The sequence below is a fragment of the Phyllobates terribilis genome, unplaced genomic scaffold (genome assembly GCF_046119375.1).
Source record: "Phyllobates terribilis strain yellow unplaced genomic scaffold, ASM4611937v1 Scaffold_2__4_contigs__length_985480577, whole genome shotgun sequence".
In the NCBI taxonomy this organism is placed as follows: domain Eukaryota; kingdom Metazoa; phylum Chordata; class Amphibia; order Anura; family Dendrobatidae; genus Phyllobates; species Phyllobates terribilis.
In genome coordinates this window covers 169,629,606-170,206,321 of record NW_027362762.1, presented here as the reverse complement: position 1 = coordinate 170,206,321, position 576,716 = coordinate 169,629,606, and the positions used below count along the sequence as shown (strand labels likewise).

The 576,716-nt window shown below is 46.2% G+C and overlaps 3 protein-coding genes across 4 annotated transcripts; 1 reads left to right on the top strand and 2 right to left on the bottom strand.

Annotated features, from left to right (window-relative positions):
- Positions 1 to 59,478: 59,478 nt before the first annotated feature.
- On the bottom strand, positions 59,479 to 90,645 carry LOC141250827 (uridylate-specific endoribonuclease D-like). The gene is made up of 7 exons (XM_073670110.1): positions 90,542 to 90,645; positions 88,578 to 88,740; positions 81,130 to 81,332; positions 79,873 to 79,986; positions 62,278 to 62,384; positions 60,076 to 60,218; positions 59,479 to 59,617 (listed from the first exon to the last, which is right to left on the bottom strand). Exons 1-7 carry the CDS (start codon positions 90,609 to 90,611, stop codon positions 59,506 to 59,508), a joined length of 912 nt encoding a protein of 303 aa, XP_073526211.1. The 5' UTR covers positions 90,612 to 90,645; the 3' UTR covers positions 59,479 to 59,505.
- An 85,027-nt stretch (positions 90,646 to 175,672) lies between these two features.
- Positions 175,673 to 217,775, top strand: TSPAN31 (tetraspanin 31). Its single transcript, XM_073663266.1, has 6 exons — positions 175,673 to 175,882; positions 195,427 to 195,594; positions 197,326 to 197,406; positions 200,901 to 201,041; positions 210,741 to 210,851; positions 216,540 to 217,775. The coding sequence occupies exons 1-6, from the start codon at positions 175,820 to 175,822 to the stop codon at positions 216,612 to 216,614; spliced, it is 639 nt and encodes a 212-aa protein (XP_073519367.1). The 5' UTR covers positions 175,673 to 175,819; the 3' UTR covers positions 216,615 to 217,775.
- A 17,518-nt stretch (positions 217,776 to 235,293) lies between these two features.
- CDK4 (cyclin dependent kinase 4) lies at positions 235,294 to 518,401 on the bottom strand. 2 transcript variants are annotated; one of them, XM_073663264.1, is made up of 8 exons: positions 517,901 to 518,401; positions 277,154 to 277,407; positions 268,806 to 268,941; positions 262,089 to 262,256; positions 247,689 to 247,798; positions 244,409 to 244,459; positions 242,636 to 242,771; positions 235,294 to 236,435 (listed from the first exon to the last, which is right to left on the bottom strand). In XM_073663264.1, the coding sequence occupies exons 1-8, from the start codon at positions 517,979 to 517,981 to the stop codon at positions 236,295 to 236,297; spliced, it is 1,077 nt and encodes a 358-aa protein (XP_073519365.1). In that variant the 5' UTR covers positions 517,982 to 518,401; the 3' UTR covers positions 235,294 to 236,294. The 2 variants fall into 2 exon arrangements, with proteins under 2 accessions (XP_073519365.1, XP_073519366.1); XM_073663265.1 differs by lacking the exon at positions 517,901 to 518,401 and adding an exon at positions 282,955 to 283,106.
- Between the last annotated feature and the right edge of the window lie 58,315 nt (positions 518,402 to 576,716).

The following is a 576,716-nucleotide window of genomic DNA, read 5'->3' as shown; positions in this document are numbered from 1 at the left end:
GGGACATCCCTACCACTCTCGATGACCTAATAACTCTTGCCACCTGGATTGATCTACGGTTCCAGGAGCGTGCCAAAGAGGTCACCCGTGAAAAGAAGTTACCACGTCTAGCTCCTACTTTTCAGAAACCCGTCACTCCCTCCGTCTCTACCCAGGTACACTCTCCTGAGCCTATGCAGGTCGACCAGACCAAGATGCTCAAAACCCGTCAGGACTTACGCCGTGCCGAGGGGAGCTGCTTCTACTGTGGCAGTAAGGAGCACCCGATCCGTGCCTGCCCGGAGAGGTCGGGAAACGCCTGTGTCTAGGTTCGCTCAGAGAGGTCGACCTAGACAAGAATAAATCCTCTCCATCTCTGCTGTTGTCAGTCTCAATCGTCTGCGGGAAAAAACGTTATTTCGAATTAGCCCAACTTGACTCTGGAGCAGCCGGGAATCTTATTTCACAGTCCCTGGTAGAGAAATACCGCATCCCCACCAAACCTCTGTCAGTACCCTTGTCTGTTGCTGCCGTGGATGGGGGCCTCTTACCTCGCCCCATCCAACTCATCACCGAATCCATTACCCTGCAGGTGGGAATGCTGCACTCTGAGAGTATCTCCTTTCATGTTCTGCCTGGACTCTCTCACGCCCTCTTGCTAGGCCTACCTTGGCTCCAGAGACATGCACCCGTGCTTGACTGGCAGACCGGAGAAGTCCTTCGCTGGGGTCAGGACTGCCATAAGACCTGTCTGGTTCCCGTCCATCCCGTCCGTTCTTCTCCTACCCCAGCTAATCTACCTGGACTTCCGATTCCTTATTGGTCTTATGCTGATGTCTTTAATAAAAAGGAAGCAGAGACACTACCCCCTCATAGACCATACGACTGCCCTATCGACCTGTTACCTGGTACTACTCCTCCCCGTGGGCGTATTTATCCATTATCCGCTGCTGAGACCCGGTCGATGTCCGAATATATTGAGGAGAATCTGGCCAGGGGATTCATCCGGAAATCTACCTCCCCGGCGGGAGCAGGCTTCTTTTTCGTCAAAAAGAAGGACGGCTCTCTCCGTCCCTGTATAGACTATAGAGGCCTTAACCAGATCACAGTGAAGAATAAGTACCCCCTTCCGCTCATTCCGGAGTTATTTTATCGTCTGAGGGGGGCTAGAATCTTCACCAAACTGGACCTCCGTGGGGCGTACAACCTGGTTCGTATCCGTCAGGGGGATGAATGGAAGACGGCATTCAACACCCGGGACGGCCACTATGAATATCTGGTAATGCCCTTTGGCCTCTGTAACGCTCCTGCCGTCTTTCAAGAGTTGGTCAATGACATCTTCCGGGATCTTCTCTACTCCTGCGTAGTGGTGTACCTGGACGACATCTTGGTCTTCTCTCCGGATCTCCAGACTCACCGGAGGGACGTTTGTCAGGTCCTGCTCAGGCTCAGGCAGAATCACGTCTTCGCTAAATACGAGAAGTGCCTCTTTGAGCAGACCTCGCTTCCGTTTTTGGGCTACATTATTTCTCAGACCGGCCTACGAATGGATCCAGAGAAACTGTCTGCCATCGAGAAATGGCCTCGACCAGAGGGGTTGAAGGCCATTCAGCGATCCCTGGGCTTCGCCAACTACTACCGCCTCTTCATACCACACTTCTCTTCCCGGACTGCCCCAATTTCCGCGCTCACCCGTAAAGGTACTAATCCCAAAGAGTGGCCGCCCGAAGCAGAGGAGGCTTTTCTTTCCCTAAAACAGGCCTTCTCTTCCGCCCCGGTGCTGCATCGCCCAGATGGCAACAAGCAGTTCTTCCTGGAAGTTGACGCCTCCTCCTCTGGAGCCGGAGCGGTACTTACTCAAAAATCATCTTCCGGGAGAATGGTAACTTGTGGCTTCTTCTCTAAACTCTTCTCCTCCTCAGAGCGCAATTATTCCATAGGAGACCGAGAGTTATTAGCCATCAAACTGGCATTGGAGGAGTGGCGTTACCTGCTCGAGGGGGCTCTTCACCTGGTAATAATTTACACTGACCACAAGAACTTGGCTTACCTCCAGCATGCCCAGAGACTTAACCCGCGCCAAGCCCGGTGGTCCTTGTTTTTTGCTCGCTTTGATTTTGTTCTTCATTTTCGCCCGGCTGACAAAAACGTCAAAGCAGACGCCTTATCCCGATCCTTTCTGGTGTCCGATCTCGAGGAAGAACCTAAACATATCATTGATCCCGCCAGAGTAATGCAGGTGGCTCCCGTGAGTCTAAATCGTCTCCCTCCCGGTAAGACGTTTGTTTCAGTACCTGATCGGGAGAAGATCCTACACTGGGGCCATTCGTCTAAACTAGCTGGCCACGCCGGTCAGAAAAAGACCCTCCAGCTTATTGCCCGGCACTACTGGTGGCCTACCCTGCACAAGGACGTAATAGACTTTGTTTCTGCCTGTGTGTCCTGCGCCCGCAACAAAGTCCCGAGACACCTGCCAGCCGGTCGCCTTCTTCCGCTTCCTGTGCCTGCTGCCCCCTGGCAGCATATTGCTATGGACTTCATAACTGATCTCCCAGTCTCTGCCGGTTGTACGGTCATTTGGGTGGTCGCTGACCGCTTTTCCAAGATGGCTCACTTTATTCCTCTGCCAGGCCTCCCGTCTGCACCCGAGCTGGCTAAAGACTTTATCCGCCACATCTTCCGTCTTCATGGCCTGCCCCTCCACATCGTGTCGGATCGTGGGGTACAGTTCACCTCACGTTTCTGGAGAGCCACTTGTAAACTGCTAGACGTCACCCTGGACTTCTCTTCCGCTTACCACCCACAGTCCAATGGTCAAGTGGAGCAGATCAATCAGAACCTGACCAGTTACCTCCGGCACTTCGTTAATGCCCATCATTCAGACTGGGTGGATCTCCTACCATGGGCTGAGTTCTCTTATAATAATCACCAGAGCGAATCCTCCTCCAAATCCCCGTTTTTTGTAGTCTTCGGTCAGCATCCTCGGATTCCTTTTCCTGTCTCCACCTCTGTGGACAACCCGGCTGCGGAATCTCTCGTTAGCAAATTTTCCTCCATTTGGGAGAGTACCCGATCCGCACTCCTTCAGTCGTCCGAACGGATGAAAAGACACGCTGACAAAAAACGCCTGGATCCTCCACAATTTCGTCCTGGAGATAAAGTCTGGCTCTCATCTAAATATGTCCGACTCAAGATACCTTCTTACAAGTTAGGGCCTCGGTTCATCGGTCCTCTGGAGGTCATCAGTCAGATCAACCCGGTGGCCTATAAATTGAAACTCCCGGCCAACTTACGGATCCCTAACTCCTTCCATGTATCTCTCCTCAAACCTGTGGTTCTTAACTCTTTTTCCAAGTCTACAGGTACGCCTCCTGCTCCGGTTTCTGCTGAGGACGAGTTTGAGGTAGAGAACATTCTTGCCACCAAAAGGGTAAGAGGAAAGACCTTTTTTCTAGTAGATTGGAAGGGGTTTGGTCCTGAGGAGAGAACGTGGGAGCCCCGGGAGAACATCCATGCCCCTCTCATCCTAGCTAAATTTTTGTCTGGCCTAAAAAAGGGGGGGCCTAAAGGGGGGGGTACTGTAGCGCCGGCGTCCCTGCCCTCTGCTAGGCAGGGACGCTGTTCCCCTCACCTCTCTGCTCCGTGCTCGGCGTCCTCCTCCCGCTCTGCTGGCAGCGCGCGCTCCTTCCCGGCCACTGTGCTTAGGGCGCGCGCGCGCGCTCTCCCTCCCTCTTAAAGGGGCCGCGCTCGCCGTCCTAAGGAGTCCCCGGCCAATGGCCGGAGGACTTCACCATATATAAGACACCTCCTCCAAAATGGAGGTGCCCGAGCAAAGTTGTTTGCACCTGTGTCTCACCTGTGCTTCAGCCCTCAGGTCCCGTTGCCAGTTACCTGCCAGTTACCTGCCAGATTCCTGCCTGATTACTTGCTACCTGCCTGCTAGTCTGAGGTCCGACGGTCTGCCTTACTAATCCTGTCAGTCTGTCTAAGGACCAGCCTGCCCGCTCACCTGGGAGCGCACATCAGCTACCTGCCTGCTTGCCTGAGGTCCGACGGTCTGCCTTCCAACTCCTGTCAGTCTGTCTATGGACCAGCTTGCCCGCTCACCTGGGAGCGCACATCTGCTACCTGCCTGCTAGCCTACCTGGGGGCTCCGCCGTCACGTGCTGTGACCACCTGCCTGTCCAGTGACTCCTGCCCGCTCACCTGGGAGCGCTCATCTGCTACCTGTCTGCTTGCCTACCCGGAGGCTCTGCCGTCACGTGCTGTGACCACCCGCCTGTCCAGAGTCTTCTGCCCGCTCACCTGGGAGCGCTCATCTGTCGCCTGTCCGCTGGTCTTCCTGGAGGCTCCGCCGTCACATGCTGTGACCACCCGTTCATCCAGAGACTCTCGCCTGCTCACCTGGGAGCTCACGTCTATCTTCAGCCGCCACAGGTCGTACCAACCCTATACCTAGAGACTGCCCCGGTCACTTGCCGTGACCTCCAGCCCGTTCACTCAGAGACTGTCCCGTTCTCTCAGAGACAGTCCCGTTCACCAGCTGAGACTTCCAGCCCGTCTTCCCTGGTCGCCACCCGCTCCCTTACAAGGACCGCCCCCTTGTATAGTAGCTCAGAGGTTCCGCCTCCCAGACCCGTTACAGGACAGAGGTAGTTCCAGTCCCTCTAGAGAGAGTTCAGACTCAAAAAGCTCAGTCAGTGAGCTTAAGGCGTGCCGACGCCATAAGAGCGGTGAAGAGTAGCGAGGCCTGCTGCCAGTGTGAAGCCTAGTGAGGGCCCCGAGCGCGGCCAAAGGCAAGTGGAGTAAGCGAGTTACATAGGGGGCAGAGGAGCTTAACCAGCTCACCCCAAAAGCATTTACCGGACACCGGGTCCGTGTCTGCAAGGATCTCTAGGACCAGCAGAAACAACTGGAATCCCTGGCGAACTACATGTGCCAGGAACACCAAAAGCTGCCTGATCACCGGCCTCAGAGGACTGTAGCAGCGCTGGTGATCCTCACCAGACACCACGGGTGGCGTCACAAACTCTTTCCTATCCCATACACCTTTTCCCCACCATTCCTTCTTTCTTTTAAAGAGTGACCCCAGGATACGGGCCCGGGAGCCGGCCACCGCGGCGTCCCCCAAAACCAAACAGCAAGGCCCGGGCGCCGAGTCCCCATCCCTTGGGTGCATCACTTGCATTAAAAGAAAACAAAGCAGATGCTAACTTCTATCATCATCATCATGCTCCTCACCTTGGCACTCTCAACTCCCCTGATGGAGAAGCCAGGGCCCACCGGAGGAGTCTGGTTCTCTGGTGGGCTCGTCCAATGCTGCCCTAAAGCAGGCCAGGCTAAGAAAAGTGTGTGGGAAGGTGACAGGAGAAATAGGGGCGGCTGGGGACCGTTTATGGACACCCAGCCGCCCCCAGGCGGCTGGGGACCGTGTGTGGACACCCGGCCGCGGGGCGGCTGGGGACCGAGTATGGACACCCAGCCGCCCCCTGGTGGCTGGGGACCGAGCGTGGACACCCGGCCGCCGGGCGGCTGGGGACTGAGTATGGATACCTCGCTGCTGAAGCAGACATGGGGTAGTGGTCATCTTCGGCCTCCTCCAAACTAAAAGGCCCCATTTCAAGTGAAAGCTAGCAGTATGGTATTGCAGCCTGCGGGTGGGTGGGTGGTTGGCTGCATATTTGCGCTTGCATTGCAAGGAATGGGGGAGGTACAATTGAGCACTGCCCTGGGACAAGGACCTGCACGGGGATAGTTGCAAGTCTGCATCTTCTGATGCGGCAAGGATCACTTCTGATGGGCACACTTTTAGGCAGTGATCTGGTAGTCAGAGATGCTTCAAGGGGTCTTACCCATGCTGTACCCATGTCTTTTCAGCACTGTATGCATGTGTCACACAGCACATGGCCAGATAAGGTTGTAAAATGTTAAAATGACATTTCCCGGTGAATGCATTTGTCACGGTTGAAAGCAATACAAAAGTGCAAAAACGCATGAAAATTCCTACTTGTGAACATAGCCGAAGGTGTGGAGGAGTATTTTTGTTTTTGGTTATTTATTTTACCTTATACACAAGTCTTTACCCTGGAAAGGAAATTCCTTAACATATTTCACAGGAAAGCACTTTCAGTTTCGTTTTTGAACGTTTTATTGTGAGCTCGTAAAAGTGGCTTAATACCTCTGACCACGTTGTTGACAACAGTGGCCTGGGGGTCAGAAATGCTTCCAGGGGCGATCCCCATGCTGCCCCCATGTCTTTTGAGCACTGTCACTATCGTTTTGGGCACTTTTTAGGCTTTCTACAGACTGCCGGGGGTGCCGCCGCAAAAATGCTCGGGTCTCCCATAGACTAACATTGGGCTCGTTGCTCGGGACGAGCACCCGAGTATCACGGTGAGCTCGGCCCGAGCTTCGAGCGCCCGAGCATTTTAGTGCTCGCTCAACACTAATAATGAGATAGCACAGATGAGACTAAAGATGGTTACGCCTGTAAAAAGAGTGTGAATATCCTACACAAATTATAATAGTATGATATACTAAATCCTGCAGATTAATGATAGATATGGTAATCCATACGATTATCTATATTATACATTATTAAATCTCAGAAAATGACATGGTATAATGCATAATACATAATATTCAGATAAATACAGTAAGACAATGAGAAGTATGGCAAAGAACAAGATACAACGTCAAACGTGTCACTCATAACTCACTTAAATGTATACACAGGCATATGTAAGTACAAAGCATCCAGCATTGTAAGCTATTATAACTAGTGGCTCCCTCTGTCACCCTACCAAGATGCACTGCTAGTAGACAGCTAGCCATAGCGACCTCATCAGACCCTTTAGAAGTCAGAAACTAAAAGGTTGACTGTCAGTTTTACACCGACAGGGAAGAATACCTGTAATAGAGAAGTGTAATATTGATTACGTATTGGAAGTCCTGGTCAACCATTTAACATAACAGAAACAGCAGGTCAGTGTTATATTCACAATGTACACTACAATTTAGTACAGATATACTGGGTAACATACTATTCAACAGTTAACCCTCCAAAGTTCCTAGGTGGATGGACTAATGCACTTGATTTTACCCTCAAAGTCCATTATGCTAAAGATTAAACTATTCTGGCCATGTTACGAGTCACAGGACAGCCAATCTTCCGCTCTATGCTGGTCACTTGTTTGTGCCAAAGCTCAAACTAATCTCTTCTCTTCCTTGATCAATCAACAGATGGTAGATTCTCCCACAACCCAGTCTTACTTGGCTCCCTTCTGAGTTGACAATTCTCACAGCCCCTGCAGACTTCACGGGGCTGACTCCTTCCTGGACTGGAAATATCTCAACTCAAACTGCCCTTCTGTCAGCCTCCACAGAGTTCCACAGGATGTCATCTTCTACAAATGAAGGTTCTCTCAGCGTTTAGTACTGGGCAGCAAAGGGTCCTTTCGTCAGCTCACTCTCTTCAGTGAAGTTTCCTAGACTTTGTTAGGATGCACTAAGGCATTTTTTTCCTAAGGGCGGCTAACAGTACTCTGGTTGACACATTGTTTTTGCACACTCCTCCTTTCCCTTTTCCAAACCATCGACAATCATAACATACAAGCTCACTAGAATCTTCATAATGGACACGATGAGGCCTAAAAGTTACATAGGTTCCCTACAAGGAACAACGGTATGCAGAACCCTAAAATCACTGATATCTCAGCTTTCTTTCCCCAACTTCCAACAGAATTGTGGTACAGTGCTTCAGCACTACAAAGCTCACACCCAGTGGCATAACTATAGTCTGATGGGTTCTGGTGCAAAATTTGGAAATGGCCCCCCATGTATGGGCCCTTATAGCATTCTAGATCTTATAACGACATACATGTTTGCCTGCCCATGTAATGATATCCCCCATCCTGTCTCCTGGTAATAATCTCCCCCATCCTAGGCCTCTTCCAGTAATAATGACCTCCATCCTGCGCTCCATGCTATAGCATTTCCCCCCCATCCTGGACCCCTTCCTGGTAGATTGTCGCCCATCCTTGCACAATGTCCTCATTCTGTTATGATGTCCCCCATCCTGGTATAATTTCCCCATCCTGGTATATTGTCCCCATTCTGGAATAATGTCCCCCATCCTGGTCCCCTTCCACTCTTCTCCAGCACATTGTAAAAAGCAACCAACGATTCTTCTTACCTGCCTCCGCTCCCATGATGTCCTCTTCTGTAACCTTGCAGCTGATTTCAGTGTGTTGGTACAGGTAGCGCATGATGTCATCACCACGCGCCGAGCGTCACTGGCAAGCCAATATAAGCTGCCGGCCTCTGATTGGAAGGTGGCTTGTATTGCAGCGCAGGGATCCTGCAGGTCTCTGTGCCACAATATATATCACCTGAATGTGCGCCCGAGGACGCACATCCAGGTGAAATTAGAGTCAGCGGGCCCCTCTTTCGCATAAGCCCGGTTGCGGTCGCACCCACTGATTATTACGCCCATGCTCACACCTTCACCAGCCCTCCCACAGCCCTCTGTGTATCATGGCCCACCACCCAGATATGACTCAGTTCACATGGTGCTAAGACAGTGTAGGAGCAAAACACAGCAAACCCATGGTAGCACAAGACCCATTTTTAAACCATAAATAAACTAAATAATACAGACACGATACACTTTAAAATTGTGGCAAAGATAGGCCGTGATGTTTTTATTAAGAGTTACTTAAAATGTAATAATAAATATTATAATAAATAATTGTAATAATTATAATAAATAAATTTAAATACCATAAAATTCTCATAAAAACCATGAAACAATAGTAAACCATGACCAACTCCACCCAGACAAAGCTGGGCGATTATCCCTCTAATTAAAACATCATGACATTCCAAGATAAAAATGGATGGGGGAGGGTGTCTTCTATCTTGATCTGACAGCGAATTCCAGCAGCTGACTAGCTCTGATATCAAATAGTTCAACAGATTCCCGCACTTTTCGCTTCAACCAATCAAATTCCTTTAACAGACTGCTCAGGATAACTGCTAAAAAACAGTTCAAACCTGCTCGTGCCTCAGCACAACTGACTCAAAATCCTTTTTACCTGAGTAAATGACTAGAAAACATGTGTTAATATATAGAACAGCAAAACGTAATAAAAATGAACATTCAATCTATTACTGGGGTCTGTGCTACCATGTATCCCCCATTTTAATAGGGTGGGCCCCTCATTATACATACAACATTAGAGAAGAGCGAATCTTTGGAAAAATTCCAATGTGCCCACTTTGCTGAATCTTAGCAGAAAATGTAATTTGCAAAGAAATGATTCAATTGAAACAAAGTCTCCAGTTGTATTGAAAAGACATGTATTACACTCTAAGGACTCCTATGACTGTATCCAATCCCTTTTTAAATCCTTAAAAGCCTAAGGCGTACTAATAAGTATAGTACAGACCAAACGATTGGACACACCTTCTCATTTAAAGATTTTTCTGTATCTTCATGACTATGAAAATTGTACATTCACACTGGAGGCATCAAAACTATGAATTAACACATGTGGAATTATATACTTAACAAAAAAGTGTGAAACAACTGAAAATATGTCTTATATTCTAGGTTCTTCAAAGTAGCCACCTTTTGCTTTGATGACTGCTTTGCACACTCTTGGTATTCTCTTGATGAGCTTCAAGAGGTAGTCACCGGAAATGGTTTTCACTTCACAGGTGTGCCCTGTCAGGTTTAATAAGTGGGATTTCTTGCCTTATAAGTGGGGTTGGGACCATCAGTTGTGTTGTGCAGAAGTCAGGTGGACACTGTTAGAACCCTCCTGATTGTTTTTTCTATCTTGTGGTTTGCGGTCATGTGACCATCTGCCTTTATATTCCAGCTCCGCCCTTCTGGCTGTGCTGGACTTCAGTGTTCTACTGTCTCTCTAGCCTGGTGCTTCTGTGCCTTTCTCTGTCAAGTTCACTTGGTCCTCTGGGACCTCTAGTACTTTTTGTCAGTTTGTCTTTTTGTGTTCTGCAACAACTTCTGTTTAGGAGGTGTCCCTTTTTGTCCCAGTCCTTAGTTCTTTTAGGGACCCCTCCCCTTAATTCTATAGGTCTTCGTTCAGACTAGCCGAGGACTAAGGCGGGTCTGTTCACTAGGAACAGGCAGCCCGCTACATCGTAGGGATTCAGCTTAATCTTACTGTAGGGACAGCTTTCCCCTATCTTTCCTTAGTACTTGTTGCAGATCATAACAGATGCACAGCTGATAGTCCTACTGAATAGACTGCTTGAATTTGTATTATGGCAAGAAAAAAGCAGCTAAGTAAAGAAAAACGAGTGGCCATCATTACTTTAAGAAATGAAGGTCAGTCAGTCCGAAAAATTGGGAAAACTTTGAAAGTGTCCCCAAGTGCAGTTGCAAAAACCATCAAGCGCTACAAAGAAACTGGCTCACATGAGGACCGCCCCAGGAAAGGAAGACCAAGAGTCACCTCTGCTTCTGAGGATATGTTTATCCGAGTCACCAGCCTCAGAAATCGCAGGTTAACAGCAGCTCAGATTAGAGACCAGGTCAATGTCACACAGAGTTCTAGCAGCAGACACATCTCTTCAACAACTGTTAAGAAGAGACTTTGTGCAGCAGGCCTTCATGGTAAAATAGCTGCTAGGAAACCACTGCTAAGGACAGGCAACAAGCAGAAGAGACTTGTTTGGGCTAAAGAACACAAGGAATGGACATTAGACCAGTGGAAATCTGTGCTTTGGTCTGATGAGTCCAAATTTGAGATCTTTGGTTCCAACCACCGTGTCTTTGTGCGACGCAGAAAAGGTGAACGGATGGACTCTACATGCCTGGTTCCCACTGTGAAGCATAGAGGAGGAGGTATAATGGTGTGGGGGTGCTTTGCTGGTGACACTTTTAGGAATTTATTCAAAATTGAAGGCATACTGAACCAGCATGGCTACCACAGCATCTTGCTGCGGCATGCTATTCCATCCGGTTTGCGTTTAGTTGGACTATCATTTATTTTTCAACAAGACAATGACCCCAAACACACCTCCAGGCTGTGTAAGGGCTATTTGACCAAGAAGGAGAGTGATGGGGTGCTACGCCAGATGACCTGGCCTCCACAGTCACCAGACCTGAACCCAATTGAGATGGTTTGGGGTGAGCTGGACCGCAGTGTGAAGGCAAAAGGGCCAACAAGTGCTAAGCATCTCTGGGAACTCCTTCAAGATTGTTGGAAGACCATTTCCAGTGACTACCTCTTGAAGCTCATCAAGAGAATGCCAAGAGTGTGCAAAGCAGTCATCAAAGCAAAAGGTGGCTACTTTGAAGAACCTAGAATATAAGACATATTTTCAGTTGTTTCACACTTTTTTGTTCAGTATGTAATTCCACATCTGTTAATTCATAATTTTAAGGTCTTCAGTGTGAATGTACAATCAGGGCCGGCTCCAGGTTTTTCTGGGCCCTGGGCGAAAGAGTCTCAGTGGGCCCCTTTAATACATACCACGATTCATGATGCACAGATACCGCAGAGAAATATATATATAGCACAAGGCCAAAGATTTCACTTCTTACATTACATGAGCGATATCTATTGTAAATTCCACAATAGCTCAGAAACCAGCGAATCGCTCCACACAGAATACTGGCCCCCATATAATGCCCCATACGGAATACTGGCCCCCATATAAGGCCCCATAGGGAATACTGGCCCCCATATAAGGCCCCATACAGAATACTGGCCCCCATATAAGGCCCCATACGGAATACTGGCCCCCATATAAGGCCCCATACGGAATACTGGCCCCCATATAAGGCCCCATACGGAATACTGGTCCCCATATAAGGCCCCATATGGAATACTGGCCCCCATATAAGGCCCCATACGGAATACTGGCCCCCATATAAGGCCCCATATGGAATACTGGCCCCCATATAAGGCTCCATACGGAATACTTGGCCCCCATATAAGGCTCCATACAGAATAATGGTCTCCATATAAGGCTCCATACGGAATACTGGCCCCCATATAAGGCTCCATACAGAATACTGGCCTCCATATAACGCTCCATACAGGATACTGGTCCCCTTATAAAGCTCCATACAGGATACTGGCCCCCATATAACGCTCCATACAGGATACTGGTCTCCTTATAAAGCTCCATACAGGATACTGGCCCCCATATAATGCTGCATGCAGGCTGTTACCCCCCACATAATGACCCATACAGGCTGTCCCCCCCCTTATAATGCTCCATGCAGGCTGTTACCCCCCCACATAATGCCCCATACAGGCTGCCCCCCCTTATAATGCTCCATGCAGGCTGTTACCCCCCACATAATGCTCCATACAGGCTGTCCCCCCCTTATAATGCTCCATGCAGGCTGTTCCCCCCACATAATGCACTATGCAGGCTGTCCCCCCCCCCCTTATAATGCCCCATGCAGGCTGTTCCCCACCTTATAATGCCCCATGCAGGCTGTCACCCCTTTTCTTTATAATGCCCCTTGCAGGATGTACCCCCCTCTTTATAAGGCCCCATGCAGGATGTCACCCCCCCTCTTTATAATGCCCCATGCAGGATGTCACCCCCTCTCTTTATAATGCCCCATGCAGGATGTCACCCCCCTCTCTTTATAATGCCTCATGCAGGATGTCACCCCCCCTCTCTTTATAATGCCCCATGCAGGATGTCACCCCCCCTCTCCTTATAATGCCCCATGCAGGATGTCACACACCCTCCTCCCTTATAATGCCCCATGCAGGATGTCACCCCCCCTCTCTTTATAATGCCCCATGCAGGATGTAACCCCCCCTCTCTTTATAATGCCCCATGCAGGATGTCACCCCCCCTCTCTTTATAATGCTTCATGCAGGATGTCACCCCCCCTCTCTTTATAATGCCCCATGCAAGATGTCACCCCCCATATTATGCCCCATGCAGGATGCCCCCCCCCATATTATGCCCCATGCCTCCATACATTAAAAAAAAAAAAAAAATCAAATACTCACCTCCCTCCTCCTCACCTGCTGCCCACTGTTCGGGTCCAGACTCCAGCGTTGCCGGCGTCGTCCCGCTCTGCGCTGCCTGTGACATCTCAGGGGAGCGCGCGGTGGAAAGACGTCACCGCGCCCTCTGACCTGAGACGTCACAGGGAGCGCAGAGCAGGAAGACAGCGGATCTGCGGAGGCACAGGGAGAGGTAAGTATCCGGCTGCCGGGGCCCTGAGCAAGCAGCGGAGAAGGGCGGGCGCTGACACCGCTCTCCTCCACCCATAGCCCAGCGGGGTGCGCGACCGCCAGTGGGCCCCCCTGCCTGCTCAGGGCCCCGGCACTTGCCCGGGAGCGCCGGGTGCTGACGCCGGCCCTGTGTACAATTTTCATAGTCATGAAAATACAGAAAAATCTTTAAATGAGTAGGTGTGTCCAAAATTTTGGTCTGAACTGTACCTGCGCCCTGGGCTTTAAGAGCCAAGTATGTATAAGTATGCCCTGTTGATTTCACCCGCACACAGGCTGTGTCACAGCTGACACCCAGTGCTATGTGCTGGCAGCGGTCCCGCACCGCTCCGGGCACATTAACCCCCGCAATGCTGCGATCAAAGGTGCTCCATCCCTATGCTATACAGGGAATACTGGCCCCCATATAAGGCCCCATACAGAATACTGGTCCCCATATAAGGCCCCATACGGAATACTGGCCCCCATATAAGGCCCCATACGGAATACTGGCCCCCATATAAGGCCCCATACGGAATACTGGTCCCCATATAAGGCCCCATACGGAATACTGGCCCCCATATAAGGCCCCATACGGAATACTGGCCCCCATATAAGGCCCCATACGGAATACTGGCCCCCATATAAGGCTCCATACGGAATACTTGGCCCCCATATAAGGCTCCATACAGGATACTGGTCTCCTTATAAAGCTCCATACAGGATACTGGCCCCCATATAACGCTCCATACAGGATACTGGTCCCCTTATAACGCTCCATACAGGATACTGGCCCCCATATAATGCTGCATGCAAACTGTTACCCCCCACATAATGCCCCATACAGGCTGTCCCCCCTTATAATGCTCCATGCAGGCTGTTACCCCCCCACATAATGCCCCATACAGGCTGCCCCCCCCCCCTTATAATGCTCCATGCAGGCTGTTACCCCCCACATAATGCTCCATACAGGCTGTCCCCCCCCCTTATAATGCTCCATGCAGGCTGTTCCCCCCACATAATGCACTATGCAGGCTGTCCCCCCCCTTATAATGCCCCATGCAGGCTGTTCCCCACCTTATAATGCCCCATGCAGGCTGTCACCCCTCCTCTTTATAATGCCCCTTGCAGGATGTACCCCCCCCTCTTTATAAGGCCCCATGCAGGATGTCACCCCCCCACTTTATAATGCCCCATGCAGGATGTCACCCCCCTCTCTTTATAATGCCCCATGCAGGATGTCACCCCCCCTCTCTTTATAATGCCCCATGCAGGATGTCACCCCCCCCTCTCCTTATAATGCCCCATGCAGGATGTCACACACCCTCCTCCCTTATAATGCCCCATGCAGGATGTCACCCCCCCTCTCTTTATAATGCCCCATGCAGGATGTAACCCCCCCTCTCTTTATAATGCTCCATGCAGGATGTCACCCCCCCTCTCTTTATAATGCTCCATGCAGGATGTCACCCCCCCCTCTCTTTATAATGCCCCATGCAGGATGTCACCCCCCCTCTCTTTATAATGCCCCATGCAAGATGTCACCCCCCATATTATGCACCATGCAGGATGCCCCCCCCCATATTATGCCCCATGCCTCCATACATTAAAAAAAAAAAAAAAAACCTCACCTCCCTCCTCCTCACCTGCTGCCCACTGTTCGGTTCCAGACTCCAGCGTTGCCGGCGTCGTCCCGCTCTGCGCTGCCTGTGACGGCTCAGGGGAGCGCGCGGTGGAAAAACGTCACCGCGCCCTCTGACCTGAGACGTCACAGGGAGCGCAGAGCAGGAAGACAGCGGATCTGCAGAGGCACAGGGAGAGGTAAGTATCCGGCTGCCGGGGCCCTGAGCAAGCGGCGGAGAAGGGCGGGCGCTGACACCGCTCTCCTCCACCCATAGCCCAGCGGGGTGCGTGACCGCCAGTGGGCCCCCCTGCCTGCTCAGGGCCCCGGCACTTGCCCGGGTGCGCCGGGTGCTGACGCCGGCCCTGTGTACAATTTTCATAGTCATGAAAATACAGAAAAATCTTTAAATGAGTAGGTGTGTCCAAAATTTTGGTCTGAACTGTACCTGCGCCCTGGGCTTTAAGAGCCAGGTACGCATTAGTATGCCCTGTTGATTTCGCCCGCACACAGGCTGTGTCACAGCTGACACCCAGTGCTATGTGCTGGCAGCGGTCCCGCACCGCTCCAGGCATATTAACCCCCGCAATTCTGCGATCAAAGGTGCTCCATCCCTATGCTATACAGGCCATCAGAGTAAAAAAAGTGAAAGTCCCATAGTGGGACAAAGTATAAAAGTAAAAAAAAGTGTTAAAAAATGAAGAAAATTTTTTTTTGTAAAAATATAAAAAAAATTTAAAAAATAATCCACCAAAAATAAAAATATAATGTGCCCATCAATAAATATTATTATGAAAAAAAAATAAAATAAAAGTACACATATTTGGTATTGCCGCGTCTGGAACGACCTGACCTATAAAACCTATAAAACTGTCCCACTAGTTAACTCCTTTAGTGAACACAGTAAAAAATAAAAGTAAAAAACGAAGCAAAAAACAATGCTTTATCATCATACCGCCAAACAAAAAATGGAATAACACGCGATCAAAAAGACAAATATAAATAAAAATGGTACCACTGAAAACGTCATTTGTCCCGCAAAAAACAAGCTGCCATATAGAAAAGTTATAGCTCTCAGAATAAAGCGATGAAAAAAATATATTTTTCTATAAAATAGCTTTTATTGTCTTAGGCTATGTGCCCACAATGCAGAAATGCTCCGGATTTTTTCCTGAGCATCTCCCTGGCATCCCTGCATCTCCCTGGAAGAAAAAACACATGCGGATTGTACATGCGTTTTCCTGCCAGGGACATGCGGATGTGAAGCGTTCTTCACTTGCATTTCCGCATGCGGGTTGACAAGTGCTTTCCAAGCGATTTTAGCATCAGTTGGAAAGTGCTTGTCAACTTGGTCTCACTATATAAATCCAAGCAAACTGCATGGATTTATATAGTGTGACCCCAAAGAATGGTTAAAAAAATAAATCTATACTTACCTTCTGATGGCCCCCGGAGTCTTGCTTCGCTCCGTCCTGGCTGCCGGCAGATCGCGGTGCACTACACTGAAGGACCTGCCGTCACATGACTATGACATCAGCGCAGGTCCTTCAGTCCATCGCGAGCTGCATGCATGGGAGGATGAGTGCAGCGGGGGCCATCAGAAGATAAATATAACATTTATTTTTTATTTTATTCTTTTTTTTCACAGGTTCTATGGTACCCGGGTCCGGAGGAGAGTCTCCTGTCCTCCACACCCGGGTACCATCCGCACATTGGAACGCATGGATTCCGCATCTACAGATGCAGTGATGTGGAATCCATGCGTTCCAATGCAAGTCAATGGTGGCGAAAACGCAGCACTTCCGCAAAATAATTGGTAGTGCTGCGTTTTTTTCCACAATGATAATCCGCAGCGGAAATTTCCGCAGCATGTGCACAGCACATGCGGATTATCATTGGGGAACATGGCAGGCCGTCTACCATGCGTTTTTTAAGCGTTTCTGCAGCATTTTTGCCGCTGCAGAAACGCTTAAAAAACGCATCGTGGGCACACAGCCTTAGGGTTGGGCTAGGGTTAGGGTTGCATTAGGGTTGGGGTTAGGGTTGGGATTTTTTTCAAAAGTAAAAAAAAAAAGATGACGATATGGCGACTAGTATTGAGTGCAAGTGCTCGCTACTTGAGTTTGCATCGGGTGCTCGGGTATGCACTGAGTATCGTGGGTGCTCGAGTGAAATGCTCAAGTCTCCGCCCCATATGCTTCGCAGCCAAAAAAAACTTGGGGGGATTGCCAGCCATGCAAGCGCAATCCCCGCATGGTTTTTCTTGGGTGTCTAATAACCGTGAAACATGCAGGTGGGGACTCGAGCATGTCACTCGAGCACGCGCGATACAGGGTGCATACCTGAGTACCCGATGCAAACTCAAGTAGCGAGCACTTGCACTCAAGACTAATGACAACTTATTCAATATGATGACCTAATGTTATCAAATTCTGTGTCGTACCTCTGGGTTCAAAATGTTCACTATACCCCTTGAAGGGGTGTAGTTTCCAAAATGGCATCACTTGTGGGGGGTTTCCACTATTTAGGCACATCAGGGGCTCTCCAAACGCGACATGGCGTCCGCTCTCAATTCCAGCCAATTTTGCGTTCAAAAGTCACACAGTGCTCGTTCCCTTCTGAACTCTGCCGTGCGCCCAAACACTGTATTTTCCCCACATATGGGGTATTGGCGTACTCAGGAGAAATTGCACAAAAGTTTTTGGGGTCCATTTTCTCCTCTTACCCTTGTGAAAATAAAAGAATTGGGGCTAAAACATCTTTTTTGTGGAAAAAGTTAGATTTTTTTATTTTCACGGCTCCATGTTATAAACTTCTGTAAAGCACTTGGGGGTTCAGGGTGCTCATCACACATCTAGATAAGTTCCCTGAGGGGTCTAGTTTCCAAAATGGTTTGACTTGTGGGGTTTTTGCACTGTTTAGGCACATCAGGGGTAGATCCGCTAATTATTCAAGCAAATTTTACATTCAAAAAGTCAAATGGCACTCCTTCCCTTCCGAACCCTACCATATGCCCAAGCAGCGTTTTTCCCCCACATATGGGGTATCGGCTTACTCAGGAGAGATTGCACAACAAGATGCATGGTGCAATTTATCCTGTTACCCTTATGAAAATGCAAAACTTGGGGCTGAAAAACATTTTTGTGGGAAAAATGTGAAAATTGTATTTTTACGCTCAATGTTATAAACTTCTGTGAAGCACCTGGGGGTTCAAGGTGCTCACCACACATCTAGATAAGTTCCCTTAGGGGTCTAGTTTCCAAAATGGTGTCACTTGTGAGGGGTTTCCACTGTTTAGGCACATCAGGGGCTCCCCAAACACAACATGGCGTCCGCTAATTATTCAAGCAAATTTTACATTCAAAAAGTCAAATGGCGTGCCTTCCCTTCCAAACCCTGCTGTGCGCCCAAACAGTGGATTTTCTCCACATATGAGGTATCTGCGTGCTCAGGGGAAATTGCACAACAAATTTTCCTGTTACCCCTGTGAAAATAAAAAAAAATGGGTCTAAAGTAACATTTTTGTGAAAAAAGTTAAATGTTAATTTTTTTCTTCCACATTCCAAAAATTCCTGTGAAGCACCTGAAGGGTTAATAAAGTTCTTGAATGTGGTTTTGAGCACCTTGAGGGGTGCAGTTTTTAGAATGGTGTCACTTTTGGGTATTTTCTGTCATAAAGACCCCTCAAAGTGACTTCAAATGGGATGTGGTCCCTAAAAAAAATGGTTTTGTAAATTTTGTTGGAAAAATGAGAAATCGCTGCTCAACCCTTATAGCTCCCTACTAAAAAAAAAATTGATTCAAAAATTGTGCTGATGTAAAGTAGACGTGGGAAATGTTATTTATTAACTCTTTTGTGTGACATATCTCTCTGATTTAAGGGCATAAAAATTCAAATTTTGAAAATTGCAAAATTGACAAAATTTTCGCCAAATTTCCATTTTATTCACAAATAAACGCAAGTGATATCGAAGAAATTTTACCACAATCATGAAGTACAATATGTCACGAAAAAACAATCTCAGAATCAGGGGGATCCGTTGAAGCGTTCCAGAGTAATTACCTCATAAAGTGACAGTGGTCAGAATTGTAAAAATTGGCCTGGTTATTAACGTGCAAACCACCCTCGGGGGTTAAAGGGATTTTCCCACGAACAAAAGTTAATTTTAATCAAAGGCTGTGTCTGACCGTGTACAGAACATGGTCTAATCATACCACATTTCCTGGGCAGGGGAGGAAGTAAAAAAGTCTAAAGATTCATTTTGTGAGGTAGAACATTTCACTGCCTGTTTTTAAACAGTATTTTACCTCACAAAATGAATCCTCTACGATCCCCTGCTGTAATGTCTGTATACTCTTTAGCTTCATCCCCTGCCCAGGAGCTGTGGTATGATCAGACCATGTTCTGTACACGGTCAGACACAGTCATTGATTAAAATGAACTTTTGTTCATAGGAAAACCCCCTTAAGTTCTATAATGCAAACACAGTCTTAGTAAGGCTGTGTTCACACGATGCGTATTTCATGCGTTTCCGCGGCATTTTTGCAGTTGCGTAAACGCCGCGGAAACGCATGAAAAACGCATGGTAGAAGGGAAGCAATGTTCCCCAATGGAAATCCGCATGTGCTGTGCCCATGATGCGGATTTTTCCTCAGCGTTAACGCTGCGGTCAAAAATCCGCAGCATGTCAATTAATTTTGCGGAAACGCGGCGATTTCGCCGCCATTGACTTGCATTAGAACGCGACAATTCCGCAAGACTGCATCTGTACTTGCGCTATTGGCGCGTTCTAATATGCGGATGGTACCCGGGTGTGGAGGAGAGGAGAGTCTCATCCACACCCAGGTACCATTAAAAAAGCTGTAATAACAAGAATAAAATAAAAAATAAATGTATTCTTACCTTCTGTCGGCCCGCGCAGCGCTCCCGCTTGGTTCCCGGCACTTGCAGTGAGTTGTAGGACCTGCGGTGACGTCAGAGTCATGTGACGGGTCACGTGACGCTGACGTCGGCAGGTCTTTCAATTCAAAGTTGCCGGCGAGGGAGAACAGATTGAGCAGGACAGCGCAGGCCATCGGAGGTAAGTATATACACTCTCTCGGTTCACACTGTATAAATCCATGCTGTTTGCATGGATTTATATAGTGTGACCTAGTTATCAAGCACTTTCCAGGTGATGCTAACATCGCCTGGAAAGCGCTTGTCAATCTGCATGCGGAAACGCATGTGAATCTGCATGTGGATCCGCATGTATTCTGCAGGAAAAACGCATGCACAATCTGCATGCGTTTTTTCTGCCAGGGAGATGCAGAAATGATGCAGAAATTTTCTGCTTCATTTCTGCATCGTGTGCACATACCCTAATATAGTAATGTTAAAATTACCTCAACGTATATGGCTATGGATACATTTATGGTAACCAATAGTAACCTTCAGCCCGATAATTAACACACTGCACTGTCAGACTTATTATGCTTTTTAACATTAAATGTTTCAAAAATTATTCCTTTTAGGAGGCAGATGGCAGCATTTATACAGATAGATTGCATACCTCCCAACTTTTGAAGAACAGAAAGAGGGACACTTTTGGCCACACCCCAATCCATGCCCATTTACCATTTCTTTCTCCTCTTGCAGGAGGAGATGTCAGAGGGGCGCTGGTAATGAGGGGCATTCAGCAGACGCTCGAGACTGAAGGACGCAGACCCAAATCTAGGACTGTCCGCTGTACCCGGGACAGTTGGGACTAGAGATGAGCGGATGGATTCCCGGGTCTCTGGTCCAGCGTCCGGATCAGTGGAACCTGGCGGCTGGACAGGAGGTCGTGAATCTCAAACCATCCAGCGTCCCCGGCGGCTTTTGATCACCCTGAGCAGAGCAACGTCATCTGTGCTTCCTGCTCATCTCTAGTTGGGAACTGTGGATTATTTTTTGTTCCTTCATTCACAGTCGGAGCCGCCAGAACTTTCTCATCTTTATGTAGCTTCACAATACGACATCTTGCTTTTTTGTGTTTGTAAGGCCGTCTTCACATGTTGCAGAAATACTGTGTTTTTTGTTTTCTGCAGGATCCGCACTAAATAATAATAATAATCTTTATTTTTATATAGCACTAACATATTCCACAGCGCTTTACATACATTATCGTCACTGTCTCCATCAGGGCTCACAATCTAGATTCCCTATCAGTATGTCTTTGGAGTGTGGGAGGAAACTGGAGAACCCGGAGGAAACCCACACAAACACAGGGAGAACATACAAACTCCTTGCAGATGTTGTCCTTGGTGGGATTTGAACCCAGGACCCCAGTGCTGCAAGGCTGCAGTGCTAACCACTGAGCCACCGTGCCTCAACAATAAGAATCAAAGCTTTTCTGTACTGTTAAAAGGCGTTAATATTGATCCTTAGGATTGCTACTTGAAATAAGTGGCACTAGAATTAAAGTCCTCTTCCTCTCTGAAGAGGCAATTTGCATATTTAATTTCCCAGAGGAGCATGCATGGCGTATAAGTCTTCTCACTCTGACATGCCAGGCCTGGCTCTCCACAAGGAATAATCTTACCCCTTACATCCCAGTCGTAAGCCTTTCACCCAGCCAAATCAGATCTCATCTCATACTTTGCACTGACAAGGGGCAACACCCTGAAACATCATGTCTGTAAATTGAGATTCTGGTTTGGCTTTTGTCCTAAGTCATATGGCAAGGCTTATTAAAGGGTTGATATTGACTTTAAGGATTTCTATTTCCAATAGGTGGCACGAGAGTTCAAGTTCTCTTTCTCTCTGAAGAGATAATTTGCATATTTAATTTCCCAGAGGAGCATGCATGGCGTATAAGTCTTTTCACTCTGAAATGCCAGGCTTGTCACTTTCCACAAGGAGAAACCTTACCCCTTAGATCCCAAACAGAAGAAATGTCTTAGCTGTTTGAGGTGTCAAAAAATTATTAACCCCTTCATGTCATTTGACGTAAGTTTACGTCATGGTTGGGAAGGGGTTCCCTTAGAATTACGTATGGCGATCATACAGACACAGGAGCAGTGCCCGCACAATTGCCGCTGGGAGCTCGGCTTAAATGAAAGCCGAGCCTCGGATGTCACTGCCAGGAGAGGTGCCTGCACACCTCGAGCCATTTAACCCCCAAAATGAGATAGCGATTGCAGCATTTACAAGGCAGGGAGAGGAAGGGAACCCCGTGACTTCATTGCGAGGGCCGGATTGTTGCCATAGCAACCCGAGGTCTTCAAGACGACTTCTGAGTCAGCCAGCTACAGCAAGCCTGTTAGACCATGCCAGGGACACGGTCTAAGATAGGGATGGGCAACCGTTTTCTGCCAAGGGATATTTGGATATTTATATCATCCTTTGAGGGCCGTACAAAATTATCAACCTGAAAACTATCCTGCTATATTTGGTCATACATTTAATTAACTCGTCCCTAATGTGAAGGCTGGAGCTTCTCTTTGGTTCAGCTGTGATGTTATTTGGTATGGATGATGTTGCTACTCGTAACTGCTTGTCCAGGTTTGTGCCGGTCTGAAGCACAGGTGACTCTTTGTGATGATAAGTTTTGTAAAGAACTCGCAGCAGTAAGTCATATCAAACATAGTTACATAGTTACATAGTTACATAGTTTATAAGGCCGAAAAAAGACAAGCGTCCATCCAGTTCAGCCTATTTCTTGTGCACTGCAGCTATTCCGCAGCGTTGATCCAGGGGAAGGCAACAAAAAACCATGAGGTATAGGCCAATTTACATCATTGAGGAAAAATTCACTTCCCGACACCAATCTGGCAGTCAGATTAAATCCCTGGATTAATTAACTAAGCATAAGATGTAATTTTATTGTTCTCAAGAAAGGCGTCCAGGCCTCTCTTGAACTCATTAAGTGAGTTGGACATCACCACTTCCTCTCCCAGAGAGTTCCAGAGTCTCACGGCTCTGACCGTAAAGAATCCCCTTCTATGCTGGTGCAGGAACCTCCTTTCCTCCAGACGCATAGTGTGCCCCCTCGTCTTTGTCACCATCCTTGGTATAAACAGGTCATGGGAGAGATCTCTGTACTGCCCCCTGATGTATTTATACATGTTTATGAGGTCTCCCCTAAGCCTTCTCTTTTCCAATGTAAATAGGCCTAATTTTGACAACCTCTCTGGGTATTCTAGTCCCTCCATTCCCTTTATTACCTTAGTCGCCCTCCTTTGTACCCTCTCTAGCTCCAATATGTCTTTCCTGAGCACCGGAGCCCAGAACTGTGCACAATATTCTAAGTGCGGCCTTACCAGCACTTTATACAGAGGAAGAACAATCTTCTCATCATATGCCCCTATTCCTCTTCTGATGCATGCCATGACTCTATTTGCCTTCGCAGCTGCTGCCTGACACTGGGCACTCCAATTTAATTTGCTATTAACCAAGACGCCCAGGTCCTTCTCCATGTCAGATTTCCCCAAACACAAATGTATATTACACTACAGGTCTCCTCTCAGTTGGAACTTCATTACTGCACATGTAATATTTATATAACTCAAACAGTGGGAGATCTGCAGTTTACATCACATAGTGGACACCAAGACTGCACTATATACATCACATTGGAGACACTGAGAGTACTGTATACACATCACATAGGAGATACAGAGAAAGCTGTACATATTACATAGGAGATACCAAGACTGCTGTGTATACATCACATAGTAGACACCGAGACTGCCGTATACAGCACATGAGACACCGAGACTGCTGTATATACATCACATAGGAAACACTGAGACTGTTGAACACATCACATAGGAGACACTGAGACTGTTGTTTGTATATCACATAGGAGACACTGGGGCTGAAGTATATACTTCACAATGGACATGAGGGATGCAGTATATACATCCAGGGCCGGCGTCAGCACCCGGCGCACCCGGGCAATTGCCGGGGCCCTTAGCCTGCGGGGGGGCCCACTCGCGGTCAGGCACCCTGCCGGGCTATGGTCGGAGTAGAGCGGTGCCAGCGTCCGCCCTTCCCCCCTGCTTGCTCAGGGCCCCGGCAGCCAGATACTTACCTCTCCAAATGCCTCCACAGATCCGCTGTCTTCCTGCTGTGCGCTCCCTGTGAAGTCTCAGGTCAGAGGGTGCGGTGACGTCTTTCCACTGCGCCCTTTCCTGAGCCGTCACAGGTAGCGCAGAGTGGGAAGACGCCGGCGACGCTGGAGTCTGGACCTCAGCAGTGGCAGCAGGTGAGTGTTATGAACTGCTACAAACACTAAGGAAAGATAGGAAAACTGTCCCTACAATAGGACTAAGCTGATTCCCTACGATGCAGCGGGGGACCTGTTCCTTGTGAACAGACCCGCCTAAGTCCTCGGCTAGTCTGAACGCAGACCTATAGATATAAGGGAGGGGTCCCTACAAGAACTAAGGACTGGGATATAGTTGGACACCTCCTAGCAGAAATTGTAGCAGAGCAAAGACAAACAGACAAACAGAAGTACTAGTGGTCAAAAGACCAAGCAAACTACAGAGTAAGGCACCTGGCTAGCTTAAGAGTAAATGTAACACTGAAGTCCAGCAAGGCCAGGAGGGCGGAGCTGGATTAAATAGGCAAAAAGTCATGTGACCAGCAAAATAGAAAAAACTAACAGGAGGGTTCTAACAGTACCCCCTCTTCTATGAGGATCCTCCGGATCCTCCAGGCCCAGGTCTATCAGGAAACCTCCTGTGAAACGCTCCGACAAGTCTAGGAGCAGAGACATCATCCGCCCTTACCCAGGAGTTATCCTCGGGACCGAAACCTTTCCAAGCGACGAGATACTGCAATCTCCCTCTATGCCATCTAGAATTAAGAATGCGAGAAATTTCATATTCACCGTCTTCCTCCACCGGAGGAACAGAGACAGTGGCGTCCCTATCAGAAACATCAGTTTTTTTCAATAAGGAAACATGAAACACCGGATTAATCTTCCAGGAGGTAGGAACCTCCAACCTAACAGCAGATTGGTTAACTACCTGAAGCACCTTAAACGGACCCACAAACTTCGGGTCCAATTTCTTAGAAGGAATCCTCAACCGCAGATTCCTAGAGGACAACCAAACCATGTCACCAACAGTTAACCAAACCTCTTGACGTTTCCTGTCAAAGTACCTCTTGGATTTTTTGTTAGCCTCTTGAAGGTTACGACGTACATCAGTCCAAACTCTCTCCAAATCACCGGAAAAATTCTCCTCCTCCGGCACAGCCGATACCAATTTGGAGAATGACCCAAACGACGGATGTCTCCCAGTACAACAAAAAAAAGGAGAACACCCAGCAGAAGAGGATGTATGGTTGTTAAGAGCAAATTCAGCCAGTGGCAGAAACTCAGACCACCCCTCTTGATTGTCAGCCACAAAACAACGCAAAAACTGTTCAACATCCTGGTTCTTTCTTTCTGTCTGTCCATTAGACTCAGGATGATAACCAGATGAAAATGACAAATGGACTCGCAACCTGTCACAAAAGGCACGCCAAAAACGAGCCACGAACTGAGGTCCCCTATCGGAAACAATGTCGGTAGGAACGCCATGGAGCCTGACAATTTCCTTAACAAAAGCCTTAGCGAGTGTCTTGGCGCAGGGCAGTTTGATGAAGGGAACCAAGTGACACATCTTGCTAAAACGGTCCACGACCACCCAGATAACAGTGAAACCCTCAGAGGCAGGAAGGTCAGTAATAAAATCCATAGCAAGATGCGTCCAAGGAGCACTAGGAACCTCCAGAGGGCAAAGCAACCCCGCAGCAGGAGCATGTGAAGACTTAGATCGAGCACACACAGTACATTGACGCACCCACTTAATGACTTCCTTCTGCCACCCAGGCCACCAAAAACTGCGACCTACAAGTCTCTTAGTCTCCGAAATTCCTGGATGACCTGCCAACCGAGACTCATGACACTTCACAAACAAATCTCTCCTAAAGTTCCTAGGCACAAACAACGTCCCATGGGGAGTGTTAGATGGGGCATCCTCCTGGGCTTTCAGAATCCCATCTTCCAAAACGGAGTCCAATGCTGCTATCACAACACCTTCCTGTAAAATGCTCTCCTCCTCCTCGGTACCAACCATGGGAGAAAAAGTGCGAGATAAAGCATCAGCTTTTACATTCTTGGTACCCGGAATTTAAGTAACAGAAAAATTAAACCGCGAAAAAAAAAGTGCCCACCTAGCTTGACGGGCATTCAAGCGCTTGGCAGCATCAAGATAGATCAGATTCTTATGATCAGTAAAAACCTGAATGGGAAATTTAGCACATTCCAAGAGATGACGCCAATGTTCAAATGCGAGTTTAATCGCCAGCAATTCCCGATTACCGACATCGTAATTAAGTTCGGTCTCAGAAAATTTTTTTGAAAAAAAAGCACAGGGATGTACTCCATCCTTGTTTTCCTGAGACAAAACAGCACCGACCCCCACCGAAGAAGCATCAACCTCGACCAAAAAAGGCTTGATCTCATCAGGCTGCATAAGGATGGGGGCAGAACTGAACCTCTCCTTGAGATACACAAAAGCTTCAATGGCCTCAGTAGTCCACTGGACCGTATTCGCACCTTTCCTGGTGAGATCGGTCAGCGGCTTAACAATTATAGAAAAATTCTTAATGAATTTTCTGTAATAATTGGCGAAACCCAAAAACCTCTGTATTGGTTTCAAACCAATAGGCCTAGGCCATTCCTGAACCGCCTGAACCTTCACCGGGTCCATCTCAAAGCCCTCGCTGGAGATAATGTAGCCCAAAAAACTAATTCTCTGCACAGCGAACTCACATTTCTCCAGCTTAGCAAAAAGTGAATTGTCGCTTAACAACTGCAATACCTCACGTACGCTCTGCCAATGAGACTCCAGATCCGGCGCAAAAATCAAAATGTCATCCAAATACACCACCACATTCTTACCGATCAACGGTCTTAGGATGTCATTAATAAGGTTCTGAAAAACCGCTGGTGCGTTGGTAAGACCAAAGGGCATAACCAGATTCTCAAAATGACCCACTGGAGTGTTAAAAGCAGCTTTCCACTCATCACTTTCCTTCATACGTAACAAATTGTATGCCCCCCGGAGATCAATCTTAGAGAACCACTTGGCCCCCACTAACTGGTTGAACAAGTCAGGAATTAATGGCAGTGGGTAGGAATTGCGTATTGTAATTGTATTAATTTTGCGAAAGTCCAGACATGGACATAAACCGCCGTCCTTTTTTTTTACACAAAAGAATCCAACAGTCACAGGTGACTTAGAAGGTCTAATGTGACCGGCGGCCAAGCTTGTCTGTATGTATTCCTCCAAGGCCTTTCTCTCAGGAATAGTAAGATTAAATAAGTGACTCTTGGGAAGAGTTGCTCCAGGGACAAACTCAATAGTACAATCATAGTCCCTATGAGGAGGCAAGACTTGCGACTCCTCCTCAGAAAAAACCTTCCAAAAATCCTGAATAGGTACAGGTAATTCCCCTCTTTCCACAGCAGCAATGCGACCGTTGCAACATCTATCATAACACTTAGGACTCCAAGACTTAATTTCATTGGTAGACCAGTCCAGTACAGGATTGTGCAATTTTAACCAAGGTAACCCCAAAACCACTGGAGCAGGCAAATTATTTAATACCGCCAAATCCAAATTCTCTTGGTGGATACCATTAATGGTGAGGGGAAATTCAAAAACCTTGTGAGTAATACCTTTCAAGGGAGAGCCATCAACAGCAACCACAGAAATAGGAGATGACAAAAGTTTGGATTCTAATTTAAATTTTTCCAAAAAACCCTCATCAATAACATTGAGTGTAGAACCACAATCCACAATTCCGAAATTCAATTAACTCCTCCTGGAATGAGGTGCTTCCAGAAAGAAATACTCTTTTTGAGTTTAAACAAGCTACGAGGGCGTAACTGACCTCTTTTTTTTTTCTTTGTTCAAACGAAGCACACAGTTCTTAATAAAGTGGTCAGATTTACCGCAACAAAAACACAATCCTTTAGCAAACCTGCGGTCTTTTTCCTGAGAGTGGGGTGACATTGCCCCAATCTCCATCGGTTCTGCACCCTCCGAACAGACCCTCTGAAAACTAGGAGCTGCCATAGCAGTAGATTTCTCTTCATTACTCCTAGCACGCAGTCTCCTGTCCACACGTATGGCTAATTGCATTGCCTCCTGCAAGGTTCCAGGTTTTGGGAAGGCAATCAGCAGATCCTTAACCCTTTCACCTAGACTATCAAGAAACAAACATTTTAATGCTGAGTCATTCCATTCCACTTCAGCTGACCATCTTCTGAAGTATGTACAATAATTTTCCACATCACCTGATCCCTGCTTCAAACATCTTAATTCAGTTTCAGCAGATGAGACTCGATCAGGATCATCATACAACAACCCCATAGCAGAAAAAAAATCTTCCACAGATCTTAAACACGGATCATTAGGTTGTAGAGAAAAGGCGTATCCCTGTGGTTCTTTGCGCAAAAGTGACATTATAAACCCAATGCGCTGTGATTCATTCCCCGAGGATCTGGGTCTTAAACGAAAATATAATAAACAAGCTTTTTAAAGGAAAAAAAATCTTGCCGTTTACCATAAAAAAAATCTGGCAGTCCTACCTTCGGTTCGACAAAATGCGCTCCAGGACAGCTACTCAAGTGTTGCTGGAGCTCGGCCACCTCCAAAGACAGTCCCTGCAGGCGTTGAGCCAACTCCTGAACCGACACCATGCTGAAATCAGGATTTCTTTCCTTAGAGTGTTTTATTTTTTGGCTGGACTTACTGTTATGAACTGCTACAAACACTAAGGAAAGATAGGAAAACTGTCCCTACAATAGGACTAAGCTGATTCCCTACGATGCAGCGGGGGACCTGTTCCTTGTGAGCAGACCCGCCTAAGTCCTCGGCTAGTCTGAACGCAGACCTATAGATAAAAGGGAGGGGTCCCTACAAGAACTAAGGACTGGGATACAGTTGGACACCTCCTAGCAGAAATTGTAGCAGAGCAAAGACAAACAGACAAACAGAAGTACTAGTGGTCAAAAGACCAAGCAAACTACAGAGTAAGGTACAAGGCACCTGGCTAGCTTAAGAGTAAATGTAACACTGAAGTCCAGCAAGGCCAGGAGGGCGGAGCTGGATTAAATAGGCAAAAAGTCATGTGACCTGCAAAATAGAAAAAACTAACAGGAGGGTTCTAACAGTGAGGAGGAGTGAGGTGAGTATTTGATTTTTTTTTTAAAATGTATGGAGGCATGGGGCATTATATGGGGGGTGACATCCTGCATGGGGCATTATATGGGGGAAGGTGACATCCTGCATGGGGCATTATATAGGGGGGGTGATATCCTGCATGGGGCATTATATGGGGAGTGAGGTGACATCCTGCATGGGACATTGTATGGGGGGGGAGAGGTGACATCCTGCATGGGGCATTATATGGGGGGGAAGGGACATCATGCATAGGGCATTATATGGGGGGTGACATCCTGCATGGGGCATTATATGGGGGGTGACATCCTGCATGGGGCATTATATGGGGGGGGTGATATCCTGCATGGGGCATTATATGGGAGGAGAGGTGACATCCTGCATAGGGCATTATGTGGTTGGAGAGGTGACATCCTACATGGGGCATTATATGGGGGGGAGCGGTGACATCCTGCATGGGACATTATATGGGGGGGAGAGGTAACATCCTGCATGGGGCATTATATGGGGGGGAAGGGACATCATGCATAGGGCATTATATGGGGGGTGACATCCTGCATGGGGCATTATATGGGGGGGTGATATCCTGCATGGGGTATTATATGGGGTAAGAGGTGACATCCTGCATGGGGCATTATATGGGGGGGAGAGGTGACATCCTGCATGGTGCATTATATGGGGGAGGGGTGACATCCTGCATGGAGCATTATATGGGGGGGAGAGGTGACATCCTGCATGGTGCATTATATGGGAGAGGGGTGACATCCTGCATGTGGCATTATAAAGAGGGGGGGTGACATCCTGCATGGGGCATTATAAAGAGGGGGGGTGACATCCTGCATGGGGCATTTTAGAGAGAGGGGGGTGATACACTGCATGGGGCATTATAAACAGGGGGGGTGACATCCTGCATGGGGCATTATATGGTGGGGAAAAGGGGCATCCTGCATGGGGCATTATATGGGGGGGAAGGGACATCCTGCATGGGGCATTATATGGGGGGGACATCCTGCATGGGGCATTATATGGGGGGGAAAGGGACATCCTGCATGTGGCATTATATTTGGGGGAACAAGTGACATCTTGCATGCGTCATTATATGGGGGGTAACATCCTGCATGGGGCATTATATGGGGGGGAAAGGGACATCCTGCATGTGGCATTATATTTGGGGGAACAAGTGACATCTTGCATGCGTCATTATATGGGGGGTAACATCCCGCATGGGGCATTATATGGGGGGTGACATCCTGCATGGGGCATTATATGGGGGGTGACATCCTGCATGGGGCATTATAAGGGGGGGGAAAGCCTGCATGGGGCATTATAAGGGGGGAACAGCCTGCATAGGGCATTATGTGGGGGGAACAGCCTGCATGGAGCATTATATGGGGGCCAGTACCCTGTATGGAGCGTTATAGGGGACCAGCATCCTATATGGAGCATTATATATGGGGACCAGTATCCTGTACGGAGTGTTTTATGGGGGCCAGTATTCTGTATGGAGCATTATATGGGGCCAGTATTCTGTATGGAGCATTATATGGGGGCTAGTATTCCATATGGAGCGTTATATGGGGACCAGTATTCCGTATGGAGCATTTTATGGGGGCCAGTATTCTGTATGGAGTGATTCGCCGGTTTCTGAGCTATTGTGGAATTTACAATAGATATCACTCATGTAATGTAAGAAGTGAAATCTTCGGCATTGTACTATATATATATATATATATATATATATATATATTTCTTTGCAGTATCTGTGCATCATGGTATGTGTTAAAGGGGCCCACTGAGACTCTTTCACCTGGGGCCCAGAAAAACCTGGAGCCGGCCCTGTATACATCACAGGAAACATGGAGCTGCGGTATATACATCACAAGAGACATTGGGCTGGGGCATATACATCACAGGAGGATACATGTAGCTGCAGAATATACTGTATATCACAGGAGGAGACATGGGGCTGCAGATTACACATCACAGGAGGCGGCACAGAGGCTGCGGTCTTCTGTGGTATGGGAGCACATTGTGCTAACTCTGCCCATGAAGTATGTCCTGATGCTGGCACTGGCCAGGACGTAGTCTTTTATTGTACGTGCTGTAGCATTCAGTAGTGTGCTCGCACTCGCAGAGCAATAAAAAATTAAAGGGCCGGCTACTGTCAAAATGTAGCTGCTGACCTGAGCACTGCGGTCCCTGGAATCTTCCCGGGGGCTGGTGAAAAGATCATCGAGGCCTCGAGCTTGAGGTTCCCAACCACTGGTCTAAGAGGTTTCTGTCAGTGCAGCACTGACAGGTATAATGCATTGCAATGTTGGTGCATTGCAATGAATTATACCAGTGATCGGACTAATAAAAGTTCCAGTCACTACTGCCACATAGAGGGACTAAGTAAAATAAATAATAATAATTTGTAAAAATATAAAAAAACATAAAATATTGTCACTAAATCAGTAGATAAATTCCTAGAGGGGAGTAATCCCCAAAATGGTGTCACTAGATTCTGCTCTTCTGGCACTTAAAGCGTACCTGTCAGCAGGATTGTGCTCAGTAAACCACATACACTGTCAGGTGGGAGACATTACACTCATTAACATGATACCTTGGTTGAAAAAATCCATCCCGTGGTTCTTGTGTAATCTTTACTTTCAATGTGGAGATAATGATATGCTCGTGCTCCGTGGGCTTCCTGTGGGGAACGCTCAATCTGGTGCTCTGTTTACATATTCATCTGTATGCTCTTATGACACCTCACTGTGCCTTCACTGACCTGCCTCCTATTTTACATAATGTATCTAGTAGTGCGGGGCTAGGTAAAATAGGAGGCCGGTCAGTGAAGGCACAGTAAGCTGTCATAAGAGCATACAGATGAATATGTAAGCAGAGCACCAGATAGAGCCCACCCCACAATCCCACCCCGAAGCACGAGCATATCATTATCTCCAAACTGAAAGTAAAGATTACACAAGAACCACAGAATGGATTTCATCAACCAAGGTATCATTTTAATCAGTGTAATGTCGCCCACCTGACAGTGAATGTAGTTTATAGAGCACAATCCTGCTGACAGGTGCGTTTTAACCCCTTTCTTACATTTGTGGTAATAGTACATCATGGTACCCTGGGCCTATTGGGCCAATGCCGTACTATTACTGCAAATGATGATCGCCGGGTGCTATGCTATGTGCAGGGAGCGGTCCCACACTGCTCCCTGCACATTAACCCCCGAAATGCTGTGATCAAAGTCGATCGCAGTATTGCAGAGGCAAGGGGAGGTAAGCGCCCATACTTACCTCCTCCCGGCGTCCAGCGATGTCTGCAGCGGGTCCCGAATGTTGTCATGGTGACCCGATGTCGCCATGACAACATCCGGGTCTCCAGACAGCAGGAAGTTACTTTGGTCATGCGCAGTGCATGACCAAAGTAACTTCTCCCTCGGCAGTTGTGACAGCCTCGATAGCACAGGGATGGTGCTGCATTCGTGTGCTATATGTAACATACCTGGCGGCGTCCTTGCATAGTGGTCCATTTCCCACTGTGCAGGAGCGCGCACTTGATCTCCTGTCCGGAATGTCTCTCTGGCTTCCCTCCATGCTGTCTGTTTGTGTCTGTCTCTGCTGCTTAAGGGCGGCGCCCGATCACTTCCTGCTTTTTGTACCTGCTGTGGGTCACACCCCTTGTGCGTCCTCAGCCTATTGCTGTCTGACACTTGGTATATAGCTCAGCAGCTCCCTTCTATCCCGGCCTGTGCATAGTGTTTTCCTTCAGTGTGTGCTTGCACTCTGAAGGTGCCAGGTCCCGTCTCTTGTCTCCTGCTTTTTGTATCAGTTCCCGTGTCTGAACTGAGTCCTGTATGTCTCCTGCTTTGCGGTATCAGCTCCCGTGTCTGAACTGAGTCCTTTCTGTGTTCTCTTGTCTGTCCTGTCTGAACACGCTCCTAGCCTGTTCCTCCTGCCTTCTAGGGGCCGATTACCTAGACCCGTTCCTGTATCTTGTCTGACCTGTCTGTACTCGCTCCTAGCCTGTTCCTCTCGCCTTCTAGTGGCCGATTTCCTAGACCCGCTCCTGTGTCTGGTCTGTCCTGTCTGTACACGCTCCTTGCCTGTTCGTTCCGCCTTCTAGTGGCCGATTTCCTAGACCCGTTCCTGTGTCTGGTCTGTCCTGTCTGAACACGCTCCTTGCCTGTTCGTCCCGCCTCTCTGGGGGCCGTATTCCCAGACCCGCTCCTGTATCCCTCTGCAGTGTCGGTCTCCTCCGTACACTCAGTTCCAGTCTGAACTCTCTCCTGTCCTTTACCTGTTTTGCCTCTATGTCCGTTCCCTTCCTTTTTCTGCAGAGTCTGAACTCGTACCTAACTCCTGCTTGTTGTCTCTGCAAGTACTGTGTGAGTATCTGGCTCTGTCTTTCCCTTCCTGTCTGTTCCGTGTGAACAGAGCCCTGTCCTCCCTGCTCAGCCTTGTCTGCACTCTAGCTGTGCTTGCCTGTAACCCTCTGCCTGTATTGTTCCTGAGTCCCGGTGTGTACTGGGTCCTATCCCGCCTGTGTTCCTACCTGCTAGTGCCTCCCTGTCTGCACTCTAGCTGTGCTTGTCTTTACCCCCCTGCCTGCATACCCGCCTGCCTGCATACCAGTCGTGCCTGCCTATACCCACCAGTCTGTGTGCCAGCCTACCAGCCTGTTCCTGTATTCCCCTGTGTGGGTCAACAGCCGTGTCCGGGGTCTGTCCTGGAGTAGCACCTGGTCCCTCTGCTCGGTTCCTCCTTGGTGCACTGGCGTCGTATGCCGTCGTGCGACCCTGGTCGGATCGGGTGAATACTTAGTCACGCCCCTCCAGGCATTCACTCTCCGGCACGGTCCAGTGGAATCACTACCAATCACACGCACACGCCGCTTAGCCCGGGCGTGTGCATAACAGCATGCTCAGGCCATGGTTCCCGTTGAGCCCCACGGCCTTCGCCCTCTGAGAAGTTTTCCAGCGAATATATGCATTAAAATAAATAAATAAATTTTTTTTCTCTTAGCTGAGTTCCAGGCGAAATTACGCACCGTCCAGATGGATCTATCAGCTCTCGTTCCTGCGGATCCGCCACGTTACTATGGGGATCCAAGACAGTGTCGTGCATTTGTGGAGCAATGCATGCTACACTTTAAGGCCTACCCTCTCTACTTTCCTTCCGATTGGGCTAAAGTGGCCTTTATGATGTCTTACCTGGCGGGTGATGCCTTGGAATGGATCAACCCCCTATATGAAACACAGGATCCGATCCTCCGGGACCTAATGGCCTTCCTGGTGGCCTTTCTAATGGTCTTCGATGATCCTAACCCGGAGGCTCCTGCTGAAGCTTCACCTCCCAATATCCCGGAGCAGCCCCGATGGGTAATGTGTGTGGGTAGCGCAATAGTCCTCCAGCCCAATGAGACTACTGCCCACCCAGAATTCTCACAGGGTGACTACGCTTTCCGGAATACTTCTCTCAACCTCAAGAGGCAGTCCAGACGTGCTAGACGTAGAGGCAAGCCGTCACGCCAGGGTCTGTCCTCCCTGAGACCTCCTGACCCCAACCTTGAAGTCCCTACTGAAGCTTCATCTCCCTGTATCCCGGAGAAACCCCAATGGGTAATGTGCGTGGGTAGTGCACCAGTTCTCCTGCCCAAAGAGACTTCTGCCCATCCAGACTCCACACAGGAGAACTTCCTGCACCCGGCATCAGATGCTTCTCTCTCTTTAACCGGTGTGCATGTCCAAGGATGCTCCAAAGCTGTGGTTACCTCTGAGTCTGTGCACCTCTACTACCTGGCGGAGGATCCCCTGTTGCCTCCTGAATCCTCCGGGATACCACTCGATGACAAATGGAGAGAGACTTCTCTACACCCGGTACTCAATACTTTGTCCGCTTCGTCCTGTGAGCCTGACAATGGGTACCCCAAAGTGGTAGTTACCTCCGAGTCTCTACACCCCTCCGACCAGGCGGAGGATCTCCAGTTGTCTCCTGAACCCTTCGGGGTGCTACCTGGTAACGAAAGGACAGAGACTCTCCTATACTCTGTACCTGATACCTCGCTCGCTTCGTCCAGTGAGTCCAACCTAGTGTACTCCGAAGCAGAAGTTACTCCCGAGTCTCTACACCCCTCCGACCAGGCGGAGGACCTCCAGTTGTGTTCAGAACCCTTCGGGGTGCCACCTGGTGGTGAATGGACAGAGACTTTCCTATACTCGGTACCCGATACCTCGCCTGCTTCCTCCAGTGAGTCCAACCTAGTGTACTCCGAAGCAGAGGTTACTCCCGAGTCTCTACACCCCTCCGACCAGGCGGAGGACCTCCAGTTGTGTTCAGAACCCTTCAGGGTGCCACCTGGTGGTGAATGGACAGAGACTTTCCTATACTCGGTACCCGATACCTCGCCTGCTTCCTCCAGTGAGTCCGACCTAGTGTACTCTGAAGCAGTTGTTTTCTCTGAGCCTCTGCACTCTTCTGACCCGGCGGAGGACCTCCAGTTGTTTCCTGAATCCTCCGGGGTACCACCAGATAACAAAGAGACAGTGACTTTTCCTCATTATGTACCTGATAACCCGTCTATTTTTTCCTGTGAGCTTGACAAGATGTACCTCGAAGCAGAGATTACCCTCAAGTCTCTGTCCCCCTCCAACCCAGTGAACGACTGGTCCTCGAATTCCCTGCGGAAGATTCTGGCAGGTCTGAAGAAGAGGGGGCGTAAGGGGGGAGGTACTGTAACATACCTGGCGGCGTCCTTGCATAGTGGTCCATTTCCCACTGTGCAGGAGCGCGCACTTGATCTCCTGTCCGGAATGTCTCTCTGGCTTCCCTCCATGCTGTCTGTTTGTGTCTGTCTCTGCTGCTTAAGGGCGGCGCCCGATCACTTCCTGCTTTTTGTACCTGCTGTGGGTCACACCCCTTGTGCGTCCTCAGCCTATTGCTGTCTGACACTTGGTATATAGCTCAGCAGCTCCCTTCTATCCCGGCCTGTGCATAGTGTTTTCCTTCAGTGTGTGCTTGCACTCTGAAGGTGCCAGGTCCCGTCTCTTGTCTCCTGCTTTTTGTATCAGTTCCCGTGTCTGAACTGAGTCCTGTATGTCTCCTGCTTTGCGGTATCAGCTCCCTTGTCTGAACTGAGTCCTTTCTGTGTTCTCTTGTCTGTCCTGTCTGAACACGCTCCTAGCCTGTTCCTCCTGCCTTCTAGGGGCCGATTACCTAGACCCGTTCCTGTATCTTGTCTGACCTGTCTGTACTCGCTCCTAGCCTGTTCCTCTCGCCTTCTAGTGGCCGATTTCCTAGACCCGCTCCTGTGTCTGGTCTGTCCTGTCTGTACACGCTCCTTGCCTGTTCGTTCCGCCTTCTAGTGGCCGATTTCCTAGACCCGCTCCTGTGTCTGGTCTGTCCTGTCTGAACACGCTCCTTGCCTGTTCGTCCCGCCTCTCTGGGGGCCGTATTCCCAGACCCGCTCCTGTATCCCTCTGCAGTGTCGGTCTCCTCCGTACACTCAGTTCCAGTCTGAACTCTCTCCTGTCCTTTACCTGTTTTGCCTCTATGTCCGTTCCCTTCCTTTTTCTGCAGAGTCTGAACTCGTACCTAACTCCTGCTTGTTGTCTCTGCAAGTACTGTGTGAGTATCTGGCTCTGTCTTTCCCTTCCTGTCTGTTCCGTGTGAACAGAGCCCTGTCCTCCCTGCTCAGCCTTGTCTGCACTCTAGCTGTGCTTGCCTGTAACCCTCTGCCTGTATTGTTCCTGAGTCCCGGTGTGTACTGGGTCCTATCCCGCCTGTGTTCCTACCTGCTAGTGCCTCCCTGTCTGCACTCTAGCTGTGCTTGTCTTTACCCCCCTGCCTGCATACCCGCCTGCCTGCATACCAGTCGTGCCTGCCTATACCCACCAGTCTGTGTGCCAGCCTACCAGCCTGTTCCTGTATTCCCCTGTGTGGGTCAACAGCCGTGTCCGGGGTCTGTCCTGGAGTAGCACCTGGTCCCTCTGCTCGGTTCCTCCTTGGTGCACTGGCGTCGTATGCCGTCGTGCGACCCTGGTCGGATCGGGTGAATACTTAGTCACGCCCCTCCAGGCATTCACTCTCCGGCACGGTCCAGTGGAATCACTACCAATCACACGCACACGCCGCTTAGCCCGGGCGTGTGCATAACACTATACAGGCGATCTGAATGTAAAAAGTGAAAGACCCATAGTGGGACAATGTGTAAAAGTACCAAAAGTGTCAGAAAGCGGAAAAAAAAATTGTAAAAATATTTTTTTTTAAAAAATAATCCAAAAAAATAAAAATATACTGTACTCATAAATAAATATTATTGTGAAAAAAAACAAAAAAACAATAAAAATACACATATGTGGTATCGCCGCTTCCGGAACGACCTGACCTATAAAACTGTCCCACTAGTTAACCCCTTTAGTGAACACGGTAAAACAAATTAAAAAATAAACAAGCAAAAAAACTATGCTTTATCATCATACCGCCAAACAAAAAATGCAGTAAAACGCGATCAAAAAGACGAATGCAAATAAAAATGGTACCGCCGAAAACGTCTTGTCCCACAAAAAACAAATGTCAAGTGCCCGAAAATGGTACCAATAAAAACGTCAACTTGTCCTGCAAAAAACAAGCATGACTCTGTCGTCGGCCGAAATATGGAAAAATTATAGCTCTCAAAATATGGCGATGCAAAAACTAGTCTTTGCAAAAAAAGCGTCTTTTAGTGTGTGACAGCTGTCAATCATAAAACCTCGACATGAATCTGGTATCGCTGTAATCGTACCGACCAGAAGAATAAAGTCGTCTAATCAATTATATCGCACGAGGAACGGCGTAAAAAATAAACTCTAGGGTTGTGCTAGGGTTAGGGTTGGGCTAGGGTTAGGGTTGGGTTAAGGTTGGGCTAGGGTTAGGGTTGTGCTAGGGTTAGGGTTGGGCTGGGGTTAGGGTTGGGCTAGGGTTAGGGTTGGGTTAGGGTTAGGCTAGGGTTATGGTTGGGCTAGGGATGGGGTTGGGGTTGGGCTAGGGTTATGGTTGGGTTAGGGTGGGGTTGGAATTGTATTAGGGTTGGGGTTGTATTAGGGTTGGGGTTTTTTCAAAAGTAAATAAAAAAAATGACGCCGATATGGCGACTAGTGTTGATCACAAGTGCTCGCTACTTGAGTTTGTATCGGGAGCTCGAGTATGCACAGAGTATCATGGGTGCTCGAGTGACATGCTCGAGTCTCCGCCCCCATATGTTTTACAGCTGTTATACGGCCAAAAAAAAAACCTTGCGCGGATTACCTGCCATGCACGAGTGATCCCCGCATGTTTTATTTTGGGTGTCTAATAACCATGAAACATGCGGGCGGGGACTCGAGCATGTCACTTGAGCACCCGTGATACATGGTGCATACCCGAGTACCAGATGCAAACTCAAGTAGCAAGCACTTGTGCTCAAGACTAATGACAACTTATTCAATATGATGACCTAATGTTATCAAATTCTGTGTCGTACCTCTGGGTTCAAAATGTTCACTAAACCCCTTAATAAACTCCTTGAGGGGTCTAGTTTCCAAAATGGGGTCAATTCTGGGGGGTTTCCACTGTTTAGGCACATCAGGGGCTCCCCAAACGCAACATGGCGTCCGCTAATTGTTCAAGCAAATTTTACATTCAAAAAGTCAAATGGCACTCCTTCCTTTCCGAACCCTGTCGTGCGCCCAAACAGTGGTTTTTCCCCACATATGGGGTATCGGCGTGCTCAGGAGGAATTGCACAACAAATTTTGTGGTCCATTTTTTCCTGATACCCTTGCGAAAATAAAAAAAATTGGGGTCTAAAGTAACAATTTTGTGAAAAAAGTTAAATGTTCATTTTTTCTGCCACATTCCAAAATTCCTGTGAAGCACCTGATGGGTTAATAAACTTCTTGAATGTGGTTTGAGCACCTTGAGGGGTGCAGTTTTTAGAATGGTATCACTGCTGGGTATTTTCTGTCATAAAGGCCCCTCAAAGTCACTTGAAATGTTATGTGGTCCCTAAAAAAATGGTTTTGTAAATTATGTTGGAAAAATTAGAAATTGCTGATTAAATTTTAACCCTTATAAGTTCCTAACTAAAAAAAATTTTGGTTCCAAAATTGGGCTGATGTAAAGTAGACATGTGGGAAATGTTATTTATTAACTATTTTGTGGGATATATCTCTCTGATTTAAGGGCATAAAATCACAAATTTTGAAAATTGCTAAATTTTCACCAAATTTCTGTTTTTTTTACAAATAAACGCAAGTGATATCAAAGCAATTTTACCACTATCATGAAGTACAATACATCACGAAAAAACAATCTCAGAATCAGTAGGATCAGTTGAAGCGTTCCAGAGTTCTTACATCATAAAGTGACAGTGGTCAGAATTGTAAAAATTGGCCTGGTCGTTAACGTGCAAACCACCCTCGGAGGTAAAGGGGTTAAAGACTCTGTATATGAAGTCCGCGAACTATTCTACAATTTTTTTGTCCGGGAGTCAAATAGTGCTCTGTCCCTCCCAAGTCTCGCCGTGTGGCTAAGCAGTACTGTACAGACACAAATGGGGAGTTTCTATGTTCAGCAGAAATTATGTGACACATTTTGATGCCATTTTTACCCATTTCCTCATGTGAAAATGTAATATTTGGGGCTAAAACTATTTTTTTGTGGTAAAAATGTAATATTTTTTTCTTCAATGCCCAATGGTATAAAATTCTCTAACACATTTGTAGTGTCAACATGATCACTGCACCCATAAATGAATTCACTGAGAGGAGTAGTTTGTAAAATGGGGTCACTTATGGGGGATTCTGCTGTTCTTGCACCTCAGGGGCTCTTCGAGTGGGTCATGGCACCTGCAAACTATAACAAAATCTGCACTATAATGTGGCGCTCCTTCCCTTATGAGCTTTCCACTGTGCCTCAAAAGTATTTCCCGATTACATATAGGGTATTGGTGCAATCAGAAGAAGTTGCACAAAAACTGTGAGGTCCATTTTTTCCTATTAGTCCTTATAAAAATTAAAAACTTGGGGCTAAAACAACATTTTATTGGTAAAAATGTAATTATTCTTTCTTCAGTGCGCAATGATATAAAATTAGGCACATGTGGTGTCAACATGCTCAGTGAAGCACTAGATGATTTCATTGGGGGTGTAGTTTGGAAAATGAGGTCACTTATGGAGGAGTTCTGCTATTCTGGCACCTCAGGGGTTCTGCCAATCTTAATTCCAATATGACGCTTCTTCAATTCTCAGCTTTTCATTCTGCCTCCAACGTAGTTTTTGACCACATATGGGGTATCAGCATACTCAGGAGAAATTGGTAACAAATTGTACCATTCATGTTCTCCTGATATCCCATTTGAAAATTAAAAACTAGAGGCCAAAGCAACATTTTAGTGGAAAAGATAGTAATTTTCTGTTTTCTCAGCAAAATGTTATACAATTCCGTGAATCGCTTGAAGGTTAAAAATGCTTACTACACGCCTAGATGAATTCCTCAAGAGGTGTAATTTCCAAAATGGGGTCACTTCTGGGGATTTCTGCTGTTTTGACTTTCCAGGGGCTCTTCAAATGTGACATGGCATCTGCAATTTATTCTAACCAAAATTGAGCTCCAGAATTCAGTTGGCGCTCCTTCTCTTCCGAGCCCTGCCGTGTGCCCAAACAATAGTTTTCCATCATATATAGGGTAACGGCGTACTCAGGAGAAATTGTACAACAAATTTTATGGTCCATTTCCTCCTGCTACCCTTGTGAAAATGAAAAATTTGGGGCAAAAGCAACATTTTTGTGGGTAAAATTTGTCTTTAATTTTCACGGCTCAACATTGTAAAATTCTGTGAAGCACCTGATAGTTCAAGGTTCTCATCACACCTCCAGATAAGTTCCTTGAGGGGTGTAGTTTTCAAAATTGGGTCACCTGTGGGGGTTCTCCACTGTTTAGGCACATCAGGGTCTTTGCAAACATGACATGAAGTCCGCTATTGATTCCATCCAATTTTGTGTTCCAAAATTCAAATGGTGCTTCTTCCCTTTTGAGCCCTGCTGTGCCCCCAAACAGTAGCTTTCCACCACATATGGGGTATTAGCGTAGAAATTGCACAACAAATTATATGGTCCATTTTTGCCTGTTACCCTTGTGTAAATGCAAAATTTGGGGCTAAATCAACATTTTTGTGGGAAAAAGTACAATTTTAATTTTTTCCTTCCACATTGCTTTAATTCCTTCAAAGTATCTAGAGAGCTAATAAACTTCTTGAATGTGATTTTGAGCACTTTGAGTGGTGCAGTTTTTAGAATGGTGTCACTTTTGAGTATTTTCTATCATATAGGCCCCTCAAAGTCACTTCAAATGTGATGTGGTCCCTACAAAACCTGGTTTTGTAAATTTTGTTGGAAAATTGAGAAATTTCTGATTAACTTTTAATCCTTCTAACTTCCTAACAAAAAAAATATGTTTCAAAAATTATGCTTATGTAAAGGAAACCCGTGGTAAATGTTATTGCAAAATTTTCAAAATTTAGCCAAAATGCTGATATTTTCACAAATAAATGCAAAAAATATTGGCCTACATTTACCACTAATATGAATTACAATGTTTCCCAAAAACAATCTCAGAATCACTGAGATACGTTGAAGCATTCCAGAGTTATTACCACATAAAGTGACATTGGTCAGAATTGTAAAATTTGGCCTGGTCAGGAAGGTAAAAACAGGTTTGAGGGTGAAGGGGTTAATTATCCCTTATTATGGAATATAAACACTTTGATTATTTACTTTATAAAAAAAACACCAATGGGGAAGCACTAAGGCTCTGACAGTAAGGCCACAGATCCCCATAGCAGTGCCTCATCCACAGATCCCCATAACAGTGTGTCATCCACAGATCCCAGATAACATAACATTTTATTACATGTTTTAGCACACTATTTGGCTCAAAAAATTTTTTTTCTTATTTTCCTCCTCTAAAACCTATGTGCATCTTATAATCAGGTGCGTCTTATAAAGCAAAAAATACGGTAATTTTCTTTTGTTATCCCTTTTATTACATGTAATTGTATATACCGTATTGTTTTGTTCCCATTTTGTATCATCATTTTGACACTCGGCTCAAACTCTGCTGTGAGCGTGAGCCGAGTGTCAGTGCTCTCTGCTCCGATCCTATTGGAGGCGAGAATCGGATCACAGCTGAGGAGAAGAAGGAGAGATTAATCTCTCCATCTTCTCCATTGCCTGTCTTGCCGTATTTTGGACTGCACTCTGATGACATCCGAGTGCAGTCCAATGTTTTGCACGCACCCATTAACTTGAATGGATGCGTTCCATGTGAGATATGCTGCCGAATCGGCATGAGAAAAAAAATTGCATATCTGCTCTGCCTCATTGAATAACACTGGTCAGAGGACAATGGGAGATTTTTTCGCATACCAGTCCTCTGTAATATATACCAGTGTGAGCAAGCCCTAAAACTGTTGTTACATTGAGAGCTGGTATTAGCTAGCTCTTTGGGGAAGCTAGCAGAATACATGATTTACCTCCTTTGTTCTTAAAAGTTACATATCCTTTTTAGTACCTATAGTTTCGATAACTAGAAATTATAGTCCCTGATGACGCCGCATCTGCGGTGAAACATGTTAAAAGGGGGGACATGTGCCCCAGTAAAAATTGTCCTATCTGCCTTATAGTGTTGACAGCCCGAGATGTCACCATGAATAAACAAGACCACACAATATATAACTTTAAAACAACTCCTTTTAATGGATGGAGGTCGGTCACAGCAAAAATGGATGTAAACGGTTAATAAACATCTCAGTTCCGGTAGCACTATAAGTGCAATATTGTGCAAAACAGCTGGACTCCCGGCGAGAATAACCATTAAAAAGTAAAATACCATAACTGACCGCTGCTGTGACTTAACATCAAGGTATAGACTCGTAATATAAGAAATAACAGGGCGGGAGGGTGGAACAACCAGTCTCTGGGTCCCACTCTGTGGGGAGAGACCGGAAGATGACACACATGGACATTTATATGAAAGGGAATGAGAGGAGGACAGGAAACAGGGAACCATTGGGCAGGCCAAAACCGGAGGAGGGGAAATGGGAATACAGGGGATTTTAACTCTTTATAGCAGGGCACCTCAGTCAGAGGCATCTGACTAAGGGTCAGACTGCCCTTTAGACTGATGAGACAAAGGCACACAACAATATTCCCATGAATAATAGTCCTGTTTATTCGGGATTACACATGTGGAGGGGTGGTGCAGGTTCTGGGGTGCGGGGGGTAAGAGGAGAGTCCTCTTCCCCCCCGCATCCCAGAACCTGCACCACCCCTCCGCATGTGTAATCCCGAATAAACAGGACTATTATCAAGCAACACTGTTGGTGAGTGCATTATCTGTTCCATTTCTATAGCTTTTATGGCTCAAGTTTCTCTATATATGGAATTTGCACCACCTGGCTCGCATGCACACGGCTAGTGCCCTGTCTACGTGGTTTCCAGGCTAACACTCTTTCATATGCAGAGTGCAGTGATTAGTGCTCGACAATTGAAAGCTGCATAGTGTGACTGGTGCCTCACTATTTCTTTTCATATGCTGGACATTCCCATGAATAAACAAGAGGGGCGCAGGGCTAAACTGCGCTCCGACCCCCACCCATTTGCATCAATGCCTGCTCAATACCATCCTGGATGCCGGACAGGAAAATATCCAGGCCGATGTGGGTGAGATGGACACCATCATTAAGCATGAGCCTAGAATTGTCCCCTTCAAGCTGGCAGTGTCGTATAACAACACCCCCTTTGAAACGCACAAAGCGGGACATGCGAGCATTGAGGGCTCTATGAGAGCGTTCAACAGCCGCCGACTCCCTAGCACACTGCCACACAACACGAGGAATGACCTCAGACCAAACCAAAACCTGCTCTGAGAAGAAGCAGTGAAACTTGTCCACATCAGACCGCATCATCGTTAGTAGCTCGGCAAGGCGGAAGGAGCAGAGGTCATTCCCGCCAGCATGAAGAACAAGAATGACGGGGGGAGGAGGCAGGCTGGGAAATCCTCATAATCTCCGGTAGAACTTGAGACCAGGTTAGGCCACGAATGCCTTTCCAAAACACCTCCAAACCCCGGAAACCGAGGCCTCTTCCTCCTGGACGACTGTCTGCTCTTTGGGCGGTCCATAAAATGTAGGAGTGACCTAGGATCCACACAGTAGGTCTGGTAGCACCTAAGGGAAAAAAATTATGTTATTAAATTAGCAAATCTGGTCTGATATACTTCGCAAAGCAAGCAGAACGCCAGCTGCCAATCCGTTGAATCTCGACATTGGATAAACCTGCTTGAGCAGCTTCAGTAGCCGCCCCAATTCTAAATGAGTGGGTGCCAAAATCTTTCGGGGGAAGACCTAGTAAACCCAAGCCTTTGTGAAAAAGGGAATGAAATTGAAACTTTGTCAGAGGGGAACCGTCTTCATGGGACAAAAATGAATGACCGAAGCGTCTGTGTTGAAGGAAATTCGTTACTAAAGTTAGTGGGCATATCAGGCCCGGAATGGAAAACAAAGGGACCCATGTCCCTGCGCCTGAAGGGTCTGTTTTAGATTTACATATACAAATACGTAAGCCACCCTGACAGAAAGATACATCATCGTGGCGAAGGCCTCCTGGGCTGCGCTTAGAAGCTGATACCAACTCCGTTGCGAAATGCACCAAAGAATGCAAGACCAAAAGCGGCTGAAAATAAAGACACCTCGTAAGGAGAGGAGCAGAGGGCGGGGGTGCCCTCAATGAGGCACTTAAGGAGGTTAAAGGAAATGGGCCGTCTGCTCTCCTCCCGGGGGTGACTCCTGCTCCAGCCCCTTACAGCCCGCCGTATAATAAAAAATTTTGTCACATAGACCCACGAAGCTGAAAGTGAAAAGACAAACCTGACAAACGGCTTCGGGCAACCGCGCCTGAGGCACCAGTACTATGAGGATCAAGAAGATACTGTATAGTAACTTCTAAACAGGCAGAGTTGGAAGAGTAAACCGGTTTGTTACCTACGAATACAAGCCACTCATTCCATGCCTTACCGTAGGCCCGCCAAGTCGCTGGGGCAACAGAAGATCTGACCAGCGGCATTAGCTGTTCTCCACAACTTCCCATACACTGGATGGGCATGGGAGACCCTCCGACTGGGCACTGGGACACAGGTGTCGAAATCTCTGAAAATCAAAACGCAAAAGTGAGTCAGCGACAGCATTCATAGAACCCGGAATATGGCGTGCCCGAAACCAAATGTTGAAAGATAGACATTGTAAAACTAAAAACCTAATTAGCTTTATCATCGGAATGGACGAAGATGCAAAATGATTTATCACATGGACTACACTCATGTTATCAGACCAAAAGCAGATGCGCTTATTGCTCAAATGGGGGCCCCAGATGCAAATTGCAACTGCAATGGGGAAAAGTTCAAGCAATGTAAGATTTTTAACCCAGTCCCTGGAGTGCCAGGACTCGGGCCACTTTTCAGCAAACCACTGGTCTACAAAAATCACACCGAAATCTAAAGATCCTGAGGCATCAGAAAAAAGAGACAGATCCTCGTTAGAAGACTCTGCTGACTGGAAACAAGTACGACCATTGTAAGAGGAAAGGAACTGTCTCCAAACCACCAGGTCAGCCCGCAAAGGGGGGGTTATACGGATCCGGTGATGGGGAAGCTTTATGCCTTTACTAGAAAGGGACAGATGTCGAGAAAAAATTCTTCCCATGGGCATTACCCGACATGCAAAAACAAGGAGGCCCAACAGGGACTGCATTTGATGCAGAGTGACGCTTTTGACAGCGAAAAAACCTTTCATGATGGATAATAATTTTGAAATCTTGTCCTCGGGCAGACGAAAAACCATTTGTACTGAGTCAATTTCAATACCCAGGAAACATAGAGAAGACGTTGGTCTGACAGTTTTTTCAATGGAAAGGGGAACTCTAAAACGAGACATAAAAGAACAAAAAGTGTTCAGAAAATACTGACAAGAACTAGAATCCCGAGGGCCAAAGAACAAAAAATCATCAAGGTAATGAATGACTGAAAAGGAATTTGTTTCATACTTAATGACTAGTGTTGAGCGAGCACTAAAATACTCGGGTGCTCGAAGCTCGGGCCGAGCTCGCCGTGATACTCGGGTGCTCGACCAACGAGCAACGAGCCCAATGTTAGTCTATAGGAGACTCGAGCATTTTTGCGGTGGCACCCCCGGCAGTCTTTTAAAAGCCTAACAAGTGCCCAAAACGATAGTGACAGTGCTCAAATGACATGGGGACAGCATGGGGATCGCCCCAGGAAGCATTTCTGACCCCCAGGTCACTGCTGTCAACAACGTGGTCAGAGGTATTAAGCCACTTTTACAGGCTCACAATAAAACGAAAGTGAAACTTTTTTCCTGTGAAATATGTTAAGAAACATCCTTTCCAGGGAAAAGACTTGTGTATAAGTTAAAATAAATGACCAAAAACAAAAATACTCCTCCACACCTTCGGCTATGTTCACAAGTAGCATTTTTTATGCGTTTTTGCACTTTTGTATTGCTTTCAACTATGACAAATGCATTCACCGGGAAATGTCATTTTAACATTTTACAACCTTATCTGGCCATGTGCTGTGTGACACATGCATAAAGTGCTGAAAAGACATGGGAACAGCATGGGGAAGACCCCTGGAAGCATCTCTGACTCCCAGGTCACTGTCTAAAAGTGTGCCCATCATAAGTGATCCTTGCCGCATCAGAAGATGCAGACTTGCAACTATCCCCATGCAAGTTCTAGTCCCAGGGCAGTGTTCAATTGTACCTCCCCCATTCCTTGCAATACAAGCGCAAGTATGCAGCCTGCCACCCACCCACCCCCAGGCTGCAATACCATACTGCTTGCTTGCTTGAACTTGAAATTGGGCCTTTTAGGCATGTGGAGGCGGAATCTGGCCACCACGTCATGGCTGTGTTGGCGGCCTGGAATCCATACTCAGACCCCAGCCGCCCGGCGGCCGGGTGCCATACTCAGTCCCCAGCCGCCCCGCGGCCGAGTGTCCACACGGTCCCCAGCCGCCTGGGGGCAGTCGGGTGTCCATAAACGGTCCCCAGCCGCCCCCATTTCTCCTTGGAACATCCCCCCACACACTTTTCTTAGCCCGGCCTGCTTTAGGCAGCATTGGACGAGCCCACCAGAGAACCAGACTCCTCCAGTGGGCCCTGACTTCTCCATCGGTGGAGTTGAGAGTGCCAAGGTGAGGAGCATGATGATGATGACAGAAGTTAGCATCTGCTATGTTTTCTTTTAATGCAAGTGTAAGTGTGCAGCCTGCCACCCACCCACCCCCAGACTGCAATTCCATACTGCTAGCTTGCACTTGAAATGGGGCCTTTTAGTTTAGAGGAGGCCGAAGCTGGCCACTACCTCATTCCTGCTTCGGCAGCGAGGTATCCATACTCAGTCCCCAGCCGCCCCTATTTGTCCTGGTGTGCCTTATCCATAAGATTAAGCGCGTATACCAAAACATTACCTGTGCCCTCCCCAGTGCATTTAGTGGGAAGGAGAGCCTATTCCGCTGTAGTGTGTGCATGCCAAACCCCTGTTCATGGTACATGCGAAGATGCCTCCCACCTTGCACCTGTCATTGCAGACTTGCAACTATCCCCATTCAAGTCCTTGTCCCAGGGCAGTGTTCAATTGTACCTCTCCCATTCCTTGCAATGCAAGTGCAAGTATGCAGCCTGCCACCCACCCACCCCCAGGCTGCAATACCATACTGCTTGCTTGCTTGCACTTTAAATTGGGCCTTTTAGGCATGTGGAGGCGGAATCTGGCCACCACGCCATGGCTGTGTCGGCGGCCTGGTATCCATACTCAGTCCCCAGCCGCCTGGTGGCCGGGTGTCCCCGCTTGCTCCCCAGCCTCCAGGGGGTGGTCGGGTGTCCATACTCGGTCCCCAGCCACCCCTATTTGTACCGGTAACCTTTCCCACACTTTTCTTAGCCTGGCCTGCTTTAGGGCAGCATTGGCCGAGCCCACCGGACTATCAGACTCCTCCGGTGGGCCCTGGCTTCTCCATCAGGGGAGTTGAGAGTGCCAAGGTGAGGAGCATGATGAGGATGATAGAAGTTAGCATCTGCTTTGTTTTGTTGTAATGCAAGCGCATGTATGTAGTAGCGGCTAGGCCTGAGGAGGTCAGCGTTTTGGCGCATATCCTACCTCCTCCGAGGATTGCTGGATGTTTTCCTGCTACTATCCAAGTTCTATGACTCCCGTTAAAACAAAGCTTCAGGTGATAAATGATGGATGAGGTAGTGGCAAAGGAGAAAGAGAAGGAGGAACAGGGACCATTCACATCAATATCAGGCCAGTCAACCAGATATGTCTTGTAGGATATGTTTCTGTAACAAAAGGAGCGGTTCGGCTACACAGTTATAGGGCATACAGTGAGTGCAATGCCTACCGAAAATTTTGAGGCACTCCAATGCCCCTTGGAAATGACATGGAGGTCAGAGGGCATTAACTAAACCTTTTTTTCCATTTATAGCAACTGGGTCTCCTGTGCACTGTTGGCCTAAGCAGTGAATGGAAGGCTTTCCAAAAATTATGAGGTACTGCAATGCCCCTTACAAGAGCCATGTGTGGCACCCCAGGGGTCTGGTCACCACAGTAATAGAGATTACGTCGGAGAGCAAGTGGGAGGTTTCCTGGTCAGGATCCCTTAAACATGCAACATCCTCCTGCCCCAATACTGGGAGGGGAGAATTCTCCCCTTATAAACTGGATCTGGGGTGGGGTTGAGTGAGTCAGAGAACAGAGAACAGTCAGAGTCAGAGTGAGAGCAAGGGAAAGTAACAGCAAGGAGCTCTGTAGGAGCTAGGAGCTAAAGACGAGGGGCTGGAAGCTGAGCAGAGCTCACGCTGGCAGAAGACAATAGGAACCGGACACAGGAGTCCGAAGCTGTGAGGACTTATATATCCAGCAGCAGAAACCAGCCGGCAGGGGATTTCAGGTCCTCTGGCCATAGAAGCCCGGAGGCTAAGTCACAAGCAAGGGACCAGCACCGCCGTCGTGGAGCGGAGGCTAACAGAAGGCCCCAAGTCACCAGCCATACGGGTGAGCACTACACGGTACACTCAGGGACATGGGCTACTTCTACCCGCTTACAGCAAGGTAGCCAGGAAGAGTGCAGACAGACGGGGAGGCCTACAACTCCACCTGGCCAGGGGAACTCCTGCTTGCTCACAGACTGACCAGGCCTCTTATGCTAGCCAGTACTCCCGGGAGGGTCTACCTTATAATCATCAGTAAAGACCCTGAACTGCACTGCAAAGACTCTGAGTCATTCCTGCTGCGCTCGTGCACCATCACCCCCATCATCCACACTCACTGCCCTGAGGCTATACTCCTCCCGAGGGGAGTTATCCCATTTTATGCTGCGCACACAACACAAGCCTCAGCGGTCTGCCTCGCAGCGGTGGTACTCCCTGACCGCAATCCACGGGTGGCGCAGTCGGACAATTAACCTCAAAACCTAAGAAAGATTGCCACTGGTTTGACCAGCCTGAGCCACGGGACCGGGTCACCGCCACGGAGACTACAGACCCCAGAGACCCGGCACCGGGTATCCCACACACGTGTACACACGGCCCAGGGGGCGCGTCACATGCAGTACAGCATATTACAAACATAAGTCCCATTATTGGGGAGTGGGTGTCCCATAGTATTTGCTTATGCCTTGCAAGCAAAAGCTGCCAAAAATTAGGACGGAGCAACTTCCAATGCCCCTTACAAGAGCCATGCAGTACAGCATATTACAAACATAAGTCCCATTATTGGGGAGTGGGTCTCCCATAGTATTTGCTTATGCTTTCCCAGCAAAAGCTGCCAAAAATTAGGACGGAGCAACTTGCAATGCCCCTTACAAGAGCCATGCAGTACAGCATATTACAAACATAAGTCCCATTATTGGGGAGTGGGTCTCCCATAGTATTTGCTTATGCTTTCCCAGCAAAAGCTGCCAAAAATTAGGACGGAGCAACTTGCAATGCCCCTTACAAGAGCCATGCAGTACAGCATATTACAAACATAAGTCCCATTATTGGGGAGTGGGTCTCCCATAGTATTTGCTTATGCTTTCCCAGCAAAAGCTGCCAAAAATTAGGACGGAGCAACTTGCAATGCCCCTTACAAGAGCCATGCAGTACAGCATATTACAAACATAAGTCCCATTATTGGGGAGTGGGTCTCCCATGGTATTTGCTTATGCTTTCCCAGCAAAAGCTGCCAAAAATTAGGACGGAGCAACTTGCAATGCCCCTTACAAGAGCCATGCTGTACAGCATATTACAAACATAAGTCCCGTTATTGGGGAGTGGGTGTCCCATGGTATTTGCTTATGCTTTCCCAGCAAAAGCTGCCAAAAATTAGGACGGAGGAACTTGCAATGCTGGCACCCTGGTGGTATAGTGGTGGTGGAGGCGGAGGATAAGGAGAAGAAGATTAAACATCCGAAACGAGGAAGCGTATACCCATGTGTGGGTGTGAAGCGGTGCATGTGAATACACCTCCCGAAATAACACAGTGGATTTGACTTTATGTTACCCTGCTGTCATTTGGTGGTGATGAGAAGTCTGGCCCAATCCAGCCCTTGTTCATTTTGATAAGGGTCAGCTTGTCAGCATTGTCAGTTGACAGGCGAGTGCGCTTATCAGTTATAATTCCCCCAGCGGCACTAAAAACACGCTCCAATAACACGCTAGCGGCAGGGCAGGCCAGGACCTCCAAGGCGTACAGAGCGAGTTCATTCCAAGTGTCCAGCTTGGATACCCAATAATTAAAAGGCACAGAGGAATCACGGAGGACGCTGGTACGATCGGCAAGGTACTCCCTCACCATCTTTTGAAACTTTCCACTCCTTGTGAGAGTACCCCGTGCCTCAGGGCCTGTAAGCTGGGCGGGTGTCAGAAAACTGTCCCAGAACGTTGACAGTGTTCCCCTGCCTCTGCTGGATTGGAGTTGCATCTCTCTCGCCTGTACGCCTTGGTTGGGCAACGAACTGTGACCTCTGCCGCTAGCGTGTTCAGATGGGAATTTTTTTAAGAGTTCTGCAGCAAGGGCCTTCTGGTATTGCCCCATTTTTGTAGACCTCTCCACCTAAGGAATAAGAGAGTGAAAGTTCTCCTTGTAGCGGGGGTCTACAAGTGTCACCAACCAGTAATGACTGTCACCCAACATTTTGACAACGCGAGGGTCACGGTTAAGGCAGCGTAACATAAAGTCAGCCATGCGTGCCAGACTGGTAACGGGCAAGATTTCCGTGTCCTCACCAAGATGACGACTGACCATGCTCTCCTCCTCCTCCTCCTCCTCCTCTTCCTCCTCCCCCCTGTCCTCAGGCCACCCACGCTGAACCGATGGTATGACACTTGTACAGGTACTACCGTCTACAACGCATGATAGCAGCTCCTGTTCTTCCTCCTCCTCCTCCTCCTCTCCCTCATTGTCCCCCAATGCACGACGTTGGGATGAGATGAGGCTGGGCTGTGTGTAATCGCCCGCTACGGCTTCTTGATCCATCTCATCATACTCTGGCTGCAATGCCTCCTCTTTAATTCTCTGCAGAGAGCGTTGCAAAAGACAGACAAGTGGGATGCTGACACTAATGATGGCGTCATCGCCACTCACCATCTTGGTGGCCTCCTCAAAGTTTGTCAGGATGGTACATATGTCAGACATCCAGGTCCACTCCTGAGGTCTTATGTGTGGAGTCTGACCTGAATATCGACGGCCTTGTTGCAGCTGGTACTCCACAACTGCTCTCTTCTGCTCACAAATCCTTTGCAACATGTGGAGGGTAGAGTTCCAACGTGTGGGGACATCACACACCAGTCGGTGTGCTGGAAGCTGCAAACGCTGCTGCAACACAGCAAGGGCGGCGGAAGCTGTAGCCGACTTGTGAAAATGAGCTGACAGGCGGCATACTTTCACGAGCAGATCTGGCAACTCGGGGTACGATTTAAGAATCCACTGAACCACGAGGTTAAGCACATGAGCCAGGCATGGTACGTGTGTGATCTCACCTCGCCTCAGAGCCGCCACCAGGTTACGGCCATTGTCACACACGACCATGCCGGGATGTAGGTTCAGCGGTCTCAGCCACAGATCTGCCTGCTCTTTCACAGCTGTCCACAACTCACAAGCAGTGTGAGGTTTATCACCTAAGCTTATGAGTTTCAGCACAGCCTGTTGCCGTTTGGCGGAGGCAGTACTGCAATGCTTCCAGCTTGTAACTGATGTGGTGATATCTGAGATGGAGGCTGAACATGAGGAGGAGAAGGAGGAGGAGGAGGAGGATGCGCAGGAGCTGTACACTGTGGGGGCAACTCTGACTGACATAGGGCCCTCAATCCTCGGTGTGGGGAGGATGTGTTCCGTCCCAAGGTCCGACTGGGTCCCGGCTTCCACTATGTTTACCCAGTGTGCCGTCAGAGAGATGTACCGTCCCTGGCCACAAGCACTTGTCCACGTGTCCGTTGTCAGGTGGACTCTCCCAGTAACTGCGTTGTTGAGAGCACGGCAGATGCTTTGGGACACGTGCTTGTGTAGTGCGGGGATGGCACACCGGGCAAAATAGTGTCGGCTGGGGACCCAGTACCGAGGGACGGCCACCGCCATAAGATTGCGGAAGGATTCCGTCTCCACCAGCCTAAAAGGCAGCATTTCCAATGCAAGCAGTCGTGAAATGTGCGAATTTAGGACTGTGGCCTGTGGGGCGTTAGCTGCGAATTTCCGCTTTCGTTCAAAGGTCTGGGATATGGACAATTGAACGCTGCGGTGGGACGTGGACGTGGACGTTGATGCTGTTTCTTGAGAAACTGCCATAACAAGTGAAGACTGAGAGGAGGGGGCATATTTACATGCAGTATGGACAGGGGATTGCCTTGCACACACAACAGGGGGTTCTATTGCACGCACAACAGTGGAGGAAGCAGTGGTGACACCCGCTGACACTGGTCGTGGACCCTGGGTTTCGCCCCACAAAATCGGGTGCTTTGCTGCCATGTGCCTGATCCTGCTGGTGGTGGTCAGGCTGATAGTTTTGTCACCCCTGCTGATGCTGGCATGGCAGGTGGAACATATGGCCTTTTTGGGGTTATCAGCAGAGTCTTTAAAAAAATTCCAGACTCTGGAAGACCTACCGCTTGTACTGGCAACGTCCCTCGTGTTGGTGTTACGGGGAACGGTTGCCTGCCTTCTGTCTGCGGCCACCACACTGCTTCTTCCTGCCTGTTGGGGTACTCTGCCTCCCTCCCCCTGTGTGCTGCTGGCCTCACTCTGCATGTCCTCCTTCCACGTTGGGTCAGTTACTAGATCATCCACCACCTCCTCCTCTTCCACTTGCACACCACGATCCTCCTCCTCACTTCCTGGCAATTGCGTCTCGTCATCGTCCACCTCTTGTGACAGATTGCCAACGTCGACTTCTTGTGGCCGTGGCTGTTCAAATATTTGGGCATCGCAACATGGGATCTCCTCTTCCACCACCTCAAGCGTATCAGGCGAGGGGCCCAAATATGGAAATGGACCAGTGAACAGCTCTTCAGAGTGTCCAAGTGTGGGATCACTTGCTGTCTGAGAACACTCGGCATGGTGGGAGGAAGGAGCATCAGGGTGAGGAGGAGTATGCGGTCGAGACTCACGGCTACCAAGAGTTGACCGTGTGGAAGACAGACCGGAGGTGGTGGTGCCCAGGTAACTGGAAGTATTGTCTGCTATCCAATTAATAACCTGTTCACACTGATCAGTTCTCAATACTGGTGTTGTTCTGTGCTTCCCTAGTAATTCGGTCAAGAAGTGGGAGCGAGAAGATGTGGCTGTTGGTTGTGGCACATTTTCACCTTGGCCACGGCCCCGTCCTCTGCACGAACCATCACCAGAACGTCCACTTCCACGTCCCTTGCCACGCGCCTTGCCCATTGTAAATGAAGTAAAATAGCTTACACTTGCACTATCAATGGAAAAAGGGTAATAAAGAGTAGATTAGAACCGTGGAAGAGGAAAACCACAGTTATTGTTTACTGGGGTATACCACACTTTTTTAAATAGAGATATTTGCAGCTGAACAGTGAGCAACACACTCAAACTGCTTTTTTTTTAGATACCAAAGGCCCAAAACTGGATAGTACAGCGATTTGACCCGTGGAACTGCGAAACCACACTGGGATGTCGGGCCTACACAAGACTATTTTCAACAGATATATTTTTGTGTCACAACAGTCAGGAGACACTACTGTTTTTCTTTACGGAAAAAACTACCAAAACCTGAATAATAGAGATTTTTTACCGTGGAACATCAAAACCACAGTAATAATTTACTGGTGTATACCAGGCTTTTTAAAATATATATATATTTGCGGCTGAACAGTGAGCGACACACTCAAACTGTTTTTTTTAGATACAAATGGCCCAAAAGTGGATAATACAGAGGTTTGTACCGTGGAACTGCAAAACCACACTTGTATTTCTCGGGCCTACACCAGACTATTTTCAACAGATATATTTGTGTCTGAAAAATCAGGGAGACACTATTTTTTTTTTTTTTACAGCAAAAAATGCAAAAAGCAGGATAATAGAGATTTTTTACCGTGGAACAGCAAAAGCACACTTCTGTCTCTCTGGCCTACACCCAGACTATTTTCAACAGATATATTTGTGTCTGAAAAATCAGGGAGACACTATTATTATTTTTATACAGCAAAAAATGCCAAAAACAGGATAATAGAGATGTTTTACCGTGGAACATCAAAACCACAGTAATAATTTACTGGTGTATACCAGGCTTTTTAAAATATATATATATTTGCGGCTGAACAGTGAGCGACACACTCAAACTGTTTTTTTTAGATACAAATCGCCCAAAAGTGGATAATACAGAGGTTTGTACCGTGGAACTGCAAAACCACACTTGTATTTCTCGGGCCTACACCAGACTATTTTGAACAGATATATTTGTGTCTGAAAAATCAGGGAGACACTATTTTTTTTTTTTTACAGCAAAAAATGCAAAAAGCAGGATAATAGAGATTTTTTACCGTGGAACAGCAAAAGCACACTTCTGTCTCTCTGGCCTACACCAGACTATTTTCAACAGATATATTTGTGTCTGAAAAATCAGAGGCACACTTTTTTTTTTGGGGGGGGGACACCAAAAGGTTAATAAGATGGGTATTTGTACATTGTGAAGGAGGAAAAAAAAAAGAGGATTTAGATTAAAAAAGGATTTTTCCTGGCCCCCGGGACCTGGAGCTAAGTCCAGCAATTTCAGCAACAGGAGCAGCACACAGGACTGTAATGCAGCGTTTGCTGGTATAACCACTGCGTCTCCTATACAGCCTGCCTGCCTGCCTGCCTGCCTGATATACCTGGGATGGATATTAGTCCTGAGAAGGACTGTTTGTTTGATCTGGCAGCCTTTACAGACCCTACACTAACTATTTTGCAGGATATATCTCTCCCTAAATCAGCAGCGCTGTCCCTACACTGTCTGATCTGGAGCGACTGTGTCCAAGATGGCGGCGCCCGGTTTTAAATACTCGAGGTGACGCTGTGCGGCCAGCCAATCACTGTAATGCCCACAAACAACATGGCTGCGGCATTACAGTGACTGGCTGGCAATCCCTGCATGTTCATTGGCTCTGTAAAGAGCGCCAAACATGCAGGGCGGAGACCCGAGCTCCCGCCCGAGTAACCCGAAATGCTCGGTGCTCGCCGAACATCCCAAGTAGCGTGATGATCGGGCGAGTACCGAGCAGTGTCGAGCATGTTCGCTCAACACTATTAATGACCCATTCAAGAAAGGAGCTAAACAGTTGGAAATAATGGCAAGTAATGGCGCAACCCATTGGAAGGCAGGTGTCGTAGTAGTATTGCCAGTCCACGAAGCAACCTAAGAGGTGATGACAGTCAGGATGAACCGGCAAGAGGCAAAAAGCCAGTCAGATTTTGCCATTAAAGCTCCTTGACCGGCATCCCTGACCAGGGCGACTGCTCTATCAAAGGAAACATATATGACAGATGCGTCATTGTCAGAAATGCCATCATTAACAGAGGAACCCTTAGAATGTGAAAGTTGGTGAATCAAACAAAACTTTCCGCTCTCCTTCTTCGGTACAATACCTAGCAGAGATACCCGTAGATTGTAAAAAGGAGGGGTTGAAAAAGGACCCTTAATTCTTCCCAAAGATATGTCTTTTTGAAGCTTCTCAAACAGTATCTGAGGAAAATCTCTGGCAGATTTTAGATTTGAAGAAAGACAGGGAAACCTGCTGAAAGTGAAAGGGAGAAAGAAACCAAATGTGAAACCAAATCGGAGTTGGGCCCCTGCCTCTTTATTGGGGTACAGGTCGAGCCACGGCCCCATCTCAGACACGCTCACTGGAGTCCTTTTTTCAGATTGACCAGAGGGCATGGTTGGAAACTCATGCTTATATTTAAAGAGTCCGTAAAAACGGTAGTGCCCCTCATTGAAAAGCCAGCATGTACCCGGTCTGCGAACGGCCGCTGACCCGGGACCAGCGAGGGGGGCCAGGGGCCGTTGACTGAAAGGAAGATGATGCCTTTTGGGCCATCATTAGTCTGAGCCATGTATCCGTGGCTTTTACCTCCCATCCCAGATGAGGCTGAAGGGACAAACGCCTTATAAAATCCTCATCATAACGCCACCAGGCACTGCCTCCGTGGGACTTGTAAGAATTATATATAGAGTCTATATAAACAAACATCTCCGAGCATCGCTCAGGGTGCCTCTGACCCATGATACATCCCATAACAAAGAAGGCCTGAAGCCAATTATTCATAGTCCTCGCGATCTTCGGTTTGCGGTCATAAGGTCTATCGGCAACAAGGCGTTCCTTGTCAATGGTGTCCTGGTCAATAGAAACGAGTGACCAAATATCAATGTATTCATTTGACAAAATTTTATTTTGAGTTTCCTCATCTAAGTGAGATCCTAACGGGGAAATACTGCAGAAGAAAACGTCTTTTTGTATGCTAGCCTGGACCGGGGTGAGATCCGGCTGAACTGGGGGCTTCTGCATTAACATAAGTGGGTTGACTAAAATTTTTCTACCTGAGGTGGAAGCTACTACCGGTGATGAACCATCCCACCAAGCCCCAGAATATTGGTACTCATCGCAGCCTTGCTGAATCGTCGGGACGGGAACCGAAGTGGGAGCGATCGTACCCTCCTGACGTTTAGGAAGTTCGGGTGACCTGTTACGGCGCCATGAACGATGATGTGAACCCCTCTGTGAATCAGCTGAAGAGTTAGACGACTCGTCCATAGATGACGGTGAACGCCAGCGCGAGGACCTAGAGCGGTAGCTCCTTCTAGCTGATCTTGAGCTATGTGAAGAATGCCTGGTACGCCGTTTATGCAATTTTTTAGAATGTCTGCGTGGAACTGGGCTGCATGAAGTTGAAGGGGATGAGGAGTCCGCAGTGCGGGTACCGCACCAGCGATGGCAGCGATGACGAGCCGGAGATCCTGCACCCACGGATGGACCAGCAATGGGAATAGATGCCATATCGGAGTGAGAGGGCATCAAAGGTGCTGTGGAAGAGATGATTAGGTCAGGGAGGTTAGGAATGGAGTTTAGCACCTGCGGGATGGGTGGGGGCTGTGAGGAGGGCGTAGGTGGCTAAAATCACAGCCTGTGATGGATAGCTGATTTGTAGTGGTGGAGGCGGGGGAGAATTAATGCACCTGAGGGTGCCGGTGGTTGTGGATTACTGGCAGCCTCCTCAACAGAGGAAGAGCTGCAACTAGCATGGCCATTCATGGCTACAAAAGCAGGCTGCCGGTGTAAAGTGGGGCAAACAGAGGAGTAAAGAGGGGGCTCTGCAATGCTCTGCAGCATGCAGCGACTATTGGCTCCTTGAAAAAACCTATGTGAGGGGGGTACACTTTTACTTGGCTGTGAGGTGGGGGTTGGAACCGCCGGCTCTGCGATACCTGAAATACAGCGTGCAGCAGCCGTGGGTACTGTGTTAGGGACGGTGAGCGGCGCTTTATTTAAAATTGGCGCCGAGAATGAGGAGTGACAGGCCTGTCCTGAGCTGCTGCACACGCTGCATGCAGCAGCCGAGGATAAATCAAGATGGCAGGTGGGCGGGACTACAAACAGACCCGGCGCAGGAAGCGCCGCGCCTGACAGTGGCGGTGGAGGCGCTGTGTTGCCTTCTAAGTGTGTAAGGCTTACAGCCGCCGTTACGCCCCGCTGTGAGGATGATCTCACCGCCGGTGCGCGCACAGCGTTCTTGCGCACGCGCCGGGATGAGTCACCACTGGGACTGAGTCTGACTGGCGGACGGATTCGCCGAGCGGGCCGCCGGCCGCCAAAGGGGTCTTGATTCTGCTGGGGAGGAGGAGCGCCCGTCTCACCAAGTATGCAGGTAAGCCAGGCGTTCCCCTCCTTCCTGATCTTCTCCCTTATAGCCTGGGCAAGACTGTCACTGTCTGCCATCTTACCGGTCTCTCACCAGCAGACAACCAGTCTCCGGGTCCCACGCTGTGGGGAGAGACCGGAAGATGACACACAGGGACATTTATATGAAAGGGAATGGGAGGAGGACAGGAAACAGGGAACCATTGGGCAGGCCAAAACCGGAGGAGGGGACATGGGAATAAAGGGGATTTTAACCCCGTATAGCAGGGCACCTCAGTCAGAGGCATCTGACTAAGGGTTAGACTGACCTGCATTTTGGCAATCGCCTCTACACTATATTAGAATCCTAGAATGTTTCATGTTTAGTATTACCCCACTATTTTAATTCAAAATAAAAGTTACGTTTTAGGACTTGTTAGTGAGGGTTCATGTTCAGTTATTCCAAATTGAAAATAATATGCTTTTTAGGTAATATACTAAGACATGGAAAGATGGAAAGAGATTTCTAGGACAGACGATACTGGAACTGTGAGAAGTCAAATGTGTCTTTGTTGTAAACTGTGCTGACAACTCGTGGCTGGTAGAAGTTGTCATGTTGATCTGGGTCAGATAGAAAAGACGGGAAAAGAGAAAGACTACATCAGGAAAGACGTCACCTGTAAGTCACCTGAAATAACTGTACTGCAATTTCTTAATATGTTCTGCAGGACTTGTCTCTACCACTTTATGGCCACTGTATGGCAGTAATATCGGTCTTGGTCTTTGTATAGTGAATTTCATTCAGTAACACTTGCTGAGGTGCCTACAATACCAACTGTAATTAGGGAGTGCTCTGCAGTTGTAAACAGGGTTACCTGGTTAGGAGCCCACCCAGATGAGTTTCACCAGAAGTCCTTAGCAACATCTGAAATTATTCTAACAGCAACATTGAGAACAGACAGCTAACAGAATATTTGCAAAGGAAATATTTTATTTGCACATCAGGGTAAAACTTTTCTTTCTAAACGACTGGATAAGAAGATGCCACATATCTCTTGCCATTTCCATATGTTGAATTGGCCCACGTGTACGTCTGTATCACTAAAGTCTGTCCACCCATCCTGATGGAGCACCTAAAAATAAAATGAGAATATTCAGTAACTACAGCAGTCAGTGCAAGAGCGTTCTATAGTAGTCAGATAAATGGACATGAATAGCCTGATTCACCAAGACTGGCAATTTTCTTGCTGCTCTTGATGAGGGTCGTGCTGAAGTCAGATGCTCTTGATTCATGAAGTGCAGCCTGTCTCTTTATCAGCCTAGACTGTCTGACGAGTGGTGTGAGCCACCATGTGCTACACCAAAAAACTTACTGTAGTAAGATACTGTCATATGGCATGCAACAGCTCGTCATGAAATAGACGACTTGTGGTGTCCCGCCCGTTATGCCCCCTCCTACCCAAGATCAGACCATTTTAATGTAGCTGAGAGGAACTGGCGTGAAAACACTAAAGGTCACAAAATTTAGGCACAACTCGGAGTTGCGCCTAAATTTTCCGACTTTTCAGAGCTTTTGTGCCAACATACTTACTGACTATCTGGTTTTGTAACATAACACAGAGTAAATATCGCAAAGTCAAACTCTGGGCTCGTTCCTACAAACAGTGACCCCAAGGTTTTCAGGTATGTAGACCACTTGAACTGCAATCCAAAGACATCAGGATAACCAGACCACTGAAAATGTAAAAAAAAAATAAAAAAAAAACATTAAAATATACTAGTGGTATTTAGGGTCTTGATGATCAGGTACTTTTATTGACTTTACACAATACTGCTATATTGGCTAGAACTTTTTTATTTTTGTATTGACAAATAGAACTTTAACCCTTTGGAGATACGACCATTTTTTGCTTTTTTCTCCTCGTGTTCTAAGACTCATAACTTTCTTTTATGAAGGCTAATTTCTATAGGATAAGTTGTAGTTTTAAATGCTGTCACTCATTTTACCATATAACATACTGAATAACAAGAGAAAAACCCAAGTGGAGTGAAATTGAGTACAAGAATAAACAAACACTAATTCCACCATAGTTTTTTGGATTTTATTTTTACACCATTCACTTTAAAGCAAAAATTACCTGGTAACTTTGTTCAATGGGTCAGTACAATTATCGTGGTACCAAATTTATATAGATATATTTTTTTTATTGAGTGGCCATATTTTGAGGGCCATAACTTTCTTGTTTTTCTGTAAACATAGCTGTACTAGGGCTTCTTTTTTGAGGGGTGAATTGTAGTTTTTATTAGAATAATTTGGAGGACCATAAGACTTTCTGATCTTTATAACCATTTTTGTTTGTTTTGATGTTCACCGTATGGAATTTCAAGACTCCGAGGCACTAGAGTTTTTTTCTGGAAAATCGTAGCTTTTATTTCATCCTTAAAAATATATTGCTATATGGCAATACTTGCATGGCAACGTTTCAGCCGTATCAGGCCTTTGTCAAGCCAAAAAAAGAGATAAAATACAGGCTATGGAGCCGATTCATAAAGAATAGCGTAGCGTACAATTTCAGTCTTGCTGAAATAGAAAGCAACAAATTCATTAAGTCACGCACGCTACTTAATGAATTAATGTCGCTACTAAGTGGCGTGTGCCTCTTTGCGCTGCGCCAGCAATGCTACTCCAGTAGAGGACTGGCATTTCTGGCATACAAAGCTCCGGGCATTTTTGATGAACTTGACAGGTGAGTGTGGTCATGCCCCATACTGCCACAGCTCCGCCCATTTGTTGCAAATTTTCAAACCTTTTATGCCAGTTTTCTGGCACAAAAACAATGATAAATCGGCCCCTAAGTTTTTCCTGAAAATAACTCTGGTGCCTCTGATACTTAGAATACAATTAGCCTGGTGGGAAACTGAAATGAAGAGGCACAGTAGTGCTAGATTGAAATTCACTGTATGGGATAAATATTTTGATATCTTATTAGTTCAGGCAAATATACATTCAATGATACTAAATATATATATTTTTTTTTTACATTTTGCTATTTACATTTGGGAAAAAAATGGGGTTGATTTAAATATTTATATATAATATTTTTAATGTGTGTTACATTTTTAATTAGTTCCCTTAGGCGATTTGAACCTGTGATCTACTGAAGTGTACTGTGAAATTGACAATCTCCTTTCTTTGGAGTTTTAACATGGCAGACACAGTGCCGGGGCAATCCATCAGTATCCCATGTTTGTGTTGGAAGCCTATTAAATGCCACAAGCTTGATGGAATTTTAGAGGTTAAACTGCTCCTATCAGAGCTTAGCTCAGATATTCTCCTTTACTGGTTGTATAACACAGTCTGCACTAGTGCTGTATGGCTCTTTAGCCTGATTTATACAAGGAGTGCGCAGAGTTCAGTGATTGGCTGCAGCAGCGATGTGAGTTTGTGTACGTGACATCAAAACTTAATTTGTCTACATTAGAGGAAACAACTGGGGTCCACTTTTCTAAAAATGGAAACCCCCTTTAAGTTCCCTTGTTAAAGAGACATACCATGTGGTACACATTTCTTTGTTTGATGTCTCTGTATTGAAAAGTGTAGTCAACTAAACTTTCCAATACAGTTGAAAAGAAGTTACGCTGGCACATGTTACGCAAAAGGACACCTCTCATTAATGGGTGTAATAAAAGCATTTCTAGTGTATACACCAAGTGGAAGCACGGCGTGAACAGCGCCAAAGAGTTACTGAAGAAATATATATTATATATATATACAACTGTTACAGAAACTTACTGGACCATCTGCACTGTAACTCAGATAGTTTAGGTCTCCAGACTTTTCTTGCAGGTAGAACTGGATCCAGCTGTGGAATCCAGAAACCTTCCCGCCGTGGATCTCACCTGTGTACAGAGAGCACCAATCACTAACATGTCTCTTTGATCAGCTTCATACATCCTTTTTTCCCGCTTTGAGTACTGACCGCAAAGGAAGGGCTGATCTCAGCTCTAATGACCCGAACTCAACAGCCTCATATACATACATGAGTTTGTTGAATTCAAGTCAGGAGATACACGACCTGTCCATACATTACAGGCCAGTGAAAGGTGAATATGTGAATCTGGCCTTATAAATTGATGGACCAGTAATATTGAAAAGAATCACATTTTACCTGTTAACTACTCACTTACCATCCTATAATTCTGTAGCAGGTCTCAGTAGATGAAATATCACTAATAATGTGTTTCACTGATCCTAAAAGTCATGGCTCTAAGTAAATGGCGCAAAAAATATATATATATTTTTTTTTTAAAGTAGTAAAGCAGAAAAGAGTATATATATTTGTGCGATAACCTCATGTGGTGTACGGCAGAGAGGTGTACTCCTGGCAGTGTATAATGTGCCTCGCGGTGGCCGAGCTTTCTGTCACAATGAGCCTCTTTCCCTCACAGATTAGACACACACAAAGTTCCACAATATAATGCTTATACAGTAGCCGCCTCTATAAGTAGAGGATGATGGTGGTAGTTTATGCAACTAAGCGCCAATCATGAAGAAGTCGTATGAACTTAAACAGAACAGTCTCCTTTCTAATGATAAAGGGGCAAATAATTATTTACAAAGTAGGGAATTCAACTCACAATTGAAGATTGCTTTGTACATGCAGACAGGCAGATCTATGAGGGACACTTGTTTCATCAAATCGGAATATTTCTTCCTTAGAGATGAGCTTTGCTTGGGAACAGGATCTGAATAGATCCTTCACCCCTTCTGAAATTAAAAGAATACTACTAGCACCTAAAGCCTCCTCTAGATGTGTTAGAATACAAGAGAATGGCTATAAGGTCCTCTCCAGGTGGTATATGACCCCATCAAAACTTCAGAAATTTTACAAAGGACTTGATCCTAATTGCTGGAGATGCTCTTCTGAAGTGGGCACTATGCTCCACATGTGGTGGAACTGTCCATTGATCAAGCCCTTCTGGACAAAAATAATTCAAGCTATAAATAAAATTTTAAACTTACAACTCTCGACCTCACCGGAAATCTGCCTTCTGTTTCTGTTTCCAGATAACATCCCTAAATTAAAACTAACTCTTCTTAGACAGCTCCTTGCCTCGGCTAAGATTCTAGTGACATCTTTATGGAAATCTGTGAAGACTCCAAATATCTCACTCTGGGAAATTAAGGTAGAACAAATATATAGGTTAGAATAACTAGCTAGATGGGATGAAAAAAGGCATAAACAATTCTCGGTGATATGGCGTCCTTGGCTCAGATATACTACAGATCGTACAATATTAACCTAGAATACTTAGATCGTTAGCCCATCCCAACTCAGCTACCCTCCCATCCCCCCCTCCATCTTTATCTTTGTAATCTCCCCCCTCTCTTTTCCCCGCTTCTTTCACCTCCCTCTCTATCTTCCCCCTTCTTCATGTTTTTCTCTCCTAAAGTTTATTCCTAGGTAATCACATTAAACTTTCTTGAAAATGTAAACATATTATGCGACCACAGTTTTGGACTCTGGCATGTTCAAAAGAACCTAATCTTTTTTTTCTTTTATATATTTTTCTTTCCTGAAACTTGTCACTGACTGGCTGAAACTTGTGAAGTCCGTTTAATTATTTCTTATAATCTATGCGATAACCTTTTATTGAATTGTTTCGCAAACAATGTGATTTTTCTATATTCAATTGTAAACCTTCTTTATAAAATCCTACTAAAAAGATGTTTAAAAGAAAAGAGATGAGCTTTGCTTCTGCCCTGAGGTAGTTTTTTTTTTCCTCCTAGAGGTGCAATAGGAATCTTCCTAAATATGAAGGCTGTCAGCTCCCCTTATTTTATTAGTCCCTTCTAGACGCAGGGGGAGGAAACTCCTTTTCCTACAAAATGGCTTCCTTTTCTCATTCCTCTCACAACATGTCTGACCTCCAACTGCCGCCTCAATTCTTGGATTTAGCTCCTCCCACTCTCATGTGACTCTTACAGCTTCAGCCATTGCCTGACTACCCTGGGGAATTTGTTCCAGAAACTTCTGCATATTATGCAGAGATGGGTCACATGATCAAGGGAAGATTAACCCTTTTTGTGCTGCCAGTCAGGAGGTCTCACAATGTGCTTACAATGTACAGTTCACACAAAAATCACAGCATTTATAATGAACACACTATACAATCAGTATCCCATGGAAATGGCCACTTTGTGGGATACCGCATTTGGAATCACTGTAGTTGCACTGACATGAATAATACAGTTGATATGCCATTTTTCACGCACAGTAAAAGCCATAAAAATGAAACTCGATGAGTGACAGGATTGCGTTTTTATTTCCACTCCATTTCACAACATTTTTTTCTCCCATGTGCAGTATATTACATGGTAAATACAATGGTTGGACAGAAACTACCAATCATTCTGCAAAGAGAAGGCCCTCATACAGCTACAGTATGTCAGGAGAAGAATAAGGGACTTATTGCTCTTGGATGGTGATGAAAAATATGGTGGCAGAAAGGGATGAACTGGTTATAATATAACAACTGTGGCGTCGGCGTCTCTGCCTGGCACGTCGGCGTCTCTGCCCCCTGCCAGGCAGAGACTCCGTCCCGCTCACCTCCTCGCTCCCCGCGCTCCCTGCTCTGCGTTCTCTAGCACTCTTCTTCCTGCTGCCAGCGCGCGCAGCTCCCCGGGCACTGTGCTTAGGGCGCGCGCGTGCTCCCTCCCTCTTAAAGGGGCCGCGCGTGCAGTCCTAAGGAGTCCCCGGCCAATAGCCGAGGGTCCTCCCATATATAAGGCACCTCCTCCAAAATGGAGGTGCCCGAGCTAAAGTTGTTGCACAGTGTTTCTGACCTCTGCTTCAGCCCTCAGGTCCCGCTGCTAGCCTGACTACCAGTCTTGCCCGCCAGCCTGTTACCTGCCTGTTACCTGCCGTGCTTGCCAACCTGCTCACCTGGGAGCACTTGCCTGTTGCCTGCCTGTTACCTGCCGTGCCTGCCAGCCCGCTCACCTGGAAGCACTTGCCTGTTGCCTGCCTGTTACCTGCCGTGCCTGCCAGCCCGCTCACCTGGAAGCACTTGCCTGTTGCCTGCCTGTTACCTGCCGTGCCTGCCAGCCCGCTCACCTGGAAGCACTTGCCTGTTGCCTGCCTGTTGCCTGCCTGTTACCTGCCGTGCCTGCCAGCCCGCTCACCTGGAAGCACTTGCCTGTTGCCTGCCTGTTACCTGCCGTGCCTGCCAGCCCGCTCACCTGGAAGCACTTGCCTGTTGCCTGCCTGTTACCTGCCGTGCCTGCCAGTCCGCTCGCCTGGGAGCACTTGCCTGTTGCCTGCCTGTTACCTGCCGTGCCTGCCAGCCCGCTCACCTGGGAACACTTGCCTGTGACCTGCCTGTTACCTGCTTGTTACCTGCCGTGACCACCCGGAGGCTCCTGCCGTCACTTGCCGTGACCACCTGCCAGCCCACCTAGAGACTCCTGCCGTCACTTGCCGTGTCTACCTGATAGCCTACCTGGAGGCTTCTGCTCGCCAGCCTGCCTGCTATGCCTACCTGCTATTCCGGTCAGTCCCTGCCATCTGTACCGTGGGAGTTACCTGCTCACTTACAAGGTCGTCCCCAGAGTAGCACCTGGTCCCTCGGCTCGGTCCCTCCCTGGTCACAGAGTCGTTAGCCGCCGTACGACCAGGGTCGGTCTGGGTTGATACTTAGTTACGCCCCTCTGGGTCCCTCCTTGCACCGTAGCATAGAGGTTCCACCTCCCGGATCCGTAACAACAACAAGGATAGTTATAAGTTATTTCACCTCCATCACTAATAAATATATCCATGACCCCTGTTCTTTTTCCACTCAAGTAATGCCAAACGACCAAACATATTTCCAAGGTTGCTACTATCACCTTTTCCAAACATGATAGCATAATGTGCCCTTGATAGCCTGCCACATGTGAAAGTTGTTTTACACAGCAGCGGTGTCCCGTGCGGGATCAGTACTCTTTAAAGCCATAACATGAAGGAACATTCATGTCCTATAGCTCACAGGGACATTCTACGCTACCTGCAGAGAGTTTCTTTAATGCTCTATATGATAGAAAGGGGCATAACTACAGAGGGTGGAGACTACCAGTAACAATAGGCCCGCATCTCTTAAAGGGAATCAGTCAGCAGGTTTTCATACCTCATCTGAGAACAGCATGATGTAGGCAAAGAGTCCCTGAATCCAACAATATATCACTTTGATTACTGGGTGCAGCAATTCTGACATCAGAGTTTTTAGATTTAACAATGCAGCAGAGCTGAGAATGCTAACCCCGCCCACACCAGGCTATCTATGTACAAAGTCAGTTGACAGTGAGTTGCTTATCACAGGAGGGGTCGGAGTTGGACTAGCATGCACGCGCTGTTGTAGCAGCTGTAGTCCACCAATCACCAGGTGATAAAACCTTCACAATAACTGAACAACAGCACAAAGCCGGACATGTGGCACATTCTTGAAAACTGTGTTTTAACCCCTACCTCATGCTGTTCTCAGATTACACAGCAAAAACCTGCTGAAAGATTCCATTTAAGGGCCCAAAAGCCTCTTTGCTGCATAGAAAGACCCTAGTGTTATAAGTTACAAGTGACAAATGGTGCTAGGGACCCAATCCATGTTTATACACTGCTCAACATTGAAATTGCAACCCCAAGATAGAAAATTGTGAAATTATGAAAATCACAAGATTTATAGACATGTTAATGATGCGCAAATGATAAAAAAGTGAAACAAAATCTTTAAGTTCCTTGATCCATTCAATATGAGCATCACATATAGAAATACTCGCACTTACACACCTTGGCTGCTATCAATGAGGTTATTAATGGTTGTCTGAGGAATGTTCTGGTGCACTGAATTAACTTGAGCATGCAAATTATCAAGATCCACTGTTGGCAGCTCCTTTTGCAATTATTGACCAATGACATTCCAGATATGCTCTATGGGAGGCAAGTCTAGAGACGCTGCAGGCTATGGTAGCACATATAGGCCAAGCAGGCTGCACATAGTAACACAAACAACATCCAGCCTGGCATTTTCATGTTAAAAACTGCTCCTGGGACACTTTCACATTCCTTCATTAAGGCCTCTTCATGGCATTGCCCACAGGGTCTCCAGACCAATGTTTGCCTATTATTACATCCAATACAAGAGCAGGACTCATTGCTAAAGAAGATAGACCTCAAATCCAGCATCCATTGCTGTTTAGCTCTGCACCATTATAGCCTTTAGTGATGTGAGGTCAAAGTCAACATCTGAAGGTGGACGTCTGGCTCATAGCCCAATGTTGTGCAAACACCTTCTATTGGTTTGTGTATACATTGTGTGATGCCTTAGGCTTGGTATGTGATGAATAAATTCACTTGCAGTAAAGAATCGATCACTAATAGTGATGAGCGAATGTGCTCGCCACTGTTTGGTACTCGCCCGAGCATCACTGTGCTTGACAAGCTCTGCGAGTATTTCCGGGTTGCTCGCGCGGGAACTCGGGTCCCCTCCCTGCATGTTTGGCACTCTTTAGAGAGATTGGCTGGCCGCACAGCATCATCAGGTCTGCTGCTGCGTCAGGGAGAGATTTGCTTGTTTATAGATAGTATAGGTATTCCACAAAATATATATATGTCCAACTGAACTAACAGTCCTTCTGAGGACTAATCCAGCTGCATATATTCAGTGGTGATAGCAGGAGTTAGGCAGGGAGGCATGGTATGTGGCAGACTGCAGTGCATGATACAGCACAAGAGGGTCCATTGAACCTCCTGTTAGTATAGGTATTCCACAACATTATATATATATATATATATATATATATATATACGTATATGTATATCCATATGAACTAACAGTCCTTTTGAGGACTAATCCAGCTGCATATAATCAGTGCTAGGTAGTTAGGCAGGCAGGCAGTGTATGTGGCAGACTGCAGTGTATGATACAGCACAAGAGGGTCCATTGAACATCCTATTTGCTGCTGCTGTAATAATTACAGATATTTGTAGACATAGCCCCAGATATCAGGGGCCAGGGCACTTTTTTTATCTTAATCCTGGTTATTTGCTTAAAAAGCAATCCAGAGTACACCATTTTTCTGCTCCATTTGCTTGTTAGCACTGCAGAATAAAGCCAGATCTGTTCCATATTTCAGCGATAAAAATCCAGAAATTTTAACTGAACGTGGAAAATGTTGGCCTCCTTTTCCATTTTGTTGCAGTGTGGCGGTCAAGCTATTTACACTAGGTGTCTGTGAAGAATAGTATTAGTAAATTACAGGCCTGCTAATTAAAACCGTGGTTCTCTGTCAGACATATCACCTAGAAGACTGTTCCAAAATCAGCCATTTCTTCCATTTCCATTCTGTTGCATTGTGTCGGTCAAGCTATTCACACTGGGTGTCTGTGATGAATAGTATTAGTAAATTACAGGCCTGCTATTTAAAACTGTGGTTCTCTGTCAGACATATCACCTATGGAAAATGCAAAAGGTAAAAGTTGGTGATAAGAAGCGCTAAGGCATATAAAATTCAGCAATTACTACCTTTAATAAAGTCCTTGTAAAAACACAATGCGTTTCGACGGCATGCAAGCCGTCTTAATCAGGTGATCACCTGATGAAAAAGGCTTGCATGCCGTCGAAACACGTTGTGTTTTTACAAGGACTTTATTAAAGGTAGTAATTGCTGAATTTTATATGCCTTACCTTTTTACCTTTTGCATTTTCCACATTTCACCCCTTTGGGGTTACTGGTGAGCTGCTTTGGCTTACTTTTTAATTTTAGTTCATGGACTGTTTGCCCCTCATTTTGACATCCTAGCGCTGCTTACTACCAGCTTCAACATCTTTTTTCTTTAGACATATCACCTATAACAGTGTTCCAAAATCAGCCATTTCTTCCATTTTCATTTTGTTGCAGTGTGTCAGTCAAGCTATTCACACTAGGTGTCTGTGAAGAATAGTATTAGTAAATTACAGGCCTGCTATTTAAAACTGTGGTTCTCTTCAGACATATCACCTATACGAGTGTTCCAAAATCAGACATTTGTTCCATTTCCATTCTGTTGCAGTGTGTCGGTCAAGCTATTCACACTAGGTCTCTGTGTAGAATAGTATTAGTAAATTACAGGCCTGCTATTTAAAATCGTGGTTCTCTGTCAGACGTATCTGTAACGCCAGCTGAGAGTGCAACACAGAGAGTAACGCCAGATGTGAGTACAACACAGAGGGGAAAGGGGAAGGGAGCCCAGACACTAGGGAAAGGGGGAGTGGTGACCTCCTAATTTGGGATAGCGTCACCCTGTCTCCCCTAAAAGTCCCTATAGAGCCTCTGCAGCTGTTGCCTATCACGTGCCTCACCCTGCTATCCCTGGCGTAAGGCTACAATTAGGGGTGGAAGGAGATGAGCACTAGTCAATCTCCGCTAGCAACTAAAGACAATAGGTAAAGACAAAACAAGGGAATAACTGCTTAGCTTTAGATGAACTCCAACAGTGCCCACAGCCTCAAGACTCCAGAGAGGACGTGGTGCTGCTACAGCCAAGATCCAGGAAAGAATGAATATAACCGGTGACGCCCACCTGGAGAGACCAGATATATATTCACCCAGGCCAAAGGGAGGTAGTTTCTGGGTCCAAAAGACAGCCTCCTATCTAGGCAGCTGTCCGCATTGCCAAATGTGGAGATCTCCTGCAAACCACTGCAGGACGACTGTCTGTCACCTCTGACACACCCGTGACAGTATCACATATAATTGCGTTCCAAAATCAGCCATTTCTCGTGAACTTGGAAAATATTGTTATTTCCCTGTGGCAAGGGACGGGGAAGTGGACGTGATGGTGATGGTGCATGCAGAGGCCGAGGACGTGGCTGTGGGCAAGCTGAAATTGTGCCACAACAAACACCCACATCTTGTCGCTCGACCTTCCTGTCCCAATTACTAGGGGATCACAGTACACCACTATTGAATCCAGAGCAGTGTCAAAAGGTTGTTGATTGGATAGTAGATAATGCTTCCAGTCACTTTGCCACTACCACCACCCTGTCTTCCACACGGTCAAGTCTCAGTAGCCATGAGTCTGGACCGCAAATTCCTCACCCTGATCCTCCTTCCTCCCACCATGCCGAGTGCCCGGAGACAACTTATCCCACACTTGGACACTCAGAAGAGCTGTTCACTTTTCCATTTGTAGATTTGGGCCTCTCGTGTAGCAATGCCCAAATATTGGAGCAGCCACGGTCACACGAATGCGATGGTGGGAAAGTGCAATTACTGTCGCAAGAGGTGGATGATGATGATGAGACACAATTGGCAGAAAGTCAGGAGGAGGACCAGGGTGTGGAAGTGGAAGACGAGGTGGTGGATGATATAGTAACTGACCCAACCTGGCAGGGTGACATACAAAGCGAGGACAGCAGCACACAGGGGGAGGAAAGCGTAGCAACATAACAGGCAAGAAGAAGCAGTGTGATGGCCACAGACAAGAGGCGAGAAAGCGTTCCTCGTAATACCAACACGATGGAAGTTGCCAGTACAACTGTAGGTCTTCCCAAGTCTGGCTAATTTTTAAAGACTCTGCAGATAACCCCAAAAAGGCTATTTGCACCACCTGCCAGGCCAGCATCAGCAGGGGTAGCAAAACTAGCAGCCTGACCACCACCAGCATGATCAGGCACATGGCAGCAAAGCACCCGACTAAGTGGGTCGAACCCCAGGGTCCAGCAACAGTGCCTGCGGGTGACACCCCTGCTTCTTCCGCTGTTGTGCGTGCATGACAATCCCCTGTCCATGGCGCATGACAAGATGCTTCCCGCCCTGCACCTGTTGTTGCACACTCTCAAGTAGCTTGTCCCGGCGCAGCGTTCAATTGTCCCTACCCCAGTTCTTGGAGCGAAAACACAAATATGCAGCCAATGCCCCACAGGCCACACTACTGAATTCACACATTTCGCAAATGCTTGCGCTCGAAATGTTGCCTTTTAGGCTCATGGAGACAGAAGCTTTCCGCAACCTGATGGCGGTGGCCATCCCTCGGTACTCGGAACCTGGTGGCGGCTCTGAGGCAAGCTCACACACATACCATGCCTGGCCCATGTGCTTAACCTCATGGTTCAGCTGTTTCTCAAAACCTACCCGGATCTGCCAGATCTGCTTGTCAAAGTACGCCGCCTGTGTACCCATTTTAGAAAGTCAGCTACAGCTTCCGCCAACCTTGCCGTGCTTCAGCAGCGTTTGCAGCTTCCAGCTAACTGACAGAGCTGTGATGTCCCCATGTATTGGAACTCTACAATGCAGATGTTGGGAAGGATTTGTGAGCGGAAGAGGGCAGTTGTTGACTACCAGCATCAACAAGGCAATCGGTATTCAGTTCAGACTCCACACATAAGACCTCAGGAGTGGACATGGATGTCAGACATATGTACCACCCTCCAAAACTTTGAGGACTTCATCAAGATGGTAAGCTGCGATGACGCCATAATTAGCGTCACCATCCCGCTTCTCTGTCTTCTGAAACGCTCTCTTCTCACAATTAAAGAGGATGCATTGCAGGCGGAGCACGATAAGATGGAGCAAAGAACCATACGGGGTGATTCCACACAGCCCAGCCACATCTCATCCCAACGTGGATTGGGCGACAATGAGGAAGAGGAAAAACAGGAGCTAGTTTCCTGCGCTATAGACGGTACTACCTAGACAAATGTCATACCGTCTGTTCAGCGTGGATGGCCTGAGGACAGGGAGGAAGAAGAAGAGGAGGAGGAGAAGAGCATGGTCAGTCGTCCTCTTGGTGAGGGCACGGAAGTTTTGCCTCTTTACAGTCTGGCACACATGGCTGAGTTTATGTTACGCTGTCTTTCCCGTGACCCTCGCGTTGTCCAAATTTTGGGTGACAGTCATTACTGGTTGGTGACACTTCTAGACCCAAGCTACAAGAGAACTTTCTGTCTCTTATTACTGCGCAGGACAAGCCTAATAAAATGGTGCAGTACGAGAAGGCCCTTGTTGCGTAATTATTTAAAAAATTTCCATCTGAAAACACTGGCTGCAGAAGTCACAGTTCACTGGACAACCAAGGAGTACAGGCAAGAGAGACACAAATGCAATCCAGCAGAGGCAGGGGAACACTGTCAAAGTTCCAGGACCGTTTTCCCATATTTCAAAGACATACTGATAGGTAATTTCGATTGTGAGCCCCTAATGGGGACAGTGCCCATAATCCATGTAAAGAGCTGTGAAATTAATAGCATGAGTAAAATAAATAAATAGGTTAGAATCAGTGAATAAAACCAGAGGCAATTTCACAGCAAAAACTAGATGTATCGCATATGAACACACAAAGGTTCCAGGATGGCAAAACCGCATATAGATTCCAGTATGAATCAGCTGAATTTTGACTTTCATTTTGGCTGACACTGCGTAAAATAACTAAAAGATAAAGAAAAGTTTTTAAGTAATTACTCCACTTTTTGTATAAATTTCACCTATATTATCATCCAAAAGTAGAGGTTTCCCTTCAACTAAGTCATGCTGTGCACCCGCTATCAGAAATCACCAAAGGGGTTGTTTAGGCATCTGATATTGATAACTTAGCTATTCAGCTCCAATAAATCTCTACATCTGGCTGCCACCAGAGCTAATATTAGTAGGATCAGTGGGAGTGCTGGGTGTCAGAACCCCCCAATCTAATATTGATTATCTATCCTGATGATAGGTCATCAATTTTAGATGCTTGGACAGCCCTGTTAAAGGAAATGTTAAACAGCAGAATATAACTCCAAGTAAATCAAACTTCTGTGAAATCAAACTGTCCACTTAGGAAGCAACACTGATTGACAATCAATTTCACATGCTGTTGTGCAAATGGAATAGACAATAGATGGAAATTATTGGCAATTATCAAGACACTCTCAATAAAGGAGTGGTTCTGCAGGTGGGAACCACAGACCACATCTCAGTACCAATGCTTTCTGGCTGATGTTTTGGTCACTTTTGAATGTTGGTTGTGCTTTCACACTCGTGGTAGCATGAGATGGACTCTACAACCCACACAAGTTGCTCAGGTAGTGCAGCTCATCCAGAATGGCACATCAATGCAACCTGTGGCAAGAAGGTTTGCTGTGTCTGTCAGCGTAGTGTCCAGAGGCTGGAGGAGCTACTGTACCAGGAGACAGGCCAGTACACCAGGAGACGTGGAGGGGGCCGTAAGAGTGCAACAACCCAGCAGCAGGACCGCTAGATTCGCCTTTGTGCAAGGAGGAACAGGAGGAGCACTGCCAGAGCCCTGCAAAATGACCTCCAGCAGGCCACAAATGTGCATGTGTCTGCACAAGCGGTTAGAAACCGACTCAATGAGGGTGGTATGAGGGCCCGACGTCCACAGATGGGGGTTGTGCTCACAGCCCAACACCGTGCAGGACGCTTGGCATTTGCCACAGAACACCAGGATTGGCAAAGTCGCCACTGGCGCCCTGTGCTCTTCATAGATGAAAGCAGGTTCACACTGAGCACATGTGACAGATGTGACAGAGTCTGGAGACGCCGTGGAGAGCGATCTGCAGCCTGCAACATCCTTTAGCATGACCGGTTTGGCAGTGGGTTAGTAAATGTATGGGTGGCATTTCTTTGGAGGGCCGCACAGCCCTCCATGTGCTCACCAGAGGTAGCCTGACTGCCATTAGGTACCGAGATGAGATCCTCAGACTCCTTGTGAGAGCATATGCTGGTGCGGTTGGCCCTGGGTTCCTCCTAATGCAGGACAATGGCAGACCTCATGTGGCTGGAGTGTGTCAGCAGTTCCTGCAAGATGAAGGCATTGAAGCTATGGACTGGCCCGCCCGTTCCCCAGACCTGAATCCGATTGAGCACATCTGGGACATCATGTCTCGCTCCATCTACCAACATCATGTTGCACCACAGACTGTCCAGGAGTTGGCGGATGCTTTAGTCCAGGTCTGGGAGGAGATCCCACAGGAGACTATCCGCAACCTCATCAGGAGCATGCCCAGGTGTTGTAGGGAGGTCATACAGGCACGTGGAGGCCACACACAATACTGAGCCTCATTTTGACTTATTTTAAGGACATTACATCAAAGTTGGATCAGCCTGTAGTGTGTTTTTCCAATTTAATTTTGGGGGTGACTCCAAATCCAGGCCTCCATTGGTTAATAAATTTGCTTTCCATTGATGATTTTTGTGTGATTTTGTTGTCAGCACATTCAACTTTGTACAGAACAAAGTATTCAATGAGAATATTTCATTCATGCAGATCTAGGATGTGTTATTTGAGTGTTCCCTTTATTTTTTTGAGCAGTGTATATAAATTTATTGATCAAAAAAATATTTTCCATGCATTATTTATTTTAGAAAATCATCCAAAAATCTTACAAATTTTCACTCTGACCATTAAATTAATTCTAGATTGATATTTTCTATTCAATAGAGATTACTGTTCATCTGTTATGTCATTCTAACATGCAGAATTACAATAAGAGGTAAACCCTATAGAAAAAAAATATGCAGGTTATACATTCCCTTTAAACAGTCACTATTTCTAGGACAAGGCATGTCTATGACAAGTGTACCATGCCATTTTGTATGGCGTTTAAAATACAAATTACAGTCCCAACACCAAGCAGCAAGGTCATGTAGCCAAATGTCTTCAGCTGGGCAATCCACGGTACACGTCTGGCCCTTTTGCTTTTGCTGTCCCTGTCCAGCCCACAGTCACAGACAGTTAAAGGGATGACAATTAAATCCTGTCGTGGTTTTAGGATACAGCATAGATACATATACAGTACAGACCAAAAGTTTGGATACACCTTCTCATTTAAAGATTTTTCTGTATTTTCATGACTTTAAAAATGGTACATTCACACTGAAGGCATCAAAACTATGAATTAACACATGTGGAATTATATAGTTAACAAAAAAGTGTGAAACAACTGAAAATATGTCTTATATTCTACGTTCTTCAAAGTAGCCACCTTTTGCTTTGATGACTGCTTTGCACACTCTTGGCATTCTCTTGATGAGCTTCAACAGGTAGTCACCGGAAATGGTTTTCCAACAATCTTGAAGGAGTTCCCAGAGATGCTTAGCACTTGTTGGCCCTTTTGCCTTCACTCTGCGGTCCAGCTCACCTCAAACCATCTTGATTGGGTTCTGGTCTGGTGACTGTGGAGGCCAGATAATCTGGCATAGCACCCCATCATTCTCCTTCTTGGTCAAACAGCCCTTACACAGCCTGGAGGTGTGTTTGGGGTCATTGTCCTGTTGAAAAATAAATGATGGTCCAACTAAACGCAAACCGGATGGAATAGCATGCCGCTGCAAGATGCTGTGGTAACCATGCTGGTTCAGTATGCCTTCAATTTTAAATAAATCCCCAACAGTGTCACCAGCAAAGCACCCCCACACCATCACACCTCCTCCTCCATGCTTCACGGTAGGAACCAGGCATGTAAAGTCCATCCGTTCACCTTTTCCTCATCACACAAAGACATGGTGGTTGGAACCAAAGATCTCAAATTTGGACTCATCATCATCAGACCAAAGCACAGATTTCCACTGGTCTAATGTTCTTTCCTTTGGTTCTTTAGCCCAAACAAGTCTCTTCTGCTTGTAACCTGTGCTTAGCAGTTGTTTCCTAGCAGCTATTTTACCATGAAGGCCTGCTGCACAAAGTCTCCTCTTAACAGTTGTTGTAGAGATGTGTCTGTTGCTAGAACTCTGTGTGGCATTGACCTGGTCTCTAATCTGAGCTGCTGTTAACCTGCGATTTCTGAGGCTGGTGACTCGGATAAACATATCCTCAGAAGGAGAGGTGACTCTCGGTCTTCCTTTCCTGGGGCGGTCCTCATGTGAGCCAGTTTCTTTGTAGCGCTTGATGGTTTTTGCAACTGTACTTGAGGACACTTTCAAAGTTTTCCCAATTTTTCAGACTGACTGACCTTCATTTCTTAAGGTAATGATGGCCACTTGTTTTTCTTTACTTAGCCGCTTTTTTCTTGCCATAATACAAATTCTAACAGTCTATTCAGTAGGACTATCAGCTGTGTATCCACCAGACTTCTGCACAACACAACTGATGGTCCCAACCCCATTTATAAGGCAAGAAATCCCACTTATTAAACCTGACAGGGCACACCTGTGAAGTGAAAACCATTTCCGGTGACTACCTCTTGAAGCTCATCAAGAGAATGCCAAGAGGGTGCAAAGCAGTCATCAAAGCAAAAGGTGGCTACTTTGAAGAACCTAGAATATAAGACATATTTTCAGTTGTTTCACACTTTTTTGTTAAGTATATAATTCCACGTGTGTTAATTCATAGTTTTGATGCCTTCAGTGTAAATGTACAATTTTCAAAGTCATGAAAATACAGAAAAATCTTTAAATGAGAAGGTGTGTCCAAACTTTTGGTCTGTACTGTAGATGCAGGTGAAATGCGCACACTACATTTCACGTTACGTACGCCAACTGCATGCGCTGCTCACTGTGTGCACACCTGTCTGCTTGCGCTTGTTCTGGGGTGATGGCTGCTAAAAGTTTAATGAGCAGCACAATTAAAGAATTCATGGCCGCCCTGCCTGAACAGCATACTATGCTAAACAACCATTTTAAACATGTTGAGTGGCCCAGATATCGTTTCACCTCGGCCCAAAGTGTAAATCTAGAACACAATGAGGCTCATTCTATTCCATAATTACTTTAGAACTGGTGAAAAGCTATCTTTGCTTCATGTGACATGTGGATTCATGCATGTGGAATGAAAATAAAACTTTTGTCACATGTGCATGAGGCCCAGGTATCTTTTATTAGAAGGTGAAAAATGCACTTCAATTACAGTACATAATCAAAACATGTAAATTCACCCTTACAGGGGTTGTGCAATATTGAAGAAGCCCTTTAAACTGTCCACAGACTGCTGCAGTAAAGGGATTGTCCAGGCTTTTGACAAAAGTGTGCAGTCACTCTATGTGACTGTAGACTGGCAGACTTCTGAATTGTGACAGATTGCAGTACACACACTGTCATGACTCCCCGGTACAGTATTGCTGGTGCGAGCACGCAGTCATGTGACTACGTGTGTTTGTGATTTGCATACTTGCGGTCATGTGATGATTAGCCTCATTCGGCTTCTCTCAATTCTCAACTATTAAGAGAAGTTCAAGAACCTTTTTAAAAAAGTATACTTATGCACCGGCACTCTTCTGTCGCTCTGAGCCCTGTGCCCCCCGCCGTTTCTGTTAGATAAACAATGTCATGTGATAGCTTCAGCCAATCAGCAGGCCGCTGAGCTCAGTGACTGACACTATTATGTACATGCCTTGGTAGGTTATATTTTCTTGTGCACCATGTCGGGCTTTGCAAGTAGGCCACCGTGCTCCCATGTGTTGTATTTCCTAGGCATATATAAGGCCTCCCAAGACACACACCTGAATCTTGGCATCGCTAATAACTCTTTTAGTTGTCTGTGCCCAGTTCCAGTCCACAGCCATCAGGAAATCTCCTCTCTGTGTTTTCTTGCCCAAGAGTTACTTGTCTGTGGTTTCTAGTAACCTTGCTACCTACTAGTGGAGGACTTCACCTACTTGTCTGTGGTTTCCAGCAAACACGGGGAGAACACATAAACTTCTTGCAGATGTTGTCCTTGGCAGGATTTGAACCCAGGACTCCAGCGCTACAAAGCAACAGTGCTAACTACTGAGCCACCATGCTGCCCTGAAGTCTTCTAGGACCTCTTGTACGTGATCGCCAGCAGTTTTCAGGACGTCTTCCTGGCTGTGTGTGGCTTCCATGATATTAGATTTTCTTGTTGCTCCGGAGTGTTGTCTGCTACCTGTCTTTGGTCTCCTGGACTTGTCCTGCCTGTCAGCGGTTTCCAGCATCCCATCTACTTGCCTGGGCTCTCCTGGATGTCTCCCGCCTGCCAGCAGTTTCCAGCATCCCGCTTACTTGCTTGTGGTCTCCTGGATGTTTCCAACCTGCCAACAGTTTCCAGCATACTACCTGCTTGCCTGCGGTCTCCTGGACGTTTCCTGCATGCCTGCGGATTCCAACATTCCCCTCCTTGTCTGTGGTCTGCTGGATGTTTCTTGATTGCCTGCAGCTTCCAGCATCCCGCCTGCTTGTCTGTGGCTACCAGGACTTTATTAAAACTTTTAGTTTGCCTCTACATGTTCGCATGTGACTCTACTGACTCTGCTTTCTGTTTTCCACGTGCTGCACCCGCCTGCTGCACTGACGTGTGTGGCCCATGTGCCCATCTGGGCCTTGAGCTTAGACGATCCACCTCAACATGTGAGCCCGCTTTATGTAACAGATTGTAGCGATGAAATTCATACTGAGAAGAATTCGGGCTTGTTAAGATGAGCATATGATTGTTCCTTGTGTTGTCCAAGCCTTGCACAGACCTCAAATAGGCTCAGTATAATGTCACGGGTGTGTCAGAAGTGACAGACAGTCGCCCTCCAGTGGGTTGCAGGAGATCTCTATGTTTGGCATTGCAGACGCCTTCTTAGAGGATGTCTTTAGGACCCTGCAGCTACCTTCCTCTGGCTAATTAACACCGTGGTCTGGGTGTATAAATACCTGCTGTGTTCCACAGGGAGGTGCAGGCGATATTTATTACTCCTTGTGAAGGCTTTAGCAAGAGCAGTGCTGCTTTCTCTCTGGTGCTTGAGGACGTGTGCCCATTTGTCTGGAGTCGTCTAAAGCTAAGCAATTTCCCCCTGTTTGTCCTCCCTTATTGTCTTTAGTGTTCAGTGGGGATCGACTAGTGCTCATCTCCTCCCTTCCCTAGCCTTAGCCAAACTCCATGGAAAGACAGGGCGAGGAACGCGTGTGGCGATTGGTAAAGAGCCAATATAGGGACATTAGGGGAGACAGGGTAATATTCTATCATCCAGGAGGTCTCCACTTTTCCCTTTCCCTAGAGTCTGGGCTTCCTTTCCCTCTTCCCTTTATGTTGCACTAAGTCTTGCCTACACCTTGCGTGACATATAGCCCCTGTGCCAGTGCATATGACCGATTTTCCCCACTGACTGGTCTGCATGGAACAAAATCACAATATACAATATTCTAGTCTCCTTTATGCAATATAAAGGCAGTTCCGACACTTGGTCACAATGGGGACAAGCACATGAACTGGCACGTGAAGCCAGACACATCCGCCATTCTTAGATGCAATTTTTCAATACGGCCATCTGAAACCGACCTTACGTTCATCCTATTGATTCAGCCCTCCGTGTCCCCTTGAGAGAATTAATTGCCCACCCATGACCTACGGTGTCCCACCATAGCTCCCAATATGCAGGATTTTCATGAGGGAATTCTTACCTGTTTATTATTACCATATCATATGTCTCTTCTTACCATGAAAAATGTGTTCAAATCCAGATGAGTCCAGTGGTCCTTTGGTGCGAGTGTATAATCCAAACCACATCTCCTTGAAGTCAGCCTTAAAGCTTTCAGTAGACGTGTAATAACCTGTATTTGAGGACAGATGTCAGACACGCAATAGACAATGCTCTCTAGACTATTCTAGCTGCAATGACAGGGATACGGCTTGTGATGTAATTTTGGTTACTTGACACTAGTGGGCGCTTACTGTATATTTACACAGGTTACAATGAGTTCTATATCACCTGTATACAGTGAGCTCCTCCTAGTGGTGGCTCCAGGTAACTAGAATTTTATCAACTACTGCTCTAAAAGTCTTTTTGGAACTCTGTATCAAAGCAACAGAGCTTTGTTTCTTATACTGTAAATGTATATTATGAAATAAATAAGCACAGAAATTTGGAGCAAAAAAATGAAATGGCGCTCATAGCAGTACTAATTTGTTAACCACTTCCTGATGTGTGACCAACATGTACATCAAACATCAGGTGTGGGTGTATAGAGTGGACTCTCGAGCTTTGCCGGCTCCATACAGGGCAGGTGCCAGCTGCGATAAGAGCTAGCTCTGATCCCTACTGCTTATCCATTTAAATGCCATTGTCAATCACAGTAAGTGGCACTATCACATGACAAGACCATCCCAGTGTCCATCACTCCACCCCCAAGGTCCAAGAGTGTTGATGGGTTACCATGCCCTTCTGAAGGCCCCCATTATACACATCCTTGTACTCTCATGAAGCCTAGCCATGGGCTGAGCTTCATAGGAAGCTCTCATTTCTACATTATAGTAAAATAGTGTAGTATTGAAGAATCAAAGTGATCAAATGATTGCAGATTCAAGTCCCCTAAGCAAACTAAAAACAATAAAGTAAAAATTAATAGAAAAATATTTGTAAAAATATTAAACAATACAAAAAAATATAAAAAATTTAATCATTCAAAAATAAAAATCAACATATTTTATTATTGCTGAGTCAGTAAAAGTCCAACCTATGAAAATCTAAGATTAGTTAACTCATAAAGAAAATGCCGTAAAGAGAAAAAAAACATCAGGTCATGCAGTTTTGTGCATCCATGAAGAGTAAAAGTGCCAGATTATAGGTTTATAGCTTTTATATCAGGCTCAATAATTTATTATAACCACTGATTCACTTACGACTTTTTGTTATAATAAGATGTGTGTCTTTATTCTTTTACATGTATTATGGGTGCATGATTTTATATATTTACCTTGGGAAATGAAGAAGCTGGACAGTCTGCTGAACACCGTGGTCTTGAAGATCTCATCTACAAAAGCATTTTGCTCTGTGCTCTTAGCACTGTTCACTATCTCTGCCGTCCCTGTGGTCCTTATATAATTGTCAAGCAGAGCGATGAAGCGAGAAAAGGTTGGACGGGCAAACAATGAGCCTTCATTCACGTAGCTGAAAAGCCTGCAAAAATAATGAGTGAATAAGGAGGCAAATTGAGTTTCTGGTCTTGCCTTTTATCCTAAGTCATGTGACAAGGCTCGTTAAAGGGTCAATATTGACTTTTAGGATTGCCACTTCCAATAGGTGGCACTAGAGTTCTAGTTCTCTTCCTCTCTGAAGAGACAATTTGCATATTTCCCAGAGGAGCATGGCTGCTCGAAAAGTCTCCTCACCTTGACGTGATAAGCATGTTGCTCTCCGCAAGGAGAAACGTTACTTCTTAGATACCAGTCTGACTCCTCTCACCCAGCCAAACCAGAATCACACTTTGCACTGATGAGGGGCAGTACCCTGAAACACAGTGTCTGCAAATTGAGTTTCTGGTCTTGCCTTTTATCCTAAGTCATGTGACAAGGCTCGTTAAAGGGTCAATATTGACTTTTAGGATTGCCACTTCCAATAGGTGGCACTAGAGTTCTAGTTCTCTTCCTCTCTGAAGAGACAATTTGCATATTTCCCAGAGGAGCATGGCTGCTCGAAAAGTCTCCTCACCTTGACGTGATAAGCATGTTGCTCTCCGCAAGGAGAAACGTTACTTCTTAGATACCAGTCTGACTCCTCTCACCCAGCCAAACCAGAATCACACTTTGCACTGATGAGGGGCAGTACCCCGAAACACAGTGTCTGCAAATTGAGTTTCTGGTCTTGGCTTTTATCTTAAGTCATGTGACAGGGCTCGTTAAAGGGTCAATAATGAGTTTTAGGATTGCTACTTCCAATATGTGGCACTAGAATTCTAGTCCTCTTCCTCTCTGAAGAGACAATTTGAATTAGGAGGCAATAATGTCCATACTAGCAGTGTTTTTTAAAGTGATTTTTTGGTGGAACTTAGATTAGCATATTATAAGAATATATAACTTTTACGGAGATTGGAACAGAATATATTAAAATCTAAAAGAAAAAAATATTTTAAAAAATACACATTGGAGCTGACTGCGTTAAAGGTGTTGTCCAGGGGATACAGTTATTATAAAAGGGGCTCAGACTAATTAAAAAAAAATAATAAAAAACCCTACTCACTCTGAAGCTCACCAGGGCCCCATTGGTCTCTACCTTCTGATCCCTTCTTGACACACTGGAAAAGCCAGCGGATACCCAGCCTGAGCCTCTTTAAACTCCTTATAACCATAAAAGGCTACATTGTGAAGTATCTACACATAGTTCATGAGGTGTGTGGCTGCTAAATTGTATTATTAAAATAGGTTTAAAAAAATTTAAATGTGGCCTTTCTTTAAAAGATTTAAAAATAAATAAGTAACACCCTCGGGCCCTTATGAAAAGCAAGGACCTGGAATAGGCCGCTGTATTCTAAAAAACTAAATTCAGGACACGTACTCTGTGAGGTAGGCTGTTGTGTTTACATTTGTGGATTTATATACAGTTTGCCTGTCTCACAAGCTAGAAAGCACACTTTCTCTGACACACAAGCCTTGGTTTCAAGATTTTTCTTTAGTGGAAACATTAGAACAAAGGGGTATTAAACTTCCCTCCTTGTTTGCATCATTTGAAGAATAAAAATAATGCACTTATTAAGGTGCTGTTACTGCAGTATATCACAGATCAATCAATTCACAGTATAAGGCTATGTGCCCACGATGCAGAAATGAAGCAGAAAATTTCTGCAGCATTTCTGCATCTCCCTGGCAGAAAAAACGCATGCAGATTGTGCATGCGTTTTTCCTGCAGAATACATGCGGATTCACATGCGTTTCCGCACGGAGATTGACAAGCGCTTTCCAGGCGATAGCATCACTTGGAAAGTGCTTGACAACTAGGTCACACTGTATAAATCCATGAAAACAGTGTGAACCGTAAAAATAAAAAAATAAAGCTATACTCACCCCCGAGGCCCCGGCGTGTGCTGCAGCGCTCCTTCCTGTCTGGTTCCCGGCTGCCGGCATATCGCGAGACAGAGCGGTGAAGGGCCTGCGGTCACATGACTGTGACGTCACTGAAGGTCCTTCAGCGATGCCGGCATGCAGAGAGAAGCCTTCGGAAAGGTGAGTATAAACTTTATTTATTCTTTTATTCTTTTTTTTACAGGTACAATGGTACCCAGGTCTGGATGAGAGTCTCCTCTCCTCCAGAACTGGGTACCATCCGCACATAGAGACGCATAGAATTCGCTTGTAGAAATGTACAGATGCGGATTCTATGCGTCTCAATGCAAGTCAATGGCGGCCATTCCGCTGCGCTTCCGCAAAATTAAATGACATGCTGCGGATTTTTGTACGCAGCATAAACGCTGCGGAAAAATCCGCAGCATGTGCATAGAACATGCGGAATCCCCTTGGGGACCATGGGGTGCGGATTACCTAGCGTTTCACAAGCGTTTACGCTGCGGAAATTCCGCAGCATAAACGCTTGAAAAACGCTACGTGGGCACACAGCCTATGAGTGACTATGCAGGTGCAGAAACTCCCTATCACTTGAATCTTTGGATTATTATTCACAGACTAAGACTACCACTCCCATTATGAATGTGATTCAGCACTGCAGTAGTACACCATAAACAGATTAGGCTGTTTTCTATCTCTATGTGGAATAAGCTGTGCGCTCTGAACTCCTATCACTGTGAAATCCTAAAATTACACTGCTTGGCTGGCCACCATCTTTTATAGCCATCTGATGGTATCCCCTGACTGGCTGTGCTAGACCACATGATGTAATATCTGCAAGGCATTATGGGGAAGTGTGTGCGGCTGAGCCTTACATTATTAGCCATCTCTTTGAGTCTTCAGCATTGTGTGTGTTATGGCACCGGGCATTTTTTTCTGTGAGTTTTGTGAATCGAATCACAAGGTGAATCCACAGTGGATCGATCCACTCATCTCTACTGATTACCATACAAAGACGTCAACTTGACACAGGAACATGTGATTGCTGCCACCAACATTTACTGTTGTGAGTTGTGACCAATGACATTTCTATCAGATCTACAAGAAATGTCATAAACATATGGTAGATGCCAGTATCACTAATGAGACTAGGATCTATCTTGCGAAAAAGGTCCAATCACATAGTGGAGAGGTGATCGGAATTCCCATACCTCTGGTATATGGTGGTCCCACTAATCTCGAGAAGGTTACCTACCACACATTCTATGGAAGTTCCAAAAATGTATGCGATGGAAATAAAGTATCAGTAGAGATTGATGGGGATTGAGCAGTTGGGGATTACATTAGTATTTTCTAAGAAGGATGAATATTGTGTATGTGCCTTTAATGTTATGTTCTATGTCACTATGACTCAGCACTCATCACACCAGTTAAGCTAATGAATAGTTAATTCTTCACACCAGATCAAGTTGCTAGGGAATACTTTGGTGGGTGGAGCTAGTTACACCAAAAAGTTACACTAAGTACAGTTTCAGACAGATCAGATCCAGATAGAGATGAAGTAACATCACAAAGAGAAGTACCACAGCAACCAGCCATCATGTGAGGGAATCCATTCCCCTGTTCCTTCCAGGTTGTATTGGGAATGGCTAACTTGAGAACCAACCATGAGGGAGCAAGACGTCTGCCAATCGGGGTGATTGATTGCCTAGTCCTCAAGAGTACACATTAGTCTACGGCTAACTGCAGGTATGCCCATGATGCAGGAGCTACATTTGGCCATTGGTGATTACTCAGGGAAGACCGTGGGGATAATGTCATTCTGCATTTGCGCTTCATGAAATATGATGGTTAGTGAGGATGGGACAGTGAGGCCTAACATGGATAGAGGCTCTGCAAGGAACCTCGATAACGGCAGTACTGGACACCAGACATTGGACATCTGGGGGGACTTGCTTGTAAGCTACTCATTGGTTTTCCCATTGCTCTGCCTCAGTTTACCAAATGCTGCCTGTGATAATAGAACTGTTTCCCATCTGCACATGGTGTCCTACTGTACCATCTATGGCTGTTACCATCAAGGCTGTGTAAAGTAAAAGTTTTCCTGTTCATCATTAACAAGCCTCTGTGACTCTCTCTCATCTCATCTCCTATTCCTTCTCCCTACTAACATCACTTCCCACATCTCACAGCCCAGAGGGAACAGTACAGCTGCGTTTAACCCCCACACACCCACAGCCGTGTGTCATTTAAATGTGACCTCCGCAGCCCCAGGTGTCGGGCACGGCCTCCACTGACATTGCGACCAGGGGACCGCAGAGAGGATCCGACCCATGCCTGACGTACTGGGGGGTTTAGGCCCTGCACTCCGATGCCTGTTACAGCAGGCAATCAGTAAGAAGAATGATGATTTATTTATTTTTTAGAAGCTATTCTGAGCCATTTTAAAAATTATTTTTCTTCGCTAGATAATAACTTGACAGTCATCAGGAGAAGATCTGTATGGAGGAGTGGGCCAAAATCCCTGCTGCAGTGTGTGCAAACTTGGTCAAGAACTACTGGAAACGTCTGACCTCTTTTATTGCAAACAAAGGTTTCTGCACCAAATATTAAGTTTAGGTTTTTCTATTGTATTAAATACTTATTTCATGTAATAAAATACAAATTAATTATGTATAAATCATACAATGTGATTTTCTGGTTTTTCTTTAAGATTCTGTCTGTGACAGGTGAAGTGTACCTACGATAAAAATTACAGACCTCTCCATTCTTTGTAGGTGGGAAAACTTGTAATATCGGCAGTGTATCAAATACTTTTTCCCCCCATTGTATCATTGATGCAACCTGTGCAGATACACAGGGGCCCAAGAGGTAAGCGGGCCCATTTCCAATTCCAAATCAAGTGGAATTTTGCATTTTGGTGAATAATTGGACTGCAAAAGGCAGTTCTGCACAAGTAATGAGTTGTTGTCCAGTAGTGGACAACCCAATAAAGCAGTATTGTATCAGAAAGAGATAACAATGCACACAACTGACCACTAGATGGCTACAGAACAGCAAAGTAAAAAACACTGAGTCTGAAATCTGCAGACGTACAGGAGTTCATGTGTACTCATTTATTTTACATTCCTAAGGGTATGTGTCCACGATGCGTACCAGCCTGCGGTCCCGACGCTCTGGATTAGCCGCCGGTGGCTTACACTCTTTATGCAAACGAGCGGTGCCATTTTTTCGTTTTCACCTACGGACTTTCCTCATAGAGGTAAGGTCTATGGGGGAAGTCCGCATGCGCACCCGCAAGAGAAATTGACATGCTGCGGTCTGGAAAGACACGCCGCATGTCAGTTTTCGCAGGTGATCCGCAGGTGCCCAGATACGCATAGTGGACATGGAATTTCTACAAATCTCATCCACTATGCTGTAACATCTGGCCACAGCGGGTTTGACGCTGCATAATACACAGCATCAAACCCGCCGCGGCTTCGGATTGTGTGCACATACCCTTAGAGTGCAGTGTAACTTTGTGATGTACTGTATAACCCATTGTGAAGGACATATATCATCAATAAGGAAACGTATAATAGCAGCAGAGTTACATTTAGCTGACAAAAGGGTGAAACGGGATATACAAGTATTGTAAGCACAAAGGGGAGATGTATAGAGAGACGTGGGGGGAGACAGGGATTTGAAACTCTAACTTAACGTCCACTCAAAGACAAGAACCTTTATATGAGCCAATCTGGATCATCCTGAATATATGAGCCTACGGTCAGGCCTATAAAAAGCTGGGTGAAACAAAAGAAGACGCTCACATGTGGGGGCTGCAGATGCTGCTTGTGATCCATAATTCATCTTCTCCTGTAACCCCGGGAAACAGAAGGACAATAAATATTTCTGTCATTTATCCCTTTTTTATTTTATAACTGCTTTGCATCTTTGTGTGTCATTTTATTTTTATCTTTTTAGATCTTTTGTTGTGTATTTTTATATTAAAGCTTAATATGCAAATTGACTCTTCAGAGAAAAAGAGGACTTGTACTCTATAGCGCCACCTATTGGAAGTAGCAATCCTACAAGTCACAATCAACCCTTTAACGAGGCATGCAATATGGCTTAGGATAAAAGCCAAATCAGAATCTCAATTTGCAGACACAGTGTTTTGGGCTGTTAGCCCTCACCAGTGCAAAGTATGAGATCTGATTTGGCTAGATGAGAGGCTCTGGACTGAGGTCTAAGGGGTAGCGTTTCTCCTTATGGAGATTGACACACCAACTCTGGCACATCAAGGTAAGGAGGCTTATTCGCCATGCAATGCTCCTCTGGGAAATGTAATATGCAAATTGCCTCTTCATAGAAAAAGAGGACTTTTACTCTATAGCGCCACCTATCTTTAATAAGTTTGACTCCTGTATGCTCTAAAGCAGGGTTCCCCAACTCCAGTCCTCAAGGCCCACCAACAGGTCATGTTTTCAGGATTTCCTTAGTATTGCACAGGTGATGTAATTATTGCCTGTGCTGATGATGGAATTATCACCTGTGCAATACTAAGGAAAACCTGAAAACATGACCTGTTGGTGGGCCTTGAGGACTGGAGTTGGGGAACCCTGCTCTAAAGAACCTATAGCCTTTAAGAGAGTGTGTGTCCTTTTGATTGACAGTAACATAGATTTCGGGGTCTCTTCACCCCGTGTGTTTGATAAGTGGTGGCAGCATGTGATGAATGTGTCGGGGTGTGATTTATGCTCACTTTATAGTCTAAAACAGAGATTGAGAGCTGGATTGAGTGAGAGGAGATAAATTAACCCTTGCAGGCACACCTCACGTGGCATGCTGAGAAGTGTATTTGCGACACACATGTAATATCATTTCTATCTGTTTTTATTCCTTTCTATATTTCTGCTTAATAAAGATGCTAAAAACCAGTGCTGATTGTGTCCAACTTAGGCTACATACACACGTTCAGTATTTGGTCAGTATTTTACATCAGTATTTGTAAGCCAAAACCAGGAGTGGGTGAGAAATACAGAAGTAGTGACGTGTTTCTATGATACTTTTCCTCTGATTGTTCCACTCCTGATTTTGGATTACAAATACTGATGTAAAAACCTCACCAAATACTGAATATGTGCATGTGGCCTTATAAAGGACAAAGCTCTTTACAAAACCCAGCTCTGCTCTAGTTTTCTCACAATGACTGGAATTGGCTATTACTGATTTTTGGGGGCTCGACCACTGCGACCTCCCACAATCCCACCTGACATAATTTACTCATGAATTGGACAATTCTTTGATGTTTTGAAATGTGAATATTTTACTTATTTTAGATATGTAAACTAACTCCAAAACAATGACAGCACCATCAGCTTACTTTTGGCTGGCAAAGTCTATTCCAGAGCTGGTCTGGGAGCTGGATGCCTTATACTGGAGGTTAAGGGTTACATCACCGCTGGCAGCCTTGTTGACATCTGCGGCATACAACTGTTCAGCCAGACTGGCAATTTGCTCATTGGTGGCAGCAAATACCTCTTGTCCTGGTTTTTAGAAAGAAAAAAAAAGCCATGGTTATGTCATGTTTCATATATGGCGGTGTTTTTCTACATGAGGCTTTATAAAGCGGTGTTATTTGTCCATATTGCTCCTCCCGTAAATTAATCTCATCTGCAACAATTTTAGCTGATCCTAACTAAAGTTAAATGGGCTACACAAGACTTTGTTACTTTCTTCCAGAAACAGTGCCACACCTGTCCACAGGCTGTAAATGGTATTGTCTTATCCTGAACAATCTTTTTTACCCTAATTCTAAATTTATCCTACATTTAAATAAATCTAAAAGTAAAAATAAGGTTTTACTAAAGGATTTCTTACACTGAGAACTGCTTTAGCATCAGTAAAATACTGATGTAAAATACTGACCAAATACTGAATGTGTGAACATGGCCTTAGGGCTTATTCTGACGTCAGTGATTTTTCTTATATGTAAAAAAGGTCCGAGTATTATCAGGATTTTTGATCAGAGTGTCATCAGTCTTTGGTCTGTTTGTCAGATTTTACCATCACAGTTTGGTTAAGTTTCTCAATTTCTGTCTGTGAAAAATACACCGTACAGTCTGCAAAAATACATGGACATGTGAACAGCTCCATAGAGTTCTATCTGTAAAAACCTCTGATAGAACTTGTACATGATTGCGCCCGTAGGCCAGTTCAGACAAGTGTATGCAGTTATTCATTTTTTATCCAGAAAAAATGGACAATTTTTCTTCTGTATTGTCATTTATATGTCTATATTTAACATCTGTATGACACTCAAATGGCATTCGTTTTATACTTCAACAATTTAAAATATAATAATCGCCCAAAAGGAGCTTTCTATCTTAATAATTAGAATGGATCAGGGTGGTTTCATTATTGCGCCCACTGAGTTTAATGGGAAAGTCGGATCTAAAAAAGTATCAAGAGTAGCATATTCTGCAATGCTTTGCAAATGGACCATTGATCTATCTGTAAAAACGTTCATGTGAACTACGACATTGGCTTTCGCTGGTCAATGTGCTGTTCGTATGCTAGCCATTTTGAGCACAGACATTACAAGTATGTAAAATACATACTGTAAGTATGAACAAGTCCTAAATCCCAGTTAGTTTAGCCCCCAGATGATTGCATACACAATTCTATCCAACTCTGATATGTGAGGAAGTAAACAAGATTATATCAATTCACTTACAGCAAAGAGAGGCTTTGAAAACAATAAGGATTTGAAAATCAGAGTAAGGGCTTGTTCACACGCTGAGTTTTTGCCTTATTTTTCAAGGCTAAAATTGCTATACTTTACAGTATCTGCAAAGTGAGTGAGGTTTCTCAAATCTCATGCATATGCTGCTTATTTTTTCCTTGCGGATTTTTACCATCAAAGCGTTTTTTCCCATCTATAGCATGGCAATTCTTTCAGCGTTTTACCCATGCAAATGAATGAGAAAAAAACACAAGTAAAAATGAATCAAAAACACGCTGCATTTTTCCTGCCAATACTATGGTTTTTGGTGCATAAAAATCTGTTACAAATACTCAGTGTGCAGATACCCTAGGTTATAAATTTGCATAAAATATATAATTAAACTTTGCTTACAAAATAAAAATAATGAAAAAAGTTATATAATATAAAATAAGTGATTAAAAAGAAGGTAAAGTTTAGTATAATATAGCATACAAATGCAGATTATATAGCTATTATATAGTATTAACGTTTAAGATTCTAATTTTCTTTTACTTCATTTTGGAAGAAATTAATGATAATGATTTATCCTACTGGATTAAGAATAAATAAAATCTTTTTACTTGGTTCTGGCAGGCTAGCTCCATAGATCACACATGGTAGAAGAAACAGGAGAATCAATGTGTCCCGCATGGTGAAGTACGGTATATCCAACCTAGATTCTGCAAACCTCACGGTAGCTACAATCGTTTATATAGAAGTGTGTTATCAGTAACTCCTCAGGGTCAGCACATACACAGGGCAACCTTGTATGTCTCATGGCCATATCTACAAACTTGGTGAACTTTACATTTCTCATCACAATGATTGTATTACTTGTATAATATTTAGTAGTTATGAGTTATAATACTATTTTATATATATATATATATATATATATATATATACAGTGGTGGCCAAAAGTATTGGCACCCCTGCAATTCTGTCAGATAATACTCTGTTTCTTCCTGAAAATGATTGCAATCACAAATTCTTTGGTATAATTATCTTCATTTAATTTGCTTGCAAGGAAAAAACACAAAAGAGAATGAAGCAAAAATCAAATCATTGATCATTTCACACAAAACTCCAAAAATGAGCCAGACAAAAGTATTGGCACCCTCAGCCTAATACTTGGTTGCACAACCTTTAGCCAAAATAACTGCGAACAACCGCTTCCGGTAACCATCAATGAGTTTCTTACAATGCTCTGCTGGAATTGTAGACCATTCTTCTTTGGCAAACTGCTCCAGGTCCCTGATATTTGAAGGGTGTCTTCTCCAAACTGCCATTTTGAGATCTCTCCACAGGTGTTCTATGGGATTCAGGTCTGGACTCATTGCTGGCCACCTTTGAAGTCTCCAGTGCTTTCTCTCAAACCATTTTATAGTGCTTTTGGAAGTGTGTTTTGGGTCATTGTCCTGCTGGAAGACCCATGACCTCTGAGGGAGACCCAGCTTTCTCACACTGGGCCCTACATTATGCTGCAAAATTTGTTGGTAGTCTTCAGACTTCATAATGCCATGCACATGGTCAAGCAGTCCAGTGCCAGAGGCAGCAAAGCAACCCCAAAACATCAGGGAACCTCCGCCATGTTTGACTGTAGGGACCGTGTTCTTTTCTTTGAATGCCTCTTTTTTTTTCCTGTACACTCTATGTTGATGCTTTTTCCCAAAAAGCTCTACTTTTGTCTCATCTGACCTTAGAACATTCTTCCAAAACGTTTTAGGTTTTCTCAGGTAAGTTTTGGCAAACTCCAGCCTGGCTTTTTTATGTCTCGGGGTAAGAAGTGGGGTCTTCCTGGGTATCCTACCATACAGTCCCTTTTCATTCAGACGCCGACGGATAGTACGGGTTGACACTGTTGTACCCTCGGACTGCAGGGCAGCTTGAACTTGTTTGGATGTTAGTCGAGGTTCTTTATCCACCATCTGCACAATCTTGCGTTGAAATCTCTCGTCAATTTTTCTTTTCCGTCCACATCTAGGGAGGTTAGCCACAGTGCCATGGGCTTTAAACTTCTTGATGACTCTGCGCACGGAAGACACAGGAACATTCAGGTCTTTGGAGATGGACTTGTAGCCTTGAGATTGCTCATGCTTCCTCACAATTTGGTTTCTCAAGTCCTCAGACAGTTCTTTGGTCTTCTTTCTTTTTTCCATGCTCAATGTGGTACACACAAGGACACAGGACAGAGGTTGAGTCAACTTTAATCCATGTTAACTGGCTGCAAGTGTGATTTAGTTATTGCCAACACCTGTTAGGTGCCACAGGTAAGTTACAGGTGCTGTTAATTACACGAATTAGAGAAGAATCACATGATTTTTAAAACAGTGCCAATACTTTTGTCCACCCCCTTTTTTAGGTTTGGTGTGGAATTGTATCCAATTTGGCTTTAGGACAATTCTTTTTGTGTTTTTTCATTTAAGACAAATTAAATGAAGATAATAATACCAAAGAATTTGTGATTGCAATCATTTTCAGGAAGAAACTGAGTATTATCTGACAGAATTGCAGAGGTGCCAATACTTTTGGCCACCACTGTATATATATATATATATATATATATATATATATATATATATATATATCGCACCCCCTGGGCCGTGGGGTACTCGGCAGCCGGGCCTCTGGTTGCTGGGGGATATCACGGTAGCTGGCCCGGTCCATGACCCAGGGCGGTCAGTTAAAAGGGGGGTATTTATAAGGGATTTAAGTGTTCGTGACGCCACCTGTGGAATGCGGCTAAGGGGTGCCGCCGCTGCGGAGCAGTCTTCTGGAGCTGGTGTTACGGCAGCAGGGATGGTGTGGCTCTCCACAGGTAGAGCTAGCTCCAGGGCAGCGTGGGGTGTAATGGATGGTGGTGCAGGGGAGAGACGGCAGGACGGTCCCGGAGGAAAGACGGACACTCACACGGGGATAAGCTTCAGTACCTTTACTGGTGATGTTGCAGACATGGTCCAGGGTACTCCACGCGAAGGGCGCACTTTTGGACTCTCCCCAGTGAGCGGGTATAGGGCCTCCTGATCCGTTGCTTTATTCTCTAAGCTTCTGACCTGCCTGGAGCTAGGCCTAGCTTGGTTACTGTTTCTCTTTGCACCTGCTGACCTGGTGGTAGGGCCTTCTCTTTGGAGATCACTCTCCCTGGACGCTGGGACCTCCGTGACTCCTAGCCCTGGTACTGTAGTCAGCGTTTTGTAAACCTGGGACATGTAGTCCTCCAGGTGTGTCGGTGGTTCCTACTGGGTGTAAAGGATCCTTGTAGGCGCGGACCCAGTGTCCGGTATATATATATCTCGGGGTGATCCTGGTATGCTCCTCTTCCCCCTCGCTACTTCTTCCTTCTCCTCTTGCCTTCGGCCCACTCAAGGCCCTCACTAGGCCTTCACACGTGCTGTAGGCCTTGGCTCGCCTAAGCACTGCAGCCAGCTTGCTGCCTCTTCACTGCTCTCTGAACGTCAGCACGCTCTCAGCTCAACTCTGAGCTCTGTCCCTCTCTGTCTCTAAGCAGGAACTAATCTGAGCTGCCTGGCTCCACCCTCCCTATATATATCCCTAACGGGTTCCTCTGGTGGTCTGAGGTGGTAGGGTGGAGGTGTGTTAATGTGTAAGGGCCTCCTGTGGAGAAGTCTATCCATGCACCCTTCTGGGTTCTGTGGCACCAATGCGCAGCAGGGCGCCACATATATATATATATATATAGGACCGGCTCCAGGTTTTTGTGGGCCCTGGGCGAAAGAGACTCAGTGGGCCCTGTAACACATACCACAATTCATGATGCACAGATATGGCAGAGAAATATCTATATAGTACAATGCCAAGGATTTCACTTACTTACATTACATGAATGATACGTATTGTAAATTCTACAATAGCTCAGAAACCAGCAAATCCACACAGCGAACAGGGCAGAGCGGACAGTATAGTAACATAGTTTTTAAGGTTGAAGGAAGAATAAGTCCATCTAGTTCAACCCATAGCCTAACATGTTGATCCAGAGGAAGGCAAAAAAAACCTATGTGGCAAACACCAAGCTCCACATTGGGGAAAAAAATCCTTCCTGACTCCATACGACAATCAGACTAGTTCCCTGGATCAATGCCCTATCAAGGAATCTAGTATATATAACCTGTAATATTATACTTTTCAAGAAAGGCATCCATGCCCTTCTTAAATTTTAGTAGTGAATCGCTCATTACAACATCATGCAGCAGAGAGTTCCATAGTCTCACTGCTCTTACAGTAAAGAATCCCCGTCTGTGATTATGCTTAAATCTTCTTTCCTCCAGACGTAGAAGATGCCCCCTTGTCCCCATCTCTGGCCTCAGAGTAAAAAGATCAGTAGAAAGGTCATTGTACTGTCCCCTCATATACTTGTACATATTAATAAGATCACCCCTAAGCCTTCATTTTTCCAAAGTAAATAACCCCAAGTGTAATAACCTGTCTTGGTATTGCAGACCCCCCAGTCCTCTAATAACCTTGGTCGCTCTTCTCTGCACCCTCTCTAGTTCAGCTATGTCTTTCTTATACACCGGAGACGAGAACTGTACACAGTATTCTAAGTGTGGTCGCACTAGTGACTTGTATAGAGGTAAAATTATGTTCTCCTCATGAGCATCTATGCCTCTTTTAATGCATCCCATTATTTTATTTGCCTTTGCAGCAGCTGCCTGACACTGGCCACCAAACGTGAACTTGTCGCCCACCAATACACCCAGGTCTTTTTCAGTGACAGTTTTGCCCAGTGTTTTACAATTAAGCATATAATTATACATTTTATTTCCTCTACCCAAGTGCATTACCTTACATTTATCCACATTAAAGCTCATTTGCCATTTATTAGCCCAAGCTTCTAGTTTACATAGATCATCCTATAATATAAAATTGTCCTCCTCTGTATTGATTACCCTGCAGAGTTTAGTGTCATCTGCAAATATTGAAATCCTACTCTGTATGCCCCCTACAAGGTCATTAATAAATATGTTAAAAAGAAGCGGGCCCAACACTGTCCCATGTGATACCCCACTGTTAACTGAGACTCAGTCTGAGTCTGTTCCATTAATAACCACCTTTTGTTTCCTATCACTGAGCCAGTTCTTAACCCACATACATATGTAGCGCCCCGAGGGCTCGGTCGCTACAGAGGTATTGCACCTCACCCAGAGGTGTGATATCCCACTCCCGGGTAAGGATGGTGTGTGGACCAGGACTCAGTTAGCTGCATGCATCACACACACCCCATTTCCGGGGGACAGCTCAACGGTGCTCCCATTAGTACAGTAATGCAGGCACGACAGAACATGTCCCTGGCTGGAGTGGGGAGGGGGGAGGAAAACACAGTGATGTAGGAGCAGGAGGGGACGGTTTCTCGGCATAGGTAGGAGCCCATTGGTTGCAAGTCACCTGGGCTAATACACAGAGAGGGAGGTATAAGAGGTGGGCACCATCTTAGGAAGAGAGAGAGTTCAGTCGTGGAGAGAAGAAGTGCAGTCTGTGAGGAGAGGCTCTGCAGGAGCTCTGCTCCAGGGCCAGGCCTAGAGTAGAGGCCGGGGCCCGAGAGAAGAGAGGAGAACAGAAAGGAAAGTAAGAAGGAACAGAACACCAAGAGAGGCCCAGAGACACGAAAGCAGAAGGAACCCTAAGGACCCAGGAGATTACAGGTGACGGGTTGGCAGAACAGGGTCCCAGATCCCAAGTTGGTGGAGGTGACTAATCCTTAACCAAGAACCGTTGGTCGTGATCATTTACTGGTGCGACCACTCACTACACCTACTAGGAAGGCACACCACATAAGGTCAGGGAATTGGGCACCCAGCCCTCCCAGGAGAAGACCCGAGGCAGCTGGACAGAAGTAGTGTCACTGGTGGGGCACGGCTGACGAAAGGATAGAAGGGAGTCCTGTGCCACACTCCGGAATTACCTGGGGGTTGATCGAGCCCCCTGCCTGGTGGACGCAGCACGGCTCAGGCGGTCCTACCTGTGCACAAGTGACCTGGATGAGAACTGTGAGTAAAGAACCTGAACTACAACACCTTGTCTCTGTGCTTTCTCACCGCGTCAGCACTACCAGTACTGGGATGCCCCGCACCATCACCCCCTCCATCTACTACACTGCCCTGAGGCTACACTCCCCCCGTGGGGAGTTGTACTACACTCTGCTGCACCCACAACACCAGCCTCAGTGGTCTGCCCTGCAGCGGCGGTTCATCCTGACCGCAATCCTCAGGTGGTGTAGTCGGACAATTTATAAATAATAGCAAACACCATAAATAGACTGCCATTTGGTTTGACCACCCTGAGCCATGGGACCGGGTCACCACCACGCGGAGACTACAACCCCCAGCGTCCCACAAAAGGCCCGGTTCCGGGTTCCCCACACGGCCGAGGGGGCGCGTCAACTTTGGCGTAGTCGGCAGGATTCTGACCAACCCGCCACAAACGGGTATTGCGCGCCTGAAGAGAAAGAGACTGTTTTATTGAAAGTTGACTGTGTTGAAGGTGGCGCCCGCCCCAGCAGAATGGACGCCATTATGTGCACGCCAAAAGACAACAGGAAGCCACCTCCCATCGTGGGCCAGGTCCCAGAATGGCACCAAAGAAGGAGCCCGCCCCCAACAGCTATGAGTGCGGCTGTAGAGATGTCCATCAACGTGGCGGGGCTGCCCCTGAAAGTGATTGTCAGCAGATGGCCCCAAGACCACCCCCAATGGGGGCGGACAGGAAAGAAAACTGCGGGGCAGGGTGCGGTCTGGATCAGTCTGGACAGACCGCACCCGGGAATGGAAGGAGCACCGAACACTACCAGCACCTTGGCCCGTAGCCTGTTGCAGGCTGAACCGCCATGCAGCTTGACAGAATTGCTGGCACAGCTCCCCAGGGACCCGGAGTGTGCGCGAGCTGCGCTGGAGGATTTGGACCGGAGGATGTTCCTGGCGCAGCGGGATGTGTTTGCCGGGTGGAAGGAGGAGTTGGCCCGGCAGCCTGTAACCTACCAGCAGGTGGTGTCACCAAGGCCGAGCAGCACGCCTGCCTCCGAGGGTGGTGAAGGTGGACCGGTGACCGAGGACGACGCCGCGGAGGAGGCCATAAAGACCGAGGCAGGTAACGAGGACATCATCACCCCAAGCCCTGAGGCCGCAAGCCTGCCCCCGCCTCCCGTAGCGGGACCCGAAGCCCCGGGAATCGTACCTGCCTCCGCTACTCCCGGCTAGGCCTCAGACTGCAAGAGCCGCGGCTACGCCCCGGTCCGCGCCGTGCCCTTTAACCTCAGGCGCGGTCGAAAGACAGACGTCACAGGCCTGGTCGCAAGGCCTAGTGCACCCGGGCGTCACTGCCTCACCAGCGCCCCCTTCCTTGACTGCGCCACTCCCGGGCACGACCGGAAGACCACCGGCCTGGTCGCGAGGCCGAGTGCCCCCGGGCGCTGCTCCCCAACCGGGGCCCCCTGCCATACTACCCCTGGGCGCGGATCTGTTCGCCCAGCACACCGGCCCAGATGGACTGCCCCTGGAATGGCCGGCCGACCTGATCAGCAGCCGCCCATGGAGAGACCAGCCCCCGCGTGAACCCCTGATACCGGCTCCGGAGCCCAGAAAAATAAACCATCCCCCGCTGGAGGACGCCCAGTTTGAGTGGGACCCCACTGGAGAAAACCTGATGGGGTTCACCCAGGAAACCCGGGCGGATGCAGCCCTTCGACTGGAGTCCTGCCGCCAGCAGTTGGCGACATTTGAGAGGGAACGGCGGGAGTGGCGTATCAGGGAGGAGCGGCTCCAAGCACGGAGTGCGGAACAAAAGAGGAGAGCCCGACAGGATCCCCAAGCCACCCGCGGTCCCCGAGCCACCGGGACCGTGGTGAAATTTCAGATGGAGCACGGCTGGGGCTTCATCAAAGATCCTGAAACCACAGACGACGTCTTTGTGACCCAAATGGACGTCGAGAGCCACCTGCCAGAGGGACATCGCGGACAAGATCTATACCCTGGCGACGTGGTCACCTACACCCGGCACAAGGGCGCAAAGGAATTGTACGCCCTCCGCGTCCACCGGCTCACGGAGGAGGAGCTGCAATACCACTACGGAGAGAGTCAAGAGGATCCGGACGGGCCTGAAGATTACCCGGAGGAACAAGGCGCATACGGAGGATACCGTCAGTAGTAAGGAGGAGAAAATGTGCCTATGTAAATAGTTACCCGTCTGGGTATCAGAATTGTTTAAGGGACTCTTCCCGCATAGAGTGTGGTCCCCGTTGGGACTGATATAGAACTAATATTGACTGTTTGAAAGTTGCCCCCTATATCCCTTATCTGGCTGGGGACTGAGAACAGCCATCCCCCTCCCCAACTGGCCGAGGACTGAGAGCGGCCGTACCTGTTTATAGTTGCGCTTTTTAAGGCGCCCCCTACTGGTTTTATAAAAGAACTGCAACGTCTACCTCAAAAGAAGTTGTTGCACCCTTCAGTAGAAAAAAAATACCTGGTCGCAAGTTGCACAGCGGCCAGTACACAAGAATATGTTTTACTTGAAAATGTTTGAAAATTTTATATGCTGATAGATAATAATGCAAAAGTTTCGTATAGTGTTTTATAAAAGAGTTCCGGTAGTATTGACAATACCTAGTGAAAGAAAAATGTTGAAAAAGAGAAAAGTGTTTCCCATAAAGGGGATTGAACAATGTCGTCCGTTTCCTACTGTGGAAAGTTTTGAAAAAGTTTTGAATGTCTTGTAAATTAATTGTCTTTACTCTTTTCCAGCCCGAGGACGTGCTGTGGTTTACCGGGGGGGAATGTAGCGCCCCGAGGGCTCGGTCGCTACAGAGGTACTGCACCTCACCCAGAGGTGTGATATCTCACTCCCGGGTAAGGATGGTGTGTGGACCGGGACTCAGTTAGCTGCATGCATCACACACACCCCATTTCCGGGGGACAGCTCAACGGTGCTCCCATTAGTACAGTAATGCAGGCACGACAGAACATGTCCCTGGCTGGAGTGGGGAGGGGGGAGGAAAACACAGTGATGTAGGAGCAGAAGGGGACGGTTTCTGGGCATAGGTAGGAGCCCATTGGTTGCAAGTCACCTGGGCTAATACACAGAGAGGGAGGTATAAGAGGTGGGCACCATCTTAGGAAGAGAGAGAGTTCAGTCGTGGAGAGAAGAAGTGCAGTCTGTGAGGAGAGGCTCTGCAGGAGCTCTGCTCCAGGGCCAGGCCTAGAGTAGAGGCCGGGGCCCGAGAGAAGAGAGGAGAACAGAAAGGAAAGTAAGAAGGAACAGAACACCAAGAAAGGCCCAGAGACACGAAGGCAGAAGGAACCCTAAGGACCCAGGAGATTACGGGTGACGGGTTGGCAGAACAGGGTACCGGATCCCAAGTTGGTGGAGGTGACTAATCCTTAACCAAGAACCGGTGGTCATGATCATTTACTGGTGCGACCACTCACTACACCTACTAGGAAGGCACACCACATAGGGTCAGGGAATTGGGCACCCAGCCCTCCCAGGAGAAGACCCGAGGCAACTGGACAGAAGTAGCGTCACTGGTGGGGCACGGCTGACGAAAGGATAGAAGGGAGTCCTGTGCCACACTCCGGAATTACCTGGGGGTTGATCGAGCCCCCTGCCTGGTGGACGCAGCACGGCTCAGGCGGTCCTACCTGTGCACAAGTGATCTGGATGAGAACTGTGAGTAAAGAACCTGAACTGCAACACCTTGTCTCTGTGCTTTCTCACCGCGTCAGCACTACCAGTACTGGGATGCCCCGCACCATCACCCCCTCCATCTACTACACTGCCCTGAGGCTACACTTCCCCCCGTGGGGAGTTGTACTACACTCTGCTGCACCCACAACACCAGCCTCAGTGGTCTGCCCTGCAGCGGCGGTTCATTCATCCTGACCGCAATCCATGGGTGGCGTAGTCGGACAATTTATAAATAATAACAAACACCATAAATAGACTGCCATTTGGTTTGACCACCCTGAGCCACGGGACCGGGTCAGGTCAGGACTACAACCCCCAGCGTCCCACAAAAGGCCCGGTTCCGGGTTCCCCACATGGCCCAGGAGGCGCGTCACATATATTTTCCCCTATCCCCATTGTTCTCATTGTATTTATCAACCTTTTGTGTGGAACCGTATCAAAAGTTTTTGAAAAATCCATATACACAACATCCACTGCATTTCCTTGGTTCAGTCCGGAACTTGCCTCCTCATAAAAGCTAATCAGATTAGTTTGACATGAACGGTCCCTCGTAAACCCATGTTGATATTGGGTCATGAGGTTATTCTTCTTCAGATTCTCTAGTATAGCATCTCTTAGGAAACCCTCCAGGATTTTACCCACAGTAGAGGTTAAGCTTACTGGCCTATAATTTCCAAATTCGGTTTTTGTCCCCTTTTTGAATATTGGCACCACATTTGCTATACGCCAGTCCTGTGGTACAGATCCTGTTATTATGGAATCTTTAAATATTAAAAATAATGGTCTATCTATGACGTTACTTAATTCCTGCAGTACTCACGGGTGTATCCCATCCGGGCCTGGGGATTTGTCAACTTTAGTGATTTTTAGACGCCGCCGTACTTCCTGCTGGGTTAAGCAAGTGACATTTAATGGAGAATTTTTGTCATCATTAATCATGTCATGCGATTTTCTTGTGTAAATACTGTTGAAATAAAATAATTTAGCATATTGGCTTTTTCCTCATCCACCATTTCACTCAGACTATTTTTAAGGGGGCCAACACTATCAGTTTTTAGTTTTTTACTATTTATGTAGTTAAAGAATATTTTGGGATTATTTTTACTTTCTCTGGCAATGAGGCTCTCTGTCTCAATCTTTGCTGCCTTGATTTGGTTTTTCCAGAATTTATTTAATTTTCTGTATTTATTTAATGCCTCATCACTATCTACTTGCTTTAGTTCTCTAAATGCTTTTTTTTTGTCACTTATTGCGCCCCTTACAGCTCTATTTAGCCATAGTGGTTTCCTCCTATTTCTAGCATGTTTATTCCCATAGGGTATATATTGTGTACAGGTCCTATTCAGGATGCTAATAAATGTCTCCCATTTGCTTTGTGTAGTTTTAGGTCTCAGGATATCGTCCCAGTTTATTGCACTAAGATCATCTCTTAACAAGTGGAAATTTGCCTTCCTGAAGTTTAGTGTCCTTGTAACCCCTCTACTACACATCTTATTAAAGGATAAATGAAAACTTATTATTTTGTGATCACTATTACCCAAGTGACCCCCAACTCATATATTTGATATGCGGTCTGGCCTGTTGGTTAATATTAGGTCTAGCAGTGCCCCCCTTATTGTTGGGCCCTGAAGCAGTTGTGAAAGGTAATTGTCTCTCATAGTTGTCAAAAACCTATTACCTTTGCTTGAACTACAGGTTTCTGTTCCCCAATGTATTTCAGGGTAGTTAAAGTCCTCCATAATAATGACTTCTCCTTGAGTCGCTGTTTCATCTATTTGCTTTATGAGGATATTCTCCACTGCTTCCATTATTTTTGGAGACTTATAACAAACCCCTATCAGTAATTTATTATTTTTTCCCCCAACCCTTATCTCCACCCACAGGGACTCTACATTTTCATTAGATTCACATATAATCTCACTAGTGTTGAGCGAGCACTAAAATGCTCGGGTGCTCGAAGCTCGGGCCGAGCTCGCCGTGATACTCGGGTGCTCAACCCGAGCAACGAGCCCAATGTTAGTCTATGGGAGACCCGAGCATTCTTGCAGCGGCACCCCCGGCAGTCTTTTAAAAGCCTAACAAGTGCCCAAAACGATAGTGACAGTGGTCAAATGACATGGGGACAGCATGGGGATCGCCCCAGGAAGCATTTCTGACCACCAGGTCACTGCTGTCAACAACGTGGTCAGAGGTATTAAGCCACTGTTAAGGGCTCACAATAAAATGTTCAAAAACGAAATTGAAAGTGCTTTCCTGTGAAATATGTTAAGGAAGTTCCTTTCCAGGGTAAAGACTTGTGTATAAGGTAAAATAAATAACCCCCAAAAAAAAATACTCCTCCACACCTTGGGCTGTGTTCACAAGTAGCATTTTTTATGCATTTTTGCACTTTTGTATTGCTTTCAACCGTGACAAATGCATTCACCGGGAAATGTCATTTTAACATTTTACAACCTTATCTGGCCATGTGCTGTGTGACACATGCATACAGAGCTGAAAAGACATGGGAACAGCATGGTGAAGACCCCTTGAAGCATCTCTGACACCCAGGTCACTGTCTAAAAGTGTGCCCATCAGAAGTCATCCTTGCCGCATCAGAAGATGCAGACTTGCAACTATCCCCATGCAAGTTCTTTTCCCAGGGCAGTGTTCAATTGTACCTCCCCCATTCCTTGCAATGCAAGCGCAAATATGCAGCCAACCACCCACCCACCCCCAGGCTGCAATACCATACTGCTTGCTTGCACTTGAAATTGGGCCTTTTAGGCATGTGGAGGCAGAATCTGGCCATCACGTCATGGGTGCGTTGGCGGCCTGGTATCCATACTCAGTCCCCAGCCGCCCGGCGGCCCGGGTGTCCACACTCGGTCCCCAGCCGCCAGGGGGCGGCCGAGTGTCCATACTCGGTCCCCAGCCGCCCCGCGGCCTGGTGTCCACACACGGTCCCCAGCCGCCTGGGGGCAGCCGGGTGTCCATAAAAGGTGCCCAGCCACCCCTATTTCTCCTTGGAACATCCCCCCCACACACTTTTCTTAGCCCGGCCTCCTTTAGGGCAGCATTGGACGAGCCCACCAGAGAAGCAGACTCCTCCGGTGGGCCCTGGCTTCTCCATCAGGGGAGTTGAGAGTGCCAAGGTGAGGAGCATGATGATGATGATAGAAGTTAGCATCTGCTTTGTTTTCTTGGAATGCAAATGACGCGCCCCCTGGGCCTGTGCTGTGCAGGGGATTACCCGGAGCCGGATCGCTGGGGGTTGTAGTCCTCCGTGGCGGTGACCCGAACCGTGCCCAGGGCGGTCAAACCAGTGGCAGTCTGAGTGTGAGGACAAATGTCCGACTACGCCACCCGTGGATTGCGGTCAGTGGGGACCGCCGCTGTGCTGCAGACCGCTGAGGCTGATGTTGTTTGCGCAGCCGAGTATGGGATAACTCCCCAAGGGAGAAGTATTGCCTCAGGGCAGCTTGTGTGGATGATGGGAGTGATGGTGTGAGCGTCCCAGGACTGATGGTGCTGGTGCGGCGATGAAACACAGAGACGTGTCGTGCAGTTCAGGGTCTTTACTGATGGTATAAAGCAGACCCTCCCGGGAGTACTGGTTAGCAGTAGGGGCCTGGTCAGTCTGTGAGCAAGCAGGATCTCCCCTGGCCAGGTGGAGTTGTAGGCCTCCCCGACTATCTGCACTCTTTCCTGGCTACCTTGCTCTATGCGGGTAGAAGTAGCCCACGTCCCTGAGTATACCGTGTGGTGCTCACCCGTATGGCCGGTGACTTGGGGCCTTCCGTTAGCCTCCGCTTCACGATGGCGGTGCTGGTCCCTTGCTTGTGACCGTGCCTCCGGGCTTCTAAGGCCAGAGGACATGGAATCCCCTGCCGGTTGGATTCTGCTGCTGGACCTGGATGTCCCCACAGCCTCGGACTCCGTGTCCGGGTTTAGTCTCTTCAGCCAAGGCGAGCTATCTAGCTTCCAGCCTCTGGCACTCGCTCCTGCTCCTACAGAGCTCCTGTTGTAACTCTCCCTGTGTCTGGAACTTCACTCCAGGCTCTGACTAACCTAATCCCGCCCCAGACCCAGTTTATAAGGGCAGATTCCTCCCCTCCCAGGTCTGGGTGGGCCGTGTTGCATGCTTAGGGCTCCTGACCAGAGAAACCTCCCACTTGCTCTCAGACATAATATTTCTATTACTGTGGTAACCAGACCCCTGGGGTGCCACACAAACGTAAGTGAGCAGCCTGCCACCCTCCCACCCCCAGGCTGCAATACCATACTGCTTGCTTGCTTGCACTTGAAATTGGGCCTTTTAGGCATGTGGAGGTGGAATCTGGCCACCACGTCATGGCTGTGTTGGCGGCCTGGTATCCATACTCAGTCCCCGGCGGCCGGGTGTCCACACTCGGTCCCCAGCCGCCAATGGCCTGGTGTCCATACTCGGCCCCTAGCCGCCCCGCGGCCGGGTGTCCATAAACGGTCCCCAGTCGCCTGGGGGCAGCCGGGTGTCCATAAACGGTCCCCAGCCGCCTGGGGGCAGCCGGGTGTCCATAAACGGGCCCCAGCCGCCCCTATTTTTCCTGTCAACTTCCCCCCACACACTTTTCTTAGCCCGGCCTGCTTTAGGGCAGCATTGGACGAGCCCACCAGAGAACCAGACTCCTCCGGAGGGCCCTGGCTTCTCCATCAGGGGAGTTGAGAGTGCCAAGGTGAGGACCATGATGATGATGATAGAAGTTAGCATCTGCTTTGTTTTCTTGGAATGCAAGCGCATGTATGTAGTAGCGGCTAGGCCTGAGGTGGTCAGCGTTTTGGCGCATATCCTACCTCCTCCGAGGATTGCTGGATGTTTTCCTGCTACTATCCCAGTTCTATGACTCCCGATAAAACAAAGCTTCAGGTGATAAATGATGGATGAGGTAGTGGCAAAGGAGAAAGAGCAGGAGGAAGAGGGACCATTCACATCAATATCAGGCCAGTCAACCAGATATGTTTCTGTAACAAAAGGAGCGGTTCGGCTACACAGTTATAGGGCATACAGTGAGTGCAATGCCTACCAAAAATTTTGAGGCACTCCAATGCCCCTTGGAAATGACATGAAGGTCAGAGGGCCTTAACTAAACCGTTTTTTCCATTTATAGCAACTGGGTCTCCTGTACACTGTTGGCCTAAGCAGTGAATGGAAGGCTTTCCAAAAATTATGAGGAACTGCAATGCCCCTTGAAACAGACGTGGATTACAGCGTACTAAAAACCTTCTACCCATTATTGGGGAGTGGGTCTCCCTTAGTTTTCGCCTTTGCATTGAAAAGCAAAAGCTGACTAAAATTAGGAGGAAATGCAATGCCCGTTAGAAGAGTCGTGGAGGTTAGAGGTAATTAAAAACAACATTTCAATGCCCCTTGGAAGAGCTGTGGAGTTCAGAGTGGCTTAAGAAGACACTTTTAATGCCCCTTTGAAGAGACGTGGAGGTCACAGTAGCTTAACAAGACGGTTTTAATGCCCCTCGAAAAAGACGTGGAGGTCCCAGTAGCTTAACAAGACAGTTTGAATGCCCCTTGGAAGAGACATGGAGGTCACGGTAGCTTAACAAGACGGTTTTAATGCCCCTCGGAAAAGTGGTGGAGTTCGCAGTAGCTTAACAAGACGGTTTTAATGCCCCTTACAAGAGCCATACAGTACAGCATCTTAAAAACATTATTCCCATTATTGGGGAGTGTGTCTCCCATAGCATTTTCTTATGCCATCAAAGCAAAAGCTGCCAAAAATTAGGACGGAGGAACTTGCAATGCCCCTTACAAGAGCCATGCAGTACAGCATATTACAAACATTATTCCCATTATTGGGGAGTGGGTCTCCCATAGTCTTTGCTTATGCCTTCCAAGCAAAAGCTGCCAAAAATTAGGAGGAAATGCAATGCCCGTTCCAACAGTGGTGGAGGTTAGAGTTAATTAAAAACAACATTTCAATGCCCCTTGGAAGAGCTGTGGAGTTCAGAGTGGTTTAACAAGACGCTTTTAATGCCCCTCAGAAGAGACGTGGAGGTCGCAGTAGCTTAACAAGATGCTTTTAATGCCCCTCAGAAGAGACGTGGAGGTCGCAGTAGCTTAACGAGACGGTTTTAATGCCCCTCAGAAGAGACGTGGAGGTCGCAGTAGCTTTACAAGATGCTTTTAATGCCCCTCAGAAGAGACGTGGAGGTCCCAGTAGCTTAACAAGACGCTTTTAATGCCCCTCGGAAAAGTGGTGGAGGTCGCAGTAGCTTAACAAGACGCTTTTAATGCCCCTCAGAAGAGACGTGGAGGTCCCAGTAGCCTAACAAGACGCTTTTAATGCCCCTCAGAAGAGACGTGGAGGTCCCAGTAGCTTAACAAGACGCTTTTAATGCCCCTCAGAAAAGTGGTGGAGTTCGCAGTAGCTTAACAAGATGCTTTTAATGCCCCTCGGAAAAGTGGTGGAGGTCGCAGTAGCTTAACAAGACGCTTTTAATGCCCCTTACAAGAGCCATACAGTACAGCATCTTTAAAATATTATTCCCATTATTGGGGAGTGGGTCTCCCACAGTCTTTGCTTATGCCTTCCAAGCAAAAGCTGACAAAAATAAGGACGGAGGAACTTTCAATAATGGCAACACGGACCACGGTCACCCTGGTGGTATAGTGGTGGTGGAGGCTGAGGATAAGGAGAAGAACATAAAACAGCCGAAATGAGGAAGCGTATACCCATGTGTGGGTGTGAAGTGGTGCATGTGAATACACCTCCCGAAAAAACACAGTGGATTTGACTTTATGTTACACTGCGGTCATTTGGTGGTGATGAGAAGTCTGGCCCAATCCAGCCCTTGTTCATTTTGATAAGGGTCAGCTTGTCAGCATTGTCAGTTGACAGGTGAGTGCGCTTATCAGTTATAATTCCCCCAGCGGCACTAAAAACACGCTCCGATAACACGCTAGCGGCAGGGCAGGCCAGGACCTCCAAGGCGTACAGAGCGAGTTCATTCCAAGTGTCCAGCTTGGATACCCAATAATTAAAAGGCACAGAGGACGCTGGTACGGTCGGCAAGGTACTCCCTCACCATCTTTTGAAACTTTCCACTCCTTGTGAGAGTACCCCACGCCTCAGGGCCTGTAAGCTGGGCGGGTCTCAGAAAACTGTCCCAGAACGTTGACAGTGTTCCCCTGCCTCTGCTGGATTGGAGTTGCTTCTCTCTCGCTTGTACGCCTTGGTTGGTCAGCAAACTGTGACCTCTGCCGCTAGCGTGTTCAGATGAGAACTTTTTTAAGAGTTCTGCAGCAAGGGCCTTCTGGTACTGCCCCATGTTTGTAGACCTCTCCACCTCAGGAATAAGAGAGTGAAAGTTCTCCTTGTAGCGGGGGGTCTAAAAGTGTCACCAACCAGTAATGACTGTCACCCAACATTCTGACAACGCGAGGGTCACGGTTAAGGCAGCATAACATAAAGTCAGCCATGCGTGCCAGACTGGTAACGGGCAAGACTTCCGTGTCCTCACCAAGATGACGACTGACCATGCTCTCCTCCTCCTCCTCCCTGTCCTCAGGCCACCCACGCTGAACCGACGGTATGACAGTTGTACAGGTACTACCGTCTACAGCGCATGATACAAGCTCCTGTTCTTCCTCCTCCTCCTCCTCCTCTCCCTCATTGTCCCCCAATGCACGTTGGGATGAGATGAGGCTGGGCTGTGTGTAATCGACCGCTACGGCTTCTTGATCCATCTCATCATACTCTGGCTGCAATGCCTCCTCTTTAATTCTCTGCAGAGAGCGTTGCAAAGACAGACAAGTGGAATGCTGACGCTAATGATGGCGTCATCGCCACTCACCATCTGGGTGGACTCCTCAAAGTTTGTCAAGATGGTACAGATGTCAGACATCCAGATCCACTCCCGGGGTCTTATGTGTGGAGTCTGACCTGAATATCGACGGCCTTGTTGCAGCTGGTATTCCACAACTGCTCTCTTCTGCTCACAAATCCTTTGCAACATGTGGAGGGTAGAGTTGCAACGTGTGGGGACATCACACACCAGTCGGTGTGACGGAAGCTGCAAATGCTGCTGCAACACAGCAAGGGCCTGTGGGGCGTTAGCTGCGTATTTCCGCTTTCGTTCAAAGGTCTGGGATATGGACAATTGAACGCTGCGGTGGGACGTGGACGTGGACGTTGATGCTGTTTCTTGAGAAACTGCCATAACAAATGAAGACTGAGAGGAGGGGGCATCTTTGCATGCAGTATGGACAGGGGATTGCCTTGCACACACAACAGGGGGTTCTATTGCATGCACAACAGCAGAAGAAGCAGTGGTGCCACCCGCTGACACTGGTCGTGGACCCTGGGGTTCGCCCCACAAAGTCAGGTGCTTTGCTGCCATGTGCCTGATCATGCTGGTGGTGGTCAGGCTGGTAGTTTTGTCACCCCTGCTGATGCTGGCATGGCAGGTGGTACAAATGGCCTTTTTGGGGTTATCAGCTGAGTCTTTAAAAAAATTCCAGACTCTGGAAGACCTACCGCTTGTACTGGCAACGTCCCTCGTGTTGGTGTTACGGGGATCGGTCGCCCGCCTTCTGTCTGCGGCCACCACACTGCTTCTTCCTGGCTGTTGGGGTACTCTGCCTCCCTCCCCCTGTGTGCTGCTGGCCTCACTCTGCATGTCCTCCTGCAACGTTGGGTCAGTTACTAGTTCATCCACCACCTCCTCCTCTTCCACTTACGCACCACGATCCTCCTCCTCACTTCCTGGCAATTGTGTCTCGTCATCGTTCACGTCTTGTGACAAATTGCCAGCGTTGACTTCCTGTGGCCGTGGCTGTTCAAATATTTGGGCATCGCTACATGGGAACTCCTCTTCCACCACTTCAAGGGGAGCAGGCGAGGGGCACAAATCTGGAAATGGACCAGTGAACAGCTCTTCAGGGTGTCCAAGTGTGGGATCAGTTGCTGTCTGACGACACTCGGCATGATGGGAGGAAGGAGCATCAGGTTAAGGAGGAGTATGCGGTCGAGACTCACGGCTACTAAGAGTCGACCGTGTGGTGGTGCCCAGGTAACTGGAAGTATTATCTGCTATCCAATTAATAACCTGTTCACACTGATCAGTTCGCAATACTGGTGTTGTTCTGTGCTTCCCTAGTAATTAGGTCAAGAAGTGGGAGTGAGAAGATGTGGCTGTTGGTTGTGGCACATTTTCACCTTGGCCACGGCCCCGTCCTCTGCACGCATTATCACCAGAACGTCCGGTTCAACTTCCCTTGCCAAGCGCCTTGCCCATTGTAAAGGAAGTAAAATAGCTTACACTCGCACTATCAATGGAAAAAGGGTAATAAAAAGTATATTAGAACCGTGGAAGAGGAAAACCACAGTTCTATTTCTCTGGCCTACACCCGACTCTTTTAAACAATCTGAACAATCAGGGAGAAACTATTACTGTTTTTCTTTACGGAAAAAATACCAAAAGCTGAATAATAGAGATTTCTTACCGTGGAACAACAAAACCACAGTTATAATTTACTAGTGTATACCAGACTTTTTTAAATATATATATTTGCGGCTGAACAGTGAGCGACACACTCAAACTGTTTTTTTTAGATACAAATGGCCCAAAAGTGGATAATACAGAGGTTTGAACCGTGGAACTGCAAAACCACACTTGTATTTCTCGGGCCTACACCAGACTATTTTCAACAGATATATTTGTGTCTGAACAATCAGGAGACACTATTATTTATTTTTTACGTCAAAAATTGCGAAAATCAGGATAATACAGAGATTTGACCCGTGGAACTGCAAAACCACACTTGTATTTCTCGGGCCTACAACAGACTATTTTCAACAGATATATTTGTGTCTGAACAATCAGGAGACACTATTATTTATTTTTTACGGCCAAAAATGCGAAAAGCAGGATAATAGAGATTTCTTACTGTGGAACAGCAAAACCACAGTTATAATTTACTGGTGTATACCAGACTTTTTTAAATATATATATTTGCGGCTGAACAGTGAGCGACACACTCAAACAGTTTTTTTTTAGATACAAATGGCCCAAAAGTGGATAATACAGAGGTTTGAACCGTGGAACTGCAAAACCACACTTCTGTCTCTCTGGCCTACACCAGACTATTTTCAACAGATATATTTGTGTCTGAAAAATCAGGGAGACACTATTATTTTTTTTACGGCAAAAAATGCCAAAAGCAGGATAATAGAGATTTTTTACCGTGGAACAGCAAAACCACTGTTATAATTTACTGGTGTATACCAGACTTTTTTAAATATATATATATTTGTGGCTGAACAGTGAGCGACACACTCAAACTGTTTTTTTTAGATACAAATGGCCCATGGAACTGCAAAACCACACTTCTATTTCTCTGACCTACACCAGACTATTCTCAACAGATATATTTGTGTCTGAAAAATCAGAGACACACTTTTTTTTTGGGGGGGGGGGGGAGCACCCAAAGGTTAATAAGACGGGTATTTGTACAGTGTGAAGGAGGAAAAAAAAAGAGGATTTAGATGAAAAAAAAAAAAGATTTTTCCGGGCCCCCGAGACCTGGAGCTAAGTCCAGCAATTTCAGCAACAGGAGCACACAGGACTGTAATGCAGCGTTTGCTGGTATAACCACTGCGTCTCCTATACAGCCTGCCTGCCTGCCTGTCTGATATCAGGGATGGATATTAGTCCTGAGAAGGACTGTTTGTTTGATCTGGCAGCCTTTACAGACCCTACACTAACTATTTCGCAGCATATATTTCTCCCTAAATCAGCAGCGCTGTCCCTACACTGTCTGATCCGGAGCGACTGTGTCCAAGATGGCGGCGCCCGGTTTTAAATACTCGAGGTGACGCTGTGCGGCCAGCCAATCACTGTAATGCCCACAAACAACATGGCTGCGGCATTACAGTGACTGGATGGCAATCCCTGCATGTTCATTGGCTCTGTAAAGAGCGCCAAACATGCAGGGTGGAGACCCGAGCCCCTGCCCGAGTAACCAGGAAATGCTCGGTGCTCGCCGAACATGCTCGCTCAATACTAATTCTCACGCAAGATGGATTTTACATATAAACACCCCCCCCTTCGCTTGTTTGTACGGTCATTTCTGAACAGACTATAGTCCTGTAAATTAACTGCCCAGTCATGGCTCTCATCCAGCCATGTCTCAGGTATCCCCACCATGTCATAATTATTTTTTATTTTATTTTTTTAATTCTAATTCCTCTATTTTGTTGGTGAGGCTTCTGGCATTAGTGTACATGCATTTTATGTATCTCTCTGTACCTCTATTCCTTCTTACTATATTGACTGTTCTAACCCCACCCCCAATTTCTTTATTTGTGCCCAGGTCACTATCTGCACTATCTTCCCCACCTATAAAATGAATACCCTCCCCCCCAATCCCTAGTTTAAACACTCCTCCAATCTTCTAGCCATTTTCTCCCCTGTATAGTCCTCCATACAGTATTATGAGCACCATAAAGTCCTCCATACAGTTTTATTGGCCCCATATAATGTTCCATACAGAATAATGGACCCCATATAATACTCCATACAGAATAATGGACCCCATATAATGCTTCATACAGAATAATGAACCCCATCTAATGCTCCATACAGAATAATGGGTCCCATATAATTCTCCATTCAGAATAATGGATCCCATATAATGCTCCATACAGAATAATGGACCCCATATATTGCGCCATACAGAATAATGGACCCCATATATTGCTCCATACAGAATAATGGACCCCATATAATGCTCCATACAGAATAATGGGCTCCATATATTGCTCCATACAGAATAATGGGCCCCATATATTGCTCCATACAGAATACTGGCCCCCATATAATGTCCCATGCAGTATACTGGCCCCCATATAATGCCCCATGCTGTATGGGCCCCATATAAATGTTTCATGCAGGATGGGCCCCATATAAATGTTCCATACAGGATGGGGACCATATAGATCTTCCATGCAGGATGGGCCCCATATAGATGTTCCATGCAGGATGGGCCCCATATAGATGTTCCATGAAGGATGGGCCCCATATAGATGTTCCATGAAGGATGGGCCCCATATAGATGTTTCATGAAGGATGGGCCCCATATAAATGCTCCCTACATAATGGGCATATATAATGCCCCATGCCTCCATACATAAAAAATAAAAAATTCAAATACTCACCTCTCCTCTCCTGGCTGCTGCCGCTGCTCTGCTCCACTCCACACTCCTCAGCGTCGCAGTCTTCCCGCTCTCTACTGCACTGTGACTGCTCAGCAGAGGGCGCGGTGGAAAGATGCCATGACCTGAGACGTCAGTCAGGAGACGTGGAAGACAACGAAGCTGTGGAGGAACGGGAGAGGTAAGTATTGTGACGGGGCCCTGAGCAAGCGGGGGTTGGGAGTGGGCAGTCGCGGGCACTGGCACCGGACGTCTCCGCTCACAGGCCACATAGCGCGTCGGGTGGTCGACGGAGAGTGGGCCCCCCCGCCTACTCAGGGCCCCAGCACATGCCCAGGTACTCCTGTATATACAGTATATATATGTTAGTGATGAGCGAGCACTAAAATGTTTGGCTGCTTGTTACTCGAATCGAGCACTTTGGACTGCTTGACTCGAGTAGTATAATGTAAGTCAATGGGAAACTCGAGCATTTTTCCAGCAGACCGTCCCAGGAGGTCTGAGGGGCATTAAAATCACTGAAATGGATGAAAAAAGTGTTCAAACAAAAGGGGAACAGGATGGGGAAGATGCCTGGACACATCTCTGACTCCCAGGTCCAGAGGTGTATCTAGGCTTTGTGGCACCAAGGGCAAGAGTTCAGTTTGGCGTCCCCCCCACCAGCACACATGCGATTTGCACACTTAGTCATGTGCCGACGAGCTGCTCTGTCTATTTCTCTCAATGTTCAGTGAAAAACTAAGAGAAGCAGGAAGAGAAGCTCGTAGTCAGGTAACTGTAAGTATGAAAATCACATATGAGTGAGGTATCCATGAGATGACTGCTGGAACCTGCAAGCAGAGCTGAATCCTGACAGTGAGGATATTACACACTATTAGGATTGGCTACAGGGCTTCATTTTATAATTACAGGGCTCGTCTAGGTTTGAGATTAAAGTCTGCAGTCACTCTAGGTGACTGCAGGCTTCTGAATTCTCCCAGTGCAATCACTGCGCACTTTTAGGATTTTGCCTTGCACAAGTATGCGATTTGTATACTTCTGGCCACATTCCGACTAGACATGTCCAGCCTCGCTCAATTCATTGTCATTGAGTGAGGCCACGCATGTCTAGTCAACATGTGACCGCAAGTATACAAATCTCCGGCACCAGAGAATCCTGAGAGCGTGCAGTGCGCACTGTGAGAATTCAGAAGCCTGCAGTCACATAGAATGACTGCAGGCTCATCACAAACGTGGACAACCCCTTTAATGCTCCCAAGATAAATAAAAATATGAGCATTAGTCAGTATCACAAATAACATTTACATCCAGGTACCTGATAGATGACGTTGTCTCTGGAGTCATTCTCATTATTTTCTTCCTCTTGTCCAGACACATGATGCCTTTTGTCATCCACAGCTCGTCTCTGCAGACTTCCATCTTCTCCGGTCTTCTGCAGCACATCCCCACACGATGCCCTTAAAGATAGCAGTGTCATTATAATGCTCCTGAATAAAAAATATCTGCCCGACGCTGAGCCCCTGAATAAATAATTGCCCCTCACTATATTCCCTGCACACAATATGACCCCCACACTGTTCCTCTTATGGTACATGCTCTCCACACTGCCCTTTCCTTTCCATACTGGACCCCCTTTTCACACTGTGCCCTCACACTGTGTCCCCCCTATAGGGCCCAGTCTCTATACTGTGCCCACTTATTAAACTCCCCCCTCCTTGGCATACTGTTCCCTCCTGGCTGTGCCCTTACATTGTCCCCCCCACCCACTACTCAGTCTCTATTCTGTGTCCACTCACACTTTTCTCCCACATTATTTCCTGCTCCCTTCATACTGTCTTCTCTCACACCCCCCCCTGCTAACCATACTGTCTCCTCATATATTTAACTCCTCACACATCCCCCCAATTCCCTATACTGGGTCTGCACACATCACATCACCCTCGCTCCCCATACTGTGTCCGTATATATTCCCCTTCTTCGCTCCCCATATTGCGTACGCACCCATTTTCCCCATTTTGTGTCCGCACCAATCACCAACACACAAAATATCCCCCACCCCTCACCACACACTAAATGTCCCCCCCAGCCATACAATAAATCTCTCCCCCCAGGCATACCATAAATCTCCCCCCATAGTAAATCTCCCCCCAGCCATACCATAAATCTCCCCCCATAGTAAATCTTCCCCCAGCCATTCCATAAATCTCCCCAGAGTATATCACCCCCAATCATACCACAAATCACTCTCCAGCCATAACATAAATCACCCCCAGCCATACGATAAATTAACCCCCAGCCATACCATAAATCACCCCCATAGTAAATCTCCCCCAGCCATACAATAAATCACCCCCCACAGTAAATCTCCCTCAGCCATAGCATAAATCATCCCCCAGCCATAGCATAAATTCCCCCGACAGCCATAGCATAAATCACCGCCCAGCCATAGCATAAATCACCGCCCAGCCATAGCATAAGTCACCCCCCCAGCCATATCATAAATCACCCCCCAAACCATAGCATAAATCACCCCCCCAACCATAGCATAAATCACCCCCCAGCCATAGCATAAATCACCCCCTCCCCCCAGCCATAGCATAAATCACCTCCCCCCCAACCACAGCATAAATCACCCCCCAGTCATAGCATGAATCACCCCCCGGCCATATCATAAATCACCCCCCAGCCATAGCATAAATCACCCCCCCCAGCCATAGCATAAATCACCCCCCCAGCTGTAGCATAAATCACCCCCCACAATTAATCTTCACCTCCATTCCATCTTCAGTGTCTTCAGCTCCAGTGTGGAGCACTTTCCACCAATGGTCTGCCTGAGCTGCAATGCCGGTGAGTGACGTCAGCAGCGTGATCACATGACCGGATCACGCTGCTGGTGTCGCTCTGGCCCTGTGGTCAGAGCTTCAATGCTGGGAGCCGGCAGCTGCAGTTTCTCTGAGCTGGATGCCAGCTTGACACCCTGCTCAGGGAACTGCCGACTCTCAGACCGTGGGGCGGCAGAACGCAGCTGCCGGGGGAGACAAATCGGACCGCAGCATTATGCGGCCCGACTGCGCCCCCCCTGCCGGCTGCGCTCGGGGCACATGCCCCAGCTGCCCCTCCCTAGATATGCCCCTGCCCAGGTCGCTGCTGGGAACAATGTTGTAAGAGTGTTACACCACTTTTACGGACTGACAATAAAACATACGAAAAAGAACATAAAATGAATTTTACAGGAAAAAATGTTAGGAAACATTCTTTCCTGTACAATGACTTGTATATAGTGCAAAATTAAAAAGAGAGAACTTTTTTTACCATTTGGAAGGCGTGGGACATGCACTATGTGAAAGGGCTGCCAAAAATTAGAAGGAGGCACTGTGACACACCCTGGAAAAGACATAGTGCCCCAGAAAACTTTATTTTTCCATTTGGAATGAGTGGTATTGGTAAAGCCAATGCACTATGCGCAAGGGCTAAAAAACATTTACCCCGGGGGGTGTACATATATTTATGTAAGAGGATTTTAGAGGAAGGCCTCTAAATACACTGCTCAAAAAAATAAAGGGAACACTTAAACAACAGAATATAACTCCAAGTAAATCAAACTTCTGTGAAATCAAACTGTCCACTTAGGAAGCAACACTGATTGACAATGAATTTCACATGCTGTTGTGCAAATGGAATAGACAATAGATGGAAATTATTGGCAATTATCAAGACACTCAATTAAGGAGTGGTTCTGCAGGTGGGCACCACAGACCACATCTCAGTACCAATGTACATCTGACTGATGTTTTGGTCACTTTTGAATGTTGGTTGTGCTTTCACACTCGTGGTAGCATGAGACGGACTCTACAACCCACAGAAGTTGCTCAGGTAATGCAGCTCATCCAGGATGGCACATCAATGCGAGCTGTGGCAAGAAGGTTTGCTGTGTCTGTCAGCGTAGTGTCCAGAGGCTGGAGGCGCTACCAGGAGACAAGCCAGTACACCAGGAGACGTGGAGGGGGCCATAAAAGGGCAACAACCCAGCAGCAGGCCCGCTACCTCCGCCTTTGTGCAAGGAGGAACAGGAGGAGCACTGCCAGAGCCCTGCAAAATGACCTCCAGCAGGCCACAAATGTGCATGTGTCTGCACAAACGGTTAGAAACCGAATCCATGAGGGTGGTATGAGGGCCCGACGTCCACAGATGGGGGTTGTGCTTACAGCCCAACACCGTGCAGGACGCTTGGCATTTGCCACAGAACACCAGGATTGGCAAAGTCGCCACTGGCACCCTGTGCTCTTCACAGATGAAAGCAGGTTCACACTGAGCACATGTAACAGATGTGACAGTGTCTGGAGACGCCGTGGAGAGCGATCTGCTGCCTGCAACATCCTTCAGCATGACTGGTTTGGCAGTGGGTCAGTAATGGTGTGGGTGGCATTTCTTTGGAGGGCTGGGAGGAGATCCCACAGGAGACCATCCGCAACCTCATCAGGAGCTTGCCCAGGCGTTGTAGGGAGGTCATACAGGCACATGGAGGCCACACACAATACTGAGCCTCATTTTGACTTGTTTTAAGGACATTACATTAAAGATGTATCAGCCTTTAGTGTGTTTTTCCACTTTAATTTTGGGGGTGACTGCAAATCCAGGCCTCCATTGGTTAATAAATTTGATTTCCACTGATGATTTTTGTGTGATTTTGTTGTCAGCACATTCAACTTTGTACAGAACAAAGTATTCAATGAGAATATTTCATTCATTCAGATCTAGGATGTGTTATTTGAGTGTTCCCTTTATTTGTTTGAGTAATATATTATATAGTAGGGCATCATACACACCCTTGAAAATTAGGAGTGAGGATCGGATCATGAACCTGTAGATATGGTGGAGAACACTAAAAATTACAAAAAAAGAACTTATACCCTTGTTTGCGTGGGAAGGGGTGCATGTGAATACGGCAGAAAAAAACGAACACTTTATTTGACTTTATGTTCCGCTGCTATCAACCAGTGGGGTTGAGACATCTGGGCCAATCCAGGCCTTGTTCATTTTGATAAGAGACAGCCTGTTAGCATTTTCAGTTGATAGGTGCATCCACCTATCAGTTATTATGCCCCCGGTGGCACTAAAAACCCGTTCTGACAAAACAATAGGGGCAGGGCAGGCCAGCTGTCACAGGTGTGTCAGAGGTGACAGACAGTCGCCCTGCAGTGGGTTGCAGGGGATCCCTACGTTTGGCATTGCAGACAGCTCTTTAGATAAGAGGCTGTCTTTAGGCCCGAGCGGCTACCTCTCTCTTGCTAATTAGCTCTCTGGCCTGGGTGTATATATACCTGGTGTGTCTGAGAGGGAGTTGCCGGTTATACTCGTTTCTACTTATGAAGCTTAGCAGGAGCAGTACTTCGTCCTCTCTGGAGCTTGAGGCCGTGTGCTTATTTGGAGTTCATCTAAAGCTAAGCCGTTTTCCCCCTGTTTTGTCTACCCTTGTTGTCTATAGAGTTTGGTGGAGGTTGACTAGTGCTTATCTTCTCCCATGCCTAGCCAAAGCCTTACGCTAGGGAGAGTAGGGCGAGGCACGCGTGCGGCGATTCCTGAAGAGGCAATATAGGGACCCTAGTTGAGACAGGGTGACGCCAGATCAGACTAGGAGGTCTCCACTTGCCCCTTTCCCTAGTGTCGGGGCTCCCTTTCCCTTTTCCCTCTGTGTTGCACTAAGTCTTTCCCACACCTGGCGTGACATTATAACCGGCCAAGCACGGTTTAAAAAGGAAAAAAAAAAAAAGGAACTGACATTTTGTTTTTTGTTTTTTCTTTGTGTGTTTTTGCTTTTGGGCGTGCACCTTTTATTTTTTTTCCTTTCTCCCTTGGGTATGGGTTCAGTTGCAGAGCTTGCAGAGCGGCTGCACAGGCTGTCTCTGGAGGTGAATGACCTCCGTGGTGAGGTACAGCAGCAGCATCAGCGGTTACAGGTCGCCAATATGGGGGTCTCTGCAGGTAGGCCTGTCCAGCTTGAAACCAAGGTTGCCCTTCTGGACAGGTTTTCAGGAGGTAGGGACAAGTTTTTTGTATTTAAGGAGGCATGCTAATTGTATTTTAAACTTCGTCCCTACTCCTCCGGTAATGAGGAGCAACGGGTTGGCATTGTCATCTCTCTATTGCAGGGCGATCCTCAGTCATGGACGTTTTCGTTACCGCAGGACTCGGTTTTCTCCAATCTGTGGACGGGTTTTTCGGAGCTCTGGCCCTCATCTGTGATGACCCTGACCGAGTTGCCTTGGCTGAGTCTAGGCTACGTCGCCTTCAGCAGGGGATTCGATCAGTGGAAACATACAGTTCGGAATTCCATAGATGGGCAACGGATTCCAAATGGAATAACTCAGCCCTTAGAAGTCAATTTTGTGAGGGGCTTACTGAAAGATTGAAAGATGCCTTGGCTGTATATGAAACTCCTCAGTCCTTGTAGGCTGCCATGTCTTTGGCCAAACCTCTTGATAGACGCCTTTGGGATAGACGGGTGCGACCACCTTTTCCGGGGCCTTCTTGCTGGGGTTGTGTGCCTCTGCCGGGGGAGCGGTCTGGGGGTGAACCAGTACTGGGGGAGGAACCCATGCAATTAGGGGGTATCTCTACATCATACATCTCCCCGGAGATTCGCAAGAAAAAAGGTGTATGTTTTTTTTGTGGGAAAAAGGGACACTTTATTGGGACCTGTCCTTCAATTCCTAAACAAAAGGAGACTCGATTAACTCTCAGTAGTCTGGAGTTGGATAAACAATGGGTGCATTTGTGGCCAAACTGCAATTCCCGCTTTGTCCTGACAGCAGAGGTGGTGCTAGAAAGCAAAACCAAAAACATTTATGTGTTTGTTGACAGTGGAGCCGGAGTCAGTATGGTTGATGCTGAGTTTGTGAAAACTCATGGTCCTGCTTGCTGGCCATCCAGGTGGTAAGGCAACCGCCGACCTCTTTTCTCGTCGTTTTTGGTGGCCGGGGTTGCATCGAGATGTAATTGAACATGTAGCTGCTTGTAGTAGACCTACCGGTTTCTGCAGGCAAAACAGTGGTTTTGGTCTTAGTAGATAGGTTCAGTAAAATGGTTCACTTCGTCGTATTACCTGCACTTCGCAATGCCAAGACCCTTGCTCAGGTGTTCATAAATGAGATTGCGCAGCTTCACGGGGATCCTTCCGATGTGGTGTCTGATCGGAGGACCCAGTTTGTTTCCAAGTTCTGGAAGGCATTCTGTTCACGACTGGGGGTGCATCTGCCCTTTTCTTCTGCCTTCCACTCTCAGTCGAATGGTCAGACTTAGCGTGTCAATCAGAACTTGGAGACATACCTCAGGTGTTTCGTCTCCAAAAATCTGGAGGATTGGGCATCCTACTTTCCGCTGGCAGAATTTGCCATCAATAATCATCGTCAAGAATCCACTGGCAGGTCATCATTCTTCGGTGCATACGGTTATCATCCACAGTTTCGTACCTACAGTGGGGGGAGGAGCTTCAGATGTTCCTAAGGAGGAACGATTTGTTTCGTTACTCTCCTTGGTATGGCAGGGTGTTCTGTGTAATTTAAAGACCATGGGAGACAGGTATAAACATATGGCAGACAGAAAATGCTTGCCAGGTCCGGACCTGAATGTAAATGACTTTGTGTGGTTGTCTACCAGGAATATAAGATTGAAAGTTCCTTCTTGGAAACTGGGACCTAGGTTTAGTGGTCTCTATAAAATAACCGCCGTCATTAACCCAGCTGCGTTTCGTCTTGAACTTCCTCCGACCATAAGGTCCACAATGTGTTCTACAGGTCCTTAATCAAAAGGTATGTGGAACCTTTTGAGCCCTCATTTCTACCGCCGCCCCCAGTAATGGTTGATGATAATCTGGAGTTCCAGATTTTGAGGATTGTAGATTCTCGTCTCCAACGTCGTTCTCTACAATACTTGGTGAACTGGAAAGGCTATGGTCCAGAGGAGAGGAGAGGATGTGGGTTTCAGCATCAGAGGTTAACGTTCCTAGATTTATCTCCTGTGGTCGCTGGAGACAACTCTTCTTGCATAATGCTCCCAAATTGGTTCGCTCATTCCACACCTCTTTTCCTGAGAAACCTGGTCCTGATTGTCCGGAGGCCACTCGTAGAGGGGGGTTACTGTCACGGGTGTGTCAGAGGTGACAAACAGTCACCCTGCAGTGGGTTGCAGGAGATCTCTACATTTGGCATTGCAAACAGCCCTTTAGATAAGAGGCTGTCTTTAGGACCAAGCGGCTACCTCTCTCTTGCTAATTAGCTCTCTGGCCTGTATATATACCTGGTGTGTCTGAGAGGGAGTCGCCGGTTATACTCATTTCTACTTGTGAAGCTTAGCAGGAGCAGTACTTAGTCCTCTCTGGAGCTTGAGGTCGTGTGCTTATTTGGAGTCCATCTAAAGGAGTTCAACTAAAGCTAAGCTGGTTTTCCCCCTGTTTTGTCTACCCTTGTTGTCTATAGAGGTTGACTAGTGCTCATCTCCTCCCATCCCTAGCCGTAACGATACGCCAGGGAGAATAGGGCGAGGCACACGTGCGGCGATTGCTGAAGAGGCAATATAGGGACTCTAGTTGAGACAGGGTGATGCCAGATCAGACTAGGAGGTCTCCACTTTCCCCTTTCCCTAGTGTCGGGGCTCCCTTTCCCTTTGTGTTGCATTAAGTCTTTCCCACACCTGGCGTGACACCAGCACCTCCAAGGCGTAGAGGGACAGTTCATGCCACATGTCCAGCTTGGACACCGAATAGTTGTACGGCACAGAGGAATCACAGAGGCAGCTGGTTCGGTCAGCTAGGTACTCTTCACCATTTTCATAAACTTTTCCCTTCTTGTCAGAGTAACCTTCAAATCAGTACCTGGGAGCTGGGACGGTCTAATGAAACTATCCCAGACCTTTAATAGTGTTCCCCTGCTTCTGTTGGACCTGTTGTGTTTCTCCCTCCTCTCTACTCCTTGGTTGTCCAAAACCCTCTCCGCCGCAGGAAGGAGAGATGGAAAATTCTCCTTGCAGCGTGGGTCAAGAAGGGTGAACAACCAGTAATCGGTGGTGGCCAAAAGGCGTATAATGCGAGGGTCACATGAAATGCAGCGGGACATAAAGTCAGCCATGTGTGCCAGACTCCCAACAGGCAAGATTTCCCTGTCCCCACCAGGAGGACGTCTTTCCATCTCCCTCTTCTCCTTCCTCTCCTCGGGCTATCCACGCTGAACAGACAAGAAGCTGGTGTTAGTAGTACCCTCTGTAGCACAAGTAACAATCTCCTGTCCCTCCTCCTAAGCCTCCTACTCATTATCACTCAATAATGATAATAATACTTGCACTGAGAAGATGAGATGAGGCAGGGCTGGGTAGTATCACGTAGTCTACTTTCTTCCTTCATTGCCACCTGGTCCGCATGCAAAGCTTCCTCTTAAGCAGCGAGCTGATTATGTCGTCATAGCCACTCACTATCTTGGTTGATTCCTAGAAATTTTGGAGAACTGCACAGATGTCAAACATCCATGGCCACTCAGTTATTATGTGAGGAGACTGAGAGGCATAACGACAGGCATGTTGGAGCAGGTATTCAAATACTGCCCCATGCCAACATGGCAATGCTCACAAATCCTTGCGAATGTTTAATTACAGCTCATTGGCAGGTCGTAAGCCAATCGGTGAGGTGGCAATTTCAAACGCTGCTGAAGCACTACCAGACCGGCAGCAGCTGTAGGTGACTTGAGAAATGGGCACACAAGCAGCGTATCTTCACAAGTAGCTCAGGCAAATCGAGGTAGGTTTTCAGAAAGCGCTGAAGCACTAAGTTGAGCACATGGGCCAGGCATGGTACGTGTGCAAGTTTGCCAAGCTTCAGACCCTCCTCTAGGTTACAGCCATTATCATACATGACCATGCCTGGTTGTAGGCTCAGAGGTGAGAGCCACAGATCTGTCTTGTCTGTTAGACCTTTCAACAACTCTGTGACGGTGTGCTGTTTGTCATCTAAAGATATGAGCTTAAGCCTGTTGCCACTTCACTGAGGCAGTGATGCAGTGCTTCCAGCTTGCAACTGATATGGACGATTGTAACATCCCTGGCGGCGTGCTTGCATGGTGCACCACCTCCCACCATGCAAGACCGCAATCTTACCTGTCAGTCCATGCTGCACTCTTTGCTCCACTATCTGCTGTGTCCATGTCTCTTGTCTGATTGCTTAGGGCGTCGGCGCGGCTTTCTGCTTGTTTCTTATAGCTAATGTGTGCACAGTCCTAATGCGTCTCCAGCCTATTGCTGTGAGTCACTGGAAACTTAAACCCCCTCCACCCAGTAGGTGTTAGAACTCTCCTGTTAGGTTTTTTCTATCTTGCTGGTCACATGACCTTGTTTTCCTATTTAATCCTGCTCCGCCCTCCTGGCCTTGCTGGACTTCATTGTAATTTCTACTCTTAAGTTAGCCTGGTGCTTAGTTACCTTTCTCAGTCTGTTTAGCTTGGTCTTCAGACCTTTATGTTCTATGTTGTGTGTTTGTCTTTTACTGCTACAATTTCTGCTAGGAGGTTCCCAACTTTATCCCAGTCCCTAGTTCTTGTAGGGATCCCTCCCTTGCATCTATAGGTCTTCGTACAGACTAGCCGAGGACTTTAGCGGGTCTGATCGCAGGATCAGGTTCCCCGTTACATCGTAGGGATCTAGCTTAGTTCTATTGTAGGGACAGATCTCCTTTCTTTCCTTAGTGCTTGTAGCAGATCATAACAGTAAGTCCAGCCCAAAATTATCTCTAAGGAAAGACTTCCAGTTTCCATCATGGTGTCGGTTCAGGATTTGGCTCAACGCCTGCAGGGACTCTCTCTGGAGGTGGCCGAGCTCCAACAACACGTGAGTAGCTGATCTGGAGCACATTTTGTGGAGCCAAAGGTACGTTTGCCTGATTTATTCTTTGGTGATCAACAGGAATTTTTTTCCTTTAAAATTGCTTGTTTATTGTATTTTCGTTTGAGACCCAGATCCTCTGGTGATGAATCACAGCGCATAGGGTTCATAATGTCACTTTTGCGCAAAGAACCTCAGGGATGGGCCTTTTCTCTCCAACCCAGTGATCCATGCTTTAGATCAGTGGATAATTTTTTTTCTGCTTTGGGTTTGTTGTATGATGATCCTGATCGTGTCTCATCAGCTGAGACTGAATTAAGACATTTGAGGCAGGGATCAGGTAATGTGGAAAAATATTGTTCTCACTTCCGTCGGTGGTCTGCCCAGGTGAGGTGGAACGATTCAGCTTTGAAAAGTTTGTTTCTTGCGGGGCTACGTGAAAGGGTTAAGGATTTGCTGATTGCTTATCCCACACCTGGAAACTTGCAGGAGGCTATGCAATTAGCTATACGGGTGGACAGGAGACTGCGTGCAAGGGTTAATGAAAGTAAATCCTCTGCTATGTCAGCTCCGAGTCTTGAGAGGGTCTGTACTGACATTGGAGAGCCGATGGAGATTGGGGCGATGGCACCCCGCTCTCAGGAAAAAGACCGCAGATCTTCTGAAGGTTTGTGCTTTTATTGCGGGAAATCTGACCATTTTATTAAGAACTGTGTGCTTTGTATGAACAAAGAAAAAAAAAAGGTCAGTTACGCCCGTATTGCCTGTTTAAATTCTAAGGGGGTATTTCTTTCTGCTACTACTGCTGCTCAGGAAGAATTAATTGAATTTCGGATATTTGTGGATTGTGGTTCTACTCTGAATGTGATTGATGGGGGATTCTTGGAAAAACTTAAATTAAAACCCAAACCTTTGTCATCCCCTATTGCTGTGGTTTCTGTCGATGGCTCCCCCTTGAAGAGTGTTACTCACAAGGTCTGTGAATTTCCCCTCACTATTAATGGTATTCACCAAGAAAATTTGGATTTGGTGGTATTAAATAATTTGCCTTCTCCAGTAATTTTGGGGTTACCCTGCTTAAAATTGCACAATCCTGTACTGGATTGGTCTACCAATGAAATTAAGTCCTGGAGTCCTAAGTGTTATGACAAGTGTTGTAACGGACGTATTGCTGCGGTGGAAAAAGGGGAATTACCTGTACCTATTCAGGATTTTTGGAGAGTTTTTTCTGAGGAGGAGTCACAAATATTGCCTCCCCATAGAGACTATGATTGTACCATTGAATTTGTCCCTGGAGCGACTCTTCCTAAAAGTCGTTTATTTAATCTTACTATGCCTGAGAGAAAGGCTTTGGAGGAATACATACATACAAGCTTGGCCGCCGGTCACATTAGGCCTTCCAAGTCTCCTGTGGCTGTTGGATTTTTTTTTGTTAAAGAAAAGGACGGCGGTTTACGTCCTTGTCTGGATTTTCGTGAGATTAATAAAATTACTGTATGCAATCCTTACCCACTGCCATTGATTCATGATTTGTTTAACCAGTTAGTCGGGGCCAAGTGGTTCTCTAAAATTGATCTCCGGGGGGCATACAATTTGTTGCGCATGAAGGAGGGTGATGAATGGAAGACTGCTTTTAACACTCCTGTGGGTCATTTTGAGAACCTGGTTATGCCTTTTGGTCTTACCAATGCTCCAGCATTTTTTCAGAATCTTATTAATGACATCCTTAGACCTTTGATCGGCAAAAATGTGGTTGTGTATTTGGATGACATTTTGATTTATTCGCCTGATCTGGAGTCTCATTGGCGGAGCGTACGTGAGGTATTAGTTATTAATTGACAATTCGCTTTTTGGTAAGCTGGAGAAATGTGAGTTTGCTGTACAGAGAATTAGTTTTTTGGGCTACATTATCTCCAGCGAAGGCTTTGAGATGGACCCTGTGAAGGTTCAGGCGGTTCAGGAATGGCCTAGGCCTATTGGTTTGAAATCGATACAGAGGTTTTTGGGTTTCGCCAATTATTACAGAAAATTCATTAAAAATGTTTCTATTATTGTCAAACCACTGACCGATCTCACCAGGAAAGGTGCTAATGTGGTTCAGTGGACTACTGAGGCCATTGAAGCTTTTGTGTTTCTAAAGGAGAGATTCAGCTCTGCTCCCATCCTTATGCAGCCTGATGTGACTAAGCCGTTTTTGGTTGAGGTTGATGCTTCTTCGGTGGGGGTCGGTGCGGTGTTGTCTCAGAAAAACAAGGATGGAGTACATCCCTGTGCTTTTTTTTCAAAAAAATTTTCTGAGACTGAACTTAATTACGATATTGGTAATCGGGAATTGCTGGCTATTAAACTCGAATTTGAACATTGGCGTCATTTCTTGGAAGGTGCTGAATTTCCCATTCAGGTTTTCACTGATCATAAAAATCTGATCTATCTTGATGCTGCCAAGCACTTGAATGCCCGTCAAGCTAGGTGGGCACTTTTTTTCTCGCGGTTTAATTTTTCCGTTACTTACATCCCGGGTACCAAGAATGTTAAAGCTGATGCTTTGTCTCGCAGCTTTTCTCCCATGGTCGGTGCTGAGGAGGAGGGGAGCATTTTAAAAGAAGGTGTTGTGATTGCTGCATTGGACTCCGTTTTGGAAGATGAGATTCTTAAAGCACAGGAGAATGCCCCATCTAACACTCCCCATGGGAGGTTGTTTGTGCCTAGGACCTTTAGGAGAGATTTGTTTGTTGAGTGTCATGAGTCTCGGTTGGCAGGTCATCCAGGAATTTCTGAGACCAAGAGACTTGTGGGTCACAGTTTTTGGTGGCCTGGATGGCAGAAGGAAGTCATTAAGTGGGTGCGTCAATGTACGGTGTGTGCTAGATCTAAGTCTTCACATACTCCTGCAGCGGGGTTGCTTTGCCCTCTGGAGGTTCCTAGTGCACCTTGGACACATCTGGCTATGGACTTTATTACTGACCTTCCCCCCTCTGAGGGTTTCACAGTCATCTGGGTGGTCGTGGACTGTTTTAGCAAGATGTGTCACTTGGTTCCTTTCATCAAACTGCCCTGCGCTAAGACACTCACTAAGGCCTTTGTCAAGGAAATTGTCAGACTACATGGTGTTCCTACTGACATTGTTTCGGATAGGGGACCTCAGTTCGTGGCTCGTTTTTGGCGTGCTTTTTGTGACAGGTTGGGAGTTCATTTGTCGTTTTCATCCGGATATTATCCTGAGTCTAATGGCCAGACAGAAAGGAAGAATCAGGATGTTGAGCAGTTCTTGCGTTGTTTTGTGGCAGACAATCAGGAGGGGTGGTCTGAGTTTCTGCCACTTGCTGAGTTTGCTCTTAACAACCATACATCCTCTTCTGCTGGTTGTTCGCCTTTTTTTTGTTGTTCTGGGAGACATCCGTCTTTTGGGTCATTCTCCAAATTGGTATCGGCTGTGCCTGAGGAGGAGAGTTTTTCCGGTTACTTGGAGACAGTTTGGACGGATGTGCGTGGTAATCTTCAGGAGGCTAACAAAAAATCTAAGAGGTTCTTTGATAGGAAACGGCAAGAGGTTTTGTTTGCTATTGGTGACATGGTTTGGTTGTCCTCTAAGAATCTGCGGTTGAGGATTCCTTCTAAAAAATTGGGTCCCAAGTTTGTAGGGCCCTTTAAGGTGCTTCAGGTAGTTAACCAATCTGCTGTTAGGTTGGAGGTTCCTACCTCCTGGAAGATTAATCCGGTGTTTCATGTTTCTCTGTTGAAAAGAGCTTGTGTGTCGGATGGAGACGTCTCTGCCACTGTTCCTCCGGTGGTAGAGGATGGGGAATACGAAATTTACCGCATCCTAAATTCTAGACGCTATAGAGGGAGTTTGCAGTATCTTGTCGCTTGGAAAGGTTTCGGACCCGAGGATAACTCATGGGTGAGGGCGGATGATGTTTCTGCTTCCAGACTTGTCAGAGCGTTTCACAAGAGGTTTCCTGATAAGCCTGGGCCTAGGGGATCCGGAGGGGGTACTGTTAGAACTCTCCTGTTAGGTTTTTTCTATCTTGCTGGTCACATTACCTTGTTTGCCTATTTAATCCTGCTCCGCCCTCCTGGCCTTGCTGGACTTCATTGTAATTTCTACTCTTAAGTTAGCCTGGTGCTTAGTTACCTTTCTCAGTCTGTTTAGCTTGGTCTTCAGACCTTTATGTTCTATGTTGTGTGTTTGTCTTTTACTGCTACAATTTCTGCTAGGAGGTGCCCAACTTTATCCCAGTCCCTAGTTCTTGTAGGGATCCCGCCCTTGCATCTATAGGTCTTCGTACAGACTAGCCGAGGACTTTAGCGGGTCTGATCGCAGGATCAGGTTCCCCGTTACATCGTAGGGATCTAGCTTAGTTCTATTGTAGGGACAGATCTCCTTTCTTTCCTTAGTGCTTGTAGCAGATCATAACAGTAGGAGGTGCCTGAGCAACACTTTCACTCAGTTTGTCTTTTGCAACAGAGGTGCCAGGTCCTGTCCTGACTCTAGTCTGTCCGCCACCCTGGGGTCTGAGTACCCAGGGCCTTTTCCTGTACCTGTGTCTTCTAGTCTGTTTCCGCCACCCTGGGGGCCGAGTACCCAGGGCCGCTACCTGTATCTCTGACTTCTAGTCTGTTTCCGCCACCCTGGGGGCTGAGTTCCCAGGCTCGTTCCTGTATCTTGTTCCCGGTTCAGTTCCTGTCTGAACAGTGTCCTAGCCCGTTACTTGTTTCTCTCAATGTCCGTACCTTCCCTTTGCCTGCAGTGTCTGAACCTGCACCTAACTCCAACTCGTTGTCTCTGTACTTCTGTTTGTGAGTTTTGTGTCCACTCGCTACTTCATTGTAAGTACCTTGTGTGTATCTGGTTCTGCTTGTCCCCTTTCCCTGCCTCCGTGTCTGCCTCCTGTGTTCTAACCATCTTCCTGTATTTTACAGTCTGTTCCATATGAACGGAGCCCTGTCCTGTCTGCCTTCACCTTCTGCTCTTTTCTGCTCTGCTTGTTCACCGCTCCGGCGGTTCCGCTCTGCTCCGCTTGTTTACCGCACCTGCGGATCTGCTCCACTCTGCTTGTTCACCGCACCTGCGGATCTGCTCCGCTCTGCTTGTTCACCGCACCTGCGGTTTTGCTCCGCTCTGCTTGTTCACCGCTCATGCGGTTTTGCTCTGCTAGTCCACTGCACCTGCGGCTCTGTTCTGCTCTGCTTGTTCGCCGCACCTGCGGTTTTGCTCCGCTCTGCTTGTTTGCCGCCCCTGCGGTTTTGCTCCGCTCTGCTTGTTCACCGCACCTGCGGTTTTGCTCCGCTCTGCTTGTTCACCGTACCTGCGGTTTTGCTCCACTCTGCTTGTTCTCCGCACCTGCGGTTTTGCTCCGCTCTGCTTGTTTTCCGCACGTGCGGTTTTGCTCCGCTCTGCTTGTTCACTGCACCTGCGGTTTTGCTCCACTCTGCTTGCTCACCGCACCTGCGGTTTTGCTCCGCTCTGCTTGTTCACCGCACCTGCGGTTTTGCTCCGCTCTGCTTGTTCACCGCTCCTGCGGATTTTGCTCTGCTAGTCCACCGCATCTGCGGCTCTGTTCCTGTATCCCAGTCTGTACTGGTCCCTATCCAGCCTGCTTTCATACCTGCCAGTATCTGCCTGTCTGCATTCCAGTCGTGCCTGTCAGCATCCGCCTGTCTGCATACCAGCCGCGCCTGCCAGTACCCACCTGCCTTCATACCAGCCGTGCCTGCTAAGTTCCCACCTGCTGTCATACCAGCCGTGCCTGCCAGTACCCACCTGTCTGCATACCAACTAACCTGCCTGTTCCTAAATTCCCCGGTGTGGGTCAACAGCTGTGACCGGGGTCTGACCTGGAGTAGCACCTGGTCCCTCTGCTCGGTTCCTCCCTGGTTCACGGAGTCGACTGAGCCGCCGTGCGACCTTGGTCGGATTGGGTTGATACTTAGTTACGCCCCTCCCAGGCACTCCTCGGTTCATGGTACAGTGGGATCACTAATCACGCTCACGCCAGTCAGTCCGGGCGCGAGTGTAACAACGATAATTCTGAGATGGAGGAGGGGGTACAGGAACTGGCATAGGAGGAGGTGAAAACCCTGATGGAACTTGGGCCCATAATTCTAGGCATCGGTAGCACGTGTGCCATCCCAGGGTCCGACTCGGTCTCGGCCTCCAGCAGGTTCACCTAGTGTGCCATCAGGGAGATGTAGTGTCCCTGGCCAAAAGCACTTGCCCACATGTCGGTGGTTAAGTGGACCTTCCCAGTAACTGCATTGGTCAGGTCATGGGTTATGTTATGGGACACTTGCTGGTGTAAGGTGGGGAAAGTTCTCCGGGAAAAATAGTGGCGGCTGGGGAAGAAGTACCGAGGGATGACTGCCACCATGAGCTTGTGGAAAGTCTGAGTCTCCACAAGCCTAAACGGCAACATTTTGAGAGCATGCAGTCTAGCAATGTGGCCGTTTAGTGTTTGTGCCTCTGGGAGGGTGCATATTTCCGCTTGCATTCCAAGGTCTATGGTAGGTACAGCTGAACACAGCGCTCAAACAAGGAAGAGGACATGGTTGCTGAAGGTGGTTGCATATGTACAAGGACAGGTGCAGAGTGGGAGGTATTGGCGTCTGCGTCCTGGACAGGGGATTGGCAAGCATGTAGTATAGGGGAAGAGGCAATGGTGTCACCCACAGACACGGGTTGTGGACCCAGGCCCATCTAGTCCGGTGCTTGGATGACATGTGCCTGAGCCCCTGCTGAGCTTGGTACGGCACAGGTTGGAAATTACAATTTTCTTGTCTTCTGCACTTTCTGTAAAAAAAAGCCCCAGATTGGGGAACACCTAACCGATGGCCTGGGATCTGGTTGTGTTTTGTGCTGCTGCAGATCCCTCCCCCTCTACGCTGCTGTGCTCGCTCTGCATGCCACCTTGCCAGATTTGGTCAGTGACTTCATCATCCACCACCTCCTCTTCCACTTTTTCACTCTGGTCCTCCTCCTGACTTTTTGCCTTAACGTGACTTGTTGGCAACTGTGTCACATGATCATCCACCTCTTGAGACAGTAATTGCCGTTCACCACCGTCGGCTTCTCCTGACCGTAGCTGCTCAAATATTTGGGCATCACCACACACAATCTCCTCATGTGCCTCTTGAAACATTCACAGTTATAGGTCAGAAGAAGCCATAAATTTAAAGGTAAAGAGCTCCTCGGAGTATCGAAGCATGGGGTTAATTGTCTCCTGAGACTCTCCATGGTGGGAGGAAGGAGGATCAGGGTAAGGATTATGTGGTCCAGATTTTTGGTTAGTGAGGCTGGACCATGTGGAAGAGAGGGTGGTGCTGGGAAACAGACTGGAAGCATTATCTGCCATCCAACCCACAACCTGCTCGCACTGTTCTGGCTTCAACAGTGGTGTTGCGTGCCCCCCCGAAAAGTGGGACAGGAATCTAGGTCTTGTGGATGAGAATGTTTATTGTGCTCCTGCAGCAGGCACAGTTTCACCTGGCCCACGGCCTCTGCATGCACTATCAGCAGCACGTCCACTTCCCCATCATTTACCACATTTTAAATTATCTACACAGCTAAGAGCGGTATTATTAGAGAATGGAATCTATTTAAATTGTACCTGAATGGACTTGAATGGAACTCCTTCAAGATTGTTGGAAGACCATTTCATTCTCTTGAAGCTCATCAAGAGAATGCCAAGAGTGTGCAAAGCAGTCATCAAAGCTAAAGGTGGCTACTTTGAAGAACCTAGAATATAAGACATATTTTCAGTTGTTTCACACTTTTTTGTTAAGTATATAATTCCACATGTGTTAATTCATAGTTTTGATACCTTCAGTGTGAATGTACAATTTTCATAGTCATGAAAATACAGAAAAATCTTTAAATGAGAAGGTGTGTCCAAACTTTTGGTCTGTACTGTATGTTCATCTTACCATATAATCAGCAGTAGCCATGTACCTGAGGAAGTGGACGGGACGTCCACGAAACGCGTAGTAATTATAGCTTTTATTAGCCTCAATAAAACATTGTGAATATTAAACATCTCTGGCAACACTGTCTTCACAGAGGAGCGCGGTTTTCATCGGCACCATCTTCATCCAAACACTGATAATTACTAGTGTTGAGCGAACATGCTCGACACTGCTCGGTACTCACCTGAGCATCTCACTACTCGGGATGTTCGGCGAGCACTGAGCATTTTCGGGTTACTCGGGCGGGAGCTCGGCTCTCCGCCCTGCATGTTTGGCGCTCTTTACAGAGCCAATGAACATGCAGGGATTGCCAGCCAGTCACTGTAATGCCGCAGCCATGTTGGTTGTGGGCATTACAGTGATTGGCTGGCCGCACAGCGTCACTTCGAGTATTTAAAACCGGGCGCCGCCATCTTGGACACAGTCGCTCCGGATCAGACAGTGTAGGGAGAGTGCTGCTGAGCTAGGGAGAGATTTATACTGCGAAATAGGTAGTGTAGGGTCTCTAAAGCCTGCAAAATCAAACAAACAGTCCTTCTGAGGACTAATATCCATCCCAGATAGACAAGGACTTGCACGGGGATAGTTGCAAGTCTGCATCTTCTGATGCGGCAAGGATCACTTCTGATGGGCACACTTTTAGGCAGTGACCTGGGTGTCAGAGATGCTTCCAGGGCTCTTCCCCATGATGTTCCCATGTCTTTTCAGCACTGTATGCATGTGTCATACAGCACATGGCCAGATAAGGTTGTAAAATGTTAAAATGACATTTCCCGGTGAATGCATTTGTCATGGTTGAAAGCAATACAAAAGTGCAAAAACGCATAAAAAATGCTGCTTGTGAACATAGTCCAAGGTGTGGAGGAGTATTTTTGCTTTTGGTTATTTATTTTACCTTATACACAAGTCTTTACCCTGGAAAGGAAGTTCCTTAACATATTTCACAGGAAAACAGTTTCATTTTCGTTTTTGAACGTTTTATGAGCCCGTAAAAGTGGCTTATTACCTCTGACCACGTTGTTGACAGCAGTGACCTGGGGGTCAGAAATGCTTCCTGGGGCGATCCCCATGTCATTTGAGCACTGTCACTATAGTTTTGGGCACTTTTTAGGCTTTCTACAGACTGCCGGGGGTGTCGCTGCAAAAATGCTCGGGTCTTCCATAAACTAACATTGGGCTCGTTGCTCGGGTCGAGCACCTGAGTATCACGGTGAGCTTGGCCCGAGCTTCGAGCACCCGAGCATTTTAGTGCTCGCTCAACACTAATAATTACTTAAGATCCCAAGGGGATTTGTGCCTGCTGCAGCCCTTCGTCACATTTTTTCCATGAGTTGTGCATTACGCAACTCATAAAAGGTGAGCACATTTTCTTTTTACCTTCATGGCTGTTATTGGATAACAGCGCTATTTGCGCCCCTTTGTTCACTTTTTTCAACATTTTTTCTAAAAATGAGGACACCCCAACAAATTTGTAAAAAAAACTTACAGGGGTGGTATGAAGGCAAAGCATTTTTCCCTATGTATTTAATCCCATAATCTAAAATATTTTGTAATATCTTTGCTTTAAAAATTCCCTACTATTCCCTACCTACACTATCTAACTACTTTTGTATTTTTTTCTCTACTTTCTGACTGACAAGGATTCGAATGAGTATCCTCAGTGCATGCTGGGATTCTCAAACAAAGCATCATCTAACTACTGGGATACCAGAGTTTGTGGTCACTGCAACAACCCCTACCCCTCCTCAAAACGAAGCGTCATCAGTGATGCTCGTTTCAGGGGCTGGTCCCTGCTCTGTCCCTGAGTGTCTCCCTTGTGCAGTGTCTCCCTCAGAGCCCTGTGCGATGAGCATGGCGTCCATTCTGCTATCTGCTTAGATGAATAGTAATAAGCCGGCAGCAGAGTGGCTGCAGAGACCAGTGATGTCACCTGCGGGGGCTTCACTAGTCTCTTGCACAAGTATAGTGACTGGGAATACTCAAACGAATCGTCATTAGAGTATAGAAAATATGCAAAAGTAGTTAGCTAGTGTAGTTAGGGAACGGTAGGGAATTTTTAAAGCAAGTATCTTAGAAAATAGCTTAGATTATGCCACTAATTAGGGAAAAATGTTTTGCCTTCGGACCTCCCCTTTAAGTTTTCTTTGAGAATCAACATTTTCTATGGGATACCATACCACAAAATATTCCTAGAAATGTGGGCCATTGATTGCAAACAAGATTCGTTATTTTGTACAAGCAAAATAGTAATTTTCCTAACAAATAAGTTTAAGACCATGTTGCAAAAATGAGTACACCCCAATGAAAATCTTACACTACAAAATTCAAATTTACAAGAATTCAACCACAGGTAAGTCTAAGTATTCATTAACCCCTTAACAACATTAGACGTACTAATACGCGTCTGTGCCCTGGGACTTAAGAGCCAGACCCGTATTAGTACGTCATGGCGATCGCGTGCGCACACAGGCTGTGCGGGCGCGATCGCCGCCGGGTGTCAGCTGATTGTCACAGCTGACACCCGGTACTATGTGCAGGGAGCGGTCACGCACCGCTCCCAGCACATTAACCCCCGCGATGCTGCGATCGAAGTCGATCGCAGCATTGCTGTGGCAAGGGGAGGTGATTGCAGATACTCACCTCCTCTTCCGGCTTCCAGCGCTGTCTGCCGTGGCTTCCAGGATGTTGCCATGACGACCCGATGTCGTCATGACAACATCCGAGTCACCAGACAGCAGGAAGATTTTTTGGACATGCGCAGTGCATCTCCAAACAATCTTCTCCCTGTCCAGCGCTGACAGCCAGCATGGCACAGGGATGGTGCTGCATTCCTGTGCCATGCAGGCGATCAGAGAAAAAAAAGTGAAAGTCCCATAGTGGGACAAAGTAATAAAGTGTAAAAACTATCAGAAAGTGAAAAAAAAATAAATAAAAATTGTAAAAATATTTAAAGAAAAATAAAAAAATAATCCACCAAAAATAAAAATATAATGTACCCATCAATAAATATTATTATTATTATAAAAAATAAAAAAAAACACAATAAAAGTACACATATTTGGTATCGCCGCGTCCGGAACAACCTGACCTATAAAACTGTCCCACTAGTTAACCCCTTCAGTGAACACTGTAAAAAATAAAAATAAAAAACGAAGCAAAAAACAATGCTTTATCACCATACCACCAAACAAAAAATGGAATAACACGCGATCAAAAAGACAAATATAAATAAAAATGGTACCGCTGAAAACGTCATCTCGTCCTGCAAAAAACAAGCCACCATACAGCTCCATCAGCCGAAAAATAAAAAAGTTATAGCTCTCAGAATAAAGCTATGCTAAAAAATATTTTTTTCTATAAAATTGCTTTTATTATGTAAAAGTGCAAAACATAGAAATACGATATAAATGTGGTACCGCTGTAAACGTACTGACCCGAAGAATAAAGCTGCCTTATCAATTTTACCACACGCGGAACAGAATAAAAAAAAACAAAAAAAATAATTCCTGAATTGTTGTTTTTTGTTTATTCTGCCTCCCAAAAATAGGAGTAGAAAGCGATCAAAAAATGTCACGTGCCTGAAAATGGCACCAATAACAACGTCAACTCATCCCGCAAAAAACAAGCCGTCAAATGACTGTCTGCCAAAATCTGGAAAAATTATAGTTTTCAAAATATGGCAAAAACTAGATTTTACAAAAAATGCGTCTTTTAGTGTGTGACAGCTGTCAGTCATAAAAACCCCATATGATTCTGGTATCGCTGTAGTCTCACCAACCCGAAGAATAGGGTCGTCTAATCACTTATACCGCATGAGGAACGGCATAAAAAATAAACTCTCAGGTTAGGGTTGTGCTAGGGTTAGGGTTGTGCTAGGGTTAGGGTTGTGCTAGGGTTAGGGTTGTGCTACGTTTAGGGTTGTGCTACGGTTAGGGCTGGGGTTGGGGTTAGGGTTGGGGTTAGGGTTGTGATGGGGTTGGGTGTTGTGCGCAAGTGCTCGCTACTTGAGTTTGCATCGGATGTTCTGGTATGCATTGAGTATCGTGGGTATTTGAGTGACATGCTTGAGTCTCCGCCCCATATGCTTCACGGCCCAAAAAACTTTGCGGGGATTGCCTGCCATGCACGAGCGATCCTCGCATGTTTCTTTTTGGGTGTCTAATAACCGTGAAACATCCGGGTGGGGACTCGAGCATGTCACTCGAGCACACGCAGTACATGGTGCATACCTGAGTACCCGATGCAAACTCAAGTAGCGAGCACTTGCGCTCAAGACTAATGACAACTTATTCAATATGATGACCTAATGTTATCAAATTCTGTGTCGTACCTCTGGGTTCAAAATGTTCACTATACACCTTAATAAAATCCTTGAGGGGTATAGTTTCCAAAATGGGGTCACTTGTGGGGGAGCTCCACTGTTTAGGCACATCAGGGGCTCTCCAAACACGACATGGTGTCCGCTAACAAATTGAATGGAAAATCGGCTCAAATTGTTAGCGGACGCCATGTTGCGTTTGGAGAGCCCCTGCGTGCCTAAACTTTGGAGCTCCCCCACAAGTGACCCCATTTTGGAAACTAGACCACCCAAGGCACCTATCTAGATGCATAATGAGCAATTGGAACCCCCAGGTGCTTCACAAATTGATTCGTAAAAATGAAAAAGTGGAAAAAAAAACACTTTTTCATTTTTACGAATCAATTTGTGAAGCACCTGGGGGTTTCAAGTGCTCACTATGCATCTAGATAGGTGCCTTGGGGGGTCTAGTTTCCAAAATGGGGTCACTTGTGGGGGAGCTCCAATGTTTAGGCACACAGGAGCTCTCCAAACGCAACATGGCGTCCGCTAATTATTCAAGCAAATTTTACAATCAAAAAGTCAAATGGCGCTCCTTCCCTTCCGAGCCCTGCCGTGCACCCAAACAGTGTTTTTTCCCCACATATGGGGTATCTGCGTGCCCAGGGGAAATTGCACAACAAATTTTGGGGTCCATTTTTTCTTGTTACCCCTGTGAAAATAAAAAAAAATTGGGTCTAAAGTAACATTTTTGTGAAAAAAGTTAAATGTTCATTTTTTTCTTCCACATTCCAAAAATTCCTGTGAAGCACCTGAAGGGTTAATAAAGCTCTTGAATGTGCTTTTGAGCTCCTTGAGGGGTGCAGTTTTTAGAATGGTGTCACTTTTGGGTATTTTCTGTCATAAAGACCTCTCAAAGTGACTTCAAATGTGATGTGGTCCCTAAAAAAATGGTTTTGTAAATTTTGTTGGAAAAATGAGAAATCGCTGGTCAACTTTTAACCCTTATAGCTCCATAACAAAAAAAAAATTTGGTTCCAAAATTGTGCTGATGTAAAGTAGACATGTGGGAAATGTTATTTATTAAGTATTTTGTGTGACATATCTCTCTGATTTAAGGGCATAAAATTTCAAATTTTCAAAATTTTCGCCAAATTTCCGTTTTTTTTTCACAAATAAACGCAAGTGATATCGAAGAAATTTTTCCACAATCATGAAGTACAATATGTCACGAAAAAACAATCTCAGAATCAGGGGGATCCGTTGAAGCGTTCCAGAGTAATTACCTCATAAAGTGACAGTGGTCAGAATTGTAAAAATTGGCCTGGTCATTAACGTGCAAACCACCCTCGGGGGTTTAGGGGTTAAACAGGTGTGTCCAGCAGACAGTTAAAAATAAAAGAGCTTTACTTAACCCCTTAATAGCCTATGACGTATTAGTACGAGCTGACATGTGCCCGCACTGAACCGGGCACATGTCAGCTGATTCTTACAGCTGACATGTGACCGCAACAGCCGCCGGTGGAATCGCGATCCACCCGCGGCTGTTAACCAGTTAAACGCCGCTGTCAATCTCTGACAGAGGCATTTAACAGCGCCGTGCCGTCACGTGATCGCGGGTCACTGATGGGTGGGCATGGCAACCCGGGGTCTTCAGCAGACCCGGTGGTTGTCATGTCTCGCTAACTATGAGCGCCACCTAGTGGTCGGCGCTCATAGCACAGGAGCATTTCTCCTGCATATAGGCGATCGGCTCGTCGCCTGTATGCAGTAGAAACGATCAGGAAACTGCAGCTTCTAGTCTCCTATGGAGACTATTGAAGCATGCAGAAAGTGTAAAAAAAATGTTTTCAAAAATATAAAAAAATATAAAAGTTTAAATCGCCCCCCTTTCGCCCCATTCAAAATAAAATAATAAAAAAAAATTCCCACATACACATATTTGGTATCGCCGCATTCAGAATTGCCCGATCTATCAATATAAAAAAAATAATAATCCGATCAGTAAACGGCGTAATGAAAAAAAAATTCTAAACGCCAGAATTAAGTTTTTTTGGTCGTTGCGGAATTGCAATAAAATGCAATAACGGGCGATCAAAACATCGGAGTTATCCCAAAATGGTATCAATAAAAACGTCAGCTCGGCATGCAAAAAATAAGCCCTCACCCGGTCCCAGATCACGGGTCTCGGAAAATGCCGCCATTTTTTTTTTTTTTAGCAAACTTTGGATTTTTTTTTCACCACTTTAATAAAAAATAATCTATACATGTTTGGTGTCTACAAACTCATAATGACCTGGAGAATCATAATGGCAGGTCAGTTGTATCATTCAGTAAACGTAGTAAAAAAAAAAAAAAAAAAAACTGTGGAATTGCATTTTTCTTGCAATTTCACCGCACTTGGAATTTTTTTCTCATTTTCCAGTACACGATATGGTAAAATCAGTGATGGCGTTTAAAACTACAACTTGTCCCACAAAAAATAAGCCCTCACATGGCCATATTGACCGAAAAATAAAAAGGCTATAGCTCTGGGAAGAAGGGGAGCAAAAAACAAAAATGCAAAAACAGAAAAACCTAAGGTCCTTAAGGGGTTAACATAAAAACCCCTTCCCATTTCATGTTGAAAACAATGGCACCACATGGAAAAGAAATGTCACAAGACCTGAGAAAAAAAAAATTCTTCACACAAGAAAGGTGAAGGCTAGAAGAAGATCAGCAAAACTTTACTTATCAGTCAGAATACTGTAGAAAAAGTAATACAAAAATTTAACAAAGATGGAACTGCAATCATCTCACAGAGATGTCAGGACCAACCAGCGCGGGAAACAGTGGCTCTGATCGGCGGAAACATAGTTACCGCAGGTCAGGGTGCTGTGGGATCACGCTGTCAGATGTCAGTATGCAGCTGTCACTTTGACCCGCAGTAAAAAGCTTACCACAGGTCACAGGCGTCGGCTTATGAGTCTTCTACTCCCATCAGCCGACGCTTGGTGTCACAGTGAGCGTAGGTGCCGCTGGATGGGATGGGAGAAGTAGTCTCTCATCAGCCGGCGCCTGTGCTCAAAGTTAAAAAAAAGTTCAAATAAATAAATATTTAAATAAAAATAAAAAAACACATTATACTCACACCTAATCCCTGATGCCCTTGTCCCCTGTAAAAAAAATAAAAAAACACCATATACTCACCTTAACACTTAATCCCTCATGCCTATGTCACTTGTAAAAAAGTCCAAAATAATAAACCACCATATCCCTCACCTGTCCACCGTAATCCCGGCAATCCAGATTGTCCCACGGTGATCGGATCATTTATAGAACAGTCACATAGGGAGAGTTGACTGCTCTATCCGGCAGCTGGCGATACACTGACAGGAACGTAATTGCTCCCACAGTGTATAGCACTGAGCTGCTGTGAGAGAGGTCACACAAATTCATTAGCTGATGAACTCCTGTGACCTCACTTACTGCACCACTGCTGGGTGAGAAAATTCTCACACACCAGTGGTGCAGTAAGTGTGATCACCAGAGCTCAGGAGCTGATGAACTCATGAGACCTCTCTCACTGCAGCTCAGTGCTATACTGTTATGATCTGCAACATGTACTAAGGAAAGATAGGGGAAAGCTGTCCCTACAGTAAGACTAAGCTGAATCCCTACGATGTAGCAGGCTGCCTGTTCCTAGTGAACAGACCCGCCTTAGTCCTTGGCTAGTCTGAACGAAGACCTATAGAATCAAGGGAGGGGTCCCCAAAAGAACCAAGGACTGGAACAAAAATGGGACACCTCCTAAACAGAAGTTGTTGCAGAACACAAAAGACAAACTGACAAAAATGTACTAGAGGTCCCAGAGGACCAAGAGAACTGACAGAGATAGGCACCGAAGCACCAGGCTAGCAAAACAGTCAAACAACACTGAAGTCCAGCAAAGCCAGAAGGGTGGAGCTGGAATATAAAGGCAGATGGTCACGTGACCGCAAAACACAAGATAGAAAAAACTAACAGGAGGGTTCTAACAGTACCCCCTCTTTTATGAGGATCCTCCAGATCCTCCAGGCCCAGGCCTATCCGGAAACCTCCTGTGGAAAGCTTTAACAAGCCTAGGAGCAGAGACATCATCCGTCCTTACCCAGGAGTTGTCTTCGGGACTGAAACCCTTCCAGGAGACAAGATACTGTAATCTCCCTCTATGCCATCTAGAATTCAAGATACGCGAAATTTCAAATTCGCCGTCTTCCACCACAGGAGGAACTGTGACAGTGGCGTCCCTATCAGATACGTCAGCCTTTTTCAACAAGGAAACATGAAACACAGGATTAATCTTCCAGGAAGTAGGAACATCCAACCTAACAGCAGACGGGTTAACAACCTGAAGCACTTTAAATGAACCCACAAACTTAGGACCCAGTTTTTTAGAGGGAATCCTTAACCGCAGGTTCTTCGAGGACAACCAAACCATGTCACCCACAGTAAACAAAACCTCTTTACGTTTCCTGTCAAAATAATTCTTGGACTTCTTGTTAGCCTCTTGAAGGTTGCAACGTACATTAGTCCAAACTCTCTCCAAATCACCGGAAAAATTCTCCTCCTCCGGCACCGCCGATCCTAATTTGGAGAACGAACCAAAAGACGGATGTCTCCCAGTACAACGAAAATAAGGAGAACACCCAGCAGAGGAGGATGTATGATTGTTAAGAGCAAATTCTGCGAGAGGCAGAAACTCAGACCACACCTCAACATCCTGGTTCTTTCTTTCAGTCTGTCCATTAGACTCAGGATGATAACCAGACGAAAATGACAAATGGACTCCCAACCTGTCACAAAAAGCACGCCAAAAGCGAGCCATAAACTGAGGTCCTCTATCAGAAACAATATCTGTGGGAACGCCATGGAGTTTGACAATCTCCTTAACAAACGCCTTAGCGAGTGTCTTGGCTCAGGGCAACTTAATGAATGGAACCAAGTGATACATCTTACTAAAATGGTCCACGACCACCCAGATGACAGTAAAACCCTCGGACACAGGAAGATCAGTAATAAAATCCATTATGAGATGCGTCCAAGGCGCACTAGGAACTTCCAGAGGGCAAAGCAACCCAGCAGCAGGAGTATGTGAAGCCTTTGACCTAGCACACACAGTACACTGACGCACCCACTTGATGACTTCCTTCTGCAATCCAGGCCACCAAAAACTGCGACTGATAAGTCTCTTAGTTTCCGAAATTCCTGGATGACCTGCCAACCGAGACTCATGACAGTCCACAAACAAATCTCTCCTAAAGGCTCTAGGCACAAACAACCTCCCATGGGGAGTGTTAGATGGAGCATCATCTTGAGCTTTCAGAATCCCATTCTCCAAAACGGAGTCCAAAGCCGCCACCACAACTCCTTTCTGTAAAATGCTCTCCTCCTCCTCGGCACCGAACGTAGGAGAGAAGCTGCAAGATAAAGCATCGGCTTTAACATTCTTAGTACCAGGGATATAGGTAACAGAAAAATGAAACCGAGAAAAAAAAAGTGCCCACCTAGCTTGACGGGCATTCAAGCGCTTGGCAGCATCCTGATAGATCAAATTCTTATGATCTGTGAAAACCTGAATAGGAAATCTAGCGCCTTCCAAAAAATGACGCCAATGTTCAAACGCAAGTTTAATAGCCAGCAACTCCCGATTTCCAACATCATAATTCAGTTCGGTTTCTGAAAATTTCCTCGAAAAGAAGGCACAAGGATGTACTCCACTCTTGTTCTCCTGAGACAAAACTGCTCTGATCCCCACCGATGAAGCATCGACCTCGACCAAAAAAAGGCTTGGTCTCATCAGGCTGCATAAGGATAGGGGCAGAACTGAACCTCTCTTTGAGATACTCAAACGCTTCAATGGCCTCAGTAGTCCACTGGGCCGTATTCGCACCTTTCCTGGTGAGATCGGTTAGAGGTTTAACAATTACAGAAAAATTCTTAATGAATTTCCTGTAATAATTGGCAAAACCCAAAAATCTCTGTATAGATTTCAAGCCAATAGGCCTAGGCCATTACTGCACAGCCTGAACCTTCACAGGGTCCATCTCAAAGCCCTCGCTGGAGACAATGTAGCCCAAAAAACTAATTTTCTGCACAGCGAACTCACATTTCTCCAGCTTAGCAAAGAGTGAATTATCACTCAATAACTGCAAAACTTCACGTACTCTCTGCCAATGGGACTCCAGATCTGGCGAATAAATCAAAATGTCATCCAAATACACAACCACATTCTTACCAATCAAAGGTCTCAGGATGTCATTAATAAGGTTCTGAAAAAATGCAGGTGCATTGGTAAAACCAAAAGGCATCACCAGATTCTCAAAATGACCTACCGGAGTGTTAAAAGCAGTTTTCCATTCATCACCCTCCTTCACTCGTAAGAAATTGTATGCCCCCTGGAGATCAATTTTGGAGAACCACTTGGCTCCCACTAACTGGTTAAACAAGTCAGGAATTAAAGGCAATGGGTAGGAATTGCGTACGGTAATCTTATTAATTTCACGAAAATCCAGACATGGACGTAAACCGTCGTCCTTTTTTTTAACAAAGAAGAATCCAACTGCCACAGGCGACTTAGAATGTCTAATGTGACCAGCAGCCAGGCTAGTCTGTATGTACTCCTCCAAAGCCTTTCTTTCAGGGATAGTCAGATTAAACAAGCGACTTTTGGGAAGAGTAGCAACCGGAACAAACTCAATGGCGCAATCATAATCCCTATGAGGAGGTAAAACTTGCGACTTCTCCTCCGAAAAAAACCTCCAAAAATCTTGAATAGGTACAGGTAATTCCCCTTTTGCCACAGCCGCAATGCGACCATTACAACATTTATCATAGCACTGGACTCCAAGACTTAATCACATCAGTAGACCAGTCCAATAAAGGATTGTGCAGTTTTAACCAAGGCAATCCTAGAACAACTGGAGAGGGCAAATTATCCAAAACAACCAAAATTTCTTGATGAACTCCATTGATAGTGAGGGAAAATGCAGCAGTCTTGTGAGTAATACATTTCAAAGGAGTGTTATCAATTGCAACCACAGAAATAGGTGATGACAAAGGTTTGGATTTCAATTTAAGGTTTTCCAAAAACCCTTTATCAATCACATTAAGTGTTGAACCACAATCCACAAATACCTGAAATTCAATCAAATCTCCCTGCAGAGTAGTACTCCCAGAAAGAAATACTCCTGCAGAGTGTAAACAAGCTATACGGGCGTAATTGACCTTTTTTTTTTCTTTACTTAAACGACGCTCACAATACTTCATCAAATGGTCAGCGAATCTCCGGTCTCTTTCTTGAGAGCGGAGTGACATAGCCCCAACCTCCATTGGTTCTCCGCTGTCAGAGCAGATTTTCTGGGAACTAGGACCTGACGTTATAGGAGTTTTTACATCATTCACCCTGGACCTCAGTCTCCTGTCCACACGAACAGCTAACTGCATAGCTTCCTGCAGAGTCTCAGGTGCAGGGAATACAATTAGCAAATCCTTAACCTTTTCACTCAGACCAGTGTTACGCTGGCGCCTGGACTGACTGGCGCGAGCGTGATTAGTGATCCCACTGTACCATGAACCGAGGAGTGCCTGGAGGGGCGTAACTAATCATCAACCCGATCCGACCAAGGTCGCACGGCGGCTTAGTCTACTCCGTGAACCAAGGAGGAACCAAGCAGAGGGACCAGGTGCTACTCCAGGTCAGACCCCGGTCACAGCTGTTGACCCACACCGAGAAATGCAGGAAAAGGCAGGTTAGGCTGGCATACAGACTGGTGGGTACTGGCAAGCACGGCTGGCATGCAGACAGGTGGGTACTGGCAAGCACTGCTGGTATGCAGACAGGTGGGTACTGGCAAGCACGGCTGGAGTGCAGACAGGGAGATACTGGCAAGCACGGCGGGAGTGCAGACAGGGACGTACTAGCAGGTTGGAGCGCAGACTGGATAAGGTCCAGTACAGACTGGGAGACAGGAACAGAGTCACAGATGCGGTAGACAAGCAGAGTAAAGCGAAAGAGCCAGAGAGGAGGACAAGGCAGAGCAGAGAGGAACCGCCGGAGGGGTGGGCAAGGCAGAGCAAAGCAAAACCGTCGATGCGGTGAGTAAGCAGAGCAGGACAAAACCGCAGGTGCGGTGGACAAGGCAGAGCAGAGCAACACCGCCGGAGTGGTGGACAAGGCAGAGCGGAGAGGAACCGCCGGAGCGGTGAACAAGGCAAGGCAGAGCTGAACAGGGCTGCAGGTGCAGGCAGAGAGGAAGATGGCTAGAACACAGGAGGTAGTTATGGAGGAAGGGAAAAGGGACAAGCAGAACCAGATACACACAAGGTACTTACAATGAAGTAGCGAGTGGACACAAAACTCACAAACAGAAGTACAGAGACAACGAGTTGGAGTTAGGTGCAGGTTCAGACACAGCAGGAAAAGGGAATGTACGGACTTAGAGACAAACAGGAAACAGGCTAGGAGACAGTTCAAACAGGAACTGACATTGCAATGAGATACAGGAACGAGCCTGGGTATACAGCCCCCAGAGGCAGAAACAGACTAGAAGTCACAGGTAACAGGCCTGGGTATACAGCCCCCAGGGTGGCAGAAACAGAATAGAAGTCAGAGATAAGAGGCCTGGGTATGTAGCCCCCAGGGTGGCAGAAACAGACAAGATGCAGGACAAGACCTGGCAACTCAGAGGCAAGGAGCACACTGATAGATAGTGTTGGTCAGGCACCTCCTTCTGGGTGGAGGGCGTTTAAATATCCAGTGACTCACAGCAATAGGCTGGAGACGCATTAGGAGTGCGCCCACAGCAGCTATAAGAATCAGGAAGTAACCGGGCCGCCGCCCTAAGCAGTCAGACAAGAGACATGCACACAGCATGAACTGGAGCAAGGTTTGCAGGCTGGACTGATGGGTAAGATTGCAGTCTTGCATAGTGGGAGGTGGTGCACTATGCAAGCACGCCGCCAGGGATGTTACAACCAGCAAGAAATAAACATCTCAGCACAGAATCATTCTATTTAACTTCTGAGGCCCATCTCCTGAAGTGTGTGCAATAATTTTCAACATCATCTGACCCCTGATTCAAACGTCTAAGTTCTGATTCAGCAGATGAGATTCGATCAGGATCGTCATATAATAGCCCCACAGCAGAAAAAAATTCTTCAACAGACCTAAAACACGGATCATTAGGTTGGAGAGAAAAGGCCCACCCCTGTGGTTCTTTGCGCAAAAGTGACATAATAAAACCAATGCGCTGTGATTCATTCCCAGAGGATCTTGGTCTCAAACGAAAATATAACAAACAAGCATTTTTAAAGGAAAAAAAATCTTGCTGTTTACCATAAAAATCATCAGGCAGTCCTACCTTGGGTTTGACAAAATGCGCTCCAGAACAGCTACTCACGTGTTGCTGGAGCTCGGCCACCTCCAGCAACAATCCCTGCAAGCGTTGAGCCAAATCCTGGACGGAAACCATACTAATCCCCGAATTTCTTTCCTTTAGTTTTTTGGGCTGGACTTAATGTAATGATCTGCAACATGTACTAAGGAAAGATAGGGGAAAGCTGTCCCTACAGTAAGACTAAGCTGAATCCCTATGATGTAGCGGGCTGCCTGTTCCTAGTGAACAGACCCGCCTTAGTCCTCGACTAGTCTGAACGAAGACCTATAGAATCAAGGGAGGGGTCCCCAAAAGAACCAAGGACTGGAACAAAAATGGGACACCTCCTAAACAGAAGTTGTTGCAGAACACAAAAGACAAACTGACAAAAATGTACTAGAGGTCCCAGAGGACCAGGCTAGCAAAACAGTCAAACAACACTGAAGTCCAGCAAAGCCAGAAGGGTGGAGCTGGAATATAAAGGCAGATGGTCACGTGACCGCAAAACACAAGATAGAAAAAACTAACAGGAGGGTTCTAACATATACACTGACTCCTGTGTCAGTGTCAGTCTGATGTCATGTACAGCAGTTTAGTGAGTGCTGATGTGACTGCTCTACAAATGATCCAATCACTGTGGGACACTCTGGATTATTTCATCACATTGGACAGGTGAGAGATTTGGTTGTTTTTTATTTTTGTTTTTTTACAGGGGACAATGACTTCAAATGGATTAGCCGTTAGGTGAGTATAAGGTTGCTTTTTTATTTTATGATTTTTTTACAGGGGACAATGGCTAAGGGCGTTAGGTGAGTATACCGTGTTTTTTATTTTTAAATAAATGATTAAAACCGATTGGAATTGATGGCTTCAGAACTGTATTGTGTTGCAAATATGAGGAGTACAAAGAAAAAATACATGGTGCTACAGTGAAACATGGTGGGGGCAGTGTCCTTATGTGGTGCTGCAAGAGTAGTGCTGGTGTCGGGAGCAACATTTCATTTCATTGATGATGTCATGAATTCACAGATGTACTGCTCTATATTGAAGGAAAAAAAGCTACGTGCCCTTGGTAGACGTGCACTTTTTCAACATGACAATGATCTAAAACACACATCTTTGGCCACTGTTATATATCTGAAGAAGAACAGGGTGAAAGTGATTCAGTGGCCAAGTATGTCTCCTGATCTGAACCCAAACAAACACCAATGGGGAGTTCTGAAGAGACAAGTTGAGCATCACTCTCCACCCAGCATCCAGGCTCCAAAAGAGGTCATTCTTGAAGAATAGAAAAATATAGATGTTGCAATATGTCGCCAACTTGTTCATTCCATGCCTAGAAGAATTAATCCTGTCATTATAAATCATGGCGGTCATACAAAATACTACATGTAGTGGTTTTTGATGTGGGGTGTATTCATTTTTGCATCAAAGGGGGTGTGCTCATTTATGCTGTATATGTACAGTATGTGCGTCATTACTCTTCATTAGATGGTTCAGTCACATTACAACTATAAATCAAGAGTGCACCGTTCTTTTATTGGACCACATTTTGACACTGTGACATGATGACAAGACTGTTTTGGATTCCCCATATTCTACTAATTCTGGAGCATCTTTTCTTATACTTTCTTCATAATTCTGTGTTGAGCTATTTTTCTATGATTCTTATGAAAAATTTATGAATAAATTCACAACTGGTTAATTCCATTTGAGGTTATATACCTGCACAGTCTAACATTATCGAAACAATGTTGCCAGTATCAGATCATGTATGGACTGTTACACTATGGGCAGCGCTCTGCATAGTGTTCCCTTCCCCCTCCATGCTTACTCACCATCCCGGACCTCCGGCGTGGTCCCTGCATGCTCCCTGTCAGCTCCTGTGCACGCCGCACTGTGTCTTGGCGGCGCGCCTAGTGCACGCGCTCCCCTGCTCTTAAAGGGGTAGCGCGCGCACATGGTAAATGCCACCAGCTATCAGCTGGGAGGCATTTAGTAATGTGTTCACCTGCAAGGTGTCTCCCACTCAATAGCTGAGAGGCATGTCATATATAAGGCACCCTCCTGAATAGGGAGGTGCCTGAGCAACCCCTACAGTTACTGTTAGGAGGTTTAGTGTGTGCAACTGTATGTTGCCAGGTCCCTCGTCCCTAGTCTGTTAAAGTTTTTCCCGTATCCTGTGTCCCATTAGTCCAGTATAGCTTGTCCTTGTTTCCTGTGACCGCTTTGGTGTATCCGAATCTTGAAATCGTGTCTGCGGTACCTGTACCCCATTGTCGCATCGGAAGTACCAGAACAGTTACCCGAGATCTGCATAGTCTGAACCTGCCCCAGTGGCCATCCTGTCTCCATAGTCTGAACCTGTCCCAGTGGCCGTCCTCTCTGCACAGTCTGAACCTGTCCCAGTGGCCATCCTGTCTGCACAGCCTGAGCCTGTCACAGTGGCCATCCTGTCTGCACAGTCTTTTCCTGTCTCAAGTGGCCATCCTGCCCTTTCTGGGAATCTGAATTAAAGTCATTGACCCTTGGGGTCAGCTGCTACTGCCGGACGCCACCCTGGAGTGGCACCTGCCAGCTACATGCCACACAAGCCTTACCTTACCACTAGAGGCTCCAGTGAACACCAATGTAGCGGCTTAGTTATGCCCCACCAGTGTAAGTCCGGTTCGTGGCACAGTGGGTCCACGAATCACATGCACCATCTACAAGTATAACATGGACATACCTTTGTATAAAGAGGAAAGGTAACACCCAGGGCTATAAGTGAACAGTGATAAATGTTTAGGGGAAACAGTAGGATCAGAAAGAAAATATCAAATCTGTCCAATCTATGTTTTTCTAACATATGATTAACTAAGTTAATAATTTAATATCTGTCACAACTTTTCACACGTCTGCAGCCAACCTAAAGAGTATACTAACAGGCTGCTCCTCACCAGTATACTGTTTAGGTTTGCTGCAAACGTCACAGCATGTATACCCTGTTTGACATCTGCAGACAATCACATGGTAAATGCCACCAGCTATCAGCTGGGAGGCATTTAGTAATGTGTTCACCTGCAAGGTGTCTCCCACTCAATAGCTGGGAGACATGTCGTATATAAGGCACCCTCCCGAATAGGGAGGTGCCTGAGCAACCCCTACAGTTACTATTAGGAGGTTTAGTGTGTGCAACGGTGTGTTGCCAGGTCCCTCGTCCCTAGTCTGTTAAAGTTTTTCCCGTATCCTGTGTCCCATTAGTCCAGTATAGCTTGTCCTGGTTTCCTGTGACCGCTTTGGTGTATCCGAATCTTGAAATCGTGTCTGCGGTACCTGTACCCCATTGTCGCATCGGAAGTACCAGAACAGTTACCCGAGATCTGCATAGTCTGAACCTGCCCCAGTGGCCATCCTGTCTCCATAGTCTGAACCTGTCCCAGTGGCCGTCCTCTCTGCACAGTCTGAACCTGTCCCAGTAGCCATCCTGTCTGCACAGCCTGAGCCTGTCACAGTGGCCATCCTGTCTGCACAGTCTTTTCCTGTCTCAAGTGGCCATCCTGCCCTTTCTGGGAATCTGAATTAAAGTCATTGACCCTTGGGGTCAGCTGCTACTGCCGGACGCCACCCTGGAGTGGCACCTGCCAGCTACATGCCACTCAAGCCTGACCTTACCACTAGAGGCTCCACTGAACACCAATGTAGCGGCTTAGTTATGCCCCACCAGGGTAAGTCTGGTTCGTGGCACAGTGGGTCCACGAATCACATGCACCATCTACAAGTGTAACATGGACATAACTTCGTATAAAGAGGAAAGGTAACACCCAGGGCTATAAGTGAACAGTGATAAATGTTTAGGGGAAACAGTAGGATCAGAAAGAAAATATCAAATCTGTCCAATCTATGTTTTTCTAACGTATGATTAACTAAGTTAATAAATTAATATGTGTCACAACTTTTCACATGTCTGCAGCCAACCTAAAGAGTACACTAACAGGCTGCTCCTCACCAGTATACTGTTTAGGTTTGCTGCAAACGTCACAGTTTGACATCTGCAGACAATCACTGTTTGAGCACACGACAAGGCTCGGAAGGGAAGGAGCGCCATTTGACTTTTTGAATGTAAAATTTGCTTGAAAAATTAGAGGACGCCATGTCGCGTTTGGAGAGCCCCTGATGTACCTAGACAGTGGAAACCCCCCACAAGTGACACAATTTTGGAAACTAGACCCCTCAGGGAACTTATCTAGATGTGTGGTGAGCACCTTAAACCTCCAGGTGCTTCACATAAGTTTATAACATTGAGCCGTAAAAATAAAATGTTCACATTTTCCCACAAAAATGTTTTTCAGCCCCCAATTTTGCATTTTCATAAGGGTAACAGGAGAAATTGCACCATACCATTTCTTCTGCAATTTCTCCTGAGTAAGTGGATACCCCGTATATGGGGAAAAACCACTGTTTGGGTGCACAGCAGGGCACGGAAGGGAATGAGCGCCATTTGACTTTTTGAATGTAAAATTTGCTAGAATAGTTAGCGGATGCCATATCGCGTTTGGGGAGCCCCTGATGTGCCTAAACAGTGGAAACCCCTACAAATGACATCATTTTGGAAACTAGACCCCTTATGGAACTTATCTAGATGTGTGATGAGCACTTTGAACCCTCAAGTGTTTCACAAAAGTTTATAACGTAGAGCCGTGAAAATAAAAAAAAATCACTTTTTTCCCCCAAAAAATGATCCTTTAGCCCCAATTTTTTTATTTTCACAAGGGTAATAGGAGAAATTGGACTCCAAAATTTGTTGTGCAATTTCTCCTGAGCATGCAGATACCCCATACGAGGTCAAAAACTACTTTTGACCACAGTGCAAAGCTCAGAAGGGAAGAAGCGCCATATTGGAGTCCATATTTTGCTGGGCTGGTTTGATGGTGCCATGTCACATTGGCAGAGCCCCTAAGGTGCCAGAATAGCAGAACCCCCCATAAGAGACCCTATTTTACAAACTACACCTCTCAATTAATTAATCTAGGGGTGCAGTGAGCATATTAACACCACATGTGCTTCACAGAATTTTACACCATTGGGCGGTGAAGAAAGAATAATTACATTTTTACCACCAGAGTTTTGTTTTAGCCCCAGATTTTACATTTTCACACTGGGAAATGGGTAAAATGGCACCAAAATTTGTCACACAATTTTCGCTGAATGTAGAAATACCTGCATATGTGGCTGTACAGTACAGATTAGCCACACGGCGAGACTCGGGAGGGATGGAGCACTATTTGCCTCCTGGAGCGCAGATTTTCAAAGAATAGTATGCAGACTCCATATACACAGCTCCTATGTAATTCAGATGAACCCCCGAGGGATTCATTCCCTATAATGAGGCAGCAGAGTTAGGCCTCTATCACACGTCAGTGTGTCCGGTACGTGTGGTGACAGTTTCCACACATACCGGAGACACATACACACGCAGACCCATTCAAATGAATGGGTCTGTGCACATCTCAGTGTGTTTCCACTGACCATGTATCCGTGGGCAAAATATGTTGACATGTCCATTTTTTTCACGCTGCACGGGCCGCAAAACGTCCCACACTGATGACACATGGATGACATCATTGTGACATGTACCAGCAACTGGGAATCAGTGTACAGTTATCGCTGTTCCCTCCACAGCGACAATGCACCAGCAGAGCGGGCAACCTGGTGCCTCACAGCACCCATGCTGTAAGGTTGAGTCCCTATGACTCCAGGCCACACTGCCCCACAGGCACAAAACAACAGCAACAATGACTACCACATAACACCAACACCAAGTGAAAAGAGCTGGAAAACAAACCTTAATGTTCTCAGACTGTGAACTGAGAACAAAAATAGACGGAATCCCTCTTGTAATCTCCTGCTAATTAAAAATTCCTGTGCCAAATAGGAGGAGTGCTTGTCTATGTAAGAAAAGGAGGGTACACACCATGCATTAAAAAGTTAAGGAGCCACTGAGAGGTTTGCCATGACGTGGCAGTGGGCTTCATACAGTCTGATCAGAATGTAAAACTTAGAACCTCGTGTCCAGTTTTGTAATTTTTACTTACCGGCATTGGATCAACATATGATTTTTGGATGTGCCGTCCATGACTTTTTCCACAGCATTGGTACTATGTTGTGTTTATCTCCACTATAGATATAATTGAGCCTGGGATGATATAATGTCTTCTAAAAAAGGATAACTTGTATAAATATACATACAGGAACCTGTCTCAAATTCAAAGTGTCTAGGTGAGCACATAGACATAAAGCAAAAAATGGTAAATACAATCAAAATTCCCAATTCAAAACCACCAATCAGTGTAGGTGCCACACAGTAGGCAGTCAATAGGGACCAGGACTTTTAAGGGGTGTTTACTTATACAAACACCTTTTGATAACCTATAGTAACTACTAAATCCATGGTTGTCAACTGATTCGATTCACACTGATCACCAAAACTCGAGTCCCCATTTGTTCAATTTCTATGAGACTGCCATAGGTAGCTGAACACTGTATTCTGCTATCTTTGTCAGTCCTGTAGGAAGGGGCGGACATACAGCCGGTGCAGCTGCATCGGGGCCCAGAGCTGGAAGGGGGCCCTTGAAGGGCAGATAATAATGAGGGCAATCTGGCCAGTTACTTGGAGGCTGAGGCCCAGAAGGGACCATGGCCAGATTGCTCTCATCATAGACAGTGTGCCGGGCATGGAGCGATCCTGCAGCTCAGCAGCCTACAGTTCAAAATGGCAGCGACGCTTCAGGAATCTGTCCTCGGCTTCCTAGCCAGCGCTTTCTTTGTGACACTGGGGTGCACAGCTTGATGACATCAGCATGCAGCATGCACCTGTGTCATTTAGAAAGTTCCCGGCAAGAAGAGGAAAGCAGTGATGCCTGGGGGGAATGGATGGAGAGGTGAGTGTCTTTTCTTTCTTCAATACCACACTGGGGAGAGGACAAGGAGGAGAGGGTTGGGATGGAATTAAGGGGTGGTAGGGGGACTTCAGAGACTTTTAATAAACAAGTGGACGAGGAAGGTGGCCGTTTAAAATGGATTTAAAATGAGTTTGGTGGTGGGGGAGGATGCTGAGTGCCTGATAGCGTCATACTGAATTGTCATACTGAATTGCGAGAAGACACTATCAGAGACTTGTAATGAATAGGGAGGTGGCAAAGGATGCTAAGTATCTGATAGCATCGTCCCCCACCGCCAATTCATTATAAGACCCTGATAGTGTCTTCTCACACCACAGAATTCATTGAACTGTGTCCTTTCCTCCTTACTCCTCCTCTCTCACTCCCAATAAATTATAAGTCCCACCCCACAATTTATTATGACACTATCAAGGACTTATAATCAATTTGGGGGTACACAGGGACTAAGGCTATGTGCACATTTTCAGGATTTGCACCAGAAAATTCTGCTGCAAATCCTAATGTGTTGGTAGGAAAAACTCTGAATAAAATACGCATTTTTGCCATTTTTTTTACATGCATTTTTCCCCATTTATTAGTTTGATGTAAATCTGCTGCAAACTTGCAAGAAAAAAATAAGGAAAGTGTGCATGAGACTTCAGGAATCTTATTCACTTTGCTGGTACTGTAAAACGCTGCGTATTTGCTGCAACAAAAATGCAACGTGTGCACATAGTCTTGAAAATAATTGGGGAGAGTCACAGAGACTGAATGAATTATATTTATTGGGTGGCAGAGATTGTAGTTAATGGGGGGCACATCGGTGGGTTATTTATCACTGTATATTATGAATGGCGTGTGGATAATAATTAATCGTGGGGTACATACAGTATTTGTATTCAGGGGCGCAGTGTGGGGGATTTTTCATTCAGGAGACAAATGTATATACACAATATATGTGACCTTGTTATTTTTAGGGCTGCGATGATCATCGTGACAAGACGAGTCATAGCTGGGAGATGTCGACATGAAGGTCTGACCAGATGGAGAAGAAACAACAGAAAATGTCTCTAATCACATGAGACGTCAGAGGTCATTAGATGTAAGTATTTACTCTATATCTGCACTATATGACTTGAAGTAAATCTGTTATTTATAAAATCCCTTAGGCTACATTCTCACATTTGCGTGAAATATCTGTGAGCTGCCAGTTTTTTTTATAGGACGGCACATGGGCTGAGAATTTCATACATCCATTCACATATGTGTGAAAATCATGGATCTGAGAATGAGATCTGCGAGACTCAAAGCATGTCCATTTCTGATCCTACTTTGAGGATCAGAATTGGAGAAACTCAACGGGTCTGTGTGCTGCCGAGAGGAAAATCAGGCAGCACATCGACAGGTCACAAGGATACAAGAATGTAGCCTAATTATATATTGCGCCGTCCCATAGTGTATAGTGTACTCACTTATTATGTACAACCCAGTCCTTAATTAGTTTCCTCTTTTATCATGTATGACAACATCCCTTATTAAATAGTGTCCTCTGTTATATACAGCCACGTCCATTATTACTTAGTATTATCTCTTGTTATGTACTTCATCATCCCTTACATAGCGTATTCTTGTTATTTTTGCTATTCACAGTGCCCTCTCTTTATTACATAGAGTTCTCTCTTGTTACCATATATTTCAGACCATAAGACGCACTTTTTTCCCCCCATATTTGCGTGGAAAATGGGTGTGTCTTATGGTCCGAACGTAGCTTACCGGAGAGTTGCGGTGGTAGTGGAGCGGGATGGCAGGGTCCCTCCTTCAAGTACCTGGCAGCGGCAGCAGAAGCTGTGAGATGCAACGGGGCCGGTGTCTGGTTGTCAGAGGTCAGGCAGAGCGGCGTGTGCTGTTTTTCCGGTGGCCGTGGCCATCTTTCTGAAGCCGTGATCTACAGAGAAATGGCCGCCCAAAGCGCATGTGCAGACTGGGAACTCAGCGGCCATTTCCCTGAGACCCACGGCTTTAGGAAGATGGCTGAGGCTGCTGGAAAAGCAGCGCTTACCGCTCTGCCTAACCGCCGACAGCAAGACCCCAGCCTCGCAGCATCTCATCTCTTCTGCTGCCACCGCCGGGTTCCTTAGGGAGGGAGGGACCCTGGCTCCTGTGATCCCGCTCAAACAACACCTGCTGCTGGGGCACCGCCTCCTCCTACCCAGGGTCCGCAGCATTCCTCCACTTCCGCCGGCTTCCAGGGGGAGTCTGCCTCTGGTGACCCCCTCTCTACCACCCCCCCCAGGTAAGATACCTATTCAGACTATAAGACAGACCCTCATCTTACAAAAAATATTTTTTTCCTATTTTCCACCCCAAAATTTGGGGTGCTTCTTATGGTCCAAAAAATGCGGTAAATATAAAATGACTGCTGATTGAGTATCGTTTGATTAGAAGACCAGTCCATCAGTTCCTTCATCAGATGAAAAGCATTACTATGTTCTATCAGCAGTAATTTCATTTTATATCTAACAAGAGAGGACGCTATCAAATAAAGAACAGGGCGCAATAAATAACAAAAATAACAGCACCGATATGTAAGGAACAAGAGAGGCTCTATATAAAATATATATATATATATATATATATATATATATATATATATATATATATATATATATATATATATATATATATATATATATATAATATATATATATATTGTGACAAAGTCACTGGTAAAGTGCTAGAGAGGAGATATGTTTCCCTGAGGCTGTTGGCCTCAGTGAACTAAAACCATTAAGTTTCCTCCAGCATGTTATTTGTTGAGAGGGGTTAAGTCCATAGTAAAAGGGAGTGTTTTTTTGTGAATGGCCATTGTGAAGGGTGAGAGGCCATTCACCATATCTCCGCCTCAGGGTGTGGTCTGGGGAAGTTTAAATACTCGGCCAGCTGAGGCATTCAGAGTTCAATGTCTGGGAAAGCTAGGTCCAGAGGGGAGCTTGTGTTTGTCTGTTTCTGAACCATGTGGAGTTGCTGAACTCTCAGCAGGTGGACCCCTACTACTACAAGGACTGTGTTCTTGGTGTTTCCATTTTTGCAGTGTTTTTCCTGTTTTTGCCCAGCGGGCTGTGTTTATTTTCATCGACTAACTGTTGGTTTATGCCACACTATAATAAACCAACAAAAGTTTTAAAGAGACAGCGTACCTGAGTCTACCTCCATGTGCAGCTGAGTGAGCGATCTACCACAATAAATATAAATATATATACAGTACAGACCAAAAGTTTGGACACACCTTCTCATTTAAAGATTATTCTGTATTTTCTTGACTTTGAAAATTGTACATTCACACTGAAGGCATCAAAACTATGAATTAACACAAAATATATTTTAATAAGGGATCTTTTTTTTATTAGATATGCATTAAAATTTATAAACACACAAACCAAAGCCAAATTGGGGTTAACCCCCTATATTGGATAAAGAAGCACCATGCAGGTATGGAAATGCCCTTATTTATGCCTACCATTAATATTCATCTTTGACTGTTTTATTACATCTATTAGGGTGTCTTACGTTTACCCAGAGACCTTAGTCGAGGAGCGGGGGTGCCATTATTGCTAATAATTTAGGGTGGCAACCTCAGTGGTAAGTTAGGCAATAGTTTTGTTTGTAGGAAGGGTCAACTAGGGACATTCCTCATTGAGTGGAGGTTCCATGTCAAATTATTAGGGTGCCAACCTCCATGGTCACCATGAAAATTGTGCTATTTCAGTCCCTATTTACCCCCCTTTTGACTCTATTGATAATTATCAATATTTTTTTTATCTTTGCATCTGTGTGTTTTGTTAGTATTTGTTTTTAATATACTATTTGATAAAGATATTTTTTAGGGGTTTGGGTTTTAGTTGTACATTTAAAAGGGCCTCACACATACAGTACAGACCAAAAGTTTGGACACACCTCATTTAAAGATTTTTCTGTATTTTCATGACTATGAAAATTGTACATTCACACTGAAGACATCAATACTATGAATTAACACATGTGGAATTATATACTTAACAAAAAAGTGTGAAACAACTGAAATATGTCTTATATTCTAGGTTCTTCAAAGTAGCCACCTTTTGCTTTGATGACTGCTTTGCACACTCTTGGCATTCTCTTGATAAGCTTCAAGAGGTAGTCACCGGAAATGGTTTTCTCTTCATAGGTGTGCCCTGTCAGGTTTAATAAGTGGGATTTCTTGCCTTATAAATGGGGTTGGGACCCTCAGTTGTGTTGTGCAGAAATCATGTGGATACACAGCTGATAGTCCTACTGAATAGACTGTTAGAATTTGTATTATGGCAAGAAAAAAGCAGCTAAGTAAAGAAAAAGGAGTGGCCATCATTACTTTAAGAAATGAAGGTCAGTCAGTCCGAGAAATTGGGAAAACTTTGAAAGTGTTTCCAAGTGCAGTTGCAAAAACCATCAAGCGCTACAAAGAAACTGGCTCACATGAGGACCGCCCCAGGAAAGGAAGACCAAGATTCACCTCTGCTTCTGAGGATGTTTATCCGAGTCATCAGCCTCAGAAATCGCAGGTTAACAGCAGCTCAGATTAGAGACCAGGTCAATGCCACACAGAGTTCTAGCAGCAGACACATCTCTTCAACAACTGTTAAGAGGAGACTTTGTGCAGCAGGCCTTCATGGTAAAATAGCTGCTAGGAAACCACTGCTAAGGACAGGCAACAAGCAGAAGAGACTTGTTTGGGCTAAAGAACACAAGGAATGGACATTAGACCAGTGGAAATCTGTGCTTTGGTCTGATGAGTCCAAATTTGAGATCTTTGGTTCCAACCACCGTGTCTTTGTGCAACGCAGAAAAGGTGAACGGATGGACTCTACATGCCTGGTTCCCACCGTGAAGCATGGAGGAGGAGGTGTGATGGTGTGGGGGTGCTTTGCTGGTGACACTGTTGGTGATTTATTCAAAATTGAAGGCATACTGAACCAGCATGGCTACCACAGCATCTTGAGGCGACATGCTATTCCATCCGGTTTGCGTTTAGTTGGACCATCATTTATTTTTCAACAGGACAATGACCCACCTCCAGGCTGTGTAAGGGCTATTTGACCAAGAAGGAGAGTGATGGGGTGCTACGCCAGATGACCTGGCCTCCACAGTCACCAGACCTGAACCCAATCGAGATTGTTTGGGGTGAGCTGGACCGCAAAGTGAAGGCAAAAGGGCCAACAAGTGCTAAGCATCTCTGGGAACTTCTTCAAGATTGTTGGAAGACCATTTCCGGTGACTACCTCTTGAAGCTCATCAACAGAATGCCAAGAGTGTGCAAAGCAGTCATCAAAGCAAAAGGTGGCTACTTTGAAGAACCTAGAATATAAGACATATTTTCAGTTGTTTCACACTTTTTTGTTAAGTATATAATTCCACATGTGTTAATTCATAGTTTTGATGCCTTCAATGTGAATGTACAATTTTCAAAGTCATAAAAATACTGAAAAATCTTTAAATGAGAAGGTGTGTTCAAACTTTTGGTCTCTACTGTATATATATATACACATACCGTATATATATATTGTAGTGCGGCGGTGTTCACACAGTGCGATTTAACAAGCAGTAACCCAAGAATATCCAACTTAAAGGTTTTACTGTCCAAAACAACTCTGTGACCGCAATGCACTCCAGTGGGTTCAATATGCCTCTATGCGCATCCTGGGGGATACATACCATCCCTCGCATATGATCCCCCTCATTGCCTCACAATATATATACAGTGGGTACGGATGTTTTTGGTTGCCATTAAAAAGAGAAAACACAGCAGTTTGACAATAAATGGCTTCACGCAACCAATAACCATGAGTGGAGAAAAAGTTTTTTGTTATCATTCATATTCTCTGAAACAAGGCCAAGAAAGGAAAAATTTTGCCGGGGTATGTAAACTTTTGAGCACAACTGTATATACATATATATATATACGTATATCTATACATATAAAGCTTTGTTGCCTGTAGACATACAACGGAGCGGCTGCATGTAGAGTATGTGCAACTCCCATTCCAGTCAAACAGGGGACCCAAGTCCTTAGTTAAGGCAAAACATTGGGGGTCTCATCAGATATATTTAGATACAATTAAACTATGACCTAGCACACCATTCTTGTTTAACCATCCTAAAAAAGGGGTAACTTGACAGCAGCAGCATGGACCCTACAATATGTATCCCCTCACATTTTGCCCTAGTCAAGCATTGTATTATAAATACTATGGGGGTTATCATATATATGAATAAACGAAATGTGATGATGATGATACTACGTACTACATCTGCAGTTCTGGATATAGGAGAACAAGGTGTTATTGCACCCACTGGTACTTATGAATGTCTCTACATATATCACAATTTACAGAGATATTTTTAGGTCCCATTTGTTCATGTAGAAGATAACAATGTCACATACACCTGGATTTGCTCAGGATATTCATACAGAATGTAAAGAAAACTGAAGTTAGTTTTTCCAGGTAACAAACTACAACTACACCAGCATTAGGATCAAAAATACGCTAAATGGACAAAAATACTGGGACACACCTATTAATCACTGAGATCCGATTTTCCAGTAAATCATATAGCTACATGTATATAAAATCCAGCTCCTCGGCATGTAGCTTGCATTATAAACACTTGTGAAAGAATGGCCCGTTGTAAAAAGCTGACTGAAATCGACAGTCGTTCTGTAATGGGATGGCAGTGTTGTAACAAGTCAAATTTCTTCCCTTTGGTCGGAAGATAGGAGTAGTAGTCTGCGCTGCTGTGCTAGATTCAAGAAATTCGGAGAACGTGATGAGGGATTAGATCATGCGGATTATTCTCAACACATTTCGAAGTTGAACCAACTTCTTCATCAGGAGAACCACTTCCATTGTAAATATTCCACAATCAACAGTGAGTGGTATTAATGAAAAGTGGAAATGTTTAGGATCCACAGCAACTCAAACAAAGTGACAAACCACATAAAGTTACAAAGAGGGGTCACCAAGTGCTGAAGAGCATAAAAATCACCAAACCTCTACAGACTCTATAACTGCAGAATCTAAACCTCCTCTTGAACAAAAACTGTGCGCCAGGAGCTTTATGGCATGAGATTCGATGGACGAGCAGCTGCATGCAAGCCTTACATTACCAAGCACAATGGCAAGTTGAATTGTGTTCTGTGAAATGATGAATCGATTGCATTTTTCTATCTGGAAGTCTGATGGACAAGTCTGGGTTTGGTGAATGCCAGGAGAATGTTACCGATCTGACTGTATTGTGCCAACTGTAAAAGTTTGTGGAGGAAGGATAATGCAATGTAGATGCTTTTCAGTGTTGGCCTAGGACTTTTAGGCCCCCTTCACACATCAGTGTCTCCAGTATGTATGGTGACAGTTTTCACACATATCGGGGACACTTATTGTTTATTTGGGTCCCATGAAGACCAAATGTCAAGAGAAGAGAATTTTTATATTAATTAAATAAAGTGTGTGCAGAGAGATGTCAGCCCTGCCCCCGAGGAGGAGTGATGAAGAGAAGAGCTATACTACAGTCTACGCGTCTTCAGCGTGAATGACTTAAAGGGAACCTGTCAGTAGGACTTTGCTAAGTAAACTACAGGCAGTGTCATGTTGGGGCTGTTGCACTGATTAATATGATACCTGAGGTGAAGAAATCCATCTTGTGGTTCTTGTGTAATCAGTTAATGATATGCCTGTGCTCAAGGGCAGGACTGTGGTCAGGTCTTATCTTGCTGATCTGGCCTAGAGCACCAAGGAAAGACCCTGCCTTCAGGCCCGCCCGGAGCACGTCAATATATCAGCATAAAGTGACACACATCACCCATTAAAGGTGTTCTCCATTGCTGTAAAACCATTTTCAATGTCCCTAATGTGCCTAGTAAAATAAAAAGAAACATACTTACCTCCTGGAGAGGCAGATTTGGGGACGCAGTGCTCAAGCAGAGGAAGAATGCCGATCTGGGAGGTAAATATGCTTTTATTTTATTTTACTAGGCGCATTAGGGACATTAAAAATGGGTTGTCAAGTAGTAACCCTGCGTGCGAGAGTTTGACATATGTGATCTATATGTATAATAAAACGCAGTAGATTATATTCTTCTATACCATAAAAAGAAAGGTATGCCAATACATACCAAACCAATATATGCAGAAAGGACACTCTTTTGTCATACATGATGAGCATAAGGGCCTATGATACATTTGGGGTATGTGCTGGGAGCTTTCCTGGCACAAACACTGATCGTGTTCGCAAAATGAAGAGGGAAGAGATGAGGTTTTTTTGTTACAAAGCAGAAAAACAGATTTGTCTTTCAGAATGATTTACATCAAAAATTTCAAACAGCAAGTCAATGTATCCTCAAATTTCTTTGCCCGTTATAGCTGGTGTCAGGGCTCTTCTGCTTCACACATGCACTCACAATGTAAGAAGCTCTCTACATTGCCGGGACAGAGCTTTGTCTGATGATTTGCATTCTACACTCTGAATACAAGGAATGCTGCTTGATTTCAGCTAGGAATTCAGCAGATTTGTGAATGCAGCTCTGGAGTATAAGGCTGTGTGCCCACAATGCGTTTTTCAAGCATTTATGCTGCGGAATTTCCGCAGCGGAAACGCTTGGGAAACGCTTGGTAAACCTTCCCCCATGGTCTACAATGCAACTCCGCACTTTCAATGCCCATGCTGCGGATTTTTCCGCAGCGTTTATGCTGCGCTCAAAAATCCGCAGCATGTCCACTAATTTTGCGGAAGCGCTGCGTTTTTGCCGCCATTGACTTGCATTAGAACGCGCCAATTCCGCAAGACTGCATCTGTACTTGTGTAATTGGCGCGTTCTAATGTGCGGATGGTACCCAGGTGTGGAGGACAGGAGACTCTCCTCCGGACCCCGGTACCATTAAAAGCTGTAAAAAAAGAATAAAATAAAAAATAAAGATTATATTCACCTTCCGACGGCTCCCGGACTCCTTCCCTGTGCTTGCCGACAGATCGTGCAGGACTGTAGGACCTGCGGTGACATCACAGTCATGTGACGGCAGGTCCTTCAGTACAGGGCACCGCGATCTGCCGGCAGCCAGCACAGGAGCGCAGCGAGACTGCAGGGGCCATCAGAAGGTAAGTATAGGTTTATTTTTTACCATTCTTTTACGGTCACACTATATAAATCCATGCCGGTTGCATGGATTTATATAGTGTGACCAAGTTGTCAAGCACTTTCCAAGTGATGCTAAAATCGCTTGGAAAGCACTTGACAACCCGCATTCGGAAATGCAAGTGAAGAACGCTTCATTTCCGCATGTCCCTGGCATGAAAAACACATGTACTGTACAATCCGCATGCGTTTTTTTCTGCCAGGGAGATGCAGAAACGCTAAGGAAAAAATCCTGAGCATTTCTGCATCGTGGGCACATAGCCTAATGCAGGTTTTAACTATGCAGTGCATGCAAGGGTGCGGCCTTCCTTTCTTTGAGCTGGACACTATGTTTATATTGCTTCCCATGGCGGTTGTGCACAGTTGGTCCCTGATCCTGCTCAGCCCTTATTCACATTGAGGTCACTTTGACACATTGTAAAATTTTACTACTAGAGGTTAGGACCGTCCAGACTGGGTACACCTTGGGGTTGGTGGGATAGCTTTTACGTTTTTTTTTAAATCAAAAACAGTGTGTACTAAGTACCCTATATTATTTATAGTCACTATTTTCTTTAACTTACTTGTAGCAGGGTATATGTTCATTTTGTTTCTATCTTAGGTTTTATGGGACATGCATAGAGTAAATAATACAGTTTATCTAGATTTTATCTAATTATTACATCTTTATATCAACTGTAAAATGGTGTTTGACAGTGAACATATACATGATTTTAGCACTAATGCTAGCAGTGCTTAGGTAATACCGTATTCTGTAATAGCAGTAAAGAAATGTATTACAACTAGTGTTGAGCCACCCCCGTAGTGTTCGAGTTCGGTTCGGTTCGTCGAACACCCGTGTGTTCGCCGAACTGTTCGTCGAACTGTTCGTCGAACACCTTCGAACACCGTTAAAACCAATGGCAGGCAAACAAAAACACATAGAAACACATAGAAAACACCTTCAAAGGTGTCCAAAAGCTGACAAACTGCTCAGAAGACACAACTAACACATGGAAAAGTGACAAGTACATATAGTCATGCGAAAATAAAAGAGGTGGAGGAGTAAAAGGAGGGGGAGACACAGATATAGGCATGTCATGCCCTTCTAAAATCCAAAAAGTGAGAAGCCGACACGGCCAGTCCGCTCCTGCCCGTGCCACCTCCGTGTCGCCGGGTTTGTGCCAGAGCCGCGGTGAACCCTGATGGCCAGCCCCCCTCTCCCAATACTGGTGCCTGTCCGCTGGTGGGTCGAGCGAGCCCCCCTGTGGTGGAGGCAGCTCTAAGCTTTTTAATTTAAATTGTCTCTCTAATTTGAATGAATACACTTTAAATCCATTTACAAGGATCTATTGGAGGGCAAGTCTCATGCCAGCAGCCGCGTAATTCCAGCTCCAGTAGCGTCCACTAAAGCTGCTGCAGTTAAAAAGCTTTTATAAGGATCGAGCTCGGCTGTCTACCGCAAGGCATCCTACTGCCAGTCCCAGCCCCTATGCCTTGGGGTGCCTCCTGATGCTCTTCACTGAGTATCCCATGGTCCCGAAGCATTTCCTTTGAAAAAATTAAGTGTCTAAACTACAGGTGGTGTAGCTTGCTTAACAGCCGGGATAATCCGCTGACTAGCAGACACTGCTACTAGGCACAAAGTATTTCCTGGGCTAGATGCAGTTAAAAATTTGTAATTAGATACTCTCGTTGGATGCTGAGAAAGCATTCCATAGAGTCTCCTGGCACGCCATATATGATTCTCTTAAAAAGCTTGGGGTAGGGGTCTAGGGGACCCTTTTATAGCCAAAATCACGGCCCTGTATCGCAATACGTCACCTAGGCTGAAGATAAATGGAACTGTAGCACCCTGAGGGCTCGGTTGCTACAGACGTATTGCACCTCACCCAGAGGTGTGATATCTCACTCTCAGGTAAGGATGGAGTGTGGATCAGGACCCGACACCTGCATGCATTACACCACATTGCCGTGGGGCAGGGCGACCAATATGCCCCTGAGATGGGCACGACAGTCCCTGTCCCTGGCTGGAGTGGGGGGAGGGAACACTGAGGAAGGGGAACCCTGTAGTGCAGGAGCAGGGAGGAAGCAGTTCCTGGGTGCATTGAGAAGGGAGTATAAAAGGTGGGCACCATCTTAGTTCAGTGCAGAGAAGTCTGAGCAGAAGTGGCAGGGAGCAGGGGCTCTGCATGAGCTCTGCTCCGGAGGCGGGCCTAGTAACAGAGGCCCAGGCCTGGAAGAGGGAGAAGGAAGGAAGAGGAGCGGAGAAGGCTCCAGGAACGAGGAATGAAGGGATCCCAGGGGTGCGGACGGGCGAGTCGCCACCGCACGCCCGAATCCACCTGCGTGGAGGGGTCAGGCCAAAGGGGGAGACCGGTCCCCGAACTAGTGGAGGCAGGAAACGACCCTCAGCTAGAAACCGGAGGCTCTGACATTTTATGTGGCGCAGCCCCTCGCTACACCCGCTAGGAAGGCACCACATAGGGTCAGGGAAACTGGCGCCAAGTTTACCAAGAGGAGGCCCGAGGCAGCCGGACAGAAGTGTTGGTAAGAAAGGCCAGACAAAGGACACACAAAGGGGGTCCTGTGAAGTGCTCCAAAGTTATCTGGGAGTTGTCTGAGCCCCTCACCTGGTGAGCACAGTACGACGTGGGCAGCCGTTACCTGCAGACGTGGTCTGGATAATAAGAACTGTGAGTAAAGGCCCTGGACTGCATCACTGACTCCGTGTCGTTACTGCTGCTGCCCTGCACCATCACCCCCATCCTCCGCATACACTGCCCTGAGGCTATACTCCTCCCGTGGGGAGTTATGCTACGCTCTGCTGCACCCACAACACCAGCCTCAGCGGTCTGCCCTGTAGCGGCGGTTCACTCTGACCGCAATCCACGGGTGGCGTAGTCGGACATTTAAACATCAAAACCACATAAATAGTTACGCCACTGGTTTGACCGCCCTGAGCCACGGAACCGGGTCGCCGCCACGAAGACTACAACCACCAGCATCCACCAAAAAGGGTCCGGCTCCGGGTGTCCCAAGGCCCAGGGGGTGCGTCAGAACATTTTCATCACCTTTCACAATCACCAATGGGACAAGGCAGGGATGTCCTCTGTCCCCTCTCTTATACATCCTAGTGACGGAGCACCTGCTCTCATCAATTCGCCATAACCCCAATATTAGGTGGATTGAGGTGGGAGGCACCGAGTACAAGTGCTCTCTATTTGCTGATGATGTCCTAGTATATATCACTCAATCACATATATCCATCCATGCTGTTATGGCTGAAATAGATCACTTTGTTACATGGTCAAATTTTAAAATCAATGCAGCGAAGTCTGAGGCCCTCGATGTCTCCCTCCCCAAATCCATATAGGATTCCATCCAGTCCAACTTTCCCTTTGCCTGGCCCTCACAGGGTATCAAATACTTAGGAATTCCTATTCATAGAGACCTCTCCCATCTATGTTATCTTAATTTTGGGCCCTTTATTGAACAATTCCATACAGACCACGGTTGGCAAGTTAGAACTGTAAGATTCACTACGTGAACCGCTGGTGTTTTGTGGAAAAGCACATGTACACCACGTTCCAAATTATTATGCAAAAAGTGTTTAGGAGTGATAAGGGAAGAATTTGTTTGTTTGTCAGTTAAACTCATTGATGGTGATGTGTGTCAGGGCTCTTTATATCACTGTAAGCAATTGCAGACACCTGTGCTAATTAGTTTGGCAGGTGTGTCCAATGAAAGGCAAGACTACTTAAGAAGGCTCTCTCACATTATTAAGCAGCCTACATTTTCTGCCAAAATGGGAAAGAAAAAGGATGTGTCGGCTGCTGAGAAGCAACAAATTGTGGAGTGTTTAGGTCAAGGCATGACTACAATCAACATTGTGCGATGATCAGGATGAAGTGTCTTGGCAATCAAGAAGTATGTAGCTGATTCACAGTACACACGTGTGCGTGCTGATAAGGGCAAATTGAGGACTCTTTCCTACAGGCAATTACGTCAGGTTGAAAGAGCAGCGGCATAAAAGCCTTGTCATAGCAGCAGACAAGTTTTTGAAGCTGCTTGTGCCTCCAACGTCCCCCGAACAACAAGATGCAGGGTCCTTCAGAGGTTTGCAGCTGTGCATACGCCATCCTGTTGACCTCCTCTATCCACTTCACACAAGCAGAAACGGCTCCAGTGGGCCAAACATTACATGAAGACTGATTTCAAAACTGTTTTGTTCACGGATGAGTGCCGTGCAGCGCTCGATGGTCCAGATGGATGGAGTGGAGGATGGCTGGTTGATGGACACCCCACGCAAACACGGCTACAGCGCCAACAAGGAGGAGGTGGAGTAATGTTTTGGGCTGGAATCATGGGGAGAGAGATTGTCGGCCCCTTTAGGATCCCTGAAGGCGCTAAAGATGAACTCCATAATGTATGTGGATTTTCTCAAACAACACTTCCTGCCATGGTTCAAGAAGAAGAACCGTGTATTTCACAGCAAGATCATTTTTCTGCATGATAATGCACCATCTCATGCTGCACATAAAACATCTGCATCTCTGGCTGATATGGGCATAAAAGGGGACAAACTTATGGTGTGACCCCCATGCTCCCCTGACCTCTACCCCATTCAGAACCTTTTGAGCATCATTAAAAGGAGTGTCTATGATGGCGGGAGGCAGTTCACATCTAAGCAACAGCTCTGGGAGGGTATTCTGTCCTCATGCAAAACAATTGAAGCAGAAACCATCCAAAACCTGACAAATTCAATGGACGAGAGAGTTCAGAAGCTCCTTTCGAACAAGGGGTCCTATGTGAAAATGTAACATCACCTAGAATAAAGTTTTGAGTTGAAAACTGTTTGATTTCAGTTTCTAACAGCCTGCTAATGCTTATAATTTCAAAAATGACCATTTTTTTGGTCTTTATTAAAATGAAAAGGTTGATCGAAAAGTTTGGGGGATCTAAGAGTGTGGCAACCCAGTAGTCATGATTACTTCGAATTCTGACAATATGAGGGTCATGCTGCAGGTAGTGCAGCAAGAAGGCACTTATGTGTCTTGCGCATCTCGGAGCCCCAAAATTATTTTCCGGGCTAGATGCAGCTAAAAATTATTTTTAATTTTAAATCTGGTGGAGCTTATTATAGATGGCCTAATAGGATCAGTGCTGCACACTGCTACAAAGCCCAAATTATTTTCCAGTCAAGATACAGATAAACATGATTAGTAATTTGAAAGCTTAAAACGTTTGGTAGGGTGATTTTAACCAATCATCAAGCTTTTACTCTCCCCAGGATGACACAGGGGTAGAAAAGTCGTTTCGGATCCATGATTTGTTCATCTTTATGAACGTGAGTCTGTCTACATTATCAGTGGAGAGCCGCGTGCGCTTATCTGTCAGCACACCACCAGCAGCGCTGAACACACGTTCAGACAGAACGCTGGCTGCGGGGCATGACAAGATCTCCAAGGCGTAAGTGGCTAGCTCCGGCCATTTATCCAGATTGGAAGCCCAAAAAGAGCAAGGGTCCAGTGACACAGTCGTGGCTTCAATGTTTACTTGGAGATACTCCTGTACCATCGTCTCTAGGCGTTGACTATGTGTCAGACTTCTTGTCTCCTGTGGCCTTGCAAAGGATGGGCTAAAAAAGTGGTGAAATGATTCCGCAAAATTGATGTTACCAGCAGATACTGTGGTTCTGTTACGGTTTGAGTGCTGAACACTTGACGGTCCCACGGTTGGCAAGTTGGAACTGTGAGATTCACTACGTGCACCACTGGTATTTTGTGGAAAAGCACATGTAAGATTCTGCAACAGTCTCTGCTGATACTCCTGCATGCGTGCATCCCTTTCTATGGCAGGAATAATTTCTGCAAATTTACTTTTGTACCGGGGATCTAACAGTGTGGCAACCCAGTAGTCAGGATTATTTCTAATTCTCACAATTCGAGGGTCATGTTGCAGGTAGTGCAGCAAGAAGGCACTCATGTGTGTTGCGCATCCAGGAGCACCAAGTCCCTGTTGTGTTGGTGGCGAGGTAACAATCATGCTTCCTTCCTCTGTCCTCTCCCCCCAACCTCGCACAACAGAAATGTGATCAAGGTCTCCCTCATCTGATGAGTCTTCCATCAGTTCGTCCTCCACTTCTTCCTGGGCTCCTGCACCTTCCTCACTAGTTTGGCTGCTACCATGCGCCCTGGTAAAACCATCTCCCCCACCCTCACATGCCTGCCGCCTTGGTGCTGCCGACCTTCTGGACCTTGCAGATGTTAGCCCTTCCGCATACAACTCCTCCTCCTCTACTTCCTCCACCTCCTCTTGTGCCACCACCTGACTCCGAATTCTGTTTAACATGTGCTCCAGCATGTAAATCACCGGAATAGTCATGCTGATAATGGCATCGTCAGCACTAAACATCTTCGTCGCCATTTCAAAACTGTGCAGAAGGGTGCATAGGTCCCTGATCTGAGACCACTCCTCCAGCGTGATTTGCCCCACCTCTGAATCTCGTTGGCCCAGGCTATACGTCAGAACGTATTGCACCAGGGCTTGTCGGTGCTGCCACACTCGCTGCAACATGTGCAGAGTTGAATTCCACCGGGTAGGCACATCGCATTTTAGCCGGTGAAGTGGCAGGCCCAACGACTTCTGTAGAGATGTAAGTCGCTGAGCTGCGGGATGCGAACGGCGGAAGTGAGCACACAGCGACCGTGCCCTCTGCAGAAGGCCATCTAGTCTGGGATAGTGGGCTAAAAATTGCTGGACAACCAGGTTCAACACGTGAGCCATACAAGGCACGTGTGTGACATTGCCCCGGCGAAGGGCCGCATCCAGGTTTGCAGCATTGTCGCACACGCCTTCCCTGGTTTCAGGTCCAGTGGAGACAACCATTCATGAAATTGGTTCTCCAGAGCTGACCACAACTCCTCAGCTGTGTGACTCACATTTCCCAGACATTTCAATGTAAAAACCGCCTGATGACGTTGAGCCCTACTGCCAGCATAGTAAGGAGGTGTGCAGGATCCCTTCTGCGCAGTTAGAAAGCTTGTGGCATGACCAGACAGGCTTTGGGTGCAGGTGGAAGACCGAGAGGAGGTTGAGGAGGCAGAAGCAGTGGAGGAACTTTGACATAAAGAGGATTGACGCACAACTCGTGGGGACGGCAAGACTTGGACAGCAGCCCCTTGTCCTGCTGTCACCATAGTTACCCAGTGCCCAGTCAGCGACATGTAACGCCCCTGTCCATGCCTACTCGTCCAAGTGTCTGTGGTGAAATGCACCCTGTCACACACAGAGTTTCTCAAAGAAGCGGTGATGTTGTGTGCGACATGCTGGTGGAGCGCAGGCACACCTTTCTTTGAGAAGTAGTGCCGACTGGGCATCTGGTACTGGGGCACTGCGACGGACATAAGGTCTCGAAAATCCTCTGTGTCCACCAGGCGGAAAGGCAGCATTTCTGTAGCCAAGAGCTTGCAGATGGTGAAATTCAACCTCTTAGCTTTCTCATGGCTAGGAGGAAATGGTCTTTTACTTGTCCACATCTGAGGGACCGAGGGCTGGCTATTGTGCTTAGACGGGGTTGATAAGGGTGTCCCCGGCAAACTGCCGGTCTGTGAGGAAGATGCAGGCGGACATGTTAGGTTGCCTTGATCCAAAGGTGGTGCTATCGATGTCGGACAGCGCTCAACACCAGCTGGTGTTACCACCTCCAAAGAAAATGATGACCTGCCAATCACGCTGGCTGTTGCGGGTAAAGAGGTGGCAGGTCTGCGCCCCAAAACAGGTGTGACTGCTGTCCCCCCAGTCACAGAGGATGAAGAGGCCGCGGATGCACAAGATATGGCAGACGGTGGTTGGCCCGGCCGGCTAGGCCGCATTGTAGCACACTGAGCTTCCCACTGCAACTTATGCTTCATGTCCATGTGCCGGTTCATGCATGAAGTACTCAAACTATGTATTTTTTGGCCTCTACTTAGCTTTTGCTGACAAATGTTACAGATAACACGAGTTGGGTCATCTTTATCGATCTGAAAAAATGCCCAGGCTATGCAAGGCTTAGCACCCATGCGACCTGAAGAGCCACCACGACTTGTGGTGAGAGGCAGAGTTGTGTTTGAGGATGCAGTTGTTGACGTGCTTCCAGTACTACGTCTCTGTCCAGGAAGGCGCAACCTGACCTCGTCGTCACTAGCATCTTCCTCCACCTCCTCTGCTGACCTCATCTCTTGGCTGACTGTGGGTTGACAGTAAGTGGGATCTCCGACCTCATCATCATCACCCTGTGCGTTATCACACCCGTCGTCCTCAGAGCCAACCTGTTCCTGCCCTGACAAAAAACTAAAGTTGTCGCTCCAATCAGGTATTTGAGTCTTATCATCGTCTTCCTCATTGTCTCCACCAACAGGAGTTACAGTTTGGGAATGAGGGTCTACATTATGGTCAGAACCTTCTGCGTCTGGTCCTGGATCCGACTCATAAAGATTCTGGGCATCAGTGCAGATCATTTCCTCATCTGGATTCACAGAAGCGCTGGAGTCGACCTCTGATTCCCAGGCTATAGTATGAGTAAACAGCTCTGCAGACTCAACCATCTGTTCTACCTCATACTCAGACGGGCAGCTGGAGATTTGGGAGCTGTGAGGAAGCAAGTGCGATTTGGGTGACACCTTTGAGGACTGGAGTATTTGTGATGTTGAAGTTGATGTGGAGGAGAGCCCACTTAAAGGAGCACTTGATATCCGTTGAAGCACCTGCTGTTTTTGTGCCTCATCTGGAATTTGTAGCGATTGGCGTGGCCGTAAGAAAGGGATCTTATCACATTGTCCGCTAAAAGAAGTAGACATTTTAGTTTGGCTGGAAGATGGTCTTTCTTCTGCAGATGTTACTGTTGCTTTAACACCTACCCCACGGACACAACCTTTTTTCCCCTTCCCAACACGCCTATTCCCCTTTCCACCAGCAGCAGGCCTTTTTCCACTCATTTTGGTGGTTAACTAATTCACAACTCTGGAGTTGTTTGCACAAAAAAACAATGGATGGTAACCGAGCAGAGCTGAGTGGCCAAACTGTGGTATTAGGCCAAAACTATTGGCTGGGTTAGATGCAGAAAAAAATTATTTTGAATTTGCAACCTGATGGAGGTCAGTATAGATGGACTAATAGAGAAAGTCCGACACACTACTAGAAGGCCAAATATTTTTTCAGAGGTAGATGCAGAAAAAAATATATTCAGTTTGCAACCTGATGGAGGTCAGTATAGATGGACTAATAGAACAAGTCCCACACACTGCTAGAAGCCCAAATATTTTTTCAGAGGTACTGTAGATGCAGATAAAAATTAGTTTTAATTTGCAACCTGATGGAGGTCAGTATAGATGGACTAATAGAGAAAGTCCGACACACTACTAGAAGGCCAAATATTTTTTCAGAGCTAGATGCAGAAAAAAATTATATTCAGTTTGCAACCTGATGGAGGTCAGTATAGATGGATTAATAGAACAAGACCCACACACAGCTAGAAGCCCAATATTTTTTCAGAGGTAGATGCAGAAAAAAATATATTCAGTTTGCAACCTGATGGAGGTCAGTATAGATGGACTAATAGAACAAGTCCCACACACTGCTAGAAGCCCAAATATTTTTTCAGAGGTACTGTAGATGCAGATAAAAATTAGTTTTAATTTGCAACCTGATGGAGGTCAGTATAGATGGACTAATAGAGAAAGTCCGACACACTACTAGAAGGCCAAATATTTTTTCAGAGCTAGATGCAGAAAAAAATTATATTCAGTTTGCAACCTGATGGAGGTCAGTATAGATGGACTAATAGAGAAAGTCCGACACACTACTAGAAGGCCAAATATTTTTTCAGAGGTAGATGCAGAAAAAAATATATTCAGTTTGCAACCTGATGGAGGTCAGTATAGATGGATTAATAGAACAAGACCCACACACAGCTAGAAGCCCAATATTTTTTCAGAGGTAGATGCAGAAAAAAATATATTCAGTTTGCAACCTGATGGAGGTCAGTATAGATGGACTAATAGAACAAGTCCCACACACTGCTAGAAGCCCAAATATTTTTTCAGAGGTACTGTAGATGCAGATAAAAATTAGTTTTAATTTGCAACCTGATGGAGGTCAGTATAGATGGACTAATAGAATGATGCTATGCCCAAAAGATTTTACTTCACTAGGTGCAGTAAAAAAATTGGTATTCTATACACAGGTGGTATATCTTGCAACACAGATAGGCTACTCCACTGACTAACACACTCTGCAATAGGCCAAAAAGGATTAGCTTTGCTAGATTCAGCCAAATGCTGTGAAAAAAACTTGCACAGCACTGGCACAGACCTGCCTGGCAAAAACTGATAGGAACTCATGTAACCTAGTCCTGAAAAGGACTGCAATTACAATTAGTCTTTACTCCCACAATCTATTTAAGAGCACAGACCTCCCTGATAAAAGTCGTAGGAAATGCTGTAACCTAGTCCTTAAAAGGACTGCAATCACAACTATTCCCTACTCCCAAGCTATCTGTAGATTTGTGCGAAAATTGGCTTGAAATTAACAAGGTATAGCGCACACAGCAACAGCGGTGCCGTCTAACACGCAGCTGCAGCAGTGAGAAAATGGTGGCGACGGGGAAAATGGCTTGGTCTTATAGGGCAAGGACATGTGACATACACTGCCAATGACACATGCCCTTGCTTGTGTGAAAAAAAGCACTTCGCTCCGTGTGTGCGCTGCTGATAGGCTGACAGATTGCACCTCCCCACTGCAAATGCGGGAAAGAGAAAAAAAAATGGAGATCTTCATTGTTCCTGCAGAGATCCATCCCCTGCCCCTCCCCCCACCCCGCTGTACACTCAAACTGCGTATTAACATTAATTTTCATCATTACTGAGAAAAAATCCAGTTATGATTTTGGTGCACGAACAGTTATCGAACATAACCTCGAACAGCCGAATTTTTCTCAAATCGTTCGTGTTCGCCGAACGGCTCGAACACCGCCCAAAACAGCTCGAATTTGAGATTGGCGAACAGTTCGAGTAGAACAACGCTCATCTCTAATTACAACTGCATGAGAACTATTAGGCAGGCTTCATACATCCCCATTTAATGGTCCACCTGCGTACCATGATTTCAGGATCAGCCACAGTTCTCCTGACCTGAAATAACAGCGTATATGCTTATGAGACCTGTGGCCAACCTGGAAACTACAGTTTGTACACAGACCGTGCAAATTGTCTCTTCATAGAGAAAGAGGACTAGAACTCTAGTGCCACCTATTGGAAGTAGCAATCCTACACAGACCAAGAAATGTTAAGTATAGTCCCATTTAGTACAGATGAATAAAAAAAATCTGCAGTACCAGCTTCATCCACAAGGTGGCAATCTAGATACCCTTGCAAATATTTAGATAAATAATTGTTAGAAATGAGCAAATCGATTCACAGGACCCCATCCAGCAGCCAAGTCAGTATTCAATGGGATTTGAACAGGAAGAATGCAAACTGTCTCCTACCTGTCAGAATGCCTGAGTCCTCTCTTGATTAGTTGAATTAGTGCAACATCATCTTTGCCGCAGGGCAGCAAGACACTCACGTGATGTCACACCACCTTGGCTAATCAAAAGTGGAGCTGCAGATGCTGGCTGGTATGAAGAATTTCACTTGGCTGCAGAAAACTGACCTGGCCGCTGGACCAAGGTTCTGCAATTTATTTGCTCATCTCTAATTATTATAGAATGGAAATGTATCAATTTATGAAAAAGACAAATCACTAGACTTGTTAAACAGTTTACTCTCTCTTCTTCATGGCTGGTGTATTGCACACTAATATTTTTTAGCAAAAAAATTATGCATGCCGTTATAGGGGTTGTTCAGTTTTGAAATGAAAGTCTCTGTTCGCGCTATGTGAATCTTTACTGCACACTGTCTGGATTTTCCGGTGCCAGCGGCAGGAGCGATCAGTCATGTGACCGCAAATATGCGATTTGCATACTCCTGGCCACATTCCTAATAGACGTGCTCAGACGTGTTATTGGAAGAAGCAATCTTAAAAGTACATATTGACCCTTTAACTATCCTTATTATACGACTTAGGATAAAAGCCAAACCAGATTCTTAATTTACAGACACGTTTCAGGGTGTTGCCCCTCCTCAGTGCAAAGCATGAGATCTCATTTGGCTGTATGATGTATGAGAGGCCTCTGACTGGGGCCAAAGTGGTAATGTCTCTCCTTGCTGAGAGTGACATGCCAGAGTAAGGAGACTTATAAGCCAAGCAATGCTCCTCTGGGAAATTAAATATGAAAGGCTCGTTAAAGGGTCGATATTGACTTTTAGAATTGCTACTTCCAATTGGTGGCTCTAGAGTTTAAGTCCTCTTCCTCCCTAAAGAGGCAATTTGCATATTTAATTTCCAAGCGGAGCTTTGCATGGCTTATAATAAGTCTCCCACTCCACCCCCCCAACTTAGTGACCCGATCATGGAGGTGTTGATGTGTTATTACGCCCCTACGGCAGGAATCTTAGTCCTCTTATTAGACTGTGCAAGAGGATGGGCTAGGCAATGCCTGTAGGCATAATGAGAAATATGCCTACAGGCATATTTTATGAGAAATCAAACTTTTCAAAGTTCAAGTCACATAGTGGACTAAAACAAAAAGAGTTAAAAAAAAAAAAAAAGCTTTAAATAATGTAAAAACCAAACATTTTTAAAATGCCATTTCCCCATTGTTTATTATATAAAATAAAAAAAACATAATTGGTTTTGCCACTTTTGATCTCAGCTATAAAAATGTCATGTTAGTTAACCCACATGGTGAATGCTGTAAAAAAAAAAAAAGAAGACAAAATTGTTATATTTTATTCATCTGTCTTCCAAAAAATTGAATGAAAGGCGTTCAAAAATCATCATGTACTCCAAAATAGTAGCAATGAAAAATCAACTCATCCCACAAAAATTAAAATCTTATAAAGCTCTGTCAATACGGAAATAAAGAAAACTTTAGCTCTCAGACTACAGTAATACAATAACAAGTGATTTACTAAAAAATGGATTTTATTGGACAATTGACTGAAAATGTACGCAGCTAGAACTTTTAAATCTAATTAAAAAATACAAAAAAGAAAATGTGGTGCCCAAAATAGCTGCATTCTTTAAGAAACAGTTGCTTTTATTCTCTCAATGCATATATGTAGTCTGCATAGAACTGAATAGTGCCATTTAGTTCTGTACAGTACCCAGAGTCCAGACATCACAAATGGATACCAAACTCTCCTTAAGCCAGAAGAAACCAGGCTGTCCTGTGCACATTGCCACAAGGAAGGAACAACACCTTGGAAAAATGTTACAACCACCGAAGGACAACGACACTAGGGTCTGAAAGCATAAATCAAAAAATAGATTACCATCCTGAAATAGTGCGTTACATTTTGGCTCTACAATGAGCCTTTCTCGAACCTTTGTAGAGCCAAATGTTGTGCTCTATGTGGGAGTGGTAATAAGCCTAGTTTTTAATTTATACTTGAAGACCCTAGTGCTGTTGTCCTTTTCCTGTGATTGTGCCCTCATAGAAGAAGGAGGAGGAAGTTGCACTAACAGTAAGCTCCCAATGAAAGCAATCCAGCACTTGTAGCAATAAATGTTCTTGTTTAATATATAAAGTAAAACATTGCAAAAAGAAAGATGGAAGCTTGAGGAAGGCTCACACTTGGAGCCGAAACGTCGCCTTATGGGCTATTAAAATAGAACATATCTACACAACATTTAGTGCTGCTTCCATCTTATTTTGCTATATTGAGTACTGGTATGTATATGGGAGGCTTTGCACCCAAATTGCCGATGCTGCTTTTTTTCTCTTTCTTTTTAAAGTAAAACATATAGAAAAATGGACTATAGTGACGTGTGCAGTGATGTAGAAAAACCTACGCATTTCGAACTAACAAGTTCTTCTCCTGCCATGACTTGGAACTTGTCAGTTCGAAACGCGTAGGTTTTTTTCTACATGACTGCACGTCACTATAGTTTTTTTTTGTATATGTTTTACTTTATCTATTAAAGAATTTTCATTTCTGTTTTCATCGAAAGCTGTCAATGGAACTTCCTCCTCCTATCCTACTTCCATGTTCACCGGCAGGTTCCTTGCATTGTGCATAAATGGGACTGTTATGAAATTCACTGGGTGAGCTAGTTTTTTCTTTTGTATGTTGTGCTCACATCACATATTTCCAGATGTACAATCCCCACATGGAGCTACATATAGCACTGGAGCTATATATAGCACTCATACTTGTTACTCCCATATGTCCAAAACAAAAGTATAGTGTTAGACACTTCAATATTCATAACACACCATAATCTGTTACGGTACATAGCCGTCAGATAAGATGAGATTCCAACAACATAAAACATCTTATTTTATTAATTATAAAAATATTCAAATAAAAAAAAGACAAAACAAAGACCTCCACAAGAGGAAGGAAACACAGCAAATTCCTCAAATAGCCTGTGGGAGTATCAGAATAGTTACACTATTTGCTGTAGATTAGATCGAGTCTATAATTATTAATGTAGTATACTAAGCAAAAAGTGCAAAAACATCCAGAAAAAATACATGAGCACAAAAATGTAAAAGGCATGATCACAACTGGTTACTGAACCATATGCATGAAAACAGCAAGTATGGCGACTCCCATATGGTGGGTAAATAATAATAAAGGGCAAAGTGAAAAGCGTAATATAAATAAAGTGCCAAGTGCCTTCATCTGAATGGCTATTCATCCTGCTATCACTCCATCTATTATAGTATACTGCTATACGCTGCGGACTGGGGTATACCTGGTACAAAGCCTTTCTCACGGATAAAGTGTGCTGCTTGGCCTAAACCAACCAGAACCCTGCTTGTATTATGAAAACGATTGCTATCTTTAGCGTTGCCATCAGCAGCAATGACCATTACATATTTTTCCCATTCATTTCTCTTTTAAGTTACTCAATTTTTTGTGATTCATAATAACTCTGTCACGTCAGGATGTCACAAGCTGTGAGCCACGTGACAATCCTTTATGTACCTATATGCTGTCTACCACAGGGAGTGGCAGGTGTAGCAAGATGGCGGGCAGTACCGCCTACTTCCGGTGACGTCATCACTGCGCCGGAAGCGTGTATCTTACCAGGAAATGGTGATAGGGCGGCTGCGTGCTACGTAGCCAATGAGCGTTCTGCAGAGATTTTCCTGGGGGCGGGGTCTGACGTCACCGGCTAGCGGTGCGCACAGAGGGAAGAGAAGAGTCTCCCCTCTTAAAGAGACATCCCCAGTATTACAGAGTACCCGGTGTGAGGAAGAGGATGGTGTGCGGCGGCTTCACCTGCTCGAAGAATGCGCTGTGTGCGCTCAACGTGGTTTACATGGTGAGTGCCGTGTGCTCATCCCCTCATTGTCCCCCCGCCTGTAATACGGGGCTTATCCAGCGCCTGACATCACCTGTGCCGGCGGCGTTACCGCGCTTCAGTAATCGGCCTATATTGCTGGGAGAGGGGCTGCGCTCAGGTCACAGACCCTCTGCTCAGCACAGTTCACACTCACTGGCGGCAAGCAGCGATCTGCAGACACAATGTATTACAGATGAGCAGACCGCACAGCGATCGAGCGGCGTTCACACACTGCGGCTTTCACACCCAGCCCCAGTGTTGGTTTCCCCCCTGACATCACCGTGCCCATATTGAGCCATTCACCCACACACATTAGTTTATCCATCAGGTCTGTGACCCTCGGAGCAGCTCTTGTTCTCATCAGGTTCTGCGGCTCAGACCCCGCCATTACAGTCTGAGGGTCTGAAAAAAACAGATGTTGCACTGACGACGTCCCGTGCCCTTCTGATCCATTGTGGGAGTCAATGGGGGAAAGAGCCTCCACCTGCTTCAGTGAGGAAAACGATGGAAGCAAAGAGCACACGACAAGGAAAAAATCAGTCTGTTCCTCTTGGGTGGTAACACGCCATGTGTGAATGGAGCCTAACACTGGGGTCACTCCGAGCGGGGGCTGCTACTTGTGGGGGTTTCCTAGGTTGTAAAATGGGTGTCCAAGAGCAGGGTATGGACACTGTACCCCCATATATTAGGGAAGTCTGCCCCCTCCCCCCTCAGATGCTAATAATGCCACTTATATGGGTATGTAGGGGAACTGGGGCCACCCCTTATGCAACAGATCTATGGTATAGATTTTAGTGGTTTAGGTCTCATAAAAATATATATTTTGCATGCACATGAGGGGCTTCAGTGGTTCCGTGGCGTCGCCTAGAGCTCAATGCACTGTTATGCCCCCAGTTTGCATCATGAGCACTGATATCTCTTGATTGACAGCGCCCAAGTGAGCGCTACATGAATGCTGTCAGCCGCTCTGCACACGGACACTGCTGCCACACTCGCATAGTGTTATTGCCGGCTCTCATCACTGGCTCCTGTCTGTAGTACAGAACCCAATGGTAGCCGCAGACAGGGACCAGCAATGAGAGCCGACGACGACATTCTGGAGGTCAATCTATATAGTAAGTGGTTTCATCGTCAATGCGTTTCGAAGCATATAGCTTCTACACCAGGACAGCCACGGTCTTATCGAAACGCATTGACGATTAAACCACTTACTATATAGATTGGCATCCATTGTTGTTCTTCTACGGCAGTGCAGAATCAACCCATTTGTTTTTTTATTACTTATGCTTTTATCTCCTTGTGGGTCAGAATCAGCTTCAACCATCTTCAGTGGTTGTGTGGCAGTGACATTATGGGAGTGTGGCTGCAGTGTCCGTGTGAAGGTGCAGAGCTGCTGATTGGGCTCAGACAGAGCTCATTTGAATGCCGTCAAACGATGTACCAGTGCTCAGGATGCAAATTACAAGGACAGAATGGTGCACCGTAGCACCTCATTTGCATAAAAAAATATATTATGTGTAATTTTATGGCAACTAAATGCTGATTTTTTTTTTTTTAAGAGCTAAGCCCATTACTTACCTGTATAAGTGGCTTAGTCAGTGTTTTGAGGGTGACTCTCGCTATAATCCCCCATTGCTACAGCACTCCCACCAGTTTCTGCTTATTTCCTGCAGTGATTACATCCTATACAACATTCATGTGACCACTGCAGCCAATCGCTGGCCTCAGTGGTGATGCTTACTTTTACGCCCTGTGACCAGTAATGTCAGTGATTGGCTGCACTGGTTATGTGAATTATGTAGAGACCGGTGGGGTATTGATGAGCTTGTTAGGTGCTGATCATGTGTATTGCCAGCACTGGCCAGGGCATCGCCATCTGGAGACGCTGTCGTGTGATCGCTGCAGCCTCCTCCTCTGCTGGGATCCTGTCCTGGTTTTAGCGGTCAGGTAACACGCTAGACTAAATCTGTCCGCCATAACCTGGATGGCTGGCATGTAATACCACATTTCCACTACAGAAGTTATTGATGGCTTCCCCACACAATCTGCTGTTTGCTGGGTGGACTTAGAGTCTAAGGGCAGGGACACACAGCGGCATTTCTCCTGCGATAATTGCATCGCACTGAACGGGGACTGGCCGGCACCTCTCCTGACTTGAGCTTGACCTCATGATGGATTTCTATGCAGCTGTCAAGCTCAGGTCAGGAGAGGTGCTGGCCAATACGAGGTTTACCATGCGATCCTCCGACGAGAAATCTGGCAGTGTGTCCCTGCCCTAACCCTTTTTCTAATTAGTATCCTGTCTGGACAGTAAGGAATGGTCAGAGAAGGAATGCAGCACTACTGGAAAGGTGCTCGAGTAGCGTCCATACCCAAACTTGTATGAGAATAACCTCGGCACTCAAAATGGCTACTTTATAACAAAAAGTTTTTAATGCAGTCCAGGAAAACAACAATTGTTTCTGCCAATCAGGTGTTCATCAGTGTAATCCGACCGCTGGAGAAATCCGGTGTAGAGGGGGAGGAGGCACATGGTGTCTCTAGTAGTAAGGGTCACACGGATCTCTGTCACTCAAAGCAGGGGAGTGTGGGGCTGAAACGTGGTGTCCACCGCTAGTTCATGTGTCCACCATGATGGCGGACTTGGCTGGTTCACATTTCTAGAACATGTCTGCATTCATAGATCCCTGGTATGAGCTTTCACAGTGAGGATTTTCTCTCCAACATCTTGGCCATGTTGCTATTATCAGAGCGTGTTCGTGCATGTCCTGTGTAAGAGGAGCTTCAGTATCGTGCACTCTTATATTACTGAATATGCATAAGTGTGTGTATTCTCATGTTCGCACACATTATGGAGGAAGCATATTCAGTAATAAGAGAAAGTATCAGTAATCCCAAAAATTAATGATTAAATTAAGCAAGAAATGGCACCCTTGTCTGTTAGTTTGCAGCATCTTCTCCATGATCGTGAATCAGTCCATCTTGTAGAAAATACGGATTTGTCCTCTTACCTAAAAGGGCAGGACTTGGTAATTTATTTTCCATTCTGCTGTCCATGCACTGCCTACAGTAGAATATTATCTGATAATTCTTCTATTGACTTAAATTACAAATAGAGACAGATTTCCTTGTTTCGCTGAAGTACTGGAGTCTTCTGAGGTCTCGTGTGCTGTCATGTAAGGGAAGAGACTGCTATTTCACATAGAGCAGTATCCGTACTCGCACGTTTTTAAGAGTTATCAGTCAGCAGGTTTTTGCTATATAACCTGACACCAGTATGATGAAGTGACAGAGACCTGATTCCAGCGATATATCACTTAGTTTACTGGATGCAGCAGTTGTGATAGAATCACAGTTTTCTCTGCAGATTTAGCAGAGCTATGATGTTGAGCCGTGTATAACTTTGCCCACACCTTTTGATTAGCAGCTTTTTGTGTATATTGTATAGTGACAGAAAGCTGCTAATCAGTGCTGGGGGCAGGGTTGGACCAGGAAGCACTAGGCCAATTGTCTTGTAGTGATAATCTCCTGCTGATTGTATTGAAACAGCAAAACACAGCCCAGTAAGTGACACATCAATGTAATCAGGGTCTCTTGTGGTGCTCTCAGATTACATAGCAAACACCTGCTGACATAATCCCTTTAAATAAAATGATTTACAGATTGCCCATTTATGATGTCTTTTTCCTGAAAGAAAAATTTCCACTCCAAAGTGTTAGCCATTAGTCCCCTGCCTGTTGTAATCTGTATCTAGCAGTAGAGGCCCAGAACTGCTTACAGTAAGTGGGTGAGGGTCCTTGCTTTTTTGCTCTTCTGTCTGTCAATCTGCATATGGACATAACATTGTGAAGGTGGGGGGGCTTCCAGTTCAGAGCAGGCAAGAAATTAGACCATGGTAGGCACGGTGCGTACTGGGAAGTGTGAGAAAGACAGCTCCAGCACCAGTGACATGCAAATCATGAGAAAACTTAAATAAAAGTTTCAAAATCTCTCCGTTTATTCTGTATGAAGTATGAGCGCCACTCGCAGAAATCCCTGCACTTACACTCCTTGGCTGCTATTAATGAAGTTAATAATGGTTGTCTGAACTATGTTCTGCCATTCTGAATGCACTTGGGTACACAAATCATCAAGATCTGCTGCTGGCAGCTCCGTTTGCAATTGATGACCAAAGACCTCCTCACAGGCGGATCACAGTAGCACGAGCAACTTGCAGCCTGGTATTCTGTTGAAAAATGAATTCTAAGACACTTTCTAGAAATGGTCGTAGCACTGATTTCACCACAAATCAGTCAGTATACCTGGAATGAAGGCGAGAGTGGTCTGGTTACCGTACACTCTCACATTGCACCACAATCCCAGGAGTAGGACTTGTGTACTAGAACTGAATAAATAGTGATATTTTGAAAATAGTTTTTTTTCTCATCATTTGCATATCATGAATGTGTCTATCAATGCGCAATTTCCTTGTTGCGGAGTGTATTTATAAGTAGTAAAGCAACTATGATACACTGGGTGCTTAGAGTAGGGTACAAATCCAAAACGGCCTCCATAGAAAACTGCACACTCCAAATAAAAGTGCAAGATGGGGTGTTGTATATATCTTCACGCCCTCCTACATTCTGTCCAGCAGGGCGTCCTATCATTATTGTGTCATGGCTGGAACAATCTGATGGTCTCGGGCAAGTCCTGTGACCGGAGAAGTTTATAGATTGTTTTAAAGCTGTGTACATCGTCACACACACAATTTTTTAATTTTATTTATTTATTTGCTTCCTAAATGCAAAGTTAGGTAATTTTTTAAATGGTGTTCATTAAAAATTGTTATTTTGCTGCTGCAAAGTGTCTAAGTGCTTTGCAGAAATGTTCAGAGCTCCTTATGGCTCTCCTTTCTCCCTGTATAAGTGATGGCATCAGAGAGGGTATTTTACAACGATTCCCACAATGAAGTCAAGGGAGAAAGCATGTATCCTCAGGGACGGTATAGCCAGCATATTATAGATAGCGAGGAAATAAGTGCAGGATAGAAGCTTTGGTGATATGAGCTAATGAGCACAGCAGCATATTGGACATACACTGACCTAACATCGTGTATGTATATATATATATATATATATATATATATATATATATATATATATATATATATATATATATATATATATATATATATATATATATATATATATATATATATATAATAATTAGTGCAATGTTTTCTCTCTCTCTCTCACATCTGTCGATAAGGCTTAAACACAGGGCTGTATGAACAATCCATGAGAACAGCATGATATTGTGCAAAACAGTGACTGTTCACTTACAGTGAACATAAAGAATGAGAGGAGGGCAAGTCTTCTGTTGTAATAAAATGTGCTTGTTATAGGGAAATTGTGCCTGGACTTCTGTTTTAGTGGTTGTTTGGTTGCTGTGTCTCATTTACTTCCTTTTTTTTTAGTAGGGAATATATCAAAAGTTGACTTCATTACACATCGTTCATATCACATACTGTGCTCAGCATAAATGAGTACACCTCCTTTTGAAAAGTAAGATTTTAATCAATATCTCACTGAGCATGAGAGCAATTTCCAAAATTTTGACAAGACTGAGTTTCATAGAACATTTTTTTTAACCCATAACATGAACTTAAGGTTAATATAGCTTTCATTACAAAGTCTTCAGTTTTACTCCAAATTAGTTGATGCAGAAAATGAGTACACCCCACATCAGAAACTACTATTGCTAGTATTTTGACAGAAACAAAATAAATACCCCACTGTAAGTAAATGAGTAAAAGCAATAGTGCATATAAGTAACATTGGGTACTTGGTAAACACCGTTTTTGATTTTTTAAAAAAAAAAAAAAGCATAGAAGCCATTCCACCAATGTCAGGATGTAACCAAGCTCAGGATAGTCCTAACCTCTAATATTAAAACCTTACCATGCATCATAGTGAAGTCCTGTGTGAATAAGGGCAGAGCAGGACCCGGTCCCAAACATGGACACACAGCTAGTGAGAAGCTTTTTTTTTTCTTTTTTTTTTTTTGTATGACCCAAATGATTTTTGGGGACAGCACCAAGTCTTCTAGGCATGGAACGAACAAGTTGGCAACATATTGCAACATCTATCCTTTTCCTTTCTTCAAGAACGACCTCTTTAAGAGCCTGAATCCTGGATGGAGAGTGATGCTTTACTTGTCTCTTCAGATTTCCCCATAGGTGTATGATTGGGTTCAGATCAGGAGACGCTTGGCCACTGAATCACTTTCACCCTTTCTTCTACCAAGGGTACGGAGTGATGGACCATCTTCTCTTTCAATATAGAGCAGTACGTCTGTGAATTCATGATACCATCGATGAAATGTAGTGCCCCGTCACCAGCAGCCCTCATGCAGCCCCACATAAGGACACTGCCACAACGTTTCACTGTAGGCACAATGCATTTTTTAAAATTGATTATTCTAAATGCATGGTGCCTACAGTGAAACATGGTGGCAGTGTCCTTATGTGGGGCTGCATGAGGGCTGCTGGTGTTGGAGAGCTACATTTCATTGATGGTGTCATGAATTCAATATGTACTGATCTATATTGAGAGAGAAGATGCTGCCATCACTCCTTGGTGGACGAGCACTTTTCCAACATTACAATGATCCAAAACACGCATCTGTTGCATTTCTAAAGAAGAACAGAGTAAAAGTCATTCAGTGGCCAAGTGTCTCCTGATCTGAACCCAATCAAACATCTAAGGGGCGTTCTGAAGACAGAAGTTGCCATCACTCTCCACCCAGCATTCAGGCTCTAGAAGAGGTCGTTCATGAAGAATGGAAAAAGATAGATGATGCAATATATCGCCAACTTGTTTTTTCCATACCTAGAAGACTTGGTGCTGTCTTTAAAAAGCATGGAGGTCATACAACATACTAGATGTAGTAGTTTTTGATTAAGGGTGTATTCTTTTTTTGCTTCAACTACATTTGAGTAAACCTGAAGATTTTATAATGCAAGTTATATTAACCTTACTTTCAGGTTCTGGGGTAAAAAAAAATGTTGTATGAAACTCCGATCTTGTCAATTTATTAAATCATTCTTGTTATTGATTAAAATATTACTTTTCAAAGAGGGTGTACTCATTTATGCTGAGCACTATATATGGGGGCCAATTCATTAAGAATGGTGCTGTTCTGCCAGGTGAAGTAGGATGCAGCGCATTCATTGAGAGGCTCACGCCACTTAATGAATGAGGGGCTCCATCTCAGTGTTGTGCGCCTCCGTGCCGCTTGCCAGAATGTTGCTGCAGGCTGAGATTGACGTAAGAAGTAATGGGGTAACGATTGATGAATTTGGTGTCCAGGTGCTGCCACACCACATTCCACTCATGGTCTTGCCCACTTTGGTGAAGTTCACTGGGATTGGTGTAAAAACGCTAAAAGTCGCAAAAGCTTCAAATTGTGTATTAAAAAAAATATACAGTTATATGAAAAAGTTTGGGCACCCCTATTAATCTTAAGCTTAATGTTTTATAAAAATTGGTGTTTTTGCAACAGCTATTTCAGTTTGATATATGTAATAGCTGTTGGACACAGTAATGTTTCTGCCTTGAAATGAGGTTTATTGTACTAACAGAAAATGTGCAATCTTAATTCAAAGAAAATTTGACAGGTGCATAAGTATGGGCACCCTTATCATTTTCTTGTTTTAAATACTCCTACCTACTTTTTACTGACTTACTAAAGCACTTTTTTTGGTTTTGTAACCTCATTGAGCTTTGAACTTCATAGCCAGATGTATGCAATCATGAGAAAAGCTACTTAAAGTGGCCACTTGCAAGTTGTTCTTCTGTTTGAATCTCCTCTGAAGCGTGGCATCATGGGCTCCTCAAAACAACTGCCAAATGATCTGAAAACAAAGATTATTCAACATAGTTGTTCAGGGGAAGGATACAAAAAGCTGTCTCAGAGATTTAACCAGTCAGTTTACACTGTGAGGAACATAGTAAGGAAATGGAAGAACACAGGGACAGTTCTTGTTAAGGCCAGAAGTGGCGGGCCAAGAAAAATATCAGAAAGGCAGAGAAGAAGAATGGTGAGATCAGTCAAGGACAATCCTCAGACCACCTCCAGAGACCTGCAGCATCAACTTGCTGCAGATGGTGTCACTGTGCATCGGTCAACTATACAACGCACTTTGCACAAGGAGAAGCTGTATGGGAGAGTGATGCGAAAGAACCGTTTCTGCAAGCACGCCACAAACAGTCGGCAAAAGCACATTTGGAGAAGCCAATTTCTTTTTGGAAGAAGGTCCTGTGGACTGATGAAACCAAGATTGAGTTGTTTGGTCATACAAAAAGGCGTTATGCATGTTGGCAAAAAAAAAACAGCATTCCAAGAAAAACACTTGCTACCCACAGTAAAATTTGGTGGAGGTTCCATCATGCTTTGGGGCTGTGTGGCCAATGCCGGCACCGAGAATCTTGTTAAAGTTGAGGGACGCATGGATTCCACTCAGTATCAGCAGATTCTTGACAATAATGTTCAAGAATCAGTGACAAAGTTGAAGTTACGCAGGGGATGGATCTTTCAGCAAGACAATGATCCAAAACACCGCTCCAAATCTACTCAGGCATTCATGCAGAGGAACAATTACAATGTTCTGGAATGGCCATCCCAGTCCCCAGACCTGAATATCATTGAACATCTGTGGGATCATTTGAAGAGGGCTGTCCATGCTCGGCGACCATCAAACTTAACTGAACTGGAATTGTTTTGTAAAGAGGAATGGTCAAAAATACCTTCATCCAGGATCCAGGAAATCATTTAAAAGCTACAGGAAGCGACTAGAAGCTGTTATTTTTGCAAAAGGAGGATCTACTAAATATTAATGTCACTTTTCTGGTGAGGTGCCCATACTTATGCATCTGTCAAATTTTGTTTGAATGCAGATTGCACATTTTCTGTTAGTACAATAAACCTCATTTCAAGGCAGAAACATTACTGTGTCCAACAGTTATTACATATATCAAACTGAAATAGCTGTTGCAAAAACACCAATTTTTATAAAACATTAAGCTTAAGATTTATAGGGGTGCCCAAACTTTTTCATATAACTGTATAATATGCTACCTTTCATAGTGTAATCTTATGCCAGAAAACTGGCATAAACTCTGCTAAATCTCCACTGTATTGTGCAAGAGTAGTCAGCGAAAAGGTGTCAGGTGCCTGCCTGGTCTTCACACTTGGCTTGTCAAGCAGCCTTCTGGCATTACGCTTTTAGCAGAACCTGTCACTCTTTTTTTCTTCTCTGAAACTGTAGGCGGTGTAGCGGTGCTTCAAAAATTATTGTTAGGTTTCCAGCCTAAGAAGGGTAAAAAGTGTAAAAACCACAGTGAGGAAACAAATTACAGCATACTCGCCTCTTCTCAGCTCATAACTCCTTTGGTGACAGGTGTCTGTGATTGTGGCAGCTATTAAGGGGGCTCAGCCCCTCAAGAATATTTAATATGAATGTTCTCTATATACACTGCTCAAAAAAATAAAGGGAACACGCAAATAACGCATCCTAGATCTGAATGAATTAAATATTCTCATTGAATACTTTGTTCTGTACAAAGTTGAATGTGATGACAATAAAATCACACAAAATCATCAATGGAAATCAAATTTAAAGTGGAAAAACACTACAGGCTGATCCAAGTTTGATGTAATGTCCTTTTAAAACAAGTCAAAATGAGGCTCAGTATTGTGTGTGGCCTCCACGTGCCTGTATGACCTCCCTACAACGCATGGGCATGCTCCTGATGAGGTTGCGGATGGTCTCCTGTGGGATCTCCTCCCAGACCTCGACTAAAGCATCCGCCAACTCCTGGACAGTCTGTGGTGCAACGTGACGTTGGTGGATGGAGCGAGACATGATGTCCCAGATGTGCTCAATCGGATTCAGGTCTGGGGAACGGGCAGGTCAGTCCATAGCTTCAATGCCTTCATCTTGCAGGAATTGCTGACACGCTCCAGCCACATGAGGTCTGGCATTGTCCTGCATTAGGAGGAACCCAGGGCCAACCGCACCAGCATATGGTCTCACAAGGGGTCTGAGGATCTCATCTCGGTACCTAATGGCAGTCAGGCTACCTCTGGCGAGTACATGGAGGGCTGTGCGGCCCTCCAAAGAAATGCTGACCCACTGCCAAACCGGTCATGCTGAAGGATGTTTCATGCAGCAGATCACTCTCCAAGGCGTCTCCAGACTCTGTCACATGTGCTCAGTGTGAACCTGCTTGCATCTGTGAAGAGCACAGGGCGCCAGTGGCGACTTTGCCAATCCTGGTGTTCTGTGGCAAATGCGAAGCGTCTGCACGGTGTTGGGCTGTGAGCACAACCCCCATCTGTGGACGTTGGCCCTCATACCACCCTCATGGAGTCAGTTTCTAACTGTTTGTGCAGACACATGCACATTTGTGGCCTGCTGGAGGTCATTTTGCAGGGCTCTGGCAGTGCTCCTCATGTTCCTCCTTGTACAAAGGCGGAGGTAGCGGTCCTGCTGCTGGGTTGTTGCCCTCCTACGGCCCCCTCCACGTCTCCTGGTGTACTGGCTTGTCTCCTGTTGGCGCCTCCAACCTCTGGACGCTACATTGACAGACACGGCAAACCTTCTTGCCACAGCTCGCATTGATGTGCCATCTCTTGCTACCACGAGTGTGAAGGCACAACCAGCATTCAAAAGTGACCAAAACATCAGCCAGATGTACATTGGTACTGAGATGTGGTCTGTGGTTCCCACCTGCAGATCCACTCCTTTATTGAGGGTGTCTTGATAATTGCCAATAATTTCCATCTATTGTCTATTCAGCATGTGAAATTGATTGTCAATCAGTGTTGCTTCCTAAGTGGACAGTTTGATTTCACAGAAGTTTGATTTACTTGGAGTTATATTCTGTTGTTTAAGTGTTCCCTTTATTTTTTGAGCAGTGTATATATATATATATATATATATATATATATATATATATATATATATATATATATATATATATATATATATATATATATATATATATATATATATATATATATATATATATATATATATATATATATATATATGTATATATGTATATGTATATATGTATATATATATATATATATGTCTATGTCACAGATGAAAAATACCAATTCAAATCTATGAATCTGGGAAAATCATGGACAGCATGGCATCGGTGTACGGCCTGTGAGCTGTCCATGATTAACATTGTAGGAGAAGCTTTGTAACTTTTATTTTTCCATACAAAACACTGACTGTGGAAAATGACAAACGGATCAAACACTGATGAGATTTGCACTATTATTGCTCATTTGTGAAAAATAATGGATGTCAGTGTGCGGTCATTGCTATACATGTATGGTCCATGCTGGTTTGCAGAAGACACCTATGAAGATTAATTATTTTTTTCAGACATAATTTGCACCTTTTGTGCAACAGCTCTTTCCTTGTGATTTGTCTTAACCCCAGTCACTAATGTGAAGGGGCGCCTCAGAGCATTACTTTTTCAGCTCATGCGCCTCTTAGGGTACGGATTAGACCAGAGCATGTAAATAGCAGGCAGCTCCAGCATCCGTCCACTGTGCGAGTTGGTGCACAGAGCCGGACGCTGAGCCAGTCACATCCACAGCTACTTGTCTGACTAATGCAGTCATGTTGTGAACTTAGCCTTATTTGAGTGTCTCTGCGCACACTACCATATCTCTGCTTAAAGGGGTTGTATTAGGCTAAGTGCCCACGATGCAGAAATGCTGCATAATTTTTCTGCTTCTCCCTGGCAGGAAAAACGCATGCGGATTTTACATGAGTTTTTTTCCCGCCAGGTAGAAGCGTTTGTCACTTGCATTTCTGCATGCGGGTTATCAAGCTCTTTTCCAAGCCATTTTAGCATCACTTGGAAAAAGTGCTTGACAACTTGTTCACACTTTATAAATCCATGCAACCGGCATGGATTTATATAGTGTGACCAAGAAATAGTTAAAAAAAAAAGAATAAGAATGGTAAAAAATAAACATTATACTTACCTTCCCATGTCCCCCGGTCTCTTCTCTGATGCGTCCGGTCTCCCCGATGTCTCGCGGTTGTGTAAAAGGACCTGCCATGACGTCATTTAGTCATGTGACCTGTCACATGACTAAATTAATTCATGTCAGGTTCTCACACCACCACGAGCCGCCCAACACACCGCACGCGTCGCTGAGGATGTCGGGGGCCATCGGAAGGTAAGTATAATCTTTATTTTTTATTTTAAATTCTTTTTTTTACAGTTTCTATGGTACCCGGGTCTAGAGGAGAGTCTCCTCTTCTCCAGACCCGGGTACCATCCGCACATTGAATCGCTTCATATCCGCTTGTGCACATGTAGTGATGCGGATATCGAGCGTTTCGATGCAAGTCATTGGCGGCAATTACGCTGCGTGTCCGCAAAATTAATGGACATGCTGCGGATTTTTCCGCAATAATAATCCGCAGCGGAAATTTCCGCAGCATGTGTACAGCACATGCGGATTATCATTGGGGTCCATGGGGCACGTATTACCAAGCATTTTTTAAGTGTTTTCGCTGCGGAAATTCCGCGGCAAAGACGCTTGAAAAATGCATAGTGGGCACGCAGCCTAACGTTTGGAAGTTATCCCAAGGATAGTTTCCTGATCGAAAGGGGTCCGACCGCTGGGACTCCCTCCTATCCTGAGAACTGGGGCTCCAAAGAGCCCCATGTGAATAGTGGTCGATCATGTACACCTCCGCTTCATTCATTCTCTACAGGACCACTGGACTCGGCATGTCTCCTGCATCCTGCACTCCTATTAAGATCTTATGCAGTTGACCGTAATAATCAGATGAGCCCTGTCCATCGTTTTGACAGATTACCCTTATTCCAATGTTATTCTATGGAGCCATGCACATTTCCCTTTTTTTTTTTTTTTTTCCTTGGACAGAGTCCAAGTTTGATCTGTTATTAGGATCACACTCGGCCATGCAAGTCAATGAGTGCGTGGAAAACATTGGACTGCAATCGGATGACATCTGAGTTCAGTCCGATTTCCACAGACTGACACAATGGAGACTATGGCAAAATGTTTTTCTCCATCTTCTCATCTGTGAGAATCAGATCACACTGATCACTCTCATCAGACTGTGATTTGGATAAGCAACCCAATTTTCTCGGATAAAAAAATGTATGGTCGTCGGGACCTAGCCTAAGAATGAACATAACTGCAGTGCACACGTCCAGATTTTCTGCTCCATAAAGTGACTACAACTTGTAGTCCTGGAAGAAAGCTGCCATGTTTTAGCAGTCTCTACATGGCAAACTGAGCAAGAGGCACTTATTACTATCAATTAGTTTAGGGGGCTCAATTGTTAGATGCACCTTCCCCCCCCCCAAACACACACATGCACACACTATACCCGGTCTGCTTCATAAGTATCTGGTTGGGTTTCTGCACTGTGTGACTTTTGTCCTTTGTGCTGGCTCTTCGTCAGTGTCACCAGTTCATTCACTGCCTTTTATTCAGGCCGACCTGGCAGCTACTAGAATGTGACCTTGATTCTGTTTTTCCACCTTTTTTTTTCAACAGACAGGGAAAGTACAGACCACCCATGATTTTGTTTTTCGGAGATGAACACGACCTGATCCTGAATCTGTTTTCGGTGTTTCTTTTCTGATTCTGTTCAATCTGCAATATTGTAAGGGCAGAGGCTGTACGATGGACTTCTGAGTGTCCACCTCTAGTAGGCTTATACGTCCGAAAATGATGCATGTCAGAGCGCACGTTCGCTCTGCCAGCACCATTATAGCCTATGGCCCTGTCTGTGCATACGCCCGAATCCCATTTTGCGGGGGAATTCAAGCCCTGACGAAAAATGCAATGTGAAAGCACCCTAAATTGTGTTTATACGGGAAGTTAAAGGGAATGTGTCAGCAGAATTTTGCTATGTAATCTGATCACAGCAGGAGATTGTTCAAGTCTGGGACTCCGTCTGTGTTATTACCCTGTGTTGTGGTGTTTACTTATAGTCAAGGTTTTATCACCTTGTGATTAGCATTGCCAGACTACATCAGTCCAACTACGCCTCCTCCCCTGTGATCAACAGCTCACTGCTAATAGCCATTGTATATACAGAGAGTGGTGGGGGCGGGGTTAGCTTTCTCAGCTCTGCTGTATTGCTAAATCTAAAACCTCTGATTGTGTTAGTACTGCTGCATCCAGTAATCTAACTGATACATTATTGGATTCAGAGTCTCTTTGCCTACATCTGCTGCTCTCAGATGAGGTAGCAAAAACCTGCTGACAGATTCCTTTTAACCCCTTCCCAACATTAAACGTACTGGTATGTCCTATTTTGCAGCGCTTTCCTGCAAATAAACGTACCGTTACGTCCTGGTGATCATGTGGGCACAGGAGCAGCTTAAGTGATAGCCGAGACCCAGCTGTCACTGCCAGGAGCGGTGCCTGCACCACCTGGGGCTGTTTAACCCACTACATGCTGCGATTAATAGCGATTGCAGCATTTAGAAGGCAGGGAGGAGGCTCACTCTCCCGTCCGATCGGCACCCTCACAACATCATGAGGTCCCGATCGTTGCTATGGCAACCCGAGGTCAAATGACGACCTCCGGGTCAGCCAGCTACGGTGGCCTCTTTACACAAAGCCAGCAGTAAGGTGTAAAAGGTGATCTGTCAGTGCAGCACTGACAGATTTAATGCATTGCAGTGCTTGTCCATGGCCATGCATTATACCAGTGATCAGAGTAAAAAAAAAAAAGTTAGTCTCATAGAAGGACAAAGAAAGAAAAAAAAAAAGGGGGGGAATTTTTTTTCCTCCAAAATTGTATAAATATTTTTTTAAAAAATAAAGAACAAAAAAAATGAAAAATATTCTACCAATAAATATGTATATTTATGTAAATATCGCCGTGTCCGGAACGACCTGACCTATAAAACTGTCACACTAGTTCAGTAAACACCATAAAAAAGGTGACAAAAAATTATGCTTTTTCATCATACTGCTGAACAAAAAGTGGAATAAAACGCAATCAAAAAGCTTCTGGCATGTACACTAATGCCAGAAGCCTCACCAACAAAATGGAGGAATTAGAATTAATTTTGTTGGAAAATAATTATGACATGGTAGGGATATCTGAGACGTGGCTGGATGAGAGCCATGACTGGGCAGTTAATTTACAGGGCTATAGTCTGTTCAGAAATGACCGTACAAACAAGCGAGGGAGGGGGGGGGTGTTTATATGTAAAATCATCCTTAAAACCCATCTTGTGGGAGGATATATGTGAATCTAATGAAAATGTAGAGTCCCTGTGGGTGGAGATAAGGGGAGGGGTAAAATATAATAAATTACTGATAGGAGTTTGTTATAAGTCTCCAAAAATAATGGAAGCAGCGGAGAGTATCCTCATAAAGCAAATAAATGAAGCAGCGACTCAAGGAGAAGTCATTATTATGGGGGACTTTAACTACCCTGAAATACATTGGGGAACAGAAACCTGTAGTTCCAGCAAAGGTAATAGGTTTTTGACAACTATGAGAGACAATTACCTTTCACGACTGGTTCAGGACCCAACAAGAAGGGGGGCACTGCAAGACCTAATATTAACCGACAGGCCAGACCGCACATCAAATCTACATACGAGTTGGGGGTCACTTGGGTAATAGTGATCACAAAATAATACGTTTTCATGTATCCTTTAATAAGATGTGTAGTAGAGGGGTTACAAGGACCCTAAACTTCAGGAAGGCAAATTTCCAACGGTTGAGAGATGATCTTAGTGCAATAAACTGGGACGATATCCTGAGACCTAAAACTACACAAAGCAAATGGGAGACATTTATTAGCATCCTGAATAGGACCTGTGCACAATATATACCCTATGGGAATAAACATGCTAGAAATAAGAGGAAATTACTATGGCTAAATAGAGCTGTAAGGGGCGCAATAAGTGACAAAAAGAAAGCATTTAGAGAACTAAAGCAAGTAGATAGTGATGAGGCATTAAATAAATACAGAAAATTAAATAAATTCTGTAAAAACCAAATCAAGGCAGCAAAGATTGAGACAGAGAGACTCATTGCCAGAGAAAGTAAAAATAATCCCAAAATATTCTTTAACTACATAAATAGTAAAAAACTAAAAACTGATAGTGTTGGCCCCCTTAAAAATAGTCTGAGTGAAATGGTGGATGAGGAAAAAGCCAATATGCTAAATGAGTTTTTAACAGTATTTACACAAGAAAATCGCATGACAGAAAACATGATTAGTGATGACAAAAATTCTCCATTAAATGTCACTTGCTTAACCCAGCAGGAAGTACGGCGGCGTCTAAAAATCACTAAAGTTGACAAATCCCCGGGCCCGGATGGGATACACCCGCGAGTACTGCAGGAATTAAGTAACGTCATAGATAGACCATTATTTTTAATATTTAATGATTTCATCATAACAGGGTCTGTACCACAGGACTGGCGTATAGCAAATGTGGTGCCAATATTCAAAAAGGGGACTAAAACTGAACTTGGAAATTATAGGCCGGTAAGCTTAACCTCTACTGTGGGTAAAATCCTTGAGGGTTTCCTAAGCGATGCTATACTAGAGTATCTGAAGAAGAATAACTTCATGACCCAATATGGGTTTACGAGGGACCGTTCATGTCAAACTAATCTGATCAGCTTTTATGAAGAGGTAAGTTCCGGACTGGACCAAGGAAATGCAGTGGATGTTGTGTATATGGACTTTTCAAAAGCTTTTGATACGGTTCCACACAAAAGGTTGATACATAAAATGAGAACAATGGGGATAGGGGAAAATATATGTATGTGGGTTAAGAACTGGCTCGGTGATGGGAAACAAAGGGTGGTTATTAATGGAAAACACTCAGACTGGGTCACAGTTAACAATGGGGTACCACAGGGGTCAGTATTGGGCCCGCTTCTTTTTAACATATTTATTAATGACCTTTTAGGGGGCATACAGGGTAGTATTTCAATATTTGCAGATGACACTAAACTCTGCTGGATAATCAATACAGAGGAGAACAATTTTATATTACAGGAGGATCTATGTAAACTAGAAGCCTGGGCTGATAAATGAAGAAAAACCAACAATTCAGGAATTTGCCATTCTGCCTCCCAAAAATCGGAATAGAAAGCGATCAAAAAATGTCATGTGCCATAAAATTATACCAATAAAAACGTCAACTCGTCCCTCAAAAAACAAGCCGCTATATGACTGTCAGCAAAAATATAGAAAAATTAGAGTTCTCAAATTATGTTGATACAAAAACTTGTTTTTGTAAAAAAAAATACACAAAAAATATATAGATTTTTTTTTGTCAGTGGTTAAACATATAAAAAAAACTATATAAATCTGGTATCGCTGTAATTGCTCCGACCCAAAGAATAAAGCCATCTAATCACTTATACTGCATGAAGAACGGCGTAAACAAAATAAAACCAATTCTTCACTTGCTATTGATTTGTTCATTCTGCCTCCCAAAGATTGCAGTATGGCTCGGAGCACATTTATCTTGCACTCTGCGCTGAGCGCTTACACCGGGATTTCTGTGTACATCTCTGATATAAGTGATTCAGACGGAACCCCCAGGGAAAGATTCCTTATAATGAGGCAGATGAGGTGTCGAGAGGTGGGTCTATAAATGACATGGCGTCCGCAATCTACTCCAGACAATTTTGCACTCCCACATATGGGGTATCCCTGTGTAGGAGAAATTGCACAACAAATGATGTGGTCCTTTTTCTCCTGATGCTGCAATAACACTTCTGGGGGAAAAAAAATCATTTTTTATTTTCTCAACGTTATAAAAATTCTGTGAAGCATCTTTGGGTTCAAGATGCTCAACACAGATGTAGATAAATTACTTGAGGTGGTGTAGTTTCCAAAATGGGGTCAACTTGCAACATTTTTGTGGGAAAAAAGTAAAATTTTGAATTTTTTTTTCTTACCACATTGTTTTAATTTCTGTGAAGCATCTAATGGGTTAATTAACTTCTTGAATGTGTTTTTGAGCACCTTGAGGGGGTGCAGTTTTTAAAATGTCACTTTTGGGTATTTTCTGTTATATGGGCCCCTCAAAGGCACTTCACACGTGATGTGGTCCATAAAAAAAAAAAAAAAAACCCCGGTTTTGTAAATTTTGTTGAAAAAATGGAAAATTGCTTATAAAAACTTTTAACTTCCTAACCAAAAAATGTTTAAAAATGATGCAGTAGACATGTGGTAAATGTTATAATTATTTTGCGTGGTATAAGTTTCTGGTTTAAGGGCTAAAAAGTCAAAGTTTGAAAAAAATGTTAATTTTTTTTTTGTCACATTTTCATAAATAAGCGCAAATCATATCGACCAAAATCTACCACTATCATGAGGTACAACGTGTCACAAAAAAACAGTCTGAGTCAGTGGGATATGTTGAAGCGTTCCAGAGTTATTACCTCATAAAGTGATGTATCTGTCAAACTTTACTAATGAGGCTCAGTACTTAAGGGGTTAAGTCTATTTTTGAGATGTCAGAAGATATCCAACAACAGTAATAGGGGGACATCTCCACCATGCAGGGACTCCCAGGTGAGATTCCATCCCCCGCTCTAGGGCAGCAGTGCTAACCATGTGCCACCATATCCTACATAGCCACTTACAACTTTTGTTCTCTATAGGTGTAGAAGTGAAGTAAAGCCGGCTTCACACATCTGTGATTCCCAGTCTGAATTATGACCGGGATGTGCAGCAGTTCTGTGGAGTTGGAGTAGGTATAAAATGGACCGACTCCAACTTCTAAAATATATAATAAATTGGGTGCAGTAGTTCAATGCAGTTTGTGAATATTTTTTCATAAGAATTTGGGAAAGTTATGAAACTATAAATGTCTGTCCTATTCTTGATCTAAGGGTCTAGACTTTTAGCTGAGATGAATCTGTGCTACAGTAAATTTATCACTTAAACATGAGCCATGTATGAGGGAGTCTTGGAGTCGGAGTTTGAGTCGGAGGTTTGGCTTACCGACCCCACAGCCCTGATGTGCAGGCTGGCCACAGTTCTGCTAGTTCATGCTTATGGAGCTGTGGAGTTTGGGGCAGGAGACCACCTACCAGTCTGTACTCGGACTGTTATCAGATGTGTGGAATCAGTGTAATAACATTTACAGCTGAGTCTACAGACATTTGTAACCTCTGGGCTAAATAAATATATACATTTATATAAATTACGGTAGCATAAGACTGTTTTTTTTTTTTTATTTGCAAATTTCGGCTGATGACAAAACCTCGTGGACCTCATTGTAAGTCCGTTAGAAAAGGCCAGATCGCTTTAGTTCCTGTATACTCAGTGCATACGAGGCTTTCTACAAGTAAGTCGCAGTTTGTGGAGTGTGCCATTCCTCATACCCGGATATTTACCCCTCTGTCCATGGTTAATAATACTCACATACCTAGACTTACTCTCCCTCCTTTTCTTTTTCTTTCAGCTTGTTGGACTCTTGTTAATCGGAGTGGCCGCATGGGGCAAAGGCTTCGGCATAGTGTCCAGCCTCCACATTATCGGTGGAGTTATAGCAATTGGAGTTTTCCTTCTACTAATCGCCATCATTGGATTAATCGGAGCCGTCAGTCACCATCAAGTCATGCTGTTCATTGTATCCTTTAAGCTGTGATGTCTGATTATTAAAAGTGCCGTAATGAGCAGTTGGAGTAGTTTATACAATAGGAATGTGGGCAAGAAAACTTAGTGGCCAGTTCGGCTGATGTCACACCATTTTTTCTTTTTTCCAGTGGCTTGTACTCCTTTTTAGGCATTGTCCCAGTTTTCATAATTCTTGTATCTGTTTTCATGTATGGGGGGAAAAAGAAATTTTAGCTTTTCCTTCTCATTAAAAAGTGAAATACTAATAGCGTACAGATGACATCCGGGGCCATTGACCTGCATTAGCGAGTTTGATCAAGGACCATAGTAGGACACATCTCGGTTTTTGGATTTGTTTTTTGTGGACAATCTGTCAGCAAAAAAAGGACATGTGAAAATGCACATTCATTGCCATGAATCCTTGATCTAGCCACAACAATAGTGGATGGCACATGTACCAAAAAAACCTGCAAATTTGTAGGCTCATTTACAGCTTGGCATCTGCCATTTATCTAACCCTAGGGTAAAATATAAGAATAACAGTTTGTTGGTTATAGTATTGTCCCCTCACCCCATATAACATGTACACTGTGTATAGTATATTCACTACCCCACCGATTGCATCTGCACCAAGCAATATAACCAGGTGAAGTGACCCCTAAATTGTACAATGTGTTCTCTATTGTACTCTAATAATATAGAGTCCCCATAACTTCACTGGAGACCCTGCCGGGCGTAAATACAGCGCAAAACTGTATTACATATATCAGCATTATAGTAATGGGAAGATAAATTGTCAGGACTTCATTAATGTGACATTGAAGGGGAGTAGAGTATACATCATAGGCCACGGCCCCACTATCAGTATTCAGTCAGTATTTTTTCTCAGGAGTGGGTGATAAATGCAGAATTGGTGACTTGTTTCTCTTATACCTTTTCTCTGATTGTTCCTCACCTGGTTTTGGCTCCCACTCCTGAGAAAAAATACTGACCGAATACTGATAGTGGGGCCGCGGCCTTAAGGGTATAACGTCCTGGTGTGCATTTTTGCATCATTTTTTATCTGAAGATGAAATCCAGCAATACCACAGACCCCGAGTCCAGTGTGTGTCACTTACCGGATGTCTTTTAACTAGTTTTCATAAAATTAGGGCTGTAGGGCAGCACGGTGGCTCAGTGGTTAGCACTGTTGCTTTGCAGCACTGGGTTCAATTCCCACCAAGGAGAACATCTGCAAGGAGTTTGCATGTTCTCCCCGTGTTTGTCTGGGTTTCTTCCCACACTCCAATAAAAATTATGTCTGTACAGTGCTGCAGAATATGATGGCGCTATGTAAGTAAAATGAGAGTAGTGCGAGCCTAGGCCAAGCACAAGTAATTGTATACTTTTATGGTGGCTCAATCACCTTCTGGCTGCTGATTTGACTGTTTTCCCCACTATATTGATAGAAAACTACTAAGGGGAAGAGCTTCGGCTCATACTGACTATCTGGAAACCACGACATCCAGTGAAGGAACGCTGGAAACTGGGTCTGTCACCACTTTCTGCTGCATACCGGGACAGGATAAACCTGGTGACAGATTGTTTGTCTTATTGCCATAGCTATAGAGCATGTTTTTATTTCGTTGCAAAAATATAATTATTATTTAGGGTGGGTGTGTGTTGTTTTTTATTTTTTTTTATATCTGGTAAAATGAATGTTTTTCATTAATATCCATTTTCCTCATCTTAACTGGAATGTCAGTATATGGTGGTGTTAATTCTCATCTTTATCTTTCAACTGGTGGTTTCCTGCTCCTGTTTGGCGATGAACAGATCTCTGCAGGTAAGGGACACTTTTTAGGTCTGTCAGTCTAGTCTGAAACTTCTGTTATCTTAAAGGTGCAGTAAACCTAAAGTGAGCAACTCCTAAATTGCACGATAAGTCAGTCTGCAAATATTAGACAATATTTGTTTTGTGGAAATTTTTTTTATCTGAATTGCTGATATGAAGCCTAGTAGTGATCATATTCGTAGACCTTCTGCCAGTTATTCCATTGGTGAACATGATGATCTGCATCTCTACTCACATTCCCCTACCATTTTGGCCTTGGGGTTCCATTGGTAAACACCCCTATTAAATAATTATTTATAAATAAGCAAAAACACCCAAAAGCACAATACTTGTAAATCTCTATTTAGCATCCTATATTGTCTCATTGTGCGAGTGGGTACACAGCCAGTCACATCATGGACGTTACTTGTCTGACTAATGCGGTGATGTTGTGAACTTGGCCTTATTTAAGAGAGTCTGTGTGCACACTACCATATGTGTGCTTAGGCCACGGACTCACGATCAGTATTTGGTCAGTATTCAGTCTGTATTTTTTCCCAGGAGTGGGTGATAAATGTAGAATTGGTGACTAGTTTCTATTATACCTTTTCTATGTTTGTTCCTCATCTGGTTTTGGCTCCCACTCCTGAGAAAAATTACTGACCAAATACTGATAGTGGGGCCGTGGCCTTAATTTGAGGGTATTCACATCCTAATTAGCGTAAAGGCTTAGGAATTACAGATCTTTAATATGTAGCTGCCTCTTTTTAAAGTGACCAAAAGTAATTGGACAATTATCTCAAAAGCTATTTAATGGGCTGCATGGGCTATTCCCTCCTTAATCCATTATCAATTAAGCAGATAAAAGGTTTGGAGCTGATTCTATGTGTGGCATTTGCATTAGGAAGATGTTGTGAACCCACAACATGCAGTCAAAGGAGCTCTCAATGGAAGAGAAACAGACCATCATTAAGCTGGGAAAAAAAAAAAGAAATCCATCAGAGAAGATAAAACAAATGTTCAAAGTTGCCAATGTTCTTTGGTACATTCTGCAAAGAAAAATAGCTCACTAGTGAGCTTGGGAACTCAAAAAGACCTGGATGTCCACAGAAAACAACAGTGGTGGATGATCGCAGAATCCTTTCCATGGTAAAGAGAAACCCCTTTCACAACATCTACCCAAGTGAAGAACGCTCTCCATGAAGTAGGTGTTTCAGTATCTACGTCTACCATAAGAGGAAGACTTCATGTTAGCAAATACAGAGGGTTCACCACAAGATGCAAACAATTAATCGGCTTTAAAAATACAAAGGCCAGATTAGATTTTGCCAAAAAAAATATAAAGAAGCCGGCCCAGTTCTGGAAGAGCATTCTTTTGGACAGACGAAAATAAGACCAACCTCTAGCAGAATGATGGGAATAAGAATATGGAGAACGCTTGGAAGGCCTCTTGATCCAAAGCCCAGCACATCGTCTGTAAAACATGGTGGAGGCAGTGTGATGGCATGGGCATGCATGGCTTCCAATGACACTGGGTCATTAGTGTTTATTGATGATCTGACTGAAGACAGAAGCAGCCAGATGAATTCTGAAGTGTACAGGGCGATACTTTCTGCTCTTCTGCTCAGATTCAACCAAATGCAGCAAGGTTGATTGGACGGCGCTTCACAGGACAGATGGACAATGGTCCAAAACATACCGCAAAAGCAAGGCGTTTTTTGGGGTTTTTTTTAAGGCAAAGAAGTGGAATATTCTGCAATGGCTGAGTCCTTCTCCAGATCTCAACCCTTAATCAGCAGCATTTCACACACTTAAGAAAAAACTTAATATAACAAGAATTGCTTATAGCTCAGGGAAACATCACATGCTTAACATAAAAATATATTTTAATAAGGGATTTTTTTTTTATTAGATATGCATTAAAATTTATAAACACACAAACCAAAGCCAAATTGGGGTTAACCCCCTATATTGGATAAAGAAGCACCATGCAGGTATGGAAATGCCCTTATTTATGCCTACCATTAATATTCATCTTTGACTGTTTTATTACATCTATTAGGGTGTCTTACGTTTACCCAGAGACCTTAGTCGAGGAGCGGGGGTGCCATTATTGCTAATAATTTAGGGTGGCAACCTCAGTGGTAAGTTAGGCAATAGTTTTGTTTGTAGGAAGGGTCAACTAGGGACATTCCTCATTGAGTGGAGGTTCCATGTCAAATTATTAGGGTGCCAACCTCCATGGTCACCATGAAAATTGTGCTATTTCAGTCCCTATTTACCCCCCTTTTGACTCTATTGATAATTATCAATATTTTTTTTATCTTTGCATCTGTGTGTTTTGTTAGTATTTGTTTTTAATATACTATTTGATAAAGATATTTTTTAGGGGTTTGGGTTTTAGTTGTACATTTAAAAGGGCCTCACACATACAGTACAGACCAAAAGTTTGGACACACCTCATTTAAAGATTTTTCTGTATTTTCATGACTATGAAAATTGTACATTCACACTGAAGGCATCAAAACTATGAATTAACACAAACTGATGGTCCCAACCCCATTTATAAGGCAAGAAATCCCACTAATTAAACCTGTGAAGTGAAAACCATTTCATGTGACTACCTCTTGAAGCTCATCAAGAGAATGCCAAGAGTGTGCAAAGCAGTCATCAAAGCAAAAGGTGGCTACTTTGAAGAACCTAGAATATAAGACATATTTTCAGTTGTTTCACACTTTTTTGTTAAGTATATATTTCCACATGTGTTAATTCATAGTATTGATGTCTTCAGTGTGAATGTACAATTTTCATAGTCATGAAAATACAGAAAAATCTTTAAATGAGGTGTGTCCAAACTTTTGGTCTGTACTTTATGTATCTTGTTGGTTGTTCCACAAAGCATCACAAAGGAGGAATAGTGAATAGTTATGCACACTAAAGTTTTCAGTTATTTTGTCCTATTTGTTGTTTGCTTCACAATGAAAAGAAAACCAAATGTTCACAGTTGTAGGCACGTTTTTTACATGAACTGGTGCAAACCCTCAAAAAGAAAAAAAAAACCTGAAAGGTTGTAAAACATGAAAAATTCCAAGGGGGTTAATACTTTCACAAGCCAATGTATATGTGCCTCCTGAATTAAAAATAATGTATAATGTGCTTTCTTCATATGGACATATACTGTATCCCATGAATGAAACAGCCCTCACCTTACATTGGCCACTCCTGCGCAGCCCTGTGTTCTACCTGCTCTTGGGCTGAATGACGCTAGTGGTACGTGTTTTTTTTGGGTGGAGAACATTGCTCTTCACCATTGTAATTGGCTTCTAATGGAGCAGTAGAGACAGCGGCGATGTGCAAGTCTGTAGGTTTCATGGTCCCAAATTAGGACTTTCTTTCTCGCTCACTTGCAGTACAGCATTTTATGGTGTGTGTATGAGAAACAATGTATTTTGGATGCCCTCAGTGCCCCCTTCTCAATGTGACCAGCACTACTTTGGTTTTTACAGGAGAGGTTTTTAAATGAAACATGGACTAGTATGGGGAACGTCACCAGGAGAGAAATGGAGAAGAATCTGAATTGTTGTGGATGGTTAAACACCACAGACAAATTTTCACAGTTCAACAACGATTTTTCAGTTTGCATTGCGGTGAGTAGTTTCCATTTTTCGCTCTGATAACTTTGAGTAGTTTGCTTTACTATTTTATTTTGACATTTTTTGCTGTAGCTTTTGCTCCTCCCTACCTGCCCTGGAGCTGTGGTATGATCAGACCATGTTCCTGCACAGTCAGACACAGCCATTACTCAGCACACAGCAGGGGCACATTTATAAGATTATCTCAGCACAGGAGATGTGGTATGATCAGACCATGTTCCTGTATGATCAGACACAGCCATTACACCGTACACAGCAGGGGCACATTTATAAGATTATCTCAGCACAGGAACATTTTATTTAAATACATTCAATTATGGAAATTCTTATTTCAGCAGCAGAAGGGAAGGAAGGGAGACACAGATCCATTACTAGTGGGTAGGCGGAGCCCCATAGGATAGTTCACCTCAGATTTATAAAAAGTGACGACCGGCCCCTCCAGCTTAGGCTCCTCCTACTCCCATGTTCCTCAGTTTTAAATTTGAGGTCGCAGAGGATAGTCGCTGCCTTTGCAGCTCCTCAGAAGATTTTATTATTTTTATCCGGAGACCTGGACCCCCCCGTGGTCTAGAGGTCTCAGCGCTGCTGGGACCACTGACCCTCCCCTGGCGGATCTGCGTACCCCCTAAGGAGGTCCCCGCAGAACCCTGCTGGCCCCAGGGGATGCAGGGCGCTCACTGGCGGAGACGCACACCGCTCTTGTGGGGTCCCTGCGCGCTCCGCCGTGGGGGGGAGCAAGGGCCACGGCGCCACACATCCCTGGGGGTCCCTGTGGCGCTCAGCTGGGTAAGTGCTGTTATTGAGTGCTGTCAGCAGCTGCTGCAGCAGCCGCTGTCACTGTTTGTGTTTTTGTGGTGACTGCTGTTTTTTTCTGCTTGCAGGGATTTCTCCTCTGCATGCAGCGCTTGATCCTCGGCGGGCAGGGGAGCGGGGACGGAGGATTCGCGCGCTCTTTTCATATTCGGCGGGGGGCGTGGCTTAACGTCTCTCTGCTGCCAGTTTGTGACAGGAAGTGCCTGGAAAGCTCGCGCTGGAGATGCCCCAGCCCCTTCTTCTTCCGGCCAGCGTCCATCCTCGTGCTGCGGCTCCTACTCCCTGCTCCCCGCTCTCATCACACCAAGAAGAGCAGTTTCTACGCCAGCTAGTGAGTCTCTCCTGCCTTATAGGCAGAAAGTTCCTTCTACAGCGCAGAGCACTTTCCTTATGTCCTAGCTGACGGGGTGTGCTGTATACGGCGCAGCTTCTTCACATGCTGAGATGGCTCTGACACACACCTCACAAAAAGGGTAGTGTGGATCAGTAGCGTTAACCCCTTCTGAACGGGGTCTGGTCCATCAGGCTGTTAACCCTCTCTGGAGGTGCACCCTTCTGGGATCAGAGGGTGCTTCTGTCTAGTGTGTCAGGTTAACTTTTGCTCTGCAGGCCACTGGGGTAGCCTTTCTCCTTCTAGGAGGAGCTTTAACCCTTCAGTGCCGGGTGTTTTTTTTTTTGTTCAAGAACAGGCTGTGATAGTGGAATTTACACATCCTTGGTCACTGCACCCATTGTAAGGTTATTACCGCCTTATCCGCGACGCTCGCAACTGTGTGGGGGCATGTCGGACCAGGGGGCGCGGACCTCTCTCCCGGTCCGCTTCAGGAGCGGTCACGCGTATCTGATACGCCGGGGTCTTCAACGGGGTCAGGTTCGACGCTAGTTGGGGGTCTCGGTGATGTTAAGGTGGAGGCGCTCACTCGTTCCATTGACAGTCTGTCTGACCTCCTGGGTCATTGGGTCTCTGCTAAGTCCCAACCGACGTCTAGAAGCAAGAAGCGTCTCAGGCCTGTGGCGGCGCGGTCTCCTCCGCGCAGAGCGTCGGAGGCTTCAGAATTGCCGACAGACTCTTCTGGTGAGATCTCCGATTCTGATGAAGAGAATCGGCGGGGTCGCTCTGCTTCGCCTTTGGGACCGATCGCTGTGTCGGTATCTCCCGCAGGGTGCGAGAGTCTCTTGGATGGTGGTTACGTCCGGAGGCTTTATCCCTGGGGAAATCCTTCCTCCTCCCACGGTGGTCGGTCATTACCACCGATGCCAGCCTGACTGGCTGGGGGGAGGTTTGGAACGATCTCTGGGTTCAGGGGGTCTGGTCGTCAGAGGAGTCGTCTCTGCCGATCAACATCCTGGAGTTGAGGGCAATTTTTCTCTGCCTCCGACATTGGACGATCCCCTTGAGCGGTCTGCCGGTCCGGATTCAAACGGACAATGCGACAGCGGTCGCGTATATCAACTATCAGGGCGGGACGAGGAGTTCCAGACTCATGATGGAGGTCTCTCGGATCCTGGTATGGGCCGAGTCCAGGGTCCCAGCCATCTCCGCGATTCACATCCCAGGAGTGCTGAATATCACGGCGGACTTCCTCAGTCGCGAGCAGGTGGATCCCGGAGAATGGAGTCTTCATCAGGAAGTTTTTACACTGCTGTGCTCCCGTTGGGGGACTCCCCAGGTGGACTTGATGGCATCCAGGCTGAACGCCAGGATTCCGATGTTTATGTCCAGGTACAGGGACCCAGAGGCTGTGGCGGTAGATGCTCTGGTGGCTCCGTGGGACCAGTTCGAGCTGATCTACGTGTTTCCGCCGGTATCCTTGCTTCCTCTGGTCATCTGGCGGATCAAACTCGAACGGATTCCGGCAATTTTGGTGGCGCCGGATTGGCCGCGGAGGGCCTGGTATTCAACGCTGGTGTCTCTTCTGGCGGCGCCTCCGTTTCCACTGCCTCTTCGCCCGGACCTGTTATCCCAAGGGCCCATTCGTCATCCGGACCTGAAGTCGCTTCTTTTGACGGCGTGGCACTTGAGACTGAGATCTTGACCCGTCGTGGGTTTTCGGCCGAGGTCTTTGCCACCTTACGGGCGGCCAGAGGTCCAGCTACGACCAGGATTTATCACAGAACTTGGGAGGCCTTCTATTCATGGTGTTCTGGAACCCGAGGGTTTTTCCCATTCCCAACTTCTTGGCTTTTCTGCAATGTGGTTTGTCCAAGGGAGGGCGTTTGTGGCTCCTTGGCGGCTCAATCTAGTCTTGGAGGCTCTTCAGCATGGACCATTTGAGCCTATGGATTCAACTACTCTTTACTTACTTTCTTGGAAGGTGGCCTTCCTGGTGGCAGTCACCTCCTTGAGAAGGGTTTCTGAGTTGGCGGCACGGTCTTTCTCGCCCCCTTTTCTGGAGTTCCACCCGGATCGAGTGGTGCTTCGTACCCGTGGTGATTTTTTTGCCTAAAGTGGTGTCGCGTTTCCACATCAATCAGGACATCGTGTTGCCCTCCCTCTGTCCGAATCCGAAAAGTCCAAAGGAGCGAGCCTTGCACTCGTTGGATTTGGTGCGAGCCTTGCACTCGTTGGATTTGGTGCGGGCTTTGAAGTTCTATCTGTCAATCACGCAAGGGTTTCGGAAGTCGGACTCTCTCTTTTTGTGATTCCTGCTTGTCGTCGGCGTGGTCAGCGGGCCTCCAAGGACACTATAGCTCGGTGGATACGTTCGGCTATCCTGGAAGCGTACCGGCTCAGGGGCGAGCCTTGTCCGGTTAAGGTTCGAGCTTATTCCACGAGAGCTGTTGGTTCTTCGTGAGCTTTTCATCAGGGGGCCTCGGCAGCGCAGCTCTGCCGGGCGGCTACCTGGCGCTCCGTTCACACTATAAAATTTAGTAAAAAAGTGGACGTGAGTGCTTCCGCCGATGCGGCCTTGGGACGCAGGGTCCTGCAGGCGGCGGTGGTTTAGGTTATCTCTTTATCTAGTTTCGGCGCTTGTTGCGCGCTTGACTAAGTTGTTGGGGTATTGGCGATTCTGCCACTGTTTCCCACCCTTGAGTTCTGGACTGCTTTGGGACGTCCCACTAGTAATGGATCTGTGTCTCCCTTCCTTCCCTTCTGCTGCTGAAAGATGGATTTTGGTAAGACCTTACCTGTAAAATCCTTTTCAGCGAAGGAAGGAAGGGAGACACAGCACCCTCCCAGGGCAGAAGTGCATTATTGTTTTTCCAGATGCGGCGCGACTCCTCTCTGATGGCGGTCATCGGGACTGGGGTCGGCGCACTAGGGCTCTGTTCCAGCATTGGCAGCTCATCGCAGTTGTCAGGTCCAGTGAGTAGTGCCTGGGACTGTGTGTTCTTTCTGTTATATGCATAACCTGTTCGCTCACATTTCTGATTTTTCAGAAGGGGTTGTGTTGTTCCGCTGGTGTTACCTGCTCTTCCTTAGCTTGTGTACGAACTGAGGAACATGGGAGTAGGAGGAGCCTAAGCTGGAGGGGCCGGTCGTCACTCTTTATAAATCTGAGGTGAACTATCCTATGGGGCTCCGCCTACCCACTAGTAATGGATCTGTGTCTCCCTTCCTTCCTTCGCTGAAAAGGATTTTACAGGTTAGGTCTTACCAAAATCCATCTTATTCCAAGATCTATTGATTAAAATGAACTTTTGTTCTTGGGAAAACCCCTTTAACCCCTTAACAACATTGGACGTACTAATACGCGTCTGTACCCTGGGACTTAAGAGCCAGACCCGTATTAGTACGTCATGGCGATCGCGCGCACACACAGGCTGTGCGGGCGCGATCGCCGCCGGGTGTCAGCTGATTGTCACAGCTGACACCCGGTACTATGTGCAGGGAGCGGTCACGCACCTCTCCCAGCACATTAACCCCCGCGATGCTGCGATCGAAGTCGATCGCAGCATTGCGGTGGCAAGGGGAGGTGATCGCAGATGCTCACCTCCTCTTTCGGCTTCCAGCGCTGTCTGCCATGGCTTCCAGGATGTTGCCATGACGACCCGATGTCGTCATGACCACATCCGGGTCACCAGACAGCAGGAAGATTTTTTTGGACATGCGCAGTGCATCTCCAAACAATCTTCTCCCTGTCCAGCGCTGACAGCCTGGACAAAATTGTCCGCTAACAAATTGAATGGAAAATCGGCTCAAATTGTTAGCGGACGCCATGTTGCGTTTGGAGAGCCCCTGCGTGCCTAAACATTGGAGCTCCCCCACAAGTGACCCCATTTTGGAAACTAGACCCCCCAAGGCACCTATCTAGATGTATAGTGAGCACTTGGAACCCCCAGGTGCTTCACAAATTGATTCATAAAAATGAAAGTGTTTTTTTTTTTTTACTTTTTCATTTTTACGAATCAATTTGTGAAGCACCTGGGGGTTCTAAGTGCTCATTATGCATCTAGATAGGTGCCTTGGGGGGTCTAGTTTCCAAAATGGGGTCACTTGTGGGGGAGCTCCAATGTTTGGGCACACAGGGGCTCTCCAAACGCAACATGGCGTCTGCTAATTATTCAAGCAAATTTTACAATCAAAAAGTCAAATGGCGCTCCTTCCCTTCCGAGCCCTGCCGTGCGCCCAAACAGTGTTTTTTCCCCACATATGGGGTATCTGCGTGCCCAGGGGAAATTGCACAACAAATTTTTTCTTGTTACCCCTGTGAAAATAAAAAAAATGGGTCTAAAGTAACATTTTTGTGAAAGTTAAATGTTCATTTTTTTCTTCCACATTCCAAAAATTCCTGTGAAGCACCTGAAGGGTTAATAAAGCTCTTGAATGTGCTTTTGAGCACCTTGAGGAGTGCAGTTTTTAGAATGGTGTCACTTATTTTCTGTCATAAAGACCCCTCAAAGTGACTTCAAATGGGATGTGGTCCCTAAAAAAAAAATGGTTTTGTACATTTTGTTGGAAAAATGAGAAATCGCTGGTCAACTTTTAACCCTTATAGCTCCCTAACAAAAAAAAAATGTTGGTTCCAAAATTGTGCTGATGTAAAGTAGACATGTGGGAAATGTTATTTATTAACTATTTTGTGTGACATAAATCAGAGAGATAAGGGCATAAAAATTCAAATTTTGAAAATTGCAAAATTTTCGCCAAATTTCCGTTTTTTTTTTCACAAATAAACGCAAGTGATATCGAAGAAATTTTACCACAATCATGAAGTACAATATGTCACAAAAAAACAATCTCAGAATCAGGGGGATCCGTTGAAGCGTTCCAGAGTAATTACCTCATAAAGTGACAGTGGTCAGAATTGTAAAAATTGGCCCGGTCATTAACGTGCAAACCACCCTCGGGGGTAAAGGGGTTAAGCTTGGATACTAGCTGTTTAACTATTTAGATGCTGCTGTCATTTAAAAGGAGTACTTGTGAGTTGCTGATGGATTACCATGTGGGCCTGGGGCCTGCTGAAGGCTCACCTGGCTGCCATCTTGGTACTCCGGTTAAACCTGGACCACGGACTGGGCTTTTTAAGAGACCATCTTTGCAATACTTTACTAAAGTATTCACCATATAGTGCAAGTTTGATATCGCCGTAATCTTATTGACCCTAAAAGATCATATTCCCAGGTTGTTTTAAGTATGGAATGAAGTCCTTAATGATGGGGTCGTTTAAAACTACAACTTGTCCTGCAAAAAAAAAATCAGAGATCATAAGATTGTAGATGGAAAAAATTAAGTTATAATTCTTAGGTAAGGGGAAGGAAAAAATAAAATCACAAAAACGAAAATCTTTGCATTTTACAGGGCCTATAATTCATACAGAATTTATTGAAAGAGATCAGAGCATCTTTTCCATGTCACCTGATTTTATATAGGACATTGTTTTCCTGTACAAGATTTATGGATTTCACCTTCTGCATTGAGAAGTCTCAACATTTCTAGCAGGGCTGTGGAGTCTGTAAGCCAAACCTCCGACTCCTCAATTTCCATGACACAGGCTCCAACTCCACGACTTCGACTCCCTCATACACGGCTCATGTTTAAGTGATAAATTTACCATAGCACAGATTCATCTCAGCTAAAAGTCTAGACCCTTAGATCAGGAATAGGACAGACATTTATAGGACATTTCATAACTTTCCCAAATTCTTATGAAAAAAATATTCCCCGCAAACTGCATTGAACTACTGCACCCAATTTATTATATATTTTAGGAGTCGGCTTTGGTCCATTTTATACCGACTCCACCAAAATGGGCTCCGACTCAGACTCCACATCCCTGATTTCCACAAAAGAATAAGCAGTCTGCAGAAGGAGTATTTGAAATGCTCTGATTTCTGCACAGATTTTTTTTTAATGAATGCTCTGCCTGAGTATGGTGTAGATCCACAGGGTTTCATCTACTCCTGTATTTGGTACGTGACCATTGGTAGATTACTAGCATTATGACGGGCTGGGAACTTGGTAATGAGCGTCTGTAAGAACACTCGTGTCTGATTATCATCCCATATAAATATGCTGGCTATCACCTGATGAACGAGCACTCCCTTTTGGCCTCCATCAGGTTAGCATACATCAGTATGCCATTAATACATACAGTACAGACCAAAAGTGTGGACACGCCTCATTTAAAGATTTTTCTGTATTTTCATGACTATGAAAATTGTACATTCACACTGAAGGCATCAAAACTATGAATTAACACATGTGGAAATATATACTTAACAAAAAAGTGTGAAACAACTGAAAATATGTCTTATATTCTAGGTTCTTCAAAGTAGCCACCTTTTGCTTTGATGACTGCTTTGCACACTCTTGGCATTCTGTTGATGAGCTTCAATAGGTAGTCATTGGAAATGGTCTTCCAACAATCTTGAAGGAGTTCCCAGAGATGCTTAGCACTTGTTAGCCCTTTTGCCTTCACTCTGCGGTCCAGCTCACCCCAAACCATCTCTATTGGGTTCAGGTCTGGTGACTGTGGAGGCCAGGTCATCTGGCATAGCACCCCATCACTCTCCTTCTTGGTCAAATAGCCCTTACACTGCCTGGAGGTGTTTGGGGTCATTGTCCTGTTGAAAAATAAATGATGGTCCAACTAAACGCAAACCGGATGGAATAGCATGCTGCTGCAAGATGCTGTGGTAGCCATGCTGGTTCAGTATGCCTTCAATTTTGAATAAATCCCCAACAGTGTCACCAGCAAAGCACCCCCACACCATCACACCTCCTCCTCCATGCTTCACGGTGGGAACCAGGCATGTAGAGTCCATCTGTTCACCTTTTCTGCGTTGCACAAAGACACGGTGGTTGAAACTAAAGATCTCAAATTTGGACTCATCTGACCAAAGCACAGATTTCCACTGGTCTAATGTCCATTCCTTGTGTTCTTTAGCCCAAACAAGTCTCTTCTGCTTGTTGTCTGTCCTTACCAGTGGTTTCCTAGCAGCTATTTTACCATGAAGGCCTGCTGCACAAAGTCTCCTCTTAACAGTTGTTGAAGAGATGTGTCTGCTGCTAGAACTGTGTGTGGCATTGACCTGGTCTCTAATCTGAGCTGCTGTTAACCTGCGATTTCTGAGGCTGGTGACTCTGATAAACTTATCCTCAGAAGCAGAGGTGACTCTTGGTCTTCCTTTCCTGGGGCAGACCTCATGTGAGCCAGTTTCTTTGTAGCGCTTGATGGTTTTTGCAACTGCACTTGGGGACACTTTCAAAGTTTGCCCAATTTTTCGGACTGACTGACCTTCATTTCATAAAGTAATGATGGGCACTCGTTTTTCTTTACTTAGCTGCTTTTTTCTTGCCATAATACAAATTCTAACAGTCTATTCAGTAGGACTATCAGCTGTGTATCCACCAGACTTCTGCACAACACAACTGATGGTCCCAACCCCATTTATAAGGCAAGAAATTCCACTTATTAAACCTGACGGGGCACACCTGTGAAGTGAATACCATTTCCGGTGACTACCTCTTGAAGCTCATCAAGAGAATGCCAAGAGTGTGCAAAGCAGTCATCAAAGCAAAAGGTGGCTACTTTGAAGAACCTAGAATATAAGACATATTTTCAGTTGTTTCACACTTTTTTGTTAAGTATATAATTCCACATGTGTTAATTCATAGTTTTGATGCCTTCAGTGTGAATGTACAATTTTCATAGTCATGAAAATACAGAAAAATCTTTAAATGAGGTGTGTCCAAACTTTTGGGCTGTCCTGTATATAATTTATTTTTTACTGTGTAGTAAAGCGCAGCAGACTGTGCTTTCCCATATGGTAAGTCAGCACAATTAAAATACCAACTGTGCTGGATTCCTTGTCGATGTGTGCAAATCTTCCTGATGGATACCTCTGGTGTAAGGCTTGGCATAGTGTGCACGGAGCTGTACAGCTTCACCCTTTCCTTACACGCAGACGACAAGTAGACCTTCTCCTCCTGTGCCGTCGGCCCTGTTCTTCATGCAGCAGCAGCGCTGTTTGTTGTAATGAGTAGAGATGAGCGAACCCGAACTGTAAAATTTGGGGTTTGTACCGGACACCTAGTGTCCTGTGCTGAATTCCAAATACGGTCTCTCCCGGAAGCTCGTTTTAGTGTTTGGAGTTCTGATGTTGAGAGAGATTGATTCTGTGGGGGTACTCTGCTTCCTTTGGCTGCCCCCTAACCCTTACTACAACCATTTACACCACCAAAGTTCAGGTCCCCAAAGTTCTGGTATCCAAACCGAAGTTTGGTCGAACCTGAACATCCACGGGTCCGCTCATCCCTAGTAATGAGACACCCTTCAATGATGCTGCTCAGCCTGGCAGCAATTTTTTTTGTAGATGTAGAACCATTCAAATATGTGATCAATCTTTGGATTATAGTGAGAGTTCCTAAATGTTCTGGTTTTCATCATTCACTTGTGTACATTTGCTTACTGACTTTCATACTTTTTCTTTCAGGAGTGTAAAAGTAAAAACACGTGCGAGGAATGTGGCAACAAAATGCTGAACCATGCCGGTGAAGCCCTGAAAATCCTTGGTGGAGTAGGACTCTTCTTCAGCTTTACAGAGGTAACCTAGTCCTAAATGGTAAAGTTGTCACAGATACACATGTATTCTAAATAACGGCCCGTCATTATGTCCTACTGGGAACACCTTTCCATCCCCAATGGTGTATGCTTTTTCAGTTATACATTGATTATTTTTCAATTACATGAATCCAGAGAACCTTTACATCTTCTTCCTAAAGGGACTGATCATCTCTGGAAAATTATGTCATATTTATAAAGTCTCCACCTATCGTCCATGAAATTAATCACAATTTTTATTTTTACAATTGGATTGTTGGTGTTTAGGAAATCCTTCCCATCTTCTCCAAGCTGCAGTTCCTTACTGAAGGCTTCACACTGAATATTCACCCTCCTTATGACTTGTCATACAGTTTGACACTTTAACTGCAGCCATGTCCGATGTGGACTCCAAAGTTTTCTGTAACAAGAACAAATCGATGTGTCATGAATGTTACATCATCTTGCTGTACTATCAAGAGCGGGTTGACCCCGACCGAGCTCTCTGCTTTCTCGCATTATCATCCTAGATGGTTTACTTGTCTTAAAGGGATAGTTTACATACCAGAAGTTGTGGAGATTTACATCCTGAAATTACCACAACATTGTTCCCAGTGCTGCACCCTTTTATTTTTTGGCTCCAGATCTTTGGATCTCTCATCCACTGTAATGTGCAGCAATTTGGGAAGCCAAAGACCCTTCATTCAGTTTTGTGTCACCGTCACAGATGCTTACCCTCCCCCCGTATGACATGTTATGATGTATAACTGGGTCAGTACATGTGTAAAAGTTATCTTGACTTTTGGTCTTCCTGTAGCAGCATGTCCCCAGCGGCTGCCCCCCATTGTAAGCTCAGGGCATTGGCATGTGGCCGGCAGTCGATGTGGCTAACTTCACTACACTCTACATAGGCCCATGACTGAATCTGCTCCTTTCTGCAAAGTGATTACCCCTTGTTGGACAACCCTCGGTGTCCAAAACACATAAGATAAAACACATTATTTTAGTTTATTAACAAATCTCCCCCACACTATCCCATTATTCCAGGCAGCTTGGATTGCAGATTCCATCACTGGCCCGTGTGCAGTGGAGTTGGGTACAGGCTATGAACTCTGACCAGGACATTTTAGAATTGTTCACATTAGTTTTTCTTTTTGCAATGCATTAAATGGACATTAAGCAGAATCCAGTATCTCCAGGAAGCGTTAAATGATGCAATCCGCTCTAGTATGCATTCAGCTCCTTGTATGATGATCCACAAGGAGGCTCATCGTCCGTATTGATCTGTATGTCCTGCAGCATGGTCGCTTTGGTGGAACAAAAGGTCTAGTGATAGACTTTACCTAGGCCTGAACTACCTTCTACACATTTTGCATAGGGAAGAGTCTTCATCTTAGCTTCTACCTGTAAGGTCACGTTCACACGTTCAGTTCTTGGTCAGTATTTTACATCAGTATTTGTAAGCCAAAACCCGGAGTGGGTGATAAACACAGAAGTGGTGACGTGTTTCTATTATACTTTTCCTCTGATTGTTCCACTCCTCATTTTGGCTTTCAGTATTTTGTATGCGTGGATGTGGCCTTACAGTACATGACAGCATAAAACTATCAGGGGTTTTCGTCTAATCCTATCCCCTTCATACTCCATGACGAATGTGCACTCCTCAGCATTGAAATTGCAACAACAATAAGGAAAATTCGAGGAATTCTGGAAATCGCAGGGTGGAGACATGATAATGATATTCAATTGATGAAACAATGGAAACAACATTTTCAAAACCTCTCAATTTGTTTACTATAGACTATGAACACCGTGTGCCGATATACTGCTAATACTTGCACGTCTTGGCTGCTCTGTGAGGTTATTAATGGTTGTCTGAGGAATGTTCTGCACACTGAATGCATTTGGGCAAATCATCAAGATCTGCTGCTGGCAGCTTAATGACATCCTTGATGTGCTCATTGGGAGATAGGTCCGGAGACGCTGCAGGCCATAGTAGCACATTTATGACACACAGGCTACTCACAGTAGTGCAAGCAATTGATGATGTTTTGCGTGCCCAAGTGCATTCAGCATGGTAGAACATTTATCAGACAACCGTCAATAACCTCAATGATAGCAGCCAAGGTGTGTAAGTGTTTCACTTTCTTTGCTTGATGTTGATATTCATGATTGAATAAATCCAGATGTTTTGAAAATCTTGGCCCCGATTCCTCAAAGCAATTACACCAGAATTGTGGAGTAAAGCACTTTAAAAAAAAAAAAAAAAAAAAAAATGTTCACAACGTGGAGCTGGGGCGCAACGCTTCGTGGGCTGAGGTGGTGCACGACAGGGCATGAAGACACTCGCTCCTCAATTCATGGTGAGCTGAGGTGTATCTTACTCTAGTCTCTTACTGGAGTAACATTTATGTCGAGGCAAATGCCACTTTTCAGCCTCGCCTAATTCATTAAGAGGCATTTAAATCTGGTGCCTTTGACTCCTGCACACCCCCTCATTATAACAGGTGTGAAGAATGCTGGTCTTGATGAATCTGGGCCATAGTTTTACATATGTATCGATTTTGTGATTTTTCTTAATTTCACAACTTTTCCTTCTTGGTGTTTCAATTTCAATATTGAGGAATGTATCTACATTGTGGAGCAGGCTCAGGAGCTGTGCCGGCTGTGTTACACAGGATTGACACAGGCTGAGCTCCATAGGAGATAGTGATTGTCCTACAACCCCTGGCAAAAATGATGGAATCACCGGGCTCAGAGGATGTTCATTCAGTTGTTTAATGTTGTTGAAAAAAAGCGGATCACACACATGGCACAAAACTAAAGTCATTTCAAATGGCAACTTTAGGGTTTTAAGAAACACTAAAATAAATCAAGATTAAAAATGTGGTAGTCAGTAAGGGTAATTTTTTCAGACCAAGCAGAGGGAAAAAAATTATGGAATCACTCAATTCTGAGGAAAAAATCATGGAATCACCCTGTAAATTTTCATTTCCAAAACTAACACCTGCATCAAATTAGATCTGCTCGTTAGTCTGCATCTAAAAAGGCGTGACCACACCTTGGAGAGCTGTGGCACCAAGTGGACTGACATGAATCATGGCTCCAACACGAGAGATGTCAGTTGAAACAAAGGAGAGGATTATCAAACTCTTAAAAGAAGGTAAATCATCACGCAATGTTGCAAAAGATGTTGGTTGTTCACAGTCAGCTGTGTCTAAAATCTGGACCAAATTCAAACAACATGGGACGGTTGTTAAAGGCAAACATACTGGTAGACCAAGGAAGACATCAAAGCGTCAAGACCGGAAACTTAAAGCAATATGTCTCCAAAACAGGAAATGCACAACAAAACAAATGCGGAACGAATGGGATGAAACTGGAGTCAATGTCTGTCACCGAACTGTAAGAAACCACCTAAAGGAAATGGGATTTGCATACAGAAAAGCTAAACAGAAGCCATCATTAACACCTAAACAGAAAAAAACAAGGTTACAATGGGCTAAGGAAAAGCAATCGTGGACTGTGGATGACTGGATGAAAGTCATATTCAGTGATGAATTGCGAATCTGCATTGGGCAAGGTGATGTTGCTGGAACTTTTGTTTGGTGCCGTTCCAATGAGATTTAGGCTATGTACCCACGATGCAGAAATGCTCAGGATTTTTACCTGAGCGTTTCTGCATCTCCCTGGCAGAAAAAAACGCATGCGGATTGTACATGTGTTTTTTCTGCCAGGAACATGCGGATGTGAAGCGTTCTTCACTTGCATTTCCGCATGCGGGTTGACGAGCACTTTCCAAGCAATTTTAGCATCACTTGGAAAGTGCTTGTCAACTTGGTCACACTATATAAATCCATGCAAACAGCACGGATTTATATAGGGTGACCTGAGAGAATGTCAAAAAATAAATCTATACTTGCCCTCTGATGGCCCCTGGTGTCTTGCTTTGCTCCGTTCTCCCTTGCCGGCAGCGGTACACTGAAGGACCTGTCGGTCCTATGACGTTAGCGCAGGTCCTTCAGTCTATCGCGAACTGCCGGCATGCGAGGAGGAGCGCACCGCGGGCTGCCAGAAGGTAAGTATATATTTTATTTTTTATTTTATTCTTTTTTTTTTACAGTTTTCTATGGTACCCAGGTCCGGAGGAGAGTCTCCTCTTCTCTAGACCTGGGTACCATCCGCACATTAGAACGCTTGGAATGCGCATCTACATGTACAGTGATGCGTAATCCATGCGTTCTAATGCAAGACAATGGCGGCAAAAACACAGCACTTCCGCAAAATAATTGGTAGTGCTTCGTTTTTTTCCGCAATGATAATCCGAAGCTGAAATTTCCGCAGCATGTGCACAGCACATGCTGATAATCATTAGGCAACATGGCAGACCTTCTACCATGTGTTTTTTAAGCTTTTCTGCCACTGCGGAAACGCTTAAAAAAAACGCATCGTGGGCACACAGCCTTATAAAGATGACTGCATGAAAAGAACATGCAAAATTCCACAGTCATTGATGATATGGGGCTGCATGTCAGGTAAAGGCACTGGGGAGATGGCTGTCATTGCATCTTCAATAAATGCCCAAGTTTACATTTGATATTTTGGACAGTTTTCTTATCCCATCAATTGAAAGGATGTTTGGGGATGATTATAGTGTTGAGCGAGTATGTTCTATTAACCTTTTCGCCGAGTACGCTCGGGCCGAGCTCCGAGTATTTACAGCTGCTCGGTGATATGGTTTAATCGCTCCTGTGTGCATGATTTGCAACTGTTTGACAGCTTTATTACATGTGAGGAATGTGTAAGAAATATACATTCCTCACATATAATAAAACTGTCAAACAGTTGCAAATCATGCACACGGGAGCGATTAAACCATATCACTGAGCAGCTGTAAATACTCGGAGCTCGGCCCGAGCGTACTCGGACAGAACATACTCGCTCAACCCTAGATGATGACATAATTTTTCTAGATGATAATGCATCCTGCCATAGAGCAAAAACTGTGAAAACATTCCTTGAAAGGAGACACATAAGGTCAATGTCATGGCCTGCAAATAGTCCGGATCTCAATCCAATTGAAAATCTTTAGTGGAAGTTGAAGAAAATGGTCCATGACAAGGCTCCAACCTGCAAAGCTGATCTGGCAACAGCAATCAGAGAAAGTTGCAGCCAGATTGATGAAGAGTACTGTTTGTCACTCATTAAGTCCATGCCTCAGAGACTGCAAGCTGTTATTAAAGCCAGAGGTGGTGCAACAAAATACTAGTGATGTATTGGAGTGTTCTTTTGTGTGTTTGTTTTTCATGATTCCATAATTTTTTTCCCTCGGATTGGTCTGAAAAAAATTACCCTTACTGAGTACATTTATCTTGATTTCTTTTAGTGTTTCTTAAAGCCCTAAAGTTGCCATTTGAAATGACTTTAGTTTTGTGCCATGTCTGTGATCTGCTTTTTTTTTTTCAACAACATTAAACAACTGAATGAACATCCTCCGAGCCTGGTGATTCCATAACTTTTGCCAGGGGTTGTATATATTGCAAAGCCATAGTATTGCAGGAAAAAGAAGCAGTACTGTGCAAAGCAACACTGCATAGCGTATGACCTGTTTGTGTGATGGGGTCTCTACACCTAGGAATCTACAATTTTTGCTCTGATAATGACCATCTCTTAATTTTGCAATATTTTTCAGATTCTTGGTGTATGGCTCGCCTTCCGATACAGGAACCAGAAAGACCCTCGAGCAAATCCCAGTGCTTTTCTATAGTATTATTGAAGCTTCACCCACACCCTTTCAATCATGTATTTAATGTTACAGTTTCGGTCCCATCTCTTAGCTGGTAATTTCTCACCCTACAACACCACGTTCCACTTAGCTAGAAGAGAGGGACTTGTGGCAGGGAAGAAGTCAGACCAAGCATCCCAATATGGGGGCTTTTTCAGGAATGCAATCAGACCACTATTTTAGCAGATGTATTATGTCAGAAATATAAGGGTCATTATGTTTGTGTTTTGGGTACATTCAGTGATGATTGTCATCTAGACACAAGGGCATCTTTGTACTTGGCCCTCAGCTCTCTAGTTTATATTTTTAATTTCGATATGTCTTACGGCACACGGCTTGTATAGAGCTATATCTTGCCATGTTTTTAAAGGGCGGATTGAATGACAGGTCTGTCAACGTGTACATATATGTAAAGATGCATACCAGTCAATCTTGAAATGATGTTTTTTTATATTCATGGCAAAGTGTAACAAGGTCCCGTTTTATCAATTAAAGCATTAGCTTGGATATTCCAGAACCGTTGAATGAGATACACTCAAGAAAGTGGCTAAACTTTCAAGATGAAATATTTCAGGTTTCTTTTTTTTTTGGCTAGGCTTAATATAGTTTGTAGAGCATGTAAGGGTTAAGTGTCCCTTTTAAATAGAATGAAGCATTGAAATCTGGTACTGGCTGGGGAGCAAAATCAGTGGGCATACTCTCCTGGTTTACACATACAGCTCCCTGCCACTAGCGGTGAAGCCGAATTGGGGGGTAGGGGGTTTGTACATTAAAAAAAAAAAAAGGATTTCATTAGAGTGCTAGATCCAATTTTCATTTGTGGGTCATTCATTTTTCTTGTATAAAAAAATAAAATAAAACTGGCGGTTTTCCAAGCTTCTCAGGACCAAATGGCGTTTTTGGTGAAAAAAAAAAAGACATGGTCAATTAAAAAGAATAAAGTAAGTATATGTACTATCCGTTTAAAAAAAATATACAAAAAAATGAATGTACCACAGTGAATATTAATCAATTTTCAGCAAGATTGTCTACTGTATTGTTTATCTTAAAGAGGACCTGTCACCAGGTCAAAAGTGATATGGCCCTTTTTAATTCAATGTTAATGTTCCTGGTGATTGCTCTGGGGGGGGCGCGTGGCTCACGGGATGCTCTGGGGGGGGCGCGTGGCTCACGGGATGCTCTGGGGGGGGGGGGGGCGCGTGGCTCACGGGATGCTCTGGGGGGGGGCGCGTGGCTCACGGGATGCTCTGGGGGGGGGCGGCGCGTGGCTCACGGGATGCTCTGGGGGGGGTGCGCGCGTGGCTCACGGGATGCTCTGGGGGGGGTGCGCGCGGCTCACGGGATGGGGGGGGTGCGCGGCTCACGGGATGCTCTGGGGGGGTGCGCGCGGCTCACGGGATGCTCTGGGGGGGGTGCGCGCGGCTCACGGGATGCTCTGGGGGGGCGCGTGGCTCACGGGATGCTCTGGGGGGGCGCGTGGCTCACGGGATGCTCTGGGGGAGGCGCGTGGCTCACGGGATGCTCTGGGGGGGGCGCGTGGCTCACGGGATGCTCTGGGGGGGGCGCGTGGCTCACGGGATGCTCTGGGGGGGGCGCGTGGCTCACGGGATGCTCTGGGGGGGTGCGCGCGGCTCACGGGATGCTCTGGGGGGGTGCGCGCGGCTCACGGGATGCTCTGGGGGGGCGCGCGGCTCACGGGATGCTCTGGGGGGGGGGCGGCGCGTGGCTCACGGGATGCTCTGGGGGGGGGGGCGGCGCGTGGCTCACGGGATGCTCTGGGGGGGGGGGCGGCGCGTGGCTCACGGGATGCTCTGGGGGGGGGGGCGTGGCTCACGGGATGCTCTGGGGGGGGCGCGTGGCTCACGGGATGCTCTGGGGGGGGCGCGTGGCTCACGGGATGCTCTGGGGGGGGGGCGGCGCGTGGCTCACGGGATGCTCTGGGGGGGGGCGGCGCGTGGCTCACGGGATGCTCTGGGGGGGGGCGGCGCGTGGCTCACGGGATGCTCTGGGGGCGGCGCGTGGCTCACGGGATGCTCTGGGGGGGCGCGTGGCTCACGGGATGCTCTGGGGGGGGCGCGTGGCTCACGGGATGCTCTGGGGGGGGCGCGTGGCTCACGGGATGCTCTGGGGGGGGGGTGCGCGCGTGGCTCACGGGATGCTCTGGGGGGGGTGCGCGCGGCTCACGGGATGCTCTGGGGGGGTGCGCGCGGCTCACGGGATGCTCTGGGGGGGTGCGCGCGGCTCACGGGATGCTCTGGGGGAGGCGCGTGGCTCACGGGATGCTCTGGGGGAGGCGCGTGGCTCACGGGATGCTCTGGGGGGGCGCGTGGCTCACGGGATGCTCTGGGGGGGGCGCGTGGCTCACGGGATGCTCTGGGGGGGGGGTGCGCGCGTGGCTCACGGGATGCTCTGGGGGGGGGTGCGCGCGGCTCACGGGATGCTCTGGGGGGGGTGCGCGCGGCTCACGGGATGCTCTGGGGGGTGCGCGCGGCTCACGGGATGCTCTGGGGGAGGCGCGTGGCTCACGGGATGCTCTGGGGGAGGCGCGTGGCTCACGGGATGCTCTGGGGGGGCGCGTGGCTCACGGGATGCTCTGGGGGGGCGCGTGGCTCACGGGATGCTCTGGGGGGGCGCGTGGCTCACGGGATGCTCTGGGGGGGCGCGTGGCTCACGGGATGCTCTGGGGGGGGGGGCGCGTGGCTCACGGGATGCTCTGGGGGGGGGGCGGCGCGTGGCTCACGGGATGCTCTGGGGGGGGGCGCGTGGCTCACGGGATGCTCTGGGGGGGGGGCGCGTGGCTCACGGGATGCTCTGTATTCTTAGCCTGTGAGACACGCCCTTGTGAAGACCATAATTCATTAGCTGTAAATATCAAGGCTCGTATCTCTGGAACCGTATGGTTGATTTTAATTAAAAAACAGAATACTTGGGGGCAGCAAGAATAAAACATGAGGAATAACGGGCCACTTTTGACCTGGTGACAGGTTAACTTTTAGTATATTATGCATCCAACTGCACATTCTTCTCCGAGAAGGAGCCAAGTGTTGTAAATGTAAGCTGGGGTTTTCCCTGGAGGTAGATATCCCGCTTTTATAGTGATGACCCACATAACTGGAGAGGATTCCAGCGTCTTTGCTCATGCTCCTTTTCTGTGTCAGCACCTAGTGCTAAGGCAATCCTGACAGACGGCAGATCCTGTAAAGTTTGGCCTTTTACCATGAGCATGTGTCATTGAGATGCAATCCGGTATGACATAACGCTGGCAGCTTACACTGGGGCCAGGGCTCGCTCTGTGGGCAGAAGCCCGTGTGTCTGAGTTGCAGGTCACAGTTTGCTTGGACTTTGTGTTCTCTGTGGATCTCAAAAATAATCTCCAAAATATATCTGCTCCAGAAAGCCAGATCTTCTATGGAATCACCCATAGGCACATAAGCGAGAGGCTGATGGGTCTTATAGTACAAGACGCCTGACGATCAGAGCTGATGTCACTGTATGCTGAATCATGACAAATCTACTTAGGTTCAAGCCATTGTATATCCCCTGCAAGGATTTCTCACTCTTTTTTTATGCATTTTTGAAAACCGAAGTCCTGCTGTCACCCGGGTTGAATCTTCCCTATAGTTGGCATAACAGGACCTGCAGCCCTAGCAACATTCATATTTATTCCAATAAAGTATTTTCTCCCTTTAATTGGTTTCTGTTACTGATTTCACTGTGTGAACACATTATTCTTCAGAATGGACTCATTACATGAGGCCTTCAGGTAGTGAATGTTTGGGCACCTTTAAAGAAGTTATACAGCCACTTAAAAACCTCTCAAAGGTATGAAATGATACACCTGGTCTGTTTATTCATGCTCTGGAACGTATGACCAGCGCTGCCAATGACGGGCTGATGTAGCTGCAACAGTCTCATATCTGGCCTTAAAGGAATGGAGGCAGGGAAAGGACCCTAGAAGCATTGGCACAGGAGTGGGCAAGGTAAGTATTACTTCTTTTACACCATTTTTAGCATAACCTCTTCAAGTTGTCCCGCAAGAGACATTTATGGGATTTGCCATATCTGTCTAATAGGTGGGAGTGCCGGAGGTGGGACTCACCTGGAGGTGCCGGAAAGAGGTCTCCTAATTCTCCATTCTGTTGGTGTTTGACCAGTAGTGAGTGGAGACGCCAGCTGGATTAGGGGGTTGGGGAACCTGTCCTGGGGGTAAGGGTTGGACCCACATGTGTCAGACACTTATGGCATATCTTATAGAGGTCAGCACTGCAAATTGAATGGGTGGCCACTTTATCATCACTTTAATGTCTGCTTACTTCCCCCAGCCTGAAGCTGAGGAAATACACACTATGAAGTATATTAATACATAATTAATATTGGTATATTGAAACAACTGTCCAGGCAAGCCTACATGTTTCTGCATCACAGATTCCTCACCTGTCCACTAATTTATTACTAGGTCTACATTGTTTTGTTGTGAATGAGAAAATCAAAATCCTTAGATTTTATCGAGTATCCCCCCTTTGACATGGGAGGGTGGGGTAAAAAGATCTTTACATATGTAAATGGATATGGATTCCATCAGTTATTAAAATAGCAGTAATATTCAGGCTGCAAGCTTATACCTTCATTTTCAGATGATATGTGGTTTGCTGACTGATCCAAGCTGATCTGGTGGGAGTCTCTTACTAGTATAGGCTGGATGTGAGCTCTGTGTCTTTCCATGGTGATGTCGTCACCATTAGCTAATATATAGCAACAGAGTATCTCTACAGCGCTTACTATATTATAGAAATATCATCTTCTTACACTTTCCTCCTTTTCTAAAGTCTAGTGTTCTGCCCTCCCTGAGAAACTTTCTCCCCTCTCCAGCCACACATGGTCTCTAAACGCTGAAAGAAGGGAGGTTGAGCTCTGACAGATTTGAAACATTTCGCAAAAGCACCGAGTTATAAAGGCTTTACAGATAGAGATGAGACAGATGTTCTAGTCCCCATATATTTCAGTGGGGTTTAGGTTCAAGTTCGGGTAAAGTTCTGGTACCCGAACCCAAACTTGCACAGGTCCACTCATCCCTATTTACAGACCCTTTGTAGCAACAAAATGGTAGTTTTTATTAAAGAAGACTATTTAGAAAGTTGTTTACAGAGGTGGGTAACTTTCTACTGTTGGTCAATTTGTGAGAATAGTATGCTAACACTTCTCTCCATAAAATAGATGCTAATGGAGGAGCATGTCACTAGACCATCAGTCTCCACCAGTAGAAAAGCAGCTTTACTAAGTTAGGCGTTCTACAATTGGAGACGGCTGATGGACAGGTCTGATCACATTTCTCCATCAGTAGCCATTTTTAAGGACACAGGTGCTGGTCAATTGGTAAAGAAAGTAGCCAACCCCTTTAAGGCTATATTCACAATTTTTGCATTTGAGAATTCTGTTTGTATTAAAACAGAATTACTAAAATCTAGCATGTTTTTGTTTTTTTTTTATAATGGAAGGAAAAAAGTGTTGTTTTTTTTTGTGCATTTTCAAAAGATTTGTATTGGAACCCCTTCTGAGGACCCTATACTCAAGTTTACACAGTTATTATTCCGATCTGGACAATAGTTTGTTCATAGACTTGGAATGTCCAAACAGTGTGAACGTAGCCTAACTTTGCATTTAGGAAGCAACTGAACAAAAAACTAATATGCAATTGTGGACAGAGCCTTTAATTTTTTTTTTCCTTCAGTCTCCTTAAAGCAGAAGTGGATCTAAATGAAAGGACACTTTCAAAAGGAGGAATCGGTCATCATGAGAGACAAAGCTCTTTATTATGCACAACATATACACATAATGAAAACCTCAGGCTAGATAGACTTCTACAACGTCCTGTTTGATGCACTGGCATGTCGTCATCAGATAATCCGCTGATTTACTTGTATTGTTCATGCTCAGCACAACAGTATGGGCTTTATCTGTGACTAATGCCCTGGTTACAAAATTATATAGAACCACAAAATGGAGATCTGAAAGAAGCTGGTTCCACATGAGCAATAAGGTTCTCATTTTTAGGTTTCACTTGGCTGTAAAGAATATATAAGACTTCTCATCAGTGTTTTTGGGAATAAGGCACATTCTGCAATTAGTTTTTGTAAACCAAAATCAGGAGTGGAACCTAAAGACAGAAGAAGTGTAAGGCTGTGTGCCCACGTAGCGTTTTTCAAGCGTATATGCTGCGGAATTTCCGCAGCGTAAACGCTTGAAAAACGCATGTAGATCCGCACCCCATGGTCCCCAATGGCATTCCGCAATGTCAATGCCCATGCTGCGGATTTTTCCGCAGCGTATATGCTGCAGTCAAAAATCCGCAGCATGTTCATTAATTTTGCGGAAGCGCTGCGGAATCAATGTGCGGATGGTACCCAAGTCTGGAGGAGAGGAGACTCTCCTCCAGACCTGGGTACCAAAGAACCTGTAAAAAAAAGAATAAAATAAAGTTTATACTTATCTTCTGATGTTTTCCCTCCGTCGCGCTGTTGTCTGAAGGACCTGCCACGTCATTGAGTCATGTGACCCACCACATGACTCAATGACGTCACCGCAGGTCCTGCACACAACAGCGTGAGCCGCTCAAGACTCCGGACGGGGCAGAGAATGCATCAGAAGGTGAGTATAAAGTTTATTTTTTTATTTTTTACCATTCTGAACAAGTTGTCAAGCACTTTTCCAAGTGATGCTTGGAGAAGTGCTTGATAACCCGCATGCGGAAATGCATGCAAAGACGCCTCACAAACGCTTCTACCTGGCGGGAAAACCGCATGTAATATCCGCATGCGATTTTCCCGCCAGGGAGAAGCGTAAAAAATATGCTTCAGGTCCGCAACGTGGGCACATAGCCTAATGGAAAGTTTTTCACCTGCTCTGGGTTTTGTTCCAGATACACATATGTGTATGAAGACTCGTGCCTCTTTCACATGGTAGTATGTTAAAGGCAAAATCAGACGTATAACAGAGAAAAACTGCATTGGTGACATTTGTACCTCTTCATTTTTTTTTAAACCATCAGAAACTTATGGAAAAGAACGTCCAAAATCTAGGTGGCAAAAGTTGCCTTAAAAGGATTTTCCCAGGAATGAAAGATAATTTTAATCAATAGATCTTGGAATAATAATAAGTTCCACAATTCGATGTGTTTCTCAGCACAGGAACGTTTTATTTAAACACATCCAATTGTGGAAGTTATTATTATTCCAAGATCTATTGATTAAAATTAACTTTTGTTCCTTGGAAAAACCCTTTTAAGCTAGTTTTACATGCTGCATTTAGGTTATGTTCACACAGGTGGTTTTTTTTACATAGATTTTACTGCAGTTTCTACTCAAATCAGAATTGTTTTCCCATTGACATGAATTTTGTTTGAAGCGTATTTTAGGTGGTTTTTTTTCATTTTGAAGTGCCCATGGAAAAAGAAGCATGTCATGGTCACATCTTCAGGTTACTTCTTGGAAGAGAGGCTTCAAATTTAACTGTGGAATCAAATTAAAGAAGAAAAAAAAAAAGTAAAATAATAGAGTTCAATCACTCCTATGTCAGTCATCTTTCTTTATCTTATATTCATGGTCGATTTTAGAGACAAAAACCGGGCCTATGGCTTATGAATATTATGCAGTCAAAAATAGTTTCTTTATACTTGTAAGCACAGTTGCAAATTTAGCAAAATCATAAAAAATGTGTTAATTTTCTGGCATAAATAAGAAAAAAAATCACTCAAGGGTGACTGACATTTCAGCAGCAGAAGGGAAGGAAGGGAGACACAAATCCATTACTAGTGGGTAGGCGGAGCCCCATAAGATAGTTCACCTCAGATTTATAAAAGTGATGACCGGCCCCTCCAGTATAAAGGCTCCTCCTACTCCCATGTTCTCCAGTCTTTTATCTGAGGTCTCAGAGGATAGTCGCTGCCTCGGCTGCTCCTCAGAAGAGTTTGTTTTTTTATATCCAGCGAGACCTGGATCCCCCGTGGTCTAGAGGCCTCAGGGGGTCTCGGCACTACTGAGACCCCTGACCCTCACCTGGCGGCTCTGTGTACCCCTTGAGGAGGTTCCCACAGAAGCCTGCCGGCCCCGGGGGATGCAGGGCGCTCCCTGGCGGAGGCGCACACCACATCTGGGGGTCCCTGCGTGTTCCGCCGTAGGGGGGAGCAAAGGGCCACGGCGCCACACATCCCTGAGGATCTCTGTGGCGTTCAGCTGGATAAGTGCTCCTTTGTGTAAGAGTGCCTTAACGGCAGCGGCAGCAGCCACCATTTCTATAAGTGTGACTGCCTGTGTGTTTTTGTCTGTTGCAGACGCTGCCTTTACTGGGGGGAGCAGAGACGGAGGCCAGTAATGTTTATATGTGGCCCCACATTGCTTAGCTTCCTGCCGTGTATCAGGCAGGAAGCTTTTTGTATTAGCGCATGCTTTTTCTTTTCTTGCTTCCTGCCTTCATAGAGGCAGGAAGCTCTCTGTCTAGCACGCTTTTGCTTGAATAGCGCGGGCTCTGTCGGGGGCGTGGCTTAGCGGGCGTGGCTTAGCGTCTCCTGGCTTCCTGCCGTCATATCTCAGGCAGGAAGCTCTTGGTTTGGGCGCGCGCTGTGTCAGTCCCTGCTTCTCCTCCGGCTTCCGTGTTCCATCGGGCACCTCCTGCTCTCTGCTCCCCGTCCACCGCCACACACTCAGGAGGAGCGGTCGCCGCGGTATCGGTGAGTTCCCTCTGCCTTTGGCAGAGGTTCCCTGACAGCGTTTTTCACTTTGGCTAACCTGCTAGGGAGACATAGTGAGCGCTACCGCTTCTCTTTTGAAACTATTTCCTTTGCTGACCTTAGTAGGCAGTGTAGTATTTTAGTTGCAGTGATATTAACCCCTTCTGAACAGGATGGTTCTTTAGGGTTGCTTTTTCTTTTCATGGGGAAACACCTTGTGTTTGAGGGCGCTTCTCCCAGTTGATTAAGTTAAATTATTTGCTCTGCAGTTCTGGGGTAGCTCTCTCTAAGGGTGAGCTTTAACCCTTCAGAGCTTGAGGCATACAATAAAAAAAAAAAAAAAAAGTTTTGAAAACAGGCTGTGCAACTTTCACACTTTTATTTGCCATCCTTATTGTAACAGCCTGGCATCTGGTGTGGGTGGCATGTCGGATCAGGGGCCTGGGAATGCGGACCACTCTCCTGATCCGTTCCAAGTTCGGTCGCACGCTTCTGATACACCCAGGCCTTCCATGACGTCAAGTTCGACCCTTAGTGATGTTAAGGTGGAAGTGCTCTCTCGCTGCATTGATAGTCTTTCTAGCCTCCTGGGTCAGTAGGTGTCAGCCAGATCGCATCCGTCGCCACGAGGAAAAAAGCGCCGCAGGACTGTGGCACTATCTCCCTCGCACAGCGCATCAGAGGTTTCGGTTTCACCAACGAGTTCGGTTGAGGAAATCTTTGATTCCGAGGAAGAGGATCGACGAGGTCGCTCTATTTCACTTTCAGGCCGCGTAGATGTGCTTATTAAGGACATGCGGGAAGTGTTACAGCTGTCTGAAGAGCCGGCAAGACCGTCTAAGTCTGCCCGGCTATATCAGGAAACGCGCCGTGCCTGTCCAACTTTGCCTGCGCATGAGGAACTTAACGAGGCAGTGGAGAAGGAGCGCCGGTGTCCGGATAAACGCTTCCAGGGGATGCGGTTTTTTGATGCTCTGTATCCCTGCGCTGAGATGGTCACTGATTGGGTTCCTTCTCCCGAGGTGGATATATCCCTGTCTCAGTTGAGCAAGTCCTCCTTGCTTCCGGTTAAAGGGGAAGCCAATCTTCAGGATCCTCTGGACAGGAGATCGGAGTCAGCGGCGAAATCCATCTATGAAGCCGCAGGTCATGGTTTCCGAGCGGCCTTAGGGGCCATGTGGGCCGGTGAGGCTTCCCTGCGGTGGTTGGATCAGCTGCAAACGGCATGGCAAGATGGGACTCCGCGTTCAGAAGTGGAAAGGCTGTTTCAGTTGATGGAAGAAGCCATGTGTTATGGCAGGGATGCAGTACTGGACACTACTTCAATTTTGTCCAAGGCTCAAGCTTCGGCCGTCACAGTTAGAAGAGCACTGTGGCTTAAGCAGTGGACCGGAGATACAGTATCCAAGCAAGGTTTGCTTAGTCTTGCATATAGGGGCGGCCAGCTTTTTGGTTCGGACCTTTCGGAGCTGATTGCCAAGGCCAAGGACAAGGATGTTTCCCTGCCTCTAAAGAAGGCAGCGGCATCCACATCTGGCAGGTCAGGGCCCGGTAGAGGTCATCGGTCCTTTCGGACCAGGGGACGATTCGGTCAGCCTTCTTGGAGATCAGGTCGTCCTTCGTCCTCCGGCAGATCCTCCCAGAAATCTCGTACTCCTTGGAAGCAACAGTCCCGTCAGGACAGACGGGAGGTTGACAAAAGATCCGCTAAGGCTAATTGATGCCAGGGATCCCCCCGAGGGTTCTCGGGTGGGAGGTCGTCTGCTACAATTCGGGTCAATTTGGGCATCCCACATATCGGACGCCTGGGTGACGCGGGTTATGTCGGCAGGCTATTTCATAGAGTTTCATTCTCCACCTCCAGACAGGTTTCGTCAGATGTGCATTCCATCCGTGCCAAGGCTGGCTGCTGCACTGTTACAGGAGGTCGACTCTCCTGCAGCAGGGTGTGGTGCTTCAGGTTCCTCCGGAAGACCAGGGAAGGGGTTTTTACTCCAACCTTTTTGTGATCCCCAAAAAGGAGGACAAGTTTCGCCCGGTACTGGATCTCAGAGATTTGAACATTTACGTCCGAACACGGAAGTTCCGCATGGAGTCTCTCCGTTCGGTGATAGGGACCCTGTCGCAGTACGATTTCTTGGTGTCTATCGACATCCGCGACGCCTATTTGCATATCCCTATCGGCAGGGCTCACCGGCGTTTTTTGCGTTTCGCCATAGGTCAAACCCATTACCAGTTTGTGGCCCTACCATTCGGGTTGGCCTCGGCACCCAGGGTTTTTACAAAGGTTCTGGCTCCTCTCATGGCGCTTCTTCGAAGACAAGGGGTTACGATCCTCCCCTACCTGGACGACCTGTTCATAGTGTCGCCCACAGTGGAGGAGGCGATAACAGCTCGCAACCTCTCCCTTCAGTACCTGATGGACTTCGGGTGGCTGATCAATTGGAAGAAGTCGTCATTGGAACCGGCGCAGTCCATTCTGTTCCTGGGGATGCATTTCGATACAGTTCGGGCAGTTGTGTCTCTGCCTCCTGTCAAACAGGCGAACCTTCGGCTTCTGGTCCAGGCTATGAGGTCGGCGTTGTCAATGTCCCTTCGGGAATGCATGCGCCTTCTGGGTCAAATGGTGGCAGCTATGGAAGCAGTACCGTTTGCACAATTTCATTCCCGGGATCTCCAAAATCTTATTCTGACACATTGGGATTGATCTCTGACTTCTCTGGATCGCTCGGTCGTTATCTCCCGGAGGGTGCGAGAGTCTCTTGGATGGTGGTTACATCCAGAGACTCTATCCCTGGGGAAATCCTTCCTTCTCCCGAGGTGGTCGGTGATTACCACCGATGCCAGCCTGACGGGTTGGGGGGGAGTTTGGAACGACCTCTGGGTTCAGGGGGTCTGGTCGTCAGAGGAGTAGTCTCTCCCGATCAACATTTTGGAGTTGAGAGCGATATTTCTCTGCCTCCAACATTGGACGGTCTTTTTGAACGGTCTACCGATCCGGATTCAGTCGGACAATGCGACGGCGGTCGCGTATATCAACCATCAGGGCGGGACGAGAAGTTCCAGACTCATGATGGAGGTCTCTCGGATCTTGGTTTGGGCTGAGTCCAGGATTCCATCAATCTCTGCGATCCACATCCCAGGTGTGCTGAATATCTCGGCGGACTTCCTCAGTCGCGAGCAGGTGCATCCTGGGGAATGGAGTCTCCATCCAGATGTTTTTTTCTCTGCTGTGTTCCCGGTGGGGGACTCCTCAGGTGGACTTGATGGCGTCCAGGCTGAATGCCAGGGTTCCGACGTTCATGTCCAGGTACAGGGATCCGGAGGCTGTGGCGGTAGATGCTCTAGTAGCCCCGTGGGACCAGCTCGGGCTGGTCTATGTATTTCCGCTGATATCCTTACTTCCTCTGGTAATCCGACGGATCAAACTCGAATGGGTATCAGTAATCTTGGTAGCACCGGATTGGCCACGAAGAGCGTGGTATTCGACGCTGGTATCTCTTCGAGCGGCGCTTCCGTTTCCACTACCCCTTCGCTCGGACTTGTTAAGCCAGGGGCCCATTCGTCATCCGGACCTGAGGTCACTTCGTTTGACGGCATGGCTCTTGAGACCGAGATCCTGACCCGTCGCGGGTTTTTGCCCGAGGTCATAGCTACCTTGCGGGCAGCCAGGGGTCCAGCTACGACTAGGATTTATCACAGAACTTGGGAATCTTTCTATTCATGGTGTTCTGGATCTTCAAAAAACCCGAGGGTTTTTTCCATCCCCAACTTCTTGGCTTTTTTGCAATATAGTTTGGCCAGGGGTCTAGTGGTTAGTACTGTGCGGGGTCAGGTATCTGTACTTTCCGAACTTTTTAGAAGGGCTATTGCCTGACGCCGGGATGTGCGTTCTTTTTTTCGCGGAGTCGCACGTCAGTTTCCGCCGCGGAGGGCAGTTGTGGCTCCGTGGCGGCTTAATCTAGTCCTGGAAGCCCTTCAGCATAGGCCTTTTGAGCCTATGGATTCTGCTAAACTTTCATTACTTTCTTGGAAGGTGGCCTTCTTGGTGGCAGTCACCTCTTTGAGAAGGGTGTCTGAGTTGGCGGCACTATCTTGCTCGCCTCCTTTTCTGGAATTCCTTCCGGATCGCTTGGTGCTTCGTACCCGTGAAGATTTTTTTACCTAAGGTAGTGTCACAATTCCACATTAATCAGGACATTGTGTTGCCTTCTCTTTCTCCAAAACCTAAGAATCCAAGGGAGCGGGCCTTGCACTCGTTGGACTTAGAACTTCAATGCCCGCACTATCTTACAATCACACAAGGTTTTCGGAAGTCGGACTCTTTTTGTGATTCCGGCTGGTCATCGGCGTGGTCAACGTGCTTCCAAGGACACGATAGCGCGGTGGATCCGTTCGGCTATCCTGGAAGCGTACCGGCTCAAGGGCGAGCCTTGTCCGGTTAAAGTTCAAGCTCATTCCACGAGAGAGATTGGCTCATCGTGGGCTTTTCGTCAAGGGGCCTCGGCAGCGCAGCTCTGCCGGGCGGCCACCTGGCGCTCCGTTCACACCTTTATAAAACTTAGTAAAGTGGACGTGAGTGCTTCCGCTGATGCGGCCTTGGGACGCAGGGTCCTGCAGGCGGCGGTAGTTTAAGTCAGTGGTCGGCAAACTTTTTTGCACCAGGGACCGGCTTTAAGCAAGACCAGTTTTCAATGGCCTGGTGGGGGCGGGGCTTTGGTCATATGTGGGTGGGGTTATGGATGGGGTGGAGCTTAGTGCATACTTATCATATAATTATGACATTTATAATGAGAATATGATTCAACTAACCATAGGTTCAGAATGAGTGGGAGCACCAGGCTTGTTTCCCTGGATCAGTGGGAGCACTGGGCTTGTTTTCCTGCAACAAGACGGTCCCATCTAGGTCCCATCTGATGATGATGACCACTACTGCTGCTACTGGACACAGCCACTGCTGCTATGAATTTTCACTGTTATTTGCTTTTTTCACTTTAACCAGAAAATCTGCTGCTGGGCCGCACACACCAGAACACAGCTACAGGAGTCATAAGGGTGGGACACCTGACGTCATATCTAGCTGCCCATTAGCACCCAGAGCCCCTCCCCCTCCAACTCGCAGCTAGCAGGAGGGGAAGGAGCGCTGGACACACATGACCTGCTTGTCCCTGCTCCTGCCTGAGCACATTCTGCGAGTAGGGCCGCATGGCTAATTATCTATTCACTGCCAGTCCCTCCTCCTCTTCTCTTATAGGCTATTGATCACATGCTGGCTTTCTCCCTGCTGATCCTCTACAACTGTCAGCGGCGCCGCGGACCGGCTGAAAAACCCCAACGGCCCGGTCCTGGTCCGCGGACCGGCGGTTGGGGACCTCTGGTTTAAGTTATCTCTTTATTTTTTCTTTATTCAGTGCGGTTTGCGCTCTTGCCTAAGTTGTTGGGGTGTTGGAGATTCTGCCACTATTTCCCACCCTTAAGTGAGGTACTGCTTTAGGACATCCCACTAAGTAATGGATTTGTGTCTCCTTTCCTTCCCTTCTGCTGCTGAAAGTCGGATTTTGGTAAGAACTTACCTGTAAAATCCTTTTCAGCGAAGGAAGGAAGGGAGACACCGCACCCTCCCATGGCAGAAGTGTTTTTTTTGTGTTTCTAGATGCAGCGCGTCTCCTTCTTGATGACGATCATCTGGACTGGGTTTAGCGCTCTACGGCTCTCCTTCCAGTATCGCCAGCTCTACACAGTTGTCAGGTCCAGTGACGTATGCCTAGGACTGTGTGTTTCTATTACATAACCTGTTTTCTCTCATTTCTGAACTTTCAGAAGGGGATGTGTTGTTCTGCTGGTGTTGTCTGCTCTTCCTTAGCTTGTGTACAGACTGGAGAACATGGGAGTAGGAGGAGCCTATATACTGGAGGGGTCGGTCGTCACTTTTTCTAATCTGAGGTGAACTATCCTATGGGGTCTCCGCCTACCCACTAAGTAATGGATTTGTGTCTCCCTTCCTTCCTTCCTTCGCTGAAAAGGATTTTACAGGTAAGTTCTTACCAAAATCCGACTTTGCTACATTTCTAGACTCTAAATTCACGCAGCCCCAAATAGCGAATATAAAATAAAAAACATAGCTGAACTCAAAGTTAAACAAGTGCAAATTAAGAGTTTGGTGAAGTGAAAAATAGACAAAACGCACCAAACCCTAGACCAAAAAACAAGGTGGAAATACAATAATGAAACCCGTAGTTTTTTTGGAGCACTTTTTTAAATGTGGATTTTTCTGGGGGGAGGGGACCCCATCATCAGTCTCAAAATAAACTTTTTTTTTTTTTTTTTTTCAATGGATTTAATCACTTTCTTAAAGCCTTTCAGTTTTTTTTTAGATTTTATTGTACACGCAGTCCAGTATAGACGTTTTTCTTTTTGCATGGAACAATGGATGATCATATGCACGTTCAAGAAAATCTCTCACCTCTTGCAGATTCTAATGGAAACCGGTCATCTCAGAAAACACCATTTTACTGCAGATATATAGCGTTACAATGCTTCCTAGCCGCCTTACTGAAAGTGTGGCTAAAGGAAGAAAGTGAACTTATTTCCTCTCAGGAGCTGCCGGCTGTCAATCATAGTGGAAGTACACGGCCCAATTAGTCATCACTATTTTACAACAGATTATCCCTATATCTGCAGGTAAATAGCGGTTTCACAGATGAAAGGTTCCCTTTAATTTTGTAGATACACAACTGCTCCTTATCAAAGTCAGTGGTGCACAATTACTGACCATTCTCAATACCATGAATGGCAAGAACAACAAACAAATTAAGCCAGACATGTCACTTCAAGCATGGATCACCAAATTATGACTTGCCTACTCTGGACACATCATACGAAGAGAGCAATCACTAGAGAAGGACATCATGGTCGGAAGAATAGAAGGAACAAGGCGAAGAGGAAGACCAGCAACCCGATGGCTTGATACTATCAAGATAATGGCGGAGAAGACCCTGGTGGACCTATCTAGTCTTGCACAAGATCAATCTTCAGAGCGTTCATCCACCAAGTAGCTATTGCTTGAGATCGAGCCGAAGGCCATTAAAAAAAAAGGCACATTTTCCAATATGAAGATGACAACGGACCGAAATACAATTTAATCCATTAAAAACTGATCACAGCAGAGTAAATATATTTCTAGAAGTCAGCCTGTACTATCAAGCCTTTACGTGAAGGGTTTACTAAGTTATTCCCAGCCTAGAGAGTGATTACCTAGTCTGTATTGGCTTTTGTGCTTTTACTCTTGTATGTACACTGCTTAAAAAAAATAAAGGGAACACTTAACAGAATATAACTCCAAGTAAATCAAACTTCTGTGAAATCAAACTGTCCACTTATTAAGCAACACTGATTGACAATCAATTTCACATGCTGTTGGGCAAATGGAATAGACAATAGATGGAAATTATTGTCAATTATCAAGAAACACTCCGTAAAAGAGTGATTCTGCAGGTGGGGACCGGGGACCACAGACCACATCTCGGTACCAATGCTTTCTGGCTGATGTTTTGGTCACTTTTGAATGTTGGTTGTGCTTTCACACTCATGGTAGCATGAGATGGACTCTACAACCCACAGAAGCTGCTCAGGTAGTGCAGCTCATCCAGGATGGCACATCAATGCGAGCTGTGGCAAGAAGGTTTGCAGTGTGTCAGCGTAGTGTCCAGAGGCTGGAGGCGCTACCAGGAGACGTGAAGTGGGCCGTAGGAGGACAACAACCCAGCAGCAGGACCGCTACCTCCGCCTTTGTGCAAGGAGGAACAGGAGGAGCACTGCCAGAGCCCTGCAAAATGACCTCCAGCAGGCCACAAATGTGCATGTGTCTGCACAAACGGTTAGAAACAGACTCCAGGAGGGTGGTATGAGGGCCTGACGTCCACAGATGGGGGTTGTGCTCACAGCCCAACACCGTGCAGGATGCTTGGCATTTGCCACAGAACACCAGGATTGGCAAAGTCGCCACTGGCGCCCTGTGCTCTTCACAGATGAAAGCAGGTTCACACTGAGCACATGTGACAGACATGACAGAGTCTGGAGACGCCATGGAGAGCGATCTGCTGCCTGTAACATCCATCAGCATGACCGGTTTGGCAGTAGGTCAGCAATGGTGTGGGTGGCATTTCTTTGGAGGGCCGCACAGCCCTCCATGTGCTTGCCAGAGGTAGCCTGACTGCCATTAGGTACCGAGAGGAGATCCTCAGACCCCTTGTGAAACCATATGCTGGTGCGGTTGACCCTGGGTTCCTTCTAATGCAGGATAATGCCAGACCTCATGTGGCTGGAGTGTGTCAGCAGTTCCTGCAAGATGAAGGCCTTTTTAGCTATGGCCTGGCCCACCCGTTCCCCAGACCTGAATCCGATTGAGCACATCTAGGACATCATGTCTCGCTCCATCCACCAACGTCACGTTGCACCACAGACTGTCCAGGAGTTGGTGGATGCTTTAGTCTAGGTTTGGGAGGAGATCCCACAGGAGACCATCCGCAACCTCATCAGGAGCATGCCCAGGCGTTGTAGGGAGGTCATACAGGCACGTGGAGGCCACACACAATATTGAACCTTATTTTGACTTGTTTTAAGGACATTACATCAAAGTTGGATCAGCCTGTAGTGTGTTTCTCCGCTTTAATTTTGGGGGTTACTCCAAATCCAGGCCTCCATTGGTTAATAAATTTGATTTCCATTGATGATTTTTGTGTGATTTTGTTGTCAGCACATTCAACTTTGTACAGAACGAAGTATCCAATGAGAATATTTCATTCATTCAGATCTAGGATGGGTTATTTGAGTGTTCCCTTTATATTTTTGAGCAGTGTATATCATGACGTAGTAAAACAAGTTCTGCTATTATCTGTTTAAGGCTATGTGCACACTGACAATTTACAGCAGAATTTTCTGCACCAAAAATCAGAGTATCGACAGGAAAACCACTGCGTAAAATAAATACATTTACACATGCGGTTTTTTATATTCATTTGAATGGGTGAAAAACGTTGAAAGAATTGCCTTGCTGCAGGAAAACTATCAGTATTTGGTCAGTATTTTTCCTCAGGAGTGGGAGCCAAAACCAGGAGTGGGGGATAGAAACAAGTCACGAATTCTGCATTTATTATACCTTTTCTGATTGTTCCACTCCTGGTTTTGGCTCCCACTCCTGAGAAAAAATACTGACCGAATACTGATAGTGGGGCCATGGCCTTCAGCTACTTTCCCACAATGAGCTTTTGGTGAGTTTTTGATCTAGCAGATTTTCTGCACCCATTAAGTAAATTTGGTTACTTGTGTTTTTTCATTGCTGCATTTTTTGCCTCTTGTTGCCAAGTCATGTTGTAAATAAAGCTGCTTTGTTTTTGATGCATCCTGATTAGTGATGAGCGAGTATGTTCTGTTAACCCTTTCGCAGAGTATGCTCGGGCCGAGCTTCGAGTACTTACAGCTGCTCGGTGATATGGTTGAATCGCTCCCGTGTGCATGATTTGCAACTGTTTGACAGCTTTATTACATGGGAAGAATGTCTATTTCTTACACATTCCTCACATGTAATAAAGCTGTCAAACAGTTGCAAATCATGCACACGGGAGCGATTCAACCATATCACCGAGCAGCTGTAAGTACTCGAAGCTCGGCCCGAGCATACTCAGACAGAACATACTCGCTCAACACTAATCCTGATATTTGGCTTTGACAAAAAAAAAACTTCCTATACTACGCCATGGAAATGAGCGAAACCCGCATGTGCATTTTTTAACTACGGATTTTTCACATCTACTGCAAAGTTTGGAGAAAATCCACACAGAAAACTCAGCATACCCGCAAGATAAATTGACATGTTGCAGATATGAAACTTGCACTGCAGGTCAGTTTACGCGGAGGAAAAAAAAGAGAAAAAGCACAGAATTTCTATAACTTCCAACCACTTTACTGGAACTATAAGATGCTGCGTTTTTGATGTAGCGAAAATACACAGCGTCAAAAACTCACCAAAAATTAATTGTGAGCACACAGCCTTATTCAAATACACAAAGAAAAAGAAAAAAAAAAGAAAAATTGCATGTGCATGAGAATTGTGCAGATAAAACACATTGTGTGAACAAGCCCTTAGAGATTTTCATACAATGCATCAAATGACTAATAAAATATGAAACAGGTAAATTCCACATTGGGGAACGTCCCATTTGCATGCGGATAGAAATCTCTTTACTTTGCACATTTAAAGAAACATGTGATCATTACAAGTCAGTTTTTAACAGTAGATATAAGCCCAAGAAGTAGGCAGTGTGTACACTTGAGCTGCGAGACTACAAGTTCCTGCCTGCCCAATTGCCCCTGGCAGGTGATCTGCGCAGCAGCTGGAGAGTTTTGGGTCACCTCGGCCAGCAATCCTTGATCCCCATCTCCCCTCTGGTCCCGGTTACCACACAGCTGGTGAAAGTCAGTCTTAAATTCACTAATGTTTAAAAAGAGCAGAAAAAAAAAAAAAAAAGGAGCCAGAAATAAATACTAAGAAACATCTCGAGAACGACTATGTAAAATGTCTTCACTGGGTATAAAAGTTTATCTGTGGCTCAAAACTGGACACATTGTCATGACCTAACTCAGATCTGGAGAATTCATGGCGTCTGTGCCATAAAACAGCTTATAACATAAAAAAAAAAATAATTGTGAAATAGAAAATCCCTGTCTTCTGAGCAGTCGTCCTGATAATGACGTGCTGCTAGTCTTTGCATTGAAATGTCAGGCAACACTAGCTCGGCATCTTGAGCAATCTCATCTGAAAAATGAATCAATGGCAGACGTATTGCACACAGCAGGGCGAAGCTTAGTGTCATGATAAAAATCAGCAATCTTCTATTGATAATCTAGAAGTAAAAAGGAAACGCATCCAGGATCGGTAAGCTTCACTTCACTTCATCTGCAGTGGCTCGTGCGTGTGGGAATGGTTCTGGTGTGGAGCTGGTCTCGTGGTCCTCAGAGAAGAAGGCGTGATGAAGAGCCTGGGATGCAGATGTACGTCTCAGGGGGTTAAAGGTTAACATTTCCTGGAAACAAAGAAAACCTTGTCAATATGTGATCATGATTTGAAACAGTAGGGGTAAATTCACATGTAGCAGACTTGCTGTTATTTGATACAATGTAATTCTTTTAAAACTCCCATAGGGATTAATTCATGGTGGAGTGGAGAATTACAAAATATGGTATGTTGGACCTTTTAAAACCTTTGTACCAGTCTAAAAAAGTCCAACATACCATATTTTGATTTGTTATAGCCCTCAGCCCCCTGAGGAAGCCTGTTAAGGTGAAACTTGTTCGGGTGGCTATGAATGTTTTTTAACTGCTGAATGATTCTGATGTATAGCAACAGCACTGATCTCGAACCATGAATTATTGTATGATCTGTCGCTTTGGAAATGTAATCTATTTAGAGAATTGGAGACAAGCTAATACAATACCATTCTAACAATAATTTGAATTAATAATGTACTGATCAGTTTTTAACCCCTTTCTGAAGTGTGACCTAATAGTACGTCATGGTGACCTGGGCCGATTGAACCAATGACGTACTATTAGGTCATATGGCGATCGCGCCCGCACACAAGCGGTGCGGGGCGATCGCTGCCGGGTGTCAGCTGATAGTACCGGGTGTCAGCTGTGTCAATGTGCTGGGAGCGGTCCGGCACCGCTCCCTGCACATTAACGCCCTCAATGCTGCAATCAAAGTTTATTGCAGCATTGCGGGGACAAGGGGAGGTGATCACAGATACTCAACTCTCCTGCCAGCGTCCAATGCTGTCTGCCGCAGCTTCCGGATGTTGCCATGACGACCCGATGGATGTCATAACAACATCCGGGTCACCAGACAGCAGGAAGATACTTTGGTCATGTGCAGTGCATGACCAAAGTATCTTCTGCCTCTGCAGAAGTGACAGCCTGTATAGCACAGGGAGCTGCTGCTGCTCTCTATGGTACACAGGCAATCAGAAAATAAAATGGGAAAGTCCCATAGTGGGACAAGGTGCGAAAGTAAAAAAAGAATCAGAATGTGAAAAAAAATATATAAAAAATAATAATTGTAAAAATATAAAAAAAATAATCAAAAAAAATAAAAATATATTGTACCCATAAATAAATATTATTGCGGAAAAAAAACAAAAAAAAACAAACAAAAAGTACCCATATATGGTATTGCCGAGTCCGGAACAACCTGTCCTATAAAACTGTCCCACTAGTTAACCCCTTTAGTGAACACTGTAAAAAAATAACAAAAGCAAAAAAACATGCTTTATCATCATACTGCCAAACAAAAAATTAAATAAAACGCGATCAAAAACACAAATGCAAATAGAAATGGTACCGCTGAAAACGTCATCTTGTCCCGCAAAAAACAAGCCGCCATACAGCTCCATCGGCCGAAAAATAAAAAAAGTTATAGCTCTCAGAATAAAGCAATACAAAAAAAATATTTTTCTATAAAATAGTTTTCATTATGTAAAAGCGCCAAAACATAAAAAAAAAATATAAAATGTAGTACCGCTATAATCATACTGACTCAAAGAATAACGCTGCCTTATCAATTTAACCACACGTGGCACGGTTTAAAAAAAAAAAACAATTCCGGAATTGTTGGTTTTTGTTTATTCTCCCTCCCAAAAATCGGAATAGAAAGATCAAAAAAATATAGCGTACCCAAAAATGGTACCAATAAAAACGTCAACTTGTCCCGCAAAAAACAAGCCGTCACATGACTGTCAGCCGAGATACGGAAAAATTATAGCTCTCAAAATATGGCGATGCAAAAACTAGTCTTTGCAAAAAAAAAAAAAAAAGCGTCTTTTAGTGTGTGACAGCTGTCAATCATAAAAACCCAATATGAATCTGGCATCGCTGTAATCACACCGACCCGAAGAATAAAGACGTCTAATTACTTATACCGCACGAGGAACGGCGTAAAAAATAAACTCTAGGGTTAGGCTTGTGCTAGGGGTAGGGTTGGGATTTTTTCAAAAGCAAAGAAAAAATAGACGATGGTATGTCAACTAGTGAGTGCAAGTGCTCGCTACTTGAGTTTGCATTGGGTGCTCGGGTATGCACCGAGTATCGCGGGTGCTGAAGTGACATCCTCGAGTCTCCTCCCCATATGTTTTGCAGCTGTTATACAGCCAAAAAAAACTCGCAGGGATTGCATGCCATGCACAAGCGATCCCTGCATATTGTTTTGTTTAGGGTGTCTAATAACCGTGAAACATGTGGGCGGAGACTCGAGCTGCGCAATACATTGTGCATACACGAGTACCAGATGCAAACTCAAATAGCGAGCACTTTAACTCAAGACTAATGACAACTTATTCAATATGATTACCTAATGTTATCAAATTCTGTGTCGTACATTTGGGTTCAAAATGTTCACTATACCCCTTGATAAAATCCTTGAAGGGGCTAGTTTTCAAAATGGGGTCACTTGTGGGGGGTTTCCACTGTTTAGGTGCATCAGGGGCTCTCCAAGAGCAACATGGCATCCGCTAATTATTCAAGCAATTTTACATACAAAAAATAAAATGGTGCTCCTTCCTTTTGGGCGCACGGCAGGGCTCGAAACAGTGGTTTTCCCCCACATATGGGGTATCTGCTTACTCAGGAGAAATTGCACAACAAATTGCATGGTGCAATTTCTCCTGTTACCCTTATGAAAATGCAAAATTGGAGGCTGAAAAACATTTTTATTGCCAAAATGTGAAAACTTTATTTTTACAGCTCAATGTTCTAAACTTCTGTGAAGCACCTGGGAGTTCAAGGTACTCACCACAAATCTAGATAAGTTCCATGAGGGGTCTAGTTTCCAAAATGGTGTCACTTGTCGGGGGTTTCCACTGTTTAGGCACATCAGGGGCTCTCCAAACGCAACATGGCGTCCGCTAATTATTCAGGCAAATTTTACATTCAAAAAGTCAAATGGCGCTCCTTCCTTTCCGAAACCCTGCCGTGCGCCCAAACAGTGGTTTGCCCCCACATATGGGATATTGGCGTGCTTGGGAGAAATTGCACAACAAATTTTGGGGTCCATTTTTTTCTGCTACTCTTGAAAAAATAAAAAAATTGGGGTCTAAATTAACATTTTTGTGAAAAAAGTTAAATGTTCATTTTTTTTTCTTCCACATTCCAAAAATTGCTGTGACGCACCTGAAGGGTTAATAAACTTCTTGAATGTGGTTTTGAGCACCTTGAGGGGTGCAGTTTTTAGAATGGTGTCACTTTTGGGTATTTTCTGTCATATGGACCCCTCAAAGTCACTACAAATGTGATGTGGTCCCTAAAAAAATGGTTTTGTAAATTTTGATGGAATAATGAGAAATCGCTGGTCAACTTTTAACCCTTATAGCTCCCTATCAAAAAAAAAAAAGTGGTTCCAAAATTGTGCTGATGTAAAGGAGACATGTGGGAAATGTTATTTATTAACTATTTTGTGTGACATATCTCTCTGATTTAAGGGCATGAAAATTCAAATTTTGAACATTGCAAAGTTTTCACCAAATGTCTGTTTTTTTCACAAATAAACGCAAGAGATATCGAAGAAATGTTACAACTATCTCCTCTCCAGGTCAACAATCCCTACTCCACAAACTTGCACACCCTCGCAGAAATCTCAGACACCTTGACCTACACTCACTCTCTGAATCCCTTCTCCCTCTTACAAACATTAGTTCCTTACATGATGCAGATGTTGCTGCCACTTTATGCAACACCACAACAGCTGCAGCTCTAGATTCGGTCGCCCCCCTCACACATACCAAAGCTCGCACAATCAACAGACAACCCTGGCACACCAGCCTAACTAAAGAACTGCGACGGGCCTCCAGGGTTGCCGAGCGTAGATGGAAAAAGTCCCACTCCAATGAGCATTTCATTGCATTCAAACAATCCCTCACTACCTTCAAGTCCACACTCACTGCAGCAAAACAAACATACTTCGCATCCCTCTCCTCTTATTTCAGCCGAAAACTTTGCCTCATTCTTCAAGCAGAAGATTGACACCATCAGACAAAGCTTTTGCCTAAAGCCCCCACAGCCCCTCCCCACGCCTACTCAACCCTCTTCCTCCAAAACCACTTTCTCCACCATTTCTGAAGATCAACTTTCCTCTTTACTCTCCAAATCACACCTCACCACCTGTAAACTTGACCCAATCCCGTCCCACCTCATCCCAAACCTTACCACTATCTTCATCCCACCCCTAGCCCACCTCTTCAACCTGTCACTAACAACTGGTGTCTTCCCCTCATGCTTCAAACATGCCTCAATCACACCCATCCTCAAAAAGCCCTCCCTTGACCCATCCTCTCTGACTAGCTATCGCCCCATATCACTTCTCCCCTATGCCTCAAAACTACTGGAACAACATGTCCATTCTGAACTGTCCTACCACCTCTCCTCCTGCTCCCTCTTCGACCGCCTACAATCTGGTTTCCGACCGCACCATACTGAAACTGCCCTGACTAAAGTCACCAACGACCTACTAACCGCCCAATCCAAGCGACACTAGTCTGTCCTCCTCCTCCTAGACCTGTCATCTGCCTTCGACACAGTGGACCTTTCTCTCTTACTACAAACTCTCTCATCTCTCGGCATCACAGACTTGGCCCTATCCTGGATCTCCTCATACCTAACAGACAGGACATTCAGTGTCTCCCACTCACGCACCACCTCCTCATCTCGCCCCCTATCTGTCGGTGTCCCCCAAGGTTCAGTCCTAGGACCTCTGCTCTTCTCCATCTACATCTTAGGCCTGGGGCAGCTTATAGAGTCCTATGGCTTTCATTATCACCTCTATGCTGATGACACACAGATCTACCTCTCTGGACCCGATATCTCCTCCCTACTAACCAAAATCCCACAATGTCTGTCCGCCATTTCATCCTTCTTCTCTGATAGATTTCTAAAACTTAACATGGACAAAACAGAATTCATCATCTTTCCGCCATCCCATTCACCCCCCCAACTGACCTACCTATCAATGTCTGTCCACTCTCCCCAGTCCCCCAAGCTCACTGCCTTGGAGTAACCCTGGACTCTGATCTCTCCTTCAAACCACATATCCAAGCCCTTTCCACTTCCTGCCGATTCCAACTCAAAAATATCTCCCGGATCCGCACATTCCTCAACCATGAATCTTCAAAAACACTAGTGCATGCCCTCATCATCTCCCGCCTCGCCTACTGCAACCTCCTGCTCTGTGGCCTCCCTTCTACCACTCTTGCACCCCTCCAATCTATCCTAAAAACTCTGCTGCCCGACTAATCCACCTGTCCCCCCGCTATTTCCCGGCCTCTCCTCTCTGTCAATCTCTTCACTGGCTCCCCATTGCTCATAGACTCCAGTTCAAAACCCTAACCATGGCATACAAAGCCATTCACAACCTGTCTCCTCCATATATCTCTGACCTAGTCTCCCGTTACATACCCGCACGCAACCTCTGATCCTCACAAGATCTCCTTCTCTACTCCCCTCTTATCTCCTCCTCCCACAATCGCATACAAGATTTCTCCCGTGCTTCCCCCCTACTCTGGAACTCTCTACCCAAACACATCAGACTCTCGTCGACCGTGGAAACCTTCAAAAGGAGCCTGAAGACCCACCTCTTCCGACAAGCCTACAACCTGCAGTAACCACCGCTGTATGACCAGCTCTACCCTCACCTAATGTATCCTCACCCATCCCTAATAGATTGTGAGCCCTCACGGGCAGAGTCCTCGCTCCTCCTGTACCAGTCGCTGTCACATTGTGTTAAAGATTATTGTACTTGTTTTTGCTATGTATACCCCTTTTCACATGTAAAGCGCCATGGAATAAATTGCACTATAACAATAAATAATAATAATAACTATCATTAAGTACAATATGTCACGAAGAAACAGTCTCAGAATCAGGGGGATCCGTTGAAGCGTTTCAGAGTAATTAGCTCATAAAGTGACAGTGGTAAGAATTGTAAAAATTGGCCCGGTCATTAACGTGCAAACCACCCTCGGGGGTAAAGGGGTTAAACTGAAATTAATAAAAGTCCTGTTTTAACATCCTTTATGATGTGATCTATTTACCCTCTGGGTCATCTGGTGTTATGAATTTTCCATCCCTAAAAGGGTGTATGTTCTTTTTTGTTGTTCTACCCTTAGCTCTTGGGCCCCAGTGCGGCTGCCCAGGTAGCACCAATAGCATGTCCGCCCCTGATCTGCTTTTACACATTACTCACTAGTAGAAGCTGTGCCCCCATGGCATCAATTTCAGGAACAAACTTCTCTACTGGCTTCTGACTCATCGGTGAGAAGGCTGATCGTGACAGTGTAACATCTTCTGGCCATTCTTCTTCAGAGGGGAGTCCAATCATACTGTAGGCAGGGAACAATCAGAGAAGACTTCAGACAGGGGCTCTCCAGAATTAACAATATAAAGCTACTTTCTCCCAGAAACTCCTATACATGGGTTGTGTCCGGCATTACAAGTACCCCGACATGAACGGGGCTGAGGAGCTCCTGGAATTCCAGACTTTTCACATTTTACTAGAAATAAAAATAAATCAGGAAACTTTACATAATTACCCTAAAAATGAGGTAAAAACAAAACAAAGACACTCAGGCATTAACTCTGTATGGCGGTACATGGTATCCTTACAGGTCCGTGTTAGAGGACACACATGGGGACACATCAAAACTAGCACAATCAGAAAGTAAAGGAGTTGTCTGTAGCTTCCTGAGATTCTAGAGAAACTCCGGTCTCGAATAACATTTTGTAACAAAAGAAAAGGAGTTTTTCCTTTCGGTATTTAAAGGGGTTTTCTCATGAATAAAGTACATTCTAATTAATAGATCTTGGGATAATAATAATTTCCCCAATTGATGTGGTATGATCAGACCATGTTCCTACACGGTGAGACACGACCATTACACAGTACACAGCAGAGGCACATTTATGAGATTATCTCAGCGCAGGGAGACTTTTTTAAACACATCCAATTGTGGAAATTATTATTATGCCAAGATATATTGGGTTTTCCCATGAACAAGGTTCATTTTAATATAGGCCATAGGCCATGTTCACATCTTGTGGTTTTCAGTGCAGATTCTGCACTGCAAATCCACAGCAATTTACAGCACAATACACTACACATAAATGTGGCTTTCAAAATCCCAATCACTAGTGGAAGAAAAATCTGAACAAAAATGGAAGCGGATTTTCATTGCAGATACCACCCTATTCAAGACTTTATAACGGAGTAAGGAGAAATCCACACAAGCACACGGGGACAGTCACATCCACAAAGCTTAGTGCTCGTCTCAGCCTAGCCTTATAATGCACTGAATTATCCTTCTAGAAGACACTGGTGACCTATAAGGACCCTTTGTACCACGTCCAGGCTGACTCACCGATGCAGGGCTAGCATGGCGATGAGGCACAGTGGAAAAACAAGACAGAATTATTATTATTTTTCTACAATATACATCTATCCCAGACATCCCATCAGTTCATTTAGGCAGCCTAATAGTCTAATTAGGCTGAAATCACACACAATATTTTGCAGCATTTTTTCCTGACATTTGGCGTGTTTAACTGTATTTTTGGCGACACCAAACACACCGTGGTCAGATGTGATTTGAAAATATTTAGCACATTACTGAAAAGTCTGCATTTTGCTTTTAATTATTTTTTTCGTTTTAAGTGTTTTTTTAATCCCAAACAGCAGCATCCTTTGGTGCATTCCCCATAGGCTTTTATATGGAACTTGAAAAAAAAATTGTATTAAATGACACAAATAAAAAAAATGTTTGTAAACATTGTCCTGAAAATGATAAAACTTCATAACATTTTTTACAATTACATTTTAAAAAAATGCGTGTGTGTGTGAGAGTGTGTGTGCGTGTGTGAGCGAGCGTGTGTGTGTGAAGGAGCTGGAGGAGTTTGTGTCACATTTGCAGATTTGATCAGAAATGTTCTTTGCGATTCCCATAGTTTCCGTAATGAAACTTACTCAAAAATCTTGCACAGCTGGTCAGCTTCTGAATTCCCACAAAAGAGAGGCCTGTAAGAATAAAGAGGCAGCTTCATCTTAGCGGACCTTTAATAAATCTGCTGCAGCATTGGAACATTTAATCTGTAAGATTTTCAGTAAGGTACAATGTATGTCACTTGTTCAGTTGTTAATGGCATAATCATCTTGCTTCAACAATGAGAATATGAAATTGTATCTTTCCAGCATTGAATGTTATCCCCCAACCAAAGGGGTCCAACCACTAAGCCCCTCAGTAGTCCTGAGCATGGGGCTCTGCAGAGCCCCATCTTGCAAAACACTATTCCAAAGGCATACAGTACATATTGGCTAGAGATAACTTAGATCATATCTCCCCATTTGTTAATTATAAGCAAAACTATGCAGTGGATCCCCAATCATGCAACCTAAACTTGGAATAAATCCAAATACCACATGCAAATTAATATAATAACAGTCTTTATTGAAAAATATTAATTAAAAATTCATTTTATAGTCACAAAGTTCAAAAAGTTCAAGAGGGAAAGGATGAGTCAAAAGGAAAGGATGTGGGCACACATTGACCAAGATGATTCCTAATGTTAGACTCTCATTCATATGGGTTAATATTCACAGGAGGAGACTCCGATATCATGGTACTAATAACATCCTCCATACCACCCAGTAACATGCATAAAATATAGCTGTACAAAGAGAATCATAAGTAACACACAGCTTCAATGGAAACCTTGTATTGAATATGACAGTATAGCTCTCAAACTAGATCTATATAGCAGATTAGCAAACTGCTACTTTCCCAAGTGGGAGCACCAGAGGGAGAGGGGATAGGAGGAAGATTGCATATAATGGTAATAATAAGGTCCTCCACAACACTCAGTAACATATACAAGGTGTAGCTATAAGTGAAGCACAGCTTCAATGGAAGCCTAAGTGTTAGATGTAATAGTAAGAGCCCAAGTGGGGGTATCGGTATAAACCGTCAGACTTACCCCATCAGGAAAGTCAATGTGCCCGGTCCCACACCACAGGTACCGCCCCGAAACGCGTTTCGCACACAAAGTGCTTTCTCAAGGGGAGTGTGTAGTGACACCTTGTATATGTTACTGAGTGTTGTGGAGGACCTTATTATTACCATTATATTCAATCTTCCTCCTATCCCCTCTCCCTCTGGTGCTCCCACTTGGGAAAGTAGCAGCTTACTAATCTTGCTATATAGATCTAGTTTGAGAGCTATACTGTCATATTCAATGCAAGGTTTCCATTGAAGCTGTGTCTTACTTCTGATTCTCTTTATACAGCTATATTTTATGCATGTTACTGGGTGGTATGGAGCATGTTATTAGTACCCCGATATCCGAGTCTCCTCCTGTGAATATTAACCCATATGAATGAGAATCTAACATTAGGAATCATATTGGTCAATGTGTGCCCACATCCTTTCCTTTTGACTCATCCTTTCCCTCTTTAACTTTGTGACTATAAAATGAATTTTTAATTAATATTTTTCAATAAAGACTGTTATTATATTAATTTGCATGTGGTATTTGGATTTATTCCAAGTTTAGGTTGCCATCTTGAAAGAAGTAGGTGTCAATCCATTAGGGCACTAAAGAGCCCTATTGCTAGGATCACTGACACTCCCATCGATCGTCCCCCAGTTATCGGCAAACTATCCCCCTCTATCCTGTTGATAGGGAATAACTCCATTCTGAAACCATGATTAAATGGGTTGTCCCATTCAGTTTTTAGCTGGCAAGCCCAGTTATTTGTACACTAAACCAAGCTCTGCAGGTCCAGCGCTCCCGCACCACTGCTGCTCAACTCCCTCAACACTGCTGCTCTGGTGCCTGTAGAGCTCAATGGCTCATGCCGACAATACTGCCTGAGCTCAGTGATTGTCTGAAGAACTGTAGATGTGAAATCACCACTACAGATGATCAACAGAGACCAGAACAGCAGCAGAGAGGCAGTGCTGAACCTGGGGAGGACAAGTAAGGCTCAGTTTGGTATTCTACACATAACTCAGGTTAAGGGCTATAAATGTGAAAGTGGACAACCCCTTTAAATCCTACCAATTTTAAAAGATATGTACACCTTTTTAATTTCAAAGAAATGCATATAAAAATCACATCTAAAGTCACTTTTGTAATTACATTTTATTAATTTAATTATTTTAATTAATGCTGCAGAGGGCATATAGTGCAACATTTTTAACTAATTTTAAAAGTGATTTTAGGTGATAATTCGTGTTGAGCGAGTATGTTCTGTCCGAGTATGCTCAGGCGAGCTCCGAGTATTTATAGCTGCTCGATGATATGGTTGAATCGCTCCCGTGTGCATGATTTGCAACTGTTTGACAGCTTTATTACATGTGAGGAATGTGTAAGAAAGACATTCCTCACATGTAATAAAGCTGTCAAACAGTTGCAAATCATACACACGGGAGCGATTCAACCATATCACCGAGCAGCTGTAAATACTCGGAGCTCGGCCCGAGCATACTCGGCGAAAGGGTTAATAGAACATACTCGCTCAACACTAGTGATAATACATGCGCTTTATAAAAAAAAAAAAAAAAAATTAAAAACCCCCAAAAGGTGTACAAAGCTTTCTCCGGCGGAGACTGCAGATGCAAACAACATGCTTTATACATATGAACAGAGTGCCTCCTTCAACCATCCTCCATATTTTAGATGTCCAGAAGTTTCAATGTGCAATTTATTAGAAAATCAGAGCATATGTAATGCTCCACAGGTGGGAGAAAAGCAGCCCATACACTCCAGGTAGCTTTTTAGCCGAGAGACATTTCTTCCCGCATGGCTATGCCCTTTGTAAAGTGTGAATGTGTCATAATGGGGAGGGCATGTTAAATTCTAAAATGTCGGATACTGATTTCCCAACAAGTCCCAAAAGTGGAAAACCTGGACACCCCATAGACAGACAGCCAGCGCTAATGCAATAGGTGGCTTCTGTCTACTTTCAACTAATGTTTACAGGCACCAAGTCCAAAGCATGGTTGTGAGAAGGGTTTGGGCTGAACAGAATGGAAGCTGGTTAATATTTCTTCACCCAATTATTGTGTAATGACCATCTACTACATTAGTGCAAACTTCCCCACCATCCAAGGTCTCTATTGATACAGATACATAAAGGAAGCACATGACAATATCGCTGTTGCATCAAGAAGCGGTCAGCCATAGAGAGCGCTGTCCATGTATTTGTTTTTCTACGTCCGTTACATGTCATTGCATATATCACTTACTTCCGTCTGAACATCTCAGCAAAGATGCATCCTACACTCCAGATGTCTACAGGAGTAGCATATGTGGACTGAAGCAACACCTCCGGAGCTCGGTACCACAGAGTCACTACCTACAGACAAAGAAGAAGTTACTCCATGAAGAAAGGCTCCGGCCGACAAATCAACCACAATACACATTTATTTACAGCTGTGATATCTGGATCCATTGAGGTTACATTGGAAACTGGCAATTAGGAAGTATATAAAATTAGCACAAGTCAGTTTATGTACCCAATAAGACACATTCTAAATATTTTTCTAAAAAGGCAAAGATATAAATTTTTTATTTTATTTTTTATTTTTAACAGAGAAGTTGACCTGCGTGTTTTGGTTTTTTTTTTTGCAAGCACAAAATATCCCATTCAACTCAAAGAAAAACATGTCCCTGCAGGTTATCTGCATTGAAACCATTAAGTCTCCCAGGTGAACGTTTTTTCTTAATTTATCAACAAATAAAAAAAGCCTATCCCCTCAGTGTCATGTGAACAACTCTGTGCCCAAATACTGCTCCCTCTCTCCTCCAGCAGGAAAATGCCAGAAATATCTCACTGAAGCATCAATCATCCTGCTGTAACCACATCTCTATAAAAGAGCAGAGAACAACACGTAGAACAAGGGAACATGGAGCACTTATGTGGAACTTGCACCTTAGAGGAAGACACTGCTTCATGGTGTCAGTCATCAGTCAGGAGCCCCCTGCCCAGCACAGAGAACCCTGCCCAGCAGTATAAAATACCTGAGCTGTCTTATACAGTTAAATATACACTGCTCAAAAAAATAAAGGGAACACTTAACAGAACATAACTCCAAGTAAATCAAACTTCTGTGAAATCAAACTGTCCACATAGGAAGCAACACTGATTGACAATCAATTTCACATGCTGTTGTGCAAATGGAATAGACAATAGATGGAAATTATTGGCAATTATCAAGACACCCTCAGTAAAGGAGTGGTTCTGCAGGTGGGGACCACAGACCACATCTCAGTACCAATGCTTTCTGGCTGATGTTTTGGTCACCTTTGAATTTTGGTTGTGCTTTCACACTCGTGATACCATGAGACGGACTCTACAACCCACAGAAGTTGCTCAGGTAGTGCAGCTAATCCAGGATGGCACATCAATGCGAGCTGTGGCAAGAAGGTTTGCTGCGTCTGTCAGCGTAGTGTCCAGAGGCTGGAGGCGCTACCAGGAGACAGGCGAGTACACCAGGAGACTTGGAGGGGGCCGTAGGAGGGCAACAACCCAGCAGCAGGACCGCTACCTCCACCTTTGTGCAAGGAGGAACAGAAAGAGCACTGCCAGAGCCCTGCAAAATGACCTCCAGCAGGCCACAAATGTGCATGTGTCTGCACAAACGGTTAGAAACAGACTCCATGAGGGTGGTATGAGGGCCCGACATCCACAGATGGGGGTTGTGCTCACAGCCCAACACCGTGTAGGACGCTTTGCGTTTGCCACAGAACACCAGGATCGGCAAAGTCGCCACTGGCGTCCTGTGCTCTTCACAGATGAAAGCAGGTTCACACTGAGCACATGTGACAGACGTGACAGAGTCTGGAGACGCCGTGGGAGAGCGATCTGCTGCCTGCAACATCCTTCAGCATGACCGGTTTGGCAGTGGGTCAGTAATGGTGTGGGGTGGCATTCCTTTGGAGGGCCGCACAGCCGTCCATGTGCTCGCCAGAGGTAGCCTGACTGCCATTAGGTACCGAGAGAAGATCCTCAGACCCCTTTTGAGACCATATGCTGGTGCGGTTGGCCCTGGGTTCCTCCTAATGCAGGACAATGCCAGACCTCATGTGGCTGGAGTGTGTCAGCAGTTCCTACAAGATGAAGGCATTGAAGCTATGGGCTGGCCCGTCCGTTCCCCAGACCTGAATCCGATTGAGCACATCTGGGACATCATGTCTCGCTCCATCCACCAACGTCACGTTGCACCACAGACTGTCCAGGAGTTGGCGGATGCTTTAGTCCAGGTCTGGGAGGAGATCCCACAGGAGACCATCCGCAACCTCATCAGGAGCATGCCCAGGCATTGTAGGGAGGTCATACAGGCACGTGGAGGCCACACACAATATTGAGCCTTATTTTGACTTGTTTTAAGGACATTACATCAAAGTTGGATCAGCCTGTAGTGTGTTTCTCCGCTTTAATTTTGGGGGTGACTCCAAATCCAGGCCTCCATTGGTTAATAAATTTGATTTCCATTGATGATGTTTGTGTGATTTTGTTGTCAGCACATTCAACTTTGTACAGAACGAAGTATCCAATGAGAATATTTCATTCATTCAGATCCAGGATGGGTTATTTGAGTGTTCCCTTTATTTTTTTTGAGCAGTGTACAAGATGCTCCAAGTAATCATCAATGAAAATGCCTGCAGGTATTATGGACCAATAATCATGTTATTGGTTATACGCATCCATGAAACCGATCAGAACACACAACCTGACCACCGGCTCTCCATATCGGACCTGTATTTTTCATATACCTATGAAGCAGTTAGCTTAGGTCGAGAGACCTGGTGATCAGGCTAGGTCTTCCAATCAGACCACAGTCAGTGTATCAATGGTGTGTGTAACCGGCCTTTGAAGAAGAAATGTCACTCTCTGCCCCACACAAATTTTTGTGTGGACACGTGGAGGAAGAGGCGTTTACCCCAGATTAGAAAAGCTATAGAAACAATACAGTGACAAAATGTGACAAAACAGCTCCTTATCTTAATCAGCCAGACATAGACATCTAGATTTGTTAAGCCAAGAGAAATACACTAGTGTGTTTGTGTTGACTTGTGAATGTATGTGTATTTCTGTGGCTGGTCAAGGACAGTGACTCCAGGTGAAACAATGATGCTGGTTACTATGCTAATTGCATATTGAACTAAAGTCAGCTAGATTTTTATTTAAAAAGAGCCCTCCCTGCTATACCAACTATGTAAATTGATTAATTACACAAACAATGAGACATGAGCCCTGTAGAATAACACCCTCCCTAATCCTTGACCTGTGGATCTGTACTTCAAAGGACAATTGTAACTATTTTTAAGGGACACATGCCTCTGTAACAGGCAGACAAGGAGAATCAAAGATCAGACACACTCTTCATGAGAGTAGGGACCTCTGGCCACCTGGAACCCATGGAGACATTCGGAGAAGCCAGATTGGGACCAGCCGGTCATCTGGCCCCATGGAAACTCTCAGAGAAGCCAGGGTTGGACCCTCGGGTCTCCTGGCCTTGTACCTCGATGGACTGCCAGTTTCCTAAGCTTGCCGCTACCTCCTCTCTGTGGGGGCCTGCCAAAAGCAGGAGGCCACTGGTTGAGGTAGTCGGCCCTGGAAGTCTCCAAAGTCACAGTTGTTCTATCCCAGGCGAGTGGAGAAGGAAGGGTGAGACTGTGTAATGCTGTACCATCTTGGGTATTTGCTGGGACTACTCTATATGTTATTCATTGCTGGTGGTTCAATAAATTATTGCCACACTGTTTACCATCACCTTGTGTTGTCTGAGTAGTGTTCTGCCCAAGGAAGACCCTGTGTCTTCACACACATTAATACAAATTAGACGTTAATTCAGACGTTAATACATATACGCAAAAAATGGTATGAGTGTCATCAGTGTTTGGTTCATATGTCACTTTTTACAATTAGCGTTTCATCAGTGATTTTCAGGTATGGAAAAATAACTGCACAAGGATGCAATCAGTGTTGTCCGGGATTTTCATGTACCCATAGACTTGTGTAAGTGATTTTCATTTGTGTCGCTGAATAAAAAAAATCTCCACAATTTGTTTGCAAAAAAACATGGACATGTGAACAGTCCCACAGACTATAATGGCTACATGTTATATCGGTGAAAACCATGGACAGAACACGTGCGTAAAAACAGCTGTCTGAATGAGGTCTTAGAAGACCAACAGTTTGTTTGGCCAACAGCTCTCGCTTCAAAACTTCCAATACACAAAGACTCTTGGCTTGAGAGCCATTGATCGAGTCCCCTGACAGCAGCTCATCTCCCAGAGGACAATAGGATCAGCCTTTGGAAATCCAACATGCTGATTCCTCTCTTCATGACATCTGTCAGAAGGCCAATGATACATTGGCAGGCTCAGCCCATTTTAGTTTAATGTGCATCAGGACCTTAAAGGGGTTGTCCTGTCTAGAATGAGAAGTCTGCAGTCAAAATCAGTATTAAAAGAAATGTGAAATCTTGCAATTTTCATACTGGCCACTGGGGGTATTTTAGATTCATATTCCCGATTCTGTACAGATGACTTTTCAGCAGGTTCATTATCACAGGTAGGATTACAATTACAGGTAACACCTCTATATACAGTAGATAACACACTCCCCCATTCACAATAGGCGGTATCACAGCTGACCCTGCTCCTCCTCACTTCACAATGACATATGAACACGCTCATTATATGCTTCTGTACAAATGAATAGAGTCAGAATCAGTCTGTTGCTGCTAATGTTCGGGTTAATTTCCTGAAAGAACATATAGTACGAGTCCAGAATAGCCTCAATGGCCCAAATGGCCAGTGTGGACATTTGAACACGTGTGGATGGGCCCAGAGATGGTTTCTTTTTTACATCATGAGAGAAATTAACAGTTGCCCTAAATTTTAAAAACAAAACACACACATACATACATACATACATACATACATACATACATACATACATACACACACACACACACAATTGGTAATTTTCCGATGAGATTCCCTTTCGTATGTTTAAGGGTATTATTGTATTATTAATGTGCAGAGGAACGTTAACACTACAGATGAGAAAGCTCCACAGACAAACAAGAGGCTGGTATTTATATGCAGAGGCGCAGTCAGGGAGAGAGGATTTACAAAGAAGGAGGCTCCAAGAGGGAGAGAAGTAACGGATGCAAGGGAAATACATCAAGTCCGGACACAGGTGCAAGTATGGACTGGTACAGAGAATATAGCTGCGTTTTCAAGGATGTATGGAAAGAGATGAAGGAATCTCATGAATTGCAAATCCTAACTATTCTGGAAAAATCCCCAGAGGACACGGATTCAACTTGTCTAGTAGATTTAGTAATGATACTGAAAAATAACAAGGAAACTGCTGATCAGGCCTTACTCATCTCATCACATGAGCGTACAAAAAAAGATAAAAGGGGAATGAAGAAAAAGGTTTCCAATGTATTTTTTTTTTTTTTTTTTTAATGTTTTATAATGAGTATAATTGAACCTAAGATGTAAAATACTTTCTACATTTGACAGTTAATATATAATTTGCCCATTTCTCTTGGCAACCCTGTACCTCTGAAATGATACTGGGACATTTGTTAAATTGGTCAGGGCACGTATAGGAAAATGCAATTAGTAAATTAATCGATATCCATCAATATAATATCAGAGTGCAGGTGGGATCAGACCATTCAGTTCACAATCAGTTTAATTTATTTACACGAGTTTGTTTGCTGCTTTCTGACTATTCTGTAAATAAAAAATCTCAAACAACTGACAACAAACAAAAGTAATCTGTCACACAACTTTACAATACAAATCAAATTAATAATTAAACAGATCTTCAACCTGATGAAGCTGGTGTACTTACACCACACTGATCTTCAAGATGTATGTGGAATTGCAGCTCACGCTATTCACTTTAAAGGGACTGTCAGCACAGAATGACTGCTCAAGTCAAGTCCTGCCGCTCGGAGCATCATGGCAGGGCCGATTATTTATATACACCTTCCCACCTGCTTGTTTTCCCTATATCTCCTCCCCCTTCTTCTTTGATTGACAGATAGAGGGAAACCAAGCAGGTGGGAAGGTGTATATATAGCTCTGGCAAAAATTAAGAGACCACTGCACAGTTTTCTAAAAATCACATCTCTACATGTCTGACAGCCATTCCATTCCAGTGTCACTTGAATTCCAACCAAAGTCCACCTCATTCTACTTAATGTGCTTCTGATTAGGTGATCACCTGAACCAAATCGTATATAACGAGGGAAAGTATAAAAAAACACTGCTGTGGTCTTCACAACCCTCTTGCAATAGGACAAGCTGGATGGCAAAACAAGTGCTAGGAATAGCCCAAAAGTAATTTGAATGAAAAAGTAGCTTTTAACCATGCCAAAGGAGTTGAAAAGAAAAGTCTTGAGTGGGGAAAAGAAGGGCTCAATTCTGGCTTTACTAGCAGAGGGATACAGTGAGCGTCATGTTGCCTCCATCCTTAAAATTTCAAAGAGGGCAGTCCATTACAACAAGGTCAAGAAGCAGACATTGGGGACAACAAAGCTACAGACCGGCAAAGGGCGAAAGCGACCCTCCACTGACCGGGATGACCGTCATCTTATTGAAATGTCACTCAGCAACGGCAGGATGACATCAAGTGACCTACAAAAGGAATGGCAAATGGCAGCTGGGGTGAAGTGCACGACAAGAACAGTTTGTAACAGGCTCCTAGAGGCCTCAAGTCATGTAAAGCTAGAAAAAAGCCTTTCATTAATGAGAAGCAAAGGAGAGCCAGGCTGAAGTTTGCCAAAGACCTTAAGGATTGGACCATAGAGGATTGGAGTAAGGTAATCTTCTCTGAGGAGTCTAATTTTCAGCTTTGCCCAACACCTGGTCGTCTAATGGTTAGACAGAGACCTGAAGAGGCATACAAGCCACAGTGTCTTGCACCCACTGTGAAATTTGGTGGAGGATCTGTGATGATCTGGGGATGCTTCAGCAAGGCTGGAATTGAGCAGGTTAATCTTTGCTAACAACATATGAATCAAGCCGCATACAAGGTTATCCTTGAAAAACACTTGCTTCCATCTGCTCAGGCAATGTTCCCCAACTCTGACAATGCCCTATGCCACACAGCAAGGTCAATCAATGTGTGGATGAAGGAGTACCACATCAAGACCCTGTCATGGCCAGCCCAATCTCCAGACCTGAACCCCATTGAAAACCTCTGGAATGTAATCAAGAGGAAGATGGATAGTCACAAGCCATCAAACAAAGAACTGCTTACATTTTTTTTGCCAGGAGTGGCATAAGGTCACCCAAAAGCAGTGTGAAACACTGGTGGAAAGCATGCCAAGACTCATGAAAGCCGTGATTAAAAATCATGGTTATTCCACCAAATATTGATTTCTGAACTCTTCTGGAGTTAAAACAGGAGTATTGTTGTTTCTAAATGAATAAGAACTTGTTTTCTTGGCATTATTTGAGGTCTGAAAGCACGGTTTCTTTTTTATTATTCTGACGATTTCTCATTTGCAGCAAATACAAAATTTTTAGCTTTGAATTTCGGAGACATGTTGTCAGTAGATTATAGACTAAAACAACAATATACATTTTACGCAAAAATATACCTATAAAGAGAAAAATCTGAGAAAATTAAAATTTTGCAGTAAATCTCTATTTTTTTGCCAGAGCTGTATATGATCGGCCCTGCCGTGAAGCACCGAGCAGCCAGACTTGACTTGAACAGTGATTCTGTGCTGACAGAGTCCCTTTAACCATCATCCTGACAGTTTATCGTCTTAAAAGATGGCAACATCTAAACCGTTACCTAATCACCCCATCGCAACTTGCACTGGTATCATGTTGTGCAGATAGGTTGTAATGACAGACAGAAGACTAATGGGAACTAATAGGAGGAAGGAAAGAGGACAAGGCGCTATAATACATAGATGTTGTAGTGTATTGTAATGGTTTTTGCTATGTATACCCCCTTTTTCACATGTAAAGCGCCATGGAATAAATAGCGCTATAATAATAAATAATAATTATAATAATAATATTGTACCAGTGATAGAATAATCACAGGTTCAAGTTTCATAGTGGAATTAAATAAAATAAGGTTTAACAAAAAATGTAAAAAAGAAAAAAAAAATTTGCATTGTTGCCGTTTGCCATTTTGCACTCGGCACCAAAAAATATAAGGCAATCAAATCTACAGTTCTCCCCATAAAAACAACAAAAAAAAGGTTGTGTCATTATGTTCTGAGACCCATAACCTTTAAGTTTTTTTTTTTATTTTTTTAAAAGTTGTAAAAACATGGAAAACTAGTGTTTGGCATCACTGTAATCATACAGACCTGGAAAATAAAAGGCAGCAGGTCATTTTTACTGCACAGTTATTTGCCTATACAATGAAACTCAGAAAACAACGTCAAAATTATTATTTTTAACCATTCCAACCCTACAAAATATTTCAAAGAATTAGTAGCAAGCCGGCTGTCAGTCAGTGCCAGGGTCGCGGTTACAGCTGCTGCTCATTATGCACAGAGCGGTGACTGAAGACCTGCCGGCCGCACCCCTATGACAAAGCCCAAGGCTGTCGGGGGTGAGGAATAAAGTTAATTTCCTCCTGGAGCGGGGCTCTCCGTGCGAGAATCTAGCAGCGGGGCTCTCCGTGCGAGAATCTAGCAGCGGGGCTCTCCGTGCGAGAATCTAGCAGCGGGGCTCTCCGTGCGAGAATCTAGCAGCGGGGCTCTCCGTGCGAGAATCTAGCAGCGGGGCTCTCCGTGCGAGAATCTAGCAGCGGGGCTCTCCGTGCGAGAATCTAGCAGCGGGGCTCTCCGTGCGAGAATCTAGCAGCGGGGCTCTCCGTGCGAGAATCTAGCAGCGGGGCTCTCCGTGCGAGAATCTAGCAGCGGGGCTCTCCGTGCGAGAATCTAGCAGCGGGGCTCTCCGTGCGAGAATCTAGCAGCGGGGCTCTCCGTGCGAGAATCTAGCAGCGGGGCTCTCCGTGCGAGAATCTAGCAGCGGGGCTCTCCGTGCGAGAATCTAGCAGCGGGGCTCTCCGTGCGAGAATCTAGCAGCGGGGCTCTCCGTGCGAGAATCTAGCAGCGGGGCTCTCCGTGCGAGAATCTAGCAGCGGGGCTCTCCGTGCGAGAATCTAGCAGCGGGGCTCTCCGTGCGAGAATCTAGCAGCGGGGCTCTCCGTGCGAGAATCTAGCAGCGGGGCTCTCCGTGCGAGAATCTAGCAGCGGGGCTCTCCGTGCGAGAATCTGGCAGCTTCAGAACGTTATTAACTTGCAGGTTAAACGCGGGGATTTTATTTATTTATTTATTTTTAAACATGACCGGTTCCCTTTGATATTACAAAAAAACAAAACAACACACACACACACACACACACACACACACACACACACACACACACACACACACAAACACACAAAGTCAAGGGAAAAAAAAGGTGTAGCTGAAAAATGGAAACAAAAAATGGATGTGACAGAGGTAACATTTTTGGTGGAAGATTGGAGAAGGCACCAGCAAAAAAAAAAGTTGAGTTCTTATGCTTTTCTTCACATTTCTGCTCAAAATATGCACTATTCTATAGTAGAGTGAAGTGAGAATACAATGCCCTACACATATATACAAGCAGTGTATATTACATAATCCACACACAATTACATGTACACTGCCAGCCTGTTACATCCTGTATCATGACATATTCAGTAAACTATGCATACAAGGAAAGCTCAGCCACAGCTCTCATACTGACCAATACAAGCCTGAAATATTAAATGTGAGTCATACCCACCCCACCCCCGCATCTGTAGTCACAACAAAGCAGCAGGAAAAAACATTTAAAGTGAGAAAAGGGGAAATGAGAATTGGGCATAAAAGACACACAAGTCATTCAGAAAGCATCGGGGGAACATGGTAAATAATGAGAAACTGGCTGCAAAATTCCCCAACAAATTTAGAATCAGTAATATACGTCATGCAAGGAAACTACCATCAACAATGCCAAGGACTGACTGCTGCAATAAATGGTTACACGTCAGCGCTCCATTCACACCGCAGGTTATCGTTCTCCATTCATACTGCAGGTTACTGCTCAATGTCTGAGCATAAGGGGAGATTTAGTATTTTTATATTTATTAAAAATGTTAGTTATTTCCTATAAATCATTATTCTTTATTATTGTATTTTGGAAATCATTCTGCACCCTATGAAAATTATGTCCTGACGCACCCGGCCTAGGTGGCTTTTCCACACATTTATACTTTGTTTTACGCAGTAAGGAGCCCCCAAATTATTAGTGAGGAGCAGATGGGGAGGCGGTGCTGAGAAAAGTGATCATATGATGTACTAGTCTTCCTAGGTTTGCAGGAAGTCTATAGTTTAGCTAAATATTTGACTAGCGTTAAGATTATTTTTTACTGACTAAAGCAGACAAATGTTAACAAAATGTGACCCATAAAAGCAGATTTATGTCCAGCCATAAATATTATCAACTCATATGAATATATATGGATCTGGAATAAGACATCGGATCACAGATATCAAGGCGTCATTGTATTCAGCTTCCAATGCCTATATACACAGCTCAGGAGGGTTGATCCTGCCGACACATTACCTTTAAAAGGATATTCTTATCTTCAAATATGGATATCGCCAGATGGAATAAAATCAAGCACTTTGGCAATTTACGGCTCATCAAAATTTGTAGCAGTTCTTGAGATATTAAACACTAGTGTTGAGCGAGTATGTTCTGTTAACCCTTTCGCAGAGTATGCTCGGGCCGAGCTCCGAGTATTTACAGCTGCTCGGTGATATGGTTGAATTGCTCCCGTGCACATGATTTGCGACTGTTAGACAGTTTTATTACATGTGAGGAATGTCTATTTCTTACACATTCCTCCCATGTAATAAAACTGTCAAACAGTTGCAAATCATGCACACGGGAGCGATTCAACCACATCACCGAGCAGCTGTAAATACTCGGAGCTCGGCCCGAGCATACTCGGCGAAAGGGTTAACAGAACATACTTGCTCAACACTAACACTTTTCTTTTGTTTACAGCTTGTTGCCAAGGAAACCGACCACCAGTGTTGACTGTCTTTTAAAAGGGAATGTGTTTGTCCCATATGAGGTAAGGCCAGTAGTACCTTTCAGCCCTGATATACAGCATTCTAATACACTGTGTGCAGAATTATTAGGCAGGTTGTATTTTACAGAATTATTTTTATTATTGATCAACAACTATGTTCTCAATCAACCAAAAGACTCAAATATCCAAGCTTAATATTTCTGGAAGTTGGAGTGTTTTTTTTTTTAGATTTGGCTATCTTAGGAGGATATCTGTTTGTGCAGGTAACTATTACTGTGCAGAATTAGGCAACTTAATAAAAACCCAAATATAATCCCATCTCACTTGTTTATTTTCACCAGGTAAACCAATATCAGTGCACAAAATTTAGAAATAAACATTTCTGACATGCAAAAACAAAAACCCGAAAAATTAGTGATCAATATAGCCACCTTTCTTTATGATGACACTCAACAGCCTTCCATCCATAGATTCTGTCAGTTGCTTGATCGGTTTTCGGTCAACATTGCGTGCAGCAGCCACCACAGCCTCCCAGACACTGTTCTGAGAGGTGAACTGTTTTCCCTCCCTGTAGATCTCACATTTTATGATGGACCACAGGTTCTCTATGGGGTTCAGATCAGGTGAACAAGGGGGCCATGTCATTATTTTTTCTTCTTTTAGACCTTTACTGGCCAGCCATGCTGTGGAGTAGTTGGATGCATGTGATGGAGCATTGTCCTGCATGAAAATCATGTTTTTCTTGAACAATACCGACTTCTTCCTGTACCACTGCTTGAAAAAGTTGTCTTCCAGAAACTGGCAGTAGGTCTGGGAGTTGAGCTTCACTCCATCCTCAACACGAAAAGGTCCCACAAGTTCATCTTTGATGATACCAGCCCATACCAGTACCCCACCTACACCTTGCTGGCGTCTGAGTCGGAGTGGAGCTCTCTGCCCTTTACTGATCCAGCCTCTGGCCCATCCATCTGGCCCATCAAAAGTCACTCTCATTTCATCAGTCCATAAAACCTTTGAAAAATCAGTCTTAATATATTTCTTGGCCCATTCTTGATGTTTTATGTTATGTTTCTTGTTCAAAGGTGGTCGTTTTTCAGCCTTCCTTACCTTGGCCATGTCCCTGAGTATCGCACACCTTGTGCTTTTTGATACTCCAGTAACGTTGCAGCTCTGAAATATGGCAAAACTGGTGGCGAATGGCATCTTCACGCTTGATTTTCCTCAATTCATGGGCAGTTATTTTGCGCCTTTTTTGGCAAACACGCTTCTTGCGACCCTGTTGGCTATTTGCCATGAAACGCTTGATTGTTCAGTGATCACGCTTCAAAAGTTTGGAAATTTCAAGACTGCTGCATCCCTCTGCAAGACATCTCACAATTTTGGACTTTTCAGAGCCCGCCAAATCTCTCTTCTGACCCATTTTGCCAAAGGAAAGGAAGTTGCCTAATAATTAAGCACACCTTATATAGGGTGTTGATGTCATTAGTCAACACCCCTCCTCATTACAGAGATGCACATCACCAGATTTACTTAATTGGTAGTTGGCTCTCAAGCCTATGCAGCTTGGAGTAGGACAACATGTATAAAAAGTATAAAAGTGATCAAAATACTCATTTGCCTAATAATTCTGCACACAGTGTATGCTATATATGGAGGACGACATCGCAAGAAGAGACGAGGCACCGAACTAAGACAGTGACAGATTCTCTTTTGAGTCCAAAAGTAGAGAGAAAGAAAAAAAAAATACAACAAACATTTATATTTTTTTTTATTATAAACACTATTAAATAAAACTTAAATTCTTATCGGTAAATATCGCTGTGGGAATGTGATGTGGAAACCTATAGGAGAATTTGGGTGCTCTATAAAGCGCCTTATGGGGTCTCTCTGTAATGTTTATCATTGAAAGGGGGCACTGCATCGGATTTCTTCTGCGGGGCTGCACTATATTCCGGTGCATCTCACTAAATTAGAATATCATCAAAAAGTTAATTTATTTTAGTTCAATGCAAAAAGTGAAACTCATTATATAGAGTAATTACAAACAGAGTGATCCATTTCAAGTGTTTATTTCTGTTAATGTTGATGATTATGGCTTACAGCCAATCAAAACACAAAAGTCATTATCTCAGCAAAATAAAATAATTAACAAAAAACACCTGAAAAGCCTTCCTAAGTGTTTAAAAAAGTCCCTTAGTCTGTTTCAGTAGGCTCCACAATCAATCATGGGGAACACTGCTGACTTGACAGATGTCCAGAAGGCAGTCATTGACACACTCCACAAGGTCCCAGAGTTCCAATTTTCATTTGGAAATCAAGGTCCCAGAGTCTGGAGGAAGAGTGGAGAGGCCACAATCCAAGCTGCTTGAGGTCTAGTGTGAAGTTTCCACATTCAGTGATGCAGACGAGCTGAAAGCTGCTATAAAAGCAACCTGGGCTTCCATAACACCTCAGCAGTGCCACAGGCTGATCGCCTCCATGCCACGCAGCATTGATGCAGTAATTGATGCAAAATGAGCCCTAAGTATTGAGTGCATTTACTGAACATACATTTCAGTAGGCCAACATTTCAGATTTTAAAAACATTTTTCAAGCTGTTATAAAGTATTCTAATTTACTGAGATAATGACTTTTGTGTTTTCATTGGCTGTAAGCCATAATCTTCAACATTAACAGAAATAAACACTTGATATAGATCACCCTGTTTGTAATGACTCTATATAAGATATGAGTTTCACTTTTTGTATTGAAGAACTGAAATAAATTAACTTTTTGATGATATTCTAATTTAGTGAGATGCACCTGTAGATGGTGTGAGACAATGTGCAGCTAAGCAGGCATACGGAGGCAATAGTGCTGGGACCAGTGGTGACAGGAGCTCGCTATGGAGCAGAGAAGAGCAGAGTTTACATTGTGTTATGTGTCGATGGTTGTGATCGATGCTACAGCTTCAGTGCAAGGTAATACACGGCGTTCAATCTGCAGCTGTTGCTCAATAGCAAGATATCAATTGGTACCTACAAAAAATACATATCCATCTATTTGCCTTAGAGGTGTCAATTATGAGGATCAGAACATAAACAAAGTACTGTGCATGCAGAGTAATTTCTTTATGTTACTTAATAGTGCCTTGGTATTTCTTAGCTTGTATAGCAAAATTAAACAAGATTAAAAATCAAAACTCGTCCCTAATATGGCTTACTAATAGAAAAAGCCTCACCTTTGGTTTCATCGTCCATCTCTATAGTCCATTACTTATGACCTCCCTCCGAAACAGAACCGCCAACAAGCGTTGCTTCGGGCAGACTGAAACCAACTACAGATCCCAAAATATATGTAGCTGCACTAAGATGTAGGGGGATATCATGAAGTTATACACACTAGATCAAAGGATCGGCATGATGAAATTCAAAATGCCCCATCGTTCCTGGCAGAGGTCTCATAACTCCTTATGCTCCGAGTCGTTGGGAAGCTCCATGACATTTATCTAATGTGTATGGCCATATAACACAGGCACCCTTTACTTACCACAGGGGTTAGTGCCATCTGGCAGCTGTAAATCCGTGCCAGACCAAAGTCTGCTAGTTTAACCTGTCCGCAGCTGGTCACCAGGATATTTTCCGGCTTCAGGTCACGGTGCACAATACAGTTCAAATGAAGGAATTCTAAGCCGGACAGGAACTGCCTCATCAGGTTCTGCAGATGGGGAAAGCACAGAACAGACATTACTCCCATCCAAGAGAAATCACTAAACATTACTGCACCTGCTTTATAATTTAAAAAAAAAAAAAAAATGATACAACACAGTGAGAGAGAGATCCAGAACAACTGTTATTGAAAAAACTACTAAACACAGAAAATGGAAAAAAAATAATAATTCACAACTTCCATCCTTAACCCCTTCCCGGACATGGCAATTTTCAGTTTTTGTGTTTTCCTGTTCTCCTTTCAAGAGCGATACCCTTTTCTACTTTTCTGTCGACACAGCCATATGAGGGCTTGTTTTTTTGTGGGACGAGTTGTATTTTTGAAAGACACTATTGATTTTATTATGTGATATACTGGAAAGTGGGAACAACAATTCCAAGTGTGTCGAAATTACAAGAAAAATGTGCAACTCCACAACTGGTTTTGTTTTTTTTATTTACGATGTTCACGATATGGTAAAAAAAAATCTATTGTTTTGCCATTCTCAGAGACCTGTAACAGTTTAAATTTTTGCTTGATGGGGCTGTGTGATGGAGTTGTTTTTTGCGCCCCGAGCCGACATTTTTATTGATACAATTTTGGAGTAGTTCCGATATTTTGATCGCCTTTTATTACAGGGTTGCAGCGCTGGCTCTTAGATTTTTTTGTTCTTATTACATGGTTTACCAATTGGGTTAATGTTAGATTTTGATATAACTAACTGCTCCACACGTGGCTGGTAGAGGCAGACGATGGACGATTATAATAGCGATCATCTGCCGGGAAACATGCACGCTCTGTTCCTGGGGCCACATCCAAGTCAGGGAGCTGGCATATGATGTAACTGGGTTTAAGAAAATGTAGCATCAAATTTTTTTTGCAACAATTGAAAAAAATGTTAAGTAATAATGTTACAATTATCTTTTTAATGCCATAAAATATTAAATATTTTCAAACACTAGGGGGAGCAGCTGCTGAGACTTGCCGTGAAAACCAAGCGTAATACCAGCTCGCATTACCACTGAAGTAAAAGTGGGCGGGATCTTCTATGTGTGTGATGTTGCTCCTCCACTCCACTTCAGGTGTTTGCAAAAGGATAAGGACATTTTGTTGGGGACTGCAATGTGATTCCAAAATGTGGATAGTGTCACAGTGGATGGCTGTCAGCGCAGATTCACTGTATCACACGTGATCGGATTAAATACACTAGATGCCATTAGAAACAAGGCTCAGCAGACTATCACACATGATGTGATTTGATACATGGCTATGTGGACTGTATCACATATGATAAGATTAGATACATTGTAAAGCCTCAATCAGACGTCTGTGAAGCAGAGACGTCTGAATGAGGCTTTAATGTTAAGTCTTCAAAGAGCATCAGAAGAGATGACCGTCACTGGTTACTGCACTCTGTACACTTATGTTAAATGTGCAGAGCACTGCAGCCAGGGACAGTCATCTTTCCTGATGCATTTTGAAGACACAGCAATAAAGCCTCATTCTCTGCATCACATACATCTGAATGAGGCTTTAACTGAGAAAAGTTAATTCAGTGTTCAGAGCACAGCAGCTGTGGTCTGTTGACACTGTTGATAGCAGCAGTGAGCACAAATCACAGCCTGACATTGTATTAATAATGCCAGGCTACTGAGCTTGAAGAAGTCACCGCTACTCTCAGCACTCTGCGGAGAGCAGTGTTTCAGCGGTGAGAACAGCTCGGTAGCCTGGCATTAGTAATAGTAGGTCAGGCTGCCTGACCTGTGCTCACCACCGCTGCCCTGGTACTCTTCTCACAGCTGAACACAATGTGAGTGGTGAGAGGGGGAAATTGAAGCTATGCGCACTGCTCTGGACTACAATAAAATGACACCTGGCTACACCCACAGCGGTGACCAGGACAGGCCAGGGGTTGTGTACAGTTTACAGCTGAGGCAGCCACAGTATAGAAGATGCAGTCAGACACCGACCGCAGTCTTCTGTGGCTGCCATATTTGTCGTGCTCAGACACTTTGTGCCCCATACACATTAGACTAATGTCGGCTGAAACCAGTCTAATGTGTATAGACGCCAGCTGACTGATGGTTGGGAGAGATGTCGATCGCGCATGTCCAATTTCAGACTGCTGATCACATAGTTCTCCTGGAGATAAGCCGTCAGCTGACATGTCAGGTGAAATGGTTATCGGCCGAACGATAGGTCGAAGCATTGTTCAGCGAACAGCCGACTAACGTGTACGGCCAGCTTAACACACCAGCAAATAAAAATGGCAGCCCCCAACTTTTGCATAAATAATAAACAAATGTTCAAACATTTCATTATGTTTTAAAAATAAATTACTTAACACAACAATAAACACTGCAGCATATTCCCCTTAGGCTGTGTGCCCACGATGCGTATTTGCAGCACGTAAACGCTCCAGAAACGCATTGCATACCTTATACCATAACTTCCTAGGACATTCTGCAAGTTCTGTGCACATGGTCAGGATTTTTTCTGTGCAGATTTTACTTGCAGAAAAAATACGGACATGACCACTTCTTGTGCGTTTCTGCATGCATATTTGCCTATACAATGCATTGGAAAAAAGCATGGCAAATACGCATGCAAATACACGTCAAAAACGCATGTAAAAAAAAAAAACATGGGTTTTTCTGCCAAGGAGATGCAGAAATGCTCAGGAAAATTTCTGCTTCGTTTCTGCATCGTGGGCACTAAGCCTTAAAGAGACTGTGTTATCAGAAAACAACCTATTGTTTAAATCAGTTTTAAGACAATTACCTGCAGCAAGAGCCTATCCCCGCGGCCCACCCCCTCTCCAATAAGACAATAGTTACTTAAGCTTGCCCTAATATCTGGGGTCATGGCTTCATTCACACACACACACACACACACACACACACACACACACACACACACACACACACACACACACACACACACACACACACACACACGCAGAAGATTAACTGCTATGTTCTGTGAAGTATTCCTACAAGATGGACTCTTTCAGAATCCTGCATAAACTACTGCAGACTAAAATAGTGGGGGCAACTATATTACTCGTCTTAAAGGGGTGGTCCCAGCAAGTTATCACTGATCCACCGGACAGACCTACCTGTGCCATTCTGATCGCTGGGGTCCCACCACTAGCAAGCCCACTGATCCCGAGAACAGAAGGACCACTGCTCCTCATTGTCTATGGGACTGCCAGGGATACACAAGATCTGCACGCATGTACAACCTGTATATACACATTTTCTTTTTCTTCAGAGTAAGTTGCTAGCATGCCTATTTATTTGCAGGCACGCATCTTTATTGATATATTTTTGAGGGACCAAAGCGTTAATGCTTAGCTTGTATGATCCAATTTTCTAAAAGGTAAATTGCAAAAGGAAATGATTTCTGCCACTTTTTTTATTTTTTTAATACAAATGTTATACAGGTTTAAAAATAATCTGATTTAACAAGAAATTAAAGCAAATGTCATCTAAATACATTGCTGCACAGTATGGTGACAGAGCTATGGGCCAATTAGTTTAACGTGCTGAAAAAAAAAATTGGGTTTTTGTAATTTCCGATGCAGAAAATTTAATTTTGGCCACTGCAGGCAATTAGAGTACATTAGGCTAATATTTATATAGATCGGACCCAAAATGCATGGAGAAAAAAAATCTTCCTGAACATTCTCTTAGGATATATTAGCCAAATGGCAAACTATTTTTTGTACCATCCGGCCTAATGGTATAGCATACCTCTCCCCATTCCTGAAATATATGATAGAACCTCTTAAAATATAAAACAAGTTGTATTATTTTTTGCGATACGCTACTGCATATACATATAGGACGCACAGGCAGTGCCATTGCCAGTGAGGGATTCTCGTAGTCTTTTCTGAATAGGCCACATTTCTTATTTTCATATTATCACAATTTCTGGACTACCAAATGATGGTTGAAATAAACTGTGCTCCAGCTGAAAATATAGATAAATATATGGACATTTTTCAGCGTTAAACACTGATGGTCATTAGCTGGTTAATTTGGCTATTTTTAGAAGAAAAAAAAAAGTGCCAAGCAATTGCTGAAATGGGGAAACACTTGGCAATTTACGCACGCACTGGTACATCCAACACACAGCATTTACAGTATTTACCGGAGGCTTCTCCGGAGCAGATCATCAATGAATGCAAGTAGTATGAAGTCAGCTGTGAAGCCAGCACCATTCAGCGCGGCTGCAGCTGCTCGGCCTCATCTGCCCATGACTCTCACCCACTGTTCTAATGAAATCGCAGTCAGCGGGAAGGAGGCGGCTGCTGCTTCATAAACCCTCGCCGCAACTTCCAGGTCAACTAATCCGAGGAATTTCTACGCTCATTTATAAATCAAAGCTCATCATCTCCAGCATCCAGATACAGTACACACAAGCGCCATTATAGATGCACACAAATTAATACACAAAAGAAGTATTGTGCATTCAGCCATTCATTTATTCCAGATTTCCTTCCAAAAAAAATTGAATTTTCTTGGGCAAGGTCTTTATACAGAAGAAAACTCAGATTGTGCTTTACAGATCAGATCAAACTTCCTCATATACACAAGACATTTCTAATATATTAGAATTTACAATAAATGCCACCCTCCAGCCCCCCATAATAAATGGGACTATACATTTCTAAATGCACAACACCGTAATAATCAGCGCATGTCCACCCCACACCAATGGAAAGGCAGGGATGGGTGGTCCAGACTTATCCCACGCCCCTGCAGGGCCATTTTGCACTTGAAGGGAATGGGGCACTGATTGTAGATATGAAAGGAGCGGCAGCAGAGTGGATGCCAATGGGTATTAGTCCCATTTACTATAAGGTGGAGGGTCATTTTATGAGACATCCATAAAGTGCAGGGATTTTCAAAGCAAGTTTAGAATACATAGATTTTCTGTAAATTCTCGTCAAAAGCCTCACTAGAAAATATTCCAAACATCATCATCACTGTCCCCATTTGGGCTCAGAATCTAGATTCCCTATCAGTATGTCTTTGGAGTGTGGGAAGAAACCAGAGAACCCGGAGGAAACCCACGCAAACACGGGGAGAACATACAAACTCATTGGTGGGATTTGAGGCCAGGACCCCAGCACTGCAAGAGTACAGTGCTAACCACTGAGCCATGGTCTATTACATCCCGAGGAACATGATGTAAGTAGCTTTATAGGATCTTCTATAAAATAATGGCTTCACATCCAGCTGGATGAATGTCTCAAGTGGGGTACCACAGGGCTCCGTCCTGGGACCTGTATTGTTCAACATCTTTATCAATGATTTAGATGAAGGAATTGAGGGTAAACTGATTAAATTTGCTGATGACACAAAGCTAGGAGGGATAGCTAATACTAGAGAAGAGAGAGAGAGGATTCAAAAAGACCTAAATAAACTGGAGCAGTGGGCAGCAACCAACAGAATGGTTTTTAACAGGGAAAAATGCAAAGTACTACATATGGGCAATAAAAATGAAAAAAGCATATACAGAATGGGAGGAATAGAGCTAAGCAACAGTACATGTGAAAAAGACTTAGGTATACTAATAGATCATAGACTGAACATGAGTCAACAGTGTGATGCAGCAGCAAAAAAGGCAAATACAATTCTGGGATGTATTAACAGAAGCATACAGTCTAGATCACGTGAAGTCATTATCGGTCTTTACTCCTCTTTGGTCAGACCTCATCTGGAATACTGTGTACAGTTTTGGGCACCACATTTTAAAAAAGACATCGACAAACTGGAGCAAGTTCAGAGAAGAGCGACCAGAATGGTGACTGGTCTGCAAACCATGTCCTATGAGGAACGGTTGCAGGATTTGGGAATGTTTAGCTTGCAAAAAAGAAGACTGAGAGGAGACTTAATAGCTGTCTACAAATATGTCAAGGGCTGTCACATTGTAGAAGGATCATCTTTATTCTCATTTGCACAAGGAAAGACTAGAAGCAATGGGATGAAACTAAATGGGAGGAGACACAGATTAGATATTAGAAAAAACTTTTTGACAGTTAGGGTGATTAATGAGTGGAACAGGCTGCCACGAGAGGTGGTGAGTTCCCCTTCAATGGACGTCTTCAAACAGAGGCTGGACAGACATCTGTCTGAGATGATCTAGTGAATCCTGCTTTGAGCAGGGGGTTGGACCAGATGACCCAGGAGGTCCCTTCCAACTCTACCATTCTATGATTCTATGATTCTATGAATGTTTTGTGCTGCATTCTGCGATAATTGCATTTTTTCTCCACATCACATGACGGTACAACTTCTAGTGTAAAAATCACACTTCCACAAAATGCAAATTACCATAGCTCAGGTCATACACTGAACCAGCAGAGGTCACTGGGTACCAATGAGCCAAGCCTTGGCCAAAAAAAGTCTATTACAATTGCAATAACTTCAGCTTTAACTCAAGTCCAACTTAAGATAAGTGAAAAAAGGTTTGTTCTGAAAAAATGGTGACCCCCATTTATAGCTTCTATGATGTTAGTGTGAACAGAGGCAATGTAAATAGCAGTACCTTAATGGTTTCGAGAGGCAAGCCAGGAGGAGGAACTTTATTCAAATAAGTCTTCAGGTCTTGATCCACATGCTCAAAAACTAAGGTCACTTTTGTTTCTCTATCTGTCCGGGCAGAGGCACAAACATCCATTAATCTAGACAAATGCAAAAAAAAAAATCATTAGAACATATTGATTCCACATGATATCAGAGTCAAAAGTTCTGTTTTTTTTTTTTGTTTGTTTTTTAAGTATATAAACTTATTGAGAATCTTTCCAACAGCATCACTTTTTAAAATTAATTCTATACAGTGAATATAAAAACTGTACACACTCCCAAATGCCAGGTTTGTCATGTTAAAAGATCATAGTAAGGAGAATCATTTCATTTCAGAACTTTTTCCACCCTTAAAGGGAAACTGTCAGCAGGTTTTTGTTACCTCAGCTGATAGAGTATACAGTCCAGTAATGTTAATCTCTTAGTGATAACTCCTTCAGTTAGTAAACAACAGCAGCACTGTGACAAGTGACACATCCCTGAATTCTGTGTTTCAGCCTCTATTTCCTACTGTCTTCAGATGACAAAGCAAAATAGATTCCCTTTAAAGTCACCCATAAGCTGTACAAATCTATTGAGAAAAATAATTTTGAGGAGGGAAATAAAAATAAAATAATGTGGCTTCATAAGTGTTTTAACACCCTCTTATAATTGAGGATGTGGTTGTGTTGAGAATTAGCCAATCATATTTGAACTCATGTTGAGTAGTAGTCAGTACACAGCTACCATCGGTTATAGTGATTCTGATTAACCCCATATGAAGTTTAGTTGTTGTAGTAGGATTTACCTGACTTTTTAGTTGCAATTTACAGAAAAAGTCATGGTCAGTAAACAGCGTACAACACAGCAAAGGGATTCCAATGTTGAAAGTTATCAGTCAGGAGAAGGATAAAAGAACAATTTCCTAGGAATTAGATAAACCATGGAACGCTGTAAAGTCTGTCATCAAAACTGGCTTAAATTTATCACAACAGTGACATTTCTTAGAATTGGACGTCCCTCAAAAACTGATAAAAAGGACAAAAGAAAATTGGTCTGGTAGGCTGCCAAGATGGCTATAGCAACATTAAGCTGCAGGAATTTGTAGAAAGTACTGGTTGTGTGCTGCATGTGACAGCAATCTCCCATGTTCCTTATATGGGGTGGCAGTACGAAAGACTTTTCTTAAAGAAAAACTTCCAAGCCCAGCTATGTTTTGGCAAAATCTTCATCAAGTCTGGCAAAAGTATGTGCGGAAATGTGTTATGGTCTGATGCAACCAAGGTTGAACTTTTTGGCCAGAATTCCAAAAGGTATGTTTGGTGCAAAGTCAACACTGAACCAACACAAAAAAAAAAACACCATACCCACAGTGAAGCATGGTGGAGGCAGCATGATCCTTTGGAGCAGTTTCTTGGCAGCTGGAACTGAGGCTTTAGCCAAGGTGGAAGGAATTATGAACAGTTTCAATATCTATCAATTTTGCAACAAAATCTTCAGGCCTCTGCTAAAAAACTGAAGATAAATTTCACTTTTCAAAACAACAACCATACTCAGCAGACTTCAAAATCAACTTAAGAATGGCTTTGCCAGAAGATCACAGTTTTGGAATGACTGAGCCAGAGCCCACACCTGAATCCAATTGAAAAATCTATAGGTGACCTGAAGAGGGCGCCATAACACCAGAGATGCCCTCGTAATCTGACAGATTTAGAGAGCTACCATAAGGAAGAGCAAGCAAAGATTGCGAATTCTAAATGTGCCATGCTCCTACCCAAAAAGACTGAATGAGGTCATAAATTCAAAGGGTATTTCAGCAAAGTTTTAGCTTAAGGGTGTGCACATTAATGCAACCACATTATTTTTCTTTTTCACCCGAAAAGATTTCAGTTTATTTTTCAACTGAATTGTACATTCAGTGTGTAGACTTTTTATATCCATTGTATGTGACTGATTTTAGATTAGGAGCAATAATGAATGAAAAAAGGAATAAGAAATAAAAACACACACAAAAATAAGACTATTAGTCTGATTTATTTCAAGACTTCTACATTTTAAGGAGTCTATCTTTAGGAAAGTTAAAGAGTTTTTGATTTCCTATTTAGAAAAATAAATAAATACCACCCACACATCACAACCATTAAAGGCTATTGATGACCTCCCACATCCCAGAAGAAAGAAGAGAACTCGCGGCAGTCCCGTTAGCAATGAATAGATCAGAGGTTGAGCATTCACATTCCATTCTAAATAGGGCTTTGTTGAGCCCCATTCTCGGGGTCGCCAACTGATCAGGAAGTTATTCCCTAACGGATATAACTTGCAATTTTGTGAAATTTATTAGCAAAATTTAGGGATTTCACTTTAGGCTCTTTTCCGATCAATGCCACAAGTTCTGTAAGGAGATACCAGTTCTCAGCATTCACATGCTCCGGTGGAATGATTATGACTGTAACAAGCTGTATAAACCCCATTAGAGTTAATAGGGTCCATCAAGCTTCATTCTGTCCACATTTGACAAATCAGTCCCCTGCATGAATTTACTTTTTCTCTTTCACAGAAACTAACACAGATATAATCCTGGTTTACTTGTCATCTCCCGTCTGATTGTTGTCCGATGTATGGGCCATATTCTAATTAAAGGGGTTGTTCGATTAAAAAGTGTAATCACCTATCCATGGGATAGGTTATCATTTGTTGATTGGTGGGGGACCAACGACTTGGACCTGCACCGGTTGGCAGATTAAATCCTCCTGACAGATTCCCTTTAACAAAAACTATAGAAGATATTTCTCAGGCATCATACGGTTTCCTGCAGAACTGAGCGACCCATGTCAACCTGTGACCTCCACTGTCCGATGCAAGATCTGGTGGGTGAATGCAAGCAGACACTTTGAAAGGAAGTGGTCATCAGGTTTCCAGTTATTAAACTGCTGCAAGCATATTTTATCCTTTTTAATTAGGATCCTAACAATCCTTTCTGTTCTCCCCAAAATAATCCTAAAAATGCTCTTTATTCACTGCTCTCCTTCATGGAACTTAGTGCCATGTCGTCCAATAAGTGTGTATGGACCAACCAAGTCCACTAATCAAAGGCAGAGGAGTTGGGTTAGTGAGCTCACTGCGGGAGCGGAGGTTGGTCCGTGTGCACCCACTGGATATCAGTGCCGAGTACCATGCAGCAGTGAATAAAGATCATTTTTACGGGAACAGTATTTCGTTATGAGGGGTGCAAGAAACAGATCATTAGGATCCCAATTACGAAAGACAAAATGGGTAGCAATTTAATAATGGGCAGCCTGATGACCGGTTCCCTTTAAGCATCTCTCTACCCATCAACAAGAGGCCCCAACGCTGCAGAACTTCGCACCAATTGCGCAAATTAGCGGACTTTTTTTTTTTTTTTACAAATGCGGATTTTCCTCATTGATACAAGTCTATGGGGAAAATCCACATGCGGCCCCGCAAGAGAAATTGACATGCTGCGGATCTGAAAGACACGCCACGTGTCAGTTTCCACGGGTGATCCGCAGGTGACCAGAGAACATAGTGGACATGGGATTTCTAGAAATCCCATCCACTATGCTGTAACATCTTGCTGCTGAGGGTTTGACGCTGCATAAATACGCATTGTCAAAACCGCAGTAAATTTTGTTCATGGGAACGCACCCTTACTTCTCTAGCCGTGTCCGGCAGTCAGGTGGACAACTACATACCCTCAATGTGAGGACCAGGTAAGCAGCAGCATAGATCAGATCTTACAAAATCTGGAATCAGGAATTTGGGATAAATGACAGCATGAAGTATTAGGCTGTGTTCACATGTCCAGTCGTGATCAGTTAGAACAGATCCAGCAGCAATCCGTTGGCAAAAAAGGTCTGCAGACACAACCTTTTAGTCTGTTATTAAATAACTGATCTCTGCTGGATCCGTTTTTTGTTTTTTCTTAACATTGAAGTCTATGGAAAACGCCCATCCGTTTTTCTTTCATTTGTAACAATCTGTTTTTTGATTACTGGATCCAGCAGAGATCAGTTATTTAAAAATGGACTAAAGTTGTGTCTGCACAATTGCTGCTGGATCCTGATCACTACTGGACCTGTGAACATAACCTAAAGCAGGTAAATATAGATCTGCTTCTATCCAGTAATAAGCAGCTCAGGATAGATTATTTGCTCACCATTGTTTTCTTTTTGTATGTTTTGTCTTTGCTGAAGATAAAGAGAAGTCACAGACTGTGTCAGAGATAAAGCCACAATGACTGCAATAAAGAATCTGCTTACCACTCAACTCCACACATGAGATAATGCACAAGGTACAAACGCTCAGCTGGTCACCATCTATGCCAAAGCCCCAAATATTCCCTCACTCTGCAAGTAACTGCACTGAAAAAGGATATTCACCATATTAAGGATTAAAACGGGTTATCTGGTGAAGATAGGTGATACATTCTAGGCTGGTGGGGATCCAACTGTGGAGACCACTACTGTTAGAACAGGGCACCTTTATCCCCATGAATAGAATGGAGCAGCAGTGCGCATGCCCGACCAACGCTCCAATCATTCACTATGGGGCTCTTGGAGAAAGACAAAATACAGCGATCGGAAGCCCTGTTGGGAAGAAATGGAGCCATCAAGCATGTGCACCGCCGCTCCATTCTAATGGACATACAAGTACCCCATCCTGGACCCCCACAGATCTAAGTGATCACCTATCTTATTGAGAAATTATCTTGGCTAGAGAAGAAGTTTTTGGATGTTTAGCAGACGAAAAAACAGAAATTAATCTGTTGTAAAATAAAGTAATTATTAGCATTGTGGTGAGCAGGGCTGTAGAGTCGGAGTCGGGTGTCTATTTTGGTTGAGTTGGTATAAAATGGACCTCCTAAAATATATGATAAATTGGGTACAGTAGTACAATGCAGAATGTGCTGTAAATGTTTTCATATGGTTTTGGGAAAGTTATGAAATGTCCTATAAATGACTGTTCCTGATCTAAGGATCTGGGCTTTTAGTGGAGATGAATCTGTGCTGCACTTTATATACACGCTCAGTAGTGAGGCAGTGCTGTGGAGTCGGAGTTGGTGGTTTGGCTTACCGACTCCACAGATGATCAGATAACAGATATAAATAATCTGAATAAATATGACTACGATTCCTAGATAAAAATACGGGAGGGGGCAGCGATCACCTCTCGAGTACACCAGACTCATTGACATGTGTATACTGTATTGCTTGCTCCTGTTCGCTAAGGAAGCAGAACATGTGTGTGTGCCGCAAAAATAAAGCATGTATGTATTATGAAAAGAGAGGTCAGATCTACTTATAACAGATTCACATTCAAGCTGTTATCTTTATGTAAAACATTGAATAGAAAAGCAGAACTTTGAGGACTATCAATGGCAAAACAAGGTTAGGGTCTACTGCAACATTTGCTGGAGCATTGCAACACGTTTCAGCCGATGGTAGGGACAGTTGCATCACTGCCCACACACCGGCAGAGTGGCGTACACTGCTCCTACGTCCTGGTTAAAGGCATGACTACAGGAAGAGACCTTTAAATGAGAAGGGACTATTCTAGTAATCTGCATCTAGAGATGGTAAGCCGCGTTCTGCAACATCAAATGATTAATCAATCATCAGATGGCAGAGACATGAGAGTCTGTTGTTCACAAACATCACTATGAATGTGGGAAAAAATACCAAGCACATCATTCTGGTCACCCAGGCATAACTCTTTCTTCATTGTGGTCTTTCCACTTCATAGTCCATTGCAAATATGCAAGGAAAGTATTAGGTTATGCGAGACCGCTCGCTGCATGAGTCACTTTGTAAAATTCTGCTTTTTCTTTGTGGTGAGTTTTGCACCGTCAGGAGTGTTCAACCAGCAAATTAGCCACACAGAAGTGTAGTGTATGAAGGTCACTGGCTGTCATTTATAAGTATAGAAGTAATGGAGCTTCATCAAGACCTGGAAAAAAATCTGCAACTTTCCAGACAGAGGGGAAGGCTGAAGGACCTAAACAGATGATCCACAGAGTCCATCAATAGGGAAAAAAATAGAAAAACTTCATTGTTAAAATTCATACAGGCAATTGGGGAGATGCAGGGGACAAGTATAAAAGACTAAATATGAAAGACAAGCACACTAAGAAGGAGTACCCATGTATAATTCAATGTATCAAATCTCCAATATCAAAATCAGAAAGATCTATCTAGTGGACACCAGAGCTATAGGCCTCACATAGCCGAAACGCGCGTCGAGGTGAAGCGCACAAGTTGGAGTCCCTGCAGTGGCTGGCACTTGCCCCAGGGAGATTACATTAGATTAATATGTGCATTTTTGTTTACTTTGTGACAATTTGTACCATTTCATCTAGGTCCACATGGCTATGTGAGGCCTATAGGCCTGGTGTCCACTAGACATATCTTTCTGATTTTGATATTGGAGATTTGTTCATCTGAATTATACATGGGTACTCCTTAGTGTGCTTGTCTTTCACATTTAGTCTTTTATACTTGTCCCCTGCATCTCCCCAATTGCCTGTATGAATTTTAACAATGAAGTTTTTCTATTTTTTTCACTATCGATGGACTTTGTGGGATCGCCTGTTTAGGCGCTTCAGCTTTCCCCTCTGCATTATATAGGACGATCTGTCCCTATTGGTAGTCCTATAGCTGGCAGTTAGCGGTAACATGGATAATGCCAATGTATACTTTTGTACTTTTTATATACTGCTTTGTTCTGTAAGCTACTCTCATGAACTTTCCAGGCAGGAAAGAAGACTTCAGGTGTGTAGATACAAAAATGCGGTATCTTTGCCATGTATCCAGAAAACCCACTGCTTTCATCTTTTTTAATACCGAAATCTTTGTATTTAGGATACAGAACAAAGGTTTTTTTTCCTACCCAATCACTAACCCCATGTATAATCCATAAACCTCCAGGCTCATGTCTCTCAGGCCATTTCACAATATACCCAGAATGATTTCCCACTGGCAGTTTCCCATATTGTGTTTTTCCCCGTAAGTGAGTTGTAAGGGCTCAATCAAAAATTGGCGGGATTTCCATAGAAAAAATAATTTTGCAAAAAACGTCAGACCATCACAATGTAACATGATCCAGCTATCCAGCTTATAATATTACCGGTGTCACATGTGAGAGGGTAAAGTCATTTCTGTCATAGGAAGGCCGACAAGTTTTACAAGATTCTAATCAATTAACACAAACACCTTCACAATTCACAATAGATGTGTTCGCTTTCTGAGGAAAAAGAAAAAAGAAAAATATCTTCTAGGAGGAATTTAAAGTCAAACTTTCCGGTATTTTTCACAGTGAGGGCAAGCGCAGACGTGACAGATTTGCTTTTCCGATGGTGGGACAGTACAACACAATTGACAAGAAGTGGATGAATTCCATGCAGGAAAACCAGCATATACATTTCTCCTCTTGTACATTGAGTTCACAGCAAAATCTACACATAACACAGGCAAAATTTTCTGCAGAACTCCCAATTTTGAGGTGAGATCAGAAATGGAAAAAATCCACCAAATTGTCACAGCCAATGTGAATAGTCTCCTATTCCCTTCTCCATGGAGGACATTTATACTTCGGGCGGTTTCACAAATTTGTCATTCATGTTCCAGGTACGGTACTGTGAAAAACTGACAAACACTGTGTGCAGCTAAATTGTGCCCAGAGACATGCCTTTTTTTTTTTATATATCCCTTATCGATCTTCTAGGTTTGTTCTCAAATATCCCATCTTCAGGAGCGCACCACTCCCTGCCTCCTGCTTGCTGAGGGGAGGCACAGTGTGCTCCTGAATGACTGACAGTTCAGACCACTGTTACACCCTGGCTTGAAATGTGCACTCTCCCACACTCATAGAAGAGGCAGATTTGCATCTATGGCATCGGAGGAGCGCAGGGACACCGAGGCTGGTCAGATCTGGCGAGCTTCAGAGCTACATTTGCAAGCTCTATATCAAACCTATACAAGCTCCAAAACTATAGAATTACAAAATCTCTCCAAATCTTCAGAACGGAGAGAATTTTTAATAAGAGGAAATTGTGAAGTCGCTTGTTTGTAAATACTTTAAAACTTATTCAAATATGATAATGAGAAAAACTGAGACCAAAAGTCCACTGTAACATCTGGACACTGGGTAATAAAGACTAAAATAAATAAAAGATTGTATGGAGTTGCCCTTTAACCCGACATTCCTCACCAGTTCTAGTGTCAGCACACCCTGGCAAACAAACAGTTACTCACAAGGGATGCAAGGATGACACAATGCCTCCGTACAACTAAGCCTTTTACACCGTTTACTCACTTTACAATATTTGGATGATCGAAGTGTTCGAGGCGTTTCAGCAGCGCCACTTCCCTGACTGTAGACAGGGGCAGGCCATTCTCGTTGGTCTGGACCCGCACATTTTTAAGAGCCACGAATTTTCCGCTCTGTAAATCTCGTGCCTTATACACCGTTCCATAGGCTCCAACACCAATTTCTGCAACGCGTTCATACTGCCCATTTATCTGCTTATCCATATTCCCGAGCACGTGACTTATTCTCTGGTTCTCCTCCTGCAAGGAATAGAAAGATTTCAGTTATGCATCAGAAAAGTAACTTTTATGTTCTCTATAGTGATTAACACTAAAATAACCATACTCTACTGCCGGGATTTCTGACCTGTCATCTAGGGAATGCAAAGAAAAAAATACTACCCAGTTATCATTGAACTCTACATTCCTGAATCCTTAAAATATTAATTTCAGTTTCATACTTACAAGTCGCTTACAGAACATGAAGCGGAGGCGTATGATCACCTCTGAACTCTATACACAGTATATAATGTGAAGAAATTACATAAAATGCTAATAACTGTCAGTAGATTACTCTGTACAGATCCCAGGTTACTGCTTGTATTATACTCCAGAGCTGCATTTAAAATTCTGCTTGTTGTTACAGTACACCATCAACAAGCCTGTCACCAGACACTGCCCTTAAAGGGAATCTGTCACCCCCTGGCACTTATCTGACCTCTAATATGGGCATACAGGTGACAGAAATGTAAATCTATACCTACCTGTATGTCTCATATTAGAGGTCTTGCTGCTGTGAAATGTCTTTTTATTCAATTAAGTTTCTGATGCTTGTAGGCCCGGGGCCTGGAAGAAATCCCGCCTACTGTGTGAATTATAATGTTTCCTCCCTCCCCTGCACGTCACAGTGCCTGGATTTGGCTGCTGCAACTGCACATCACAGGGCACTGTGACATGCAGGGGAGGGGGGAAACATTATAATTCACACAGTAGGCGGGGGACTTCTTCCCCCCGGGCCTACAAGCATCAGAAACTTAATTGAATAAAAAGACATTTCACAGCAACAAGATGTGCAATATGAGGCATACAGGCAAGTATAAATTCACATTTCTATCACATGTATGCCCATATTAGAGGTCAGATAAGTGCCAGGGGGGTGACAGATTGCCTTTAATACATAAAGAAGGACAGTGTTTCCTAAATCATTTTATTGTGTACAGTGACTGATATAAAGATACCACATAGAAAGATATGAAGCCAGAAGAAAGATGAGTGATTTCAGCTCTGAAGTCGATAGAATTGTGAATGCAGCTTAATGCTCCGTTTCAGGATTTGTACATATTTAACGCAAAAGTATTTACAAAATGACAATTTTACATGTATAAAAATTGTATATTTTCCTATCACAACAAAGCTCTGCCATAGAGATGCACATACAGAGGGGGCGTATTCTCCTGGACATGGCCCAACTACTTTAGTTCTGCAGGTGGCTAGGTATACCACATTTGAGCGGATATATGGAGCTTCCAATAGTGTTCAGCAGAGCTGGAATGTTTAAATTGCAGAAGATGGAGTTTGTGGCCAGGTCAGTAATCTGTGGCCTTCACACGGGAAAACAACCTCCTACCTCCCAGCATCCACGGCCATTTTTGTTTTTTCATTAGCCGGCCTTGCGCAATGTCACACGTGGATCATGCCACATTAATGATGTCATGCCGATCTGGCTAATCAAGAGGAACCAGTCGCGCAAGAGGCTTGCAGAGTTCTCAAAGGCTACAGATTGTAGTGGCCATTGGCCTGGATCCTGCAAATCGATTCGCACCATCTACCACTACGACGTAGTAGTGATAAGTAATAATCAGTAAGGGTAGGGCACCACGTAACGGACCACCGCATAGCCGACAGCCACAGCGTTTTCTATTGGTGGTGACTATGATGTCCCCATGGCTAAGAAGGGTGTATGAGCAGGAATGGTCCTTATGAAGAGCGGAGAGGCAGTGGTGTGTCCACGGTGTAGGGCCAAAACGGAGAGGCAGTGGTGTCTCCACGGTGTAGGGCCAAAACGGAGAGGCAGTGGTGTCTCCACGGTGTAGGGCCAAAACGGAGAGGCAGTGGTGTCTCCACGGTGTAGGGCCAAAACGGAGAGGCAGTGGTGTCTCCACGGTGTAGGGCCAAAACGGAGAGGCTGTGGTGTGTCCACGGTGAAGGGCCAAAACGGAGAGGCTGTGGTGTGTCCATGACATGGCTGAAAATCACTGAAGCCATTAGCCATTGAGTTTTTTAATTGCATATTCAACAATCACTTAATAATGCAAGTGCACAGTTGTTTCTTTTGCAAAACCACTACAATCAGAAACTTTGTGGGTGAAGCAATGCTCCTCTGCAAAATCAAGTCATTGTTATATAAAGTTTACAGTAACCGGACAGCACACTGACCAAGGTTACTGAAGGCGGCTGCTCAGATGAAAGTTTCCATACGGATCATCTGTGTAGCATTTGATCTTTATGGAAGTATTGCTATTATAATTGTATTTAATAGTGAACATTTCAAAATGTAGATGTATAAATATGGATGCCACATGGATGTAAAATACACGGGGCATACAGATGACAATTGGACGATTCTTCATACATGCGTTTTACCCCGTCCTTCACTAAAAGCTGCGTTCACACGCTGTGGCCGTGGTGTGGGTTTTACAGAAAAGTTGTGCACATGAATATTTAGCCTAACTACAAACATCACATCTTAAAGGCAATCTGTCATCACAACCTGAGCGGCATACAGGATAATTACAGCTTTGTGAAGATACCGCCGCTCTCACTTTCAGTGTAACAACTCGGACTGTCACATAACCATCCGTAGGTCGCACGCTTTACAACTTCATTTGCTCTTTTATGCTGTAAGTGACATCTTTACAAACCCATTATCCTGAATAACGCTCTGGCGGTGCTTAGAGGCCTCCTGATATGTGAAGGATCTGCCAGTCTAACAGCATGGCATCAGTGTCACCAGTCACCTTGCGGGAACAATACTGCTAGTGACATCTACGAGTGGTAAGAAGCCGGCCAGAAACTAGTCACATCTTCTCTAAGAGATTCGTGCTGCTATAAACCAGTGGGCAGTATTCGGATATATTTACCCTAATGCAGAATTTTCTGTAACCAATCTGTCAGGTGGTAATAAACTATATATGAATATGAAACAAAAAGGATTACAGAAATGTCATTACAAGGAGCCGTCTGGGCTGAATCTGAAGAAGGGAAGTAAAAATAGAACAGAGAAAAATGCACTCTATAAACTTTGCAAAAACCCATCTGTGTGCCTGGATCTGAGACTCAAACACCACAGAAAGGCTTAAAGGGGGTTTCCAAACTTGTTCAAAACTTGCGAGAAAGAAGGGATTTGTCTAAAATGGGAAAAAAAAAAAAGAGTGTTACCCCTTTAATCTCACACCATCACTCCTCTTTGGTGGTCTCTGGTGAGACTTGGGAGTGATGACGACACGTTCATCAGTCACCTGACTCTACAACCAATCAGTGACCCCAGTAGTCAGGTGACTGATGAACGTGTTGTCGTCATTCACAGTCCCCCCAGAGACCACCGGAGGGACGATGTGGGATAGGAGCGGTAACAGTCGTTTTTTCATTTTAGACAAATCCATTCTGTCTGGAAAGTTTTGAATAAGCTTGGAAAACCCCCCTCAAGTCCTCACTACTGTTCCCAGCAGAGACCACCAAGGCAGCAGTGTCAATCTAACTTGCTGTGCATGTTCCATTTTTTAACCATTGCAGGTTTCCAAAGCCATCAGGCAGCTAAAATAAAAGTGTCCTGACCATTCTCCATTCTAGTTTACATAAGCAGTTAACCTTCAGTTATTTGCTCCAAAATACTTATATTATTAGTGGCGTGCATCTCACTGTGGCACGTGTAGTCGACGCCGCATCTCACAGCACTGAGGAGGCAGAGGAGCCCGAGCTAGGAAGCTACTGAAGCAGACAGTCACCTACCCTCCATACGAGCGGAAATATGGCAAAAACAACCACGCTCCCAAGCAACTAATTAAAAGGTTAAAAAAAAAAAGGAGGCGGTCACCATAAAAACGCAGGGACAGACGACGCTTCAGGAAAATCACCGCCTGCGTTTTCCAGAAACTTACAAAACTCAAGATATCATGTGCACATAGTCTTAGGTGGTGATTTCCCACCCCACCCCCCCCCTCCCAGCAGGGCTTGGAGAGGGTTCACTCTGAAAACAGCCTGAAAAAGAAGGAAAAGCCTAAAATGTCAAGCCAGAAAGCGCTAAATATATATTTAGAAAAAAAAAATATTCAGATTTACAAAGCTCCAGAGAAAAGGAGCAATTACTAAATCGCCTTCTACTTGACGGCCTGAAAAAGACCTAAGTCTTTTTTATCTCTGGTGTTTCATCCTTTAAATAAAGCAGTTTTGTTTTTTAAACTTCCTGGTATTGACATCATTCGGTGCGGATTACATGCGGTTTTGGTGCGTTTCCGCTTCGTAAATCCACCAAAAACTAATGTGTGTCTTTTACCTGCGGAATTTCCATATCTAATGCAAGTCTATGGGGAAATTCTACACAGAAAACTTGGCAAACCCACAAGAGAGATTGACATGCCGCGGCTCCTAAACCCGCGCAGGTGATTTTACGCAGCGTAAAAAAGAAGCACAGTGGGTGTGGGATTCCTATAAATCAAATCCACTTTTATGCTGTTTAATGCTGCATCAAAAACGCAAGGAAAACTCATCATGTGCACGCAGCCTTAAAGAGTTTTAGAAAAGTGTTTTCCTGGAGTGTTTTTCGCAGCCTTCTGATTGGACAGTGCCTAGTTCAGAAAGATTTTCTTCAGGATCTGCGTCAAAGAAGCGACAGGCTCTATTCTTTTCCCCACAACTTTTTTGGAAAAAAAAATGGCTCAAAAAACTCCTCATACGAACAACAAAGTGGATTTCCCATAGAAATAAATGAGAAGAGGTTTTTTTTAAGCGGAAATAGGAGGATTTGCTCCAAACTCTGTGTGAACATGGCCCAGCCGGCTCCCACGCAGTTTTCCCTCCAGCTTTGGGCAGCACAGGTGAGATGTACGGTTTCACCAGCCCACACCGCATGACCGAAACCAGCCGCCACTCGCCCCATGTACCGGACCATATAAAAAATCCAGTGGTCTCCAAAGCTAAAACTAACCCGTCTTAAGAATAGTGACCCATAAAGCGAATATCCTTAGGCCAGCGCTGGGATCACTCACAGATGTAGGTCATGGGCTGAGAACCACAGAGGTGACATAATGGGGGCAGAGCAGGGCTCACTTCCTGCAGAACCACAAGTGGCTGATAACAGGGAACAATAGACTGCAGCCAAACACACGTGGTGTAGGAAGAGCGCAGTCCTTTCTTTTGTGCCTGCCACATGGGCTGTTATCACGGGTGGCCAGCACTGGCCCCCTCCCCTCTCTGTGGGATAATGAGCCTCCATTACTTTCCCCTCCTCTTCCTGCCATTACTTTTTTTCTTATTAGGTCAAAGCTTGAAGTTTCCAGGAAAACCCCCTCTGGCAAAGTGCGCGGATACCGGGGAGTCAGCCCATCTGTTCCCCTCCGGTACCGAGCACTGACTGTGCACCAGCCTGCAGCCTCACAGGCCCTGCACTGCAAGTAGAGGGAAGCACTACAGCTCCCAGCATGTCCTACCAGCAGGAGCGCTGCTGGGCACTGCACCGACATGTGGTCCTGGCAGCTCAGTCCGGCACTGGCACCGCTGCCCTCAGCACGGAGCTGGCACTGCACGGCTTACCCGGCTCTGGTAATGTCAGCAGCAGTGGTCAGTCATGGCGAGTCTCCCCGGCTGCAGCAGCACTGAGCACACTCACATGCTCCCACCATTCACTCCACTACAGTCACTTCCTGCCCCGCAACACACCCACCTCACCCGTCACCGACCCGCCTACTGCTGTGTGACCCGACCCACACCCGCTGGGGCAGAGCCGGGGGCTCCCTGCAATAGACTGATATAGGCAGATAACGGAGGAGGCTGGAGGGTCATAGTCACAAAATGCGGCTGATAATGTGGGAAAACTGAAAACCCCTCTGTACAGTCACTGCACAGTGATACCCAGCTGTGAGGAGCGGGTAACAGGCAATATGTCTGCTCTGCCCCCACAGCAGGGTAACAGGCAATATGTCTGTACTGCCCCAGGAGGGTAACAGGCAATATGTCTGCTCTGCCCCCACAGCCACAGCAGGGTAACAGGCAATATGTCTGTACTGCCCCAGGAGGGTAACAGGCAATATGTCTGCTCTGACCCCACAGCAGGGTAACAGGCAATATGTCTGCTCTGCCCCCACAGCCACAGCTGGGTAACAGGCAATATGTCTGCTCTGCCCCCACAGCAGGGTAACAGGCAATATGTCTGCTCTGCCCCCACAGCCACAGCTGGGTAACAGGCAATATGTCTGCTCTGCCCCCACAGCAGGGTAACAGGCAATATGTCTGCTCTGCCCCCACAGCAGGGTAACAGGCAATATGTCTGCTCTGCCCCCACAGCAGGGTAACAGGCAATATGTCTGCTCTGTCCCCACAGCAGGGTAACAGGCAATATGTCTGTACTGCCCCAGGAGGGTAACAGGCAATATGTCTGCTCTGCCCCCACAGCCACAGCAGGGTAACAGGCAATATGTCTGCTCTGCCCCCACAGCAGGGTAACAGGCAATATGTCTGCTCTGCCCCCACAGCAGGGTAACAGGCAATATGTCTGCTCTGCCCCCACAGCCACAGCTGGGTAACAGGCAATATATCTGCTCTGCCCCCACAGCAGGGTAACAGGCAATATGGCTGCTCTGCCCCCACAGCCACAGCTGGGTAACAGGCAATATGTCTGCTCTGCCCCCACAGCAGGGTAACAGGCAATATGTCTGCTCTGCCCCCACAGCAGGGTAACAGGCAATATGTCTGCTCTGCCCCCACAGCAGGGTAACAGGCAATATGTCTGCTCTGCCCCCACAGCCACAGCAGGGTAACAGGCAATATGTCTGTACTGCCCCAGGAGGGTAACAGGCAATATGTCTGCTCTGACCCCACAGCAGGGTAACAGGCAATATGTCTGCTCTGCCCCCACAGCCACAGCTGGGTAACAGGCAATATGTCTGCTCTGCCCCCACAGCAGGGTAACAGGCAATATGTCTGCTCTGCCCCCACAGCAGGGTAACAGGCAATATGTCTGCTCTGCCCCCACAGCAGGGTAACAGGCAATATGTCTGCTCTGCCCCCACAGCCACAGCAGGGTAACAGGCAATATGTCTGTACTGCCCCAGGAGGGTAACAGGCAATATGTCTGCTCTGACCCCACAGCAGGGTAACAGGCAATATGTCTGCTCTGCCCCCACAGCCACAGCTGGGTAACAGGCAATATGTCTGCTCTGCCCCCACAGCAGGGTAACAGGCAATATGTCTGCTCTGCCCCCACAGCAGGGTAACAGGCAATATGTCTGCTCTGCCCCCACAGCAGAGTAACAGGCAATATGTCTGTACTGCCCCAGGAGGGTAACAGGCAATATGTCTGCTCTGCCCCCACAGCCACAGCAGGGTAACAGGCAATATGTCTGCTCTGCCCCCACAGCAGGGTAACAGGCAATATGTCTGCTCTGCCCCCACAGCAGGGTAACAGGCAATATGTCTGCTCTGCCCCCACAGCCACAGCTGGGTAACAGGCAATATGTCTGCTCTGCCCCCACAGCAGGGTAACAGGCAATATGTCTGCTCTGCCCCCACAGCAGGGTAACAGGCAATATGTCTGTACTGCCCCAGGAGGGTAACAGGCAATATGTCTGCTCTGCCCCCACAGCCACAGCAGGGTAACAGGCAATATGTCTGCTCTGCCCCCACAGCAGGGTAACAGGCAATATGTCTGCTCTGCCCCCACAGCAGGGTAACAGGCAATATGTCTGCTCTGCCCCCACAGCCACAGCTGGGTAACAGGCAATATGTCTGCTCTGCCCCCACAGCAGGGTAACAGGCAATATGTCTGCTCTGCCCCCACAGCCACAGCTGGGTAACAGGCAATATGTCTGCTCTGCCCCCACAGCAGGGTAACAGGCAATATGTCTGCTCTGCCCCCACAGCAGGGTAACAGGCAATATGTCTGCTCTGCCCCCACAGCAGGGTAACAGGCAATATGTCTGCTCTGCCCCCACAGCAGGGTAACAGGCAATATGTCTGTACTGCCCCAGGAGGGTAACAGGCAATATGTCTGCTCTGCCCCCACAGCCACAGCAGGGTAACAGGCAATATGTCTGCTCTGCCCCCACAGCAGGGTAACAGGCAATATGTCTGCTCTGCCCCCACAGCAGGGTAACAGGCAATATGTCTGCTCTGCCCCCACAGCCACAGCAGGGTAACAGGCAATATGTCTGCTCTGCCCCCACAGCCACAGCTGGGTAACAGGCAATATGTCTGCTCTGCCCCCACAGCAGGGTAACAGGCAATATGTCTGCTCTGCCCCCACAGCCACAGCTGGGTAACAGGCAATATGTCTGCTCTGCCCCCACAGCAGGGTAACAGGCAATATGTCTGCTCTGCCCCCACAGCAGGGTAACAGGCAATATGTCTGCTCTGCCCCCACAGCAGGGTAACAGGCAATATGTCTGCTCTGCCCCCACAGCCACAGCAGGGTAACAGGCAATATGTCTGTACTGCCCCAGGAGGGTAACAGGCAATATGTCTGCTCTGACCCCACAGCAGGGTAACAGGCAATATGTCTGCTCTGCCCCCACAGCCACAGCTGGGTAACAGGCAATATGTCTGCTCTGCCCCCACAGCAGGGTAACAGGCAATATGTCTGCTCTGCCCCCACAGCAGGGTAACAGGCAATATGTCTGCTCTGCCCCCACAGCAGGGTAACAGGCAATATGTCTGCTCTGCCCCCACAGCCACAGCAGGGTAACAGGCAATATGTCTGTACTGCCCCAGGAGGGTAACAGGCAATATGTCTGCTCTGACCCCACAGCAGGGTAACAGGCAATATGTCTGCTCTGCCCCCACAGCCACAGCTGGGTAACAGGCAATATGTCTGCTCTGCCCCCACAGCAGGGTAACAGGCAATATGTCTGCTCTGCCCCCACAGCAGGGTAACAGGCAATATGTCTGCTCTGCCACCACAGCAGGGTAACAGGCAATATGTCTGCTCTGCCCCCACAGCAGGGTAACAGGCAATATGTCTGTACTGCCCCAGGAGGGTAACAGGCAATATGTCTGCTCTGCCCCCACAGCCACAGCAGGGTAACAGGCAATATGTCTGCTCTGCCCCCACAGCAGGGTAACAGGCAATATGTCTGCTCTGCCCCCACAGCAGGGTAACAGGCAATATGTCTGCTCTGCCCCCACAGCAGGGTAACAGGCAATATGTCTGCTCTGCCCCCACAGCCACAGCTGGGTAACAGGCAATATGTCTGCTCTGCCCCCACAGCAGGGTAACAGGCAATATGTCTGCTCTGCCCCCACAGCAGGGTAACAGGCAATATGTCTGCTCTGCCCCCACAGGGTAACAGGCAATATGTCTGTAACAGGCAATATGTCTGCTCAGCCCCAACAGGGTAACAGGCAATATGTCTGCTCTGCCCCAGCAGGGTAACAGGCAATATGTCTGCTCTGCCCCCACGGCCCCAGCAGATAACAGGCAATATGTCTGTGTGACATGCAGAAGTAGTGCTGTTGCAGAGTACAACAGTCACAATTAGAGCTGTTGCTTTAAAAGCATTCAGCAACTATTAGAAGTAACACAAGCACATGAGACAGGAAGAGTTGTGCTCCAGAAGCATCCAGCAACTAGAGGAGTTAACACAGTCACAGGAGACAGGGAGGCTTTTAGCAGAGCCCCCGGGGTATTGTGGGGAAGTTGTTAACTGTCTTGCTGGAGCCCAAGAGAAAGGTGGTGTGTGTGTTCTGTATCTCACAGAAGCGAGTCAGGAGTGAAGCTAACCACAGGTCAGGTAGAGTTCCTGAACTAGCAGTGCAGAGTATTGTCAAGCAGAAAGCTAAGGACTGTAAGAAATGGTGTCACAGGAAACATCTCCCTCAGCAAACCCTTCCTCCTGCTTCACCTCACTGTACTGTAAAGAATGCTGTGTTCATTAATGTGCCTTTGCATTAGAACTGTGCTGTCCTGTACTACTGGGAAGACTGTGAACTGCTGTGCTGCTAAGGAAACTGTACTGTTTGTCACTGGAGCCTGCTGCTCATAAGACTTAACTTATACTGGCTGTGCGGCTTCTTATTAAATGCTACTGTTCTACCGTTATGAGGACTCTTGTCAAGTGTGTCTGGTCAGCAATTGAAGCAACCTACGTGTCTGTGACTTAGAGACGCTGCAGCACATGGTCTATGGTCTCCCTGAATAACGGTTCCCCCAGGATTCCAAAGAATTCATGTAACCTGTCTAGCCCCTATCTGAACCTAGTGGCGTGCGTGTAACATTGGTTCCCGTACGGGGAGTCCTGAGCGGGAATTAGCGTGTAGAGGGAGAAGAGGAAAAGTGTCTGGAAAAACACATCAGCACAGCACCTCAAATCAACTCTGCTACACCAATTAAAGGGGACCAGCCCTAAAGAAAACTCACTAGCAGCAATGGAAGTAGAAATACAAATGGACAGAATTACTGAGCTGATTCTTCAGTTAACCTGTGAAGATTTGAGAACAGTAGCAGGACATATAAAGATGTCAGAAGAACAGATTTCTAAAGCACACAACCGCAGGCAACTGTTAGCTGCCATTCTTGCAAAAATGGATGAGCTGGGGGGAGAAAGAAGCTGAAGACGTCATGGGGACATTCCTCCAGGAACTAACACAGTTTCTAACTAGGCTGAAGTTGGAGGATGGAGGGGCGGCACCAATTACCAAAAGCAGGAATCTCCGTCCACAGACTGAACTACAGGAATTGAAAGAACAATTCAAAGCCCTAACAACAGCCCTGCAGGAATCGACCAAAACCTCTGAACGGGTGACAGACTCAGACAGGACCCTTAACCTGCTCAGGTTAGATAAATCAGGGAGACAGTCCTCTCTAACACCACAAATCACCATAAGGAAATAATTCAAGATCCTGGGACAGATTGGAGAGTGTGAACAGAAAGAGAGACTGTCTTATATGAACTTGTTGCACCAGATCGCTGCAGGCTTACAGAAAGGCTACCAGCCAGATGAGATCGTTGAGGGGGTGGTGAAAGCGATCAGCCCAGGACTGAACCTCTGGAGTATGCTGGAAATGAAGAGTCAACTGACCTTGCAACAGCTGAAGATGATTTTAAAAGGACCCTATAAAGTAGAGAGTACTTCAGAATTGTTTCACCGACTCATTAACCTCTCACAGAAAAATAATGAATCACCCCAAAGTTTCTTGTTCAGAGCAATTGAACTGAATGATAGACAGTTGTTTGCATCCAGACATGTAGAAGCGGAAGAGAAGTCTAATGCTGGACTAGTCCAGAAGAAGTTCTTGTGATCATTGGGAACGGGGTTAATCAGCAAAGACATCAAGTTGCAGCTGAAACAGTACCTAGAAGATCCTGGCATTCTGAACAAAGTCCTAATTGAAAAAATGAATGAGGCAGCTAGTTTGGAGTCAGAGAGCGAACAGAAGTTAAAGGAAGGCTCTTCTCCTAAAATCACCAAAATGAGTTAGCTGAAGTTGGAGACCCCCAGTGACCAGTCTGAAGATCATCATGGAGATCCACCAGTGCCGCCTCCGAGAGGGAACATTAAATCACCAACAAAAGAGAGAACCGCCAGCGCTGACTGGGAGGAAGTAATAGGAGAACTGCGAGCCGAGTTGATTGAGGTGAAAAAGTTGATTCGTTCCAGGCCAGAACTTGTATCCCTCAGACCCAGGAGTGGGTTCCAAAACAGAAGATACCCGGCTTGTGAAGCGTGCCGTTCATCAAATCAGAGTACGGTGTGTGTCCACTGTCTAAGATGTGGTGAGGAAGGACATGATGCCAAGGAATGCCAGTGGTCATGGTCGTTTGTGTTAATAGACAGGAGGTTGCCAGTGCGGGGCAATTGGTAACCGCGACACGGAGGAGGCCCCAGAAGCAAATCCAAATCTCACCAAACCCCAGAACGTCGCATGATGTAAAACGGCTGTGTCAGTACTATCCCCAAGTGTGTTCCCATCTAGAACAGCTGCAAGAGAGACAGGGGCATCGGTTACGTAATGCCCAGTGCGGAGGTCAAATGATTTACTCCTGGGAGGAGGATTCTTCGGTCAGTAAAGATAGCCTCATCAGCCTAATCGGTGAAAGGTGCTTTATACAGTGAATAAGTACCTTCAATAAGGGATACAGTGGCGCTGGTAGATGGTCTAATAGTCCTGCTGCAAATTGGGGCACTAGCCACAAAGTGCCCAAATGTTATCTGATAGAGAAATCAAATAGAAAAATGGAGTAGGGTAATTTGCGCTAGACTAAGAGAGTAAAGAAAGGAGTGAGAAGTGGTAGAGTTAAAAAATATTTTATTAAGATAGAATGACATACAATAAGGAATAAAATAGTAGATAATAAATAAGGTAGAGCATGGTCCTGATACCAGGGACTGAGTCCTATTTTAGATCGAGTTGATATTAGCAGTGGTTAGTAGTTGGGTCACGTAGAGGTCAATTTGGAATACTGGAGAATTTAGGTTGAAGTAGTGATCATTCCTTGAATGAAAGAGAAGGAGGTTGTTTAGAGTTTAGTTGTATTCCAAGATAATTGGATCTGGGATTCAGTATTTACAGTGCTGGCCAAAAGTATTGGCACCCCTGCAATTCTGTCAGATAATACTCAGTTTCTTCCTGAAAATGATTGCAATCACAAATTCTTTGGTATTATTCTCTTCATTTAATTTGCTTGCAAGGAAAAAACACAAAAGAGAATGAAGCAAAAATCAAATCATTGATCATTTCACACAAAACTCCAAAAAAGGGCCGGACAAAAGTATTGGCACCCTCAGCCTAATACTTGGTTGCACAACCTTTAGCCAAAATAACTGCGAACAACCGCTTCCAGTAACCATCAATGAGTTTCTTACAATGCTCTGCTGGAATTGTAGACCATTCTTCTTTGGCAAACTGCTCCAGGTCCCTGATATTTGAAGGGTGCCTTCTCCAAACTGCCATTTTGAGATCTCTCCACAGGTGTTCTATGGGATTCAGGTCTGGACTCATTGCTGGCCACCTTAGAAGTCTCCAGTGCTTTCTCTAAAACCATTTTATAGTGCTTTTGGAAGTGTGTTTTGGGTCATTGTCCTGCTGGAAGACCCATGACCTCTGAAGGAGACCCAGCTTTCTCACACTCGGCCCTACATTATGCTACAAAATTTGTTGGTAGTCTTCAGACTTTATAATGCCATGCACACGGTCAAGCAGTCCAGTGCCAGAGGCAGCAAAGCAACCCCAAAACATCAGGGAACCTCTGCCATGTTTGACTGTAGGGACCGTGTTCTTTTCATTGAATGCCTCTTTTTTTTTCCTATACACTCTATGTTGATACTTTTTCCCAAAAAGCTCTACTTTTGTCTCATCTGACCAGAGAACATTCTTCCAAAACGTTTTAGGCTTTCTCAGGTAAGTTTTGGCAAACTCCAGCCTGGCTTTTTTATGTCTCGGGGTAAGAAGTGGGGTCTTCCTGGTGTAATGCAGCAACTTGCTGGCATTACGGTAATGGTCCAGGATGTGTTTTACCTGACCATGTACCTTCCCCCTCAGGTGACTGGTCACATGACTGTGACATAGCACAGGTCCTGCACGCACAGAATGTCTGTCTGATCACATGACTGTGACATCAGCAAGGTCCTGTCAGTATGTGTGTGTGTGCACAGGATGCATATATAAACCCTGCTTGATGGGAGACAGGTGTGTTCGGTGTGAGGCCTGTGCTCCGTGTGTGTGGGACACCGTTTGTGAGAGGCCTAGTGAGGCCGAGTGAAGCCTGGTGCCTGAAAGGCAAAGCCTGGATCCTGTGTGGATGCTAGTGGCCTTGGAAGGCAGAGGTTTGCGGAGGAGTCCTGAAAGGCGCAGGCTGGATGTGAGTGAAGACAAACCAGTAGCCTTCGAGGAACGACGGCTGGAGACCCCTACCTGGGAAGCCGCAAAGCCACAGTGGTGGCGGAGTAATGGACTGAGACTGCTAAACCCGGCAAAGGTAATACCCTGTGTTATATGGACATTGCTATGGACATTGCTATCTGATTACCTTGCTGAAGGCTGTACCTGGAGCAAGTGGGCCGGTCTGCCACTTGGCTCGTGAACATTATATGTATATGTGTGTCGGCGTGCCACTGAGTTGGACCCGGTGAACTGTGGTTTATGAAGTGCAATAAACTGCAGCATTGTGAAATACCGGAAGGACATTGCTGGTGTGCTTTGATTTACCCGGTGCAGCGAGTATCCCCCATTATGATGTCTAGCGCTGCCTTACACTGGGTATCCTACCATACAGTCCCTTTTCATTCAGACGCCGACGGATAGTACGGGTTGACACTGTTGTACCCTCGGACTGCAGGGCAGCTTGAACTTGTTTGGATGTTAGTCGAGGTTCTTTATCCACCATCCGCACAATCTTGCGTTGAAATCTCTCGTCACTTTTTCTTTTCCGTCCACATCTAGGGAGGTTAGCCACAGTGTCATGGGCTTTAAACTTCTTGATGACACTGCGCACGGAAGACACAGGAACATTCAGGTATTTGGAGATGGACTTGTAGCCTTGAGATTGCTCATGCTTCCTCACAATTTGGTTTCTCAAGTCCTCAGACAGTTCTTTGGTCTTCTTTCTTTTCTCCATGCTCAATGTGGTACACACAAGGACACAGGACAGAGGCTGAGTCAACTTTAATCCATGTTAGCTGGCTGCAAGTGTGATTTAGTTATTGCCAACACCTGTTAGGTGCCACAGGTAAGTTACAGGTGCTGTTAATTACACGAATTAGAGAAGCATCACATGATTTTTCAAAGGGTGCCAATACTTTTGTCCACCCCCTTTTTTAGGTTTGGTGTGGAATTATATCCAATTTGGCTTTAGGACTATTCTTTTTGTGTTTTTTTCATTGAAGACAAATTAAATGAAGAGAATAATACCAAAGAATTTGTGATTGCAATCATTTTCAGGAAGAAACTGAGTATTATCTGACAGAATTGCAGGGGTGCCAATACTTTGGGCCAGCACTGTATACCTGGGAGGGATCTAGGGTCTAAGTGTAGTGGAACGGTCCCGTAGGGCATTGTGGACCCACTGAGGGAAATACTAGAAAAGAGAAACACAAGGATAAGATCAAAATTAACTAGGTGATGCAGACCTAGTGGTTATAGATGACCATGCAGCCTTGCTGCAACATACAAATCTATACATGTCTATAGGCACAATCGCAATTTCGTGTCAGAAGGTCTTACCTTTTGCTGTGGTAGATGGTCACAGGTTGCGGCTGGTAGATTGCCAGTAGGTGGCTTACCTCGTTGAGGATACCCCGTCGGGTGGTAGAGTTTGGGCGGTAGCGGGGTGAGCACTTGGTATAGCTGGAGCGGCGCGTTATAGAGCAGAGTCCCGTCCGGTGACTTGTGCTCTGGATGATCCTGGCACGTTAGCGGTGAACGACCTGCGTGACGTCACGGTCACGTGATGCCCAAATGACAGACTGAAGACTTGGTCTTCTGACACGGAATTGTGATTGTGCCTATAGACTTGTATGTTGCAGCAAGGCTAACGCCACCCTACGAGGTTACACCATGACCAAGGAAGAGAATTTGAGAACCAGCTCTTTGCCAAGCTAGGAAAGTACTGTAGAATTCAGAGATCCCACACAACGCCCTATCACCCAGAGGGTAATGGACAAGTGGAATGTTTTCACATTACATTATTGTCGATGTTGCGCACTTTAACAGCTGATGAGAAGAAAGACTGGAAGAGTTCTCAGTCAAAAGTGGTACATGCCTATAACTGTACAAAGAGCGATGCAACGGGTTACTCACCCTTTTTCCTATTGTATGGACGATCGCCAAGACTGCCAATCGACATCATCTTCGATACTCCGGTGTCAGAGACTTACATAACGTATCCGGAGTACGTTCGGAAATGGAAGGAATGGATAGCAGAGGCATACAACATAGCGTCCAAAGTGGTAACGCAAGGACAGAGCAAGAGTAAGGAGTACTATGATCGAAAATGTTATGTAGCAGAATTGGCACCAGGAAGCCGGTTGCTAGTCAAGAACGTACGTGAGAAAGGCGGTCCAGGAAAACTTTGTTCGTACAGGGAAGACAAGGTGTATGTGGTCATAAGGAGGAAAGATGATGATAGCCCAGTGTATGAAATCCGATTGGAAACTGGAGACGAGAAAACCAGAATAGTCCATCTGAATTTACTACTACCCTGTGATTATCTCACACCACAGCAAGACTTCCTAGAAGTAGACCGACATCGTCCAACTAAGGGACCACCACAGACTGAAGCTCCTGAGGTGGATAGTGACCTTGAAAGTTCCGATGGAGAAGAACACACCGGTGTATTTCTTGGACTGGCAAGGAGAGGGATGTACCATCCTCAGGAGAGTGAACTAAGTTCTGAGGCTCCAGAGTTCATACCAAGGAGTACAGATGAAGTTCAATTCAGATCTGATGATCGAACACCGGTCTTTGAAGAGACCGATCTACACTCATGAGGAGCGGAATTACCACACCATGTGGAAACAGGTGACTCAGGAGAAGTACATGAACTTACAGAGGCAGCTCCAAGAGCATCTGAGGAAGCACGGGAAATGAGTGATATGAAGATACTCCTGTAACCAAAGAACCCATGGTATCTGAAGAACAACCCACCAGGAGGATGTCGACTCGAGAAGTAAGGAGGCCCGTGATGCTGACGTATGAGACACTTGGTGAACCAAGTCAAGTGCCAAGGACTGTCGACTGGAAACAGGTATCTCTGCCTGCAGACTAGGTAAGCCCACTTGAGAGGTATTCACCACTGAGAGGCAGTATGGAAGATGTTGCCTACTGGACTTTTTTTCATGCTTTGATTTTTCTTAAAAGACTTTGTAGAAACAAAGAAGTGTTATAGATATAGAGAGCTGGTTGAAGATGTATGAAAAGCTCCAGCTGAAGAGATGCTGATTGTTTTAATTGTGTTAATTGTTTATTTCTTACAGGCGTCCTACAAGAAAAAGGTCATAAGAATAGGTTGTTATCAATGTTTATGAACATTATACCAATTTGTCAATGCCAATTTGTATATAAAGCTATCCAACTTTCACCACTGTCTCAGAATTGGTCAGATTGACCAATTAAGACGAATGTCGAGGACGACATTCAAAAAGGAGGGAAGAGTGTGACATGCAGAAGTAGTGCTGTTGCAGAGTATGACAGTCATAAGTAGTGCTGTTTCTTTAAAAGAATTCAGCAACTATTAGAAGTAACACAAGCACATGAGACAGGAAGTGTTGTGCTCCAGAAGCATCCAGCAACTAGAGGGGTTAACAGTCACAGGAGAAAGGGAGGGTTTTAGCAGAGCCCCAGGGGGATTGTGGGGAAGTTGTTTACTATCTGACTGGAGCCGAAGAGAAAGGTGGAGTGTGTGTTCTGTATCTCAAAGAAGCACCCCTGCAAGTGAAAAGGATTCAAGTCAGGAGTGAAGCTAAGCACAGGTCAGGTAGAGTTCCTGAACTAGCAGTGCTGAGTAGTGTTGAGCGAGCATGCTCGACATTGCTCGTTGCTCGCCCGAGCATCTCACTACTCGAGATGTTCGGCGAGCACCGAGCATTTCCGGGTTACTCGGGCGGGAGCTCGGGTCTCCGCCCTGCACGTTTGGCGCTCTTTACAGAGCCAATGAACATGCAGGGATTGCCAGCCAGTCACTGTAATGCCGCAGCCATGTTGTTTGTGGGCATTACAGTGATTGGCTGGCTGCACAGCGTCACCTCGAGTATTTAAATAACGGGCGCCGCCATCTTGGACACAGTCACTCCAGATTAGACAGTGTAGAGAGGGTGCTGCTGAGTTAGTGAGAGATACACTACCGTTCAAAAGTTTGGGGTCACGAAGACAATTTTGTGTTTTCCATGAAAACTCATACTTTTATTTATCAAATGAGTTGCAAAATGATTAGAAAATATAGTCCAGTCATTGACAATGTTAGAAATAATGATTTTTATTAGAAAGAATAATTTTCTCCTTCAAACTTTGCTTTCATAAAAGAATGCTCCCTTTGCAGCAATTACAGCATTGCAGACCTTTGGCATTCTAGCTGTTAATTTGCTGAGGTAATCTTGAGAAATTTCACCCCATGCTTCCAGAAGCCCCTCCCACAAGTTGGACTGGCTTGATGGGCACTTTTTGCGTACCATACGGTCAAGCTGCTCCCACAACAGCTCAATGGGGTTGAGATCTGGTGACTGCGCTGGCCACTCCATTACAGATAGAATACCAGCTGCCTGCTTCTTCCCTAAATAGTTCATGCATAATTTGGAGGTGTGCTTTGGGTCATTGTCCTGTTGTAGGATGAAACTGGCTCCAGTCAAGCGCTGTCCACATGGTATGGCATGGCGTTGCAAAATGGAGTGATAGCCTTCCTTATTCAAAATCCCATTTACCTTGTACAAATCTCCCACTTTACCAGCACCAAAGCAACCCCAGACCATCACATTACCACCACCATGCTTGACAGATGGCATCAGGCACTCTTCCAGCATCTTTTCAGTTGTTCTGCGTCTTACAAATGTTCTTCTGTGTGATTCAAACATCTCAAACGTTGATTCGTCTGTCCATAAAACTTTTTTCCAATCTTCCTGTGTCCAATGTCTGTGCTATTTTGCCCATATTAATCTTTTCCTTTTATTAGCCTGTCTCAGATATGGCTTTTTCTTTGCCACTTTGCCCTGAAGGCCAGCATCCCGGAGTCGCCTCTTCACTGTAGACGTTGACACTGGCGTTTTGCGTGTACTATTTAATGAGGCTGCCAGTTGAGGAGCTGAGAGGCGTCGATTTCTCAAACTAGAGACTCTAATGTACTTGTCTTGTTGCTCAGTTGTGCAGCGGGGCCTCCCACTTCTCTTTCTACTCTGGTTAGAGCCTGTTTGTGCTCTCCTCTGAAGGGTGTAGTACACACCGTTGTAGGAAATCTACAGTTTCTTGGCAATTTCTTGCATGGAATAGCCTTCATTTCTAAGAACAAGAATAGACTGTCGAGTTTGACATGAAAGTTCTCTTTTTCTGGCCATTTTGAGAGTTTCATAGAACAAACAAATGTAATGCTCCAGATTCTCAACTAGCTCAAAGGAAGGTCAATTTTATAGCTTGTCAAATCAGCCAAACCGTTTTCAGCTGGGCTAACATACTTGTGCAAGGGTTTTCTAGGGTTTTCAAAACATCCATTAGTCTTCTTACACAGTTAGCAAACACAATGTACCATTAAAACACTGGAGTGGTGGTTGTTGGAAATGGGCCTCTATACACCTGTGTAGACATTGCAATAAAAACAAGACATTTGCAGCTAGAATAGTTATTTACCACATTAATAATGTATAGAGTGTATTTCTGATTTATTTAATGTTAGCTTCATTGAAAAAAAAAGTGCTTTTCATTCAAAAATAATGAAATTTCTAAATGACCCCAAACTTTTGAACGGTAGTGTATATAGTGCGAAATAGGTATTGTAGGGTCTCTAAAGCCTGCCAAATCAAACAAACAGTCCTTCTCAGGACTAATATCCATCCCAGATATCAGGCAGGCAGGCAGGCTGTATAGGAGACGCAGTGGTTATACCAGCAAACGCTGCATTACAGTCCTGTGTGCTCCTGTTGGTCAAATTGCTAGACTTGTCACCCCGGTCTCAGGGGCCAGGAAAAAAAGTATTTTTTTTTCATCTAAATCCTGTATTTTTTTTTTCCTCAGTTAGACTGTACAAACAAGCGTCTTATTAACCTTTTGGTATCCCCCCCCCCCCAAAAAAAAAAATAAAAAATTGAGTGTGTCTGTGTCTGTTTAATATGCAAATTGCCTCTTCAGAGAGAAAGAGGACTTGTACTCTATAGCGCCACCTATTGGAAGTAGCAATCCTACAAGTCACAATCAACCCTTTAACGAGAATCTCAATTTGCAGACACGGTGTTTCGGGCTGTTGGCCCTCGTCAGTGCAAAGTATGAGAACTGATTTGGCTAGGTGAGACTAGTTTAGTCTGTGACTGTTTAGACACCAATATATCTGTTTAAAAGAGTCTGGTGTACGCCACATAACTATCACTGTGGTTTTGCAGTTCCACGGGTCAAATCTCTGTATTATCCTGCTTTTGGCATTTTTTGCCATTAAAAAAATATGTAATAGTGTCTCCCTGACTGGTCAGACACCAATATATCTGTTTAAAAGTTTCTGGTGTACGCCACATAACTATAACTGTGGTTTTGCAGTTCCACGGGTCAAATCTCTGTATTTGTTTTTGGCATTTTTTTGCCGTAAAAAAAAACTGTAATAGTGTCTCTTTGACTGATCAGACACCAATATATCTGTTTAAAAGAGTCTGGTGTAGGCCAGAGGAATAGAACTGTGGTTTTCCTCTTCCATGGTTCTAATCTCCTTTATATTACCATTTTTCCATTGATAGTGCGAGTGTAAGCTATTTTACTTCATTTACAAAGGGCAAGGCGCAAGGCAAGGGACGTGGAACTGGACGTTCTGGTGATGGTGCGTGTAGAGGACGGGGCCGTGGCCAAGGTGAAAATGTGCCACAACCAACAGCCACATCTTCTCGCTCCCACTTCTTGACCGAATTACTAGGGAAGCACACTACAACACCAGTATTGCGAACTGATCAGTGTGAACAGGTTATTAATTGGATAGCAGATAATACTTTCAGTTACCTGGGCACCACCACCTCCGGTCTGTCTTCCACACGGTCAAGTTTTAGTAGCCGTGAGTCTCGACCGCATACTCCTCCTCACCCTGATGCTCCTTCCTCCCACCATGCCGAGTATCGTCAGACAGAAACTGATCCCACACTTGGACACTCTGAAGAGCTGTTCACTGGTCCATTTCCATATTTGTGCCCCTCGCCTGCTCCGCTTGAAGTGGTGGAAGAGGAGATCCCATGTAGCGATCCCCAAATATTTGAATGGCCACAGGAAGTCGACGCTGGCAATTTGTCACAAGAGGTGGACGATGACGAGACACAATTGCCAGGAAGTGAGGAGGTGGTGGATGATCTAGTAACTGACCCAGCGTGGCAGGAGGACACGCAGAGCGAGGCCAGCAGCACACAGGGGGAGGGAGGCAGAGTACCCGAACAGGCAGGAAGAAGAAGTGTGGTGGCCGCACACAGAAGGCGGGCAACAGTTCCCCGTAACACCAACACGAGGGACGTTGCCAGTACAACCGGTAGGTCTTCCAGAGTATGGAATTGTTTTAAAGACTCTGCTGATAACCCCAAAAAGGCCATTTGTACCACCTGCCATGCCAGCATCAGCAGGGGTGACAAAACTACCAGCCTGACCAGGCACATGGCAGCAAAGCACCCGACTTTATGGGGCGAACCCCAGGGTCCACGACCAGTGTCAGCGGGTGTGTGTCACCATTGCTTCTTCCGCTGTTGTGCGTGTAATAGAACCCCCTGTTGTGCGTGCAAGGCAATCCCCTGTTCATACTGCATGCATGCCCCCTCCTTTCAGTCTTCACTTGTTATGGCAGTTTCTCAAGAAACAGCATCAACGTCCACGTCCCACTGCAGCGTTCAATTGTCCATATCCCAGAGCTTTGAACGAAAGCGCAAATACGCAGCCAATGCCCCACAGGCCACAGTCCTAAATTCGCACATTTCACGACTGCTTGCGTTGGAAATGCTGCCTATTAGGCTAGTGGAGACGGAATCCTTCCGCAACCTTATGGCGGTGGCCGTCCCTCGGTACTCGGTCCCCAGCCGACACTATTTTGCCCGGTGTGCCATCCCCGCACTACACAAGCACGTGTCCAAAAACATCTGCCGTGCCCTCAACAACGCAGTTACTGGGAGAGTCCACCTGACAATGGACACGTGGACAAGTGCTTGTGGCCAGGGACGGTACATCTCCCTGACGGCACACTGGGTAAACATAGTGGAAGCCGGGACCCAGTCAGACCTTGGGACGGAACACATCCTCCCCACACCGAGGATTGCGGGCCGTATGTCAGTCAGAGTTGCCCCCACAGTGTACAGCTCCTGCGCATCATCCTCCTCCTCCTCCTCATGTTCAGCCTCCATCTCAGATATCACCACATCAGTTACAAGCTGGAAGCACTGCAGTACTGCCTCAGCCAAGCGGCAATAGGCTGTGCTGAAACTCATAAGCTTAGGTGATAAACCTCACACTGCTTGTGAGTTGTGGACAGCTGTGAAAGAGCAGGCAGATCTGTGGCTGAGACCGCTGAACCTACATCCAGGCATGGTCGTGTGTGACAATGGCCGTAACCTGGTGGCGGCTCTGAGGCGAGGCGAGATCACACACATACCATGCCTGGCTCATGAGCTTAACCTCGTGGTTCAGCGGTTTCTTAAATCATACCCCGAGTTGCCAGATCTGTTCATCAAAGAATGCTGCCTGTCAGCTCATTTTCGCAAATCAGCTACAGCTTCCGCCGCCCTTGCTGTGTTGCAGCAGCGCTTGCAACTTCCAGCACACCGACTGGTGTGTGATGTCCCCACACGTTGGAACTCTACCCTCCACATGTTGCAAAGAATTTGTCAGCAGAAGAGAGCAGTTGTGGAGTACCAGCTGCAACAAGGCCGTCGATATTCAGGTCAGACTCCACACATAAGACCTCAGGAGTGGACATGGATGTCTGACATATGTACCATCCTGACAAACTTTGAGGAGTCCACCAAGATGGTGAGTGGCGATGATGCCATCATTAGCGTCAGCATCCCACTTGTCTGTCTTTTGCAACGCTCTCTGCAGAGAATTAAAGAGGAGGCATTGCAGCCAGAGTATGATGAGATGAATCAAGAACCCGTAATGGACGATTACACACAGCCCAGCCTCATCTCATCCCAACGTGCATTGGGGGACAATGAGGGAGAGGAGGAGGAGGAAGAACAGGAGCTGGTATCATGCGCTGTAGACGGTAGTACCTGTACAACTGTCATACAGTCGGTTCAGCATGGGTGGCCTGAGGACAGGGGGGGAGGAGGAGGAGAGCATGGTCAGTCGTCATCTTGGTGAGGACACGGAAATCTTGCCCGTTACCAGTCTGGCACGCATGGCTGACTTTATGTTACCCTGCCTTAACCGTGAACCTCGCGTAGTCAAAATGTTGGGTGACAGTCAATACTGGTTGGTGACAATTTTAGACCCCCGCTACAAGGAGAACTTTCACTCTCTTATTCCTGAGGTGGAGAGGTCTACAAAAATGGGGCAGTACCAGAAGGCCCTTGCTGCAGAACTGTTAAAAAAATTCCCATCTGAACATGCTAGCGGCAGAGGTCACAGTTCATTGACCAACCAAGGCGTACAGGCGAGAGAGACGCAACTCCAATCCAGCAGAGGCAGGGGAACACTGTCAACATTCTGGGAGAGTTTTCTGCGACCCGCCCAGCTTACAGGCCCTGAGGCGCGGGGTACTCTCACAAGGAGTGGAAAGTTTCAAAAGATAGTGAGGGAGTACCTTGCTGACCATACCAGCATCCTCCGTGATTCCTCTGTGCTTTATAATTATTGGGTATCCAAGCTGGACACTTGGAATGAACTCGCTCTGTACGCCTTGGAGGTCCTTGCCTGCCCTGCCGCTAGCGTGTTATCGGAGCGTGTTTTTAGTGCCGCTGGGGGAATTATAACTGATAAGCGCACTCGCCTGTCAAATGACAATGCTTACAAGCTGACTCTTATCAAAATGAACAAGGGCTGGATTGGGCCAGACTTCTCATCACCACCAAATGACAGCAGAGTAACATAAAGTCAAATCCACTGTGTTATTTCGGGAGGTGTATTCCCATGCACTGCTTCACACCCACACATTGATATACGCTTCCTCATTTCAGCTGTATTTTGCTCTTTTCCTTATCTTCAGCCTCCACCACCACTATACCACCAGGGTGACCGTGGTCCGTGTTGCCAGCATTGCAAGTTCCTCCGTCCTAATTTTTGGCAGCTTTTGCTTGGAAGGCATAGGCAAAGACTATGGGAGATCCACTCCCCAATAATGGGAATAATGTTTTTAATATGCTGTACTGCATTGTAAGGGGCATGAAAACCGTCTTGTTAAGCTACTGCGACCTCCACCACTTTTACCAGGGGCATAGATATTGTCTTTTTATTCCACTGCGACCTCCACCATTCTTCCAAGGGGCATGAAAACCGTCTTGTTAAGCTACTGCGACCTCCACCACTTTTCCCAGGGGCATTGATATTGTCTTTTTATTCCACTTCGACCTCCACGTCTCTTCCAAGGGGCATGAAAACCGTCTTGTTAAGCTATGGCGACCTCCACCACTTTTTCAAGGGGCATTGATATTGTCTTTTTATCCCACTGCAAACTCCACCATTCTTCCAAGGGGCATGAAAACCGTCTTGTTAAGCTATGGCGACCTCCACCACTTTTTCAAGGGGCATTGATATTGTCTTTTTATCCCACTGCAAACTCCACCATTCTTCCAAGGGGCATGAAAACCGTCTTGTTAAGCTACTGCGACCTCCACCACTTTTCCCAGGGGCATTGATATTGCCTTTTTATTCCACTGCGACTTCCACGTCTGTTCCAAGGGGCATTAAAACCGTCTTGTTAAGCTACTGCGACCTCCACCACTTTTCCCAGGGGCATTAAAACCGTCTTGTTAAGCTAAAGCTGTAGCATCGGCGTCTCTGCCCCCTGCCAGGCAGAGATGCGGTCCCTCTCACCTCCCCGCTCCCCGCGCGGCGTCCTCTTGCGCTCCCGGGCACTGTGCTTAGGGCGCGCGCGCGCGCTCCCTCTCTCTTAAAGGGGCCGCACGCACCGTCCTAAGGAGTCCCCGGCCAATAGCCGAGGGTCCTCCCATATATAAGGCACCTCCTCCAAAATGGAGGTGCCCGAGCAAAAGTTGATGCACAGTATACTTACCTCTGCTTCAGCCCTCAGGTCCAGTTGCCAGCCTGACTACTCTCCAGCCCGACAGTCTGCCTTCCGTTTAACCGCCAGTCTGTCTATGGGCAAGTCCACCTGCTTACCAGGAAGCACCTGCCAGTTACCTGCCTGCTACCTGCCGTGCCTGCTAGCCCGCTCACCTGGGAGCGCTCGCCCTTTACCTGCCTGTTACCGGAAAGCCTACCTGGAGGCTCCTCCTGTCACTTGCCGTGACCACCCACCTGCTAACCTAGAGACTTCAGCCTGCTTGGCTGTCACTTGCCGTAGCCTACCTGGAGGCTCCTGCTGTCACTTGCCGTGACCACCTGTCAACTATCCAGAGACTCTTGCCTGCCTGTTGTGTCCATCCGCTATACCAGTCAGTCCCAGTCTGCTGACCCGTGGGAGACACCTGCTCTCTTACAAGGTTGTCCCCAGAGTAGCACCTGGTCCCTCTGCTCGGTCCCTCCCTGGTCACGGAGTCGTTAGCCGCTGTACGACCAGGGTCGGTCTGAGTTGATACTCAGTCACGCCCCTCTGGGTCCCTCCTTGCACCGCGGCACAGAGGTTCCACCACCCGGACCCGTAACAACTGCGACCTCCACCACTTTTCCCAGGGGCATTGATATTGTCTTTTTATTCCACTGCGACCTCCACGTCTCTTCCAAGGGGCATTAAAACCGTCTTGTTAAGCTACTGTGACTTCCACCACTTTTTCAAGGGGCATTGATATTGTCTTTTTATTCCACTGCGAACTCCACCATTCTTCCAAGGGGCATTAAAACCGTCTTGTTAAGCTACTGCAACCTCCACCACTTTTCCAAGGGGCATTAAAACCGTCTTGTTAAGCTACTGTGACCTCCACGTCTCTTCCAAGGGGCATTAAAACCGTCTTCTTAAGCTACTGCAACCTCCACCACTTTTCCCAGGGGCATTGATATTGGCTTTTTATTCCACTGCGACCTCCACCACTTTTCCCAGGGGCATTAAAACCGTCTTGTTAAGCTACTCCGACCTCCACCATTCTTCCAAGGGGCATTAAAACCGTCTTGTTAAGCTACTGCGACCTCCATGTCTCTTCCAAGGGGCATTAAAACCGTCTTGTTAAGCTACTGCGACCTCCACCACTTTTCCCAGGGGCATTGATATTGTCTTTTTATTCCACTGCGACCTCCACGTCTCTTCCAAGGGGCATTAAAACCGTCTTGTTAAGCTACTGCGACCTCCACCACTTTTCCCAGGGGCATTAAAACCATCTTGTTAAGCTACTGCGACCTCCACCACTTTTCCCAGGGGCATTGATATTGTCTTTTTATTCCACTGCGACCTCCACGTCTCTTCCAAGGGGCATTAAAACCGTCCTGTTAAGCTACTGCGACCTCCACCACTTTTTCAAGTGGCATTGATATTGTCTTTTTATTCCACTGCAAACTCTACCATTCTTCCAAGGGGCATGAAAACCGTCTTGTTAAGCTACTGCGACCTCCACCACTTTTCCAAGGGGCATTAAAACCGTCTTGTTAAGCTACTGCGACCTCCACGTCTCTTCCAAGGGGCATTAAAACCGTCTTGTTAAGCTACTGCGACCTCCACCACTTTTCCCAGGGGCATTGATATTGTCTTTTTATTCCACTGCGACCTCCACGTCTCTTCCAAGGGGCATTAAAACCGTCTTGTTAAGTTACTGCGACCTCCACCACTTTTCCCAGGGGCATTAAAACCATCTTGTTAAGCTACTGCGACCTCCACCACTTTTCCCAGGGGCATTGATATTGTCTTTTTATTCCACTGCGACCTCCACATCTCTTCCAAGGGGCATTAAAACCGTCCTGTTAAGCTACTGCGACCTCCACCACTTTTTCAAGTGGCATTGATATTGTCTTTTTATTCCACTGCAAACTCTACCATTCTTCCAAGGGGCATGAAAACCGTCTTGTTAAGCTACTGCGACCTCCACCACTTTTCCAAGGGGCATTAAAACCGTCTTGTTAAGCTACTGCGACCTCCACATCTCTTCCAAGGGGCATTAAAACCGTCTTGTTAAGCTACTGCGACCTCCACCATTCTTCCAATGGGCATTAAAACCGTCTTGTTAAGCTACTGCGACCTCCACGTTTCTTACAAGGGGCATTAAAACCGTCTTGTTAAGCTACTGAGACCTCCACCACTTTTTCAATGGGCATTGATATTGTCTTTTTATTCCACTGCAAACTCCACCATTCTTCCAAGGGGCATGAAAACCGTCTTGTTAAGCTACTGCGACCTCCACCACTTTTCCCAGGGGCATTAAAACCGTCTTGTTAAGCTACTGCGACCTCCACGTCTCTTCCTAGGGGCATTAAAACCATCTTGTTAAGCTACTGCGACCTCCACCATTCTTCCAAGGGGCATTAAAACCGTCTTGTTAAGCTACTGCGACCTCCACGTCTCTTCCAAGGGGCATTAAAACCGTCTTGTTAAGCTACTGCGACCTCCACGTCTCTTCCAAGGGGCATTAAAACCGTCTTGTTAAGCTACTGCGACCTCCACGTCTCTTCCAAGGGGCATTAAAACCGTCTTGTTAAGCTACTGCGACCTCCACCACTTTTCCCAGGGGCATTGATATTGTCTTTTTATTCCACTGCGACCTCCACATCTCTTCCAAGGGGCATTAAAACCGTCTTGTTAAGCTACTGTGACTTCCACCACTTTTTCAAGGGGCATTGATATTGTCTTTTTATTCCACTGCGAACTCCACCATTCTTCCAAGGGGCATTAAAACCGTCTTGTTAAGCTACTGTAACCTCCACCACTTTTCCAAGGGGCATTAAAACCGTCTTGTTAAGCTACTGCGACCTCCACGTCTCTTCCAAGGGGCATTAAAACCGTCTTGTTAAGCTACTGCAACCTCCACCACTTTTCCCAGGGGCATTGATATTGGCTTTTTATTCCACTGCGACCTCCACCACTTTTCCCAGGGGCATTAAAACCGTCTTGTTAAGCTACTCCGACCTCCACCATTCTTCCAAGGGGCATTAAAACCGTCTTGTTAAGCTACTGCGACCTCCACGTCTCTTCCAAGGGGCATTAAAACCGTCTTGTTAAGCTACTGCGACCTCCATGTCTCTTCCAAGGGGCATTAAAACCGTCTTGTTAAGCTACTGCGACCACCACCACTTTTCCCAGGGGCATTGATATTGTCTTTTTATTCCACTGCGACCTCCACGTCTCTTCCAAGGGGCATTAAAACCGTCTTGTTAAGCTACTGCGACCTCCACCACTTTTCCCAGGGGCATTAAAACCATCTTGTTAAGCTGCTGCGACCTCTACCACTTTTCCCAGGGGCATTGATATTGTCTTTTTATTCCACTGCGACCTCCATGTCTCTTCCAAGGGGCATTAAAACCGTCTTGTTAAGCTACTGCGACCTCCACCACTTTTCCCAGGGGCATTAAAACCATCTTGTTAAGCTACTGCGACCTCCACCACTTTTCCCAGGGGCATTGATATTGTCTTTTTATTCCACTGCGACCTCCACGTCTCTTCCAAGGGGCATTAAAACCGTCCTGTTAAGCTACTGCGACCTCCACCACTTTTTCAAGTGGCATTGATATTGTCTTTTTATTCCACTGCAAACTCTACCATTCTTCCAAGGGGCATGAAAACCGTCTTGTTAAGCTACTGCGACCTCCACCACTTTTCCAAGGGGCATTAAAACCGTCTTGTTAAGCTACTGCGACCTCCACGTCTCTTCCAAGGGGCATTAAAACCGTCTTGTTAAGCTACTGCGACCTCCACCACTTTTCCCAGGGGCATTAATATTGTCTTTTTATTCCACTGCGACCTCCACATCTCTTCCAAGGGGCATTAAAACCATCTTGTTAAGTTACTGCGACCTCCACCACTTTTCCCAGGGGCATTAAAACCATCTTGTTAAGCTACTGCGACCTCCACCACTTTTCCCAGGGGCATTGATATTGTCTTTTTATTCCACTGCGACCTCCACGTCTATTCCAAGGGGCATTAAAACCGTCCTGTTAAGCTACTGCGACCTCCACCACTTTTTCAAGTGGCATTGATATTTTCTTTTTATTCCACTGCAAACTCTACCATTCTTCCAAGGGGCATGAAAACCGTCTTGTTAAGCTACTGCGACCTCCACCACTTTTCCAAGGGGCATTAAAACCATCTTGTTAAGCTACTGCGACCTATATGTCTCTTCCAAGGGGCATTAAAACCGTCTTGTTAAGCTACTGCGACATCCACCATTCTTCCAATGGGCATTAAAACCGTCTTGTTAAGCTACTGCGACCTCCACGTTTCTTCCAAGGGGCATTAAAACGGTCTTGTTAAGCTACTGAGACCTCCACCACTTTTTCAATGGGCATTGATATTGTCTTTTTATTCCACTGCAAACTCCACCATTCTTCCAAGGGGCATGAAAACCGTCTTGTTAAGCTACTGCGACCTCCACCACTTTTCCCAGGGGCATTAAAACCGTCTTATTAAGCTACTGCAACCTCCACGTCTCTTCCTAGGGGCATTAAAACCATCTTGTTAAGCTACTGCGACCTCCACCATTCTTCCAAGGGGCATTAAAACCGTCTTGTTAAGCTACTGCGACCTCCACGTCTCTTCCAATGGGCATTAAAACCGTCTTGTTAAGCTACTGCGACCTCCACGTCTCTTCCAAGGGGCATTAAAACCGTCTTGTCTTTTTATTCCACTGAGACCTCCACGTCTCTTCCAAGGGGCATTAAAACCGTCTTTTTAAGCTTCAGCGACCTCCACCACTTTTCCCAGGGGCATTAAAACCATCTTGTTAAGCTACTTTTTCAAGTAGCATTGATATTGTCTTTTTATTCCACTGCGAACTCCACCATTCTTCCAACGGGCATTGCATTTCCTCCTAATTTTAGTCAGCTTTTCATTTTCAATGCGAACACTAAGGGAGACACACTCCCCAATAATGGGTGGAAGGTTTCTAGTATGCTGTAATCCATGTCTGTTTCAAGGGGCATTGCAGTTCCTCATAATTTTTGGAAAGCCTTCCATTCACTGCTTAGGCCAACAGTGCACAGGAGACCCAGTTGCTATAAATGCAAAAAAACGGTTTAGTTAAGGTCCTATGACCTCCATGTCACTTCCAAGGGGCATTGGAGTGCCTCGAAATTTTTGGTAGGCATTGCACTCACTGCATACCCTATAACTGTGTAGCCGAACCACTCCTTTTGGTACAGAAACATATCCTACAAGACATGTGTCGTTGACTGGCCTGATATTGATGTAAATGGTCCCTGTTCCTCCTGCTCTTTCTCCTTTGCCACCACCTCATCCATCATTCATCACCTGAAGCTTTGTTTTAACGGGAGACATAGAACTGGGATAGTAGCAGGAAAACATCCAGCAATCCTCGGAGGAGGTAGGATATGCGCCAAAACGCTGACCACCTCAGGCCTAGCCGCTACTACATACATGCGCTTGCATTCCAAGAAAACAAAGCAGATGCTAACTTCTATCATCATCATCATGCTCCTCACCTTGGCACTCTCAACTCCCCTGATGGAGAAGCCAGGGCCCACCGGAGGAGTCTGGTTCTCTGGTGGGCTCGTCCAATGCTGCCCTAAAGCAGGCTGGGCTAAGAAAAGTGTGGTAGGAAGTTCCAAGGAGAAATAGGGGCGGCTGGGGACCGTTTATGGACACTCGGCCGCCCCATGGCGGCTGGGGACCGAGCGTGGACACCCGGCCGCCGGGCGGCTGGGGACTGAGTATGGATACCAGGCCGCCGACGCAGCCATGACATGGTGTCCGGCATCTGCCCCCACATGCCTAAAAGGCCCAATTTCAAGTTCCCTTAGTATAGATGAATTTAAGATTTTAGGAGACTGCAGCCGCAAAAATATATTTTAAAAACTACCGTTAAGGCTGCGTTCACATGTTGTGTTTTTGCTGCTTTTTTTTTTTGCTGCTTTTTTATGCAAATTAAAATTTGCTTTTTACAGTACCAGCAAAAGTTATGAGATTCCAGAAATCTCATGCACACACCTTGGGTTTTTTTCTGACTGCATTGGAAAACTGCTGCTTTTTTGAAAACTGCAGCATGTCACTTCTTTCAGAATTTTTGCAGTGTTTTTTTATCCATAGAAATCAAAGAGTAAATGCAAAAGGCAGCAAAAAGCGTTGGCATCAGTTTTTGCTGCGTTTTTAGTGAAAAAAGCATGTACAGCAGGATGTCAAACCCATTTATTTTTGGGATTTTCTCAAATTTAAACCAAAATGTCTTGGTCTCCTCACCTGAGAATGGCAGTTAGTATTAGTACAGTTTAATTATATTAGTAATATGTTAAAGTAAACAATTCCGGAGCAATTCAATGGCCGACCAATGTGTGAAATTGAGCAATGCCTGACCAACTCAATGGCCCTGACCAATGTATAAAAGTAAACAGTGTGCGCCCTACAAAATGCACTGAAATGTCATAGGTAAACTATTCCAGACCAATTATACTCCCCCCTGCTGTTGTTACATTTGTAATTATGTATTTTTTCATCAACTCATGAACTTTTTTGTTCAGAATACTCACTATTTTTTCAGACATAAAAATTAGTGATGAGCGAGCATGCTCGTTACTCAAGATTTACTTGCTTGGGTGTTATGTTTGAGTCACTCTGTCCGCATGATTTGTGACTGTTTGACAGCTTTAATGTGAGGAATGCCCGTTTATTAGACATTCCTCACATGTATTAAAGCTGTCAAATCATGCACATGGAGTGACTCAAACATAACACCCAAGCATGCTGAAGATACTCGGCGAGCACCCGAGCATGCTCGCCAAAAGGGTTAACAGAACATACTCACTCATCACTAATAAAAATCTTTTTCCACTCAATAATTTGATCAATTTGACCTTTTTTCCAAAAATATTTTATGGTTTTACATACTGTATGTCTTGCATTAATGCCATAACACCTTGACATTGTTCATACTTTATGCTTGTATGGTGGAAGCAAAGCTGAATTTTGGGATCCTGAAAAGCGCAGCAAAAAAAGCCAGCAAAACCTGCTTTTTGTCTGCAGCTTTTTACTGCCAAAAGATCAGGTTTTAGCTGCAGAAAGAAAGCAGCAAAAAAGCGATATGTGAACATAGCCTTAAGGATTATGTTTTAATAACACTTTTAGTATCTCACTGTATTATACGTAGTAATTCTATATGAACTATTGATCTAATGAGGTGATTGATTTTTCTTCTCTCTATTTTTGTGCTTTATTTATACTTAAGTCCCCAAAAATCATCTGTCGGGGCCCCCATACACGATAAACTGCCGTGCAGCAATGTTGGGCTAATGTGTATAGGGCCCTAAAGTGTTCATTGTGGTCATGCACTCAGCCGAATACTGTAACATTCCCAAATACCACCATTAACCAGATGGCCAAGAGTATGCTCTTTTAGCCTTGATCTGGATAGAATATTTCTACATATTTTTTATTTAACTGTGTAGGGAAGTGCACTTTTCTATATAGAGTCACCACAAAAAAAAAGACCACGTAGTTTACATAGGTTTTTTTTTTTTTTTTTTTTTACCAATGGTTCCTATGGTGGACAGATGCCACGACGTCCATCCAGAGTGTGGCCACTGTCAGACATATTGTCACGGGGATACCGTGACAAAGAGTAGTCTCCTCTATTTCAGGGGTCAGAAAATCGCAGCTTTTGGCACGCCTGCACTGGTTGGATCTACTTTACTTTCCAGGTAGCTGTGCAGATTTCCCTTGTTCTTTTGTTGCAAGGGTTAAGCAGTACTGTTTTCTCCTATAGCTTCCCGTCCTGGCTTATATTAGCTGTTCTGATTTCTCCACTCCCCTCTGCTATAAGTACTTACATCTTAGCCTGGGTAGTTGCCAGTGATAGCTTGCTATACCTTGGTATCAGTGTGGAGGTGTGAGCTGCGGAAAGAGAAGTCGTCTAGGAGTCGTCTTCAGCAATTGCTGTTTGGAAGTTTGCTTGGTGTCTTCCTTTTCTTTATCTCCCTTTTAGTTTGTCTAATCCTTCCTTTCCCATTATACCTTTCCGTAGTCTGGGTGCGCATTGAGTGATTGCTGTTTCTTTTACTTTTGTCTGTTTCCGTTTGTGTTTTGATCTTAGAGCATGACTAGCTTTCCTGCTGCCCTGCGCACTAGCCAGGACCGTGCTTAGAGAAAGACAGGGATAGGAATATGATCACCGCATGGGAGGAAAAAAACCATCTAGAGAGCTCAGGGTTGCGCAGGGCAAGTTTCAGTGGTGCCACACAAGACTCAGCTCATGATGGATAAAACCAGTGAGCTGCCTAAACACCTTTGCAACCTTATTGTTGCAAAACATGCTGATGACATTGGTTAGGGCTTTTTCAAACCTCAGTGTGTCCGGTACGTGTGGTGACAGTTTCCACACTTACTGGAGACACTGACACACGTAGACCCATTCAAATCTATGGGTCTGCGCACATGTCAGTGTGTTTCCACGGGCATCCAGGGTTGCTGAGCGGAGATAGAAAAGGTCCAGTTCAACAAGCACTTCATCGCATTCAAACAATCCCTCACCATTTTCAAGTCCACACTCACTGTAGCAAAACAAATTTACTTCTTATCTCTCATATCTTCCCTGTCTCACAACCCTAAACAGCTATTCAATACTTTCAATTCTCTCCTCCGTCCCCCAGAGCCTCCTTCCTTTCCTTTCATTCTCAGCCGAAGACTTTGCCTTATACTTCAAGCAGAAGATTGACACCATCAGACAAAGCGTTTGCCTTAAGTTCCCACAGCCCCTCTTCATATCTAGCCTACCTTCCTCCTCCAACACCAGCTTCTCCATTACAGAAGATCAAGTTTCCTCTTTACTCTCCAAATCACACCTCACCACCTGTGAACTCGACCCAATCCCGTCCCACCTAATCCCTAACTTTTCCACAGTCTTCATCCCAACCCTAACCCACCTCTTCAACCTGTCAACTAACTTCCCCTCATGTTTCAAACATGCCTCAATCACACCCATCCTCAAAAAGCCCTCCCTCGACCCATCCTCTCTGTCTAGCTATCGCCCCATATCACTCCTCCCCTATGCCTCAAAAACTCTCTCTTCTCTTGGCATCACAGACTTGGCCCTATCTTGGATCTCTTCATACCTAACAGACCGGACATTCAACGTCTCCCACTCAAACACCACTTCCTCATCTTGCCCCCTATCTGTCAGTGTCCCCAAAGGTTCAGTCCTAGGGCCCCTGCTCTTCTCTATCTACACCTTTGGCCTGGGACAGCTCATAGAGTCTCACGGCTTTCAGTATCACCTCTATGCTGATGACACGCAGATCTACCTCTCTGGACCCGATATCTCCTCCTTACTAACCAGAATCCCACAATGTCTGTCCACTATTTCATCCTTCTTCTCCGCCAGATTTCTAAAGCTTAACATGGACAAAACTGAATTCATCATCTTTCCCCCACCTCACTCAACCTCCCTATCTGACCTATCCATCCAAGTTAATTACTGCCCACTCTCCCAGTAACACAAGCTCGCTGCCTCGGTGTAACCCTGGACTCTAATCTGTCCTGAAAACCACATTTCCAAGCCCTCTCCACTTCCTGCCGACTCCAACTCCAACCTTGGCTCCTGGTACTTACCTGCACGCAACCACCGATCCTCACAAGATCTCCTTCTCTACTCCCCTCTTATCTCCTCTTTCCACAATCGCATACAAGATTTCTCCCGTGCATCCCCCCTACAATGGACCTCTCAACCACAACATACCAGACTCTCGCCTACCGTGGAAACCTTCAAAAGGAACCTGAAGACCCACCTCTTCCGACAAGCATACAACCTGCAGTAACCACCGCTCCACCATACCGCTGCACAACCAGCTCTACCCCCACCTACTGTATCCTCACCCATCCCTTGTAGATTGTGAGCCTTCGCGGGCAGGGTCCTCTCTCCTCCTGTACCAGTCGCTGACTTGTTTTGTTCAAGATTATTGTAAGTGTATTTGCTATGTATTCCCCTTTTCACTTGTAAAGCGTCGTGGAATAAATGGCGCTATAATAAGAAATAATAATAATGTGCTCCACACACTGACATATCGTTTTTTTCCCGGATGCCCAGTTTGCAAAATGTCTCATACTGAACACACATGGATGGCACCCGTGTGTCATCAGCGTGACACGTACCGGCACCTGCGAATCAGCGCTACAGTTAGCACTGTTCCCAAGCACTAAGTGCTGAACGCTGCCCTCATCATTGTTCCTTGTTCATGCTGTGATCAGCACGAGTAAGGGACAATGTTGGGAGTTGTAGTGTCTGTTCCCGCAGTGTCCATGTGTAAAATAAGAATAAAATAATAAAATCCTTATACTCACCTGTCCGGAGATGTCCCCCGCTGTAATCCTTTGATTTTTGATGCCATGGAGCCAAGGAGAATGAGCCACTCCAGCGAGCGGGGCCCTGCACTGAGCGGAGCTCACTGAGTGACAGGACAATGCTCCTGAGCTCAGCGCAGCTCCGGGGCCTGCTCGCTGGAGCGGCTTATTCTCCCCAGCTCCTCGGCATCAGAGGATTACAGCCGAGGACATCTCCCGACAGGTGAGTATAAGGATTTTATTATTTGTACACAGGGACACTGCGGGAGCAGACACTATTACTCCCAACATTGTCCCTTGCTCGTGCTGATCACAGCGCGAGCAAGGAACAATGATGTGGGCAGCGTTCAGCACCCGGTGCTTGGGAACAGTGCTAACTGTACACTGATTGCCAGGCGCCGGTACATATGATCCTGATGCGGCACACGGTTGCCACACGTGTGACACACACGGAATACAGATATCTCAGGCACCGTTTTTTCCGGTACTGGAAATATACGGACATGTGAAACCGCCCTTACAAAAGAATTTATAAACGACTGAAGGCTCCAATGGGCACTGTTGGGGTCATAATTTGAAAGTTGAAAGAACATCATTTCACTATAAACCAGCCACGATCAGGTGCTCCCCGCAAGATTTCAGACAGAGGAGTGAAAGGATTTTCTGAAGCTGTGTCCAAGAGCCAAGGACCACCTGAGGAGAGCTACAGAAAGACCTGGAATTAGCAGGAACAATTGTTTCAAAGAAAACTATAAGTCATGCGCTCAACATCCATGGCCTCAAAAAATTGGCCTCAGAGAATGAAAATAAGGCTAAGTGCCCACAATGCAGAAATGCTCCGGATTTTTCCTGAGCGTTTCTGCATCTCCCTGCGGATTTTACATGCTTTTTTCCTGCCAGGGACAAGCGTAAGTGAAGCATTTTGATCATGCGATTTCGCATGCGGGTTGTCAAGCGCTTTCCAAGCAATTTTAGCATCACTTGGAAAGTGACAATACGCATGGAATATTGTCTGTGTTTTATCCAGAAAAAATGGATGATATTTTTCTTATTCTCTTCTGCAACCGGCATCAGACGCATCTTGTACCTGCGTTCACCAGGATCAGAAATCTACAACAGCTTTTTTTTATTTTACAAAAGTGCTAAAAGTTTCATAATTTTTGCACTTGTAGGTTTTAAGTATTAGTAAATACGCTTATTTTAAAAAGGTAATTATCTGTAAAAGATAAAAAAAGTACAGTAGCCATGGAGATCCTGCTGATTAGCATGGAGGGAGGCTGAAGGACTCACAACTAGAACCCCTGTCCATATGCCCTATTAAAGTACAAGGACATCATAGAAGTGGTTATCAGAATTGCAAAGGTGGCAGAAAAAAATGTCACCTGCAAATAAAAGGTTATGTTCACACATTGAGTTTTTGCGGCGTTTTTTTTCTGCAGGCAAAACCTGTTCTCTTGGCATTACAGAAGCAACACCAAAAAAAGCAGGTTTGCCGCGTTTTTTTAACCTGATTGAACTTCAGCAGGTTTTGGCACCAAAAACGCAGCAAAACCTGATACTTGCATTTTTTGCTGTGTTTTTGCAGCATTTTTGCACTTACTCATTGCTTTCTATGGGTGAAAAACGCTGCAAAAATGCTGAAAGAAGTGACATGCTGCATTTTGCAAAAATGCAGCTCTTGGACAAAACAGTCAGGAAAAAAAAAACAAGATGTGTGCAGGAGATTTCTGAAATCTCATAGACTTTGCTGGTACTGTAAATAGCAGCTGAAAATTTGCATAAGAAAACGCTGCAAAAACGCAACGTGTGAACATAGCCTAGCATGCAACAAAAAATGATATGCTGCAGGTTTAACCACTTCGCGCCAGAGCCTGTTTTTGCCTTCGTGACCCTGCCAATTTTTTCAATTCTGACCACTGTCACTTTATGAGGTAATTACTCTGCAACGCTTCAACGGATCCCCCTGATTCTGAGATTGTTTTTTTGTGACATATTGTACTTCATGATAGTGGTAAAATTTCTTCGATATCACTTGCGTTTATTTGTGAAAAAAATGGAAATTTGGCGAAAATTTTGAAAATTTTGCAATTTTCAAACTTTGAATTTTCATGCCCTTTAATCAGAGAGATATGTCACACAAAATAGTTAATAAATAACATTGCCCACATGTCTACTTCACATCAGCACAATTTTGGAACCAAAATTTTTTTCTGTTAGGAAGCTATAAGGGTTAAAAGTTGACCAGCGATTTCTCATTTTTACAACAAAATTTACAAAAACATTTTTTTAGGGACCACATCTTATTTGAAGTGACTTTGAGGAGCCTTTATGACAGAAAATACCCAAAAGTGATACCATTCTAAAAACTGCACCCCTCAAGGTGCTCAAAACCACATTCAAGAAGTTTATTAACCCTTCAGGTGCTTCACAGGAATTTTTGGAATGTGGAAGAAAACAATGAACATTTAACTTTTTTTCACAAAACTGCTACTTTAGCCTCAAATTTTTAATTTTCACAAGGGCAGCCAGAAAAAATAGACCCCAAAATGTGTTGTGCAATTTCTCCTGAGCACGCTGATACCCCATATGTGGTGCAAAGCCACTGTTTGGGCGCACGGCATGGCTCGGAAGGTAAGGAGCGCCATTTGACTTTTGGAATGGAAATTTGACTGGAATCGATAGCGGACGCCATGTTGCATTTGGAGAGCCCCTGAGGTGCCTAAACAGAGGAAACCCCCAACAAGTCACCCCATTTTGGAAACTAGACCCCTCAAGGAACTTATCTAGATGTGTGGTGAGCACCTTGAACCCCCAGGGGCTTCACACAATTTTATAATGTTGAAGGGTGAAAATAAAAAAACACATTTTTATCACAAAACTGCTACTTTACCCTCAAATTTTTAATTTTCACAAGGGCAGCCAGAAAAAATGGACCCCAAAATGTGTTGTGCAATTTCTCCTGAGCACGCTGATACCCCATATGTGGTGCAAAGCCACTGTTTGGGCGCACGGCATGGCTCGGAAGGTAAGGAGCGCCATTTGACTTTTGGAATGGAAATTTGACTGGAATCGATAGCGGACGCCATGTTGCATTTGGAGAGCCCCTAAGGTACCTAAACAGAGGAAACCCCCAACAAGTCACCCCATTTTGGAAACTAGACCCCTCAAGGAACTTATCTAGATGTGTGGTGAGCACCTTGAACCCCCAGGGGCTTCACACAATTTTATAATGTTGAAGGGTGAAAATAAAAAAACACATTTTTAACATAAAACTGCTACTTTAGCCTCAAATTTTTAATTTTCACAAGGGCAGCCAGAAAAAATGGACCCCAAAATGTGTTGTGCAATTTCTCCTGAGCACGCTGATACCCCATATGTGGTGCAAAGCCACTGTTTGGGCGCACGGCATGGCTCGGAAGGTAAGGAGCGCCATTTGACTTTTGGAATGGAAATTTGACTGGAATCGATAGCGGACGCCATGTTGCATTTGGAGAGCCCCTGAGGTGCCTAAACAGAGGAAACCCCCAACAAGTCACCCCATTTTGGAAACTAGACCCCTCAAGGAACTTATCTAGATGTGTGGTGAGCACCTTGAACCCCCAGGGGCTTCACACAATTTTATAATGTTGAAGGGTGAAAATAAAAAAATACATTTTTAACACAAAACTGCTACTTTAGCCTCAAATTTTTAATTTTCACAAGGGCAGCCAGAAAAAATGGACCCCAAAATGTGTTGTGCAATTTCTCCTGAGCACGCTGATACCCCATATGTGGTGCAAAGCCACTGTTTGGGCGCACGGCATGGCTCGGAAGGTAAGGAGCGCCATTTGACTTTTGGAATGGAAATTTGACTGGAATGGATAGCGGACGCCATGTTGCATTTGGAGAGCCCCTGAGGTGCCTAAACAGAGGAAACCCACAACAAGTGACCGAATTTTACAATCTACTCCTCTGTATAAATTAATCTAGTGGTGAGAAAATAAGTAGGTAAATGGTCACTAAACCCATAGATGAATTCCCACAGAGGTGTCATTTCCATAATGGGGTCACTTCAGGGGGGATTATGCTGTTCTGGCACTTCTCAGAGTAGCAGAGCTAAAGAATCCCCCCTGAAGTGACCCCATTTTGGAAATGACACCCCTCTGGGAATTCATCTATGGGTTTAGTGACCATTTTAACTCGATGGATGATTTCCAGAAACAAGCACGCAATGGAAGGTTTAGATTCTGGAGAACCCCCCCTGGAAATTAAGTGAGCTCTACTCGAATATGTCATTCACTAAATGATCCAAATGTTTGAATGACAAATTGGGATACATTTTTACAGTTTAAAAACGTGGTTCTGTGTGGTAGATTTTAAAGCAGTCAGTGACGCATAAGGCTGGCAATGATGGGCATTGTGGGCAATAGTAGCGGGTATCACGCCTCATTCCTCTCTTAGTACATACACGACATCTTTTCTGGGGGTTCCTTCTTGTTTCCGTTGCTGGAATAAGTGCAATAAAATGTCGCTCAGTGAGTCTTTTCACATCCTCAGATTCTAATGGATGAGCGGGGCTAACACTTTGAAAGACAAGATTTTCAATTACCTTTTCTTGATAATCAAGAAAAGGATCTGAATTTCCTGCTTTTTTGTACAACACAAAAGAATTGTATGTGGCCACCTGAAACAAATCGATAACCAACTTTTTATACCAGGTATAGGACTTTCTTGATACCTGGTATGGCTGTAGAACCTGGTCTGCAAGGTCCACACCCCCCATGTGTTTGTTGTAGTCAATGACTGACACAGGTTTTTGCTTCGGAGTGGTGGATCCTAGTTCTACAGTGGCCCTTGTGGCATCTGTGTGGATCGAGCTGAGGACAAAAATATCCCTCTTATCCCTATATTTCAGGGCAAGCAGCTCTCCGTTGCGTACAGCCCCTGACTGCCCCTTTTGGAACTTTTGGTTGACCAATGGTTGTGGAAACCCCTGACGGTTTTTACGGATGGTCCCACAAGCCCCGATGTTGTGTTCAACCAGACTTTTAAATAGGGGTATGCTGGTGTAATAATTGTCCACATATAGATTGTAGCCTTTTTGAAAAAATGGACTTATCAGCTCCCAAACAATTTTTGCAGATGTCCCCAGATAAGTAGGGCATCCTGGTGGGTTTAGTTGGCTATCTTTCCCCTCATATATGCGGAAAGCGGATGTGTATCCGGTTGAACTTTCGCACATTTTATAGATCTTTATTCCAAACCTTGCCCTTTTAGATGGGATAAATTGCTTGAGGTGCAGTCTTCCTTTGAATTTTACAAGGGACTATAGAAATATTTTGTGTTGGGGTGTAGAGGCTTAAGAATTTTTCTGACAAATTTTCAATGATGGGTCTAATTTTATATAACCTGTCATGTTCTGGGGCATTTCTGGGCAGGCATTGACTATTGTCGTTAAAATGCCAAAACCGCATGAGCATTTCATAACGGGTCCTAGGCAGAACGACTGAAAACATAGGGGTGGCTTGAACAGGGTGGTTGGACCAGTAGGATCGAATGCTCGGTTTTTTAACAAGCCCCATGGCAAATGTAAGTCCTAAAAAATTTTTTATTTCCGGGACATTAGTTGGTGTCCATAAATTTGCCCTAGCATAGTAAGATCGGGGATTCTGGCTTATGAATTGGGATGCATATAAATTTGTTTGCACGACAATATGCTCTAGCAAGCTGTCTGTAAAAAACAAATTAAAAAAATGAATTGGTCCAAAATCTTCCACCTCCACATTTATACCAGGAGTGGCGTTGAAATCAGGGCTGAATGGAGTAGCCGAATCCGAAGCCTCCCATCTGGGAAATGCTAGATCATGTGGCAAAGCCCCTTGTACACTGGCGTGCGCCAATTCACTAGTAGCAGGGACAGCGCTTGTACTGGGCAGTGTTCCCTGATTTGGAGACGTTTCTCCAGTAGCGCTATTTGCCTCTATTGCTGTACTGGTCCTTGGGCTTGAGGATGGACCAGAATCACTGCTCATTTCTGAGCTCTCAGTGTCGCCGCTACTAAAGCCCTCAAAATCCACATCTCCATCTGAGATTGCGCTGTCATCAGTGTCAGAACATAGCAGGGCATACACCTCCTCTGCGGTATAAGTCTGACAGACCATTTTATTTTTAGATTTTTTGACTGGACTGAACGGACCGGACTGAACGGACGGGACTGATCTGACAGGACTGACTGACCTGACAGGACTGACTGACCTGACAGGACTGACTGATCTGACAGGACTGACTGACTGATCTGACAGGACTGACTGACTGACAGATCTGACAGGACTGACTGACTGGACTGATCTGACAGGACTGACTGACTGGACTGATCCTACAGGACTGACTGACTGGACTGATCTGACAGGACTGACTGACTGGACTGATCTGACAGATCTGACAGGACTGACTGACTGACAGATCTGACAGGACTGACAGATCTGACAGGACTGACTGACTGACAGATCTGACAGGACTGACTGATCTGACAGGACTGACTGACTGATCTGACAGGACTGACTGACTGATAGATCTGACAGGACTGACTGACTGATAGATCTGACAGGACTGACTGACTGATCTGACAGGACTGACTGACTGATAGATCTGACAGGACTGACTGACTGATAGATCTGACAGGACTGACTGACTGACAGATCTGACAGGACTGATCTGACAGACTCACTAACCCTAACTCTTACTTTCTTTTTTATTTTATTTTTTTTACTTTCACAGTGGCAAGGCTGACACAGCTCTTGTCACACTGTTTCTCCTCTGCTCTCTCACTGAGATCGGAGGAGAAACAGTGTATTTATCAGGCAGATCGCCCGGGAAAGTTTGTTGCTAAAACAAACTTCCCTGGTGATCTCTCTGATTGGCTGGTGTGACGCTGACATCATCGAGACCTGAGCCAATCAGGTCTCAATGATGTCAGAGGTCACAGCACCGGGATCCCCGCCGCTCCTGAGGTATGTGGGGGGTCCCGATCGCCGACCACCAGCTGTTACTATCTTTTAAATGCCGCGATCACTATGGATCGCGGCATCTAGAAGATAGGAACAGGTTAACATCATGGGGACCTGATCCATTCAGGTCCCCATGATGCCACATGTCAGAGCTATCGCTCTGAACCGGTACCGCAGCGCTAGCAGGACCCTGGGGGTCCTGAGCGCTGCGGGACCACCCACCGTTTTTAAACGTCGGCGCTGCACAGAGCCCGGGCAGCGCCGAAGTTTATGTACAGTGGGCGGTCCTGAACCGGTTAATAGCCCACACTGTATGACAATTTTTGTGTGGAAAAACTCTAAAGTGGGATGGATGAGATTTTTTAAATAGATTACACAAATACACACAGAGAATCAGCTGCATTGTCATTATGTGTGCATGTACCCTAGGGCTACGTCCCCATGATGAGTTTTTGGTACGTTTTTGACGCTTTGTGTTTATGCTGCATCAAAACCGCAGCGTCTTACAGTTCCAGCAAAGTGGATGGGATGTATAGAAATCTGCCTACTGTGTTTTTTTTACTCAGTATAAACTGAGCTGCGCTGCGTGTTTCAAATCCACAGCATGTCAATTTCTCTTTGCGGTAGGGCTCGCTCACACTAGCGTATAAATCGGATTGCACTTGGACCAATGTTATTTAATGAGGCAGTGCAGAGCTGGGTATTTTTTCTAAGCTGTATTGCATGCTGTGATTCCACTCTGAAATCTTATGGGTGTGAGAAAAAAAATCGTATGTCTTACGGACTATCAGTATGGCATCCAATTTTACGGATACATTACAATTCTGTAGTATAGGAAACTGTAAATGATTAATAGCTGCTGAGTAGTGTTGAGCGAGCTCCGAGTATTTATAGCTGCTCGGTGATATGGTTGAATCGCTCCCGTGTGCATGATTTGCGACTGTTTGACAGCTTTATTACATGTGAGGAATGTCTATTTCTTACACATACCTCACATGTAATAAAGCTGTCAAACAGTTGCAAATCATGCACACGGGAGCGATTTAACCTTATTTCCGAGCAGCTGTAAATACTGAGTAAAAAAACAAATTGCATATGGAGAGCACACGGATGGCAAGTGAGAAAAAAATCGTCCCACTCTCCTGGATGAGAATGGGACTGATTTTTTTTATACGCTAGTCTGAGTGTACCCGTACACTGAGTTTTTCTATGCAGATTTTCCCCATTGACTTCCATTAGAAACCGAAAATCTGCAAGTAATAATAATAATAATAATAATAATAATAGTTTTTATTTTTATAGCGCCAACATATTCCGCAGCACTTTACAAATTTTAGGGGGGACATATACAGACAATACAGAATAAGCATATCTCATATCGAAAGGAGTGAGGGCCCTGCTCGCAAGCTTACAGTCTATGAGGAAATGGGGGAGACACAAAAGGTAAAAAGTACATGTATTGTATAATGCAGCCTTAATATACTAAATAGGATAAATAATACATGGACTGGTCGCCTGCCAGTACGTGTACACGTGTTTTTTAATGCGTTTCTGCATCAAAAACTAATGTAATCCGCACCTAAGTATGTCAATAAAGTATTGTCAAAGCCAAATACCAGAAAGTATCAAACACAAAGCAGATTAATTTAAAGCATGACACCAAAAAGAGACAAAAAAACGCAGTGTCAAAAACATGATGTTAAAGAAATGCACACAAAAAGGCAATGAAGTAGAGCAAATAACCTAATCTAAATAATAGGTGAAGAAATGGTGCAGAAATTCTGCAGCATCAAACACTCACCAAAAGCTCATCGTGGGAACGAAGCCTAGGGCTGGAATCTTGATGCAGCCAGAGGGAAAAGAGAGACACTTCTCTTTAGTATCCACGCCTGTATTTGCCTTAAAAAAACTGTATCAGAAACCACAAAAATTGCATTTGTAATTTGAGCTTGAGGCTAAATTCAGACAAGAGAATTTTCGCTTCATGTGCTGTCCGCATGTTCATTGGACATGTGCATATGTGCTATTTCCACATGGACCTCAGGTACATCTGGAAAAAATAGCAGCAGGTGCTAGTCTGGACAGATATTCAGACCCTACTGGTGTATGTAAATAATATGCAGCTCCTATACCTGTCCCTATTCTACCATTTTGCCTGTGAGTTTGAGTCTCAGCGCAGCAGGAATGATGACATCTGTAGGTCGCGCCAACTGCATGGAGCCTCAGTTCACATGCTGCACAGAGCTAAGCAATGCAGCAAATGCTGCAGGGCTAGGGGAGTAGTGTTTATTTCTATATTTATCAGTCAGTACTTGCAGGGGTATTATACTGTGTGGGGAGGGGTCACTATGGATCCCTCATAATGCATGTGGGGGAATTGAGGGTACATACTGTGTGGAAGGCACTGAAGAGGATTCATACTGTGTTGGGTACTGTGGGGGTAGAATACTATTTTAGGGGCACTGTGGCAGCATCATACTGTGTTGGGGACATAATACTGTGTCAGGGGCACTGTGAGTGATCATACTGTACATGTGGCGGGGTACTGTGAGAGAATTCACAGTGACGTTATCATACTGTGTGTGTGGGTGGGGGGGGGGGCATTTTTGGGGCATCATACTCTATGGGGGTCCTGAACGGAGTTTCGTAGTAGGCAAAATTATGTAGGTGCCGTAATATATATCCGTTTCCATGTCTTTAAAAGTTGAGATGAATGCCCTACTGTGACTGCGTCTGGCACCATGACCCCACCAAATATATATCTTTTTTGGGTGAGGGGACAAAGTAGAACTTTTGCTATGGGCTTCGGGATTTCTATGTATGCCCCTGCCTATTAGTAGCATTTGCTTTGGAGCACTAAGCACATCAATTTACATACATGGCTTTTATTTGTATTAATGCTACATTTCCCCTTCACAAAAATCTGGCATTGCTAACTTGCACATCGGCCAGGATACCTGTCAATCGTACACACGTCCTAGACGTTATCTTACTGACCCAACACATTTGTGGCACCCTGCTACTACAGGTACCACAGGACCCAAGAGGGTGCTTGGACGGACTTCTCCAGAGGAGGCCCTTACTACAAACAGACACCTCCACCCTTCCACCTCAGAGAGCAGGCTGAATCCTTTGCATTAATGAAGTAAGTCCTAACCGGTGAGGAAATCCTGGCTTACTCCGACTACGGCCAACCTTTCCTGTTGTATACCGACGGCAGCAACGAGGGACTGGGAGCTGTGTTGTCCCAGAAGCAAAACGGCAGAGAAAAGGTAATTGCCTATGCCAGTAGGAAGCTTCGCCCTACTGAGAGGAACCCGGAGAATTACAGTTCCTTCAAGCTGGAGTTCCTGGCCTTGGTCTGGGCTATCACTGAAAGATTCAAGCATTACCTAGCCTCAACTAAATTCACAGCCTTTACCGATAATAACCCCTTGACACACCTAGAGACAGCCAGGTTGGGAGCCATGGAACAGCGTTGGGTGGCTAGATTGTCGAATTACCAGTTCACAATAAAGTACCGGGCAGGTCACAGGAACACCAATGCTGATGCCCTGTCAAGAATCCCCCACCAGTCGGACACGGAGGATGAAGTGGATGACCTAGAGAAAATTGAATTACCTGCTTTCCACAGAAGCGGAATGGTCCACGAGCAACACGCCTCCAGAAGACGTCATGGTAAGACGCTAAATCCTTTACCTCATCACAGTTGGAGGGAGACCCAGGACAGTGACCCGGTTGTCAGCCTCATTAAAAGACTGATAACCCAAGAAGGTTCTCACCTGGAGAAGGATGCTCCTCCACAAGCCAAACACCTGTGGAATGAGAGAAGCCGGCTGTTCATCTACAGAGAAAAGCTGTGCAAAAGGTATGTCAACCCCAGAACCCATGAAATGGTGTGGCAGATTGCTGTACCCAGGACGGATATCCAGATGGTGTTAGAGGCCTACCACGACCAAGCAGGTCACTTTGGCTGGAAGAAGCTGGAAACCCTGCTGAAGGACCGATTCTATTGGGTTGGAATGAGGAGTTCCATAGAAAGGTGGTGCCGGAATTGTGGGCCCTGTAGCCTCAGAAAGAAAGACTACGGCAGCCAGAAAGCAACTTTGCAGTCCATCAAGACAACCCAACTCCTGGAGATTGTCGCTCTGGATCACGTCAAACTGTCACCCAGCAGATCAGGCTATTCCTATGCCCTGACCATGGTGATCACTATTCCAGGTTCCTGGTGGTAGCTCCCATCAAGGATCTGACAGCAGAAACTGCAGCAAGAACGTTTCAAGCCTACTTCTGCAGACCCCATGGATATCCGGACAAGGTGCTAACAGATCAAGGCCCTGCTTTTGAAGCTGAGCTATTCAAGGAATTCTGTCACCTGTAAGGATGCAAAAAGATCCGGACTACGCCATATCATCCGCAAACCAACGATATGTGCGAGAAAATGAATAACATCGTTATAGACCTGCTAAAAACCCTACCTTTGGAAGAAAGTGCCCAGAAAAACTACCCGACCTAGTGGACCTGTATAACCACATACCTGTGAGTTCTACTAATTGTACCCCAACGTACCTCATGAGAGCAAGACCTGGAAAATTGCCCATGGACCTGGAGCTCGGAGTGGTAGAACCTGCTGCAGATACGTCCACTGAAGATTGGGACACAAGTCGGCAAGAGCAGTACAGGAAAGTACTGGCCTGTGTCGAAGACAGTCGAAACAAGGTGAGGGAAAGACAAGAAGATCAGTATAACAAGAACGCACCAGCAGAACCCTTGGCACCCGGAGAGATAGTGCTAAAGCGGAAAAGAAGAGGTCACAAGCTCGATGACCAGTAGGAAAGAGAGCCCTATACAGTGTTGAATTCTAAATTTGACAACACCAAAACGCCATCAGCAAGGATGGAGGTAAAACAACCGCAACAGTCTCAAGAGACCACTTGAAATTGTGCCCAGGTCTACTGAAGACACAGGAGGAAGAAGCACCTCTTGTAATATCGGAGAAACCCAAGGAGGACGTAGTTCATACCGTCCTAGGAGACTTCCCGGCGGACTGGCCTCAACTCGATAGAGCAGTTATCATACCAGTGATACACTTCTGTCAACCACCAGGAGAGCCTCCACCACAAGAAGAGCCTGTGAGCGCCCTAGCAGAACCTGCTCAGGAACAGGAAGAGTCCCCAGTAAACAGTGTACTTGCCAGTCCCATAGAGAGATTGAGGCAGTTTTATAATCTACCCGCACGTAGATCTGATAGGTTAACAGAGAGTGCATGCACAGACACCAGTATCACCCCAGTGCTACGAAGGTCCACACGCAGCACACAAGGCCAGATCCCTGCCAGGTATAGGGAATAAATACAAAATGCCTATATTGTAAATAGTTACCCAGTTGGGTACTGCCTACTGTTATTTATCATGTGAACTGAAAATAATGTGTTCATTTAGTTACCCGTAAGGGTATAAAGACTTGTAGGCTGAGGACTGTGAGCAGCCAAAAACTTTACGTTGTAAATAGTTGCACTTATCAAAGTGCCCCCTTATTTGTTTCATAAAAAGACCACAGAACAAAAACTCGTTTGGCGTGGCCAAAGACGTGGTCCAGCACCTGGATCACTTATGCCATGTAGCCACGCCCAGGGCCTACGTTGAGGGTTTTCAGGCGGATCCCTCATGCTGCTTATGTTACACCTTCATCAGTGAAATGGACACCTGGTGACGGGACATACTGTAACATTGTTATTGTTGTTATAATTACTATTGTTACTTGTTTAAAAATGCTTCAGTCCAGGAGTACTGAGTTGTACTAGGGGGGGAATGTGGTACCCTGCTATTACAGGTACCACAGGACCCAAGAGGGTGCATGGATGGACTTCTCCACAGGAGGCCCTCACAACAAACAGGCACCTCCACCCTTCCACCTCAGACCACCAGAGGGAGCCCTGTTAGGGATATATATATGGAGGGTGGAGTTAGGCAGTGAGTCTTTTTAGTCAGAGAGCAGTCTGAGAGCAGCATGTGAGCTGCTGTGTGTGTTGAGGGCCCCGAGTGTGGCCGAGGCAAGAGGAGAGGAGAGAGGAGTTGAGGGGGCAGAGGAGCATCACAGGCCCACCCCAAGACACAATCCGGACACGGGGTCCGCGCCTACAGGGTTCTCTACACCCAGTAGGGACAACCGGCATACCAGGAGGCTTCCAGACCCCTGGTCATCCTGAAGCTACCATCAGTTACAGGACTAGGAATCACGAAGGCCCCGGCGTCCAGGGATAGTGGTTGCCAAGGAAAAGTCCTACTACTAAGCGGTCAGGTGAGAAAGCAACACAACATAGAAGCTAGGCCAAGTTCCAGGCGGGCCGGAAGCTTAGAGAGGGGAAGAAACAGATCAGGAGGCCTTATACCCGCTCACTGGGGAGAGTCCTGAAGTGCACCCTTCCTAGCAAGTACCCTGGACCATACCTGCCGTTACACCAGTAAAGGTACTGAAGCGAATCCCCTGTGTGCATGGACCGTTTATGGACACTCGGCCGCCCCATGGCGGCTGGGGACCGAGCGTGGACACCCGGCCGCCGGGCGGCTGGGGACTGAGTATGGATACCAGGCCGCCGACGCAGCCATGACATGGTGTCCGGCATCTGCCCCCACATGCCTAAAAGGCCCAATTTCAAGTTCCCTTAGTATAGATGAATTTAAGATTTTAGGAGACTGCAGCCGCAAAAATATATTTTAAAAACTACCGCTAAGGCTGCGTTCACATGTTGTGTTTTTGCTGCTTTTTTTTTTTTGCTGCTTTTTTATGCAAATTAAAATTTGCTTTTTACAGTACCAGCAAAAGTTATGAGATTCCAGAAATCTCATGCACACACCTTGGGTTTTTTTCTGACTGCATTGGAAAACTGCTGCTTTTTTGAAAACTGCAGCATGTCACTTCTTTCAGAATTTTTGCAGTGTTTTTTTATCCATAGAAATCAAAGAGTAAATGCAAAAGGCAGCAAAAAGCGTTGGCATCAGTTTTTGCTGCGTTTTTAGTGAAAAAAGCATGTACAGCAGGATGTCAAACCCATTTATTTTTGGGATTTTCTCAAATTTAAACCAAAATGTCTTGGTCTCCTCACCTGAGAATGGCAGTTAGTATTAGTACAGTTTAATTATATTAGTAATATGTTAAAGTAAACAATTCCGGAGCAATTCAATGGCCGACCAATGTGTGAAATTGAGCAATGCCTGACCAACTCAATGGCCCTGACCAATGTATAAAAGTAAACAGTGTGCGCCCTACAAAATGCACTGAAATGTCATAGGTAAACTATTCCAGACCAATTATACTCCCCCCTGCTGTTGTTACATTTGTAATTATGTATTTTTTCATCAACTCATGAACTTTTTTGTTCAGAATACTCACTATTTTTTCAGACATAAAAATTAGTGATGAGCGAGCATGCTCGTTACTCAAGATTTACTTGCTTGGGTGTTATGTTTGAGTCACTCTGTCCGCATGATTTGTGACTGTTTGACAGCTTTAATGTGAGGAATGCCCGTTTATTAGACATTCCTCACATGTATTAAAGCTGTCAAATCATGCACATGGAGTGACTCAAACATAACACCCAAGCATGCTGAAGATACTCGGCGAGCACCCGAGCATGCTCGCCAAAAGGGTTAACAGAACATACTCACTCATCACTAATAAAAATCTTTTTCCACTCAATAATTTGATCAATTTGACCTTTTTTCCAAAAATATTTTATGGTTTTACATACTGTATGTCTTGCATTAATGCCATAACACCTTGACATTGTTCATACTTTATGCTTGTATGGTGGAAGCAAAGCTGAATTTTGGGATCCTGAAAAGCGCAGCAAAAAAAGCCAGCAAAACCTGCTTTTTGTCTGCAGCTTTTTACTGCCAAAAGATCAGGTTTTAGCTGCAGAAAGAAAGCAGCAAAAAAGCGATATGTGAACATAGCCTTAAGGATTATGTTTTAATAACACTTTTAGTATCTCACTGTATTATACGTAGTAATTCTATATGAACTATTGATCTAATGAGGTGATTGATTTTTCTTCTCTCTATTTTTGTGCTTTATTTATACTTAAGTCCCCAACAATCATCTGTCGGGGCCCCCATACACGATAAACTGCCGTGCAGCAATGTTGGGCTAATGTGTATAGGGCCCTAAAGTGTTCATTGTGGTCATGCACTCAGCCGAATACTTTAACATTCCCAAATACCACCATTAACCAGATGGCCAAGAGTATGCTCTTTTAGCCTTGATCTGGATAGAATATTTCTACATATTTTTTATTTAACTGTGTAGGGAAGTGCACTTTTCTATATAGAGTCACCACAAAAAAAAAGACCACGTAGTTTACATAGGTTTTTTTTTTGTTTTTTTTTTACCAATGGTTCCTATGGTGGACAGATGCCACGACGTCCATCCAGAGTGTGGCCACTGTCAGACATATTGTCACGGGGATACCGTGACAAAGAGTAGTCTCCTCTATTTCAGGGGTCAGAAAATCGCAGCTTTTGGCACGCCTGCACTGGTTGGATCTACTTTACTTTCCAGGTAGCTGTGCAGATTTCCCTTGTTCTTTTGTTGCAAGGGTTAAGCAGTACTGTTTTCTCCTATAGCTTCCCGTCCTGGCTTATATTAGCTGTTCTGATTTCTCCACTCCCCTCTGCTATAAGTACTTACATCTTAGCCTGGGTAGTTGCCAGTGATAGCTTGCTATACCTTGGTATCAGTGTGGAGGTGTGAGCTGCGGAAAGAGAAGTCGTCTAGGAGTCGTCTTCAGCAATTGCTGTTTGGAAGTTTGCTTGGTGTCTTCCTTTTCTTTATCTCCCTTTTAGTTTGTCTAATCCTTCCTTTCCCATTATACCTTTCCGTAGTCTGGGTGCGCATTGAGTGATTGCTGTTTCTTTTACTTTTGTCTGTTTCCGTTTGTGTTTTGATCTTAGAGCATGACTAGCTTTCCTGCTGCCCTGCGCACTAGCCAGGACCGTGCTTAGAGAAAGACAGGGATAGGAATATGATCACCGCATGGGAGGAAAAAAACCATCTAGAGAGCTCAGGGTTGCGCAGGGCAAGTTTCAGTGGTGCCACACAAGACTCAGCTCATGATGGATAAAACCAGTGAGCTGCCTAAACACCTTTGCAACCTTATTGTTGCAAAACATGCTGATGACATTGGTTAGGGCTTTTTCAAACCTCAGTGTGTCCGGTACGTGTGGTGACAGTTTCCACACTTACTGGAGACACTGACACACGTAGACCCATTCAAATCTATGGGTCTGCGCACATGTCAGTGTGTTTCCACGGGCATCCAGGGTTGCTGAGCGGAGATAGAAAAGGTCCAGTTCAACAAGCACTTCATCGCATTCAAACAATCCCTCACCATTTTCAAGTCCACACTCACTGTAGCAAAACAAATTTACTTCTTATCTCTCATATCTTCCCTGTCTCACAACCCTAAACAGCTATTCAATACTTTCAATTCTCTCCTCCGTCCCCCAGAGCCTCCTTCCTTTCCTTTCATTCTCAGCCGAAGACTTTGCCTTATACTTCAAGCAGAAGATTGACACCATCAGACAAAGCGTTTGCCTTAAGTTCCCACAGCCCCTCTTCATATCTAGCCTACCTTCCTCCTCCAACACCAGCTTCTCCATTACAGAAGATCAAGTTTCCTCTTTACTCTCCAAATCACACCTCACCACCTGTGAACTCGACCCAATCCCGTCCCACCTAATCCCTAACTTTTCCACAGTCTTCATCCCAACCCTAACCCACCTCTTCAACCTGTCAACTAACTTCCCCTCATGTTTCAAACATGCCTCAATCACACCCATCCTCAAAAAGCCCTCCCTCGACCCATCCTCTCTGTCTAGCTATCGCCCCATATCACTCCTCCCCTATGCCTCAAAAACTCTCTCTTCTCTTGGCATCACAGACTTGGCCCTATCTTGGATCTCTTCATACCTAACAGACCGGACATTCAACGTCTCCCACTCAAACACCACTTCCTCATCTTGCCCCCTATCTGTCAGTGTCCCCAAAGGTTCAGTCCTAGGGCCCCTGCTCTTCTCTATCTACACCTTTGGCCTGGGACAGCTCATAGAGTCTCACGGCTTTCAGTATCACCTCTATGCTGATGACACGCAGATCTACCTCTCTGGACCCGATATCTCCTCCTTACTAACCAGAATCCCACAATGTCTGTCCACTATTTCATCCTTCTTCTCCGCCAGATTTCTAAAGCTTAACATGGACAAAACTGAATTCATCATCTTTCCCCCACCTCACTCAACCTCCCTATCTGACCTATCCATCCAAGTTAATTACTGCCCACTCTCCCAGTAACACAAGCTCGCTGCCTCGGTGTAACCCTGGACTCTAATCTGTCCTGAAAACCACATTTCCAAGCCCTCTCCACTTCCTGCCGACTCCAACTCCAACCTTGGCTCCTGGTACTTACCTGCACGCAACCACCGATCCTCACAAGATCTCCTTCTCTACTCCCCTCTTATCTCCTCTTTCCACAATCGCATACAAGATTTCTCCCGTGCATCCCCCCTACAATGGACCTCTCAACCACAACATACCAGACTCTCGCCTACCGTGGAAACCTTCAAAAGGAACCTGAAGACCCACCTCTTCCGACAAGCATACAACCTGCAGTAACCACCGCTCCACCATACCGCTGCACAACCAGCTCTACCCCCACCTACTGTATCCTCACCCATCCCTTGTAGATTGTGAGCCTTCGCGGGCAGGGTCCTCTCTCCTCCTGTACCAGTCGCTGACTTGTTTTGTTCAAGATTATTGTAAGTGTATTTGCTATGTATTCCCCTTTTCACTTGTAAAGCGTCGTGGAATAAATGGCGCTATAATAAGAAATAATAATAATGTGCTCCACACACTGACATGTCGTTTTTTTCCCGGATGCCCAGTTTGCAAAATGTCTCATACTGAACACACATGGATGGCACCCGTGTGTCATCAGCGTGACACGTACCGGCACCTGCGAATCAGCGCTACAGTTAGCACTGTTCCCAAGCACTAAGTGCTGAACGCTGCCCTCATCATTGTTCCTTGTTCATGCTGTGATCAGCACGAGTAAGGGACAATGTTGGGAGTTGTAGTGTCTGTTCCCGCAGTGTCCATGTGTAAAATAAGAATAAAATAATAAAATCCTTATACTCACCTGTCCGGAGATGTCCCCCGCTGTAATCCTTTGATTTTTGATGCCATGGAGCCAAGGAGAATGAGCCACTCCAGCGAGCGGGGCCCTGCACTGAGCGGAGCTCACTGAGTGACAGGACAATGCTCCTGAGCTCAGCGCAGCTCCGGGGCCTGCTCGCTGGAGCGGCTTATTCTCCCCAGCTCCTCGGCATCAGAGGATTACAGCCGAGGACATCTCCCAACAGGTGAGTATAAGGATTTTATTATTTGTACACAGGGACACTGCGGGAGCAGACACTATTACTCCCAACATTGTCCCTTGCTCGTGCTGATCACAGCGCGAGCAAGGAACAATGATGTGGGCAGCGTTCAGCACCCGGTGCTTGGGAACAGTGCTAACTGTACACTGATTGCCAGGCGCCGGTACATATGATCCTGATGCGGAACACGGTTGCCACACGTGTGACACACACGGAATACAGATATCTCAGGCACCGTTTTTTCCGGTACTGGAAATATACGGACATGTGAAACCGCCCTTACAAAAGAATTTATAAACGACTGAAGGCTCCAATGGGCACTGTTGGGGTCATAATTTGAAAGTTGAAAGAACATCATTTCACTATAAACCAGCCACGATCAGGTGCTCCCCGCAAGATTTCAGACAGAGGAGTGAAAGGATTTTCTGAAGCTGTGTCCAAGAGCCAAGGACCACCTGAGGAGAGCTACAGAAAGACCTGGAATTAGCAGGAACAATTGTTTCAAAGAAAACTATAAGTCATGCGCTCAACATCCATGGCCTCAAAAAATTGGCCTCAGAGAATGAAAATAAGGCTAAGTGCCCACAATGCAGAAATGCTCCGGATTTTTCCTGAGCGTTTCTGCATCTCCCTGCGGATTTTACATGCTTTTTTCCTGCCAGGGACAAGCGTAAGTGAAGCATTTTGATCATGTGATTTCGCATGCGGGTTGTCAAGCGCTTTCCAAGCAATTTTAGCATCACTTGGAAAGTGACAATACGCATGGAATATTGTCTGTGTTTTATCCAGAAAAAATGGATGATATTTTTCTTATTCTCTTCTGCAACCGGCATCAGACGCATCTTGTACCTGCGTTCACCAGGATCAGAAATCTACAACAGCTTTTTTTTATTTTACAAAAGTGCTAAAAGTTTCATAATTTTTGCACTTGTAGGTTTTAAGTATTAGTAAATACGCTTATTTTAAAAAGGTAATTATCTGTAAAAGATAAAAAAAGTACAGTAGCCATGGAGATCCTGCTGATTAGCATGGAGGGAGGCTGAAGGACTCACAACTAGAACCCCTGTCCATATGCCCTATTAAAGTACAAGGACATCATAGAAGTGGTTATCAGAATTGCAAAGGTGGCAGAAAAAAATGTCACCTGCAAATAAAAGGTTATGTTCACACATTGAGTTTTTGCGGCGTTTTTTTTCTGCAGGCAAAACCTGTTCTCTTGGCATTACAGAAGCAACACCAAAAAAAGCAGGTTTGCCGCGTTTTTTTAACCTGATTGAACTTCAGCAGGTTTTGGCACCAAAAACGCAGCAAAACCTGATACTTGCATTTTTTGCTGTGTTTTTGCAGCATTTTTGCACTTACTCATTGCTTTCTATGGGTGAAAAACGCTGCAAAAATGCTGAAAGAAGTGACATGCTGCATTTTGCAAAAATGCAGCTCTTGGACAAAACAGTCAGGAAAAAAAAAACAAGATGTGTGCAGGAGATTTCTGAAATCTCATAGACTTTGCTGGTACTGTAAATAGCAGCTGAAAATTTGCATAAGAAAACGCTGCAAAAACGCAACGTGTGAACATAGCCTAGCATGCAACAAAAAATGATATGCTGCAGGTTTAACCACTTCGCGCCAGAGCCTGTTTTTGCCTTCGTGACCCTGCCAATTTTTTCAATTCTGACCACTGTCACTTTATGAGGTAATTACTCTGGAACGCTTCAACGGATCCCCCTGATTCTGAGATTGTTTTTTTGTGACATATTGTACTTCATGATAGTGGTAAAATTTCTTCGATATCACTTGCGTTTATTTGTGAAAAAAATGGAAATTTGGCGAAAATTTTGAAAATTTTGCAATTTTCAAACTTTGAATTTTCATGCCCTTTAATCAGAGAGATATATCACACAAAATAGTTAATGAATAACATTTCCCACATGTCTACTTCACATCAGCACAATTTTGGAACCAAAATTTTTTTCTGTTAGGAAGCTATAAGGGTTAAAAGTTGACCAGCGATTTCTCATTTTTACAACAAAATTTACAAAAACATTTTTTTAGGGACCACATCTTATTTGAAGTGACTTTGAGGAGCCTTTATGACAGAAAATACCCAAAAGTGATACCATTCTAAAAACTGCACCCCTCAAGGTGCTCAAAACCACATTCAAGAAGTTTATTAACCCTTCAGGTGCTTCACAGGAATTTTTGGAATGTGGAAGAAAACAATGAACATTTAACTTTTTTTCACAAAACTGCTACTTTAGCCTCAAATTTTTAATTTTCACAAGGGCAGCCAGAAAAAATAGACCCCAAAATGTGTTGTGCAATTTCTCCTGAGCACGCTGATACCCCATATGTGGTGCAAAGCCACTGTTTGGGCGCACGGCATGGCTCGGAAGGTAAGGAGCGCCATTTGACTTTTGGAATGGAAATTTGACTGGAATCGATAGCGGACGCCATGTTGCATTTGGAGAGCCCCTGAGGTGCCTAAACAGAGGAAACCCCCAACAAGTCACCCCATTTTGGAAACTAGACCCCTCAAGGAACTTATCTAGATGTGTGGTGAGCACCTTGAACCCCCAGGGGCTTCACACAATTTTATAATGTTGAAGGGTGAAAATAAAAAAACACATTTTTATCACAAAACTGCTACTTTACCCTCAAATTTTTAATTTTCACAAGGGCAGCCAGAAAAAATGGACCCCAAAATGTGTTGTGCAATTTCTCCTGAGCACGCTGATACCCCATATGTGGTGCAAAGCCACTGTTTGGGCGCACGGCATGGCTCGGAAGGTAAGGAGCCCCATTTGACTTTTGGAATGGAAATTTGACTGGAATCGATAGCGGACGCCATGTTGCATTTGGAGAGCCCCTAAGGTACCTAAACAGAGGAAACCCCCAACAAGTCACCCCATTTTGGAAACTAGACCCCTCAAGGAACTTATCTAGATGTGTGGTGAGCACCTTGAACCCCCAGGGGCTTCACACAATTTTATAATGTTGAAGGGTGAAAATAAAAAAACACATTTTTAACATAAAACTGCTACTTTAGCCTCAAATTTTTAATTTTCACAAGGGCAGCCAGAAAAAATGGACCCCAAAATGTGTTGTGCAATTTCTCCTGAGCACGCTGATACCCCATATGTGGTGCAAAGCCACTGTTTGGGCGCACGGCATGGCTCGGAAGGTAAGGAGCGCCATTTGACTTTTGGAATGGAAATTTGACTGGAATCGATAGCGGACGCCATGTTGCATTTGGAGAGCCCCTGAGGTGCCTAAACAGAGGAAACCCCCAACAAGTCACCCCATTTTGGAAACTAGACCCCTCAAGGAACTTATCTAGATGTGTGGTGAGCACCTTGAACCCCCAGGGGCTTCACACAATTTTATAATGTTGAAGGGTGAAAATAAAAAAATACATTTTTAACACAAAACTGCTACTTTAGCCTCAAATTTTTAATTTTCACAAGGGCAGCCAGAAAAAATGGACCCCAAAATGTGTTGTGCAATTTCTCCTGAGCACGCTGATACCCCATATGTGGTGCAAAGCCACTGTTTGGGCGCACGGCATGGGTCGGAAGGTAAGGAGCGCCATTTGACTTTTGGAATGGAAATTTGACTGGAATGGATAGCGGACGCCATGTTGCATTTGGAGAGCCCCTGAGGTGCCTAAACAGAGGAAACCCACAACAAGTGACCGAATTTTACAATCTACTCCTCTGTATAAATTAATCTAGTGGTGAGAAAATAAGTAGGTAAATGGTCACTAAACCCATAGATGAATTCCCACAGAGGTGTCATTTCCATAATGGGGTCACTTCAGGGGGGATTATGCTGTTCTGGCACTTCTCAGAGTAGCAGAGCTAAAGAATCCCCCCTGAAGTGACCCCATTTTGGAAATGACACCCCTCTGGGAATTCATCTATGGGTTTAGTGACCATTTTAACTCGATGGATGATTTCCAGAAACAAGCACGCAATGGAAGGTTTAGATTCTGGAGAACCCCCCCTGGAAATTAAGTGAGCTCTACTCGAATATGTCATTCACTAAATGATCCAAATGTTTGAATGACAAATTGGGATACATTTTTACAGTTTAAAAACGTGGTTCTGTGTGGTAGATTTTAAAGCAGTCAGTGACGCATAAGGCTGGCAATGATGGGCATTGTGGGCAATAGTAGCGGGTATCACGCCTCATTCCTCTCTTAGTACATACACGACATCTTTTCTGGGGGTTCCTTCTTGTTTCCGTTGCTGGAATAAGTGCAATAAAATGTCGCTCAGTGAGTCTTTTCACATCCTCAGATTCTAATGGATGAGCGGGGCTAACACTTTGAAAGACAAGATTTTCAATTACCTTTTCTTGATAATCAAGAAAAGGATCTGAATTTCCTGCTTTTTTGTACAACACAAAAGAATTGTATGTGGCCACCTGAAACAAATCGATAACCAACTTTTTATACCAGGTATAGGACTTTCTTGATACCTGGTATGGCTGTAGAACCTGGTCTGCAAGGTCCACACCCCCCATGTGTTTGTTGTAGTCAATGACTGACACAGGTTTTTGCTTCGGAGTGGTGGATCCTAGTTCTACAGTGGCCCTTGTGGCATCTGTGTGGATCGAGCTGAGGACAAAAATATCCCTCTTATCCCTATATTTCAGGGCAAGCAGCTCTCCGTTGCGTACAGCCCCTGACTGCCCCTTTTGGAACTTTTGGTTGACCAATGGTTGTGGAAACCCCTGACGGTTTTTACGGATGGTCCCACAAGCCCCGATGTTGTGTTCAACCAGACTTTTAAATAGGGGTATGCTGGTGTAATAATTGTCCACATATAGATTGTAGCCTTTTTGAAAAAATGGACTTATCAGCTCCCAAACAATTTTTGCAGATGTCCCCAGATAAGTAGGGCATCCTGGTGGGTTTAGTTGGCTATCTTTCCCCTCATATATGCGGAAAGCGGATGTGTATCCGGTTGAACTTTCGCACATTTTATAGATCTTTATTCCAAACCTTGCCCTTTTAGATGGGATAAATTGCTTGAGGTGCAGTCTTCCTTTGAATTTTACAAGGGACTATAGAAATATTTTGTGTTGGGGTGTAGAGGCTTAAGAATTTTTCTGACAAATTTTCAATGATGGGTCTAATTTTATATAACCTGTCATGTTCTGGGGCATTTCTGGGCAGGCATTGACTATTGTCGTTAAAATGCCAAAACCGCATGAGCATTTCATAACGGGTCCTAGGCAGAACGACTGAAAACATAGGGGTGGCTTGAACAGGGTGGTTGGACCAGTAGGATCGAATGCTCGGTTTTTTAACAAGCCCCATGGCAAATGTAAGTCCTAAAAAATTTTTTATTTCCGGGACATTAGTTGGTGTCCATAAATTTGCCCTAGCATAGTAAGATCGGGGATTCTGGCTTATGAATTGGGATGCATATAAATTTGTTTGCACGACAATATGCTCTAGCAAGCTGTCTGTAAAAAACAAATTAAAAAAATGAATTGGTCCAAAATCTTCCACCTCCACATTTATACCAGGAGTGGCGTTGAAATCAGGGCTGAATGGAGTAGCCGAATCCGAAGCCTCCCATCTGGGAAATGCTAGATCATGTGGCAAAGCCCCTTGTACACTGGCGTGCGCCAATTCACTAGTAGCAGGGACAGCGCTTGTACTGGGCAGTGTTCCCTGATTTGGAGACGTTTCTCCAGTAGCGCTATTTGCCTCTATTGTTGTACTGGTCCTTGGGCTTGAGGATGGACCAGAATCACTGCTCATTTCTGAGCTCTCAGTGTCGCCGCTACTAAAGCCCTCAAAATCCACATCTCCATCTGAGATTGCGCTGTCATCAGTGTCAGAACATAGCAGGGCATACACCTCCTCTGCGGTATAAGTCTGACAGACCATTTTATTTTTAGATTTTTTGACTGGACTGAACGGACCGGACTGAACGGACGGGACTGATCTGACAGGACTGACTGACCTGACAGGACTGACTGACCTGACAGGACTGACTGATCTGACAGGACTGACTGACTGATCTGACAGGACTGACTGACTGACAGATCTGACAGGACTGACTGACTGGACTGATCTGACAGGACTGACTGACTGGACTGATCCTACAGGACTGACTGACTGGACTGATCTGACAGGACTGACTGACTGGACTGATCTGACAGATCTGACAGGACTGACTGACTGACAGATCTGACAGGACTGACAGATCTGACAGGACTGACTGACTGACAGATCTGACAGGACTGACTGATCTGACAGGACTGACTGACTGATCTGACAGGACTGACTGACTGATAGATCTGACAGGACTGACTGACTGATAGATCTGACAGGACTGACTGACTGATCTGACAGGACTGACTGACTGATAGATCTGACAGGACTGACTGACTGATAGATCTGACAGGACTGACTGACTGACAGATCTGACAGGACTGATCTGACAGACTCACTAACCCTAACTCTTACTTTCTTTTTTATTTTATTTTTTTTACTTTCACAGTGGCAAGGCTGACACAGCTCTTGTCACACTGTTTCTCCTCTGCTCTCTCACTGAGATCGGAGGAGAAACAGTGTATTTATCAGGCAGATCGCCCGGGAAAGTTTGTTGCTAAAACAAACTTCCCTGGTGATCTCTCTGATTGGCTGGTGTGACGCTGACATCATCGAGACCTGAGCCAATCAGGTCTCAATGATGTCAGAGGTCACAGCACCGGGATCCCCGCCGCTCCTGAGGTATGTGGGGGGTCCCGATCGCCGACCACCAGCTGTTACTATCTTTTAAATGCCGCGATCGCTATGGATCGCGGCATCTAGAAGATAGGAACAGGTTAACATCATGGGGACCTGATCCATTCAGGTCCCCATGATGCCACATGTCAGAGCTATCGCTCTGAACCGGTACCGCAGCGCTAGCAGGACCCTGGGGGTCCTGAGCGCTGCGGGACCACCCACCGTTTTTAAACGTCGGCGCTGCACAGAGCCCGGGCAGCGCCGAAGTTTATGTACAGTGGGCGGTCCTGAACCGGTTAATAGCCCACACTGTATGACAATTTTTGTGTGGAAAAACTCTAAAGTGGGATGGATGAGATTTTTTAAATAGATTACACAAATACACACAGAGAATCAGCTGCATTGTCATTATGTGTGCATGTACCCTAGGGCTACGTCCCCATGATGAGTTTTTGGTACGTTTTTGACGCTTTGTGTTTATGCTGCATCAAAACCGCAGCGTCTTACAGTTCCAGCAAAGTGGATGGGATGTATAGAAATCTGCCTACTGTGTTTTTTTTACTCAGTATAAACTGAGCTGCGCTGCGTGTTTCAAATCCACAGCATGTCAATTTCTCTTTGCGGTAGGGCTCGCTCACACTAGCGTATAAATCGGATTGCACTTGGACCAATGTTATTTAATGAGGCAGTGCAGAGCTGGGTATTTTTTCTAAGCTGTATTGCATGCTGTGATTCCACTCTGAAATCTTATGGGTGTGAGAAAAAAAATCGTATGTCTTACGGACTATCAGTATGGCATCCAATTTTACGGATACATTACAATTCTGTAGTATAGGAAACTGTAAATGATTAATAGCTGCTGAGTAGTGTTGAGCGAGCTCCGAGTATTTATAGCTGCTCGGTGATATGGTTGAATCGCTCCCGTGTGCATGATTTGCGACTGTTTGACAGCTTTATTACATGTGAGGAATGTCTATTTCTTACACATACCTCACATGTAATAAAGCTGTCAAACAGTTGCAAATCATGCACACGGGAGCGATTTAACCTTATATCCGAGCAGCTGTAAATACTGAGTAAAAAAACAAATTGCATATGGAGAGCACACGGATGGCAAGTGAGAAAAAAATCGTCCCACTCTCCTGGATGAGAATGGGACTGATTTTTTTTATACGCTAGTGTGAGTGTACCCGTACACTGAGTTTTTCTATGCAGATTTTCCCCATTGACTTCCATTAGAAACCGAAAATCTGCAAGTAATAATAATAATAATAATAATAATAGTTTTTATTTTTATAGCGCCAACATATTCCGCAGCACTTTACAAATTTTAGGGGGGACATATACAGACAATACAGAATAAGCATATCTCATATCGAAAGGAGTGAGGGCCCTGCTCGCAAGCTTACAGTCTATGAGGAAATGGGGGAGACACAAAAGGTAAAAAGTACATGTATTGTATAATGCAGCCTTAATATACTAAATAGGATAAATAATACATGGACTGGTCGCCTGCCAGTACGTGTACACGTGTTTTTTAATGCGTTTCTGCATCAAAAACTAATGTAATCCGCACCTAAGTATGTCAATAAAGTATTGTCAAAGCCAAATACCAGAAAGTATCAAACACAAAGCAGATTAATTTAAAGCATGACACCAAAAAGAGACAAAAAAACGCAGTGTCAAAAACATGATGTTAAAGAAATGCACACAAAAAGGCAATGAAGTAGAGCAAATAACCTAATCTAAATAATAGGTGAAGAAATGGTGCAGAAATTCTGCAGCATCAAACACTCACCAAAAGCTCATCGTGGGAACGAAGCCTAGGGCTGGAATCTTGATGCAGCCAGAGGGAAAAGAGAGACACTTCTCTTTAGTATCCACGCCTGTATTTGCCTTAAAAAAACTGTATCAGAAACCACAAAAATTGCATTTGTAATTTGAGCTTGAGGCTAAATTCAGACAAGAGAATTTTCGCTTCATGTGCTGTCCGCATGTTCATTGGACATGTGCATATGTGCTATTTCCACATGGACCTCAGGTACATCTGGAAAAAATAGCAGCAGGTGCTAGTCTGGACAGATATTCAGACCCTACTGGTGTATGTAAATAATATGCAGCACCTATACCTGTCCCTATTCTACCATTTTGCCTGTGAGTTTGAGTCTCAGCGCAGCAGGAATGATGACATCTGTAGGTCGCGCCAACTGCATGGAGCCTCAGTTCACATGCTGCACAGAGCTAAGCAATGCAGCAAATGCTGCAGGGCTAGGGGAGTAGTGTTTATTTCTATATTTATCAGTCAGTACTTGCAGGGGTATTATACTGTGTGGGGAGGGGTCACTATGGATCCCTCATAATGCATGTGGGGGAATTGAGGGTACATACTGTGTGGAAGGCACTGAAGAGGATTCATACTGTGTTGGGTACTGTGGGGGTAGAATACTATTTTAGGGGCACTGTGGCAGCATCATACTGTGTTGGGGACATAATACTGTGTCAGGGGCACTGTGAGTGATCATACTGTACATGTGGCGGGGTACTGTGAGAGAATTCACAGTGACGTTATCATACTGTGTGTGTGGGTGGGGGGGGGGACATTTTTGGGGCATCATACTCTATGGGGGTCCTGAACGGAGTTTCGTAGTAGGCAAAATTATGTAGGTGCCGTAATATATATCCGTTTCCATGTCTTTAAAAGTTGAGATGAATGCCCTACTGTGACTGCGTCTGGCACCATGACCCCACCAAATATATATCTTTTTTGGGTGAGGGGACAAAGTAGAACTTTTGCTATGGGCTTCGGGATTTCTATGTATGCCCCTGCCTATTAGTAGCATTTGCTTTGGAGCACTAAGCACATCAATTTACATACATGGCTTTTATTTGTATTAATGCTACATTTCCCCTTCACAAAAATCTGGCATTGCTAACTTGCACATCGGCCAGGATACCTGTCAATCGTACACACGTCCTAGACGTTATCTTACTGACCCAACACATTTGTGGCACCCTGCTACTACAGGTACCACAGGACCCAAGAGGGTGCTTGGACGGACTTCTCCAGAGGAGGCCCTTACTACAAACAGACACCTCCACCCTTCCACCTCAGAGAGCAGGCTGAATCCTTTGCATTAATGAAGTAAGTCCTAACCGGTGAGGAAATCCTGGCTTACTCCGACTACGGCCAACCTTTCCTGTTGTATACCGACGGCAGCAACGAGGGACTGGGAGCTGTGTTGTCCCAGAAGCAAAACGGCAGAGAAAAGGTAATTGCCTATGCCAGTAGGAAGCTTCGCCCTACTGAGAGGAACCCGGAGAATTACAGTTCCTTCAAGCTGGAGTTCCTGGCCTTGGTCTGGGCTATCACTGAAAGATTCAAGCATTACCTAGCCTCAACTAAATTCACAGCCTTTACCGATAATAACCCCTTGACACACCTAGAGACAGCCAGGTTGGGAGCCATGGAACAGCGTTGGGTGGCTAGATTGTCGAATTACCAGTTCACAATAAAGTACCGGGCAGGTCACAGGAACACCAATGCTGATGCCCTGTCAAGAATCCCCCACCAGTCGGACACGGAGGATGAAGTGGATGACCTAGAGAAAATTGAATTACCTGCTTTCCACAGAAGCGGAATGGTCCACGAGCAACACGCCTCCAGAAGACGTCATGGTAAGACGCTAAATCCTTTACCTCATCACAGTTGGAGGGAGACCCAGGACAGTGACCCGGTTGTCAGCCTCATTAAAAGACTGATAACCCAAGAAGGTTCTCACCTGGAGAAGGATGCTCCTCCACAAGCCAAACACCTGTGGAATGAGAGAAGCCGGCTGTTCATCTACAGAGAAAAGCTGTGCAAAAGGTATGTCAACCCCAGAACCCATGAAATGGTGTGGCAGATTGCTGTACCCAGGACGGATATCCAGATGGTGTTAGAGGCCTACCACGACCAAGCAGGTCACTTTGGCTGGAAGAAGCTGGAAACCCTGCTGAAGGACCGATTCTATTGGGTTGGAATGAGGAGTTCCATAGAAAGGTGGTGCCGGAATTGTGGGCCCTGTAGCCTCAGAAAGAAAGACTACGGCAGCCAGAAAGCAACTTTGCAGTCCATCAAGACAACCCAACTCCTGGAGATTGTCGCTCTGGATCACGTCAAACTGTCACCCAGCAGATCAGGCTATTCCTATGCCCTGACCATGGTGATCACTATTCCAGGTTCCTGGTGGTAGCTCCCATCAAGGATCTGACAGCAGAAACTGCAGCAAGAACGTTTCAAGCCTACTTCTGCAGACCCCATGGATATCCGGACAAGGTGCTAACAGATCAAGGCCCTGCTTTTGAAGCTGAGCTATTCAAGGAATTCTGTCACCTGTAAGGATGCAAAAAGATCCGGACTACGCCATATCATCCGCAAACCAACGATATGTGCGAGAAAATGAATAACATCGTTATAGACCTGCTAAAAACCCTACCTTTGGAAGAAAGTGCCCAGAAAAACTACCCGACCTAGTGGACCTGTATAACCACATACCTGTGAGTTCTACTAATTGTACCCCAACGTACCTCATGAGAGCAAGACCTGGAAAATTGCCCATGGACCTGGAGCTCGGAGTGGTAGAACCTGCTGCAGATACGTCCACTGAAGATTGGGACACAAGTCGGCAAGAGCAGTACAGGAAAGTACTGGCCTGTGTCGAAGACAGTCGAAACAAGGTGAGGGAAAGACAAGAAGATCAGTATAACAAGAACGCACCAGCAGAACCCTTGGCACCCGGAGAGATAGTGCTAAAGCGGAAAAGAAGAGGTCACAAGCTCGATGACCAGTAGGAAAGAGAGCCCTATACAGTGTTGAATTCTAAATTTGACAACACCAAAACGCCATCAGCAAGGATGGAGGTAAAACAACCGCAACAGTCTCAAGAGACCACTTGAAATTGTGCCCAGGTCTACTGAAGACACAGGAGGAAGAAGCACCTCTTGTAATATCGGAGAAACCCAAGGAGGACGTAGTTCATACCGTCCTAGGAGACTTCCCGGCGGACTGGCCTCAACTCGATAGAGCAGTTATCATACCAGTGATACACTTCTGTCAACCACCAGGAGAGCCTCCACCACAAGAAGAGCCTGTGAGCGCCCTAGCAGAACCTGCTCAGGAACAGGAAGAGTCCCCAGTAAACAGTGTACTTGCCAGTCCCATAGAGAGATTGAGGCAGTTTTATAATCTACCCGCACGTAGATCTGATAGGTTAACAGAGAGTGCATGCACAGACACCAGTATCACCCCAGTGCTACGAAGGTCCACACGCAGCACACAAGGCCAGATCCCTGCCAGGTATAGGGAATAAATACAAAATGCCTATATTGTAAATAGTTACCCAGTTGGGTACTGCCTACTGTTATTTATCATGTGAACTGAAAATAATGTGTTCATTTAGTTACCCGTAAGGGTATAAAGACTTGTAGGCTGAGGACTGTGAGCAGCCAAAAACTTTACGTTGTAAATAGTTGCACTTATCAAAGTGCCCCCTTATTTGTTTCATAAAAAGACCACAGAACAAAAACTCGTTTGGCGTGGCCAAAGACGTGGTCCAGCACCTGGATCACTTATGCCATGTAGCCACGCCCAGGGCCTACGTTGAGGGTTTTCAGGCGGATCCCTCATGCTGCTTATGTTACACCTTCATCAGTGAAATGGACACCTGGTGACGGGACATACTGTAACATTGTTATTGTTGTTATAATTACTATTGTTACTTGTTTAAAAATGCTTCAGTCCAGGAGTACTGAGTTGTACTAGGGGGGGAATGTGGTACCCTGCTATTACAGGTACCACAGGACCCAAGAGGGTGCATGGATGGACTTCTCCACAGGAGGCCCTCACAACAAACAGGCACCTCCACCCTTCCACCTCAGACCACCAGAGGGAGCCCTGTTAGGGATATATATATGGAGGGTGGAGTTAGGCAGTGAGTCTTTTTAGTCAGAGAGCAGTCTGAGAGCAGCATGTGAGCTGCTGTGTGTGTTGAGGGCCCCGAGTGTGGCCGAGGCAAGAGGAGAGGAGAGAGGAGTTGAGGGGGCAGAGGAGCATCACAGGCCCACCCCAAGACACAATCCGGACACGGGGTCCGCGCCTACAGGGTTCTCTACACCCAGTAGGGACAACCGGCATACCAGGAGGCTTCCAGACCCCTGGTCATCCTGAAGCTACCATCAGTTACAGGACTAGGAACCACGAAGGCCCCGGCGTCCAGGGATAGTGGTTGCCAAGGAAAAGTCCTACTACTAAGCGGTCAGGTGAGAAAGCAACACAACATAGAAGCTAGGCCAAGTTCCAGGCGGGCCGGAAGCTTAGAGAGGGGAAGAAACAGATCAGGAGGCCTTATACCCGCTCACTGGGGAGAGTCCTGAAGTGCACCCTTCCTAGCAAGTACCCTGGACCATACCTGCCGTTACACCAGTAAAGGTACTGAAGCGAATCCCCTGTGTGCATGGACCGTTTATGGACACTCGGCCGCCCCATGGCGGCTGGGGACCGAGCGTGGACACCCGGCCGCCGGGCGGCTGGGGACTGAGTATGGATACCAGGCCGCCGACGCAGCCATGACATGGTGTCCGGCATCTGCCCCCACATGCCTAAAAGGCCCAATTTCAAGTTCCCTTAGTATAGATGAATTTAAGATTTTAGGAGACTGCAGCCGCAAAAATATATTTTAAAAACTACCGCTAAGGCTGCGTTCACATGTTGTGTTTTTGCTGCTTTTTTTTTTTGCTGCTTTTTTATGCAAATTAAAATTTGCTTTTTACAGTACCAGCAAAAGTTATGAGATTCCAGAAATCTCATGCACACACCTTGGGTTTTTTTCTGACTGCATTGGAAAACTGCTGCTTTTTTGAAAACTGCAGCATGTCACTTCTTTCAGAATTTTTGCAGTGTTTTTTTATCCATAGAAATCAAAGAGTAAATGCAAAAGGCAGCAAAAAGCGTTGGCATCAGTTTTTGCTGCGTTTTTAGTGAAAAAAGCATGTACAGCAGGATGTCAAACCCATTTATTTTTGGGATTTTCTCAAATTTAAACCAAAATGTCTTGGTCTCCTCACCTGAGAATGGCAGTTAGTATTAGTACAGTTTAATTATATTAGTAATATGTTAAAGTAAACAATTCCGGAGCAATTCAATGGCCGACCAATGTGTGAAATTGAGCAATGCCTGACCAACTCAATGGCCCTGACCAATGTATAAAAGTAAACAGTGTGCGCCCTACAAAATGCACTGAAATGTCATAGGTAAACTATTCCAGACCAATTATACTCCCCCCTGCTGTTGTTACATTTGTAATTATGTATTTTTTCATCAACTCATGAACTTTTTTGTTCAGAATACTCACTATTTTTTCAGACATAAAAATTAGTGATGAGCGAGCATGCTCGTTACTCAAGATTTACTTGCTTGGGTGTTATGTTTGAGTCACTCTGTCCGCATGATTTGTGACTGTTTGACAGCTTTAATGTGAGGAATGCCCGTTTATTAGACATTCCTCACATGTATTAAAGCTGTCAAATCATGCACATGGAGTGACTCAAACATAACACCCAAGCATGCTGAAGATACTCGGCGAGCACCCGAGCATGCTCGCCAAAAGGGTTAACAGAACATACTCACTCATCACTAATAAAAATCTTTTTCCACTCAATAATTTGATCAATTTGACCTTTTTTCCAAAAATATTTTATGGTTTTACATACTGTATGTCTTGCATTAATGCCATAACACCTTGACATTGTTCATACTTTATGCTTGTATGGTGGAAGCAAAGCTGAATTTTGGGATCCTGAAAAGCGCAGCAAAAAAAGCCAGCAAAACCTGCTTTTTGTCTGCAGCTTTTTACTGCCAAAAGATCAGGTTTTAGCTGCAGAAAGAAAGCAGCAAAAAAGCGATATGTGAACATAGCCTTAAGGATTATGTTTTAATAACACTTTTAGTATCTCACTGTATTATACGTAGTAATTCTATATGAACTATTGATCTAATGAGGTGATTGATTTTTCTTCTCTCTATTTTTGTGCTTTATTTATACTTAAGTCCCCAACAATCATCTGTCGGGGCCCCCATACACGATAAACTGCCGTGCAGCAATGTTGGGCTAATGTGTATAGGGCCCTAAAGTGTTCATTGTGGTCATGCACTCAGCCGAATACTGTAACATTCCCAAATACCACCATTAACCAGATGGCCAAGAGTATGCTCTTTTAGCCTTGATCTGGATAGAATATTTCTACATATTTTTTATTTAACTGTGTAGGGAAGTGCACTTTTCTATATAGAGTCACCACAAAAAAAAAGACCACGTAGTTTACATAGGTTTTTTTTTTGTTTTTTTTTTACCAATGGTTCCTATGGTGGACAGATGCCACGACGTCCATCCAGAGTGTGGCCACTGTCAGACATATTGTCACGGGGATACCGTGACAAAGAGTAGTCTCCTCTATTTCAGGGGTCAGAAAATCGCAGCTTTTGGCACGCCTGCACTGGTTGGATCTACTTTACTTTCCAGGTAGCTGTGCAGATTTCCCTTGTTCTTTTGTTGCAAGGGTTAAGCAGTACTGTTTTCTCCTATAGCTTCCCGTCCTGGCTTATATTAGCTGTTCTGATTTCTCCACTCCCCTCTGCTATAAGTACTTACATCTTAGCCTGGGTAGTTGCCAGTGATAGCTTGCTATACCTTGGTATCAGTGTGGAGGTGTGAGCTGCGGAAAGAGAAGTCGTCTAGGAGTCGTCTTCAGCAATTGCTGTTTGGAAGTTTGCTTGGTGTCTTCCTTTTCTTTATCTCCCTTTTAGTTTGTCTAATCCTTCCTTTCCCATTATACCTTTCCGTAGTCTGGGTGCGCATTGAGTGATTGCTGTTTCTTTTACTTTTGTCTGTTTCCGTTTGTGTTTTGATCTTAGAGCATGACTAGCTTTCCTGCTGCCCTGCGCACTAGCCAGGACCGTGCTTAGAGAAAGACAGGGATAGGAATATGATCACCGCATGGGAGGAAAAAAACCATCTAGAGAGCTCAGGGTTGCGCAGGGCAAGTTTCAGTGGTGCCACACAAGACTCAGCTCATGATGGATAAAACCAGTGAGCTGCCTAAACACCTTTGCAACCTTATTGTTGCAAAACATGCTGATGACATTGGTTAGGGCTTTTTCAAACCTCAGTGTGTCCGGTACGTGTGGTGACAGTTTCCACACTTACTGGAGACACTGACACACGTAGACCCATTCAAATCTATGGGTCTGCGCACATGTCAGTGTGTTTCCACGGGCATCCAGGGTTGCTGAGCGGAGATAGAAAAGGTCCAGTTCAACAAGCACTTCATCGCATTCAAACAATCCCTCACTATTTTCAAGTCCACACTCACTGTAGCAAAACAAATTTACTTCTTATCTCTCATATCTTCCCTGTCTCACAACCCTAAACAGCTATTCAATACTTTCAATTCTCTCCTCCGTCCCCCAGAGCCTCCTTCCTTTCCTTTCATTCTCAGCCGAAGACTTTGCCTTATACTTCAAGCAGAAGATTGACACCATCAGACAAAGCGTTTGCCTTAAGTTCCCACAGCCCCTCTTCATATCTAGCCTACCTTCCTCCTCCAACACCAGCTTCTCCATTACAGAAGATCAAGTTTCCTCTTTACTCTCCAAATCACACCTCACCACCTGTGAACTCGACCCAATCCCGTCCCACCTAATCCCTAACTTTTCCACAGTCTTCATCCCAACCCTAACCCACCTCTTCAACCTGTCAACTAACTTCCCCTCATGTTTCAAACATGCCTCAATCACACCCATCCTCAAAAAGCCCTCCCTCGACCCATCCTCTCTGTCTAGCTATCGCCCCATATCACTCCTCCCCTATGCCTCAAAAACTCTCTCTTCTCTTGGCATCACAGACTTGGCCCTATCTTGGATCTCTTCATACCTAACAGACCGGACATTCAACGTCTCCCACTCAAACACCACTTCCTCATCTTGCCCCCTATCTGTCAGTGTCCCCAAAGGTTCAGTCCTAGGGCCCCTGCTCTTCTCTATCTACACCTTTGGCCTGGGACAGCTCATAGAGTCTCACGGCTTTCAGTATCACCTCTATGCTGATGACACGCAGATCTACCTCTCTGGACCCGATATCTCCTCCTTACTAACCAGAATCCCACAATGTCTGTCCACTATTTCATCCTTCTTCTCCGCCAGATTTCTAAAGCTTAACATGGACAAAACTGAATTCATCATCTTTCCCCCACCTCACTCAACCTCCCTATCTGACCTATCCATCCAAGTTAATTACTGCCCACTCTCCCAGTAACACAAGCTCGCTGCCTCGGTGTAACCCTGGACTCTAATCTGTCCTGAAAACCACATTTCCAAGCCCTCTCCACTTCCTGCCGACTCCAACTCCAACCTTGGCTCCTGGTACTTACCTGCACGCAACCACCGATCCTCACAAGATCTCCTTCTCTACTCCCCTCTTATCTCCTCTTTCCACAATCGCATACAAGATTTCTCCCGTGCATCCCCCCTACAATGGACCTCTCAACCACAACATACCAGACTCTCGCCTACCGTGGAAACCTTCAAAAGGAACCTGAAGACCCACCTCTTCCGACAAGCATACAACCTGCAGTAACCACCGCTCCACCATACCGCTGCACAACCAGCTCTACCCCCACCTACTGTATCCTCACCCATCCCTTGTAGATTGTGAGCCTTCGCGGGCAGGGTCCTCTCTCCTCCTGTACCAGTCGCTGACTTGTTTTGTTCAAGATTATTGTAAGTGTATTTGCTATGTATTCCCCTTTTCACTTGTAAAGCGTCGTGGAATAAATGGCGCTATAATAAGAAATAATAATAATGTGCTCCACACACTGACATGTCGTTTTTTTCCCGGATGCCCAGTTTGCAAAATGTCTCATACTGAACACACATGGATGGCACCCGTGTGTCATCAGCGTGACACGTACCGGCACCTGCGAATCAGCGCTACAGTTAGCACTGTTCCCAAGCACTAAGTGCTGAACGCTGCCCTCATCATTGTTCCTTGTTCATGCTGTGATCAGCACGAGTAAGGGACAATGTTGGGAGTTGTAGTGTCTGTTCCCGCAGTGTCCATGTGTAAAATAAGAATAAAATAATAAAATCCTTATACTCACCTGTCCGGAGATGTCCCCCGCTGTAATCCTTTGATTTTTGATGCCATGGAGCCAAGGAGAATGAGCCACTCCAGCGAGCGGGGCCCTGCACTGAGCGGAGCTCACTGAGTGACAGGACAATGCTCCTGAGCTCAGCGCAGCTCCGGGGCCTGCTCGCTGGAGCGGCTTATTCTCCCCAGCTCCTCGGCATCAGAGGATTACAGCCGAGGACATCTCCCGACAGGTGAGTATAAGGATTTTATTATTTGTACACAGGGACACTGCGGGAGCAGACACTATTACTCCCAACATTGTCCCTTGCTCGTGCTGATCACAGCGCGAGCAAGGAACAATGATGTGGGCAGCGTTCAGCACCCGGTGCTTGGGAACAGTGCTAACTGTACACTGATTGCCAGGCGCCGGTACATATGATCCTGATGCGGCACACGGTTGCCACACGTGTGACACACACGGAATACAGATATCTCAGGCACCGTTTTTTCCGGTACTGGAAATATACGGACATGTGAAACCGCCCTTACAAAAGAATTTATAAACGACTGAAGGCTCCAATGGGCACTGTTGGGGTCATAATTTGAAAGTTGAAAGAACATCATTTCACTATAAACCAGCCACGATCAGGTGCTCCCCGCAAGATTTCAGACAGAGGAGTGAAAGGATTTTCTGAAGCTGTGTCCAAGAGCCAAGGACCACCTGAGGAGAGCTACAGAAAGACCTGGAATTAGCAGGAACAATTGTTTCAAAGAAAACTATAAGTCATGCGCTCAACATCCATGGCCTCAAAAAATTGGCCTCAGAGAATGAAAATAAGGCTAAGTGCCCACAATGCAGAAATGCTCCGGATTTTTCCTGAGCGTTTCTGCATCTCCCTGCGGATTTTACATGCTTTTTTCCTGCCAGGGACAAGCGTAAGTGAAGCATTTTGATCATGCGATTTCGCATGCGGGTTGTCAAGCGCTTTCCAAGCAATTTTAGCATCACTTGGAAAGTGACAATACGCATGGAATATTGTCTGTGTTTTATCCAGAAAAAATGGATGATATTTTTCTTATTCTCTTCTGCAACCGGCATCAGACGCATCTTGTACCTGCGTTCACCAGGATCAGAAATCTACAACAGCTTTTTTTTATTTTACAAAAGTGCTAAAAGTTTCATAATTTTTGCACTTGTAGGTTTTAAGTATTAGTAAATACGCTTATTTTAAAAAGGTAATTATCTGTAAAAGATAAAAAAAGTACAGTAGCCATGGAGATCCTGCTGATTAGCATGGAGGGAGGCTGAAGGACTCACAACTAGAACCCCTGTCCATATGCCCTATTAAAGTACAAGGACATCATAGAAGTGGTTATCAGAATTGCAAAGGTGGCAGAAAAAAATGTCACCTGCAAATAAAAGGTTATGTTCACACATTGAGTTTTTGCGGCGTTTTTTTTCTGCAGGCAAAACCTGTTCTCTTGGCATTACAGAAGCAACACCAAAAAAAGCAGGTTTGCCGCGTTTTTTTAACCTGATTGAACTTCAGCAGGTTTTGGCACCAAAAACGCAGCAAAACCTGATACTTGCATTTTTTGCTGTGTTTTTGCAGCATTTTTGCACTTACTCATTGCTTTCTATGGGTGAAAAACGCTGCAAAAATGCTGAAAGAAGTGACATGCTGCATTTTGCAAAAATGCAGCCCTTGGACAAAACAGTCAGGAAAAAAAAAACAAGATGTGTGCAGGAGATTTCTGAAATCTCATAGACTTTGCTGGTACTGTAAATAGCAGCTGAAAATTTGCATAAGAAAACGCTGCAAAAACGCAACGTGTGAACATAGCCTAGCATGCAACAAAAAATGATATGCTGCAGGTTTAACCACTTCGCGCCAGAGCCTGTTTTTGCCTTCGTGACCCTGCCAATTTTTTCAATTCTGACCACTGTCACTTTATGAGGTAATTACTCTGGAACGCTTCAACGGATCCCCCTGATTCTGAGATTGTTTTTTTGTGACATATTGTACTTCATGATAGTGGTAAAATTTCTTCGATATCACTTGCGTTTATTTGTGAAAAAAATGGAAATTTGGCGAAAATTTTGAAAATTTAGCAATTTTCAAACTTTGAATTTTCATGCCCTTTAATCAGAGAGATATATCACACAAAATAGTTAATGAATAACATTTCCCACATGTCTACTTCACATCAGCACAATTTTGGAACCAAAATTTTTTTCTGTTAGGAAGCTATAAGGGTTAAAAGTTGACCAGCGATTTCTCATTTTTACAACAAAATTTACAAAAACATTTTTTTAGGGACCACATCTTATTTGAAGTGACTTTGAGGAGCCTTTATGACAGAAAATACCCAAAAGTGATACCATTCTAAAAACTGCACCCCTCAAGGTGCTCAAAACCACATTCAAGAAGTTTATTAACCCTTCAGGTGCTTCACAGGAATTTTTGGAATGTGGAAGAAAACAATGAACATTTAACTTTTTTTCACAAAACTGCTACTTTAGCCTCAAATTTTTAATTTTCACAAGGGCAGCCAGAAAAAATAGACCCCAAAATGTGTTGTGCAATTTCTCCTGAGCACGCTGATACCCCATATGTGGTGCAAAGCCACTGTTTGGGCGCACGGCATGGCTCGGAAGGTAAGGAGCGCCATTTGACTTTTGGAATGGAAATTTGACTGGAATCGATAGCGGACGCCATGTTGCATTTGGAGAGCCCCTGAGGTGCCTAAACAGAGGAAACCCCCAACAAGTCACCCCATTTTGGAAACTAGACCCCTCAAGGAACTTATCTAGATGTGTGGTGAGCACCTTGAACCCCCAGGGGCTTCACACAATTTTATAATGTTGAAGGGTGAAAATAAAAAAACACATTTTTATCACAAAACTGCTACTTTACCCTCAAATTTTTAATTTTCACAAGGGCAGCCAGAAAAAATGGACCCCAAAATGTGTTGTGCAATTTCTCCTGAGCACGCTGATACCCCATATGTGGTGCAAAGCCACTGTTTGGGCGCACGGCATGGCTCGGAAGGTAAGGAGCGCCATTTGACTTTTGGAATGGAAATTTGACTGGAATCGATAGCGGACGCCATGTTGCATTTGGAGAGCCCCTAAGGTACCTAAACAGAGGAAACCCCCAACAAGTCACCCCATTTTGGAAACTAGACCCCTCAAGGAACTTATCTAGATGTGTGGTGAGCACCTTGAACCCCCAGGGGCTTCACACAATTTTATAATGTTGAAGGGTGAAAATAAAAAAACACATTTTTAACATAAAACTGCTACTTTAGCCTCAAATTTTTAATTTTCACAAGGGCAGCCAGAAAAAATGGACCCCAAAATGTGTTGTGCAATTTCTCCTGAGCACGCTGATACCCCATATGTGGTGCAAAGCCACTGTTTGGGCGCACGGCATGGCTCGGAAGGTAAGGAGCGCCATTTGACTTTTGGAATGGAAATTTGACTGGAATCGATAGCGGACGCCATGTTGCATTTGGAGAGCCCCTGAGGTGCCTAAACAGAGGAAACCCCCAACAAGTCACCCCATTTTGGAAACTAGACCCCTCAAGGAACTTATCTAGATGTGTGGTGAGCACCTTGAACCCCCAGGGGCTTCACACAATTTTATAATGTTGAAGGGTGAAAATAAAAAAATACATTTTTAACACAAAACTGCTACTTTAGCCTCAAATTTTTAATTTTCACAAGGGCAGCCAGAAAAAATGGACCCCAAAATGTGTTGTGCAATTTCTCCTGAGCACGCTGATACCCCATATGTGGTGCAAAGCCACTGTTTGGGCGCACGGCATGGCTCGGAAGGTAAGGAGCGCCATTTGACTTTTGGAATGGAAATTTGACTGGAATGGATAGCGGACGCCATGTTGCATTTGGAGAGCCCCTGAGGTGCCTAAACAGAGGAAACCCACAACAAGTGACCGAATTTTACAATCTACTCCTCTGTATAAATTAATCTAGTGGTGAGAAAATAAGTAGGTAAATGGTCACTAAACCCATAGATGAATTCCCACAGAGGTGTCATTTCCATAATGGGGTCACTTCAGGGGGGATTATGCTGTTCTGGCACTTCTCAGAGTAGCAGAGCTAAAGAATCCCCCCTGAAGTGACCCCATTTTGGAAATGACACCCCTCTGGGAATTCATCTATGGGTTTAGTGACCATTTTAACTCGATGGATGATTTCCAGAAACAAGCACGCAATGGAAGGTTTAGATTCTGGAGAACCCCCCCTGGAAATTAAGTGAGCTCTACTCGAATATGTCATTCACTAAATGATCCAAATGTTTGAATGACAAATTGGGATACATTTTTACAGTTTAAAAACGTGGTTCTGTGTGGTAGATTTTAAAGCAGTCAGTGACGCATAAGGCTGGCAATGATGGGCATTGTGGGCAATAGTAGCGGGTATCACGCCTCATTCCTCTCTTAGTACATACACGACATCTTTTCTGGGGGTTCCTTCTTGTTTCCGTTGCTGGAATAAGTGCAATAAAATGTCGCTCAGTGAGTCTTTTCACATCCTCAGATTCTAATGGATGAGCGGGGCTAACACTTTGAAAGACAAGATTTTCAATTACCTTTTCTTGATAATCAAGAAAAGGATCTGAATTTCCTGCTTTTTTGTACAACACAAAAGAATTGTATGTGGCCACCTGAAACAAATCGATAACCAACTTTTTATACCAGGTATAGGACTTTCTTGATACCTGGTATGGCTGTAGAACCTGGTCTGCAAGGTCCACACCCCCCATGTGTTTGTTGTAGTCAATGACTGACACAGGTTTTTGCTTCGGAGTGGTGGATCCTAGTTCTACAGTGGCCCTTGTGGCATCTGTGTGGATCGAGCTGAGGACAAAAATATCCCTCTTATCCCTATATTTCAGGGCAAGCAGCTCTCCGTTGCGTACAGCCCCTGACTGCCCCTTTTGGAACTTTTGGTTGACCAATGGTTGTGGAAACCCCTGACGGTTTTTACGGATGGTCCCACAAGCCCCGATGTTGTGTTCAACCAGACTTTTAAATAGGGGTATGCTGGTGTAATAATTGTCCACATATAGATTGTAGCCTTTTTGAAAAAATGGACTTATCAGCTCCCAAACAATTTTTGCAGATGTCCCCAGATAAGTAGGGCATCCTGGTGGGTTTAGTTGGCTATCTTTCCCCTCATATATGCGGAAAGCGGATGTGTATCCGGTTGAACTTTCGCACATTTTATAGATCTTTATTCCAAACCTTGCCCTTTTAGATGGGATAAATTGCTTGAGGTGCAGTCTTCCTTTGAATTTTACAAGGGACTATAGAAATATTTTGTGTTGGGGTGTAGAGGCTTAAGAATTTTTCTGACAAATTTTCAATGATGGGTCTAATTTTATATAACCTGTCATGTTCTGGGGCATTTCTGGGCAGGCATTGACTATTGTCGTTAAAATGCCAAAACCGCATGAGCATTTCATAACGGGTCCTAGGCAGAACGACTGAAAACATAGGGGTGGCTTGAACAGGGTGGTTGGACCAGTAGGATCGAATGCTCGGTTTTTTAACAAGCCCCATGGCAAATGTAAGTCCTAAAAAATTTTTTATTTCCGGGACATTAGTTGGTGTCCATAAATTTGCCCTAGCATAGTAATAGCGGGGATTCTGGCTTATGAATTGGGATGCATATAAATTTGTTTGCACGACAATATGCTCTAGCAAGCTGTCTGTAAAAAACAAATTAAAAAAATGAATTGGTCCAAAATCTTCCACCTCCACATTTATACCAGGAGTGGCGTTGAAATCAGGGCTGAATGGAGTAGCCGAATCCGAAGCCTCCCATCTGGGAAATGCTAGATCATGTGGCAAAGCCCCTTGTACACTGGCGTGCGCCAATTCACTAGTAGCAGGGACAGCGCTTGTACTGGGCAGTGTTCCCTGATTTGGAGACGTTTCTCCAGTAGCGCTATTTGCCTCTATTGTTGTACTGGTCCTTGGGCTTGAGGATGGACCAGAATCACTGCTCATTTCTGAGCTCTCAGTGTCGCCGCTACTAAAGCCCTCAAAATCCACATCTCCATCTGAGATTGCGCTGTCATCAGTGTCAGAACATAGCAGGGCATACACCTCCTCTGCGGTATAAGTCTGACAGACCATTTTATTTTTAGATTTTTTGACTGGACTGAACGGACCGGACTGAACGGACGGGACTGATCTGACAGGACTGACTGACCTGACAGGACTGACTGACCTGACAGGACTGACTGATCTGACAGGACTGACTGACTGATCTGACAGGACTGACTGACTGACAGATCTGACAGGACTGACTGACTGGACTGATCTGACAGGACTGACTGACTGGACTGATCCTACAGGACTGACTGACTGGACTGATCTGACAGGACTGACTGACTGGACTGATCTGACAGATCTGACAGGACTGACTGACTGACAGATCTGACAGGACTGACAGATCTGACAGGACTGACTGACTGACAGATCTGACAGGACTGACTGATCTGACAGGACTGACTGACTGATCTGACAGGACTGACTGACTGATAGATCTGACAGGACTGACTGACTGATAGATCTGACAGGACTGACTGACTGATCTGACAGGACTGACTGACTGATAGATCTGACAGGACTGACTGACTGATAGATCTGACTGACTGACAGATCTGACAGGACTGATCTGACAGACTCACTAACCCTAACTCTTACTTTCTTTTTTATTTTATTTTTTTTACTTTCACAGTGGCAAGGCTGACACAGCTCTTGTCACACTGTTTCTCCTCTGCTCTCTCACTGAGATCGGAGGAGAAACAGTGTATTTATCAGGCAGATCGCCCGGGAAAGTTTGTTGCTAAAACAAACTTCCCTGGTGATCTCTCTGATTGGCTGGTGTGACGCTGACATCATCGAGACCTGAGCCAATCAGGTCTCAATGATGTCAGAGGTCACAGCACCGGGATCCCCGCCGCTCCTGAGGTATGTGGGGGGTCCCGATCGCCGACCACCAGCTGTTACTATCTTTTAAATGCCGCGATCACTATGGATCGCGGCATCTAGAAGATAGGAACAGGTTAACATCATGGGGACCTGATCCATTCAGGTCCCCATGATGCCACATGTCAGAGCTATCGCTCTGAACCGGTACCGCAGCGCTAGCAGGACCCTGGGGGTCCTGAGCGCTGCGGGACCACCCACCGTTTTTAAACGTCGGCGCTGCACAGAGCCCGGGCAGCGCCGAAGTTTATGTACAGTGGGCGGTCCTGAACCGGTTAATAGCCCACACTGTATGACAATTTTTGTGTGGAAAAACTCTAAAGTGGGATGGATGAGATTTTTTAAATAGATTACACAAATACACACAGAGAATCAGCTGCATTGTCATTATGTGTGCATGTACCCTAGGGCTACGTCCCCATGATGAGTTTTTGGTACGTTTTTGACGCTTTGTGTTTATGCTGCATCAAAACCGCAGCGTCTTACAGTTCCAGCAAAGTGGATGGGATGTATAGAAATCTGCCTACTGTGTTTTTTTTACTCAGTATAAACTGAGCTGCGCTGCGTGTTTCAAATCCACAGCATGTCAATTTCTCTTTGCGGTAGGGCTCGCTCACACTAGCGTATAAATCGGATTGCACTTGGACCAATGTTATTTAATGAGGCAGTGCAGAGCTGGGTATTTTTTCTAAGCTGTATTGCATGCTGTGATTCCACTCTGAAATCTTATGGGTGTGAGAAAAAAAATCGTATGTCTTACGGACTATCAGTATGGCATCCAATTTTACGGATACATTACAATTCTGTAGTATAGGAAACTGTAAATGATTAATAGCTGCTGAGTAGTGTTGAGCGAGCTCCGAGTATTTATAGCTGCTCGGTGATATGGTTGAATCGCTCCCGTGTGCATGATTTGCGACTGTTTGACAGCTTTATTACATGTGAGGAATGTCTATTTCTTACACATACCTCACATGTAATAAAGCTGTCAAACAGTTGCAAATCATGCACACGGGAGCGATTTAACCTTATTTCCGAGCAGCTGTAAATACTGAGTAAAAAAACAAATTGCATATGGAGAGCACACGGATGGCAAGTGAGAAAAAAATCGTCCCACTCTCCTGGATGAGAATGGGACTGATTTTTTTTATACGCTAGTGTGAGTGTACCCGTACACTGAGTTTTTCTATGCAGATTTTCCCCATTGACTTCCATTAGAAACCGAAAATCTGCAAGTAATAATAATAATAATAATAATAGTTTTTATTTTTATAGCGCCAACATATTCCGCAGCACTTTACAAATTTTAGGGGGGACATATACAGACAATACAGAATAAGCATATCTCATATCGAAAGGAGTGAGGGCCCTGCTCGCAAGCTTACAGTCTATGAGGAAATGGGGGAGACACAAAAGGTAAAAAGTACATGTATTGTATAATGCAGCCTTAATATACTAAATAGGATAAATAATACATGGACTGGTCGCCTGCCAGTACGTGTACACGTGTTTTTTAATGCGTTTCTGCATCAAAAACTAATGTAATCCGCACCTAAGTATGTCAATAAAGTATTGTCAAAGCCAAATACCAGAAAGTATCAAACACAAAGCAGATTAATTTAAAGCATGACACCAAAAAGAGACAAAAAAACGCAGTGTCAAAAACATGATGTTAAAGAAATGCACACAAAAAGGCAATGAAGTAGAGCAAATAACCTAATCTAAATAATAGGTGAAGAAATGGTGCAGAAATTCTGCAGCATCAAACACTCACCAAAAGCTCATCGTGGGAACGAAGCCTAGGGCTGGAATCTTGATGCAGCCAGAGGGAAAAGAGAGACACTTCTCTTTAGTATCCACGCCTGTATTTGCCTTAAAAAAACTGTATCAGAAACCACAAAAATTGCATTTGTAATTTGAGCTTGAGGCTAAATTCAGACAAGAGAATTTTCGCTTCATGTGCTGTCCGCATGTTCATTGGACATGTGCATATGTGCTATTTCCACATGGACCTCAGGTACATCTGGAAAAAATAGCAGCAGGTGCTAGTCTGGACAGATATTCAGACCCTACTGGTGTATGTAAATAATATGCAGCTCCTATACCTGTCCCTATTCTACCATTTTGCCTGTGAGTTTGAGTCTCAGCGCAGCAGGAATGATGACATCTGTAGGTCGCGCCAACTGCATGGAGCCTCAGTTCACATGCTGCACAGAGCTAAGCAATGCAGCAAATGCTGCAGGGCTAGGGGAGTAGTGTTTATTTCTATATTTATCAGTCAGTACTTGCAGGGGTATTATACTGTGTGGGGAGGGGTCACTATGGATCCCTCATAATGCATGTGGGGGAATTGAGGGTACATACTGTGTGGAAGGCACTGAAGAGGATTCATACTGTGTTGGGTACTGTGGGGGTAGAATACTATTTTAGGGGCACTGTGGCAGCATCATACTGTGTTGGGGACATAATACTGTGTCAGGGGCACTGTGAGTGATCATACTGTACATGTGGCGGGGTACTGTGAGAGAATTCACAGTGACGTTATCATACTGTGTGTGTGGGTGGGGGGGGGGGCATTTTTGGGGCATCATACTCTATGGGGGTCCTGAACGGAGTTTCGTAGTAGGCAAAATTATGTAGGTGCCGTAATATATATCCGTTTCCATGTCTTTAAAAGTTGAGATGAATGCCCTACTGTGACTGCGTCTGGCACCATGACCCCACCAAATATATATCTTTTTTGGGTGAGGGGACAAAGTAGAACTTTTGCTATGGGCTTCGGGATTTCTATGTATGCCCCTGCCTATTAGTAGCATTTGCTTTGGAGCACTAAGCACATCAATTTACATACATGGCTTTTATTTGTATTAATGCTACATTTCCCCTTCACAAAAATCTGGCATTGCTAACTTGCACATCGGCCAGGATACCTGTCAATCGTACACACGTCCTAGACGTTATCTTACTGACCCAACACATTTGTGGCACCCTGCTACTACAGGTACCACAGGACCCAAGAGGGTGCTTGGACGGACTTCTCCAGAGGAGGCCCTTACTACAAACAGACACCTCCACCCTTCCACCTCAGAGAGCAGGCTGAATCCTTTGCATTAATGAAGTAAGTCCTAACCGGTGAGGAAATCCTGGCTTACTCCGACTACGGCCAACCTTTCCTGTTGTATACCGACGGCAGCAACGAGGGACTGGGAGCTGTGTTGTCCCAGAAGCAAAACGGCAGAGAAAAGGTAATTGCCTATGCCAGTAGGAAGCTTCGCCCTACTGAGAGGAACCCGGAGAATTACAGTTCCTTCAAGCTGGAGTTCCTGGCCTTGGTCTGGGCTATCACTGAAAGATTCAAGCATTACCTAGCCTCAACTAAATTCACAGCCTTTACCGATAATAACCCCTTGACACACCTAGAGACAGCCAGGTTGGGAGCCATGGAACAGCGTTGGGTGGCTAGATTGTCGAATTACCAGTTCACAATAAAGTACCGGGCAGGTCACAGGAACACCAATGCTGATGCCCTGTCAAGAATCCCCCACCAGTCGGACACGGAGGATGAAGTGGATGACCTAGAGAAAATTGAATTACCTGCTTTCCACAGAAGCGGAATGGTCCACGAGCAACACGCCTCCAGAAGACGTCATGGTAAGACGCTAAATCCTTTACCTCATCACAGTTGGAGGGAGACCCAGGACAGTGACCCGGTTGTCAGCCTCATTAAAAGACTGATAACCCAAGAAGGTTCTCACCTGGAGAAGGATGCTCCTCCACAAGCCAAACACCTGTGGAATGAGAGAAGCCGGCTGTTCATCTACAGAGAAAAGCTGTGCAAAAGGTATGTCAACCCCAGAACCCATGAAATGGTGTGGCAGATTGCTGTACCCAGGACGGATATCCAGATGGTGTTAGAGGCCTACCACGACCAAGCAGGTCACTTTGGCTGGAAGAAGCTGGAAACCCTGCTGAAGGACCGATTCTATTGGGTTGGAATGAGGAGTTCCATAGAAAGGTGGTGCCGGAATTGTGGGCCCTGTAGCCTCAGAAAGAAAGACTACGGCAGCCAGAAAGCAACTTTGCAGTCCATCAAGACAACCCAACTCCTGGAGATTGTCGCTCTGGATCACGTCAAACTGTCACCCAGCAGATCAGGCTATTCCTATGCCCTGACCATGGTGATCACTATTCCAGGTTCCTGGTGGTAGCTCCCATCAAGGATCTGACAGCAGAAACTGCAGCAAGAACGTTTCAAGCCTACTTCTGCAGACCCCATGGATATCCGGACAAGGTGCTAACAGATCAAGGCCCTGCTTTTGAAGCTGAGCTATTCAAGGAATTCTGTCACCTGTAAGGATGCAAAAAGATCCGGACTACGCCATATCATCCGCAAACCAACGATATGTGCGAGAAAATGAATAACATCGTTATAGACCTGCTAAAAACCCTACCTTTGGAAGAAAGTGCCCAGAAAAACTACCCGACCTAGTGGACCTGTATAACCACATACCTGTGAGTTCTACTAATTGTACCCCAACGTACCTCATGAGAGCAAGACCTGGAAAATTGCCCATGGACCTGGAGCTCGGAGTGGTAGAACCTGCTGCAGATACGTCCACTGAAGATTGGGACACAAGTCGGCAAGAGCAGTACAGGAAAGTACTGGCCTGTGTCGAAGACAGTCGAAACAAGGTGAGGGAAAGACAAGAAGATCAGTATAACAAGAACGCACCAGCAGAACCCTTGGCACCCGGAGAGATAGTGCTAAAGCGGAAAAGAAGAGGTCACAAGCTCGATGACCAGTAGGAAAGAGAGCCCTATACAGTGTTGAATTCTAAATTTGACAACACCAAAACGCCATCAGCAAGGATGGAGGTAAAACAACCGCAACAGTCTCAAGAGACCACTTGAAATTGTGCCCAGGTCTACTGAAGACACAGGAGGAAGAAGCACCTCTTGTAATATCGGAGAAACCCAAGGAGGACGTAGTTCATACCGTCCTAGGAGACTTCCCGGCGGACTGGCCTCAACTCGATAGAGCAGTTATCATACCAGTGATACACTTCTGTCAACCACCAGGAGAGCCTCCACCACAAGAAGAGCCTGTGAGCGCCCTAGCAGAACCTGCTCAGGAACAGGAAGAGTCCCCAGTAAACAGTGTACTTGCCAGTCCCATAGAGAGATTGAGGCAGTTTTATAATCTACCCGCACGTAGATCTGATAGGTTAACAGAGAGTGCATGCACAGACACCAGTATCACCCCAGTGCTACGAAGGTCCACACGCAGCACACAAGGCCAGATCCCTGCCAGGTATAGGGAATAAATACAAAATGCCTATATTGTAAATAGTTACCCAGTTGGGTACTGCCTACTGTTATTTATCATGTGAACTGAAAATAATGTGTTCATTTAGTTACCCGTAAGGGTATAAAGACTTGTAGGCTGAGGACTGTGAGCAGCCAAAAACTTTACGTTGTAAATAGTTGCACTTATCAAAGTGCCCCCTTATTTGTTTCATAAAAAGACCACAGAACAAAAACTCGTTTGGCGTGGCCAAAGACGTGGTCCAGCACCTGGATCACTTATGCCATGTAGCCACGCCCAGGGCCTACGTTGAGGGTTTTCAGGCGGATCCCTCATGCTGCTTATGTTACACCTTCATCAGTGAAATGGACACCTGGTGACGGGACATACTGTAACATTGTTATTGTTGTTATAATTACTATTGTTACTTGTTTAAAAATGCTTCAGTCCAGGAGTACTGAGTTGTACTAGGGGGGGAATGTGGTACCCTGCTATTACAGGTACCACAGGACCCAAGAGGGTGCATGGATGGACTTCTCCACAGGAGGCCCTCACAACAAACAGGCACCTCCACCCTTCCACCTCAGACCACCAGAGGGAGCCCTGTTAGGGATATATATATGGAGGGTGGAGTTAGGCAGTGAGTCTTTTTAGTCAGAGAGCAGTCTGAGAGCAGCATGTGAGCTGCTGTGTGTGTTGAGGGCCCCGAGTGTGGCCGAGGCAAGAGGAGAGGAGAGAGGAGTTGAGGGGGCAGAGGAGCATCACAGGCCCACCCCAAGACACAATCCGGACACGGGGTCCGCGCCTACAGGGTTCTCTACACCCAGTAGGGACAACCGGCATACCAGGAGGCTTCCAGACCCCTGGTCATCCTGAAGCTACCATCAGTTACAGGACTAGGAACCACGAAGGCCCTCGGCGTCCAGGGATAGTGGTTGCCAAGGAAAAGTCCTACTACTAAGCGGTCAGGTGAGAAAGCAACACAACATAGAAGCTAGGCCAAGTTCCAGGCGGGCCGGAAGCTTAGAGGGGGGAAGAAACAGATCAGGAGGCCTTATACCCGCTCACTGGGGAGAGTCCTGAAGTGCACCCTTCCTAGCAAGTACCCTGGACCATACCTGCCGTTACACCAGTAAAGGTACTGAAGCGAATCCCCTGTGTGCATGTCCGTCATTCCCCCTGACCCGGCTGGGCCATCTTTCACCTGCATCTCATCTATCAACTCTGCCCCAGGGGCCCGCTCCGCCTGTGGGGAGCAGAAACATCCCAGCTGCCATCCCATCACCCCCAGAGGTCTGCAGCAGCGCTGGTAACTGTTATGATCTGCAACATAAACTAGGGAAAGGAGGGGAGGGCTGTCCCTACAGTAAGACTAAGCTGAGTCCCTACGTTGTAGCGGGCGACCTGTTCCTTGTGAACAGACCCGCCTTCATTCTCGGCTAGTCTGAACGGAGACCTATAGAGAAAGGGAGGGGTCCCTAAAAGAACTAAGGACTGGGACAAAAATGGGACACCTCCTAACAAAAGTTGTTGCAGAGCAAAAGATAAACTGACAAAAGTACTAGAGGTCCAGAGGACCAAGCAAACTCGAGATAGATAGGCACAAAAGCACCTGGCTAGAGAGACAGTCAAAACAACACTGAAGTCCAGCAAGGCCAGAAGGGCGGAGCTGGAATATATAGGAAGATGGTCACGTGACCGCAAAACACAAGATAGAAACAAAAACAAACAGGAGGGTTCTAACAATAACTATTACCAGAAACCACAGGTGGCGTCACAAGACAAACTGTTAACAAAAACACTAAAACCCCTTTTAAAGAGTGACCCAGAGGACGGGCCCGGGAGCCGACTGCTGTGACATCCCAAGGAGGTAAAGGCCCGGGTACCGAGTCTCCCCATATATCCCCCCTGGGCGAGTCACACTCAGCATCACTCCCCTCATCCTGATGTGGAAGTGAGCTGTGCAGGTCAAACCTTTTAAGTTTAACTTTTAGGCTTCGCACACACGAGCGTATAACATGGCCGAGTGCTATCTGCTGTTTTATCTCATAGCACTTGGCCCAGTGTTATACTGTGGGGCAGTGCAGAGCTGCGAATATTTTCTCATGCCGATTCGGCATAAGAAAACAATCGTAGAATGTTGCGGGTGCATTTGATGTATGTGCACAGAGACAATAGAGAAGATGGAAAAATTAAGTTCTCCATCTTCTCTGCACATGTGCTGCAAATCTCTGATGCGAGTGAATCGCTCAAACGCAAACATTAGCATAATCAGCCTGATTCTCTCACATGAGAGAATATACGTCAGTGTGGCTCTGGCCGAATGCAAACATTACTAAAAGCCCACTAAAACTCGGTAAATTCAGCTCAGAAACAGGGAAATTCCTCAGACTGTTCACTGCCCTGACTGATTGGTAAAGTAAAAGCAGTGAGTAATGTCATTGTGGGCACACAGAGTTTGGTGTTTTTTCCTCTTTCAGGAGGAACTCCATGAGAGTTTGTGTAGCCTTAATTATAATCTATTTATTTGTAGATCTAAAATTCTGGTCTGTGGATCGGGCACCATGTATCAGCTGTCAGGTTCCTTTCAATAAATTTGGCGCAAAAATAAAATGTCTTTCGAAACCCCCTATGAAACCTCCCATACATTTAAGCCATTTCCCCTTTTGTTCCTACTGTTAATACATTTGAGATCAGCAGGCGCAATTATAAAATTTTTCAATAATAGACCCTTATGGACTTATAAGAAACTAGCTATTGAACCCGTTCTACGCCCGGGTGGCGAGCATTTTTATTGGTATATGGTCTCCCATGTTGGTATGTGCTGCCCCCCTCCTGGTATTTGTGCTGCCCCCACCATCCTATCCCGGTATGCGTGGCACCCCTCATCCCCAATCCCGGTATGCGTGGCACCCCTCATCCCCAATCCCGGTATGCGTGGCTCCCCTCATCCCCAATCCCGGTATGCGTGGCTCACCTCATCCCCAATCCTGGTATGCGTGGCATCCCTCATCCCCAATCCCGGTATGCGTGGCACCCCTCATCCCCAATCCCAGTATGTGTGGCACCCCTCATCCCTATTCTGGTATGCGTGGCACCCCTCATCCCTATTCTGGTATGCGTGGCACCCCTCATCCCCAATCCCGGTATGCGTGGCACCCCTCATCCCCAATCCCGGTATGCGTGGCACCCCTCATCCCCAATCCCGGTATGTGTGGCACCCCTCATCCCCAATCCCGGTATGCGTGGCACCCCTCATCCCCAATCCCGGTATGCGTGGCACCCCTCATCCCAAATCCCGGTATGCGTGGCACCCCTCATCCCCAATCCCGGTATGCGTGGCACCCCTCATCCCCATCCCGGTATGCGTGGCACCCCTCATCCCTATTCTGGTATGCGTGGCACCTTTCATCCCCAATCCTGGTATGCATGGCACCCCTCATCCCCAATCCCGTTATGCGTGGCACCCCTCATCCCTATTCTGGTATGCGTGGCACCTTTCATCCTCAATCCTGGTATGCGTGGCAACCCTCATCCCCAATCCCGGTATGCGTGGCTCCCCTCATCCCCAATGCCAATATGCGTGGCACCCCTCATCCCCAATCCTGGTATGCGTGTCACTCCTCATCCTCAATCCTGGTATGCGTGTCACCATTCATCCCCAATCCTGGTATGCATGGCACCCCTCATCCCCAATCCCGGTATACGTGGCTCCCCTCATCCCCAATCCCATTATGCGTGGCACCCCTCATCCCCAATCCCGGTATGCGTGGCACCCCTCATCCCCAATCCCGGTATGCGTGGCACCCCTCATCCCCAATCCCGGTATGCGTGGCACCCCTCATCCCCAATCCCGATATGCGTGTCACCCCTCATCCCCAATCCCGGTATGCGTGTCACCCCCTCATCCCCAATCCCGGTATGCGTGGCACCCCTCATCCCTATTCTGGTATGCATGGCTCCCCTCATCCCTATTCTGGTATGCATGGCTCCCCTAATCCCGGTATGCGTGGCACCCCTCACCCCCCCACTATACACACATCCCCCAAAAAATAAACAGTTATACTCACCTTTCTTCTCTGAACTCCAGCGCTGCAGGGTCTTGTTCTGCCGGAGGCCGGGGGAGGAGTGCGGCGACAGAGCACCGCGCTGTCCGGCGCCAGAGCACCACGCTGTCCGGCGCCATTTTGCTGAAGACACACTGTAAATGTGTCTTCAGTAAAATGGCGCCGGATAGCGCTATGTGCACGCGCCGATCCGACGTCTCACTCCGCCCCCGGTCTCCGCTGAAGAGAGGCGCCGCGGCAACGCTCTTCCCGGTCATGTAAGTATGTAAGTATGGCGCCGGAGATCGCAGTGTGCGTTCAGTGCCTACGCATACCGCGCGATTTCCGACGCCATACACCTCCTCTTACCTGTAACGGCTGGATGCGGTCTTCTGTCTGGAGCCAGACTGCGCGTCACGCATGCGCAGTCTATCGAGGCTTCGGACAGAGACCCGCATCCCCGGTTATATTATAGATTATTTTTCTAAACATAACTGTCACAATAAAATAAATGGTTTGTAAAATTTACAGTTCTGTGTCTGAATCTCTAGACCATGCCTCACTCTCCACAATGTGCCATATCATGTGGTAATTATTGTATTATATTATAAAGCTTTCAGAATATCAAGACTTTCTCCTGGGCGTTGCAAAAAGGAAGGAAAGCTACAACAATAGATATTATCTACAAGGCTCCGAAGTATTTACCAATACATTGTCTAAATGTACCTCTAATATTTATGTGCAGTTATGGAAAAGCAAAGTGTCCAAATATATTGTCTCAGTGTTATTATAAAGCACTCCTTCAGTGATTGACCTAAAATCCTCCTATGGACCTCAGTACATTTATTCCAGTTTTTAATCTAGAACAAAATGGGTTGTCCAGGTATATAATATTGATGATCTATCCTTAGGATATGTCATTATTATCAAATCGGTGAGGGGGCAACTCCAGGCACCCTTAGTAGTCAGTTGTTACCAGCAACGACTGGATGTACACAGTGTACAGAGTGTAACACCACTGCTCCATCATGCTGGTTAGTTGCCACTAGTGATGAGCGAGCATGTTCACTACTGCTCGGTGCTTTCCCGAGCATCTTACTGCTATTTCCGAGGTTGCTGGGCTGGAGCTCAGGTCTCCTCCCTGCATGTTTGGCGCTCTTTAGAGCGCCAATGAACATGCAGGGATTGCCTGCCACTCACTGTAATGCCGTAGCCATGTTGGTTGTAGCATTACAGTGATTGGCTGGCCGCACAGCGTCATCAGGTCTATATCAGACCTGGCACCGCCATGCTCGTCACAGTCACTCCGGAATCAGATAGTATAGGGAGAGCTGCTGCTGAGCTAGGGAGAGATTTGCTTGATTCTAGTTAGTGTACGTGTACCAAACTATATTAGAGACACATATCCATCTCCACAAACAGTCCTTCTGAGGACTAATCCATCTTCAAAGATATCAGGCAGGCAGTGTATGTAGCAGACTGAAGTGCACATAGCACAAGAGGCTCCATACCAGTTCTGTCTGCTGCTGCTGCTGCTGTTATATATTTCTAGAAATAGGCCCAGGTCTCAGGGGCCAGGAATAACATTTTTTTGGATCTTAATCCTCATTATTTGCTTAAAAAGCAATCCAGAGAACACAGTTTTTCTGCGCCATTTGCTTGTTGGCACTGCAGAATACAGCCAGGTCCTTTCCATATTACAGCGCTAAAAATCCAGCTATTTAAAACTGTGTTTTCTTCGTCACACGGATCACATATACGTTTTCAGAAAATACTGCCATTTCTGACCTCCATTAAAAATTTGTTTCACTGTGTCAGTGAAGCAATTGACACCAGTTTGCTGTTCAAACTAGTTACCTACAGGTCAGGTATTTAAAACTGTGCTTTCTCCGTCACACGGATCACATAATAAGTTCGCTCCAAATTCAGCCATTTGTAGTGAGCGTGGAAGATATTGTCCTCCATTTAAAATGGGCAAGGCACGTGGCAAGGGACGGGGAACTGGACATGATGGTGATGATGGTGCATGCAGAGGCCGAGGCCGTGGGCAAGCTGAAATTGTGCCATAACAAACACCCACATCTTCTCGCTCGACCTTCCTGTCCCAATTAATAGGGGACCGCAGAACACCACTATTGAACACAGAGCAGTGTGAAAAGGTTATTGGTTGGATAGCAGATAATGCTTCCAGTCACTTAGCCACCACCACCACCATCTTGTCTTCCACGCGGTCAAGTCTCAGTAGCTGTGAGTCTGGACCGCATATTCCTCACCCTGAACCTCCTTCCTTCCACCATGCCGAGTGCCCAGAGACAACTGATCCTACACTTGGACACTCCGAAGAGCTGTTCACTTTTCCATTTATAGATTCGGGCCTCTCGCCCTGTCCACTTGAAGCGGGGCAAGAGGAGATCGCATGTAGCGATGCCCAAATATTTGAGCAGCCACGGTCACACGAAGGCGACGGTGGGAAAGTGTCACAAGAGGTGGACGATGATGAGACACAATTGCCAGAAAGTCAGGAGGAGGACCAGAGTGCGGAAGTGGAAGACGAGGTGATGGATGATATAGTAACTGACCCAACCTGGCAGGAGGACATGCAGAGCGAGGACAGCAGCACACAGGGGGAGGGAGACAGAGCACCCCAACAGGCAGGAAGAAGCAGTGTGGTGGCCGCAGAAAGAAGGCAGGCAACCGTTCCCCGTACACCAACAAGAAGGAAGTTGCCAGTACAACTGTTTGGTCCTCCCGAGTCTGGCTGTTTTTTAAAGACTCTGCCGATAACCCCAGAAAGGCCATTTGCACCGCCTGCCAGGCCAGCATCAGCAGGGGTGGCAAAACGATTAGCCTGATCACCACCAGCATGATCAGGCACATGGCAGCAAGGCACCCGACTTTGTGGGCCAAACCCCAGGGTCCAGGAACAGTGTCTGCAGGTGGCACCAATGCTTTTTCCGCTGTTGTGCATGCAAGCCAATCCCCTGTCCATGGTGCATGCGAAGATGCCTCCTGCCTTGCACCTGTCATTGCACACTCTCAAGTAGCAGCATCAGGAAGCACTTCCACGTCCTTGTCCCAGCGCAGCGTTCAGTTGTCCATACCCTAGTCCTTGGAACGCAAGCGCAAATACGCAGCCAACGCCCCACAGGCCACACTACTAAATTCCCACATTTCGCGACTGCTTGCGCTAGAAATGTTGCCTTTTAGGCTCGTGGAGACGGAAGCATTCCGCAACCTGATGGTGGCGGCCATTCCTCAGTACTCAGTCCCCAGCCACCACTATTTCTCCCGGTGTGCCGTCCCCGCATTACACAAGCACGTGTCCCAAAACATTATCCGTGCCCTCAACAACGCAGTTACTGGACACGTGGACAAGTGCTTGTGGGCAGGTACGGTACATCTCGCTGATGGCACACTGGGTTAACATAGTGGAAGCCGGGATCCAGTCGGACCTTGGGACGGAACATGTCCTCCCGACGCCAAGGATTGCGGGCCCTAGGTCAATCAGGGTTGCCCCCACAGTCTACAGCTTCTGCACCTCATCCTCCTCAGCCTCCTCCTCCTCTTCAGCCTCCATCTCCAAAATGACCACATCAGTTACAAGCTGGAAGCACTGCAGCACTGCCTCGGCCAAGCGGCAACAGGCTGTGCTGAAGCTAATATGCTTAGGTGCTAAACCGCACAATGCTGAAGAGTTGTGGACAGCTCTGAAAGAGCAGACAGATCTGTGGCTCACACCGCTGAACCTACAGCCAGGCATGGTCGTATGTGACAATGGCAGGAACCTGGTGGAGGCTCTGAGGCAAGACGAGCTCACACACGTACCATGCCTGGCCCATGTTCTTAACCTCGTGGTTCAGCGGTTTCTCAAATCCTACCCGAAGCTGCCGGATCTGCTTGTTAAAGTACGCCGCCTGTGTGCCCATTTTAGAAAGTCACCTACAGCTTCTGGCGCCCTTGCTGTGTTTCAGCAGCGTTTGCCGCTTCCTGCTCACAGACTGGTATGTGATCTCCCCACGCGTTAGAACTCTACACTGCAGATGTTGGGAAGGATTTGTGAGCAGAAGAGGGCAGTTGTTGAGTACCAGCATCAACAAGGCCGTCGGTATTCAGTTCAGACTCCACACATAAGACCTCAGGAGTGGACATGGATGTCAGACGTATGTACCATCCTCCAAAACTCCACCAAGATGGTGAGCGGCGATGACGCCATAATTAGCGTCACCATTCCGCTTCTTTGTCTTCTGAAACGCTCTCTGCTCACAATCAAAGAGGATGCATTGCAGGCGGAGCATGATGAGATGGAGCAAGGAAGCATACAGGGTGATTACACACAGCCCAGCCTCATCTCATCCCAATGTGGATTGGGTGACAATGAGGAACAGGAGGTGGAAGAACATGAGCTAAATTCAAGCGCTGTAGATGGTACTACCTGCACAACTGTCATTCCGTCTGTTTAGCGTGGATGGCCAGAGGACAGAGAGGAGGAGGACAGCATGGTCAGTCATCCTCTTGGTGAGGACACGGAAGTCTTGCCTGTTAGTAGGCTGGCACGCATGGCTGAGTTTATGTTACGCTGCCTTTCCCATGACCTGTCTCAAAATTTTGGGTGACAGTCATTACTGGTTGGTGACACTCCTAGACCCACGCTACAAGGAGAACTTTATATCTCTTATTCCTGAGGCGGACAGGTCTATAAAAATGGGGCAGTACCAGAAGGCCCTTGTTGCAAAACTATTAAAAAAATTCCCATCTGAAAACGTTGGCGGCAGAGGTCACAGTTCGTTGGACAACCAAGGAGTATAGGCGAGAGAGACACAACTTCAATCCAGTAGAGGCAGGGGAACACTGTCAAAGTTCTGGGAGAATTTTCTCAGCCCCTCCCATCGCACAGTCCCTGAGGCGCGGGGTACTCTCACAAGGAGTGTGTCTTTAATTTCTTAGTGGGGTTTTTCCCAAATTTTGGTCAGCCCTTGCAGTCACAACATGGGCATTACCACTACAGGAGACCCGCTCCTTTATATTGGTAACATTTTTTTACTCAGACCCTCCTCTATGTCTCTTCAAAGAGGTATTGGGTTGCGTCTGAATTTTTGGCAGCCCTTGCAGTCACTGCATACGCAATAACAGGATAGGAGACCCAATTGTGAATGCATTTGTCTTAAAAAATAACGTAGAAAAAAAAACAGTAGGACCTTTCTTTAGTATAAAAAACAGGGTCACCAATGTAACCTCAATGTAATCACATTGTTCAGCTCCTGCACCTCCTCCTCCATCTCCGAAATGACCACATCAGTCACAAGCTGAAAGCACTGCAGCACTGCCTTGGCCAAGCGGCAACAGGCTGTGCTGAAGATAACATGCTTAATGCTTAGGTGACAAACTGCCCAGCGCTACAGAGTTGTTGAAAGCTGTAACACAGCAGCCTGATATGTGGCTCTCACCGCTGAACATACAGCCAGGCATGGTCGTGTGTGACAATGGGAGGAACCTGGTGACGGAGAAATGACAGCCGGAGTAGATACGGTTTCCCTCTATGCCAGTCCTTTCACCGAGCTAAAGAATATGGCTGTGGTGAAATACAACTCCCACTGAGAAGGTGTTTCAGATTGAAAAACATTGGGCCCACCAGAGGATTTGATTGAGGGCTCACCTTTCTCCCCCGCTCAAGAGCCCCATAGAAGCTGCAAAGTTAGCACTGTCATGAACTCTCCTGATGTAGAAGCCAGGGCACACCAGAGGATTCTCTGGTGTGACCGTCCAACCCTGCAGAGAAGCAGTCCTGGCTAAGAAAAGTGTGTGGGAAGGTTCCCGGACACTCTATGGCTGCATTTTTACTGAGGTGGAAACCCACGCAAACACGGGGAAAACATACAAAATCCTTGCAGATGTTGTCCTAACTGGGATTTGAACCCAGGATCCCAGCACTGCAAGGCTTCAGTGCTAACCACTGATCCAATGTGCTGCTGTTCACCCTCTGATATCTAACAGGCTGGAGAAACTTGCACCTACTGCCACTCTATCTTCAGCTCCTTTGTGAGAAACTAATGTATTAGGGCAGCCACTCAGTCTACCAAATAAAATTCCTGATAAGGAAATTGGGATGGCTTTGCTACTGGTACTGGAGGCAGTGGTAATACCATAGCGTCGTACCATAGTTTACTGGAAATATTACAGGCTGGTAGGAGGCAAGCAGATTCCCACAGAAAAGTACCAGCAGTAATGGTTCAGGGACCCGAACTTGTAGAAGGCGGAGACAACACCGGGAGAAATAGTGGCAGCTGGGGACCGAGTATGGACACGAGGCATGAGGTTGTGAAAAGCTTCTGCCTCCACAAGCCTAAATGGCCACATTTCAAGTGCAAGCAGCTGCCCAGAAATCTGGCAGTTTAGTATTGCGGCCTGTTGGTAAGTGGGTGGGTGGCTGCATACTTCTCTTGCATTCCAAGTAACAGAAAACTAATCAGATGGTGGCCTCTATCATCATCATGGCCTCACCTCGGCACTATGAACTCTCCTGAAGGAGAAGCCAGGGCCCACCAGTGGAGTCTGCGATTTTCTGGTGGGCCCGTCCAACCCTGCGAGAAGCAGCCCTGGCTAAGAAAAGTGTGGGGGAAGGTTCCCGGACACTCTATTGCTGCTTTCTTAATGTGGATCGGACGTGCTTATGCATGTTATTTCTCAAACCGTATTGCAGATCAGGCCATTGCCCAACTCTGTAGTCATGCAATTAAATGCGCAAAGAAAGATGTTTGTGTGTCAAAGCACCACTGACAAGTGCGAGTTGATGCTGGACGGTCTGCCACTGCTTCTGCAACAAATTGCATTAGAGGACTTCCTGGGAGAAATGACACCCAGAGTAGATACGGTTTCCCTCTATGCCAGTCCTTTCACTAAGGAATATGGCTGTGGTGAAATACAACTCTCAGCAAAAAAAGCTGTGGACTGGCTCTGTACCGTCCCTGGCCACATTCACCTGTCCACGTGTTTGTGGTTAGGCGGTCCTTTCCCAGTAAGTGCACTGGGGAGGGCACTGGTAATGTGGGACCCGTGCTTGTGGAAGGCGGAAACGATACTGGGAGAAATAGTGGAGGCTGGGGACCGAGTATGGAGGTTATGAAAAGCTTCCGCCTCCACGAGCCTAAAAGGCCACATTTCAAGTGAAAGCAGCTTTAGAGGACTGCCTGGGAGAAATGACAGCTGGAGTAGATATGGTTTCCCAAGTCCTTTCATCAAGCTAAACAATATGGCTGTGGTGAAATACAACTCATCAAAAAAAGCTGTGGACTGGCTCCGTACCGTCCCTGGCCACATTTACTTGACCATGTGTTTGTGGGTAGGCGGTCCTTCCCAGTTAGTTCACTGGGGAGGGCACGGGTAATGTTGTGGGACCCGTGCTGGTGGAAGGCAGAGACGACACAGGGACAAATAGTGGCGGCTGGGGACCGAGTATGGATACCCGGTCGCCGCCGCCATAAGATTGTGGACAGCTTACGCCTCCACGAGCCTAAAAGGCCACATTTCAAGTGTAAGCAGCTGTCAAAAATTTGGCAGTATAGTATTGCAGCCTGTGGGTGGGTGGGTGGCTGCCTGCATACTTGCGCTTGCATTCCAAGGAATGGGGTAGGGACAACTGAACGCTGCACTGGGACAAAGACGTGGACGGTGATTGTTGCAAGTCTGCAACGACAGGTGCATGGCGGGGGGCATCTTCGCATGCGCCAAGGATCACTTATGATGGGCACACTTTTAGGCAGTGACCTGGGAGTCAGAGATGCTTCCAGAGGTCTTCCCCATGCTGTTCCTATGTCTTTTCAGCACTGTGTGCATGTGTCTGATGATGTGTCACACACCACATGGCCAGATAAGGTTGTAAAATGTTAAAATTACACTTCCCAGTGAATGCATTTGTCTTGGTTGAAGGCAATGCAAAAGTGCAAAAACACATCAAAAACGCTATGTGTGAACATAGCCCAAGGTGTGGAGGAGTATTTTTGGTTTTGGTTATTTATTTTGCCTTATATACAAGTCATTACCCTGGAAAGGATGTTCCTTAATATATTTCCCAGGAAAATCCATTTTGGATTCTTTTTTGTATGTTTTATTGTGAGTCCGTAAAAGTGGCGTAATACCTATGACAACGTTGTTGACAGCAGTGACCTGGTAGTCAGAAATACTTACAGGGGTCTTCCCCATGCTGTTCCCATGTAATTTGGGCACTGTTCCCATAGATTTTGGCAATTTTTTGGCCCTATGCAGACTGCCAGGGGGAGCAGCCTGAAAAATGCTCGAGTTTCCCATAGACTTACATTGGGCTCGTTGCTCGGGTCGAGCACCCGAGTATTCCAATTTGCTCGACCCGAGCATCGAGCACCCGAGCATTTTAGTGCTTTCCCATCACTAGTGGCCACTCCAGCATGTGGCATGCAGATCAGCTCCTATTTAAAGAGAATCTGTCAATAGGATCAAACCTCCTAAGTCGTCTATATAGGCATATAAGTTATAGAAAGTTGACCACAAATTATGTTTTTTCCTAACATGCAAATGAGCTGTTAAAGACTGTGGTCCGGATACTGATCTGCATGAGAATCTGCATTCAGAGCTTATTTTAAATGAAAGGGGTCATCACCATTGTAAGACATGTAAATCAGGAAAATAGACTGTCAGTCATTACATGTCTCACATTGGTATTGCCCCCTTTCATTTACAATACTCTCTGGAGGCAGATTCTCGTGCAGATCAGTGTACGGCCCATAGTCCTGAAGAGCTCATTTCCATATAAGAAAAACGTGGATTTCTTTGGAACAAGACATCGGATATTGCAGATATCATGATATCATTTTATTCAGCTTCCTATGACCTGCATGCCCAAATACTGTAGATGGCTTAGCAGGGTTGATCCTACTGACAGGTTCCCTTTAAATGAATAGGAACTGATGTGCTGTACACTGGAGGGGCCACTGCACAGTGAACAGAGATGTTCCAGATACATACATTGTTTATATCCAACCATCATTGTTTATATCCAACCACTGATGGAGCTGGGCTGGTAACATCAGATTGATAGGGATGCCTTATTAGAAAGGAAGGAAGAATCTACTTGCCCGTTTTAAGCAAAAATGCGGGATACGATTGGTTCGTTGATCACTTGAGAATTTTTGTAATGTATAACTTGTATTTTTTTATTCATGAAAGGCTATATACTATTTATCTCATTGTCTTTACTAGTACTATACAGTGGGGAAAATAAGTATTTGATACACTGCCAATTTTGCAAGCTTTCCCACCTACAAAGAATGGAGAGGTCTGTAATTTCTATCGTAGGTACACTTCACCTGTGAGAGACAGAATCTGAAAAAAAATCCAGAAAATCACATTGTATGATTTTTACATAATTAATTTGCATTTTATTACATGAAATAAGTATATGATACAATAGAAAAACAGAACTTAATATTTTGTACAGAAACCTTTGTTTGCAATTAGAGGTCAGACATTTCCTGTAGTTCTTGACCAAGTTTGCACACACTGCAGCAGTGATTTTGGTCCACTCCTCCATACAGATCTTCCCCAGATCTTTCGGGTTTCTGGGCTGTCACTGGGCAACATTGAGTTTCAGCTCCCTCCAAAGATTTTTTATTGGGTTTAGGTTTGGAGACTGACTAGGCCACTCCAGGACCTTGAAATGCTTCTTACAGAGCCACTCCTTAGTTGCACTGGCTGTGTGTTTTGGGTCATAGTAATGCTGGAAGACCCAGCCACGACCCATCTTCAATGCTCTTACTGAGGGAAGGAGGTTGTTGGCCAAAATCTCACGATACATGACCCCAACCATCTTCCCTTCAATACGGTGCAGTCGTCCTGTGCCCTTTGCAGAAAACACCCTTAAAGTATGATGTTCCCCCCACCATGATTCACAGTTGGGACGGTGTTCTTGGGGTTGTACTCATCCTTCTTCCTCCAAAGACGATGAGTGGAGTTGATACCAAAAAGTTCTATTTTGGTCTCATCTGACCAAATGACCTTCTCCATGCCTCCTCTGGATCATCCAGATGGTCATTGGCAAACTTCAAATGGGCCTGTACATGTGCTGGCGTGAGCAGGGGGACCTTGCGTGCCCTGCAGGATTTTACACCATGACGGCATAGTGTGTTACTAACGGTGTTATTAACATGCATAATCCTGATGACAGGTTCTCTTTAATCCTAATCATGGATGAACTATTATCCTTGTGAGGCAGCAATCCAACTACCGTATGTTATTGACTATAAAGGTCATTGGTTAAGTGAATAAATTAGGCACAATTCTCGCCATCATCCCTACAGTGGTCTTAATAAGCCATTATTATTTGTGGGCCATATGTTCTTCATGGCATCATTCACATTTTGTAACACCAACAGTCACAGTTAATTAAGTGGCACCACTACTATACATTAGAGGTATAACTTTGCGCACTTGAGCCCAAATGGCAAATATGTAGCAGGGCCCCTCACATGCTATGTGGCATTCATAATACTGCTGTCTTCTTACATGGTAGAAGGAACTTTTGGCCTTCTGGCACCAGGACTTGGTACAACAACGACCTCTGCTAACCCTATATCTGTGCTCTGCTCTAAATTACATATAATACTAGGGAGCACTGTGAAAGATTTTGCTTCTGTGCCTAGGAACTCTAAGTTATTTCCCTGAGAACAATGAATGCTAAGTTCAAGGCTTTTCCAGAACAGAGAGAGGCATGACATTCCTCTCATGCTTCTATCAACCACTGGCACCAATATATCTCATACAAACCCAGACAATGAGACACTATTTTCATCCACACATTTTTTAGAAAACACTGGTTAGCATGCTCTAATAGGGCATAATATAAACTGTGCTTTAAGTATACGAGGGACTTGCTGGATGGAGTTTAGCACTCCTTGTGGACACTTGCAGGTCAGCCCCTGTTCTGGTGGTTTCTCTCGGTTCCGCATTGAATAAAATACACACCGGACCGTCTATTTGCAATAGGAACAACTTTTCTCTTGAGGAGCAGATTCTTGTAATGTTGCAGTAATTCATTTATTTACATTCTCACATACTCATTGTCAGGATGGCTTTGGCCTTACTTTTGGACTTTTTCTTTATCACAGTCCCATACCTCCCAACTTTTGAAGAACAGAAAGATGGACAAAGTAAGCGGCACGCGTAGACCCACCCTGGCCACACCCCAATCCATGCCCATTTACCATTATCTTTCTCCCCCAGCAGGAGGAGTTGTCAAAGGGGCGCTGGCAGTGAGGGAAATTCAGCAGACGCTCAAGACTGCAGGGCGCAGACCCAAATCCAGGACTGTCCACTGTATCCAGGACAGTTGGGACTAGAGATGAGCGGATGGATTCACGGGTCTCCAGTCCAGCGTCCAGATCAGTGCTACCTGGCGGCTAGATGGGAGGCCGTGAATCTCTTACCTTCCGGGACAGCGCAACGTCATCTGTGCGTCCTGCTCATCTCTCTTTGGGACCTGAGGATTATTTTTGTGTTCCCGCATTCAAAGTCGGAGCCGCCAGAATTTTCTCATCTTTATCTAGCTTCATTATATGACATCTGGCTTTTTTGTGGGGGCTCATACTGTATATTGGGGGCTATGTAGGGGCTCATACTGTATCTAGGGGGCTATGTGAGGGTTCATATTGTATCTAGGTAGCTATGTGGTGGCTCATACTGTATATTGAGGGCTATGTGAGGGCTCATACTAATACTAGCATGTACGGGGTTGTGTGGGGGCTCATACTGTATATAGGAGGATGTCAGCATAGTTAATATTAAGTGATAATATAAATACACTAAAAACTTATAATTAATATGTTAATATTAATATTGAGCAGAATTAATTTGAACCTTTAGATTTGGTTTCCACAACAGTCACGGTCTCTCATGTGGCCCCTTGGGAAAATGAATCCCCCACCGCTGCTGTATGTTATATAGTGCTATGTTATACACCACACAGACATCATACACACATCATACACACCGGGCATGCCATCACATGTACATCATACACACACAGGGGCCCACCATCACACAGACATCATACAGTACACACACACAGAGCATGCCATCACACAGACATCATACACACACTGGATACGTCATCACACAGACATCATACACACACCGGGAACTCCATCACACAGACATCATACACACACCAGGTACGCCATCACATGGACATCATACACACACACCGGGCATGCCATCACATGGACATCATACACACACACGGGCCCACTATCACACAGACATCATACACACACACCGAGCACGCCATCACACAGACATCATACACACAGCGGGAACGCCATCACACAGACATCATACACACACCAGGTACGCCATCACATGGACATCATACACACACACCGGGCACGCTGTTACATGGACATCATGCACACACATTGGGCACGCCATCACGCGGACATCATACACACACATGGGCCCACAATCACACAGACATCATACACACACACCGAGCACGCCATCACACAGACATCATGCACACACCAGGTACGCCATCACATGGACAAAATACACACACACCGGGCACGCCATCACATGGACATCATGCACACACACCGGGCACGCCATCACACGGACATCATACACACACACCGGGCACACCATTACACAGACATCATACACACACACCAGGCACGCCATCACATGGACTTCATATTCACGCCAGGTACGCCATCACATGGACATCATACACACACACCGGGCACGCCGTCACATGGACATCATGCACACACATTGGGCACGCCATCACGCGGACATCATACACACACATGGGCCCACAATCACACAGACATCATACACACACACCGAGCACGCCATCACACAGACATCATGCACACACCAGGTACGCCATCACATGGACATAATACACACACACCGGGCACGCCATCACATGGTCATCATGCACACACACCGGGCACGCCATCACACAGACATCATACACACACCGGGCACACCATCACACAGACATCATACACACACACCGGGCACGCCATCACATGGACATCATATTCATGCTAGGTACGCCATCACACGGACATCATACACACACACCAGGCATGCCATCACACAGACATCATGCACACACCAAGTACGCCATCACATGGACATCATACACACACTGGGCACATTATCACATGGGCATCATACACAACGGGTACACAGACATGGGATCTGCACATCTACACATTATACATATACTTACACATTATTCATACACATGACATGTACCGTATTTTTCGGACTATAAGACGCACCAGACCATAAGACACACCCCAAATTTTGGGGTGGAAAATAGAAAAAAATATTTTTTATAAGATGGGGGTCTTATAGTTTGAATAGGTACGGTATATAGGTATCTTACCTGGGGGGCGGTGGAGCGAGGGTCACAGGAGGCAGGGTCCCTCAGGAAGCAGGAGGCGCCAGCTCGGGCGGCCATTTTTCTGTAGATCACAGCTCTAGGAAGATGGCCGCACACACCAAAAAGCAGCACAGGCCGCTCTGCTTCGCCGCCCAACGCCGCTCACAGCCAGACACTAGCCCCAGCACCGGCGAGGCACAGGTCCCAGCCCCAGCCTCTCTGCCTCACCTCTGCTGCCGCCGCTACCACCACCGCGTTCCTGAAGGAGGGAGAGCCCTGCAATCCCGATTCACCACCACTGCAGGTAACGTTCGGATCATAAGACGCATCCCCCATTTTCCTCCCAAATTTGGGGGAAAAAAGTGCGTCTTATGGTCCGAAAAATACGGAATATACTCACTTCTTCTCCATTCTATATCCAGTGGCAGTGGTGGGGCCTGGTGTTGGCAATCAGCAGCAGAGGATGGGCAGTACATACACAGGAGAGCTGTCAACCCTGCACTGTCCCTGCTAAATCCCCTTCCCCTCCCCCCTAGTCCCAACTGCTGAGCTGCTGGTGACATTACATAGGAACTCCCACCTCCTCCTGTAATAATAGCAGCCACAGATGGGAGAGGCTTCAGGTCTCTCCTCACCTCAGGGCCCCCAGCTTGTTGTCATGTCCTCCACAGACTTGACCCCGCCCCCTGTCTCCTCACCTCTTCATGCTGTGCAGTCGCTCTGCAGTAACTGATGCTGAGGAGGAGCAGGGAGCGGGAGGAGGAGCTACAAGGTATCACACAGCAGCACCAAAAGCCTGTGTGTCTGTAAAGCCTGTGTGTCTGTAAAGCCTGTGTGTCTGCAAAAAAAAAGCCAGGAGAACAGCTAAGCCGTGACTGGACCCGGGACTGAGTCCTCAAATCGGAACAGTCCCGGGTAATACGGGACGGTTGGGAGCTATGTGTAACCCATAATCATCAACAGAAAAAAACACTTGAAATAGATCACTCTGTTGGTAATGACTCTATATAATATGAGTTTCACTTTTTGTATTGAAGAACTGAAATAAATTAACTTTTTGATGATATTCTAACTTAGTGAGATGCACCTGTATGTGCTAGGGGGGAGGGGCGCAAAAAATTATTTTTTTCCCAGGTGCCAGAAAACCTAGATATACCTCTGCATTTTGCCACTGGGATTTTTGTCCATTCCTCAAGACAAAACTATTCCAGCTCCTTCAAATTAGATGATTTCTCTGGTGAACAGCAATCTTTAAGTCTGACCACAGATTCTCAATTGGATTAATGTCTGGGGATTGACTAGGCCACTTCAAAACATTTACACTTTTCCCCTTAAACCACTCGAGTGTTGCTATAGCAGTATGCTTTGGGTCATTGTCTTTATCCCAACCTCCGTCCCAGTCTCAAATCACTGACAGACTGAAACAGGTGTTGCTCAAGAATATCTCTGTATTTCGCACCATCCATCCTCAACTTGACTCGGACCATTTTCCCTGTCCCTGCTGCCGAAAAACATCCCCACAGCATGATGCTGCCACCACCATGTTTCACTGTGGGGATGGTGTTCTTGGGGTGATGAACTGTGTTGGTTTGGCGCCAGACATATCGTTTACCTCAGTGGCCAAAAATTTTATTTTTTGTCTCACCTGACCACAGCCCCTTCCTCAATACATTTCCTCCACGTGTTTTTTGGCAAACTGAAAACAAGCTTTACAATTTTGTGTGCTAGTAAAGTCTTTTTTCTTCCATAAAGGCCACCTCTATGGAGTATATGGCTTATTGTGGTCATATGGACACATACTTCAGTCTCTGCTTGGCAACTCTGCAGCAAATCCATGGTTACCTTTGGTCTCTGTGCTGCCTCTCTGATTAATGCCCTCCTTGCCTGGGCTGAGAGTTTTGGTGGGCAGCCCTCTCTTGACAGGTTTGTTGGGGTACCATGTTCTTTCCATTTAATAATAATGGATTTGATGGTGATCCTGTGGATCATCAGAGATTAAGATATTTTTTTATAACCCAACCTTGACTTGGACTTCTCAACAACTTTGTCCCTGACTTGTTTGGAGATCTCCTTGGTCTTCATGGTGTTGTTTGGTTAGTGGTGCTTTTTGCTTAACGGTGTTGCAGCCTCTGTGGCCTTTCAGAAAAAGTAAAGTGTATACACTGTGTGCAGAATTATTAGGCAAATGAGTATTTTGATCACATGATACTTTTATACATGTTGTCCTACTCCAAGCTGCATAGGCTTGAGAGCCAACTACCAATTAAGTAAATCTGGTGATGTGCATCTCTGTAATGAGGAGGGGTGTTGACTAATGACATCAACACCCTATATAAGGTGTGCTTAATTATTAGGCAACTTCCTTTCCTTTGGCAAAATGGGTCAGAAGAGAGATTTGAGGGGCTCTGAAATGTCGAAAATTGTGAGATGTCTTGCAGAGGGATGCAGCAGTCTTGAAATTTCCAAACTTTTGAAGCGTGATCACCGAACAATCAAGCGTTTCATGGCAAATAGCCAACAGGGTCACAAGAAGCGTGTTGGCCAAAAAAGGCTCAAAATAACTGCCCATGAATTGAGGAAAATCAAGCGTGAAGCTGCCAAGATGCCATTCGCCACCAGTTTTGACATATTTCAGAGCTGCAACGTTACTGGAGTATCAAAAAGCACAAGGTGTACGATACTCAGGGACATGGCCAAGGTGCGGAAGGCTGAAAAACGACCACCTTTGAACAAGAAACATAAGAGAAAACGTCAAGAATGGGCCAAGAAATATATTAAGACTGATTTTTCAAAGGTTTTATGGACTGATGAAATGAGAGTGACTCTTGATGGGCCAGATGGATGTGCCAGAGGCTGGATCAGTAAAGGGCAGAGAGCTCCACTCCGACTCAGACGCCAGCAAGGTGGAGATGGGGTACTGGTATGGGCTGGTATCATCAAAGATGAACTTGTGGGACCTTTTCGGGTTGAGGATGGAGTGAAGCTCAACTACCAGACCTACTGCCAGTTTCTGGAAGACAACTTCCTCAAACAGTGGTACAGGAAGAAGTCGGTATCGTTCAAGAAAAACATGATTTTCATACAGGACAATGCTCCATCACATGCATCCAACTACTCCACAGCGTGGCTGGCCAGTAAAGGTCTAAAAGAAGAAAAAATAATGACATGGCCCCCTTGTTCACCTGATCTGAACCCCATAGAGAACCTGTGGTCCATCATAAAATGTGAGATCTACAGGGAAGGAAAACAGTACACCTCTCGGAACAGTGTCTGGGAGGCTGTGGTGACTGCTGCACGCAATGTTGATCGAAAACAGATCAAGCAACTGACAGAATCTATGGATGGAAGGCTGTTGAGTGTCACCATAAAGAAAGTTGGCTATATTGATCACTAATTTTTTGTTTTTTTTGTTTTTGCATGTCAGAAATGTTTATTTCTAAATTTTGTGCACTGATATTGGTTTACCTGGTGAAAATAGACAAGTGAGAACGGATTATATTTGGTTTTTATTAAGTTGCCTAATAATTCTGCATAGTAATAGTTACCTGCACAAACAGATATCCTCCTAAGGTAGCCAATTCTAAAAAAAAAACACTCCAACTTCCAAAAATATTAAGCTTGGATATTTATGAGTCTTTTGGGTTGATTGAGAAGATAGTTGTTGATCAATAATAAAAATAGTCCTCTAAAATACAGTTATATGAAAAAGTTTGGGCACCCCTATTAATCTTAAGCTTAATATTTTATAAAAATTGGTGTTTTTGCAACAGCTATTTCAGTTTGATATATGTAATAACTGTTGGACACAGTAATGTTTCTGCCTTGAAATGAGGTTTATTGTACTAACAGAAAATGTGCAATCTGCATTCAAACAAAATTTGACAGGTGCATAAGTATGGGCACCCTTATCATTTTCTTGTTTTAAATACGCCTACCTACTTTTTACTGACTTACTAAAGCCCTTTTTTTGGTTTTGTAACCTCATTGAGCTTTGAACTTCATAGCCAGGTGTATGCAATCATGAGAAAAGCTACTTAAAGTGGCCACTTGCAAGTTGTTCTCCTGTTTGAATCTCCTTTGAAGAGTGGCATCATGGGCTCCTCAAAACAACTGTCAAATGATCTGAAAACAAAGATTATTCAACATAATTGTTCAGGGGAAGGATACAAAAAGCTGTCTCAGAGATTTAACCTGTCAGTTTCCACTGTGAGGAACATAGTAAGGAAATGGAAGAACACAGGGACAGTTCTTGTTAAGGCCAGAAGTGGCAGGCCAAGAAAAACATCAGAAAGGCAGAGAAGAAGAATGGTGAGATCAGTCAAGGACAATCCTCAGACCACCTCCAGAGAGCTGCAGCATCAACGTGCTGCAGATGGTGTCACTGTGCATCGGTCAACTATACAACGCACTTTGCACAAGGAGAAGCTGTATGGGAGAGTGATGCGAAAGAAGCCGTTTCTGCAAGCACGCCACAAACAGAGTCGGCTGAGGTATGCAAAAGCACATTTGGAGAAGCCAATTTCTTTTTGCAAGAATGTCCTGTGGACTGATGAAACCAAGATTGAGTTGTTTGGTCATACAAAAAGGCGTTATGCATGGCGGCAAAAAAACACAGCATTCCAAGAAAAACACTTGCTACCCACAGTAAAATTTGGTGGAGGTTCCATCATGCTTTGGGGCTGTGTGGCCAATGCCGGCACTGGGAATCTTGTTAAAGTTGAGGGACGCATGGATTCCACTCAGTATCAGCAGATTCTTGACAATAATGTTCAAGAATCAGTGACAAAGTTGAAGTTACGCAGGGGATGGATCTTTCAGCAAGACAATGATCCAAAACACCGCTCCAAATCTACTCAGGCATTCATGCAGAGGAACAATTACAATGTTCTGGAATGGCCATCCCAGTCCCCAGACCTGAATATCATTGAACATCTGTGGGATCATTTGAAGAGGGCTGTCCATGCTCGGCGACCATCAAACTTAACTGAACTGGAATTGTTTTGTAAAGAGGAATGGTCAAAAATACCTTCATCCAGGATCCAGGAAATCATTAATAGCTACAGGAAGCGACTAGGGGCTGTTATTTTTGCAAAAGGAGGATCTACTAAATATTAATGTCACTTTTCTGGTGAGGTGGCCATACTTATGCACCTGTCAAATTTTGTTTGAATGCAGATTGCACATTTTCTGTTAGTACAATAAACCTCATTTCAAGGCAGAAACATTACTGTGTCCAACAGTTATTACATATATCAAACTGAAATAGCTGTTGCAAAACACCAATTTTTATAAAACATTAAGCTTAAGATTAATAGGGGTGCCCAAACTTTTTCATATAACTGTACAACTTGCGTAATAATTCTGCACACAGTGTATACTGACAAACATGTGACACTTAGATTGCACACAGGTAGACTTCATCTCACTAAGCATGTGACTTATGAAGGGAATTGCTTGCAACAGAAATTTTTAGGGGCTTCATCTCAAAGGAGGTGAATACATATGCACATGCCAATTTTTAGTTAATTGATCCCATAAATTTAATTTATGCCTATATTTTTTTCACTTCACTTCACCAACTTAGACTATTTAGTGCTGACGCATCACACACAAATCAGATAACAAAAATATTCACACACAGGTTGTAATGTAGCAAAATAGGTTAAAAGACAGAGGGGGGGAGGTGAATACTTTTGAAAGCCAATGTAGTCTTCCCTTAAACTATTCCAATAAACCCCCAGACACCTGTTTCAGCTAGAACCATGCACCCCCTGAATTCTCTCTCTAGTTCTGTACCCACACCTGCCAACCACGCAATGATCCCACAAATAATCAGTTTCAAGCAACAAGAAGTTATTACATAAACATTTTATATGGCTAACTACATAACATCATATGGTCACCATCATAATCCGTTAACAAGGGCCTAATCAAAAGTGTGAAAGGACTTCACTACAAGCAGGGCCACTAATATGGGCCAGTACCTTGATAAGAGTGTAAGAGGGGAATATGGCCAACATCTATTTCCGTGCCCCTAAACACCTTACATAGGGGTCCCTGGGTGTGTGCATGCGTTGTGATTCGGTTACGGACACCTTCAGGATTCTAGCACAATTTGTATGGTTTCAAACCCCTTTAACTTCATTATGAAGAAAACAGATGGTTTTGCAAAAATAAAGTCTTGTTTACTGAGGTTGAAACATATATACAAGGGGTATCAGAAACAATGCTTAATTTCTTCTTCTGTATTACATGACAGAGACTTGTGCATAATGGTTTTGGATGGTGGCACATCACTTGTGAGGAACGTTACATATGCATAACAGTTTATGCTGGGGGCCTCCTTCTTCCTGGTACAGGGACACACGGGTCAATGTGTTAACGCTGTGCCCACTGTATCCTAGCTGCAATCTTGTGAACAATGTAAGGGAGCTCTCACTAGCTACCATCTTACGGACATGCCCCAGCCTGGCTAATCCCGTATTCCTTCCAGGTCTGGCTAACACTGAACTTTGCTTTAACTCTTCCTGATTAGGTGCCACAACTTGCCTGCTATGAGGAAAACTGCTGCCACTGTAGATTGCTTGCTGAAGGACTTGCTCCCTTGCAAGTCTCTTACTTCACACACGCCCAGTGATGACAGAACTCTCTGAGGGTGTCCTGTCTTCTTCTCCAGCTCTCTCTGCACAAACTTATTGAGAATTTCATAAGAAAAACAATGGTGTGCTTAGTTTTAACGTAACTTTATTCTTTCATGAGTTTTTTACAAGTTTATGACCACTTATAAAATGTGTTCATCTGCATCTGAAACAACGGATACTGGAAGCCTGTGCTAGCATTTCTTCTGCGGTGTTGCTATCAGTGTGTCAAGAGTGGGAGAAGAGGGGTGAATTGACAATCCAACACAATGGGCAGCACTTTGAACACATTTTAAAAGTGGTCATAAACTTGTAAAAAACTCATGAAAGAATAAAGTTACGTTAAAACCAAGCACAGCATTGTTTTTCTTGTGAAATTCTCAGTAAGTTTGATGTGTCACATGACCCTCTTCCCATTGAAAAAAATAAAGTTGGATCCAAAATGTCCGACTTCAAAATGGCTGCCATGGTCACCATCCATCTGGAAAAGTATTCTCCCTCCCATTTACTAATGTGCCACGAACAGGAAGTTGATATCACCAACCATTCCCATTTAATTTAGGTGTATCCATATAAATAACCCACCCTGTATATCTATATCTATATACAGTATATATAATAAACCCTATCACAGTGATAAAAAAAAAGAAATAATAAATCAAAACCCACTCCCCCCCTTAGGTAGATAAAAATTCTAAAATAAAAAAAATATTTTTTTCCCCATTCTTTGCAGTTAGGGTTAGGGTTGTGTTAGGGTTAGGATTGTGTTAGGGTATGTGCGCACGATCAGGAGCCGGACAGTGTGCACATACCCTTAGGGCAAGCGTTTTATTAGGGTTGGGTTAGGGTTAGGGTTGTGTTAGTGTTGTGTTAGGGTTAGGGCTGTGTTAGGGTTAGGGTATGTGCACACGATCAGGAGCGTGCTTATGCAGTGTCAAACCTTCAGCAGCCAGCTGTTACAGCATAGTGGATGGGATTTGTAGAAATCCCATGTTCACTATGCATCTCCGTGCACCTGCGGACCACCCGCGGAAACTGACAGGTGGTGCGTCTTTCCAGACTGCAGCATGTCAATTTCTCTTGCGGGTCCACATGCGGGCATTCCGCATAGACCTAACCTGTGGCACCCCTGCGGGGGATTACCACAGGATCCATAGGTGCAGGGAGAGACGTACACTTGGGCACACACAACACCTTCCAGCCCAGGTCTGAGGGGAGGAATCAATTTCCAGGGAGACAGCAAAAGCGGCAGTTAGTCTTGAGAGGGATGAAGGAGGAGGGAGAGACAGAGAGAGCTGTTGGCTGAGGACCAGTTAAGCACTGAACTAGGAAAGAGGTCCGTGTTGTGAAGCGCCCTAGAGAGAGGGACGGAGGCTAGAAGGAGAAAGAACGAAAGAGATAAAACTATTATCCCTTTAGCTCACCTGGACACCGGAGTCCGAGATTGCTATTAATTCAGGAATAGCATAGAAAACCCGGACAGATCAGGAGGATCTACTCCCCCTGAAGAATAAGGGGAAAGAGTTGCCAAACTTGACAAAGTATATGACCAGGGGCCCAGAAAGAGAATTGGTAGCCCCAAGGAAAGGTCCTCATTGTCAGTTGTGGAGAAGGACCCCAAAGAAAGTAAAAGGTGGCAGGTTAAGATTAAGGCAGGACTGATCCCAAACAACGCACAGATTGTTAGAGGAGGCCTCACAAATCTCCAGAGTGAATATCTCTACCTGCACCGAAAACCTGGTTACCCTCCTGAACTGTACCTGTTACCGGACATCAGTAAAAGAAAGGTACTGAAACAAAGACTTAATGTGTGTGTGTGCCTACTTTGACATTACTGCCTATAGCGTTCGTACAAGCCGTATGCCGATCACCTCAGCAACCATACACAGCGCTGGTAACCGATTTTACCAGTTACCACAGGAGGCGTCAGGACACAATACTCCCATCATCCTCACCCCCATCCCTTTACTGACGGTCCAGGGCACGGAACCGGGAACCAACCAACCGTGATCCCCACAGAAGTAACCCATCCATCCCAGTATCCGAGTACCCCTACCCCTGTCGACCGATTCAGTTTGGCGTCACGAACAGGATACCGGGCCCGGTAGAACCAGGTACTGTGTGCTTAAATTGGACTTTATTGAAAGTTTGTGTACTGTAAAACGGGCCGTCATTACTGCGTCATAGAGAAATTAAACTGCGTCACAGAGCGGAGAGAGTGGCGGTTGCACGGCTAAAGAAGCGTGAGGATAGCCCCGCCATTTTTTCTTTTTTTTTGTCATCTTTCTTCTTCGCTCTACCGGAGATTGACGAAGTGGAGTGGCTGGTTCTGAAAAGACTCGAAGTGCTCGACCTTCTCTCATAGAGTCACCGATTACTGAAGGAGTTGATCGTAGCGGCTGGCAACGGTTAACTAGGGGGGCACCGTCATGAGTGAAACAGATGATGTCCGAGACCTTGAGGGAGGGGATGCCCAAGACGCAGCAGCAGCCGGTTCCTCAGCTGGTGAAGGAGCCGCAGCATCTGGAGCGATGGCCCCGATAATGCCAATTGCCTTGCAGTATGTACAGGGGGCCAAATGGTTACCGACGTATGAAGGTAAACCCGGTACCTTAGGAGCAAGTGTGCAAGGCGAAGATAAATTGCTTGCAGAACAGTTTATGAATGGGTTGAGATCAGACTTTCACGGTCAGCAGGTGCACATGTGGGTCCTAGATCATCCAGATGTGGATTTTAATACCTTAAAGGACCATGCTATAAGTGTACTACGAGACCCATTACCTGCAAAACCTGCAATCCCATCCTGGCAGGTTAATACCTATCACATGAACTTAGAGCCTACCCCTAAAGACTCTGTAAAAGCGGTAGGACAAGCTGTCGTACCGAATCTGCTGATAACCTACGTAATCAAGTGTTACAACTAACCAAAAACATGGACTACGTGCTAGAACTCTTGCAAGCCAGACCGGAGGCACAACCACCAAGCAAAATCCAGTTAGCTGAATCCCCTGAGGATGTTCCGTGGATGAGGAGAAAACTCATGTCGCCTGTGCAGGGGATCAATGCACCATTCCAACGCAGAGCCATGTCGCCCGTGCAGGGGATCAACAAGTCGCCCGTTCAGGGGACCAACGCACCATTCCGACGCAGAGCCACCGACCACATGGATTCCTCAGGACAACCCGTTTGCCTTCGTTGCAACAAACCGGGCCACTTTGCAAGAAGATGTCGTTTAAACCCGAGATTCCTGGGTCCCAGGGCCAACCCCCAGGAATAAAACGGCAGGGCCCATATGACTGGCGTAGTCGGTATGTGGGAGGCCACCCGTACCTCAACATTACGCTAGAAGGAATCCCCACATCGGCCCTATTGGACACTGGGTCACAAGTCACCACCATCCCACATATCCTTTACAAGCAATTTTGGTCTGATGCTGATCTTAGCCCCCCAGACTCTAGTCTTGTCATTTTAGCAGCTAATGGTCAACCACTGAATCAGGTGGGATTTAGAGAAGTGACAATAAAGCTGGGGAGGGTGGAGTTGAGAGGCCAAGGGTTATGTGTGGTAGAAGATGACCCCAATAACAAATGTTCTTACATGGTGCTTGGTACTAATGTGTTTGAAAACTGCCTTGAAGAAGTGCTGTTTTTACTCCAACAGATTACAGAGACTGCTGGCATTGGGCGGAGGAGAGTCCTTCAAAGAGAAATACGTGCCTTAATTCACAAGCAACAGGTAAATCTGGAGGGGAGATTGGCAGTGCGCGGGTAACGGACCCGTTTCCCATTGTATTACCACCAAACAGTGAAATGATGATATGGTGTCAAGCAGCTATGGGTATCAGAAGAAAGGAATACCAGGCAATTGTAGAACCGGTATATTCAGAGCATAGATCTACACTGCTGACAGTTAGAGGGGTGGTGGATGTACGCAGGGGAAGAGTACCAATCCGTGTGTTGAATTGTGGTGAGGAACAAGTGAAACTACCCAGGTATGCTACTGTAGCAAAGCTGTACACTGTCAGTAATAACAACATACAGACATTAGAGCCCTTGCCCCCATCAAGTCAGGCGGAGGACAACAACCCCAAGGGACAGCTGGAGGAGTGGTGTCAGCAGTTGCACATAGGGACGGATGCCACTCCCTACCACCAGAAGCAAGGAGTTTACCGGGTGGTACAAGAGTTTAGCCAAGTATTCAGTAAGCATCCATTAGATTTTGGGAGGATAAAAGGGGTACGCCATCACATACCCACAGAAGATCATCCCCTGATTAAAGTGAGACATAGACCCATCCCACCAAACCACTACCAGTGTGCTAAAGAGATGCGGCAGGACATGAAGGAGGCCGGGGTTATAAGAGATAGCTGTAGTCCCTGGGCGGCCCCCTTAGTCTTAGTCAGAAAGAAGGATGGCACTATGAGGATGTGTGTGGATTACAGGGAGGTCAATAAGATCACTCACAAAGATGCTTACCCGTTACCCCGGATAGAGGAGTCTCTTGCTGCATTAAAGACCGCTAAGTATTTCTCCACATTAGATCTGACTAGTGGGTATTGGCAGGTCTCCGTTGCAGAAGAAGACCGGGAGAAAACAGCATTCACAACACCAATGGGCCTATGCAAATTCAATAGCATGCCATTTGGGTTATGCGATGCACCGGGGACGTTTCAGAGACTCATGGAGTGCTGCCTGGGACACCGGAATTTTGAGACGGTACTTTTATACCTGGATGATGTCATAGTGTATTCCAAAACCTATGAAGAACATCTGGAACACCTGGTGGAGGTATTTACAGCTCTAACAAAGTATGGAATGAAGCTCAAACCATCTAAATGTTACCTGCTGAAGCCAAAAGTCCAATACCTAGGGCATGTGGTCAGTGCGGATGGCGTAGCACCAAATCCGGAAAAAGTGACAGCTATCCAGGACTGGCAGAGGCCGACCACCGTCAGAGAAGTACGTCAGTTCTTAGGTTTGGTTGGGTATTACAGAAGATTTATTAAGGGCTACACGAAGATGGCATCGCCCCTACACAGCGCTGGTAACCGATTTTACCAGTTACCACAGGAGGCATCAGGACACAATACTCCCATCATCCTCACTCCCATCCCTTTACTGACGGTCCAGGGCACGGAACCGGGAACCGACCAACCGTGATCCCCACAGAAGTAACCCATCCATCCCGGTATCCGAGTACCCCTACCCCTGTCGACCGACTCAAACCTCTATGAGGAAAGTCCGCAGGTGAAAAAAAAAAAAAATGCTGCCGCTCATTTGCATATTAGACGGAAGCGGCAAACGGCTCCAGACAGTGTGCACTTACCCTTAGGGTTAGTGTTTTATTAGGGTTGTGTTGGGGTTAGTGTTAGGATTAGGGTTAGGGTTGGTTTAGGGTTGTGTTAGGGTTAGGATTAGGGTTAAGGTTGTGTTATGGTTAGGGTTAGGGTTGTGTTAGGGTTAGGGTTGTGTTAGGATTAGGGTTGGGATAAGGGTTAGGATTGTGTTAGCGTTAAGATTAGGGTTAGGGTTGTGTTAGGATTAGGGTTGGAGTTAGGGTTAGGGTTGGGTTAGGCTTGTGTTAGGGTTAGGGGTGTGTTAGGATTAGGGTTGCGTTCAAGACTAATAACAACATATTCAATATAATGACCTAATGTTATCAAATTCTGTGTCGTACCTCTGGGTTCAAAATTTTCACTATACCCCATGATAAAATCCTTGAGGGGTCTATTTTCCAAAAAGGGTCACTTGTGGGGAGTTTCAACTATTTAGGCGCATCAGGCGATCTCCAAACGCAACATGGCGTCAGCTCTCGATTCCAGCCAATTTTGCGTTCAAAAAGTCACACAGTGCTCCTTCCCGTCTGAACTCTGCCGTGCGCCCAAACAGTGATTTTTCCCCACATATGAAGTATCAGCATACTCAGGAGAAATTGCATAACAAATGGTATGGTGCAATTTCTCCTCTTACTCTTATGAAAATGCAAAATTGGGGGCTGAAAAACATTTATATGGCAAATATGTGAAAATGTTATATTTACAGCTCAATGTTATAAACTTTTGTGAAGCACCTGGGGGTTCAAGCTGCTCACCACACATCTAGATAAGTTCCCTGAGGGATATAGTTTCTAAAATGGTGTCACTTGTGAGGGGTTTTCACTGTTTAGGCACATCAGGGGCTCCCCAAACGCAACATGGCATCCACTAATTGTTCAAGCAAATTTTACATTCAAAAAGTCAAATGGTGCTCCTTCCCTTCCGAGCCCTGCTGTGAGCCCAAACTGTGGGGTATCGGTGTGCTCAGGAGAAATAGCACAAACAATTTTGGGGTCCATTTTCTCCTGTTACTCTTGCAAAAATAAAAAAATTGGGTCTAAAGTAACATTTTTGTGAAAGGTTAAATGTTCATTTTTTTCTTCCACGTTCCAAAAATTCCTGTGAAGTATCTGAAGGGTTAATAAACTTCTTGAATGTGGTTTTGAGCACTTTGAGGGGTGCAGTTTTTAGAATGGTGTCACATTTGGGTAATTTCTGTCATAAAAGCCACTCAAAGTCACTTCAAATATGATGTGGTCCCTAAAAAATGGTTTTGTAAATTTTGTTAGAAAAAGGAGAAATCACTAGCCAACTTTTAACCCTTATAACTTCCTAACAAAAAACAATGTTGGCTCCAAAATTGTGCTGATGTAAAGTAGACATGTGGGAAATGTTATTTATTAAGTATTTTGAGTGACATATCTCTCTGATTTAAAGGCATAAGAATTAAAATTTTGAAAATTGCAAAATTTTCAAAATTTTCGCCAAATTTCTATTTTTTTCACAAATAAATGCAAGTCACATCGAATAAATTTTACTGCTATCATGAAGTACAATATGTCACGAAAAAAACAATCTCAGAATCAGTGGGATCTGTTCAAGCGTTTCAGAGTTATTACCTCATAAAGTGACAGTGATCAGAATTGTAAAAGTTGGCCTGGTCATTAAGTACATAATTGGCTCCATCCTTAAGGGGTTATTAATTTGTGGAATTCATGGTCCTGGCCAACCAACACCATCAGCCAAAGGTGGCCTGCACGGGTGTAACTCCCACACAACACTAACACCAACACTCAGCCAGAACCCTCTCTTTCATGTAGCTCTTTCATGTAGCGCACCGGGGCGTGACAGAAGGAGACCGCTACCGCTGTGCGCTGCGTTACACATGTTCAGTGCGTGACCCTCCGAATGGGAAATGTTATTCCCTAATGTCGGAGGGCGAGTGAGCATTCCAGCCAATGGTATTAGTGTTTACTGTCAGTCCTGCTGGCCAACACATCACAGGAGCTCACCAGTAGGACGGGTATGGAGGCCAATAGGAACAAAAGGTAAGCATTTTAAATCCCCATGTTTCTCCCTTCCTTTGCAAAGTATTTTATTAATATAATAACTTGGAATGCTTTTTTTAGGACTGACTTCTGTTTACTGACCAGGCTTTTCTTCCACGTTCACTCTGCTGTTTAACCTATATATATACTCCTGGATTCTACCTTGCCTAATTGCTCTCTTTACCTGACATCTCTGCATGACCTCTGGTCTTAAATCTGGCTGTTCCCTGCCTCTCTGGTTCTCACCTCGCTTATTAATATATCTTCCCTCAACTCACTCTACCAGCCAACAGCTACTGTATGTTGTGGATTCAGTCACTTTTGGCATTGAAGGCACGGCAATTTTTATAATTTTTGCCTTACTGTACTCTGACAGACATACCTTTTTTATTTTTTCATTAATACATGAGGGTTTTTTGCAAAATAAATTGTATTATTCAAGAGTGCAATTTTACATATATATAAACACACATATATACTGTATATACACACATACACACACAGGTGCATCTCACTAGATTAGAATATCATCAAAAAGTTAATTTATTTTAGTTCAATACAAAAAGTGAAACTCATATTATATAGACTCATTACAAGCAGAGTGATCTATTTCAAGTGTTTATTTCTGTTAATGTTGAGGATTATGGCTTACAGCCAATCAAAACACAAAAGTCATTATCCCAGTAAATTAAAAAAATTAACAAAAAACACCTGCAAAGGCTTCCTACGCTTTTAAAAGGGTCCCTTAGTCTGTTTCAGTGGGCTCCACAATCATGGGGAAGACTGCTGACTTGACAGATGTCCAGAAGGCAGTCATTGACACACTCCACAAGGTCCCAGAGTCTGGAGGAAGAGTGGAGAGGCACACAATCCAAGCTGCTTGAGGTCCAGTGTGAAGTTTCCACAATCCGTGATGGTTTGGGGAGCCATGTCATCTGCTGGTGTAGGTCCACTGTGTTCTATCAAGACCAAAGTCAGCGCAGCCATCTACCAGGAAATTTTAGAGCACTTCATGCTTCCCTCTGCCGACAAGCTTTTTGGAGATGGAAATGTCATTCTCCAGCAGGACTTGGCACCTGTCCACACTGCCAAAAGTACCAATACCTGGTGTAAAAATAACAGTATCACTGTGCTTGATTGACAGCAAACTCGCCTGACTTTAACCCCATAGAGAATCTATGGGGTATTGTCAAGAGGAAGATGAGAGACACCAGACCCAACAATGCAGACGAGCTGAAGACTGCTATCAAAGCAACCTAGGCTTCCATAATACCTCAGCAGTGCCACAGGCTGATCGCCTCCATGCCACGCCGCATTGATGCAGTAATTGATGGAAAGGAGCCCCGACCAAGTATTGAGTTCATTTACTGAACATACATTTCAGTAGGCCAACATTTCGGATTTTAAAAACATTTTCAAGCTGTTGTTATAAAGTATTCTAATTTACTGAGATAATGACTTTTGTGTTTTCATCGGCTGTAAGCCATAATCATCAACATTAACAGAAATAAACACTTGAAATAGATCACTCTGTTTGTAATGACTATATAATATATGAGTTTCACTTTTTGTATTGAACTGAAATTAACTTTTTGATGATATTTTAATTTTGTGAGATGCACCAGTAGCTGGTGCATCTGTTTTTAACAGCCATGGCTGGCACCGAGTTCTGGCTGCTGCTGTTAACCATTTTAATGCTAATGTCAATATCTGACAGTGACATGTGATTGGATCTTGCATCAGTGCCCTAGTGCAATCTCAGTAGACCGAGGGGTTGTTATAACAGCCGGGGACCTGATGAAGACCCCCACTGACTCACTGATGTCATCTCGGTTCTGTTGTGATGTTCTGCCATAGGCTGAGCTCTATAGAAGACCAAGATTTTATATTTTATATAATGCAATACTGTAAAAAATAATGTAAAAAAAAAAAAAGTTTTGAACATTTTTTTAAAAAAAATATAAAAGTTCAAACTACACCCTATCCCCAGTTAAAAATAAAGGTTAAAAAAACATATTTGGTATCGCCATGTTTGTAACAGTCCAATCTATTAAAATATGGAATTAAGTAACCTGATCAGTAAACGCCGTCAAGAGAAAAAAATGAAAACACCAAAATTGCTGTTTTTTTGGACACCTAACCTCCCTAAAAAATATACTTATAAGCAATTAAAACATGAAAAGTACACAAAACTTGTATCAATAAATCATCATTTCACTGCAGAAAAAACAAACCCTTAGGCTATGTGCCCACGATGCAGAAATTCTCCGGATTTTTTCCTGAGCGTTTCTGCATCTCCCTGGCAGAAAAAAACGCATGCGGATTGTACATGCGGATTGTACATGCGTTTTCCTGCCAGGGACATGCGGATGTGAAGCGTTCTTCACATGCATTTCCGCATGCGGGTTGACAAGCGCTTTCCAAGTGATTTTAGCATCACTTGGAAAGTGCTTGTCAACTTGGTCACACTATATAAATCCATGCAAACAGCATGGATTTATATACTGTGACCGTAAAAGAATGGTAAAGAATAAAAAAATAAATCTATACTTACCTTCCGATGGCCCCCGGTGTCTTGATTCCCTCCGTTCCCCGTTGCCGGCAGCGGTACACTGAAGGACCTGCTGACGTCAGCGTCGCGTGACCCGTCACATGACTATGACGTCAGCACAGGTCCTTCAGTCCATCGCGAACTGCCGGCATGCGAGGAGGAGCGCATCGGGGGCCGCCAGAAGGTAAGTATATATTTATTTTTTATTTATTTATTTTTTTCACAGTTTTCTATGGTACCCAGGTCTCCTCTAGACCTGGGTACCATCCGCACATTGGAACACATGTATTCCGCATGTCCTTATCTAGTGAAGCGGAATCCATGCGTTCTAATGCAAGTCAATGGCAGCGAAAACGCCGCGCTTCCACATCCACGTCCACTGAATGCTAAAACTGACCTGCCATTATTATTCTCCAGGTCATTACAAGTTCGTAGACACCAAACATGCATAGGTTCTTTTTTATTTAAGTGGTGAAAAAAAATTCCAAAGTTTGCTAGAAAAAAAAAAGGCGCCATTTTCCAAGACCCGTAGCGTCTCCATTTTTCGGGCCAGGTGAGGGCTTATTTTTTGCGCGCCGAGCTGAAGTTTTTATTGATACCATTTTGGGGTACATCCAATGTTTTGATCGCCCGTTATTGCATTTTATTGCAATGTTGCGGCGACCAAAAAATGTAATTCTGGCGTTAATTTTTTTCTCGTTACGCCGTTTACCGATCGGATTAATTTTTTTTTTTATATTGATAGATCGGGCGATTCTGAACGCGGCGATACCAAATATGTGTATGTGGGTTTTTTTTTATTATTATTTTATTTTGAATGGGGCGAAAGGGGGGTGATTTAAACTTTTATATTTTTTTAATTTTTTAAATATTTTTAAAAACATTTTTTTTTCACTTTTTGCTTGCTTCAATAGTCTCCTTAGGAGACTGGAAGCAGCACTTGTCTGATCGCCTCTGCTACATAGAGGTGATCAGCAGATCACCTCTATGTAGCAGAAAAGCTCCTGTGCTATGAGCGCCGACCACTAGGTAAGTGACGTGGGCGGGGTAAGTGACGCGCTTCCGGCGCAGTGATGTTAAATGCCGCTGTCAGAGATTGACAGCGGCATTTAACATGTTAACAGCAGTGGGTGGATCGTGATTCCACCAGCAGCTGTTGCCGGCACATGTCATCTGTAATAATCAGCTGACATGTGCCCGGTTCAGTGCGGGCTCAGCGCCAGAGCCCTCACTGAACTGGTAGTTACAACCTGTGCGTACTAATACGTCCCAGGCTGTAAAGTGGTTAAAAAAAAATTCCCCTCAAAAACAAGCTCTCATGCAGCTACGTTGTCTGATTAATAAAAAGTTAGGTCTATTAAAATGATATTAAAAACAATAGTCACATTTAAAAAAAGTGTAATTTTGTCAATTTTTTTAAAATATTAAAAATAGAATAAAAGTTAGTGAACTTGGCTTATAATTGTCACAGAGATGGATGGAAGTATAAGTCTTAGTTTTTAGAAGCCTCACATATTCCACAAATTTCACAAAGTAAGGGCAGGTGCAGTCGGCCGTAGATTCGCATCTGAGAGAATCAGGCTGATTATGCAAATTACAGTCAGATTAAACTCCGGTCAGGGTTTGATCTGAGCGTCGGCTTAGTGTGATCCGATTTTCTTGGATGAGAGAGCCATAGCACAAGTGAGGAGAAGATGGAGAACAAAATTTCTCCATCTTCTCCATTTCTGTGAGTCTGCGGAAATCAGACTCCAGTCAGATGTCATCCGAATGCAGTCTGATGATTTGCATGCACTCATTGACTTGCACGACTGATAATTGGATCAAACTCGGAGATGCAGCAATTCTATGTTAGCTAAATACAACAGCAGCACATCCTGATAGTTTGTTACACTGTATCAGTGAAGAAGTAACATTTATCTCATATGATATTTCCTAGAACCGATACAAAGATATCAATAAAAACTATTTAAATAGATATTTTTCTTTCTGGCTTCTGTGATCTGGAATATGTTCTGAACTCTGTAATTTCTAGGCTGTGCTGCCATCTGCTGGTCCTCATTGATTTAAGATTCAGCATGGACACTTAGCCACCAACTCCATCAGTGTCTTCACCACTTCATTGCATTTAGTATATACATTGTTTTACCTAGTAAGGCTAGATTCACACTAATACAGTGCTCTTTACTGAGAACTACTATGTGGATTTTGTCAGAATCCTCGAAAAAAAAAAAATCCAACAAGAACCAAGATGGGACCATTCACTTAAAGGGAACCTGTCAGCTGATTCATGCTGCCCAATCCATGTGCAGCCTATATCAGCTCCTGACTGTACTATCACAGCTATGTATGTTTGTCTCTGAAACGCTGTGTCATTTCAGGAAAACATACTTTTATTCACTGCCGGGGAACGAGCCGCGCTATAGACTAGTCGTACAGGCGAGTCCCTGGCGACTTCTCCCCGCCCGCTGACAGTGACTGGCAAGCCTCTACCTACGTGTGCTTATAGGCTATACCCCTGTTTGCCTTTGATTTCACATAAAAGTACACAGTTTTTAGTGTCATAGTCTATGAGATTCCATATATATGATGGAATATTTTTAGGCAAGAATACCAGTATTTGTACTGTATACACACGTGGTCAAAATTGTTGGTACCCCTCATTTAATGAAAGAAAAACCCACAATGGTCACAGAAATAACTTTAATCTGACAAAAGTAATAATAAATTAAAAATCTATGAAAATGAACAAATGAAAGTCAGACATTGCTTTTCACCCCTGCTTCCACAGAAGTTTTTAAAAAAATTTAACTCATGAACTAGGCCTAGAAATAGGCCTGGACAGAAATGATGGTTCTTCTTCTTAACTTAATATTTTGTTGAACAACCTTTTGAGGCAATCACTGCAATCAAACGATTCCTGTAACTGTCAATGAGACTTCTGCACCTCTCGACAGGTATTTTGTCCCACTCCTCATGAGCAAACTGCTCCAGTTGTCTCGTGTTTGAAGGTTGCCTTTTCCAGACGACATGTTTCAGCTCTTTACAAAGATGCTCAATAGGATTTAGGTCAGGGATCATAGAAGACTACTTCAGAATAGTCCAATGTTTTCCTCTTAGCCATTCTTGGGTGTTTTAGCTGTGTGTTTTGGGTCATTATCCTGTTGCAAGACCCATGACCTGCGACTGAGACCAAGCTTTCTGACACTGGGCTCATTTCTCTCTAGAATCACTTGATAGTCTTGAGATTTCATTGTCCCCTGCACAGATTCAAGACACCCCGTGCCAGATGCAGCAAAGCAGCCCCAGAACATAACAGAGCCTCCTCCATGTTTCACAGTAGGGACAATGTTCTTTTCTTGATATGCTTCATTTTTCCGTCTGTGAACATAAGGCTGATGTGCCATGCCAAAAACTTCCATTTTTGTCTCATCTGTCCATAGGACATTCTCCCAGAAGCTTTGTGGCTTGTCAACATGTAGTTTGGCAAATTCCAGTCTGGCTTTTTTAAGATTTTTTTCAACAATGGTGTTCTCCTTGGTCGTCTCCCATGAAGTCTCCTTTGGAGCAAACAATGACGGATGGTGCGATCTGACACTGATGTTCCTTGAGCTTGAAGTTCACCTTTAATCTCTTTAGAAGTTATCATGTGCTCTTTTGTTACCATTCATATTATCCGTCTCTTTGATTTGTCATCAATTTTCCTCCTGTGGCCACATCCAGGGAGGTTGGCTACAGTCTCATGGATCTTAAATTTCTGAATAATATGTTAATATGTGCAACTGTAGTCACAGGAACATCAAGCTGCTTGGAGATGGTCTTATAACCTTTACATTTAACATGCTTGTCTATAATTTTCTTTCTAATCTCCTGAGACAACTCTTTCCTTTGCTTCCTCTGGTCCATGTTGATTGTGGTACACACCATGTCACCAAACAGCACAGTGAGTATTTGTAGCCCTATATACAGGCCCACTGACTGATTACAAGATTGTAGACACCTGTGATGCTAATTAGTGGACACAACTTGATTTAACATGTCCCTTTTGTCACATTATTTTCAGGGGTAACATCATTTCTGTCCAGGCCTATTTCAGGAGTTTCTTTTTATTAAAAATTCTGTGGAAGCAGGGTTGAAAAGCAATGTCTGACTTTCATTTGTTCATTTTCATAGATTTTTAATTTATTATTACTTTTGTCAGATTCAAGTTATTTCTGTGACTATTGTGGGTTTTCCTTTCATTAAACTAAAGGGTACCAACAATTTTGACCACAGTATATTGTATATTTAATATAGGTTTGACTGCTCGCAGAATTGTGCACACGTTGCATATGAAAGGTCTCCAATGTAGCAATCTTCAACTAGTAGTATGAATCACCTCTCAGCGATATTGCCAGTAAGTAAGAAAAACAACCAATTCAATCAAGGGGTTTCCCTATGAATCATTTTCTTACCAAAAGTCCTGAAAGACCGTTAATGGCAGTTTTTCTAGCATAAAAAATGTGCTTTTCATTATTTTTTTGCTTCCATGTGTCTTCCTTTGTGCTGCTAAACTGTGCTGCTGAAGAGGAAGGGCCCTCTAGACAGAATAAATCTCCTTCCCCCTCTGGCTGCTGACCCTTTTTAGGGCTCGCTCCACTTGTGATGCAATCGGACGAGTGCAATCCGATAAAAAATCGGATTGGACTCACCCCTATGGTGCAGCTCACATTTGCGATTTTTTTTCTCATGCCGATATGGCATGCGAAAACAATCTCCGCATGTTGCAATTGCATCTGCAGATCAGATCGCATACACCCACATAAGCCTATGGGTGCGTGTGAAACATCGCACTGCACTCAGATATCACCCGAGTGCAGTGCTATTCCTGCCGACGCCAGCAACAGAGGAGATGGAGAAATTAATTTGTCCATTTCCTACGCAGCACAGCTGCGATCCTTTCTTGCAAGAGGATCGGAGCACAGAGCACTGACACTCGGTTGACGCTCACAGCAGAGCAGAAGCCGAGTGTCATTAGCATATCGCGTCCCATGCTCTCGCATCAGATGCCAAACGCTAGTGGGCCCCCGGCCTTATTCTCCTGCAGAAAGAGTCTTCTCAGCTCTACTGCCAGGCCACATTTCCAGAATTTGTTGATTAGTCCTGCACATTGCCTTGGAGGAATTTTAGCCCATTCATCCCTACAAAACAGCTTCACCTCTTTTATATTGGTGAGTTTTCCCCCATGAACTGCTCTCTTTAAGTCGTTCTACAACATTTCTATAGGATTAAGGTCAAAACTTTGAGTTGACCATTCCAAAACTTTAACTTTATTCTCCTATAAAAATTATTTTGTAGAACGACTTGTGTACTTTGGGTCGTTGTCTTGCTGCATGACCAGGGCCGGACTGGCCATCTGGCAGTTCTGGCAAATGCCAGATGGGTCGATCCAGCCTTGGGCCGCATTACCTGCTATTAGCAATTGTGACGAAGAACAGAACTGAAGCCTCCGTCACTTACTCAGGCAGGCCGCGGGCATCCCTTCACAAGCAGTGCAGGTCACTTGTGCAGGCGGGCCATGGACATCCCTTCAGCCGGGGGCTTGCTGGAGGCCGTCACATGCAGGTGACGTCGGCGGTCGATGACGTCACTGCATCGCACCGCCAGCGTCCACTGAGAGACGGGACAGAAGAGGTGATGGACGCTGAGGAGGATGAGGAGACAGGATTAGGTGAGTATAAAGATTTTTTTTATTTTTGGGTGCTGTGGGGAACCATAATACTATATAGGGGCTGTTTGTGGGGGATGATTCTGCTATATGGGGGCTGTTTGTGGGAGACCATCATACTACATGGGGGCTGTTTGTGAGGAACCATCATACTATATGGGGGCTGTTTGTGGAGGATCATCTTGCTAAATGGAGGCTGTTTGTGGGAGATTCTCCTTCTATATGGGAGCTCGTTGCGGGGGATCATCCTGCTATATGGGGGCTGTTTGTAGGGGACCATCATGTTTTATGGGGGCTGTTTGTGGGGGATCATCCTGCGATATGGGGAGCTGTTTGTGGGGGATCATCCTGCTATATAGGGGCTGTTTGTGGGGGACCATCATGCTAAATGGGGGCTGCTTGTGGGGGATCATCCTGCTATATGGGGACTGTTTGTGGGGGACCATAATACTATATGGGGGCTGTTTGTGGGGGACCATCATACTACATGGGGGCTGTTTGTGGGGGATCATCCTGCTATATGGGGGGCTATTTGTGAGGGACCATCATACTACATGGGGGCTGTTTGTGGGGAACCATCATACTATGTGGGAGCTGTTTGTGGGGGAACATCATACTACATGGGGACTGTTTATGGGGGATCATCTTGCTATATGGAGGCTGTTTGTGGGGGATTATCCTGCTATAGGGGGCTGTTTGTGGGGGACCATCTTACTACATGGGGACTGTTTGTGGGTGATCATCCTGCTATATGGGGGCTCTTTGTGGGGAATCATCCTGCTACACGGGGGCTGTTTGTGGGCGACCATAATACTACATGGGGGCCGTTTGTGAGGAACAATAATACTATATGGGGGATGTTTGTGGGGGACCATCATACTATATGGGGGTTGTTTGTGGGGGATCATCATACTATATGGAAGCTGTTTGTGGAGGACCACCATTATATATAGAGGACTGTTTGTGGGGGACCATCATACTATATGGAGGTTGTTTGTGGGGGACCATCATACTATATGGGGGCTGTTTGTGGGGACCATCATACCACATGGGGGCTGTTTGTGGGGGACCATCCTGCTATATGGGGGCTGTTTGTGGAGGACCATCATTCTATATAGAGGACTGTTTGTGGGGGACCATCATATTATATGGAGGCTGTTTGTGGGGGACCATTATACTATATGGAGGCTGTTTGTGGAGGACCATCTTACTATATGGGGGCTGTTTGTGGGGAACCATCATACTATATGGGGGCTGTTTGTGGGGGACCATCATAGTATATGGGGGGCTGTTTGGGGCAACCATCATACTATATTACTATATAGGGGTCTGTGGGGGATCTTCATCTTGTGTGGAGGTCTATGGGGCACATTATACTATGTGGTGGGCTGTGGTGACCTTCATACTGTATGGGGTGATTAAGGGGGACATCAAATTTAATGGGGTGGTTATGAGGGGCATCATGCTTTATATAGGGGTCTGTTGTGCACCTCATACTGTATGTTAGGGGCTGTGCTGAATACCATAATGTGGGGGGGGGGGGCTTTGGTGACCATCTTAATATGTGGGCGCTGTGCTGCATCATATTTTGTATAGGGTTTGTGGGGTCATCATACCATGTGGGGCATAATACTCTGTGAGGGTCACGAAAAAGGGGTATCGTAGTGGGTGAGACCACTTAGGGGCTTTAATAGAGGGAAAATAAATGTAAGTGCTGCAATACATATCCTCCGTTTCTTAGAAAGTTGGGAGATAATGCCATTCTTTGACGTGATAGGACTTTTTCTATGGGACCTGTTATTTCTATGTCATCCCCTGGGAGGCCCAATGGGGGGGTCGTTGTCATTATGGGGAAGAAAGGAGGCATTATTATTATTATAATAAGAAAGCACAGGGGCTGTTTGTGTTATTATAACTAGGTGCATGGTCACTATTATAAGGGGTCACAGGGGAATTATTATAAGGCAGCACAAGTTGTGGTTTGTGTAGAGGTGGTAGAATGAGAGGAGGGTCTTGGAAAAGCAGTAAAGTAAAAATGCCTCTGTTATATTTTACAAGGACGAATTATGGTCGGAAGAAGAGGTCATGGCGGTCTGGGCCGAATTAAAAAGAAGAGGGAAAACAAATGACAACAACCAGCGAGAACAGCACTGGTGAGAATCGGCACAGTACACACATATATGGTCTGTAGAGCACTGGTGTAGACCTGATATTACCATTATATGGTCACTGTATGGTCGTGATATCAGTCCTAGTGCAGTGTTTTTAATGTAAGGGGTTGTCCATGTTTAATGTTAAAGTCTGCAGTGAGTCTGTATGACTGCAGATTTCTGAATGCTCATAGTGTGTGCATCGCGTGCTGTGAGGATTCTCCGGTATCGGGAGCGGCCGGTCATGTAACCACAAGTATGATTTGAATTAATGCGATCACGTGCTGACTAGACGTGCACGACCTCTCTCAATACAAGTGAATTTAGCAAAGCAGAGGACGTTTGGTTGGAATGTGGCCGGAGGTGTGAAAATCCCACACTTGTGTTCACATGACCGCCTCTCCCAACGCTGGCACCGGAGAATCCTGACAGTGCCTGCTGTGAGGATTCAGAAGTCTGAAGTCACATAGACTTTAACACCAAGCCTGGACAACCCCTTTAACAATCAGTATGGTGGTATTATCAGTACTGTATATACGGGTAATATTTGGTTGTGGTTTGTTGGTATTTGTCTGTTATATTGCAACATTGTTATTACTAGACATATTGAAAATCTTGATTTCCTTCAGGGAGAGTAACAGGGCCGGCGTCAGCACCCGGCGCACCTGGGCAAGTGCCGGGGCCCTGGAAAGCAGGGGGGCCCACACATCTTGATTGACTGGTATGTGAGCGCTGGTGCTGCCCGCGGCGTCCTGGGTTACCGCAGGCCGGCAGATCTTCTTCTGGACAGCGGGGTGCCCGCACTCACCTTTGGTTGCTATGTGAGCGCTCCTGCCGCGTCCTGGGTTACCGCCGGCCGGCAGAGCCGCAGATGCATCCTTAGCCTCCTGGTGCCACAGAGCGCGTGCGCCGGCAGCGCACACATCCAGTCAGATGATGGCACCATTTATTTTCACCTGTCTACAGTGCATGCGCTGCCTTCAGCCTGGGTCCCTCCTCCGAGCTCGAGCTCCTGAGTATTCAAGTGTAGCACCCTGAGGATTCGGCTGCTACAGGGGTATTGCACCTCAACCCAGAGGTGTGATATTCCACCCCCGGGTAAGGATGGAGTGTGGGACTGAGCTCGGTAGGCTGCATGCACTACATACATCCCATTTCCGAGGAACAGACCAACGGTACTCCCACTTAGAAATGTGCAGGTACGACCGAGTCTGTTCCTGGCTGGAGTGGGAGGGGGGTGGAACATCCCATGTAGTGTAGGGGCAGATAGGGGGAGCAGCCTGGGTAAAGATAGGAGCTCATTGGGTGCTGGTCACCTGAGCTCACACATAGAGGGATATATAAGGTGGGCACCAACTAGAATCAGGGTCAGTTGTAGAGAACAAGTCAGCCTGCAGCAAGAGAGAGACCCTGAGTGAGAGAGGAGCAGAGAAGGAGTACCCAGAGGGGAAAACAGAGAGGACCCAAGAACCCAAATTAAAGCACCGGGTGAGGAGTCGGCATCAGGGTACCGGAACCCAAGCTGGTGGGGGTAAAAACATTCCCCAGCCAGAGACCGGAGACCGTGGGCAGCGTCTGCCACGGTCACCCATCACATCCACCCCGAAGGCACACCACATGAAGGGTCAGGGAACCCAAGGCCAAGGGTGTCCCAACAGAAGGCCCGAGGGAGCTGGACCTAGGTGGATCACTGGTGGGGACGGCCAGAGAACGGGACAGAAGGAGAGCTCAGGGCCACGCTCCGGACTTGTTTGGGGGTTGGCTGGATCCAGGACCTGGTGGACGCAGCACGGCTCGGGTGGTCACTCGGAGCTGGAGTGACCAGTACAACATCTGCAGTAAGTAAACACCCTTAACTGCACAACCCGACTCTGTCTTCATTGCCGTCTGCACTGCACCACCACAACCCCCATCCTCTGCACCTGTCCCCTCTGAGGCTATACCCCTCCCGTTGGGGGTTATCTCACCAAGCTGCGCACCCACCATCAGCCTCAGCGGACCCTGCTGCAGCGGCGGCCACAGTGACCGCATCACAACGGGTGGCGTAGTCGACACAAAAGAACTTTAGTAACATCTGTAGAACTGCCACATCACACTGAGCTTGACGCCCTGGGCACGGGACCGGGTCACAGCCGCTCGGAGACTACAACCCCCCCCCATCTGATCCGGTGCCGGGTATTCCCCTCAAAAAGGAATATGTCCCAGGGGGCGCGTCAACTTTGGCGTAGTCGGCAGGATTACGTGCCCGCAACAACCGGGTACTGCGTGCCTGAAGAAAAGTGCAAGTTTACCTCAGAAAGAAGTCTCCCGCCGGTTCCGGAGGGTCCACGCCATCGGACTCCATCACCAGTCGTTTCCCGCCGATTGTCCGCCATTTCCAGCTTGTTCCCGCCATCTGCAGAGTTTCCCGCCACTGGGCGACGCTTCCCGCCAAAACCGCAGATTTCCCGCCTTGGAAGAGCAGCGGACGCCATTATGGGCGTGCCAAAGGAGGGCAGGAGGCCACCTCCCATCGTGGGCCGGGACAGAAAATGGCGCCAAAAGTGGAAACCGCCCCCACCAACAGAGACTGTGATGCTGGAGGTGTCTGTCAGCGTGAAAGAACTACCCCTGGAGCTGACAGTCACCGAGTTGCCCCGGGACCGCCCTCGAAGTGGGAGGAGACGAAAGAAAAGAACGAAGATGGGTGCCGCCTGGAGCAGTCTGGAGCGAGCGCACCCGGAGGCAAGAAGTCTAACGAGGAGTAGCGGAGAAGTTTACCCGGAGATGGAGAGAAAGCAGAACAGCACCGGCCCGCTGGCCAGGAGTCTGCTAGAGACTGAGGAAGGAGGGCAGAGCAGCACCGGCCCGCTGGCCAGGAGCCTGCCGGAAGAAGAGCAGAGCAGCACCGACCCGATGGTCAGGAGCCTGCTAGAGTCCACAACCCCGCTAGGTCTAGCGGAGATCTTAGCGCAGCTCCCCCGAGACCGGGAGTGTGCACAAACTGCCTTGGAGGGCCTCGCAAGGAGGATGGCCCGGGTACAGCGTGAGATACTGGCGGAGTGGAGCCGGGAGATGGCCCAGCAAGCTGGAACCCGTCCACGGAGCATGCTCCCCTGGGAGAGGACACCAACTGCCTCTACGGATGACGCGGGAGGACCCAAGGTCGGAGACGGCGCTGAGAAGGGAGCCGAACGTATGAAGGCAGGTAAAGGGGACGCTTATACCCCATACCGAGAGACCGCCCACCTGCCCCGGTTCCCCGTCGCAGAGCCCGAAAGTCCCCCGTCCGTGCCCGTAACCGCCATGTCACCGCTAATGACTAGGCCCCGACCAGAAGCCGCCGCAGCGACCCCTGTGACGTCACACGCACCGACCCGGAGCGTGACAAAGCAGGAAATACCACCAGCCTGGTCGCAAGGCCTAGTACCCCCGGGCGCCGCATCACCAACAGCGCCCCCTACCTCCGCGGAGCCTCCGGCCTGGTCGCAAGGCCAGGTAGCCCAGGGTGCCGCCGTCCTAACAGTGCCCTTCACCTTCCAGGTGCCCCAGGCCTGGCCGCAAGGCCTGGGCAACCCGGGTGCCACCACCACCGCGCCCGCGCCCGTAAAACCAAGGGTGCCACACCTGGGGGAGGACTTGTTCAGCCAGCTCACATGGCCGGACGGGCGGCCCTTCGTCTGGCCCGAAGGATACCATGAGCTGGAACGGCAGCAGAAACTAAGACCCCTGGATGAACCCCTGATTCCGGCTCCGAAGCCCGTGGCACGGATCTCGCCCCCGCTAGCGGAAGCACAGTTTGAGTGGGACCCCACCGGAGAAGATCTAATGGGGTTCACTCAGGAAACTAGGGCAGCTGCAGCAGAGCGCGCTGAGAGTTGCCGACAGCAGCTCGAAGAGTTCGCGAGGGAGCGGAGAGAGAGGCGGGTCCGGGAACAACAGGCCCAAATAAGGAGCGCCGAGCAAAAGAGCCGGACCAGGAGGGACCCCCGTGCAGCGCACAGTCCCCGTACCACCGGGACTGTAATCAAGTTTAACCAGCAGCACGGGTGGGGCTTTATCAGAGACAACCACACCCTCGGCGACGTCTTTGTCACGCGCAGAGACGTGGAGTCCCATCTGCCGGAGGGGCACAGAGGTCGTGACCTCTACATCGGAGATGAGGTCACCTTCACCCGGCACAAGTGTGCCAAAGGACCTTACGCCCTCCACGTACACCGCTTGACGGAGGAGGAGTTGCGGTACGGGGAGGAGGAGCCAGAGGACCCGGACGGGTCTGAAGCAACACCATATCACCAAGAAAGAGCAGGAGGACGCCGTCGCTAAGGACAGCGAAGCAGGAGCTGTATATAGTTGCCCGTCGGGGCACAGTGAATTGAAACTGAAACCGTAAAATTGAAACTGTTGCTGCTAAAATAGTCCCCGTTGGGACCAGTGAACTGTTTACCCGTTAACCCCTTCATCCTACAGGCTGAGGACTGTGAGCAGCCATTCCCTTCCCTCTACCTGGCCGAGGACTGAGAGCGGCCAACTTCCCCTGTATATAGTTGCGCGTCCTAAAGCGCCCCCTTCCGGTTTTATAGGAAAACCAGTTTTTCTAAGAGACTGTCGCACTTTTCCCGGACACACGTTGCACAGTGTCCGGAGGAGGAACCTGAAACAAGAGACGACGAGAATGTTTATATGAAAAGTTTTATATATATATAATGTTTTATATGTTTTATATGTATATAAAAATTTGTATGTTTTTGGTGTTATTTATGTCTTACAGCCCGAGGACGTGCTGTGATTTACCAGGGGGGAATGTAGCACCCTGAGGATTCGGCTGCTACAGGGGTATTGCACCTCAACCCAGAGGTGTGATATTCCACCCCCGGGTAAGGATGGAGTGTGGGACTGAGCTCGGTAGGCTGCATGCACTACATACATCCCATTTCCGAGGAACAGACCAACGGTACTCCCACTTAGAAATGTGCAGGTACGACCGAGTCTGTTCCTGGCTGGAGTGGGAGGGGGGTGGAACATCCCATGTAGTGTAGGGGCAGATAGGGGGAGCAGCCTGGGTAAAGATAGGAGCTCATTGGGTGCTGGTCACCTGAGCTCACACATAGAGGGATATATAAGGTGGGCACCAACTAGAATCAGGGTCAGTTGTAGAGAACAAGTCAGCCTGCAGCAAGAGAGAGACCCTGAGTGAGAGAGGAGCAGAGAAGGAGTACCCAGAGGGGAAAACAGAGAGGACCCAAGAACCCAAATTAAAGCACCGGGTGAGGAGTCGGCATCAGGGTACCGGAACCCAAGCTGGTGGGGGTAAAAACATTCCCCAGCCAGAGACCGGAGACCGTGGGCAGCGTCTGCCACGGTCACCCATCACATCCACCCCGAAGGCACACCACATGAAGGGTCAGGGAACCCAAGGCCAAGGGTGTCCCAACAGAAGGCCCGAGGGAGCTGGACCTAGGTGGATCACTGGTGGGGACGGCCAGAGAACGGGACAGAAGGAGAGCTCAGGGCCACGCTCCGGACTTGTTTGGGGGTTGGCTGGATCCAGGACCTGGTGGACGCAGCACGGCTCGGGTGGTCACTCGGAGCTGGAGTGACCAGTACAACATCTGCAGTAAGTAAACACCCTTAACTGCACAACCCGACTCTGTCTTCATTGCCGTCTGCACTGCACCACCACAACCCCCATCCTCTGCACCTGTCCCCTCTGAGGCTATACCCCTCCCGTTGGGGGTTATCTCACCAAGCTGCGCACCCACCATCAGCCTCAGCGGACCCTGCTGCAGCGGCGGCCACAGTGACCGCATCACAACGGGTGGCGTAGTCGACACAAAAGAACTTTAGTAACATCTGTAGAACTGCCACATCACACTGAGCTTGACGCCCTGGGCACGGGACCGGGTCACAGCCGCTCGGAGACTACAACCCCCCCCCCATCTGATCCGGTGCCGGGTATTCCCCTCAAAAAGGAATATGTCCCAGGGGGCGCGTCACAAGCGCCAGCCACAGCCAGCAAACACGGACCGCCGGTAACTTTATCTGACTGACAGACACTGCATTTCTTATGTAATGTCTTTCTATATATAGATACAGTGACAATCACATGCATCATCATGTAGAGTATCTATATATATAGAAAGACATAGATATATTATATATAGTCAGCACAGCACTGTCTGCAGTCTGTCTGCAGCATCTTACAGGAAATCCTGGCCTGACCTGTCTGTCTGTGTGGAATGGCAGAGAAGGAAGTGGCAGGCAGGGGCAGGGATGATGGTGACAGTCTTCTCCGCTATATGAGGGCTATACTGTAATGGTATGTGACCCTTTCTCCTGGCACTGTCTGACCACCTTGTGCCCATCTCTCCACTATGTGGGGTCACTGGGTGAGTTACTGCCATGGCTCCTGTCAGGACTATGTGGGGCTCATTATAGTGTATGGAGGACTATGTGGGGCCCATTATAGTGTATGGAGGACTATGTGGGGCCCATTATAGTGTATGGAGGACTATGTGGGGCCCATTATAGTGTATGGAGGACTATGTGGGGCCCATTATAGTGTATGGAGGACTATGTGGGGCCCATTATAGTGTATGGAGGACTATGTGGGGCCCATTATAGTGTATGGAGGACTATGTGGGGCCCATTATAGTGTATGGAGGACTATGTGGGGCCCATTATAGTGTATGGAGGACTATGTGGGGCCCATTATAGTGTATGGAGGACTATGTTGGGCCCATTATAGTGTATGGAGGACTATGTGGGGCCCATTATAGTGTATGGAGGAATATACTTCCCGTTCTGCATTGTGCGCTCCGTGGATTTGCCGGTTTCTGAGCTATTGTAGAATTTAGATATCACTCATGTAATGTAAGAAGTGGAATCTTTGGCATTGAGATAGATATAGATATATATATATATATATATTTATATTTGTCTGCGGTATCTGTGCATCATGAATCATGGTATTTGTTAAAGGGGCCCACTGAGACTCTTTCGCCCGGGGCCCACGAAATCCTGGAGCCAGCCCTGGAGAGTAATATAAGTAATAGATATCTCCATCTGGGGCTCGGGGGCTGGGACAGCATGGGCCTGTGTGCTTTTATATGCCAGGGCTGAATTTCAGTCCCAGTCCGCCCCTGTGCATGACCCATGTTCTTTTAAGATTCAGATCATAAACAGATGTCCTGAAATTGTCCTTTTGCTGGTATAATTCAGATGGCAAGCTGTCTTGGCCAGATGCAGCAAAACAGGCCCAAACCATGATACTACCACCACCAGGTTTCACAGATAGTATAAGGTTTTTATGCTACTATGCTGTGATTTTCTTTCTCCAAACATGACACTTCTCAGTTAAACCAAAAAGTTCTATTTTGGTCTCATCTATACACAAAACATTGTTCTTTTGGATTGTGCAGGTGATCTTTAGCAAACTGCTCATAGGCAGCAATGTTCTTTTTGGAGAGCAGTGGATTTCTCCTTGCAATCCTGCCATGTACACCATTGTTGGTCAGTGTCCTTCTGATGAATTAGCTTATGTGAGAATAGCCTTTAGTTGCTTAGAAGTTACCTTGGCTTGCTTTGTGACCTTATGGACTATTATAAGCCTTGATCTTGAAGTGATATTTATTGATCGACCACTCTTAGACAGGGTAATAATGTTGAATCTCCATTCGTACACAATCTATCTGACTGTAGATTGATGGAGTCCAATCACTTTAGAGATGGTTTTGTAACCTTTTCCAGCTGGATGAGCATCAACAACTCTTCTTCTGAGGTCTTCAGGATCTTCTTTATTTGTGACCCTTCCACAAAAATGTGTTGCACATTGGTAGAGCCCTGTTATTTAAAGAACACAGGTCACCCACCCACACCCGATTGTCATCTCGTTGATTGGAAACACCAGACTCTAATTCTACCTTCAAATTATCTGCAAATCCCAAAGGTTCACATACTTTTGCCACTCACAGATGTGATATTGGATAATTTTCCTAATTTAAAAAATAACAAAGTCTAATATTTTTGATTTGTTTATCTACAGTATATGTAATTTTAGGGCTTCTGTAAAAATCTGTAGTTTTAGGTCAAGTTTATGGAGAAATGTGGAAATTTCTGAAGGGTTCACAAACTTTCAAACACCACTGAATATAGAAAAGAGCAGTTCACAGATCTAAGTGATAAAACATGGAAACATCACGAAAAAGAACTAACGTTTGAATAGAGCCTTACACAGTTTATATTGCATTTCACCATTAGAGGGAGCCCTCACTACAGTGTTTCAACCATTGAGCATTAGTTGTTTTGTAGTTGCCCACCACATAAAGCTTTGAATTTCTCATCAACCTGGGCTTGGACAGAAGCCTTGTCTAATAAGTGATGGACCGACCCTGTAGTTCTTACTAGCTACAGAAACAGAATTTATGTACATTTCTTTTTCCAGGTCAAGCGTGTGCTCTTCAGTGGTAATAGTGTTTGTGAAATCTCAATGTTGGCCTCTGTGCAGAACAACAAAGGTAATCAAGGTAATAGATGTGTGTGCAAGAATGACAGGAAGGCTACAATTAGAATAACAATGACAATATTTTTTCTTATGTCTTTTGATTATTATTTGGTAATATGCAAATTACTTTCTTTACTATATCTTCATAAAAATTCTTAAAATGACATCAACAACTGCTTATTAAAGGGTTATTCCAATGTCCATACATAAATCACCAGAAAAAAAAAGACAAGAGGTCAATAGTAATGGTGTAATATGTTAAATATTTATTGATCAAGAATAAATGTACAAGGGTGGGCACAACAAACAAAAAAGCGAGCGCATAAAGCAGGCGGCGGGTAAAAATAGTCTCAAATTGAGTGATTCATTTAAATAGATCAAATAGATGGCTGTAACATATACAATTGCAGACATAAAATTAACTACAAAGTGATCAAAAAAGATGTAAACATGTAAAAATAGACACAAAGAAATTTCTATAAAAGTGCACAGAGTTAAATATAGATTGAAAATAAATAGTTATTGGTAGTTCACCAACAGGTAAGCAAATATATATATATATATATATATATATACACTACCGTTCAAAAGTTTGGGGTCACCCAGACAATTTTGTGTTTTCCAGGAAAACTTATACTTTTATTTATCAAATGAGTTGCAAAATGATTAGAAAATATAGTCCAGACATTGGCAAGGTTAGAAATAATGATTTTTATTTGAAAGAATCATTTTCTCCTTCAAACTTTGCTTTCGTCAAAGAATGCTCCCTTTGCAGCAATTACAGCATTGCAGATCTTTGGCATTCTAGATGTTAATTTGCTGAGGTAATCTTGAGAAATTTCCCCCCATGCTTCCTGAAGCCCCTCCCACAAGTTGGATTGGCTTGATGGTCACTTTTTGAGTACCATACGGTCAAGCTGCTCCCACAAACAGCTCAATGGGGTTGAGATCTGGTGACTGTGCTGGCCACTCCATTACAGATAGAATAGCAGCTGCCTGCTTCTTCCCTAAATAGTTCATGCATAATTTAGAGGTGTGCTTTGGGTCATTGTCCTGTTGTAGCATGAAATTGGCTCCAATCAAGCGCTGTCCACAGGGTATGGCATGGCGTTGCAAAATGGAGTGATAGCCTTCCTTATTCAAAATCCTAATTACCTTGCACAAATCTCCCACTTTACCAGCATCAAGGCAACCCCACACCATCACATTACCTCCACCATGCTTGACAGATGGCGTCAGGCACTCTTCCAGCATCTTTTCAGTTGTTCTGCATCTCACAAATGTTCTTCTGTGTGATCCAAACACCTCAAACTTTGATTTGTCTGTTCATAAAACTTTTTTCCAATCTTCCTCTGTCCAATGTTTGTGTTCTTTTGCCCATATTAATCTTTTCCTTTTATTAGCCAGTCTCAGATATGGCTTTTTCTTTGCCACTTTGCCCTGAAGGCCAGCATCCCGGAGTCACCTCTTCACTGTAGACGTTGACACTGGTGTTTTGCGTGTACTACTTAATGAAGCTGCCAGTTGAGGAGCTGTGAGGCGTCGATTTCTCAAACTAGAGACTCTAATGTACTTGTCTTGTTGCTCAGTTGTGCAGCGGGGCCTCCCACTGCTCTTTCTACTCTGGTTAGAGCCTGTTTGTGCTCTCCTCTGAAGGGAGTAGTACACACCGTTGTAGGAAATCTTCAGTTTCTTGGCAACTTCTCGCATGGAATAGCCTTCATTTCTAAGAACAAGAATAGACTGTTGAGTTTCACATGAAAGTTCTCTTTTTCTGGCCATTTTGAGAGTTTCATAGAACAATCAAAAGTAATGCTCCAGATGTTATGTTCTGCTACCAGAGCTAAGGAAAGAGAGGAGATCTGTCCCTACGATAGAACTCCGCTTGATCCCTACGATGTAACAGGGGACCTGATCCTGCGATCAGACCTGCTAAAGTCCTAAGCTAGTCTGTACGGAGACCTATAGATGTGGGGAAGGAATCCCTACAAGTACTAAGGACTGGGAGGAAAATGGGACACCTCCTAACAGAAATAGTAGCAGACAGACGAACAAACAAAATATAAAGAACACAGAGGTCCGTAGACCAAGCAAACTAACAGAGTAGATACAGAGCACAGGCTAGCTAGAAAGTAGTTATACAATGAAGTCCAGCAAAGCCAGAATGGCGGAGCAGGATTAAATAGGCCAACAAGGTCATGTGACCAGCAAAGGAAAAAACCTAAGAGCAAGGTTCTAACAGTACCCCCCCTTCTAAGAGGATCCTCCGGATCCCCTAGGACCAGGCTTATCAGGAAATCTCCTGTGAAACGCTCTGATAAGTCTGGACGCGGAAACATCATCCGACCTCACCCAAGAGTTATCCTCGGGTCCGAAACCTTTCCAGGCCACAAGATACTGCAAACTACCTCTATACCGTCTAGAGTTAAGGATGAGAGAAATTTCATATTCCCCGTCCTCCACCACCGGAGGAACAGAGGCAGAGGCGTCACAATCCGATACAACCGCTTTTTTCAACAGAGAGACATGAAATACCGGATTAATTCTCCAGGAGGTAGGAACCTCCAACCTAACAGCAGATTGGTTGACAACCTGAAGCACCTTAAAGGGCCCTACAAACTTGGGACCCAATTTCTTAGAAGGAATCCTTAACCGCAGATTCCTAGAGGACAACCAAACCATGTCACCAACAGCGAACAAAACATCCTGTCGTTTCCTATCAAAGTAGTCTTTAGATTTTCTGTTGGCCTCCTGAAGATTACCACGCACATCCGTCCAAACTCTCTCTAAATCACCGGAAAAATTCTCCTCCTCAGGCACGGCAGATCCCAACTTGGAGAACGACCCAAACGACAGATGTCTCCCAGAACAACAAAAAAAAGGCGAACAACCAGCAGAAGAAGATGTATGGTTGTTAAGAGCAAATTCAGCAAGTGGCAGAAACTCAGACCACCCCTCTTGATTGTCTGCCACAAAACAACGCAAGAACTGCTCAACATCCTGGTTTTTCCTTTCTGTCTGGCCATTAGATTCAGGATGATATCTGGACGAGAACGACAAATGAACTCCCAACCTGTCACAAAAGGCACGCCAAAAACGAGCCACGAACTGAGGACCCCTATCAGAAACAATGTCAGTAGGAACGCCATGAAGTCTGACAATTTCCTTGACAAAGGCCTTAGCGAGAGTTTTAGCGCAGGGCAGTTTGACGAAGGGAACCAAGTGACACATCTTGCTAAAACGGTCCACGACCACCCAGATGACAGTAAATCCCTCAGAGGGGGGAAGGTCAGTTATAAAGTCCATAGCCAAATGTGTCCAAGGAGCACTGGGAACCTCCAAAGGACAAAGCAACCCCGCAGCAGGAGTATGTGAGGACTTAGATCTAGCACATATAGTACATTGACGCACCCACTTAATGACTTCCTTCTGCCATCCAGGCCACCAAAAACTGCGACCCACCAGTCTCTTGGTCTCAGAGATTCCGGGATGACCTGCCAACCGAGATTCGTGACACTCAACAAACAAATCTCTCCTAAAGGTCCCAGGCACAAACAACCTCCCATGAGGAGTGTTAGATGGGGCATTCTCCTGTGCTTTAAGAATCTCATCTTCCAAAACGGAGTCCAAAGCAGCTATCACAACACCTTCTTGTAAAATGTTCTCCTCTTTCTCAGCACCGACTATGGGAGAAAAACTGCGAGACAAGGCATCCGCCTTAACATTCTTAGTACCAGGGATGTAAGTAACGGAGAAATTAAACCGCGAGAAAAACAGTGCCCACCTAGCCTGACGGGCATTCAGGCGCTTGGCAGCATCAAGATATATCAGATTTTTATGATCCGTAAGAACCTGAACGGGAAATTCCGCACCTTCCAAGAAGTGGCGCCAGTGTTCAAATGCGAGTTTAATAGCCAATAATTCCCGATTACCAATATCGTAATTCAGTTCAGTCTCCGAAATTTTTTTTGAAAAAAAGGCACAGGGATGTAATCCATCCCCGTTATCCTGAGACAATACTGCGCCAACCCCCACAGAGGAAGCATCAACCTCAACCAAAAACGGCTTAGTCACATCAGGCTGCATAAGGATGGGAGCAGAGGTGAACCTCTCCTTGAGATACACAAAAGCTTCAATGGCCTCAGAAGACCACTGAACCGCATCAGCACCTTTCCTGGTGAGATCGGTCAGAGGTTTGACAATACTAGAAAAATTTTTTATGAATTTTCTGTAATAATTGGCGAAACCTAAAAACCTCTGTATCGATTTCAAACCAATAGGCCTAGGCCATTCCTGTACAGCTTGAACTTTAACCGGGTCCATCTCAAAACCTTCGCTGGAGATAATGTAACCCAAAAAACTAATTCTCTGTACAGCGAACTCACATTTCTCCAGCTTAGCAAAAAGCGAATTGTCCATTAATAACTGTAATACCTCACGTACGCTCCGCCAATGAGACTCCAGATCCGGCGAATAAATCAAAATGTCATCCAAATACACAACCACATTTTTGCCAATCAAAGGTCTAAGGATGTCATTAATAAGATTCTGAAAAAAATGCAGGAGCATTAGTAAGACCAAAAGGCATAACCAGATTCTCAAAATGACCCACAGGAGTGTTAAAAGCAGTCTTCCATTCGTCACCCTCCTTCATGCGCAACAGATTGTATGCCCCCTTAAGGTCAATTTTAGAGAACCACTTGGCCCCCATTAACTGGTTAAACAGATCAGGAATCAATGGCAGTGGGTAAGGATTGCGTACAGTAATTTTGTTAATCTCACGAAAATCCAGACAAGGACGTAAACCGCCGTCCTTTTTTTTTACAAAAAAAAATCCAACCGCCACAGGAGACTTAGAGGGCCTAATGTGACCGGCGGCCAAACTTGTCTGTATGTATTCCTCCAAAGCCTTCCTCTCAGGAATAGTAAGGTTAAATAAACGACTTTTAGGAAGAGTCGCTCCAGGGACAAATTCAATAGAACAATCATAGTCTCTATGGGGAGGCAAAACCTGCGATTCCTTCTCAGAAAAAACTCTCCAAAAATCCTGAATAGGAACAGGCAATTCTCCCCTATCCAAAGCTGCAATACGCCCGTTACAACACTTGTCATAACATTTATGGCTCCAGGATTTAATTTCACTGGTAGACCAATCCAGTACAGGATTGTGAAATTTTAACCAGGGCAATCCCAATATTACTGGAGAAGGCAAGTTATTCAAAACTACCAAATCCAATTTCTCATGGTGAACACCATTAATAGTGAGAGGAAATTCACAGACCTTGAGAGTAATATTCTTCAAAGGGGAACCATCCACAGAAACCACAGCAATGGGGGATGATAAAGGTTCGGGTTTTAAATTGAGTCTTTCCAAGAATCCCCCATCAATTACATTCAGAGTAGACCCACAATCAACAAACACCCGAAATTCCATTAATTTTTCCTGAGCAATCGTGGAAGCAGCTAAAAATATACCCTTGGAATTTAAACAGGCAATACGGGCATAACTGACCATTTTTTTTTCTTTCTTCATACGAAGCTCACAGCATTTAATCAAATGACCAGATTTCCCGCAATAGAAACACAAGCCTTCAGAAAATCTACGGTCTTTTTCTTGAGAGCGAGGTGCCACCGATCCAATCTCCATCGGTTCACCACTGTTAGTACACACATTCTCATAACCAGAAACTGACATAGCAGAGGATTTGCTCTCATTAACCCTTGCACGCAGTCTCCTATCCACCCGTATAGCTAATTGCATAGCCTGTTGCAAATCTTCAGGTGTAGGATAAGCAATTAGCAGGTCTTTAACCCTTTCATTGAGCCCAGCAAGAAATAGACTTTTCAGAGCAGAATCGTTCCACCCTGTTTGAGTAGACCAACGACGGAAATGAGTACAATATTTTTCCACATTACCTGATCCCTGTCTCAAACGTCTTAACTCAGTCTCAGCTGATGCGACACGGTCAGGATCATCATATAATAGCCCCAAAGCAGAAAAAAAACTATCCACTGATCTGAAGCATGTATCACTAGGTTGCAAAGAAAAGGCCCACTCCTGAGGCTCTTTGCGCAAAAGTGACATTATGAACCCTATGCGCTGGGATTCATCCCCAGAGGACTTGGGTCTCAAACGAAAATACAATAAGCAAGCATTTTTAAATGAAAAAAATTCTCGGTGTTCACCAAAAAATAAATCCGGCAAACATACCTTAGGCTCCAAGAAATGTGCTCCAGGACAGTTACTCACGTGCTGACGGAGCTCGGCCACCTCCAGAGAGAGTCCCTGCAGGCGATGAGCCAAATCCTGAACCGACACCATGATGGAACAGAAAAATCTTTCCTTAGAGAATTTGCAGGCTGGACTTACTGTTATGTTCTGCTACCAGAGCTAAGGAAAGAGAGGAGATCTGTCCCTACGATAGAACTCAGCTTGATCCCTACGATGTAACAGGGGACCTGATCCTGCGATCAGACCTGCTAAAGTCCTAAGCTAGTCTGTACGGAGACCTATGGATGTGGGGAAGGAATCCCTACAAGTACTAAGGACTGGGAGGAAAATGGGACACCTCCTAACAGAAATAGTAGCAGACAGACGAACAAACAAAATATAAAGAACACAGAGGTCCGTAGACCAAGCAAACTAACAGAGTAGATACAGAGCACAGGCTAGCTAGAAAGTAGTTATACAATGAAGTCCAGCAAAGCCAGAAGGGCGGAGCAGGATTAAATAGGCCAACAAGGTCATGTGACCAGCAAAGGAAAAAACCTAAGAGCAAGGTTTTAACACCAGATTCTCAACTAGCTCAAAGGAAGGTCAATTTTATAGCTTCTCAAATCAGCCAAACCATTTTCAGCTGGGCTAACATACTTGTGCAAGGGTTTTCTAGGGTTCTCTAAACATCCATTAGCCTTCTTACACAGTTAGCAAACACAATGTACCATTAAAACAGTGGAGTGGTGGTTGTTGGAAATGGGCCTCTGTACACCTATGTAGATATTTCAATAAAGACGTTTGCAGCTAGACTAGTCATTTACCACATTAACAATGTATAGAGTGTATTTCAGATTCATTTAATGTTAGCTTCATTGAAAAAAATGTGCTTTTCTTTCAAAAATAATGAAATTTCTAAATGACCCCAAACTTTTGAACGGTAGTGTATATATAAAGACTCCAGATAAAGTGCTGCAGTGCAAAAAACTGTGTCTCTGTGCAGAAATAATGACCGGGTGTATCTCCAATATATGTTTCAGTGCCTGCTTAAATCAGCACATGTATAGTCAGCGCCGGTGTCAGCACCTTGGGCCCCGACTGCGAGTGGGCCCCTCTGATAGTCCAGGGCCCCATGTCAGTGACACTACGGCGGCCCTGCACAGCTACATGGCAGAGGAGCTAGACTGGAGACAGGACCCAGGGCAGGTGAGTGAGGCTTGTTGCCAGCTTCCCCAATCCCCATATTAAAAATATTTCTAATGTGTGTGTGTGTGTGCATGTATGATGTGAATATCTGTGTATGTCAGTGTGTATATATATATTTATGTCCATTTTATATGTGTTTTTAAGAATTTGTGTTCAAATATGTATGTATGCCTGTAGGTGTACGTATTTGTGTATATGTGTGTCTGCGTATTTTGTGTGCGTATATCTGTGCATATGTGTATGTGTGCGCTTGTCTGCGTACTGTGTGTGTACTTGTCTTCGTACTGAGTGTGCGTGCTTGTCTGCGTACTGTGTGTGCATGCTTGTCTGCGTACTGTGTGCTTGTTTGCGTACTGTGTGCTTGTCTGTGTACTGTGTGCATGTCTGCGTACTGTGTGCTTGTCTGCGTACTGTGTGCTTGTCTGTGTACTGTATGCATGTCTGCGTACTGTGTACTTGTCTGCGTACTGTGTGTGCGTTCATGTTTGCATACTGTGTGCTTGTCTGTGTACTGTGTGCATGTCTGCGTACTGTGTACTTGTCTGCGTACTGTGTGTGCGTGCTTGTCTGCGTACTGTGTGTGCATGCTTGTCTGCGTACTGTGTGCTTGTTTGCGTACTGTGTGCTTGTCTGTGTACTGTGTGCATGTCTGCGTACTGTGTGCTTGTCTGCGTACTGTGTGCTTGTCTGTGTACTGTATGCATGTCTGCGTACTGTGTACTTGTCTGCGTACTGTGTGTGCGTTCATGTTTGCGTACTGTGTGCTTGTCTGTGTACTGTATGCATGTCTGCGTACTGTGTACTTGTCTGCGTACTGTGTGTGCGTGCTTGTCTGCGTACTGTGTGTGCATGCTTGTCTGCGTACTGTGTGCATGTTTGCGTACTGTGTGCTTGTCTGTGTACTGTGTGCATGTCTGCGTACTGTGTGCTTGTTTGCGTACTGTGTGCTTGTCTGTGTACTGTATGCATGTCTGCGTACTGTGTACTTGTCTGCGTACTGTGTGTGCGTTCATGTTTGCGTACTGTGTGCTTGTCTGTGTACTGTGTGCATGTCTGCGTACTGTGTGCTTGTCTGCGTACTGTGTGCTTGTCTGCGTACTGTGTGCTTGTCTGCGTACTGTGTGCATGTCTGCGTACTGTGTACTTGTCTGCGTACTGTGTGTGCGTTCATGTTTGCGTACTGTGTGTGTATGCTTGTCTGTGTACTGTGTGTGCGTGCATGTCTGCGTACTGTGTGCATGTCTGTGTACTGTGTGTCTGCTTGTCTGCGTACTGTGTGCTTGTCTGCATACTGTGTGCTTTTCTGTGTACTGTGTGTGCGTGCTTGTCTGCGTACTGTGTGTGCGTGCATGCCTGCGTACTGTGTGCATGTCTGCGTACTGTGTGCTTGTCTGCATACTGTGTGTGCTTGCATGTCTATGTACTGTGTGTGCGTGCATGTCTATATACTGTGTATGCGTGCATGTCTAAGTACTGTGTGTGCGTACTTGTCTGCTTACTGTGTGCATGCCTGCGTACTGTTTGCATGTCTGCGTACTGTGTGTGTGCTTGTCTGCGTACTGTGTGCTTGTCTGCGTACTGTGTGCATGCTTTTCTGCGTACTGTGTGTGTGTGCTTGTCTGCGTACTGTGTGCGTGCATGTCTGCGTACTGTGTGCTTGTCTGCGTACTGTGTGCATATCTGCGTACTGTGTGTGCGTGCATGTCTGCGCACTGTGTGTGCTTGTCTGAGCACTGTGTGCTTGTCTGCGTAATGTGTGCATGTCTGTGTACTGTGTGCCTGTCTGCGTACTGTGTGTGCTTGCCTGCATACTGTGTGCTTGTCGGCGTACTGTGTGCATGTCTGTGTACTGTGTGCATGTCTGCGTACTGTGTGCTTGTCTGCGTACTGTGTGTGCGTTCTTGTCTGCGTACTGTGTGTGCATGCTTGTCTGCTTTCTGTGTGTGTGCGTGCTTTTCTGCGTACTGTGTGTGCGTGCTTGCCTGCGTACTGTGTGTGCGTGCATGCCTGCTTGTCTGCATACTGTGTGTGCGTGCATGTCTATGTACTGTGTGTACGTGCATGTCTATATACTGTGTATGTGTGCATGTCTAAGTACTGTGTGTGCGTGCATGTCTGTGTACTGTGTGTGCGTGCTTGTCTGCTTACTGTGTGCATGTCTGCGTACTGTGTGCTTGTCTGTGCGCTGTGTGTGCATGCTTGTCTGCGTACTGTGTGTGCGTACTTGTCTGCGTACTGTTTGCATGTCTGCGTACTGTTTGCATGTCTGCGTACTGTGTGTGTGCTTGTCTGCGTACTGTGTGCTTGTGTGCGTACTGTGTGCATGCTTTTCTGCGTACTGTGTGTGTGTGCTTGTCTGCGTACTGTGTGCGTGCATGTCTGCGTACTGTGTGCTTGTCTGCGTACTGTGTGCATGTCTGCGTACTGTGTGTGCGTGCATGTCTGCGCACTGTGTGTGCTTGTCTGAGCACTGTGTGCTTGTCTGCGTACTGTGTGCATGTCTGCGTACTGTGTGTGCTTGCCTGCGTACTGTGTGCTTGTCTGCGTACTGTGTGCATGTCTGCGTACTGTGTGCATATCTGCGTACTGTGTGCATGTCTGCGTACTGTGTGCATGTCTGCGTACTGTGTGTGCTTGCCTGCGTACTGTGTGCTTGTCTGCGTACTGTGTGCATGTCTGCGTACTGTGTGCTTGTCTGCGTACTGTGTGTGCGTTCTTGTCTGCGTACTGTGTGTGCATGCTTGTCTGCGTTCTGTGTGTGTGCGTGCTTGTCTGCGTACTGTGTGTGCATGCTTGTCTGCGTACTGAAATAGATGGCATCATGAGAAAAGAAGATTATGTGGCAATACTGAAGTAACATCTCAAGACATCAGCCAGGAAGTTAAAGCTTGGGCGGAAATGGGTCTTCCAAATGGACAATGGCCTGAAGCATACTGCCAAAGTGGTAACAAAGTGGCTTAAGGGCAACAAAGTCAATGTTTTGGAGTGGCCATCACAAAGCCCTGATCTCAATCCTATTGAAAATTTATGGGCAAAGCTGAAAAGGCAGGTGCGAGCAAGGCGACCTACAAACCTGGATCAGTCACACCTGTTTTGTCAGGAGGAATGGGCCCAAATTCCAACCAACTATTGTGAAAAGCTTGTGGAAGGATATCCCAAACGTTTGACCCAAATCATTCAGTTTAACCCCTTAACCCTAGAAAGCATGACCATAAAAATCTACTTTTTCACATACCTGGAGCCTTTTAGGCCCGTGTGCAAATAACATGGAATAGCTCAAACAAAAATGACAAACAACTATATACCCGAGGAATACCTAGAGTTTCAAAATTCTAACTAAAGTAATCTTGCAGAAAATAGAAAACAATTAACAGGGCGGGCCTGCGAGGCCCCAGGTATGCGTTCTAGGGTTAATGACCAAGCCAATTTTTACAATTCTGACCACTGTCACTTTATGAGGTAATAACTCTGAAACGCTTGAACGGATCCCCCTGATTCTGAGACTGTTTTTTCGTGACATATTGTACTTCATGATAGTGGTAAAATGTATTCGATTTCATTTGCGTTTATTTGTGAAAAAAATGGAAATTTGATGAAAATTTTGCAATTTTCAAACTTTGAATTTTTATGCCCTTAAATAAGAGAGATATATCACACAAAATAGTCAATAAATAACATTTCCCACATGTCTACTTTAAATCACCACAATTTTGGGACCAAAATTTTTTTTGTTAGGAAGCTATAAGGGTTAAAAGTTGACCAGCAATTTCTCATTTTTCCAACAAAATTTACAAAACCATTTTTTTAGGGACCACATCACATTTGAAGTGACTTTGAGGGGTCTGCATGACAGAATATACCTAAAAGTGACACCATTCTAAAAACTGCACCCCTCAAGGTGCTAAAAACCACATTCAAGAAGTTTATTAACCCTTCACGTGCTTCACAGGAACTGAAGCAACATGGAAGGAAAAAATGAACATTTAACTTTTTTTCACACAAATTTTACTTCAGGCCCCAAATTTTTAATTTTCTCAATAGTTACAAGAGAAAATGGGCCACAAAATTTGTTGTGCAATTTATCCTGAACACACCGACACCCCATATGTGGGGGAAAACCACTGTTTGGGCGCACAACAGGGTTCGGAAGGGAAGGAGCGCCATTTGACCTTTTAAATGTAAAATTTGCTTGAATAATTAGTGGACACCATGTCGCGTTTGGGGAGCCCCTGATGTGCCTAAACAATAGAAACCCCCACAATTGACACCATTTTGGAAACTAGACCCCTCAGGTAACTTATCTAGATGTGTGGTGAGCACCTTGCACTCCCAGGTGCTTCACAGAAATTTATAACATTGAGCCGTAAAAATAAAATTTTCCTATTTTTCCCACAAAAATGTTTTTCAGTCAGTCCCCAATTTTGCATTTTCATAAGGGTAACATGAGAAACTGCAACATAAAATTTGTTTGTGCAATTTCTCCTGAATAAGCCGATACCCCATATGTGGGGGGAAAACCACTGTTTAGGCGCACAAACAGGGCTCGGAAGGGAAGGAGCGCCATTTGACTTTTTAACAGTTTATTCAGTAGAACTATCAGCTGTGTATCCACCTGACTTCTGCACAACACAACTGATGGTCCCAACCCCATTTATAAGGCAAGAAATCCCACTTATTAAACCTGACAGGGCACACCTGTGAAGTGAAAACCATTTCCGGTGACTACCTCTTGAAGCTCATCAAGAGAATGCCAAGAGTGTGCAAAGCAGTCATCCAAGCAAAAGGTGGCGACTTTGAAGAACCTAGAATATAAGACATATTTTCAGTTGTTTCACACTTTTTTGTTAAGTATATAATTCCACATGTGTTAATTCATAGTTTTGATGCCTTCAGTGTGAATGTACAATTTTCATAGTCATGAAAATAAAGAAAAATCTTTAAATGAGAAGGTGTGTCCAAACTTTTGGTCTGTACTGTATATACTAAGATTTGCATGTGTATTGTATTACTTTTGAAGTATTTCTCAATGTCCATACAGTAGAAGAATATTGTCAGATAGTACTTTTGCTATATACTGCTTATTAAAATTTGCAGCCGTTCCTGAGATGTTGACACTTTTCATTTGCTTATAGCTAGTTGCCTAGGAGACCGACCACCACTGCTGTCTAGCTTGTAAGCACTGCACTGAAACTGGCCAGGATCAGTGATCCTGACTAGTTTCAAATTAGTGAGTCCTTACAAGTTCAATACAAAAGAGCTTGTAAGGACTGCACATGTTCTGATGACTAAGCAGCAGACGGTCTCTAAGACAAGGAGATGTAAACAAAAGTGTCACTATCTCAAGAATAGCTGAAAATTGCTTGTCTTTACAAGCACTATCCAATAGGGATGAACAAGCACTAAAATACTCGAACCGAGCAATTCCTAATGCTCGGATGCTCATTTAGAGTAACGGATATAATGGAGCCTTTGTACTACCAGTAACGTGGAAGCCCTTATATTTCCATTGACAGATGACAGAACTGAGTGGGGACTTTTTTTGTGGATTGATTTGAAGCTTTTGTTAGGAACATTTTACATAACATTTGGGATCAAATTTATCCTGCGCTCTACGCTGAGCACTTACATCGGGGTTTCCATCTAAATCTCCGAGTGACATGATTCAGATGAAACCCCCAATGGATTCATTCACTATAATGAGGCAGCAGCGTTAGTATGGACTCCGTCTGGCCTCTGTTCAGCGGTGTTCTTATTTCAGAGGTGTACAAAGCTGTGGCCGATGGCACTTTTATGTGTGCTTAAAAAGACGGACACCGCTGGATCACAGGTCAGACGGTGTCCACAGTGCCCCCATATGTCTCATTATGGGGCATCTTCCGCAGGGGATTCCATGTGAATGATGTATTTCAGAAATTTACACAGGAACCCCAGTGTAAGCGCAGAGAGCAGGACAAATGTGAGCCGAGCCTTGCTGCAATCATTTTTGAATTTTTTTTTGAGTTTTATATACCACCGTAATGTAACACAAAGCACGTAAAACTATATGGATGACTAATTCAATCCAGAAAAAAATGTTGAACTTTTTTTTTTACTTTTATATACCACCGTAATGTACCAGTGAGCAATGTATGGAGGACAATATAGTCAATTTTTTCATCAAAAAAATAATATGGTCACCTGCAGCAGCTATATATTTAGCAACGGACTGCAAAGCCCTAAGCCCTGCCTAGAGGCTGTATTCAACCACTCTCCCTGCTCCTGCAGCTGTCCCTAGGCTAAATGCAGAATGTATATGATGCAAACAACAAAGCACAGGATTAGCCTTTAGAAGGACTGTTAGTATGATGGTTCAGCATCAGCACTAGAGGACTCTGATTCGTGAAACTGTGCAGACATAGGCCCTGACAACTACTCTCTCCCTCCAATCACAACTGTCCCTAAGCTGTGCAATGGCATCGTGTGTCGGCGCCAGTCCTTTTATAGCCTCTGATGAGGAAATGCGGCCAGCCAATCAAGCAATGCCACTACTAAGATGTCTACGGCATTACAGTGACTGGCATGCAATCCCCTCATGTTTATTGGCTGTGTAAGAGGCGCCAAACATGCGGGGAGGAGATTCGAGCTTCAAATCCAAGCATCAGCCAATGCTCATCGAGTGCCAAGCACATCCGAGCACCCAGATACTCGAGTGATATCCGAGTATCAACGAGTACGTTTGCTCATCTCTACTTTCCAACAATACCCATTTATGAAGGTGGGAATAACCCTTTAAGGTTAAGTCTATTTATCTGTATTTTCTAGCAATAATGTATGTTTATAATGTTTATAGTGTCTTAAAAGATTATACAAACCTTTGTACTGTTTTTTTAAATATTCATTTGCTTCCTAAATGCAAAATTAAGTAACTTAACAGTCTGCCTATTAATTTGTTGCTGTATAGTCTGTGCAACTCCTGTACATAACTGGATGTCCTGCTACTTCTTACATAAACTGTACACCACTTGGCTCTGATGTGCTTTCCTCTCCTTTCTCTCATTTTTAGAGATACCAGCAGGCACGGAGAGATGGTTTCAAGGTAAAGTGTGGAGAGGGAAAAAAGTAATATTTTCAATTATTTGACATTTCCACAAAGAAACAACAACATTTTTTTTGTTTGTTTTTCTTTTCTTCACACTTCATTCTGACCACACCTTGTGAGGTCATCTTAGCACAGCAGTCGATTGCTTCAGGTTAAGTACACATGGTGCGTTTTTGCGACGTTTTTTTCTGTGCTGAAATGCATTAAAAATGCTATGTAATCTGTCAGCCAGCTAATGCAATGACAATCCTGATGTGCTGCACATATGATGCGGAATTTTCCGCTCAGGATTGTCATTGCATTTAAATACGCAGCATGTCCATTCTATGTAGTGTAAATGCAGTGTTTCACGCCCATTTACTTTAATTGAACAGTAGCAAACCCACAGATTTACTGCGGTTGTTTGCTTCGTATTTGACTAGTCAATGGGTCAAATACGCTGCAAAAACACACATAGATTGGTACCAGGGTCAGCTGGGGAAGTGGTGAAGACTACTCCCATCATCCGACCGCCGCTCCGACTGATAACAGCGAGAGCGACGCAGCTGAAGGGAGCAGTAGTCTCCTCAGCCGAGCCGGCATGTGCACGGCAAGTGTAAAAAAAAAAGAGTAAAAAAATTAAAAAACACCTATGCTCACCTGTCCAGCGTCCCCCGGTGTCCTCGCGATGCCCCCCGGCGTCCTGATCTCTCGGTGACCAGTGGTACACTGATGGGAGCGTGCTTGCTCCCGGCAGTGTACATTGCAGCGATGCCGGCTGAGGTCATGCGAGTTCACAGCTGGAGATCAGCTGATGAGCTCGGGACCTCACTTTACGGCACCAGTGCTGCGTGGGAACATTTGTGAGAATGTTTCCACCTACCAATGATGCTGAGGTCACCGGGGCTGATCAGCTGATCTTCAGCTGATGAACCCAAGTGACCTCACTCCTGCAGCAGAGCAATGTACACTGACAAGTGTGATTACACTCCTGTCAGTGTACAGTGCTGTCTTCTACAGCAGTCCCATCAGTGATTGATGTGGCTGCTGCCGAGGGACAATCTGGATTACATCGTGACGGTGGACAGGTGAGTGATATGGTTGTTTTTGATTTTTGATTTTTTTAAGGAGATCGAGGGCTTTGAGGATTGGCAGTATAATAAAAAAATTATTAAAACCGTGTGTCATTTTATTTCAATAAAATACTTTATTCTGGCCGTGTCTTTTATTGAAAAAGCATCAAAAACTTTACTACGGGGTTAGTAATGGGGGCATCTTATAGATGCCTCTTCATTACTAACCTGAGATTCATGTCAGCCGCCAATACAAGGCTGGCATGAACCCCAACCCCATTACTCCATTCGCCACCGCTACACAGAAGGGACTGCTGAGGGATGGTATTATTAGCCGCATAGGAGGCTTGTATTCATGGCCCTTTCCCTGGCTATTAATATCAGCCCACAGCTGTCTGTTTAGCTTTTTCTGGTTAGATTTTATAGGGGGACCCTATGTCAATTTTTTTCTGGGGTCCCCATGTAATCTAGCCAGTAAAGGCTAAGCAAACAGCTGTGGGCTGTTATTAATAGCCACGGAACATCTCTGGCTAATGGCCCCTTCCCCGGCTACTAATATCAGCTCCTAGCAGTCGGCTTTCCCTTTGCTGGTTATAAAAATGATGTGGGACTCCACGCCATTTTTTTTTAAAAAAAATTTAGGCCATGTTTCCACGATCCGGACGTAGCAGCGCTTTGGATGCAGCATATTTTTGCTGCGTCCAAAATGCTGCGTACTATTGAACGCAGGAAAAATCCACATGTATTTACCGAACCTTGCGGATTTATCGTATTCAGTACTTTCTAGTGGTCAAATTTCTGTTGCGGAGACTAGCAACTCCACAAGAGAATTTGACATGCTGCGGTCCTGAAAGACTATGCTGTAACATCTGGATGCTGCAGGTTTGACGCTGCATAAATACACAGCTTCAAACCTGCAGCGGCTCCTGATCATCTCCACGTACCCAAACTCACCCACAATTTCTGTAGCACAGATGCCAGTCTCCGCTGCAGATTTTGACCGATTGAAGTGTCATTATATGCGGTGGATCCGCAAGTATTGACAACAAAAGAGCGGCATTAGAACACAGCGTTTTGGACGCAGCAAAAATACGCTGCGTCCAAAGCGCTGCTTGTTGCTGATCCTGGGGACGTAGTGGCTAACGAAACAGCTGTAAACTCTTATTAATAGCCAGGGAAAATGTTTAACTAGTGGCATCTTGCTAGGCTAAAAATAGCAGCTTTCAGCTGCCCCAGAAATTGCATGAATAGAAATGCTAATGAAGATTGGGTTTATGGGATTAGCTGACACCTAGCCCTTTTGTGTGGTGATGACAAGGTGTCAATTAGACCCTTTCATTACTACACCTAATTAAAGTAAAGTAAAGAGTTAAATAAACACACAGAGTAAACACTTTATTTGAAATACAACAGACACATTTTTTAATCATTTAAATTAACCAATATACTCACCCCAGGTCTGAAGGTAATCCAATGGTTAAAGCAATGTCCCACGTTTCTTTTTTCAAATAACTTTATTTAGCTCCAAAAAGCATTCATTAATGTACAAAAACACTTTAAAAAACGCAAATTTCTGCAATCAAATCCCGACCGTGCGCACATAGCCTTACTGTCAGGTAATTACATTCTACTTTTTCAGATTAGCCATTATCCCAAATATACTAATGGTATACAACTGTTGTGACTTATTCCATAAAGCACAATTTTTTTTTTTCATTCTTCTGTCAAGTCTTCTGGGAGGGCAGATCATAAGGTTGTACTGTATTAGGGTGTAGATAGGGAGGAAAGCACATATGAGGCATTCTGCAGAAGGAGAGATCACACAGGTTGTGGATGAGTGTAGAGAGAAAGGAGGGCGCTAACAGCAGACTGCAGGGGAAGAGGCAGAAATCACACGTTCATGAGATTCTTCATGGAATGTAGAAGGAGGAATCAGTACAGAAATGCTGGTATATGAAAGCTAGTGACGGCTGAATGCACAGAACTTACATTTGTCTTGTATTAATATAAGGGTCTCACTCACACGAGAAAAGACTGAATAAGGAGGTTGCAAACTGCATCTGTTTTAGAACTCCATATTTTAGCCTTCCTTAATATATACATAAATTAATATTCCTTATATGAATGGGCTATAACTAGTGTTGAGCATTCCGATACTGAAATATCGGGTATCGGCCGATATTCGCGGTATCGGAATTCCGATACTTAATTCCGATACTATTGCAATATCGTATACCGGAATCGGAAGTTCCCATAATGCAATGAGACATTTTCATTTTATTCAGCCAATGAGGATCCTAAGAAGTGTGGGCACATCCTGTTAGGCATGTAGGCATCTTAACTAATGGCATGGCTGTGATTGGCTGCTGAAATGATGTCATGATGCACTATAAAAGCCACCGCCGCCATTTTGAGCTCACTCTGCTGTGAATTCAGTTAGGGATAGGACGCTGTTGTTCTGAGGGACAGTTTTAGCTACCTATTTGCTCTATACTGCTTTACCCAAGCTACTTTCTAAATCACTGTGCCTTGCAGTGCTAGTGCACAGTTCCCTGTGCTGTTCACCGCTATCTGCAAGGTCTGTGTGTGTGAGTGCAGCTCACCCTGTAGTGTGTGCTTCAGCCAAGTCTGGTTGTAGTGCACTCAGTGTGTGTCACTGCCTCATACATTGTCCTTTTTTGCCAATTCATAATTTTTCCTGATATCTCCTATTAGTGTGGTGGTTCCATCTGTATTCAGCTAAATTGGTTCCAAACACACTATATAGGAGTAGATAGAGAAATTTTTTTCCGTCTTGCAGCACTAGTGCACAGTGCTCTGCATCTGTACTGTTCACCGCTGTCTGCAAGGTCTGGTGTGTGAGTGCAGCTCACCCTGTAGTGTGTGCTTCAACCCCGTCTGGTTGTAGTGCACTCAGTGTGTGTCACTGCCTCATACATTGTCCTTTATTGCCAATTCATAATTTTTCCTGATATCTCCTATTAGTGTGGTGGTTCCATCTGTATTCAGCTAAATTGGTTCCAAACACACTATATAGGAGTAGATAGAGAAATTTTTTTCCGTCTTGCAGCACTAGTGCACAGTGCTCTGCATCTGTACTGTTCACCGCTGTCTGCAAGGTCTGGTGTGTGAGTGCAGCTCACCCTGTAGTGTGTGCTTCAACCCCGTCTGGTTGTAGTGCACTCAGTGTGTGTCACTGCCTCATACATTGTCCTTTATTGCCAATTCATAATTTTTCCTGATATCTCCTATTAGTGTGGTGGTTCCATCTGTATTCAGCTAAATTGGTTCCAAACACACTATATAGGAGTAGATAGAGAAATTTTTTTCCGTCTTGCAGCACTAGTGCACAGTGCTCTGCATCTGTACTGTTCACCGCTGTCTGCAAGGTCTGGTGTGTGAGTGCAGCTCACCCTGTAGTGTGTGCTTCAACCCCGTCTGGTTGTAGTGCACTCAGTGTGTGTCACTGCCTCATACATTGTCCTTTATTGCCAATTCATAATTTTTCCTGATATCTCCTATTAGTGTGGTGGTTCCATCTGTATTCAGCTAAATTGGTTCCAAACACACTATATAGGAGTAGATAGAGAATTTTTTTTCCGTCTTGCAGCACTAGTGCACAGTGCTCTGCATCTGTACTGTTCACCGCTGTCTGCAAGGTCTGGTGTGTGAGTGCAGCTCACCCTGTAGTGTGTGCTTCAACCCCGTCTGGTTGTAGTGCACTCAGTGTGTGTCACTGCCTCATACATTGTCCTTTATTGCCAATTCATAATTTTTCCTGATATCTCCTATTAGTGTGGTGGTTCCATCCATATTCAGCTAAATTGATTCCAAACACACTATATAGGAGTAGATAGAGGAGCCTTTCTGCAGCATTGGGCCCTGCAGCCCCAGCCAGATTAGTATTAGCCTATTTTTTGCAGCCTCATCTATTGCATTGTAGGTTACCTTCCTACATTGTAATAGCTACAAAAAGTTTGTGATACTATCGTTATTACATCTTTAGGCACATCCAGTGTCTTTTTGTGACAAAAAAAACCTAAATAAAGTTCACCAAACACTCCACTTTACAGTTGTGTAGGCCACATTAGCTCATATTAAAGTCTAGTCCACACTTTATAAAATTAGTGTTTCTTATACCTGTTAGCAGCTGTTCAGGAATAAGCACACTAAGCCCTTAGTACTTTTCTGCCTATCTTTATCAGTCTACCAAGATGAAGAAGGCAGGGAGTAAGGCATGTGGTCGTGGTCGTGGGCGTGGGCGTGGAGTTTCTGCAGGGAGAGGACGTGAGGATTCTGTGCCTGCAGGGAGAGGACGTGGGGATTCTGTGCCTGCTGCGGGCACCAGTGACTCAGCATCCCCCAGTTTTACCAGGGAACAGTCCTTTATGCGCAGCTTTGTAGGAGCTAGCCGTACCCCACTGCTGCGCGAGGACCAAATTGAAGCCGTTGTCGGATGGATGGCAGCTAACGCATCGACTTCAATTAGTTCCAGATCCTCTCAGGTCCTGAGCACTGAAGAGCACCCATCTGTCTCTTCACCACCTGCCAAATTGCCCAGGCAGTCAGAGAGCCCTGGACAGGAGCCATCTCTACTTCTGTTCTCTGAATCTCTTGGCTTGGAAAGAGGGGACCAGCCAAGCAGAATTCGAGAATTTGAAGAAGAGGTAGTATGCAGTGATGCGCAACCGTTTTGTCTCTCTGAATCTGAAGAGGCGGGTGGGCCAGTGCCTATGGTCAGCAGCACACCTCAGTACGCATCTGATGATGAGACTCAGGTGCCACTTTCTGGTGCGTACTGTGCTGTCGAGACTACCCAGGAGAAGCAGTTGTTTGAAGAGGGTGGTGTAGATGATGAGGTCCTTGACCCATCATGGCGTGAGGGACAGGAAGGTGGTGGGAGCAGCTCTGAGGAAGAGATTCCCCGAACGGCCCAAAAAGGAGGGAGAGGGAGGGGGCAGACTTGGTTGCCTGTAGCCTCCACTTCGGCACCCATTAGGAGCATGGCTCTTCCAAAATCCAAAGCGGGCGCTCCCAAGACTTGCAGTGCCTGGTCCTTTTTTGACACAGTTGCAGATGACATTTGCTTTGTCAAATGCAAGCTGTGTAATCAGAAGGTGAAAAGAGGGAAAAGTGTCAGCAACCTCAATACCACAAATATGTGGAAACATGTGCGGACCAAGCACGTGGTGGAGTTACACAAACACACTGAAGACCTAGGCCAACCTACAGCGCCACCTACCACCTCTTCAGCTCGTGTTGTAGCCTCTTCCTCCAGCTCACACACAGCTGGTTCGGCTTCCTCACAGGATCGCCATGGAAGAATCTCTGGCACTGTTGTACAGAGACACAGTGTAATTCCACCCACAGCACCACTTTCCCAGTCATCCTCACACTCCCAGGCCAGTCTACAGCCATCGTTAGCACAGGCATGGGAGAAAAGGCGCCCATACTCGGCAAACCACCCCCGAGCACAGGCTCTGAATGCTGGCATTGCTAAACTACTGGCCCTTGAAATGCTATCATTCAGGCTGGTGGAGACTGACACATTCCGTAACTTTATGGCATTGGCAGTCCCACAATACAACGTGCCCAGCCGCTTTTATTTCAGCAGGCAAGCCGTCCCTGCCCTGCAACATCATGTGGAGGGAAAAATTAAACATGCGCTACAAAACGCCGTCAGTAGCAAGGTCCACCTGACCACTGATGCGTGGACCAGTAAGCATGGACAGGGACGATACCTTTCCCTCACTGCCCATTGGGTAAATGTTGTGGAGCCGGGTACAGATCTTGAGAGTGGCGCTGTACGTGTTCTGCCAACTCCAAGGATTGCAGGAATCCAGTCTGTACACATTGACTCCTCCTCATACTCCAGTTCCTCTGAATCAGCGCTGCAGGAGCCGTCACGGTCTACCTCCACATCGACCCGTGAACGGTTACCTGTTATGATGACCGATATGAGCACAGCCGTGGCCAAACGTCAACAGGCCGTATTAAAATTAATTTCTTTGGGGAATCGAAGCCACACAGCGCAGGAGCTCTGGAATGCCATCAAGCAGCAGAGTGACGTGTGGTTTGTGCCAGCGAATCTCCAGCCAGGCATGGTAGTGTGTGACAATGGCCGAAATCTGGTGGCAGCTCTGGGCCTAGGCAACCTCACTCACATCCCATGTCTGGCACATGTGCTCAACTTGGTCGTGCAGAGTTTTTTGAGGGACTATCCGGATCTTGATGCACTGCTTCACAAGGTCCGCATAGAGTGCGCTCACTTGCGGCGTTCCAGCAATGCAAGATCACGCATTGCAGCTCTGCAGCGCCGATTATGTCTTCCGGAACATCGCATCATATGTGACCTACCCACCAGGTGGAATTCAACGTTACATATGTTGGAGAGGTTGTGTGAGCAGCAGGCAGCAGTAATGGAGTACCAGCTGCAGCAGGCGCAAACAAGTCGCAGTGCGCGCCGTTCACACTTCACCACCACTGAGTGGGCCTCTATGAAGGACATTTGCCACGTTTTGCGTGCCTTCGATTATTCCACGCGGATGGCGAGTGCAGATGATGCACTAGTCAGCATGACTATCCCCCTTATCTGCCTGCTTGAAAAAACACTGCAAGCACTAAGGGACGAGGTTTTGGAAGAGGTGGAGGATGAGGAGTCACAAATGCCATCTGCTTCTCTACAGTCTGCGCAACGTGGTTCCTCACAAAGGCCTAGGCAGGGGACACTTTGTGAGGAGGATGAGGAGGAGTCAATGGATGAGGAAGACATCTGTCCAGAGGAGGGAGGTACACAATGCTCTAGTAGTCAGTATCTAGAGCGAGGGTGGGGTGATGCAGAGCAGGCAGAGATCACGCCTCAAGCAGGGGACAGCGTTTCTTGGCCAGTTGGCAGTCTGCAGCACATGGTTGATTTCATGCTGCAGTGCCTCAGAAACGACCGCCGCATCGCCCACATTCTCAACACGGCTGATTATTGGGTGTCCACCCTCCTAGATCCTCGCTACCGGGACAACTTACAAAGCCTCATAACACCATTGAACCGGGAGCGTAAAATGCGGGAGTACCAAGACGCACTGGTGCATTCCATCATGTTCTCCATTCCAACCGAGAGCAGTGCTGCTAGTGCTTTACAAAGCAGCTCAGTGCGTCGAGGCAGTGGAGGAAGCTCTGCACAAAGAGGGAGCAGAAGCAGCACCTCAGCACAAGGCAAGACCAGTATGGCCGAAATGTGGCAAAGTTTTGTGTCCCCGCCGCCACAAATGTCTACACCATCACAGACAGCTCCAGTCAGCAGGAGGCAACGTTTCCGTCAGATGGTGACAGACTACATGTCTTGCCCTCTTAGTGTACTCCCAGACGGCTCTTCTCCCTTCAAGTTTTGGGTCTGTAAGCTGGATACATGGCCAGAGCTTAGTCAGTATGCACTGGAGGTGCTAGCTTGCCCTGCTGCTAGTGTATTATCGGAACGCGTCTTTAGTGCCGCAGGTGGTGTACTAACAGACCGTCGCATGCGACTATCCTCCGATAACGTTGACCGGCTTACTTTTCTCAAAATGAACAAGGCCTGGATCTCTCATGAATTTGCCAGTCCTCTTCCAGAATAAATAATTGGTTGGCAACAGTATCCAGGTCTCCTGTTCTGTTCATGTTTCTACCACCTGAACTGTAATCCCTGAGCTCCAACACCGCCAGTTGGCGCTCGGAAGTGCCGTCTGCACAGTCAACACTTGCTGCCGTGTTATTGGGGTTCAGTAACGTCAGCTGTTCTCCTGCTGTGCGGACGGCAATTTCTCCTGATTTGTCCACATCCACTGTACTACACATTTTAAAGTTGCTCCAATTACTCCTCTGGCTCCTCTGTTTTCATTCTTATCCCTGGGCTCCAGCACCGCCAGTTGGCGCTCGGAAGTGCTGTCTGCACAGTCAACACTTGCTACCATGTTATTGGGGTTCAGTAACGTCAGCTGTTCCCCTGCTGTGCGGACGGCAATTTCTCCTGCTCTGTCCACATTCTCACTACTACAGATTTTAAAGTTGCTCCAATTACACCTCTGGCTCCTCTGTTTTCATTCTTATCCCTGGGCTCCAGCACCGCCAGTTGGCGCTCGGAAGTGCCGTCTGCACAGTCAACACTTGCTGCGGTGTTATTGGGGTTCGGTAACGTCAGCTGTTCCCCTGCTGTGTTCACGGCAATTTCTCCTGCTCTGTCCATATTCACTGTGCTACTTATTTAAAACTTGCTCCAATTACACCTCTGGCTCCTCCGTTTTTAGTATTTACCCTGGGCTCCAACACCGCCAGTTGGCGCTCGGAAGTGCTGTCTGCACAGTCAACACTTGCTGCCGTGTTATTGGGGTTCAGTAACGTCAGCTGTTCTCCTGCTGTGCGGACGGCAATTTCTCCTGCTTTGTCCACATCCACTGTACTACACATTTTAAAGTTGCTCGAATTACACCTCTGGCTCCTCTGTTTTCATTCTTATCCCTGGGCTCCAGCACCGCCAGTTGGCGCTCGGAAGTGCCGTCTGCACAGTCAACACTTGCTGCGGTGTTATTGGGGTTCGGTAACGTCAGCTGTTCCCCTGCTGTGTTCACGGCAATTTCTCCTGCTCTGTCCATATTCACTGTGCTACTTATTTAAAACTTACTCCAATTACACCTCTGGCTCCTCCGTTTTTAGTATTTACCCTGGGCTCCAATACCGCTAGTTGCTGCTCAGAAGTGCCGTCTGCACAGTCAACGCTTGCTCCAGTGTTATTGGGATTCAGTAACGTCAGCTGATCCCCAGCTGTGTGTCCGGCAAATTCTCCTGCTTTGTCCACATCCACTGTAGTACGGATTTAAAACCTCCTCCAAATACACCTCTGGCTCTTCTGTTTTTAGTATTTACCCTGGGCTCCAGCACCGCCAGCTGGTTCTCGGCAGTTCCATTGGCTCTTGTACCTTCTGCTACCCATCCGGGTTCCAGTACCGTCAGCTGGTTCTCGGCAGTGTCTTTGGCACGGGTACTCCCTCCTGCCCAGCCTGGTTCCAGCACGCCAGCTGTTTCCGGGTAGTGTCAACGTCACTTTGCCTCCAATGCGTTGTCCTGTCGTGTTGCGGTCGGGTTAGCCGACTCTATGGTGCCTGCAGTTTAGGTGACTCCTATGTGGGCTGCGGGATCTGGCAATGAAGGCTGGTTCCATAGTGCCAATAGGACAAGCACCCTCTGTAGGACTGTGGGTTTTGGTAACTGCGGCCGGCTCGCGGCCTTGAACTTTTTTTTTACATGGGTACCTTCTGCTACCCATCCGGGTTCCAGTACCGTCAGCTGGTTCTCGGCAGTGCCTTTGGATTAGGTGCCTCCTTCTCGGTATCCAAGTTCCACCAACGTCTGCTGGTCCTTGGTAGTGCTTTCTGGCACAGGTACCTCCTGCTTAGTAACCGAGTTCCAGTAACATCAGCTGGTCCTCGGTAGTTCCATTGGCTCTTGTACCTTCTGCTACCCATCCGGGTTCCAGTACCGTCAGCTGGTCCTCGGTAGTTCCATTTGCTCTTGTATCTTCTGCTACCCATCCGGGTTCCAGTACCGTCAGCTGGTTCTCGGCAGTGCCTTTGGATTAGGTGCCTCCTTCTCGGTATCCAAGTTCCACCAACGTCTGCTGGTCCTTGGTAGTGCTTTCTGGCACAGGTACCTCCTGCTTAGTAACCGAGTTCCAGTAACATCAGCTGGTCCTCGGTAGTTCCATTGGCTCTTGTACCTTCTGCTACCCATCCGGGTTCCAGTACCGTCAGCTGGTCCTCGGTAGTTCCATTTGCTCTTGTATCTTCTGCTACCCATCCGGGTTCCAGTACCGTCAGCTGGTCCTCGGTAGTTCCATTTGCTCTTGTATCTTCTGCTACCCATCCGGGTTCCAGTACCGTCAGCTGGTTCTCGGCAGTGCCTTTGGATTAGGTGCCTCCTTCTCGGTATCCAAGTTCCACCAACGTCTGCTGGTCCTTGGTAGTGCTTTCTGGCACAGGTACCTCCTGCTTAGTAACCGAGTTCCAGTAACATCAGCTGGTCCTCGGTAGTTCCATTGGCTCTTGTACCTTCTGCTACCCATCCGGGTTCCAGTACCGTCAGCTGGTCCTCGGTAGTTCCATTTGCTCTTGTATCTTCTGCTACCCATCCGGGTTCCAGTACCGTCAGCTGGTTCTCGGCAGTGTCTTTGGCACGGGTACTCCCTCCTGCCCAGCCTGGTTCCAGCACGCCAGCTGTTTCCGGGTAGTGTCAACGTCACTTTGCCTCCAATGCGTTGTCCTGTCGTGTTGCGGTCGGGTTAGCCGACTCTATGGTGCCTGCAGTTTAGGTGACTCCTATGTGGGCTGCGGGATCTGGCAATGAAGGCTGGTTCCATAGTGCCAATAGGACAAGCACCCTCTGTAGGACTGTGGGTTTTGGTAACTGCGGCCGGCTCGCGGCCTTGAACTTTTTTTTTACATGGGTACCTTCTGCTACCCATCCGGGTTCCAGTACCGTCAGCTGGTTCTCGGCAGTGCCTTTGGATTAGGTGCCTCCTTCTCGGTATCCAAGTTCCACCAACGTCTGCTGGTCCTTGGTAGTGCTTTCTGGCACAGGTACCTCCTGCTTAGTAACCGAGTTCCAGTAACATCAGCTGGTCCTCGGTAGTTCCATTGGCTCTTGTACCTTCTGCTACCCATCCGGGTTCCAGTACCGTCAGCTGGTCCTCGGTAGTTCCATTTGCTCTTGTATCTTCTGCTACCCATCCGGGTTCCAGTACCGTCAGCTGGTTCTCGGCAGTGTCTTTGGCACGGGTACTCCCTCCTGCCCAGCCTGGTTCCAGCACGCCAGCTGTTTCCGGGTAGTGTCAACGTCACTTTGCCTCCAATGCGTTGTCCTGTCGTGTTGCGGTCGGGTTAGCCGACTCTATGGTGCCTGCAGTTTAGGTGACTCCTATGTGGGCTGCGGGATCTGGCAATGAAGGCTGGTTCCATAGTGCCAATAGGACAAGCACCCTCTGTAGGACTGTGGGTTTTGGTAACTGCGGCCGGCTCGCGGCCTTGAACTTTTTTTTTACATGGGTACCTTCTGCTACCCATCCGGGTTCCAGTACCGTCAGCTGGTTCTCGGCAGTGCCTTTGGATTAGGTGCCTCCTTCTCGGTATCCAAGTTCCACCAACGTCTGCTGGTCCTTGGTAGTGCTTTCTGGCACAGGTACCTCCTGCTTAGTAACCGAGTTCCAGTAACATCAGCTGGTCCTCGGTAGTTCCATTGGCTCTTGTACCTTCTGCTACCCATCCGGGTTCCAGTACCGTCAGCTGGTCCTCGGTAGTTCCATTTGCTCTTGTATCTTCTGCTACCCATCCGGGTTCCAGTACCGTCAGCTGGTTCTCGGCAGTGTCTTTGGCACGGGTACTCCCTCCTGCCCAGCCTGGTTCCAGCACGCCAGCTGTTTCCGGGTAGTGTCAACGTCACTTTGCCTCCAATGCGTTGTCCTGTCGTGTTGCGGTCGGGTTAGCCGACTCTATGGTGCCTGCAGTTTAGGTGACTCCTATGTGGGCTGCGGGATCTGGCAATGAAGGCTGGTTCCATAGTGCCAATAGGACAAGCACCCTCTGTAGGACTGTGGGTTTTGGTAACTGCGGCCGGCTCGCGGCCTTGAACTTTTTTTTTACATGGGTACCTTCTGCTACCCATCCGGGTTCCAGTACCGTCAGCTGGTTCTCGGCAGTGCCTTTGGATTAGGTGCCTCCTTCTCGGTATCCAAGTTCCACCAACGTCTGCTGGTCCTTGGTAGTGCTTTCTGGCACAGGTACCTCCTGCTTAGTAACCGAGTTCCAGTAACATCAGCTGGTCCTCGGTAGTTCCATTGGCTCTTGTACCTTCTGCTACCCATCCGGGTTCCAGTACCATCAGCTGGTCCTCGGTAGTTCCATTTGCTCTTGTATCTTCTGCTACCCATCCGGGTTCCAGTACCGTCAGCTGGTTCTCGGCAGTGCCTTTGGATTAGGTGCCTCCTTCTCGGTATCCAAGTTCCACCAACGTCTGCTGGTCCTTGGTAGTGCTTTCTGGCACAGGTACCTCCTGCTTAGTAACCGAGTTCCAGTAACATCAGCTGGTCCTCGGTAGTTCCATTGGCTCTTGTACCTTCTGCTATCCATCCGGGTTCCAGTACCGTCAGCTGGTCCTCGGTAGTTCCTCAGCTTTCTTGTACCTTCTGCTACATTTCCAAGTTCAAGCTTTTTGAAATGGTTCTTGGTAATCACTCTGGATCTCCCTGACGAGGACCCTGAAGACGAGGACCCTGAAGACCAACCCTAAGAAGACGAGGACCCCGAAGACAATGACCCTGAAGACGAGGACCCTGAAGACCACCCCGAAGAAGACGAGGACCCTGAAGACCACCCCGAAGAAGACGAGGACCCTGAAGACCACCCCGAAGAAGACGAGGACCCCGAAGACGAGGACCCAGAAGACCAACCCGAAGAAGACGAGGACCCCGAAGACGAGGACCCCCGAAGACGACGACCCTGAAGACCACCCCGAAGAAGACCAAGAAGATGACCCTGAAGAAGTTGACCAAGAAGACAAAGAAGAGAAGACAAGCACCAAGATACAGAAAAACAAGAGACAGAAAACCAAGAAGCAGAAATACAAGAAGCTGCAGAACAAAAAGCGGAAGAACATTAAGCATAAGACTAAAAATCAGAGCAAAAGATAATATCTAAATTATAAGCAGAAGATGACTAAGCAGTGTATGGGGGTGAGTCCGTTCCTCCTCGTGGTGCCCCTGGAAAAGACCTGCTGCTGCAGGCCAAACTGAACGCGGACAAATCCTGTTGTAAATCTTTTGTGACGGGCAGAACGAAAGGTGTAATGTCCAACCTTTTATAGATAACAACTACAGGAATGCCTGTCACAAATAAGAATATGATGAAGAAGAAGAATATGAAGAAGATGAAGAAGTAGAATATGAAGAATGTAAAAAAAAGAATAATACGAAGAAGGTGAAGAAGAAGAAGGTGAAGAAGAAGTGGATGAAAAAGATGCTGAGGATGATGAAGGAGAAAGTGTGGGAGAAGTAAAAAAGAAGGTGAAGAGCATGGAAGTAGTGAAACATAAATATCTGACAAAATATAAAAATACTTAACATAGTTAATATTTCCGTAACTCAGAACATAATAAAAAAATATTAATTCCTGCTATTCCATTTGACTGGGCTAAACCTCTATGCCTTTATTGTCTCCCCCACCTCCCCCAATACATTCTACATTATTCTTAGTTGTTTTCCTTCATGTAGAAATAACCTACAAGGAAAGAAAGGGTTTATTTTAATTCCGATATTTATGTCCCATTGACTTGCATTGGTTTCCGGTATCGGAATCGGCGATATCCGATACTTTTTCGGTATCGGTCCGATCCAATCCGATCCGATATTTCCCGATATCGGAAGGTATCGCTCAACACTAGCTATAACCATACACACTCTGATCAGTGCAGACAGTATCAGACTGTACAGTGACAAATCATATGGTCAAAGGGAAAACTAACACAATGCTAATTAATTCATTACAGGAAGAACATAGGAACATCACAGAGTTCTAAGAAAATATACTCCACAATTGTTAAAAAAATATGAAAACAATTATTTAAATAACTTAAACATGTAGTACCATACGGGTAAATAAAATAATTTATAGATGACCCAGGTATAGCTAAATATGAAATGTCTTCATACAGAGGTACGGCATGGACAGCAAACTGAACTGTAGTAATACAAACAGCACCACAACTTAGTTTAGTAGAAATCAAAGGATGGATATTAGTGTCATACTTCACATCTGCACAAAAGATAACCAGTATAAAAGGGATGACCGAGATAAAACATAAGGGGTTGCCTACATTAGATATGTCCAAATGAGTTCCAGTAATATTCACATTGCTAACATTACATCTCACACCTCTACAACAGGTATGGGATTAGCGGGGTTAGCGGTAGTATTCCTGGAAATTAACATTAGTTGTCTACAGTGGTCTAATGATTAAAGGGAACATGTCAAAACCGATAGTGACATATTTGGATAATCTGCATGTCAACAGTGTTATAAAAGTTCTGAAAGTGCAGCACCCAGGAGAAAATCAACTTTATTTCTTCTGGGAGCCGCCTGCTTTCAGTCATGCAGGCTTTCCCAGAGAAATTACAGTCAGCACTCACAGCACTGATCCACTGCTAAGCCGGCAGTGTTGGGTTGTGCTTACAACCGCTGCTCCCAACGATGTGAGCGGTTACTGTAATTGGTCCCGGCACGCCTGTTCGATTGAAAGCTGGCGGCTTCCGGAAGAAATAAAGCTCGTTTTCTCCCGGATGCCGCACTTTCAGTACAGCGGGCAGGCACCTTCATAATGCTAGTTAATCCCATATTTGCAGGTTAATAGCGTTATTTGACCTGACAGATTCCCTTTAATAGCCAATATATAAAGTGGTCTAGGTTAGTGAAAGGGTTAACCATAACATCTGAGAAGTTCTATGCTGGATATGGGTCAATACCTAAAATCACTGGAGTTTTGGGATTGTGAAGAGGTAATTGTATTGTCCGTGGCCATAAAAGGCCAAGGTGTGTTATTATGGGGACTGGATCTCTGTTCTTGTTGGAGCTTTAAATCAGCTGCATCTTATAATACAGTTATGGGGATAAAGAGTTCCTGTTATGTCCTAAAAAAATCCTAAAAAATGTTACTCTGACAATATACCTTCATTCCGCAATGCCCACTGATTGCACAGCAGCAGGATCTCTTATGACTTACTTATCACCATCTTCATTTGCCTACTGTCTTGTTCCCTTCCTTGTATGTTGTAATCCCTCACATGCAGGGTCCTCACCAGACTGACTTTCATTTAGTCATGTTTATTGCACTTGTCTTTTATCCCATGTTATGTACTTAGGTTGTGTACTCAAATTCTGTCTGCACCTTTTTCATATGTGCAGTGCCTGGAAATAAGGGCACTTTAAAATAAATAATAATCTCCAGAGATCATGATCTCCTCTGACAGCAGAGCACTGAGGGGAGCCACAGGTAGTTAGCCCACAGCAGAACAACAGCAGGAGATGCAGAGATCTGAATGCCTCTAATAGGAAGCAGTAGCTCTAGCTCTGCATATTTACCCACATGTGATGCTGGAGCTTCTGCTTTGCCCGGGAGGTGACGCGCCCCCTAGGACCGTGGGGTACTCGCCACCGGGTCAGTCGGTTCCTTGAGATAGTCACGGGGGCATGACCCAGTCTGGGGCCCTAGGCGGTCAATAAAAAGGACAGTTTATTTAGGAAAAAAGTTTTGCGACGCCACCAGTGGTATGCGGCTATAGGTGGCCGCCGCTGCTGAAGGAGACTGCTGGGGCCGTTGGTGACGCAGCTGGGATGGATTTGCTCCCCCTTCTGGTCTGGAGCCAGGAAAAGTGTTGGATGCTGGTGTTACCTGATAAGGGGAACCCTCCTTGCTTCCAGGCATGACATCACCCCCTGTGAGGGTGGCAATGCCAATGTGGCAACCGGACTCCTGGGGTGCCACATCCCCCCCTAGTTAAATTCAGTACTCCCGGACTGAGGACACCTTTAGAGTTAAACAATTAACAACAATAACGATTTACAGTGTATTACCAAAAATTTACAAAGTCTCAAAAGGCAAAAATTACAGAACAAAAAAAAACAAACAAACAAAAATTGGGAGCAGTCATTGCAGCGCTTATTCTTTATGCCGCTATCTGGGAATTGTCTTTTTACGGGTACCTGAAGGTTGGTTGGTGGGAACCGCCTTAACCCACTTCGTGTATCGTCCCTGGGCGTGGCTTCAGGGCACTCCGTTGGTGGGCCTGGTTTTCGGCCACGCCTGGTTTTTTTTTTCAAGGCTAACAATTAACTTTAATTAACTTTACTCAATATTGTTCTGACCACATCTAGTCCTGTGGTCCATTTGTCCATAAATATAATAGTCCCTATAACGGGCAGGGAGCTGACCTCTGGTACTACGGTTTGATCTACACAGTACAGTTATTGCTAATGACCTACCCGGGTCTCTAGTGTCTACCGCTGGTGTGGTGGGTGCACTATTCACTACGCTACTTGTGAACCTACGGAGTACTGGTATACCAGATTTCCTTCTGCAAACTCCTAAACTCACCCTGGGACTGACAGATTCACCGCTAGCAGGGGGTAGATTCACTCGTTCCACTGCGGTTGTGGCATCTGTTGCTGGGGCCGTCTGGTCTCCCAGCTGTTCTATAGTCTCTGCGGCTTCTGGTAAGGCTACTTGGGGAAAGGTCAGGACAGGTACCACGATTGCTTCGTTCACCTGCGTCCAAGACCGGGGAAATTCTCCAAGGATGGTTTGGACCATCTCTTCCACCTTTTCTGTGTGCTGGGGGCTGTTTTGGTCTTCCTCTTGGTGTCTCAATTGATCAGGGCATATCTTTAGGTGGTCTCTTGAGACTGCCGCCGAAGTCTCTCCTCCATCTTTACTGATGAGGCATACCTTGGTGTTATCGAAATTTGAAGGTAAGACGGTGTATGGCTCAACCTCCCACTGATCGTCTAATTTGTGAACTTGTCTCTTTCTTTTGAGTACCTGTTCTCCAGGTGACAAGGGAACTGCAGATGCGTGTAGTTCTTTCCTGCCTCTGTCTCGCCTGGGACAAACTTCTCTCTACACATTCTTGCACCTTGCGGTATTGTTGCTGCCGCTCCGTATCCCAGTCTGCATCTGGTGATGTCATCTCAGGTGTTAAAACTCCCTTATCTAAGTCAATGGGTAACTTGCCAGGTCTCATCAGGTAGGCAGGTGTACAGTTGGTGGAGTTCACCGGGATGTGGTCATATAGGTCTACCAAATCTGGTAACTTCTCTGGCCACAGGCTACGCTCTTCAAGGGACAGCGTCTTCAACAGGTCTATTACTACCTGGTTCATTTTCTCGCATAACCCGTTGGTCTGGGGATGATACGGTGTCGTCCTTATTTTCTTGCAGCCGTACAAGTTACAGAACTCCTGAAACACTTCTGCTTCAAAGGCTGTGCCTTGGTCGGTAAGCACTCGTTCAGGGTAACGGTGCGGGCGACAAAAGTGTTGTTGAAACGCTTTGGCTGCCGTCTTAGCCGTCTGATCCTTCACTGGCACTACTACCAGGAAATGGGAGTAGTGGTCTACTATGGTGAAAGCGTAGACATAGCCTGACCGGCTTGGGGCAAGCTTCATGTGGTCCAAAGCTACCAGTTCAAGCGGTTGTTTGGTGACTATGGGCTGCAGGGGAGCCCTCTGGCTATCACGGTCTTTCTGTCTCTGGTTGCATGGACCACATTCTTGACACCATCTCTCGATTGTTTTCTTCATGCCAGCCCAGTAGAATCGCTCACATAGCAGGACTTCCAACTTCTTCCACCCGAAGTGTCCTGCTCCATCGTGGTACGCCTCTAAGTCCATTGGCGCATCCCGCTTCGGGACTACCACCTGCCAGACCAGTTTGTGTGTCCGGAGGTGATGCTTCTCCGACACAGCTTTCTCTCATAGATGAACAGCTTGCCCTTCTCCTTCCACAACTGTTGGGTTTGCTGTGGAGCATCTGGACCAGGGTGCGAGTCAGCTTGTGTCAGCAACTCCTTTACTAGGCGGACAGCCGGGTCACTATCCTGCATCTCTGCCCATTCATGGTGGGGCAATGGGTTAAACGTGGCCTCTCTGTTGGCGGAGCGCTTGTTCCTCACACAGTGGGAGCACTGGGTCACCCCGTGAAGATGGAAAGCCATTAGCTCTATCTCCTCCAGCTCTTCCGGGTCTTCTCCCCCATCTGGCAAGTCGGGCATTCTGGACAGCGCATCAGTATTAGCATTTTTATGCCATACCCGATACTAGATGGTAAACTCACAGTTGGACAGCCGGGCCATCCATCGCTGCTCCAGCGCACCTAGCTTCGCCGTTTAAAGGTGGGTCAGCAGATTATTATCTGTGAAAATGGTAAACTTCACTGAAGCCAGGTAGTGTTTGAAGCGCTCCGTTACAGCCCAGACTATGGCTAGAAACTCCTATTTAAAGGAACTATAGTTGTCGGGGTTCCTTTCCGTGGGACGGAGCTTCCTGCTGGTGTAGGCAATCACTCTCTCTCTGCCTTGCTGTACCTGGGACAGCACTGCTCCCAATCCCACGTTGCTGGCATCCGTATAGAGTATAAAGGGTTGGCCATAGTCGGGGTAGGCCAGGACTTCGTCTCCCGTAAGAGCCACCTTCAGCCGAGTGAAGGATTCTTTTTCTTTTTTACCCCACTCGAACGGAGGATTCGGGTTCTTGGCCTTCTTGGACTGGCCCACTAAGAGGTCCTGCATGGGTGCCGCTATCTTGGTGAAACCCTTGATGAATCTCCTGTAGTAGCCTACCAGCCCGAGGAACTGCCGCACTTCCTTGAAAGTGGAGGGTCTTGGCCAGTCCTTGATCACGGTGACTTTTTCAGGGTCTGGCGCTACATCTTCGGCGCTTACCACATGGCCTAGGTACTGCACCTTAGGCTTCAACAGGTGGCACTTGGTCGGCTTTACTTTCAGGCCAAAACCGGATAAGGCCTCGAACACCTTGGCCAGGTGCTCCAGGTGATCTTCGTACGTCTTTGAGTAGACAATTACGTCGTCCAGGTATAGCAGAACGGTTTCGAAGTTTTTGTGTCCTAGGCAACACTCCATTAACTGCTGGAATGTTCCCGGTGCGTTGCAGAGGCCGAATGGCATGCAGTTGAACTCACAGAGGCCCATTGGTGTTGTAAACGCGGTCTTCTCTCTGTCTGCCTCTGCCACGGGAACCCACTGGTGAGATCTAAAGTGGAAAAATAGTTAGTGGATCTCAGTGCAGCTAATGATTCCTCAATTCTGGGTAATGGGTAGGCGTCCTTATGTGTAATACGGTTAATCTGCCTATAATCAACACACATCCTCATTGTACCATCTTTCTTTCTAACGATGACTAATGGAGCTGCCGAGGGGCCACAACGATCTCTGATCACCCCAGCCTCCTTCATGTCCTGTAACATTCCCTTGGCACATTGATAGTAAGCTGGGGGTACAGGCCGGTACCTCTCTTTAATGGGCGGATGATCTCCTGTGGGGATATGATGTTGGACCCCTTTTACCTGCCCAAAGTCTAGTGGGTGTTTTCTAAAGACTCGCTCATATTCTTGGACTACCCAGTACACCCCATGCTTTTAGTGCGAAGGGGTGGAGTCAGTGCCTACTTGTAGCTTCTGACACCAATCCTCCATCTGCCCCTTGGAGCCATTGTCCTCCGCCTGTTCGTGCGGAGGCAAGGGTTCCACTGCCTTTATTGCGTTGGTACTGACAGTGAACAGCTTAGTAAGGGTGGCATACCGGGGTAAATGGACCTCTTTCTCCCCACAATTCAGGATGCGTATTGGTACTTTCCCCTTGCGGACATCGACTACCCCCCTGGCCATCAAGATGGTGGGCCTACTATCAGAGTACACGGGTTCTACCAGGACCTGATAATCTTGGCCCCTGAGACCTATTGCTGCCCGACAGCATATTAACATTTCACTCCTAGGGGGTATTGCAATGGGGAATAGATCACTCACTCTGACACTGCCGACTTCTCCACCAGACAGTTCTACCTGTTGTCTCTGCATCAGGACTTTGATCTCCTTCTGCAGAACTCGCCGCTGACTAGAACTGGCAGTCTCTGCGACCTGTTGCAACAAAACAATAATTTTCCCAAGACAATTCTCTATCACATTGGTACCTAAGGTTATCATAGGATGGCTTGTTCAGCGATCAATATCTACAATAATCAACCCTTGTGATGGCAATTCTACTCGGCCAACCTTTATGGTCACCTCTTTATACCCCACCTGAGGCAAGGGCTGACCATTGCGGCAAAGATGTTAAAGTGTTCATCTGGACTGCGGGTAATGTCTGAATCAGCCCAGTACTGTTTAAAAAGGATATATGGCATCGTTGTCACCTGGGAACCGGTGTCCAGTAACGCGTTCACCGGGATGCCATCAAGCATGACAGGCAGGACCGGTCGTCCTCCCACGTACTTGTCTCGTCAGCTTTGTGGGCCTGGTCGTCTTACTCCTAGGGGTTGACCCTCTGTCCCAGGGGTTGCTCGTTTAAATCACAGAATCTTGCGATGTGCACTGCCTTTTGACAGTGTCGGCAGATGAGTTGTCCGTTCTGGTCGTACCAATTGCTGTCTCTCCCTCTGGTCGGTGGAATTCTTCTCTGCCGTCGCCACGGGACGTCATCTGGACTGGAAGCCAGCTGGATCCTTTCCTTTGGAGACACTTGCATGGCCTTCACAGTTTTGGTTAGTGTAGCCACACTTTTGGTCAGCTTCTGGACCTGAAGGCGTAGGTCTGCAGAGGGGTCATTATCTAGGGTCTGAGCGACAGCCTCCACAGGTGCCGGGGAAAAGGACGCCGCCTCCTGGTGGTATGTGATAGCTGGGCGCTGGAGGGATGCAGTGCCACTTGGGGTTGATTCTCGCAGCACCCGGATGGCCCGGTCTTTAAATTGCACAAACTCTAGATCAGGGTTTTGCAGCGCCATAATGTGCAGCTGTGTCCGGCGAGCGTTAGACACGAGCCACCGGTACGGTTTATGTAGGGGATTGTGGATGTTAGGGTGCAGGACTGAGGGTGCAGATAATGACCAGACGACACAGGAATGGTGGTTTCCTCTACCTTTACTTGATGTTTGATGGTGCAGACCGAGGCACTGGAAACAGAAGGTAATGGAGATCCAGGCAGCCTAGAAGCAATTTGGAATCCACCTCGCCAGGTGGGGTTGTAGGCCTTCCTTCTGCGCTGTCCTCTTTGGCCCTGCTGCCTAAAGCTATGCTGCGACCCTCTTTCCTGAGTGATCGTTTAATCCTCGCCTGTATGGCAGGCAGCTTGAGCCTTTTACAGGTGTTGCTACTTTGTGGCGGCTCCAGGCTCTAGCATGCTGCTGAGCCGTCGGGTGTTTGGTGGGGCCAGGAGACCTGCAGACTCCTGCCCTCCGGATTTAGCTGCCGGGACTTCAGTACCCGAGCAACCACGAACTCCGGTGTCCGGATTCTGGCGCTTTTCTCTGGGGCGAGCTTGGTCACAGCTCCCCTCCCCAGGTTCTCCCTCGTCTTTCACTCGCTCTCCTCCATACCCAACTGACTCTCCTCCGTCTCCAACTGAGTCTCCTAACCCCCGCCTCCGGACCCCAATTTTAAAGGGGAAGCTCCCCTGAAACCGGGTTAGAGCTCCCCCTTCTGGTCTGGAGCCAGGAAAAGTGGTGGATGCTGGTGTTACCTGATAAGGGGACCCCTCCTTGCTTCCTGGCATGGCATCACCCCCTGTGAGGGAGGCAATGCCAATGTGGCAACCGCACTCCTGGGGAGCCACAGAGGCATCTACAGTAGACCTCTAATGCTTCCCATCCTGTTCTTCTTCAGGCTTATTTTGGAAAGCAGTGAGATCATACCGCTCTGACACGGTCAGCACTAATTGGATGGTGATAGAGATGCTTTCATTTGCCCCTGACACTGTGCTCTAGAGACACCTAGTTGTCAATGTGTTTATTTATGTGCACATTAGCCATGTAAATGAACGAGGTAATGAAGACACAGACACAAAAATAATATTGCTCTGCATTACAGGGATAGATGAGTATAGGTACTGTGCCAGAGTGACTTTCTTTGGGACATGATAGGTCATCTTTAAATGATAAATGTCTGACTGCCTGCAACAACCACAAGGGGTTTCGGGGGCACAGTATATGGATTTACACAGCTTCAGTTGAACTTCCATTGAATACTAACTGTATAAATCTATATGAACGGTGTTCCCCTGGTGGCACTTCAGGCAGAACACATTTTATATTTAACTCAATGACTGTAGGTCTATTTCTCTTGAGCGACGCCATTCTTCACCTTAAATGGGCCTCTCCGTGTAGCAGATGCTATTGTTCGCACCTGCAGTTAGGCCCATGCTGATAGTTTATTCAGACCTTGCATCTTAATGCAAACTGAGTCCATCAGGTTTCTTTTTATAGTTAGGAGAATTAAAAAAATAATATTAAGAAAATATTAATGGGCAACATGGTGGCTCAGTGGTTAGCACTGTTGCTTTGCAGCGCTGCGGTACTGAGTTCAAATCTCACCAAGGACAATATCTGCAAGGAGATTGTATGTTATCCCGTGATTCTGTGGGTTTCCTTCGGGTTGTCCGGTTTCCTCCCACACTCCAAACACATACTGATGGGGAATTTAGATTGTGAGCCCCAATGGGGACAGTGCCCATAATGTCTGTAATGGTGCTATATAAGTCAATGGTGCTATATAAGTCAGTATAACAAAAGGATAAAAAGATTATTTTTAGACAGTTCAAGCTAAAATGAGAACTCCATTAGGGAAAGGCTAAGATTGGTCAGTGGATTTAAATGGTCACTGCACTTTCAGACAACATGATCTCTTTTGATAAATATTTTGTTAAATATATAATTTACAAATAACTTAAAATTATTTTGTCTTACCTAAGAAAAATAACCCCAACGTGCCAGCCTTTAGGTGTCCCCCCTTCTGTCAAACTTTCTGTCCATTGCCTGTTATCAAGCATAATCCATATCCAGTAGAAGAAACATTGAGACAGATAAGAGGATTACTGATTTTTGTCTTTCCGCTTCTCCTGTTTTTCAAATTGCATACATACATACATAAAATAGAGATGGACTCACAGTTCAGGGCAAGCAATGAGGGAAAGGATGTCCCAGCATATTTTGGACTGGCAGAATGCTTATTAAACTGAACCACTTCATTGAATAGAGTGGGTGGCAAGTTACAGAGCATTAGAATCGGGACATTTCATGGATATATTGCACAATATAGGATTGTGATGACTCTGTGTTTATTCTTTATTATGCCAGTCGTATTATTCAGTAGTCCCAGGGACATGAGCTATTGTTCATATGAGTCTGAACATTGACTCTTGTCGTAGATTGAATTGATGTTTGTTGATTTGTTGAATGACTGCTGATTACCTATTTTATGACTCTTGTTGTAGATTGAATTGATGTTTGTTGATTTGTTGAATGACTGCTGATTACCTATTGTATCAGCTCCTACAGCTTATTTTTCTGCTATCCTTGAGGGACAAAGACTCAGGTTAATTATACTATCAATGTTTGTTAATTTGGTGAATGGCTGCTGGCTACCCACTGTATCAGTCCATGCAGCTTGTTTTTCTGCAAACATTGAAGGACAAAATATTCAGGTTAATTGAACACTTGAACAATGAGAGATGACCTCCTCCCAACTCCCCCAAACATGTGGATAATGGCCTGAAGGACAGCTGTGGTTATAAAAAGGGACCTCTCTCCTTCTACAGGGACACTCTAGAGGACAGCAGACAAGGCAGCATGGCTCCAACCGGAGGAATACAGATTTGATCCACTGCCCATCACTGAACGCATGGAGACATTTGGAGAACCCAGGTTGGGACAATCAGGTCACCTGGCCACATACCTGAATGGACTCTGTCAGCTTCCTAAGCCTGCCAATACCTCCTCTCTGTGGGTGCCCACCAAAAGCGGGGTGCTATTGGTTGGGATAGTTGGCCCTGGAAGCCCCAAAGATGCAGATGTTTTAAATTCCCAGAGAGCCAGTGGAAGGATGAGACTGTCATTTGCACTATCTTATATACTTGCTGGGACTGTATTATATGTTATTGATTGTTGGTGATCCAATAAATTATCACCCCATTGTGTTATCCTCACCCTGTATTGTCTGAGTAGTATTCTGCCCACGGGAAAGGAGAATGGGCATTCAATGGGATGAGCCCTGGTCCATGTGGTCTTTTTAAAGACAGCTAGGTCAGTAGGCGAGAGCACCCACTGACCCTCGTGTCTCCACAATGATAATATATGAAGTTTTTCTAAAGATTTTGTGTGGAAGGAGGTAGAGTATACTTTAAATATGTAGTTACAAATTCTTATTCCGTGTGAAATGTGTTTCTGAAGCTTATTTCTAAACATTTCAGATGCTGCTTTGATGTGTGCTTGAGTGGCCCCAACTGCATTCTTCTCCAAAGAATGTAAAGTAAATCTTGTGTCCCCACTGACCGCACTAGAAAATGCAAACTTGCTTCAAATCATAAAAACAGCACACGACAGCAGCATTTCAAGAAGAGAGTACAAGAAAGGTGAAGTTTTAAACAACGCTTGCTTACCAATTACCTAGATAGATCCGCGAACCATAACAAACACTTTTATTAGGAAACTTGAGGAAATATTGTTTGCAATTGATTTGGACAAAAGAAGAAATCCACGAAAGAGGAATAGTTGAATGCGATATATGTATGTCCATCCCTGGAGCTGTGCAAGACTCAATAGAAAAAGATCCATAAATGGAACAAATGCAATAACATCCTAAAAACAAAATAGATAACGTAACACAGTCACCATATGGAAAATTATTCTATTACCCACAAGCGCTACTCACCATCTGGCACATTACAGCTAAACTCTGTTCAAAACAAGGGGAAAAAAATCATTTCATATCCCACTCAGAACGACAGATAAGATGGATTTTAAGGTGAACAACACTGATGCTTTGGGCATGATTACTGTGAGTATATCCCAGCTGTATCCCTGGATCTGCTGAGACTTGTACCCATACTTCTGCTGATGTTACGCATTTCACAACTGATGGCACTAGCAATGACACTTTTGCCAACGCATTCTAAACTACTCCAGATCTTGTCCTATAATTGTCCCTATTCTATACTTACATCATGTCTATTGTATATATATATATGCTACTTTTTATGTGAAGTATTATCTGGTGTTATCTTTGGTAATAGATTTTAATGTGAACTAAAAGCGAAAAAGTCAAGTTTGGGTGAATTACCAAAAGCCTCCAAACTCTAATTCTAATTTTCAGGGAACCATATTGCTAAGATTGTGTGGTCTTTGAAATTGACTGTGATCTTTCGGGTGATCGACAAGGGAAAAGTACTATAAACCTAACTTCACTCTTTATAACTGCCTGCTAACAAGTAGCAACCAATCTGCCAATTAATAAACCAACCATGGGTAATTTGGTCTTGGGGTGACCCTTCACATGCCCACTTGGATTCTTCTTTACTATTTTGTTTTATTATATTTACTGTATATCTGTATCTAACACCTACACTATCGGTAGTAAAAGTAAAAGACTATATTTTCAGCTGCCAGAGGGGGAAGGACACTGATTCTGTTCAAAGGTCACTCTCAGCAGCATAGAGAAGTAGCAGCACACAAAGACACATGGAAACAGAGTGATGAAAATATTTTTTTTCTAGAAATACTGTAAATTACTTTAAAATGGCTATTAACAGCATTTTTCATATTGATGGAATATCCCTTCACAAATTATTTATAATGCAGGTGGTGTCTTATGTGGCGAGGGGCATTTTTGCCTTTTCAGATACCAGAACTTTGTGAGACTACAGCCTCTGCCCATGTGCATTGTGCATGGCCATATGGCCAACCAAAACTCCAAGCACATTAAATGAATGTGCTGGACACTGCACGTAAAAGCTATTCTGACCCTAAGTAGTATAATCTTATGCTTATTTCACACTATGACAGTAATGATTGCACCTAATATTGTATTGGTGTAATTTATATAAATTTAATGAGTGTAGTATTGTAGGATGTCTTTAATTGATTACACTATGTATTTGGTCACTTCCTGCCAGTACAAATAAAGAAAGAGATTTGCAAAGTATTACCTGGCAAGGTGGGGCGTGCATCGCGCAATTGCGGACCACACAGGTAACCCACATGCTGTATGTAGTGACGACCAGCAAGACAGATTACTATATACTTACATCATATCAGACTCAAATTGTACAGTTCTTTTCTGTCCATGCCCATTGATCATTGTTTATGCCCGTAATCTAGGTGGGGTTTATATGTGAACATACTACTTATGATGCTGTCTCTATTGTGTATACACATATGTTTTATGCCACACAATATATGGTCTAGCAGGTATTAGATATATACTTGCATGCAGTGTGTATTCTATATCACACGCAGCGTGGGTTCTGTACGTATCGCAATCTTAGACATGTAATTCTATCAGCTTTATATGGTCCGGCTGGCTTCCATTATTTGCTTTATAGTCTGCTATTGTATATTGTGCGAGCACTTCTTTGTTTGTAGCACCACTTTAACCTAGAATGTAATACAGCTCTTTTATTTACTTAAGCACATTTTGTATCTGATTTTTAGGCTATGTGCCCACGTAGCAGAATTGATGCAGAGTGTTTTTGCCTCTCTGGCAGAAAAAAACGCATGCAGATTTACATGCGTTTTTTCTGCCAGAGAGAATTGTTTTTTCAGCGTTTTCGCATGCGTTTTTTAAGCAGTTTTCCAAGCGATTTTGAGCATCACTTGGAAAAGTGCTTGACAAGTTGGTCACACTATATAAATCCATGCAACCAAGTAATAGTTAAAAAAAAGAATAAGAATGGTAAAAAATAAAAAAAAAAGATTATACTTACCTTCCGGTGTCTTCCCGGTGTCATCTCCGCTGCGTCCAGTCTCTTGCAATGCTCGCGCTGTTGTGAAGGACCTGCGGTGACGTCATTGAGTCATGTGATGGGTCACATGACTCAGTGACGTCATGGCAGGTCCTTCACAACAGTGCGAGCATTGCAAGAGACCGGACGGTGTGGACAAAACACCAGGAGGACATCGGAAGGTGAGTATAAACTTTATTTTTTATTTTAAATTCTTTTTTTTACAGATTCTATGGTACCCAGGTCTGGAGGAGAGTCTCCTGTCCTCCAGACTTGGGTACCATCCGCACATTAGAACGCGCCAATTACGCAAGTACAGATGCAGTCTTGCGGAATTGGCGCGTTCTAATGCAAGTCAATGGCGGCGATTACGCTGCGTGTCCCCAAAATTAATGGACATGCTGCGGATTTTTGAGCGCAGCATAAACGCTGCAGAAAAATACACAGCATGGGCATTGAAAGTGCGGAATTGCATTGGAGACCATGGGGGGCAGATTACCAAGCGTTTCCCAAGCGTTTCCGCTGAGGAAATTCCGCAGCGTAAACGCTTGAAAAACGCACCGTGGGCACACAGCCTTAGGACCCCACGTTCTTTTTTTCTTGTGTGCGTATCTTCCAAGGTGTAGAACGGATAGACCGCTGCGTTTCCGGTGGAAAATCAAATGTATCCGATATTGAATAGAAAAAATTGGACATTTTTCCTATGCACTATACAATAGTGTAACCATATTGCCCTAAAGGTGACTGCAGTGTATTTATCTGCCTCACTAGCAAGGTTTAAGGGGAGTCACATTTTTCATCATTCGCTGAAGTTTATAGGGAACATTACTCTAAATTTAGGGCTTTAGTTTTCTATGGGTTATAGAATTACATTCCTGACAGATACCCTTTGGGTTGGCAATTTCCATATTTGAAAGTAAAGACCCCATAAGGGATCATTGTGATTAAAATGATGCTGGTAATTTTTGCCAAGAAAGTATAAATATTGATAAACAAAAAAACTGAATCATGGCAAATGACAGACGCACTATGAAGTGTCATTTCTCTGTGTTATTATAGTAACATTAATATTTCATTTTATTTTTATTTTATAACATTTAGCATTTTCCATTTAGAAAGTTGAACAACTTTGCAAATACTTTTTTTAATGCAGATACAGGTTTTTTATATACATTTGTGGTAAAAGTCTTTTAATCCAATACCCAGCAGTTCTTAATTTACAATAATAATACAAACGTAAAATGCATCTAATAATAATGAATGGACTGTTTTCTAGTGATGAGCGAGTATGTTCTGTTAACCCTTTCGGCGAGCATGCTCGGGTGCTCGCCAAGTATCTTCAGCGTGCTCGGGTGTTATGTTTTAGTCACTCCCTGCGCATGATTTGCAACTGTTTGATAGCTTTAATACATGTGAGGAATGCCTAAGAAATAGGCAAATCATGCGAAAAGCGTGACTCAAACAACACCCGAGCATGCCGAAGATACTCGGAAAACACCCGAGCATGCTCGTTCATCACTACTGTTTTCCTGAAAGGAAAAGAAGTTGTTAGAAATGTGTATGGAGTACTTGGCGCTCGGCCGGTCGGTTCTTTTAGGATAGTCACGGTGACATGACCCGGTCCGTGGCCCCGGGCGGTCAATAACAGAGGGGAATAAAGTTTTGGGGATAAAGTTTTGTGACGCCACCTGTGATATGCGGCTATAGGTGGGCGCCGCTGCTGTTCAGATCCACTGGGGCCGTTGGTGACGCAGCAGAGATGGTTCAGCTCTCCACGGGTAGAGCTAGGCCCCAGGGCAGTTAAAGAGGTAGCTTTGTTGTTAGTGTAGTGCAAGGCAGGTGAAGCAGCAATTAAGTCAAGGACACAGCGGGGTGCAGTCTTCAAGTTTTTCTCACAGTTCTTATGATGTTCCAGGTTACAACTCCCAGCAGGTTATAACATCCCACCGAGTCCTGTGTCCTCCGGGGAAGTGATCTAGCCAATTCTCAGATAACTTGGGTGCACTTGATCGGGACCCTCTTCTTCTGTACCTTTCCCGGGTCGTCTCTCTCTGTGCTGGCTCTCGCCCTCCTGCCCTGTGCCTCACACACAGTGTCCCGAGCCAGCGGCCACGGGCCTTTGTCGGGCGAAGTCCTCTCAGACCCCTTGGTCCTATATGGCCACCTTTTCAGCGAATGTGTTTGGTTTTGGCTACGGCACTTAGAGATACCGCAGCCTCCAGTTTGCTAGCTGAGTCTTGCAGTCCTCCACTAGTCTGGGGCCGGTCCCCTACTGCGACCTGATCCCTTCTCCCGACTACGGTTGGCGTGAATTTGGGCGCACAGGTGGACTCCGCACTTCCTGTGCCCCTAAGATCCCTTCTCTGTCTCTGGAGCCCTTCTCTGACTCCCTCGCTCCTCTCATTCTCTCTCTTACTGGGCCCCTCTGACTGGGCCCTCACTCTGTCTGGACCCTACTCCTCAATGGTCCTCACTCACTGGGCGCTTCTAGATTTTTCTACCTGTCTTTTTATACTGTCTGTCATGTGACCCACGTCACTAACTGTCACTCTACGTGGTCCCCTCTACCTTCAGTCCTTCCTTGTGTGCTCCACTAAACTACTTCCTCCACCCACCTCCTCTACCTAGTTCCGTCCTCCAGACAGGGACAGGGACTGTGCTCTCCCTCAGGAGCAATCTCGCCCTTCCCTACTGGAGTGATGTGGTGCTGGATGTGGGTGTGTGGGTCCCGGGTAGTGCTCCCTCCTTACCCAAGAGTGGGGTACCACACCTCTGGCTGAGATGCAGTACCTCTGTGGCGACTGGACCCGCAGGGGCGCCACATGTAATTTTGACCATTTTAGCTAGACAGTCCCATTGGATAATTTTTGACAATGTATTGCATTCTGTAACAGAGGACAGCTGACAAATTTTGGCAGGAAGGAGACGTTGTGGAGCTTGTGCCTGTACTTCTACATTGTAGAGACTAGTGAATCCCTACCAATCATAACTTTTGACATATCCGAAGTTGTTAGAAATGACAGTTAGCATTTAACTATGTTGTATTTTATAATAATAATAATAATGTAATAATTTTTATTTCTATAGCGTCAACATATTCCGCAGCACTTTACATTACAGAGTGTACTTGTACAGACGATAAAGAAATTACAGAGTAACACGTAATTCAACACATACTACGAGGAGTGAGGGTCTTGCTCGCAAGCTTACAATCTATGAGGAAAGATAAAAAGTGTTTGTCATGTAAAGTCCAGCCATAAGTATACTAAATAGAATATTTAAATAACGCTGCATGAACCGGTCAAAGTGCTATCAAGTGCATGAAGGGTAAGATGGACCACATTCTGAGGAAAATTTAGGAAGGGCAAAAAGGGAATAGTAAGATTAGTGAGGTGAAGTGATAGGCCAGTCTAAAGAAATATGTTTTTAGGGCATGCTTGAAACTGTGGATACTGGGAATTAACCGGATTGTCTGGGTTATTGCAATCCGAAAAACTTGTGCAGCATGAGAGAAGTTCTGGAGACGGGAGTGGGAAGTTTGTATTATATAGAAAGTTAGTCTTAGGTCATTAGCAGAATGGAGAAGATGGGTAGGGTGGTAGACTGATACGAGGGAGGAGATGTTGGGCAGTGCAGAATTATGGAGAGCTTTGTGGGTAGGAGTGATAAGTTTATATTGGACTGTGTGTAGCGGATGGGCCCCACCAGTGCAAAGATTGGCACAGGGTGGAAGCATCAATGTACCAATTGGAAGTAAAGTATGAAGTATTTTATCTACTTACATGACCCTTCATATAGTTTTTTAAGAAAATATTTCAGGAAGATCCCCAATAACACTTCCTTAGATAGAACAATCTTCTTGGATCTTCTAATTCATAAAAAGTATTAAAATGTGCCAAATTTATCACTGTGGTTCATGCTGTTTGATAAATCAGTTTAATTTTAAGACTAGTTAAGTTTACACTACTTATTTGTTGGCGGAGTTTGTGCCAGAAATATGTGGCACAATTTTGGTGCATTTTTTGACACGTGGTGTCACATGTTAATCCAAGCCTCTTTTCCAGGAAGCCACATTTTTTTTCAGGTAAGGAAGTGTGAGCGTTAAATAATGGAAAAAGTTATTGTTGTTAGGCAAAGATGATATATTAACATAATCGAATGACTTTTTAATTTGTTATTTTTTGCCTATTTCACCACCAGCTGTTGTTCAAATGATCCAGCTGTTGTTCAAATGAGTTAATAAAAACTTAAAACAAAAATATTCAAGCCTTTCTTGCCACTTTGTACGGCAAACACTAAAAACAGATCTTTAGGCATATACTGTGCCACAGCTTCTCTGGTCTTATAAGAAAGAACCATTTTCACAGTAGGAGGTCGAATACTTTTTCTTTACTTAAAGGAAATATCCAACTTCCTTTTTGGAATGACTCAACAACATCAGTAAAAGCAAATTATTTAAAGTTTCTCCGCTTATTAAGTACATTTCAACCGTGAAATGTAAAAAAGATGAGTGGCGCTTTCTCTGAAGACATTTGGTAAATAGGTGGAATTTTCCTTAAAGAGAAAATGTCATGTGATAAAATGCTATTAACCTGCAGATATGGGGTTAATCTGCAGGTTAATAGCGCTCTGAAGCCATACGGCCACCTCACTGAAAACCCGGCTATTGGGAGAAAATGAACTTTAATCCTCCCAGCAGCCTCCGGCTTTCAGTCATAGAGGCGCGGTCGGCATTGCTTCAGTCACCGCTCAGTACATAGTGAGCGGCAACTGTAACCGCACCCTCAGCACTGACGGACAGCCGACTCCGCAGTGTGTCAGTAGAGTGCTCGCTGTCAGTCAGGGTTTGGTGCGTGGTTGCAGCCGCTGCTCACTATGTACTCAGTGATCATTGAAGCCGCAAAGCCCCACCCCTATTACTGAAAGCCCGATCCTGCCTGGAGAATTAAAGTTAATTTCCTCCCTCAACTGTGCTTTCAGTGCGTCAGTCGCACAGCTTTAGAATGCTATTAACCTGCAAATTAACCCCTTATCTGCAGATTAGTAGGGTTTTTTTCACATGACAGGTTCCTTTTAAAGAGTAAAAAAAAACAAGCAATATGAACTGAGGTCTAAGATGGTACACATGCAAGAAATAGGAGCATGTTCACACTAGCAAAAAGAAGCAAAACCTACAAAAGACAAAAAATATATCTCATACCCTACCATCATTATATATAAATGTAAAGCAAAGTTGCATATTAAATATAGGGTACTTAGTGAACTATTTTTGATCAAAAAAAGTATACAAGCCGTCCCACCAGCGACAAGGTGACCCTAAATTGGGACGGTACCTACACTGTCTATATTAAAAACCTTACTGTATATAAAAGTTGAAGTAATGCATATAAAAGGGTAGACAAATAGGACCGGGTCCCAACTTCAGACCACCTAGGCCCGTGGTAAGCTACATATATACTAATCAGCTCAACAAAGGGGATGCCACACCCTTAATTTGCACAGAATGCAAACAAGACAAAAAACCAAGCAATGTGAACTGAGGTCTAAGATGGTACACATGCAAGAAATAGGAGCATGTTCACACTAGCAAAAAGAAGCAAAAACTCCTTTTAAAGAGTAACTAAATGTTACTCTAATACTTGCATCCAGCATGTAAAGTTAATAAAGTTTCCAATACACTTCATCAGCCAACTTCTTTTTCCGTAGTCCTGAAATGATTTCTGAATCCCTGTTTTTCCCCCAATATACTTTCCTGGCTTTAGTTGTTCTTATTATATATCCGCTCTCCATCTCTATGTACTTTGAGTACAGATTCTCTATGTGGAGTGTATTTGCTCTCTAGCAAGGTGGTGCAGTCACTTGGTTTCCTGCATTGTGACATCAGTTGGACTATGCTTCTCCCAAGCCTCCAATAGTCCTATTTGCTGTTCATTGTTTATTGTGTTTACCCTGTGATCTTATGGCAACATAGGAGGAAGGAGAAGCTCCAGCACAGCAAAAACAGAGGAGAACCGGACGTTCGAGGGACACGTGTGCACCAGTTGTCACAATGCAGAAGACCAAATGACAGCAGCATCTTGCTAGAGAGTGCATATATTCCCAAGGTGCTGTACTCTCTACAGACAGAATCCATATTCCAAGTATATAGTGATGGTGCTGACTTGGGAAAAACAGAGGCTTAGAGGCTACTTTTGGGCTACTTCAGTCAAGGAAAAAGTCCAAATCGTCTTATGAAGTTTTTTATCTTTAATAATTGTGTCTAGCATGTAATTTTAACAAAGTTTACTTATTCTTTAAAGGCTTATTTAGAAATGTTATCATAACTTCATATTTATCTACATTGTCAAATTAGGTTAATAAAACTGTGTCTCTCATTTTTTGCCATGCAGAGGTATAAGGGCAGAGTTTGGTAAGGATAATATGTATGTGACACTGTATTAAAAAAAGAATTGTTTTCTCTATTACAGAAATCATTGATAAATCATGACTGGCATCTAAAAAATAAATTTTGCATGTGCCATAGACATGGTTGAATATATTTGTCCCTGGCCTTTGTGGGAATATACACTAGAGTAGAGGATGGAGATAATTGCCAGTCCTGTCACAGCTTCCAGCACCAAGCCTGACAATTAAGTCAATGAGTGACATGGAGATCCAATCTATAGCTAAAACAACAGCTTGTGTGAATGTAGGCCGAGTCCATGGTCGAAGGAATATATTGATTTTCTTTCCTAAACACAACAGTCATGGTGGAAATGAGTTACAAGGAGACCGCGACAGGAGAAGGTCTTTCAGTGTGGAATAGAAAATACAGACATTCGGAGTCAGTGAGGAGATGACTTTAGATAAGCAATGGGTCATAAAGGGGTCATAAACTTTTGGGAGAAACATATGTTGATAACGACCAGCTTCTCACATTGATAAGTCACTACCTGTTATGAAATCAAGACTGACAATGGGTGGTCAGAAATCTGCATGTCGTCGTACCTCCTGAACATACTGCAATGTTTGCCAGATATTATTTTCTCTTGTGTTCAAACATAGATGATTATTTGTGAAAATGCCATGGAAAAACCCTATGTGACAGTGTGATTTTGCATGGCTTCCTGAATATGTCACACAGATGGGCAGAAAACATCAATCACTACAGGTGCAACCCTATCTTGGTGGAAACTAAAGGCCCCGTCACACTTAGCGACGCTGCAGCGATCCCGACAACGATACGACCTGTCAGGGATCGTTGCTGCATCGCTATGTGGTCGCTGGTGAGCTGTCAAACAGGCAGGCTCACCAACGATCAGGGGAGCAGCGACATCGTGGAAAGAATCTTTCCACGATGTCCTGCTCCTGGTTACCAGCCTGCTGAAGCAGGAGCAGGCTGGTAACCATGATAAACAGCGGGTTACTAAGTGCGCGTGCGCCCCTAGTAACCCGCTGTTTATCATGGTTACCAGCCTGATCGCTGCTCCCGCTGGTCACTCACAGCGATGTGTGCTGACCAGCGGGAGGGCAACGACCAAAAAAAGGTCCAGGACATTCTGCAGCGATCAGCGACCTCACAGCAGGGGCCTGATCGCTGCAAAGTGTCACACATAGCGACATCGCTGGTGAGGTCACTGTTGCGTCGCCAAAACCGTGACGCAGCAGCGATCTCGCTAGCGATCTCGCTATGTGAGACGGGGGCTTTAGACTTATTGTGACGACCTTGGTCCTGGTGAAGGTGTAACGTGGCTTAGAAGATTTAGTATACCTTATAGAAAAAAAGACAAACACAATCTAATTAAAGTTTATCAATTCACCTAAAGTTTACTAAATACATCTGCAAGTACATAATGTATTGCAGTACTGCCACTTACAGTCACAAGATGCATAACTGTTATTGTGCTCAAATGACTGATTATACTATAACAATGTGGAGCAATTATCAAGATCTGAACAAACACAATAGAACAGGAACAATTCTCTAACTCAGGCCTCTGATATGGTACTCATATACAATGGCTTGCGAAAGTATTCACCCAATTGGCTTTTTACCTATTTTGTTACATTACAACCTGTGTTTAAATATTATTGTAAACCGATTTGTGTGTGATGTATCTGTAAGAGGGTGGACAAGGAGTCCTATCCCCTTCAAGAAGACGTTGTGGTAAGCATGTGTTAAAAGTTATTTTGTGTGTAATCATATTTGTGCATAATATAAAATTATGTTTTATCCCAATGGCTGTTGTCTGCGTCAGGTTCCTGCAGTGTTAACTGCGAGGCCGGCCCCTGGAGGGGAGGGGGAAAAGGCAGCCCTTTAGGGGAACCAGTGGGAAGGTTTTAGGGATATAGGAAGTAGTTCGTGTTGGAGAGGAGGTGAAAAGGAGAAGACAGGTTTGCCAGTAGTGGAATTACAAGGCTCAGCATGGAAAGGAACTAGTTACAGAGGCGGCAGGACATCACAGGCAAGTGGGGACCCCTGCAAGTGTAAAGCCTATAAGTCAGGGAAACATACTGTCCAGCAAGAAGGGGACCTTAAGACAAGGTAGCGCCCTGCTTTGGGTACTGAAACAGGGAGCAACATCTCTACGAGTGGCTTCTGGGACTGATATAGGCAAGAGTATCAGGGCCATAATGACACACCAGGACCCAAATGACCCTACCCCTAAGAAAATGCAGGCAAATCCAAATTCTCCCCATTCCCCTGCTGTACCTACTGTCGGGAACTGTAACTCTGGGAAAGGTGCTGGTGTATTGCATGGAAGTTGGAGAAGGATAATGCACAACTGTTATCCCCTGTTTACAATTTTGGCTATGCTTAAAATGGACATTCTTTGAACTGGTCTGGCCTCATGATTGAAAGGATCAAAGTGAATTGTGATGGGCAAACCTGTAGATATCCAGGGGGGTTTTGCTGACCATTTACAAAAAGTTTGGTTCGGGTACCAGAACGGTGCCCAAACTCGAACCTTAACCCGAACATCCGGTGTTTCCCATGCTGTCATCTGTGTGACAGTGTGAGAAACACCGGCTCTGATCGTTACCGCCGGTCAGAGTGCTGTGGTTCCCAGCAGCTGTGACTGGCAGTAAAAAGGTTACTGCAGGTCACAGGCGTCGGCTGATGAGAGCACTACTTTCCTCATCCTACACCTGGTCTCGCTGATAGCAGCGAGAGCAGGCGAGGGTGATGAGAGTATTCATCAGCCGGCGCCTGTGCAATAAATAAATAAATGAATAAAATAATGACGTGCAGTCCCCTTTATTTTTGCTAACTAGCACTAGTAAAGCTTTATATTGGCTGGTTATCAAAAATAGAGGGGTCCCACGCCATTTTTTAAATTTATTTAAATAAATAATTTAAAAACCCGGCGTGGGGTCCCACCCATTTTTGATAACCAGCCAAGCTAAAGTAGGCAGCTGGGGGCTGGTATTCTTAGACTGCGAAGGGGCCATGGATATCAGCCCTCCCCAGCCTAAAAATAGCAGCCTGGATCTGTCCCAGAAAAGGCACATCTATTAAGATGCATCAATTCTGATGCTTTGCCCGGCTCTTGATGTCAGCTTTGTAATGTCAGCCCAGAGGTTAGTAATGGAGAGGCGTCTATAAGATGCCACCATTACTAACCCCAAAGTCAAATGTTATAAAAAGACACATAGAGTAAAGTCCTTTAATTGAAATAAGCACACATACTCCTTTATTTGAAAACAAAAACCTCTCCACCCCCTCTTTTACCCATTTATTCATGTAAAAGTAAAAATAATAAAACATCATATTCCTTACCTGTCCGACGACAATCCATTAATGGCCATGTCCCATGACGATCCGGATGGTTTGGAGAACAGTCACATCAGTGATGCGATCACTCTCCACACCAGCCGGAACTGAGCACAGCGTTAAACCCGCTGCGTGTGACCGGCGGTAACATTAATGACGTCACCGCCGATCACAGACAGGCACTCTGCTCAGTGTGTTCCGACTGACGTGGAGAGCAGTCACATTATTGATGTGACTGCTCTCCAAACCATCCGGATCGTTCTGTGACAGGGCCATTAATGGATCATTGGCGAAAAGAAGAGGAATATGGTGTTTAATTATTTTTTATTTTACAGTAATAAAAGGGTGAAAGAGGGGGTGGAGAGGTTTTTGTTTTCAAATAAAGGAGTCTGTGTGTTTATTTCAATTAAAGGACTTAACTCTATGTGTCTTTTTATAACATTTGACTTTGGGATTAGTAATGGGGGCATCTTATAGATGCCTCTCCATTACTAACCTCTGGGCTTGATGTCAGTTGACATTACAAAGCTGACATCAATCCCACAAATATTACCCCACTTGCCACTGAACCAGGGTAAATGGGAAGAGTGGAGGCAAAGCGACAGAATTGGCGCATCTAATAGATGAGCTATTTCTGTGGTGGCTGAGAGCTGATGTTCTTAGTATGGGAGAGGGCCAATATCCATGGCCCTTTCCTAGGCTATTAATATCAGCCCGCAGCTGTCTGTTTAGACTTTGCTGGTTATTGAATATAGGGGGAACCCCGTGTCATTTTTTAGGAGGGTGTCTCCCCTAAAATAACCAGTAAAGACTAAGCAAACAGCTGTGAGCTGATATTAATAGCCTGGGAATCTTCATGGCAATAGACTGCTTCGCAGAATGTTAACATCAGCCCCCAGCCGTCGCTTTTCCCTCAGTTGGTTATGAAAATTACAGGAGACCCAATACCGTTTTTTCATTTATATTTTTTATTTATTAACAAGTACAGTAAAATACACACCATATGTAACCTTGGTTCACAGCCTCAGGTGTTCTAGCTACTGGAAACTACAGTAACCTTAAAATGTCCCTAAAAGTTTCCCATGAGGTTTTCAAGCCTCCCAGCTGCCGGGAGACTTTGTCGCTGTGAACTTTGGTAACCTGAAGTTACCTGAGTTTACAGCCACTGGGTCTCGCGGTAGCTTGCATGCCGGACTGATGAATGCCTGAGTGCCACACTCGTGGTCGTTCATCAGTCAGGCACTGGCACTTGCAAAGCAAAAGAAACAGCTGCTATGAACTCAGGTGACCTCAGGTGACTCAGGTGACTTGTTAATAAATAAAAAAATAAATGAAAAAAACGGCGCACAGTCTACCATAATTTTCATAAACAGCTGAGGGAAAGCCAACACCTGGAGTCTGATGCTAATATTCTGGGAATGGGGTAATAGCCATAAAGGTTTCCAGGCGATTAATATCAGCTCACAGCTGTATGCTTAGCTTTTACTGGTTATTATAGGGGAGACCCCCCAAAAAATGATGTGGGTCCCCCCTGTAGTCAATAACCAGCAAAGGCTAAACAGACAGCAGCGGGCTGACATTAATAGCCTAGGAAAGGGCCATGGATATTGGCCCCCTCCCAGACTAAAAACATCAGCCCTCAGTCGCCCAGAAATAGCGCATCCATTTGATTACTAACCTGTGGGCTTGATGTCAGCTGACATTACAAAGCTGACATCAACCCCAAAAATATTACCCCACTTGCCACCACTCCAGGGCAAGTGGGAAGAGTCGGGCAAAGTGCCAGAATTGGCGCATCTAATAGATGTGCCTTTTCTGGGACAGCTCCAGGCTGCTATTTTTAGGCTGGGGAGGGCTGATATCCATGGCCCCTTCCCAGTGTGAGAATACCAACCTCCAACTGTCTTCTTTAGCTTGGCTGGTTGTCCCACAACATTTTTTTTAAATTATTTATTTAAATAATTTTAAAAAACTGCATGGGTAACCCATCTATTTTTTAATAACCAGCCAATATAAAGCTCACAGCTGGGGACATTTTTTTTTAAATGTATTTATTTATTGCACAGGCGCCAGTTGATGAATACTCTCATCAGCCTCGCTTGCTCTCGCTGCTATCAGTGAGACCAGGTGTAGGATGATGAGCATAGTACTCTCACCAGCCGACGCTTGTGACCTGCAGTAACCTTTTTACCGCCGGTCACAGCTGCTGCGTGGGAACCGCAGTGGTCTGACCGGTGGTAACAAACTTACTGCCTATCAGAGCCAGTGTTTCACACTCAGTCACACAGATGACAGCGTGTGAAACATAGCATGTTCGTGCTGCCAAGCTCGAACAGTAAGTTTTACTGGAAGTCCGTGTTCAGGGTCTGTGCACGAACACTAGGTGTTCGATACGGACCCCGAACTTTACAGTTCGGGTTCGCCCATCCCTAAAAGTGAGTGATTCTGCACCAAGGGTAACAAAATGGATGGCGGTGGTAACAGACACAGGAATAATGTCACAGATGCACACCCACAACACTTTTTTCTCTGTAGTGTGTCGGGGTGTCAGACACATGACATTCGCCTACGGCTGCCATCCTGGGCACATTTACACATCAGCACTAAATATTCAACTGAAGAAAAAACATGCGATCAAACACAACCCAAAAAGTGTTCATGATAAAAATTAACCTTTATTTATAGTTTCAGTAAAAATCAGAAATAGATATCTAGCATGAGGGGTGCAGATACATACATTGTTAAAAATCCATCATAAGTAGGATCAACACGGTCCATAGTGAAAAGAAGCCCACAAAAATATATTTAACTAATGTCCTGTAGCTCAGTGTCTATTATCCCCAAAAAAAAAAATATATATATATTTAACTAATGTCCTGTAGCTCAGTGTCTATTATCAGCACTAAATAGTCTAAGTTAGTGAAGTGAGAAAAATATAGGCACAAATTAAATTTATGGGATCAAATAACAAAAAATTGGCATGTGCATATGTATTTACCCCTTTTACTACGAAGCCCCTATAAATTTCTGGTGCAAATAATTACCTTCATAAGTCACATGCTTAATGAAAGGAAGTCAATCTTTGTGCGATCTAAGTGTCACATGGTCTGTCAGTATATGCACGTCTTTTATGAAAGGCCACAGAGACTGCAACATAATTATGCAAGAGAATATATGAAGGGCGGGCGGGCACCACCAAGTATATGTATAGAGATCAACCTAATGCATCCCAGTTGCAAGATGTTGGAAGCTCATAGAGTCTTAACCAAATTGACTTGCAGCTGTAATTGCTGCAAAAGGAGGTGCCACAAAGTACTGACTTTAGGGGGTGAATAGTTATACACACTGAAGTTTTCAGTTATTTTGCCCTATTTGCTTCACAATAAAAAGAAAAACAAGTGTTCACAGTTGTAAGCATGTTCTTTACATGAACAGATCCAAACCCTCAAAAAAACTGAAATTCCAGGTTGTGAGGTAGCAAAACACAAAAAATGTAGGATGGGGGGGCGGGTGAATACTTTCGCAAGCCACTATATGCAGCGTAGGGAATTACTGGCTTTTAGGCAGCTGGTAGCATTCACACAGGCACATAGTTTCTGGATCAAACAGGGAGGTTTATTGAAGTGCATAAACTCCCAGCAGAAAGGAAAAAAAATAGCATTTCTCTGGCATAAAGAAACAAAATAAAGAGTCCATGTACAGGCACATGCAGGCTCACCCGTTCAAATAAATGCCCAGCTGTCGCTCAAGTTCTGTCAGAGAGACCAGCACCAAGATGTCTTTTCACTTCTCCTCTCAGACACAGACCACAGTCTCTCACCTGTGCGGCAATCCTGGCACCTCCCTTATTGAATAAAGAACCTATAAATGTGACTCATGGTCAGTATAAAATGAACATTTATTGAAAAATTCATAAAAACACATAAGAAACAATGATACAAAGGAGGAAAAAAGTAAACAGAAAAATGGGCATCTGAGGGTAGGTAGAAGCATAAATTGATATTTAAAACCATGTACAAAAACACAGTGACCAAAGTCAGCCTAAGGTAAAGATACATATGGAGACCATTATTTAAGTAAAGTGCAAAGTGCAACAAAGATGTCCCAAGTGGGTAAGTACTTAGACTACATAGAAAGGGGATCAGTAAGTGAATAAATAAGACAGCTGATACAAAGGTCAAAGGTACTGAAAAGTAGACATGAAAGTATCGAATGAGCTACCTGAAAATCCCTCAGAGTCCACACAGGTCCGACGCGCGTTTCGCCGTAGGCTTTTACCAGGATACAGAAAGGGAGGTGAGGAGGGGGTATATATAGGACAATTGGCCAATGAGGAGAAGAGTATAAGAACAAAAGAATAGCGCTATGCAAAAAAGCGCCAAGCAACGATCTGTTAGGAGACCGCGTCTCATTAGAGCGCAGTCCGTCCACAACATCGGTGCTGGCGTGCGTGTCACGTTGGAACGCAAACGATACCGGAAGTGACGTAAACAGAACATCCGGGATGCATGTGGAACGCAAACCGGAAGTGAGGTAATGAAAATCTCCAGGATTGTAGTAGCAGGGAGGGGAGGAGAATATCTGCAGGAGGTTTATGCGTGCCACCATGGAACGCAAGGAAACAGTGGTACAGGTAAGTGTAGAAGAAAAGACAGATGTATACAGAAATAAGAACGTGAACGTGACTAAAAGAACAAGAGAAGAATGGGAGACCAAAAGAAGAAAGAATGGGAATGGAGAGCGGCAAGAAAAATAAAAATGAGAAAATAGGAAAAAATTTAAAAATATAAAATAAATAAAAAATAATAAATAATAAAATCATAAATAATAAATATAAATATGTTCACATGTATATATGTGAGAATAATACATGAGAAAATATCATGTATAAATAAATAAAAGGAGACAGATGTAGCAAAATGCACCTGATAAATATTATGTCCACGCCCACAAAAGATGAGAACATGGAATTATCGTGATAATCAAAAACTACAGAAAAAAGCATTAAGGATAAATATGAGAGACAAAAAGTGAAAAAATAAGGTGAAAATGTTCATAACAAAATATGTATATCCATATTGTGGCACGCATGCAGTCCATCCCAAAGAATATTTCAAAGTACAGCATAATGGTGTATTTCTTCTCTTCAACTCATGGCCAAAACGAGACTCCTCAGGAAATACATCAAATAGGTGAAAGAACTAATGAGTAGTGTTGAGCATTCCGATACTGAAATATCGGGTATCGGCCGATATTCGCGGTATCGGAATTCCGATACTTAATTCCGATACTTTTGCAATATCGTATACCGGAATCGGAAGTTCCCATAATGCAATGAGCCATTTTCATTTTATTCAGCCAATGAGGATCCTAAGAAGTGTGGGCACATCCTGTTAGGCATGTAGGCATCTTAACTAATGGCATGGCTGTGATTGGCTGCTGAAATGATGTTATGATGCACTATAAAAACCGCCGCCGCCATTTTGAGCTCACTCTGCTGTGAATTCAGTTAGGGATAGGACGCTGTTGTTCTGAGGGACAGTTTTAGCTACCTATTTGGTCTATTCTGCTGTACCCAAGCTACTTTATAAATCGCTGTGCCTTGCAGTGCTAGTGCACAGTTCTCTGTGCTGTTCACCGCTTTCTGCAAGGTCTGTGTGTGTGAGTGCAGCTCACCCTGTAGTGTGTGCTTCAACCACGTCTGGTTGTAGTGCACTCAGTGTGTGTCACTGCCTCATACATTGTCCTTTTTTGCCAATTCATAATTTTTCCTGATATCCCCTATTAGTGTGGTGGTTCCATCCGTATTCAGCTAAATTGGTTCCAAACACACTATATAGGAGTAGATAGAGAAATTTTTTTGGTCTTGCAGCGCTAGTGCACAGTGCTCTGCATCTGTACTGTTCACCGCTGTCTGCAAGGTCTGTGTGTGTGAGTGCAGCTCACCCTGTAGTGTGTGCTTCAGCCACGTCTGGTTGTAGTGCACTCAGTGTGTGTCACTGCCTCATACATTGTCCTTTTTTGCCAATTCATAATTTTTCCTGATATCTCCTATTAGTGTGGTGGTTCCATCCGTATTCAGCTAAATTGGTTCCAAGCACACTATATAGGAGTAGATAGAGAATTTTTTTTGGTTTTGCAGCGCTAGTGCACAGTGCTCTGCATCTGTACTGTTCACCGCTGTCTGCAAGGTCTGGTGTGTGAGTGCAGCTCACCCTGTAGTGTGTGCTTCAGCCACGTCTGGTTGTAGTGCACTCAGTGTGTGTCACTGCCTCATACATTGTCCTTTTTTGCCAATTCATAATTTTTCCTGATTTCTCCTATTAGTGTGGTGGTTCCATCCGTATTCAGCTAAATTGGTTCCAAACACACTATATAGGAGTAGTTAGAGGAGCCTTTCTGCAGCATTGGGCCCTGCAGCCCCAGCCAGATTAGTATTAGCCTATTTTTTGTAGCCTCATCTATTGCATTGTAGGTTACCTTACTACATTGTAATAGCTACAAAAAGTTTGTGATACTATCGGTATTACATCTTTAGGCACATCCAGTGTCTTTTTGTGACAAAAAAAACCTAAATAAAGTTCACCAAACACTCCACTTTACAGTTGTGTAGGCCACATTAGCTCATATTAAAGTCTAGTCCACACTTTATAAAATTAGTGTTTCTTATACCTGTTAGCAGCTGTTCAGGAATAAGCACACTAAGCCCTTAGTACTTTTCTGCCTATCTTTATCAGTCTACCAAGATGAAGAAGGCAGGGAGTAAGGCATGTGGTCGTGGGCGTGGGCGTGGAGTTTCTGCAGGGAGAGGACGTGAGGATTCTGTGCCTGCAGGGAGAGGACGTGGGGATTCTGTGCCTGCTGCGGGCACCAGTGACTCAGCATCCCCCAGTTTTACCAGGGAACAGTCCTTTATGCGCAGCTTTGTAGGAGCTAGCCGTACCCCACTGCTGCGGGAGGACCAAATTGAAGCCGTTGTCGGATGGATGGCAGCTAACGCATCGACTTCAATTAGTTCCAGATCCTCTCAGGTCCTGAGCACTGAAGGGCACCCATCTGTTTCTTCACCACCTGCCAAATTGCCCAGGCAGTCAGAGAGCCCTGGACAGGAGCCATCTCTACTTCTGTTCTCTGAATCTCTTGGCTTGGAAAGAGGGGGCCAGCCAAGCAGAATTCGAGAATTTGAAGAAGAGGTAGTATGCAGTGATGCGCAACCGTTTTGTCTCTCTGAATCTGAAGAGGCGGGTGGGCCAGTGCCTATGGTCAGCAGCACACCTCAGTACGCATCTGATGATGAGACTCAGGTGCCACTTTCTGGTGCGTACTGTGCTGTCGAGACTACCCAGGAGAAGCAGTTGTTTGAAGAGGGTGGTGTAGATGATGAGGTCCTTGACCCATCATGGCGTGAGGGACAGGAAGGTGGTGGGAGCAGCTCTGAGGAAGAGATTCCCCGAACAGCCCAAAAAGGAGGGAGAGGGAGGGGGCAGACTTGGTTGCCTGTAGCCTCCACTTCGGCACCCATTAGGAGCATGGCTCTTCCAAAATCCAAAGCGGGCGCTCCCAAGACTTGCAGTGCCTGGTCCTTTTTTGACACAGTTGCAGATGACATTTGCTTTGTCAAATGCAAGCTGTGTAATCAGAAGGTGAAAAGAGGGAAAAGTGTCAGCAACCTCAATACCACAAATATGTGGAAACATGTGCGGACCAAGCACGTGGTGGAGTTACAAAAACACACTGAAGACCTAGGCAAACCTACAGTGCCACCTACCACCTCTTCAGCTCGTGTTGTAGCCTCTTCCTCCAGCTCACACACAGCTGGTTCGGCTTCCTCACAGGATCGCCATGGAAGAATCTCTGGCACTGTTGTACAGAGACACAGTGTAATTCCACCCACAGCACCACTTTCCCAGTCATCCTCACACTCCCAGGCCAGTCTACAGCCATCAGTTCCTCTGAATCAGCGCTGCAGGAGCCGTCACAGTCTACCTCCACATCGACCCGTGAACGGTTACCTGTTATGATGACCGATATGAGCACAGCTGTGGCCAAACGTCAACAGGCCGTATTAAAATTAATTTTTTTGGGGAATCGAAGCCACACAGCGCAGGAGCCCTGGAATGCCATCAAGCAGCAGAGCGACGTGTGGTTTGTGTCAGCGAATCTCCAGCCAGGCATGGTAGTGTGTGACAATAGCCAAAATCTGGTGGCAGCTCTGGGCCTAGGCAACCTCACTCACATCCCATGTCTGGCACATGTGCTCAACTTGGTCGTGCAGACTTTTTTGAGGGACTATCCGGATCTTGATGCACTGCTTCACAAGGTCCGCATAGAGTGTGCTCACTTGCGGCGCTCCAGCAACGCAAGATCACGCATTGCAGCTCTGCAGCGCCGATTACGTCTTCCGGAACATCGCATCATATGTGACCTACCCACCAGGTGGAATTCAACGTTACATATGTTGGAGAGGTTGTGTGAGCAGCAGGGAGCAGTAATGGAGTACCAGCTGCAGCAGGCGCAAACAAGTCGCAGTGCGCGCCGTTCACACTTCACCACCACTGAGTGGGCCTCTATGAAGGACATTTGCCACGTTTTGCGTGCCTTCAATTATTCCACGCGGATGGCGAGTGCAGATGATGCACTAGTCAGCATGACTATCCCCCTTATCTGCCTGCTTGAAAAAACACTGCAAGCACTAAGGGACGAGGTTTCGGAAGAGGTGGAGGATGAGGAGTCACAAATGCCATCTGCTTCTCTACAGTCTGCGCAACGTGGTTCCTCACAAAGGCCTAGGCAGGGGACACTTTGTGAGGAGGATGAGGAGGAGTCAATGGATGAGGAAGACATCTGTCCAGAGGAGGGAGGTACACAATGCTCTAGTAGTCAGTATCTAGAGCGAGGGTGGGGTGATGCAGAGCAGGCAGAGATCACGCCTCAAGCAGGGGACAGCGTTTCTTGGCCAGTTGGCAGTCTGCAGCACATGGTTGATTTCATGCTGCAGTGCCTGAGAAACGACCGCCACATCGCCCACATTCTCAACACGGCTGATTATTGGGTGTCCACCCTCCTAGATCCTCGCTACCGAGACAACTTACAAAGCCTCATAACACCGTTGAACCGGGAGCGTAAAATGCGAGAGTACCAAGACGCACTGGTGCATTCCATCATGTTCTCCATTCCAACCGAGAGCAGTGCTGCTAGTGCTTTACAAAGCAGCTCAGTGCGTCGAGGCAGTGGAGGAAGCTCTGCACAAAGAGGGAGCAGAAGCAGCGCCTCAGTACAAGGCAAGACCAGTATGGCCGAAATGTGGCAAAGTTTTGTGTCCCCGCCACCACAAATGTCTACACCATCACAGACGGCTCCAGTCAGCAGGAGGCAACGTTTCCGTCAGATGGTGACAGACTACATGTCTTGCCCTCTTAGTGTACTCCCAGACGGCTCTTCTCCCTTCAAGTTTTGGGTCTGTAAGCTGGATACATGGCCAGAGCTTAGTCAGTATGCATTGGAGGTGCTAGCTTGCCCTGCTGCTAGTGTATTATCGGAACGCGTCTTTAGTGCCGCAGGTGGTGTACTAACAGACCGTCGCATGCGACTATCCTCCGATAACGTTGACCGGCTTACTTTTCTCAAAATGAGCAAGGCCTGGATCTCTCATGAATTTGCCAGTCCTCTTCCAGAATAAATAATTGGTTGGCAACAGTATCCAGGTCTCCTGTTGTGTTCATGTTTCTACCACCTGAACTGTAATCCCTGAGCTCCAACACAGCCAGTTGGCGCTCGGAAGTGCCGTCTGCACAGTCAACACTTGCTGCCGTGTTATTGGGGTTCAGTAACGTCAGCTGTTCCCCTGCTGTGCGGACGGCAATTTCTCCTGCTCTGTCCACATTCTCACTACTAAAGATTTTAAAGTTGCTCCAATTACACCTCTGGCTCCTCTGTTTTCAGTATTATCCCTGAGCTCCAACACCGCCAGTTGGCGCTCGGAAGTGCCGTCTGCACAGTCAACGCTTGCTCCAGTGTTATTGGGGTTCAGTAACGTCAGCTGTTCCCCAGCTGTGTGTCCGGCAAATTCTCCTGCTTTGTCCACATCCACTGTACTACTGATTTAAATCTTGCTCCAATTACACCTCTGGTTCCTCTGTTTTTAGTATTTACCCTGGGCTCCAATACCGCTAGTTGCTGCTCAGAAGTGCCGTCTGCACAGTCAACGCTTGCTCCAGTGTTATTGGGGTTCAGTAACGTCAGCTGTTCCCCAGCTGTGTGTCCGGCAAATTCTCCTGCTTTAACCACATCCACTGTACTACTGATTTAAAACTTGCTCCAATTACACCTCTGGTTCCTCTGTTTTTAGTATTTACCCTGGGCTCCAATACCGCTAGTTGCTGCTCAGAAGTGCCGTCTGCACAGTCAACGCTTGCTCCAGTGTTATTGGGGTTCAGTAACGTCAGCTGTTCCCCAGCTGTGTGTCCGGCAAATTCTCCTGCTTTGTCCACATCCACTGTACTACTGATTTAAAACTTTCTCCAATTACACCTCTGGTTCCTCTGTTTTTAGTATTTACCCTGGGCTGCAATACCGCTAGTTGCTGCTCAGAAGTGCCGTCTGCACAGTCAACGCTTGCTCCAGTGTTATTGGGGTTCAGTAACGTCAGCTGTTCCCCAGCCGTGTGTCCGGCAAATTCTCCTGCTTTGTCCACATCCACTGTACTACTGATTTAAAACTTGCTCCAATTACACCTCTGGTTCCTCTGTTTTTAGTATTTACCCTGGGCTCCAATACCGCTAGTTGCTGCTCAGAAGTGCCGTCTGCACAGTCAACGCTTGCTCCAGTGTTATTGGGGTCAGTAACGTCAGCTCTTCCCCAGCTGTGTGTTCGGCAAATTCTCCTGCTCTGTCCACATTCACACTACTACAGATTTTAAAGTTGCTCCAATTACGCCTCTGGCTCCACTCTGTTTTTAGTATTTACCCTGGGTTCCAGCACCGCCAGCTGTTTCCTAGCAGTGTCTTTGGCACGGGTACTCCCTCCTGCTCAGCCTGGTTCCAGCATGCCAGCTGTTTCCGGGTAGTGTCAACGTCACTTTGCCTCCAATGCGTTGTCCTGTCGTGTTGCGGTCGGGTTAGCCGACTCTATGGTGCCTGCAGTTTAGGTGACTCCTATGTGGGCTGCGGGATCTGGCAATGAAGGCTGGTTCCATAGTGCCAATAGGACAAGCACCCACTGTAGGACTGTGGGTTTTGGTAACTGCGGCCGGCTCGCGGCCTTGAAACTTTTTTTTACATGGGTACCTTCTGCCACCCATCCGGGTTCCAGTACCGTCAGCTGGTTCTCGGCAGTGCCTTTGGATTAGGTGCCTCCTTCTCGGTATCCAAGTTCCACCAACGTCTGCTGGTCCTTGGTAGTGCTTTCTGGCACAGGTACCTCCTGCTTAGTAACCGAGTTCCAGTACCGTCAGCTGGTCTTCGGCAGTTCCATTGGCTCTTGTACCTTCTGCTACCCATCTGGGTTCCAGTACCGTCAGCTGGTCCTCGGTAGTTCCATTTGCTCTTGTACCTTCTACTACCCATCCGGGTTCCAGTACCGTCAGGTGGTTCTCGGCAGTGTCTTTGGCACGGGTACTCCCTCCTGCCCAGCCTGGTTCCAGCACGCCAGCTGTTTCCGGGTAGTGTCAACGTCACTTTGCCTCCAATGCGTTGTCCTGTCGTGTTGCGGTCAGGTTAGCCGACTCTATGGTGCCTGCAGTTTAGGTGACTCCTATGTGGGCTGCGGGATCTGGCAATGAAGGCTGGTTCCATAGTGCCAATAGGACAAGCACCCCCTGTAGGACTGTGGGTTTTGGTAACTGCGGCCGGCTCGCGGCCTTGAAACTTTTTTTTACATGGGTACCTTCTGCTACCCATCCGGGTTCCAGTACCGTCAGCTGGTTCTCGGTAGTTCCATTTGCTCTTATACCTTCTACTACCCATCCGGGTTCCAGTACCGTCGGCTGGTTCTCGGCAGTGCCTTTGGATTAGGTGCCTCCTTCTCGGTATCCAAGTTCCACCAACGTCTGCTGGTCCTTGGTAGTGCTTTCTGGCACAGGTACCTCCTGCTTAGTAACCGAATTCCAGTACCGTCAGCTGGTTCTCGGCAGTGTCTTTGGCACGGGTACTCCCTCCTGCCCAGCCTGGTTCCAGCACGCCAGCTGTTTCCGGGTAGTGTCAATGTCACTTTGCCTCCAATGCGTTGTCCTGTCGTGTTGCGGTCGGGTTAGCCGACTCTATGGTGCCTGCAGTTTAGGTGACTCCTATGTGGGCTGCGGGATCTGGCAATGAAGGCTGGTTCCATAGTGCCAATAGGACAAGCACCCCCTGTAGGACTGTGGGTTTTGGCAACTGCGGCCGGCTCGCGGCCTTTAAACTTTTTTTTACATGGGTACCTTCTGCTACCCATCCGGGTTCCAGTACCGTCAGCTGGTTCTCGGCAGTGCCTTTGGATTAGGTGCCTCCTTCTCGGTATCCAAGTTCCACCAACGTCTGCTGGTCCTTGGTAGTGCTTTCTGGCACAGGTACCTCCTGCTTAGTATCCGAGTTCCAGTACCGTCAGCTGGTCTTCGGCAGTTCCATTGGCTCCTGTACCTTCTGCTACCCATCCGGGTTCCAGTACCGTCAGCTGGTCCTCGGTAGTTCCATTTGCTCTTGTACCTTCTACTACCCATCCGGGTTCCAGTACCGTCAGCTGGTTCTCGGCAGTGTCTTTGGCACGGGTACTCCCTCCTGCCCAGCCTGGTTCCAGCACGCCAGCTGTTTCCGGGTAGTGTCAACGTCACTTTGCCTCCAATGCGTTGTCCATTCGTGTTGCGGTCGGGTTAGCCGACTCTATGGTGCCTGCAGTTTAGGTGACTCCTATGTGGGCTGCGGGATCTGGCAATGAAGGCTGGTTCCATAGTGCCAATAGGACAAGCACCCCCTGTAGGACTGTGGGTTTTGGTAACTGCGGCCGGCTCGCGGCCTTGAAACTTTTTTTTACATGGGTACCTTTTGCTACCCATCCAGGTTCCAGTACCGTCAGCTGGTTCTCGGCAGTGCCTTTGGATTAGGTGCCTCCTTCTCGGCATCCAAGTTCCACCAACGTCTGCTGGTCCTTGGTAGTGCTTTCTGGCACAGGTACCTCCTGCTTAGTAACCGAGTTCCAGTACCGTCAGCTGGTCCTCGGTAGTTCCATTGGCTCTTGTACCTTCTGCTACCCATCCGGGTTCCAGTACCGTCAGCTGGTTCTCAGCAGTGCCTTTGGATTAGGTGCCTCCTTCTCGGTATCCAAGTTCCACCAACGTCTGCTGGTCCTTGGTAGTGCTTTCTGGCACAGGTACCTCCTGCTTAGTAACCGAGTTCCAGTACCATCAGCTGGTCCTCGGTAGTTCCATTGGCTCTTGTACCTTCTGCTACCCATCCGGGTTCCAGTACCGTCAGCTGGTCCTCGGTAGTTCCTCAGCCTTCTTGTACCTTCTGCTACATTTCCAAGTTCAAGCTTTTTGAAATGGTTCTTGGTAATCACTCTGGATCTCCCTGACGAGGACCCTGAAGACGAGGACCCTGAAGACCAACCCGAAGAAGACGAGGACCCCGAAGACGACGACCCTGAAGACGAGGACCCTGAAGACCACCCCGAAGAAGACGAGGACCCTGAAGACCACCCCGAAGAAGACGAGGACCCCGAAGACGAGGACCCTGAAGACCACCCCGAAGAAGACGAGGACCCCGAAGACGAGGACGCAGAAGACCAACCCGAAGAAGACGAGGACCCCCGAAGACGACGACCCTGAAGACCTCACCGAAGAAGACCAAGAAGATGACCCTGAAGAAGTTGACCAAGAGGACAAAGAAGAGAAGACAAGCACCAAGATACAGAAGAACAAGAGACAGAAAGCCAAGTAGCAGAAATACAAGAAGCTGCAGAACAAAAAGCGGAAGAACTTTAAGCATAAGACTAAAAATCAGAGCAAAAGATAATATCTAAATTATAAGCAGAAGATGACTAAGCAGTGTATGGGGGTGAGTCCGTTCCTCCTCGTGGTGCCCCTGGAAAAGACCTGCTGCTGCAGGCCAAACTGAACGCGGACAAATCCTGTTGTAAATCTTTTGTGACGGGCAGAACGAAAGGTGTAATGTTCAAACTTTTATAGATAACAACTACAGGAATGCCTGTCACAAATAAGAATATGAAGAAGAAGAAGAATATGAAGAAGATGAAGAAGTAGAATATGAAGAATGATAATAGTTGAATAAGAAGAATATGAAGAATGTAAAAAAAAAAAAAGAATAATACGAAGAAGGTGAAGAAGAAGATGAAGAAGGTGAAGAAGAAGTTGATGAAAAAGATGCTGATGCTGAGGATGATGAAGTAGAAAGTGTGGGAGAAGTAAAAAAGGTGAAGAGCATGGAAGTAGTGAAACATAAATATCTGACAAAATATAAAAAAAATTAACATAGTCAATATTTCCGTAACTCAGAACGTCTGAAAAAAAATATTAATTCCTGCTATTCCATTTGATTGGGCTAAACCTCTATGCCTTTATTGTCTCCCCCACCTCCCCCAATACATTCTACATTATTCTTAGTTGTTTTCCTTCATGTAGAATTAACCTACAAGGAAAGAAAGGGTTTATTTTCATTCCAATATTTCTGTCCCATTGACTTGCATTGGTTTCCGGTATCGGAATCGGCGATATCCGATACTTTTTCGGTATCGGTCCGATCCAATCCGATCCGATATTTCCCGATATCGGAAGGTATCGCTCAACACTACTAATGAGCAAAAGAAAAATAAGTAAATAACAAGCAGTAAAAACATCATAAAAACAATAAAAAATAGACCAATAAAAATAGTGATGAGCAGAAAAATTACCAACAGACAACAATAAAGAAGCGACAGAGGAAAAAGAAGAAAACTGAGAGAGCAAAATACAACGGAGGGGGGAGTAAATTTAGAGGAAAGGAACAAAACTATTGGATTCATTAAGACCATGAGGTACCATGGTATTAAGAGTAAAGATCCATTTCACTTCTTTTTGGGCCAAGACCTTCATTGTAAGTACCTTGTGTGTATCTGGTTCTGCTTGTCCCCTTTCCCTGCCTCCGTATCTACCCCCTTTGTTTTAGCCATCTTCCTGTATTTTTCCTTCAGTTCCACTCTGCTCTGCTTGTTCACTGCACCTGCGGTTTTGCTCCGCTGTGCTTGTTCACCGCACCTGCGGTTTTGCTCCGCTCTGCTTGTTCGCCGTACCTGCGGTTTTGCTCTGCTTGTTCGCCGCACCTGCAGTTTTGCTCCGCTCTGCTTTTTCACCGCACCTGCGGTTTTGCTCAGCTCTACTTGTTCACCGCACCTGCAGTTTTGCTCCGCTTTGCTTGTTCACCGCACCTGCGGTTCCGCTCTGCTTGTTCACCGCAGCTGCAGTTTTGCTCCGCTTCGCTTGTTCACCGCACCTGTGGTTCCGCTCTGCTCTGCTTGCTCACCACACCTGCGGTTTTGCTCCGCTCTGCTTGTTCACCGCACCTGTGGTTTTGCTCCGCTCTGCTTGTTCACTACGCCTGCGGTTTTGCTCCGCTCTGCTTGTTCACCGCACCTGCGGTTTTGCTCCACTCTGTTTGTTCACCGCTCCGGCGGTTCTGATCTGCTGGTTCACCACACCTGCGGTTTCGCCCTGCTCTGTTTGTTCACCGCTCCGGCGGTTCTGCTCTGCTTGTTCCCTGCACCTGCGGTTTTGCCCTGCTCTGTTTGTTCACCGCTCCGGCGGTTCTGCTCTGTTTGTTCACCGCATTGGCGGTTTCGCTCTGCTCTGCTTGTTCACGGCATCTGCGGTTTTGCTCTGCTCTGCTGTCCACCGCACCTGCTGCTCCGTTCCTGTATCCCAGTCTGTACTAGTCTCTATCCTGCCTGCATTCCTACCTGCCAGTACCCGCCTGTCTGCATACCAGCCGTGCCTGCCAGTGCCCACCTGTCTGCATACCAGCCGTGCCTGCCAATACCCACCTGTCTTCATACCAGCCATGCCAGCCACTACCCACCTGTCTGTATGCCAGCCTAACCTGCCTGTTCCTGCGTTCCCCTGTGTGAGTCAACAACTGTGACCGGGGTCTGACCTGGAGTAGCACCTGGTCCCTCTGCTCGGTTCCTCCCTGGTTCACGGAGTCGACTGAGCCGCCGTGTGACCTTGGTTGGACCGAGTTGATACTTAGTTACGCCCCTCCAGGCACTCCTCGGTTCATGGTCCAGTGGGATCACTAATCACGCTCACGCCAGTCTGCCTGGGCGTGTGCGCAACACCACCTTCCCAGGGACTGACACTTGTGTAAGTGTGTCCCCTATCAGGGTCACTAAACTCCCGGATTCCAGAAGTCCAGTCACTTGCAACCCATTTACAGTCAGTTGGCATATTGGAGGCCCATCGCCAGGATGAGGCACAGCGCTGCAGGCAGGGTAGGCAAAATAGGAGCATTGCCGGCCCATGCTGCAGTCCATCGGCTCCAAGGTCAAGGGACAATAGGCTGATATATGACTTGGGGCACGACACCTCTAACAGACAAAATGACATGGTGTAAACCCAGGCTCTGACCCCTCCTGGGTCTTTGTGCACCCCTCGGACATGGCTTTGAGCCCTTCTTTTGAGTATCCCTGACAGGGGAACTCAGGCTCTCTTGACAGCTCAGGGAGTTTTCTGCAGCAAAGTATTTTTCCAGCAGGCTCACTAGGTCATCTGCGTTCTTGGAATCTCCTATGCCACCCAACTTTGCATGGAATTCAGTAGTGAATGGATAAATCGGTCCACTAACACCCTTTCCACCATGTGTGCTGGAGAGCAGGTTTTTGGTTGCAGCCATCTTTGCACCAGGTGTAACAGGTCGAACATTTGAGACCGGGGAGGTTTGTCCTTTTTGTAGCACCAGAGGTGCACCCGTTGGACTGCCAGGGTTATGCCCAAACGTGCCATAATCTCCGCCTTCAGCTTGTCGTATTCCTTAGCATCCTGCAGGGCAAGGTCATAGTATGCATTCTGTGGTTCCCTAGTAAGATATGGCGCCAGGACCTCTGCGCATTGCTCTGGGGGCAGTTTTTCCCTCTCTGCCACCCTCTCTCAAATACAGTCAGGAAAACCTCGAGATCATCCTCTTGAGTCATGTTCCGCAAGGTCTCCCATACTGTTTTCACATGAATACCGTCCCTTTGGCTGGAGGAAAGTGCAGTCGCCCTGCGTCGGACAGTTTCCACCAAGAGAGACATTTGCTGGTGATACTTCTGCATCTGCCGTTGCTGCTGGTGCACCTGGACTAGTTGCTCCTGGTGCACCTGGACTAGTTGCTCCTTCAAACTTACCTGTGGCAAGTGACAGGTGTGGGCAATATGTAAATCACACCTGAAACCAGATAAAAAGGCAGAAGTTGGTTCAATCTCTGCATTGTGTATCTGTGTGTCTCACACTAAGAATGGAGAAGAGAACTGTCTGAGGACTTGAGAACCAAAATTGTTGAACAATATCAACAATCTCAAGGTAACAAGTCCATCTCCAGAGATCTTGATTTTCCTTTCTCCACAGTGCGCAACATAAGCAAGAAGTTTACAACCCATGGCACTGTAGATAATCTTCCTGAACGTGGACAGCAGAGAAAAATTGATGAAAGATTGCAACACAGAATAGTGCAGATGGTAGATAAGCAGCCCCAATCAAGTTCCAAAGAACTTCAAGTTGTCCTGCAGCCTGAAGGTGCATCAGTGTCAGTGTGAACTATCCGTCCACATTTGCATTAAATGAAGCATTATGGCAGGAGACCGAGGAGGACCCCACTACTTACACAAAGACATAAAAAAAGCTAGACTGCAGTTTGCCAAAATGTGCGTGAGTAAGCCAAAATCCTTCTAGGAAAGCATCTTGTGGACAGATGAGACCAAGATAGAACTTTTTGGTAAAGCACATCACTCTACTGTTTACCGAAAACGGAAAAGAAAAGAGCACAGTACCTCCTACAATCAAATATGGTGGAGGTTCAATGGTGTTTTGGGGTTATTTTGCTGCCTCTGGTACTGGGTGCATTGATTGTGTGCAAGGCATCATGAAATCTGAAAACTACCAAAGGATTTGTGGTCTCAATGTAGTGCCCAGTGTCAGAAAGCTGGGTTTGTGTCCTAGGTCATGGATCAGCAGGACAATGACCCCAAACATACTTCAAAAAGCACCCAGAAATGGATGGGAACAAAGCGCTATAGAATTGTGAAGTGGCCAGCAATCAGTCTGGATCTAAATCCCATTGAACACCTGTGGAGAGATCTTAACATTGCTGTTGAAAGAAGGCACCCTCCAAATATGAGAGTCCTGAAGCAGTATGCAAAAGATCAGTGGTCCAAAATTCCAATTGAGAGGTATAAGAAGCTTGCATATGATGATAGGAAGTATTGATGAGCGAGCATACTCGCAAGTACTCGGTACTCGCCCGAGCATCTCAGTACTCGAGATGCTCGGAGCTCGACGAGTACTTCCGAAATGCTCGGGCGGAAGCTCGGGTCCCCTCCCTGCATGTTTGGTGCTCTTTAGAGCGCCAATCAACATGCAGGGATTGTCTGCCACACACTGTAAATCCGCAGCCATGTTGGTTGTGGCATTACAGTGATTGGCTGGCCGCACAGCGTCATCAGGTCTAGATCAGATATGGCGCCACCGTGCTCGTCAGTCTACTACGCAATCAGGCAGAATAGGGAGAGGTGATGCTGAGATAGGGAGAGATTTGGTTGTTTATTAGTTAGTGTAGGTTTTCCATAAGATTCTCTACACATATCCATCTCAACTAACAGTCCTTCTGAAGACTAATCCAGCTGCAGAGATATCAGTGCTAGGCAGGCAGGCAGGGTATATAGCAGACTGCAGTGCACATAGCAAGAGGGGCCATTCCAGTTCTGTCCGCTGGTGCTTTTACAGATATTTGTAGAAATAGCCCCAGGTATCAGGGGCCAGGAATAATTTTTTTATCTTAATCCTGATTATTTGCTTAAAAAGCAATCCAGAGAACACAGTTTTTCTACGTCATTTGCTTGTTGGCACTGCAGAATACAGTCAGGTCCTTTTCATACAGCACTAGAAATCCAGCTATTTAAAACTGTGGCTCGTCATTCATACGGATCACAGTTAATTGCGCTGAAAATTCTGCCATTTCTGGCCTCCACTGAAATTTTTTTGCAGTGTGACAGCGAACTTATTGACACAAGGTCGCTGCTAAAAATAGTTACCTACAGGCCAGCTATTTAAAACTGTGGTTTGTCCGTCACAAGGATCACGTATAATTTGGCTGAAAATTCTGCCATTTCTGGCCTCCATTGAAATTTTGTTGCAGTGTGTCAGTGAACTTATTGACACGATGTCGCTGTTAAAAATAGTTACCTACAGGCCAGCTATTTAAAACTGTGGTTTGTCTGTCACACGGATCACATATAATTGCGCTGAAAATTCTGCCATCTCTGGCCTCCATTAAAATTTTGTTTCAGTGTGTCAGTGAAGTTATTGACACCAGTTTTCTGTTAAAAATAGTTACCTACAGGCCAGCTATTTAATACTGTGGTTTGCCGTCACACGGATCACATATAAGTTCGCTCCAAATTCAGCCATTTGTAGTGAGCGTGAAGATATTGTCCTCCATTTAAAATGGGCAAGGCGCGTGGCAAGGGACAGGGAACTTGACGTGATGGTGATGGTGCATGCAGAGGCCAAGGCTGTGAGCAAGCTGAAATTGTGCCACAACAAACACCCACATCTTCTTGCTCGACCTTTCTGTCCCAATTAATAGGGGACCACAGAACACCACTATTGAACACAGAGCAGTGTGAAAAGGTTGTTGGTTGGATAGCAGATAATGCTTCCAGTCACTTAGCCACCACCACCACCCTGTCTTCCACACGGTCAAGACTCAGTAGCTGTGAGTCTGGACTGCACATTCCTCACCCTGATCCTCCTTCCTCCCACCATGCCGAGTGCCCAGAGACAACTGATCCCACACTTGGACACTCCGAAGTGCTGTTCACTTTTCCATTTGTAGATTCGGGCCTCTCGCCTAGTCCACTTGAAGAGGGGCAAGAGGAGATCGCATGTAGCGATGGCCAAATATTTGGGCAGCCACGGTCATACGAAGGCGACGGTGGGAAAGTGTCACAAGAGGTGGACGATGATGAGACACAATTGCCAGAAAGTCAGGAGGAGGACCAGGGTGCGGAAGTGGAAGACGAGGTGGTGGATGATATAGTAACTGACCCAACCTGGCAGGAGGACATGCAGAGCGAGGACAGCAGCAGACAGGGGGAGGGAGGCAGAGTACCACAACAGGCAGGAAGAAGCAGTGTAGTGGCCGTAGACAGAAGGCGGGCAACCTTTCACCGTAACACCAACACGACGGAAGTTGCCAGTAGAACTGTTAAGTCTTCCCGAGTCTGGTTGTTTTTTAAAGACTCTGCCGATAACCCCAAAAAGGCCATTTGCACCACCTGCCAGGCCAGCATCAGCAGGGGTAGCAAAACTACCAGCCTGACCACCACCAGCATGATCAGGCACATGGCAGCAAAGCACCCGACTTTGTGGGCCGAACCCCAGGGTCCAGGAACAGTGTCTGTGGGTGACCCTACTGCTTCTTCCGCTGTTGTGCGTGCAATCCAATCCCCTGTCCATAGTGCATGCGAAGATGCCTCCTGCCTGCACCTGTCGTTGCACACTCTCAACTAGCACCATCAGCAAGCATGTCCTTGTCCCAGCGCAGCATTCAGTTGTCCATACCCCAGTCCTTGGAACGCAAGCGCAAATACGCAGCCAATGCCCCACAGGCCACACTACTAAATTCCCACATTTCGCGGCAGAGCGCTCAAAATGTTGCCTTTTAGGCTCATGGAGACCGAAGTTTTCCGCAACCTGATGGCGGCTACTGTCCCTCGGTACTCGGTCCCCAGCCGCCACTATTTCTCCCGGTGTGCCGCCCCTGCATTACACAAGCACGTGTCCCACAACACTAGCCGTGCCCTCAACAATGCAGTTACTGGGAAAGTCCGCCTAACCACGGACACGTGGACAAGTGCTTGTGGGCAGGGACAGTACATCTCGCTGACAGCACACTGGGTTAACATAGTGGAAGCCGGGACCCAGTCGGACCTTGGGACGGAACACATCCTCCCGACGCCGAGGATTGCGGGCCCTAGGTCAATCAGGGTTGCCCCCACAGTCTACAGCTCCTGCACCTCATCCTCCTCAGCCTCCTCCTCCTCTTCAGCCTCCATCTCCGAAATGACCACATCAGTGACAAGCTGGTAGCACTGCAGTACAGCCTCAACCAAGTGGCAACAGGCTGTGCTGAAGCTAATATGCTAAGGTGACAAACCGCACAATGCTGAAGAGTTGTGGAGAGCTCTGAAAGAGCAGGCAGATCTGTGGCTGACACCGCTGAACGTACAGCCAGGCATGGTCGTATATGACAATGTCCGGAACCTGGTGGCGACTCTGAGGTGAGACGAGCTCACACATGTACCATGCCTGGCCCATGTGCTTAACCTCATGGTTTATCAAAACCTACCAAGAGCTGCCGGATCTGCTTGTCAAAGTATGCCGCCTGTGTGCCCATTTTAGAAAGTCAGCTTGAGCTTCCGCTGCCCTTCCCATGCTTCATCAGCTTTTGCAGCTTCTGGTTCACCGACTGGTGTGTGATGTCCTCACGCGTTGGAACTCTACACTGCAGTTGTTGAGTACCAGCATCAACAAGGCTGTCTGTATTCAGTTCAGACTCCACACATAAGACCTCAGGAGTGGACATGGATGTCAGACATCTGTACCATCCTCCAAAACTTTGAGGACTCCACTAAGATGGTGAGCGGCGATGAAGCCATAATTAGCGTCACCATCCCACTTCTCTGTCTTCTGAAATTCTCTCTGCTCACAATCAAAGAGGATGCATTGCAGGCGGAGCACGATGAGATGGAGCAAGGAACCATACAGGGTGATTACACACAGCCCAGCCTTATCTCATCTCAACGTGGATTTGGTGTCAATGAGGAAGAGGAGGAGGAGGAAGAACAGGAGCTAGTTTCATGCGCTATAGACGGTACTGTGACGCTCGCAGCCCTGCCCTGGGAAAAGATGGTGGGAGGTACTGAAACCTGTTCAGATGTTATTCGGGGATGCAGTCGTGGACCGGACCCGTCCCGTGCCCAGGGCCGTCACATTAAAAATGATGTTAGGGCATTCAGGCTTGAGTGGTTTTAACGACTACGCCACCTGCGGTGTCTGGTGATGAGCCACCAGCGCTGCTAGCAGTCCTCTGAGGCCGGGTGTTGTGGCAGCTTGCGATGGTATAACTCCCCACAGGCGGAGCTGTGCCTCAGGGCAGATGTGACAGGAGGATGGGGAGAGTAGTCCTGGGTCACTCAGGCGCAGTGTGGTACAGTGTGTAATAAAGAGTCCGGAGGCCATAGGGATAGTCTTCCAGGGTTTTTGCTCACAGTTCTTTTAACTCAGCCGCAAGGCTTCTCCGTGCTCCTCACGGATGACTGCGGCCACCAGGGATGAGGGCTCAGCGCACCCAGGTGCTTCAGGTGCCTGGATCAAGACCCTCAGAGTGTTCCTAACAGTCCCCTTCAAACCTCTCCTGTCCGTGTGCGTGTAAAGGCTGGGTATCCCTCCGGACTATGCACAGATATAGGGTAAGGCGGCAATTCCGTTCCGCCTGTCACCCAACGGGATCCACTGTAGCCTACCGGGCTTCTCTGACAGAGACTTATAGTGACAAAGTCAGATGTCAGGGGCCGGTACCCCTCTTGCAGCAGGAGTCCCTCTGGCAGGGCCTGAATGGAGAGTACAGGTGGCGTACGCCGCTCCGTCCGTGCTCCCTGGGATCCTTTTGCTTGGGGAGCTCTCACTATAGCTCCCGACCTTCTTAAGCAAGGGAACTTGACCGGGGTAGAGACTCTGTTATCTCCTTCCCGCTTCTCGTGTCAAGGTCAGACCACGAGGACCGTGCATCTTCAACATGCTGCAGGCTCCAACACATGGCCGCTGCCAGCTGTCAAGATTACACTCCAAAGAACTAAGAATCAAGAACCTTGTGCTTAAGATGGCTGGCTATTATATATGAAACTATGTGTGCAAACTAAAAGTGTGTTCTACACCCTTCACCCACTACATGGTTCCCCTAACTTTTGGTTCCCCCCACTCGTGATCCTGCTGAGGCAGCACTATGGTGCATACTTGCCCCCCATAGGTCAGAAGTGTGTAGTGTTGGATGCAAGACAGGGTCCTGATTAGTACACCTTCCTTACCTGGGTGAGGAAACACTACACCTGCTGACAGGCTACAGTATCCCCCCTTGTGGCGACCGAACCCTCAGGGGCGTCACATTCCCCCCTGGTAAAACACAGCACGTCCGCGGGCTGCAAAGAGAGTAAAGCCTGGTAAAGACATTTTCATATAAACATAACAATCTTCCCTTTATGGGAGGTACTTTTCTTAAACGTTGCATAAATATAAAAGTACAAAAGTATAAAAATACAAAAGTATAAATTAGAGCAAGAGACTTTTGACTATGGCAGCAGACTTGTTTAAAATGAGGTAGCAAGAGGCAGTTCAGTAGCAAGTGGGACCTGTCCTAAACACTCACGTGGGCCCTGGGGTGGCTGCAGGGCATGAAGATCCGGTGATGAACCTCCAAACGTGCCACTCCAGACAGGTTTTGCTTCTGAGGTCTGAGGTAGAAGAAGAGGCACGGTTTTGCATAAAACCAATAGGAAGCACCTAACTATATGCATAACTGTTTACAAAGAAAGTCTGCCCCCTGCCATAGTCCACAGGGACCAATGTCTCTGGAAATGGGGAAAAACATATAAAACACAACAATTAAACTTTCAAACTGCAACAGCAGCCGGGGGCTGCTCAGTCCATGGGTTCCCGCCGGGGAAAGGGCTCATTCCTCCCGACAGAGGCTAGCCGGTCCTCCGCAGCGGAGCGCGCAGGGGCCTCGCTCCTGGACACTTTATGGATATCCAGGGCGTACCAGCCTCGCTCTCCACGGTGGCGGGTGAAAGTCACTATATCACCCGGGGTGAGGTTCCGGCCAGGGTGTCCCTTCTTGAGCTGGGGCTCGACGTCACGCCGGTTAAAGAAGACGTCCCGCTCCAGCCGGGACTCCTTATGAAGCCCCATCCTGCCTCACGGTGGAAGCGGACCACCTGCCCTTCTTCATGGGGGCTTGGGTTGGACGCCTCCTTCTGGCGGGCCCGGGACTTGGCAGCTTTGACCCGCACTTGAAGCTGCTCGCAGCGAAGCTCCCGTTCCTGCCGCTCCCGACTCAGCTGCTGGATCTGCTGGGAGCAATACTCGCTCCTCCTCTGAGCTTCCACTCGGGTCTCCCTGGGGAAGCCCATTAGCTCGCCCCCCTGGTTTTCCCAGGCCCACTCTTCTGCCGCCGGGCAGGTAACGGAGGGGGCCGGAAGCGGCATTAGGGGTTGCTGCAGCAGGCCCGAGTATGAGGACCAGTCCGGGTTGGGGCCCGTGGACCCCCATGCAGAACCGGGTTCCTCCGGACCGGGAGGTGAGAGACCACGGAGGTCTCCGGTCATGGCGTCGGGTTGGAGCTGCGCGGAGAAGGCTTCCTCCCAGGATACCGCACCTGGGAACTGGCACTCGGACCACAGGTCCAGGAGGGGCTCGGCCTGTTCCGCGGCCAGGGTAAGGGCTTCCAACTCACCTGCTGCTAGGCCGCAGGCGCCCTCCAGGGACTCTCCTTCTGGGGCAGCCACCTCCTGGGTCAAGGCCTCACTGTTTCGCCGCCGCTCCTCTCGCTTCCGCATAGCCGCCTCCATTTGCTTCCTGGCCAGGTTACCCGGTCCATAGCTAGGGACCGCAGGGGCTCCCAGGTAGGGAGGGGTTCTGGCTCCGTCTCCGCTGGCATCCATCGTCGCTGCTCGTGGTGACGATGCTGGAACTCGCACAGCAATGGCCGCACTTCTTCGTCTCCACCTCTTTTTAGGGCGGCTCCTGGGCTGCAGGCCTACTGGCACTCCCTCGGACGCCCCCTCCGGGGTGATGGACACTACCCCGCGGACAGTCTCTAATGGAGGGGGCGGTCTGCTCTTTTGGCGCCATTGGGGAGCCAGGCCCACGATGGGAGGTTTTGAAGCGCTGTCCTTTCTGCACATTATGGCGTCCGTTCTTCTTGGGCGGGCACCATTTTAAGTGAAAAACGACAGTCTGTGGAAAAAGGCGCGCAGTACCCGGTAGCAATGGGCAATCTTCTCCGTTGCTGCGGGCACGAGATCCTGCCGACTACGCCAGTGATGTGACGCTCGCAGCCCTGCCCTGGGAAAAGATGGTGGGGGGTACTCGGAACCGGGTCAGATGTTAGTGGAGGATGCAGTCGTGGACCGGACCCGTCCCGTGCCCAGGGCCGTCACATTAAAAATGATGTTAGGGCATTCAGGCTTGAGTGGTTTTAACGACTACGCCACCTGCGGTGTCTGGTGATGAGCCACCAGCGCTGCTAGCAGTCCTCTGAGGCCGGGTGTTGTGGCAGCTTGCGATGGTATAACTCCCCACAGGCGGAGCTGTGCCTCAGGGCAGATGTGACAGGAGGATGGGGAGAGTAGTCCTGGGTCACTCAGATGCAGTGTGGTACAGTGTGTAATAAAGAGTCCGGAGGCCATAGGGATAGTCTTCCAGGGTTTTTACTCACAGTTCTTTTAACTCAGCCGCAAGGCTTCTCCGTGCTCCTCACGGATGACTGCGGCCACCAGGGATGAGGGCTCAGCGCACCCAGGTGCTTCAGGTGCCTGGATCAAGACCCTCAGAGTGTTCCTAACAGTCCCCTTCGAACCTCTCCTGTCCGTGTGCGTGTAAAGGCTGGGTATCCCTCCGGACTATGCACAGATATAGGGTAAGGCGGCAATTCCGTTCCGCCTGTCACCCAACGGGATCCACTGTAGCCTACCGGGCTTCTCTGACAGAGACTTATAGTGACAAAGTCAGATGTCAGGGGCGAGTACCCCTCTTTCAGCAGGAGTCCCTCTGGCAGGGCCAGAATGGAGAGTACAAGTGGCGTACGCCGCTCCGTCCATGCTCCCTGGGATCCTTTTGCTTGTGGAGCTCTCACTATAGCTCCCGACCTTCTTAAGCAAGGGAACTTGACTGGGGTAGAGACTCTGTTAACTCCTTCCCGCTCCTCGTGTCAAGGTCAGAGCACGAAGACCGTGCATCTTCAACATGCTGCAGGCTCCAACACATGGCCGCTGCCAGCTGTCAAGATTACACTCCAAAGAACTAACAATCAAGAACCTTGTGCTTAAGATGGCTGGCTATTATATATGAAACTATGTGTGCAAACTAAAAGTGTGTTCTACACCCTTCACCCACTACATGGTTCCCCTAACTTTTGGTTCCCCCCACTCGTGATCCTGCTGAGGCAGCACTATGGTGCATACTTGCCCCCCATAGGTCAGGAGTGTGTAGTGTTGGATGCAAGACAGGGTCCTGATTACTACACCTTCCTTACCTGGGTGAGGAAACACTACACCTGCTGACAGGCTGCAGTATCCCCCCTTGTGGCGACCGAACCCTCAGGGGCGCAACAGTACTACCTGCACAACTTTCATACCGTCTGTTCAGCGTTGATGGCCTGAGGACAGGGAGGAGGAGGTAGAGGAGGAGAGCATGATCAGTCGTCCTCTTGGTGAGGACACGGAAGTCTTGCTTGTTATCAGTCGGGCACGCATGGCTGAGTTTATGTTACGCTGCCTTTCCAGTGACCTTCGTGTTCTCAAAATTTTGGGTGACAGTCATTACTGGTTGGTGACACTTCTAGACACACGCTTCAAGGAGAACTTTCTATCTCTTATTCCTGAGGCGGACAGGTCTACAGAAATGGGGCAGTACCAGAAGGCCCTTGTTGCGGAACTATTAAAAAAATTCCCATCTGAAAACGCTGGCAGCAGAGGTCACAGTTCGTTGGACAACCAAGGAGTACAGGCGAGAGAGACACAATTTCAATCCAGCAGAGGCAGGGGAACACTGTCAAAGTTCTGGGACCGTTTTCTCAGCCCCTCCCATCGCACAGGCCCTGAGGCGCGGGGATCTCTTACAAGGAGTACAAAGTTTGGGAAGATGCTGAGGGAGTACCTTGACGACTGTACCAATGTCCTCCGGGATTCCTTTGTGCCTTATAATTATTAGGTATCCAAGCTGGACACTTGGAATGAACTGGCTCTCTACGCCTTGGAGGTCCTGGCCTGCCCTGCCGCTAGCATTTTATCAGAGCGGGTTTTTAGTGCCACTGGTGGAATTATAACTGATAAGCGCATCCGCCTGTCAACTGAAAATGCTGACAAGCTGACTCTTATAAAAATGAACAAGGGCTGGATTGGGCCAGACTTCTCAACACCACCAAATTATAGCAGCGTAACTTAAACTCAAATCCAGTGTCTTTTCTTGGGAGGTGTATTCCCATGCACCTTTTCACACCCGCACATGGGTATACTGATTTTGGTTATTTTCTCTTGTCCTCCTCCTTCTCCTCATCCTCCACCACCATATCACCAAGGTGACCGTGGTCCGTGATGCAACACCCACATAATTTTTTTAAAAGGTATTTATGATGCCCGTAAAAATTTATATTATACAGTATGTTCATGTATACCCCCCAGGGGTAAATGTTTGTCAGCCCATACACTTAGTGCATGGGCATTACTAGTATAGGAGACCGACTCCTTTCTAATGGGAACATTTTTTCATGAGGCCCTCCTCCATGTCTTTTCCAAAGTGCATTGGAGTGCCTCCCAACTTTTAGTAGCCCTTGCATTCACTGCATTGGCCAACACTATGGGAGACCCACTTCCTAATAATGGGAACATTTTTTCATGAGGCCCTCTACGTCTCTTCCAAGGGGCATTGTAGTGCCTCCCAATTTTGGCAGCCCTTGCATTCACTGCATAGGCCAACACTATAGGAGACCCATTTCCTAATAATGGGAATATTTTTTCATGCGGCCCTCTACGTCTCTTCCAAAAGGCATTGGAGTGCCTCCAAATTTTTGGCAGCACTTGCATTCACTGCAAAGGCCAACACTATGGGAGACCCACTTCCTAATAATGGGAACATTGCTTTCAGGAGGCCCCCTGACCTCCATGTCTCTTCCAAGGGGCATTGGAGTGCCTCCCAAATTTTGGCAGCCCTTGCATTCACTGCATAGGCCGACACTATGGGAGACCCACTTCCTAATAATGGGAACATTGTTTTAAGGAGGCCCTCTGACCTCCACTTCTCTTCCAGGGGGCATTGGAGTGCCTCCAAATTTTTGGCAACCCTTGCATTCACTGCATAGGCAAACATAATGGGAGACCCACTTCCTAATAATGGGAACATTGTTTTCAGGAGGCCCTCCTCTAAGTCTCTTCAAAGGGGCATTGGGGTGCGTCCAAAGTTTCAAAGGGGTATTGGGGAGCGTCCAAATTTTGGTCAGCCCTGCCACTCACTGCATACGCAATAACAGTATAGGAGACTCACTCTTTAGTAATGGGAACAACAAAGCATACCCGGCTGATGGCTCTCTAAAAATAGTGAGGGCCGACTGCTGGCCCTTTAAGAATATTAAAGGCCACCTGATGGCCCTATAAAAATAGGCTTTGTGACTTTCAGAGTCCCTCCTTCATAAATGAAACAGGATGTCTCACACACCACATGGCCAGATAAGGTTGTAAAATGTTAAAATGACATTTCCTGGTGAATGCATTTGTCACGGTTGAAAGCAATACAAAAGTGCAAAAATGCATCAAAGACGCTACGTGTGAACATAGCCCAAGGTGCCATCATTTTCGGGGAGATATGTATGCTTCATTTTCTGGAACAATTTCAAGGGTGCCAACACTTTCGGCCATGACTATTAGGTTAAGGTTGATGGAAATTGACAATTTTAACTTTAAAGGGAACCTGTAAGGTCCCCTAACTGTCCTGTTCTGGACTAGTGTTACCTTGTTACCATATGCTGAGCAGTACAGTAAACTTCATTTTTAAAACGTAAAAATGTTATTGTGTCATTTAAAAGACATTATTAGAATATTGGATATGGCATATATAACAGTGATCTTTACCATGTAGGGGACCTTACAGGTTCCCTTTCATTTGAGAAAAATTTTGTCTGAAATTAAGTTGGCCACTTTTGAATCTTTCATCTAATAGTTGGATCAAAGATCTTTCTTTCATTACTGATCTTTTTATGAAAAAATGTTATAAGAAACATGGTTGCCCTGTTTGAATGACTGTAGTGGCCAATATGAACTGAAATGTGTATGGCTGCACCTGCGTAAAGATCATTCAGAAGACAATCATTCGTTAAATTGCAGTTCAACTATCAATCTCCTTTCATGTAATGTTTATGTTATGTTTTCTGTCCAGTTCCAAATTCTATGCTCAGGTTCTTGTCACACCCTTTGTCACTGTCCAAATCTCAAGGGTTTCATATTAGAAGTGATTAGTACCACTGTCACAGTTCTGTGAATCTCAAAAGATTTGCCTTTTGGTCAGTATCCAGTGTCTATGACCAAAATAACCAATTGACTGGGCAACAGGACTCATCACTTGCCATAAATATGATTTTTTTTTTACTTGGTCTAAATTAATCTGGCATTTTTTTTGTTCCTGCACCCCCCCCCCCCCCCCCCCGCATTCCTGAAATATAGCCCCCTCTTCGTTTTATGCAAATCTAATTTTGTTATCCAAGGGGGTGTCATCCTTAAGTCTTTTCTATGAGAATATTCTAGAGCATCATGCCACCTTGGCTAATAAGACTAAATTTATGTGCAAGGAAGTAGGGGCAATATCTCAGGAACAGAGAACAGCAAGAACAACAACAACAGCAACAAAAAAACGTGAGTTAGTGTAGGAGTGGTGAAGGCGAAGGTCTGTTCTCTGACACTCTAAGGTGTTAAATGCGTGTTTCTGAAGGTAGAACCTTCTGGGGCTGCAGTTTAGCCTAGGTAGGGTTAACTGTAAAGGCCCGCCCAGTTGAGGGAGGGGGGAACTGAGAGTTAGTGTCAAGTTCAGGAAGTGACAGTTAGTCAGTAGTGAGAGGTGACAAGTGGCAGTCGCAGGTCAAAGGCTGCTAGGGACAACGTGGTCCTAAAACCTCGGGGCAGTGGATTGCCAAAGAACCCCTCCGTGTGAGTCCCCTCGCCAGCCTGGGAACCTCGAGATTGATATCGGGGCCCTTGGGCACACTCAGCCTGCTAAGCTGCAGGAGAAAAGGGACTCAAACTCTCAGAGGTGGAGGGTGATGGAATCTGAATATACTGCTAGTGGTGGAGAAGAATTCTTAGTGCTAGGGAAGTTAGCAAGAGGAATGCTCTACCCATACCAAGAACCAGGGCTGAAGTTGTGTCCAGTACCTGTGGGAAAGATGACAATCAGTTGGGCCTTTATGCTTCTTTGTAAAGACTGTCAGTTACCTAGTAAAAGTTTGATTGTTTTTATGAATCTCGTGTCCCCTGGATTGTTTGCTATACTGGTTCCAGAAGAGGAATTCCTGGAGATAGAGGAGGCCTGCAGGTCAGAGGTAAGTGTTATGCACCACACACACAGCAGCACATGGGGATGGGGAAACGATTTGTCTGTAGAGTGCCAGAGCTAGCAGAAGCAGCAGCTTGCCCACGACTACCTCGCTCAAGCACCTTACATCAGGAGAAAAGTAGCATGTAGACTAGGGAAAAATTATATATTCATGGAAAACAAGGTCCTCCTCACTAAACCTCCCGGCACTGTGTAAAGCTTGGGCCATTAATCCATTAAAAAAAGAACATGATTAGGTTTCCTACAGGCAAAATCACCCAAAATCAATGCCAGCTTTGGAGCATTCTCAGTGATATAAAATATAGAGTTCGGCAAATAAATATCTCTTGATTTTGGAAATTGATAAAAGTATATACATATTGGCCATCAGGCAAGAAATCCTTTAGGATATGTTATGCCATGCAGGAGAATCAAAGAGAGAATACAGAAATGAATAAAGAAGCACATGTGATTCTTCTTTTATAACAAGTCCACAGATAAAAAGTAGCAATGTCCGGAAAAAAATGAAAAGATTATTTTATGCTTTAGAAGAAGGTGAACTGTGATAATTTGTTGAATTTTAATGTACCAGATGATGGATTATTGCAAGCAGTGGAGACCTGGTGAATTTCTAAACCCAACACTTTATACAGACTGGTCGCTGTCACTTATTTGTGAGTATTTTGACCACATCATCATTTTTATGCATACTTTTATACTCCAAGCTGTATAAACATGAATTCTTTTTGGATAAAGCAGATCAGGTGATGTGTATTTGTGTAATGAGGAAGAGTGTGGCCTAAGGATACAATACCCTTTATCAAGGTGTGCTGAAATTTTAAGCAGCTTGTTTTCCTCAGGCAAAGTGGGCCAAAAAGAGATTTAACAGACTCTGAAAAGTCAAAAATTGTCAAGTTTTACAGAGGTAAGCAGTAGATTTTAAATGTCTAACATATTGGGGCATGATCATAGAACATCGAACGTTTTTTACAAATAGTCAACAGAGTTACAAAAAAGCATAATCAGAAAAAAAGACGCACATTAACTGACAAAGATTTGAGAAGATTCAATTGTGAAATTACCCAAATTATCCTCCAGAGCTGTCTTATTCCAGAACTGCAACATCCTTTGAGTGCCCATAAGTACAAGGTGTTCAGTGACATGGCCAAGGTAAGGAAGGCTGAAACCCGACCTCCACTGAACAAGACACAGAAGTGGAAATGTCATCATTGGGCCAAGAAATATTTGAAGACAGATTATCAAAGGCTTTATGGACTGATGAGATAAGAGTGACTCTTTATGGACCAGATTGATGAGCCCTTGGCTGGATTAGTAATGGGCACAGACCTACACTTCGACTAAGACACCAGCAAGGTGGAGGTGGGGTACTGCTACTGGCTTTAACTAGCTAATTAAAGATGAGCTAGTTGGACCTGTTTGGATTGAAGAAGGACTCAGAATTAACTCCCAAACCTACTGACAGTTTTTAGAAGACACTTTCTTCAAGCAGTGGTACAGGAAAAAGTCTGCATCTTTCAAGAATACCTCCAATGGACAAAGCTCCATCGCATGCATCGAAGTCCTCCATTGCTTGGCTGTCAGTAAAGGCATTAAAGGGGTTTTACCACAAAGTTAATTTTAATCGATATTTTAATGAATAGATCTTTGAATAAGTTCCACAATTGCATGTGTTTAAAAAATGTTCCTGCGCTGAGATAATCCAATAAATGAACCCTTGCTATGTACTGTGTAAGTTCTGTAGATGATCGTGCAGGAACATTGTCGGATCATACCACATTGGGCCCAGACATAGGTCTCAGAAAGAAAATATTGAATATTGGAGTTTGTATAAATGCAATAGTGATGGGACATACACTTTCAGGACGAATCAGGGAAGAAGATGCATATTTTCTCATAACTGTAACCCCTGCCTATAAGCCACAAATCAATAATGGGCAGACCGCTGACAACGACCAGGTCATGTTTGGTCACTGGATAACCATAAAATCCCAATAAAAAATATGTTGGCGATCTCGAACTTCTGCGATCATCTGGAGAGGAGTTATCGCATAAGTTGGGAATTTCATAAAATCCTAAAGGGCTGACGACAGCCCACAATCCGGCTCACGTGAGGTCGTCACGGGGGTGGGAGGGAAGGGGTGTGTGGGTGTAACTCAGGTGCTGATAAAAGATCAAGGCAAATTATGATCTGTGTTCCTGTAGAGAGGTACTGTACACACTGTGTATGCATGAATCCTGTTCACTGAACATCCCCAATCGTAGTGCTCCTTCGGCTAAGTTGACTCATCTCTGTGAGTGGCGTAGTAAGTTTCTTTTGTTTTATCCGTTTTATTTTATGTAACTGTATATGCTGTATTGGTTTGTCCCCTTTGTAAAATCTTTTGTATATTTTTTATAAACACTGCCTATCGTTTTGGATTAAATATAAAATTTAATAGTTCTGTTTCATTTTGTTCTGTAAACCACGCCTCGAAGCCATACGCTACCTACCAGGCCTCCATTGCTTAAAAAACAGGCAGTGAAATAATTAGCCTCACAAAAAGAATCATTTGTAAGCCCCTGCTGTAATGTAGGGCATGGTGGTATGATCAGACCATGTTCCTGCACTGTGAGACACAGCCATTACATAGTACATAGCAAGGGCACATTTATAAGATTATCTCAGCACAGGAACATTTTTAAAACACCCAATTGTGGAAATTATTATTCCAAGATCTATTAAATTTAAATTAACTTTGCTCCTGGGGAAACAACTTAAGGCTATGTTCACACATTGCGTTTTTGTGGCATTTTACAGAAGATTTCCGAAATCTCATGCACAAACATTGGTTTATTTTCCTGACTGAATTGGAAAACTGCTGCATTTTTTAAAACTGCATGCCACTTCTTTCAGCTTTTTTCAGCACTTTTTCACCCATAGAAACCAATGAGTAAGTACAAAAATGCAGCAAAAAACGCAGTTATCAGCTTTTGCTGCGTTTTCAGTGAAAAAAAGCAGGTACAGCAGTATGTGAAACACTTATTTTTGTGATTTTCCCAAGTTTACACCATAATGTCTTGGTCTCATCACCTGAGAATGGCAGTTGAGGATTAGTACAATTTAATTAGGATTGGTGATGTGTGAAAAGTAAAGAATGGCTGACTAAGGTGTGAAATTGAACAATACCTGACCAACTCAATGACTGACAAAAGTGTGAAAGTAAACAACCTGTGAACATAGCCTTTGAAACAATTATGGCAGGGCCCCTTCCTCACCTGACCAAAATCCTATTGAGAACTTGTAGGCCTGTTTTAAATGGGAGATTTACATTAAAGGAAAATAGTCACTTCACTGAACAGTGTTTGAGAGACTGTTATTGATTCTCCACACAATAAAGTGAAACTGTCAGCAAGTTTTTGCTATGTAATCTGACAGTAGCATTATGAAGGGGCTGAGACCCTGATTCCAATATTATATCACTTAGTTTATTGGGTGCAGCAGTTGTGACAGAATCACAGTTTTCTCTGCTGCAGATTTAGCAGAGCTTGGAATTTTGAGCCCGACCACACCACAGCTTTCTCTGTACATTATATATTGACAGAGGGCTGCTAATCAGTACTTGGGGTGTGATTGGACCAGCAAGCATGAGGCAGCTAGTCAGATAGTGAGAATCTCTTGATGATTAACCCCTTAATAACATCTGACGTACTAATACGCGTCTGTGCCCTGGGACTTAAGAGCCAGACCCGTATTAGTACGTCATGGCGATCGCGCGCGCACACAGGCTGTGCGGGCGCGATCGCCGCCGGGTGTCAGCTGATTGTCATAGCTGACACCCGGTACTATGTGCAGGGAGCGGTCACGCACCGCTCCCAGCACATTAACCCCCGCGATGCTGCGATCGAAGTCGATCGAAGTCGATCGCGGCATTGCGGGGGCAAGGGGAGGTGATCGCCGATACTCACCTCCTCTTCCGGCTTCCAGCGCAGTCTGCAAAGGCTTCCCGGGTGTTGCCATGACGACCCGATGTCGTCATGACAACATCCGGGTCACCAGAGAGCAGGAAGATTGCTTGGACATGCGCAGTGCATCTCCAAGCAATCTTCACACTGTGCACTTCTGACAGCCTTCATGGCATAGGGATGGTGCTCCATTCCTGTGCCATGCAGGCGATCAGAAAAAAAAAAGTGAAAGTCCCAGAGTGGGACAAAGTAATAAAGTGTATAAACTGTGTGAAAGTGGAAAAAAAAAAAAAAAAAATGTGCAAAAATATTATAAAAAAATAAAAAAAATAATACACCAAAAATAAAAATATAATGTACCCATCAATAAATATTATTATAAAAAAAATAAAAAAAAAACAATAAAAGTACACATATTTGGTATCGCCGCGTCCGGAACAACCTGACCTATAAAACTGTCCCACTAGTTAACCCCTTCAGTGAACACGGTAAAAAAAAAAAAAAAAAACCCAAGCAAAAAACAATGCTTTATCACCATACCGCCAAACAAAAAGTGGAATAACACGCGATCAAAAAGACGCATATAAATAAAAATGATACCGCTGAAAACGTCATCTCGTCCCGCAAAAAACAAGCCGCCATATAGCTCCATCAGCCGAAAAATAAAAAAGTTATAGCTCTCAGAATAAAGCGATACTAAAAAATATTTTTTTCTATAAAATAGCTTTTATTGTGTATAAGCGCCAAAACATAGAAAAATTATACAAATGTGGTACCGCTGTAAACGTACTGACCCGAAGAGTAAAGCTGCCTCATCAATTTTACCACACGCGGAACAGAATAAAAAAAAAATAAAAAAAACAATTCCTGAATTGTTGGTTTTTGTTTATTCTGCCTCCCAAAAATCGGAATAGAAAGCGATCAAAAAATGTCAATCAATTTGTGAAGCACCTGGGGGTTCCAAGTGCTCACTATGCATCTAGAAAGGTGCCTTGGGGGGTCTAGTTTCCAAAATGGGGTCACTTGTGGGGGAGCTCCAAAGTTTGGGCACAGAGAAGCTCTCCAAACGCAATGTGGTGTCCGCTAACAATTTGAGCCGATTTTCCATTCAATTTGTTAGCGGATACCATGTTGCATTTAGAGAGTCCCTGTGTGCCCAAACATTGGAGCTCTCCCACAAGTGACCCCATTTTGGAAACTAGACCCCCCAAGGCACCTATCTAGATGCATAGTGAGCAGTTGGAACCCCCAGGTGCTTCACAAATTGATTCATAAAAATGAAAAAGTGTTTTTTTTTTCACTTTTTCATTGTTACGAATCAATTTGTGAAGCACCTGGGGGTTCCAAGTGCTCACTATGCATCTAGATAGGTGCCTTGGGGGGTCTAGTTTCCAAAATGGGGTCACTTGTGGGGGAGCTCCAATGTTTGGGCACACAGCAGCTCTCCAAACGCAACATGGTGTCGCTAACAATTTGAGCCAATTTTGCGTTAAATTTGTTAGCGGACACCATGTTGCATTTAGAGAGCCGCTGTGTGCCCAAATATTGGAGCTCCCCCACAAGTGACCCCATTTTGGAAACTAGACCACCCAAGGCACCTATCTAGATGCATAGTGAGCACTTGGAACCCTCAGGTGCTTCACAAATTGATTCATACAAATGAAAAAGTGTTTTTTTTTTCACTTTTTCATTGTTACGAATCAATTTGTGAAGCACCTGGGGGTTCCAAGTGCTCACTATGCATCTAGATAGGTGCCTTGGGGGGTCTAGTTTCCAAAATGGGGTCACTTGTGGGGGAGCTCCAATGTTTGGGCACACAGGGACTCTCTAAATGCAACATGGTGTCCTCTAACAAATTTAACGGAAAATCGGCTCAAATTGTTAGCGACACCATGTTGCGTTTGGAGAGCCGCTGTGTGCCCAAACATTGGAGCTCCCCCACAAGTGACCCCATTTTGGAAACTAGACCCCCCAAGGCACCTATCTAGATGCATTGTGAGCACTTGGAACACTCAGGTGCTTCACAAATTGATTCATAAAAATGAAAAAGTGTTTTTTTTTTTCACTTTTTCATTGTTACGAATCAATTTGTGAAGCACCTGGGGGTTCCAAGTGCTCACTATGCATCTAGAAAGGTGCCTTGGGGGGTCTAGTTTCCAAAATGGGGTCACTTGTGGGGGAGCTCCAAAGTTTGGGCACACATGGGCTCTCCAAACACAACATGGCGTCCGCTAATTATTCAAGCAAATTTTACAATCAAAAAGTCAAATAGCGCTCCTTCCCTTCCGAGCCCTGCCGTGCGCCCAAACAGTATTTTTTCCCCAAATATTGGGTATCTGCGTGCCCAGGGGAAATTGCACAACAAATTTTGGGGTCCATTTTTTCTTGTTACCCCTGTAAAAATAAAAAAAATTGGGTCTAAATTAACATTTTTGTGAAAAAAGTTAAATGTTCATTTTTTTCTTCCACATTCAAAAAATTCCTGTGAAGCACCTGAAGGGTTAATAAAGTTCTTGAATGTGGTTTTGAGCACCTTGAGGGGTGCAGTTTTTAGAATGGTGTCACTTTTGGGTATTTTCTGTCATAAAGACCTCTCAAAGTGACTTCAAATGTGATGTGGTCCCTAAAAAAATGGTTTTGTAAATTTTGTTGGAAAAATGAGAAATCGCTGGTCAACTTTTAACCCTTATAGCTCCCTAACAAAAAAAAATTTTGGTTCCAAAATTGTGCTGATGTAAAGTAGACATGTGGGAAATGTTATTTATTAACTCTTTTGTGTGACATATCGCTCTGATTTCAGGGCTTAAAAATTCAAATTTTGAAAATTGCAAAATTTTCAAAATTTTCGCCAAATTTCCGTTTTTTTCACAAATAAACGCAAGTGATATCGAAGAAATTTTTCCACAATCATGAAGTACAATATGTCACGAAAAAACAATCTCAGAATCAGGGGGATCCGTTGAAGCGTTCGAGAGTAATTACCTCATAAAGTGACAGTGGTCAGAATTGTAAAAATTGGCCCGGTCATTAACGTGCAAACCACCCGCGGGGCTTAAGGGGTTAAACACTTCTTTATTGAAACAGAAACACACAGCCTTGTAAGTGACACATTGCTGGAATTAGGGGCTTAACTACCGCAGTCGCAGAGGGGCCTGCCAATGCCAGCAAATACTTCAGCTGGATGTGCGTCCTCAGATGCACATTCAGCTGAAGTGTATTGTGGCGCACAGACCTGTCGAGTCCGTGCGTGGCAATACACGCTGTCGGACAATCAGAGGCCAGCATCTGATGTTGGCGTGCACCTGACTGGGGGAGCATGGCACAGACGTCATGCGCTCCCGTCACTTGCAAGCTGAAGTTAGCTGCTGGCTTCAGAAGAGGAATCAGCGCAGTGTGAGAGCAGATGGGAGGTGAGTATAATATTTTTTTTTCTATATATTAAAGAACAGCGGCAGAACAGGGGACATACACCAGCATGGGGGATATATATGCCAGGATGGGGGATATACAGGTGCATCTCACTAAATTAGAATATCATCAAAAAGTTAATTTATTTCAGTTCTTCAATACAAAAAGTGAAACTCATATTATATAGACTCATTACAAACAGGGTGATCTACTTCAAGTGTTTATTTCTGTTAATGTGGATGATTATGGCTTACAGCCAATGAAAACACAAAAGTCATTATCTCAGTAAATTAGAATACTTTATAACAACAGCTTGAAAAATGTTTTTAAAATCCAAAATGTTTGCCTACTGAAATGTATGTTCAGTAAATGCACTCAATACTTGGTCGAGGCTCCTTTTGAATCAATTACTGCATCAATGCGGCGTGGCATGGAGGTGATCAGCCTGTGGCACTGCTGAGGTGTTATGGAAGCCCAGGTTGCTTTGATAGCAGCCTTCAGCTCATCTGCATTGTTGGGTCTGGTGTCTCATCTTCCTCTTGACAATACCCCATAGATTCTCTATGGGGTTAAGGTCAGGCGAGTTTGCTGGCCAATCAATCACAGTGATACTGGTGTTTGTAAACCAGGTATTGGTACTTTTGGCAGTGTGGACAGGTGCCAAGTCCTGCTGGAGAATGAAATTTCCGTCTCCGAAAAGCTTGTTGGCAGAGGGAAGCATGAAGTGCTCTAAAATGTCCTGGTAGACGGCTGTGCTGACTTTGGTCTTGATAAAACACAGTGGACCTACACCAGCAGATGACATGGCTCCCCAAACCATCACGGATTGTGGAAACGTCACATTAGACTTCAAGCAGCTTGGATTGTGGCCTCTCCACTCTTCCTCCAGACTCTGGGACCTTGATTTCCAAATAAAAATTGGAATTCTGGGACCTTGTGGAGTGTGTCAATGACTGCCTTCTGGACATCTGTCAAGTCAGCAGTCTTCCCCATGATTGTGGAGCCGACTGAAACAGACTAAGGGACCTTTTTAAACGCTTAGGAAGCCTTTGCAGGTGTTTTTTTGTTAATTATTTTATTTTACTGAGATAATGACTTTTGTGTTTTCATTGGCTGTAAGCCATAATCATCAACATTAACAGAAATAAACACTTGAAATAGATCACTCTGTTTGTAATGACTCTATACAATATATGAGTGTAACTTTTTGTATTGAAGAACTGAAATAAATTAACTTTTTGATGATATTCTAATTTAGTGAGATGCACCTGTATATACCAAGATAGGGCATTAGAATAAAGGACATAAATACCAGGATAAGGGACATATATACCAGGATGGGGCCCAGGATAATAAACATATATACCAGGATGGGGTCAGGATGAGGGACTTATATACCTGAATGGGGGGGACCCGAGTCCAAATCTTGCACTGGGGCCCATCAGACTCTACCTACGCCACTGGCTGGAATCATGGTTTCAGCTCCTACCCCATGCTGTTCTCAGATCACATAGCAAAAGCCGGCTGACAGATTCTCTTTAAGAGACTCCATGGATGGAAGATATGACTGTTATTGAAAAGAAGGGTGGCTTTATTGGTCACTGATTTATTTTTTTTAAATGTCAGAAAGGTATTTTTGTACATTTTGAGTTGTTTGGTTATTATTCAAACTATAACAGATGAAAATAAACAACTGAGATGGAAAATTTACATTTTTAATTTTGTTGCCCAATAGTTCTGCACACATATACAGTACAGACCAAAAGTTTGGACACACCTACTCTTTTAAAGATTTTTCTGTATTTTCATGACTATTAAAATTGTACATTCACACTGAAGGCATCAAAACTATGAATTAACACATGTGGAATTATATAGTTAACAAAAAAGTGTGAAACAACTGAAAATATGTCTTATATTCTAGGTTCTTCAAAGTAGCCACCTTTTGCTTTGATGACTGCTTTGCACACTCTTGGCATTCTCTGGCCAAGTCATAGTCTTGACCTTAATCCAATAGAAATGTTGTGGAAGGACCTAACCTGGAAGGACCTTAAAAGAGCAGTTCACGGGAGAAAACCTACCATCATAACTGAGTTGAAGCTGTTTTGTAGGGAGAAAGGGACTAAATTTCCTCCAAAACGATACGCAGGACTAATTAACAATTACTGGAATCATTTCAATGCAGTTATTGCTGCACAAGGAGTCAAACCAGATACTGAAGAAAAGAAGAAAAGGTTCACATTTTTTGCCACACTCAGACATAGGATATTGAATTATTTTCTCATTTAAAAAATGACAAAGTCTAATATTTTTTACTCTTTATTTTTGTTTGATTCTCTTTATCTGCTTTTAGGACTGATGTATTTTTGGTCAAATTTGTGCTAAAATATGGGATCTAAGGGTAAGGTTTCTCCTTGTGGAGAGTGACAAGCCTGGTCTGGCACGCCATGTATGAGGAGACTTAAACACCTTGCATACTTCTCTGGGAAATTAAATATGCAAATTATCTCTTCAGCGAGGAAGAGAACTTGAACACTAGTGCTTCCTATTGGAAGTAGCAATCCTACTTCTGCTAAAATATGGAAAATTCTAAAGGGTTCTCAAACTTTCAAGCACCACTATATATGCAATAATTGAATACGTGAAATGTAAACTACATTGCTGCTATATAGACTGCACTTATAAAATGAAGGTACTTAGTGCACAGATTTGTCAACTAATGTGTGCCACCAGGTACAAGACGACCTTTCTCTACCATTTAAATTTGAAGGATTTTGGCCTAAGAGAGGCATATCTGATAGACATTATTAGGGTCCCTCCAGAGAAAGGTACCCCTTGTTATGGCTAGTGGGCACACATGAATTGGCCAATTTGTGCGCTAGTTACCTTAAAGTGGTATTCCCATCTCCAAGATCCCATCCCAATATGCAGTAGGTGTAATAATAATAATAATAATAATAATAATAGTAATAATATTAGCAACTACCTCCAATTAGAACTATAGTGTAGTTCTTCTGATTCGCTATGTTGCTTACCCCATGTGCAGGGCAATCAAGTAGTTTTGGTATCCATGGTTATAACCACAAGCAATTAGCTAGCTGTCACTATATGAGTGGTCGTTACCATGGATACTTAAGCTACATTTCAGTTTATCGTAGGTGCACTTTAACTGTGAGAGACGAATCTAAAAAAAAATCCAGAAAATCACATTGTATGATTTTTACAAAATTAATTTGCATTTTATTGCATGAAATAAGTATTTGATACAATAAAAAAAAAAACAGAACTTAATATTTGGTACAGAAACCTTTTGTTTGCAATTACAGAGGTCAGACGTTTCCTGTAGTTCTTGACTAAGTTTGCACACACTGCAACAGAGATTTTGACCCACTCCTCCATACAGATCTTCTCCAGATCTTTCAGGTTTCGGGGCTGTCACTGGGCACCATTGAGTTTCAGCTCCCTCCAAAGATTTATTTGGTTCATGTCTGGAGACTGGCTAGGCCACTCCAGGATCTTGACATGCTTCTTAAGGAGCAACTCCTTAGTTGCTCTGGCTGTGTGTTTCGGGTCATGGTCCTCCTGTATAGTTCTGGGCTGATTCCTGACCTTTCTCAGAATCATCTTTACCCCACCAGGCAAAATTTTGCAGGGAGTCCCAGACCAAGGAAGACTGACAGTCATCTTGTGTTTCTTCTATTTTCTTATAATTATGCCAACAGTTGTTGCCTTCTCATCAAGCAAATCTACAATTTTGTCCCTGGTGCCCTTAGACAGCTCTTTGATTGAGTGTGTGGACAGGTGTCTTTTATACAGATAACGAGTTCAAGAAGGTGAAATTAATACAGGTAATGAGTGCAGATTAGGAGGGCTTCTTAAAGAAAAACTAACAGGTATGTGAGAGCCAGAAATCTTGTTGGTTGGTAGGTGATCAAATGCTTATTTCATGCAATAAAATGCAATTTAATGATATAAAAATCATACAATGTGATTTTCTGAATTTTATTTTTAGATTCTGTCTCACAGTTGAAGTGTACCTACAATAAAAATACAGACCTCTCCATTCTTTGTACAGTTGAAACCAGAAGTTTACATACACTATACAAAAAGACACATATGCATGTTTTTCACAATATCTGACATGAAATCAGAATAAACCTTTTTAGTTCAATTAGGATTACCATAATTTTTAATATATGCCAAATGCCAGAATAATGGAAGAGAATGCTTTAAGGCATTTTTATTACTTACTGAAAATTGAAAAGTTTACATACATTTCATTAGTATTTGGTACCATTGCCCTTAAACTTAATGACTTGGGTCAAACGTTTGGGATATCCTTCCACAAGCTTCTCACAATAGTTGGTCGAAATTTGGGCCCATTCCTCCTCACAAAACTGGTGTAACTGATCCAGGTTTGTAGGTCGCCTTGCTCGCACCTGCCTTTTCAGCTTTGCCCATGAATTTTTAATAGGATTGCGATCAGGGCTTTGTGATGGCCACTTCAAAACATTGACTTTGTTATCCTTAAGCCACTTTGTTACCATTTTGGCAGTATGCTTCGGGTTGTTGTCCATTTGGAAGACCCATTTCCGCCCAAGCTTTAACTTCCTGGCTGATGTCTTGAGTTGTTACTTCAGTATTGCCACATAATCTTCTTTTCTCATGATGCCATCTATTTTGTGAAGTGCAGCAGCCCCTCCTGCAGCAAAACAACTCCACAACATGATGCTGCCACCCCCGTGTTTCACAGTTGGGATGGTGTTCTTAGGCTTCCAAGCTTCTCTCTTTTTCCTCCAAACGTAATGATGGTCATTATGCCCAAAAATCAAAATTTTAGTTTCATCAGACCACAAGACACGTCACCAAAAATTAAGGTCTTTGTTCCTGTGTGCACTTGCAGACATTAATTAGGCTTTTTTATGTTTCTTTTGGAGTAATGGCTTCTTCCTGGCAGAGTGGCCTTTCAGCCCATGTTGATACAGTACTCGTTTCACTGTGGATATTGACACACTCTTACCAGCTTCCGCAATCATCTTCACAAGGTCTTTTGCTTTTGTCCTTGGGTTGATCTGCACATGTCGGACCAAAGGACGTTCATCTCTGGGACACATAACCCGTCTCCATCCTTACTGGTATGATGGCTGGACATTCCCATCTTGTTTGTGCTTGCGTATAATTGTTAAGGATGAGCCAGACTTGTGCAAGTCCACAATTCTCTTCCTGATATCTGATTTCTTTAGACTTTCTCATGATGCTACACAAAGAAGCAGTGTGTTTCAGGTGTGCATTAAAATACATCCACAGGTGTGTCTCTAATTAACCCAGGTGTTGCCAAAAAATCAGAAGCTTACAAACATATGACATCATCATATGGGCAGTCCAGAATTGTTTAACCGCTTCCCGACCGCCCACTGTAGATAAACGTCCGCGCTGCCTGGGCTCTGTGCAGCGCGGACGTTTAAAAACGGTGGGTGGTCTCGCAGTGCTCAGGACCCCCAGGGTCCTGCAAGCGCTGTGAGAGCGGTGCAGAGCGTTAGCTCTGACAGGGAACATCATCGGGACCTGATTAGATCAGGTCCCAGTGATGTTAACCCTTTGCTGTCTTCTATATGCCGCGATCTATAGTGATCGCGGCATATAGAAGACAGCAGGAGGAGAGGGGGTCGTCCACTTACCTCTCCGACGACCCCTTGATTGCTTTCAGGACCTGGCGTTGCTATGGCAGCTGGAGGTCACATGACCGCCTCCAGCTCTGCCATATATGGTGTCCTTCCTGTCTGGCTTCAGCCTGTAGCTGATGCCAGACAGGAGACTGTGAAACAGTCAGTGAAGATCTCATATAATGTAATACATGTCTATTACATTACATGAGATCAGGGATCAGAAAAATAAAAATTAATGTCCCATACAGGGACTAAGTAAAAATGTAAAAAAAAGTTAAAAAAAAATGTTTTGAAACTGTTAAAAAAAAAATACAAAATAAATAAAAATAAATAAATAAAATATTAAACCGATAAATCCATATATTTATGCAAAAATAAAAAAAGTACACATATTTGGTATTGCCGCGTCCGAAACAACCCGAGCTATAAAACTGTCACACTAATTAACTCCTTATGTGTACACCGTAATAAAAATAAATAAAAAACGGAGCAAAAAACTGTGCTTTTTCCTCATATCGCCAAACAAAAAGTGGAAAAAAATGCGATCAAAAAGCAAAATGGAAATAGAAATGGTACCGCTGAAAACGTCATCTTGTTCCGCAAAAATCAAGCCGCTATACAGCTCCATCAGCTAAAAAATAAAAAAGTAATACCTCTCAGAATAAAGCAATGCAAAAAAAATATTTTTTCTATAAAATTGTTTTATTGTGTAAAAGCGCCAAAACATAAAATAATATTCCTGAATTGTTGGTTTTTGTTAATTTTACCTTCCAAAAAACGGAATATAAAGCGATCAAAAAATGTCACGTACCCACAAATGGTACCAATAAAAATGTTAACTCGTCCCGCAAAAAACAAGCCATCACAGGACTGTCGGCCGAAATATGGAAAAATTATAGCTCTCAAAATATGGCGATGCAAAAACTAGATTTTGCAAAAAAAAAGCGTCTCTTAGTGTGTGACAGCTGTCAGTCATAAAAACCCGATATAAATCTGGTATCTCTGTAATCGCACCGACCCGAAGAATAAAGTAATCTAATCAGTTATATCACACTAGGAACTGCGTAAAAAATAAATAAAACCAATTCTTCACCTGCTACTGATTTGTTTATTATGTCTCCCAAAGATCGCAGTATGGCTCGGCACACATTTATCCTGCGCTCTGCGCTGAGCACTTACGCCAGAGTTTCCATGTAAATCTCTGAAATATGTGATTCATCCGGAACCCATGACGGAAGATTCCCTGTAATGAGGCAGATATAGGCCACTGTGGATGCCGTCTGGCCTGTGATCCCACGGTGTCATTTGTTTTAGGCGTGCATAAAAGTGCGGTTGGCCACAGTTTTGTGCACTTCTGAAAAAAAGGACACAGCTAAACAGAGGCCAGACGGAGTCCAGAGTAACTCTGCTGCCTCATTACAGTGAATGGATCCCGCAGGGGTTTCATCTGAATTACATCACTTGGAAATTTAGATGGAAACCCCGATGTAAGTGCTCAGCCTAGAGCGCCGGATAAATGTTACGTCAAATGTTCCCAATAAAAGCTTCAACTCAGTCCTCAAAAAAAGCTAGTCCCCACTCAGGTCCGTCATCTGTTAAAAATATAAGGGACTTCCAAGTTACTGGTAGCAGAAAGGCTCTGGAAAAGCGAAATGGTCCTTGCCCCCCAAAAGAAATTAAAAAAATGTTGTGCTCCCAAATCCAAATGCATATTCTACAATAATTTGTTCTCCAATTGTCAAATAGCACTCCGTCCCCCCCAGATCTCGCCATATGGCTGAGCGGTACGATACAGCCACATATGGGGTATTGCCACTTTTAGAAGAAATTGTGTGACACATTTCGGCACCATTTTTACCCATTGCCCTGTGTGAAAATGTAAAATCTGAGGGTAAAACATTTTTTTGTGGTAAAAATATAATTATGCTTTTTTCACTGCCCAATGGTATAAATTTAAAAATAAAAAAATACTCACTACTTCCCTAGATGAATTCCTTGAGAGGTGTAGTTTACAAAATGGGGTCACTTGTGGGGGTTTCTGCTGTTTCGGCATGTCAGCGACTCTTCAAATGTGACATGGTGTCTGCTGCCTATCCCAGCCAACATTGCGCTCCTTTCTCTTCCGAACCCTGCCGTACACCAAAGCAGTGGTTTTCCCCCACATATGGGGTATCGGCGTGTTCAGGAGAAATTGAACAACAAATTTCATGGTGCAATTTATCCTGTTAACCTTATGATAGTACAAAATTAGGGAAAGGAAAACATTTTTTGTGGGAAAAATGTGAAAATTTTATTTTTATGGCTCAATATTATAAACTTCTGTGAAGCAGCTGGGGGTGCAAGGTGCTCACCACATATCTAGATAAGTTTCCTAAGGGGTCTAGTTTCCAAAATGGTGTCACTTGTGGGGAGTTTCCACTGTTTAGGGACATCAGGGGCTCCCCAAATGCAACATGGCGTCCGCTAATTATTCAAACAAATTTTACATTCAAAAAGTCAAATGGCGCTCCTTCCTTTCCGAGCCCTGCCGTACGCCCAAACAGTGGTTTTCCCTCACATATGGGGTATCAGCACGCTCAAGAGAAATTGCACAAAAAATTTCATGGTGCAATTTATCCTATTACCATTATGATAATGGAAAATTAAGGGATGAAAAACGTTTTTGTGGGAAAAATGTGAAAATTTTATTTTTACAGCTCAATATTATAAACTTCTGTGAAGGACCTTGGGGTTCAAGGTGCTCACCACACATCTAGATAAGTTCCCTAAGGGGTCTAGTTTCCAAAATGGTGTCACTTGTGGGGGGTTTCCACTGTTTAGGCACATCAGGAGCTCTCCAAACGCAACATGGTGTCTGCTAATTATTCAGACAAATTTTACATTCAAAAAGTCTAATGGCGCTCCTTCCTTTCCGAGCCCTGCCGTACACCAAAACAGTGGTTTTCCCTCACATATGGGGTATCAGCACGCTCAAGAGAAATTGCACAAAAAATTTTGGGGTCCATTTTTTCCTGTTACCCCTGTGAAAATAAAAAAAATTGGGTCTAAAGTAACATTTTTGTGAAAAAAGTTAAATGTTAATTTTTTTCTTCCACATTCCAAAAATTCCTGTGAAGCACCTGAAGGGTTAATAAAGTTCTTCAATGTGGTTTTGAGCACCTTGAGGGGTGCAGTTTTTAGAACGGTGTCACTTTTGGGTATTTTCTGTCATAAAGACCCCTCAAAGTGACTTCAAATATGATGTGGTCCCTAAAAAAATGTTTTTGTAAATTTTGTTGGAAAAATGAGAAATCGCTGGTCAACTTTTAACCCTTATAGCTCCCTAACAAAAAAAAATTTTGGTTCCAAAATTGTGCTGATGTAAAGTAGACATGTGGGAAATGTTATTTATTAAGTATTTTGTGTGACATATCTCTCTGATTTAAGGGCATGAAAATTCAAAGTTTGAAAATTGCAAAATTTTCAAAATTTTCGCCAAATTTCCGATTTTTTCACAAATAAACGCATGTGACATCAAAGAAATTTTACCACTATCATGAAGTACAATATGTCACGAAAAAACAGTCTCAGAATCAGGGGGATCTGTTGAAGCGTTCCAGAGTAATTGCTTCATAAAGTGACAGTGGTCAGAATTGAAAAAATTGGCCCGGTCACGAAGGCAAAAACAGGCTCTGGTGCGAAGTGGTTAAAGGTATAGTAATCTTAGTGCATGTAAACTTTTGACTTTGCATTAAGTAAGGCCATGTTCACACATTCAGTATTTGTTCAGTGTTTTACCTTAGTATGTAAGCCGAAATCAGGAATGGAACAGTCAGTACAAAAGTATAATAGAAACACGTGCACCACTTCTGCATTTTTCACCCACTCATGGCTTTGGCTTACAAATACTGATGTAAAATACTAACCAAATACTGAACGTGTGAACGTGGCCTAAAATGGATTTATACTGAAAATGATCCATTTGTTCACTCGATTTTAGCTACACTCCATGGTCACGTGTCTAGTTTCCAGGGAAGCTGCAATTGTGAAAGTGTAGGTGGCTCTAATAAAGTAGTTATTCAGTGTATTGTAGGGTTTTACTCACTTGGGTGTGTCGGGAGGCAAACAGGAAGCGTTTTCATTTAAATGTCCATGTCGGTTTATTGCTTCATAAACCGGCCAAAAGCAAAAGGAACACAAACAGCCTTTAGTGCAGGCAAAACAAAGTAAACAGTCCTTTAGGCAAAGTCTCTGTTAAGCCAGTCCTGTGGGCACACAGGCTGGATAGCATCCAGTTCACTGGCTTAGTCTGGAGACAACAACACACAGGAGGCCTTCTCTCTAAACACAGACCCTGTGTCAAACAACGAACTCCATTATATCCTCTTAACCACACCCAGAGGTGAGGTATGTGGGTAGCCAGACCCGCCCATCTCTCCAATTACCCGTAACCTGGTCCCAGATGCACCAAACAGTCCTCTTAGTGCTTATGTGCACTAGAGCAACATTCCTGGATTACATCACAGAGGACAGCCATCTCTGTGATACATACCTTCCATCAATTATGTGTCCGTTAGCTACCTTACAGTAGATACTGTAGATAGATAGATGTCCTTATAGATGTCATACTATGACAAGTATAGAAATCTACAAAAATATACATATGCGGAAACTAATTTTTCTTTTCCCAACATTTTATTTCTCCATGCAATATATTGTTGCAGATTGTCAAACACTCTTAACAAATTTGGCAAATTAATTTCCAGGAATAGTTCTGTGGTTTAAACATTTGTCTTTTTAATGCTTTTGCGCCTTCGCATTTTGCAAACCTTCAATTAAGATTATTTTACAATTCTAGGAAATGCTATTGGTATTTTTTATGAAAGAGAAGCATTAGCATTTCCAAACATCTTGTAAGTACGCTATTGTAATTCTCTTTAAGAAGGGAAAGAAAACAGCTGAGGCCCTGACTTGCTCCCTTAATGACCCTGGAAGCTATTTCACATTCGTAGAAACTATTCAATGGAACATACAGCTTACACATTTGTGTCTTTTGTACCACATTCTTCCAAACAGTTCTAGTAAGTAATGAAGGTCGATACGCACATCCATATTATGGATCCCATGCCTCACCTCCAAATTTCTACAGTCTCATAAACGTTAAGTCTGTGATGTTCTCTCCTAGAAACATCATCACAAGTCATAGCTGAGGCAAAATATGTCTCTTCCTACAAATATCCGAGTATTGTTTGCAAGATTGAAAAAGGCGGATCCGGTATAACCAGTTGATGGGGTTAATTCTGTTATGTTTCCCCTCTTTTAATATGTTGAATTTTGATTAATAAAGATTGTTGTATTTGTATCAAGATGGGTTTGCTTCCATGTTGCTGTAGGTTATATATATTGAATGGAAGTGTCAATAATATGTGGGCCTTATTAAGGTATACCCTCCTGTGATGTATATGCCCTCAGCCCCTCCTGTGATGTGCATGCCCCCAAGCCCTCCTATGATATATATGCCCCCAGTGCCTTCTTTTCAAAATTCATCGCAAAGAGTCGACTGCGCTCCAGACCGATTCAAAACTGGAAAATCAGTTGTAACTAGCAACATCAATACCACCTAACATCACAGCCGCACCAAAGAGAAGAAGTTCCATTAGGGGTGAGTTATGGTAATTAATTGTTTATATAGCAGAATAAATATCAAGTTGATCATTTCTATGGCCTATGGAGAATCAGCTCTGTGATAGGCGCTGGTTTACACAAAGGGATGCAGTTTGTTGGTGCAAACAAACAAGCGGTTTATTAAACGTCCATAAACAGGTCAGGATAAAAAATGATAGCAGCCTTTTTCAGGTACAAAAAGATATAACTGAACAAAACTGAGAATAACAAGTCCATCAAGCATGGCCTCAGCTGTTTTAATGCAAGTGCTTTTTCTTAACTTCATCAGGTCTGAGCAGCACATGCAAGGCCTCCTCACCTTGCATAACACACAGACAGAGTGAGCCCCGGCTGCCTTAAATCAGACCTTCCAAGACCTGGACTGGAGGTAAGTCAGCAGCCTATCCCACCCAGCTCTTTCAGCTGCTCGTAAAACCTAGCCCCATAATCCAGGCCCATTAAACACCTCTCAGCACTATGTGTGCTGGAGCCTGCTTCTCCGGGTCCTATATCACCGAGGCTTGGTACCTCAAGGACACATACCTCCCGTCCACGACCTGTCCAACTGCAACCTTACAGGCCCCCAAATTATGTTATAAATATCGAAATAGCCCCTAGCAGAAAAAAAGGTTACCCACCCCTGGTCTAATATGCATGGGGGTCTTGAGACCGAAATCAGTGTGTTTAGACCTAATGGGCTTTGGTGGTCTTTAGGACAAGAAAAGTGGATATCACGGAAGTAATATAATGCCTAGGTTTGAGCATGAGACAATACCTCATTCATCCATCCATCTCGAGTTATTGCTTATGGATAATTCTCTTAAAGCTGTATACATCAAAAGATTGTTCATAACATAGAAAACTTTATGTTCTTTATGCCTTTTTGTCACTAATGTTGTTTGTGCAATATAGAGTGATTATAAACTGGGGAATATAAGTGTTTGCCTTTGCTTTGAGATATAGATGTTATTACTATGGCATAGTTTGCATTTGTAAGAAGGTTTTACAAGTGCTTTTGGGTGGTAGTGAGAAGATTTGTCATTACTTGCTATGAATTCCCATTTAAGTAATATGGGCATAGTAGACACATTTGTATTAATGCATAAACTACTGCGCAGCAATTAGAGGAAACTTCCACCCACAATTTCATATCCTGTGCTATGTAAAACTCAATAAGTACCACATAAGGTAGAACACTACTTACCTGTAAGAGATAATAGGATGCCTTAGCAGACCTACTCAAACAAGTTAAGTAACACAAATTGCTATAATGGATCCACTTTCTTTAACAGTGCAGATTTATCCCCAAACCACTATTGTAATTGCTGTGCAATTGTTTCTGCATTTCATTTTTTACTATGTACTTTATCTAGTTTTTCATGTTTTGAAACTTATAATAAAGTATATTAAGTAAAAAGATATTTTTTTGTTACTTGTCGCAGTATGGCAACCAGAAATGTCATTTCTTTTGCACCCTTGGACCTTTTTGCCATACATAAAACTGTATGAAGACGATCAAGTTTTACAGATGAAAATGGTGCTCTATTAAATGCTCATAAGGATAAAAGTAATTTGGAGTAGGGAAATATTCTCAGCATATACCATCAATTTCTGATTGGTGAGGTCCAACCCTGGTCTTTCAAAGTGGTTGTAGTATCTTTGCCCAGTCAGTGATTATATGTCGCTTTCATACATGTGGCTGTGTTGGGTTCTGTAGTCCACCTGGATTTCAAGGAATAGCACTTCCGTTTTGTTCCAACAATTTGCAGTTTAAACTCCAAAAATCAGAATTGTAGCAGGGCAACAATTTAATTTGCCCCTTTCAAAAAACACACGTACCAACATGCACTTTAGCCAAATTCAGGTGTCCTTGTTTCATGGTTAGAGTACAGATCACAATATATAGACTGGCCACGGGTCTCCAGGCGCAAACTTGACAGCTTCATGGGCATGGCTGTTGAGTTCAGGTTGGGAAGCCTGATGCCAGTCCATAACTTACAGTTCGTGTTTCACAGATGTCTGAATTCAACCTTAGAACAAAGCTAACTTTGTCCCCCAAAAAACATACATGCCATCATACCGCACACTTATTTACACCAGACCACAAAGATTCATAGTGTTCATAGTGTACACTATTCTTTCAGTCAAATTTGCAGATACAGCCAATAAGAGCATATGATGGCAGCGAGAACAGAGCCTAAAGGATTGCTAATTTTCTTCTAGATATACTATTTTTTTTTTTTTTATAGAATATGACTTCAGTAGTATCTTTTGAAATCTTGTATGTATTTTTGCTAAACTTTAACTACATTCATGAAAAAAAAACTAGGTACATCTTCTTGCAGTTTTGATGGATCAGGACATAATGAAAAGCATCTGGTCCTTAAAAGGACTTAAAATTAATTAATACAACTTCACATAAACAAGAACAACACATGGAAAATTTCATCCTGTCATTTTTTTATTTCACAAAAACTAGAATGGAGAAGCAGTGTGTGTGGGTGAAAACTTAAGCACACTCTTACTCCTTACATATGAATTAGGAGGGTAAAGTGCAGCCAGGTGCTGATAATAAGATGTTCTTGATTAATTGTTCTTCAGCAAGTGTCCCCATCTATATAAAAGCAGAATGTCACAGGAATAATGTGACAGAGAGGGTCCAGATGGTAGTGACGTTTGGTTACACGAACCCCATGCACTGATTAGAACTGCTTCACCTTCCTATTATCAGTGTAAGTTTTCCTTGCTCTGTCATAGCAAGGGTTAATCAGTTGAGTTGATCTCTTGAAGCTCTCCATCCTGAATTGTCTCAGCTGTTCTGTGTTGGCCACTCCCCTTTAGTATTGTCACACACAGTGTAGGAAAGACAAAACGTGGCACGAAGGGATGAAGAGAATGAAGGATGAAGGGTAGCGAGCCCAGACACTAGGGAAAGGGGGAAGTGGAGACCTCCTAGGCTGATCTGCAATCACCCTGTCTCCCCCTACTGTCCCTATATTGGTTCCTCACCAATCGCCACAAAGGAACCTATGCCTGTATTTCCCTAGTGCTTGGCCCTTGATAGGGAAGGGGTGATGAGCGCTAGTCGATCCCCACTGACAACGGTAATGCCAAACAAAGGGATCTCCTGCAACCAACTGCAGGGCAACTGTCTGTCACATCTGACACACCCGTGACAGTACCCCCTCCTCTATGAGTGGCCTCCGGACACTCAGGACCAGGTTTCTCAGGATAAGAGGCGTGAAATGAACGAATTAACCTGGGAGCGTTCACCTCTGATGCTGAAACCCACATCCTCTCTTCTGGACCATAACCCTTTGACGTTGGAGACGAGAATCTACAATCCTCGAAATCTGAAACTCAAGATTACCATCAACCATTACTGGGGGAGGCGGTAGGGGTGAGGGCTCAAGAGGTTCCACATATTTCTTGAGTAAGGACCGGTGGAAAACATTATGGACCTTAAGGGCCTGAGGAATCTCAAGACAAAACTCTGCTGAGTTAATGACAGCGGTTATTTTAGCGGGACGAATAAACCTAGGTCCCAGCTACCAAGAACGAACTTTCAATTTTATATTCTTGGTCGACAACCACACAAAGTCATTCACATTCAGGTCCGGACCTTGCAAGCGTTTTCTGTCAGCCATACATTTATACCTGTCTCCCATGATCTTTAAATTACTTAGGACCCCCCACCACACCGAGGAGAGCGACGAACCAAAACGTTCCTCCTCAGGAACTCTCGAAGCTCCTCCCCCAATAAGGGTACCAAATTGTGGGTGGTAACCGTATGCAGTAAACAACGGTGACCTGCTAGTGGATTCTTCACGATGATTATTAATAGCAAATTCTGCCAGCGGTAAGTAGGAGGTCCAATCCTCCTGATTTTCGGAGATGAAATACCTGAGGTAGGTCTCCAAATTCTGATTGACACGCTCGGTCTGTCCATTCGACTGATTGTGGAAGGCAGAGGAAAAGGACAGCTGCAACCCCAGTTGAGAACAGAATGCCTTCCAAAACTTGGAAACAAACTGGGTCCCCTGATCTGACACCATATCGGAGGGAACCCCGTGAAACTTCACAATCTCATTTATGAACACCTGAGGAACTGTCTTGGCATTTGGAAGTGCAGGTAATGCGACAAAGTGAACCATTTTACTGAACCTCTCTACAACCACCAAAACCACCATTTTGTCTGCAGAAACAGGTATGTCAGTAATAAAATGCACGGACAAGTGTGTCCATGGCCTACTAGAGATAGGTAGTGGAAGAAGAGTACCAGATGGACGGGTATGCAAAACCTTAGAACGCACGCAAATACTAAAAGCAGATACATGTTCAATCACATCCCAAGCAACCCTGGCCACCAAAAACGATGAGAGAGGAGGTCCGCGGCTGCCTTACCACCTGGATGACCAGCAAGCACAGAGTTAGGATGTTCCTTAATTACTTTGTGGCGCAGATTAGATGGTACAAATAACCTTTCTGAAGGCCAGGAGGCAGGGGCGTCCCCCTAAGCCTCCAACACCTCACCCTCCAGTTCAGGGTATAATGCCGAAATGACTACCCCCTTCTGTAGTATCAGGGCAGGTTTCTCATGGTCACCGCCACCATCACCAGGGAAACTCCGGGACAAAGCATCAGCCTTGACATTTTTGACCCCTGGACGAAAAGTGATAACAAAATTGAACCTAGTAAAAAACAGGGACCATCTGGCTTGCCTAGGGTTGAGACTTTTAGCTGACTGGACATATGACAGGTTCTTATAGTCAGTAATAACAGTAATAGGATGGACAGCCCCCTCCAACCAATGTCGCCATTCTTCGAACGTCAATTTGATCGCCAAAAGTTCCCTATTACCCACGTCATAATTTCTCTCAGCTGGAGACAATTTTTTAGAAAAGAAGGTGCATGAATGCCATTTACCAAGGGACGGACCCTGAGATAACACAGCCCCAACCCCCACAGTCAACGCATCAACTTCAACAACAAAGGGTTGGGAAACATCGGATTGACTGAGTATAGGTGCAGTCGCAAAATAATTATTTAAGGAAGAAAAAGCCTGGAGAGAGACTGTAAGGGACCTAGGGTGGCTGTGATGGCGAGGGAATGCTGTACTGCTTCACCCCGGCTCCCACACAAAGACAATCTTCCCATGTGGCGTATCACTTACTTTCTGATTGTAGTTCTGCTCTCTCCGCAATCCATTTCCTTCAGGGTCCGCCACTTGAACATTAAAGGACTTCCACTCCATTTTTATATCAAAACACTACTTTACTTTCATCTCAGGCATAGCAGAACATTCAGGGGAAGACCGTTGCATTATCAGGGTTGCAGTTTCTTGTATAGCACAAGTTCTTAGTTTACCATCTGTTTGTCAGTCTGTCTCAAGCTATCCCTTTTTAGTGGCTGCTTTGACCCTGGAGATAACTGAGTCACTGCAGCCCTGTGAGTCCCGCACAGCTTTCTCGGGACTAATCCCCGTCTGTCTAGTCCTCCGCTTCTTGGAGGTCTTGGAGGAAGCCACACTGCCACCTCTTATAGACCGTATGTCCCGAATGTGATGGGAAAGCCTTTCTCCGATTTACAGGCCGACGATTCTCTGCTGCTGAACCGACCTTGCTGCTGCTCTTTTCCTGGTCTTGCAGCTACTGCTCTCAAACAGGAACTTCCCTCAGTCCACACTGTCCTGCTCCTCCCACACTAAGCAACTTCTAATTCTTTAACTATTTCCTATCTTAACTCTTTCCTATCTTAAAGTGCCCGCTTCTGCACTGCCCAAATCCTATCTATACTTATAACTACACTGTCTCTGTAACTAACATGTCCGTCAGTAGGTCATGTACATGTTTACCAGATAAACACAAAATACCTTAACATGTGCAGACCAAGGGAAAAAGAGAGAAGAGACACCTGACCGTTCCGGTCACCCCCTTACAAGGTATCTGACCATTTGGAAAAATCAGACCCCTTCTTTGTCATGTCAGTAAGGGGTTTCACAACTACTGAGTAATTTTGGATGAATTTCTGGTAAAAATTAGTAAAGCCCAAAAACATTGTAGACCCTTCAGGTTCTCGGGACGGTCCCAATCAAAGACTGTGTAACATTCCTGGCGGCATGCTTTTATAGTCCACCATCTCCCACTATGCAAGATCACAATCTTACCTTTCAGTCCAGCCTGCAAATCTTGCTCCTGTTCATATTATGTGCATGCCTCTGTTCTGACTGCTTAGGGTGGCGGCCCGGTTACTTCCAGATTCATGTAGCTGCTGTGGGCACACCCCTAATGCGTCCCCAGCCTATTGCTGTGGGTCACTGGATATTTAAACCTCCTTCTCCCAGAAGAAGGGGCCTGAGCAACTCTTACCTTCCTTGCCTCTGATGTGCCAGGTGCCGTTCTGTTTCTTGCCTGTCCGCCAACCTGGGGGCTGTATTCCCAGGCCTGTCTGAACTATCTCTTAGCCTGTTTGTCCGCCTCTCTGGGGGCCGTATACCCAGACTCACTCCTGTATCTTGTTGCAGTGTCAGTTCCGTCTGAACACTCTCCTAGCCTGTTTATCTTTGTGTCCGTACTTTCCCTTTTCCTGCAGTCTCTGAACCTGCACCTAACTCCTACTCGTTGTCTCTGTACTTCTGTTGTGAGTTTAGAGTCCACTCGCTACTTCATTGCAAGTACCTTGTGTGTATCTGGTTCTGCTTTTCCCTTCCAGTCTGTTCAGTGTGAACAGAGCTCTGTCCTCTCTGCTCTGCCTTGTTCACCGCTCCGGCGGTTCCTCTCTGCTCTGCCTTGCTCACCGCACCGGCGGTTCCTCTCTGCTCTGCCTTGCTCACCGCTCCGGCGGTTTCGCTCTGCTCTGCCTTGCTCACCGCTCCGGCGGTTCCTTTCTGCTCTGCCTTGTTCACCGCTCCGGCGGTTCCCCTCTGCTCTGCCTTGCTCACCGCTCCGGCGGTTCCTCTCTGCTCTGCCTTGCTCACCGCTCCGGCGGTTCCGCTCTGCTCTGCCTTGCTCACCGCTCCGGTGGTTCCTCTCTGCTCTGCTTTGCTCACCGCTCCGGCGGTTCTTCCCGCTCTGCCTTGCTCACCGCTCCGGTGGTTCCTCTCTGCTCTGCTTTGCTCACCGCTCTGGCGGTTCCTCCTGCTCTGCCTTGCTCACCGCTCCGGCGGTTCCTCCTGCTCTGCCTTGCTCACCGCTCTGGCGGTTTCGTCCTGCTCTGCCTTGCTCACCGCTCCGGTGGTATCTCTCTGCTTTGCTTTACCCACCGCTCTGGCGGTTCCTCTCTGCTCTGCTTGTCTACCGCATCTGCGGTTCTGTTCCTGAATCCCAGTCTGAACTGGACCCTATCCAGCCTGCGCTCCAACCTGCTAGTGCCTCCCTGTCGGCACTCCAGCCGTGCTTGCCAGTACCCCCCTGTCTACATACCAGCCGTGCTTGCCAGTATCCTCCTGTCTGCACTCCAGCCGTGCCTGCCAATACCCACCTGTCTGTGTGCCAGCCTAACCGGCCTGTTCCTGTATTCCCCAGTGTGGGTCAACAGCCGTGTCCGGGGTCTGACCTGGAGTAGCACCTGGTCCCTCTGCCCGGTTCCTCCTTGGTGCACGGAGTCATTAGCCGCCATGCGACCTTGGTCGGATCAGGTTGATACTTAGTTACGCCCCTCCAGGCACTCCTCAGTTCATGGTACAGTGGGATCACTAATCACGAACACGCCAGTCTGTCCGGGCGTGTGCATAACAGACTGCACAGATCTTCTCCGGATACATCCGAAAACCCGAAGATGAAAACAAGTACCCCAAAAACTGCACCTACTGAACGGCGAAAACACATTTTTCCAGTTTGGCATAAAGTTTGTTATCCCTTAATATCTGGAGCACCTGTATCTGAAGCACCTGATGTGCCTCAAAATCAGAGGATGAAACCAATACACTGTGTTCCAAATTATTATGCAAATAATATTTTCTCAGATTTTCCCAAATTACCTATATGAATTGCAGTCATTGTAATTTTCCAGTCAAATAACTATTAGAGTACAATTGAAAGGTTTTTGTACAAACTGCCTATGATAACAGTATATTTTTTTAAAAATAAACCACTCAAACTGCACTCAAAATGCATGTTCCAAATTATTATGCATAGCAGAGTTTTCAACCTTTTCATTTTAATAAAGAACAAAAAAATGGTCATTTTTGAAATTCTAAGCATTAGCTGGTTATTACAAACTGAAATCAAACAGTTTTCAATTCAAAACTTTATTCTAGGTGATGTTACATTTGCACATAGGACCCCTTGTTCGAAAGGAGCTTCTGAACTCTCTCGTCCATTGAATTTGTCAGGTTTTGGATGGTTTCTGCTTCAATTGTTTTGCATGAGGACAGAATACCCTCCCAGAGCTGTTGCTTAGATGTGAACTGCCTCCCGCCATCATAGACACTCCTTTTGATGATGCTCCAGAGGTTCTCAATGGGGTTGAGGTCAGGGGAGCATGGGGCCACACCATAAGTTTGTCCCATTTTATGCCCATAGCAGCCAGAGATGCAGATGTGTTATGTGCAGCATGAGACGGTGCATTATCATGCATGAAAATGATCTTGCTGCGGAATGCACGGTTCTTCTTCTTGAACCATGGCAGGAAGTGCTGTTTGAGAAACTCAACATACATTATGGAGTTCATCTTTACCCCTTCAGGGATCCTAAAGGGGCCGACAATCTCTCTCCCCATGATTCCAGCCCAAAACATTACTCCACCTCCTCCTTGTTGGCGCCGTAGCCGTGTTTGCATGGGGTGTCCATCAACCAGCCATCCTCCACTCCATCCATCTGGACCATCGAGCGTTGCACGGCACTCATCGGTGAACAAAACAGTTTTGAAGTCAGTCTTCATGTATTGTTTGGCCCACTGGAGCCGTTTCTGCTTGTGTGCAGTGGATAGAGGAGGTTGACAGGATGGCTTACGCACAGCTGCAAACCTCTGAAGGACCCTGCATCTTGTTGTTCGGGGGACGTTGGAGGCACCAGCAGCTTCAAAAACTTGTCTGCTGCTATGACAAGGCTTTTTTGCCGCTGCTCTTTTAACCTGACGTAATTGCCTGTAGGAAAGAGTCCTTAATTTTCCCTTATCAGCACGCACACGTGTGTACTGTGAATCAGCTACATACTTCTTGATTGTGCGATGATCATGATGAAGTGTCTTGGCAATGTTGATTGTAGTCATGCCTTGACCTAAACACTCCACAATTTGTTGCTTCTCAGCAGCTGACACATCCTTTTTCTTTCCCATTTTGGCAGAAAATGTAGGCTGCTTAATAATGTGGGATAGCCTTCTTAAGTAGTCTTGCCTTTCATTGGACACACCTGCCAAACTAATTAGCACAGGTGTCTGCAATTGCTTACAGTGATATAAAGAGCCCTGACACACATCACCATCAATGAGTTTAACTGACAAACAAAAAAAATCTTACCTTATCACTCCTAAACACTTTTTGCATAATAATTTGGAACACAGTGTATATCGTCCAGATAAACCACAACAAACCTCCCCACCAAATGATGGAAAATATAATTTATGAAATGCACCACATTGGTCAAACTGAAAGGCATAACCAGACTCTCGAAATGCCCTTCAGGGGTATTGAATGCTGTTTCCATTCATCCCCTTCTCTGATTCTAACCAGATTGTAGGCTCCACTTAAATCCAACTTGGAGAATACCTTAGCTCCTACAACCTGGCTGAACAAATCAGGAATCAGAGGAAGAGGGTATGGATCTCAGATACTAATTTGATTTAATTCCTGGAAATCTAAACAGGGATGTAGAACGTCATATTTTTTCTTCAAAAAGAAGAACCCTACCGCCACAGGTAAAGATGAGGGCCTAATTTATCTCTTCTCCAGACTGTCCGCAATGAAATCCTTCATGGCTTTACTTTCAGGGCCAGAAAGATTATACAGTCTGGTAGTTTCGCTCCGGGGGTCAGGTTAATAGGACAGTCATATGCACAATGAGGAGGCAAATCCTGATACCTTGTCACGCTACTGGCGATACTGGACTGGAGGTCAGTGGCCGGAGCAGATGTGTACAGGTGACCTGACCGTGGGAAGACTTCTGGGGATGCATTATATGGCGGTAGTAGTTCACCTTGTCAGAAGATGCAGTATATGGCAGTAGTAGTTCACCTTGTCAGAAGATGCAGTATATGGCGGTAGTAGTTCACCTTGTCAGCAGATGCAGGGGCCCGCCCGAGCAAGGGCCGGCCGGGATCACACACGAGCACCAGGTTCGTTTAGGCAATAGGAGTTCGTGGTAGGAACAGCAGAGTCTTCACAAGAAGCAGGAAAGCGCCAGCAGAACACCTTCCAAGTCAGGAGCTCAGATAATGCTTCACTTAGTTAGACTGAGCACCACAATACTCAGCAACAGGAAGCTGCACAGGGCCAGGTATATATAGCAGGTCCAATCAATCTCAATCAGGGCGGGAACAATCAGCAGGGCAGGTGATGATCTCTATCCCAGACGAAGTTCATATGGTTTCAGGCATGAGTTAAACAAGTTCCGAATAGCTCCACAGCAAAGGAACAGACTAGCAAGCAATGGGTCACAGGTTCAAATCCTAACAATACTCCCCTCTTAATGGCGGCCTCTGGACGCAATTTGCCCAGGCTTTGCAGGATACCGCTGATGAAATTGTCTAATCAAACGGGGAGCATTGACGTTGCTTACTGGTTCCCATGAATTTTCTTCCGTGTCGTAGCCCTGCCATTTGATTAAGTATTGTAAACAATTTCTGTGTATTCGGGAATCCAAGATCTTTTCCACCACAAACTGCTCCTGTCCGTCCACTTCAATTGCATCGGGAGGCAGAGGGGAACGTTCTGGAAATGGATTGGCTGTGGCGGCTTTCAACAAAGACACGTGAAACACGGGATGAATTCTCATTGATGTTGGTAGCTGTAGACGTACGGCCAATGGACTCACAATCTTACTGATTTTGTATGGTCCCACAAACTTTTGTCCTAATTTAGGAGAAGGAATCTTCAATTTCAAATTCTTAGTGGATAACCACACTCGATCTCCAATCCTAAACGTGGGAGTGGGTCTACGATACCTGTCGGCAGCTTTTTTATATTTCTCCTGAGCTTCCCTTAATGTGTCTTTCAGAAGATTCAGATTTTGCTGTAGAAGAGAGATTCTTTCTGCGACTGCTGGTATTAATGGTGCCACAGGATTCTTGGGAAGGATGTTTGGGTGATATCCAACATTTGCAAAAAATGGCGTCTGTTTCGTAGAGGCATTCTGTGAATTGTTATATGAAAATTCCGCAAATGGCAACAGATCTACCCAGTCGTCTTGCAGATGGCAAATATAACAACGAAGATACTGCTCCAGCGTCTGATTCGTACGTTCTGTCTGACCGTTAGATTGGGGATGATAAGCGGTTGACAATCGTACCTTGATGTCTAGCGCTGAGCATAGACTGAGCCAAAATTTAGATGTAAATTGCACACCTCGATCTGAGACGACTTCATCCGGCACTCCGTGGAGGCGGAAAACATTGCAAATTATCAGATCAGCTGTATCTTTTGCTGAAGGCAGACCTGAACACGGGATAAAATGCGCTGCTTTCGTAAGTCGGTCCACTACTACCAGAATGGATGTTTTTCCCTTGGAGTCTGGTAGGTCTACTATAAAGTCCATTGAAATCAATCCCCATGGTCGAGTTGGGATGGCGAGAGTCTGCAATAGTCCCATAGGAGATGCACGTGGAGTCTTATATCTGGCACAGATGTCACAAGAATTAACGTACTTCTTCACGTCTTCTTGAAAGTTAGGCCACCAAAAGAAACGTGCCAAAAATTCCTGCGTTTTTTGTACCCCTTTGTGCCCTGCAACTTTAGAATCGTGCACTAGTTGTAGAACTTTTAACCGAACTGCTTCTGGCACATATAGTCGTCGACCATCGGTCCATACTTGATTTTTAAAAAACAGATGCACGTCCCCTGATGGACGTGATAGAAACGAGTCTGTTTCGTATGCTGCTTTCAAATCTTCCAGCAAATCTCCATCATGTATTACTCCCAAGATCTTAGTATCTGCCACAATGGGTTTGGGTGTTGTCACGAGGTTAGCCTCACTTGAAAACATTCGGGATAATGCGTCTGCTTTCTTGTTACGGGAGCCTGGTCGGTATGAATTTACAAAATTGAATTGATTCAAAAACAGACTCCAACGGGTCTGCCGAGGAGAGAGGCATTTTGCAGACCTGATAAACTCTAGATTGCGACAATCGGTCAACACTAGAATTTGTTGTGCAGCCCCCTGGAGATGATGTCTCCACTCTTTGAATGCTGATATGATGGCGAGCAATTCTTTATTTCCCACGTCATAATTTTTTTCGGCTAAAGACATACGTTGTGAGAAAAATGCGCAGGGATGCAGCAACTTCTTTTCCCCTGTCCTCTGAGAGAGGATAGCACCGACCGCACAGTCTGAAGCATCCACCTCGACGATAAAAGCCAATTCAGGGTCAGGATGGCGTAGTATGGGAGCCGTCGTGAATTTCATTTTTAAACGAGAGAATGCTTCTTGAGCTTGGGGGGGTCCAGATGAATTTTGCTCCTTTTTTTGTTAGTTGCGTGATGGGTGCCACGATTTCTGAAAAATTCTTGATAAAACGTCTGTAAAAGTTGGCGAACCCCACAAAACGCTGAACTTCTTTCACATTTTTAGGAATAGGCCACTCGGTGACAGCTTGCGTTTTCTTAGCATCCATCCGTAATCCTTGAGGTGAAATGATGTATCCCAAGAACTGGATCTCTTCTTGATGGAATTCACATTTTTCTAATTTAATATATAGCGAATTCTCCCTTAACCGTTGTAGCACTCGTCTTACGTGCGTCTGATGTTCCTCCACAGAGTTTGAAAAGATCAGGATGTCATCTAGATAAACAACCATGAACTGGTCCAACAGGTCTCGGAAAATATCATTTGCCAGGTGCTGGAAAGTAGCTGGAGCATTGCAAAGTCCGAAGGGCATCACTAGACTCTCAAAGTGTCCATATCGGGTACGAAAAGCCGTCTTCCATTCATCCCCAGGTTTTATACGTACTAAATTATATGCCCCACGTAAATCTAACTTAGTGAAGATTTTCGCACTTTGTACTTTTTCTAGGAGTTCCGGGATCAACGGTAGGGGATAACGATTTTTGACCGTGACTTTATTAAGCTCCCTGTAGTCCACTACTGGCCGTAGTGCACCATCCTTCTTTTTAACGAAGAATATAGGGGCTCCAGCGGGCGAGGATGATGGACGGATGAATTTTTTGCTTAGATTTTCATCAATAAATTCTTTGAGAGCCTTCAGTTCAGGACCCGCTAGAGGGTAGATAGTTCCAAACGGTATAGCCGCCCCCGGGAGTAGCTCTATTGGGCAATCGTACGGTCGATGTGGGGGAAGTGTATCCGCTCCCCTCTTGTCACAGACATCTAAGAAATCTTCATACACCGCTGGCAGCTGAGGCAGTTCTGGATTCTGAGCTGCTTCTAATGAGGACTCACTTGGAACCTCCGCCTGAACTTCGTTTTCGGGGAAACTAATCTTTTTCATCTCCCAATCGATGATAGGGTTTTGCTTCTGCAACCACGGCAGACCTAAAATGATGGGAAAATGTGGAGAAGAAATAATTAGGAATGTCAACATCTCGCGATGCTGCGGCTCAATATAGATCTCCAAAAGTCCTGTCTCATGATCCACTGGCCCTGAATTCAGTGGAGATCCATCTACTGTCTCCATCACAATAGGTGAACGTCTTTTCTGCACATCTATGCCATGTTTTTGAGCAAATGCAGAATCCATGAAAGTCCCACTGGCCCCAGAGTCAATCATGGCTGATGCGGTGATCCACTGGGAGTTAACCTTCAGTTTGATAGTTACAAAATAATGGGATTCTCGGCTCTCCTTCCTGGTATGTGGAGCTATGGATGATATGGACTGGATCTCATCTTTAGCATAATCAGTCTCTGAGATGAAAGACTCCTCGTCGGAAGAATCAGGATCCATTATGGCCGCCACCATTTTCCTTGAACGGTTTGTGGGACGACTTGGACAGTTAATGAGAAAATGTCCTGCTTCCCCGCAGTACAAACATAGATTCTCTTTAAATCTCTGTTCTCTTCGTTCTGCACTCGCTCGTCTCTGGATCGCATCCACTTGCATTGGCTCTAATTCTGTATCTCGGAAATTTCGGCTAGGCACTTCTTTAGTGACCGATGGCAGGGAGGAGTTATACGAGTTAGTTGAACGATTCATGGAGGTCCACTTCTCTTGTCGTCGTTCAGACAGACGGGTGTCAACCCGGATGCAATGCTTGATAAAATCATCCAGATCCGAAGGGGTCTCTCCACGGGCAAGTTCGTCCTTTACTGCACTAGAAAGTCCTCTTTTAAAGAAAGTTACCTTTGCTGCATTATTCCATTCGGTGTCGACGGCCCACCTCCTATACTCCATAGCATACTCTGCGACGGGACGTTTGCCTTGTCGTAATGCCAGCAACGTTGATTCAGCTGTAGCTGCACGATTTGGGTCATCAAACATCTGCTGCATCGCTCGAATAAACTCATTCAAATTGTCTAAACGTGCGTCCCGAGTCTCAATCAGAGGATTAGCCCAAGCGATCGCTTTGTGGGTTAACAGCATAATGATGCATAACACCTTTGACCTATCGGTCGGGAACTGATTAGCATGTGTATCAAAGAACAGGTAGCATTGATTCAAAAATCCACGAAATTTGTCTCGATCACCGCCAAAACGAAAAGGTGGTAGCTTGGGGGGCATGGCAAATGCCGAGACGGGAGCTTGTCCTTCTAGCTGTGAAATTCGAGCAGTCAACACTTGTACCGCATTCTGCAGATCTTGGATAGCTTGTTGGTGATTCTGAACATTATGATCGCTCTGTACAATAAATGCGTCTACCCGTGATTTTCCATTCATCTGTTCGGCGTGCAGACTGGATATTGCACCCTGCAGTTTTCTGACACGTGCCTCCATAGTTTCTGCCCCAGTGGCCTCCATTTTTGAGAGGCTGAGTATTCTGTCACGCTACTGGCGATACTGGACTGGAGGTCAGTGGCCGGAGCAGATGTGTACAGGTGACCTGACCGTGGGAAGACTTCTGGGGATGCAGTATATGGCGGTAGTAGTTCACCTTGTCAGAAGATGCAGTATATGGCAGTAGTAGTTCACCTTGTCAGAAGATGCAGTATATGGCGGTAGTAGTTCACCTTGTCAGCAGATGCAGGGGCCCGCCCGAGCAAGGGCCGGCCGGGATCACACACGAGCACCAGGTTCGTTTAGGCAATAGGAGTTCGAGGTAGGAACAGCAGAGTCTTCACAAGAAGCAGGAAAGCGCCAGCAGAACACCTTCCAAGTCAGGAGCTCAGATAATGCTTCACTCAGTTAGACTGAGCACCACAATACTCAGCAACAGGAAGCTGCACAGGGCCAGGTATATATAGCAGGTCCAATCAATCTCAATCAGGGCGGGAACAATCAGCAGGGCAGGTGATGATCTCTATCCCAGACGAAGTTCATATGGTTTCAGGCAGGAGTTAAACAAGTTCCGAATAGCTCCACAGCAAAGGAACAGACTAGCAAGCAATGGGTCACAGGTTCAAATCCTAACATACCTCCTCTCAGAAAAAATGTCCTCAAAACCAGACAGAAAAGCAGGCAGAAACTCCGTAGAGACAGCAGCAATGGAAACATTCAGACAGTTCTCATGGCAGTAATCTCCCCATTTAATAATCTCCCCGGCTTGCCAATCTACCAACGGATTATGTTTCACCAGCCAGGGAAGACCCAAAACAATTGGGGTGGGAAGACTGTCCAGGACATAGCAAGGGATTATTTCACAATGAACCGACCCCATCCTCAGTTTTACATTATGTACAATGCGAGTAAATGCTTTCTGTGCAAGTGGCGCTGAGTCGATGGCGAAGATTGAAATAGGTTTAGCTAAAGTACAGCAAGCAAGACTATGAGTTTTCACAAACCCAGCATCAACCATGCTGACTCCGGCTCCACTGTCAACAAACACAGAAATTTTCTCGGTTTTGCTCTCTACCACCACCTCTGCTGTCAGGACAAACCGGGAACTGCAGGTTGGCAACAAATGCAACCCTTGCTTATCCAACTCCAGACTACCAAGAGTTAATCGGGTCTCCTTGTGTTTAGGAATTTAAGGACAGGTCCCAATAAAATGTCCCTTTTTCCCACAAAAAAAACATACACCTTTTTACTTACGAATCTCCGTATGAAACGTATGATGTAAAGGCACCCCTAATGCATGGGCTTGTCCACCTCCCCCAGTACTGGTTCACTGCCAGACTGCTCCCCAGGCAGAGGTACACAACCCTGACAAGAAGGCCCCGGAGAAGGTGGTCTCATCCGTCTATCCCAAAGGCGTCTATCAAGACGTAAGGCCAATGACATGGCAGCCTCCAAGAACTGGAGGGTTTCATATACTACCAAGGCATCTTTCAACCTTTCAGTAAGCCCCTCACAAAATTAACTTCTAAGGGCTGAGTTATTCCATTTAGAATCCGTTGCCCATCTACGGAATTCAGAACTGTACGTCTCCACTGACCGTTTCCCCTGCTGAAGGCGACGTAGCCTAGACTCAGCTAAGGCGACTCAGTCAGGGTCATCATAGATGAGCACCAGAGCCCCGAAAAACCCCTCTATAGACTGGAGACAAACCAAATCCTGCGGTAAAGAAAACGCCCATGATTGAGGATCTCCCTGCAGTAGAGAGATCACAATTCCAACCTGTTGCTCCTCATTTCCGGAAGAGTAAGGACGAAGTTTAAAATACAGTTTGCAGGCCTCCTTGAATACAAAAAACTTGTCCCTACCTCCTGAAAACCTTTTTGGGAGGGCAACCTTGGGTAAATGCTGGACAGGCCTACCTGCAGAGACCCCCACATTAGCGACCTGTAGCAGCTAATGCTGTTGCTGAACCTCACAGCGGAGGTCATTCACCTCCTGAGACAGACTGTGCAGCCGCTCTGCGAGCTATGCAACTGAACCCGTACCAAGAAAGAAAGGAAGAAAAAATACACCCGAAAAAACAACAACACACAATTAAACCCAAGTGTCAGTTTTTTTTTTCTCAAAATGTGCACGGCCGGTGATAATGTCACGCACAGTGTAGGAAAGACAAAGTGCGACATGAAAGGATGAGGGGAAGGGAGCCCAGACACTATGGAAAAGAGTAAGTGGAGACCTCCTAGGCTAATCTGCAATCACCCTGTCTCCCCCTATTGTCCCTATATTGGTTCCTCACCAATCGCCGCACAGGAACCTATCCCTGTATTTCCCTAGCGCTTGCCCCTGGACTGGGAAGGGGGGATGAGCGCTAGTCGATCCCCACTGACATTTAAAGACGATTTCAGAGAGATGGCACACACGTCCTCTAGCACCAGAGAGGAACTAAGAACTGCACTTGCTCCAAACCATCACAAGGGGTTATGTGAATATCACCGGCACCTCTGTGTAGCAACCATGAAGTATTTAAACACCTCATTGTCAATTAGAGCAGGAGGGAGGTAGCTGCTGGGTCCTAGAGTGAGACAGCTAAGAAGGTGTCTGTAATGCCAAATGAAGGGATCTCCTGCAACCAACTGCAGGGCGACTATCTGTCACATCTGATACACCCGTGACAGGTATATATGCTCACCACTGGCACTTGGGAGTTGCCAGTGATAGTTTACCACTACCTGGTGTGGAGTTGAGATCAGTGTTTGGAGTAGGCGGTTGGAGTGTTTTTCAGGAGATTTCTGCATGGAGTTGGTTTGTGTGTTTATCTCCCTATCCTCTACCCATTTGGTTTGTCCCTCCTATTCCTCCTCGGATTCCCACTCAGTTGTTTTGTGAGAGTATTTGTATGATTGTAGTTTTCTTTTATCCCTGTTTGTTTACCCCTGTCTGTCTGGTTTGTGTTATCCTATACACTTCTGTTCCAGACCTCCCTGGCAGGGGACAGAGAAGATTTTATATAGGAACATAGCAAGATACGAGACCCCGCTGTTTCCACCATCTGGGGTAACTTGGGGGACAGGGATAGCCTAGAGTTCCCCTAGCTCGAGGGACAAAGTAGGTGCCTATTGTCCCTTGCAATTACGTGACGCAGAAGTTTTGTCAGTTTACTGGTCTGGAGCATTCAGGCGTGTGTTAACATAATGTCAAGGAGGAAAGACGGCAGCAATGATCTTACAGTAGCAATTGTTGCTGCCCATCTATCTGGCAAAGGTTACAAGATCATTTCAAAACATTATAAGGTCACTTAAGAACAATGTGAAGTTCATCATTTTACAGTGAACAAGATTATACTCAAATGGAATACATTCAAGACAGTTGACAATCTTCCCAGGTGTGGATGTCCCAGCAAAATCAACCTAATGATCAGACTGTGCAATGCTCAGAGAAATTGAAAAAAAAAAAAAGAAAAAATCGAAGAGCTGCAGCTCAGACTCTAAAGGTCTCTGTTAGCATGACAGTACAATTAGAAAAAAAAACCTGAAACAAACATGGCTTGCTTGGAAGAGTTGCCAAAGAAAGTGTCTCTTCCTTCTAAAATGACCATGGCAGCACGGCTAAAATTTGCAAAGTTGCATCTGAACAAGACTTCTGAAACAATCTTCTTTCAACAATAACAAAGTATTTTAGAGTCAAATGTGAGGCAAGCTTGGCCAAAACTGGGTTATGCAACAGGATAATGATCCCAAGCACACCAGCAAATCTACATACCCCTTTAAAAGAGCTGTGCATAAAATAAAGCCCACAAACCTCAATGAACTTAAGCAATGTTGTAAAGAAGAATGGGCCAAAATTCCTCCAGAACGATGTGAAAGACATATAGAAAGCAATTGCTTTAAGTTTTTGCTACAAAAGGTTGTTCTACAAGCTATTGATTCATGGGGTGTACTTAATTTTTCCCACGCTGCTTCTGCATTTTGGCTTAGATTTTGGAAAATAAATGCCATGGTGTAATGTGTCATTGTGTTGTTGTTCATCCGAAGTTGTATTTGCCTAATCTTAAGTCCTTCTAAGGATCAGATGTTTCTCTTTATTATGCCTAGATACGTCACACCATAGAATTCAAAGCAAGTGCTCTTAGTTTTGGTCATCATGGCTATACAGGGGGGAAAATAAGGTTCTGGTTTTTATGATTAGATTCTGTCTCTAAGGCCACGGCCCCCACTATCAGTATTCGGTCAGTATTTGATCAGTATTTTTTCTCAGGAGTGGGAGACAAAACCAGGAAAGGAACAATCAGAGAAAATGTATAAGAGAAACAAGTCACCAATTCTGCATTTATCACCCACTCCTGAGAAAAAATACTGACCGAATACTGATAGTGGGGCCGTGGCCTCACAGTTGAAGTGTACCTATGATAAAAATTTATGTATAAACCCATTTACTATTGCACTTCTTGATTCCCCTATAAAACACTACATTATAGTTACATAGGTTGAAAAAAGACCTCGGTCCATCAAGTTCAACCTTTCTCCGCCAATTGTAGCAATAGTTTTATTTATACTGGCAAAAAACAGAGAAAAGCTGCCGTATGAAATGAGATGACCATAATGTTGCAATGACAGATGAGGTCTTCGCCATTGGTGCCTGTGTTCTACCTGTTCAGTAATTTGAGTATCACATTCACTGTGATTAATCTGCAGGCTTGTAAGAAGCAGAATGTAATTAGGAATGTTCGCTGTGCAATTAAAAAGAGAGTTAATTATTAGAAGCTATCCCATAATGCAATCATTGGTCTTCATGAAACCGGAGCCAATCTGTTCTTTTTCCCTTTTTTTTAGTTTAGTCTTTTCCTTCCAAAATACACAGACGTTCAAGAGCTTTTGACCACCGGGCTTTTGAGGCAGAAGTGAACTAGACCTCTACAGAGCAAATAGCGTCTAATTACAAATTGCACCAACTTTCCGATTTCCTGGGGCTTGTGCCTTTTTTCCGTCCCTCATTGCAGGTCATACTGTTTCAAATCAAGGTTGAGCTGTTGTAGCTGTGTTGTTCATATGGATGTATTTATAGCAGGGCAGACATTTGTAGCTTTAGGAATGATTCTGCCTCTATGAAAGAGTTTATAGGAATACATTTTGCAACTTTAATAGGATAAAATGTATGTGTCTTCTCTCTTCCTACTGCCTCCACAGCATGACACCATCAGTACCTGCAGGCCGCAATGTCATGATCCATCCAGTCATCTGTATATATAAGCGCTCCCTGTGGTAGGTATGAAAGTATCTAACAAATACAGAATGCATTGGGAAGCTTTGTAATGGTGTATGAGTTCAGAAGTCATTACTGTAGAATGGCTATCGTAGGGCAAAGGTGCGGCAACCACAAGGCAAGATAAGGGTCTGCGTTCTTATTTCTAAGAATATGAAACTAATGGAAGCGCTGGACCCCGATCATGCTGGACTCCATTGATAGACTCCGTTTCCATCCTAATGTCCAACATTTTTCCAGAAAAAGATAGCACCATATACTGCATTATTTTTTCTGTTGTTTTGGATTGTACTAGCGATACACCGTTTCCTAACTGTGGCATTTTGGCAAATATCAAGTCCAAACTTGCACTTCCCCATCTACAATTCATAAAGAGAAGAAGCACCATTATACTTTTTGACTTAGGGTCACTCACATGAGAGTAAAACACGGCCAAGTGCTATTTGATGTTTTATCAGCACTCGGCCTAATATTACACTATGGGGCAGTGCAATCTGCGATTTTTTTTTTCTCATGTGGATTCGGCATGCTGCGAGTGGCTCCGGATCACGCACACCCATACAAGTCTATAGGATGTCAATGAAGTGCAGTCCCACATCCACGGATTCAGACAATGGAGAAGATGGAGAAATTAAGTTCTCCATCTTCTCTGCATCTGTGCTGCGATTCTCTCATGCCAGCAAATCGGATCACACTAAGATGACACTCTGATCAAACTCTGGCAGAATTTGAGCTCAGTGTCATTAGCATAATCAGCCCGACTCTCTTACATGAGAGAATGTACGGTGGTCTGACAGCAGCCCACATAGGACAAATCCATTGCTGAAACCCACAGAGAAAAATCCACAGTGGTAAGAACTGCTGATTTCACTACAGAAAAGCCGCAGGTTTGCCGCATATTTAATCCTTTGCACCGCAAATACACAGCATGAATTGACATGATGCAGATTTCAAATCCACAGTCCCTGTTTATTTACTTTGCAGATTTTCTTTGCAGTGTCTGGATGAGTTTTCGTTAAATCTTACCTACAGGTGCTTCTCACAAAATTAGAATATCCTCCAAAATTTTATTTATTTCAGTTCTTCAATACAAAAAGTGAAACTCATATATTATATAGCGTCATTACAGAGTGATCTATTTCAAGTGTTTATTTCTGCTATTGTTGATGGTTATGGCTTACAGCCAATGAAAACACAAAAGTCAAATGAAACAAATTGGAAATAGAGTTGAATTAAGGCTGGGTGAGGCTGGTATAGTTGTCTAGTGATCCAAAGGTATGGACAAGTCCTGTGTGATCCATGCCTGGTTCATTTAAGGGATGATAGCTTACTCATGTTGGATGTGGACAGGCGGATGCGCCTGTCTGTGATCACACCCCCTGCCATGCTAAGCACACATTCCGACATGACACTTGCCACAGGGCAAGCCAGCACCTCAAAGGCATAAAGGGCAAGCTCAGGCCATGTGTTCAATTTTAAGACCCAGAAGTTAAATGGGGCAGACCCATCAGTTAGTATGTGGAGACATGTGGACAGGTACTCTTCCACCATATTGTTGTCTCCTGCTAATACGGACCGTATCAGATGGTGGTGCCGGATGTTGTGGCGTCTTCATAAAGTTTTGCCACATTTCGGCCATGCTAGCCCTGCCTTCGGAGGTGGTGGCGGTGCCCCAGATAAGTTGGCGACTTCCTTCTCAGCCTTGTTCTTCTACTGAGCCCCCGCTGTCATTTGGGAAAGTCATCATCAGTTTATCAGCGTGTGCTTGTATTCACACATTTTGCGATCCCTCTCCAGTAATGATGGTACATTGTCCTTGCAGTGGGGATCCAGCAGTGTGGCCACCCAGTAATCTGCATTGGTAACAATATGGGCAACTCGGCGGTCGTTGTGCAGGCACTGCAGCATGTATTGGCTCATGTGTGTGTAGCACCCTGAGGATTCGGCTGCTACAGGGGTATTGCACCTCAAACCAGAGGTGTGATATTCCACTCCCGGGTAAGGATGGAGTGTGGACCTGAGCTCGGAAAGCTGCATGCACTACACACATCCCATTTCCGAGGAGCAGACCAACGGTACTCCCACTTAGAAATGTGCAGGTACGACCGAGTCTGTTCCTGGCTGGAGTGGGAGGGGGGTGGTACATCCCAAGTAGTGTAGGGGCAGATAGGGGGAGCAGCCTGGGTAAAGATAGGAGCTCATTGGGTGCTGGTCACCTGAGCTCACACATAGAGGGTGTATATAAGGTGGGCACCATCAAAGAACAGGGTCAGTCAGTCAGTCAGTCTTTGCAGAGGAGGCAGTCTGTCAGAGTCAGGAAGAGGAGCAGAGCAGCCCCAGAGAGAGAGAGAGAGGAGAAAGCAAGAAAGACCCAGAGGGGGGGAAACAGAAAAGGAACTCTGAGAACCCAAAGTCCATCAGCGGGTGAAGAGTTGGCAACTGGGTACCGGATCCCAAGCTGGCAGAGGCTACAGCACACCTTAGCCAGGAACCGGAGGTCGTGGGCAGGATTGATCTGCCACGATCACCCACCACATCTACCCTGAAGGCATACCACGTGGAGGGTCAGGGAACCCAAGGCCAAGGGTCTCCCAACAGAAGGCCCGAGGGAGCTGGACCTAGGTAGATCCCTGGTGGGGAAGGCCAGAAGACAGGACAGAAGGAGAGCTCAGGGTCACGCTCCGGACTCGCTTGGGGGTTGGCTGGATCCAGGACCTGGTGGACGCAGCACGGCTCGGGTGGTCACTTGAAGCTGGAGTGACCGGAACATCAGCAGTGAGTAAATACCCTAAACTGCACAACCCGACTCTGTCTTCATTTTACATCTACGCTGCACCACCACAACCCCCATCCTCTGCACCTGACCCCCTGAGGCTATACCCCACCCGTTGGGGGTTATACCATCAAAAGCTGCACCTACACCATCAGCCTCAGCGGACCCTGCTGCAGCGGCGGCCATAGTGACCGCAATACAACGGGTGGCGTAGTCGACATTAAGAACTTAATAACATCTGTAGGACTGCCACATACAACTGAGTTTGACACCCTGGGCACGGACCGGGTCACAGCCACTCGGAAGACTACAACTCCCATCTGATCCGGCTCCGGGTATTCCCTTAAAGAATATGGCCCAGGGGGCGCGTCAACTTTGGCGTAGTCGGCAGGATTACGTGCCCGTAACACCCGGGTACTGCGTGCCTGAAGAAAAGAACGAGTTTACCTCAAAAAGAAGTCTCCTGCCGGTTCCGGAGGGTCCCCGCCATCGGACTCCATCACAGGTCGATTCCCGCCGGTTGTCCGCCATTAACAGCTTTTTCCCGCCATCTGCAGAGTTTCCCGCCACTGGGAGACGATTCCCGCCATTTCCAAAGGTTTCCCGCCTTGGAAGAGCGGACGCCATTATGGGCGTGCCAGAGGATGGCAAGAGGCCGCCTCCCATCGTGGGCCAGGACCGAAAATGGCGCCAAAAGTGGAAACCGCCCCCACCAACAGAGACTGTGATGCTAGAGGTGTCTGTCAGAGTGAAAGAACTGCCCCTGGAGCTGACAATCACCAAGTGGCCCCGGGACCGCCCTCGAAGTGGGAGGACTGAGAAGGAGAGAGAAAAGATGGGTGTCGCCTGGAGCAGTCTGGAGCGAGCGCACCCGGAGGCAAGAAGCCTGGAGAAGAGTATCGGAGGAGCTTACCCGGAGATGGCGAGAAAGCAGAGCAGCACCGGCCCGTTGGCCAGGAGCCTGCTAGAAACAGAGGAGGGAGAGCAGAGCAGCACCGGCCCGCTGGCCAGGAGCCTGCTGGAGACAACAGAAGGAGAGCAGAGCAGCACCGACCCGTTGGTCAGGAGCCTGCTGGAAACAACGACCCCACTAGGCCTAGTGGAGGTCCTAGCACAGCTCCCCCGAGATCGGGAGTGTGCGCAGACCGCTCTGGAGGGCCTCGCAAGGAGGATGGCCCGGGTGCAGCGAGAGACGTTGGCGGAGTGGAGCCGAGAGATGGCCCAGCAGACCGAGACCCGTCAGCGGAGCACGCCACCCAAGACGAGGAGACAGACCGCCTCTGAGGATGGCGCAGGAGGACTGAAGGCCGGAGACGGCGCCGAGAAGGGAGCCGAACGAGTGGAGGCAGGTAAAGGGGACGTCTATACCCCGAGCCGGGAAACCGCGTGCCTGCCCCAGCTCCCCGTCGCAGAGCCCGAAGTCTATCCTGCCGTGCCCGTCGCTGCAACGTCACCGCCACAGACTAGGCCTCAAACGGGAGCCGCGACCCCTGTGACGTCACACGCCTCGACCCCGAGCGTGACCAAGCAGGAAGTACCACCAGCTTGGTCGCAAGGCCTAGTACCCCCGGGCGCCGCAATACCAACAGCGCCCCCTACCTCCGCGGAGCCCCCGGCCTGGTCGCAGGGCCAAGTAGCCCAGGGCGCCGCCGTCCTTACGGTGCCCTTCACCTTCCAGATACCCCAGGCCTGGCCGCAAGGCCCGGGCAACCCGGGCGCTAACACCACCGCGCCCATAAGACCAAGAGTGCCGCATCTGGGAGAAGATCTGTTCGCCCAGCCTACGTGCCCGGACGGGTCTGAAGCTAAAGGTAACCATAAAGCAAGAGCAGGAGGACGCCGTCGTTAAGTACAGCGAAGCAGAAGCTGTATATAGTTGCCCGTCGGGGCACCGTGAACTGAAACTGTAACTGTTGCTAATATAGTCCCCGTTGGGACCAGCATGTGTGAACTGTTTACCCGTTTATCCCTTAAATCCCACTGACCGAGGACTGAGAGCGGTCATCCCTATTCCCATTACCTGGCCGAGGACTGAGAGCGGCCATATCCCTGTATTTAGTTGCGCGTCCTAAAGCGCCCCCTACCGGTTTTATTGGAAAACCATTTGTCTAGAGAGACTGTCGCACTTTACCCGGTCACACGTTGCACAGTGACCGGAGGAGGAGCCAGAGGCGACGAGAATGTTAATATGAAAAGTTTTATATGCTGCTAATATATGTTTTATATGTTTGTATTATGTTGTTATGGAAAAAAATTGTATGTTTTGTGGTGTTTTTGTCTTACAGCCCGAGGACGTGCTGTGATTTACCAGGGGGGAATGTAGCACCCTGAGGATTCGGCTGCTACAGGGGTATTGCACCTCAAACCAGAGGTGTGATATTCCACTCCCGGGTAAGGATGGAGTGTGGACCTGAGCTCGGAAAGCTGCATGCACTACACACATCCCATTTCCGAGGAGCAGACCAACGGTACTCCCACTTAGAAATGTGCAGGTACGACCGAGTCTGTTCCTGGCTGGAGTGGGAGGGGGGTGGTACATCCCAAGTAGTGTAGGGGCAGATAGGGGGAGCAGCCTGGGTAAAGATAGGAGCTCATTGGGTGCTGGTCACCTGAGCTCACACATAGAGGGTGTATATAAGGTGGGCACCATCAAAGAACAGGGTCAGTCAGTCAGTCAGTCTTTGCAGAGGAGGCAGTCTGTCAGAGTCAGGAAGAGGAGCAGAGCAGCCCCAGAGAGAGAGAGAGAGGAGAAAGCAAGAAAGACCCAGAGGGGGGAAACAGAAAAGGAACTCTGAGAACCCAAAGTCCATCAGCGGGTGAAGAGTTGGCAACTGGGTACCGGATCCCAAGCTGGCAGAGGCTACAGCACACCTTAGCCAGGAACCGGAGGTCGTGGGCAGGATTGATCTGCCACGATCACCCACCACATCTACCCTGAAGGCATACCACGTGGAGGGTCAGGGAACCCAAGGCCAAGGGTCTCCCAACAGAAGGCCCGAGGGAGCTGGACCTAGGTAGATCCCTGGTGGGGAAGGCCAGAAGACAGGACAGAAGGAGAGCTCAGGGTCACGCTCCGGACTCGCTTGGGGGTTGGCTGGATCCAGGACCTGGTGGACGCAGCACGGCTCGGGTGGTCACTTGAAGCTGGAGTGACCGGAACATCAGCAGTGAGTAAATACCCTAAACTGCACAACCCGACTCTGTCTTCATTTTACATCTACGCTGCACCACCACAACCCCCATCCTCTGCACCTGACCCCCTGAGACTATACCCCACCCGTTGGGGGTTATACCATCAAAAGCTGCACCTACACCATCAGCCTCAGCGGACCCTGCTGCAGCGGCGGCCATAGTGACCGCAATACAACGGGTGGCGTAGTCGACATTAAGAACTTAATAACATCTGTAGGACTGCCACATACAACTGAGTTTGACACCCTGGGCACGGACCGGGTCACAGCCACTCGGAAGACTACAACTCCCATCTGATCCGGCTCCGGGTATTCCCTTAAAGAATATGGCCCAGGGGGCGCGTCATGTGCAAGGCTGCCCAAAGGCAACGACAAGCTGTCCTCGGTGGGAGGTGTATCATCTGGGTACACTGTAATACTAAGAAATAATAATCTTTTTATTTATATAGCACCAACATATTCCGCAGAACTTTATAATTCAAGCAATTTACAGACATTATCGGCACTGTCCCCATTGGGGCTCACAATCTACATTCCCTATTCCTATGTCTTTGGAGTGTGGGAGGAAACCGGAGAACCCGGGGGAAACCCACGCAAACATGGGGAGAACATACAAACTCCTTGGAGATGTTGTCCTCCCCCAGCCATGCTCCAGTGCTGCCCGTGAGCTGTTCTGAGTGCCACCCTGCTGTGAACACTGTTGTTCCTCTTCCTTCTTCCAAACTGTCCCCTGGCTGTACAGTTGGGTACCTGGCTGCTGTTGGGACAGTAACCCACCCTCTGAGCCATATGTGGACATCAGGCCTGATAAGTGTTTGAATTGGCCCTGCTCCTCTTCCTCCTGTGCCACCACCTCATCCATCATTGCCTGAATTGTTTTTTCCAGCAGGCATATAACTGGTATAGTAACGCTGATGGTGGAAACATCAGCGCTGGCCATATTGGTGGAGTATTCAAAGCAGCGCAACACGGCACACACTTTTCGCATGGAGGCCCACTCATTGGTGGTGAAGTGGTGTTGTTCTGCAGAGCGACTCACCAGTGTGTGCTGCAGCAGTCTCTCCAGCATATGCAAGGTGGAGTTCCACCTTGTTGGTATGTCACATATGAGGCGGTGAGCGGGAAGGTAGAAGTGACACTGCAGCGCAGACAGGCAAGTGTAGCGTCCCGAGGGCTCGGCCGCTGCAGGGGTATTGCACCTCTGCCAGAGGTGTGGTATTCCACTCCCGGGTAAGGATGGCGTATGGACCAGGGCTCAGTTAGCTGCATACAGCACACACAACCCATTTCGGAGGGACAGCTCAAAGGTGCTCCCACTAGACAGAAGTGCAGGCACGGCCGACTATGTCCCTGGCTGGAGTGGGGAGGGGGGTGGAATACCCAGTGCTGTAGGGGCAGATAGGGGTTGGTTCCTGAGCATAGGAAGGAGCCCTGGGGCCGCACTCTTCCCGTGGGGAGTCACACCATTCCAGCTGCATACATCATCGGCCCCAGCGGTCTGCCCTGCAGCGGCGGTTCCTAATAACCGCAATCCACGGGTGGCGTAGTCGGACATTATCTAAAACATCTAAAAGACTGCCACTGGTCTGACCACCCTGAGCCACGGGACCGGGTCGCCACTACTACCCCCATCATCTCCTTATTGCCCGGTTCCGAGTGCTCCACGGCCCAGGGGGCGAGTCAGTTTTGGCGTAGTCGGCAGGATTTCGTGCCCGCTAACAGCGGGTACTGCGCGCCTGAAAAGAGACTGTTTTATTGTATTAAAGATGGCGCCCGCCCCAGAAGAATGAGCGCTATAATGTGCATGCCGAAAGACAACAGGAAGCCACCTCCCATCGTGGGCCAGGTCCCAGAATGGTGCCAAAGAAGGAGTCCACCCCCAACAGCCATGAGTACGGCTGTGGAAATGTCCGTCAACGTGGGGGGGCTGCCCCTGAGAGTGACTGTCAGCAGAATGCCCCAGGACCACCCCCCATGGGAGCGGAAAGATAAGAAAACTGTGGGGCAGGGGGTGGTCTGGATCAGTCTGGCTAGACCACACCCGGAGATGGAGAGAGGAGCCAGCTCCAACACCTTGGCGAGGAGCCTGCGGCAGGCCGAACCACCATGCAGCTTCACGGAGCTGCTAGAACACCTCCCCAAGGAAGACCCCGAGTATGCGTGCGCTGCGCTATAGGAGCTGGACCGGAGGATGGTCCGGGCGCAGCGGGACGTGATTGCCGGGTGGAAGGAGGAGATGACCCGGCGGGCTGTGATCCCGCAGCAGGAGGCACTGCCGACATCCAGCAGCACACCAGCCACCGAGGGCAATGAAAACAGAGCGGAGGCCGAGGACGACGCCGCGGAGGAGGCCGCGACAGCAGAGGCAGGTAGCGGAGACGCCCCTACCCCGAACCCTGGGGCCGCCGACCTGCCCCTGCACCCTGTTGCGGAGCCCAAAGTACCTGAACCCGCCATCGACACCGTGCCTCCACCGCTACCAACCGGTTCCCAGGCCGTCGACGCCGCCAGCGAGCCCCGCCCCACGCCATGCCCTCTGACCCCGGGCGTGATCAAGAGACCACCATCGCAGGCCTGGTCGCAAGGCTTAGCGCCCCCGGGCGCCGCTGCCCCGCCAGAGCCCCCTGCTTCCGCTGTGCCACCCCCGGGTGCAACCAAGAAACGACTACAGCGGGCCTGGTCGCAAGGCCGAGTACCCCCAGGCGCCGCCGACCCGCTCGCTCCCCCTGCTCCTGCAATACTACCTCTGGGCGCGGATCTGTTCGCCCAACATACCGGTCCGGATGGGCTCCCTTTCAACTGGCCCCCCGAGTATGTTAACCCCCGCCTGCGGAGAAGCCCATCCGCGGAGGCTGGAGTACCATCTGAGCCCCTCATACCCACTCCGGAGCCTCTGGAAGTCTCCCAGCTTCCTTTGGAGGATGCTCAGTACGAGTGGGATCCGACCGGAGAGGACCTGATGGGGTTCACGCAATAAACACGGGCGGACGCAGCCAGCCGACGGGAGGCCTGCCGCCAACAGCTAGAGATGTTCGAGAGGGAGCAGCGAGAGCGGCGCGTGAAACAGGAGAAGTTGCAGGCCCGAAGTGCGGAGCAGAAAATGAAGGCCCGGCGAGATCCCCGAACTGCCCGCGATCCCCGAGTCACCGGGACTGTCGTGAAATTTCAGATGGAGCATGGCTGGGGCTTCATCCAAGATCCGGACACCATCAGTGACATATTTGTGACCCGGAGGGATGTAGAAAGCCACCTGCCAGAAGGTCATCGAGGGCGGGATCTATATCCAGGGGATGTGGTGTCTTACACCCGACACCAAGGCGTGAAGGGATGGTACGCCCTCCACGTCCACAGAGTGGTAGAAGAGGAGGAGCAGTACCACTCAGATCCCGAGTACCGAGAGGGCCCGGACGGGCCTGAAGATTATGAGGAGCAAGGAGCAGCTGGAGGGTATCGCTACCAGTGAATAGTGGCATACCAGTGTAAATAGTTACCCGTCGGGGTACAAAGGACTTTCGTGAAACTGTTTCCCGTGTAAAAGTTATCCCTTATATCCCCTACCAGGCTGAGGACTGTGAGCAGCCATTCCCCTCCCCAAAACTGGCCGAGGACTGAGAGCGGCCAATTCCCTGTAAATAGTTGCGCTTCCTAAAGCGCCCCCTACTGGTTTTATAAAAAGACTGCAACGTCTACCTCAAGATAAATCTGCTGGACTGTTGCACCTTTAAGAGGGAAGAACACCTGGTCGCAAGTTGCACCGCGGCCATGATCCAAGAATACAAGAATGTGTTTTGCCTAAAAATGTTTTATATGAAGAGTTTAATATGCTGCTAGAAAATGTTTTACATGATCTTGAAACCGTTCTATATGACAAGTGACAAAAGAGTTTCAGTAGTGTTGAAAATATTTTATAATGCCTAGTGAAAGAAAAGTGTGTCCCATAAAGGGAATTGAACTGTGTCGTCCGTTTCTAAATGTAAAAGGTTATTGAAAAAGTTTGCATGTCCTGTAATTAACTGTTTTTGCTCTTTTCCCAGCCCGAGGACGTGCTGTGGTTTACCAAGGGGGAATGTAGCGCCCCGAGGGCTCGGTCGCTACAGGGGTATTGCACCTCTGCTAGAGGTGTGGTATTCCACTCCCGGGTAAGGATGGAGTATGGACCAGGGCTCAGTTAGCTGCATACAGCACACACACCCCATTTCCGAGGGACAGCTCAACGGTGCTCCCACTAGACAGAAGTGCAGGCACGACCGACTATGTCCCTGGCTGGAGTGGGGAGGGGGGTGGAATACCCAGTGCTGTAGGGGCAGATAGGGGTTGGTTCCTGAGCATAGGAAGGAGCCCATTGGTTGCTGGTCACCTGGGCTCATGTTTCTAGAGGGAGGTATAAAAGGTGGGCACCATCTTAGTTCTGGGTCAGTTCAAGCAGGAGAAGAGAGAGAAGGAGTTCGGCCAAAGAGGGCTGACAGGGAGCTGTGGCTCAGTCTGGGCCCAGCTCCATGAGGCAGGCCTGAGGAGAGGGCCAGGAACAGAAAGGAACAAGAACAGAAAGGAACAAGAAACAGAAAGGAACAGCAAAGAAAGAGAGGAAGAAACAGAAGGGCTCAGGAACAAGAAGGAAGAAGGGACCCTAAGAACCCACGAGAATACAGGGTGAAGGGTTAGGCAGATTAAGGGTGCCGGATCCCAAGTTGGTGGAGGAGAAACTACCTTCAGCCAAAGACCGGACGTCGTGATCATTTATTGGTGCGACACCTCATCAAACCTGCTAGGAAGGCACCATACAGGACAGCGGGGAACGGGGCCTACGTTTACCCGCACAAGTCCGCGGCAGCTGGACAAAAGTGGGTCACTGGTGAGGCAGGCCAGAGAAAGGAAAGAAGGGGGTCCTGTGCCATATTCCTGAGCTGCCTGGGAGTTGACCGAGACCCTCACCTGGTGGACGCAGCACGGCTCGGGCAGTCATTGCCAGCTGAAGTGACTTGGATATTAACCGTAAGTAAAGACCCTGGACTGCAGTACGTTGTCTGTGTGCTTTTTCGCTCCTCCGGCACTACCGGTACTGGGACTCTCACCACCATCACTCCCACCATCCACTATACTGCCCTGGGGCCGCACTCTTCCCGTGGGGAGTCACACCATTCCAGCTGCATACATCATCGGCCCCAGCGGTCTGCCCTGCAGCGGCGGTTCCTAATAACTGCAATCCACGGGTGGCGTAGTCGGACATTATCTAAATCATCTAAAAGACTGCCACTGGTCTGACCACCCTGAGCCACGGGACCGGGTCACCACTACTACCCCCATCGTCTCCTTATTGCCCGGTTCCGAGTGCCCCACGGCCCAGGGGGCGAGTCACAAGCAGCAGGGTGAGAACGCCGAAAGCGCACACACACTGCCTGCACTTTCAGCAGCAGCTCTGACATATGTGGGTAATTTTTCAGGAAGCTAGGGATGAGCATCAAATTGGCTAGGCCCAGAACTGCAACGTGATTTTGCCCATTATCGCACACCACCAGGCAGTCCACAGCAACTGCGCATTTTGGAATTTGTCCTTCAAATACAGGAGAGTCCTCTTGGCTGTGCTGAAGTTAGTTGTGCAGGTCTTACTGTGACCGGATGAGGAGGCGGTGGAAGAAGCAGAGTAGAAGGAGGCGGAAACCTGGACAAAGAAACGTTCAGCATTCCTCTGTGGTGGTAGGACATGGCCTAGAATCCGCATCCGTCCAAGCCGCCACTACATTTACCCAGTGAGCAGTTAGGGAGATGTAACGTCCCTGCCCGTGCTTACTGGTCCACGTATCGGTGGTTACATAGACCTAGCCACTGATGGCACTGCGCAGTGCACACCTTATTTTGTCCACAATAAGATGTGTGTGCTGGGCAGGGATGGCTCGCCTGGAAAAGTAGTGGGAGCTGGGAAGAACGTACTGCAGGACAGCCACCGCCATCAGTTTTTTTAACCCCTTTCCGACCTGGTCAGTAATAGTACGCACCAGGTCGGAAAGGCCGGTTCAGCGGGGGCTTCAGTGCGGCATTAGCCCGGGTGGGCATGACAACTCGGGGTCTGCAGCAGACCCCTGTGGCTGTCATGTCTCAATTGCTATGAGCGACACTCATTGGTCGGCGCTCATAGCAAGTGAGCATTTCTACTGCATACAGGCGATCTGGTCATAGCCTATATGCAGTAGAAGCAATCAGACAACTGTTGCTCCTAGTCTCCTATGGAGACTATTGAAGCAAGCAGAAAGTGTAAAAAGTTTTTAAAGATATTAAAGAAATTAAAAAAATATAAACGTTTAAATCACCCCCCCTTTTGCCCCATTCAACATAAAATAATAATATAAAAAAAACACATATACATATTTGGCATCACGGCGTTTAGAATCGCCCGATCTATCAATATAAAAAAATAATTAATCCGATCGGTAAACGGTGTAACGAGAAAAAAATTCTAAACGCCAGAATTATGGTTTTTTGGTTGCCACAACACTGCTATAAAATGCCATAAGGGGTGATCAAAACATTGGATCTACCCCAAAATGGTATCAATAAAAATGTTAGGTCGACGCGCAAAAAATAAGCCCTCACCCGGCCCCAGATCCTGAAAAATGGAGGCGTAACGGGTCTCGGAAAATGGCGCCATTTTTTTTTTTTAGCAAACTTTGGATCTTTTTTTCACCACTTAAATAAAAAATAACCTATACATGTTTGGTGTCTATGAACTCGTAATTACATGGAGAATAATAATGGCAGGTCAGTTTTAGCATTCAGTGAACGTGGTAATAAAAAAAAAAAAACAACAACTGTGCAATTGCATTTTGTGTGCAATTTCACCGCACTTGGAATTTTTTTTCCCGTTTTCCTGCACAAGATATGGTAAAACCAGTGATGTCGTTCAAAAGTACAACTCGTCCCGCAAAAAATAAGCCCTCACAATAAGCCATATTGACCAAAAAATAAAAAGGCTATGGCTCTTGGAAAAAGGGGAGCAAAAAATGAAAACGCAAAAACGGAAAAACCCAAGGTCGTTAATGGGTTAAACTCTCAGTCTCCACCATCTGGAATGGCGGCATTTCAAAGGCAAGTAATTTGGAAATGCTGTCATTCAGGACCATGGCTTGTGGGTGGGTATCTCCTCTTGATCTCGAGGGTTTGGGGGATGAAAAGCTGAACACTTCCATGGGACAGTGTGGAGATGCTCGGTGACACTGGTTGTGGTGGCGCTGTCACTTCCTCTCTTTGTGGGGAGGCAGGTGGCCCTGTTGATTGTGAGCGGGAGGAAGAGGCTGAGACCGCAGAAGAAGAGGGAACAGGAGGAGGTTCAGATCTGTCATGCTTTTTAAGGCGTGTACTCCACTGCACCTCATGCTTGGAATTCAGATGCCATGTCATGCAGTTGGTGCTCAGGTTCAGCAGATTTATGCCACGCTTCAGGCTCTGACGGCACAGCGTGCAAACCACCCGTCGCTTGTCGTCAGCACATTTCCTGAAGAAGTGCCACGCCAGGGAGCTCTTTTGAGCTGGCTTTAGTGTGCAGATTTCAGCGGCGCGGTGGGCAGTATCAGGCAACGTACTGGCTAGGGGCCACCCGCTGTGCCTTTGCACCCTGCGTCCTCTTTTGCTGTGCTGCTGGGGCAGTGTGGCCACCTCCTCTTTCTACGAACTGTGCGCGTCATTGGATTGCCTCCGCTCCATGTGGTGTCTAGGACCTCATCATCCCCCATATAATCTTCAACTCACTCCTCACCTCTGCCCTCCTTCTCGGTTTTGCACACTGCAGAAAGCCTAGCTCACACACAGAAATATGTATATGATAAGTTGTGTAACCCTTCAAACAGAAAGCACCTATAGAAATTTACACAACTACTATTGAATAAAAGATACAATTTTATTGAGTACAATTTAAAATTAGATAAAGAAGACAAAAAAAGACTCCAATAGGTGGGATAACCAACAAGGGGTACAGCACCAATATCAAACTTTTTTATAGCAATCAAATATATTTAATCATTGGATGTATACTGATGTGGATAAATGAATTGTATACATAGCAACAACCAGGCTGACAGCTCAAGTTACCTAGTTACAAGTATCCAAGAGTATAGATAAATAAAGTGACTGTGCATATAAATAACATACTAAAATCCATGAAAATAGGTCAGTATGCCAATCCACATAAATATAAATAACAAGAACAAGAGGGCAATGGTAAAAAGTTATTATATAAGTGAATTGCAACATCCCTGGTGGAGTGCTGGCATGGCTTACCATCTCCCACCATGCAAGACCGCCAACTTACCTATCAGTCCAGGCAGCACACTTTGCTCCAGTACTTGCTGTGTGCATGTCTCTTGTCTGATTGCTTAGGGCGGAGACGCGGTTACTGCCTGATTCTTAAAGTTACAGTGTGCGCACTCCTAATGCAGCCTATTGCTGTGAGTCACTGGATACTTAAACCCCTCCACCTCCACCCAGTAGGAGGTGCCTGAGCAACGCTTTCTTTCAGTGTGTTCTGTGCAACTGAGTTGCCAGGTCCTGTCCTGTCTCTAGTCTGTTCCCACCACCCTGGGGGCTGTATACCCAGGCCCGTTATCTGTATCTGTGACTTCTAGTCTGTTTCCGCCACCCTGGGGGCTGTATACCCAGGCCCGTTACCTGTATCTGTGACTTCTAGTCTGTTTCCGCCACCCTGGGGGCTGAGTTCCCAGGCTCGTTCCTGTATCTTGTTCCTGGCTCAGTTCCTGTCTGAACTGTGTCCTAGCCCATTACCTGTTTGTCTCTATGTCCGAATCTTCCCTTTTCCTGCAGTGTCTGAACCTGCACCTAACTCCAACTCGTTGTCTCTGTACTTCTGTTTGTGAGTTTTGTGTCCACTCGCTGCTTCATTGCAAGTACCTTTTGTGTATCTGGTTCTGCTTGTCCCATTTCCCTGCCTCCGTATCTACCTCCTGTGTTCTAGCTATCTTCCTGTGTTTCCCAGACGGTTCCATGTGAACAGAGCCCTGTCTTGTCTGCCTGTACCTTCTGCTCTGCTTGTCCTCTGCACCTGCGGTTTCGCTCTGCTCTGCTTGTCCACCACACCTGCGGTTTGGCTCTGCTCTGCTTGTCCACTGCACCTGTGGTTTCGCTCTGCTCTGCTTGTCCACCACACCTGCGGTTTCGCTCAGCTCTGCTTGTCCACCGCACCTGCGGTTTCGCTCTGCTCTGCTTGTTCTCCGCACCTGCAGTTTCGCTCTGCTCTGCTTGTCATCCGCACCTGCGGTTTCGCTCTGCTCTGCTTGTCCACCGCACCTGCGGTTTCGCTCTGCTCTGCTTGTCCTCCGCACCTGTGATTTCACTCTGCTCTGCTTGTCCACCGCACCTGCGGTTTCGCTCTGCTCTGCTTGTCCACCGCATCTGTGGTTTCGCTCTGCTCTGCTTGTCCACCGCACCTGCGGTTTCGCTCTGCTCTGCTTGTCCACCGCACCTGCGGTTTCGCTCGCTTGTCCACCGCACCTGCGGTTTCGCTCTGCTCTGCTTCTCCACCGCACCAGCGGTTTCGCTCTGCTTGTCCACCGCACCTGCGGTTTTGCTCTGCTTCTCCACCGCACCTGCGGTTTCGTTCTGCTCTGCTTGTCCACCGCACCTGCGGTTTCGCTCTGCTCTGCTTGTCCACCGCACCTGCGGTTTCGCTCTGCTCTGCTTGTCCACCGCACCTGCGGTTTCGCTCTGCTCTGCTTGTCCTCCACACCTGTGGTTTTCGCTCTGCTCTGCTTGTCCGCCGCACCTGCGGTTTTCGCTCCACTCTGCTTGTCCTCCGCACCTGCGGTTTTCGCTCTGCTCTGCTTGTCCACCGCACCTGCGGTTTTCGCTCTGCTCTGCTTGTCCACGCCATCTGTGGTTTCGCTCTGCTCTGCTTGTCCACCGCACCTGCGGTTTCACTCTGCTTGTCCACCGCACCTGCGGTTTCGCTCTGCTCTGCTTGTCCACCGCACCTGCGGTTTCGCTCTGCTCTGCTTGTCCACCGCACCTGCGGTTTCGCTCTGCTCTGCTTGTACACCGCACCTGCGGTTTCGCTCGGCTTGTCCACCGCACCTGCGGTTTCGCTCTGCACTGCTTGTCCACCGCACCTGCAGTTTTGCTCTGCTCTGCTTGTCCACCGCACCTGCGGTTTCGCTCTGCTCTGCTTGTCCACCGCACCTGCGGTTTCGCTCTGCTCTGCTTGTCCACCGCACCTGCGGTTTCGCTCTTCTCTGCTTGTCCACCGCACCTGCGGTTTCGCTCTGCTTGTCCTCCGCACCTGCGGTTTCGCTCTGCTCTGCTTGTCCACCGCACCTGCGGTTTCGCTCTGCTCTGCTTGTCCTCCGCACCTGCGATTTCGCTCTGCTCTGCTTGTCCACCGCACCTGCGGTTTCGCTCTGCTCTGCTTGTCCACCGCACCTGCGGTTTCGCTCTGCTCTGCTTGTCCACCGCATCTGTGGTTTCGCTCTGCTCTGCTTGTCCACCGCACCTGCGGTTTCGCTCTGCTCTGCTTGTCCAACGCACCTGTGGTTTCGCTCTGCTTGTCCACCGCACCTGCGGTTTTGCTCTGCTCTGCTTGTCCACCGCACCTGCGGTTTCGCTCTGCTTGTCCACCGCACCTGTGGTTTCGCTCTGCTCTGCTTGTCCACCGCACCTGCGGTTTAGCTCTGCTCTGCTTGTCCACCGCATCTGTGGTTTCACTCTGCTCTGCTTGTCCACCGCACCTGCGGTTTCGCTCTGCTCTGCTTGTCCACCGCACCTGTGGTTTCGCTCTGCTTGTCCACCGCACCTGCGGTTTCGCTCTGCTCTGCTTGTCCACCGCACCTGCAGTTTTAGCTCTGCTTCTCCACCGCACCTGCGGCTCTGTTCCTGTATCCCAGTCTGTACTAGTCCCTATCCAGCCTGTCTGCATACCAGCCGTGTCTGCCAGTACCCGCCTGTCTGCATACCAGCTGTGCCTGTGACGCGCCCCCTGGGACATATTCCTTTTAGAGGGGAATACCCGGCACCGAATCAGATGGGGGGGTTTGTAGTCTCCGAGCGGCTGTGACCCGGCCCGTGCCCAGGGCGTCAAGCTCAGTTGTATGTGGCAGTCCTACAGATGTTATAAGTTCTTAATGTCGACTACGCCACCCGTTGTATTGCGGTCACTATGGCCGCCGCTGCAGCAGAGTCCGCTGAGGCTGATGGTGTAGGTGCAGCTTGTGATGGTATAACCCCCAACGGGTGGGGTATAGCCTCAGGGGGTCAGGTGCAGAGGATGGGGGTTGTGGTGGTGCAGCATAGATGTTAAAGGAAGACAGAGTCGGGTTATGCAGTTAAGGGTATTTACTCACTGCTGATGTTCCGGTCACTCCAGCTTCAAGTGACCTCCCGAGCCGTGCTGCATCCACCAGGTCCTGGATCCAGCCAACCCCCAAGCGAGTCCGGAGCGTGACCCTGAGCTCTCCTTCTGTCCTTTCTCCGGCCGTCCCCACTATTGATCCACCCAGGTCCAGCTCCCTCGGGCCTTCTGTTGGGTGACCCTTGGCCTTGGGTTCCCTGACCCTCCGTGTGGTATGCCTTCGTGGTGGATGTGGTGGGTGGCCGTGGCAGACGCTGCCCACGGCCTCCGGTCTCTGGCTGGGGTGTGTTTTTGCCCCCACCAGCTTGGGTTCCGGTACCCTGATGCCGACTCTTCACCCGGGGATTTAATTTGGGGTCTTAGAGTCCTTTCTTCTGTTTCCCCCTCTGGGTCTCACTTTCTTTCTCCTCTCTCTCTCTGGATCTGCTCTGCTCCTTTTCCTGTGACTCCTCTGCAAAGGCTGACAGACTGACTGACCCTGATCTTAGTTGGTGCCCACCTTATATACACCCTCTATGTGTGAGCTCAGGTGACCAGCACCCAATGAGCTCCTATCTTTACCCAGGCTGCTCCCCCTATCTGCCCCTACACTACATGGGATGTACCACCCCCCTCCCACTCCAGCCAGGAACAGACTCGGTCGTACCTGCACATTTCTAAGTGGGAGTACCGTCGGCCTGTTCCTCGGAAATGGGATGTGTGTAGTGCATGCAGCCTACCGAGCTCAGGTCCACACTCCATCCTTACCCGGGAGTGGAATATCACACCTCTGGGTTGAGGTGCAATACCCCTGTAGCAGCCGAATCCTCAGGGTGCTACATTCCCCCCTGGTAAATCACAGCACGTCCTCGGGCTGTAAGACAAAAACACCAAAACATACAAAATTTTTTTTTTTTTTTCATATAAACATAATAAAACATATAAAACATTATATATATAAAACTTTTCATATAAACATTCTCGTAGTCGTTTCTTGTTTCAGGTTCCTCCTCCGGACACTGTGCAACGTGTGTCCGGGAAAAGTGCGACAGTTTCTTAGAAAAACTGGTTTTCCTATAAAACCGGTAGGGGGCGCTTTAGGAAGCGCAACTATATACAGGGGTATGGCCGCTCTCAGTCCTCGGCCAGGTATTAGGGAGGAATGACCGCTCTCAGTCCTCGGTCAGTGGGATTTAGGGAAATACGGGTAACAGTTCACACATGCTGGTCCCAACGGGGACTATATTAGCAACAGCAACAGTTTCAGTTTCAGTTTACTGTTTCAGTTTCACGGTTTCAGTTTCAGTTTACTGTGCCCCGACGGGCAACTATATACAGCTTCTGCTTCGCTGTCCTTAGCGACGGCGTCCTCCTGCTCTTGCTTTATGGTTACCTTTGGCTTCAGACCCGTCCGGGTCCTCTTGCTCTTCCTCCTCACACCGCAGCTCTTCTCCGTCAGGCGATGCACATGGAGGGCGTAGGGACCTTTGGCACACTTGTGCCGGGTGAAGGTGACCTCGTCCCCGATGTAAAGGTCACGACCTCTGTGTCCCTCCGGTAGGTGGGACTCAACGTCTCTCCTGGTTACGAAGACGTCGCCTAGGGTGTGGTGGTCTCGGATGAAGCCCCACCCATGCTGCAGGTTAAACTTTATCACAGTCCCGGTGGTGCGGGGACTATGCGCTGCACGGGGGTCTCTCCTGGCCCGGCTCTTCTGCTCCGCGCTCCTTACTTGAGCTTGCTGTTCCCGGACCCGCCTCTCTCTCCGCTCCCTCTCAAAGACGTCGAGCTGTTGGCGGCAGCACTCAGCACGCTCCGCTGCAGCTGCCCGAGTCTCCTGAGTGAACCCCATGAGGTCTTCTCCGGTGGGGTCCCACTCAAACTGGGTCTCTTCTAGCGGGGGCGAGATCCTCTTTACGGGCTTTGGAGCCGGGATCAGGGGTGCACACATGGCCCCAGCCTTCCTCTGCCGTTCCAGTTCATGATATTCCTGGGGCCAGATGAAAGGCTGCCCATCCGGGCACGTGTGTTGGGTAAACAGGTCCTCTCCCAGATGCGGCACTTTTGGTCTTATGGGCGCGGTGGTGTTGGCGCCCGGGTTGCCCGGGCCTTGCGGCCAGGCCTGGGGTATCTGGAAGGTAAAGGGCACCGTAAGGACGGCGGCGCCCTGGGCTACTTGGCCCTGCGACCAGGCCGGGGGCTCCGCGGAGGTAGGGGGCGCTGTTGGTATTGCGGCGCCCGGGGGTACTAGGCCTTGCGACCAGGCTGGTGGTACTTCCTGCTTGGTCACGCTCGGGGTCGAGGCGTGTGACGTCACAGGGGTCGCGGCTCCCGTTTGAGGCCTAGTCTGCGGCGGTGACGTTGCAGCGACGGGCACGGCAGGATAGACTTCGGGCTCTGCGACGGGGAGCTGGGGCAGGTACGCGGTTTTCCGGTTTGGGGTATAGACGTCCCCTTTACCTGCCTCCACTCGTTCGGCTCCCTTCTCGGCGCCGTCTCCGGCCTTCAGTCCTCCTGCGCCATCCTCAGAGGCGGTCTGTTTCCTCGTCTCGGGTGGCGTGCTCCGCTGACAGGTCTCGGTCTGCTGGGCCATCTCACGGCTCCACTCCGCCAACGTCTCTCGCTGCACCCGGGCCATCCTCCTTGCGAGGCCCTCCAGAGCGGTCTGTGCACACTCCCGGTCTCGGGGAAGCTGTGCTAGGACCTCCACTAGGCCTAGTGGGGTCGTTGTTTCTAGCAGGCTCCTGACCAACGGGTCGGTGCTGCTCTGCTCTCCTTCAGTTGTCTCCAGCAGGCTCCTGGCCAGCGGGCCGGTGCTGCTCTGCTTTCTCGCCATCTCCGGGTAAGCTCCTCCGATATTCTTCTCCAGGCTTCTTGCCTCCGGGTGCGCTCGCTCTAGACTGCTCCAAGCGGCACCCATCTTTGTTCTCTTCTTTCGTCTCCTCCCCCTTCGAGGGCGGTCCCGGGGCCACTTGGTGACTGTCAGCTCCAGGGGCAGTTCTTTCACGCTGACAGACACCTCTAGCATCACAGTCTCTGTTGGTGGGGGCGGTTTCCATTTTTGGCGCCATTTTCGGTCCTGGCCCACGATGGGAGGTGGCCTCTCGCCACCCTCTGGCACGCCCATAATGGCGTCCGCTCTTCCAAGGCGGGAAACCTTTGGAAATGGCGGGAATCGCTTCCCAGTGGCGGGAAACTCTGCAGATGGCGGGAAAAAGCTGTTAATGGCGGACAACCGGCGGGAATCGACTGGTGATGGGGTCCGATGGCGGGGACCCTCCGGAACCGGCGGGAGACTTCTTTTTGAGGTAAACTTGTTCTTTTCTTCAGGCACGCAGTACCCGGTTGTTGTGGGCACGTAATCCTGCCGACTACGCCAAAGTTGACGCGCCCCCTGGGCCATATTCTTTTAGGGGGAATATCCGGAGCCGGATCAGATGGGGGTTGTAGTCTTCCGAGTGGCTGTGACCCGGTCCGTGCCCAGGGTGTCAAACTCAGTTGTATGTGGCAGTCCTACAGATGTTATAAGTTCTTAATGTCGACTACGCCACCCGTTGTATTGCGGTCACTATAGCCGCCGCTGCAGCAGAGTCCGCTGAGGCTGATGGTGTAGGTGCAGCTTGTGATGGTATAACCCCCAACGGGTGGGGTATAGCCTCAGGGGGTCAGGTGCAGAGGATGGGGGTTGTGGTGGTGCAGCATAGATGTTAAAGGAAGACAGAGTCGGGTTATGCAGTTAAGGGTATTTACTCACTGCTGATGTTCCGGTCACTCCAGCTTCAAGTGACCTCCCGAGCCGTGCTGCATCCACCAGGTCCTGGATCCAGCCAACCCCCAAGCGAGTCCGGAGCATGACCCTGAGCACTCCTTCTGTCCTTTCTCCGGCCGTCCCCACTATTGATCCACCCAGGTCCAGCTCCCTCGGGCCTTCTGTTGGGTGACCCTTGGCCTTGGGTTCCCTGACCCTCCGTGTGGTATGCCTTCGTGGTGGATGTGGTGGGTGGCCGTGGCAGACGCTGCCCACGGCCTCCGGTCTCTGGCTGGGGTGTGTTTTTGCCCCCACCAGCTTGGGTTCCGGTACCCTGATGCCGACTCTTCACCCGGGGATTTAATTTGGGGTCTTAGAGTCCTTTCTTCTGTTTCCCCCTCTGGGTCTCACTTTCTTTCTCCTCTCTCTCTCTGGATCTGCTCTGCTCCTTTTCCTGTGACTCCTCTGCAAAGGCTGACAGACTGACTGACCCTGATCTTAGTTGGTGCCCACCTTATATACACCCTCTATGTGTGAGCTCAGGTGACCAGCACCCAATGAGCTCCTATCTTTACCCAGGCTGCTCCCCCTATCTGCCCCTACACTACATGGGATGTACCACCCCCCTCCCACTCCAGCCAGGAACAGACTCGGTCGTACCTGCACATTTCTAAGTGGGAGTACCGTCGGCCTGTTCCTCGGAAATGGGATGTGTGTAGTGCATGCAGCCTACCGAGCTCAGGTCCACACTCCATCCTTACCCGGGAGTGGAATATCACACCTCTGGGTTGAGGTGCAATACCCCTGTAGCAGCCGAATCCTCAGGGTGCTACACCTGCCAGTACCCACCTGTCTGCATACCATCTGTGCCTGCCCGTTCCTGCATTCCCCGATGTGGGTCAACAGCTGTGACCGGGGTCTGACCTGGAGTAGCACCTGGGCCACCTCCCACGTCCCTCCTCAGACCACAGAGTCGATTAAGCCGCCGTGTGTTCGTGGTCGGATCTGGCGAGGCCCCTAGTCACGCCCCTCCAGGCACTCCTCAGTTCGTGGCCCAGTGGGACCACTAACCAGTCAGTCCAGGCGTGAGCGTAACATAAATAAAGTGACAGTGCAACATAGATCAAAATAGATAGGTAATCACCTATAGGTTAACCATGCCACAAAAATAAATCATTCCAAGTGGAACAGGATGGCAGATAAAACAGACAGACCACAAAAGCCCAGGGAGAAGGAAAAACCTAACGTCATATGTCATGACACCGAGGCTAAGCAACAACCATACAGTACACATACATACCAATAAGATGGTGCAGTATCCCCCCAGTAGGGTCTGTCCGATGCACGTTTCTCCGCTCAGAGGCTTTGACGAGGACACTGCAGAAAGACGTTATAGTTGCAACTGTGTTTCGTCATCCTCTGACATGTGCTGCGGTGGTCTGCTGACTGTGTGCACTACCCCTCTCATGTACTCATCTTCCAACCTAACAAGTGGTTGGGCATCAGTGCACTCAGTCTCTTCCACTTCTGGAGCAGGGGCACATGGATGGGCACTGAACCCCAGCCAGCAGACTCATCAAAAAGCAGATGAGACTGCTGCATGACTTGGGGCTCATACTGCTTTGCTGATTTGCAAGGGGGTGAGGTGGAAGACGGATGTCCATGGTTCTCAGGTGCCAACTATGTGCTTTCTGCAGTGGACTGCGTGGAAGATAATGCAAAGGAACTGGAGTCACTGTCAGCCACCCAATCTAACACTGCCTCAATATGTTCTGGCCTCACCATTCATGTAGCAGTATTTGCCCCTACGAAAGGACACATAGGGTCCTGTCGTGCACCAGAGGAAGGTGTTGTATTTGGGCACATAGCAGGTACAGAACGACCACATCTCCCTGCAGCAGCTACACCAACAGCGGCAGCTACACCACCACCACCACGTCCCCTATTTGATGCTCTCCTCATTGGAAGTGGTTTTTCGGCACACTACAGTACTTACACAGAGATGATGGCAGAGTAGATTTATTTTTTTGCCACACTACTCGTATAGAACAGCGGTACACTAAAATTATTTGTTTGGCCTACCAATGGCAAAGACACGGCTACAGAGTAGATTTATCATTTTTCCACACTACTCATATACACACAGCAAAACAATAAAATTATTTTTTGGGCCTACAAATGGGAAAGAAACGGCTGCAGAGCACAATAACTTTTTTGTATCAAAAATGGCAAAGACATGACTGCAGAGTAAAATTTTTTTTTAGGCACACTACTCGTACAGACACAGCTGCAGAGTACACAGCGGCTTTTTGGCACAGTACTCCCTCTCAGACACGGCCAGAGTACAAACAGCAGCTTTTGGCACAGTACTCTCACAGGCGGGGCTGCAGAGTACACACAGCAGCTTTTGGCACAGTACTCCCACAAGCGGGGTTGCAGAGCACACACAGCAGCTTTAGGCACAGTACTCCCGCAGATATGGGTGCAGAGTACATACAGCTGTTTTTTGCCGAGTGCGCAATCTAATACTGTCTCTCACTCCAGCTGCGTCCTGTTCCTACACTAAGCAGAGCAGAATGGCGGCAGCACCCGTGATCTGGCATTTATACAGGCTGTGCCGGCTAATCACAGCCATGCCAATACTTGGCGTGGCTGTGATGGCTCCTGAAGTGCCCACAGTCTAAAAGCTTGTTAACTGCCTGTTCTGCAGCCTTTCAACAAACTTTATTAGGCATCCGAACCTGTGCCTGTGCTGCAGCCTTTCAACAAACTTTATTAGGCATCCAAACCTGAACTGAAAACCGGAAATTCTGTTAAAAGTCAGTGTTCGGTACCAGACACTAGGTGTCCGCTGCGGACCCCGAACTCTACAGTTCGGGTTCGCTCTTCCCTACTTAGGATGGTTGATCCTACTGAGATTCCCTTTAAGATCTCTCACTTTCTATTTACATATCCATTCAGACATCCCGCTTGTCTGTTCCATCAAATGGAATAAGTGACCCGTTGTATCAGTTATGCAAACTGAAGAAAAGGGGTCCCATTGATTATTATGGGGTCCATCTCTGTTCTTTTTTTCAGAATGTAAGAAAAAGTTCTGCATGGATGTTTTTTAACCTGTTCTAAAACCCAGATCCCATAATAATCAATGATTCCATAACTGACACAACGGGTCACTTATTCAGATGGAGCAGACAAACAGACTGTGAACGATCATGTGACCACACCCTTACAGGGATCCCCAGTCTAGGTTCATGTGCCCTTTGTGTGATTGAAAGGTAATAGGGAGTAATTGGTGGGGGGCTCATGTATTATAGGAGGTGTATGTACTGTTTGTTTAACAATTTGGCCAGGACCACTTCAAGTCTGTCCAGATTTAATAAAATAAAAAACATTTCTCAAAAATTGAGACCCTCTTTCTCCACTATCTCCCCTTCTCCTCTCTAGAGCCCACCCGCCCCCTCATTAGCAGGACCATAGGATGATGGTGGCAGACACATCATCCGTGCGGGGTACACATGCCGGCCATGTGATGATGATGGGTCACTCTCACATCACCCGTTAGGGGCACACACACCGGCCATGTGATGATGAGTGGGCAGGCAGGATAACGGGTCACTCATCACCCCTTAGGGGCACACGCCGGCCATGTGATTATGATGGGTCACTCTCACATCACCCAATAGGGGCACACACACGGGCCATGTGATGTTGACAGGTCACTCTCACATCACCCAATAGGAACAAACACACCGGCCATGTGATGTTGACAGGTCACTCTCACATCAGCCGTTAGGGGCACACCCACAGGCTATGTGATGATGACGGGTCACTCTCACATAACCCATTAGGGACACACTCCGGCCATGTGATGATGATGGGTCACTCTCACATCACCCCTTAGGGGCACACACAGGCTATGTGATGATGACGGGTCACTCTCACATCACCCGTTAGGGTCACACACACAGGCCATGTGATGATGACGGGTCACTCTCACATCACCCCTGCGGGGCACACACCGGCCATGTGATGATGACTGGTCACTCTCACATCACCCCTTAGGGGCACACACCGGCCATATAATGATGACGGGTCACTCTCACATCACCACTTAGGGGCACACACACCGGCCATGTAATGATGACGGGTCACTCTCACATCACCCCTTAGGGGCACACACACCGGCCATGTAATGATGAAGGGTCGCTCTCAAATCACCCCTGCGGGGCACACACACCGGCCATGTAATGATGATGGGTCACTCTCACATCACCCCTTAGGGGCACACACTGGCCATGTGATGATGATGGGTCACTCTCACATCACCCCTTAGGGGCACACACACTGGCCATGTGATGATGACGGGTCACTCTCACATCACCTCTGTGGGGCACACACCGGCCATGTGATGATGATGGGTCACTCTCACATCACCCCTGTGGAGCACACAACGGCCATGTGATGATGACGGGTCGCTCTCACATCACCCCTTAGGGGCACACACACCGGCCATGTGATGATGACGGGTCACTCTCACATCACCCCTGCGGGGCACACACCGGCCATGTGATGATGACGGGTCCCTCTCACATCACCCCTGCGGGGCACACACCGGCCATGTGATGATGACAGGTCACTTTCACATCACCCCTTAGGGGCACACACCGGCCATGTAATGATGATGGGTCACTCTCACATCACCCCTGCGGGGCACACACACCGGCCATGTAATGATGACAGGTCACTCTCACATCACCCATTAGGGGCACACACCGGCCATGTGATGATGACGGGTCACTCTCACATCACCCCTGCTGGGCACACACCGGCCATGTGATGATGACGGGTCTCTCTCACATCACCCCTTAGGGGCACACACTGGCCATGTGATGATGATGGGTCACTCTCACATCACCCCTTAGGGGCACACACACTGGCCATGTGATGATGACGGGTCACTCTCACATCACCTCTGTGGGGCACACACCGGCCATGTGATGATGATGGGTCACTCTCACATCACCCCTGTGGAGCACACAACGGCCATGTGATGATGACGGGTCGCTCTCACATCACCCCTTAGGGGCACACACACCGGCCATGTGATGATGACGGGTCACTCTCACATCACCCCTGCGGGGCACACACCGGCCATGTGATGATGACGGGTCCCTCTCACATCACCCCTGCGGGGCACACACCGGCCATGTGATGATGACAGGTCACTTTCACATCACCCCTTAGGGGCACACACCGGCCATGTAATGATGATGGGTCACTCTCACATCACCCCTGCGGGGCACACACACCGGCCATGTAATGATGACAGGTCACTCTCACATCACCCATTAGGGGCACACACCGGCCATGTGATGATGACGGGTCACTCTCACATCACCCCTGCTGGGCACACACCGGCCATGTGATGATGACGGGTCTCTCTCACATCACCCCTTAGGGGCACACACCGGCCATGTAATGATGACAGGTTACTCTCACATCACCCCTGTGGGGCACACACCAGCCATGTGATGATGACGGGTCACTCTCACATCACCCCTTAGAGGCACACACCGGCCATGTAATGATGACGGGTCACTCTCACATCACCCCTTAGGGGCACACACACCGGCCATGTGATGATGACGGGTCACTTTCACATCATCCCTGTGGGGCACACACCGGCCATGTGATGATGACAGGTCACTCTCACATCACCCCTGTGGGGCACACAACGGCCATGTGATGATGACGGGTCGCTCTCACATCACCCCTTAGAGACACACACACCGGCCATGTGATGATGACGGGTCACTCTCACATCACCCCTGTGGGGCACACACCGGCCATATGATGATGACGGGTCACTCTCACATCACCCCTGCGGGGCACACACCGGCCATGTGATGATGACGGGTCACTTTCACATCACCCCTTAGGGGCACACATCGGCCATGTAATGATGATCGGTCACTCTCACATCACCCCTGCGGGGCACACACACCGGCCATGTAATGATGACAGGTCACTCTTACATCACCCATTAGGGGCACACACCGGCCATGTGATGATGACGGGTCACTCTCACATCACCCCTTAGGGGCACACACCGGCCATGTAATGATGACAGGTCACTCTCACATCACCCCTGTGGGGCACACACCGGCCATGTGATGATGACGGGTCACTCTCACATCACCCCTGTGGGGCACACACCGGCCATGTGATGATGACGGGTCACTCTCACATCACCCCTTAGGGGCACACCGGCCATGTAATGACGATGGGTCACTCTCACATCACCCCTGTGGGGCACACACCGGCCATGTAATGATGTTGGGTCACTCTCACATCACCCCTGTGGGGCACACACCGGCCATGTAATGACGTTGGGTCACTCTCACATCACCCCTGTGGGGCACACACCGGCCATGTAATGATGATGGGTCACTCTCACATCACCCCTGCGGGGCACACACCGGCCATGTGATGATGACGGGTCACTCTCACATCACCCCTGCGGGGCACACACCGGCCATGTGATGATGACGGGTCACTCTCACATCACCCCTGCGGGGCACACATCGGCCATATGATGATGACGGGTCACTCTCACATCACCCCTGGGGGCACACACCGGCCATGTGATGATGACAGGTCACTCTCACATCACCCCTGCGGGGCACACACCGGCCATGTGATGATGACGGGTCACTCTCACATCACCCCTTAGGGGTACACACCGGCCATGTGATGATGACGGGTCACTCTCACATCACCCCTTAGGGACACACACCGGCCATGTGATGATGACGGGTCACTCTCACATCACCCCTTAGGGGCACACACCGGCCATGTGATGATGACGGGTCACTCTCACATCACCCCTGTGGGGCACACACCGGCCATGTGATGATGACGGGTCACTCTCACATCACCACTTAGGGGCACACACCGGCCATGTAATGATGATGGGTCACTCTCACATCACCCCTGCGGGGCACACACCGGCCATGTGATGACGGGTCACTCTCACATCACCCCTTAGGGGCACACACCGGCCATGTAATGATGACAGGTCACTCTCACATCACCCATGTGGGGCACACACCGGCCATGTGATGATGACGGGTCACTCTCACATCACCCCTTAGGGGCACACACACCGGCCATGTGATGATGACAGGTCACTCTCACATCACCCCTGCGGGGCACACACCGGCCATGTAATGATGATGGGTCACTCTCACATCACCCCTGTGGGGCACACACCGGCCATGTGATGATGACGGGTCGCTCTCACATCACCCCTGCTGGGCACACATCGGCCATGTGATGATGACGGGCCACTCTCACATCACCCCTGTGGGGCACACACCGGCCATGTGATGATGACAGGTCACTCTCACATCACCCCTGCGGGGCACACACCGGCCATGTGATGATGACGGGTCACTCTCACATCACCCCTTAGGGGCACACACCGGCCATGTAATGATGACGGGTCACTCTCACATCAACCCTGTGGGGCACACCGGCCATGTGATGATGACGGGTCACTCTCACATCACCCCTTTGGGGCACACACCGGCCATGTAATGATGATGGGTCACTCTCACATCACCCCTGCGGGGCACACACCGGCCATGTGATGATGACGGGTCACTCTCACATCACCCCTGTGGGGCACACACTGGCCATGTAATGATGACGGGTCACTCTCACATCACCCCTGCGGGGCACACACCGGCCATGTGATGATGACGGGTCACTCTCACATCACCCCTGCGGGGCACACACCGGCCATGTGATGATCACGCGTCACTCTCACATCACCCCTTAGGGGCACACACCGGCCATGTGATGATGACGGGTCACTCTCACATCACCCCTGCGGGGCACACACCGGCCATGTGATGATGACGGGTCACTCTCACATCACCCCTGCGGGGCACACACCGGCCATGTAATGATGACAGGTCACTCTCACATCACCCCTGCGGGGCACACACCGGCCATGTGATGATGACGGGTCACTCTCACATCACCCCTTAGGGGCACACACTGGCCATGTAATGATGACAGGTCACTCTCACATCACCCCTGCGGGGCACACACCGGCCATGTGATGATGACGGGTCACTCTCACATCACCCCTGCGGGGCACACACACCGGCCATGTGATGATGACGGGTCACTCTTACATCACCCCTTAGGGGCACACACACCGGCCATGTGATGATGACGGGTCACTCTCACATCACCCCTTAGGGGCACACACCGGCCATGTGATGATGACGGGTCACTCTCACATCACCCCTGCGGGGCACACACCGGCCATGTAATGATGACAGGTCATTCTCACATCACCCCTTAGGGGCACACACACCGGCCATGTAATGATGACAGGTCACTCTCACATCACCCCTTAGGGGCACACACCGGCCATGTGATGATGACGGGTCACTCTCACATCACCCCTGCGGGGCACACACCGGCCATGTAATGATGACGGGTCACTCTCACATCACCCCTGCGGGGCACACACCGGCCATGTAATGATGACGGGTCACTCTCACATCACCCCTGCGGGGCACACACCGGCCATGTGATGATGACGGGTCACTCTCACATCACCCCTGCGGGGCACACACCGGCCATGTAATGATGACGGGTCACTCTCACATCACCCCTGCGGGGCACACACCGGCCATGTAATGATGACAGGTCACTCTCACATCACCCCTGCGGGGCACACACCGGCCATGTAATGATGACGGGTCACTCTCACATCACCCCTGCGGGGCACACACCGGCCATGTAATGATGACGGATCACTCTCACATCACCCCTGCGGGGCACACACCGGCCATGTAATGATGACGGGTCACTCTCACATCACCCCTGCGGGGCACACACCGGCCATGTGATGATGACGGGTCACTCTCACATCACCCCTGTGGGGCACACACCGGCCATGTGATGATGACGGGTCACTCTCACATCACCACTTAGGGGCACACACCGGCCATGTAATGATGATGGGTCACTCTCACATCACCCCTGCGGGGCACACACCGGCCATGTGATGATGACGGGTCACTCTCACATCACCCCTTAGGGGCACACACCGGCCATGTAATGATGACAGGTCACTCTCACATCACCCATGTGGGGCACACACCGGCCATGTGATGATGACGGGTCACTCTCACATCACCCCTTAGGGGCACACACACCGGCCATGTGATGATGACAGGTCACTCTCACATCACCCCTGCGGGGCACACACCGGCCATGTAATGATGATGGGTCACTCTCACATCACCCCTGTGGGGCACACACCGGCCATGTGATGATGACGGGTCGCTCTCACATCACCCCTGCTGGGCACACATCGGCCATGTGATGATGACGGGCCACTCTCACATCACCCCTGTGGGGCACACACCGGCCATGTGATGATGACAGGTCACTCTCACATCACCCCTGCGGGGCACACACCGGCCATGTGATGATGACGGGTCACTCTCACATCACCCCTTAGGGGCACACACCGGCCATGTAATGATGACAGGTCACTCTCACATCACCCATTAGGGGCACACACTTGCCATGTGATGATGACGGGTCACTCTCATATCAACCCTTTGGGGCACACCGGCCATGTGGTGATGACGGGTCACTCTCACATCACCCCTTAGGGACACACACCGGCCATGTGATGATGACGGGTCACTCTCACATCACCCCTTAGGGGCACACACCGGCCATGTGATGATGACGGGTCACTCTCACATCACCCCTGTGGGGCACACACCGGCCATGTGATGATGACGGGTCACTCTCACATCACCACTTAGGGGCACACACCGGCCATGTAATGATGATGGGTCACTCTCACATCACCCCTGCGGGGCACACACCGGCCATGTGATGATGACGGGTCACTCTCACATCACCCCTTAGGGGCACACACCGGCCATGTAATGATGACAGGTCACTCTCACATCACCCATGTGGGGCACACACCGGCCATGTGATGATGACGGGTCACTCTCACATCACCCCTTAGGGGCACACACACCGGCCATGTGATGATGACGGGTCACTCTCACATCACCCCTTAGGGGCACACACAGGCCATGTTATGATGACGGGTCACTCTCACATCACCCCTGCGGGGCACACACCGGCCATGTAATGATGACAGGTCATTCTCACATCACCCCTTAGGGGCACACACACCGGCCATGTAATGATGACAGGTCACTCTCACATCACCCCTTAGGGGCACACACCGGCCATGTGATGATGACGGATCACTCTCACATCACCCCTGTGGGGCACACACCGGCCATGTAATGATGACGGGTCACTCTCACATCACCCCTGCGGGGCACACACCGGCCATGTAATGATGACGGGTCACTCTCACATCACCCCTGCGGGGCACACACCGGCCATGTGATGATGACGGGTCACTCTCACATCACCCCTGCGGGGCACACACTGGCCATGTAATGATGACGGGTCACTCTCACATCACCCCTGCGGGGCACACACCGGCCATGTAATGATGACAGGTCACTCTCACATCACCCCTGCGGGGCACACACCGGCCATGTGATGATGACGGGTCACTCTCACATCACCCCTTAGGGGCAGACACCGGCCATGTAATGATGACGGGTCATTCTCACATCACCCCTGCGGGGCACACACCGGCCATGTAATGATGACGGGTCATTCTCACATCACCCCTGCGGGGCACACACCGGCCATGTAATGATGACGGGTCACTCTCACATCACCCCTGCGGGGCACACACCGGCCATGTAATGATGACGGATCACTCTCACATCACCCCTGCGGGGCACACACCGGCCATGTAATGATGACGGGTCACTCTCACATCACCCCTGCGGGGCACACACCGGCCATGTGATGATGACGGGTCACTCTCACATCACCCCTGTGGGGCACACACCGGCCATGTGATGATGACGGGTCACTCTCACATCACCACTTAGGGGCACACACCGGCCATGTAATGATGATGGGTCACTCTCACATCACCCCTGCGGGGCACACACCGGCCATGTGATGATGACGGGTCACTCTCACATCACCCCTTAGGGGCACACACCGGCCATGTAATGATGACAGGTCACTCTCACATCACCCATGTGGGGCACACACCGGCCATGTGATGATGACGCGTCACTCTCACATCACCCCTTAGGGGCACACACACCGGCCATGTGATGATGACAGGTCACTCTCACATCACCCCTGCGGGGCACACACCGGCCATGTAATGATGATGGGTCAGTCTCACATCACCCCTGTGGGGCACACACCGGCCATGTGATGATGACGGGTCGCTCTCACATCACCCCTGCTGGGCACACATCCGCCATGTGATGATGACGGGCCACTCTCACATCACCCCTGTGGGGCACACACCGGCCATGTGATGATGACAGGTCACTCTCACATCACCCCTGCGGGGCACACACCGGCCATGTGATGATGACGGATCACTCTCACATCACCCCTTAGGGGCACACACCGGCCATGTAATGATGACAGGTCACTCTCACATCACCCATTAGGGGCACACACCGGCCATGTGATGATGACGGGTCACTCTCATATCAACCCTTTGGGGCACACCGGCCATGTGATGATGACGGGTCACTCTCACATCACCCCTTAGGGACACACACCGGCCATGTGATGATGACGGGTCACTCTCACATCACCCCTTAGGGGCACACACCGGCCATGTGATGATGACGGGTCACTCTCACATCACCCCTGTGGGGCACACACCGGCCATGTGATGATGACGGGTCACTCTCACATCACCACTTAGGGGCACACACCGGCCATGTAATGATGATGGGTCACTCTCACATCACCCCTGCGGGGCACACACCGGCCATGTGATGATGACGGGTCACTCTCACATCACCCCTTAGGGGCACACACCGGCCATGTAATGATGACAGGTCACTCTCACATCACCCATGTGGGGCACACACCGGCCATGTGATGATGACGGGTCACTCTCACATCACCCCTTAGGGGCACACACACCGGCCATGTGATAATGACAGGTCACTCTCACATCACCCCTGCGGGGCACACACCGGCCATGTAATGATGATGGGTCACTCTCACATCACCCCTGTGGGGCACACACCGGCCATGTGATGATGACGGGTCGCTCTCACATCACCCCTGCTGGGCACACATCGGCCATGTGATGATGACGGGCCACTCTCACATCACCCCTGTGGGGCACACACCGGCCATGTGATGATGACAGGTCACTCTCACATCACCCCTTAGGGGCACACACCGGCCATGTGATGATGACGGGTCACTCTCACATCACCCCTGCGGGGCACACACCGGCCATGTGATGATGATGGGTCACTCTCACATCACCCCTGTGGGGCACACACCGGCCATGTGATGATGACGGGTCACTCTCACATCACCCCTGCGGGGCACACACCGGCCATGTGATGATGACGGGTCACTCTCACATCACCCCTGTGGGGCACACACCGGCCATGTGATGATGACGGGTCACTCTCACATCACCCCTGCGGGGCACACACCGGCCATGTGATGATGACGGGTCAGTCTCACATCACCCCTTAGGGGCATACACCGGCCATGTGATGATGACGGGTCACTCTCACATCACCCCTGTGGGGCACACACCGGCCATGTAATGATGACGGGTCACTCTCACATCACCCCTGCGGGGCACACACCGGCCATGTGATGATGACGGGTCACTCTCACATCACCCCTGCGGGGCACACACCGGCCATGTGATGATCACGCGTCACTCTCACATCACCCCTTAGGGGCACACACCGGCCATGTGATGATGACGGGTCACTCTCACATCACCCCTGCGGGGCACACACCGGCCATGTGATGATGACGGGTCACTCTCACATCACCCCTGCGGGGCACACACCGGCCATGTAATGATGACAGGTCACTCTCACATCACCCCTGCGGGGCACACACCGGCCATGTGATGATGACGGGTCACTCTCACATCACCCCTGTGGGGCACACACCGGCCATGTGATGATGACGGGTCACTCTCACATCACCCCTGCGGGGCACACACCGGCCATGTGATGTTGACGGGTCACTCTCACATCACCCCTGCGGGGCACACACACCGGCCATGTGATGATGACGGGTCACTCTTACATCACCCCTTAGGGGCACACACACCGGCCATGTGATGATGACGGGTCACTCTCACATCACCCCTTAGGGGCACACACCGGCCATGTGATGATGACGGGTCACTCTCACATCACCCCTGCGGGGCACACACCGGCCATGTAATGATGACAGGTCATTCTCACATCACCCCTTAGGGGCACACACACCGGCCATGTAATGATGACAGGTCACTCTCACATCACCCCTTAGGGGCACACACCGGCCATGTGATGATGACGGGTCACTCTCACATCACCCCTGCGGGGCACACACCGGCCATGTAATGATGACGGGTAACTCTCACATCACCCCTGCGGGGCACACACCGGCCATGTAATGATGACGGGTCACTCTCACATCACCCCTGCGGGGCACACACCGGCCATGTAATGATGACGGGTCATTCTCACATCACCCCTGCGGGGCACACACCGGCCATGTAATGATGACAGGTCACTCTCACATCACCCCTTAGGGGCACACACCGGCCATGTAATGATGACGGGTCACTCTCACATCACCCCTGCGGGGCACACACCGGCCATGTAATGATGACGGGTCACTCTCACATCACCCCTGCGGGGCATACACCGGCCATGTAATGATGACAGGTCACTCTCACATCACCCCTGCGGGGCACACACCGGCCATGTAATGATGACGGGTCACTCTCACATCACCCCTGCGGGGCACACACACCGGCCATGTGATGATGACGGGTCACTCTTACATCACCCCTTAGGGGCACACACACCGGCCATGTGATGATGACGGGTCACTCTCACATCACCCCTTAGGGGCACACACCGGCCATGTGATGATGACGGGTCACTCTCACATCACCCCTGCGGGGCACACACCGGCCATGTAATGATGACAGGTCATTCTCACATCACCCCTTAGGGGCACACACACCGGCCATGTAATGATGACAGGTCACTCTCACATCACCCCTTAGGGGCACACACCGGCCATGTGATGATGACGGGTCACTCTCACATCACCCCTGCGGGGCACACACCGGCCATGTAATGATGACGGGTCACTCTCACATCACCCCTGCGGGGCACACACCGGCCATGTAATGATGACGGGTCACTCTCACATCACCCCTGCGGGGCACACACCGGCCATGTAATGATGACGGATCACTCTCACATCACCCCTGCGGGGCACACACCGGCCATGTAATGATGACGGGTCACTCTCACATCACCCCTGCGGGGCATACACCGGCCATGTAATGATGACAGGTCACTCTCACATCACCCCTGCGGGGCACACACCGGCCATGTAATGATGACGGGTCACTCTCACATCACCCCTGCGGGGCACACACCGGCCATGTAATGACGTTGGGTCACTCTCACATCACCCCTGCGGGGCACACACCGGCCATGTAATGATGACGGGTCACTCTCACATCACCCCTTAGGGGCACACACACCGGCCATGTAATGATGACAGGTCACTCTCACATCACCCCTTAGGGGCACACACCGGCCATGTAATGATGACGGGTCACTCTCACATCACCCCTGCGGGGCACACACCGGCCATGTAATGATGACGGATCACTCTCACATCACCCCTGCGGGGCACACACCGGCCATGTAATGATGACGGGTCACTCTCACATCACCCCTGCGGGGCACACACCGGCCATGTAATGATGACGGGTCATTCTCACATCACCCCTTAGGGGCACACACACCGGCCATGTGATGATGACGGGTCACTCTCACATCACCCCTTAGGGGCACACACCGGCCATGTAATGATGACGGGTCACTCTCACATCACCCCTGCGGGGCACACACCGGCCATGTAATGATGACGGGTCATTCTCACATCACCCCTTAGGGGCACACACACCGGCCATGTGATGATGACGGGTCACTCTCACATCACCCCTTAGGGGCACACACCGGCCATGTAATGATGACGGGTCACTCTCACATCACCCCTGCGGGGCATACACCGGCCATGTAATGATGACAGGTCACTCTCACATCACCCCTGCGGGGCACACACCGGCCATGTAATGATGACGGGTCACTCTCACATCACCCCTGCGGGGCACACACACCGGCCATGTGATGATGACGGGTCACTCTTACATCACCCCTTAGGGGCACACACACCGGCCATGTGATGATGACGGGTCACTCTCACATCACCCCTTAGGGGCACACACCGGCCATGTGATGATGACGGGTCACTCTCACATCACCCCTGCGGGGCACACACCGGCCATGTAATGATGACAGGTCATTCTCACATCACCCCTTAGGGGCACACACACCGGCCATGTAATGATGACAGGTCACTCTCACATCACCCCTTAGGGGCACACACCGGCCATGTGATGATGACGGGTCACTCTCACATCACCCCTGCGGGGCACACACCGGCCATGTAATGATGACGGGTCACTCTCACATCACCCCTGCGGGGCACACACCGGCCATGTAATGATGACGGGTCACTCTCACATCACCCCTGCGGGGCACACACCGGCCATGTAATGATGACGGATCACTCTCACATCACCCCTGCGGGGCACACACCGGCCATGTAATGATGACGGGTCACTCTCACATCACCCCTGCGGGGCATACACCGGCCATGTAATGATGACAGGTCACTCTCACATCACCCCTGCGGGGCACACACCGGCCATGTAATGATGACGGGTCACTCTCACATCACCCCTGCGGGGCACACACCGGCCATGTAATGACGTTGGGTCACTCTCACATCACCCCTGCGGGGCACACACCGGCCATGTAATGATGACGGGTCACTCTCACATCACCCCTTAGGGGCACACACACCGGCCATGTAATGATGACAGGTCACTCTCACATCACCCCTTAGGGGCACACACCGGCCATGTAATGATGACGGGTCACTCTCACATCACCCCTGCGGGGCACACACCGGCCATGTAATGATGACGGATCACTCTCACATCACCCCTGCGGGGCACACACCGGCCATGTAATGATGACGGGTCACTCTCACATCACCCCTGCGGGGCACACACCGGCCATGTAATGATGACGGGTCATTCTCACATCACCCCTTAGGGGCACACACACCGGCCATGTGATGATGACGGGTCACTCTCACATCACCCCTTAGGGGCACACACCGGCCATGTAATGATGACGGGTCACTCTCACATCACCCCTGCGGGGCACACACCGGCCATGTAATGATGACGGGTCACTCTCACATCACCCCTGCGGGGCATACACCGGCCATGTAATGATGACAGGTCACTCTCACATCACCCCTGCGGGGCACACACCGGCCATGTAATGATGACGGGTCACTCTCACATCACCCCTGCGGGGCACACACACCGGCCATGTGATGATGACGGGTCACTCTTACATCACCCCTTAGGGGCACACACACCGGCCATGTGATGATGACGGGTCACTCTCACATCACCCCTTAGGGGCACACACCGGCCATGTGATGATGACGGGTCACTCTCACATCACCCCTGCGGGGCACACACCGGCCATGTAATGATGACAGGTCATTCTCACATCACCCCTTAGGGGCACACACACCGGCCATGTAATGATGACAGGTCACTCTCACATCACCCCTTAGGGGCACACACCGGCCATGTGATGATGACGGGTCACTCTCACATCACCCCTGCGGGGCACACACCGGCCATGTAATGATGACGGGTCACTCTCACATCACCCCTGCGGGGCACACACCGGCCATGTAATGATGACGGGTCACTCTCACATCACCCCTGCGGGGCACACACCGGCCATGTAATGATGACGGATCACTCTCACATCACCCCTGCGGGGCACACACCGGCCATGTAATGATGACGGGTCACTCTCACATCACCCCTGCGGGGCACACACCGGCCATGTAATGATGACGGGTCACTCTCACATCACCCCTGCGGGGCATACACCGGCCATGTAATGATGACAGGTCACTCTCACATCACCCCTGCGGGGCACACACCGGCCATGTAATGATGACGGGTCACTCTCACATCACCCCTGCGGGGCACACACCGGCCATGTAATGACGTTGGGTCACTCTCACATCACCCCTGCGGGGCACACACCGGCCATGTAATGATGACGGGTCACTCTCACATCACCCCTTAGGGGCACACACACCGGCCATGTAATGATGACAGGTCACTCTCACATCACCCCTTAGGGGCACACACCGGCCATGTAATGATGACGGGTCACTCTCACATCACCCCTGCGGGGCACACACCGGCCATGTAATGATGACGGATCACTCTCACATCACCCCTGCGGGGCACACACCGGCCATGTAATGATGACGGGTCACTCTCACATCACCCCTGCGGGGCACACACCGGCCATGTAATGATGACGGGTCATTCTCACATCACCCCTTAGGGGCACACACACCGGCCATGTGATGATGACGGGTCACTCTCACATCACCCCTTAGGGGCACACACCGGCCATGTGATGATGACGGGTCACTCTCACATCACCCCTGCGGGGCACACACCGGCCATGTAATGATGACAGGTCATTCTCACATCACCCCTTAGGGGCACACACACCGGCCATGTAATGATGACAGGTCACTCTCACATCACCCCTTAGGGGCACACACCGGCCATGTGATGATGACGGGTCACTCTCACATCACCCCTGCGGGGCACACACCGGCCATGTAATGATGACGGGTCACTCTCACATCACCCCTGCGGGGCACACACCGGCCATGTAATGATGACGGGTCACTCTCACATCACCCCTGCGGGGCACACACCGGCCATGTAATGATGACGGATCACTCTCACATCACCCCTGCGGGGCACACACCGGCCATGTAATGATGACGGGTCACTCTCACATCACCCCTGCGGGGCACACACCGGCCATGTAATGATGACGGGTCACTCTCACATCACCCCTGCGGGGCATACACCGGCCATGTAATGATGACAGGTCACTCTCACATCACCCCTGCGGGGCACACACCGGCCATGTAATGATGACGGGTCACTCTCACATCACCCCTGCGGGGCACACACCGGCCATGTAATGACGTTGGGTCACTCTCACATCACCCCTGCGGGGCACACACCGGCCATGTAATGATGACGGGTCACTCTCACATCACCCCTTAGGGGCACACACACCGGCCATGTAATGATGACAGGTCACTCTCACATCACCCCTTAGGGGCACACACCGGCCATGTAATGATGACGGGTCACTCTCACATCACCCCTGCGGGGCACACACCGGCCATGTAATGATGACGGATCACTCTCACATCACCCCTGCGGGGCACACACCGGCCATGTAATGATGACGGGTCACTCTCACATCACCCCTGCGGGGCACACACCGGCCATGTAATGATGACGGGTCATTCTCACATCACCCCTGCGGGGCACACACCGGCCATGTAATGATGACAGGTCACTCTCACATCACCCTTTAGGGGCACACACCGGCCATGTAATGACGTTGGGTCACTCTCACATCACCCCTGCGGGGCACACACCGGCCATGTAATGATGACGGGTCACTCTCACATCACCCCTTAGGGGCACACACACCGGCCATGTAATGATGACAGGTCACTCTCACATCACCCCTTAGGGGCACACACCGGCCATGTAATGATGACGGGTCACTCTCACATCACCCCTGCGGGGCACACACCGGCCATGTAATGATGACGGATCACTCTCACATCACCCCTGCGGGGCACACACCGGCCATGTAATGATGACGGGTCACTCTCACATCACCCCTGCGGGGCACACACCGGCCATGTAATGATGACGGGTCATTCTCACATCACCCCTGCGGGGCACACACCGGCCATGTAATGATGACAGGTCACTCTCACATCACCCTTTAGGGGCACACACCGGCCATGTAATGATGACGGGTCACTCTCACATCACCCCTGCGGGGCATACACCGGCCATGTAATGATGACAGGTCACTCTCACATCACCCCTGCGGGGCACACACCGGCCATGTAATGATGACGGGTCACTCTCACATCACCCCTGCGGGGCACACACCGGCCATGTAATGACGTTGGGTCACTCTCACATCACCCCTGCGGGGCACACACCGGCCATGTAATGATGACGGGTCACTCTCACATCACCCCTTAGGGGCACACACACCGGCCATGTAATGATGACAGGTCACTCTCACATCACCCCTTAGGGGCACACACCGGCCATGTAATGATGACGGGTCACTCTCACATCACCCCTGCGGGGCACACACCGGCCATGTGATGATGACGGGTCACTCTCACATCACCCCTGCGGGGCACACACCGGCCATGTAATGATGACGGGTAACTCTCACATCACCCCTGCGGGGCACACACCGGCCATGTAATGATGACGGATCACTCTCACATCACCCCTGCGGGGCACACACCGGCCATGTAATGATGACGGGTCACTCTCACATCACCCCTGCGGGGCACACACCGGCCATGTGATGATGACGGGTCACTCTCACATCACCCCTGTGGGGCACACACCGGCCATGTGATGATGACGGGTCACTCTCACATCACCACTTAGGGGCACACACCGGCCATGTAATGATGATGGGTCACTCTCACATCACCCCTGCGGGGCACACACCGGCCATGTGATGATGACGGGTCACTCTCACATCACCCCTTAGGGGCACACACCGGCCATGTAATGATGACAGGTCACTCTCACATCACCCATGTGGGGCACACACCGGCCATGTGATGATGACGCGTCACTCTCACATCACCCCTTAGGGGCACACACACCGGCCATGTGATGATGACAGGTCACTCTCACATCACCCCTGCGGGGCACACACCGGCCATGTAATGATGATGGGTCAGTCTCACATCACCCCTGTGGGGCACACACCGGCCATGTGATGATGACGGGTCGCTCTCACATCACCCCTGCTGGGCACACATCCGCCATGTGATGATGACGGGCCACTCTCACATCACCCCTGTGGGGCACACACCGGCCATGTGATGATGACAGGTCACTCTCACATCACCCCTGCGGGGCACACACCGGCCATGTGATGATGACGGATCACTCTCACATCACCCCTGCGGGGCACACACCGGCCATGTAATGATGACGGGTCACTCTCACATCACCCCTGCGGGGCACACACCGGCCATGTAATGATGACGGGTCATTCTCACATCACCCCTTAGGGGCACACACACCGGCCATGTGATGATGACGGGTCACTCTCACATCACCCCTTAGGGGCACACACCGGCCATGTGATGATGACGGGTCACTCTCACATCACCCCTGCGGGGCACACACCGGCCATGTAATGATGACAGGTCATTCTCACATCACCCCTTAGGGGCACACACACCGGCCATGTAATGATGACAGGTCACTCTCACATCACCCCTTAGGGGCACACACCGGCCATGTGATGATGACGGGTCACTCTCACATCACCCCTGCGGGGCACACACCGGCCATGTAATGATGACGGGTCACTCTCACATCACCCCTGCGGGGCACACACCGGCCATGTAATGATGACGGGTCACTCTCACATCACCCCTGCGGGGCACACACCGGCCATGTAATGATGACGGATCACTCTCACATCACCCCTGCGGGGCACACACCGGCCATGTAATGATGACGGGTCACTCTCACATCACCCCTGCGGGGCACACACCGGCCATGTAATGATGACGGGTCACTCTCACATCACCCCTGCGGGGCATACACCGGCCATGTAATGATGACAGGTCACTCTCACATCACCCCTGCGGGGCACACACCGGCCATGTAATGATGACGGGTCACTCTCACATCACCCCTGCGGGGCACACACCGGCCATGTAATGACGTTGGGTCACTCTCACATCACCCCTGCGGGGCACACACCGGCCATGTAATGATGACGGGTCACTCTCACATCACCCCTTAGGGGCACACACACCGGCCATGTAATGATGACAGGTCACTCTCACATCACCCCTTAGGGGCACACACCGGCCATGTAATGATGACGGGTCACTCTCACATCACCCCTGCGGGGCACACACCGGCCATGTAATGATGACGGATCACTCTCACATCACCCCTGCGGGGCACACACCGGCCATGTAATGATGACGGGTCACTCTCACATCACCCCTGCGGGGCACACACCGGCCATGTAATGATGACGGGTCATTCTCACATCACCCCTGCGGGGCACACACCGGCCATGTAATGATGACAGGTCACTCTCACATCACCCTTTAGGGGCACACACCGGCCATGTAATGACGTTGGGTCACTCTCACATCACCCCTGCGGGGCACACACCGGCCATGTAATGATGACGGGTCACTCTCACATCACCCCTTAGGGGCACACACACCGGCCATGTAATGATGACAGGTCACTCTCACATCACCCCTTAGGGGCACACACCGGCCATGTAATGATGACGGGTCACTCTCACATCACCCCTGCGGGGCACACACCGGCCATGTAATGATGACGGATCACTCTCACATCACCCCTGCGGGGCACACACCGGCCATGTAATGATGACGGGTCACTCTCACATCACCCCTGCGGGGCACACACCGGCCATGTAATGATGACGGGTCATTCTCACATCACCCCTGCGGGGCACACACCGGCCATGTAATGATGACAGGTCACTCTCACATCACCCTTTAGGGGCACACACCGGCCATGTAATGATGACGGGTCACTCTCACATCACCCCTGCGGGGCATACACCGGCCATGTAATGATGACAGGTCACTCTCACATCACCCCTGCGGGGCACACACCGGCCATGTAATGATGACGGGTCACTCTCACATCACCCCTGCGGGGCACACACCGGCCATGTAATGACGTTGGGTCACTCTCACATCACCCCTGCGGGGCACACACCGGCCATGTAATGATGACGGGTCACTCTCACATCACCCCTTAGGGGCACACACACCGGCCATGTAATGATGACAGGTCACTCTCACATCACCCCTTAGGGGCACACACCGGCCATGTAATGATGACGGGTCACTCTCACATCACCCCTGCGGGGCACACACCGGCCATGTGATGATGACGGGTCACTCTCACATCACCCCTGCGGGGCACACACCGGCCATGTAATGATGACGGGTAACTCTCACATCACCCCTGCGGGGCACACACCGGCCATGTAATGATGACGGGTCACTCTCACATCACCCCTGCGGGGCACACACCGGCCATGTAATGATGACGGGTCACTCTCACATCACCCCTGCGGGGCACACACCGGCCATGTGATGATGACAGGTCACTCTCACATCACCCCTGCGGGGCATACA

Bases quoted from the DNA above. Each gene is read 5' to 3' on its own strand.
- CDK4 (XM_073663264.1), bottom strand. From the start codon at position 517,981: ATGGAGTGGAAGTCCTTTAATGTTCAAGTGGCGGACCCTGAAGGAAAT. The intron at 268,942-277,153 runs GTGAGTAAACGG...GCATTTGTCTAG, and splicing joins GATCATCCAAATATTGTAAA to ATTAATGGATGTTTGTGCCT. The intron at 247,799-262,088 runs GTAAGTAAAGGG...CTTTGTCTGTAG, and splicing joins AGATGGCACTAACCCCTGTG to GTAGTGACTCTGTGGTACCG.
- TSPAN31 (XM_073663266.1), top strand. From the start codon at position 175,820: ATGGTGTGCGGCGGCTTCACCTGCTCGAAGAATGCGCTGTGTGCGCTC. The intron at 195,595-197,325 runs GTATCCTTTAAG...CTGGAATGTCAG, and splicing joins ATCAAGTCATGCTGTTCATT to TATATGGTGGTGTTAATTCT. The intron at 201,042-210,740 runs GTGAGTAGTTTC...TTTTTCTTTCAG, and splicing joins ATTTTTCAGTTTGCATTGCG to GAGTGTAAAAGTAAAAACAC.
- LOC141250827 (XM_073670110.1), bottom strand. From the start codon at position 90,611: ATGCGGGACACATTGATTCTCCTGTTTCTTCTACCATGTGTGATCTAT. The intron at 62,385-79,872 runs GTAAGAAGAGAC...CTCTGTACACAG, and splicing joins ATTTGAACACATTTTTCATG to GTGAGATCCACGGCGGGAAG. The intron at 59,618-60,075 runs GTAAGTATGTTG...TTTTATTTTTAG, and splicing joins GTTACAAAACCAGATAGTCA to GTGCTCCATCAGGATGGGTG.